General features: G+C 44.0%; 2 protein-coding genes and 2 long non-coding RNA genes across 15 annotated transcripts; 2 read left to right on the top strand and 2 right to left on the bottom strand.

The window, feature by feature from the left end:
- Positions 1–298,386: 298,386 nt before the first annotated feature.
- Positions 298,387–320,291, bottom strand: LOC141090162 (uncharacterized). Of its 7 annotated transcripts, XR_012232390.1 has the most exons (5): positions 319,303–319,826; positions 300,832–300,879; positions 299,602–299,694; positions 299,333–299,390; positions 298,387–298,961 (listed from the first exon to the last, which is right to left on the bottom strand). It is a non-coding gene; the product is annotated as an uncharacterized lncRNA (long non-coding RNA). The 7 variants fall into 7 exon arrangements; XR_012232391.1 differs by lacking the exons at positions 300,832–300,879; positions 319,303–319,826 and adding an exon at positions 320,273–320,291; XR_012232392.1 differs by lacking the exons at positions 300,832–300,879; positions 319,303–319,826 and adding an exon at positions 319,955–320,086.
- GATB (glutamyl-tRNA amidotransferase subunit B) lies at positions 319,901–572,789 on the top strand. 6 transcript variants are annotated; one of them, XM_073576262.1, is made up of 13 exons: positions 319,901–320,093; positions 335,808–335,958; positions 382,536–382,649; positions 425,655–425,853; positions 433,198–433,320; positions 481,584–481,697; positions 481,923–482,007; positions 486,286–486,330; positions 486,636–486,825; positions 509,641–509,774; positions 516,096–516,174; positions 563,713–563,847; positions 570,163–570,758. In XM_073576262.1, the coding sequence occupies exons 1-13, from the start codon at positions 319,939–319,941 to the stop codon at positions 570,274–570,276; spliced, it is 1,638 nt and encodes a 545-aa protein (XP_073432363.1). In that variant the 5' UTR covers positions 319,901–319,938; the 3' UTR covers positions 570,277–570,758. The 6 variants fall into 6 exon arrangements, 5 of the variants coding, with proteins under 5 accessions (XP_073432363.1, XP_073432366.1, XP_073432362.1 ...); XM_073576261.1 differs by lacking the exon at positions 570,163–570,758 and adding an exon at positions 570,803–572,789 and having other exon boundaries at positions 319,903–320,093; XM_073576263.1 differs by lacking the exons at positions 319,901–320,093; positions 570,163–570,758 and adding exons at positions 335,606–335,711; positions 570,803–572,789.
- Positions 362,941–363,627, bottom strand: LOC141089403 (uncharacterized). The gene is made up of 4 exons (XR_012232274.1): positions 363,516–363,627; positions 363,367–363,437; positions 363,210–363,267; positions 362,941–363,019 (listed from the first exon to the last, which is right to left on the bottom strand). It is a non-coding gene; the product is annotated as an uncharacterized lncRNA (long non-coding RNA).
- On the top strand, positions 428,170–430,853 carry LOC141090146 (uncharacterized). The gene is made up of 2 exons (XM_073576266.1): positions 428,170–428,623; positions 429,510–430,853. Exon 2 carries the CDS (start codon positions 429,901–429,903, stop codon positions 430,645–430,647), a length of 747 nt encoding a protein of 248 aa, XP_073432367.1. The 5' UTR covers positions 428,170–428,623; positions 429,510–429,900; the 3' UTR covers positions 430,648–430,853.
- Positions 572,790–576,716: the final 3,927 nt, after the last annotated feature.

Here is a 576,716-nt window from a genome sequence, read left to right as displayed (position 1 = left end):
CAAAACTGTTCCTTATCATACAATCCTCTGTCTCCAAACAAGACAGCCCCCTCATGCCCTCTCCTGCTCCCACCTGCTAACACTTTCTCTGCTCCTTCTCACGGCTGGTGATATCTCTCCAAATCCTGGTCCTCCTCACCACATTCCCACAGTCATTTCTACCTCCCATCCACGCTCTATCACAACCTTCCGTAACCACTCCAACCTTATACCCATTCACCCAGCCTCCGCTTCCACAGTCCCACTAACAGGAGCGCTGTGGAACGCTCGCTCTGTCTGCAACAAGCTTTCCTACATCCATGATCTTTTTGTTACTACCAAACTTTCCTTCCTCGCCATCACCGAAACCTGGCTCACCCCTTCTGACACAGCCTCTCCTGCTGCCCTTTCATATGGTGGCTTCCACCTTTCTCACACCCCCCGCCCCAGCAGAAAACATGGCGGAGGAGTTGGTTTTCTCTTGTCAGATACCTGTTCCTTCACCCCAATCCCACTGCCACCCTCTGTTACCCTCCCTTCCTTTGAGGTGCACTCTGTGCGCATCTACTCCCCCTCCAACTGGCTGTCATCTACCGCCCCCCAGGGCCAGCCACCACCTTCTTTGACCACTTCACCACCTGGCTACTTCATTTCCTTTCCGCGGACATCCCTACTATCATCATGGGCGACTTCAACATCCCCATTGTCACTTCCCTCTCAGCTTCCACTAAACTTCTATCTCTCACTTCCTCCTTCGGCCTCACTCAATGGTCTTCTACAGCCACCCACAAAGATGGCCACACACTGGACCTCATCTTCACCTGCCTTTGCTCCCTATCTAACCTCTCTAACTCACCTCTTCCTCTCTCTGACCACAACCTTCTCAACTTCTCTTCCCTCTCCACTCCATGTCTACAATCCCCACCCCACAAACTTTCACACCCTCGCAGAAATCTTAAACACCTTGACCTGCACTCATTCTCTGAATCCCTCCTCCCTCTCACAGATATAAGTTCCTTACACAATACGGATGACGCTGCTGCTCTATATAACACCACAATAGCTGTAGCTTTGGACTCTGCTGCCCCACTTACACATACCAAAGCTTGCAAAATCAACAGACAGCCCTGGCACACCAGCCTGACCAAAGAACTGAGGCGAGCTTCCAGGGCTGCTGAGCGCAGATGGAAAAGATCCCACTCCAACGAGCACTTCATTGCATTCAAACAGTCCCTCACTACTTTCAAGACCACACTCGCCACAGCTAAACAAACCTACTTCTCATCTCTCATATCCTCCCTGCCTCACAACCCTAAACAGTTATTCAACACCTTCAATTCTCTCCTCTGTCCCCCAGCACCTCCTCCCTCTCCACTCATCTCAGCTGAAGACTTTGCCTCATTTTTCAAGCAGAAGATTGATAACATCAGAGACAGTTTTGGTCAACAACCCCCAGAGCCCCTCCTCCCGACTTCCCAGCTTTCCACCTCCAAAACCAACTTCTCCACCATTACAGAAGATCGACTCTCCACTCTACTCTCAAGATCACATCTCACCACTTGTGCACTTGACCCGATCCCTTCCCACTTCATCCCAAACCTCACCACAGTCTTCATCCCAACACTAACCCATCTCTTCAACCTATCACTAACAACTGGTGTATTCCCCTCAAGCTTTAAACATGCCTCCATCACACCTATCCTCAAAAAGCCCTCTATTGACCCATCCTCTGTATCTAGCTATCGCCCTATATCACTTCTCCCCTATGCCTCCAAGCTACTGGAACAACACGTCTACCTTGAACTGTCCTCCCATCTCTCTTCTTGCTCCCTCTTCGACCGCTTACAATCTGGCTTCCGGTCACACCACTGTTGTGAGTTCATTTTCCCCTTCACCATTGAGGTCTGATGAACTCCCTCTTCTGGTGAAGGAAGGTAGTGAGGCTGATTACCAAGCATCTGGGCAGGATGATGATGACTGGGTGACGGGAATTGCTGACTGGATATAAGGCAGCCGACGCCCTCCTGCCTTGCTGGTGATCTCTCTGAGGGATTCTAGGAGATCAGTCTGATTCCTGCTCCTCAAAAGCTAAGTTTTCTGCTCTGCCTTTTGCATTTGTGTTTTGGTTTTGTTTTTTCCTTGTTTTTCTGGATTTCTGCCATTCCCTGCTGGGGTGTGCTGAATTCCTTTTTGCTCTGTCTTCAGAAGATACCTGAGTGCTGATATAGTCTTTTTGAAGCCTAGCGTCTTCAGGGCTTTTTTCCCTATCAGCTGTTGGCTCTTGTTTTGATAGGGTTTTGGCGGATTACAGAGAGCAGCTTTTCTATCCTGTCCTTTGTAGTTAGCTTGGGCCACATCTTTTGCTCAGCCTATCTTTCTATCTGTGTGAGTGTTTTTTCATCTTGCTTCACCGTCATTATATGTTGGCGGCTGCCTATTGCTTTGGGGTCTGCCCTGGGGCAGTTTAGATTTCCCTTTCTGTCTTTAGGCTATGTAGTTCTCCGGCTGTGATCAAGGGGTCTATGGCACCGTAGGAACCCCCCACGGCTACTGCTAGTTGTTGATAGGTTCAGGGGTCTACAATCCGATAGCTGCCAACTTCTCTGGTTTTCTGGACTTAGCTAGTATTTCTGCTTTTGCCTCCTACGGTGACTCATTCATAACAGAATCACTAGCCATACCGCAGATCCTAGAGTACTCAATAGCAGGAAAGAATTTAAAAAAAAAAAAGTGTGTATATCTTTTCATCTATATCTCTGAGGCCGTAGGGGGATTTTTTTTTTCTCTCAGTGGAGATAAAGCAATTGTCTGATCGTGGGGAGCAGCTCGCTGTGGAAGTGTGGGGAATTTCCGCCTACCTTGCTCATTCACATGCTGCTGAACCAAAGATCCCTACTCCGGATGTGTTTTTTGGGGATCGGTCTAAATTTTTGAATTTCAAAAATAATTGTAAATTATTTTTTGCCTTGAAGCCTAACTCGTCAGGGAGCTCTGCGCAGCAGGTTAAAATTGTCATCTCTTTGCTGCGTGGCGATCCCCAGGATTGGGCGTTTTCTTTGAAACCAGATGATCCTATTCTGACTAATGTGAACGCATTTTTTCAAGCCTTGGGGTTGTTGTATGATGAACCTAATGCTATTGATCAGGCTGAAAAGACCCTGTTGGCATTGAGCCAGGGTCGAGAATCTGCAGAATTGTACTGTCAAAAACTTCAAAAGTGGGCGGTCCTTACTACCTGGAATGATAATGCCTTGGCAGCTCTCTTTCGGAAGGGTTTGTCAGAAGCCGTAAAAGATACTATGGTGGGATTTCCTGTTCCCTCTGGTCTTGACAATTCTATGTCATTAGCCATTCAGGTTGATCGGCGTGTACGTGAAAGCAGGACTGCACGAGAGGTGTTGCCACCTGTTGAACAAGTGTCTGAACCTATGCAATGTGATAGAGTTTTGTCCAGGGAGCAACGTCAGGAGTTCAGAAGGCGTAATAAGCTGTGTTTTTTTTGTGGAGATGCCTCGCATATTATTTCTGTCTGTCCTAAATGAGAGAAACGTTTTGCACACACGTTTTCTGTGGGTGGTGTTCAACCCAAGTTTCTTCTGGCAATTACTCTGATCTGCTCCCTGTCCACATTTTCCGCCAAGGCTTTTGTGGATTCGGGAGCAGCCCTGAACCTAATGGACTTGGATTTTGCTAAACGTTGTGGATTTCCGATGACACCTCTGGGGACGCCTATCCCTTTGAGGGGGATTGATGCTACTCCTTTGGCAAAAAATAAACCTCAGTTTTGGACCCAGGTGGTAATGTGGGTCACCCCAGACCATCAAGAAAATTGCAGATTTTTGGTGTTGCATAATTTGCATGATACCATTGTTCTGGGGTTTCCCTGGTTGCAAATTCATAATCCAGTTTTGGATTGGAAATCTGTGTCTGTGGTGAGTTGGGGTTGTCGGTGTGCCCTTAGTGAGGCTCCGGTTTTTTCCACCTCACCTCAGTCGCATGATGTTCCTGACTATTTGGCGGATTTTTATGATATATTTAGTGAGAATGAGTCTGCGTCTTTGCCTCCTCATAGGAGTTATGACTGTGCAATTGAACTGAGCCCTGGGTGTAAATTTCCCAAGGGTCGGCTCTTCAATTTATCTGTACCCGAGCACGAGGCTATGCGATCCTATATTAAGGAGGCGTTGGAGAAGGGTCATATTAGACCATCCTCTTCACCCTTAGGTGCTGGGTTTTTTTTTCGTGGCCAAAAAGGATGGTTCATTAAGGCCTTGTATTGATTATCGTGCCCTCAACAAAATGACTATTAAATATCAGTATCCGTTACCCCTGATTTCGGATCTATTCTCCAGAGTTAAAAGTGCTTGCTGGTTTACCAAGCTTGACCTCAGGGGGGTGTATAATCTTATCTGCATTAAGCATGGGGATGAATGGAAGATGGCGTTTAATACTCCGGAGGGACATTTTGAGTACCTGGTGATGCCTTTTGGGCTCACTAATGCCTCTTCTGTCTTCCAGTGCTTCATGAATGATATTTTCCGAGACTTTGTGGATACATTTTTGATAATCTCTCTGGATGATATTTTGATCTTCTGCAAGGATTGGGATTCTCATGTGGAACATGTTCGGACTGTGTTCCTGATCTTGAGGTAGAATTCCCTGTATGTCAAAGGATCAAAATGCCTTTTTGGGGTACAGAGGATTTCTTTTTTGGGATTTATTTTGTCTCCGTCAACTATTGAAATGGACCCGGCCAAGGTACAGGCCATTTATGATTGGGTTCAGCCCACTTCTTTGAAGGCCCTCCAGAAGTTTTTGGGTTTTGCTAATTTTTATCGGAAATTTATAGCAAAATTTTCTAGTATTGCCAAGCCATTGGCTGATCTGACTAAGAAGGGTGCTGATGTGTTGAATTGGTCTCCGGAGGCTGTTTCTTCCTTTCAGGAGCTGAAGCGAAGATTCACTTCTGCCCCGGTTTTGCGGCAACCTGATGTCTCACTCCCGTTCCAGGTAAAGGTGGACGCTTCTGAGATTGGTGCAGGAGCTGTTTTGTCCCAAAAGGATCCTGTAACATCTAAAATGAATCCCTGTGCTTTCTTTTCCCGAAAGTTCTCTCCATCTGAACGTAACTATGACGTGGGGAATCGGGAACTGTTAGCCATGAAATGGGCATTTGAGGAGTGGAGACATTGGTTGGAGGGAGCTAAACATCAAGTCGTGGTCCTCACTGACCACAAGAATTTGATTTACCTGGAGTCGGCCAAACGCTTGAACCCTAGACAGGCTAGGTGGGCCTTGTTTTTTACACGTTTTGATTTTGTGGTCTCTTTTCTTCCTGGCACTAAGAATGTCAAGGCTGACGCTCTCTCTAGGAGCTTCTTTGCTGATTCTCCTGTGGTGACCAAGCCTGCTATCATCTTAGGCGAAAGGGTAGTTCTTTCTGCCATCTCGCCTGATTTCAGACGTGCTCTGGAAGAGTTCCAGGAGGACACACCTGAGTGTTGTCCCAGTGGGAAGTTGTATGTTGCTGACCAGTGGAAGAAGAGAGTGATGTCTGAAGTTCATTGCTCTGCATTGGCTGGTCATCCAGGTATTTTTGGTACTAGAGATCTGGTGAGTCGGTCTTTTTGGTGGCCCGCCTTGTCTCGTGATGTCAGGAATTTTGTGCAGTCCTGTGGGACTTGCTCCCGGTCTAAACCTTGTTCTCGCTCTAGTGGGTTGTTGATGCCTTTGCCGGTCCCCAGAAGGCCATGGACCCATATTTCAATGGATTTCATCTCTGATATGCCTGTCTCTCAGAGAATGACTGTTATTTGGGTGATTTGTGATAGGTTCTCTAAGATGGTTCATCTTGTACCACTCCCTAAGTTGCCATCTTCCTCTGAGTTGGTGCCCTTGTTTTTGCAACAGGTGGTTCGCTTGCACGGGATTCCTGAGAACATTGTATCTGACAGAGGAGTTCAGGTTGTGTCTAGATTTTGGAGGACTTTCTGTTCCAGGCTGGGAATTCAGTTGTCCTTCTCCTCTGCTTTTCACCCTCAGACCAATGGGCGGACGGAGAGAACAAACCAGACCTTGGAGTCGTATTTGAGATGTTTTATTTCCGCTGATCAGGATGATTGGGTTTCATTTTTGCCCTTGGCCAAATTTGCTTTAAATAATAGAGCTAGTTCTGCCACTTTGATGTCACCTTTTTTTTGTAACTTTGGGTTTCAGCCTCGATTTTCTTCAGGGCAGGTGGAGCCTTCTGCCTGCCCAGGTGTTGACACTGTGGTGGAGAGAATGCACCAGATCTGGGACCAAGTGGTGGATAAGTTATCTCTCTCCCAGGAAAAGGCCCAGCGGTTTTCCAACCGACATAGGACCATTGGTCCCCAGTTTAAGGTTGGTGATATGGTTTGGTTATCATCAAAAAATATCGCTGTGAAGGTGGCTTCTCCTAAGTTTAAGCCTAGATTTATTGGACCTTACAAGATTTTGGAGATTATTAATCCGGTCTCTTTTCGTTTGGCTCTTCCTGTCACATTTAAAATCCATAATGTGTTTCATAAGTCCTTGTTGAAGAGGTTTGTTGAACCAGTAGTTCCTGGGGTGGCACCTCCGGACCCTGTATTGGTTGAAGGTAACATGGAATATGAGGTAGAGAAGATACTGGATTCCCGTCTGGCTAGACGGAGACTCCAGTATTTGGTTAAGTGGAAGGGTTATGGTCAGGAGGATAATTCCTGGGTCTCTGCTTCTGATATTCATGCCAAAAGATTGGTGCGTGCCTTTCATCGGGCTCACCCTGATTGCCCTGGTGGCGTGGATGAGGGTTCGGTGACCCCTCCTCAAGGGGGAGGTACTGTTGTGAGTTCATTTTCCCCTTCACCATTGAGGTCTGATGAACTCCCTCTTCTGGTGAAGGAAGGTAGTGAGGCTGATTACCAAGCATCTGGTCAGGATGATGATGACTGGGTGACGGGAATTGCTGACTGGATATAAGGCAGCCGACGCCCTTCTGCCTTGCTGGTGATCTCTCTGAGGGATTCTAGGAGACCAGTCTGATTCCTGCTCCTCAAAAGCTAAGTTTTCTGCTCTGCCTTTTGCATTTGTGTTTTGGTTTTGTTTTTTCCTTGTTTTTCTGGATTTCTGCCATTCCCTGCTGGGGTGTGCTGAATTCCTTTTTGCTCTGTCTTCAGATGATACCTGAGTGCTGATATAGTCTTTTTGAAGCCTAGCGTCTTCAGGGCTTTTTTCCCTATCAGCTGTTGGCTCTTGTTTTGATAGGGTTTTGGCGGATTACAGACAGCAGCTTTTCTATCCTGTCCTATGTAGTTAGCTTGGGCCCCATCTTTTGCTCAGCCTATCTTTCTATCTGTGTGAGTGTTTTTTCATCTTGCTTCACCGTCATTATATATTGGGGCCTGCCTATTGCTTTGGGGTCTGCTCTGGGGCAGTTTAGATTTCCCTTTCTGTCTTTAGGCTATGTAGTTCTCCGGCTGTGATCGAGGGGTCTAGGGCACCGTAGGAACCCCCCACGGCTACTGCTAGTTGTTGTTGATAGGTTCAGGGGTCTGTAATCCGATAGCTGCCAACTTCCCTGGTTTTCTGGAAGTAGCTAGTATTTCTGTTTTTGCCTCCTACGGTGACTCATTCATAACACACCACTCCACTGAAACTGCCCTTACTAAGGTCACCAATGACCTCTTAACTGCCAAGAGCAAGCGACACTACTCTGTCCTCCTCCTCCTGGACCTGTCGGCTGCCTTTGACACAGTGGACCATTCCCTATTATTACAGACCCTCTCATCCCTTGGCATCACAGACTTGGCCCTATCCTGGATCACATCATATCTAACAGACCGGACATTCAGCGTCTCCCACTCACACACCACCTCCTCACCTCGCCCCCTATCTGTCGGAGTCTCACAAGGTTCAGTCCTAGGACCCCTGCTCTTCTCCATTTACACCTTTGGCCTGGGACAGCTCATAGAATCTCATGGCTTTCAGGATCATCTTTATGCTGATGACACACAGATCTACATCTCTGGACCAGATATCACCTCCCTACTAACCAGAATCCCTCAATGTCTGTCCACTATTTCATCCTTCTTCTCTGCTAGATTTCTGAAACTTAACATGGACAAAACAGAATTCATCATCTTTCCCCCATCTCATGTGACCCCCCCAACGAACCTATCCATTACAGTAAATGGCTGCCCACTCTCCCCAGTCCCACAAGCTCGCTGCCTCGGGGTAATCCTTGACGCTGATCTCTCCTTCAAACCACATATCCAAGCCCTTTCCACTTCCTGCCGACATCAACTCAAAAATATTTCACGAATCCGTTCATTCCTCAACCAAAAATCTGCAAAAACCCTAGTCCATGCCCTCATAATCTCTCGCCTTGACTACTGCAACCTCCTGCTCTGTGGCCTCCCCTCGAACACTCTCGCACCCCTCCAATCTATTCTAAACTCCGCTGCCCGACTAATCCACCTCTCCCCCCACTATTCCCCAGCTTCTCCCCTCTGTCAATCCTTCACTGGCTCCCCATTGCCCAGAGACTCCAGTACAAAACCCTAACCATGACATACAAAGCCATCCACAACCTGTCTCCTCTATACATCTGTGACCTCGTCTCCCAGTACTTTCCTGCACGCAACCTCCGATCCTCACAAGATCTCCTTCTCTACTACCCTCTTATCTCCTCTTCCCACAATCGCATACAAGATTTCTCTCGCGCATCACCCCTACTCTGGAACTCTCTACCACAACATATCAGACTCTCACCTACCATCGAAACCTTCAAAAAGAGCCTGAAGACCCACCTCTTCCGACATGCCTATAACTTGCAGTAACCACCGATCGACCAAACCGCTGCATGACCAGCTCTACCCTCGCCTACTGTATTTTCACCCATCCCTTGTAGATTGTGAGCCTTCGCGGGCAGGGTCCTCTCTCCTCCTGTACCAGTTATGACTTGTATTGTTTAACATTATTGTACTTGTTTTTATGTATACCCCTCCTCACATGTAAAGCGCCATGGAATAAATGGCGCTATAACAATAAATAATAATAATATCACCAACCATTCCCATTTTATTTAGATGTATCCATAGAAATGGCCCACCCTGCAGTTCCACAATTACTGGTGGTCATATCCAGTTTCAAATCAAGAAAGTAGCTTTACAAGTAGGAGTATTTCAAAAGGTTTAATGAGAGTATTTTTCTTTTGTTTTGCTGAATCTCTGGTGCTCTTGGGACATACCAAGTGTCGGCGGCAGTGCCGGGTATTGACATGCGAGACTCGTCCGAGATTCTTGCATGTGAGTATGAGCCCTAACTCTGAATTAAGCTAAAGTGGAAGAATAAGAGGTCTCTGCAGAACTAATAATAGCTTCCAGCAATAATAAAGTTTGAACAAAGCATAGAGTAAATTAACAGAAAGGATGAACACTAAATAATAATAATAATAAATTTTATTTTTATAGCGCCGACATATTCCGCAGCACTTTACATTTCAGAGGGGATTTGTACAGACAATAGACATTACAGCATAACAATAATCACATACAGTAGATTATAACAAATACCAAGAGGAGTGAGGGCCCTGCTCGCAAGCTTACAGTCTATGAGGAAAGAGGTAGACACGAAAGGTGGGTGGTAACAGTTGCCCTGATTGTATGGACCAGCCATAATGTTAAGTGTGTAACAGTACAGACACAGAGGGCTAATGGATGCATAAAGCATGTGGGAACATGATGCTGGGAACCTGGTTATGGTAAAACTTTTGGCTCTGCCACACAGGGATAGGTTAGGTTAATGTGTTGAGGCGATAGGCCAGTCTGAATAAATGCGTTTTCAGGACACGCTTAAAATTGTGGGGATTGGGGACTAATCGTATTGACCTGGGAAGTGCATTCTAAAGAATTGGCACGGCACGTGTAAAGTCTTGGAGACGGGAGTGGGAGGTTCTGACTATTGAGGATAATAAACTCAGGTCATCAGCAGAACGGAGGGCGCGGGTAGGGTGGTATACTGAAACAAGGGAGGAGATGTAGGGTGGTGCTGAGCCATGGAGGGCTTTGTGGGTGAGGGTAATAAGTTTATACTGAATTCTGGAATGGATGGGTAGCCAGTGTAATGACTGGCACAAGGTAGAGGCATCGGTGTAACGATTGGTGAGGAATATGATCCTGGCTGCAGCATTCAAGACAGATTGGAGAGGGGAGAGTTTTGTAAGAGGGAGACCGATTAGAAGAGAGTTACAATAGTCGAGACGAGAATGAATAAGAGAAACAGTAAGAGTTTTTGCAGAGTCAAAAGTAAGAAAAGGTCGAATTCTAGAAATGTTTTTGAGGTGCAGATGACAAGAGCGAGCCAGTGATCGAATGTGGGGGGCAAAGGAAAGCTCGGAATCAAGTATGACCCCAAGACAGCGGGCATGTTGCTGGGGAGTAATAGTGGAACCACAGACGGAAATGGCAATGTCGGGTGTAGGTACATTAGTAGCGGGAGGAAACACAAGGAGTTCAGTCTTTGACAGGTTCAGTCAAATCAAACGCTAATCAAATCAAACGCTAATATAAGTGTAAGGCTATGTTGCATTTGTGATGCATTTTTATACAAGTTAAAAGCTGTTTTTTACAGTACCAACAAAAGCTATGAGATTTCAGAAATCTCATGAACACAATTGCTTTTTTTTCCTGACTAAATCGGAAAACTTTAATCAACCTGAGATTCAAATCTGTGCCATATATCATATATAACCCGTCTGTAACACCACAATAAAACATGGTGAACAGAAAATGCACACTTTTATAAAATTATTATAAACATAATTTTTATTATATCAAAAAATATTTAAAAACATCAAATAGACAATAAGACAACCTCAATTGTTGGATGACAGAAAAAAGGGTAATCACCCCAAAACACGAATATCATATGTGCAGCAGGTAAAAGACATTTATAGATTGCTAGCAATTAATGGCATTGATACAATATAATTTCAAAATGCGCTAGAACCAGGGGAAGAGTCTTGAGGAGATCATTTGCATATTCCCAGTGCCTTCTGGGATAAGTGAAGAGTCTCCGCGAGCTCAACGATCACTGGGTTTTGGCCGTTGCAGCTGAAAAGAGGAAATCGGAAAACCAGGGGAAGAGTCTTGAGGAGATCATTTGCATATTCCCAGTGCCTTCTGGGATAAGTGAAGAGTCTCCGCGAGCTCAACGATCACTGGGTTTTGGCCGTTGCAGCTGAAAAGAGGAAATCGGAAAAACCCCGCGCCTGTCGGCGCGCGAATTTTCGCTCATCTTTCAGCGTTTTTAAGAAATCTCAAGATGGAAGAGGCCAGGAGCCATTTGGTGAGCTGCATTTCTTGCTACATGTTCACAGATTTACCAGTGGAAAAGCCAAACTTCACATGCCACAAATGCAAGCTTGTGTCCCTGTTGGAGGAAAAGTTGCAAAATCTCGAAGAGAGGTTAGCTACGTTGAAGATCATTAAGGAAGGTGAAGAGTTCTTGGATAGAGCAGAATTATCTCTTCATGTTACAGAAAGAGAAGAGATTCGAAGTGCACCTGAAGAAACAGAGGAATGGAGACATGTGACCCAGAGAAGCAGGAGGACCAGGAGGCAGTCAGCACCCATACTGGTCAGAAACCAGTACCAGGTTCTCACGCAGGAAAACGATGAAGAAATACATCAGGATAAGACTTTGCCAACAAACAGCAACCTTGTACGCCTTCAGAGTCCTCCTGGATGGAGAAAGAAAAATGTTGTGAAGAAGAAACGGAGAGTGGTGGTCATGGGGGATTCCCTGTTGAGAGGAACAGAGGCCGCTATCTGCAGAACGGATATAACTTCAAGAGAAATGTGCTGTCTTCCAGGTGCAAAAATTAAAGATGTGTCTGACAGGATATCAGGACTCTTCAGACCTACAGATGACTATCCATTCCTGCTACTACATGTGGGGACAAATGACACCGCAAGAAACGACCTGGAAACCATCTGCAGAGACTTTGAAGACTTAGGCAAGAAAGTGAAAGAACTGGGAGCGCAGGTGGTCTTCTCTTCCATCCTCCCAGTGGATGGCCATGGAACAAGGAGGTGGAATAAGATTCTGCAAGTGAACAACTGGTTACGTCGATGGTGCCGTCAGCAACAATTTGGATTTCTGGATCACGGAGTGAACTACTTATACGATGGACTACTTGCTAGAGATGGGGTGCACCTTACGAAGACTGGAAAGCATGTATTTGGAAGTCGCCTTGCTACACTTGTAAGGAGAGCTTTAAACTAGAACAACATGGGAAGGGAAGCAAAAGACCAGAAAAAGCCATACACCTGACAAATGCTATTGAGAACTCTGCTATCAGAAGTGGAAAGGAAGAACAAAGACGAAAGATTCTAATTAATAAAAATATTGGAGAAAGAGAAACCAATCACAAAATAAAATGTTTCTATACTAATGCACAAAGCATGGGCAACAAACAAGGAGAATTGGAACTACTAACACAGGAAAAGAAATATGATGTCATTGGAATCACTGAAACTTGGTGGGACAATACACATGATTGGAATACAAGACTAGAAGGATACAACTTATTTGCAAGAAACAGACTTGATAAACGAGGAGGAGGTGTCGCATTGTATGTTAGAAACGCGTATATCTGCACAGAGATTGAAGCTTCAGAGACTGGGAGTTCTGTGGAAACTGTTTGGGTAAGAATACAAGGTCAGAACAATGGAAAGGACACCATTGTAGGCATTTACTACAGACCGCCTGTGCAAGCTGAAGATATGGATGAACTCTTTATGCATCAAATGGCCAAGTTCTCCAAAAAATATGACATAGTTGTCATGGGAGATTTCAACTATCCAGACATTTGTTGGGAATCTCTCTCAGGCAAAACTAACAGGTCAAGGAAATTCTTATCCTCTCTTGCTGACAACTTTATCTCCCAAAAGGTAAGGGACAAAACAAGGGGAACTGCTACCTTGGATCTAATCCTTATAAACAGGGAGGAAATGGTTGAGGAGGTAAAAGTGGCTGGGACCCTAGGAGGTAGCGACCATGCTATTTTAGAATTTTGGATAACTAGAGGCGGAAGACCTGTGAAGACTCAGACGTCAAGGTTAGATTTCAGAAAGGCAGATTTTAAGGGATTCAGAAAGAGAATTGGAGGGATCCAATGGCTGGATATCCTTAAAGACAAAAATGTCCAGGAAGGATGGGAAATCTTGAAAAATGAAATTCTCAAAGCACAGTTGTTATCAATTCCGAAAAGAGGGAAGAATAGGAAGCATTTAAGGAAACCAGGATGGATGAACACAGAACTTAAGCACATGCTAAAAAGGAAGAAAAAAATGTTTATAAAATGGAAAGAGGGAGGCATATCTAAAGAAGAATATAATGCTGTCTGCAGAACCTGCAGGGCACAAATCAGATTATCTAAAGCTGAAAATGAATTGAGGCTTGCAAGAGATGTCAAATGCAATAATAAAGGATTTTGGGGATATGTCAAAAGTAAAAGAAAAGTCAAAGATGCTATAGGATTTTTACAGGATGAAAATGATGAAATGGTAAGACAGGATGTTGAGAAGGCTGAACTTTTAAATTCCTATTTTGCATCTGTTTTCTCTCAGAAAGGAAATGTAACATCAACTGTTATTCACTGTCCTATTAAGGGAATAGAAGAATCCAGGATATCTATAAACAGAAAGATAGTGAGGAAACACTTAGCTAACCTAAATGAATTCAAGTCTCCAGGACCAGATGAATTACACCCCAGAGTACTGAAGGAGATAGCAGAAGAAATTTTTGAACCCCTCTCCATAATCTTTGAAAATTCTTGGAGAACAGGAGAAGTGCCAGAAGACTGGAGAAGAGCAAATGTTGTTCCTATCTTCAAAAAGGGGAAGAAGGTGGACCCAGGCAACTATAGGCCGGTGAGTCTGACTTCTATACCAGGAAAGATCTTTGAACAAATTATTAAACAACATGTATGTCAATACCTGGATAAGAATGAAGTGATTAAACAGAGTCAGCATGGGTTTGTAACTAATAAGTCATGTCAGACTAACTTAATTTCCTTCTATGATGGTATCACTGATTGGGTGGATCAAGGAAATGCTGTAGATATAGTATATCTTGACTTCAGCAAAGCATTTGACAAAGTCTCTCATACAATCCTTATTGAAAAAATGACTAAGTATGGAATGGACAAGGCAACTGTTAGGTGGATTCATAACTGGCTTAGTGATCGGACCCAAAGGGTGGCCGTAAATGGCTGCACATCCAGTTGGAAGAATGTCTCAAGTGGGGTACCACAGGGCTCTGTCCTGGGCCCTGTATTGTTCAACATCTTTATCAACGATTTAGATGAAGGAATTGAGGGTAAACTGATTAAATTTGCTGATGACACAAAGCTAGGAGGGATAGCTAATAATAGAGAAGAGAGAGAGAGGATTCAAAAAGATTTAAATAAACTGGAGAAGTGGGCAGCAACTAACAGAATGGTTTTTAATAGGGAGAAATGCAAAGTACTACATCTGGGCAATAAAAATGAAAAAAGCATATATAGAATGGGAGGAATAGAGCTAAGTGACAGCACATGTGAAAAAGACTTGGGTATACTAATAGATCACAGACTGAATATGAGTCAACAGTGTGATGCAGCAGCAAAAAAGGCAAATGCAATTCTAGGATGTATTAACAGAAGCATACAGTCTAGATCACGTGAAGTCATTATTTCCCTCTACTCCTCTTTGGTCAGACCTCATCTGGAATATTGTGTCCAGTTTTGGGCACCACATTTTAAAAAAGACATCATCAAACTGGAGCAAGTTCAGAAAAGAGCGACCAGAATGGTGACCGGTCTGCAAACCCTGTCTTATGAGGAAAGGTTGCAGGATTTGGGAATGTTTAGTCTGCAAAAGACAAGACTGAGAGGAGACTTAATAGCTGTCTACAAATATCTAAAGGGCTGTCACATTGTAGAAGGCTCAACTTTATTCTCATTTGCACAAGGAAAGACTAGGAGCAATGGGATGAAACTGAATGGGAGGAGACACAGATTAGATATTAGAAAAAACTTTTTGACAGTTAGAGTGATCAATGAGTGGAACAGGCTGCCACGAGAAGTGGTGAGTTCTCCTTCAATGGTAGTCTTCAAACAGAGGCTGGACAGACATCTGATTGGGATGATTTAGCGAATCCTGCTTTTAGCAGGGGGTTGGACCAGATGGCCCAGGAGGTCCCTTCCAACTCTACGATTCTATGATTCTATGATTCTATGATTCTATGATTCTAGAAAAAGTCCTACTTCCATTTATATAAGCCCGGCTAACTGCCATAGCTGTTATCAGCGCAAACTGAATGAAAATCCTCCTATCAGCCAAATTTCACATATGCAACTAATAGTGTCAAAACATATAGTGTATCAATGATATGAGCGATAACAACGCTCAGACTAAGTCTCACCTGGCAAACTGTAGCGTGTGGAGTGACTGCCGTATCCCTCACCCTGACGCGTGTTTCGTCCTCTTCATCAGGGGGCGTGACGGGGGAGAGGGAGAGCGGGTATTTAAATGGTCAAAAACTAATCAAAAGAGTTTTAATAAATTACTCCATTAGCTCCAATAGTACTGCCACATTGCAGCGCGCCACGTCATTCTCCCGCTGCCTCACAAAATGTCTCGTCACCTCCGGTCAGTGAAAAAAGCGGAACAGCAGACTACCTGAATCACAGGTGAATGCGTGTCAGCAGTCACCATGTTGCCAGAGACTATCAAGACAGCCACTCCACACGCTACAGTTTGCCAGGTGAGACTTAGTCTGAGCGTTGTTATCGCTCATATCATGGATGCACTATATGTTTTGAAACTTCCAAATAAGGAAGAGGAACAGCATACGATCCAGGTGAAAAATTGTATCAAAAATTTATTCTGCCAGTACAAAATACAACGTTTCGGCCATATTGTGGCCTTTTTCAAGTATAACATAGCAGCACAAATGGTGGCCTTTTATAGTGTGGCACAGACAATCACCATTTCGGTAACACCCATCACAGAAAATCCATACATAAAATACATATAAATACATCCATCAGATACTGTACATGTATATTCAATAGCACAGTTTATCCAATCGTTAACAATAATGGTCATGTTTATATTAGAAATATTGCAAAAACATTCCATACATAAACAACAATCCCCAAATCAGCCTACCAATGATCATAAAGCATCAAAGGTATCCATAGAAATAACGCACCAATCACTTGCAGTAATACATATCCATATATAAACCGCCAATCCCTAGTCACACAGTAATGGCGCCAACCCCAATGGACCAATCATGTGAGGACTCACAAATCCCTATATCGGCAGAGTTCCCTCTCCCTCTATGACAACATCAGCCAGAGCCAGGCTGTATCAGGAGCGCATATACCCATGATCCTAAGTCAAAAAGGCAGCAGTCACTTCAATAAACATATCTCAACCAAAAAGTCGTCACGGAAGGTACCGTGAAGACTCAAGAAGTGAAAAACAATAATGTTGATAAAAATATAATTTTTATTAATTATCAATTAAAAATAACATAATTGCATTAAAAAGACAGGATTAATTGGTCTCCAACATAGGGGGTAAGGATAGCCAGCAAGGAGAGTGTATGATATCTCGACAGTGTGCAAATTATCTATTTCAAATATATCCAAAAATCCAAAAAGAGTCCCTCCAAAGCAAAAGAAATACAATATATTTAAGGGCTGTATTCCAACGGCAGTTACAAAAACTTGCAAAAATAAAGCGCTATAAGTACTAAAGGAAAGATTGGCCTATTCAGTATGAAAAATGGCTAGGGAAGGAATTGCACTTCAGGGAGATATATCCAAAAAAGCAGGGCACAGCAAAAAAAGGGTTCCATAAATGGATAAGGTGCAAGGCAATTTTAAAGAAAGATTTTTACCTGTGGCTGGCCACTGGAAGAAAGAAAGCCAATGGAAAGGCTAAATGCTGGAAAACCTTTTCCCCACCGCCGCCGCTGGGATCAGCCACACGAACCGCCCACCGGGGAGGACCGCGCACGCGCAGAGGCCCAGAGCACGCAATCACACACCACACTCCCTCACAAGCCCGCGCATGCGCTGATTGACAAAAATCAATGTACTACCACTAGTGTTGAGCATTCCGATACCGCAAGTATCGGGTATCGGCCGATACTTGCTGTATCGGAATTCCGATACCGACTTCCGATATTTTTTCAATATCGGAAGTCGGCATCGGAATCGGAAGTTCAAAGTTGATTGACAGCCTGACGTCATCATGATGCGCGGTGTGTGCGCATCATGATGCGCCGTCATTTCGGGCCTTCCGGGGGTCTCTGCCGGCCTGCCGGGGGGCTGTGTGGACTGCCCGGGGTCTGTACCGGCCTGCCGGGGGGCTGTGCCGGCCTGCCGGTGGTCTGTGCACCCTGTGGGGGTCTGTACCGGCCTGCCGGGGGGCTGTGCCGGCCTGCCGGTGGTCTGTGCACCCTGTGGGGGTCTGTACCGGCCTGCCGGGGGGGCTGTGCCGGCCTGCCGGTGGTCTGTGCACCCTGTGGGGGTCTGTACCGGCCTGCCGGGGGGCTGTGCCGGCCTGCCGGGGGGCTGTGCTGATGTCCGGGGGTCTGTGCAAGCATCGTCCGATGGGACTATAAGTCCCATCTGGCGATGCCTGCTACCATGACAGTGATTGACACATTAGCCAATGATGGGACAGTAGTAGTCCCATCATCCGGCTAATGTGTTAAATGTTAAAAAAAAAAAAAAAAATACTACATACATACTACATACATACTACATGCATGCTACATACATACTACATGCTACATACATACTACATATATACTACATGCATGCTACATACATACTACATGCTACATACATACTACATATATACTACATGCATGCTACATACATACTGCATGCTACATACATACTACATACATACCACATATATACTACATACATACTACATGCATGCTACATACATACTACATACATACTACATACATAACACATATATACTACATGCATGCTACATACATACTACATACATACTACATACATAACACATATATACTACATGCATGCTACATACATACTACATACATACTACATACATACTACATGCATGCTACATACATACTACATGCTACATACATACTACATATATACTACATGCATGCTACATACATACTGCATGCTACATGCATGCTACATACATACTACATACATACTACATGCTACATACATACCACATATATACTACATACATACTACATACAATACATTCATACAATACATACATAGACATACAGTACATATAACATAGAGTAACATACTTACCAATACTTGTCACATTGTTCCCCGAAGCCATTGTCTTTTACGGAATAAATATTAACATAACAAACCACAAAAATACTCACCCACGATCCGAAGCAGTCCACGAGTGTGTCCCACGACGATCTTGGGTAGAGAACTGCAGCATCAGCTGATGCTGCCGTTCTCTACGGGCTGCAGGAATCCATTGACGGAAGGTAGGTATCCTTCCGCACTGTATTCCTCCGCCACTTAAAAAAAAAAAGTCCCTAGTCTCACTTTATGCCATTGCTGCGTGGGAAATTCCCACACAGCAATGGCATAAAGTGAGACTAGGGACTTTTTTTTTTTAAGTGGCGGAGGAATACAGTGCGGAAGGATACCTACCTTCCGTCAATGGATTCCTGCAGCCCGTAGAGAACGGCAGCATCAGCTGATGCTGCCGTTCTCTACCCAAAATCGTCGTGGGACACACTCGTGGACTGCTTCGGATCTTGGGTGAGTATTTTTGTGGTTTGTTATGTTAATATTTATTCCGTAAAAGACAATGGCTTCGGGGAACAATGTGACAAGTATTGGTAAGTATGTTACTCTATGTTATATGTACTGTATGTCTATGTATGTATTGTATGAATGTATTGTATGTAGTATGTATGTAGTATATATGTGTTATGTATGTAGCATGTAGTATGTATGTAGTATGTATGTAGCATGCATGTAGTATATATGTAGTATGTATGTGGTATGTATGTAGCATGTAGTATGTATGTAGCATGCATGTAGTATGTATGTAGTATGTATGTAGCATGCATGTAGTATATATGTAGTATGTATGTAGCATGTAGTATGTATGTAGCATGCATGTAGTATGTATGTAGTATGTATGTAGTATGTATGTAGCATGTAGTATGTATGTAGCATGCATGTAGTATGTATGTAGTATATATGTGGTATGTATGTAGCATGTAGTATGTATGTAGCATGCAGTATGTATGTAGCATGCATGTAGTATATATGTAGTATGTATGTAGCATATATGTAGTATGTATGTAGCATGTAGTATGTATGTAGCATGCAGTATGTATGTAGCATGCAGTATGTATGTAGCATGCATGTAGTATATATGTAGCATATATGTAGTATGTATGTAGCATGCATGTAGTATGTATGTAGTATGTATGTAGTATGTATGTGGTATGTATGTAGCATGCATGTAGTATGTATGTAGTATATATGTGGTATGTATGTAGCATGTAGTATGTATGTAGCATGCAGTATGTATGTAGCATGCATGTAGTATATATGTAGTATGTATGTAGCATATATGTAGTATGTATGTAGCATGCAGTATGTATGTAGCATGCAGTATGTATGTAGCATGCAGTATGTATGTAGCATGCATGTAGTATATATGTAGCATATATGTAGTATGTATGTAGCATGTAGTATATATGTAGTATGCATGTTGCATGCATGTAGTATATATGTAGTATGTATGTTGCATGTAGTATATATGTAGTATGAATGTAGCATGTATGTAGTATGTAGTATGAATGTAGCATGTATGTAGCATGTAATTTTTTTTTTTTTTTTTTTTTTTTACATTCAACACATTAGCCGGATGATGGGACTACTACTGTCCCATCATTGGCTAATGTGTCAATCACTGTCATGGTAGCAGGCATCGCCCGATGGGACTTGTAGTCCCATCGGACGATGCCTGCACAGACCCCCGAAGCCTGCACAGACCCCCGGCAGGCCGGCACAGCCCCCCGGCATGCCGGCACAGCCCACCGGAGCCTGCACAGCCCCCCGGCAGGCCGGCACAGCCCACCGGAGCCTGCACAGACCCCCGGCAGGCCGGCACAGCCCACCGGAGCCTGCACAGACCACCGGCAGGCCGGCACAGCCCCCCGGAGCCTGCACAGCCCCCCCGGCAGGCCGGCACAGCCCCCCGGAGCCTGCACAGCCCCCCCGGCAGGCCGGCACAGCCCCCCCGGCAGGCCGGCACAGACCACCGGAGCCTGCACAGACCCCCTGGCAGGCCGGCACAGCCCCCCGAAAGGCCCGTACAGACCCCAGAGAGGCTGTACAAGGCAAAAACAGGATTTTTCTTATTCCGATACCGGAAGTCCCATAGACTTGAATGGGACTTCCGGTATCGGAATCGGCGATACCCGATATTTTTTTTTTTTTAAGATCGGCCGATCCATTCCGATCCGATACTTTGAAGTATCGGACGGTATCGCTCAACTCTAACTACCACACTTGAATAAATGAGTCCACACAGATAGGCCAAAATGCTCCCAAACAATGCAGCATATAAAAGACATTTAGAATCAAGGAACCATATCCATAGTAACTTTAATAATATTCCATACTTTACGAAAATCGCATACGTTGTACATTATATAAGGAGCAAAACTGGGATAATTACAAAAAAGAAAAAAGGAAAAGAAAAAGGAAAAGAGGGCATGGGGAATGACAGGCAAGAAATAACGACAAAAATTCATAACGGACAGCATCCTCTTCGTAATTCAGGACTGTTCAGTCCCCGTGTCCTCCACTCCATCCAAATGTATCACCTATGAACACTAAAAATAAAAAATGAAAAATAAATAAAAAATACAAAAACATTTGATAAAAGGACCATAAAGGCCACATAGATAAGTATATACCCACAACAAAGAATAATGACACAAAGTGAGGGATTAGGTGACACAAGTATGTAGATTGTAATCCAAGTTCAAACCCCTTGGTTGCAACGTATCAAGAATCGATATCCATCTCAACTCCTTTTTCTTCAACATCTTAACCCTATCACCCCCACGTCTCAATACAGGAACCCCATCTATCACTCTAAATCGTAACTGGTTCACTGAGTGTCTGCATTCTAAAAAATGCTTCGGAATCGGCAACTCCACAAGTTTAGTCCTAATTGTACTCTTATGCTTACTAATACGGGCCCTAATCTCCATAGTGGTCTCTCCTATATACATAAGCCCACATGGGCACAAAATCAAGTAAATCACAAAACTTGACGAACACGTATACCTCTCTTTAATAGAGAATTTTTTTCCGGTTCGAGGATGATTAAAACTATCACCTTTTAACATATTGCCACAACAGGCACATCCCAAACATGGGAAATTGCCCATCTTAGGAGGACATATTGTCCTTTGTATGTTGACTTTTGACGAACCAATATCTGACCTTACCAATCTATCTTTAAGATTGTATCCACGTCTATATGAAAGCAATGGCCTGTCCACAAATTCTGATATCTGAGGCAGACCCTTTTGTAAGAGGCTCCAATGTTTGTTCAGGATACCTCCAATCCTGCCACTAACTGGGCAATATGTTGAGACAAAAGGAACACGTCTCCTAGGCCCTTTAATTCGCTTACGGCTAGAGTCCTCCACCAATATATTTTGAGCCTTAACTCTATAAGAATTAACTCGATCCATCGGGTAACCCCTATTGACAAATTTTGTACACATCTGGTCCAATCTTAAATCCAACTTATCATCCTCTTTGACAATCCTCCATACACGCAACATCTGACTCCATGGAAGTGACTCCACCATCAGTCTCGGGTGATTACTATCATACACCAAAAGACTATTCCTATCTGTCTCTTTTACAAAAAGATCGGTATATAGAGACTCATCTTTCTTATAGACCAGCGAGTCCAAAAATTGGACCTGATCATAAGAGTAGGTCAATGTGAACTTCAGCTCAGAGAATACATTGTTTAATTCATTTTGAAAATCAAGAAGATCCTCCAGACTACCATCCCAGATACAGAAGATATCGTCGATGTAGCGCCACCAGGCCCAGACATGGCACCAGTAGGTGGAATTGTACACATACCGGTCCTCGAATACCACCATGTAGATGTTAGCATAAGTTGGGGCCACATTGGACCCCATGGCGGTACCCCGCAGCTGTAGGTAATCATCCCCAAAGAGAGAAAAATTCCTCCTGAGGATGAAACCTAACAGTGCTAGGACCAGTTGTGCACACTCTGGCGCCATGTCCGAGCCTGTCAGCACCACATCGATGGCCTCCAAACCCCTATCATGCTCAATGGACGTATACAGGGAAACCACATCAAAGGATGCAAGCATCATATGAGGAGTAACTTTAACATCACTAATTTTCTGCAAAAAATCATTTGTGTCTATAATATAAGACCGTGCTGAGGTAGCAAAACGTCGCAATACTTTGTCAAGAAAAATCGAAACCTTACTGCATAATGACCCCCTCCCGGATACTATAGGACTCCCAGGTGGATTCTCCAAACTTTTATGTATTTTCGGTAACGTGTATAATATTGGTGTCTGGGGAGCATCCACCACCAAATATTCAGATAGCTTCTGATCAATGAGTCCATTAAGCAAGGACTCATCTACCAAGAGCCGCAATTCACTCAAGAAATGGGGGGTGGGGTCACCAGTCAATCTAACAAACTGCAGTATCAGAAAATTGGCCAAGAATCTCCATCTTATATTTGTCTGTATCTATAACAACTACCGCACCACCTTTATCTGCAGCTTTTATCGTAATAGCAGTATTTTTTGAAAGATTATCCAATGCCTGTTTTTCAGAGTACGTAAGATTCCCCCTATGTTGACCCCGAAACTCTCCCTTCAATTGTGCAATATCTCTCTCAACTAACTGAATATACAGTCATGGCCAAAAGTATTGACACCCCTGCAATTCTGTCAGATAATATTCAGTTTCTTCCTGAAAATGATTGCAAACACAAATTCTTTGGTATTATTATCTTCATTTAATTTGTCTTAAATGAAAAAACACAAAAGAGAATGAAGCAAAAAGCAAAACATTGATCATTTCACACAAAACTCCAAAAATGGGCCGGACAAAACTATTGGCACCCTCAGCCTAATACTTGGTTGCACAACCTTTAGCCAAAATAACTGCAACCAACCGCTTCCGGTAACCATCAATGAGTTTCTTACAATGCTCTGCTGGAATTTTAGACCATTCTTCTTTGGCAAACTACTCCAGGTCCCTGATATTTGAAGGGTGCCTTCTCCAAACTGCCATTTTTAGATCTCTCCACAGGTGTTCTATGGGATTCAGGTCTGGACTCATTGCTGGCCACCTTAGAAGTCTCCAGTGCTTTCTCTCAAACCATTTTCTAGTGCTTTTTGAAGTGTGTTTTGGGTTATTGTCCTGCTGGAAGACCCATGACCTCTGAGGTAGACCCAGCTTTCTCACACTGGGCCCTAAATTATGCTGCAAAATTTGTTGGTAGTCTTCTGACTTCATAATGCCATGCACACGGTCAAGCAGTCCAGTGCCAGAGGCAGCAAAGCAACCCCAAAACATCAGGGAACCTCCACCATGTTTGACTGTAGGGACCGTGTTCTTTTCTTTGAATGCCTCTTTTTTCTCCTGTAAACTCTATGTTGATGCTTTTGCCCTAAAAGCTCTACTTTTTTCTTATCTGACCAAAGAACATTCTTCCAAAATGTTTTAGGCTTTTTCAGGTAAGTTTTGGCAAACTCCAGCCTGGCTTTTTTATGTCTCGGGGTAAGAAGTGGAGTCTTCCTGGGTCTCCTACCATACAGTCCCTTTTCATTCAGATGCCGACGGATAGTACGGGTTGACACCGTTGTACCCTCGGTCTGCAGGGCAGCTTGAACTTGTTTGGATGTTAGTGGAGGTTCTTTATCCAACATCCGCACAATCTTGCGTTGAAATCTCTTGTCAATTTTTCTTTTCCGGCCACATCTAGGGAGGTTAGCCACAGTGCCATGGGCTTTAAACTTCTTGATGACACTGCGCACGGTAGACACAGGAACATTCAGGTCTTTGGAGATGGACTTGTAGCCTTGAGACTGCTCATGCTTCCTCACAATTTGGTTTCTCAAGTCCTCAGACAGTTCTTTGGTCTTCTTTCTTTTCTCCATGCTCAATGTGGTACACACAAGGACACAGGACAGAGGTTGAGTCAACTTTAATCCATGTCAACTGGCTGCAAGTGTGATTTAGTTATTGCCAACACCTGTTAGGTGCCACAGGTAAGTTATAGGTGCTGTTAATTACACAAATTAGAGAAGCATCACATGATTTTTCGCACAGTGCCAATACTTTTGTCCACCCTCTTTTTTATGTTTGGTGTGGAATTATATCCAATTTGGCTTTAGGACAATTCTTTTTGTGTTTTTTCATTTAAGACAAATTAAATGAAGATAATAATACCAAAGAATTTGTGTTTGCAATCATTTTCAGTAAGAAACTGAGTATTATCTGACAGAATTGCAGGGGTGTCAATACTTTTGGCCATGACTGTATGATTCAACAAAGTTATTCCTAACAGGTGGTTGAAAATTACTCTTACTGTATAATCCAACACCTTGGAGCGTAAAACTAATAGACTTATCATCACTAATTGCATATGATTTTTCTTCCTTATCAGAGAAAAAGGATGCCAATCATAACCTCCTAAAAAAAAGAGAACAAATCACACTCGATTTCAAACCAATCAGGGGAATTTGTGGGACAAATCGACAGTCCCTTAGACAATACTTTATAGTCCACTTCAGATAACACACACGACGAGATATTTACCACCAAGTCTCTGTGTTACTGGGTTCTCTTTTTCACCTCCATATTCCTCGTTCGCATTGGTGCTTTGCGTGACATTCCTCTTTCTCCTGTGCTTTCCACCTCCTCGACGGGTCCTCCTTTTCTTGTCATATTGTCCATCTTGTCTTTTCCTAAAAAAAAAAATAGAAGATGAAGATGCTGCACCCATATTAGAGTCATCCGTTGAATCAGACTCAGCAGTAGTGAACCCAAATCTTTGATCCTTAACTGGTGGTCTCCTCCTTCTACGCATTGGCAAAGGTCGATCTCTCCTAGGGTATGGAGTATTTTGCTGACCCATTTGCCATGAGAAAACACGACCAGATCTGTAATCATCAGCATCACGAAACCATTTCGTACGTTTCGTTTTCTCTATATCACCTCGGTATTTCACCAACTTATCCTCCAACAGATTTAAATAAGTCCACCTCCTGTGTTGTCAATTCAGCTGTCAATTGCTGCTCCAAATCGGCAATGTTTCTCTTCACAGATTCAACCTCTATATGGACAAACTCAACATTCAGAAGCATTAAATCAAATGCAAACTTATTTGTAATAGACTCACACCTACTGCAAAATTGTGAATTATCTGCAAGCAATGTAGGACGTAAATGCGGTCTTAAGCCACATGGAATCCTACGGACTTTATAATATTCACATAATGTGGTAGCATGTAATTCATACGATATGCATTTCCTTCTTTCTGTTTAATATTTCTTTTTAAGCATATCAGCAGTAGGTTTGTTTAAAAAGGACATATCCGTCCGGGCTCCAGACAAAATCCTTTTCGCATCATCCTCTGTATAGGAAAAAATCATGGCAGTATCCAGTTCACCCACCTCTGGATTAGTAGTTTCCATATTCAATCCGGTGCAAGCCCGCCAGAGTCCAAACGATAAACAGCAAAGAGCAGCTGACAGCACAACGGAGGGGTGGATGCCAGTTCAAAGGTTCATGGACCCAAATGAACAATAGTCCAAATAAGGAAGAGGAACAGCATCCGATCCAGGTGAAAAATTGTATCAAAAATTTATTCTGCCAGTACAAAATACAACGTTTCGGCCATATTGTGGCCTTTTTCAAGTATAACAGCAGCACAAATGGTGGCCTTTTATAGTGTGGCAGAGCCAATAACCATTTCGGTAACACCCATCACAGAAAATCCATACATAAAATACATATAAATACATCCATCAGATACATATATATTCAATAGCACAGTTTATCCAATCGTTAACAATAATGGTCATATTTATATTAGAAATATTGCAAAAACATTTCACACATAAACAACAATCCCCAAATCAGCCCACCAATGATCATAAAGCATCAAAGGTATCCATAGAAATAACGCACCAATCACTTGGTCTATAAGAAAGATGAGTCTCTATATACCGATCTTTTTGTAAAAGAGACAGATAGGAATAGTCTTTTGGTGTATGATAGTAATCACCCGAGACGGATGGTGGAGTCACTTCCATGGAGTCAGATGTTACGTGTACGGAGGATTGTCAAAGAGGATGATACGTTGGATTTAAGATTGGACCAGATGTGTACAAAATTTGTCAATAGGGGTTACCCGATGGATCGAGTTAATTCTTATAGAGTTAAGGCTCAAAATATATCGGTGGAGGACTCTAGCCGTAAGCGAATTAAAGGGCCTAGGAGACGTGTTCCTTTTGTCTCAACATATTGCCCAGTTAGTGGCAGGATTGGAGGTATCCTGAACAAACATTGGAGCCTCTTACAAAAGGGTCTGCCTCAGATATCAGAATTTGTGGACAGGCCATTGCTTTCATATAGACGTGGATACAATCTTAAAGATAGATTGGTAAGGTCAGATATTGGTTCGTCAAAAGTCAACATACAAAGGACAATATGTCCTCCTAAGATGGGCAATTTCCCATGTTTGGGATGTGCCTGTTGTGGCAATATGTTAAAAGGTGATAGTTTTAATCATCCTCGAACCGGAAAAAAATTCTCTATTAAAGAGAGGTATACGTGTTCGTCAAGTTTTGTGATTTACTTGATTTTGTGCCCATGTGGGCTTATGTATATAGGAGAGACCACTATGGAGATTAGGGCCCGTATTAGTAAGCATAAGAGTACAATTAGGACTAAACTTGTGGAGTTGCCGATTCCGAAGCATTTTTTAGAATGCAGACACTCAGTGAACCAGTTACGATTTAGAGTGATAGATGGGGTTCCTGTATTGAGACGTGGGGGTGATAGGGTTAAGATGTTGAAGAAAAAGGAGTTGAGATGGATATCGATTATTGATACGTTGCAACCAAGGGGTTTGAACTTGGATTACAATCTACATACTTGTGTCACCTAATCCCTCACTTTGTGTCATTATTCTTTGTTGTGGGTATATACTTATCTATGTGGCCTTTATGGTCCTTTTATCAAATGTTTTTGTATTTTTTATTTATTTTTCATTTTTTATTTTTAGTGTTCATAGGTGATACATTTGGATGGAGTGGAGGACACGGGGACTGAACAGTCCTGAATTACGAAGAGGATGCTGTCCGTTATGAATTTTTGTCGTTATTTCTTGCCTGTCATTCCCCATGCCCTCTTTTCCTTTTTCTTTTCCTTTTTTCTTTTTTGTAATTATCCCAGTTTTGCTCCTTATATAATGTGCAACGTATGCGATTTTCGTAAAGTATGGAATATTATTAAAGTTACTATGGATATGGTTCCTTGATTCTAAATGTCTTTTATATGCTGCGTTGTTTGGGAGCATTTTGGCCTATCTGTGTGGACTCATTTATTCAAGTGTGGTAGTACATTGATTTTTGTCAATCAGCGCATGCGCGGGCTTGTGAGGGAGTGTGGTGTGTGATTGCGTGCTCTGGGCCTCTGCACGTGCGCGGTCCTCCCCGGTGGGCGGTTCGTGTGGCTGATCCCTTGCACAGCATCGCGCATGTGCGGTGCTCTGTGACGGAGACGTCACGTAACCGGACCTGCGGGGATGGGCGGCGCGCGCGCCGTGACCTGGTGGTGCGCGTCATTAGACTGCGCTCCTGATACAGCCTGGCTCATGTTGTCATAGAGGGCGAGGGAACTCTGCCGATATAGGGATTTGTGAGTCCTCACATGATTGGTCCATTGGGGTTGGCGCCATTACTATGTGATTAGGGATTGGCGGTTTATATATGGATATGTATTACTGCAAGTGATTGGTGCGTTATTTCTATGGATACCTTTGATGCTTTATGATCATTGGTGGGCTGATTTGGGGATTGTTGTTTATGTATGAAATGTTTTTGCAATATTTCTAATATAAATATGACCATTATTGTTAACGATTGGATAAACTGTGCTATTGAATATATATGTATCTGATGGATGTATTTATATGTATTTTATGTATGGATTTTCTGTGATGGGTGTTACCGAAATGGTGATTGGCTGTGCCACACTATAAAAGGCCACCATTTGTGCTGCTGTTATACTTGAAAAAGGCCACAATATGGCCGAAACGTTGTATTTTGTACTGGCAGAATAAATTTTTGATACAATTTTTCACCTGGATCGGATGCTGTTCCTCTTCCTTATTTGGACTATTGTTCATTTGGGTCCATGAGCCTTTGAACTGGCATCCACCCCTCCGTTGTGCTGTCAGCTGCTCTTTGCTGTTTAGCCTTTTTCTGTCGTCCCACTATTGAGGTTGCCTTATTGTCTATTTTATGTTTTTAAATATTTTTTGATATAATAAAATTAATGTTTATAATAATTTTATAAAAGTGTGCATTTTCTGTTCACCTTGTTTTATTGTGGTGTTACAGACGGGTTATATATGATATATGGCACATTGTAGGAGATTTTGATCTCAGGTTGATTAAAATTCCATTTTTTCTGTTTATAACAGATGATCCTGTATTATTAAAATGGATATGAAAGCTAGAGAAACACTTTGGCTTACAAAGGCTACTGATATTTTTAAATTTGGCACCTCAGTTGGTTCTATTGAAACGGTCTCAGCGCATAAAGATTTATTAAAACAGTATAAGAATTTGCTTCTTCGTAAGACAAACATTATGGTGGACAAAGACATCCTTGGATAATTATTTGGAACGTAAAATTGTTCCTCGAGGGCTTCGTATTCAATTATTTCCAACTTTTCATTTTGATAATGAAGCTTTAATAAACAGATGGGTGGAGGCAGCTACCACGTGTTCATTAACATTTATTCAAATTATTATTGAGCACAATACACAAAGTCTTAAGACACTTGATGAGGAAATTGAGAGAATGCTGCTGTCCATTCGTAAAGATATTCAATCGGATGTCTTGGATCGCTATTTGAAAGACATTGAAAAAGAATTAGAAAAATGTGAGCAAAACATCAGTGAGGGCAAGAAGCAAAAATTTTCAAGAGATATATCTGATTATGAAGCCAAAAAAATTTTTCGTTGGCAAAGTTCTGATAGGAATAAAACTCTATCAGCGAGAAGTGAATCCATAAATTCTCTCTCTTCATCTGTGGAAGCACATGGATCTGAAAGTGATAGAGAGTCCTCCTATAGACCGGGACCAGTCACCAGATATGCATATCATAAGAGGACTCCACAATCCTCAAAAAACCAAAGAAGAGAGAGAAATTTTGAAACGGATAAAAGCAAGGTAATAAATTTGTCTTCACATTTGCTCACTGTGTCACAAATTGAAGTTTTGGAAAAAGGGTTAACATTTTCACCGTCCCGTTCCTTAGATCCGTTTTTAACTATTAAGGATGTTCATTTATTTGCCCGTAAAATCCTCCTGAAAAAATTTCATTTTAAAACATCGGGGGATCTCAACACTTAGGAGGAGCAGGAAGCCCTTAGAGTGTTGGAGTCCTTGGCTGAGGAAAATGATAATGCCATGGAGGTAAGTAATTTTCCTAGCCATTTGTTGTGTAAATCAAAAAAATTTCCAGCATTAAGTGTTTGTCCTGCAGTATACTTTTTTACAAAAATTGTCTCCAGTGATATTGAAAAATTAGCTTTGACCAAACATAAAAAAATCAATCTTTCGTTTGATCGACAAAAGGCATTACAGGAAATGCAGGGTTGGAACGATGTGGTCTTTAAGGCCGCAGATAGGGGTGGTAACCTGGTGATTTGGCCCAATGAGCTTTATGAAAATCAAGCCTACAAATTGTTAAATGATTACAATTGTTATCGCAGGTTACCTTCTAATCCCTTATTAGCATATCAGGAGGAACTGATTTCTATTCTTGAAGAAGTGGTCATTGTTGGTACATTCCAAAGTCAATATTGGAAGCTATACAAAAATTAAGTCCAAAACTTCCAACTTTTTATTTAATCCCTAAGATTCATAAAGATCCTCTCAATCCCCCAGGGAGACCAATTGTAGCAGGTAACGATGGTTTATGCGAAATTATCTGTGACACACTAGAGTTTTATCTCAGGCCATTGGTTACCAGCCTTCTTTCAAATATTGGGGATACCATGTCTGCTTTACAGAGATTGGATAATATGTATTTAACCGAAAACATGATTATGGTCACGGCAGACGTGGAGTCCCTATATACATAGATTAGGCATAAAGATGGTTTAGCATCAGCATCGTGGTACTTGAAAACAAGCAATCTTGATGCACATCTTGTGGATTTGCTCTTAGTCCTGTTGGAATTTATTTTGACCCATAATTGTTTTATTTTTAATAAAAAAAATCTTTCTACAAAATCAGGGGACTGCGATGGGGGCTTCCTGTGCACCCTTGTACGCTAATTTGTTCTTGGGTGTGTGGGAAAGGGAGATCTTCATTAGCAACCCTGTACCCGGGAATTGAGAACACACATCATTGGATGAGATACATCGATGATGTGTAGTTCATATGGGAGGGTCCCCAACAGGACTTGGATTGCTTAATGGCCAAACTTAACCAAAATGATTTGAATATTAAATTGACCTATAAAGTCGGGAGGGAGCTTGATTTTTTAGATATTCAAATCAGGACATCATCAAATGGAGGTATTATGACAGAAATATATAGAAAACCTACTGCAACTAACACCTTGCTGCATGCAACATCGTCCCATCCCATATCCACTATAAGAGGGATACCAACGGGCCAGTTTTTGAGAGTTAAGCGTATTTGCTTAGATGAGCATTCCCTTGAACATCAACCTAAAATTCTGAGGAAAAGATTCCATGATAGGGGGTATAGTAAAAAAATGATTTCTTATGGAAATCATCATGCTAAATATACCCCCAGAAATGATTTGTTATACAGGAATACGGTTAAGAAAGATACAGACAAACAAGTTTGTTTAATTTCCACGTTCAATAGCCAATGGTCTGAGTTCAAAGAAATTATTAAAAAACATTGGCCTATTTTGTTGTCAGATCCCGTTTTGAGTAAATCATAGAATCATAGAATCGTAGAGTTGGAAGGGACCTCCTGGGCCATCTGGTCCAACCCCCTGCTCAAAGCAGGATTCGCTAAATCATCCCAGTCAGATGTCTGTCCAGCCATGTTTACCCTCTTCACCTTTGATTACCGCAAGGAGATCAGAAAATCTCAAAGACTTGCTAGTACATAGCCACTATGAGACACCATCAACTGCTAATAACACTTGGCTAGAGATAAAGGGATTTTTCCCTTGCGGGCATTGTAAAGGATGTGATAACATGGTTAAAGCCAAAGAATTTTCAAATGCAAGTGTACCCGTAATTTTATTATCAGACATTTCATTACTTGTTCAACCAAAGGGGTTGTATATTGTGTGCAATGTCCATGTGGTAAATTGTATATTGGACTTACAACACGAGAATTACGTGTACGCATTAGGGAACATGTCAGGGACATTGAGAAGGGACGAACAGTTTCTGATCCGTCTCTTCTCAAAACTGTACCTCGACATTTCTTCCAATATCATAACAGTGATTCGAGGCTATTGGTTGCGAAGGGAATTGATGTTATCCAAATGGGTTCAAGAGGAGGTGATTTGGGAAAAAATCTTGCCAAATTGGAGTGTAAATGGATTTATAGGTTGGGGACTTTAGTCCCAAATGGGTTCAATGAAAGTTTTGGATTCAGTGCTTTCTTGTAGTGGGGTTGTATAGGCTGTTCATGTAATTATGTGAATATAAATATATATATTTATATATATATTTTTAGAGGTTGTAGGGAGTGTTTTCATGTTTTAATATTTTTAATTTTTATTATTTTTATTTTAGTACAGATGGCAATTCTATTTTGTTGTCTTAGTGCTTTGGCATCATGGAGAATTTAGGAGGAGTTTATATCGTGGTGGATACTTCTATCAAGTTTAATCAAGTTAAATCTTATGGAATGATGTATATTATTTTGTGCACTGTAATAAATTTATAATCAGTATTATTATATTCACTTAATGTTTATATATTCTTATATATTATTAATATGAATCTTAAAAATACACTGAGCATCTTTTATTATTATTTTTGTTGATTCACAATGTATTGGAATTATGTATTTTATATGAGTCATTTGTTATTTATTAATTATATATGATGTATTCACTTAATGTATTATATTCATATAAATTGGTGTTTTGGTGTAATTATTTTGTATTTGGTTGCACATCATGATTATTGAAATTATGTTAGTTTATGTACTAATTGATTTATGTGGATTATAAAAGGTCCGCATTGATTAGTCCTTTGAAACTTACTTAGGTAGATAATATTACACTACACTAGTTTTAGCTATTTTTCTTTTGTTTTTTCTATAAATATTTGTTTCTTGATTATATTGGTAGAATTAGAATCACATTTATATATCTCTATATCTTCTACGTGCGTGCTGCTTATTTCTATCTGTGCCCTGTTTTGATAGTCTCCGGCAACATGGTGACTGCTGACATGCATTCACCTGTGATTCAGGTAGTCTGCTGTTCCGCTTTTTTCACTGACCGGAGATGACGAGACACTTTGTGAGGCAGCGTGAGAATGACGTGGCGTGCCGCAATGTGGGAGTACTATTGGAGCTAATGGAGTAATTTATTAAAACTCTTTTGATTGGTTATTGACCTTTTAAATACCCGCTCTCCCACTCCCCCGTCACGCCCCCTGAAGAAGAGGACGAAACGCGCGTCGGGGTGAGGGACGCGGCAGCCACTCCATATGCTACAGTTTGCCAGGAGAGATTTAGTCTGAGCGTTGTTATCGCTCATATCATTGAAACACTATATGTTTTGACACTATTAGTTGCATATGTGAAATTTGGCTGATAGGAGGATTTTCATTCAGTTTGCGCTGATAACAGCTATGGCAGTTAGCTGGGCTTATATAAATGGAAGTGGGACTTTTTCTAGCACATTTTGAAATTATATTGTATCTATGCCATTAATTGCTAGCAATCTATAAATGTCTTTTACCTGCAGCACATATGATATTCGTGTTTTGGGGTGATTAGCCTTTTTCTGTCGTCCAACTATTGAGGTTACCTTATTGTCTATTTGATGTTTTTAAATATTTTTTGATATAATAAAAATTATGTTTATAATAATTTTATAAAAGTGTGCATTTTCAGTTCACCTTGTTTTATTGTGGTGTTATAGACGGGTTATATATAAATTGGAAAACTGCTGCTTTTTTCTAAACTGCAGCATGTCATTTTTTTCAATGTTTTTGTAGTACCGTAAGACGCACCCCAAATTTTGAGGAGAAAAATGAAAAAAAATTTTAATAAAATGGTGGTGCTTCTTATAATCCTTGCATATTATTGCTTACCAGGGGGTGGTTGCTGCGGTAAAGTGGGGTCCAAAGGTCGCTGCTAGAGAAGGCAGAAGTGAGGTGATGCTGCAGGCCACAAGCAGGGATGAGGGGGGCTCCGATGTGCGGCGTGCTGCTGCGGGGGTCATGTACTGCTGTGGGGGTCTTGTGCTGCTGCCAGGTGTCTCCGGGTGCCCGGCGTTTGCTGGCCGATGCTGCAGGTGTCTCCAGTGCCCAGCTGTGCTGCGTGGGTGTCCAGCGCTGCCCGAGGCTCTGCTGACATTTTGCGACAGGCCAGAGCCCCGGCACGTCCATGGTTCCATGTGCGGTGGTCTCTGGGAATATGGCCGCTGCCAGGGCGGCGCATGCGCAGATGGTGATCTCGGGATCAAGATCTCGAGAGATGAGATCTCAGTGCTGAAATATGACCTTTTTTGTTTGGAATAGTCACTATTTTTTCAGACAGAAAAATCTTTATATACTCCATATTTTCCAAAACTGTTTTATGGTTTCACATATGTCTTGGCCTAACACTTTCCACTTTTGTTCATTATTGTATTGTGGAAACATAGCTGAACTTTGAAAAAACACAGCAAAAAAGGCAGCAAAATCCTTTTTTTTCTGCAGCTTTTATTGCAACCAAGAGATCAGGTTTTGGATGCAGAAAAAAATCAATGTGTGAATATTGCCCATCTGGAACTTCCGGTAAAAGAAAAAAATTACACATTAGTATATTTGTTTTATAGCTGAACATTGTAACCGTTTTCTGCCCCTGCATTCATTAATAAATTATAATATTAGAGGGTACGGCTAGTGGGTGTTAGGCAGTTAATTGACAATTGAATTCTAGCAACAGTAGAAAACAACTGTAAAATTAGCAGATAGAAAAACTATTTATGTGATTGAATGAAATAAAACACAAGAGATGAATTCATCTCCTTTTTACATGTTTGAAAATCATTCTTTACTGTTATGTTATGGAGTTTCATATGTGTCACATTATATTGAAATTATTTCTTTAAAGTGATTCATCATTACATAAAATAAGTCACATACACGTAGTATTTCTAGAAATTTTGAGTGGGTGGTCTGATTCTGTCTCACTTTTTCGATTCCATTCAGTGTCAAGGCCATTAGCAACAAACATTCCTCTGATTCATAAGAATTTATTGTGGTAAAAGTAATTTAAAAAAATATATTATTTTTATGACAAATGATTAAACTCAAGAATTCATTGTGAAGACTATTTGTACTTCAGAATTATATAGACAGCTAACATATATGTGGCTTCCATTATTTATAGGGTACCCTTTATGTTGCCTTATTGTATAGCAATAATGGCTAAATGAAAGGTTTGTAAGTGAAGGTCATTATTTTCAATCATATACCTAGCAGAAAATTTTTAAGTTTAAAACTTCATAAGTAATAATAAAACATTATAATGTATAAATATATATACAGTATATGGTAGGGTTTTGTACTCACTCATAAAAAATGTCCAGTAAACCAGCTTAGGCACAAGCAAACAAAAGATAGCCTTCTCCGACACAAAGCGAAATCAAACAGAAAATTCACAGTCCATATAGTACTGTGGGTCTTCCCACTCATGTTAGTTTCTTAGCAAACACAATGTAGGCCTCCACACCTCCAGTCACAGACACTGAATGAGACACTTGGTCTCCCTTTTCTCAGCCAAACCACGCCCCAGGGGTGGGAATATGTGAGCAGTCATTCCCACCCATCTCTTTTGACTGCTCATTAAACCTGGCCTTGGAATTCCCTAATAACTCTCTCAGCACTATATGTGCTGGAGCATGCTTTCTGAGCTCACATCACCGAAGATACCAACCTCGATGATACATGTCTCCCCTCAAGGACATATAAACAAGAAAACCTTTCACCAAATGTTTCATGGCTACAAAGGGGAAAGAAAAAACATTTTTCTTTTTTTAATTTTGCCTCTCCATTGTTGAGATATTAGCAATTATAGTATATGGCCCCTGATGAGTTAATTTTTAGTGATGAGCAAATACTGAAATATTCAGATTCAGGGAAATCGTCATGAATAATTTCTAATATTCGTGTATTCGTACCGAGTAACAAATCCAATGCAAGTCAATGAGAAAGTCGAATATTTTTCTGCTGGATCCAATAAACAGGTCTGTGAGCCTGAGAAAAAGGTGAAATGGATGGGAAAGTGCTAAAAGTAAATGGAAACAGCAAGGAGAAGATGCCTGCATGCCTTTCTGACTCACATATGCTATCTGGAAATAAAGTTGTCAGACTATTGCACTGGTTTTACGGATTTATAAGAAAACCTACCAAACCAAACCTAAATTTTTTGTAAAGAGAAAAATGCTGAGAAACAGATTTTTCCTTCATAATTACATGTATATAATGCAAAATAAAAATAACAATAATAATGATAAAAATATACCCTTTAGCATTTGTTCACACAAAGCGTTTTGGATTTAGCCCTTTTACACTCCTCCCTCATTCAAAATTGTTATTCCCCAGCTGTGCCCGCCACCAGCACCACATCCACCGCCATGTGATTATGTAGCCCTCGATTGACATTTTCAGAAGGCCAGCAGGTGCCGTGTAACCTGAGTTGGGGAAGGGCTCTCAGGTGGCCCTGTATCATACATTTGGGAGAGTTCTTACTCCTACATTTGTGAGGTCCCTCACTCATTCAAAATTGCTAGCTTTACAATGCCAGCTAAAACTTGCCCATTTCAATTTTGGGCTTCGCCAGCCACCACCACCATATCCACTGCCATGTAATTATGTGGCCCTCACTTGACATTTTCAGAGGGCCAGGAGTTTTGTGAGCTTCATAGTTCATTTTGGCCACTGGATCCCAATTGAGCCACTGTCATAGCGACTGAAGCCACTGTAAGGTGAATATAAGAATATCATACAGGAGTTGGGGAGCTGTATGTTCAATGTCAGTAAATTGGATCCTACCAGACACCAAAACCATTTGAATTAAATTCTGAATACACTGTATGGAAGTGAGGGCCCATATTGTGGTCAGTCTTTCAGGCCTGAAATCCATGTCAGGAACATGTACAAGCCTCATTTTACATGGAAGCAGCCTCCTCAAGGGAAAAAGACAGGAGTGCTATTGACAATTCTGCACAAGCCTACGCACTTCTTCTGGAAACTACCCAACCAGGCAGAAAGTATCTCTTGCATGGTTTTGAGCAACAATGAAGTAATTACAGGATATGTCCCAGAGAGTGATGAGGTCTGTGGAGTTAATAGAAACCACAAAAGCGCGCCCATAGGGCCTTACCAATGCAGATATAATGAATATAAATTAAATAGTGCAGGGTACTCACCCTCAATAGTTGTGTAAAGCCACAACTACTGTATGCGCTTAGTCACATGCAATGAAGCTGCAGCAGGATGGTGTAGACAGACAATGTCTGCTTCCATTACTCAAAGAGGAGATCCCAAGAGGGAAAAAAAACACCAGATTCCTGCGCTGCTATATTTCAACCATCAAATAGAGGAAATCCAGTAGATTGTAGAAATTGGTTCCAATATCAGTACTTTATTTATGGTACATACAGAGACAACGCGTTTCGAGGTCCATTCAGTGACCTCTTCTTCAGGTCGATTTCTGTACATTCGACCTGAAGAAGAGGTAACTCAATGGACTGGAAATCTACTGGAGGTCTGTGGAGTGTATTACTACCATGACAGGTAGTGCTACAGAGCTCAAGTAAAGGCCTTAGCGTGGCAATGACCATGTTCCAATACAGTATGTGTAAGGCTACAGAGGGTATGAGGATCTCATGTCGGTACCAAATGGCAGTCAGGCTACCTCTGGTGAGCACATAGAGGGCTGTGCGGCCCTCCAAAGAAATGCCACCCTTCACCATTACTGACCGACTGCCAAATCGATCATGCTGAAAGATATTGCAGGCAGCACATCACTCTCCACGGCGTCTCCAGACTCTGTCACGTCTGTCACATGTGCTCAGTGTGAACCTGCTTTCATCTGTGAAGAGCACAGGACGCCAGTGGCGAATTTGCCAATTCTGGTGTTCTGTTGAAAATGCCAAGCGTCCTGCATGGTGTTGGGCTGTGAGCACATTCGCCATCTAAGGACGTCAGGCACTCAGACCATCCTCATGGAGTCGGTTTCTAAGCGTTTGTGCAGACACGTGCACATTTGTGGCCTGCTGGAGGTCATTTTGCAGGGCTCTGGCAGTGCTCCTCCTGTTCCTCCTTGCACGAAGGCAGAGGTAGCGGTCCTGCTGCTGGGTTGTTGCCCTCCTACGAGTGCTTTCACACTCGTGGTAGCATGATACGGACTCTACATCCCACACAAGTAGCTCAGGTAGAGCAGCCCAATCAGGATGGCACATCAATGCGAGCTGTGGCAAGAAGGTTTGCTGTCAGCATAGTGTCCAGAGCCTGGAGGTGCTACCAGGAGACAGGCCAGTACACCAGGAGATGTGGAGGGGGTCATAGAATCATAGATTCTACACTCTCCTGGTGTACTGGCCTGTCTCCTGGTAGCACCTCCAGGCTCTGGACACTATGCTGACAGCAAACCTTCTTGCCACAGCTCGCATTGATGTGCCATCCTGATTGGGCTGCTCTACCTGAGCTACTTGTGTGGGATGTAGAGTCCGTATCATGCTACCACGAGTGTGAAAGCACAACCAACATTCAAAAGTGACCAAAACATCAGCCAGAAAGCATTGGTACTGAGATGTGGTCAGTGGTCTCCACCTGCAGAACCACTCCTTTATTGAGTGTGTCTTGATAATTGCCAATAATTTCCATCTGTTGTCTATTCCATTTGCACAACAGCATGTGAAATTGATTGTCAATCAGTGTTGCATCCTAAGTGGACAGTTTGATTTCACAGAAGTTTGAATTACTTGGAGTTATATTCTGTTGTTTAAGTGTTCCCTTTATTTTTTGAGCAGTGTATAATAATAGTATACAGTTGTGGCCAAAAGTATTGACACCCCTGCAATTTTGTCAGATAATACTCAGTTTCTTCCTGAAAATTATTGCAAACACAAATTCTTTGTTATTATTATCTTCATTTAATTTGTCTTAAATGAAAAAGCACAAAAAGAATTGTCCTAAAGCCAAATTGGATATAATTCCACACCAAACATAAAAAAGAGGGTGGACAAAAGTATTGGCACTGTTCGAAAAATCATGTGATGCTTCTCTAATTTGTGTAATTAACAGCATCTGTAACTTACCTGTAGCACCTAACAGGTGTTGGCAATAACAAAATCACACTTGCAGACAGTTGACATGGATTAAAGTTGACTCAATCTCTGTCCTGTGTCCTTGTGTGTACCACATTGAGCATGGAGAAAAGAAAGAAGACCAAAGAACTGTCTGAGGACTTGAGAAGCCAAATTGTGAGGAAGCATGAACAATCTCAAGGCTACAAGTCCATCTCCAAAGACCTGAATGTTCCTGTGTCTACCGTGCGCAGTGTCATCAAGTAGTTTAAAGCCCATAGCACTGTGGCTAACCTCCCTAGATGTGGATGGAAAAGAAAAATTGACAAGAGATTTCAACGCAAGATTGTGCGGATGTTGGATAAAGAACCTCGACTAACATCCAAACAAGTTCAAGTTGCCCTGCAGTCCGAAGGTACAACAGTGTCAACCCATGCTATCCATCGGCATCTGAATGAAAAGGGACTGTATGGTAGGAGACCCAGGAAGACCCCACTTCTTACCCCGAGACATAAAAAAGCCAGGCTGGAGTTTGCCAAAACTTACCTGAAAAAGCCTAAAACATTTTAGAAGATTGTTCTCTGGTCAGATGAGACAAAAGTAGAGCTTTTTGGGCAAAGGCATCAGCATAGAGTTCACAGGAGAAAAAAAGAGGCAAAGAAAAAAAACAGTCCCTACAGTCAAACATGGCAGAGGTTCCCTGATGTTTTGGGGTTGCTTTGTTGCCTCTGGCACTGGACTGCTTGACTGTGTGCATGGCATTATGAAGTCTGAAGATTACCAACAAATTTTGCAGCATAATGTAGGGCCCAATAATTAAGTAAAAAGCCTGTGAAGAGATCCGAGGCTATAGAATGAAGACTAAGTGTAAGATAACACCATAAAAAAATCAAAGTAGGGAGGAAATTTCAATTCCCATCTATTAGCTAGGCCCAAAATCAATCCAAACAGACTAGTAAGTAAAGGATATTTACCAGCAATGAAGTGAAGTGAGTGCTCCTGGCGTCGTCCCCTCACCCCGACATGCGTTTCGCCACCAGCTTCTTCCGGCGGAAGAAGCTGGCGGCGAAACGCGTGTCGGGGTGGGGGACACCAGGAGCACTCACTTCACTTCATTGCTGGTAAATATCCTTTAATTACTAGTCTGTTTAGATTGATTTTGGGCATAGCTAATAGATGGGAATTGGAATTTCCTCCCTACTTTGATTTTTTATGGTGTTATCTTACACTTAGTCTTCATTCTATAGCCTCGGATCTCTTCACAGGCTTTTTACTTAATTATTGTGGCACGACTTGTTACATTATATTCATGGAATTGTTTATTGTTAGGCATTTCTAGGTACTGATACATAATCTTTAGACTGTAGTATGTCTTTGTACACGATTACATATTAACTCACTGAGTATTAGTATATTTAATATTTATACCTGCATATGAATATCTTTTGCAAATACTACTATATATGCCTTTCAGTATGCTATACTTTTGATACTCTTGTCCATTTTCCATGTGGTTCCCCCCTTTTTTTGTACTATGTTGTATTGTGTGCTCCAGCGTCCCCTACACGGCATTTTGCTTTTTTTTGTGTTTTAATTCGATTAAGAAATAAAAATTGTTTTTATAAGATTTGGGATCTCTTCTTTATCTCATATAGCGGAATATGGGTATTTTGTTATGACATTATGTGAAGTGCCCTTTGCATCATATTTTTTGGACACTTGTTGATTCCTGAAACTAATGGTCAGACGGAGCAGACCAATCAGTCTCTTGAACAAATTTCACGGTGTCTTGCCACGTACCAGCAGGATGATTGGTGTTCTTTGCTACCAGTAGCTGAGTTTGCCTTTAATAATCGCATTAATCTCTCCGTTCTTTTGTAATTATGGCTTTCATCCCCATTTTGGTGAGTTTTCCAGGATAGAATCTGGGTGTCCTGGGGCTGATTCGGCCAGTCAGCGGCTGAGGGAGGTATGGAAGGAGGTACAGAGGAACATTGGGGAAGCTCAGGGCAAGCATAAACAGTTTGCAGATAAGAGACGATCTACAGGACCCATGTTCCTGGTAGGAGAAAAGGTATGGTTGTCTACCAAGAACATTATGCTGAAAGTTCCTTCCGCTAAGCTGGGTCCCAGGTTTATAGGTCCTTATGAGGTTATTGAGGTTGTCAATCCAGTTGCCTTTGGTTTACATCTACCTCCGTTGCTGCGGATCCCCAATGTGTTTCATAAGTCTCTCCTAGAGTCATTCGTACCTTCCTCTGATGGGTCTCCATCCCCTCCGCCTCTGGTTTCAGTGGATGGGCAGATGGAGTATGAGGTGGAAAGGATTGTGGATTCATGCATGGTCCGCAGTTCCCTGCAGTATTTGGTCAATTGGAGGGGCTACGGTCCTGAAGATCGTTTCTGGGTTCCGGTGCCATCAGTTCACGCTGATCGATTGGTTCGGGTATTTCATGTTCGGTATCCTAGGAAACCTGGGGTCCGGTGGCCCCTCCTTGAGAGGAGGGTACTTTCATGATCCAGACCGGAGTTGGAGTCCTGTTTTCCCTTTTTCTTGGTCTGGTCATGTAGGGGTTAACCTTTCTCAGTCCAGTCACGGTTCAGGTTTTCTATTTATCGCCGCTGCTTCCTGCAGGCGCTGTCTGTTATAGTTCCTGTCTAGGGCTGCTGCTGTAGCTGACTCTGATTGGTTCTGCTACATTTTCTATCTGATCCCGTGTCTCTGTTTTAACCCTATTCCTGTCCTAACTCAGTGTTTTCCTTTAGTATACCGACTCCCTGGTTTTGACTTGACTTGCATCCTGACCTGCTTCTGTCTTTTGTCTTTGTCCTATCGGCTTCCAACCGTTGCTGATTCTCTGGCTTGTTTCTGATTACGATTATTGCTGTGATCTCTGGTACTTCATTCCCTCTCTGTTGCTGACCCAGCTTTTCTGACTACTCTTCCGACACCTAGTGGCTCCTGCCTGCAGCTCTGTGGTTTCACTGTGAGTGTACCTATTTTTCCTTCACCTGCACCCCTGGTGGAGGTTGTGTGCTTCTGCGCTTCAGCAGGCATTACAATATGTTTGACATTTTTGTAGTGATGAGAGCCCACCTAATTTATAGATGCGTGTCTCCAGAAGCATGAGCTTGGCATAATGTACTGGTCACTACAATGTACAGGTCACTACAGCGTACTGGTGACTACAACGGCAGTTTACAATTTTCACTCAGCAACATCCACTATTGCTTGTTTCTGGAAAACACCCACTGAGTCAAAATCATAACAACACCTGTAGATAAATTCCCAAAGGGGTATAATTTCCAAAATGTAGTCACTTGAAGGGGATTCTGCTTTTCTAGCACTTAGGGGCTCTTCATATGGAGTCCGCAAATGATTCTAGGAAAATCTGCGCTCCAGGAGGCAAAATGTGCTCCATCCCTCCCGAGTCTCGCCGTGTGGCTAAGCAGTACTGTACATCAACATATGGGATATTTCCACATTCAGCAAATTTTGGTGCCATTTTTACCCATTTCCCAGTGTGAAAATGTAAAACTTGGGGCTAACACACAATCTTGGTGGTAAAAATTTAAATAATTTTTTAATCACTGCTCAGTGGTATAAAATTCTGCGACACATCTGTGGTGTCAATATAATCACTGCACCCCTAGATTAATTCATTGACAGGATTAGTTTGTAAAATGGAGTCACTTATAGGGAGTTTTTCTGCTCTGGCAACTCAGGGGCTGTGTCAATGTAACATGGCACCCTCAAGCCAGTGCACTGTAAGGGTATGTGCAGATGTTGCGGATTTGCACATTCCTCTTTTGGCAGAAAACGCAGGTAAAAATCCACGCAGATTTGATGCATTTTTTATGCTTTCTTTATGCGGATTTGATGTGGATTTTCATGCTTTTTTTAATGCAGATTTGTATGCGTTTTTGTAAGCTAAATAAAGATCTATTATTTAACAAAAACACTTGTACTGTCGTTTCTTTCTCCAACCTCTTCTTTTACGTACTCCATTGAAGAATAATGCTTACATACAGAGATAGATAGATAGATCTATAGATAGATCTATAAATAGATTTATCTATTTATCTGTAGATATCTATCTATAGATATTTCTATCTACCATAGATATATCTATCTATTCATGGATATACAGTATCTATCTATCCATAGATATATCTGTCATAGATAATGTTGATGATTATTGATACAGCCAATGAAAACCAAAAAGTCATTATCTCAGTAAATTAGAATACTTTATAACGCCAGCTTGAAAAATTATTTTAAAATCCGAAATGTTAGCCTACTGAAATGTATGTTCAGTAAATGTACTCAATATTTGGTCGGGGCTCCTTTTGCATCAATTACTGCATCAATTCGGCATGGCATGGAGGTGATCAGCCTGTGGAACTGGTGAGGTGTTATGGAAGCCCAGGATGCTTTGATTGCAGCCTTCAGCTTGTCTGCATTGTTGGGTCTGGTGTTTCATCTTCTTCTTGACAATAGCCCATAGATTCTCTACAGGGTTAGGGTCAGGCGAGTTTGTAGCCAATCAAGCACAGGGATACTGTTGTTTTTAAACCAGGTATTGGTACTTTTGGCAATGTGGACAGGTGCCAAGTCCTGCTGGAGAATGAATTTTCCATCCCCAAAAACCTTGTCGGCAGAGGGAATCATGAAGTGCTCTATAATTTCCTGGTAGATGGCTGTGCTGACTTTGATCTTGATTAAACACAGTGGACCTACACCAGCAGATGACATGGCTCCCCAAACCATCACTGATTGTGGAAACTTCACACTAGATTCCAAGAAGCTTAGATGGTGTGCCTCTCCACTCTTCCTCCAGACTCTGGGACCTTGCTGTCCAGTTCTTTTTCTCCTTAGCCCCGGTAAGATGCTTCTGGTGTTGTCTATTGGCCATGAGTGGCTTGACACAAGGAATGCGACACTTGTAGCCCATGTACTGGATAAATGTGTCTGTGGTGGATCTTGAAGCAATGATTCCAGCAGCAGTCCACTCCTTGTGAATCTCCCCTAAATTTTTGAATGGCCTTTTCTTAACAATCCTTTCAAGGCTGTGGTTATCTCAGTTGCTTGTGCACCTTATTCTACCATACTTTTTCCTTCCACTCAACTTTCCATTAATATGCTTGGATACAGCACTCTGTGAACAGCCAGCTTCTTTAGCAATGACCTTTTGTGACTTACCCTCCTTATGAAATGTGTCAATGATTGCCTTCTGGACATCTGTCAAGTCAGCAGTCTTCCCCATGATTGTGGAGCCTACTGAAACAGACTAAGGGACACTTTTAAATGCTTAGGAAGCCTTTGTATTTTTTTTGTTAATTATTCTAATTTACTGAGATAATGATGTTTGGATTTTCATTGGTTGTAAGCCATAACCATCAACATTAACAGAAATAAACACTTGAAGTAGATCACTCTGTTTGTAATGACTATATAATATATGAATTTCACTTTTTGTATTGAAGAACTTAAAACAAATCAACTTGTTGATGATATTTTAATTTTGTGAGAAGCACCTGTATGTAAAAAAGACTGTTTTGAAGTAACCATCCCTAAATCATGTATTAGCCATCCAATTACCCACACCATATGGAAAACATTAATAACATATTATAATTCAGTATATTAATCATGACAAGAATGGTGCCTCAAGAAAAAGTGACTAATTAACCTTTAGAAGTCCAACATGTATCAAACTTATTATAGTTTAATTAGAGTTTTGTAGTTATAAAATTGTCATGAAATTTGGTGTGTGCTCAAAATTTTGATCTAGTAGTTATAAAGATGTGTGGTGTCTACTGTCTACCTCTTGTATAAATGGCACTATTTAAGAAGACAATTCTGTAAAAAAAATCTATCAGCAGGTTTTTGGTTTTTAATCTGAGAATAACATAATTTAGGGAAAGTGAGCCTGATTCCAACGATGCATCATTTATTTTACTGGGTGAGTTCTTAGATGCAGCATATAGTAGAGCTGTTAAAGTTAACTCTGGCCACACCACAGCTTTCTATGTAAATTATATATTGACAATGAGTTGCTTATCAGAGGAAGGGGTGGAGATGGACCACTGCTCAGGAGCACAACAGTCTTGGCAGTGATAATTCCCAGGTGATACAATCTTTATTGTAATGTAAACAACACCACATGGCCAAAAGATGACACATTGTTGAAATCTCTTTTTAAGCCTCTATGTACCGCTGTTTTCAGATTACATAGCAAAAACCTGCTGACAGATTCCCTTTAAGTAGTATATGCTGCTTTATTAGGCTTCATACAACTAGCAATGATCTCACATTACTTATTATAGTTACATATAGCTACTAAGTATTAGCGAGGCATGCTCACATACAGATCAAGGTATAAATGTTACACGGTGTGATTTTTCCATGTTGATGTGAAGTCTCCATTGTGGAAAGATTAAATTGACATTTTGAAATGGAATCTGGTCAGATACCACCCAGGTAGCTAAACATTAATTAGTCTCATTGAATGAAGCTAAATCAATGGGCTATAGTTAGCAGTGGGGTACAGCAGGGATCTGTGCTGGGCTCAATTCTTTTTAACCTCTTTATTAATGACCTTGTGGATGGGCATGACAGTAAAGTGTCAGTCTTTGCTGACGACACCAAACTATGTAGGATATTAAAATCTGACTTTGACATTACAATATTGCAAAACGATCTGAATAAGATAACTGAATAGGAACACTTGGCAAATGAGATTTAATGTACAGCATGGGCCATTTATATGGATCCACCTAAATAAAATGGAAATGGTTGGTGATATCAACTTCCTGTTTGTGGCACATTAGTATATGGGAGGGGGAAACTTTTCAAGATGGGTGGTGACCATGGTGGCCATTTTGAAGTCAGCTATTTTGGATCCAACTTTATTTCTTTCAATGGGAAGAGGGTCATGTGACACCAAACTTATTGAGAATTTCACAAGAAAAACAATGGTGTGCTTGGTTTTAGCGCAACTTTATTCTTTCATGAGTTATTTACAAGTTTGTCTTTGTTTACAGCCATTGACATGTCGCAGAGGTTAACACGTGAGGAGCGGATAGAGATTGTGTTGATGTCTGGTGAACGCAGTACCCGGGTCATTGCAGCAGATTTCAATGCAAGACACCCCATGCAAGAAAACTGTCCCACCCAAAAAAGTTTGTCTCATCACTGATCATAATGTTCTGTGTAAACTGAGGGTCCTGTTCCAAGTTTTGTTTTGCCAGTTCAGCAAATTCAGCATGTCGATCTGGGTCACCAACCATTCCCATTTTATTTAGGTCTATCCATATAAATGGACCACCCTGTAGATAAATATAGAGTGATGCACCTAGGACGGAGTAATCCTATTGCTACATATACATTAAATGGGACCATACTTGGAACTGCAGGACAGGAGAAGAACTTGGCTATTCTGATTACAAGTATGCTGAGCTCTGGTACTCAATGTAAAGCAGCAGCCGCAAAAGCAAACAAGATTTTAGGATGTATAAAAAGAGATAAAATCCTGCGATTACCCCCTTTATAAATCATTGGTGAGGCCACATATAGAATATGGGATCCAGGTTTGGGCTCCACATTTTAGACCCCTTCATCCTGAAGCCTGTTTTCACTTTCATGACCAGGCCAATTTTTACTATTCTGACCACTGTCACTTTTTGAAGTCATAACTCTGAAATGCTTCAATGGATCTTACTGATTTTTTTCGGGACATATTGTACTTCATGATAGTGGTTACATTTATTTGATAGGACTTGCGACAAAAAACACAATTCTGGAGTTTTTGTTTTTTTAACTACGCGATTCGGGCGATTCTGAAAGCGGCGACACCAAATATCTGTATTTTTTTAATTGTTTTATTTTGAATTGAGGAAATGGTGGGTGATTAGAACTTTTATATTTTTTATTTTTTTTATGTTTTTAAAAACATTTTTTTTACTTTTTGCATGCTTCAATAGTCTTTATGGGAGACTAGAAGCTGCAGTTGTGTGATTGCTTCTGATACACATAGGTGATGATCAGATTGCCTGTGTATAGCTGAAATGCTCACTTGCTATGAGCGTCAACAGCTGGGCGGTGCTCATAGCAATCCGGCAATGACAGCCACAGGGGTCTCTTGCAGACCCAGGGATGTCATGCATTGCCAACTCATCATCGACCCGAGGTCAAGTGACACGAATGCCGATGGGCGGGATTAATGACGTGCCTCCGGCGCGATGACATTAAATGCCGCTGTCAGAGATTGACAGTGGCAATTAACAAGTTTACAGCCGCGGGTGCATTGAGATTCGACCCGCAGCTGTTAGGGGCATATGTGAGCTGTTTAAAACAGCTGACATGTGCTGGGAAAGATGTGGGTTCAGCGCCGGAGCCCACATCAAAGGGAGGGACACAACATGCGCCATACTAGTATGGCGCATGTCGTGAAAGGGTTAAAAATTCTGCGGATTAGCCTGTTTGAAAAAGACATTGGGCCTGATTCATCAAGGCTAACGTTGTTCACTCTGATCTTAATGAAAGAATGTGCTGGAGTCAGAAGCTACTGATTCATGCAGAGGCATACGCCTCATCGTGAATCATGAGCGGCGGATGAGTAGCCACAAATCCTACAACAGCCCTTCCTGGAGTAAGATTTGTGGAGTAGCAAATGATGCCATGTGTCATAAATTGGAAAAGTGTCCATTGCCACTTCCCGTACCACCCGAGCAATGCTCATTTCAACGGAGCTGGAGGAAACTTGTGTGAAGGTGCCAGATATCACAAAATTTAGGCACAGCTTTGAGTTGCGCCTAAATTTTTCAACTTTTCAAAGCTTTTGTGCCAGAATTTTGGCATAAAACCTTTTATGAATCGGTCCAATGTGTGCACATATAATAAACAATCATGAAAACAGCGACATAGATAGTGATGGACCTGGGTGGCTGAGCAGCAGCTTTTATTATTGTTTTAGCCAAACGCTGATAGATAGGGTGAAAACATCTGGGTAGTTGTTCTTGTTACTTCGCTTCTTCTACTGCATATTTATATTGTTTAATACCAGGGATTAGTTAAGGAGGAACGTGAGATAGTCCTGTTGTAACGATGAGAATGTTCCATTTTCCTGCAACGATGTGCATTAAACCATATGGGCTGTCAGCAGAAGCAGTAACAGTGTGATTAGCTATTCACTTTTTGCATGGTGGATTGCTTGCCCTGTCAATCATGCAGAATGATTTGTTGCTGTAATGATTCTGAGCTTCAATCTTCAAAGATGTTCAAGAAACATGTTCAGCAAGGCAGCAAAACCAGAAGCCGATTTTCACATATAATCTTATTCAAGATAATCATTCTCAACAGCAGAAGAACAAGTACTTGAATTCAATGCAAATAAACTATTCTGCTCCTTAAAATGAAACAATGATGTATTTTGAAACAACATTGTAGGATGATAGTAGTTGACTTGATGAAAATGAAAGAAGTTGTCCACTTTTGGGGCTAATTGTTAAGAAAATATGAAGATACACAGCCTGCAACAATTTTTTTTTTTTAACTCCAATAAAGTTGCTACAATTGTGTGAAAACCTCTCTATGACGATCTGATATTTTTTCTGGACAGCTAATCAAAAAATCACAGACAGACAATATTTATTATGGACACATTAGAAATCCATCTATATATATAAAACTCAAAATCTGTAGTAGCCCGCTCTATACAAATCAACAGTTCTCGCCCGATTTGGGTGAAATTTGGAACGCCCCCTCTCCACCCATAGGAGCAGAATACTGCGCATGTTACATCTCTCTAGCGTCCCCGAAGTTAGGCTCTATACATATAATGGATGAATGTGAAGGTGAAAGTAAAAGTGCTGAGGGGTAAACAACAGTTGTGACTGACAAATTTGTAAAATGCCAAAATAATCAAAATTTTAAGTGGAAAAAAATTTACTGTAGCACTCTGAAAGTGTCAATTTTAGGGTGACACTGAAAAATTTAGTTTAGCTACCATAACCAACAATTTAACATATTTTCTGCGCGGCGGGTATTCTACTAGTTGTAAATAACTCTGATTATAAATGATACATAATTCTGATAAACAGCATCAGCTGCATTCACTGTAAAGTGCTAAATGATGATAATCACACTCTTTAGCCTCAAAAAACTCATATACATCTTTACTTTTTTTTTGTAAACATGGTAAAACGTTGCCCAATTTTTATAGACTGTCCAGGAATTTTAATTGTATAAGGAACAGCACAACAAGAATAGGCAATAAGTGAAATGTTTTTGAATGCTTTTAATTTTCGACCTTCATATCCCAAAAAAGTTGGATGTCTAATAATCCAGAGAGAGAGAGAGAGAGAGAGAGTGGAAATGACTATTGTCGATAGGAGAAGGGACCCAGTGGTAAATCATGCTTTGGATACAGAGCAATGCAGTGTGACAGAGGTGTATGATGTGGATCTTTGGACAGCCTTGTGATTCCATCCCTTCATATACTGGCACTAGTGGACATTCTGCATTTTTTCTCCATCAAAGAAAGACATTCCACAATATACTATTCACAGTCCGACGAAGGGTACATTACCCCAAAACATTGCTGTACTTCACTTTGTGTTGTAATAACTTTTTTGGATTTCAGGTTAAAAAATGAAAAACATTCAAAAACATTCTGTTTTGTGCCAATTCCTGATGTGCTGTTCACTTATACAATATTAATTTTCTCATGAAGTAAGTTGTAACCAGGCCTGCTCCATTGGAATAAGCACCCATTTTCTTCCTTGCAACAAAAATTGGAGGTTGATCAACTCACCCTTTGTTCTGGATTTTCTTGATGGTTGGCAACCCTGTGAGTCAATTGAGTTAAATACAAAGCTTTTTGGATAATTCACTACAGGGTTTCAAACATGCTTCAAGAAATCGCATGTTACGAATCCTGGAGCGGACCCACCAGTTCGCAGTACCAACTGACCCTGGGTGAGCTGGCTTGGTGGAACCGACCGCTATACAGGGAGCGTTTGGGGCAGGCCCAGGGGGAAGGTATACCACCATAGCTAGTACCAGAGGGGCGGCTCGTAGGAGACAGAGAGGACTAGCGTAACACACCCGGAACAGAACAGAGTAGAGCACACACAGAAGAGTGCACTAGGACAGGGCTGAACATACACAGGGAGGGGCACTAGGACAGGGCAGAGCGTAGACAGGGAAGCGCACTGAGATTAGGACAAGACAGGGAGCATACAGGGAAGCACGGGGTATGATACAAGGCAGAGCACAAACAGGGAAATGCACTGAGACCTGAGTAAACACCAGCACAGAACAAGTACTAAAGAAATAATCAGGCGCCACCTCAAGGAGGAAGCCGCCTGATATATCTGACCCTGAACACAGAGGATGACGATATTTCCAGGTCAGGCAGCACAAGGCATCAGGAAAGCACACGGCCGCGACCTTAAGGAGTGCATGGCTCATGCACAGTCAGAGGGAATCCTGGGGAGGTCGCGAGAACGGAAGCAAGGAGGAGCCGCGGCACGACCCCATCCCACCAGCCCGACGGGACACAGAAGCGCAGGGAGCACGGAGTGCCGAGAGGGACTGGGTGGCCTCAGCCGTGGTAACACCACATTAGTGTGGGGAGGTTGGACTGACCGACAGGTCTGCCTGTGGAGAGAGGCAGAGGGATAGCGCAGTGTAGGCTGAGATACAGAGAAAGGGGTGTCATGTGGTAGTTTGACCATTAGAGGGCAGTGGGGAGAGTAAGAGAGAGTGACTGTGTAACTGCCATGGTTCAAAGCAACTGCCATTGGTCAAGGTAACTGTCAGGTGATAGTGGGCGGAGCTACCAGGACTGGGAGTATAAAGGCTGAGGGAAAGTTCTGGAAGGTCCAGTCAGCCAGGAGAGCTCACTAGAGAGGAGGATCTGTCGTAGAGAGAAAGATGGTAAAAGCCTTCAGAGAGTTACTGACGGTTGAGACGGTCACGGGGGGTGACCCAAAGGACAGTAGCCGCAGACAGAGACGGTCTGGGGGTACCAAGTGGACGGTGTACTTTGATTGGTGAGGCGCTGTGGTGGATGTGCCTAGGGCAGCCACAGTGAGGAGAGCCACAGAGGACACCACGGCAGTGAAACTAAGAAGTGAAGGTACCTGGGTCTGTGAGCCATAGGACTGTGACATTCCTGTGAAGAATTGCATCGGTCGTCAGAGAGGCGGCCAATAAAAACGGACCTGTTGAATATTGCTCCTGCCTCAGTCTTGTGTCTGTCGGCGGCAAGTAGTGGGTCACCCCCCTTTCCTGTTGGATCAGCACCTCCCCTCGCCTATCCTACATTAGCACAAGAACTGTGCATTCGGAGCTTCCTGAAATCACCTTCCATTATCGAGAAGTTGCCCGAAACCCATGACATTGCCTTTCACAATACTAATTTTTGGCTACACTAGTGTGAAGCATGCTAACAATAGATTTTGGAAAAGTGAAAAAGTTTTAATGAAATTTGGCAGATGCCAAGAGAACAACACATACAGTACCAGAGTGCATAATGCCTATTGTAAAATCTTATGACTGAAAGATTATAATATATGTATTTTTTCGAGGTTAGTGAAGATTTATATTTAAAAGGTTTTCTTATAATTGAAAATGTGTAAAATTACATAGTGCTTTTAAAACCAACAATAGCTATTTTCCACTCTTGAGACTTGTAATTTAAATGTTTACTACTCATTTATTACTATTGTAGATTATCAGAGGTAGTGTAGTGTTTTCAATCTTTGCTATAGAGATTACAATGATTGCACTGAAACTTCAGTACATACAGTACCTGTATGTGGTCCTTCAATGTGGTAGAAACAAAATTGCCTCTGATTACAGCATGGATGAGCAAACTGTTAAGGCTGGTGGGCCGAAAATTCTGCTTGTCCTAGCTGTCAATCATTTAGGAGCATTTTGACCCCAGAAAGGAGGTAGCCAGAAAGCAGGGAAGCTGTGAGCTCCTGAAAAGAGATCATGAGAATAATAATCTTTTAAGACCATAAGAGATATTTTACATACCTAGTTGCATTCAAATTTGTGAAAACAATTTGGGGAAGGCCCTTCCCTCATGACTGTACACAGTGTACAAGGTGCATAAAGACATGATTTGACAATTTTAGTGTGAGAAAAAGTGAATTGGCTTACAAAAATACAGTGAACTCAACGCCATGGACCACCAATGAAATAAACTTTCCATGTTTTTTGCAGAGCAGGCATTCACATCCTCTAAAAAAAAAATCGCAACTTTACAAATGCTATTTTAGCTCAATAAGCACAAATTTCCACCACCCACTGCAAAGTTTGAAAAGAGTAGAGACCGTTGTGCTGAAACGAGGATCCCAATTCTATATTAATGTCATAGTTATGGAATGGGAAGTATAACAAACTCTTATATGGTCAGGCGCCAGAAACTTTTGTCCACGTCCCTATAATGTTCCTTGAAGATCTAAAAATTATTATTGCAGCATAAATAAAATGTAAGAGGCACAAAGGGAGAAGTTTCAACTGTTGGAAACCTAACTAGTTTCTTGCACTATTTTAAGATATTTTTTTATCCTGTTACTTAGGCTAGTTTTACATTTGCACATGGAGGAGCTGCGGACTTCCTCCGTGAAACTCCGCCCACTGCTGCACCTCCTCCGGTCAGCTCCGCCTATGTCCGCATACTTCTACATGTGGCCTGTGTACCCTATTTTTAACAATGGGTATGCAGGTCATGCAGATGTAAGCGGATGCGTCCGCATGCGTCGTATTGACGATGCGGCGACTGCATCAAATTCCAACATGTTGCGTTCGATGTGGGTCACTGCACCGTCAAAACGACACATGCAGAGGCATCTGCATACATCCGCATGACCTGCGTACCCAATTGTAAAGATAGGGTATGCAGGCCGCATGCAGAAGTATGTGGACGTAGGCGGAGCTGACCGGAGGAGGTGTGGCAGTGGGCGAAGCTTCACAGAGGAAGTCCGCAGCCCTCTGCAGCTCCTCCATATGCAAAGGTGAAACTGGCCTAAAGCACTTTCTATACCAATCTGCTTCAAACTTAGTTTGTTGCCATTAGATATTTAACAACTGTATTCTTTGGTCATCTTTAGGCATAAGATGATGTACATAAAATAAACAAAGAAACTGTATTTCCCCTATACTCATGTTTTAACATTTACAGTTTGCAGTGATTTATTATTTCTAAAATACAACCTGGTAGCCATATACAGTATTGTTCACCTGAAAATTGAGATTCTTTTAACTACTTCATACAACACATCCCAAATTCCACACTACTGAGAAAAAAAACTGGCAGACAAAAACAGCAGAAACTGATGTCAGTCGTTCTTAATAAGGTTCTCTGCTGAAAAGTTGAAATTTTTAAACAACCTGCTTTAGGATCCAAACCACAAAATGATATATTCTTTAAGTGACAATGTCCTTAAATAACCTACCATTAAAATGTAATTTCAGAGTAATTGCACATATCAGCCTTCAGCAAAATCTTTCAGCACTCAGACATTGTGGAAGAATGAACTGTTTTACTTGTGAGTTAAAATAACCATCATCTACATTATCACAACATGGATGAATAAAGACAGAAACAAAGAAGTCATACAATATAGCCTAGAACACAGCGCATTCTGCTGTTTGTTAAAGATAGTTCCTACACAACACAAGCCTGCAGTTGTTGTATACGCCAATACTAGTTAGATTTTTTTTTCAATAAAAAGGCAAGGCTACTTATGATTCAGTATTAAAGTAGGCTTTGTCAGCAATATAGACAATTTATATTTTGTTTTTTATTACTTGTGTAGATCCTTGTGAGATAGGAATACTTTAACCACTTCACCCCACAAGCCAGTTTTCACCTTCATGACCAGGCAAAATTTTACAATTCTGACTACTGTCGCTTTATGAGGTAATAACTCTGGAAAGCGTCAATAGATCCCACTAATTCTGAAACAGTTTTTTCATGATATACAGTATTGTACTTCATGACGGTGGTAAAATTTCCACGCTATGACTTGCGCTTATTTGTGAAAATATCAGCACATGTCCGCTGCATCCAAAGCGCTGCCAGCTTTTGAACGCAGGTGATTCCGCATGTGTTCATTAAACTGTGCGGAATCACTGCATGCTATACATTGCTCTGGTGATATTTATCTTGGGAGACTCGCGTCTTCGGGTCAGTACGATTACAGTGATAACTAGAGTTGAGTGAAACAGGACGGTCAGATTAAAAAAATCGCCGACTTTCGCCAAAGTCGGATTTCGCCGATCGAAACCCAACCCTAGCGTGAGGTCGGCCATGAGGTCACCGATCAGCGCGCCAAAGTCGCGTTTCAAATGATGCTTTCAGCGCCTTTTCTCATCCAATGATGGAGGACGCACACTGTGGGCAACGCGATGACATGCGCAGCGGCCAGCAGCATCTTAGAGAAGGGCATGGAAGTGATTGGCTGGCTTTGTGTGGCGTCACAGTGGGTATAAAAGGCTGTGAACGCCGACCGCCATCTTATAATAGGGAGAGGTGCTGCTGCGGATTCTGAACAGGGAGAGCGTTAGGCAGGGAAAAAGAAAAAAAAACTGCTTCTGCTGAGAGCGCTTTTCACTGTACAGTTAGTGTGCAGTCAAAGGGGAAGATTTTTGTTGTGTGCAGCAGCGCTAGTGGTGATTAGGCTGCCTTTTAAGGCTACCTGCTAGTTGCATTGCTGTGTACACACTGCTTTTCAAACTGCTTTTTTCAAAGCACTCCAAATTTTATTATTTTGTCCTGGTGAGTTACTGAGCGTTCATTTTTTCACACACCGTCTAGCGGTGTATGCTCCTCACACACTACCGTGTACCGGCTGGTATCACGGACAAATAGAAGCTATCTGGGTGTGACTCTGGAAGAAAAAGCCGAGGAGTTTGTCCGTTTTTCCAGACCTACACCTTAGAGTTGTGTCCGTTTTTCAAACAGTTTCGTATATCTGCTGCTTGATTACAGTCAAAACTAGACAGAGACAGCATGTGTCAGTCCGTATACAAATACACGGAGCTTGACAATTTTACATACACACACCGTCTAGCGTTGTACGCTCCTCACACACTACCATGTACCGGCTGGTATCACAGACAAATAGAAGCTATCTTGGTGTGACTCTGGAAGATAAAGCCGAGGAGTTTTTCCGTTTTTCCAGACTTACACCTTAGAGTAGTGTCCGTTTTTCAAACAGTTTCATATATCTGCTGTTTGATTACAGTCAAAACTAGACAGAGACAGTATGTGTCAGTCCGTATACAAATACACGGAGCTTGACAATTTTACATACACACACCGTACAGTGGCGTATGCTCCTCACACACTGCCGTGTACCGCCTTCTAGCATGGACAAATAGAAGCTACCTGTGTGTGACTCTGGAAAAAAAAGCTGAGGAGTTTTTCCAGACCTACACCTCAGAGTCGTTTCCGTTTTTCAAACAGTTTCGTATATCTGCTGCTTGATTACAGTCAAAACTAGACAGAGACAGCATGTGTCAGTCCGTATACAAATACACGGAGCTTGACAATTTTACATACACACGCCGTCTAGCGTTGTACGCTCCTCACACACTACCGTGTACCGGCTGGTATCACAGACAAATAGAAGCTATCTTGGTGTGACTCTGGAAGATAAAGCCGAGGAGTTTTTCCATTTTTCCAGACTTACACCTTAGAGTAGTGTCCGTTTTTCAAACAGTTTCATATATCTGCTGTTTGATTACAGTCAAAACTAGACAGAGACAGCATGTGTCAGTCCGTATACAAATACACGGAGCTTGACAATTTTACATACACACACCGTACAGTGGCGTATGCTCCTCACACACTGCCGTGTACCGCCTTCTAGCATGGACAAATAGAAGCTACCTGTGTGTGACTCTGGAAAAAAAAGCTGAGGAGTTTTTCCAGACCTACACCTCAGAGTCGTTTCCGTTTTTCAAACAGTTTCATATATCTGCTGTTTGAATACGGTCTAAACTAGACAGAGACAGCATGTGTCAGTCCGTATACAAATACACGGAGCTTGACAATTTTACATACACACACCGTACAGCGGTGTACGCTCCTCACACTACCGTGTACCGCCTTCTAGCATGGACAAATAGAAGCTACCTGTGTGTGACTCTGGAAAAAAAAGCCGAGGAGTTTTTCTGTTGTTCCAAACCTACACCTTAGAGTCATGTCCGTTTTTCAAACAGTTTCATATATCTGCTGTTTGATAACGGTCAAAACTAGACAGAGACAGCATGTGTCAGTCCGTATACAAATACACGGAGCTTGACAATTTTCCTTACACACATCGTATAGAGCTGTCCGATTCTCCAAAAGTATTGTATATCTGCTGTTCGCATTACAGTCACTTTTATACCTAGTCAGCGTGTGTGTAAGACACTCCGTAAATACATATACGGAGATTGTTAGTTGCACAAAAATCGTATACAGCTGTACACTTCTGATACAGTTCCATATATCTGCTTGTTGGATTACGGTCCAATACATACTGTGAGAGCGTCTGTGAATAACATAATATATACATTGATTTAATTTGTTTAATACACCTTACACAGCTGGACGCTCCTCATACAGTACCATCTCTCTGCTGGTATTTTTGGTACATTTTCCCAAACATGAGGAAGTATGTCGGAAGCGGCCATGGACGTGAGCAGGGGGGCGCAGCTGGTACTGATGGTGGTGGTGCATCGGCTGGTTCTGGCAAAAGCACAATGGCAGCTAAGGCAGAAGGTGTTGAGCCAGCGTCATCCGCTGGCCCAAGAAGGCCTGTAAGGTTGCCTTTTCTTGGAGTAGGAAAACCGCTTTTAAAGCCGGAGCATCAGTAACAGGTTTTGGCGTACATTGCCGAAACAGCCACCAGCTCTATTGCCTCCTCTTCTGAACGGCTGAAACCTGCAAGCACGGAGTCGTCAGTGCAGGGTTCTGGTCATAAAAAACCCCTTTCCTTGTGTCCTTCACCCCCACCAAAAGTTAAGGATGCGGCAGCCCACACTTCAGATTACTCTAGGGAGCTCTTTTTACATACCATGCCTGGGTTATCCAGTCAAATCCTGAATTCCCCAGTCCAAGATGAATCTTACATGGAGTGCACCAATGCACAGCCACTGCTAGATGATTCTGCTGGCACATTGACCCACAGCACTACATTGCCCTCGCAGTCTATTGAGCCAGAATCTGACCCCGATGAAACCCAGTGTCAGGAACACCGCACTGTACTTGCTCACTGAGTCAGTGCGCGTGTCCTGAGTAAGACAAACTGTGCTCAGAGATACCTGTGGAGCGGGCAGCAGCAGAGAAGATGCGTGCTTCAGACCCGTAGGACCTGAAGCACGTGACTGCTGGGGGTGTGGCTTAAACTCCAGAGAGCTAGGAACTGCAGGAAAACTCCTAGAATGGTCACTACGGAACAAAGTTACTAATTGGCATAAACAGGGACATAAACCAGATCAGGCTGGGGTCAAAGCACGAGATAGCATGACAATTACCAAAGGGCTAGTCAGAATGGATAGTCAAGACGTAGCAAAGAAGTCACAAACCAGAGAAGCAGATATACAGTACTGAATCAACAGGCTAACTCTTAACGGGGGACAGAACCGGATCAGAACCATATAAGCAAGCTATAAGACAATGAACAGGCACACAGGGGTCAAAACACTTGGCCAAAGGCAAAAGTATAACTGACAGGGATTGGAGTTTCTCAGGGCTATAGAAAGCTCTCCCTGACCAAAGAGAGGCCATAATAAATAACCCCAGGCATGCAGGTCAAAGCCTGCACTGAGCTCAAGACATTAACCCCTGACGTGCAGGTCAAAAACCTGCACTGGAATCATGACAGTACCACCTCTCAACAGGGGGCCTCTGGACCCCCAGGTTTCCCCGGGTACTTGGCATGGAAAGCCTGAACCAGGCGATCTGCATGTACAGAGTGAGCAGGGACCCATGAGCGATCCTCCGGTCCATATCCCTTCCAGTGGACCAGGTACTGCAAAGAGCGGAGCACCCGCCGAGAGTCCACAATATGTCCGACCTCATACTCCAAGTGACCCTCCACCAACACTTGAGGAACAACAGACTCGGAGTCCTCCTTGTCAGACCCCATGGGTTTCAACAGAGATTTATGGAACATATTGGATATCTTTAAAGAGGTGGGGAGACGCAACCTATGTGCCACCGGGTTGACTATCTCCACAATCGTACGGACCAATGAACTTTGGTCCCAATTCAGCTGACGGTACCTTCAAGTTGATGTTACGTGTGGAAAGCCAAACCTTCTCCCCCACCTGAAACATGTGTCCCGGGGCCCTCTTTTTGTCAACAAAATATTTGTACCTCCCCTGGGCCCGAGAGATATTATGCTGGACTTCAGCCAAGAGGTTTTTTAGCCATTGGACGGACCCCTCTGCCCCTGGACAACCGGAATCCACCAGTGAAAACTCCCCAAAATGAGGATTAAACCCATAGTTGCTTAGGAATAGGGACATGTTGGTGGACTGACTCACCCGGTTGTTAAAAGCGAATTCCGCCAACGGTAATGCATCACACCAATCCTCCTGTCTCGCGGAGGTCAGACACCTGAGAATTTGTTCCAGGGATTGATTGGTGCATTCCCTCTGACTAGAGTTGAGCGAAACGGGTCGAACAATTTCAAAAGTCGCCGACTTTTGGCAAAGTCGGGTTTCATGAAACGAAACCCGACCCTAGGATGAGGTCGGCCACGAGGTCGGCGACTTACGCGCCAAAGTCGCGTTTAAAAAGTTTGTTTAGCGCTCTTTTTCAGCCAATCAGGATCCACGGACACTGTGGGCAGCGTGATGACATAGGCAGGGGTCGCCACCATCTTTCAGAAGGGCATGCAAGTGATTGGCTTGCTTTGGTGGGCGTCACAGGGGTTATAAAAGGGCGTGCACGCCGACCGCCATCTTACTTCTGCTGATCTTAGCATAGGTAGAGGTTGCTGATTCTGTAGGGAGAGCGTTAGGCAGGGAAGAAGACAAAAAAACTGCTTCTGCTGCTAGCGATTTTGCCTGTGCAACACACCAGTCACTGTGTGTGCAGTGCAAGGGGAGGCTATATTGTGGTGGATCAGCGGTGTTGGTTGTTAGGCTGCCTTCTAAGGCTTCCTGACAGCTGCATTGCTGTTTCCCCACTGCTCTGCAAACTGCTTTTTTAAAAGCAATCCCAATTTTTTTTTTGTCCTGCTAAGGTACTGAGCGTGCATTTATTCACACCATACAGCGGTGTACGCTCCTCAAACAGTACCGTGTAACGGCTGTTATCACAGCCACAGTGAAGCTATCTGTGTGTCACTGTGGAAGGATAAGTGGAGGACTTGTTCCGTTCTTACAGACCTACACTCTAGGGAGATTCCTATTCTGCCCAATTCTACAATTCACTTTTTTCACACCTGTGCCATCGAGCCTGTGACATAGCGCTGTGATATTCAGTGGGCCTCACACAATCCAAGTGTCCAGTGTCCACAAGTGTCTGCAGAAATTCAAAATCTCCCTTATCCTGTAATCACTTTTTTCACACCTGTTGCATCGAGCCTGTGACATAGCGCTGTGATATTCAGTGGGCCTCACACAATCCAAGTGTCCAGTGTCCACAAGTGTCTGCAGAAAATCTAAATCTCCCTTATCCTGTAGTCACTTTTTTCACACCTGTGCCATCGAACCTGTGACATAGCGCTGTGATATTCAGTGGGCCTCACACAATCCAAGTGTCCAGTGTCCACAAGTGTCTGCAGAAATTCAAAATCTCCCAGAAATTCAAAATCTCCCTTATCCTGTAGTCACTTTTTTCACACCTGTGCCATCGAGCCTGTGACATAGCGCTGTGATATTCAGTGGGCCTCACACAATCCAAGTGTCCAGTGTCCACAAGTGTCTGCAGAAATTCAAAATCTCCCAGAAATTCAAAATCTCCCTTATCCTGTAGTCACTTTTTTCACACCTGTGCCATCGAGCCTGTGACATAGCGCTGTGATATTCAGTGGGCCTCACACAATCCAAGTGTCCAGTGTCCACAAGTGTCTGCAGAAATTCAAAATCTCCCAGAAATTCAAAATCTCCCATATCCTGTAGTCACTTTTTTCACACCTGTGCCATCGAGCCTGTGACATAGCGCTCTGATATTCAGTGGGCCTCACACAATCCAAGTGTCCAGTGTCCACAAGTGTCTGCAGAAAATCTAAATCTCCCCTGTCCTATAGACACCTTGTACCTTGTTTTACATTACTATATAGTTTGTAGGATTTTGTCTACATTTCTACCAAAAATGAGGAAGGCTGGTGGAAGAGGCCGTGGAATTGGGCGGGGGTTGGCAGCTGGTAATGATGGTGTTGGTGGTGGATCTGATGGTAGTGGCAAAAGCAAAATAGGACCGAATGCAGGAGGTGTTGAGCCTGCGTCATCGTCTGGCTCCATAAGGCTTCGAAGGCTTAGTTTTCTAGGAGTTGGCAAATCGCTTTTAACGCCAGAGCATCAGGAAAAAGTTTTGTCTTACATTGCTGACTCAGCCTCCAGCTCTATCGCCTCCTCTTCTTCAGTTGTAAAATGTAAAAGCACTGAGTCGTCATTGGAGGCTCATGTTCATGAGCCACACCTTTCCTTGTGTCCTTCACCACAACCAAGATTGAAGGATGACGCAGGCCATACTACTGATTACTCCATGGAGCTGTTTTCACATACCATGCCTGGATTATCAAGTGAAATGGTGAAGTACCCAGGCCAAGATGAATCTGACATGGAGTGCACTGATGCACAGCCGCTGATAGATGATTCTGCTGGTACATTCACTCAGAGCACTACATTGTTCTCGCAGTGTACAGAGCCAGATTCTGACCCTGATGAGACTCAGGTGCCCCTTCCCGCACACTATACCACCATACACGGTGACACAAAGGAAGGTGCACATGACATTGAAGAGGAGGTGATGGATGACCCAGTTGTTGACCCAGATTGGCATCCATTGGGGGAAGAGGGTGCTGCTTCCAATAGCTCAGATGAGGAGCATCCACAGCAGACATCGACATCGCAACAGCTGTTATCTGGCAGGCCCGGAGCACTCCAAAGACAGGTTCCAAAAATCAAAAGAGTTGCTGGACAGCTTGTCCAGAGGGTCAAAACATCACAGCGTGCTAGGCCGCAAAATGTCTGCCAAAGTAGGAAGAGTGCAGTGTGGCACTTTTTTGAACAAAATCCTCATGATCAGGTCAAGGTTATCTGTAAGAAGTGCGCAAAGACCTTTAGCCGAGGGAAAAATCTGAAAAATTTGAATACCAGTTGCATGCTTAGACATTTAACCAGCATGCACTTGCAAGCGTGGACACAACACCAAACCTCAAGTGCCACATGTGCAACTGATCACAAAGAAGGTAGTCAGCAATGCTACATTGTTTCCCCCACTGTAAGCCCACCGGTTAGCACAGCAGCAAATGTTGAGGTGTCGTTGCAAGGCCACAGCAGTCAGGGAATCCCACTGTTATATCAACGAAATACTGAATCTAGGCCATCAGAAAGAACACCAACTCCATCACCATCATCAACCCTCTCTCAGTCCACCCTGTCCACCGCTACTTCCACCATATGCAGCTCTCAAGTCCAGCTCACCCTCCCAGACACTATGAGTAGGTCAAGAAAGTACTCAGTCTCTCATCCGCGTACACTGGGTTTGAACGCCCACATTGCCAAACTAATCTCGTTTGAGATGATGCCCTATCGGTTGGTGGAAAGCGCAGCTTTCCGCGAACTCATGGCCTATGCAGTACCACGCTATGACCTACCCAGTCGCCACTTCTTCTCTCGCAAAGCCATCCCAGCCCTCCACCATCATGTGAAAGACCGCATTGTCCATGCACTCAAGCAGTCAGTGAGTGGAAAGGTGCACCTCACAACTGATGCATGGTCCAGTCGGCATGGCCAGGGCCGTTACGTGTCCATCACTGCGCACTGGGTTAATGTGGTGGATGCAGGATCCACAGGGGACAGCGGTGGTGGGACAGTGCTGCCTAGCCCACGGTATAGGAAACAGTTGGCTGTAGGCGTTCCACCCTCCTCCTCCTCCTCCTCCCCCAGAAGCGAAAGCTCATCCACAGAGCGCAGTCGTACGAGCACTCCATCTGCAGCTGCCACTGTTGCACACGAGGTGTCCCCCTATCGAGCAGGTAGTGGAAAGCGTCAGCAGGCTGTGTTGCAGATGATGTGTTTGGGCGACAGACACACCGCCGAGGTGCTGGCCGAGTACTTGAAGCGACAAACTGAGTCATGGCTGGGCAGTGTACATCTTGAGGCAGGCAAGGTAGTTAGTGATAACGGCCGTAATTTTGTGGCAGCCATAGCCCTTTCAAAACTCAGCCACATACCATGCTTGGCTCACACCTTGAAACTGGTGGTGCAGTGCTTCCTCAAAAATTATCCGGAGTTAACAGCCCTGCTCCATAAGGTGCGAAGACTGTGCGCGCACATCCGCCGGTCGCCTGTACACTCCGTTCGTATGCAGAAGCTGCAGCGATTGCTCCACCTTCCCAACCACCGCCTCATTATCGACATTGCAACAAGGTGGAACTCCACCCTGCACATGGTAGAGCGGCTGTGCGAGCAGAGGAAGGCCATAATGCATTTGTGGTAGGATACACGGCCAGGCACTTTGAGAGCAGACATGGAGTTGACAGGTGTGCAGTGGTCGAAGCTGAAAGACCTCTGTAAAGTCCTTCAGTGTTTTGAGGAATGCACATGGCTGGTAAGCGCAGACGACGCCATCCTAAGCATGAGCATCCCACTTATGCGTCTGCTCATGCAAACTTTGACGCACCTTAAGGAGTAGGCGTCTGCAGCCAATGTTGACGAGGAGGAAGAGGTGGAGGGAATACTTGATGACATTCAGCCATTGTCTGCTCAGGGACCTCTCCTGGACGAGTTGGAGGAAGAAGAGGAGGAGGAGGATGATGATGGGGATGATTACTTAGGGGAGGAGGATGCATCTCGTGGAGCAAGTGAAAATGTTGGCGTGGCAAGGTCTGGTACAGGGTTTGTGCGTGAATGGAGGGATGTGGATTTGCCAGAAAGTGCTCCTCCAACCAGCACTCGCAGTGCATCATTGACACCGGGAACATTGGCCCACATGTCAGATTATGCCTTGCGGATCCTAAAAAGGGACCCCCGCATTGCCAAAATGATGAACGATGACGACTACTGGTTGGCCAGCATCCTGGATCCACGCTATAAAGGCAAATTACAAAACATCATGCCACAGGAGAACCTTGACCTAATATTGGCTAATAAACAAGCAACTCTGGTAAATCGGTTGCTTGAGGCATTCCCAGCACACAGCAGCGGTGATGGTTCTCACACGAGCCGTACGGGCCGGGGGGCAGCTTGGCAGAGGTGTTCATGGTGCACACAGCAGAAGTGGCGTTGGAGACAGGGGTTTCATGACAATGTTGTGGACTGATTTTTCAAGTACCGCTCACACAACTGGTAATACAGCATCGATGGAAAGTGACAGGAGACAGCAGTTGTCAACTATGGTTACAAAATACTTTTCCTCCCATATCGATGTTCTCCCACACAGGTCATTCCCCTTTGACTATTGGGCTGCTAAACTGGACACCTGGCCTGAATTGGCACAATATGCCTTACAGCAGCTCGCTTGCCCAGCTACAAGTGTGCTATCGGAAAGAGTCTTCAGTGCAGCTGGATCAATCCTGACAGAAAAAAGGACCCATCTGTCAACCCAAAATGTGGATGATCTAACCTTCATTAAAATGAACCATGCATGGGTTTCCAAGGATTTTGTCCCACCTTCCCCTGATGACACATAGGGTGACAGAAAAATGGCTTGCTTTGGTCCACCTCTTCCTGGGACTTGACCTACTTCGCCTTTTGCATCAGCTGAATGTCCAACATCAACATATGCCACTTTCTAAAACTCCCTAACTGTGCTGCCTCCCCCCCCATGGCTGGGGTCACCACCTAGCGCACGACACCGTGCGAGTGCCGTTGCCCTGGACAGGTGGGTTGGCCGATTCTTGGGCGCGGGCACTGGCACAGGGTCCCTCATAGTGCAATCAAGTGTCTCTGACGGTGGTGGTGCACACCCGCCGTCAGACACCGCCATACTATGAGGGGCCCAGTGCCAGTACCGACGCCCACGAGTGGCCCCCCCTTGCTTGGGCAGGGCCCCAGCATTTGCAATCTTTACCTCTCCCTGCTCTTCCGCTGTGTAGTCTGGGCCGTCAAATCCATACTGTGCCTGACAGCGTCTGAGCCTGCCTCCTGATGTATAGACATATCTTTTGAATGTGTACGCTATCCATACATGTTATCCGGGGATACGGTACCCTTTCTCACCTTTGTGCAATCACGTGCAAGCCATACTGGGCCTAACACCGTCTGAGCCTGCCTCCTGATGTATAGACATATCTTTTGAATGTGTACGCTATCCATACATGTAATCCGGGGATACGGTACCCTTTCTCACCTTTGTGCAATCACTTGCTAGCCATACTGGGCCTTACACCGTCTGAGCCTGCCTCCTGATGTATAGACATATCTTTTGAATGTGTACGCTATCCATACATGTTATCCGGGCATACGGTACCCTTTCTCACCTTTGTGCAATCACGTGCAAGCCATACTGGGCCTAACACCGTCTGAGCCTGCCTCCTGATGTATAGACATATCTTTTGAATGTGTACGCTATCCATACATGTTATCCGGGGATACGGTACCCTTTCTCACCTTTGTGCAATCACGTGTAACCCATACTGGGCGTGAGAATGGCTGGCGAGCTGTTAAGCAAGCTACAACACCTGTGGTTTGCACACGTAAGTTTTTCATTTTTTTCAGGAATGACGGTTAGGCCTAATTCCGGAACTGCGGTTGACCTGCACTTACTGGGAAATCATCGTTCGCGAGTAATAATTGTAATCAGTGATCCCCATCACTAACGCTGTTCAGCGGGTTATCTGCACCTGTAAGCGACAAACGCTGGCCTTTTCAGTGTAGCGCACATGCAGCCACGGACATGTAAGGGCATGACACACCAGTTATTGGCCAATCTCATGTGCCAGAGCCTCACGTGTCCCTCTAGTAAGCCGGACTCGGACCGCAGGGCATGACGGACTCTCGTTCGTTAACGGAATTAAGCTTGCAATGTGTGCATCTGTTCTGTAGCTGGCATGGTTGAGGTTTCCCAGGTGGAGTCGAATTTAACCGTAGGCTCCACTCCTGGTGGTGCCCTTCTGGACATTCCTTTAAGGTTCAGCTTTGCAACCATACTGCCCACGTAAAACAAACACTTTGCCTTCATGAACGCTGTTTGGAGGGTCATGACATGGGAATAACGCCGCCCAATCAGTTAACCTGCTAGAGAGATCCTTCGTTGCTCCCAAGCATGACATCACACTCCCTAGGAGTAAGGTAATGCCACTGTGGCGATCGTACTCCTGGGGGCGACACAAGTGCACTGATGCCCAGCCACTACTCGATGAATCTGCTGGTACATTGACCCAGACCACTACATTCCCCTCGCATGCTACACGGCCTGAATCTGACCCTGATGAAACTCAGGTTACCCTTCCCATATACAGTTCCGTCTTACACGGTGACAAAGAGGAAGCTGCAGATGAAAGTGCAGGTTCGGCCCACCCGCCATCAGACACACCACCGTACTATCAGGGGCCCTGTGCCAGTGCCGTCGCCAACGAGTGGGCCCCCCCTGCTTGCTCAGGATCACAGCACTTGCAAGGTTGAAATACTGTGCAGTGAGATGGAAGATGGGGACGACGAGGAGTCCAGACTAGTACAGGGATTCCCTAGCGAGGAGACTTATTTCATTGTTTTCAATGTTGGGACAGCAATTTTTGGGGAGCACTATACTCTGGAGAATGATAGATGGGGCCCACCATACACTGGAACATTCCAAAGGTGGACATCAGACACTGGAGCAGCATTTACAGGGCCCATTATACACTAGAGCATTAGAAATGGGGCCCATTATGTTTGGAGCATTATTTGGGCCCATAAGACAGTGGAGCTTCATCCATGGGGACCAACATATACTGTAGCATTATGTGGAGCTCATTATATACTGTTTCAAACATTATATGGGACCAATGATTCTGTATGGAGAAATAGATGGGCCTCGTCATGAGATGTAAAAAGTGAAGTATTTTTCATTGTACTATACCGCTATTTCTCTGCCGTATCGGAGCATGATGAGTTGTGGTATTATGTGTTAAAGGGGCGCTCTTTCGCCCAGGGCACATGAAAACCTGGAGCCAGCCCTACCCCCCCACAACTTTAGCCAAATAACCCCCATTTTTCAGTGCGTAACTTGTATTATGAAGTTAATTAAGGTTGACCAGCTTAAGTAAGAAGAATTGATGCTTTTGGCATTCAAATGAGCACTGTAGGTGTGTTTTCTGTCCTCCTCTCACTGCCGACTTTTATTCCCCATTGACTTACATTGGGTTTCGTGTTTCGGGACGACCCCGACTTTTCCCTATAATCGGCCGATCTTGCTCGACCCGACTTTTGGAAAAGTCGGGTTTCACGAAACGAAACTCGACCATAAAAAAACAAGAGTCGCTCAACTCTACCTCTGACCATTACTCTCCGGGTGATATGCCGACAAGAAGGACAGTGAGATGCCCAATTTCATACAGAATGCCCTCCAAAATTTGGCCACAAACTGCACACCTCTGTCAGACATCACATTCAGGGGTACCCCATGCAATCGGACCACATGCTGCACAAACAACCTTGACAATGTTTCTGTTGAGGGTAAAGCTGCCAAGGGAATGAAATGGGCCTGTTTTGAAAACCTATCCACCACCACCCAGATCATGGTATTGCCCCCGGAAGGTGGAAGACCGGTAATAAAATCCATGGAGAGATAAGTCCATGGCCTATCAGGAACCGGTAAAGGTATGAGTTCCCCAGCAGGCCGGTTATGCGAGCTTTTGGACCGGGCACAAACGCCACAAGCAGCAATGAATTTCTTGACATCGGACCCCATTGAAGGCCACCAAAAACCCTGGCTACTGCCTCTATGATACCGGGATGAGCACTCAGCCTAGACTCATGAAACTCCTGCAGAAGTCTAGGCCGCAATAAATCTGGAACAAACAATTTATCCCCTGGCCTGGTCGTTGGAGCTAGGGCCTGAGCCCTCAAAATTTCTTGTTCCAACTCTGACGAGACCCCCGCCACTACCACCCCTGGGGGAAGAATGGAGGACGGCGGCTCGGGGGGAGACACCAGGTCAAAACTATTGGACAGGGCATCCGCTTTAACATTTTTGGACCCCGGTCAAAAAGTAATGGAAAACTGAAAGCGTGAAAAAAAAAGTGACCAACGGACTTGTCTAGGAGTAAGCCTCTTAGCAGATTCAAGGTATGCCAAATTTTTGTGATCAGTGATAACAGTGATAGGGTGAGCTGCCCCTTCCAAAAAGTGCCTCCATTCTTCGAATGCCAGCTTGACCGCAAGAAGTTCTCTATTGCCTACATCATAGTTTCTCTCGGCGGATCAGAACTTCTTGGAGAAGAAGGCACAGGGTTTGAGATTAGTAAGGGTGGCCGGACCCTGGGACAACACTGCCCCCACCCCTACTTCAGAAGCATCCACCTCCACAATAAATGGTTTGGACGGGTCTGGCTGGACCTACACCGGGGCGACCATGAAACATTTCCTAAGAGCTGAGAAGGACTCCTTAGCGAGTTCCGACCAATTTTTTACATCATCCCCCTTCTGGGTAAGATCTGTGAGTGGTTTAACCACTTGAGAGAAACCTTTAATGAATCTCCAGTAATAGGTCGCAAATCCCAAGAAGCGCTGGAGCCCCTTGAGATCACAAGGCTGAACCCAGTCTGCGATCGCCAGCACCTTCTTAGGGTCCATACGAAACCCCTCACAAGATACAATCAGCCCCAAAAAAGACAGTTCCTGTACGAAAAACGAACATTTTTCCAATTTAGCAAACAAGTGTTTCTCCCTGAGTCTATGGAGAACTGTCTGCAGATGTTGCAAGTGAGACTGACTGTCTGTGGAATACACCAAAATGACATCCAAATAAATGACAACAAAACGGCCTATCAGGTCAGAAAACACAACATTGATAAAGTTCTGGAAAATAGCGGGGGCATTAGTTAACCCAAAGGGCATAACCAGGTTTTCAAAGAGTCTCTCTGATGTGGGGAACGCAGTTTTCCACTTGTCCCCTTCCCGAACCCTTATCAGGTTGTAGGCCCCCCGGAGATCTAATTTGGAGAACCATTGGGCCCCAGATAGCTGGTTACATATGTCTGGGATGAGGGGAAGTGGATAAGTGTTCCTAACCGTTATCTTGTTAAGTTCCCGAAAGTCAAGGCACGGCCGCAAACCACCATCTTTCTTCTTCACAAAGAAGAATCCTGCTGCCACGGGTGACACAGAAGGCCTGATATGCCCTTTGCGGAGACTCTCAGCTATGTACTCCTTCATGGCTTGGCACTCAGACCTGGACAATTTGAACAATTGAACCTTAGGTAACTTGGCTCCGGGTACTAAATCAATGGCACAATCGTAGGGTCTATGTGGTGGCAGCGCCTCAGCCTCACTTTCGGAAAATACATCTTCGAAATCCTTCAGGTACTCCGGAATACCTTCCAGACCGACAGATGACACAGATACAGTTTTAACAGAGTTAACAAGAGGCCCCAGGTTACAACATTTATCTTTACATCCCCATTGAGTGATCTCTCTTGTCACCCAATCAATGGTAGGATTATGACATTGCAGCCAAGGCATCCCCAGTACTAGTCCTGCAGGCAAGTTATCTAACACAAGACAAGTTAATTTTTCCACATGAGTGGAACCCACTTTCAGAGAAAAAAGTTCAGACCTGAAACAGATACCGTCCCGGGTAAGAGAGGACGAGTTAATTGCCACAAGTTTAACAGGATCCTCAAGCCTGACTGTCCCTATCTTATTAAGAGTCATAATCCGGGCATCAATCAGGTTGACAGCAGAGCCACAGTCAACAATGGCAGTAGTCTGAACAGGGCAATCACCAAGTTCCAGTTCCACCCGAAGCACAATTTTTGCAAGTGAGGAAAAAGGTACCTGATGGTCAGGGTAGTGTTATGAATGAGTCACCGTAGGAGGCAAAAACAGAAATACTAGCTAAGTCCAGAAAACCAGAGAAGTTGGCAGCTATCGGATTGCAGACCTCTGAACCTAACAACAACTAGCAGTAGCTGTGGGGGGTTCCTACGGTGCCCTAGACCCCTCGATCACAGCCGGAGAACTACATAACCTAAAGACAAAAAGGGAAATCTAAACTGCCCCAGAGCAGACTCCAAAGCCATAGGCAGCCCCCAACATATAATGACGGTGAAGCAAGATGAAAAAACACTCACACAGATAGAAAGATAGGCTGAGCAAATGATGGGGCCCAAGCTAACTAAATAGGACAGAATAGAAAAGCTGCTGTCTGCAATCCGCCAAAACCCTCTCAAAAACAAGAGCCAACAGACTGATAGGGAAAAAAGCCCTGAAGACGCTAGGCTTCAAAAAGACTATATCAGTACTCAGGTATTATCTGAAGACAGAGCAAAAAGGAATTCAGCTCACCCAGCAGGGAAAGGCAGAAATCCAGAAAAACAAGGCAAAACAAAGCCAAAACACAAATGCAAAAAGTAGAGCAGAAAACTTAGCTTTTGAGGAGCAGGAATCAGACTGATCTCCAAGAATCCCTCAGAGTAATCACCCGCAAAGCAGAAGGGCGTCGGCTGCCTTATATCCAGTCAGTAATCCCAGTCACCCAGTCATCATCATTCTGCTCAGGTGCTTTGTAATCAGCCTCACTACCTTCCTTCACCAGAAGAGGGAGTTCATCATACATCAATGGTGAAGGGGAAAATGAACTCACAACAGTACCTCCCCCTTGAGGAGGGGTCACCGAACCCTCATCCACACCACCAGGGCGATCAGGGTGAGCCCGATGAAAGGCACGCACCAATCTTTTGGCATGAATATCAGAGGCAGAGACCCAGGAATTATCCTCCTGACCATAACCCTTCCACTTAACCAAATACTGGAGTCTCCGTCTAGCCAGACGGGAATCCAGTATCTTCTCTACCTCATATTCCATGTTACCTTCAGCTAATACAGGGTCCGGAGGTGCCACCCCAGGAACAACTGGTTCAACAAACCTCTTCAACAAGGACTTATAAAACACATTATGAATTTTAAATGTGACAGGAAGAGCCAAACGAAAAGAGACCGGATTAATAATCTCCAAAATCTTGTAAGGTCCAATAAATCTAGGCTTAAACTTAGGAGAAGCCACCTTCATAGCGATATTTTTTGATGATAACCAAACCATATCACCAACCTTAAAGTGGGGACCAATGGTCCTATGTCGGTTGGAAAACCGCTGGGCCTTTACCTGGGAGAGAGATAACTTATCCACCACTTGGTCCCAGATCTGGTTCATTCTCTCCACCACAGTGTAAACACCTGGGTAGGCAGAAGGCTCCACCTGCCCTGAAGAAAATCTAGGATGAAACCCGAAGTTGCAAAAAAAAGGTGACATCAAAGTGGCAGAACTAGCTCTATTATTTAAAGCAAATTCGGCCAAGGGCAAAAATGAAACCCAATCATCCTGATCGGCGGAAATAAAACATCTCAAATACGACTCCAAGGTCTGGTTTGTTCTCTCTGTCTGCCCATTGGTCTGAGGGTGAAAAGCAGAGAAGGACAACTGAATTCCCAGCTTGGAACAGAAAGTCCTCCAAAATCTAGACACAAATTGAACTCCTCTGTCAGATACAATGTTCTCAGGAATCCCGTGCAAGCGAACCACCTGCTGCAAAAACAGGGGCACCAACTCAGGGGAAGATGGCAACTTAGGGAGTGGTACAAGATGAACCATCTTAGAGAACCTATCACAAATCACCCAAATAACAGTCATTCTCTGAGAGACAGGCATATCAGAGATGAAATCCATTGAAATATGGGTCCATGGCCTCCTGGGAACCGGCAAAGGCATAAACAACCCACTAGAACGAGAACAAGGTTTAGATCGGGAGCAAGTCCCACAGGACTGCACAAAATTCCTGACATCACGAGACAAGGAGGGCCACCAAAAAGACCGACTCACCAGATCTCTAGTACCAAAAATACCTGGATGACCAGCTAATGCAGAGCAATGAACTTCAGACATCACTCTCTTCCTCCACTGGTCAGGAACATACAACTTTCCACTGGGACAACGCTCAGGTTTGTCCTCCTGGAACTCTTCCAGAGCACGTCTCAAATCGGGCGAGATGGCAGAAAGAACTACCCCTTCGCCTAAGATGGTAGCAGGCTTGGTGACCACAGGAGAATCAGCAAAGAAGCTCCTAGAGAGGGCGTCTGCCTTGACATTCTTAGTGCCAGGAAGAAAAGAGACCACAAAATCAAAACATGTAAAAAACAAGGCCCACCTAGCCTGTCTAGGGATCAAGCGTTTGGCCGACTCCAGGTAAATGAAATTCTTGTGGTCAGTGAGGACCACGACTTGGTGTTTAGCTTCCTCCAACCAATGTCTCCACTCCTCAAATGCCCATTTCATGGCTAACAGTTCCCGATTCCCCACATCATAGTTACGTTCAGATGGAGAGAACTTTTGGGAAAAGAAAGCACAGGGATTCATTTTAGATGTTACAGGATCCTTTTGGGACAAAACAGCTCCTGCACCAATCTCAGAAGCGTCCACCTCTACCTGGAACGAGAGTGAGACATCAGGTTGCCGCAAAACCGGGGCAGAAGAAACAGCCTCCGGAGACCAATTCAACACATCAGCACCCTTTTTAGTCAGATCAGTCAATTGCTTGGCAATACTAGAAAATTTTGCTATAAATTTCTGATAAAAATTAGCAAAACCCAAAAACTTCTGGAGGGCCTTCAAAGAAGTGGGCTGAACCCAATCATAAATGGCCTGTACCTTGGCCGGGTCCATTTCAATAATTGACGGAGACAAAATAAATCCCAAAAATGAAATCCTCTGTACACCAAAAAGGTATTTCGATCCTTTGACATACAGGGAATTCTCCCTCAAGATCCGGAACACAGTCCGAACATGTTCCACATGAGAATCCCAATCCTTGGAGAAGATCAAAATATCATCCAGATAGATAATCAAAAATTTATCCACAAAGTCTCGGAAAATGTCGTTCATGAAGCACTGGAAGACAGAAGGGGCATTAGTGAGCCCAAAAGGCATCACCAGGTACTCAAAATGTCCCTCCGAAGTATTAAACGCCGTCTTCCATTTATCCACATGCTTAATGCGGATAAGATTATACGCCCCCTGAGGTCAAGCTTGGTAAACCAGCAAGCACCTTTAACTCTGGAGAATAGATCCGAAATCAGGGGCAACGGATACTGATATTTAATAGTAATTTTGTTGAGGGCACGATAATCAATACAAGGCCTTAATGAACCATCTTTTTGGCCACGAAAAAAAAAACGGCACCTAAGGGTGAAGAGGATGGTCTAATGTGACCCTTCTCCAATGCCTCCTTAATATAGGATCGCATAGCCTCGTGCTCGGGTACAGATAAATTGAAGAGCCGACCCTTGGGAAATTTACACCCCGGGCTCAGTTCAATTGCACAGTCGCAGACTCATTCTCACTAAATACATCATAAAAGTCCGCCAAATAGTCAGGAACATCATACGACAGAGGAGAGGTGGAAAAAACCGGAGCCTCACTAAAGGCACACCGACAACCCCAACTCACCACAGACACAGATTTCCAATCTAAAACTGGATTATGAATTTGCAACCAGGGAAACCCCAGAACAATGGTATCATGCAAATTATGCAACACCAAAAATCTGCAATTTTCTTGATGGTCTGGGGCAACCCGCATTACCACCTGGGTCCAAAACTGAGGTTTATTTTTCGCCAAAGGAGTAGCATCAATCCCCCTCAAAGGGATAGGCGTCCGCAGAGGTGTCATCGGAAATCCACAACGTTTAGCAAAATCCAAGTCCATTAGGTTCAGGGCTGCTCCTGAATCCACAAAAGCCTTGGCGGAAAATGTGGACAGGGAGCAGATCAGAGTAATTGCCAGAAGAAACTTAGGTTGAACACCATCCACAGAAAACGTGTGTGCAAAACGTTTAGGACAGACAGAAATAATATGCGAGGCATCTCCACAAAAAAAACACAGCTTATTACGCCTTCTGAACTCCAGACGTTGCTCCCTGGACAAAACTATCACATTGCATAGGTTCAGACACTTGTTCAACAGGTGGCAACACCTCTTGTGCAGTCCTGCATTCACGTAAACGCCGATCAACCTGAATGGCTAATGACATAGAATCGTCAAGACCAGAGGGAACAGGAAATCCCACCATAGTATCTTTTACGGCTTCTGACAAACCCTTCCAAAAGAGAGGTGCCAAGGCATTATCATTCCAGGTAGTAAGGACCGCCCACTTTTAGAATTTTTGACAGTACAATTCTGCAGAATCTCGACCCTGGCTCAATGCCAACATGGTCTTTTCAGCCTGATCAATAGCATTAGGTTCGTCATACAACAACCCCAAGGCTTGAAAAAATGTGTTCACATTAGTCAGAATAGGATCATCTGGTTTCAAAGAAAACGCCCAATCCTGGGGATCGCCACGCAGCAAAGAGATGACAATTTTAACCTGCTGCGCGGAACTCCCTGACGAGTTAGGCTTCAAGGCAAAAAATAATTTACAATTATTTTTGAAATTCAAAAATTTAGACCGATCCCCAAAAAACACATCAGGAGTAGGGATTAGAGTTGAGCGACTCTTGTTTTTTTATGGTCGAGTTTCGTTTCGTGAAACCCGACTTTTCCAAAAGTCGGGTCGCGCAAGATCGGCCGATTATAGGGAAAAGTCGGGGTCGTCCCGAAACACGAAACCCAATGTAAGTCAATGGGGAATAAAAGTCGGCAGTGAGAGGAGGACAGGAAACACACCTACAGTGCTCATTTGAATGCCAAAAGCATCAATTCTTCTTACTTAAGCTGGTCAACCTTAATTAACTTCATAATACAAGTTACGCACTGAAAAATGGGGGTTATTTGGCTAAAGTTGTGGGGGGGTAGGGCTGGCTCCAGGTTTTCATGTGCCCTGGGCGAAAGAGCGCCCCTTTAACACATAATACCACAACTCATCATGCTCCGATACGGCAGAGAAATAGCGGTATAGTACAATGAAAAATACTTCACTTTTTACATCTCATGACGAGGCCCATCTATTTCTCCATACAGAATCATTGGTCCCATATAATGTTTGAAACAGTATATGATGAGCTCCACATAATGCTACAGTATATGTTGGTCCCCATGGATGAAGCTCCATTGTCTTATGGGCCCAAATAATGCTCCAAACATAATGGGCCCCATTTCTAATGCTCTAGTGTATAATGGGCCCTGTAAATGCTGCTCCAGTGTCTGATGTCCACCTTTGGAATGTTCCAGTGTATGGTGGGCCCCATCTATCATTCTCCAGAGTATAGTGCTCCCCAAAAATTGCTGTCCCAACATTGAAAACAATGAAATAAGTCTCCTCGCTAGGAAATCCCTGTACTAGTCTGGACTCCTCATCGTCCCCATCTTCCATCTCACTGCACAGTATTTCAACCTTGCAAGTGCTGTGATCCTGAGCAAGCAGGGGGGGCCCACTCGTTGGTGACGGCACTGGCACAGGGTCCCTGATAGTACGGTGGTGTGTCTGATGGCGGGTGGGCCGAACCTGCACTTTCATCTGCAGCTTCCTCTTTGTCACCGTGTAAGATGGAACTGTATATGGGAAGGGTAACCTGAGTTTCATCAGGGTCAGATTCAGGCCGGGTAGCGTGCGATGGGAATGTAGTGGTCTGGGTCAATGTACCAGCAGATTCATCGAGCAGTGGCTGGGCATCAGTGCACTTGTGTCACCCCCAGGAGTACGGTCGCCACAGTGGCATTACCTTCCTCCTAGGGAGTGTGATGTCATGCTTGGGAGCAACGAAGGATCTCTCTAGCAGGTTAACTGATTGGGCGGCGTTATTCCCACGAGTCATGACCCTCCAATCAGCGTTCATGAAGGCAAAGTGTTTGTTTTACGTGGGCAGTATGGTTGCAAAGCTGAACCTTAAAGGAATGTCCAGAAGGGCACCACCAGGAGTGGAGCCTACGGTGTAATTTGACTCAACACGTGCAACCTCAACCATGCCAGCTACAGAACAGATGCACACATTGCAAGCTTAATTCCGTTAACGATCGAGACTCCGTCATGCCCCGCGGTCCGAGTCCGGCTTACTAGAGGGACACGTGAGGCTCTGGCACATGAGATTGGCCAATAACTGGTGTGTCATGCCCTTACATGTCCGTGGCAGCATGTGCGCTACACTGAAAAGGCCAGCGTTTGTCGCTTACAAGTGCAGGTAACCCGCTGAACAACGTTAGTGATGGGGATCACTGATTACAATTATTACTCGCGAACGATGATTTCCCAGTAAGTGCAGGTCAACCGCAGTTCCGGAATTAGGCCTAACCGTCATTCCTGAAAAAAATGAAAAACTTACGTGTGCAAACCACAGGTGCTGTAGCTTGCTTAACAGCTCGCCAGCCGTTCTCATGCCCAGTATGGGTTACACGTAGAGTTGAGCGAAACGGGTCGAAAAAATTCAAAAGTCGCCGACTTTTGGCAAAGTCGGGTTTCATGAAACGAAACCCGACCCTAGGATGAGGTCGGCCACGAGGTTGGCGACTTACGCGCCAAAGTCGCGTTTCAAAAGTTTGTTTTCCGCTCTTTCAGGAAATCAGGATCCACAGACACTGTGGGCAACGTGATGACATAGGCACGGGTCACCACCATCTTTCAGAAGGGCATGCAAGTGATTGGCTTGCTTTGGTGGGCGTCACAGGGGGTATAAAACGGCGTGCACGCCGACCGCCATCTTACTTCTGCCGATCTTAGTATAGGGAGAGGTTGCTGCTGATTCTGTAGGGAGAGCGTTAGGCAGGGAAGAAGACAAAAAAACTGCTTCTGCTGCTAGCGATTTGGCCTGCACAACACACAAGTCACTGTGTGTGCAGTGCAAGGGGAGGCTATATTGTGGTGTATCAGTGGTGTTGGTTGTTGGGCTGCCTTTTAAGGCTTCCTGACACGCTGGCATTGCTGTTTACCCACTGCTCCGCAAACTGCTTTTTTAAAAGCAATCCAATCTCCCTTATCCTCTCGTCACTTTGGTCACAGGCAGCTGTGCCATCGAGCGTGTCACATAGCGCTCAGATATCAGTGGGCCTCACACCATCCACAAGTGTCCAGTGTCCAAAAGTGTACGCAGAGATTCAAAATCTCCATTATCCTCTCGTCACTTTGGTCACAGGCAGCTGTGCCATCGAGCGTGTCACATAGCGCTCAGATATCAGTGGGCCTCACACCATCCACAAGTGTCCAGTGTCCAAAAGTGTACGCAGAGATTCAAAATCTCCATTATCCTCTCGTCACTTTGGTCACAGGCAGCTGTGCCATCGAGCGTGTCACATAGCGCTCAGATATCAGTGGGCCTCACACCATCCACAAGTGTCCAGTGTCCAAAAGTGTACGCAGAGATTCAAAATCTCCATTATCCTCTCGTCACTTTGGTCACAGGCAGCTGTGCCATCGAGCGTGTCACATAGCGCTCAGATATCAGTGGGCCTCACACCATCCACAAGTGTCCAGTGTCCAAAAGTGTACGCAGAGATTCAAAATCTCCATTATCCTCTCGTCACTTTGGTCACAGGCAGCTGTGCCATCGAGCGTGTCACATAGCGCTCAGATATCAGTGGGCCTCACACAGTCCACAAGTGTCCACTGTCCACAAGTGTGTGCAGAAATTCTAAAACTCCCCTGTCCTATAGACACCTTGTACCTTGTTTTACATTACTATATAGTTTGTTGGATTTTGTCTACTTTTCTACCAAAAATGAGGAAGGCTGGTGGAATAGGCCGTGGAATTGGGCGGGGGTTGGCAGCTGGTAATGATGGTGTTGGTGGTGGATCTGATGATAGTGGCAAGAGCAAAATAGGACCGAATGCAGGAGGTGCTGACCCTGCGTCATCGTCTGGCTACATAAGGCCTCGAACGCTTAGTTTTCTAGGAGTTGGCAAACCGCTTTTAAAGGCAGAGCATCAGGAAAAAGTTTTGTCTTACATTGCTGACTCAGCCTCCAGCTCCATCGCCTCCTCTTCTTCAGTTGTAAAAAGTAAAAGCACTGAGTCGTCATTGGAGGCTCATGTTCATGAACCACACCTTTCCTTGTGTCCTTCACCCCAACCAAGATTGAAGGATGATGCAGGCCATACTACTGATTACTCCATGGAGCTGTTTTCACATACCATGCCTGGATTATCAAGTGAAATGGTGAATTACCCAGGCCAAGATGAATCTGACATGGAGTGCACTGATGCACAGCCGCTGATGGATGATTCTGCTGGTACATTCACTCAGAGCACTACATTGTCCTCACAGTGTACAGAGCCAGATTCTGACCCTGATGAGACTCAGGTGCCCCTTCCCGCACACTATACCACCATACACGGTGACACAGAGGAAGCTGCACATGACATAGAAGAGGAGGTGATGGATGACCCAGTTGTTGACCCAGATTGGCATCCATTGGGGGAAGAGGGTGCTGCTTCCAATAGCTCAGATGAGGAGCATCCACAGCAGACATCGACATCGCAACAGCTGTTATCTGGCAGGCCCGGAGCACTCCAAAGACAGGTTCCAAACATCAAAAGAGTTGCTGGACAGCTTGTCCAGAGGGTCAAAAGATCACAGCGTGCTAGGCCGCAAAATGTCTGCCAAAGTAGGAAGAGTGCAGTGTGGCACTTTTTTGAACAAAATCCTCATGATCAGGCCAAGGTTATCTGTAAGAAGTGCGCAAAGACCTTTAGCCGAGGGAAAAATCTGAAAAATTTGAATACCAGTTGCATGCTTAGACATTTAACCAGCATGCACTTGCAAGCGTGGACACAACACCAAACCTCAAGTGCCACATGTGCAACTGATCACAACGAAGGTAGTCAGCAACGCTACATTGTTTCCCCCACTGTAAGCCCACCGGTTAGCACAGCAGCAAATGTTGAGGTGTCGTTGCAAGGCCACAGCAGTCAGGGAATCCCACTGTTATATCAACGAAAGACTGATTCTAGGCCATCAGAAAGAACACCAACTCCATCACCATCATCAACCCTCTCTCAGTCCGCCCTGTCCACCGCTACTTCCACCATATGCAGCTCTCAAGTCCAGCTCACCCTCGCAGACACTATGAGTAGGTCAAGAAAGTACTCAGTCTCTCATCCTCGTACACTGGGTTTGAACGCCCACATTGCCAAACTAATCTCGTTTGAGATGATGCCCTTTCGGTTGGTGGAAAGCACAGCTTTCCGCGAACTCATGGCCTATGCAGTACCACGCTATGACCTACCCAGTCGCCACTTCTCTCGCAAAGCCATCCCAGCCCTCCACCATCATGTGAAAGACCGCATTGTCCATGCACTCAAGCAGTCAGTGAGCGGAAAGGTGCACCTCACAACTGATGCATGGTCCAGTCGGCATGGCCAGGGCCGTTACGTGTCCATCACTGCGCACTGGGTTAATGTGGTGGATGCAGGGTCCACAGGGGACATCGGTGGTGGGACAGTGCTGCCTAGCCCACGGTATAGGAAACAGTTGGCTGTAGGCGTTCCACCCTCCTCCTCCTCCTCCAGAAGCGAAAGCTCGTCCACAGAGCGCAGTCGTACGAGCACTCCATCTGCAGCTGCCACTGTTGCACACGATGTGTCCCCCTATCGAGCAGCTAGTGGAAATCGTCAGCAGGCTGTGTTGCAGATGATGTGTTTGGGCGACAGACACACCGCCGAGGTGCTGGCCGAGTACTTGAAGCGACAAACTGAGTCATGGCTGGGCAGTGTACATCTTGAGGCAGGCAAGGTAGTTAGTGATAACGGCCGTAATTTTGTGGCAGCCATAGCCCTTTCAAAACTCAGCCACATACCTTGCTTGGCTCACACCTTGAACCTGGTGGTGCAGTGCTTCCTCAAAAATTATCCGGAGTTAACAGCCCTGCTCCAGAAGGTGCGAAGACTGTGCGCGCACTTCCGCCGGTCGCCTGTACACTCCGTTCGTATGCAGAAGCTGCAGCGATTGCTCCACCTTCCCAACCACCGCCTCATTATCGATATTGCAACAAGGTGGAACTCCACCCTGCACATGGTGGAGCGGCTGTGCGAGCAGAGGCAGGCCATAATGCATTTGTGGGAGGATACACGGCCAGGCACTTTGAGAGCAGACATGGAGTTGACAGGCGTGCAGTGGTCGAAGCTGAAAGACCTTTGTAAAGTCCTTCAGTGTTTTGAGGAATGCACACGGCTGGTAAGCGCAGACGACGCCATCCTAAGCATGAGCATCCCACTTATGCGTCTGCTCATGCAAACTTTGACGCACCTTAAGGAGCAGGCGTCTGCAGCCAATGTTGATGAGGGGGAAGAGGAGGAGGGAATCCTTGATGACATTCAGCCATTGTCTGCTCAGGGACCTCTCCTGGACGAGGTGGAGGAAGAAGAGGAGGAGGAGGAGGATGATGATGGGGATGATTACTTAGGGGAGGAGGCTGCATCTCGTGGGGCAAGTGAAAATGTTGGCGTGGCAAGGTCTGGTACAGGGTTTGTGCATGACTGGAGGGATGTGGATTTGCCAGAAAGTGCTCCTCCACCCAGCACTCGCAGTGCATCATTGACACCGGGAACATTGGCCCACATGTCAGATTATGCCTTGCGGATCCTAAAAAGGGACCCCCGCATTGCCAAAATGATGAACGATGACGACTACTGGTTGGCCAGCATCCTGGATCCACGCTATAAAGGCAAATTACAAAACATCATGCCACAGGAGAACCTTGACCTAATATTGGCTAATAAACAAGCAACTCTGGTAAATCGGTTGCTTGAGGCATTCCCAGCACACAGCAGCGGTGATGGTTCTCACAAGAGCCGTACGGGCCGGGGGCAGCTTGGCAGAGGTGTTCGTGGTGCACACAGCAGAAGTGGCGTTGGAGACAGGGGTTTCATGACAATGTTGTGGACTGATTTTTCAAATACCGCTCACACAACTGGTAATACTGCATCGATGGAAAGTGACAGGAGACAGCAGTTGTCAACTATGGTTACAAACTACTTTTCCTCCCATATCGATGTTCTCCCACACAGGTCATTCCCCTTTGACTATTGGGCCGCTAAACTGGACACCTGGCCTGAATTGGCCCAATATGCCTTACAGGAGCTCGCTTGCCCAGCTGCAAGTGTGCTTTCGGAAAGAGTCTTTAGTGCAGCTGGATCAATCTTGACAGAAAAAAGGACCCGTCTGTCAACCCAAAATGTGGATGATCTAACCTTCATTAAAATGAACCACGCATGGGTTTCAAAGGATTTTGTCCCACCTTCCCCTGATGACACATAGGGTGACAGAAAAATGGCTTGCTTTGGTCCACCTCTTCCTGGTACTTCACCTATTTCGCCTTTTGCATCAGCTGAATGTCCAACATCAACATATGCCACTTTCTAAAACTCCATAACTGTGCTGCCTCCCCCCCATGGCCTGTGTCACCACCTACCGCACGACACCGTGCGAGTGCCGTTGCCCTGGACAGGTGGGTAGGCCGACTCTTGGGCACGGGCACTGGCACAGGGTCCCTCATAGTGCAATCAAGTGTCTCTGACGGTGGTGGTGCACACCTGCCGTCAGACACACCGCTGTACTATGAGGGGCCCAGTGCCAGTACCGACGCCCACGAGTGGGCCCCCCTTGCTTGGCCAGGGCCCCAGCATTTGCAATCTTTACCTCTCCCTGCTCCTCCGCTGTGTAGTCTGGGCCGTCAAATCCATACTGTGCCTGACACCGTCTGAGCCTGCCTCCTGAGACATATATTTTGAATGTGTACGCTATCCATACATGTTATCCAGGGATACGGTACCCTTTCTAACCTTTGTGCAATGACGTGCAATCCATACTGGGCCTAACACCGTCTGAGCCTGCCTCATGCTGTATAGACATATATTTTGAATGTGTACGCTATCCATACATGTTATCCGGGGATACGGTACCCCTTCTAACCTTTGTGCAATGACGTGCAATCCATACTGGGCCTAACACCGTCTGAGCCTGCCTCATGCTGTATAGACATATATTTTGAATGTGTACGCTATCCATACATGTTATCCGGGGTTACGGTACCCTTTCTAACCTTTGTGCAATGACGTGCAATCCATACTGGGCCTAACACCGTCTGAGCCTGCCTCATGCTGTATAGACATATCTTTTGAATGTGTACGCTATCCATACATGTTATCCGGGGATACGGTACCCTTTCTAACCTTTGTGCAATGACGTGCAATCCATACTGGGCCTAACACCGTCTGAGCCTGCCTCATGCTGTATAGACATATATTTTGAATGTGTACGCTATCCATACATGTTATCCGGGGATACGGTACCCCTTCTAACCTTTGTGCAATGACGTGCAATCCATACTGGGCCTAACACCATCTGAGCCTGCCTCATGCTGTATAGACATATATTTTGAATGTGTACGCTATCCATACATGTTATCCGGGGATACGGTACCCTTTCTAACCTTTGTGCAATGACGTGCAATCCATACTGGGCCTAACACCGTCTGAGCCTGCCTCATGCTGTATAGACATATATTTTGAATGTGTACGCTATCCATACATGTTATCCGGGGATACGGTACCCCTTCTAACCTTTGTGCAATGACGTGCAATCCATACTGGGCCTAACACCGTCTGAGCCTGCCTCATGCTGTATAGACATATATTTTGAATGTGTACGCTATCCATACATGTTATCCGGGGTTACGGTACCCTTTCTAACCTTTGTGCAATGACGTGCAATCCATACTGGGCCTAACACCGTCTGAGCCTGCCTCATGCTGTATAGACATATCTTTTGAATGTGTACGCTATCCATACATGTTATCCGGGGATACGGTACCCTTTCTAACCTTTGTGCAATGACGTGCAATCCATACTGGGCCTAACACCGTCTGAGCCTGCCTCATGCTGTATAGACATATATTTTGAATGTGTACGCTATCCATACATGTTATCCGGGGATACGGTACCCCTTCTAACCTTTGTGCAATGACGTGCAATCCATACTGGGCCTAACACCATCTGAGCCTGCCTCATGCTGTATAGACATATATTTTGAATGTGTACGCTATCCATACATGTTATCCGGGGATACGGTACCCTTTCTAACCTTTGTGCAATGACGTGCAATCCATACTGGGCCTAACACCGTCTGAGCCTGCCTCATGCTGTATAGACATATATTTTGAATGTGTACGCTATCCATACATGTTATCCGGGGATACGGTACCCTTTCTAACCTTTGTGCAATGACGTGCAATCCATACTGGGCCTAACACAGTCTGAGCCTGCCTCATGCTGTATAGACATATATTTTGAATGTGTACGCTATCCATACATGTTATCCGGGGATACGGTACCCTTTCTAACCTTTGTGCAATGACGTGCAATCCATACTGGGCCTAACACCGTCTGAGCCTGCCTCATGCTGTATAGACATATATTTTGAATGTGTACGCTATCCATACATGTTATCCAGGGATACGGTACCCTTTCTAACCTTTGTGCAATCACGTGCAATCCATACTGGGCGTGAGAACGGCTGGCGAGCTGTTAAGCAAGCTACAGCACCTGTCCAGACAAGTACAGGGATTCCCTAGCGAGGAGACTTATTTGATTGTTTTCAATGTTGGGACAGCAATTTTTGGGGAGCACTATACTCTGGAGAATGATAGATGGGGCCCACCATACACTGGAACATTCCAAAGGTGGACATCAGACACTGGAGCAGCATTTACAGGGCCCATTATACACTAGAGCATTAGAAATGGGGCCCATTATGTTTGGAGCATTATTTGGGCCCATAAGACAGTGGAGCTTCATCCATGGGGACCAACATATACTGTAGCATTATGTGAAGCTCATCATATACTGTTTCAAACATTATATGGGACCAATGATTTTGTATGGAGAAATAGATGGGCCTCGTCATGAGATGTAAAAAGTGAGGTATTTTTCATTGTACTATACCGCTATTTCTCTGCCGTATCGGAGCATGATGAGTTGTGGTATGTGTTAAAGGGGCGCTCTTTCGCCCAGGGCACATGAAAACCTGCAGCCAGCCCCCCCCCCCCACAAATTTAGCCAAATAACCCCCATTTTTCAGTGCGTAACTTGTACTATGAAGTTAATTAAGGTTGACAAGCTTAAGTAAGAAGAATTGATGCTTTTGGCATTCAAATGGGCACTGTAGGTGTGTTTCCTGTCCTCCTCTCACTGCCGACTTTTATTCCCCATTGACTTACATTGGGTTTCGTGTTTCGGGACGACCCCGACTTTTCCCTATAATCGGACGATCTTGCTCGACCCGACTTTTGGAAAAGTCGGGTTTCACGAAACGAAACGCGACCTAAAAAACCAAAAGTCGCTCAACTCTAGTTACACGTGATTGCACAAAGGTGAGAAAGGGTACCGTATCCCCGGATAACATGTATGGATAGCGTACACATTCAAAAGATATGTCTATACATCAGGAGGCAGGCTCAGACGGTGTTAGGCCCAGTATGGCTTGCACGTGATTGCACAAAGGTGAGAAAGGGTACCGTATCCCCGGATAACATGTATGGATAGCGTACACATTCAAAAGATATGTCTATACATCAGGAGGCAGGCTCAGACGGTGTTAGGCCCAGTATGGCTTGCACGTGATTGCACAAAGGTGAGAAAGGGTACCGTATCCCCGGATAACATGTATGGATAGCGTACACATTCAAAAGATATGTCTATACATCAGGAGGCAGGCTCAGACGGTGTCAGGCACAGTATGGATTTGACGGCCCACACTACACAGCGGAGGAGCAGGGAGAGGTAAAGATTGCAAATGCTGGGGCCCTGCCCAAGCAAGGGGAGCCCACTCGTGGGCGTCGGTACTGTCACTGGGCCCCTCATAGTACGGCGGTGTGTCTGACGGCGGGTGTGCACCACCACCGTCAGAGACACTTGATTGCACTATGAGGGACCCTGTGCCAGTGCCCGCGCCCAAGAGTCGGCCTACCCACCTGTCCAGGGCAACGGCACTCGCACGGTGTCGTGCACTAGGTGGTGACCCCGGCCATGGGGGGGGGGGGGGGCAGCACAGTTAGGGAGTTTTAGAAAGTGGCATATGTTGATGTTGGACATTCAGCTGATGCAAAAGGCGAAATAGGTCAAGTCCCAGGAAGAGGTGGACCAAAGCAAGCCATTTTTCTGTCACCCTATGTGTCATCAGGGGAAGGTGGGACAAAATCCTTGGAAACCCATGCATGGTTCATTTTAATGAAGGTTAGATCATCCACATTTTGGGTTGACAGACGGGACCTTTTTTCTGTCAGGATTGATCCAGCTGCACTGAAGACTCTTTCCAATAGCACACTTGCAGCTGGGCAAGCGAGCTCCTGTAAGGCATATTGTGCCAATTCAGGCCAGGTGTCCAGTTTAGCAGCCCAATAGTCAAAGGGGAATGACCTGTGTGGGAGAACATCGATATGGGAGGAAAAGTAGTTTGTAACCATAGTTGACAACTGCTGTCTCCTGTCACTTTCCATTCGATGCTGTATTACCAGTTGTGTGAGCGGTACTTGAAAAATCAGTCCACAACATTGTCATGAAACCCCTGTCTCCAATGCCACTTCTGCTGTGTGCACCATGAACACCTCTGCCAAGCTGCCCCCGGCCCGTACGGCTCGTGTGAGAACCATCACCGCTGCTGGGTGCTGGGAATGCCTCAAGCAACCGATTTACCAGAGTTGCTTGTTTATTAGCCAATATTAGGTCAAGGTTCTCCTGTGGCATGATGTTTTGTAATTTGCCTTTATAGCGTGGATCCAGGATGCTGGCCAACCAGTAGTCGTCATCGTTCATTATTTTGGCAATGCGGGGGTCCCTTTTTAGGATCCGCAAGGCATAATCTGACATGTGGGCCAATGTTCCCGGTGTCAATGATGCACTGCGAGTGCTGGTTGGAGGAGCATTTTCTGGCAAATCCACATCCCTCCAGTCATGCACAAACCCTGTACCAGACCTTGCCACGCCAACATTTTCACTTGCCCCACGAGATGCATCCTCCTCCCCTAAGTAATCATCCCCATCATCATCCTCCTCCTCCTCTTCTTCCTCCAACTCGTCCAGGAGAGGTCCCTGAGCAGACAATGGCTGAATGTCATCAAGGATTCCCTCCACCTCTTCCTCCTCGTCAACATTGGCTGCAGACGCCTGCTCCTTAAGGTGCGTCAAAGTTTGCATGAGCAGACGCATAAGTGGGATGCTCATGCTTAGGATGGCGTCGTCTGCGCTTACCAGCCGTGTGCATTCCTCAAAACACTGAAGGACTTTACAGAGGTCTTTCAGCTTCGACCACTGCACACCTGTCAACTCCATGTCTGCTCTCAAAGTGTCTGGCCGTGTATCCTCCCACAAATGCATTATGGCCTGCCTCTGCTCGCACAGCCGCTCCACCATGTGCAGGGTGGAGTTCCACCTTGTTGCAATGTCGATAATGAGGCGGTGGTTGGGAAGGTGGAGCAATCGCTGCAGCTTCTGCATACGAACGGAGTGTACAGGCGACCGGCGGATGTGCGCGCACAGTCTTCGCACCTTAAGGAGCAGGGCTGTTAACTCCGGATAATTTTTGAGGAAGCACTGCACCACCAGGTTCAAGGTTTGAGCCAAGCAAGGTATGTGGCTGAGTTTTGAAAGGGCTATGGCTGCCACAAAATTACGGCCGTTATCACTAACTACCTTGCCTGCCTCAAGATGTACACTGCCCAGCCATGACTCAGTTTGTCGCTTCAAGTACTCGGCCAGCACCTCGGCGGTGTGTCTGTCGCCCAAACACATCATCTGCAACACAGCCTGCTGATGCTTTCCACTAGCTGCTCGATAGGGGGACACCTCATGTGCAACAGTGGCAGCTGCAGATGGAGTGCTCGTACGACTGCGCTCTGTGGACGAGCTTTCGCTTCTGGAGGAGGAGGAGGAGGAGGAGGGTGGAACGCCTACAGCCAACTGTTTCCTATACCGTGGGCTAGGCAGCACTGTCCCACCACCACTGTCCCCTGTGGATCCTGCATCCACCACATTAACCCAGTGCGCAGTGATGGACATGTACCGGCCCTGGCCATGCCGACTGGACCATGCATCAGTTGTGAGGTGCACCTTTCCACTCACTGACTGCTTGAGTGCATGGACAATGCGGTCTTTCACATGATGGTGGAGGGCTGGGATGGCTTTGCGAGAGAAGAAGTGGCGACTGGGTAGGTCATAGCGTGGTACTGCATAGGCCATGAGTTCGCGGAAAGCTGCGCTTTCCACCAACCGAGAGGGCATCATCTCAAACGAGATTAGTTTGGCAATGTGGGCGTTCAAACCCAGTGTACGCGGATGAGAGACTGAGTACTTTCTTGAACTACTCATAGTGTCTGGGAGGGTGAGCTGGACTTGAGAGCTGCATATGGTGGAAGTAGCGGTGGACAGGGCGGACTGAGAGAGGGTTGATGATGGTGATGGAGTTGGTGTTCTTTCTGATGGCCAAGATTCAGTATTTCGTTGATATAACAGTGGGATTCCCTGACTGCTGTGGCCTTGCAACGACACCTCAACATTTGCTGCTGTGCTAACCGGTGGGCTTACAGTGGGGGAAACAATGTAGCATTGCTGACTACCTTCTTTGTGATCAGTTGCACATGTGGCACTTGAGGTTTGGTGTTGTGTCCACGCTTGCAAGTGCATGCTGGTTAAATGTCCAAGCATGCAACTGGTATTCAAATTTTTCAGATTTTTCCCTCGGCTAAAGGTCTTTGCGCACTTCTTACAGATAACCTTGGCCTGATCATGAGGATTTTGTTCAAAAAAGTGCCACACTGCACTCTTCCTACTTTGGCAGACATTTTGCGGCCTAGCACGCTGTGATGTTTTGACCCTCTGGACAAGCTGTCCAGCAACTCTTTTGATTTTTGGAACCGGTCTTTGGAGTGCTCCGGGCCTGCCAGATAACAGCTGTTGCGATGTTGATGTCTGCTGTGGATGCTCCTCATCTGAGCTATTGGAAGCAGCACCCTCTTCCCCCAATGGATGCCAATCTGGGTCAACAACTGGGTCATCCATCACCTCCTCTTCAATGTCATGTGCACCTTCCTCTGTGTCACCGTGTATGGTGGTATAGTGTGCGGGAAGGGGCACCTGAGTCTCAGGGTCAGAATCTGGCTCTGTACACTGCGAGGACAATGTAGTGCTCTGAGTGAATGTACCAGCAGAATCATCTATCAGCGGCTGTGCATCAGTGCACTCCATGTCAGATTCATCTTGGCCTGGGTACTTCACCATTTCACTTGATAATCCAGGCATGGTATGTGAAAACAGCTCCATGGAGTAATCAGTAGTATGGCCTGCATCATCCTTCAATCTTGGTTGTGGTGAAGGACACAAGGAAAGGTGTGGTTCATGAACATGAGCCTCCAATGATGGCTCAGTGCTTTTACTTTTTACAACTGAAGAAGAGGAGGCGATAGAGCTGGAGGCTGAGTGAGCAATGTAAGACAAAACTTTTTCCTGATGCTCTGGCGTTAAAAGCGGCTTGCCAACTCCTAGAAAACTAAGCCTTCGAAGCCTTATGGAGCCAGACGATGACGCAGGCTCAACACCTCCTGCATTCGGTCCTATTTTGCTTTTGCCACTACCACAGATCCACCACCAACACCATCATTACCAGCTGCCAACCCCCGCCCAATTCCACGGCCTCTTCCACCAGCCTTCCTCATTTTTGGTAGAAATGTAGACAAAATCCTACAAACTATATAGTAATGTAAAACAAGGTACAAGGTGTCTATAGGACAGGGGAGATTTAGATTTTCTGCAGACACTTGTGGACACTGGACACTTGGATTGTGTGAGGCCCACTGAATATCACAGCGCTATGTCACAGGCTCGATGGCACAGGTGTGAAAAAAGTGACTACAGGATAAGGGAGATTTTGAATTTTTGCAGACACTTGTGGACACTGGACACTTGGATTGTGTGAGGCCCACTGAATATCATAGCGCTATGTCACAGGCTAGATGGCACAGGTGTGAAAAAAGTGACTACAGGATAAGGGAGATTTTGAATTTCTGCAGACACTAGTGGACACTGGACACTTGGATTGTGTGAGGCCCACTGAATATCACAGCGCTATGTCACAGGCTCGATGGCACAGGTGTGAAAAAAGTGACTACAGGATAAGTGAGATTTTGAATTTCTGCAGACACTTGTGGACACTGGACACTTGGATTGTGTGAGGCCCAATGAATATCAGAGCGCTATGTCACAGGCTCGATGCAGCAGGTGTGAAAAAAGTGACTACAGGATAAGGGAGATTTTGAATTTCTGCAGACACTGGACACTTTTGGATTGTGTGAGGCCCAATGAATATCAGAGCGCTATGTCACAGGCTCGATGCAGCAGGTGTGAAAAAAGTGACTACAGGATAAGGGAGATTTTGAATTTCTGCAGACACTTGTGGACACTGGACACTTTTGGATTGTGTGAGGACCACTGAATATCAGAGCGCTATGTCACAGGCTCGATGGCACAGGTGTGAAAAAAGTGAATTGTAGAATTGGGCAGAATAGGAATCTCCCTAGAGTGTAGGTCTGTAAGAACGGAACAAGTCCTCCACTTATCCTTCCACAGTGACACACAGATAGCTTCACTGTGGCTGTGATAACAGACGTTACACGGTACTGTGTGAGGAGCGTACACCGCTGTATGGTGTGAATAAATGCACGCTCAGTACCTTAGCAGGACAAAAAAAAAAATTGGGATTGCTTTTAAAAAAGCAGTTTGCAGAGCAGTGGGGAAACAGCAATGCAGCTGTCAGGAAGCCTTAGAAGGCAGCCTAACAACCAACACCGCTGATCCACCACAATATAGCCTCCCCTTGCACTGCACACACAGTGACTGGTGTGTTGCACAGGCAAAATCGCTAGCAGCAGAAGCAGTTTTTTTGTCTTCTTCCCTGCCTAATGCTCTCCCTACAGAATCAGCAACCTCTCCCTATGCTAAGATCGGCAGAAGTAAGATGGCGGTCGGCGTGCACGCCCTTTTATAACCCCTGTGACGCCCACCAAAGCAAGCCAATCACTTGCATGCCCTTCTGAAAGATGGTGGCGACCCCTGCCTATGTCATCACGTTGCCCACAGTGTCCGTGGATCCAGATTGGCTGAAAAAGAGCGCTAAACAAACTTTTGAAACGCGACTTTGGCGCGTAAGTCGCCGACCTCGTGGCCGACCTCATCCTAGGGTCGGGTTTCGTTTCATGAAACCCGACTTTGCCAAAAGTCAGCGACTTTTGAAATTGTTCGACCCGTTTCACTCAACTCTAGTAGGGATCTTTGGTTCAGCAGCATGTGAATGAGCAAGGTAGGCGGAAATTCCCCTCACTTCCGCAGCGAGCTGCTCCACACGATCAGACAATTGCTTTATCTCCATTTTGAGAAAAAAATTCTCCCTACGGCCTCAGAGATATAGAGGAAAGAATATACACACTTTTTTTTTTTTACAATTCTTTCCTGCTATTGAGTACCCTAGGATCTGCGGTATGGCAGGTGATTCTGTTATGAATGAGTCACCGTAGGAAGCAAAAACAGAAATACTAGCTAAGTCCAGAAAACCAGAGAAGTTGGCAGCTATCGGATTGCAGACCCCTGAACCTAACAACAACAACTAGCAGTAGCCGTGGGGGGTTCCTACGGTGCCCTAGACCCCTCGATCACAGCCGGAGAACTACATAGCCTAAAGACAGAAAGGGAAATCTAAACTGCCCCAGAGCAGAGCCCAAAGCAATAGGCAGCCCCCAACATATAATGACGGTTAAGCAAGATGAAAAAACACTCACACAGATAGAAAGATAGGCTGAGCAAATGATGGGGCCCAAGCTAACTAAATAGGACAGAACAGAAAAGCTGCTGTCTGCAATCCGCCAAAACCCTCTCAATAACAAGAGCCAACAGACTGATAGGGAAAAAAGCCCTGAAGACGCTAGGCTTCAAAAAGACTATATCAGTACTCAGGTATTATCTGAAGACAGAGAAAAAAGGAATTCAGCTCACCCAGCAGGGAAAGGCAGAAATCCATAAAAACAAGGCAAAACAAAACCAAAACACAAATGCAAAAAATAGAGCAGAAAACTTAGCTTTTGAGGAGCAGGAATCAGACTGATCTCCAAGAATCTCTCAGAGTAATCACCCGCAAGGCAGAAGGGCGTCGGCTGCCTTATATCCAGTCAGTAATCCCAGTCACCCAGTCATCATCATTCTGCTCAGGTGCTTTATAATCAGCCTCACTACCTTCCTTCACCAGAAGAGGGAGTTCATCAGACCTCAATGGTGAAAGGGAAAATGAACTCACAACAGGGTAGCCTCCTCGACTACTACCCAGACCTAGTCGTTTCCCGCCACCTTGGAGGATGAAGGACAGGAGGGGCAGTCCTTCCTGTGTCCAGATTCCCCACAATAGAAGCACAACTGCTTCTCCCGGCGGCGTCTTCTTTCCTTCTCATCACAGGTGACAGCGCTCACCTCCATAGCCACTGGAGGAGTCCGGGTCTCAACTCCACTGGAGAATAATGATGTTTCAAGTTGCATGACACCTTTTGCCCACAGTCTGCGATCCATGCGAACTGCTTGGGTCATGGCATACTCCAGGGAGTCAGGTGGAGGATGGAGTGCCAGGGCATCCTTCAGACGTTCACACAGGCCTCTACGGAACAGCCCCCGAAGGGCGGCATCACTCCAAGAAATCTCGGCTGCCCAACGTCTAAATTCAGAACAGAACCACTCGGCCGAGTGCTTCCCCTGACAGACACTCATCACCTTGTCCTCAGCCAAACGCACTCTATCTGGCTCATCGTAAATAAGCCCTAAGGCCTCAAAAAACGCATCCACAGTCATTCTCTCCGAGGCAGAAGAGGAAAGAGAAAATGCCCAGGCTTGTGGGGACCCCCTAAGCAGGGACATAACCACCCCCACCCTCTGTTTCTCATCCCCACAGGAACGAGGTCTCAAGGAGATAAAGAGTTTACAGCTGTCACGTGGAGCTGTCCTGTGTGATGCGATCAGCAGGCCGGTAACTAGAACAGGACGCGGCACGTCGTATTGTCCTGTGTGACACGGCTCGCAGGCCGGTAACTAAAACAAGACAAGGGGGTAGGGAAACAGTTACAATGGTGGGCCCTGCGATAGGGACAGGGGACGTGGAGACCTCCTGCACTCCCCTGAGTCAGTGTCCCTAACGCTCCTAGCGTTCCTGATGCTGGTTCCGCACCGGGTGCCGATCACGAACCTGTCGCCCTAGCAAACCCTACACCTATCCCTTGCTAGGGAGCTGGGTGGCGCAGGCACTTGCCCCACCGCTGCACTAATACACACTAAGGAAAAACACAAACAGGGAAACACCACTTAGCTTTACTCTGTTGCACTTGCTCCTGGCAACAGAGTCCACCACCATCATGCAGCTCTCCTCCTGAATTGCTGCCACCAAGCTCAGTCAGAGCTAAGGAAATCCCCTATGACTCTTACATGGAGTGCACTGATGCACAGCCACTCCTAGATGATTCTGCTGGTACATTGACCCACAGCACTACATTGCCCTCACAGTCTATTGAGCCAGAATCTGACCCTGATGAAACCCAGGTGCCCCTTTCCACGTACTATACCACCTTACACGGTGACACAGAGGAAGATAAAGAGGAAGTTGCAGATGACTTTGAAGAGGAGGTGATGGATGACCCAGTTCTGGACCAGGATTGGCATCCATTGGGGGAGGAGGATGGCGCTGGCAATAGCTCAAATAAGGAGAAGGATCCGCAGCAGGCATTGACATCGCAGCAGCGGTTATCTAGCAGGCCCTTAGCTGTCCTAAAATGTGGAACAAAAACTAAAAGAGTTGCAGGACAGCTTGACCAGACGGTCATCTTAACACAGCGTGCAAGCCCAGAAAATGTTTACCATAGTAGGAAGAGTGCAGTGTGGCACTTCTTTGTCCAAAATCCTACTGATGAGGCAAAGGTTACCTGTAAGAAGTGCGGAAGGACCTTTAGCCGAGGTAAACGACTCAGAAATTTGAATACCAGTTGCATGCATAGACATTTAATCAACATGCACTTGCAAGCGTGGACGAACTTCAAAACCTCAGAACCTCAGATAGCACATGTGCACCTGCTCCAACTGAAGGTAGCCAACAACGCTCCATCGCTACCCCCACTGTAAGACCACCGCCACCATTAAGCACACCACCAGCACTAAATGTGGAGGTGTCGTCGCAAGGCCAAAGCACTCAGGGAATCACAATGGTTTTGCAACACAACACTGAATCTAGGCCTTCACCACCAATACCATCACCAACCCCCTCTCACTCCATCCGGTCCACCGCTACCTCCCCCATATGCACCTTTCCAGTACATTTCACCCTACCAGACACTCTGAGTAGGACAAGAAAGTACTCATCCTCTCATCCGCGTACACTGTGCTTGAACGCCTACATTGCCAAATTAATCTCAGTAGAGATGATGCCCTACCGTTTGGTTGAAAGCGAAGCTTTTCGCGACCTCATGGCCTACGCTGTCCCACGCTATGATCTACCCAGTCGGCACTTCTTTTCTTGAAAAGCCATCCCTGCCCTCCACCGGCATGTGAAAGACCACATTGTCCATGCACTAAAACAGTCAGTGAGTGGAAAGGTGCACCTCACAACGGATGCATGGACCAGTAGGCATGGCCAGAGCCGTTACGTGTCCATCACTGCGCACTGGGTTAATGTGGTGGATGTAGGCTCCACTGGGGACAGCGGCGGTGGAACAGTGCTGCCTAGCCCACGGTATAGGAAACAGTTGGCTGTAGGCTTTTGCTACTCCTCCTCCTCTTTGTCTATCAGCGAAAGCTCATCCTCAGAGCGCAGTCGTACGAGCACTACATCCGCAGCTGCCAGTGTTGCACACGAGGTGTCCCACTATCGAACAGCTAGTGGTAAGCGTCAGCAGGCTGTGTTAAATATCATGTCTTTGGGTGACAACAGACACACCGTGGAGGTACTGGCTGACTACTTGCAGCGACAAACAGAGCCATGGCTGGGCAGTCTACATCTTGAGGCAGGCAATAGCCCATGCAAAACTCACACATACCTTGCCTGGCTCACACTTTGAACCTGGTGGTGCAGTGCTTCCTTAATAATTATCCGGAGTTAACATCCCTGCTCCATAAGGTGCGAAGACTGTGGTCGCACATCCGTCGGTCGGCCGTACGCTCCAGTCGTATGCAGAAGCTGCAGCGATTGCTCCACCTCCCCAAGCACCGCCTAATCATAGACGTTGCAACAAGGTGTAACTCCACCCTACACATGGTTGAGAGGCTGTGCGAACAGAGGCAGGCTGTAATGCATTTGTGGGAGGATACACGGCCAGGCAGTTTGAGGGAAAGCATGAAATTGTCGGGTGTGCAGTGTTCAAAGCTGAAAAACCTCCGTAAAGTCCTTCAGTGTTTTGAGGAATGCACACGGCTGGTAAGCGCAGATGATGCCATCATAAACATGAGCATCCCACTTATGCGTCTGCTCATGCAAAGTTTGACGCACATTAAGGATCAGGCATCTGCAGTGGAGGAGGAGGAGGAGGAGGGAAGCCTTGATGACAGTCAGCCATTGTCTGGTCAGGGAACTGTCCTGGATGAGGTGAAGGAAGAAGAGGAAGAGGAGGAGGATGAGGATGAGGGGGATGATTATTTTGGGCAGGAGGATGTTTCTCAGGGGGCAAGAGAAAATGTTGGCGTTCCAAGGTCACGGACAGTGTTTGTGCGTGACTGTAGGGATGCGGATTTGCTAGAAACTGCTCCTCCACCCACCACGGGCAGTGCATCATTAACACCTGGAACATTGTCCCACATGTGCGGTTATGCCTTGCGGATCCTAAAAAGGGACCCCCGCATTGCCAAAATGATGGGGGACTACTGGCTGGCCAGCATCCTCAATCCACGCTACAAAGGCAAATTACACAACATCATGCCACAGGAGAACCTAGAGATAATATTGGCAAACAAGCAACTCTGGTAAACTGTTTGTTTGAGGCTTTCCCAGCACACAGCAGCAGTACTGGTTCTCCCATGAGCTGTAGTGGGCACAATGGAAGAAATCTTCGTGGTGCACACAGCAGAAGTGGCGTTGGAGACAGGGGTTTAATGACCATGTTGTGGAATGATTTCTCAAGTACCGCTCACATGACTGCTAATACTGCATCGATTAAAAGTGACAGGAGGCAGCAGTTGTCAACTATGGTTACAAACCACTTCTCCTTCCATATCGATGTTCTCCCTCACAGGTCATTCCCCTTTGACTATTGGGCCTCTAAGGCCTCTTTCACACATCAGGTTTTCGCAGTCAGGCGCGATCCGGCACTTTTGACAGAAACCGGATCCGGCGAAATGCAATGCCGGATCCGGTTTCCCCCCCATTGACTTGCATTTGCGCCGGATCGCGCCGGATGGCCATGCGTTTCATCCGGTTTTCGCCGGATCCGGCAATGTGTCGCGATCCGGCGTCTGGAAAAAACGTCTACTGTAACGTTTTTTGTCTCCGGCGAAAAAGCCGTACCCGCCGGATCCGGCGCGTCCGGCTTTTTCACACAATGAAAGCCTATGAGCGCCGCAATGCGCCGGATCCGGTTTTTTTGGTCTGAGCATGCTCAGTAGCTCTGCCCACAGGAGATATATAAAAGCAAGACAATGGGACCCTCAGCCACACCCAACATGCCACCCAAGCCAAGAACCAGGAGCAGGAGAAGGCAGCAGACATCTGCAGCAGCAGCACCATCAGCACCACCCCAAATGGAGCAGCATGCTGAACGGGAGGGGAGTCCAGAAGCAGATGAGAGACGGTAATTATCAAATCCCCCATTCCTCCAAACTAGGGCCATGGAATATCAAGATATTCATTGGCCCTTTGTTTCTCTTTATTCAATAGCCGCCAAAGAGATGCAGCAGCAGCAGCAGCAGAAATGGCATCACTGGCAGCAGCAATACCCACAGCCATGGAGTCTGGCCATCAACAGGACAGCACATCTTCTTCTGGGAGCCCTCCCTCGCATCGTCAGCGTTTGACGGTAAGTTTTTATTTCCAAAATCCATCATCTCTGTAATATATGTCTATTCATTGCCTTTTATTTCAAAACAGGAATCACAAGATGAAGAGGAGCTCCCAGAAGAAGAAGGAAGGGGTGGACAGACACCTGGAGTGGGCTCACAATTCGTAAGTTTTTTGCATCAAACGCAGAAACACAACATCACACTACACACAACACATAGAAAACAATGTTCTGCAGACCACACACAGCAAACAAATGCCTACATCCAAAGACATAACATTTTTTGTTTTCTTCTCTAGTCTTCCCAATCTGGTGCTCGGCCAAGAGGTCCTCGCAGTGCCTCCCAGGGTCGTCGGCGACAGCAACGCGGCGGTCACCAGCGTGTAAGTATAAATATTTTTGCTTTGTTTTTTTGCACTTTTTATTTCATTTCTTTTGTGGAGGCTAATTGTTATTTTTGTCTTTTTCTTTAACAGCCTTCACAGCGTGCTCCCGACTCTGATGGTGAGGATGGAGGGATTGATGTGGACCGCCTCATCGATCTCGTCAGAGAAAGGGAGCCGCTCTGGAATATGGCTGACCGCCGCCACGCTGACCTGATCATTACCCGACGACTCTGGGAGGAAATCTGTTCTCTCCTTGTGGGCCGCTGGGAGGACCTCGAAGCTCGGGCCCAGATTAAAGAGCGTAAGTATATACAGTAACGGTTGCTTGATGTAAACCAGTGTTTCCCGAACTCCAGTCCTCGTGGTCCCCACGGATCATGTGTTCAGGATTTCTATTCACTATGGAAATCCTGAAAACATGACCCCTGGGGACCATGAGGACTGGAGTTTGTGAAACACTGATGTTGTATACTAACCACTCCTTTCTCGTTTCAGGGAACAGAATTGTGAATCGGTGGCGGTCTGTGAGGGATCGTTTCAAGAAGGAGTTCAATAAAGAGATGTGGGCCCCGAGTGGATCTGGAGGACGCAGGAGCAAGTACAAGTACGCACAAGCCCTGTCGTTCCTCCGGGAAACAATGCTCACCAGAAGGTAAATATTACACACCACATGTGAAAAAAAATGTTAGATGTAACTTTTTTTTTTCAGCCAGGGCCATACCATGTCAGTATTTTAATTGTTTTTTTTTCTCTTTATTCCACAGCACGGTGAGCAGCACTCGGGAGCCTGCACGATTGGACCCTTCTGAGGCGATCCCTGAGGAGACCGGCACCGAGGGACACTTCGACCGCCCCGGTACATCTGCACCTTCCCAGCCTTCCCACACATTCGACCCATCTGTCCCATCCACCAGCACAGGAGCATCGTGGCCGCCTACATTACATGAAGCTGCTGGTGAGGAGATCGCTTTCCCTTTACCCCACCCTTCTGCCCCTGCCGCCTCTAGTACACCTGCGGGTACTGGGCGGCAGCGGCAGAGGGGTCAGGAAAAGAGTTATGCGCAAGAGTTATTGCATCTGAATGCATCTTTCCAGAACTGTCTCAAAGTCTTGTCAGAGCAAATCTCCGCAGGCTTTCAGCAGATCAACTCCAGCATTCTGGAGGTGAAGACACTTCTGCAAACCATGCATTCAGAAGCAAGATCTTCGCCAAACCACACCTTTTTCAGGTCTGTTGTGGAGCGCATGGCAACATTATCTCCTACCCAGCAGATGCATGTAATGCATTCGTGCCACGGTGCTCTACAGCAGGTTACCTCCCAACCTCCACCTCCCACCACTGTAGTTCCTCCACCTGACCCCCTCCAGCCACTTTCCATCCTCCCCCTCCTATTACATCTGCACCCCCTCCAGCCACTTTCCATCCTCCCCCTCTTACTACATACCAGCAACCTGCCCAGTACCAGCAACCTCCCCAGTACCAGTCATCTCCCCACTTCCAGCAACCTGCCCCGTACCAAACTCCTTCCCCGTACCAAACTCCTTCCCCGTACCAAACTCCTTCCCCATACAACTTTCCATCAACATCATCTGCTCCTACAGTCCCTGCCCAACCCTCCACTCCACCACCCACCACCTCTTCTGCTTCCCACATGTCCACCCATTCTGTAGTTTTTTCCACACCTTCACCTCTAACTGTTCCTTCCCCACCACGATCCCAGTCCTCTCTCCACACACCCAGTGTCGAAGTGTCCCGCAGCCCCTCCAGCAGTATTTCCACCCCACAGTACACAGAATTGTAATGTGTGTTTTTTGTAATAAAAATGCCCATTGGGTTTAAAACCTTTATTAAAAAAGTTTTTTGCACTTTAAAAACATTTTACAAAAAAAAAAAAAAATTTAAATAAAAGTTAAATTATCGTTTCACAATGGTTGTCTGTCATTTCTTTCTGCGGCGAACTATGTTTTAAAAAAAGGTTAAATACAGGGTATTTCAAAGGTAAAAAGGTATTCAAAACCAGGTATAACTGTGGGTAAATTTTAGCTTTTTGCCACAGTTGTGTTCCTGGTTGTGTTTGAAGCAAAGTATTTCACCGAAAAAGTTGTGTTTATTGTTGGTGATTTCCTACCAATGTACACAACTTTTGTTAAAAGGTGAAATACTTTGCATAAAACACAACCAGGTACACACCTGTGGCCTAAAGGTAAAAATAGTAAGACCATGACAAGATAGCAAAGGTATCTTTGGTTGGCAAAGGTATATACTGTTGGTCCAGAAGGTACACAAGTTTAGGGCAAAAATCTCTCACACTCTGTCATCCCAGTGTACTCTGCCTTGAGGTGACATAAAGTATAGTGGAAAATTGTCCCTGAAACCGTCACAGAACTTCTAGTGGTAATATTTCCAATGACAACATCCATCTTCGCCAGTAACTTGCTCTTCTCTCCAACCTGCACTTTCTTCTCTACAACCTGTCAAAGAAGGGCTGTAGGAACATGCTATATCTAGTTTTCCAGTAGCCAATCCCGTTCGGAAGGCCACAAGGGTCAATTTTAAAAACCGGATCCGGCGTAATCCGTCGAAAAACGGATAGAAAAACGGATAGAAAAACGGATGAACCGGATGAGACGGATCCGGTTTTGTCTGTCAAGAACAAGACGGATCCGGCAGAAAACCGGATCCGGCACTTCAGGTTTTACAAAACATTTGCCGGATCCGGCATTCCGGCACGACGCCGGATCGCGCCTGACGCCGAAAACCTGATGTGTGAAAGTAGCCTAAACTGGACTTCTGGCCTGAATTGGCACAATATGCCTTACAGGAGCCTGCTTGCCCTGCTGCTAGTGTGTTATCTGAAAGAGTCTTCAGTGCTGCTGGATCAATCCTGACAGAAAAAAGAACCCGTCTGTTGACCAAAAATGTTGATGATCTAACCTCTATTAAAATGAACCATGCATGGGTTTCAAAGGATTTTGTCCCACCTTCCCCTGATGACACATAGGTTACCAGAAAAGTGCCTCGGTTTTTTCCTCCTCTTCTTCAGACTTGCCCAATTACGCCTTTTGCAGCAGCTGAATGTCCAGCCAACACATCTATATATGCCAATTTTTAAACCTCCCTAACTGGGCTGCCCACACCTCCCCCAACGGCTGGGGTCAAGACCTGGCGCACCCGGGCAAGTGCCATTGCTCTGAACAGGTGGATGGGCCCACTGATGGTCGACGGCAATGGCACAGGGCCACTCATAGTACAATACAGTGTCTCAGACGTTGGGAGGGCCCACTCGCTGTCAGACACACCAGCGTACTATGAGGGGCCCTGTGCCAGTACTGTCGACCACGATTGTGTCCCCCCTGCTTGGTCATGGCCACAGCACTTGCAAGTTGCAATACTTACCTCTCCCTGCTCCACCGCTGTGTATTCTGGGCAGTTAAATCCTTCACAGGGACGGCCACTAGAAATTTGGTGTATTGATCAATGATGGTTAAGATGTAGCTATGGCCTGTCCTGCTGGCCTCTACCTTCAGATGATCAATGGCTACCATTTGAAATGGATGTCAACTTACATGTGGATGCAGTGGTGGTTTATGATCACCTTTCACAGTTGTGATAGTCACAGACGTGTGACATTCCTGCCACCATTTTTCAATGTCTCCTCTCATGCCAATCCAATAGAATCACCTACGGCCTGTGGCTTGTGTCTTTTGCACTCCAAAATGACCAGACACATCATGATAGGCAGTGAGGACCATGGGTACATCTCTCCCTATGATCACAATTTGATGGAGATGAGTAACGGTGATGTGATCCACGCTACTGTGATAAAGCAATCCTTTCTTCACAAAGAACCTTTTTCGCTTTCTCCACAGACACAGTAATTGAGAGTCTGCATTGCCTCTGCAACATCTACCGAGAGGTTTCCCGCGATGAGTAATTCCAAAATTTCTGCTAACACTCGACTTTGCGTCAATACTTGTATCCATGTAGTTTCCAGTAGCGGAGATTCTTGACTGGCTTACTGAGATTGAAATATATACAAAGATATAAAAGTACCACAACACTGTATACTGGTGTACGATATGAATACTTTTCCCTTTTTCTACTTTTTTAATTCTGGTGTAATATATAGTGAGCCTGTGAGTGTCTGTGTCTGACTCCGTAAATATAGACGGAAATTTAACCCTAGACTGGACACACCTGGTATGTGCTGATACAGTACCTTGTTTCAAAAATTTGTATTAAGGTATCATCTGTAGGATAATCAACTGTGGGGGTGGGACCCTCTTCTTGCCGCAGACAAACACGAGACTGAGACAGAGTTTGTATTGAACAGGTCCGTTTTTAGTGCCCATCCTTCTGTCAACAAAAGCAATTCACCACAGCCGTTTCACATTTCTCTGTACACAGGCCCCGGTACCTTCACTTCCTTTGTAACTATAATTGTGGTGTCCTCTGTGGTTCTTCCACTGTGGCTGGCCTAGGCCCAACCACCACAGCGCTGCACCAGTCTGAGCACACCATCCGTATGAGAGCCCCAGGCCGTCTTCATCTGCGGCTACCGTCCTCTTGGACACCCCCCCGTGACCGCCTCTACTGTCAGTCCTCTCTGGAGCCGTTCCACTGTCTCTATTTCCTCAGCAGAGCTTCCTCTTTACTGTGCTCCCTTCGCTGACTGACTATTCCAGAACCTTCCCTCAGCCTTTTATACTTCCAGTTCTGGTAACTCCGCCCATCATCACCTAACAGTTTCTCTGACCAATGGCAGTTATTCAGTCCCACTCCTACACTCTCCACTGCCCTCCAATGGGCAAGCTAAAACACGGCATCCTTTCTCTTTATCTTAGCGGTTTCACACCTACACTTCTCACTACAGGCTGGTTTGTCTGTCAGTCCACCTTCCCTACATCATCCATAGTGAGTGAGCGTGTGTGAGTAACGCCTTCTATATACACGGTGAATCAGAGAAACAAATTTTTACACTATACTCGATACAGCTTGTACCTTGTTATACAGTACCTTTGTTCGACATTTAGCATTACGGTCAAATCCATACTGTGTAAGCGTTTGAGAGTGACTACGGGACTATATGGAGATTTCAATTGTACCCTAAAAAAATATATACTTGCTATCCAGGACCTTTTTTATAACATTTTTTATTATAGTCAAAACCAAACTGAGTGAGCATCTGAGGGTGACTACGGAAATATATACCGATATTTTCAATTTGGCCAACACTGTATAAAGCAGAACGCTTCTGATACAGTAACCTTTTTAGCTATTTTGATTCTGGTGTAAACCATAATGAGCCTGTAAACGTCTGTCTGTTACTCCGGCAATATATTTGGAACTTTAAGATTACCCCAACACTGTATACAGCTGTACGCTTGTGTTACATAACCCATTTACAGCTTTTCATAGTCTTGTGTAATGCATACTGGGCCTGAGAGCGTTTGTGTCTGCCTTGTATCTGGTGATACTGTACCATTTTTCAGCTTGTTATTTTATTGGGTAATCTATACTGAGCCTGTGAGCGTCTGTGTATGCCTCATGAAATATATACGGAGATTTACTATTATCCATAGACTGTATAGAGCTGTACGCTTCTGATACAGTACCATATACTGCTGGTATTTTGGGTCCATTTTCAAAAACGTGAGGAAGTATGGTGGAAGAGGACGCAGATGTGGGCGTGGAGGGCCTCCTGTTACTGATGGTGGTGGTGGTGCATCTGCTGGTAGTGCCAAAAACACAATAGCCGCTAAGGCAGGAGGTGTTGAGCCAGCATTGTGGTATAGCTCTGGAAGGCCTGGAAGGCTCCCTTTTCTGGGAATAGGCAGACTGCTTTTAAAGCCGGAGTATCAGGAACTGTTTGTGGCTTACATTGCTGAAACAGCCTCCAGCTCTATCGCCTCCTCTTCTGAAGTTGTATAAAATGCAAGCACTGAGTCGTAACTGCAGGCTTCTGGTCAGGAGCAACTCCTTTCCTTGTGTCCTTCACCCACACCAAAAGTGAAGAATGTGGAAGCAAACACCTCAGATTACTCCATGGAGCTCGTTTCACATACCATGCCTGGGTTAATTAAAAATAGGGCCCATCATGTACTGGAGCAATGTAAATGGGGCAGATCAGACACTGGAGCAGCATCTAAGGGGCACATTATACACTGGAGCATTATAAATGGGGCCCATTATATATGGAGCATTATTAGAGCCCATCATACACTGGAGCATCAACCATGAGGCCCATCATGTACTGGAGCAATGTAAATGGGGCAGATCAGACACTGGAGCAGCATCTATGGGGCCCATTATACACTGGAGCATTACAAATGGGGCCCATTATATATGGAGCATTATTAGGGCCTATGAAACACTCGAGCATCATCCATGAGGCTCATCATGTACTGGAGCATTGGAAATGGGGCAGGTCAGACACTGGGGCAGCATCTAAGGGACACATTATACAATGGAGCATTACAAATGGGGCCCATTATATATGGAGCATTATTGGAGCCCATCATACACTGGAGCATCATCCATGAGGCCCATCATGTACTGGAGCATTTTAAATGGGGCAGATCAGACACTGAAGCAGCATCTAAGGGGCACATTATACACTGGAGCATTACAAATGGGGCCCATTATATATGGAGCATTATTGGAGCCCATCATACACTGGTGCATCATCCATGAGGCCCATCATGTACTGAAGCAATGTAAATGGGGCAGATCAGACACTGGAGCAGCATCTAAGGGGCCCATTATACACTGGAGCATTACAAATGGGGCCCATTATATATGGAGCATTAATGGAGCCCATCATACACTGGAGCATCATGCATGAATCCATGAGGCCCATCATGTACTGGAGCAATGTAAATGGGGCAGATCAGACACTGGAGCAGCATCTAAGGGGCACATTATACACTGGAGCATTACAAATGGGGCCTATTATATATGGAGCATTATGCGGAGCTCATCAGATGCTGTATGGAACATTATATGTGACTAATTATTTGGTATGGAGAAATATATGGGGCTCATTATTCTGTATGACGCACAATGTGGTGGCCATAACACTGTATGGAGTAATATACTGTTCTGTTTTTGAGCTATTGTACAATTTAAAATAGATCAGTCATGTCATGTAAGCAGTGAAGTATGTGTCATTGTACTATACCTATATTTCTGTGGCGTATCGGAGCATCATGAGTTGTGGTATGTGTTAAAGGGGCGCACTGACACTCTTTGGCCCAGGGCACATGAAAACCTGGAGCCAGCCCAACCCCCACACAACTTTAGCCAAATAACCCCCAGTTTTCAATGCGTAACTATTATTAGGAAGTAAATTAAGGTTGACAAGCTTCAGTTATAAGAATTGATGTTTTTGGCATTGAAATGGGTACTGTAGGTGTGTTTACTGTCTTCCACTCCCTGCCGACTTTGCTTCCCCATTGACTTGCATTGTGTTTCGGGTTTCAGTCGGCCTCCGACTTTTCCCTATAGTCGGCTGATTTCGTTCGACCCGACTTTTGTGAAAGTCAGGTTTCATGAAACCCGACTCTACCCGAAAAAAGGCAAAGTCGCTCATCTCTAGTGATAACACATTTACATATTCTTTAATGTTTTGCCACTTTTACACAAAAAACAATATTTTCTAGAAAAAATAATTATTTTTGCGTCGCATTAGTCTGAGAGCTATTACTTTTTATTTCCAGTGATAGAGTTGCATGGTGGTTTATTTTTTGTGGAACAAGATGTTGTTTTCAGCTATACCATTTTTATTTACATTCTTCGTTTTAATCCTGTTTTATTCCACTTTTTGTTTGGCGGTATAATGAAAAAGCATAGGTTTTTGGCTGTTTTTTTTTACGGTGTTCACTGAAGGAGTTAACTAGTGTAATTATTATTTTACGGTGTTCACTGAAGGAGTTAACTAGTGTAATAGTTTTATAGATAGGGTTGTTACAAAAACAGCAATACCAAACGTACTTTTTTGTTTATTTTTTTACATAAAAATATGTATTTAAGGGTAAAAAAAAACTTATGATTTTTTAAAAAACATTTTTACAATTTTTTTTCCTTTTTTTTAAATTTTTTAATTAGTCCCTGTATGAGACTTTCACTTTCATGGCTCTGGTTGCTGTTATAAAGTATTGTAATGCACTAGCAATGCTGCACTGACAGAAGACTGTAAGACCATGCTCTGAACATGGCCTAACAGGCTTTCCTTAGCCTGGTGACCTGGAAGTCATCATGAACAGCATCATTTATGGGAATGAACAGCCGGGGGTGGTGTAGGCACATCTCCTGGCAGTGAGAACTGGGTGTCAGCTTTCATGTTAGCTGAACACCAAGCGGCTTCTGTGCCCGCACAATACCCAAGACATATCCATACATCCAAGGTTGGGAATCACTTCCCAGTCAAAACATTTTAATACGTCTAAGGTGGTGAAGGGGTTAAAGAAGCTAGAATAGAGTTGAGCCAAACGGGTAGGTCAATTTCAAAAGTTGCCGACTTTCGCAAAAGTCGGGTTTCATGAAGCGAAACCCGACCATAGCGTGAGGTCGGCCACGAGGTCGGCGACCATGGCGCCAAAGTCGCGTTTCAAATGATGCTTCAGTGCCCTTTTTCAGCCAATGATGGAGGACGCACACCGTGGGCAACGCGATGACATCGGCAGCGGTCACCACCATCTTTGAGAAGGGCATGCAAGTGATTGGCTTGCTTTGTGTGGCGTCACAGGGGCTATAAAAGGGCGTTCATGCCGACCGCCATCTTACTTCTGCTGATCTCAGAATAGGGAGAGCTGCTGCTGCTGCTGATTCTGTAGAGAGAGCATTAGGCAGGGAAGAAGATACAGAAAACTGCTTGTGCTGCTAGCGATTTTGCCTGTACCACACACCAGTTAGTGTGCAGTGCAAGGGGAGCTTATATTTTGGTGCATCAGCTCTGTTGGTTATTAGGCTGCCTTATAAGGCTCCCTGATAGCTGCATTGCTGCTTTCACACTGCTGTGCAAACTGCTTTTTTAAAAGCAAAAATACTTTTCATCCTCTTTTTTGCCCAGTTACCAAGCGTTCATTTTTCCACACTTTTGTGTGCAGCAGTCCTGCTTATTAGGCTGCCTGCTGCCATACTTGGGACTGAGAGCATCATTGTCAGCTTGCTAAAATCTCTAGGGAGATTCAAATTCTCCCCAGTCCTATGTAGACATTTTATACACCATCCAATTTCATCCTGTTATATTGAGGTGTAATCTACACTGGGCCTGAGATAATAGTTCAGTGTCCTCAAGTCTGTAGGGAGATTCAAATTCTCCCCAGTCCTATATAAACATTTTATACACCATCCAATTTCAACCTGTTATATTGAGGTGTAATCTACACTGGGCCTGAGATATTAGTTCAGTGTCCTCAAGTCTGTAGGGAAATTCAAATTCTCCCCAATACTATATACACCTTGTACCTTTTTTTACAGTACCATATTGCTGGTGGTATTTTGGGTACATTTTCCCAAAAATGAGGAAGTGTGTTGGAAGAGGCCGTGGAAGTGGGCATGGGTTGCCAGCTGGTAATGATGGTGTTGGTGGATCTGCTGGTAGTGGCAAAAGCACAATAGCATCTAATGCAGGAGGTGTTGAGCCTGCGTCATCGTCTGGCTCCACAAGGCTCCCTTTTCTGGGAGTAGGTAAACCGCTTTTATAGTCGGAGCTTCAGGAAGAAGTTTTGGCTTATATTGCTGACACAACCTCCAGCTCTATTGCCTCCTCTTCTGAACTTTCAAAAAATAAAAGCACTGAGTTGTCATTGGAGGCTCATGGTCAGGAACCACACCTTTCCTTGTGTCCTTCATCCCTACCAAAAGTAAAGGATGCGGCAGGCCACACTACATATTACTCCAAGGAGCTCTTTTCACATACCATGCCTGGGTTATCAAGTCAAATCGTGAATTACCCAGTCCAAGAAGAATCTGACATGGAGTGCACTGATGCACAGCCACTGCTAGATTTATCTGCTGGTACATTCACTCAGAGCACTACATTGTCCTCGCAGTGTACTGAGCCAGAATCTGACCCTGATGAAACTCAGGTGCCCCCTCCCGCATACTATATCACCTTACATGGTGACACAGAGGAAGGTGCACATGACATTGAAGAGGAGGTGATGGATGACCGAGTTGTTGACCTAGATTGGCATCCATTGGGGGAAGAGGGTGCCGCTGCCAATAGCTCAGAAGAGGAGGAGGAGGATCCTCAGCAGGCATCGACATCGCAACAGCTGTTATCTGGCAGGCCCGGAGCAGTCCAAAAACGGGTTACAAAAACCAAAAGAGTTGCAGGACAGCTAGGCCAGATGGTCAAATTTTCACAGCGTGCAAGGCCTCAAAATGTCTTCCATAGTAGGAAGAGTGCAGTGTGGCACTTTTTTGAACAAAATCCTAATGATCAGGCAAAGGTTATCTGTAAGAAGTGCACAAAGACCTTTAGCCGAGGGAAAAATCTGAGAAATTTGAATACCAGTTGCATGATTAGACATTTAACCACCATGCACTTGCAAGCGTGGACGGACTACCAAACCTCACGTACCACATATGCAACTGCTCCCAATGAAGGTAGTCAGCAATGCTACATCGTTTCCCCCACTGTAACCCCACCGGTTAGCACACCACCAGCAGCAAATGTTGAGGTGTCATTGCAAGACCAAAGCAGTCAGGAAATCACAATGTTATTGCTGTGAAAGACTGAGGCCATCAGAAAGAACACCAACTCCATCACCATCATCAACCCTCTCTCAGTCCGCCATGTCCACCGCTAGTTCCACCATATGCAGCTCTCAAGTCCAGCTCAACCTGCCAGAGACAATGAGTAGGACAAGAAATTACTCATCCTCGTACACTGGTTTTGAACGGCCACATTGCCAAGCTAATCTCGTTAGAGATGATGCCCTACCGGTTGGTTGAAAGCGAAGATTTCCGCGAACTCATGGCCTACGCAGTACTACACTATGACCTACCCAGTCGGCACTTCTTTTCTCGCAAAGCCATCCCAGGCCTCCACCTTCATTTGACAGACCGCATTGTCCATGCACTCAAGCAATCAGTGAGTGGAATGGTGCACCTCACAACAGATGCATGGTCCAGTAGGCATGGCCAGGGCCGTTACGTGTCCATCACTGCGCACTGGGTTAATGTGGTAGATGCAGGGTTCACAGGGGACAGCGGCAGTGGGACAGTGCTGCCTAGCCCACGGTATAGGAAACAGTTGGGTGTAGTCGTTCGACCCGCCTCCTCCTCCTCCAGAAGCGAAAGCTCGTCCACAGAGCGCAGTCGCACGAGCACTCCATCCGCAGCTGCCAGTGTTGCACACTCGGTGTCCCACTATCGAACAGCTAGTGGTAAGCGTCAGCAGGCTGTGTTGAAGATGATGTGTTTGGGTGACAACAGACACACCGCGGAGGTACTGGCCGACTACTTGCAGCGACAAACTGAGTCATGGCTGGGCAGTCTACATCTTGAGGCAGGCAAGGTAGTTTGTGATAACGGCCGGAATTTTGTGGCAGCCTTAGCCCTTTCAAAACTCCGACACATACCTTGCCTGGCTCACACCTTGAACCTGGTGGTGCAGTGCTTCCTCAATAATTATCCGGAGTTAACAGGCCTGCTCCAGAAGGTCCGAAGACTGTGCTCGCACATCCGCCAGTCGCCCATACACTCCAGTCGTATGCAGAAGCTGCAGCGATTGCTCCAACTTCCCAAGCACCGCCTAAATAATGACATTGCAACGAGGTGGAACTCCACCCTACACATGGTTGAGAGGCTGTGCGAACAGAGGCAGGCTGTAATGCATTTGTGGGAGGATACACGGCCAGGCACTTTAAGGGCAGACATGGAGTTGTCGGGTGTGCAGTGGTCGAAGCTGAAAGACCTCTGTAAAGTCCTTCAGTGTTTTAAGGAATGCACATGACTGGTAAGCTCAGACGACGCCATCATAAGCATGAGCATCCCACTTATGCGTCTGCTCATGCAAACTTTGAAGCACATTAAGGAGCAGGCGTCTGCAGCCGAGGAGGATGAGGAAGGGGAGGAGGGAAGCCTTGATGACAGTCAGCCATTGTCTGCTCCGGGATCTCTCCTGGACGAGGTGGAGGAAGAAGAGGAAGAGGAGGAGGAGGATGATGATGGGGATGATTATTTAGGGGAGGAGGATGCTTCTCGTGGGGCAAGAGAAAATGTTGGTGTGGTCTGGTACAGGGTTTGTGCGTGACTGGAGGGATGTGGATTTGCCAGAAAGTGCTCCTCCACCCAGCACTCACAGTGCATCAGACACCTGGAACATTGGCCCACATGTCAGATTATGCCTTGCAGATCCTAAAAAGGGACCCCCACATTGCCAAAATGATGAACGATGACGACTACTGGTTGGCCAGCATCCTGGATCCACGCTATAAAGGCAAATTCCAAAACAGGAGACCCTTGACCTAATATTGGCTAATAAACAAGCAACTCTGGTAAACCGTTTGTTTGAGGCATTCCCAGCACACAGCAGGTGATGGTTCTCCAACGAGCCGTAGGGGGAAACATGGAAACATGGAAGAGGTGTTCGTGGTGCACACATCAGAAGTGGCGTTGGAGACAGGGGTTTCATGACCATGTTGTGGACTGATTTTTCAAGTCCCGATCACACGACTGGTAATACTGCATCGATTGAAAGTGACAGGAGACAGCAGTTGTCAACTATGGTTACAAACTACTTCTCCTCCCATATCGATGTTCTCCCTCACAGGTCAATCCCCTTTGACTATTGGGCCTCTAACCTGGATGCCTGGCCTGAATTGGCACAATATCCCTTACAGGAGCTCGCTTGCCCTGCTGCTAGTGTGCTATCGGAAAGAGTCTTCAGTGCTGCTGGCTCAATCCTGACAGAAAAAAGGACCCGTCTGTCGACCCAAAATATTGATGATCTAACCTTCATTAAAATGAACCATGCATGGGTTTCAAAGGATTTTGTCCCACCTTCCCCTGATGACACATAGGTTGCCAGAAAAATGGCTCGCTTTTGTCCTCCTCTTCCTCGGACTTCTCCGATTCCTCCATTTGCAGCTGCTGAATGTCCAACATCAACATATGCCATTTTTTAAACCTCCCTAACTGGGCTGCCCCCCCCCATGGCCGGGGTCACTACCTAGCGCACGCAACCGTGCGAGTGCCATCGCCCTGGACAGGTGGGTGGGCCGACTCTTGGGCGCCGGCACTGGCACAGGGTCCCTCATAGTGCAATCAAGTGTCTCTGATGGTGGGGGTGCACACCCGCCGTCAGACACACCGGCATACTATGAGGGGCCCAGTGCCAGTACCGACGCCCATGAGTGGGTCCCCCTTGCTTTGGCAGGGCCCCAGAATTTGTAATATTTACCTCTCGCTGCTCCTCCGCTGTGTAGTCTGGGCTGTCAAATCCTTCCCTGGGACTGCCACTACAAATTTGGTGAACTGATAGATGATGGTTAAGACGTAGCTATGCCCTGTCCTGCTGGCCGGGCTCTAGCTTCAGATGATCAATGGCTTCCATTTCTTATGGACGTTGACTCACAATGAGATGCAGTGGTGGTTTATCATCAGCTTTCACAGTTTTCCTACTCACAGACGTGTGACATTCCTGCCCACATTTTTAAATGTGCCCTCTCATGCCAATCCAATAGAATAGCCTACAGCCTGTGGCTTCTGTCTTTTGCACTCCAAAGTTACCTGACAGATCATGATAGGCAGTGAGGACCATGTCTACATCTCTCCCTGTGATGAAAATTTGATGGAGATGAGTAACTGTGATGGGATCAACGGTACTGCAATACAGCAACCCTTTCCTCACAACGAACTGTTTGCGCTGTCTCCACACACAAAGTAATTGAGGGTCAGCATCGCCTCTGAGAATTCTCCAGGGAGTTTTTCCCGTGATTAGTAATACCTAAATTTATGCAATCACTCGACTTTATGTCTGTACTTTTATCCATCTCGTTTCCTCTTGTGGAGAGCCTGGACTGTCTTACTGAGACAGAAATATATATGAAGATTTAAAAGTACCCCAACAGTGTATACTGGTGTACGCATCAAAAACATTTCCTTTTTTCTACTTTTTAGATTGTGGTCTAATCCATACTGAGGCTGTGAGTGTCTTTGTCGTACTCCGGAAATAAACACGGAGAGTTTAAATGTTTAAACTATGCTATATATACCTGTTATCCGGTGATACTGTACCCTTTCTCAACTTTCTGCAATCTTGTCAAATCCATACTGTGCCTGAGACCGTCTGAGTCTGCCTCCTGATTACAGATGAGTGGGGTTTGAGTGGAACTGTTGGCCAAGTTCAAATTCTAGCTGTTTTGGGCGGTGTTAGATCCATTCGTCGAACTACTACACTTTGATTAAAATTCGGCTGTTCGAGTTTCCGTTCTAGAACGTTTCGTTAAACAAAAGCGTATCTTTTTTTTTCACATTAATAATGGTTCTCAATGATAATAGACAGTTTTAGGGCATAGTAGCGGTGTCTGGTAGCCAACGGTGTAGTACACCTGTGAAGGAGCTACACCGTGTGTTTCTAATAATTTTTTACCGCATATTGTCCTGAAAATCCTTTTGGGCCTAGTAACTGTCTGCTACTCAGAAGAGGAGCCCACCCGTGAACCGAGCTATTTCCGCCTGTTTATGAAAGAACCAGTTTTTGATTGCATTTACACCACTTAATACTTTGGGCCTAGTAACTGTGTATGCTACTCAGTAAAGTTGGCCACCCGTGAACCAAGCTATGCTGCCTGTTTATGTAAGAACTGTGAGCTACTCAGCAGAGGAGCCCAGCTGTTAAGCAAGCTACAGCACCTGTGGTTTGGACACTTAATTTTTTCACATTCTTTCTGGAATGCCATTTAGGCCTAATTCCGGAATTACGGTTGACCTGCACTTACTGGGAAATGCTTGTTCGCGGGGAAGAATTGTAATCCCAGATCCCCATCACTAACGGGGTTCAGAGTGTTATCCGCACCTGTAAGCAATACACGCTAGTCCTTTCATTGTAGCACGCGTGCAGCCATGGACATGTAAGGGCATGACAGACCTGTTATTGGCCGATCTCGCATGCCAGAGCCTCGTGTGTCCCTCTAGTAAGCTGGACGCAGACCGCGGGGGCATGCCTGAGTCTCGTTCATTAATGGAATTAAGCTTGCAATCTGTGCAGCTTTTTTGTGGATGGCATGGTTGAGGTTGCCCGTGTTGAGTCAAATTAAGTGGCAGGCTCCACTCCTGGTGGTGCCCTTCTGGACATTCCTTTAAGGGTCAGCCTTGCAACCATACTGCCCCCGGAAACCAAACACTTTTCCTGACAGTGACATTCTGGTCAAAGAGCGCAATGACATCACGTCTATACGCCCTCTGCCTAAACAGTCCAAGTGCAGAGAGATGGAAGATGGGGATAACGAGGAGTCCAGAGTACAGGGATTCCCTAGCAAGGAGACATTTCATTGTTTTAAAGGTTGGGTGCAATTTTTAGGGAGCACGATACTCCGGAGAATGATATCTGGGGCCCACCATACACTGGAACATTCCAAAGGTGGACATCAGTCACTGGAGCAGCATTTACAGGGCCCACTATACACTGGAGCATTAGAAATGGGGCCCATTATATATGGAGCATTATTTGGGCCCATAAGACACTGGAGCTTCATCCATGGTGAGCAGCATATACTGTAGCATTATGTGGAGCTCATCATATACTGTATGGAACATTATATGGGACCAATGATTCTGTATGGAGAAATATATGGGCCTCATTACTCTGTATGGCGCACTATGCGGTGGCCATAATACTGTATGGAGGAATATACTGTCTGTTTTTGGAGCTATTGGAGAATTTAAAATGGATATCAGTCATGTGATTTAAGAATTGAAGTATTTTTCATTGTACTGTACCGCTATTTCTCTGCCGTATCAAAGGATCATGAACTGTATCATGTGTTAAAGGAGCCCAGTGACACTCTTTGGCCCTAGGCCCACGAAAATCTGGAGCCAGCACTACCCCCCCACAACTTTAGCCAAATAACCCCCAGTTTTCAATGCCTAACTATTATTATAAAGTAAATTAAGGTTGACAAGCTGAAGGAATAAGAATTGATGTTTTTGGCATTAAAATGGGCACTGTAGGTGTGTTTCCTGCCCTCCACTCACTGCCGACTTTTATTCCCCATTGACTTACATTGGGTTTCGTGTTTCAGTAGGACTTCGACTTTTCACAATAATGAGCCGATTTTGTTCAACCCGACTTTTGCGAAAGTCGGGTTTCATGAAACCCGACTCAACCCGAAAAAAGGCAAAGTCGCTCATCTCTAAGCTAGAATATACAAAAGGCCTGACAATTGAAAGAAAAAAGTTCCAGGTAAAATCAACAGGCCTTCAGCTGTTGTTGCAAACCATCATCTCAAACAAATTCCGAGGCCTCATCTCAGCGCATAAATTCTGCTGTAAGTGATTGACAGTGACATTTAAGAGGTTAACAGCAGCGATTGGTAGTAGCTATGATCACTTCTGTTAGAGGCAGATGCTGTATATATATATATATATATATTCAGTGGGGAAAATTAGTGTTTGATACACTGCTGATTTTGCAAGTTTTCCCACCTACAAAGAATGGAGAGATCTGTAATTTTTATCAAAGGCACACTTCAATTGTAAGGCTAGTTTCACATTAGCGTTTTTTTGCGCAGCGCATCGGGCGCATAAAAAACGCAAAGAAAAACGCAAAACAAACGCGCGTTTTTTTAACGTCATGCGCACGCTGATGTGTAAAAAAAACGCAGCGTTGTTTGCGTTTTACATGCGTTTTTTGCATGCGTTGGCGTTTTTTATGCGCATGCGTTTTTAAGTGTGACGTTTTTTCCATTGTCTAGCGAACATTCTAGACTTGTTTAACTCAAAAACGCATGCGCAAAAAAACGCAAGCGTGCGCAAGACCATGCGCACGCATGCGTTCCCATAGGCTCCAATGTGGTGTTTTTGCGCATTCCGTGCGCAAGCGTGCGCATGCGTTTTTTTGACGAGACAGGGCGGAACCAAAAATGCAACATGTTGCGTCTGGCGCGCCTGGCGCAAAAGACAAAAAAACGCATGCGCACGAAAACGCAAGTATGCGCAAGACCATGCGCACGTCATGTTAAGAAAAAAGAGGGGGAGAAGCCAGCGCTGCTTGTGGTCAGAACGTAATACATAAAGTGTGAAAACACACATTGGTTTCTATCTGTATTCAAAAATGAGACATTTAGCAAAAAATTGATCAATTGTTTGAGCTACCCCGCCACGTCAAGGCAGTCTCGTATGGGGAGTCCTACTCTACGTTTTTTATGTTCGCTGTGCCATTGCGGCCTCCTAAATGTATAAAAGCAAGGCCTCATTACATGCACACTGTACCTCAAGCATTTCAAAATCGTTCCTATGGCACCAGAGGACAAGCGCAGATAAAGGTTAGCCAGGTCCGTCATGTTAAGTATAGGTGCGCAGTGCGCATGCGCACGGGTGCGCACGATGCGCTGCGCACAAAAGCGCTAATGTGAAACCAGCCTAAGAGACAGAATCTTTAAAAAAAATTCCAGAAAATCACATTGTATGACTTTTACAAAATTAATTTGCATTTTATTGCATGAAATAATTATTTGATGCAATAGAAAAACAGATCTTAATATTTGATACAGAAACCTTTGCTTGCAATTACTGAGATTATATGTTTCCTGTAGTTCTTGACTAAGTTGGCGCGCACTGCAGAAGGGATTTTGGCCCACTATTCCATACAGATCTTCTCCAGATCTTTTGGTTTTGGGGCTGTCGCTGGGCAACATTGAGTTTCAGCTCCCAGGAAAGATGTTCTATTGGGTTCAGGTCTGAAGACTGGCTAGGCCACTCCAGGACCTCGACATGCTTCTTCTGGAGCAACTTAGTTGCCCTGGCTGTGTGTTTCAGGTCATTGTCATGCTGGAAGACCCAGCTACTACCCATCTTCAATGTTCTTACTGAGGGAAGGAGGTTGTTGGCCAAAATCTCTCGGTATATGACCCAATCTATCCTCCCTTCAATATGGTGCAGTCATCCTGTCCCCTTTGCAGAAAAGCACCCCCAAAGTATGTTGTTTCCTCCACCATTCTTCATGGTTGGGACAGTGTTCTTGGGGTTGTACTTCTCCTTTTTCTTCCTCCAAATACGGCAAGTGGAGTTGATACCAAAAAATTCTATTTTGATCTCATCTGACCACATGACCTTCTTCCATGCCTCCTCTGGATCATCCAGATGGTTATAGGTGAACTTCAAATGGGCCTACACATGTACTGGCGTAAGCAGGGGGACCGTGCTTACGCTGCAAGATCTTAATCCATGACAGTGTGTTGTGCTTTTAACAGTAATGTTTGCGACTGTGGTCCGAGCTCTCTTCAGGTCCTTGGCCAGGTCCTCTGGTCTGATTCCTGACTTTTCTTAGAATCATCCTTACCCCACAAGGCAAGATCTTGCATGGAGCCCCACATCGAGGAACTGTCAGTCATATGTGTTTCTTCCATTTTCTAATTGTACCAACAGTTGTTTCCTTCTCACCATACTGCTTGCCTATTGTCCTGTAGCCCATCCCATGGTAGGTAATTAAATACTTACTTCATACAATAAAATGAAATTTATTTATTTAAAAATCATACAATGTGATTTTGTGGTTTTTATTTTTAGATTCTGTCTCTCACAGTTGAAGTGTACCTACAGTAAAAATTATAGACCTTTCCATTATTTGTAGGTGTGAAAACTTGCAAAATCGGCAATGTATAATATATCTATTTTCACCACTGTATATGTATATACATATAAATCCATCATGGAAAGTTAACACATTAAAGTAAAAAAATCTGATTGTGATCCTCTTTGTGTAGCCATCAAAATCTCGATATTTACTGTATGTTTCAAGTTTACACAAAAGCTTACTTTTCAAGCTATAAGTATATCTGTTATTTATCTCCAACCATTCTTTGAGGTATAGACTCAAACATGCTTACTAATCCAAGGACAGTTGTCATTATAAATTGTTCCATATGGGTTTGGGAATATGTTTTAAAATATTTCATATTTAGTTATTTCAAATATTGCTGAATAAGAGATGTTGGTAGCATTGTGCACAAACAATGATGTGCCCACCCTGTGGGCTCACCCATGGTGGAAGAGGTTGTGTTTCCAATACATCCCAATTCTATAAAAATGACAATCCATTCACATTATGATAAAACAAGTTGGAGACTCAGTCAAACTGGTTTTGAGCACATTTTCTGCCACGTCTCTGGAAGAAAAGCATTTTTTCAAACAGAAAGAATAATTATTAGACTTTTCTGATGTTTCTCAATTTTAACCTTGCAGCTATTTTGCACATTTATGGATCTCTTATTTTTGTTCTGTTTAGTAGCGATGAGTGGACCCGAACTTTAAACTTCGGAGAGAGAGAATTTTCCAGCACAAAAGTTTGGGTCCCCACACATTTCAATCCGGTTCGGGTTCCAGTTCAAGTTTGGGTAGAGTGCTTGAAACAAACTTCGCACATAAAGTTTGTGTTAGGCGTCAGATTCCTGCAGCTGCACAGCAGGAATCCAGAGCCATACATCCAGCGGTCTCCCATTCCTTTCCAACTGCTCAGGGACCTGCACAGCAATCTCGGCAATCCAGGCACCCTGCTCAGACCAGCTCTCTGGGTCTGGATGTTGCTGCCACCTCTGGACTAGCAATGGTAGCGCAACCTGCTTTGCAGGAAACCACTCCAGAGGCTAAGTCCTTGCGCCACGCTACTGGGCATGCCCACGAGACGATCTCCCAGTGGAGATCGGGGGTCACGTGCTCAGGTCCTTGTCCTGATCTGATTGGCCCATCTCAGTGGCCCATCTCAGAGGTCCGGAAGGTCCCGGAAGCGCATGGCTATAAAAGGCCCGCATGGCCGCTCGGCCATGCGCTAGTATAGGCTATACTTGCTAGATGTGTGAATGGTGACTGATGTATGATTCTGGTGACTGACTCATTTGAAACCCCTTCCCTCTGATATTATGCATGTGGATAGGGAATTAGTTCAGTAGTCAGCGCCAGTCAGTGGCAAGCCATGCTCTACAGTGCATACTGCACCGCTACACTAGCGTCCGATAGTGTGATGCCTCATGGCACTGTCGTACAGCGGCAGTAGTTACTGCCACTCTGCAGTTAGCAGCACTTACCGGCGTCCGCGGTAGCGACGCCGCACGCACGGTAGGTCAAGTCGGACACCGACCTCTGTCTTGGGCCGTGTCCTGTGACCATATACCGTGTGTGCACGCCAGCTGAGACCTGTGAAGCTAACAGGCTCGGCATTTATGCTTTATTTGTACTAAAGCGCCTCTGTGAGTTTAACAGAGACCGTTCTGCGCACCTCGAATGATGTTTAACCCGAGCGCAGTATACCGCCATATAGTGAGTCTGCCATTACTCAGCAGCGGTTGTTACATCTACTGCACGGTGGACCCCGGGCGGCGAACACACTTCCTATTATTTATATTTAGTGCGTTCCGCCGTCTATAACAGTTTGGTCAGGCACCTAAACCAGAACTTCAATAGGTCCACTCATCAATGCTCTTAAGCCCTCTATCTTTGTATGCTAAAAAAGTTTAACATTTTGAATTTTTGGGTCTTTGAATAATAATAATAATCTTTATTTTTATATAGCGCTAACATATTCCGCAGCGCTTTACAGTTTGCACACATTTTCATCACTGTCCCCGATGGGGGCTCACAATCTAAATTCCCTATCAGTATGTCTTTGGAGTGTGGGAGGAAACCAGAGTACCCGGAGGAAACCCATGCAAACACGGGGAGAACATACAAACTCCTTGCAGATGTTGTCCTTGGTGGAATTTGAACCCAGGACCCCAATATGGGGGCTGGGCGCTAACCACTGAGCCACCAAGTTGTGACTGTCACTTTATGTGGTTATAACTCTGGAACGCTTCAACAGATCCTGCTGATTCTGAGAATGTTTTTTCGTGACATATTGTACTTTATGTTAGTGATAAAATTTCTTCAATATAACTTGTTTATTTATTAAAACGAAAATTTGTCAAAAATTTTGAAAATTTTGCAATTTCCAAACTTTTAATTTTTGTACCCTTAAATCAGAGAGTGATGTCACACAAAATAGTCAATAAATAACATTTCCCACATGTCAACTTTACATCTGCACAATTTTGAAAGCATAATTTTTTTTGTCAGAACGTTATAAGGGTTAAAATTTGACCAGCGATTTCTCATTTTCCCAACAAAATTTACAAAACCTTTTTTTAGGGACCACATAACATTTGAAGTTTAGCATGTCAATATAACAGAAAATACCCAAAAGTGACACCATTCTATAAATTGCACCCCTCAAGGTGTTCAAAACACCATTCAAGAAGTTCTTCTTCAAGTACCTAAACAGTGGAAACCCCCCACAAGTGACACCATTTTGAAAACAAGACTCCCCCAAGGAACTTATCTAGATGTGTGGTGAGAACTGTGAATCTCCAAGGGCTCTACAGAAGTTTATAACAAACAGCCGTAAAATAAAAAAAATCATTTTTTTCCACAAAAATGATCTTTTCACCCCCAATTTTTATTTTCCCAAGGGAAACAGGACCCCAAAAGTTATTGTGCAATTAGCCCCGAGTATGCTGATACCCAATATGTGGGGGTAATCCACTGTTTGGGTACATGGCAGAGCTCGGAAGGGAAGGAGCGCCGTTTGACTTTTTCAACGCAAAATTGGCTGGAATTGAGATTGGACACCATGTTGCGTTTGGAGAGCCCCTGATGTACCTAAACAGTGGAAACTCCCCATAAGTGACCCCATTTTGGAAGCTAGACCCCCCCAAGGAACTTATCTAAATGTGTGGTGAGCACTTTGAACCCCCAAGGGCATCACAGAAGTTTACAATGTAGAGCCGTAAAATAAAAAAATCTTTTTTTCCACAAAAATGATATTTTTGCCCCAAAATGTTTATTTTCACAAGCGTAACAGGAGAAATAGGACCCCAAAAGATGTTGTGCAATTTGTCCTGAGTACGCTGATACCCCATATGTGGGGTGGAACCACTGTTTGGGCGCATAGCATTGCTTGGAAGGAAAGGAGCGCCGTTTTGGAATGCAGACTTTGATGGAATGGTCTGCGGGCGTCATGCTGCGTTTGCAAATCTCCTGATGTGCCTAAACAGTAGGAACCCCCCACAAGTGACCCCATTTTGGAAACTAGACCCCCCTTGAAGCTAATTTAGATGTGTGGTGAGCACTTTGAACCCCCAAGTGCTTCACAGAAGTTTATAACGTAGAGCTGTGAAAATAAAAAAAATCATATTTTTTTCACAAAAATGATCTTTTTGCCCCAAAATTTTTATTTTCACAAGGGTATCAGAAATTAGACCTCCAAAGTTATTGTGCAATTTGTCCTGAGTACTCTGATACCCCTATGTGGGGGTAAACCGAATTGGATTTATTACACTGTTCCTCGTGCGGTATTAGTGATTAGGCGACTTTATTCTTCGGGTTGGTGCAATTACAGCGATACCAGATTTATATACTTTTTTCATGTTTAGCTTCTGTCACACACTAAAAGACGCTTTTTCTTGTAAAAAAAAATTTGTAAGAAGTTTTTGCATCGCCGTAATTTGAGAGCTATAATTTTTCCATATTTTGGCCGACAGAGTCATGTGAGGTCTTGTTTTTTGCGGGACGAGCTGGCGCATTTTTGCATCACTTTATTCTGAGAGCTATAACTTTTTTATTTTCCCACTGATGGAGCTGTATGGTGTCTGTCTTTTTGCGGGACAAGATGGCGCATTCAGTGATACTATTTTTATTACCATTCTTTTTTTATCGCGTTTTATTCCACTTTTTCCAAGTGGTGTGATGATACCGCTTGGAAAAACTATAATTTGCTACTTTTTTGTGGTTTTTTTCTTACGGCATTCACTGAAGGGGTTAGCTAGGGTGACACTTTTATAGATGGGATTTTTATGGACACCGCGATACCAAACGCGTACTTTTTTTGTTTACTTTATTTTTATAACATAAAAATGTGAATTTATTAGGGGATATTTTGTATTATTTTTTAATATTTTTTTTTTACATATTTTTTTTAAAAATGTTTTTTTACCTAGTCCCTTTATGGGACTTTCCCTTTTTTTTTTTTTACTTTGGTTGACGGTATAATACATTGTAATACTGGTGTATTGCAATATATTATACCTATATTGAAAGCTTCTTGAGAACATGCTGTGAGCATGGTCTCAGAGGCTTTCCGCAGCTGGATTGCCCGGGCGTTGTCATGACAACACCGGGTCATCATGGCCGAGATCGGGCCCTGCAATTACATTGCAGGGATGCCGATCTGAAGGCAGAGGGAGCCCCCGACCCTCTGCCTCCCCCTTGAACGCGGATGCTGCTCCTGGCTGTTAGTGCAGGAAGCTCAGCCACCGGCAGCACTGAGCTCCTGCACTGAACGGGCGGGAGATGCTGAAATTTCAGCATCTCCTGCCCAATCATGCTGTGATCGGTCAGTCAGACTCATGCCGTGGGTCCCCGCACCTCTTGAATGCCTGTCAGCTGTCTCAAACAGCTGTCAGCACAGAACTGTCACTGCGTGCTTACATGCAGCAACTAGAGTTGAGCGATACCGTCCGATACTTCAAAGTATTGGATCGGAATGGATCGGCCGATCTTAAAAAAAGTATCGGTATCGCCGATTCCGATACCGGAAGTCCCATTCAAGTCTATGGGACTTCCGGTATCGGAATAAGAAAAACCCTGTTTTTGCCTTGTACAGCCTCTCTGGGGTCTGTACGGGCCTTTTGGGGGGCTGTGCCGGCCTGCCAGGGGGTCTGTGCAGGCTCCGGTGGGCTGTGCCGGCCTGCCGGGGGGCTGTGCCGGCCTGCCGGTGGTCTGTGCAGACTCCGGTGGGCTGTGCCGGCCTGCCGGGGGGCTGTGTCGGCCTGCCGGTGGTCTGTGCAGGCTCAGGTGGGCTGTGCAGGCATCGTCCGATGGGACTACAAGTCCCATCGGGCGATGCCTGCTACCATGACAGTGATTGACACATTAGCCAATGATGGGACAGTAGTAGTCCCATCATCCGGCTAATGTGTTGAATGTAAAAAAAAAATTACATGCTACATACATACAACATGCATACTACATACATGCTACATTCATACTACATACTACATACATGCTACATTCATACTACATGCATGCAACATGCATACTACATATATACTACATGCAACATGCATGCAACATGCATACTACATATATACTACATGCTACATACATACTACATATATGCTACATACATACTACATGCATGCTACATACATACTGCATGCTACATACATACTACATGCATGCTACATGCATACCACATACATACTACATACATACTACATGCATAACACATATATACTACATGTATGCTACATACATACTACATGCATGCTACATACATACTACATGCTACATACATACATACTACATGCTACATACATACTACATACATACTACATGCATGCTACATACATACTACATGCATGCTACATACATACTACATGCATGCTACATACATACTACATGCATGCTACATACATACTACATGCATGCTACATGCATGCTACATACATACCACATATATACTACATGCATGCTACATACATACTACATGCATGCTACATACATACTACATGCATGCTACATACATACTACATGCATGCTACATGCATGCTACATACATACCACATATATACATGCATGCTACATACATACTGCATGCTACATGCATACTACTGCAGCTGATGCTGCAGTTCTCTACCCAAGATCGTCGTGGGACACACTCGTGGACTGCTTCGGATCGTGGGTGAGTATTTTTGTGGTTTGTTATGTTAATATTTATTCCGTAAAAGACAATGGCTTCGGGGAACAATGTGACAAGTATTGGTAAGTATGTTACTCTATGTTATATGTACTGTATGTCTATGTATGTATTGTATGAATGTATTGTATGTAGTATGTAGCATGTAGTATGTATGTAGCATGCATGTAGTATGTATGTAGTATATATGTAGCATGTAGTATGTATGTAGCATGCATGTAGTATATATGTGTTATGTATGTAGCATGCATGTAGTATGTATGTAGTATGTATGTAGCATGCATGTAGTATATATGTGGTATGTATGTAGTATGTATGTAGCATGCATGTAGTATGTATGTAGTATGTATGTAGTATATATATGTAGTATGTATGTAGTATGCAGTATGTATGTAGCATGCATGTAGTATATATGTAGTATGTATGTAGCATGCATGTAGTATGTATGTATGTAGTATTTTTTTTTTTTTTTTAACATTTAACACATTAGCCGGATGATGGGACTACTACTGTCCCATCATTGGCTAATGTGTCAATCACTGTCATGGTAGCAGGCATCGCCAGATGGGACTTATAGTCCCATCGGACGATGCTTGCACAGACCCCGGACATCAGCACAGCCCCCCGGCAGGCCGGCACAGCCCCTCGGCAGGCCGGTACAGACCCCCACAGGGTGCACAGACCACCGGCAGGCCGGCACAGCCCCCCGGCAGGCCGGTACAGACCCCCACAGGGTGCACAGACCACCGGCAGGCCAGCACAGCCCCCCGGCAGGCCGGTACAGACCCCGGGCAGTCCACACAGCCCCCCGGCAGGCCGGCAGAGACCCTCGGAAGGCCCAAAATGACGGCGCATCATGATGCGCACACACCGCGCATCATGATGACGTCATTTCGGCTGTCAATCAACTTTGAACTTCCGATTCCGATGCCGACTTCCGATATTGAAAAAATATCGGAAGTCGGTATCGGAATTCCGATACAGCAATATCGGCCGATACCCAATACTTGCGGTATCGGAATGCTCAACACTAGCAGCAACAGATTAAATGCAGGACAGACACAATCCGTCATCCTACAGTGATGTACTGTGTCCGTTCATGGACATTAAGGGGTTGAAGGGAGTCTGTCAGCAGGTTTTTGTTACCCCATCTGAGAGTGTCATGATGTAGGGACTGAGACCATAATTACAGTCAGGGGTGGACATACCACAAGTGCAGCCGGTGTGGCTGCACCGGGGCCCAGAGGTGGAGGGGGACCCCTGCAGAGTGGCTAACACTGACCACAATCTGGCCTGCTTATCTGGCCCTGAGGCTTCGGGGGGCCCCTGGCCAGATTGTACTCAAGTGCAGTGGGCAAGGAGCGATCCGCTCTGCTGCCTACAGGAGAAAATGGCAGCAGAGCAGAAATGCAGAGATCTGTCCCTTCCTGCCCGCGCTTCATGTCTGACACAGCATTGTGGTTGAATGATGCCAGCATTCAGCACATGTCTGTGTCAGATAGAAAGCATCCAGCAACGAAGATGATACAGCTGCTGGGAAAAGGCGGAGAGGTGAGCGGTGATGTGTGTGTTGTGTGTGTAGGTGGTGGAGAGGGCAATGATGGGGTGATGGAGAGGGCAATGATTGGTGTGGTGGGGAAAAATGCAATGATACAGGTGGTGAAAAGGGCAATGAAGGGGGTGGTGGAGAAGGAAATGGTGGTGGTGGAAAGGGCAATGATGGGGGTGGTGTGGGAGAAGGCAGTGATGGAGGTGGTGGAAAGGGCAATGATGGTGGTAGGGGAGAGGGTAATGATGGATGTGATGGAGAGGGCAATGATGGTGGTGAGAAAGCAATGACAGAAGTGGTGGAAAAAGCAATGATGGAGATGGTGGGGAGAAGGCAATGATGGAGGTGGGGGAAAAAACAATGATGGTGGGGGAACAAGGCAATTACGTATACATGGAGATGAAATGATGATGGTGGTGAGGGAGAAAGCAACAATGGAGGTGGTGGAAAGGGCAATGATGGGGTAGTTTAGTAGACTAGAGGGCAATGATGGAGATGATGAAGAGGGCAATGATGGGGTGGTGGTGGAGAAAGCAATGATAGAGGTAGTGGAAAGGGCAATGAAGGGGGTGGTGGGGAGAAGGCAATGATGGAGGTGATGGAGAGGACAATGAAGGAGGTGGTGAAGGGGGTAATGATGGATGTGGTGGAGAGGGCAACAATGAAGGTGATGGGGAGAGCAATGATTGGGGTGGTGAAGAGGGCAATGATTGATTGGGGTGGTGAAGAGGGCAATGATGGAGGTGGTGGAGAGGGCAATGATGGGATGCGGGGGAGAGGAGAACTATGAGGGGTGTGGGAGATTGGGATGGGAGGAAGGGGATCTTATAATGGACTTACGAACAGGGGGAGGGGAGGAAGACGCTAGATGTGGATGTAAAATGAACAGGGTGGTGCAGGAGGGTGCTATGCCCCTGATAGTGTCCTACTCCATCTCACAATTCATTGTGATGCTATTGGGGACTTAAAATATATTGTGGATTGAGAGAGGAGGCGATAAGGTGCATATGATCCTTTATAATGAATTGAAAGGTGGGAGAAGACGCTGTCAAGGACTTGTACTGAATTGGGAGGAGGCAGAGGTTGCTCGGTACCTGATAATGTCTTCTCCCACCCCCAAATTCATTATGATGCTATCAAGTACTTATAGTGGATGATGGGGACACAGGACAGGGACTAAGGCTATGTGCACACCTTCAGGATTTGCAGGAGAAAATTCTACTGCATATCCTAATGTGTTGGCAGGAAGAAAGTTGCATAAAATATTTATTTTTTTCCATATTTTTGCCATGCTTTTGTTGTGTATTTTTCCTCATTAGTACTGGTGAAATACACTGTAAGAATTTGAGAGTGTGGGAACCGTGACTCTCTCACCATCGGGGATGATTTCACTGCCTATCAGAATCCATGTTTACCGTGCTGTCATTTACTTCCTGGTGAAGTCTGTGTTCGGTGTCTGTGCCCTAACAGTAGGTGTTCAGTACAGACGCCAAACTTTACTTTTCGGGTTCGCCCATCTCTAATGGTGAGGTACATATCTGTATTTGGGGGGAGACACATATGTATACAATGTGACCTTGATCATCATGCCAAGACAAGTCGTGGCTGGGAGATGTCGACATGAAGGTCTGACAAGATGGGGAAGAAACAGGAGAAAGTGGCTCTAATCAGACGAGACGTCAGCGGTAAGTGCCTGAATTTAGATATCATTCTGTATTTGTTTTGTGTGATTTGAAGTGATAATGTTTTTTTTATAAAATCCCTTATTTTACATTCTCACATTTGTGTGATATGTCGGTGTGCTTCCAGGTTTTTTTTTATCGGATGGCACATGGACTCATAGAGATATGTGAGGGTCAGAGAATGTTCTGTTCTGATCTGATTTTGAGGATCAGAATAGGACATGCTCAATGCATCTGTATAAGCGGGCAGCACACCGACTCTTGCCATGGATACAGGAATGTAGCTTTAGTATGTATAACACAGTCCCTTAGTATATAGTGTACTCACTTATTTTGTATAACACTGTTCTTAATTACATAGTTTCCTCTTTTGTTATGTATAACACCATTCCTTATTGCATACCATCCTCTCTAGTTATATATGGTGCAGTCCCTTGTTATATAGTTTCCTCTGCTGTTATGTACAGTGCTGTCTCTTACATAATGTATTATTGTTATTTTTGTTATTCACAGCGCCCTCTTTTGTTACATAGTCCCCTCTCTTGTTAGATGTAAAATGACTGCTGATGGAGCAGTCGATGACCAATCCATCAGCTCCTCCATTAGAAAAGAAGCTTTCCCATGGTAGATCAGCCGTCAGTGCATTATAGAGTACATGTAACAGGACAGGATGGTATGTAATAAAGAGAGGGCTCTATATAATTAGATATGTAAGGGACGGTGCTGTACATAACAAGAGAGGGCGCTGTGTAATAAGGGACATAATATACATAATAAAGGAGACTGTGTAATATATACAGTTTATGTGTGTGTGGAGATATATATATATATATATATATATACACACAGTTGTGCTCAGACGTTTACATACCCAGCAGAATTTTTGCTTTCTTGGCCTTTTTTAGAGAATATGAATGATAACACCAAACTTTTTCTCCACTCATGGTTAGTGGTTGGGTGAAGGCATTTATTGTCAAACTACTTTGTTTTCTCTTTTTAAATCTTAATGACAACCCAAAACAGTCAAATGACCCTGATCCAAAGTTCACATACCCCATTTCTTAATATTGTGTATTGCCCCTTCTAACATCAATGACAGCTTTAAGTTTTTTGTGGTAGTTGCGGATGAGGGTCTTTATTTTATTATATATTATATTATTTTATTTATTATTTTATTATGATAAAGCTGCCCATTCTTCTTGGCAAAAATCTTCCAGTTCCTGTAAATTCCTGGGCTGTCTAGCATGAACTGCACACTTGAGATCTCCCCAGAACGGCTCAATGATATTGAGGTCAGGAGAATGAGATGGCCACTCCAGAACCTTCAGTTTGTCCTGCTGCACAAATGACAGGTTGACTTGGCCTTGTGTTTTGGATCGTTGTCATGTTGGAACATCCAAGTACATCCCATGCGCATTTTCCGTGCTGATGATTGCAAATTTACCTCCAGTAGTTGCTGATAACATGTTGCATTCATCTTTCCTTCAACTTTGACCAAGTATCCTGTGCCTTTGTAACTCACATATCTCCAAAACATCAGCGATCCACCTCCATGCTGTCAGGAACACCGCACTGCACTTGCTCACTGAGCCTGTGTGCTTGTCCTGAGTACAAAAACAGTGCTCAAAGATACCTGTGGAGCAGGGCAGCAGCGGTGACAATGCGTGCTTCAGACTATCAGGACCTGAAGCATGTGACTGCTGGGGGCGTGACCTAAGCTCTACAGAGCTAGGAGCTGCAGGGAAACTCCTAGAAAGGTAACTACGGGACAAGTTACCAAGGGGCATAGACAGGGACGTATACCAGATCAACCCATGTCAAAGCACCAGATAGCAGGACAGTGCCAAAGGGTTAGACGGAGTGAATAGTCAGGACGTAGCAATAGATCAGAAAACCAGAACGGGCAATGGACGGTACAATAGGGACAAACTGTAACGGAGTAACAATAGCCAAGCCAGTAGGTCAGTACCGGAGATGACAATAGTACCAAAACGAAAGACAGAGTACAGAGTGAGGGGACAGACCGGGTCATACATGGGAATCAAACAAGCAATGCAGTATACACGCACACCAGGGGGTCACACACACAGCCAGAATAACAGTATAGCTGACAGAGAATCCTAGTCTGGAGTGAGTATAAATACCCCTCCCAGATCCAAAGAGAGGCTGGCAAAAGTTAACCCTGTGAGAACAGGACATTCACCATGTCCTAACCATGACACATGCTTTACAGTAGGAATGGTGTTCCTTTCATCATAGACCTTGTTGACCTCTCTCCAAATGTAACGTTCATGGTTGTAGCCTAAAAGTTAAATTTTGGTATCATCACTAGTGTTGAGCATTCCGATACCGCAAGTATCGGGTATCGGCCGATATTAGCTGTATCGGAATTCCGATACTTAGCTCCGATACTTTTTTCATATCGAATACCGGAATCGGAAGTTCCCATAATGATAGGAGCCCGCTCGATTTGATTCAGCCAATGGGGATCCTCAGAAGTGTGGGCATATCCTGTTAGGCATGTAGGCATGTTAACTACTGGCATGGCTGTGATTGGCTGCTGAAATGATGTCATGATGCACTATAAAAAGCGCTGCAGCCGCCATTTCTGGTCACTCTGCTGTGAATTCAGTTAGGGACAGGCTGCTGTTGAAGACTGTGAGGGACAGTTAGAAATAGCGATTCTAAAAAAAATATTGTGCTTTATCCAGGCTACATAAACCACCACTGTAGCTTGCTTTTCCCTACCAGCGCTGTTTTCCGCAAATCCTGCTTGCTGCACTCTGAAGCAAATCCTGCTTGCTGCACTCTGAAGCAAATCCTGCTTGCTGCACTCTGAAGCAAATCCTGCTTGCTGCACTCTGAAGCAAATCCTGCTTGCTGCACTCTGAAGCAAATCCTGCTTGCACAAACTCTGTCTCTGAAACAAGCTCTGTCTGTTGCACTCTGATATGAACTTTGTCAGCTGCACTCTGATACAAGCTCTGCCTGCTGCTCCATCCAGTATGTCCTTCGGGTCCAGCTGCTGTGCGATCATTAGTCTGCCATGGAGTGGCACCAGGCGTTCATCGGGAGCCAAGTCTAATCTCACCATCACAGGCTCTAGTGCAGACGTCCCCAACCGTTCTGACCTTGAGAGCCACATTCAGCTCTGAGAGAGGGTAGCGAGCCACATTCAGCTCTGAGAGATGGTCGTGAGCCACATTCAGCTCTTGCCCCCTCACAATAGTGGAAACCAAAGCCCCATTACAGGCATAATGGTAACCAAACATTTTCCACAGAAATCACCCCAAAGCAGTATATAAAGATCCAGGGGTTCCCACAATACACCCATTCAGTTCTCTCTCATCAAGCACTCCCAACACACTGTCACATCAAGCTTCAAGCACCTCCTCTGACAGGTGGTATCATCTTGTCTCCAGCGTACCATACTTAAATTATCTCAAAACCCCTAAGACCAGTATATGTGCATCCAGATCTGCTCTTCTGTGTCAGCTGTGCAGGGCTACTCACAAAATTCACCATTTTCAGATGCGCTCTTCATACCTGTTTACTAGACCTGGACCTAATGCACCAAGCTGGCAGACGGACACGAGCCACAATTCATGAGCCCGCGAGCCACATGTGGCTCCCAAGCTACAGGTTGGGGACCCCTGCTCTAGTGAATAGTCAGGTGCTCGCTGAGTCACGCTCCTCCAGGCTCTCCGCGGTTCATGGCACAGTGTTTCCACAAACCACGATTGTGATATTCCCTTAGATCTGCTGGCAATTCTTTTGCTTTCCCCGTGACTCACAATCCAGAAATGTCAGTGGCTGGATGAAAGATGCAAGAATCTGTCTGGATCCCAGAAACTCACTCAGCTTTTATGCACACACGTCTGTTTTCAAGCAAACAGGTCACAGGTGAGGATGTTACCTTTAGTAGCCATTCAAACCCATTTGTGTCAACTCCTGTGCGTGGTATTAAGCAAAAATCACCAGGGTTTGTGAACTTTTGATCAGTGTCATTTGTATGTTCTGGGTTGTGTAGGGATTCGCTCTGGTAGGTAATGGCAGGGCTGCAGTAACGAGGCAACACACAAGCTTAAAGTCCGATTTCAGTGGTTTAATGTTGTGTTGCAAACAGCAGATTAACAGAAAGTAAGGAAAAACATAAATATACTACAGCTTGGATAACCACTGGACCCAGACTCACCCCTTGCATGGGATGAGCTTAACTAAGTGGCTGCCAGGTCTGCAGCATCCGCCAGGTGCCATTCCCAGGGTTGATGAGAGTCTTGCTGCTATAGTCCTGCAGCACGGAGATCCTGTATACAAGTTCAGGCTAAGTCCAGCCAAGTTTCTGTAACTTCCAGACAGACTCACCATGTGCCAAACACCAACCTCCATTACATAGCCCATAACCCCTTCCACAAGTGAGGTAGACTTCACATGGGCTGATCACGTGACCATGACATCATCGCAGGTCCTGTCTTTAGGGAAAAACCTGGCCAAACATTAATCTGCTGGGAGAAATGTCTCTCCCATCCAGTAAAACACCCTTTACTGTACCACAGTTGTCATTATGATTTTAAAACAGAAAACACAGTAGTTTAACAATGGCTTCACCCAACCACTAACCATGAGTGGAGAAAAAATTTTGGTGCTATCAAGCCAGCCGTCCTGGCTGGTGTACCTTGTAGTCTACTGGCCCCACCTTTTCCATGATTTCTTGCAAGAAATTTGCTATCTACGGTAGGCACAAGTACCAACACCCGATCCCCAGGGCTAAAGGTTCTTACCAGAGCCCCTCGGTTATAGACATGACTCTGTGACTGTTGTGCTGCCTCCATAGGTTCCCGGATTAAGGGTAGGACTGTCTCCATTCTTTCTTGCATTTTTGCAACATGTTCTATTACACTTTTGTGGGGGGTAGGTTGGTTCTCCCAGGCCTCTTTTGCTATATCGAATAAGCCCCTTGGATGTCTGCCGTACAATAGTTCAAAGGGTGAGAATCCTGTAGATGCCTGAGGCACCTCCCGCACTGCAAACAACAAATATGGCAATAAGAGATCCCTGTCCTTCCCATCTTTGGAAACGGCCTTTTTTTAACATGTTCTTCAGCGTCTTATTGAATCTTTCTACCAGACCATCTGTTTGGGGATCATAGACCGATGTGCGCAACTGTTTAACGTTTAGCAAACGGCAGAGTTACTTCATAATTTTGACATAAAGGGGGTTCCCTGGTCTGTTAAAATTTCTTGATGAATTCCCACCCATGAAAATATACCCATGTGTTCCTTTGCTATAAGCTTAGCTGATGTGTGGCACAGAGGAATGGCCTCAGGATTTCAGGTAGCATAATCTAGAACTACCAAGATGTGTTGGTGTCCCCTTGCCAACTTATTGAGAGGCCCAACCAGATCCATTGCCACTCTCTCGAAGGGTACCGCTATGATTGGTAAAGGCACCAAGGGACTCTGAAAGTGAGGCTGGGGACAGGTTACCTGGCACACTGGACAGGAATTAAAGTACCGTTTAACTTATTCATGGACCCTTAGCCAGTAGAACCGCTGCAGAATTCGCTCTAGGGTTTTCTTTTGGCCCAAATGCCCCCCAAGTACATGCGCATGCGCTAAGTCCATTACCAGCCTACGATATGCCTGAGGTACCAGTAACTGTTCTACCATTTCCCCACGTATTTTCTCCACTCGGTACAACAAATCTTGGTTCAGCTCAATGCATGGCAACACTGTAGCTGCCCCAGGTTGTTGGGCTTCCCCAATATCAAACAGTACATTTTCTCTGGCCCGGGCCAAAGTAGGGTCCCGGAGTTGCGCCGTACCAAAATTGTCACCTGCTACATTCAAGTCTGACAACTCAGGTCCCGGTGGCAAGTCTTCCACCTCTCCAGCCAATACTTCTATGGGAGAATTCTTCCCCTCCTCCGCCGAAGGGGAGGTTACCCCTACCACCAACACTTCTTCCTCCGTGCCACCAGGTTCATGCCCTACTTCTGGAGATTGTAACCTGGTTACTTCTGGTGCCGGCCGTTGCTTTGTCGGTGGGACAACAGATAGCCACAGCACAGAAAATAAAGGAAAGTCTCTTCCAATTATCACTTCATAATGCAGATTAGTCACAACCCCTACCTCATGGCACTGCTTTCCTGCTGGAGTGTTTATCACCACTAGTGTGGTGGGATAGTCTTTTAAGTCCCCGTGTATACACAACACCCCTATTTTCCGACTCGTATACTTGTTGGTTTGTATCCAGCTGGCTCGTACCAGCGTTACAAGACTCCCTGAGTCCAATAGGGCCACAGCCGGGGTGCCTTCCACTTCAACCTGACACAAATGTTCCATATTGGGACCTTTCGGGGTGCCCCTTGCACACAGTTCGGCATAGTGAGACTGGCGGTACCCAAAGTTTTTGGGGTTTTTTATGGCCGGATATAATGTGACGTCCGTCTGCGGTCTGGGCTGCAGCCAGCCAACACCCCGAGAAACACTGATACCCTTTACCCCTATACAGGGATCTGGATTTATAGCAGAGCCCAGGAGGCGCTGTCTGAATAGGAGCAGTGGCCAGAGCAGGACGGTCGCCAGAAAGGTGTTCCAAAACAGGACAAAAACGTAGTGGTATCCGGGTCTAAACCAGTCGGGCAGCAAGGTACAAAAACAGTAGACAGTAGCAGAGTCAGATTCAGGCCAAGGTCAGAGTCATAAACCAGGAGGGCAGCTGAGGTACAGAATCGTTAGGTAGAAGCAGAGTCAGAAGTCCAGGCCAAGGTCAGAGTCATAAACCAGGAGGGCAGCTGAGGTTCAGAATCGTTAGGCAGAAGCAGAGTCAGAAGTCCAGGCCAAGGTCAGAGTCATAAACCAGGAGGGCAGCTGAGGTACAGAATCGTTAGGCAGAAGCAGAGTCAGAAGTCCAGGCCAAGGTCAGAGTCAGTCAACTATAGCAATTCACACAGTAACACGCAGGGGAACCAATAATATATCCGGCGGCTTGCAAGCCCAGTCCCAAGGTATTTGAGGGATCAGGTCATCCCTCACAGGCTCCCGGGCTGATGATGTCATCAGGACCGCCCCCAGGACTAGACCTGATGACGATGCACCAACCCCTTCATGACTGACAGAGGAGCGGAGTCTGCGTCCACTAGACGCCTGCGCAGAAGCCCTTTCACTGTTGCCACCATCACTCGGGCGCGAGCCACGGCGCCTCCTAGTGGCTGAGGGCGGAACAGCAGGCCCCGAGTTCGACGACGACATGTCAGTCCGGCTCCTCCTGGTGGCCGAGGCCTGGACAGCAGGCCCTGAGCCCGAGGGAGGTGTGACAGTCCGTCGCCTCCTAGTGGCTGAGGGCGGAACAGCAGGCCCCAAGTCTGACGGCGACGTGACAGTATCCCCCTCTCCAGGAGGGTCCTCCAGACCCTCAAAACCCGGTTTGTCAGGATGAAGGAGATGAAATCTCCTAATTAATCCCTTGGCATGGACATTCCCCGCAGGAACCCAGGACCTTTCCTCTGGGCCGTAGCCCTTCCAGTGTACCAGATACTGTACTGAGCCCCTCACAAGGCGGGAGTCAAGGATACCCTGGACTTCATTCTCCAGAGCTCCCCCGACCGAAACAGTAGGAGGAGGGGACTGAACAGGGTGAATGGGAGAACGATAAGGTTTGAGGAGAGACCTGTGGAATACGTTAGGCAATTTGAATGACTGTGGAAGTTTTAAGCGGAAGGCTACCTGGTTAACCACCTCGATAATTTTGTATGGGCCGATGAACCTGGGACCTAGTTTGGCGGACGGTACCTTAAGCTTGATGTTTTTTGTAGAGAGCCAAACCTTGTCGCCAACTCCCAGGTGCGGCCCCTTAGATCGTCGTCTATTTGCAGCCGAAGCCTGTCTAACCTGAGCCCCTTTCAAATATGAATTAACCTCAGACCAAATCGTTTTTAGCCGATGTATATTTTGCTCAACCCCAGGGAGCTCAGACATCCTGGCCGAAAACGACCCAAAGCGCGGATGTAGTCCAAGGTTGCAAAAAAAAAAAAAAAGGGGTAGTCTTAATGGAGTCTTGATATCGATTATTGAGGGCGAACTAAGCCAATGGCAGATGTTCCACCCAATCGGTCTGATGGCCTGACACAACAGCGGAGGTATTGTTCCAGAGCTTGGTTAGATGCACCAACCCCTTCATAACTGACAGAGGAGCGCAGTCTGCGTCCACTAGACGCCTGCGCAGAAGCCCTTTCACTGTTGCCGCCATCACTCGGGCGCGAGCCACGGCGCCTCCTAGTGGCTGAGGGTGGAACAGCAGGCCCCGAGTTCGACGACGACATGTCAGTCTGGCGTCTCCTGGTGGCCGAGGCCTGGACAGCAGGCCCTGAGCCCGAGGGCGGCGTGACAGTCCGTCGCCTCCTAGTGGCTGAGGGCGGAACAGCAGGCCCCGAGTCTGACGGCGACGTGACAGTTTGTGTCCATGGGCTCAGCCAGGTGGGGCAATCAGTTCTCATATGAGCTGGTTCTGGCACCGCCAGCAGATTATGGGGCTCCTTACTTCCCCAGATAAGTCCTGAGCTGCCTTCCTGGGCTCTGCTTGCCGAGACTTAGGGAACCCTCCTGTTACCTTCTGGGGAGTCCCTCCCTGTAGCTCTTTGGTAGCCCCATACCTTTCTATGAGGTCTATCATCTGCATGGCATTAGTAGGGGACGGGCTTAACTAAGCGGCTGCCAGGTCCGCGGCATCTGCCAGGTGCCATTCCCAGGGTTGTTGAGAGTCTTGCTGCTATTGTCCTGCAGCACTGGGATCCTGTATACAAGTTCAGGCTAAGTCAAGCCAAGTTCCTGTAACTTCCAGACAGACTCACCATGTGCCAAACACCAACCTCCATTATATAGCCCATAACCCCTCCCACAAGTGAGGTAGATATCACATGGACTGATCACGTGACCATGACATCATCGCAGGTCCTGTCTTTAGGGAAAAACCTGGCCAAACATTAATCTGCTGGGAGAAATGTCTCTCCCATCCAGTAAAACACCCTTTACTGTACCACAGTTGTCATTATGATTATAAAAGAGAAAACACAGTAGTTTAACAATGGCTTTACCCAACCACTAACCATGAGTGGAGAAAAAATTTTGGTGTTATCATTCATATTCTCTGAAAAAAGGCCAAAAAAGCAAAAATTCTGCCGGGATATGAAAACTTTTGAGCACAACTGTATGTATATAGCTTTGTCGCCATAAAAGGAAGGGGGCCCTATACACATTTCTTGCACAGGGGCCCCAAGCTGTCAGTGTCTGCCCGTGATTACAGTGATGTATTATTTACTAGACAGCTTGCTGCAGTTTTGATAAAATCACTGTTTTATCTGACACAAATCAATCTGCTGTCTGAATAACCCCGCCCACACCTCTGATTGACAGCCTTCTCTGTACACTGTGCATATTCAGAAACCTTCCAATTAGTTGTAGGGGTGGAATTATACAAAGATTATTAATTTGTAGGACTACATGTCAGCAGTTTTAGACCTTTAGTGATAATCTCTTGCTGATAACAACAGTGATTTTATGAAAACTATAGCACACAGACCAATAAGTGACACATCACTGGAATCAGGGTCTCTTTCTCTACATTATGTTGCTTTTGGGTTAGATAGCAAACACCTGGTGACCTACTACCTATAGCTTGAAGTCTCAGGGAGCTGTAAAAGTGAATCAATGCATTTTTTTCACTTATTCTTATGTGTGTACAATTCATATAATAGTTCAAATTTATTATGCATACTGCATTTGGGATTCCACATTCTTTGCTTGTAATCTTTGATCCAAAACAGATTTTCTAAACACATAAAATAAGGTTAGAAGTACCTACAGTGGGTATGGAAAGTACTGAGATCCCTTTAAATTTTTCACTCTTTGTTTCATTGCATCCATTTGGTAAATTCAAAAAAGTTCATTTTTCCTCATTAATGTACACTCTGCACCCCATCTTGACTGAAAAAAACAGAAATGTAGACATTTTTGCAAATTTATTAAAATAGAAAAACTGAAATATCACAGGGTCATAAGTATTCAGACCCTTTGGTCAGTATTGAGTAGAAGCACCCTTTTGAGCTAGTACAGCCATGAGTCTTCTTGGGAATGATGCAACAAGTTTTTCACACCTAGATAGGCCTATTTCATGAGTTTTATTTTTTTAAAAAATTCTGTGGAAGCATGGTTGAAAAAGCAATGTCTGACTTTCATTTGTTCATTTTCATAGATTTTTTATTTATTATTACTTTTGTAAGATTCAAATTATTTCAAGGTATTTCTGTCACTATTGTGGGTTTTTCTGTCATTAAACGAGGGGTACCAACAATTTTGATCACGTGTGTATAAGTGCTTCTCACTAAATTTGAATATCGTCAAAAACTTAATTTATTTCAGTTCTTCAATTCAAAAAATGAAACTCATATATTATATAGAGTCAATACAAACAAAGTGAAGTCAGAAGTCTTCCCCATGATTGTGGAGCCTACTGAAACAGAATAAGGAACCTTTCTTAATGCTTAGGAAGCCTTTGCAGGTGTTTTTTGTTTATTCTAATTTACTGAAATAATGACTTTTGTGGTATCATTGGCTGTAAGCCATAATCCTCAACATTAACAGAAATAAACACTTGAAATAGATCACTCTTTTTGTAATGACACTGTCATGATCCAGTCCAGAGTTTGTTTTCTGCTGTCTTCTCTTTGGACTGGTCATGCGGAGGTTAATCCCCTCTGTCTCGTTCTGGAGCTGGTGGTGCTATTTAAGTCTTCTGCAGCCTGCGGGCCAGTGTCAGCTATAATTCATGCTTCCTGGCTGGAACCTCTGACCCTATACTGGTGATCCTTCTGCCTCTGACTTCTCGACTTGTGTATGACTTGGCCAGATCTCTGGACTCTGCCTCTTGTTTTCCGTCTCTGACACCTCGCTCTCTGACCAGTTTTGACCCTGGCTTGTACCCTGACAACGGCTTACGTCTTACGTTTCTGATACCACGTTCCTGGTAGGTCCTGGCCTCTCGCTCGTCCCTGACTACGCACTTACTTTCTCCATTTGTACTTCTGCTCCTGACAGTTTCTGACTTCGGCTAGTCTAACTACTCTTTCATCACCTGTTTCACCTGTGCTGTGGCTCTGTATAACTACGCTGTGTGTGTGCAGCCTCTTTCCCTCACCATCACCCCCAGGGGGAGGTTGCACTGTACTACACTGCAGCAGCACGTTACAGATTCTATATACAGTTGTGGCCAAAAGTATTGACACCCCTGCAATTCTGTCAGATAATACTCAGTTTCTTCCTGAAAATGATTGCAAACACAAATTATTTGGTATTATTATCTTCATTTAATTTGTCTTAAATGAAAAAACACAAAAAGAATTGTCCTAAAGCCAAATTGGATATAATTCCACACCAAGCATAAAAAAGAGGGTGGACAAAAGTATTGGCACTGTTCGAAAAATCATGCGATGCTTCTCTAATTTGTGTAATTAACAGCACCTGTAACTTACCTGTGACACCTAACAGGTGTTGGCAGTAACTAAATCACACTTGCAGCCAGTTGACATGGATTAAAGTTGACTCAACCTCTGTCCTGTGCCCTTGTGTGTACCACATTGTACTAGCTGAAGAGCCCGGCGCTGCCTGGGCATAGTAACTAACTGTGGATAGTTATAACAAATTATAATTATCCTCCATCCCATAGTCCCGTGCCCATATACCCATCATACATATCCACCATCCCATAGTCCCATGCCCATATACCCATCATACATATCCACCATCCCATAGGCCCGTGCCCATATACCCATCATACATATCCTCCAACCCATAGTCGAGTGCCCATATACCCATCACACATCCTCCATCCCATAGTCCCATGCCCATATACCCATCATACATATCCTCCATCCCATAGTCCCATGCCCATATACCCATCATACATATTCACCATCCCATAGTCGAGTGCCCATATACCCATCACACATCCTTCATCTCATAGTCCAATGCCCATATACCCATCATACATATCCTCCATTCCATAGTCCCATGCCCATATACCCATCATACATATCCTCCATCTCATAGTCCCGTGCCCATATACCCATCATACATATCCGCCATCCCATAGTCCCGTGCCCATATACCCGTCATTCATATCCTCCATCCCATAGTCCAGTGCCCATATACCCATCACACATGCTCCATCCCATAGTCCTGTGCCCATATACCAATTATGACATCATCATCACCATGGCAACCGTTATGACATAACCGTCACCATTGCAATCTATTAAGACATCATCGTCACCATGGCAACCATTGTGACAACATCTTCGCCATTGCAACCTATTATGACATTAGCGTCGCCATGGCAACCATTATGACATCATAATGAGGGGCGGGGCTTGATACACACACACTTTTTCCCCATTATGTAGATAGGGTCAAAATTGTTTGGTGAATTGCAATGCGCGGGGTTAAAATTTTGCCTCAAAACATAGCCTATGATGCTCTCGGGGTCCAGACGTGTGACTGTGCCAAATTTTGTGGCTGTAGCTGCGACGGTGCAGATGCCAATCCTGGACATACACACACACACACATACATACACACCCACATTGAGCTTTGTATATTAGATATGAGTTTCACTTTTTGTGTTGAAGAACTGAAATAAATTAACTTTTTGATGATATTCTAATTTTGTGAGAAGCACCAGTAAGGCTGCCAGGGTGGTAGTTGTGGCAACTGGCTGATCTGTCCCCTCACCCTGGCGCCCCACAGATGAAATGCAAAGTTCCTTCAGCTGCACATGCTGCATAACACTCACAGTCACTGTCAGGTTTCCCTCGGCTGCTGTCACGCCAGCTACGCATCCATGAGCCCCATAAATCACTTCAGAGTTGAGGTCTTTTTTCAACAGATTAACTTTACTGTACAGCAGCATATTCATCACATAGGCAGCACAAGATAAACACAGAGACATCTTCTTATCTGCATTCATCACGCCGGCAGCACAAGTTAAACACAGAGACATCTTCTTATCTTTCCCTGCCTTCCGGGCAGACCAGGTTCTTCCTGACAACTCTGTCTATATCCTTGCAGCCTCTATTTCACTCTTAGTCAATCTCTGACCCACTGTTGGACAATCCCTGTCCCTCTTCTGGACAATTTCTGTCTCACTCGTGCTCCAGGCCCACCAGCTTCCTACCAGTCCCAGGTTTGGCTGCGAGTTAGAGGGTAATGGGCTCGTTGACTCAGCTGCCTCCTAATTCCAGCCGTTAGCTTCGAATCCTTCCTTGAAAAGGTTCTGTCTAAGCTGGTGACTTCCCGCACGATTCTCAGCCTGGGGACCCTTATTGCAACAGCTTTATCCCCACAGCCTGTAACACTCTGCTCACGCATCTTGCCCTTGGGCAAGCTGGCCGGGTGTCTGTCTCTAGTCAGGAAGTGCATTTCCTATAACTCCCTGCACTGTGCTGCTCTGCTCTGTGACTCCTCCAATCTGCTTAACCACTAAACTGCCTGAATCTATCACTCCTATATATTTTCTAATGTGCCCCCTCTATTCTAATTGCTCTATGGTTCTACACTACTTCCTAATCTATCCCTAAGCCTATGCACACCATATGACATGTACTGTGCATTAACATTACAGTGCACACAATAGTAAAACATTAATAAAACATCAGGGTGCTGCATGTGACACAGGTGGACAGCGTTAAGGAGAGAGAAGGTACATGAGGGTCCCCGCCACCTCCTTACACACCTGTAATTCTTTGAGGGTTCTGCTGGGAACAACTAAACTCCCAAGCCTCTGGCAGATGATCCAAGAATGAGAAAGGACAACAAAGACCACCCCCAGTGGGTGGTAAGAAGGAAGGGTTTTTTCATTTTATATATATATATATATATATATATATATATATATATATATTCATCTTTTGCATTAAAGCTTTATCACTTTAATATTGTGGATGAGCTAGGACATGTCCTCTCTTTTACTTGAGGATGGAGTACTGCTTTTTTTTCTTGGATTATAATTCTCTGTATAATTCTCTGTACAATTTGGTAATTGTCTTGAGATGCCACTTTATGCATGTTTACCAAATTTTTTTAAAAAATCAAGACATCTAAGCCCTGCTTTCGGACCACAGTGGCACTCCCAAAATGCCCAGGAATTATACTATATTTTCCACTTTAGGATGGGTCAGCATAAGCCATAATGTTCTTTCAGATCAATCAAGAAGATCAGAAAGCTAATCCTTTTGTGCTTCTGAAAGACTACAGCTTGTAATTGGCTCTTCAGTGCCAAAAAACAATTTGATATTCCCTGATCACATATGCAAATTGTACACTGTTCTCTGGAAGTTCATATCTTGTGTTTTCAACTTTAATCTAGCTGACCAACAAAAATGCAATGACTGCAATGTTTAATTCAGAATATATCACTGAAAAACTGGATTTGACTGAAACAAATTTATGCATTGCATTAGCAAATTTTAAATCTTTCATTTTCAGTGAACAATGTGCAGATCATCATTATACAAGATACTGACAACTAAAAAGTAACTGAGTATTTAAGTCCTATTGGTTATGCACAAAGCAATATAGAGCTGCAATAAAAATTATTCAAACCCATTGCAAATTTGGTTGATTAGTAGAATTTCCAAACTTTTTGCTGTGTGCAACAAATCAGTCAAACAAAAATTAAATACCTTAACAAAACTAATATAACAAATGTTATCTCCAAATTAAACTCAGAATGTCACTTTTATTGTCTATTCCAGTCTCAGAATTATTCAACCCCTTCATGACAAGTGACTTTAGTACTTAGTAGAACCCATTTGGCTGTTATGACTAGCTACTTGATGCATCGCCAGGCACCAGCTTCTGTCAGCAATCCTAAGGACTCTTAACCCAATTATGGGCAATGGTCTCCAGTTCACAAAAACTATTGGGTTTGTGTGTTGCAACAGCCTTCCTCAAATCCCATAAAAGATTTTATATTAAGATCAAATCAAGTGTCTGTGACAGAATCTTCCAAGACTTTTTCTGAAGCAATATCTTGATTTATTTCCGGGTAAGCTTGTCCTCTTGGAAGGTCCAATGATGCCCAAACTTCAGCTTCCTCACAGTAGGCATGACAGTTTTTCATAGGATTTCCTGAAACCTAATTGAATCCATCTTAACCTATAGACCACATATGTCAAACTGTGGCCTGTGGGCAAAATCTGGCCCTCAGGGTGAGTGTATTTGGTCCACGATGCAGGCCCAGTTCCCTGAGTATATATATTTGGCTCGCAATGCCAATACAGTTGAAATCAATGATGGAGCGTCAGTTGATGCTTCCTTTCAAATCATTCGACCTCTGAGTCTGACGTCTCAGCGCAGCAGATGCGATGATGTCATTACAATGTGCACACTGTAATGAGGTATGCAGAGGATCCGAAGATGCAATGAAGAGACCGGAACAGCGGATGAACGGGCAGAGGTGAGTATTTATTTTTGTGATGTGAAACTATTACACTGTATTCAGCAATAAGTGGGCCTATTATACATTGTGGAGGACTATGTGAGCCCATTATACTGTATGGAGCACTCTATGGGGCATATTATACTGTATGGAGCACTATGTGGGGCCATTAAGCTGTATGGAGCACTATGTGGGCATAGTATACTGTGTGGAGCACCATATTGGGCTATTGTACAATATGGAGCACTATGCTTGGCCATTATACTGTATAGAGCCCTATATGGGGCCATTATACTGTATGGAGCACTATGTGGATACAATAAACTATATGGAACACTTTTTGTGGCCATTATACTGTATGGATGAACTTTTTGAAGGCGAATTAACCTGAATAGAGCAGAATGTGGGGCAATTATACTGAATGGAAGGCAATGTAGGGCCCTGTTATAGTGTATGGAGGACTATGGTGTTCCATTATACTGTGTGGGGCACTTTTTGTGGCCATTAAACTGTAAGGAGGGCTGTGTAGGTATTGCAGTTGGAGAATCATACTATGATGGGGTCACCCATCTTGTGATGGGATCACCATTCTTTGAAAGGAGTCTTGCAGAGAATACCAGTAAATCATTGCACCCATGTGAATACCGACTCACAATATAAAATTTCTATTAGGAGAAAAAATTAGAGTCCATAAATGCCATAGAAAAAAAAAATTTGAAAATGTTATTAAATATCAGAAAATACCATTTACATAAAAAATATCATTTTTCAATTTATACTATTACTTATATAAAGAGATTTATTTGTCTCCCCCTCTTTTTTGCTCTGTTTTGCCATCATTGGATATATCCCCACCTGTGTACTTGGCTGTTGTTTACACTCTTGAATTGGTTCACATTTGTACAACTATGTAACCCATGTAATATATTTACAATAAATTGAAACATGATATTTTTTATGTAAATGGTATTTTCTGATATTTAATAACATTTAAAAAAAAAAAATTCTATGGCATTTAAGGACTCTAATTTTTTCTCCTAAAAGAAAATTCTTTGAAAGGAGGATTGATGGAGGGGGGTACAATAGGGCCATTATGCAGTGCATTTGGAGTGTACTGTGGAGGAACTAACTATGGGGGTATCATACATTTTTTGGGGCACTTTTGTTTGACTCTTACTTTATTATCTACATTATTCAACGCAACATGGTGTCCGCTAATGATTACAGTCAATTTTGCATTTAAAACGTCAACTGGTGCTCCTATCACTTCCGAGTCCTGCCGGGTGCCCAGTCTATAGTTTTCCAACCACATACGGGGTATCAGCGAACTCAGAAGAAATAGCACATTAATTTTGGGGCTATATTTTTTTCTGTTACTCTTGTCAAAATAAAAAATATTGGGCTAAATCAACATTTTTGTTGAAAAAATCATATCATTTTCACAGCTCAACATTATTAATTTCTGTGAAGCACCTGAGGGATCAAGGTGCTCAGCACACATCTAGATAAGCTTCTTGAGGAGTCTAGTTTCTAAAATGGTGTCAATTGTGGAAGTTTTGCACTGTTTAGGCACAACAGGGGATCTCCAAAAGCGACATGGCGTCCGCTATTGAGTCAAGCAAATTTTGCATTCAAAAAGTCAAAGTCGTTGCCTTCTTAGCCCTGCCATGTGCCCAAACTGTATTTTTCCTCCACATATGGGGTATCAGCATACAACACATCGTGCAATTTCTCCTTTTATCCTTGTGAAAATAATACATTTAGGGCTAAAATAATATATTTGTGGAAAAAAGTGATTTTTTTTTTTCTTTTTAATTTTCACAGCTCAACGTTTTACACTTCTGTGAAGCACCTGGGGTTTCAAGGTGCTCACCACACCTAAAGATACATTCTTGAGGGGTTTAGTTTCCAAAATGAGTTCACTTGTGAGGGGTTTCCACTGTTTAGGCATATCTAAGACTCTTTAAACGTGACATGGTGTCCGTTCTCGATTCCAGCCAGTTTTGAGTTTAAATAGTGAGTCTGTGTTCCTTCCCTTCTGAGCAATGCCATGCGCCCAATCATTAGTTTTTCTCTACATAAGGGGTATCGTCATGCTCACTAGAAATTGCACAGCAAATTTGGGGGTTCATTTTCTATGGTTACCATTGTGAAAATAAAAAAAGTTGGATCTACATTTGAATTTTTATGAAAAAAAGTTAAATGTTCACTTTTTCCTTCTATATTGCTTCAGTTCCTGTGCAGCAGCACCTGAAGGTTTAATAAACTTTTTCAAGTTATAACACTAAGCTTATATGACCACAGAAACCTTGCTGAAAATAATGCACTTTCCATGTTCATTCCTCAACATTGCATATTTTGCTTTTTTAAACAGGTGTGAAGAATTAAGATATTATTATTTATTCAAATAGAATGCAATAGGTGTAGGTCGGTTTTTAGTATATATCTAAAATTGTGTACAGGTTGTAAAAGAACAAAACCAAATGCAATCTGAATTGCTGCAAAAGTATATGCCTTTGGGAAATATGTATAGCATAAAGAAGCAAGAGTAATTATACACTTCAGAGCACTGATGAGGTGTTTTGATTTCAATGAACTTAGAATGAACAATTTCAATGTACGGTAAGTTTCCCTGTAGCAATATTCTGACAAGTGAGCAACGCATTTGTAATTCTATAAAGCAACACTGGCTGGACGGGCAAAAAAAAAAACATAAAAAAGATGTACTAGAGCTGAAAAGTATGTATTAAAAGTGTTTCTGATTTATGTATGTCAAGGCACCATATTATGATGTCTTACAAGATAGCTAAACGCTCTAAAATTCACGTTTCTCATAGTGTACAGTACTCATCTCTTTCTTCTGTATTCCTTATCATCAAGTGCATTCATGTTATGTTTGAAAACTAAAAGCCCCATGGCATTAAAGTTTTTTTTCCCACAATGGACAAGTGAAGAATGTATTATTATGGTAGAGTTGAGCATGCTTACTGCCATTTCATTCAAAGTCTATGAGGCGCATGGGGACAAACAATTAGGCTATGCAATCTATTTCATAGATACAAAGAGTATATGTATGCTGCCTCCAATAGGCCCCCTTCTGCCATGGTAAACTTAATGACATTGTATGATCATAAATATCAAAAGACGGACTGTCACTTCCAAACAGAATCAAGTGTGTACAGGTGCTTACTAAGAGTAGCCATCTCCATATGTAGCTAACAAAATAAAGTAGCAGTATGAATTAGCTAATTTATGAGCTTTATATTCTCAATTTTTCCTATTTTCTAGAGCAGTAATGCAATTCAAATGTAATATATTTCATGTTTTCATGCTTTAGCGCTACAGAGTGATACTTTATTGTGTTAGTTGTACATGGAGATGACTACTCTTAGTAAGCACCTGTGCACACCTGATTCCTGTTTAGAAGTGACAGCCAGTCTTTTGACATATGTATACATAGAATATCTGACTGAGCACTCCACCCCTTAGACTCTGGTGGTTTTAAATACAGCAGGATCCTACCTTCCCATAAAAATGTAGTCTATCAGCCCATGAGAGGAGTCCCAATAGGATAGGTCCCAGCAATGAGAATCACCTTATTGTGGCTGCCGGGTACACAGGAATTGGCCAATTTATGCACTAAGTATTCTCAATTTTTCCTATTTTCTAGAGCAGTAATGCAATTCAAATCGTTTGATCATAGACTGACACTTGGTGCCACCAACTCCTGTCAAGAACCTTAGATGCCTTGGTTGCTTCTAACCACAGCATCTAGGGGTTAAACAGCTGGGTTAAAAGGATAGCTGTTGTTTAGCTTAATTCATGATATTGATTTGTATTACAAAGGCATTCAATAACATACTGCCCATGTATGTAATGGTGCCCCAAGGAGTTTAATAACCAACCCTAAACTGTAAAATATACTATAACTTGGGATTAGTGCAAAATAAATTAGCAAAATGCAAATAAAACAAGTTGTGTGCAAGTATATAGTTTTGAAAAGTATGCCAGAAGGTGTGAACTCTGATGCTAGTAGAATGATAAAAGCAACTACAAGATAAGAAGTAATGCAAAGTATTAATAAAACTCAACTGTATAAGTGGAATAACTTGTTAGATACATTGTAAAATAGTTTTCAGAGGTGAACATACAGTGCACATAGTTTATTTGGATAGTGATTTTCAGCAGTAGTGTCTAGTATACAAAATTACATACACTCAAGCTAACTTTTAAGATTGCCTAAACATATTAGTGATTTATATTTTTCTACATTGAACATCCTTAATTTTGATGCTGAATCTGACATGTCAGATATGTAATTTCCCATAGAATTAGTAAATTCAATCATAATTTTGCAAAGGTTAGAATTTGCAAACAAAATGAAAAAGTACAGTGTCCATGGCTGGTGCCTGAGGCTCGGTTACTTAAAACTGTACCGAATTCTGAAGGTTGTCAGTTCATAGAACTATTCTTCTTCCACCAACATTTTATGGATTTAATCTACATTCAGCAAATAACAGTAAAAAATGCTCTTTATTATTGATTTGGGGAACAAGATGTCTGGTCAAACATGCGCATGAAGATTTCTTTAGTTTAATTTCCCCAATTTAGCAATGTTATTTTGGATTAAAATACAAAATAAACATTTTCCCACCTTGGAGCTAACTAAACTTAAATTAAGTTGTTTTCAACTATACGTTTATAGATACAATTAGATTTAGTTGATAAGACTTTGCTCACTGCATTTACAAAGCTTTCATTCCAGTAGCAAGCCCAATGGATACAGCTAGGCTAACTATAGCCTGCATTGGAGCGATAGAGAGTGACAGGTCCCATGACCAAGCCACCTGCCACTCCATCTTCCAGTATCATAAAAACCACTGGTTAAAGGGTATTATCCAGGACTATGTTAATTTTTAATGTTGCCCTAAAAACTATCAGATAAGTTGTTAGATACCTGTCTGATCTGCCTAGAGCAGATCTCTACCAGCACAGAGCAGTTACTGACCTCTCCAGTTGGCAATTCTGTGGCACCCGCTGATGTCATGTCGACAGAGCAGTCAGGCTTCTCTTCCGCTCTGCTCTGTTGACAAGGTGCTGATGTCATGTCGATTGTCAGCTGGCTTCCCGCCGCATTTCTGTGAAAAGGTGGTTGTCAATCAGCATGATGTCAGTAGTCACACATCATCCACAGAGCAGTTCAGAAGACCGCTCTGATCTGGCCTCAAATAGAACAGACAGATAGTTGCTATCTAGACAGCGACTACCTGCGTGTTAATTTTTTGGTTTACAGTAAAGAAAATAATTTAGCCCAGATAATCCCTTTTAACGTTCTAACAAACTATTGCCCCAGTTACCAATTCTAGCACTTTGTATTCCAGTTTTAATAAATGGATTAAGAAGGCCTCTTAATGAACTTGGAGCACATTTCAGTTGTTGTGCACCAGTTGTGAGGCAGTGAGGGGATGATATGCGAGGGTCGATATGTGTTTCCCAGGATGTGGACAGAGTCTTATTAAACCCACTGGAGCGCATTGTGTTCACAGCAGAACGCCTGTGAATCACAAGGCAAAATAAAAGAAAGAGTGGATTGGATCCAAGTAGTGACCCAGTCAGATTTTTAGGAAAACCTATCAAGGACTTTTATTTTTAGAGGGATTTGCAGGTTTGGTAGTGGGGCGAATCCCTCTCTTCACTCCAGATTTTGGAAGTGGCTCCATGGCCACAATTCCATTAAATTCTGTCAGTTTGGCGTTGGGTTTGTCAGTTTGGAGTTTGCAAGCTGCAGAGCAGGAGGCTCTGTACAACCCAGGTCTGTGTGGAGCTAACACAGAGCCAGGGAACTAAAGGTGAATGACGCACCCAAGAGACATGGCGATGCCATTGTTCACGGCAATGGGTTTTGAACATGAACTATATTTGTGGAAACCCGGCTGAGATCCGGAGGATATCACTCTTGCATGTGAATCTGAAAGTAAAGACACTATTTATATTGAACTTTTGTGTGGCCCCTGTCTATCTGTCGCACTGCACCAACCTCGCTGCACTACATATTGTTGGAGAATGCAGGCTGTGTGAACTGAGTCATACCCGATGCAAGTTGCATGATGGTAATTAAGCCGGCGATGCTACAGCTCAAGCTTGCCGGTACAATGGAGGAGCTACTTAAGCAGTTGGTCCTCAAGCAGGAGCAGCAGCAACTGCAACAGCAGCACAATCATCATCAGCAGCTGTTATATCAGCAGCAGAAGACTATTGATCTGATTCTGCAGAAGATTGCGGCCCTGCAAGAGACACCATCACCAGTGACCTCGATCCATTCTGAGGCCAAGGAAAAAGTCCGGTCAGAGCTGAGGAAAATAAGGCCTGAAGACAACATGGAGGCTTTCTTCACCTTGTTTGAGCACAAAACAGAGCGGGAGAGCTTGCTGTTTTCCCACTGGGCTGAAGTAGTGGCTCTCTTCCTCATGGGAGATGGCCAGAAGGCCTACTTTGATCTCAGTCAGGACAATGTCCTGGACTATGGGAAGCTGAAAGGTGAGATCCTTGCCCGACTAGGGGTTAACACGTATGTACCGACACAACCGGAGTTCCAATAGTCCTTTCTTTAGGCCTGACCATCCAAGTCTCAGGCATATGACTTGTTGCAGCTAGTAAAAAAAATGGCTTCACCCTGAGACCTTAACCCTTTTCCAGATGGTAGAGAGCATGCCGGTCAAACGGCTGATGAGAACTCTGCCAGCCGCTATCCAGTGTTGGGTGGGTCAAGGGGATCCAGGCACCCTAGACCAGGTGGTCAGCCTGACTGCGTGGTATACAGCCACTCAGGACTTCATATGGGACTCTGCTCCATTGCAGTTATCACGGTGGGCCCCACCAGCCCAGGAGCCTGGGAAAGGGATATGACGCTCTGCTGGGGCCAATCATGACCGTGCCAGTACTGAGGTGACCCCTCGGAGTGAAAGTGACAAGAGACCCATGTCCCCTAAACCGGTCCCTCGATCCAGTCGTGTTGCAGTTACTAGGTGTTGGCGGTACCAAGGGCCAGGACATGTGGCTGTCAAATGCAGCCTGACAACCGAATCCATGGACTGAGGGTTTACTCGCCGTATGTTATCATATGTTCAGGCCGTTTTCACGGATCCATTTGTCTCAGCGGGGGAACCACATCTTTGCCAGGTGCGCATCAACAGACACCAGGCCAAGGCTATCCTGGATTCTGGGAGCTAGTGACACTTGTGCATGGGTCATTAATCTCAGGTTTTGAACCCACTGGGAAAAAAGTGGGTGTCATATGTATTCATGGTGAACTCTGCAAGTATCCAACAGTGGAGGTTACATTTTTTACTCCATCCAAAGAGATTAAACATGGAGGGGTAGTGACGAACCTTCCTTATGGGGCTGTCCTGGGAAGGGACTTTCCCCTGTTCTGGTCGATGTGGAAAAATAAAATTAACCCTCCCTGGGCAAATATATTTCTGGGCACAGAGCCTGATGATCCTGAAACAGTGACTCCTGCCGTAGGGGTCAACCCCATAGAGAAATAGTGTGAACCCAATAGGTTTTCCCTAGAGGTGATGACAGGAGAGGTCGAGGACACTCCAACAATTTCAGAGCTGGAAGTGCCCTGGAAAACTTTTGGGACAACCCAGCTACAGAATCCCACTCTGACCTGAGCACGGAAAAGAGTAATCGAGGTAAATGGGGTGGCTCAGCAACCGGGTGCGGAGACGGTGTTCCCACCCGTGGCGTTCAACCAGGAGTTACTCTAAAGAGTTAATAAAATCTGGAATGAAGTATTAGAATTAGAACCCCTCAGCCTCAGCATACTTAGATGATATCTTTATCTTTAGTATTGACTGACATTCCCACTTGTCCTGGGTAGAGATAAGCGAATATTTCAATGTTCAGTTTGGATTGCAGTTGCCAAATTTGCAATATTCATCAATTAATTTGTCGAATATTCGCCAAACATAACCAAACGCCATTCACCTCAATGGGAGGCAAAAAACAAATGCATGCACTACACCTTATAACGGCCCCAAAAGCTGCCAAAACACATCAAATGAAGGACAAACACTAGGAAAGTGGCATCAATTCACCCACAGTACAGATTTTAGCATGGCACTGCAGCAATCAGCCAGGCATTTACAGCTTTCAATTGAATGTCATAGTAAGACAAGGTGGGTGAGGGATCGTTGTAGGGCCCTTTTGTTGATAGCCATGACACCACATGCAACACCTCTACCTGCTTTCATACTGAGTCACATTCAGGTGGCAAAAACATCAGTTTTCTAGACTACCATTATCAGAAAAATTTAAGGATAGTAACATGGGTAGTTGAGTCCAAGGAAGTGGAGGCCTGACGGTCTTGGAGGCCTACTGCTACAGGCAAAACACATGAAGGAGACCCAACCAAGAGTCTAAACATTTACAAAAATTAGTGTCAGACACCAACAAAGTGTCAAAATTGCAATAAAGTAGAATTAGTATAGCGAGGACCGACACATCTTCCACTACAGCCAACCCAGCAGATGGAGATTGTATCATGCAAGGTGGTGGAATCACTGTTCCATATGAAAGCCTGGAAGGGGCTTAACTAGGTGTCTGGGCGCCGCCCACCATCCGTCCATCATGATGCCCCTGTGCGTCGCTGCCTCCTTCTGTTTTCAATGCCAGCGCCTCTGCTATTGCGCCTGTGTGTTGTGGAGGCCCCAGATCCCGCCCCGCAGTGTGTTATGATGCATTCACACTGCGGGGCTGGGGCCTCCGCAACACACTGGCGCAATAGTCTGATGTCGGTTCTCGGGCAGTGTGCACTGCGCATGCCCGAGAACTCTTGTCACAGCGCAGGCGCCGGCATTCAAAACAGGAGGAGGCAGTGACGCACAGGGGAATCATGATGGATGGATGGTGGGTGGCGCCCATGCACAAAACAGAGGCATGATGGACAGATGGTAGGCGGCTGATACAGGGGGATACACCATACCTATGGGACACATTACAGGTATGAGGAGCTAGTTATAAAAGTCGATATTTCAGCGTTACTAGGGGTCAGAAACAGAAGAGCCACCTTCACAGAATTCAGCGTTAGTGCTGCTGAAGGTGACTCTTTAACTGAAAAATGCCCTGGGGGTGACACGTTCCCTTTAAGGCTAGGAAACCACATAGTCATGGTGGGCAGAGTTACAGGGGTTCTAGAAGGGAATTCCTGGGGAGGGGAATAAAAAGGCAGAGAGAGTTCCAGAAGGGAGCCAGTCCAGGAGGAGTTCAGCAGAGGAGGAGACTGAAGGAGGAAGAGACTAAGAGAGGATGAACTCTGGAAGGGACTGGAAGGAGAAACAGTCAGGGGGGTGACCCTGACAGGAGAGCCGCAGGACAGAAGAAGCCCAGGGGTACCAGACGAACGGACTTGGACAGGTGAAGCACTGTGGTGGTAGGCCGAAGGCAGCCACAGTGAAAGAACCGCGAGGGACGTCAATTTAGAAAGGAGAAAAAGTGCAAGGTACCCGGGCCTGTGTGTGAGGAAGCTGTCGTGCTGCTGTGGTCGTCGGGAGGACGGCCAATAAAGAGGACCTGTTGAACGTGCATTGGTTTCTGACTCCAGTCTGTTCACGGCGAAAAAAGGGACCACCCCGCAGTCGGCACACGTACCTACACCTACTGGGACAAGTGGCAGCAGGTGAAAAACTGCGACCCAAGAAGGTACAGGTGTTATTCCATGGACTCCATGGCTAACCTACAGAATGTGGCAGCTGACTCCCTACAGCGGGTAAGCTGCTAAGGCCAAAAGGAGGCATGAAAAATGCAGGCAGGCCCTGTAGGGACCCTGGAACCATGGGTGCAGATGGGACCGGCTGAGGAGCAAAAAAGCACTGGCAGGTATTGGCTGGATCGGGTGTTAGGACTGTCCCACAAGGGTTGCCGTGACGTGGCGGGATGGCTTCTACATTATTTTGATCAAAATTATGTTAACTAAATACCCTTATTATTACTATTATTACTACCTTCATGCAATTTTTGCAATATGTTTTTTTACTTTTTTATTCCAGGATATTTGTTTTGTGTTTTGCTTTTGGTTTTCTCTGGATCGGGTGTTAGACAGATGGCTGCTGGCAGGTGCGATCTGGACCGGCTGATGGACAGAAGAGTGCAGACAGGTACGAGCAGACAGGTACAGGGTAGACAAGCAATCATACGACCTGGGGAACCTGACAACTAGTAGGCATACAAGGCAAACTAACAACGTAACTCAGGCTCCTCCATAATGAAGGAGAAGCCTTATATAGAAGGTGTCGCCCAGCTGTAGGTTGGAAACACCTTAAGTTGATGCTGGTGGTCCCTTTAAGAGGGAGGGAGCACTCGAGTGCACCCTCTAAGTATAGTTCCCAGTCCTACAACTGAACCTTGGTGGACACCGACACATAGGGGGCAAGATGAGGAGGTAGTTTGTGAGTGGGAGACACTGAATGTCCTGTCTGTTAGGTAGAAGGAGATCCAACAAAGAGCCAAGTCTATAATGTCAACAGATCAGAAAGTCTGTAGTAAGAGGGAATGGTCCACTGTGTCAAAGACAGATGCCAGGTCCGGGAGAAGGAGAAGGACAAACTCGCATCGCTTTCATTTGGCGGTAGATCGTTGGTGACTTTAGTCACGGCAGGTTCAGTGGACTAGTGCTGTCTGAAGTCAGATTGTACACGGTCAAAATGGGAGCAAGAGGAGAGGTGGGAGGACCATTCAAAATGGACATGTTGTTCCAGTAGTTTGGTGGCATAGGAGAGAAATGATATGGGATGACAGGTAGACACAGAGGATGGGTCAAGGGTGGGCTTTTTGAGGATGGGTGTGATCGAGGTATATTTCAATCAGGATGGAAGACACCAGTTGTTAGTGACAGGTTGAAGAGGTGGGTTATGCTTGTGATGAAAACTGTGGTAAAGTTTGGAATGAGGTGGAATGTTATTGTGTCAAGTTCACAGGTGGTGAGGCAAAGTATTCAGCTGAGATGAGAGGAGAGAGAGGGAGAAGTGGTGGATGCAGGAAAGAATTAAAGTACTGAAAAGCTGTTTAGGGTTGTGAGACAGGTATGATATGAGTGATGAGAAGTCGGTTTGTTTTGCTTCAGTCAGGATTTGTTTGCATTTTTACAACTTCTGTTACTGAATGGGCACCTCTGCTCCCTTTTTTTGGCAGGCATACAATGGTACGCTTTGTAGATGAGGGCCAGAAAGTGTTACGCGGGGATTAGGTCAAAGAAGGCTGAAATACCCGGGGCTCCTGCGGAATCCCTCCAACTAGGGAAACCCCTGTCTGACCATCAACTCAGGGTTTTTGCTAATGGTGCAAATGCCTGAGCCTCCAACCTTTCCTTATCTCCTGCTCAGCCCTAAGCTGAACCCTCCACCCTCCACCCAGTGAGTCGTCAAACCACCAAAGCCCACACAGTAATGACAGACAGGGAGAACGTAAACCGCACCGCGCCGCATACACACAGGACAATACCGTAATGTGAACAGGGCAAAACAAAACACAAATATAGGAAGGCAAAAAGGTAACAACGGATCATACGCCACCAGCTACCAATTTCTCTCTCCAACACCTCCTCTCCAGACCGGAACCACTTGGCATAGAACACAAGCTATAATCGGCGACGCCCATAGGCCAGCACGACTATTTAAAGACCGTGGGCGTGACCAAACATCCCACCTGATTTCCAGCTAGATTAACCCCCAATAACCTGAGTAAAATCAAACCGGCGCCACTGAGGCTATAGTGGACGGAGATGGAACTACCGCTGCCTGCCGGACGCTGTGGTGTGAATAGCGTCCGACATGACAGAAAGATAATGTGCTCCAGTAGATGGCAAGCGCTGCATCAAGTGGCTTCTGCTCCTCTTCCTCCACCTTAACATCACACACAGTACAGTCCTCAGTGGTGGCACCCCAATTAACCTTTTTTTCCCACATAACAACTCTCCAAGCACCCAACTGACTGTTGGGACCACAAATGACTGATTCTGCAGATCTCTTCACACATTGTATGCCATGGGCATAGGAAGTGTACTCTAAAGCTTCAAGAGGAGGAAATCATCTGCACCGATGGCAAAAAATTTTCTGACTTACATCTATGGCCTGACGAAGTTTTGCCTGAGCAAAAACCAAACTCTCTTCAACAGACGTTAACCCCATTGGGTGGTGATCCATTTGTGATGAAACTCAGATATCTGAGGTGCCTGTGGACTGTACTGTGCTGTCAAGACAGGATGAGGAGGAGGGTGACTTTCAAGGTGAAGAGTGGGAGAACAGAGAGGATGACGATGAGGTAGTAGATCACACTTGGTGTAAACCCAGAGGCATTCAGCTGAATAGCTCAGCAGAGGAGGAAGAGGAGGAAGAAGATGAGGAGGTTACGCAGACACAGAGTTATGCAACCACAACAACCAATGCATCCTGAGGCCAAACTCTAGCAGTGGAGAGCAGCGTTCGGGGTTCTGCAGTTGCCCTAATTGGGTCTTTTTTCAGATTGGCAAAAATCTAAAAAATCATGTCATCTGTTTCTTTTTTAAAAACAACCTAGTAAAGTAAAAAAATGAAATCATTTCAGTACTACATGCATGACCTGGCACATGCATGATCAACATGAGTTAATCTGGGATTGTCATTGTGTTAAAATGCAGACTAGTGGGTATCGCCAACCACCGTCCACCCAAACAATCGTATCTTCTGATTCTTCCTCTTCCCTCACCATGGCAAGTGTTGTCACACAGGTCTCTCTCTGGCGAAAGAACCTCCATTAGTTTACCCCCTGCTGTTGGGGTAATTGATAGTCTGTCAGCTGATACGGAATTGGACATGCCTGCTGTTTTTGACTGATCTTACATACCAAACACATCCCATCTTTCTCAATCCATCATAATATCCCTGCCTGCACATTTCTCACAGTCCAGCAGATTGTTGTGTTCACCCTACTCCCCGGTTTCTCTGTGTTTACATGTAATAGCCTGTCTTTTATATATTGTACATTAATAGCCTGTGTATTATATTAAGCACTATCTTTCATCTCTTTTATTTGCTTATTGTTTTCCCACCTGTAGTTTATAAGGGTCATTTAGGGCGAGTCTGGGACAGCCGCCGCGGAGTGGGGGCGCCAAATCGTATCTTTTAGGGTGCCAACCTCCACTGTCAGGAAGGGATAGCAGGCTAGTGTAGGACTATCGTAGGTTATTATTGTATAGAGTTTGTTAATTGTGTTATTGCACTAGGGGGGTGTTTTTTACGTCAATTTATTAAAGTTTCATATTTTTAAAGGGATTATATGATTGCACTTTTGATATTTCTTCCCTGGTCCTGTGGACATTTTTTTGATTAACCAAAAATAATGAAGACCCTGATCTTCAGAGCTTACAATCTACAATGAGGTGAGGGTGACACCAATTACAGGTGCTTATTTTCAATGATGGTACAACCATCTTGAGGAAATGGGGGTAGATAAAGGCTACATGAGCCTTTTGGGTACGGTTGAGTTTGATGGTGAATTATGTTCAGAGAAGTAGAGAATAATCTATATATATATATATAAAAAGGACTTTGATTAGGGAACATGATAGGCCGCCCAAAACAATGTGTTTTTAGGGAGCACCTAAAAATGTCTAAGTTGTGGTTATACTCCTAGTTTCAGGGGGAGGCAAAGGGTAAGAGGTGAGTCATCTAGGTAGCAGATTGAACTGAACCGGACAAAGGGGTGGGGAAGTGCTGTTGTTGAAAGTCTCCCAGGATAAGGGTTGTCAAGGCAGTGGTCAAGGAAGTGGGTGGGTGAGCTTGGGGGCCGGTATATTACTGCTACTGTGAGGGAGAGGGGATGGAACACCCTGATGGTGTTAACCTCAAAGGAAGAATGGCATCCAATCGGCCTGCATTTATTTATTGGGTTATAAACAGGATTGTTGTTTGCAGCGAGGAGTGTTATCGTGGAGTCAGCAGTGATCGTACAGTGGGATATATGCATATTATATGTGTTGTAATTTGGACGTGAATAAGCCATACGCTCACTCTTACTTTTCTGAGAACTAATTATTGTGAACAGCCTGTGGCCTCCTTGGATGATTCGTGGCCCAATCATGTCAGTGTCTGGAAGACAGGGGCCAGCTGAGAGCTATTCCTACTAAGATCACAGTGCTTGTTTCTGTATGATTCATGGATAGATAACTAACCTACTAGACAAGAGAGGTTGCAGAACTAAACTACTAAACAGCTATGATTGCAGAACTAATCAAATAGACAATCCAAGCAGAGAAAAAGAGAAATGGTGGCACTCATCGTTCCTCAAATCCAGTCTTTATTCACACATTATAAAACATTTTCAGCTGGTTAGGGAGTTTAGAATGGGTGGAATGAACGAACGACGGCCGTTTCACGCTACTGCGCTTCTACGCTTCTACTACTAAACAGCTATGATTGCAAAACCAAACAAATACACACCAGAACATGGGGAACCAAACTACTAGACAACAAGGGTTGGAGAACTCAACTACTAAACAGGTTGAGATAGAGAACTAAACTACTACACACCAGAGGATGGAGACTTAAAACTCTAGACAGCAATGTGTCACTAGACACCAAGTCTTGGAATCCCCAAGGCTTGTGAAACAAACCTCTGTATCTAATACTTCCTCCAGTGCTTCTGTCTCCTTCACCTCCTTTAGGGCTTCCAACTGTGCCCTCAAACTCTGTGTTAATGAAACAGACGTTACAACACTGCAGAGGGAATCCCCCCCACCTCTGTACTGCGCAGCCACGGCTCTCCGCAATCAGGTTGTGTCTAAATTAATATGCTTTGGACATTGCAGTCATACAGATCAACAGTTGTGCACAGCTATCCATGCCAAGGTTGAGCAATGCTGCCTACTCTAAACCTGGAGTCAGGCAAGGTCGTGTGCGATAATGGTGCAAACCCGGTGACGCCTCTATGCCGGGCCAACCTTACACACATGCCTTGCATTGTTCGCATGCTCAACCTGATGGTACAGCAATTCCTAGACCACTGTCCCAGCATTGTTGCTCTGCTGTATAAAACACTGTTGTGTGTTCACTTTCACTATTCCATTTAGATGGAATAGAGATCTTTCGGACTACCGATTTACCGATTGATATGCAAAGTGACCACACTGTGGAATTCAACTCTGCACATGTTGCAGTGACTGTGGCAGTAGCGTCAAGACCGGGTGCAGTATGACATTTTGCATAGCCTGGCACATCGTAGTATGGACATGGTGCAATTCACACTTGCGTAGCGGACACAGATGAAGGACCGCTGCACCCTTCTGCATGCTTTCAAAATGGCTGCTAAGATGGATAGTGGTGACGATGCTGTCATCAGCATCACTATTACTGTCATCTTAATGCTGGACCACACTTTAAATAGTCTGGGTTAGGAGGTGGTGGTGGTCCCGGGGGAAGATGAGGAAGCAGAGGAGGATGCCATTAGGGTTAAAAATATCTCTAAGTTCAGGTTTGTCATCTCACAGGCGGTTACAATGGGAGGAACAAATGTACGAGAAACAAATGGAGAAGGACCATGAAAAAGATGAGAAGGAAGAGGTGATGGACGCGCACCAGTTGATAGATGAAGAGGATAATGATTCCCTCTCTGTTGTCCATGGTTGCCACAATGGGATGGAGGAAGAAAGCTTGAGTGTTATCCCACCACCGACACACTGTGGAGTTGGACCTCATGGAGGAGACCAACTCGTGTGCCTTCTTGCAGCACTATTTGCAACATGATTGTTACCCATATAGTGCCGACTTCTGGGTGCCAGTGTGTTTTATCCATGATACAAAAGTACATTTTGCCAGTTGCCTCCCCCCCGAAAAAAGGGTCACGCCCATTCTGCAGTATCAAAATATGCTTGAAGACAATCTTGACAGTGGTTTTCCCCAAGACAGCAGAGACACACACAGTTTGCATCACAGTGATAGGCTTCCAACCACAGAAACGATGAGTCGTCAACGCATAAACATTAGCAGCCTTGCAGCTCTGGAGTCCTGTGTTCCAACCCCACCAAGGACAGCATCTGCAAAGAGTTTGTATGTTCTAACCATGTATGCAAGGGTCTCCTCCCAGTACTAACTTTTCTACCCGCACTCCAAACACATACAAATAGTAAATTCCGATTGTGAGTCCCAATAGTGACTGTGGCAGTAATGTCTGTAAAGCGAATGTTGAATTGGAGCTATATAAGTGATAAAAAAAATGTGAAATTGATGCTCAGCCACACTCAGATGGCACAAATATCAGTTTCGTAGATTACTATTGTCAGAAAAATGTAAGAATAGTAACACGGGTAGTTGACGCAATGAGACTGGAGGGCTACCAGTATCGGAGGCCTACTGCTACAGGAAACACACATGAAGGAGACTCAGCCAGGAGTCTACAGATTTCCAAAAATGTATTGGCAGACACCAACAAAGAGACATCAATTTCACCACAGTAGAAATAGTATAAAAGCGACCAATAAATCTTCCAGTACAGCCAACCCAGCAGATGGACACTCAACCAGGATCGTTCACATTTCCAAAAATTAGTGGCAAACACCAACAAAGTGGCATCGATTTCACCACAACAGAAATAGTATAATAGGGACCGCACATTGTCCACTACACCCAATTTAGCAGATGGACACCCAATCAGGAGTGTTCACATTTCCAAAAATTAGTGGCAGACACCAACAAAGTGGCATTAATTTAACTACAGTAGAAATAGTATAATAGGGACCGACAGGTCTTCCACTACACCTAACTCAGCAGACAATTGGACACCCAACCAGGAGTGCTCACATTTCAAACAATTAGTGTCAGACACCACCAAAGTGGCATCAATTTCAACAGAGTAAAAATAGTATAATGGAGAGCGACATCTCTTCCACTACAGCCAACCCAGCTGATCTACACCCAACCACGAGTGCACACATTTCCAAAAATTAGTTGGAGACACCAACAAAGTGCTATCAATTTCAAGAGAGTAGAAATAGTATAATAGGGACTGATGCATCTTCCACTACAGCTAACCCAGCAAATGAACACCCAACCAAGAGTGTACACATTTCCAGAAATTAGTGGCAGACACCAATAAAGTGGAATCAATTTCACCACCTACCCCATTTAGACCTTGAAGACCGAGCCTAAATCCCCTTCCACTACAACATTGCTTTTTCCCAATCATGTTGCTCAGACAGTGTGCTATGTGTAACAGTCGTGCCTGCGCGGGGTCCCCGCCGGTGTCCTCGTCCCCCTACTGTGGTGCCCATACCTCTGCAGGGCCCCTGGTGGGGTCCTCGCTCTCAGTCCGCTTCCTGCCACTCTGCTCCTGCCCCTGCTTCCTGGTACGGAGTCAGGTCATCCCCGGGTATGAGACTAAGGCCGGGCGCGCACTCTCTCAGTCTCTTAAAGAGACAGCACGCATTTTTCAAAATGTGATTAACCAATGATAGCATTCTGTGTACTACTTCTGGCCCCTCTGCCATAGAGAGGGCACCGGAGCATCAAGTGTTTCCTGTTGCTAGTTTCCGGTTCAGTGATCTGACATTCCTGTGATTTGTGTGCTTTGCCTGTGTCCTGCCAGTACCCAGCTAATATTGCTTGTCTCCTTAGACTATCTGCGGCTTGCTACTCCATCCTCGGGATGACACCAGTGCTGCCTGTGCAAGTTCCATCCTGCTCAGACTTCCGTCTCTCCATTGCCTATGATGACGTCAGTACTGCCTGCCAGCTCCGTTCCGGCCAGCCGCATCCTTCCTTTCGAGTTCTACATTATCCGTTATCCCTGTTTGAGCACCCGTTTCACTGGGACAGCTTCCACGTGTCCGGGGTCTAACTGGAACTAGCACCTGCGTCCCCTGAACACGTCAATCTGATCCTGTTCGAGGTGTCTTACTATGGGTGTCTGGGGTTCGCTTAGTCACACCCCCTTTGGAACCCCCCGGACTGTGGCCCAGTGGTTCCACCAAAATAGAATGTGCACTTCACCATCTGTGCCTCCGCTTCCATTTGTTATAAATAGATCCGGCCATGGAACCCGCTGGGTCCCACGCACCTCCAGCTGCAGAGTTGTGTCAAGAGGTTACTCGCCTGAAAGATCAGCAGGACAAGATCACGACCTATCTGCGCCTCTTGTCTACACGTTTGGGCTCGGTGATATCCTCGGCTACTCCCTTCTTGACCACCGGCTACCAGGTTCCCTGTTTTACGGCAGGTAAAGGTCTTCATCTGGCATATGTTCATTTCTGAATGGGCCAAGGTGGGCTTCATTATGTAACACCTCGCTGGAGAGGCCCTCACCTGGCTAAATCCGTTGTAGGGGAGAGGGGATCCTCTGGTTAATAACCGCCAGTCTTTTCTAGAGGCCTTCCGCAAGACTTTTGACGAGCCTGGCCATACATCTTCGACAGCTTCTTTGCTTCTTCGGCTGCGCCAGGAGAGCCTCACGGTGGCTCAGTTTGCAGTTTGTTTGCAGACCCTTTCCTCTGAGTTATCCTGGAATGACGCGTCCTTGGTGGCTACCTCCTGGGAGGATCTATCCAAAAGAATTAAGGACGAGCCAACGGGCTGTGATACCCCTGTGAATCTGAGTGACTTGATATCCTTAGCAACATGGATTGATCTTCAGTTTCAAGAATGCTCTAGGGAATCAAAGCTGGAGAAGAGAGTTTGGATCTTAGTCTTCAGAGACCGTCTGCTTATCAGTTCTCTGAATCTCTTCCCGAAGCCATGCAACTGGATCGAATAAGTTTGGTCAGGCAGCGCCAGGAGGCACACCACATGGAGGGGAGATGTTTCCACTGCGGTAGTTCAGAGCATCAGATCCGCTTCTGTTCTGAGAAGTCAAGAAACTCCAGTGCTTAGGGTCGGTAGGAGAGGCTTACCTGCGTAAAAATCATATCTCTCCACTTGTACAAATGACTGCTTCCGTGTCCTTCGGCACAGTTAAATTCTCAGATTGTTGTCTCTTGGATTCTGGAGCTGCCGGGAATATCATCCAGCAAGCGGTTGTGGATCATTACCAGATTCCAGCTCAATACCTTCCAAATCGGCTGAGAGTGACTTCCGTGGATGGCAAATCCTTGACCGAGCCCATTCGGTTCCAGACTGTGCCAGTGGAACTTCGAGTAGGTCTAACACATTCTGAAAGAATCTGTTTTTATGTTTTGCCTGGTTTGTCTCACCCATTGCTTCTAGGTTTACCCTGGTTCCTGTCACGACTAGGCGACCGTGTTCACGGCCAAGCCGGTGCCTCCACGTCGACCGACCACGCCGACGTGGGGAGAGCGTCCCAGGTGGGGACGGAATGTGGACCCACTGGACCACAGGGGGGACCCGGGCCTACCCAGACTAGCGAAGAGTAGCGACCGGGGTCAAAACAAATTATATAAACAGAACATAATGCCAGGCTCCCGATTCCGCACATCAGGGAAGGGTACATGTCTCAGGATAATGGACGAAGGCAGGAGGACATCACGGGTTGATGCAGTCAAGGGTTGTCTGGTATGGCTATACTAGGGCGGCCTCTTCCTCAGGCCTCAGGCGTAGCACAGGCTCAGCAGGAGAACATCAGACACCGACCTCAAACAGACTTCAGACGATAGCAGGGGTCATCACGGGTTGATGCAGTCCAGGGTCATCTGGCACGGGCATATCAGGACGGCTTCTCTCTCAGGCCTCAGGCATAGCACTGGCTCAGCAGGAGAATATCAGACACATACCCAGGACAGACGTCGGACGAGGCAGGAGTCATCATGGGTTGATGCAGTCCAGGATCCTCTGGCACGGGCATACTAGGACGGCCTCTCTCTCAGGCCTCAGGCATAGCACTGACTCAGCAGGAGAACATCAGACATCAATCCCAGAAGGACGTCATCACAGGGTGGACATCAGGGAATTGGCGGAACATCGGGACACAGGAAGGGCATCAGGAACACGGACTGGACATCAGGACAACAGGAACACGGACATCAGGACACCAGGAACACGAACATCAGGACACCAGGAACACGGACATCAGGACACCAGGAACACCAGGCAGGAAATCAGGTACACCAGGCAGGACATCAGGACACCAGGACACCAGGCAGGATGTCAGAAACATGGGCTGGACATCAGGAACACGGACATCAGGAACACGGACTGGACACCAGGAACACGGACTGGACACCAGGAACACGGACTGGACACCAGGCAGGACACCAGGCAGGACATCAGGACTCAGATCTCAGATAGAGCATCAGCACACTGGCATCGGACTCTGGACATCTGGCAGCGATCGACAGGCTCCGGACATCAGGCTGCGGACATCAGCTCCGGAAATCAGGCCGCAGTCATCAGGCTCCGGACCACTGGCAGCGATCGGCAGGTTCCGGACATCGGGCAGGGAAACATAGGATGCGGACATCTGGCAGAGGACATCAGGCACAGCACATCTGGAAGAGGTCGTCAGACACTGGACATCAGGCCGTGGTCATCAGGCTCTGGCCGAGAGGCCACGGTCATCAGGCTCCGGTCATCTGGCAGCGACCTAGAAAGGAACCTGTCACGGGGGCTTAGTTCAACTAAGGCTGAAATACCCGGGGCCCCTGTGGTGTCCCTTTACTAGGGGAAACCCTGTCTGACCCTCAACCCAGGGTTTTTGCTGAAGGTGCAAATGCCTGAGCCTCCGACCTTTCCTTATCTCCTGCTCAGCCCTGCACTTAACCCTCCACCCTCCACCCAGTGAGAAGTCACCACCAAAGCTCCCACACAAATAATGACAGACAGGGAGAACTTAAACTGCACTGCGCCGCACACACACAGGAATAAACAGTAATGTGAACAGGGCACAACTAAACACAAATATGGGAAGGAGAAAGGATAACGACGGATCATACGACACCAGATAAGAATCTCTCTCTCTTGAACACCTCCACTCCAGACCGGAACCACTTGGTATGAAACACAAGCTATAATCGGCGACGCCCATAGGCCAGCATGACTATTTAAAGACCGTGGGCGTGACTAACCATCCAACCTGGTCTCCAGCAGGATTAACCCCCGAGAGCCTGAAGATCAGGCCGGCGCCACTGAGGCTATAGTGGCTGGAGGTGGAACTACCTCTGCCTGCCGGATGCTGTGGTGTGAACAGCGTCCGACATGACAGAACCCCAGCGGTCTGGTGCAAACCTTGCTGGGTTGAACTGGAACCGGCAGGGAATTGCACCGAATCCCCAGCTGAGCACAGAGTGGCAGAAACTCAGCGGACACACCGGACTCCTACTTCAAAGATGAACCCAGGTTAAATCACAGCAAGTCAGGTAGCAAAGAGTCACAGTCACTGGGCACAGGGTTCAAGACACGGAGGGACCTCAGGAACATCCCACAGAGGACACAGTTTAGACAGGGTCAGGTAAAGGAGCAGGTTCAGGATCCAGGGAACAAGACACAACATAGACAGGCCTGGATATGCAGCCTCCAGGAAGGACGATCTGGGTATTACTGCCCCCAGAGCAGGCGGAGAAACAAGACACAATTCAGACAGGGTCGGGTGCAGGAACAAATCCAGGATCCAGGATTCAGGAAACAAGACACAGCAGGAAACAGGTGCAAGGCAAGACTCCAAACATAAACACAGGGACCAGGATATTCTGCCTCCTGGGAGGGCGGACAGGGACCAGGATATTCTGCCTCCTGAGAGGGTGGACAGGGACCAGGATATTCTTCCTCCTGGGAGGGCGGACAAGGGCCAGGATATTCTGCCTCCTGGGAAGGCGGACAGGGACAAGAGCCAGGATATTCTGCCTCCTGGGAGGGCGGACAGGAACGAGGGCCAGGATATTCTGCCTCCTGGCAGGCGACAAAACACAGTTCACACGGGAACAAAGAGCAACAGCTCCCCCAGAACTGATCACAATCAGAGCAGGAGCTCCCTATTCCACACATCAGGGAAGGGTACACGTCTCAGGATAACAGATGAAGGCAGGAGGACATCACAGGTTGATGCAGTCCAGGGTTGTCTGGCACAGGCATACTAGGGTGGCCTCTTCCTCAGGCCTCAGGCGTAGCACAGGCTCAGCAGGAGAACATCAGACACCTACCTCAAACAGACTTCAGACGATGGCAGGGGTCATCACGGGTTGATGCAGTCCAGGGTCATCTGGCACGGGCATATCAGGACGGCCTCTCTCTCAGGCCTCAGGCATAGCACTGGCTCAGCAGGAGAACATCAGACACATACCCAGGACAGATGTCGGACGATGGCAGGAGTCATCACGGGTTGATGCAGTCCAGGATCCTCTGGCATGGGCATACTAGGACGGCCTCTCTCTCAGGCCTCAGGCGTAGCACTGGCTCAGCAGGAGAAAATCAGACACCGATCCTAGAAGGACATCATCACAGGGTGGACCTCAGGGAATTGGCGGAACATCGGGACACAGGAAGGACATCAGGAACACGGACTGGACATCAGGACACCTGGAACACGGACATCAGGACACCAGGAACACGGACATCAGGACACCAGGAACACGGACATCAGGACACCAGGAACACCAGGCAGGAAATCAGGAACACCAGGCAGGAAATCAGGAACACCAGGCAGGACATCAGTGTCATGGTTAGGACATGGTTAATGTCCTGTTCTGACAGGGTTAACATTGCCGGCCTCTCTTTGGATCTGGGAGGGGTATTTATGCTCACTCCATACTGGCATTCTCTGTCAGTTATACTGCTATTCTGGTGTGTCTGACCCCTGGTGTGCGTACTCTGCATTGTTTGTTTGCTTCCCGTGTATGACCCGGCTTGTTCCTTCACTCTGTACTCCGTCTCTCATTTTTGGTACCATTGTCTTTTCTGGTTCTGACCTCCTGGCTTGGCTATCGTTACTCCGTTACAGTTTACCCCTATTGTACCGTCTAATACCTGTTCTGGTTTTCTGATCTATTGCTACGTCCTGACTATTCTTTCTGTCTAATCCCTTTGGTACTGTCCTGCTATCTCGTGCTTTGACCCGGCTTGATCTGGTGTCTGTCTCTGTCTATGCTCCTTGGTAACATTGTCCTGTAGTTACCCTTCTAGGAGTTTCCCTGCAGCTCCTAGCTCTGTGGAGCTTAGGCCATGCCCCCAGCAGTCACGTAATTCAGGTCCTGGAGCATGCATTGTCACCACTGCTGCTCGCTCCGCAGGTATCTTTGTGCACAGTCTTTGTACTCAGGACACGCGCCCTGGCTCAGTGAGCAAGTGCAGTGCGGTGTTCCTGACATTATAACTGACCGTTTCAGTTTTTTTTTTTTCCTCTGAAGGAAAAAAAAAAAAAAAAGAAAGTGGGTTCCACTCATGTGGAAAATTTAAGTTGTTTCGTTATGAATAATCTGCCTGCAGGACTGGTATTGGGAATGCCCTGGTTGCAACGCTACAATCCTCTTATTGATTGGGTGAAGGGGGAGATCACCCGTTGGGGATGTAATGATAATGGTCTGTGTTGTAACCCGGTTCCTTTTGTCAATCCGATAAAATCTGTATCTGTGTCATCTGGCGGTCTGGACGGTATTCCGGAGTACCTGAGAGACCTTAAAGATGTGTTTTCCGAAAGCGAGGCCGATGCGCTCCCACCACATAGACCATATGATTGTGCTATCGATTTAGTACCTGGAGCCAAATTACCCAAGGCTCGTTTGTTTAATTTGTCCGGGCCTGAGCGCCAAGCTATGAAAGAGTACATTAAAGAAAGCCTTCGCAAGGGGCATATTCGGCCCTCGGTCTCACCCGTGGCAGCGGGGTTTTTCTTTGTAAAGAAAAAAGATGGTGGGTTGCGACCGTGCCTCGACTTTCGAGAACTGAACAAAATTACTGTTAAGAACACGTACCCTCTCCCGTTGATTCCTGATCTATGCAATCAACTCACGGGGGCCAAATGGTTTTCTAAGCTCGATCTACGAGGGGCTTATAACCTTATAAGGATCCGGGAGGGGGACGAATGGAAAACAGCGTTCCTGACAACTGAGGGGCTGTTTGAAAACCTGGTTATGCCCTTCGGCCTCACTAATGCTCCTGCGGTTTTTCAGAACTTTATTAATGTTGTTTTTTCTGACTTGATTGGACGTTATGTAGTCATTTACCTGGATGACATCTTGATTTACTCTGAGGACAGTCAGTCACACTTGCATCATCTGCGTACGGTGCTTATGAGACTCCGGGAGAACCATTTGTATGCTAAGCTGGAGAAGTGCTCATTTTTTATGCAAGAACTGTCTTTTCTGGGTGTAATTGTATCCGGGGAGGGATTCCGCATGGATCCAGGGAAGGTTCAGGCCATTACAGATTGGGTGCAGCCTCATGACCTGAAGGGGTTGCAGCGATTTCTGGGCTTCGCTAATTATTATAGGAAGTTCATTAAAGGGTTCTCGCAGGTGGTAAAACCCTTGACGGACCTCACTCTTAAAGGGGCAGATGTAAAAAGTTGGTCTGTGGCCGCAAAAAATTCCTTCCTGGCATTAAAGAAATGTTTTACTACAGCCCCTGTGTTGGTACAACCCGATTCGTCAAGACCTTTTATCGTCGAGGTCGACGCTTCGGAGGTGGGGGTGGGGGCAGTATTGTCACAGGGCCCCTCTACCCTGACTAACCTCAAACCCTGTGCCTTTTTCTCTAAGAAGTTCTCGTCGGCCGAGAGAAACTATGATGTCGGTAACAGGGAACTGTTAGCAGTTAAATTGGCCTTTGAAGAATGGAGGCATTTTTTGGAGGGGGCCGCTCATCCCATTACGGTCGTCACTGATCATAAAAACCTGGCCTATATCGAGTCTGCTAAGAGATTGACCCCCAGACAGGCTCGGTGGGCACTTTTTTTTTCTCAATTTCAATTTACCATCACGTTCCGACCAGGGTCTAAAAATGTAAAGGCAGATGCCTTATCCCGAAGTTTTGATTCTGTGTCCCCTCCAGAACCTCCTTCCTCCATTCTTCAACCGGGAGTGGTTGTAGCCGAAATCTCTTCTGAGTTACAGAGAGAGATTCTGGAAGCACAAGCACAAGCTCCCAGGAATAAACCCCCAGGTAAATTGTTTGTACCCGAACAATTCCGTCCCACACTCCTTCAAGAATTTCATGACTCTATGTTAAGTGCACACCCTGGTATTGCAGCTACCCGGGGGGCAGTAGCTAGGGGTTTTTGGTGGCCCTCTATGGGTACTGATATAAAAAGGTTTGTGAATACTTGTGGGGTGTGCGCGCGCTCTAAAAGCTCTCAGGTCCGGCCGGCCGGGGAATTGGTGCCTTTGCCAATTCCGGATAAACCATGGACACACCTGTCCATGGACTTTATCACTAACCTTCCACCTTCCAAGGGCAACTCAGTGGTATGGGTAGTGGTTGATAGATTTTCTAAGCAAGCCCACTTTGTGCCATTACCTGCGTTACCATCTGCTGAAACCTTGGCTCGTTTGTTTATACAGCACATTGTTCGACTGCATGGAGTGCCTGTGAACGTGGTGTCGGACAGGGGTGTGCAATTTGTGGCCAGGTTTTGGAGAGCGTTTTGTATGAAGTTGGGGGTCACGTTGTCATTCTCCTCTGCCTATCACCCGGAATCTAACGGACAAACGGAACGCACCAACCAGTCATTGGAGCAGATTCTGAGATGCCTGGCCTCCTCCAGACAGGAAGACTGGTGTGAGGTATTGCCCATGGCAGAATTTGCATTCAACTGTCGGGTTAATCAGTCTACCGGAAAGCCTCCCTTTCTGGTCAATTATGGGTTTGTTCCGCAGTTTGGGGAATTTTCCCGTATGGATTCGGAGTGCCCTGGTGCCGAGGGGATGGTACAACAATTAGAAACCCTCTGGAAGGAGGTACAGGGGAACATCTCCAAAGCCCAGAAGAAGTTCAAACATTTTGCAGACAGGAGGAGGGGGGTGGTTCCTGCGTTGACAGTGGGGGAAAAAGTCTGGTTGTCCACTCGTAACATCAAACTTAAAATACCCTCTATGAAGTTGGGCCCCAAATTTATTGGCCCATACAAGATTGTAGAGGTGATCAACCCGGTGGCATACAGATTACAGTTGCCCACCTCCTTCAAAATCTCTAACGTCTTCCACAGGTCCCTATTAAAACCTGTGGGGACAGTTAGAGAAGATCCCTCATCCGTGGCTCCACCAGTGTTGGTAGAGGGTCAACTGGAGTACGAGGTAGGGCGCATCATTGATTCGCGGTGGGTGCGCCGGAGACTTCAGTACCTTATCCATTGGAAGGGATATTCCGTTGAGGATCGATCGTGGGTTCCGGCCAGTTCGGTGCACGCTGATCGACTGGTGCGGGCTTTTCATGCCAGGTACCCTGAGAAACCTGGGGGTCCGGTGGCCCCCCCATTAAGAGGGGGGTACTGTCATGGTTAGGACATGGTTAATGTCCTGTTCTGACAGGGTTAACATTGCCGGCCTCTCTTTGGATCTGGGAGGGGTATTTATGCTCACTCCATACTGGCATTCTCTGTCAGTTATACTGCTATTCTGGTGTGTCTGGCCCCTGGTGTGTGTACTCTGCATTGTTTGTTTGCTTCCCGTGTATGACCCGGCTTGTTCCTTCACTCTGTACTCCGTCTCTCGTTTTTGGTACCATTGTCTTTTCTGGTTCTGACCTCCTGGCTTGGCTATCGTTACTCCGTTACAGTTTACCCCTATTGTACCGTCTAATACCTGTTCTGGTTTTCTGATCTATTGCTACGTCCTGACTATTCTTTCTGTCTAATCCCTTTGGTACTGTCCTGCTATCTCGTGCTTTGACCCGGCTTGATCTGGTGTCTGTCTCTGTCTATGCTCCTTGGTAACATTGTCCTGTAGTTACCCTTCTAGGAGTTTCCCTGCAGCTCCTAGCTCTGTGGAGCTTAGGCCATGCCCCCAGCAGTCACGTGATTCAGGTCCTGGAGCATGCATTGTCACCACTGCTGCTCGCTCCGCAGGTATCTTTGTGCACAGTCTTTGTACTCAGGACACGCGCCCTGGCTCAGTGAGCAAGTGCAGTGCGGTGTTCCTGACAATCAGGACACCAGGACACCAAGCAGGACATCAGGAACACGGACTGGACACCAGGAACACGGACTGGACACCAGGAACACCAGACTGGACACCAGGAACACCAGGCAGGACACCAGCCAGGACATCAGGCAGGACATCAGGACCCGGATCTCAGATAGAGCATCAGCACATTGGCATCGAACTCTGGACATCAGACTGCGGACATTAGCTCCGGACATCAGGCCGCAGTCATCAGGCTCCGGACCACTGGCAGCGATCGGCAGGCTCCAGACATCGGGTAGGGAAACATATGATGCGGACATCTGGAAGAGGTCGTCAGACACCGGACATCAGGCTGTGGTCATCAGGCTCCAGACGAGAGGCCACGGTCATCAGGCTCCGGTCATCTGGCAGCGACCTAGAAAGGAACCCCAGCGGTCTGGTGCAAACCCTGCCGGGTTGGACTGGAACCGGCAGGGAATTGCACCGAATCCCCAGCTGAGCACAGAGTGGCAGAAACTCAGCAGACACACCAGACTCCTACTTCCAAGATGAACCCAGGTTAAATCACAGCAAGTCAGGTAGCAAAGAGTCACAGTCACTGGGCACAGGGTTCAAGACACGGAGGGACCTCAGGAACATCCCACAGAGGACACAGTTCAGACAGGGTCAGGTAAAGGAGCAGATCCAGGATCCAGGGAACAAGACACAACATAGATGGGCCTGGATATGCAGCCTCCAGGAAGGGCGATCTGGGTATTACTGCCCCCAGAGCAGGCGGAGAAACAAGACACAATTCAGACAGGGTCGGGTGCAGGAACAAATCCAGGATCCAGGATTCAGGAAACAAGACACAGCAGGAAACAGGTGCAAGGCAAGACTCCAAACATAAACACAGGGACCAGGATATTCTGCCTCCTGGGAGGGCGGACAGGGACCAGGATATTCTGCCTCCTGGAAGGGCGGACAGGGACCAGGATATTCTGCCTCCTGGGAGGGCGAACAAGGGTCAGGATATTCTGCCTCCTGGGAAGGCGGACAGGGACAAGGGCTAGGATATTCTGCCTCCTGGGAGGGCAGACACGGATAGCTGTCCACAGCAGCAGCCAGGGACCGCACCAGCGGGTGGTCTTGAAAAGCAGCGGAGCCATGCACGCATGTACGGCTACGCAGCAGGGCAGGGTACTGAGCAGCATCCATAATGATAACAGACAACAGTATCCCTGCTAATTAGGAGAGGCGCAAAGGGTTAATGCAGACATGCAGAGTAACGCCAGAAAAGCAAAGTACAAACACACCGGCGTTACAGTTCCAATCACATGAAAATGTCCTAAATTGGAAGTATGGAGAAGTACTGCACTGGGGAGATTCCTGCTCCAATCAATGGAACACACCCATCCATCCAGTTCCTCCTCCAGTTCAGCCAGCTGCGCTACCGGGTTTACCATCCTCTTACTGGGCCTTCTCTGATGTCTTCGGGAAAAAGGAAGCAGAGAGACTACCTCCACACAGGTCGTATGACTGTTCCATTGATCTGCTTCCCGGAACATCTCCTCCTCTCGGGCGAATCTATCCTCTTTCCCATGCAGAGACACAGGCCATGTCAGGTGATATCCAGGGGTACCTGACTAGATTATTCATTCAGAAATCTCCAGCGGGGGGCAGGATTCTTCTTTGTTAAAAAAAGGACGGATCTTTACGGCCCTGTATCGATTACAGAGGGTTAAACCAGATCATGGTAAAAAATAGATACCCATTACCGCTTATTTCAGAGCTGTTTGATCATCTCCAAGGGGCCAAGATCTTCATCATCTTGGTTTCAGAGGGGCCTACAACCTGATTCGTATACGTCAAGGAGACGAATGGAAAACAGCCTCCTTAAGGACTTTGTAAACGTCATTTTTGCAGATCTCCTCTATTCATGTGTTGTTGTATACTTTGATGACATCTTGATTTACTCCACAGACTTAGCCACTCATCAGTGGCATGTTCGCAACGTCTTACAAAAGCTCAGGGAGAAAAGACTGTATGCTAAGTTTGAAAAATGTGTCTTCGCGCAATCTTCTCTGCCTTTTCTCGGTTATATAGTCTCGTCTACAGGTCTAAAGATGGATCCAGAGAAGTTATCTGCTATCTTCAAGTGGCCTCGCCCATCCAGGCTTAAAGCAATACAACGGTTCATGGGATTCGCCAACTATTACCACCAATGTATTCCACACTTCTCTACCCGAGTGGCACCCATTTCGGCTTTAACTCGGAAAGGTGTTAATCCCAAGGATTGGACTCCAGAAGAAGAGGAGGCCTTTACTTCATTGAAGGAAGCATTCTCTTTCGCTCCCATTCTCCATTGACTGGACTCCGATAAGCAATTTTTTCTCGAGGTAGATGCTTCCTCCATAGGTGCTGGAGCGGTGCTCTCTCAAAAATCATCTACCGGTCTTATGATTTCTTGTGGGTTTTTCTCAAAAGTTTTTTCTACTTCCAAAATAAACTATTCTGTTGGAGATCGGGCGATCGGGAACTGTTGGCAATCAAGTTGGCTCCGCAAGAGTGGCGGCACCTGCTCGAGGGAGCAGTTCATCAGGTTGTCATATTCACTGATCATAAAAACCTCGCTTATCTCCAGTTTGCACAGAGACTGAATCCCCGCCAGGCCAGGTGGGCCTTGTGTTTTGCTCGATTTAATTTTTGCTTCATTTTCATCCAGCTGACAAGAATGTCAAGGCCGATGCACTCTCCAGAGCTTTCCTGCCCTCCGACTCGGAGGAAGAACCTCAAGATATCATTGAGCCATCCAGATTAATGGCAGTAGACTCTGTCACATTCTCTCAGCTTCCCCCAGGAAAAACTTTTGTGCCCACTCCGGACAGAAATCGTGTCCTTCGGTGAGGGTCACTCTTCCAAGTTGGGTGGCCATGCCGGTCAGAAAAAGACTTTTCAGCTTATCTCCCATTACTACTGGTGGCCTACCATGGGTAAAGATATCGTGGAATATGTTGCAGCCTGTCCTTCGTGTGCACGTAACAAAACTGCAAAACGCTTGAGGTCGGGGCAGCTTCTGCCACTTCCTATTCCATCCGCTCCCTGGCAGCACATCGCGATGGACTTTATTATGTACCTTCCCATCTCTACTGGCTGCTGTGCTGTCTGGGTTGTGGTAGATCATTTTTCAAAGATGGCTCACTTCATTCCTCTGCCAGGTCTTCCGTCTGCGCCTGAGCTTGCTGACTACTTTATACAGCACATCTTCCATCTTCATGGGTTTCCTCTCCACACTGTGTTCAACAAGTGCGTCCAGTTCACTTCAAAGTTCTGGAGGGCGCTCTGCAAGCTAATGAAGGTAGAACTGGACTTTTCTTCTGCTTACCATCCTTAATCCAATGGGCAAGTGGAGAGAACCAATCAGATCTTATCCGGCTTCCTGCGTCACTTTGTCAATGCGTATCATGATAACTGGGTCAAGTTACTGCCCTGGGCCAACTTTTCATATAATAATCAAGTAAGTGAATCCTCTGGAAGGTCTCCTTTCCAGATTGTATTTGGACTGCAACCCAGAATCCTTCTCCCCATCTCTGGGTCTTCTGGCATCCCTGCAGCTGACACCTTTGCAGAGGAATTCTCTAAAGTATGGAGTGATACCAAGTCCACCCTGGAAAAAGCGTCACAGTGTATGAAGAGACATGCGAACAAAAGACACCTGTACAGTGGCGTAGCGTGTGGGGGGCGGGGGGGCGGTCCGCCCCAGGCGGCACATGTGTGGAGGCGGTGCAGCAGCAGCAATTTCACCCTGTGGGAGAAGCGCGGAGGCAGTGAGGCACAGTGCAGTGCAGCGGCGGGCAGGGAGCAATCACAGCAGCTCCGCTGCCTGCAAGCGGGAATAGCAGGAGCGGAGCTGCAAGGACCCGTCCTGCTTCCTGCCCGCCGCCCGCGCTTCCTGTTTGACACAGAGGAGCGCCACTGAATGACGTCATCATTCAGCGGCCGCTGCTGTGTGAGCGAGGAAGCGCGGGCGATGCTGCAGACAGGTGAGAGGAGAGAGGTGGTGTCTGTGTGTATATATGTCTGTGTGTATGTATGTCTGTGTGTGTATGTATGTGTGTATGTGTGTGTGTATGTCTGTGTGTATGTCTTTGTGTGTATCTGTGTGTGTGTGTAGGTTAGCCTGGCCCTGGAGGAGATGGGGACATGAGAAGACCGTGATGGGGAGAGAAGGCCATAATGCCTGGGGTGATGGGAGAAGGCCAAGATGGGGGTGATGCAGAGAAGGCAATGATGGGAGTGATGGATTGATGGAGCAGGCAATGATGAGGATGATAGAACAGACAATGATGGAAGTGATGGAGCAGGCAATGATGGGAGTGATGGGGAGAAGGTAGTGATGGGGTGATGGAGAAGGCAATGATGGGGAGAAGACAATTATGGGATGATGGAGCAAGCAATGATGGGATCCCTGAGGAAGGTGCCAGGAAGGGCGCCGAAACGCGTAGGAAGGAATAAAGAAGTACTTTGTTACTACATCATGCATCCCAGGTGATTTTGTGGATTCAGCAGCGCGGACTGTGGCACATCTTGCTTCCCATATTCTCTGGCAGTTTTTCCACTTTGGAGTGGTCGGTGGAGGTCCTGCAGCAGCTGATACTGTGTTATGTCTTCAAGCCAGTTGTGGGTCACACAACTGGAATAGGTGAGTGGAACTGCATTACACTACTCACATCGTAGTGTCACTAGTGATAGGGCACTATTGCGCCTCTTGTTCCCCCACCCTTTTTGTATTGATACAGTGAGTTCTACATTATCTGTTATCCCTGTTTGTGCACCCGTTTCACTGGGACAGCTTCCACGTGTCCGGGGTCTAACTGGAGGTAGCACCTGTGTCCTCTGAACACTCCAATCTGATCCTGTTTGAGGGGTCTTACAACCGGTGTCTGGGGTTCGCATAGTCACGCCCCCTTCGGAGCCCCCCGGACTGTGGTCCAGTGGTTCCACCAAAATAGCAATAAACGAATGCGTACTTCACCATCTGTGCCTCCGCTTCCATTCATTACACTATGAGCACAGTATTAACAACTAAAAATTTGATTTTTTTACTCTGCACCACCTCTGCACAGCTGAATTTTAGTGGCACTAAATGGGAAGTACAAGATCCAGGATACAGCCTATAACTATTACTCATCTACCCAACACTGATAAGGCCTGTATAAGACTGAGTGGATGCTCCTAACAATTTAAAAGTGACATGTCCCCTTACTGTATGACGTTAGTAACAGAAGAATTTTTGGGGGCAGGAATGGGAATGTACAACAGGATCAATAACAGAGCGGCTATGGGAAGTACAAGATCCAGGATCCAGACTACAACTATTACTCATCTAGCCAACAACAATTACCAGAGAACGTTTGATGCAGAAGATGGGTGTAACAGATGCGTGTCTCAAGCTAGGTATAAAAGATGCCCGTGAGAAATTGGATGCCAAAGATGCACATAATCTAGAAGATAGCCTCCAAACAATTAAAAAGTGACATGTCCCCAACTGTATGGCGTTAGTAACAGAAGAATTTTTTAGGCCTGTCTATAAGGCCTGTATAAGATTGAGTAGATGCTCCAAACAATTTCAAAGTGACATTCCCCCTACTGTATGATGTTAGTAACAGAAGAATCTTTGGGGGGCCTGTCTATAAAGCCTGTATAAGATTGAAATTGTTTGGAGCATCTAGTCAAAGTGACATGTTGCCTATTGTAACAGAAGAATTTTTGGGGGCCTGTCAATAAGGCCTGTATAAAATTGAGTAGATGCTTCAAACAATAAAAGTGACATGTCCCCTTCTGTATGACGTTAGTAACAGAAGAATTTTGGGGGGCGAGAATGGGAACGTACAGCAGGATCAATAACAGGGCGGCTATGGGAAGTACAAGATCCAGGATCCAGCCTATAACTATTACTCATCTACCCAACACCAGTTACCAGAGAGCGCTTGATGCTCATCAAAAGATAGGTGTAACAGATGCGCATCTCGAGCTAGATATAAAAGATGCTATGAGAAATTGAAAGCCAAAGAAGCACATAATCTAGAAGATAGGCTCAAAACAATTTCAAATTCAGATCTCGACGCTGTATCACATTTGTAAACAAAATAAAATAAATTAATTTTAATGTGCAACAGCTCTGCACACAGAAAATTTCAACGCCACTAAATGAAAAGGTTGAATATAGCGGGCTGTGTCACGTTTATCAACAGAAAAAAAATAATATTTTAATGTGCTTTAGGTCTGCAGACAGCTTCATATCACTACCACAAAATGACAATGTTGGATACAGCGGGCTGTATCACATTCAGCAACAGAAAAAAAATTAGAACTTTTTTTTTACTGCGCGTTAGGTCTGCAGACAGGTTCATGACACTGCCACAAAATGACAATGTGGGATACGGCAGACTGTATCTCATTCAGCAACAGAAAATATTATACTTTTTTTTAATGCTTGTTAGGTCTGCAGACAGGTTCATATCACTGCCACAACATGACAATGTGGGATACTGCATGCTGTATCACATTCAGCAACAGAAAATATTATACTTTTTTTTAATGTGCCTTAGTTCTGCAGACAGTTTCATATCACCATAGAACTAAATGACAAGGTGGGACTATTGAAAAAATATTATTTAGAATGCTATACTTGCGCACAGAGCACAATAGAAGCAGTTTACAACACATTTGTAGGACATGTGCCCTGCTGGCTTTGTGAACCTCACAAATGACCCCCCCCCACAAAAAAAGAAGGTAAATTTTACAGCCACACTGGACACTATCTAGCTACACTATCTGGCTGATATGCCACCACCTATCTAACTAGCTAAAATGTAGGATACAGCAGGCTTTTTTACATTTAGCTACTGAAACAATATTATTTACAATGCTATACTTGTGCATGGAGCACAATAGAAGCAGTGCACAACACACTTGTAGGACATGTGCCCTCCTGGCTTTGTCTGTGGACCTCAGTAATGACCCCTCCAAAAAATAAAATTCCGGAAGGTAAATTTTACAGCCACACTGGAGACTGTCTAGCTACATTATCTAACTGATATACAACCACCTAACTAACTAGCTAAAATCTTGCTGTTAATAGTGGCAGTGTCAGGAGCAGTCTCTCAGTGCTGTTACAGTGTCAAAATGGCTGTAAAACAAGATGTCTGCTATTTATATAGAGAGGGACATGTGATTTCAGCAACCAATGACACAAGCCGTTGTGTCAGGCCATTGTGGGCAGTCGCATAGCTACCGGGGTGGCAGAAGGGGCAGTGGCCATGGGCCACTTGAATGGCCAAGTCAGTCACCTGATCTCATTTCATACTACAGATGGACAATGACCCAAAACATAAAGCCAAAGCAACCCAGGAGTTTATTAAAGCAAAGAAGTGGAATATTCTTGAATGGCCAAGTCAGTCACCTGATCTCAACCCAATTGAGCATGCATTTCACTTGTTAAAGACTAAACTTCAGACAGAAAGGCCCACAAACAGACAGCAACTGAAAACCACCGCAGTGAAGGCCTGGCAGAGCATCAAAAAGGAGGAAACACAGCGTCTGGTGATGTCCATGAGTTCAAGACTTCAGGCAGTCATTACCAACAAAGGGTTTTCAACCAAGTACTAGAAATGAACATTTTATTTACAATTATTTAATCTGTCCAATTACTTTTGGTCCCTTTAAAAACAGGGTGGCACATGTTAAGGAGCTGAAACTCCTAAACCCTTCATCCAATTTTAATGTGGATACCCTCAAATGAAAGCTGAAAGTCTGAACTTCAACTGCATCTGAATTGTTTTGTTTAAAATTCATTGTGGTAATGTCTAGAAGCAAAATTAGAAAAATGTTGTCTCTGTCCAAATACATATGGACCTAACTGTATATAGCACCATTGATTCCATGGTGCTGTACATAAGAAGGGGTTACATACAAATAGTATCTCAAAATTCTATGTTACAGCAACAACCTAATTCAAATGACCTTTATTTCCAACAAGATGGGGCCCCTCCACATTATTCAAGAGTAGTCCGCGAGTAGCTTGATGAAACATTTCCTAATAAATGGATTGGCCGAAGAAGCCTACTTGATTGGCCGGCACGTTCACCAGACTTGACCCCAATGGATTATTTCTTTTGGGGAGTACTCAAGGACAAAGTTTATAGTCGAAAACCAAAAAAGTGTCAGTGATTTGAAAAATTACGTAAGAGATGCATTTCAAGAAATTAATACCCAAAGAGACTTGTGCAAAAATGTTTGTTGAAGCGTAAGAGGCAGACTTCAAAGCTGTGCAAATTGTGATGGAAAACAGGTTGAGCACCTGTGTTGATAAAATTTAAGGGCTTTTGCATTATTATTCGGAATAAAATGTAATTGTCAATGTTATGCTTGTGTTAGTAAATATAATTTTATATATAAATCAAAATAAGTGTTATTATTTTCTGCTCACCTAACTTTGGACCATCCTGTACTATACAGGTTGCCTATGGAGGTGCAATATACTATACAGGCTGCCTATGGATGGGGGTGCAATATACTATACAGGCTGCCTAAGGATGAGGGTGCAATATACTGTACAGGCTGCCTATGGATGGGGGTGCAATATACTATACAGGCTGCCTATGGAGGTGCAATATACTATACAGGCTGCCTATGGTGGGGTGCAATATACTATACAGGCTGCCTATGGGGGTGAAATATATTATACAGGCTGCCTATGGGTGTGCGTTATACTATACAGGCTGCCTGTGGGGGTGCAATATACTATACAGGCTGCCTATGGGGGTGCAATATACTATACACGCTGCCTATGGGGATGCAATATACTATACAGGCTTCCTATGGGGGTGCAATATACTACACAGGCTTCATATGGGGGTGCAATATACTACACAGGCTGTCTATGAGGGTACAATATACGATGCAGGCTGCCTATAGGGGTGCAATATACGATACAAGCTGCCTATGAGGGTGCAATATATGATACAGGCTGCCTATGGGGATGCATTATAGTATGCAGGCTGCCTATGCAGCTGCATTACGCTATAGCGGCTGCCTTTGGGGGTGCATTATATTAGGGGCTGCATTATACTATAGAGGCTTCCTATGGGGGTGCATTATATTAGAGGCTGAATTACACTTTAGATGCTGTCTATTGGGGTGCACTAAATTAGGGGCTGCCTTGAGAAGTGCATTATACTATAGAGTCTGCCTATGGGGAGTGCATTGTACTATATGGAGGCCAATGGCTATGGGGAGTGCATTATACTATATTTAGGATTGTCTGGTGCATTATTCTATATAGAAGCTATCTTTGGAGTCATCATACAGTGTGGAGATCAGTGTTAGAGCTATCAAACAGTTTGGGGGATACTAAGGGGTCAGTATATATATATGTAGTGTGATGCAGTACCCTCTGTTTCAGCTAGGGGACTCTGTGTATGTGCTTCAGGATGCACTTGGAGGTATAATTATGATGCTGAATTATGGACTGGCATTATTGTAAATGGCCGATATGTGTCGCAGAGGTTCTCTGCGCTGTAAGCCCAAAATGATATGGTTATGCTGGGACTTATAGTTCCACAAGTGTTTGTTTAGTATTACTTATAAGGGGGGCTTATAGGGTTAGTCAGAGAGCTTGGCGGGAATTGACTAACCACACATGTACAGCCCATCCATGGGGTGGTTACAACCATATAATGTGACTGAGGTCTGGTCACATGGAGAGAGTGTGTGTACCTGAATGGTTCAGGGTGCAAGGTCCTGGAAGGTCTGTGTTGGAAGATCCTGGGAGTAGGATCGGATTCCTAGAGCACATGGTGAGACCTTGGACCTGGTGGCCTGGGTGTTGGACGATCATCCTGAATAGCACCTGGACAGGCCACATATGTGTGCAAAGCCTGGGACGGCCCACACTAAGAGAGACACTATCCTGTTGAGGACCTTGGACTGATGAGGAGTCAGCCTGTGGAGCAGGAGCTCCTGAGAGGTAATCCCTGGTATGGGGAAAGAACTATGTGCACTGACAAAATCAGTTACTGAACTGTGCGGTCACCCAGTGATTGGAGAGAGTCCGGCATGACTAGTGAATGCTTTGTAAAGCCACACGTGATGAAGTAATGGACTGTGTGTAAGCTGGTGACGTGCAACCTGGCTTAGGTTGCGGTTTATGATTTTTAAATAAACCCTATCGACTGTTTTGTGTGAAAAACCATGCCTGACTACGCTGCCAAGCGAGTGTTCCCCAACACACACGGTAGGTGCTATGCCACATTTGGTAGAGAATGCAGGCAATGGTTCAGAAAGCACATGTGAGGTGTTTGCTGTGGCTCGGTGGGGTCACAAAGTTTTTTTCTAAGTCAGCTTGCTGTGGCTCGGTGGGGTCATGAAGGTGACAAGCGTCTAGCTGTAACTCGGCGGGGTTACGAAGTTTGCTCTGGATCGGCGGGTCCACGAAGTCTGCGGTGTGGAGCCGTGCAGGGACTTGCGGCAGTGGGAGCTTCAGTTGCAAGTTGCAGTAAGAGGTTCTACAGAAGCAGGAGCTGTGGCAGTGCCAGGAGATGGGTTGTCGTAAAAGGACATCAGAGGTCCAGTGCGGACAACCTCTTAAAGGGCCGGTACAAGCCAGAGACGTATAAGTGTACTATGTATGTCAAGTCTGCGATATGAACTACCCACCCGGTGAGAGTCTTCGGGGGTGTGCCCTGCTGATGAATGGAGAGGATGTGTTTGGACTGGTCAATTTTGGGTGCTCAGTGACACTAGTGAGGACTGTGCCCGATAAATTTATAATATCCAAAAGGAAGATCGCGGTCACCTGCATCCATGGGTGCATTAAGGACTATTCAGTAGCCTTGGTGATCCTCGAGACAGACAGGGACATTAAAAATCATGACCTCGCTATAGTCCGGAACTTAACCTGTCCGGTGATAGTAGGCCGGGACTCTAGGCTGTTCTCAGACTTGTGGGAGGGGGGAGCTCCTCTACAGCAGGAGGATGGAGGCCTCTCTACTGATGGGGTGGCATACATTAAAGCAGTAAAACCTCCTAAAGTGGACGGGTCAGACGTAGGGGTGCCCGGAGGAAGTGATGCGTCTGCCCAACTTACTGACCTGAGGTCCCCTGAAGTATACGACAGTGTGGCTGATGTGGATGTAGTAGGTAAAAAGAGTGGAGCTGACACCCAGATAGAGAGTATCTTGGGGGTTCACCGTACTGTGTGGTGTGACTGTGACGTGTTATTGCCAGTAGCAACCACTAGGACAGAGTACAATGGTGTAGATGGTAAAGACAGGGAAGTTCCAGAAGTAGGGTCCAACACCGGTAGAAGTGATGGCTGTGATGGCCTTGATGGCTGTGGCCACAGCTTATAGGCCAAAAATGAGGTGACTCCCTGACTAGACTGCCTTTCCTTACTGTTTTTGACCATGGCAACAACTCGCTAATATGCAGCGCCCCGAATAAAGCGATAGAGAAAGCTGCTGATATGAGGATCGACACGTATTGCGACTTGCATACTGATGGGGATATTGAAATAATGTCATTCAGTAATCTAAGTGAAATGGGGCGACGACATTCCTGAATCGCTTGAAGCCTTTTCCAGCCTTTAATGGCTTGTTTGCTGGAAAATAACTTTATAACGTCTACCCACCCCATAAGTTGAAAGAAAAAGGCTATTCCCGATAAATGCCATGGCGCCGATGTACCCGACGCCCCTCTTTCTTTGGGCCGAATGTGCGGAAATGATGGCGGAAATCATCAGAGGAGGATGGGGAGGACCTGAGGCATCTATGCCTGCGTAGGCTGCTGCTATGGGGTGTAGTGGGGTCAGTTATATTTGTAATAAGGGGTCCATTGTGTGGGTTATGGGCCCTAACTGTTAACGGTGTGCTGTGTAACATGGGAGATGGTATTATGTTGCTATATTCAATACTATCAATGCACCGTGTGCAGAATTATTAAGCAAGTTGTATTTGAGTGGATTCTTTTTATTATTGAAAACTATGTTCTCAATCAACCTCATAAATATCAAAGCTTAATATTTCTGGAAGTTGGAGTGGGTTTTTTTTTTAGATTTGGCTATCTTAGGAGGATATCTGTTTGTGCAGGTAACTATTACAGTGCAGAATTATTAGGCAACTTAATAAAAACCAAATATATACCCATCTCACTTATTTATTTTCACCAAGTAAACCAATAGAGCAACACAAAATTTAGAAATGAACATTTCTGACATTCAAAAACAAAACAAAAAAATCAGTGACCAATATAACCACCTTTCTTTACGATGACACTCAAAAGCCTTCCATCCATGGATTCTGTCAGTTGCTTGACTGTTTACGATCAACATTGCGTGCCGCAGCAACCACAGCCTCCCAGACACTGTTCGGAGAGGTGTAATGTTTTCACTCCCTGTAGATCTCACATTTTATGAGGGACCACAGGTTCTCTATGGGGTTCAGATAAGGTGAACAAGGGGGCCATGTCATTATTTTTTCTCCTTTTAGATCTTTACTGGCCAGCCATGCTGTGGAGTATTTGGATGCATGTGATGGAGCATTGTCCTGCACGAAAATCATGTTTTTCTTGAACGATACCGACTTCTTCCTGTACCACTGCTTGAAGAAGGTGTCTTCCAGAAACTGCCAGTAGGTCTGGGAGTAGAGCTTCACTCCATCCTCAACCCAAAAAGGTCCCACAAGTTCATCTTTGATGATACCAGCCCATACCAGTACCCCACCTTCACCTTGCTGGCATCTGAGTCGGAGTGGAGCTCTCTGCCCTTTACTGATCCAGCCTTGGGCCCATCCATCTGGCCAATCAAGAGTCGCTCTCATTTCATCAGTCCATAAAACCTTAGAAAAATCAGTCTTAAGATATTTCTTGGCCCAGTCTTGACGTTTTATCTTATGTTTCTTGTTGAAAGGTGGTCGTTTTTCAGCCTTCCTTAGCTTGGCCATGTCCTTGAGTATGGCACACCTTGAGCTTTTTGATACTCCAGTAACGTTGCAGCTCTGAAATATGGCAAAACTGGTGGCAAATGGCATCTTGGCAGCTTCACGCTTGATTTTCCTCAATTCATGGGCAGTTATTTTGCGCCTTTTTTATCAACACGCTTCTTGCGACCCTGTTGGACATTTGCCATGAAACGCTTGATTGTTCGGTGATCACGCTTCAAAAGTTTGGCAATTTCAAGACTACTGCATCCCTCTGCAAGACCTCTCACAATTTTTGACTTTTCAGAGTCCGTCAAATCTTTCTTCGGACCCATTTTGCCAAAGGAAAGGAAGTTGCCTAATAATTAAGCACACCTTATATAGGGTGTTGATGTCATTAGACCACACCCCTCCTCATTACAGAGATGCAAATCACCTGATTTACATAATTGGCAGTTGGCTTTCAAGCCTATACAGCTTGGAGTAGGACATGTATAAAATGGATGATTTGATCAAAATACTCATTTGCCTAATAATTCTGCACCAAGTGTACTTCAATACTCCCTTACCCATCCACTCCAGAATCCAGTACAAACTTATTACCCTCACCCACAAAGCTCTCCATGGCACAGCACCACCCTACATCTCCTCCCTCATTTCAGTCTACCACCCTACCCGTGCCCTCCGTTCTGCTGATGACCTGAGGTTAGCATCCTCAATAATCAGAACCTCCCACTCCCGTCTCCAAGATTATACACGTGCTGCGCCAATTCTTTGGAATGCACTTCCCCAATCCCTACAATTTTAAGCGTGCCCTGAAAATGTATTTATTCAGACTGGCCTACCACCTCAACACATTAACCTAACTATCCCTGTGTGGCACAGTCAAAAGATTTACCATAACCAGGTTCCCCACATCATGTTCCCATATGCTTTGTGCATCTATTAGCCCTCTGTGTCTGTACTGTTACACACTTAACATTATGGCTGGTCCAAACAATCAGGGCAATTGTTACCACCCAAGAAACCTCAGAAATAATGTAGGGACCAAAATAATCAAAATCAAACCAAGAAAGCACAAAATTGGTAAACCCCTAAAAATTAACCTTTAATTCAATTTTTAAAAAATCTTTAGAAAATTCTAAAAAACTGGGTGATATAGGGCTTGAAGCAGTGCCCAAAAATTGACACATAGAAAACAATTTTATCAAAGGAAGGGGGGTAAACTCACCCTAGTAAGCCCTAATGTGTTCCTTCCTGACTGCGACGTCGGTAACCCTAAAGACCGTTAATCACCCTAACAAAACAAAAAAAGGGGATACACAGAAAAACCACACACATACAAATATACCAGACAAAAAATCCCCCTAGTGGGTAGACATAAATATGTCTCATAGGAAAAAGAGTGCTGAAGTGCTGTAAACTTATCTCGTAGTCAAAAAAACTCTCAATAAAAATTATCTCGGAGTACAAAAATGCAGCTGATATAACTTATCTCGTAGTAAACAATGCGTATGCTGCAAGAAAAGGACAGACCATATGCACAATATTAATGCATAAAAATCGTATACAATATGGCATTGAACAGCCTCATAATCAGAAATAGGCTTAAAATACCACAGCAATAACATCAAGACCCCCCCCACCCCAAAGCAATTGCAAACCACCTGGTGCAAAAAGACAGATTTGTATAAGTCAGGAGTAGGACCTAATAGTCCATCTATATCTCATTGCAGCTCATATTAATAACATCCTATGGCAAATTTGGGCTCCTATTTCTCACCCCACATTTTTAGCATACATTAAACATGTTGAAATTCAAAAAAATATTTGTTTATCAGCCATGGATGTAGAAAACAAACATTCAGTATAGAGCTTATTTGCAATGCATAATTGTTCTGTCAAAGAAAAGCATCAGAAAAATCAATAATTATCAGCCATTGATGTAAAAAGAACGCGTTTCCCCCTCCTGGTCACTGAGGGCTTCATCAGGGGAAAAACCATTGGGGTCTCATCACCCCCCGGCTGAAAGAACAGTGCAATTTTTTAAAATTTTCTAAAAAAAAATTAAAAATTGAATTAAAGGTTAATTTTTAGGGGTTTACCAATTTTGTGCTCAATTGTTACCACCCACCTTTCGTGTCTACCTTTTTTCCTCATAGATTGTAAGCTTGCGAGCAGGGCCCTCATTCCTCTTGATATCTGTTATGATCTATGTGATTATTGTTATGCTGTAATGTCTATTGTCTGTACAAATCCCCTCTGTAATGAAAAGTGCTGCGGAATATGTCGGCCCTATAGAAATAAAATTTATTATTCTTATTATTATAATTACTATGAGTCGTGTATGGGATGGCGGGGCTTAATGTAAATCCTATATTAGATGCTGCTTGGGATGTTATCGGGAGCGATGTGTTTGTATTGATGGTGTTTGGTGCACTTACATGTGCAATTACATGTTGTGAACTGATGTGGCTTTGCTGCAGCTGGGGGGTGTGCTCATCAGTCGAGTTTGACCGCATTCAGGGACTTATGCTCTGTATCACTGCCCCACTGCGCAGGCAGAGTGGCTGCGTCTGCAGGAAGGATGGTGTTAAACTGATGAGAATCTGCCCGGAAGTTAGCAGGAGGAGACCGGAAGTGATGTGAGGATGTGAGCGGAGCCTGGCTGTGAAACGCCGGAAGATGGGCAGTGAGAGCATGACCTCGGGCCCAGTGTGCCTGGGCCTGCACCCGGGATTTGTGAGGAGGCGGAGTCGCGAAAGGGTGGTGGCATGGCCAGCATGGTCGACGCCGACCCGGAGCTGCTCTGGCGGACGGGAGCACCGCGCGGACCGCATGCCTCCTGGGACTGAAGGATCAGCATCAGGTGCGCCACCAGAGGACGGGGGGTCGGCGGGCACTCTGGGAGAAGAGCCCATGTCTTCAATGACAGAAACCGACAGAGGTAGGCCGGTAGCAGTGATCACCATTATGGGGGAGGTTGTGCTGGGGCGCTGGACCGCAGTTGACTCCATCTGGAGGGAGACTAACAGGGACAGGGCCGCATGGCAGTGGGAGAGGTCATGAAGGCAGGAGTGGACGGTTCCCCTGCTGCTGAAAGCAACGTGTTAGGCCACGGACAGGAGGTCAGGAGAGGGCACAAAGAGGTGAGCGCCGAAGCCAGTAATAAGGGCTTGAAGCTAGTGCTCACCTTCCTGTGCTGCTCTCTCCCGCAGGGCCTCAATCATAGTTTCGGACATGGCTGCAGTGGTTTCCGGACAACAGCTTCCAGGGGTTAGTCGGGGGAAAGAGAAAGGCACTGACCCCGAGCACCTGAATTTAACCCATGTAGGTGAGGCTGGACGCACCTTCCGCTTTCATCCCATTGGTCAGTTGGGCATCCCAATCAGTTCATCACCTGGGGAGTGGTAGAAAGGGGGAGGGAATGGGCACTGAACAGTATTTCCCTATAACTTTAGCCATATGGGCTCCGCAGTCAGAGGCACGTTCCTTAATTAGTACTGTGCCTACCATTACAGCAGTTTTGCTAGAGTTTATCTTAGGATACAGAGCTCTAAAATGCATTGCACAGTATTGGCTTGGTGTGTTATTAGTAGTAACCTTTGATGGTCGCATTTCAAGTATCTGTCATCAATTTTTAATACTTTGTACATTTGCGAAAGGAAACTTGTACTAAAATCATTTAAAGTACAGCTTGCTACATTGATTTTATGTTTTCAACAGATATATTTTAACTCTCCAACACTTTCTTATTTTGTGCATTGAATTCATGATATTTTCAAAGAAAACTTTCTTAAAAAATGTGCATTTAAAGAGGTCCGTGCTCCCTGAATTTGTAGCAGGTTTGGACTTTTCCACAAAGCTACTGATAAATGAGCTTGAATCTAAAAGTCCCATATTATCTTATAATGCCCACAATGCTGTTAATGCAAACCTGTCACTTGGTTTATGCTGCCCAAACCATGATACTGGCTGTAAAATTGCAGCCGGGTATGTTTGATGTTTTCCTCTGAAACTTTCCAGTATTTAATATATATATATATATATATACAGTATATATATATATATATATATATATATATATATATACATACAGCCATCATGTTTTCATTTGTCCCATGTCTTATACCATGCCTTGATCCACCAGTATCAGACATGTTTATTGTGCCAAATTGCATTTATGTTTTTAGACAGATATGAGCTAATGCAGATGTAGACAGAATATTTCCCTAGTTCAGTTCTTTGTGTGTACCTTCACTTTATTGCAATCTGCCAGTGACTGTAAACCAAGATGACAAGTAGCACAGTCCCTTACCTGAATTTTGACAGATGGGAAAGAAAAATCATTTTTTATAGTGATGCCTGTGCAACTCCACAAATTCTGTAGAACTGTGGAGGTGAAATAATGCTTTTGCTGCAAAAGAACCTGAAGTGGGTGAAAACATATTTATTAACAGTGCACCTCTAACACATAACAGCTACTGTTTAATTAAAGTTAAAGTCTTTCACAAGCATACATTTGTGATTTACTAAATTTACTAAAACTGCCTAATTTTCATACATTAGACCAGACAGGCTTAAAATGGGCTAAATTTACTACTGCGGTCCATGCAGCTTGATATCTTGCTTCTTTAGACTAATATGACACCTATTCATTGGGCTACTTTGTGAAAGAACTTAGCAAAAAAAATGTAAAATGCTTTTAGAATACAGAATTGTATACTAGGCCACCATTCCTGAGAAGTCACGACACTGTTAAGCGGGAATCTGAGAGTGTCTGTAATTCAATAACTTGGTGCAAAGCACATAGGACCAGTTTTGGTGCAAATTGCAGCAGAATTCTGAAGTGTTTAACAAAATAAATCTTCCAAATTGTGTATGTGCATCCTCATTTTCTAATGCCCTCCTAAGTAACAAGAAACTAATGACAGTGTTTGTCTCAGGGTCGGGTCACATAGAGCGAATGCCATGCTCCCAAGACAGAGGAAGAAGCCTAGTGGTGACCACATTCTGTAACCAAATTACACAGTTATGTTGCTACACAAAATCAATCTTTGCTCACATCTCTAGAATAAGCTTGATTAACTAAATATAACTATGTTATATAATTAGATTCCAAACTTTTTTGCAGTCATATCAGGTTATTAAAGTCTACTGCATAATCAACTAGTTCTCTTCAATGCATCTGAGAGGAAATGTTTCAGCTATCAAAATGCAGATTGGTCATGTAATATTGTGCATTTACATTCATGACACATAATACACAGCCACAAGTTTTTTAAAGGGAATCTGTCATTAGATTAAATCTACCTGAAGCCAGGGCTGCCGCTAGGAATTTCGAGGCCCCATACTGACAAAATTTTCGGGGTCCCCTTGTACTCAGGCTCCACTCCAACCCCGCCTCCACCCCTTGAACTGTCCACAGTCCCATCGCTCTCTCTTGGAAAAACTCAAATTCTCACCAATCACACATTAACAGTTCCCATCTCCAGATCACACATATAGCCAGCAGCTCTTGTTTTGGCCAAAAGATTTTGTTAAATCTGCCACCACAACAAGGTAGACTCTTTTGGCAGGGATCTCCTCTACTCTAACCTTTTAAACATTTCTTAAAATATCCAATACTCTTTTTAGGTATATTTTTATTTATTTTTCAATTTTTAAAATGACCAATAATATCACATCCAAAGGGACAAATACCACCGCACCATGTCCAGACCACATATTACAACCACATGGTGATGGAATACTACAATATTGATCATTAATATAAAAAGCACAATATTATTACCATAAGTGCCATTATGCACAAGAGATCTGTACTTAGTATGCAGTGTCTGGGTACAGCTAATTCAGTGATTACCAGTGACATTATACACAGGACCTCTGTATATAGTGCCAGTGTATAGGTAATACAGTGATCACACAGGCAGCATGAATCAGAACCTGGCTTTGCAAGGTTTGCTTTATTCTGAAATGCTATGTTTCAGAGAATGGCATGCCTGGCTGCAATCAGACAGCCAGGCTCTGATTAACCCCTTTACCCCCGAAGGTGGTTTGCACGTAAATAACCAGGCCAATTTTTACAATTCTGACCACTGTAAATTTATGAAGCAGTAACTCTGGAACATTTCAACGGATCCTAGTGATTCTGAGAAGGTTTTTTCTTGACATATTGTACTTCATGATAATGGTAACATTTCTTCATTATGACTTGCGTTTATTTATGAAAAAAATGGGAATTTGCGGAAAATTTCACAATTTTCCAACTTTGAATTTTCATGCCCTTAAATCATAGAAATACAGTATGTCACACAAAATAGATAATAAATAACATTTCCCACTTGTCTACTTTATATAAACACAATTTTGGAACCAAAATTTTTTTAGTTTGGAAGTTATAAGGGCTAAAAGTTGATCAGCGATTTTTCATCTTTCCAACAAAATTTACAAAACCATTTTTTTATGGACCACATCACATTTGAAGTCACTTTGAGGGGTCCATATCATAGAAGATAAGCAAAAGTGACACCAATCTAAAAACTGCACCCCTCAAGGTTCTCAAAACCACATTCAAGAAGTTTATTAACCCTTCGGGCAATTTGCAAGAATTTTAAAAAAATAAATTAACTTTTTTTTCACAAAAAATTTACTCCAGTTCCAATTTTTTTTTATTTTGACAAGGGTAGCAGGAAAAAATGGACCCCATAATTTGTTGTGTAATTTATCCCGAGTATGCTGATACCTCATATGATGGAGAAAATTACTGTTTGGGCGCATGGCAGAGCTCAGAAGGGAAGGAGTGCCATTTGACTTTTTGAATGCAAAATTTTCTGGAACAATTGGTGGACGTCATGTCGCACTTGGAGAGCCCCTATTGTGCCTAAACAGTGAAAATCCCCCACAAGTGACAGCATTTTGGAAACTTGACCCATCATTGAATGTACAGGAGAAGGACAAAAGAGCACCGCGCTAGAGTTGTAAAAGTCTCAAAAGTAGTGACTAAAGATCAAGGAGGTATAACAAGTGGATGAGAGAAGCGTCTGCCTACCTTACATGGATTGAATGGTCCAGTGTAAGTAAAGTGATCCTATGAAGGAGATTCCTGATCCACCAAAAGAGTTTGTGTGCTGAAGTAAGGGGGTGGGAGCCAGTGAATATGTTGGTACTGATGATAGAACCAATGACACAAAGAGAGTGCTGTACACTCCAGGCAGAGGACAAGTGGATGCCGCTGACAGTGCCGAGGTGTCGGGGGGCGTGGTCTGGGTGACATCTCCTAGAGCAGGGAGCTGAACACAGGGGGAACGGAGGCTGGGAGATACCAATCGCCTACGCGTTTCGAAGGTGCATGGACCTTCTTCATCATTAGGTGGAGCGCCGGTGTTTATTTTCAGATTTATTTCCATCATTGAATGTATTTAGATGCATGGTGAACCCCCAGGTGATTCACAGAAGTTTATAATGTTGAGCCGTTAAAATAGAAAAAATAAAATTTTCCCCACAAATATGTTTTAACCCAAAATATTGCATTTTCATAACGGTAACAGGAAAAATTGCACCATACAATTTTTAATGCAATTTCTTCAGAGTATACCGATACCCCATATGAAGGAGAAAACTGTTTGGCCGCACGTCAGAGCTTGGAAGGGAAGAGGCGCAATTTGACTTTTTGAATGTAAAATTTCCTGGAATCATTAGCGGACGTCATGTCCCATTTGGAGAGCCCTTGATGTGCCTAAACAGTGGAAACCCCTCACAAGTGAACCCATTTTGGAAACTAGACCCCTCAAGGAATGTATTTAGATGCATGGTAAGCTCCTTGAACCGCAAGGTGCTTCACAGAAGTTTATAACGTTGAGTCGTGAAAATAATAAAATCACATTTTCCTCACAAAAATGTTGCTTTAGCCTCAAGATAGGACATTTTTTACAACAAACTGAAGTCCATTTTTTCCTGTGTGCCGATACCCTACATGTAATCTGAAAATATTTTTCAGGCACATTGCAAAGCTCAGAGGGCAAGGAGTGCCAGATTTTACTGTTAAAGGGAATCTGTCACCCCATTTTTGGACTATCAGCTGCCAGCACCACTATCAGGGGCTTATCTACAGCATTCTGTAATGCTGTAGATAAGCCCCCGATGTAACCTGAAACATAAGAAAAATGAGTTATATTAAACTCAACCAGAGGCGGTCGGGGTCCGGTTTTGGTCCAGTGGGTGTAGCGGCGCCTCCCATCTTCTAACGGTGACATCCTCTTCTTTGCTTCCCGTCGAGGCTCCTGCGCAGATGCACTCTGCTCTGCCCTGTTGAGGGCAGAGCAGAGTACTGCAGTGCGCAGGCGCCAGACCAGGTCAGAGAGGTCCGGCGCCTGCACACTGCAGTAATTTACTCTGCCCTCAACAGGGCAGGTAAAGTACGCCTGCGCCGGAGCCATGTTGGGAAGCAAAGAAGAGGACGTCACCGTTACAAGATGGGAGGTGCCGGACCGCGACACCCATTGGACCAAGACCGGACCGCCCCCCCTGTGAGTATAATATAACTCGCTTTTCTTCTCTTTCAGGTTACATCGGGGGCTTATCTACAGCATTACAGAATGATGTAGATAACTCCCTGATGGCGGTGCCGGCAGCTGATAGTCCAAAAATGGGATGACAGATTCCCTTTAAGGTTTGCAGGTGCCATAACCCACTAGGAGAGCCCATGAAGTGCCAGAACAGCAGAGCTCCCCATAAGTGACCCCATTTTACAAACTACACCTCTCAGTTAATTCATCTATGGGTACAGTGATCATATTGACACCATGGGTGTATCACAAAATTTTATACTGTTGAGCAGTGAAGAAAAAATAACTTCATTTTTACCATCAAAATTTAGTTTTAGCCCCATATTTTACATTTTTACATAAGAAGTGGGTAAAAATGGCACCAACATTTGTCCCTCAATTTCTACTAAACATGGTAATACAGCCTACCCTATATGTGGCTGTATAGTACTTCTTAACCATACAGAGAGACTCGAGAGGAACAGAGCGCTATTTGCCTCCTGGAGTGCAGATTTTCCTAGAGGAGTTTGTGGACTCCTTATACAGAGCCCCTAATTGCTAGAATAGCAGTATCCCCCTCAAGTGACCCCATTTTGAAAATTATACCCCTTTGGAAATGTATCTACAGGTGTAGTGCTGATTTTGACTCCATGGGTATTTTCCAGAAACAAGCAGCAATGAATTTTTCTGAGTGAAAATTGCAAACTGCTGTTGTGACAAGTACGCTGTAGGGACCATTATGTTGCATTCACCAGTACGTTCAGCCCAGCACGTGCTTCTGGAGGCATGCACCCGTAAGTTAGGTGGGCTCTCATCGCTTCAGAAATAGCAAACATGTGGACGCTATATGTGGTTTAGGTACACTGTGGGGCTCAGAAGGGAGGGGGCATTTGGATTTGGGAGCACAGAATTTGCTGAATTTCTTTTGGAGGGTTATGGAGCCATTTCACTTTTCCAGGGCCTTTTTACTACCAGTAATATGAAAGCCCCCTATATTTCCATTAACAGATGACAGACCTGAGTGAGGGCTTGCTTTTTTTGTGGATTGAGTTGAAGCTTTCATTGGGAACATTTAACATACATAACATTTGGGATCACATTTATCCTGCACACTACACAGAGCACTTACTTTGGGGTTTCCATCTAAATCTCTGAGTGACGTGATTCAGATAAAACCCCTGAGGGATCCATTCATTATAATGAGGCAGCAGAGTTAATCTGGACTACATCCAGCGCTTTTATTCAATCCTAAAAAGACAGACACCAACAGATCACAGGTCAGGCAGCAACCACAGTGCCTCCATCTGCCTTATTATATTATAAGGAATCTTCAGCCAGAGGTTCCGTCTGAATCACGTATTTCATAGATTTACACAGAAACCCCGGTGTAAGCTCTCAGTGTTGAGCACAGGATAAATGTGCGCCAAGCCCTACTGCGATCTTTGGGAGGCAGAATGAAAAAATGAACAGTAGGTGAAGATTTGGTTTTATTTATTTTTTACGCTGTTCCTTGTGCGGTATAAGTGATTAGGCGACTTTATTCTTTGGGTAGGTGCGATTACAGTGATACCAGATTTATATTGGGTTTTTATGTTTGGCTGCTGTCACACACTAAAAGATGATTTTTAATGCAAAAAATAGTTTTTGCATCATCATATTTTGAGAGCTATAATTTTATCATATTTTGGCCCACAGAGTCACGTGAGTTGACCTTTTTTTTTTTTTGGTATCATTTACGGGCACACGACAATTTGTGATCGCTTTCTATTCCGATTTTGGGAGGCAGAATGAACAAAACCAGGAATTCATTAATATTTTTTTTGGGGGGGTTTAAACCATTCTGTATGTGGTAAAATTGATAAGGTTGCTTTGTTCTTCGGCTCAGTACAGCTACAGCGATACCTCATATATATCTTTTTTTATGTTTTGGCGCTTTATAATTATTTTTGCATCGCTTTATCTGAGAGCTATAAATTTTTTTTATTTTTCTGCTTATGGAGCTGTATTGCAGCTTGTTTTTTGGGAAACAAGATAACATTTTCAGGTGTAACATGTTTATTTATATCAGTCTTTTTGATCGCGTTTTATTCCATTATTTGTTCGGCGGTATGATGATAAAGCATTGTTTTTTGCCTTGTTTGTTTTTTTTTGTGGTGTTCACTAAATGGGTTAACTAGTGAGACAGTTTTATAGGTCGGGTCGTTGTGGACACTGCAATACCAAATATGTGAATTTTTATTTTTTTTGTTCATACAAATATTTATTTATCAATACAATATATTTTGATGTTTTTATTATTATTATTTTTAAATTTGTTTCTTTTTACTTTGTCCCATTATGAGACTATCATTTTATGCAGGCTGATTGCTTCTACAGCATAGGGATAATAATAATATTTATTTTTATATAGCGCTAACATATTCCACAGTGCCTCACAGTTTGCACACATTATCATCGCTGTCCCCGATGGGGCTCACAATTTAAATTCCCTATCTGTATGTCTTTGGAGTGTGGGAGGAAACCAGAGTACCCAGAGGAAACCCACGCAAATACGGGGAGAACATATAAACTCCTTGCAGATGTCCTTGTTGGGATTTGAACTCAGGACTCCAGCTCTGCAAGGCTGCCGTGCTATCCACTTACCCACCATGCTGCCGTAAAGCAGAAACATCCCCATGCTGTTCAACGTGTCAGCTCTGCACTGATAGGGAAAGTTGCTGATCATGCACTGCGCATGATCAGCAAGTTTCCTAGCTCTGGTGACTCTGATTTTGTCATGACAACATCCGGTCACCGTGATGACATAAGGTCACCATGGCAATGATTGGGACCCTGCACCACGTCGCTGGGTCTGATTCAAAGGCCCTCTGCTAGTCCTTGCAAAAAGAAGGATTTCGGTTGTGCCTCAAACCAGGCATCCCTAACAGCCATGGCATCAGAAATGGTGTGACATTTGGAGGTGTTTCTTCAGGTAAACAGATGATAGTCGGAGGGAGCTAGATATGGTTAATATGGTGGGTGGTCAACCAGCTGAAAGCCCAGCTCTGCCAGATTTGCCTTGGTCACCTGTGCATTGTGAGCGGAGGGGTTGTCTTGCATGAACAAGATTCCTTTGGACAGCTTGCCGCGCCTTTTTGGCCTTCAGAGCTGCATTCAATTAGTTCAAAAGTTCAATGTAATACCCTGCATTGATGGTGCAACCCTTTGAAGGTAGTCCACTAGCAGCACCCCCTCCTTATCCCAGAACACAGACGCAATCACTTTAATTTGCACCCTGAACTTCTTTGGATGAGGAGAACCACTATGCCTCCACTCTTTTGACTGTTCCTTGGTTTCAGGGTCCTACAAATAAATCCAGGTCTTGTCCATAGTGACCAGTGAATCCAGGAAGTTCTTATCAGTCTGGAAATGCTGATAAATGGACCAGGAAGTTTTCACTCACATGCTTTTCTGATCTGTTGTCAAACATTTGGTGACCCACTTTACAGATAGCTTCTTCATGTCCAAATGTTTATGGATAATCACTAGTGATCAGTGAGCACTAAAATGCTCTAGTGCTTGTTGCTCGGGTCAAGCAAATTGGAATGCTCTAGTGCTCGACCCAATGAACAAGCCCAATGTAAGTCTATGGGAAAACTGAGCATTTTTGCCGCGACCACCTCCGGGGGTCCTTTTAGGGTCTAAAAATGTCTGAAATTGACGGAAACAGTGCTCAAATGACATGGGAACATCATGGGTAACACTCCTGGAAGCATTTTTGACTCACAGGTCACAGCTGTGAACAATGTTGTCAGAGTCTTACGCCTCTTTTACTGTCGAGCAATAAGACATACAAAAACAAAACCAAAATGGATTTTCCTGGGAAGTATGTTAAGGAACATCCTTTCCAGGGTAGTGATTTGTATGTAAGGCAAAATAAATCACCCAAAACAAAAATGTTCCTCCACGACTTGAGCTATGTTCACACATAGTGTTTTTGATGCGTTTTTCAACTTTACCTTTGCTTTTAACCAAGAGAAATGCATTCACTGGGAAATGTCATTTTAACATTTTACAACCTTATTTGGCCATGTGGTGTGCAACATCATCAGACACATCCTGTTTCATTTATGAAGGAGGGACTCTGAATGTCACAAAGTCTATTTTTATAGACCAGCAGTCGGCCTTCACTTTACTTAGAGAGCCATCACCCAGCTATGCTTTGCTGTTCCCATTATTAAACAGTGGGGCCCTTAGGCCGGGGTCACACTGTGTTATGGCAGTCCGTTAAACAGACTGCGCTACACCGCGGTATAACGCGGTGTAACGCAGTCCGTTAACGCCGCCATAGACCCCCATTATGTTTCGCATCGCGACGTATGCCGTAAAGTGGCACGCGTTCGTGATGTGCCATTACTCACTGATGAAGCCACGAACGTGGGCTGCAGCGTCTGAGGCTCCATCACCACTAGCGCTGAAGAAGCATCAGCGCTAGTGGTATAGCATAACCCATATCGCGTTATGCTATAGCTTTAACTCAGCCCGTCAACGCTATGCGTTGAACGGGCTGTGTTAACGCTATGTGAACCTGGCCTTATACTGTTGTTGCGTATGCAGTGAGTAGCAGGGCTGCACCCCAACAACCCATTGAACAGACGTCATGGATGACTACATGCAACCAAAGTTCCAAGTATTCATTTGGTACTCCCACACTGTTTGCTTATGCATTGAATGCAAGGCCTGCCCTGCACCAAACTTACATGCACCCCAATAAGCCTTTCAACCCATGTACTGGATGGCCACATGAAAACCAAGTTCACATTATTCATTTGGTGAACTCCCATACTGTTTGCTTATGCATTGAATGCAAGCCCTGCCCTGCCCTGCACCAAAGTTACATGCACCCCAATTAGCCTTTCAACCCACGTACTGGATGGCCACAGGAAACCAAAGTTCCCATTATTATGATTTTTTAAGTCACCTAAAGTTTGCCCATGAAGTGAATACAAGGCCTGCCCAAAATTTGCATGCACTCCAATCCCCCAAGGAAGAAATGTGGAGGATGGCCTCCAAAAAATGTTTTCCCAGTTTAAAGGAGCGGGTTTCCTATACTTGTAATGCCCATACACTAAGTGTATAGGTTGAAAAACATTTTCCCCTGGGGGGTACACCTCAACATATTCTGCAAACATTTTTGGAATTGGCATCATAAACACCCTTGAAAAAAATTACTTGGCTGTTAAATCACGGAACACGTTCACCCTTGTGATCTAGTGGAGATGTCGGAAGAGACGTGGAGGATAGCCTACTCAAAATGTTTTCCCAGTTTAAAGGAGCAGATCTCCTATGCTTGTAATGCCCATACACTAAGTGTATGGGCTGACAAACATTTCCCCCTGGGGGGTACACATCAACATACTGTGTAAACATTTTTTTAAAGGGTATCAAAAACACCCTTTTACACAATAAGTTGACTGTTGCATCACGGACCACGGTCACCATAGTGATCTAGTGATGGTGAATGATGAGGATGAGGAAAAGGAGGAGGATAACACCAAATAGCCAAAATAAGGAAGCATATACCCATGTGTGGGTGTGAAGAGGTGCATGGGAATACACCTTACAAAATAAGACACTGTATTGGATGTTATGTTTCACTGTTATCATTCGGTGGTGTAGAGAAGTCTGGCCCAATCCATCCCTTGTTCAGCGTTTTTAAATGGTAATTTTTTTAATAATTCCACAACAAGTGCCCTCTGATAATGCAACATTTTAGTCACCTGTCTGCCTCTGGAAGAAGAGCCTGAAAGTTCTCCTTGTAGCGGGGGTCTAGAAGTGTCACCAACCAGTAATGAGTGTCACCGAAAATTTTGACAATGCGAGGGTCACAGGAAAGGCAGCGCAACATAAAGTCTGCCATGCATGCCAGACTAACAGGCAAGACAGGACGACTGACCATGCTGTCCTCCTCCTCGCCTCAGGCCATCCACGCTGAACAGACAGTATGACAGTTGTGCTTGTAGTACCCTCTATAGCACATGAAAGTATCTCTTTTTCTTCCTCTTCTTCGTGTTCATTGTCAACCAATTCACGTTGGGATAACATAAGGCTGGGCTGAGTGTAATCACCCTGTATGGTTCCTTGCTCCGTCTCATCATGCTCTGCCTTGCAATGCATCCTCTTCCATTGTGAGCAGAGAGCTTTTCAGAATGCAGAGAAGCGGGATTGTGACGCTAATTATGGCATTATCGCCGCTCACAATCTTGGTGGAGTTCTCAAAGTTTTGTAGGATGGTACATATGTCTGACATCCGTTAGTGTAGTTACTGTCTCAAATGGGTACACCTTGCCGTGGTGGGACAGCTTTATACTTTTTTGATCAAAATAGTGTTTACCAAGTACCCTATGTTATTTAATGCACTTGCTTTTTTACTTATTGATTTTCATTAGGGTATATACATACATTGTTTTTCCTTTGGTTTTGCTTGCTCTTATGGCCAGTGTGAACATGCTTTTACATCATGCATGTCATTCAAGTCTACTCCAGTTCAGTTTTTTTGTTTTTTCTTCAGCATTTTTGTATTCAGTACAAATAGGGTGTGGCCTCCTTTCTACTGAGCTGTGTAGTTCATTTATAGTCCCTCTGAAGCTGGGTGTCCGTTTGGGACCCAGAGACTCTGCCACTATTCACACTAGGTAGGTTTTAACCGTTAGTGTAGTTACTGTCTCAAATGGGTACACCTTGCCGTGGTGGGACAGCTTTATACTTTTTTGATCAAAATAGTGTTTACCAAGTACCCTATGTTATTTAATGCACTTGCTTTTTTACTTATTGATTTTCATTAGGGTATATACATACATTGTTTTTCCTTTGGTTTTGCTTGCTCTTCCATTGTGAGCAGAGAGCTTTTCAGAATGCAGAGAAGCGGGATTGTGACGCTAATTATGGCATTATCGCCGCTCACAATCTTGGTGGAGTACTCAAAGTTTTGTAGGATGGTACATATGTCTGACATCCATGTCCACTTCTGAGGTCTTATGTGTGGAGTCTGAACTGAATACCGACAGCCTTGTTGATGCTGGTAGTCAAAAACTGCACTCTTTTGCTCACAAATCCATGCCAATTTGTGGCCCATAGATAGATGAGGCGTCTGACAGAGATAGCCCACTTTCAAATATCTGGCCTGTATTTTTTTTTTTTGCCAAGCTAAATTGTGTCAATAAGTAGGCTAAGAGAAAAATAATTCTATGGAGGCCTGAAGTGGCACAATTTTGAGCGCAATGATTGGCGGACAAAACCCACTGTAAAATATCTACCCTGTAGCTAAATATTTTTTGGGTAGCTAAATTTTTTTTGGCAGCAAAATGGTGTCAAGAAATTATACAAGACACTCCAAAAAATGTTTACAGTACCACAAAAATGGCAGAATTTTCTGCGCACTCAGATGTGATGGCTGTGACGGGCAAACCCTTTTAAAATAGCTGGATTTTCACGCTGTACTATGAAAATGATCTGGCTGTATTCTGCAGTGTCAACAAGCAAATGGAGAAAAAAAGGGGCGCTGGATTGCTTTGGAATAACATAATCAGGATTAAGATGCAAAAAAAAAATATTCCTGCCCACTGATATCTGGGGCTATGTATATGTGGTCAATATATGTAATAGGCAGCAGACAGTAATGGAATAGACACTCTTGATGTATGCAATGAAGTATGCCACATACAATGTCTGGCTGCTACTGATATCTATATACCCACAGACACTCCCTGCCTATCTATAACTGCAATCTACATACCCCGTAATTAGAAGAACTGTTGATTAAGCTGGATTTGCGTATTCTATTATGGTATACACACACTAACTTATAAACCCCCAAATATGACCCTATCTCGGCAGCAACTCTCCCTACACTTTCTGATTCCAGAGGTGACTGTGATGAGCATGGCGCCAGCAGGTCTCATATAGACCTGATGATGTTGTGTAGCCAGCCTATCACTGTTATGCCACAACCAACATGGCTGTGGCATTACAGTGCGTGGAAAACAATCCCTGCATGTTCATTGGTGCTCTAAAGAGCGGGGACCCGAACGTCCACCAAAAAATCTCGTAAATGCTCGGCGCTCGCCGAGTAGCACAAGTACAGCGATGCTCGGGCGAGTACCGAGCATTACCGAGTGTGCTCGCTCATCACTAATAATTACACAAACACGTTCATGGGAAATCCACATGATTGCTTTAGCTGAAATTCGCCGATTCTCCAGTATGAGGTTGTGCACAGCATCGACGATCTCCGGAACAACAACCATTCTCGGTCGTCCAAGACGTTCCTCATTGTTGGTACTGAAGTGGCCCTTTTTAAATTTGGCAACCAAGGTCTTAACTGTAGAATATGAAGGGTAATGATCCCCCAATGTCTGTGACATATCACCATGAATATCCTTTGTGATCTTACCTTGCAGGAACAAGAATTGTATCACTCCTCTGCTCTCATTTGCTGTGAATATTGCATTAGACTCTGCTATTTTGTTTTCCTGCGTGCGTAGATTACTGTTGCCATAAGTTAAAAAAACACAACATTTTGAAAACATACAGTATATTAGACACATAAGGCTTTCATGTGATGTAACATTTGTTACCACAGAAACAAAAAAAGATTGCAAAGCCAAAGACTTATCAATAGCCCCTCGTAGTGCTTGGAATAGTTTTCATGACCGCTCCTGGCATTTAGTGTCGGGAGTCAGCTGTCAGAATCAGCTAACACCCGGCGGCGATCGCACTGACACCACCCATGTGCGAGGGCGATCGTGCGGACATAATAATCTGTCTGTGATCAAATAGGCCCAGGTCACATGGATGGATTATTACATCCCATGTCAGAAAAGGGTTATTGCTGCCGAGGTAGTTTGCATAGCCAGCTGTGGATTATAGGGAGAGACCTGATTAGTCCAGTGATTTCCATGCAGGCTTTTTCCCTGGCTTCTCCAGTTTATTGACAGGTCTCTTGCTATCTACAAAGATGGAAGAGACCTGTCAATCAACTATAGATGGGTGGCTAGAAGCTGCCGTTGGTTGCACTGATGCAGCCAGGTGTTTCCCTCTAGGATTTGGCCAGGTTCTTAAACTTTTTTCTGAAACTCTGCAGCACTTTAGAGAATGGCATACCTGGATTGCAAACACACAGTCAATGTCATGAGTCTACCACTCGCTATGTCCTGGGGAAGTTGTGAGAGACAGCTCAGCCTCCCTATGGATAGCAGGGGCGTGTCGAGCTACAAGTGTTGCGTTCCTCCAGCTGCTTTCCTTCCCAGATAATTGTCAGGCTATTTTCCTAGCTGGCAATGTCAGATAATTTCCAATTGTAGCTTCAGTTCAATGGTGTACTTACTCTGTGCTTTGCTTGATATTCTGATCTGTTGTTGCCAGCCTTAGGAATTGAATTTCAATTAGCCATTTGTATTACCTCTTGTGCCTTTGATGTATTCAGACTTTAATTACTAGACCCTGGACTTTGCCCCTGGCTATCCATTTGTATTATCCCTCTGTCTTTGACTTACCTTCCTGGCTTATGACCTTGAACCTCTTGACCACTCTGTCTCACAGCCAGTTGGTGACAGCCAGGCTTTGCTTCATTTTCACCCAGTTTGGGTAGCATGAATCTAATGACAGATTCTCTTTAAAGGATCCTTTTCATCTCATTTTGCCCTACTGAACTGCCCCAATAATAAATGCTCAGCACACAGGAACGGTAAAAAAAGACCTTTAATCTTTAGGTATCTACTATTTAACCCCTTAGTGACTGGGCCAATTTTTTTTTTAATCTGACATGTTCACTGTATGTGGTAATAACTCTGGAATGCTTCAACATATCCCATTGATTTTGAGACTGTTTATTCATGTCACATCATACTTTATGATAATAGTAAATTTAGGTTGATATATTTTGCGTTTATTTCTAAAAATATCAGAAATTTGCCAAAAAAAATTTACATTTGCAATTTTCAAACTTTGAATGATTATCACTTTAATCCAGATAGTCATACCACACAAAAACATTAATAAATGACATTTCCCTCATATCTGTTTTTCATCAGCACAATTTGTAAAATGTTGTTTTATTCTGTTAGAATTTTAGAAGGTTAAAAAATGTAGCAGTAATTTTTAATGTTTTTAGGGAAATTTGCAAAACTTAATTTTTTAGGGGCCTGTTCAGTTCAGTTTTGAAGTGACTTTGGGGGTCCTATATATTGAAAACCTGTAAAAGAGATACCATTTTAAAAAGAGCACCCCTCAAGGTATTCAAAATTGCTTTCAGGTGATTTATTAACCTTTCAGGTGCTTTCCAGGAATTAATGCAAAGTGGCATAACAGCAGCGTCGGACTGGAGCACCTTGGGCCCACCAGAGAAAATCATTCTTGGGGCCCACTATGTAGCTACATAGAAATAAATACAAGACCACAAATTGTGTGGTAAAACACACTAATATCACGGTATAATATAAGGTAGTACACGTCTTAATTATGTAGCAGGGGTTGGGGTAGAATCATAGAATCATAGAGGGGTAGCCCCCTCATAGAATATAATGTAGCTTCCCTCATAGAATCATAGAATCATAGAGTTGGAAGGGATCTCCTGGGCCATCTGGTCCAACCTCCTGCTCAAAGCAGGATTCACTAAATCATCCCAGACAGTTGTCTGTCTAGCCTCTGTTTGAAGACTTCTATTGAAGGAGAACTCACCACCTCTCGTGGCAGCTTGTTCCACTCATTGATCACTCTGTCAAAAAGTTTTTTTTTTTAATATCTAATATGTGTCTCCTCCCATTCAGTTTCATCCCATTGCTTCTAGTCTGTCCTTGTGCAAATGAGAATAAAGATGATCCTTCTGCAATGTGACAGCCTTTGAGATATTTGTAGACAGTTATTAAGTCTCCTCTCAGTCTTACCTTTTGCAAGCTAAACATTCCCAAATCCTGCAACCTTTCCTCATAAGACAGGGTTTGCAGACAGGTCACCATCCTAGTAGCTCTTTTCTGAACTTGCTCCAGTTTGTTGATGTCTTTTTTAAAATGTGGTGCCCAAAACAGGACACAGTATTCCAGATGAGGTCTGACCAAAGAGGAGTAGAGGGAAATAATGACTTCACGTGATCTAGACTGTATGTTTCTGTTAATACATCCTAGAATTGGATTTGCCTTTTTTGCTGCGGCATCACACTGTTGACTCATATTCAGTCTGTGATCTATTAGTATACCCAAGTCTTTTTCACATGTGCTGTTGCTCAGTCCTATTCCTCCCATTCTGTATATGCTTTTTTCATTTTTATTGCCCAGATGTAGTACTTTGCATTTTTCCCTGTTAAAAACCATTCTGTTAGTTGCTGCCCACTGCTCCAATTTATTTATCTCTTTTTGAATCCTCTCTCTCTCTTCTCTATTATTATCTATCCCTCACAGCTGTGTGTCATCAGCAAGTTTAATCAATTTACCCTCAATTCTTTCATCTAAATCGTTGATAAAGATGTTGAGCAATACAGGGCCCAGGACAGAGCCCTGTGGTACCCCACTTGAGACATTCTTCCAACTGGATATGCAGCCATTTATGACCACTCTTTGGGTCCGATCACTAAGCCAGTGTTATGAATGAGTCACCGGAGGAGGAAAAAACAAAAATGCAAGCTAAGTCCAGAAAACCGGAGAGGTTGGTAGCTAGCGGATTGCAGACCCCTGATCCTATTCACAACAACTAACAGTAGCCGTGGAGCGTTCCTACAGTGGTCCTAGACGCCTCTTCACAGCCAGAGAACTAAATAAGCCTAAAGAAAGAAAGGGGAAATCTAAACTGCCCCAGAGCAGACCCCAAACCAATAGACAGCCCCCAACATGTATTGTCGGTGAAAACAGATGAAAACACAAACACAGACAGAAAGACAGGCAGAGCAAATGATGGGGCCCAACTAACTAGATAGGAAAGGACAGAAAAGATGCTGGCTGCAATCCGCAAAAACCCTACCAAAAATGTCCCAACACGTCTGATAGGAAAAACGGCCCTGAAGTCACTAGACTTCAAAATCCCTATATCAGCACTCCGTTATATTCTGAAGACAGAGCAAAAGAGATTTAACCGATCAGGGACAAAAATGGAAATTCAGCAGAGCCCCAGCTGGAGCTGGCAGAACACAAAACTAAGCAAATCAGACAAAAAATTTCATGGAACAATAACAGAGCAAAACTTAGCTTTAGAAGACAGGAACTGAACTGGAGGCCAGAGCTCAGAGCAGAGAAATCACCAGCAACCCTATAGGGCGTCGGCTGCCTTATATCCACTCAGAGATTCCGGATGTCCAATCACAATCCACCTGTTCAGGTGACAGGTTTCTCCCATCCAAATCAGTTTCACCACCTCCTTTCACCAGCAGAGGGAGTTCATCGGATATCAAAGGTGAACGAGAAAATGAGCTCACAACAGTACCTCACCCTTGAGGAGGGGTCACCGAACCCTCATCCACGCCACCAGGCAGATCAGGATGGGCCCAATGAAAAGCACGAACCAATCTTTCGGCATGAATATCAGATGCAGAGACCCAAGAATTATCCTCCTGGCCATAACCCTTCCACTTAACCAAATACTGGAGTCTCCGTCTAGCCAGACGAGAATCCAGTATCTTCTCAACCTCATATTCCACATTACCTTCAACCAATACAGGTTCAGGAGGTGCCACCACAGGAACTACTGGCTCAACAAACCTCTTCAACTGAGACTTATGAAACACGTTATGGATCTTAAATGTAACAGGAAGAGCCAATCGAAAAGAGACCGGATTAAGAATCTCCAAAATCTTGTAAGGTCCAATAAATCTAGGTTTAAACTTTGGAGAAGCCACCTTCATAGAGATATTCTTTGATGACAACCAAACCATATCAACCACCTTAAACCGGGGACCAATGGTTCTATGCCGGTTGGAAAACCGCTGGGCCTTTTCCTGGGAGAGAGACAACTTATCCACCACTTGGTCCCAAATCTGGTGCATTCTCTCCACCACAGTGTCAACACCTGGGCAGGCAGAAGACTCCACCTGTCCTGAAGAGAATCGAGGATGAAACCCAAAGTTACAAAAAAAAAGGTGACATCAAAGTGGCAGAACTAGCTCTATTATTTAAAGCAAATTCAGCCAAGGGCAAAAATGAGACGCAATCATCCTGATCAGCAGAGATAAAACATCTCAAATAAGACTCCAAAGTCTGGTTTGTTCTCTCCATCTGCACATTGGTCTGAGGGTGAAACGCAGAGGAGAAGGACAACTGAATTCCCAGCTTGGAACAAAAAGTCCTCCAAAATCTAGAGACAAACTGAACTCCTCTGTCAGATACAAGGTTTTCAGGAATCTTATGCAAGCGAACCACCTGTTGCAAAAACAAGGGCACCAAATCTGAGGAAGATGGCAACTTAGGCAGTGGTACAAGATGGACCATCTTAGAGAATCTATCACAAATCACCCAGATAATAGTCATTCTCTGAGAGACAGGCAGATCAGAAATAAAATCCATTGAAATATGGGTCCATGGCCTCCTGGGCACCGGCAAAGGCATCAACAACCCACTAGAGCGAGAACAAGGTTTAGACCGGGAGCAAGTCCCACAGGACTGCACAAAATTCCTGACATCATGAGATAAGGCGGGCCACCAAAAAGACCGACTCACCAAATCTCTAGTACTAAAAATACCTGGATGACCAGCCAATGCGGAGCAATGAACTTCAGACATTACTCTCTTCCTCCACTGGTCAGGAACATACAATTTTCCAATGGGACAACGCTCAGGTTTGTCCTCCTGAAACTCTTCCAGAGCACGTCTCAAATCAGGCGAGATGGCAGAAAGAACTACCCCCTCACCTAAGATGGTAGTAGACTTGGTCACAATAGGAGAATCAGCAAAGAAACTCCTAGAGAGGGCGTCTGCCTTGACATTCTTAGTGCCCGGAAGAAAAGAGACCACAAAATCAAAACGTGTGAAAAACAAGGCCCACCTAGCCTGTCTAGGATTCAAGCATTTGGCCGACTCAAGGTAAATCAAATTCTTGTTGTCAGTGAGGACCACGACTTGATGTCTAGCTCCCTCCAACCAATGCCTCCACTCCTCAAATTCCCATTTCATGGCTAACAGTTCCCAATTCCCCACATCATAGTTACGTTCAGATGGGGATAACTTTCGGGAAAAGAAAGCACAGAGATTCATTTTAGATGTTACCGGATCTTTTTGGGACAAAACAGCTCCTGCACCAATCTCAGAAGCGTCCACCTCTACCTGAAACGGGAGTGAGACATCAGGTTGCCGCAAAACTGGAGCAGAAGTGAACCTCCGCTTCAGCTCCTGAAAGGAAGAAACAGCCTCTGGAGACCAATTCAGCACATCATCACCCTTCTTAGATAAATCAGTCAGTGGTTTGGCAATACCAGAAAAATTAGCTATAAATTTACGATAAAAATTAGCAAAACCCCAAAACTTCTGGAGGGCCTTGAAAGAAGTGGGCTGAACCCAATCATAAATGGCCTGTACCTTGGCCGGGTCCATTTCAATAGTTGACGGAGACAAAATAAATCCCAAAAATGAAATCCTCTGTACACCAAAAAGGCATTTCGACCCCTTAACATACAGGGAATTCTCCCTCAAAATCCGGAACACAGTCCAAACATGTTCCACATGAGAGTCCCAATCCCTGGTAAAGATCAAAATATCATCCAGATAGATGATCAAAAATTTATCCACAAAGTCCCGGAAAATATCATTCATGAAGCACTGGAGACAGAAGGGGCATTAGTGAGCCCAAAAGGCATCACCAGGTACTCAAAATGTCCCTCCGGAGTATTAAATGCCGTCTTCCATTCATCCCCATGCTTAATGAGAATCAGATTATACGCCCCCCTGAGGTCAAGCTTGGTAAACTAGCAAGCACCTTTAACTCTGGAGAATAGATCAGAAATCAGGGGTAATGGATACTGATATTTAACAGTAATTTTGTGGAGGGAACAATAGTCAATACAAGGCCTTAATGAACCATCTTTCTTGGCCACGAAAAAAACCCCAGCACCCAAGGGTGAAGAGGACTCCTTAACATAAGATCGCATAGCCTCATGCTTGGGTACAGATAAATTGAAAAGTCGACCCTTGGGAAATTTACACCCAGGGCTCAGCTCAATTGCGCAGTCATAACTCCTATGAGGAGGCAAAGACGCAGACTTATTCTCACTTAATACATCATAAAAATCAGCCAAATAGTCAGGAACATCATGCGACTGGGGAGAGGTGGAGAAAACAGGAGTGTCACTAAGAGCATACTGACAACCCCAACTCACCACAGACACAGATTTCCGATCCAAAACTGGATTATGGATTTGCAACCAGGGAAACCCCAGAACAATGGTATCATGCAAATTATGCAATACCAAAAATCTGCAATTTTCTTGATGGTCAGGGGCGACCTGCATTACCACCTGGGTCCACAACTGAGGTTTATTCTTCGCCAAAGGAGTAGCATCAATACCCCTCAAAGGGATAGGCGTCCGCAGAGGTGTCATAGGAAACCCACAAAGTTTAGCAAAATCCAAGTCCATCAGGTTCAGAGCTGCTCCTGAATCCACAAAAGCCTTAGTGGAAAATGTGGACAGGGAGCAGATCAGAGTAGTTGCCAGAAGAAACTTAGGTTGTACACCACCCACAGCAAATGTGTGTGCCAAACGTTTCTCTCGTTTAGGGCAGACAGAAATATTATGAGAGGCATCTCCACGGAAAAAACACAGCTTATAACGCCTTCTGAACTCCTGACGTTGCGCCCTAGACAAAACTCTATCACATTGCATAGGTTCAGACATTTGTTCAACAGGTGGCAACATTTCTCGTGTAATTTTACTTTCATGTAAACGCCGATCAACCTGAATGGCTAATGACATAGAATCGTCAAGACCAGAGGGAACAGGAAATCCCACCATAGTATCTTTTACGGTTTCTGACAAACCATTCCGAAAGAGAGCTGCCAAGGCACCATCATTCCAGGTAGTAAGGACCGCCCACTTTTGGAATTTTTGACAGTACAACTCTGCAGAATCCTGACCCTGGCTCAATGCCATCAGGGCTTTTTCAGCTTGATCAATAGCATTAGGTTCATCATGCAACAACCCCAAGGCTTGAAAAAATGCATCAACATTAGTTAGAATAGGATCATCAGGTGTCAAAGAAAACGCCCAATCCTGGGGATCGCCGCGCAGCAAAGAGATGACAATTTTAACCTGCTGCGCAGAGCTCCCTGGTGAACTAGGCTTCAAGGCAAGAAATAATTTACAATTATTCTTAAAATTCAAAAATTTAGACCAATCCCCAAAAAACACATCACGAGTAGGGATCTTTGGTTCAGCAGCATTTGAATGAGCAAGATAGGCGAAATTCCCCGCACTTCAGCAGCGAGCTGCTCCACACGATCAGACAATTGCTTAATCTCCATTAAGAAAAAATTCCTCCTACGGCCCCAGAGAAAAAGAGGAAAAAATATACATTAAAAAAATTAAAATTCTGACACTTTTTTTTTTCAAATTCTTTCCTGCTATTGAGTACCCTAGAATCTGCAGTATGGCTGGTGATTCTGTAATAAATGAGTCAACAGAGGAGGAAAAAACAAAAATGCAAGCTAAGTCCAGAAAACTGGTGGGGAGGTTGGTAGCTAACGGATTGCAGACCCCTGATCCTATTCACAACAACTAACAGTAGCCGTGGAGCGTTCCTACAGTGGTCCTAGATGCCTCTTCACAGCCGGAGAACTAAATAAGCCTAAAGAAAGCAAGGGGAAATCTAAACTGCTCCAGAGCAGACCCCAAAGCAATAGACAGCCCCCAACATGCATTGTCGGTGAAAACAGATGAAAACACAAACACAGACAGAAAGACAGGCAGAGCAAATGATGGGGCCCAACTAACTAGATAGGAAAGGACAGAAAAGATGCTGGCTGCAATCTGCAAAAACCCTACCAAAATTGTCCCAACACGTCTGATAGGAAAAACGGCCCTGAAGTCACTAGACTTCAAAATCCCTATATCAGCACTCCGTTATATTCTGAAGACAGAGCAAAAGAGATTTAACCGATCAGGGACAAAAATGGAAATTCAGCAGAGCCCCAGCTGGGGCTGGCAGAACACAAAACTAAGCAAATCAGACAAAATCTCATGGAACAATAACAGAGCAAAACTTAGCTTTAGAAGACAGGAACTGAACTGGAGGCCAGAGCTCAGAGCAGAGAAATCACCAGCAACCCTACAGGGCGTCGGCTGCCTTATATCCACTCAGAGATTCCGGATGTCCAATCGCAATCCACCTGTTCAGGTGACAGGTTTCTCCCTTCCAAATCAGTTTCACCACCTCCTTTCACCAGCAGAGGGAGTTCATCGGACATCAAAGGTGAACGAGAAATTGAGCTCACAACAGCCAGTAATGAATCCACCTAACAGTTGCCTTGTCCATTCCATACTTAGTCATTTTTTCAATAAGGATAGTGTGAGATACTTTGTCAAATGCTTTGCTGAAGTCAAGATATACTATATCTACAGCTTTTCCCTGATCCACCCAATCAGTGATTCTGTCATAGAAGGAAATTAAGTTAGTCTGACATGACTTAGTTACAAACCCATGCTGACTCTGTTTAATCACTTCATTCTTATCCAGGTACTGACATACATGTTTAATAATTTGTTCAAAGATCTTTCCTGGTATAGAAGTCAGACTCACCGGCCTATAGCTGCCTGGGTCCACCTTCTTCCCCTTTTTGAAGATAAGAACATTTGCTCTTCTCTAGTCTTCTGGGACTTCTCCTATTCTCCATGAATTTTCAAAGATTATGGAGAGGGGTTCAAAAATTTCTTCTGCTATCTCCTTCAGTACTCTGGGGTGTAATTCATCTGGACCTGGAGACTTGAATTCATTTAGGTTAGCTATGTGTTTCCTCACTATCTTTCTGGTTATAGATATCTTGGATTCTTTTATTCCCTTAATAGGACAGTGAAGAATAGTTGTTGTTACATTTCCTTTCTGAGAGAAAACAGATGCAAAATAGGAATTTAAAAGTTCGGCCTTCTCAACATCCTGTCTTACCATTTCATCATTTTCATCCTGTAAAAATCCTATAGCATCTTTGAATTTTCTTTTACTTTTGACATATCCCCAAAATCCTTTATTATTGCTTTTGACGTCTCTTGCAAGCCTCAATTCATTGTCAGCTTTAGTAATCTGATTTGTGCCCTGCAGGTTCTGCACACAGCATTATATTTTTCTTTAGATATGCCTCTCTCTTTCCATTTTCTAAACATTATTTTCTTCATTTTTAGCATGTGCTTAAGTTCTGTATTCATCCATCCTGGTTTCCTTAAATGCTTCCTATTCTTCTCTCTTTTCGGAATTGTTAACAATTGTGCTTTGAGAATTTCATTTTTCAAGATTTCCCATCCTTCCTGGACATTTTTGTCCTTAAGGATATTCAGCCATTGGATCCCTCCAATTCTTTTTCTGAATCCCTTTAAATCTGCCTTTCTGAAATCTAACCTTGACGTCCGAGTCTTCACAGGTCTTCCTCCACTAGTTATTGCCTGAGAGATATTCCCAACAAATATCTGAATAGTTGAAATCTCCCATGACAACTATGTCATATTTTTTGGAGAACTTGGCATTTGATGCATAAAGCATTCATCCATATCTTAAGTTGCACAGGCGGTCTGTAGCAAATGCCTACAATGGTGTTCTTTCGTCTTTTCCATTGTTCTGTCCTTGTATTCTTACCCAAACAGTTTCCACAGAACTCCCAGTCTCTGAAGCTTCAATCTCTGTACAGATATACGCGTTTCTAACATACAATGCGACACCTCCTCCTCGTTTTTCAAGTCTGTTTCTTGCAAATAAGTTGTATCCTTCTAGCTATGTATTCCAATCATGTGTATTGTCCCGCCAAGTTTCAGTGATTCCAATGACATCAAACTTTTTTTCCTGCCTTAGTAGTTCCAATTCTCCTTGTTTGTTGCCCATGCTTTGTGCATTAGTATAGAAACATTTTAGTTTGTGATTGGTTTCTCTTTCTCCAATAATTTTATTATTTAGATTTTTTTGCCTTTGTTCTTTCCTCCCACTTCTAATAGCAGAGTTCTCAATAGCATTTTGTCAGGTGCATGGCTTTTTCTGGCCTTTTGCTTGCCTTCCCACATTGTTCTAGTTTAAAGCTCTCCTTATAAGTGTAGCAAGGTGACTTCCAAATACATGTTTTCCAGTCTTCGTAATGTGCACTCTATCTCTAGCAAGTAGTCCATTGTATAGGTAATTCACTCCATGATCCAGAAATCCAATTCCTTGCTGACGGCACCATCGACGTAGCCAGTTGTTCACCTGCAGAATCTTATTCCACCTCCTTGTTCCATGGCTATCCACTGGGAGGATGGAAGAGAAGATCACCTGCTCTCCCAGTTCTTTCACTTTCTTTCCTAAGTTTTCAAAGTCACTGCAGATGGTTTTCAGGTCATTTCCTGCTGTGTCATTTGTCCCCACCTGTATTAGCAAGAATGGGTAGTCATCAGAATATAATGTAGCCCCCCTCATAAAATAATGTAGACCACCTCATAAAATATAATGTAGCCCCCTCTCATAAAATATAATGCAACCCCCTCATAAGGTATAGCGCAGTCCCCATCATAGAATATAATGTAGCACCCTCATAGGGTATAATGCAGTCCCACCACAGAATATAATGCAGCCCCCCCATAGACTATACTGTAGCCCCCTCATAGGGCATAATGCTGCCCCCTCATATACAGTGCTGTGCAAATTAATTGGGCAAAGCATTTTTTTAAGTAAAATAGTAAGTTGGTTACCAGTCAGTGATTCAAACCAGTTTTAACTAATTTGAACAGGCGCTCACACCTGTTCAAAGTAGTTAAAACTGGTTTGAATCACTGACTGGTAACCAACTTACGATTTTACTTAAAAATGCTTTGTCCCAATTAATTTGCACAGCACTGTAGTATGATGTAGCCCCCAGAATATAATGTAGTCCCCTAAGAGAATAATGCAGCCCCACCATAGAATATAATGCAGCCCCCATAAAGTATACTGTAGCCCCCTCACATACTATGATGTAGCCCCCCTAGAATATAATGTAGTCCCCTGAGAGAATAATGCAGCCCCACCACAGAATATAATGCAGCCCCCATAGAGTATACTATAGCCCCCTCATATAGTATGATGTAGCCCCCAGAATATAATGCAGTCCCCTGAGATTAATGCAGTCCCCCCACAGAATATAATGTAGCCCCCTTACAAAGTATAATGCTGCCCCTCTCCACCCCATCATTGTCCTCATCACTACCTCCATCATTGCCTTCTCCCCCACCACCTCTATCATTCTCCCCCACCACCCCATCACTGCCCATTCCACCACCTCAATCATTGCCTCCTCCCCCACCACTATCATTGTCCATTTCATCACCTCCATCATTACCTCCCCACCACCATCATTGCCCATCTCCTCCATCATTGCCTCCCCCACCACCATCATTGTCCATCACCTCCATCATTGCCTCCCCCCACCGCTATCATTGCCTTCTCCAACTGCTATCATTTCCCATCACATCTATCATTGCCCATCACCTCCATCATTGCCTTCCCCCACCAATTTCATTGCCCATCACCACCATCATTGCCTCCCCCCACCAATATCATTGTCCTTCCCCACCACCCCTCTCTCTCACACACACAGCACCGCATCACTCTCTCACACTCACACACAAAGCACTGCACCACATACACACATACAGGCACACAGACACACAGCACAGCTCACTTCCCCACAGCAGCAGTACATCCCGGCAGCCTCTTCTTGCCTGCAGCTTTCTGTCTGAGACAGCGTGCTGGATGATGACGTCATCCAGTTGGGCTGTCTCAGATAGGAAGCGCCGGGCAGGAAGCAGGTGAGGTGGAGAATGGCAGTCTCATCTGCAGGCTGCAGTGCACACACAGGCACGCTGTGCACAACTCAATGCTTAGAAGACGGCAGTAGCAGCAGATGATGTGAAAGAGCTGTTCACATCATTTGCATAGCCTACTCGCTGCTGCCGGCGAGAGAATAGAGTGTGCACCGATCAGTGCACACTTTGCAGGGCCGGGACTAAAGAAGGAAGCAGGAGCTGGGGCTGTGGGCGGGGCCACCGGAGGATTCTCCGGTGTCCCAGTGCCTCAGTCCGACCCTGCATAACAGGAATGAAAATTTTATTTTACCACTTAAATTTTGCTAACTTTTGAACAGGCCACTGTAGTTGGCAGACTTTAATGCTATTATTTGGCCGTGAACTGCCATGGCATACATCAGTACCACACAATCAAGATTTCAGGGTGCCAATGGTATTAGTGAGGAAACCCCCACACACACTGTTCTAGATGCTGAAGTCCCTATTGACAGCAGCATTTAAGGGGTTAAATATGCATAGTTGTTGCAAACACGGATCATGGCTGATGAAGCAAGTTGTCAGCTATAGAATGATATAGCTGAAACACAACAAGAAAACACAAAATGACAAATTTGCAAAAATACTCTGCAGTAAAAAACATGATAATAATCAGCAAGTGCTGTATAACAAATACAGGGTATTTAGTCGATACGTTTTTTGCAAAAAATGTATACCAAACCGCTTCACCACGTCACGGTAACCCTTCACGAAGCAGTCCCTATCTAATGTATTTAAAACCTGAACATGTGAACAGTGTCTAAATGAACAGGATACAGACAGGCGCCTCCTAGTATATAGGCTTATGGAGTAAGACAGCTCATTTATGTGCATGTCACACAGGAGAGGGGTGGGGTCTCCCAAACCATGCTTAGCAAGGAAAAAACGGATTAAAAACATATATGTGACATGCACAAGTGTGAACAAGTCGGTCAGACAATGCTCACACCACCCAATGGCTGAAACACAACAAGAAAACACAAAATGACAAATTTGCAAAAATACTCTGCAGTAAAAAACATGATAATAATCAGCAAGTCCTGTATAACAAATACAGGGTATTTAGTCGATACGTTTTTTGCAAAAAATGTATACCAAGCCGCTTCACCACGTCACGGTAACCCTTCACGAACCACATTTCAGTTTGATTTTTGATTTACACATGCACTAGTGAAATGCACTATGACTTTGAGTATGGGTGCAGACAGATGGCCATATAACTTGTGTGATGATCGCATTGCACTGCACAGAGTGGCCTGGCACCTCTCCTGACCTGAGCATGACAGTATGATGTATTTTTATGCAGCTGTCACACTCAGGTCAGGAGAGCAGACGGACAGACAGTATGAGGATTGCGATGCAATCATCGCACGAGTTTTAGGGTCGTCTGTCTGCACCCTTCCAGTGACTTCTGGAGCATGCATAGATAAAAAAGTTAGGGACCTACACCCAGCCTCAATGCGTATGCCCAAAGAGCTGGCTGTCAGCATGTGGATGTGGGATTTTCTTTGGGAGGGCTGTGACATAGGTGTAGTTCAGCCTATTGTTCAAACTAGGGTAGGTGTGACTCCAGTGCAGCATGACTGAAATGATATGTATGAGGTGCAACCAACATGACTCTATGCCAGGAATTTATAAACAATGTAACTAAAGATTTTATGTGCTTTTTTACTTACTTATTTTGATGCACCAGTTAGTGATGCATGTTACCTGACCTCAATAGCACTGTGGGAAGTTTACATGGGAAAAATTATGTGATAGGTTCCCTTTAAAATATCTTTTTTCATTATTCTCCCATTCTTCTGTGCACCTATTCTTACCGTCTAGCAGGTATTATTTGCGGATCATGAATTCTACATTATTTTGTCTCCTTGTGCCTTTAGCAGATCTATAGCTTATAAATAAAACATTATTAAAAAAGTTCTGGAACAACGTCTTCTGGATTAATTTAATTCAGTCTGGAAGCTCTATATAAATGTGAGAAGAATACCCAAGTATTTGCAGTGACATATTTTTAGCTAATGTTAATTTACTGCAATTAGCTGATGCAGATTAATATTAAAAACAATTAGCTATTTTTAGAGCAGAGATGACATTAATGCAAGCAGAGACGCATAAACAATGAATCTAAGCGGAAAGTATATCATTTATCAACTACCCAGTTATCCGAATGTAAATGTTCTAAGTGTACAGGGTGGGCCATTTATATGGATACACCTACATAAAATGGGAATGGTTGGTGACCCAGATCCGAACAGGACCCTCACTTTACACAGAACAATATGTTCAGTGATGAGGCAAACTTTTTTGGGTGGGCCATTTATATGGATATGTAAGGAGGAGATATTCGTTGGATGCAGTGAAGAGCCGGAGGCAGAGAAGGGGTTAACAGGGTTTACTGAACAGGTTATTAAACAAGGAATACTCCATGCAGGGAGACAATATCAGTAAAGGTAACGACGGGAATTGCACACAAAACACAAGGCTTGAGAAAAAAGTATACAAAAAAAGGTAACTTATCGCTTGCAGTTCTTGTAGGATAAAGGCTGGAATATCTCCCGATGGCATCACAAATCGTGGACAATGTCTCTGGCTCTGTTACAGAGGAAGGAAAAGCACCATCTCTTAACGGTGCCGATGTATCTGGTCTTGCTTGGCTTGAGTGCGCTGGAATGTAGAAACAGTCCTTTGCGTGGATTCCTCTGGAATGGTGCCGATCACGAACTGTGGGCACGCTCGCAGACCGCTGCAGCAGGCAGTTCTCTGGAGTAGCCTCTAAGAATGGAGCAAGTCAGCTTATCCGCAACTGCGTACGAGAAGCAGTCATCCAGAATGGAAGGGTCAGAAAACAGGTCGGCAGTGACACAGTCAATGGTAGAGTCAGAACTCTGGGGGATGAAAGACGTGGAGTTAACAGTCGGAGCAGTGGGGAGGGAGTCAACCTTCTCCTTGTTCTCCTGTCGCATTCCCAACAAGTCTCCCCCATTCCCGCACTCAGTCCTTTTAATCTGCCCTGCTCCCCCTGCTGTCCAGCATTAAGGTCCTCCCCTCCTGGAAGAACCTTCCCCCGGCAACAGTGGTGACAGTCCCGATAGCTCCGCCTCAAAGGGCACCAGACACCGCTGACTCTGTCTCGGCTCATCTTTTTACACCCCCTCTCTTTTCACTCGCTATTCAACGGGCGAGGCATTCTGAGAAACGTTAAAGCGCTGCTTCTCTGTCTTAGCAGTTTGCTGCCAAACAAACTGATCCTGGGTGTAACGATTGGGGGTTGTCCAGCCATTGTGCGTTCGGAGCGACGTAGATTGAAAGGAAGAGTGGAGTCTTCTAATGAAGGTAAAGTTGAATCTGTATCTGCCATGACATTTTCTTCTGCGGTCTCAGGGTCCTGACCAACAGATATATTTTCAGATGGCTGCTCGGGATTTTCTTCCTCTTCATCCTCCACGGCCATTGGAGGCACCTCTTCAAGATCCTCAGGTGTTTCTTCCCTTTGCATGGGGTCCTCTGAGAGGCAGGGCCAAAGCATATTCCTATGTACCACTATAGTGGGAGCATCCTTCTCCCCTTCCAGACAAATCTCGTATACGGGTCCTTCCGAACTGACCTGCCGCTTCACTCTGTATGGCCTACTCTACCACCGATTTTCCAGCTTGTCACGTGGATGTTTCTCCTGCACCAACACTCGATCACCAACCTGAAGATCTGTCCCCCGCAGAGGAAGCTTCTCAGGATGCTCCAGCTCCCATTGCCACCGTTCCTCTGCAGATGGTGGTGATGTTCTCAGACCCAGGTAGACACCCCTTCCGTGCGTAGTCCTGCCCTGGATCCAGCTCCAGTTTTGTGACTTCTTTCCTCATTTGGCCGAACAACAAGGAGTAAGGTGTGTAGCCAGGGGTTTGATGGACTCGATTGTTGTAGATCCACATGAATTCAGAGACATACTCTGGCCACCTAGCCTTCCTATCATCTTCCAGGGTCCTTAACCTCTGAATTAGAGTACAGTTAAACTGCTAACAGGCCTCATTTCCCTGAGGGTGGTACGGTGGGGTGTGCGACCTGTCGAACTGATAGATGTAACTCATCCATTACTCTTCCCAAGAAACAGGCTCCTTGGTCAGAATGGATCTGCTGCGGCCATCCATACACTTGAATGAAATTTTTACAGATGGCATATGCAGCGGACTCAGCCATCTGGTCCTGGGTGGGCGTCACCACTGCAAACTTAACTAGACAGTGGTCGTACCCTTGGTGTGCCGGCACCATGGTCAAATAGTCGATGGTCAACAGTTCTAGGGGGGCTGAAGTCACAATCGTTTGAGTAGGAGCTCTTTGTTCCAGGGAATTGGCCAACTCACAGGTACAACAGTCTACAAGCCTCCTCAACTGCTGCTCTTAGCCGAGGGTGGTAGGCAAACCGCTGTAGCCACTGGAAACTTTTTTCAAGAACGAAGTGAGCCCCCATTTCATGAGCTTCAGTGGTCACTGTAGACAGCACCGTCTCTGGAATCACCTCTTGTCAGGAGGCTCCCAGCTCCTTCTGTAGTGGAACCTTTCGATATAGCAGCCCATTTCTCATCTGGAGGCTCTCTCACTGCCGGAGTATCTCCAGTGCTTCTGGAGTCAGTGCCCTCCGCTGTTCCTGACTAGGCAGCTTCTTCAGTGTCACCCATTGTCTAAACAGAGCAAGTTCATGATCTTCTTGCTGTAACTGGACCCACTCATCCTGGGATCTTCCCAACACGCCTTCATGTTGGGGGGTCCGTATTTGATCCAGCATGGCCGCCACCATCCCAGTGGTCTTTCCGAACCGGGGAACATCCTCCTCCTCCAGCATCTCATCTGTACTCCTTCCAGGGGGTGCATGTTTTGCTTTGGATAGGGCGTCGGTGTGGGTGTTCTCCACCCCCCTTTTATAATCGATTCTATATCGAAACTTCGCCATCCGGGCCACCCACCATTGTTCCAGGGCCCCTAACTTGGCATTTTCCAGATGTGCTAGCGGGTTATTATCAGTGCGCACCAGCACCTCCGAGCTGGACAGGTATTCTGCGAATCTCTCCGTCATTGCCCACACCAATGCCAGCAACGCCAGCTTGAAGGAACTGTAGTTGTCCAGGATGCGCTCAGAATTGTGAAGGGACCGACTAGCATTAGCAATCACCCTCTCTTTCCCGTCCTGCACCTGCAACAACACAGCCCCATGTCCGTGCAAGCTTTCGTCAGTGTAGAGAATGAACGGTATAGAGAAGTCTGCGTAAGCCAGTACCGGAGCTTCGGTCAGTGCCTTCTTTAAGTCACAGAATGCCTTCTCCTGCTTTTCCTCCCAATGGATAAGTGGGAGAGAGGGTCCCCGTCAAGTGTCCGGGTCGGCGGTTGCTGCACTAGGGATGGAGATTGTCAGGGACAGAAGGGTAAAAGCTGGGAAAGATAGACAAGAGGATGCAATACCTAGAAATAACCACAAGATGGCAGGGGGGAGTAGTTCAGGACTCAACAGCAACTTAGAGATAGGAACCCAGAAGGGGAATTCCCGGGACAATGAGTCAGCAGACAGACACGGATGCAGCTGGAGACGGTGGGAGCAACTGCCAGCAAGTGTAGATTACCAGGGTGAGACGAGATGCTTACCGAGGACTTCAGGGGGACGGCACCAAGACAAGCAGCCGAGACCTGCCTCCACGCTCCAGCCCGTGGCCGCTGCCGCCTCCACACTTCAGCCAGTGGCTGCAGCCTACCCGCGGTCACCCGCGGCCGCTGCCTTCACGCTCCAGCCCGCCGCAGCCGCCCCGCACCCACCAGTGGCCGCAGCTGGTACAGTGCTGTTGGCGGCCACTGCCCTGCCCCGGTCCACAGCAGGGGTTGGTCCTCTGCTGGTCGCGAACTCCCCATCGCAGCTGCGCAGGTGGCCTGCCATTTGCCACCGCTCACCGCCGCCGCTTGCCCCAGTCCGGGGACAGCGGCCTATCCAGCCAAGGACTCCGCCGAGGCACGCGGGGCCCCAGTGTCATCAACGCGCCGGAACGCGTAAAGCTTTCGTCAACACCTCAATAACTGGGCCCAGCAACTCTTCCGTCGAAAGGTCAGCAGAACGGCGAGGGACGTCGGGACAGCTAAGTAGACTTTAGACTTAAGGACCCGTAGTCGGCCACACCGCGGCCCTATAGTGACCGGCCGTTTCCGGGAGTAGTCGTGTTCTACATTACCATGTTTGCTTGTTTAGAGCCCCTGCGTGGGCAACCTGTGTTACCCCTGTTTTGGTGATCAGGCCGTGACTAAGGGAAGTCCCCTCAAATCCCATAAACGAATCTTTAAAAAGCACCGTAGTTGTCTCGTGACTCGACGCTGCATCCTCCGTACCTGCTGGTACCACAGATAGATCAACCCTTGGCAATTGAGGGTACCCCTTTCAGGAGTTCCAGTAAAGGTTGCACCACCAGGGCAAAGTTCTTCACGAAGCAATGATAGTACCCCGTCAATCCCAGGAACGCTCGGACATCTTTTCGGTCTCCGGGGTCGGCCAATCTCAAATCACCACAATTTTCTCTTGTGACAGCTTCACTCCCTCGGCGGAAACGATATGACCTAGGTACTCAATCTGGGTCCGGAACAAGTGCCATTTCTGGGGTTTCACTTTTAGCCCATACTTCTGAAAACGGCTCAGCACCTGCTCTAGTCTCTGCAGATGGTCTTCAAACGAGGCAGCATATAGTATGATGTCATCCAGATAGATGAGCGTAGCCTCAAATTTCACATCACCTAGGCACCTCTCCATCAGTCGTTGGAATGTATCGGGGGCATTGGCCATTGGCATCCTGTTGAACTCAAAGAGGCCCATAGGAAGTATAAAGGCCGTCTTCACCCAATCCTTTTCTGACATGGGCACCAGCCAGTAGCCACTGGGGAGATCCAGCGTCGAGAAGAATTTATCTTTCCCCAATGCGGACAGAGACACCTCAATCCGGGTAAGAGGGTATGAGTCCATCACAGTGCAGGCATTGAGCTTGCGGTAATCCACACAGAACCTCAGTGTCCCGTCCTTCTTCCGCACCAGCACAATGGGAGCTGCCCGCGGACTCTGGCTTTCCCTAATGACCACCACTTTTCCCATCAATGCAGCAGGCGATTGACAGGTCTCTCCCTGTGAACTCATGAGGAAGAGTCCTGTCAATCACATGCTGTGGTGCTGGGAGAAGCCAGCCAGGGAGGAGACAGACTAGTCTAGTCTCCAGCTATAGTACTTGGCTGAATCCTCAAAATATATACCCTAAAACGCCAGAACATTTCATTGATTGATATTAATGTTTGTAATTGTGCACTAAGGCTGCAATTTGTGCAGGCCGTTGTTTTGGCAGCATGAATCGCCTGACAGGTTCACTTTAAAGGGGATCTCCAATATATTTTTAAACTTGAGTAGAAGGAAGCCAGCATGGAAAAGGAATAAAAAGGAAGACATGTTCATTCCTGTTCCATTGCTCCTGCTCCAACAGTTTCTGCTACACTGGAAGGACTGATGTAATGACCACCAGTGACCTGACCACTGCTGCAACAGATTGGCTGAAAGGTCAGGTGACTCTTGGAATGGTAAGATGGCAACACAGCAGCATAGAGTAGATTCAGGAGCTTTGCACCCTCCTTTTCATTCTCCCTATTAAAGGGAATCTGTCACCCCATTTTTGACCTATAAGATGCAGCCACCGCCATCAGGGGCTTATCTACAGCATTCTGTAATGCTGTAGATAAGCCCCTGATGTAACCTGAAAGATAAGAAAAACAAGTTAGATTATACTTACCGGGGGCGGTGTCGGTTGCGGTGGGTGTCACGGTCCGGTCCGGGTCCTGCTATATTCGTGCGATGACGTCCCCCTTCTTACTTCTGCTGCGGCCCTGTTGAGGGCAGAGTAAAGTACTGCAGTGCGCAGGCGCCGGGAAAGGTCAGAGAAGTCCGGCGCCTGCGCACTGCAGTACTTTACTCTGCCCTCAAGAGGGCCGCGGCAGAAGTAAGAAGGGGGACGTCATCTCTAGAAGATAAGAGGCACTGGACCAGACCGCGACACCCATCGGACCGGACCGGATGCCCGGGTGAGTATAATCTAACTCATTTTTCTTATCTTTCAGGTTACATCGGGGGCTTATCTACAGCATTACAGAATACTGTAGGAAAGCCTCTGATGGTGGTGGTCACAGCTTATAGGCCAAAAATAGGGTGACAGATTCCCTTTAAGATTAAAAATATGCCAGAGAAGCCCTATAGTTTTTGGAAATATATTTATAGTGTTCGGGGTTTAGGTTTTCAGCATTGTATGGCTGCTTCAGAACAAACCTGCACACTATACTGGCCAATTTCACTGGAATCACTTCTAGCTGTAGACAAAGAAAGTATGATAATTGAAGTATCATTTTATTTTGTCATTAGTGCTATAAGTAAAAAGAAATAGAACCCGTCAATCATGTTGCATGAATTAATATTAGTGCCTGAACAAAAGACACAACTCTAGATGTACAATCACAAAGTACTGATTTGTTTTCCTTTTTAATGTAGCCATTATAACATTTGCATCTAAATACATTTTGTACACCTTTTCTACAATAATTCTAAGAAGAATTAGCTCTACAAAATGTAACCACACAGGTTGAACATGTAAAACTACTTTTAATGCTAGAACTTTCATGTGCAAGGATTTGCTATAATTGTTGATGGCCATCCATTATTTGTTTCATGGACTCTTCACTCTAGTTCAATGGTTGTTAATTAGCAAAAATGAACCCATCCTTGACTCACTGAGGGTGAGGTTCCATGCTGCTCATAAATATCTGGACAAAGAAAAGTAGAAAAAGGGGTAGAAGGAAGAAGCTGCCAAGACACAGAAACACACAGAGACGGTGTTTCTGCTATCTAGTGTTTATCTCATTCCATTGCTAGATGCACAGCACCATATGGGGCCATTATACAGTATGGAGCACCATGTGGGGCCATCACACTGTATGGAGCACTATGTGGGGCCATAATATTGTATGAAGCACTATGTGGGGCCATTATACAGTATGGACCACTATGTGGGGCCATTATACATTATGTAGCACTCTGTGGGGGAATTATACAGTATGGAGCACACTGTGGGACCATTACACTGTAAGGATCACCATGTGGGGTCATTATACAGTATGGAGCACCATGTGGGGCCATTGTACAGTATGGAGCACTATGTGAGACCATTATACTGTATGGAGCACTATGTGAGACCATTATACAGTATGGAGCACTATGTGGGGCCATTATACAGTATAGAGAACCATGTGGGGCCATTATACCATATGGAGCACCATGCGGGGCCATTTGAACAGTATGCAGCACTATATGGGGCCATTGCACAGTATGGAGCACTATGTGGGGCCATTGTACAGTATGGAGCACCATGTGGGGTAATTGAACAGTATGGAGCACTACATGGGGCCATTGCATAGTATGGAGCACTATGTGGGGCCATTGTACAGTATGGAGCACTATGTGGGGCCATTGTACAGTATGGAGCACCATGTGGGGTCATTGTACAGTATGGAGCACTATGTGGGGCAATTGTACAGTATGGAGCACCATGTGGTGCGCATTATACAGTATGGAGTACCATGTGGGACCAATATGCAGTATTGAGTACCATGTGGGGCCATTATACTGTATGGAGTACTATGTGCAGCCATTATACTGTATGGAGTTTCATATGGGGCCATTATACTGTATGGCGCACAATGTGAGGCCATTATACTGTATGGAGCACAATGTGGGGCCATTATACTGTATGGAGCACAATGTAGGTTCATTATACCGTATGGAGCACTATGTGGGGCCATTATACTGTTTAGAAGGCAATGCAGGGCTCCGTTATACTCTATGGTGCACTATGTGGGTCTCATTACACTTTATGCAGGACTATGTGTGGCCCATTATGCTATATGGAGCATTATGCGGGGACCATTACATTGTATGGAGGATTATATGGAGTCATTAAATTGTTTGGAGGACTATGTGGAGCCACTGTGCTGTATGGAGGTTTTTTTTTGTGCTCACTATACTGTATGGAGAGTTGTGTGGAGATTACATTTGGAGAATCATACTGTGATGGGGTCACTATTCTTTGTTGGGGGAATTGAGGGAGGGGGCACAGTAGGGTCATCATATTTTGCGTGTAGAGGAATTCACTGTGGGGGTATAATACTGTGTTTGGGAGCACTTTTGTTTGCATCATACTTTATTATCTGTTGCTTCAAGTCTTTTTATCCTTTGTTATTACATATTTAAATGAGTCCACTGGGCTATATGCTTTTTACTGCTCTTACATAACATATTATATTATTCCAATATAATTCCAACAGTTAGTTGTTTTATTTTATAAGGAAAAACTTCCTCAATTGTAGACATTTTCTTACCAAATTTCAACGTTGGCCCGCGACTTTATCCCAGATTTTAATTTTGTCCCTCTGTGTATTTGAGATTGACATTCCTGGCATAATGGGTTATTCTTATCATGATAAAGAGTTACAAAGAGGTTGGAAAAGCAGGCAATCTTGCAATTGTAGTTTTAATTAACAATTCTTTCTATTCTGAAGAACTGACCTCCACTGCAATTGGTGGCTATTATCTTAGGCTTGGAGTGCAGTGCTTACAAGCTCTTTGCTGTAGACACTGTAGCTAGGGTAACCGACGGGGGGGTGGTCCGCTTCTTGCCGCAGACAGACTCGAGACAGAGACAGGATCGTGTCCAACAGGTCAGCAACACACGACAGCAATTTACACTCTCCGCACACAGGCCCGGGTACCTTCACTTCCTCCTAACTTCCGTGTGACGACCCCCACGGCTCTTTCACTGCAGCCGCCCTAGGCCTATCTACTTCAGCGCTTCACCAGTCCGAGTCCGTCCACCTTGTGGTACCCCCAGGCTGTCTCTGTCTGTGGCTTCTATCATCGGGGCCACACCCCTTGACCATCTCAGCTGTCAGTCCCCTCCGGAGCTTCTTTCCTGTCTTTTCTCCTCAGCAGATCTTCCTGTCGCCTGCACTCCTCTCACTGACAGACCTTTCCAGAACCTTCTCTCCCTCTTTAATATTATTCTCGTTCTGGTAACCCCGCCCCCATGACTTGACAGTTTCTTTAGCCAATGGCTGCTGTTTAGTCCTATCCTCACAACTCTCCACTGCCCTCTAATGGTCAAACTCCAATATTACACTCTTGCTCTTTATCTCCAGCTGTTTCCCATCTTCCACTATAACAGTAGACCTACAATACGCTACACCTCTGCCTTCCTACTGCAGACAGGTCCGTACGTCAGTCCAACTTCCCTACAACACTATAGCATGCTAATGTACGAGTTGTTTTTCTAATCTAAAACCTCACTATGCAGGTTAAATTGCCGTGCTGGCACTTTGCGATAAATAAGTGGGTTTTGAATTGCAGTTTGGGCACTCGGTCTCTAAAAGGTTCGCCATCACTGCTCGAGGAGAACCGAGACATAAACCTAAAGATAAAATAGAAAAACTTTTATTACACACCAATAAACAAAAAACATTAGCATATAACCTTTTTGCTACCACAACGTCTTCCCCTAACATATTGTAGGGATTCTCTCTGGTAGGTAATGGTAGGGCTGCAGTAATGAGGCAACACACAGGCTTACAGTCCAATTTCAGTGGTTTAATGTTACGTTGCAAACAGCAGATTTAACAGAAAGTAAGGAAAAACATAAATATACTCCAGCTTGGAGAACCACTGGTCCCAGACTCACCCCTTGCACGGGACGGGCTTAACTAAGCGGCTGCCAGGTCCGCGGCATCCGCCAGGTGCCATTCCCAGGGTCCTGTATACAAGTTCAGGTTCAGTTCAGCCAAGTTTCTGTATCTTCCACACACACTCACCATGTACCAAACACCAACCTCCATTACATAGCCCATTATCCCTCCCACAAGTGAGGTAGACATCATATGGGCTGATCACGTGACCATGACATCATCGCAGGTCCTGTCTTTAGGGATAAACCCGGCCAAACATTAATCTGCTGGAAGAAATGTATCTCCCATCCAGTAAAATACCCTTTACTGTACCACAATATGCACACTACATCTTGTAAATTTAAGCCAACCTGCTGAAGCTTTCAAGCAAAAGTCATTTCAGGAAAATGCTGGCAGTGTTTTTCGCTTTTTGGTGTCTAAACAAGGATCCCGGGGAGGGAAGTTGGTTGTGCAAAATGGGATGGATAATATAAACAGAAATGGAGATACACTAAGGGACAATGAGGATTTAGTCAGAGCTGGGACTATCAAAGTAAGTAGGTAGATGACTAGGAGCAATAAATGTGTCAGAGGGTGAGTGCAAAAAGTCTTGAAAACGAAATGCTTGAATTGAATTTTGTGGGCATTAAATAAATGTGGCTAAATGAGAGCCCTGACTGGGTGACAAGCGAATTCAGAAAGGACAAGAAAGAACAAAAAAAGTTGGAGAGGCGTGTATTTTCATAAAAGGGAATCTGTCAGTAGGTTTTTGCTATGTAATCTGTGAACACTATGATGTAAGGGCTGAGAGCGAAATTCCAGCGATTGTGTCATTTACTAGGCTGTGTGTTTTTATTTCAATAAATCAGTGTTTTATCAGCAGTAGATTATCTCTATAGAACAAATTGCCGCATGCTTCCTAGTCCAACCATGCCCGCAGAGCTGATTAGTAGCTTTCTGTCAATAAACAATGTACACAGAAAGCTGCCAATCAGGGGTGTGGATGAGGATATACACAGTTACAAGCTCTGATAGATCTACAGCAGAGCAATTTGTGATTCTTTCACATCTGTTGCACTCAGTAAACAAAGTAATGCATTGCTGGAATCAGGGTCTCTGTCCCTACATCATGCTTCTGTGAGATCACATAGTGAAAACCTGCTGACAAATATCATTCAAATCCAACTTAAGACCAGTGTTCAATGATAATATTGCAGCGAGTTGCGACAATATAGAGTCAGTACAGGTAAATATACATAGGACTGTACAATGGTAGGTTATTAATTGGAGTTTGCTATAAACATCCTATATAGCTGAACAGGTAGAAGGTTAAATGCTGTAATAGATGGAAAGGCAGCAATTATAGGGTCCTTATTATAGACGATTTAACTATCCAGGCATTCAATTGAATATAAAGTCTTGTAGTTGTGCTAAAAACTGTCATTTTTTCCACAATTCAAGACAAATATCTCTCTCAGTTGGCTGATTAAACAACAAGAAGAAATAATTTGTTGGATATGATCTTGTCAAATACACCAGATACAATGCCAGATCTATATGTCTGTGAACACTTGGCAGAACTTACCATAATATTGTAAGTTTCAATATAATATTTAGCAAAGCATTAAAAAGAGAAAATACAAAATCATGAGACTTAAGGAAAGCTAAATTCATTTGATTAAAGGATAAGCTTTGACTTGTAGATTGGGATTATGTCTTGGTAAATTGGAATACTGGACATAGTGTTTAAAGATATAAAGTTGCTTCTCACAAAATTAAAATATCATTAAAAAGTTAATTTATTTCAGTTCTTCAAAACAAAAAGTGAAACTCATATATTATACAGTAATTACAAACAGAGTGATCTATTTCAAGTGTTTATTTCTGTTAATGCTGATGATTATGGCTTACAGCCAATGAAAACCCAAAAGTCATTATCTCAGTAAATTAGAATAATTAACAAAAAACATCTGCAAAGGCTTCATAAGTGTTTAAAAAGGTCCCTTGGTCTTTTTCAGTAGGCTCCACAATCATGGGGAAGACTGCTGAGTTGACAGATGTCCAGAAGGCAGTCACTGACACACTCCACAAGGAGGGTAAGCCACAAAAGGTCATTGTTAAAGCAGCTGGCTGTTCACAGAGTTATGCAGGCTCCCACGGGTCCCACGGGTAAGGGTCCTCACGCTTGTGAGTCCTAACACTAAACAGCAAAGCAACTAAAAGAGGACTAAAAATCCTCCAAAAATTCAAAAACCAGCAGAAAGAAGGCAGCAATGTTTACCTGCCCAGGCCTCCAGAAAAATGCAGGATGCAGCAGACCTATGCAGTTAAGATGGTGGGTTGCGAGCTTGCATATCTTGGCCAAAATATTGACTAATACCTCACATATTTTTATATGTATTTTCTGCACTTTATTTTTCAGGGTGTAGCTTGGCCCATTTAGTCTTGTAAACTGTGGTGTCTGTTCAAATGGGATGCATTTGGATAACGCTGGGCAGCCCATCTGATTTGATAGTGTGGGTGTCACTAATAGGCTGTTAATCTGGATGCTGTGCATTACCATTATGTGAACAGTGACCCATACAAGTCTCTATTGTGCAATAACATACTAAGCAACCACCCCGTCTATGAATTGGCAGGCTGTGAGCGGTTGTCTCATCAGTATTTTTGCACCTGTGTTACACCATCTTAACTACATGGGTCTGCTGCATTTGTCTGGAGGCCGGGCAGGTAAGCATCGCTGCCTTCTTTCTGCTGGATTTTGAATTTTTGGAGGATTTTCAGTCCTCTGTTAGTTGCTTTGCTGCTAGAGAACGTAATTTTATAACTGCAAGGTATTATGGGGGAGCACCTGACATCATGTGAGCCACTCTCCTGCTGATACAATGTTTGACAATGTGTGAAATGGTGCAGGACATTTTTTTACTTTTTCCGATTCACACAAATCGAATTGTGAACTGTTTGAACTCTTATTTCTTTAAAAATTAGACCAGAAGGTGAAGTGCAGTGAATTGATTTGATCATCTCTTACTGACATCACGTTGAAAGCGTGGCAGCTACTCAGTGAGCTTGTGCTGTTAGGTCAGGCAGAGTCCCTGAGTGACTTGCTGGACGCAATGCTGTCAACATGATGTCAGTATTGCAGGTAAGATGTTACAGCATAGTGGATGGGATTTTAAGAAATCCCATGCCCACTATGCGTCCACAGATGCCTACAGATCACCCATGGAGACGGACATGCGACGTGTCTCTCCAGACCGCAGCATGTCTATTTCACCCGTACAATGTATTGGACGCTATGAATCTGCACTGTTCAGTGAACACATGCGGAATCACCTGCGTTCAATAGACAGCAGCGCTTTGAATGCAGCGAATATGTGCTGCCAGTTCCCGATCATCTGCATATACCCTAAAAATCCCTTGACCACGATGAAAATATTTCAGTGGTAACAACATGACAATTGAGCGTTGATATCAGGCTATTAGCAAAATATTCTGTCTGCTCTTTAAAGACTTTCCATAAAGTTACCCTATTAAAATTGTTTCACCACAGTGTGGCAGTTTTTTTGCTTTATTCTTTGAAAACAAATGGAAAAACTGTGAAGAGAACAGTCTCATTACAGTGATTACAATGTTCCACGTGTGACATGACTTTTCCTTATAAGTTGTGATTATTTTGAAACTGAAGACATCCTGGGAAAAATGACATTGCAGTAGCTTAGATATATGCTATTTTCTGTGCACTGCATGTTAAATAAATTAAAATGTTGTAGACTGGAGGGAACATATTGTACTTTGTGTATGGATAAAAACCTAGTTATCTTTTTCACCTCCAGTGGTGCTCGCATGACTGCCAGCAAGACAGCAGTAATAGATTTCTAATTAGTCTATCGCATCTATTTATCACTGCTTGTGACAAGCACTGTAAACAACCTCATTCGTAGAGTGCTGAGATTTACACTTCCGCAATGCTAAGAGAAATACAGGATTAATATCTGGCAACACTTGCTTCAGAATGAGTCACGTAGTAAGATTTCCAAGTGAACATGTTAAGAAAATTCGACTAAATCATTTCACACATGGCTGCTACCTGTTTTGTAAGTGTTCTACCAGTTTATAATTTTATAGAAGTACAATATAGAAATCTGGCTTTCTACAGTAGAGGATACAGTTGTGCTAAATCTTTTCTACTACATATAATTTAGTATATTTTTTAACCCCTTAAGAATTTAGCCACTTTTGGTCATAAAGACCAAGCCCCATTTTTCAAATGTGACATGTGTCACTTTAATCCAGTGCTTAGCTTCGAACATGGACTTCTCCTGCTAGTCCATTTTAGAGTTCGGAAGAGGGGCAGAGAGAGACTTTTGCAGTCCCCTAGCTCCTACAATAACCATTTTACAGCACCAAAGTTTGCATCCCCATTGACTTCTGTGGGGTTCTAGGTCAAGTTTGGGTACAGTTCTGGTAACCGAACTGAACTTTGGACTAATGTTCACTCAAACACAACAAAGACTAACATCCATGGGTCTGCTCATCCCTAGTAATAGTGTGAAATGCTTCACCATACCTCAAGAGTTCTGATACTGCTTTTTCCGTGACACATTGCACTTTATCTAGGCTTACATGTTTTGCATTTTTTTTCTGAAAATATCTGAAATTTGATGAACATTTTGAAAAAAAAATAGCAATTTTCAAACATTGAATAATTGCATCCTTAAAACAGATAGTCATACCACACTAAACAGTTAATAAACAACATTTCCCATGTCTCTATTTTTTTTTAAAAGTCCTTTTATTTTGTTAGGATGTTAGAAAGGTTAAAATTTTGCACCAATATTTAACTTTTTTCAATTAAATTTACAAATCCTATTATTTACGGAACTATTGAGCTTTGAAGTGACTTTGAGAGCCCTAAATATTGGAAAAGCCTCAATAGCAATAGCATCTGAATAACTGCACACCTCAATTTATTATAAACTGCAGTCAAGAAATGTGTTAACGCTTCCGGTGCTGCACGTGATTTAAGGCAAAATGGAATGAAAAAATTAAATTCCGTTTATCAAAAAAATCAAATCCATTTATAGGAATGCGACAAAATGAGATAAATTTGCGTACAAATAGGGATGAGCGAGTACTGAAGTATTCAGACTCGCTATACTCGTACCTAGTATACCTTAATACTCTGTACGAATAGCGAGTCCAATGATAGTCAATGGAAAATGCGAGTTATTGTCTGCTGGACCCTACAAAGCGGTCTGGGGGCAGAAGAAAAGGCTAAAAAATGTGTAAATGTTAAAAAGTATGCTGTAAACAAATGTATATAACATGGGGGCACCAGGCTGGGGCTGCACGATTGTTTTTACACCACTGCTTCACTAGAATGTACAAACACTATTTGAAGTCCTGTGGCTTTCTGCTGGGAGAGTGGGACTCGTACGCCACTTACGCAGTGCCAGTGATACATCAGAAGTGCTGTAAGAGCGAGTGATAATGGATGCGATCTTCTGACAGCTAAGTGTGTAAGTGGTGTAAGGAGAGCAATCTGCCCTAGGGGCTGTGTTATGGTTAACGCAGGAAGAAGCCACCCATCATCATCACAAGGGATTCACAATTATAAAGCTTGGACTGCTGTCCTTGTTGTGCCACTGCCCAATGTGTAGGCATAGATATAGTGTCTTCAAAACATTAGCCCTAGGGGCTGTATCATGGTTGATGAAGGAAACTGTCATGATCCAGGATGGATTGTGACAGTTAAATGCACTAGTAACCTTTTTTTTCCTTCAAGCCTTTGGCTTTAAGGTAGTTTTGCCCTCGGTGGCCATTAGGGTCATTGCACTGTTGTGTTTTCAGTTCTAGTTTTGCCCCCGGTGGCCAGTAGGGTCTTTGCACACTGGTTACTTTAGTTTAGTGCACGTGATTATCACTAACAGGTGTGATTGCTCTGGTTTAACTATATAGGTGTGTCTTGTTCTCTCACTCACTGTTGGTGATAGTGCTCATTTCAACCATCCTTGGTGAAGGCGAGAGAGTTCCTGGCAGCTCAGTCAGAGTCCTGGTGTGGAAGGAGTCAGAGAGGAGTTCCTTGCAGCTCTGACAAAGCTTGGTGACGGAGCAGCTATGCAAGAGGAAAGCTGCATTCTGGTGTTGGGCTCTGTTGCTGGGAGCATTAGCAACAGAGCAAAGCTAAGTGGTGTTACCCGTTTTGTAACTTTCCTTTTGTGTGTTTCAGTGCAGTGGTGGGATTAGTTTCTGCACCGTCCATTTCATTAGAAAGGGCTAGGTGCTGGGCGAGCTAGGGTTCTTAGTTTCCTGATCAGCGCCCGTGCGGAACTGGCCTAGGGATCGTTAGGAGTGTAGAGACACTGACTCAGGGGAGTGCAGGAAATCTCCACATGCCCGTTCCCTATCGCAGGGCCCTCCATTGTATCAGTTTCCATGGTGTTTCCCTTTATTATTTAAATTCGCCCTGCTGGAGGCGGTGTATCCAGTTATAAGTGTAATACTGAAATTCGCCTGCTGGAGGCGGTGTATCCGGCTGCACGTTATATTTTTAAATTTGCCCTACTGGAGGCGGTGTATCCAGGGTCACGTGTGCCATAGAAATTCACCCTGCTGGAGGCTGTGTGTCCAGTCACATGTTGACCATCACAAAAGCAAGGCACGTCTGAAGGGCCAAACAATTATGATAAAGCCAGGACTACTAGCATAGAGGTGACAGTGCCCAGTGTCCAGGCATAGCAATAGTGTCTCCAAAAATTAGCCCAAGGGGCTGTATCATAGTTGATGAAGGAAGCAAGACAGGTCTAAAGGGCCAAACAATTATGATGAAGCTAGGACTACTAGCATAGAGGTGGCAGTGCCCAGTGTCCAGGCATAGCCATCGTGTCTCCAAAAATTAGCCCAAAGGGCTGTATCATAGTTGATGAAGGAAGCAAGACAGGTCTGAAGGGCTAAACAATTATGATGAAGCTAGGACTACTAGCATAGAGGTGGCAGTTCCCAGTGTCCATGCATAGCCATAGTGTCTCCAAAAATTAGCCCAAGGGGATGTATCATAGTTGATGAAGGAAGCAAGACAGGTCTGAAGGGCCAAACAATTATGATGAAGCTAGGACTACTAGCATAGAGGTGGCAGTGCCCAGTGTCCAGGCATAGCCATAGTGTCCCCAAAAATTAGCCCAAGGGGCATGATACTGTGGTTGATGAAGGAAGAAGGGTCTCACTCTCATCACAAGTGCCTCCGATGGGAAATATTAATTAACGTAACATTGTTTTTAGCTTATTGACCATGAGGTACATGTGTCAGAAGGTTTTGAAAACGTGTAAGAAGAAGAAAAGGGGCTTGTATGGGAAGGGAAGGATGTGATCCCCAATTTAAAAAAAAACGTGTTGGGTGACTTTAGGTTGGGATACTGTCGTCTGGAGGGCTTAAATACTGTTGCGAAATCCAGTCCTTGTTAAGTCAGCCTGTTATGAATGGGTCACCGATGAGGAAAAAACCTAAACATGCTAAGCCCAGAAAAACCAGAGAGGTTGGTAACTATGCAGATTGCAGATCCCTGATCCTAACCACACATCTAGCAGCAGCCATGGAGCGTACCTACGATGAACCTAGACGCCTCATCATGGCCGGAGGACTAAATAAGCCTGAAGCAAGAAAAGGGGAAAACTAACTGCCCCAGAGCAGACCCCAAAGGAATAGACAGCCCCCACACATGTATTGACGGTGAAACAAGATGAAAACACAAGCACAGGCAGGAAAATAGGCTGAGCAAACGATGGGGCCCAAACTAACTAGAAAGGAGAGGAAAGGAAAGACACTGTCTGCAATCTGCCCAAAACCCTACAAAATAATGTCCAACACTTCTGATAACAAAATTAACCCTGAAGTCACTAGACTTCTCCACCTATATCAGCACTCTGAAATATTCTGATACAGAGCAAAAAAAGGCCAATCTAATAAGGGACAAAAAGCAAATTGGCAAATACAGATAAATAAGAGTGGAAATTCAGCACAGCCCCAGCCGGGGCTGGCTGACCACACAAAAAACTGAATAGACCAACAAAATCAAGTGTGAACATTAGCAGAAAAACTTAGCTTGAGTTGACTGGAACAGAGCTGAGAACCAAGACCTGACAAGCAGAAGGAATCACCAGCACCAGAGTAGGGCGTCAGCTGTCTTAAATCCAATCTGAGATTCCTGAGGTCCAATCGTCATCCTCATTATCAGGTGGCAGATCTCTATTGATTAAATCAGCCTCACTACCTCCTGTTACCACCAGAGGGAGCCTGGAAGGAGAACTCACAACTGGTAGACTAGAAAATGAACTCACAACAGTACCCCCCCCTTGAGGAGGGGTCACCGAACCCTCATCCACGCCACCAGGCCGATCAGGATGGGCCCGGTGAAAAGCACGAACCAATCTATTGGCATGAATATCAGAGGCAGAGACCCAAGAATTATCCTCCTGGCCATAACCCTTCCATTTGACCAAATACTGGAGTCTCCGTCTAACCAAACGAGAATCCAATATATTCTCTACCTCATATTCCACATTGCCTTCAACCAACACAGGGTCAGGAGGTGCTGCCATAGGAACCACTGGCTCAACAAACCTCTTCAACAGAGATTTGTGAAATATGTTATGGATCTTGAACGTAACTGGAAGAGCCAATCGAAAAGAAACAGGATTAAGAATCTCCAAAATCTTATAAGGTCCAATAAATCTTGGCTTAAATTTTGGAGATGCAACCTTCATAGGAATATTCTTAGACGACAACCAAACCATATCACCCGCTTTAAACCAGGAACCAATGGTCCTATGTCGGTTGGAAAATCGCTGGGCCTTTTCCTGAGAGAGTGACAACTTATCCACCACTTGGTCCCATATCTGCTGCATTCTCTCAACCACAGTGTCCACACGTGGGCAGGACGAAGATTCCACTTGCCCTGAAGAGAATCGAGGATGAAACCCAAAATTACAGAAAAAGGGTGACATCACTAGAACTAGCTCTATTGTTCAGCGCGAATTCGGCCAAGGGCAAAAATGAGACCCAATCATCCTGATCAGCAGATATAAAACATCTTAAATAAGACTCCAAGGTCTGGTTTGTTCTCTCAGTCTGTCCATTGGTCTGGGGATGAAACGCAGAGGCGAAGGATAACTGAATTCCCAGACTGGAACAAAAGGCTTTCCAGAATCTGGAAACAAACTGGACTCCTCTGTCGGACACAATGTTCCCAGGAATCCCATGTAACCGAACCACCTGTTGTAAAAACAAGGGCACTAACTCAGCAGAAGATGGCCACTTTGGGAGTGGTACAAGATGGACCATCTTCGAAAATCTATCACAAATCACCCAGATAACAGTCATTCTCTGAGAGACAGGAAGATCAGAAATAAAATCCATTGAGATATGGGTCCATGGCCTCTTGGGCACCGGCAAGGGCATCAGCAACCCACTAGAACGAGAACAGGGTTTAGACCGAGAACAAGTCCCACAGGACTGTGCAAAATTCCTGACGTCACGAGATAAGGCAGGCCACCAAAAGGACCGATTCACCAAATCTCTGGTACCAAAAATGCCTGCATGACCAGCCAATGCGGATCAATGAATTTCAGACATCACTCTCTTTCTCCACTGGTCAGGAACATACAATTTTCCCATAGGGCAATGCTCAGGCTTATCCTCCTGAAATTCCTCCAGGGCGCGTCTCAAATCGGGCGAAATCGCAGAAAGAACTACCCCCTCACCTAGGATGGTAGTAGGCTCGGTCACATTAAGAGAATTAGCAAAGAAACTCCTAAAAAGGGCATCTGCCTTAACATTCTTAGTGCCCAGAAGAAAAGAGACCACAAAATTAAAACGCGTCAAAAACAAGGCCCAACTAGCCTGTCTAGGATTCAAGCATTTTGCCGACTCCAGATAAATCAAATTCTTGTGATCGGTGAGGACCACAACTTGATGTCTAGCTCCCTCCAACCATTGTCGCCACTCCTCAAATGCCCATTTCATGGCCAACAATTCCCGATTCCCCACGTCATAGTTGCTTTCAGATGGGGAGAACTTTTGAGAAAAGAAGGCACAAGGATTCATCTTAGAAGTCACTGGGTCTTTTTGGGACAAAATAGCTCCTGCACCAATCTCAGAAGCATTTACCTCCACCTGAAATGGAAGTGAGACATCAGGAAAACCGGAGCTGAAGTAAATCTCCGCTTAAGCTCCTGAAATGCTGAGACAGCCTCAGGAGACCAATTCAGCACATCAGCACCCTTCTTGGTCAGATCAATCAGTGGTTTGACAATGCCAGAAAAATTACCAATACATTTACGATAGAAATTAGCAAAACCCAAAAACTTCTGGAGGGCCTTCAAAGAAGTAAGCTGAACCCAATCATAAATGGCCTGTACCTTGGCCGGGTCCATTTCAATATTCGATGGAGACAAGATAAATCTAAAAAATGAAATCCTCTGTACACCAAAGAGGCATTTCGATCCCTTAACAGGGAATTCTCCCTCAAAATCCGGAACACAGTCCGGACGTGTTCCACATGAGAATCCCAATCACTAGAAAAGATCAAAATATCATCCAGATAGATGATCAAAAACTTATCCACAAAGTCACGGAAAATATCATTCATAAAGGACTGGAAGACAGAAGGGGCATTAGTGAGCCCAAAAGGCATCACCAGGTACTCAAAATGTCCCTCCGGAGTATAAAATGCAGTTTTCCATTCATCCCCGTGCTTGATGCGAATAAGATTTTACGCCCCCCTGAGGTCAAGCTTAGTAAACCAGCAGGCACTCTTAACTCTGGAATAAATCAGACATCAGAGGTAACGGGTACTGATATTTAACCATCATCTTGTTAAGGGAATGATAATCAATACACGGTCTTAATGAACCATCTTTCTTGGCCACAAAAAAAACAGCACCTAAAGGTGACGAGGATGGCCTAATATGACCCTTCTCCAATGACTCCTTAATATAGGATCGCATAGCATCATGTTCGGGTACTGATAAGTTGAAAAGCCGACCCTTGGGAAATTTACACCCAGGCATCAACTCAATTGCACAGTCATAACTCCTATGAGGAGGCAAAGATGCAGACTTACTCTCACTAAATACATCAGAAAAATCGGCCAGATAATCAGGAATATCATGAGACTGAGGAGAGGTGGAGAAAACAGGAGCATCCCTAAGAACACACTGACAACCCCAACTCACCACAGACCCAGATTTCCAATCCAAAACTGGATTATGAGTTTGCAACCAGGGAAAACCCAGAACAATACTGTAGTATCATGCAAATTACGCAGCACCAAAAATTTACAATTTTCTTGGTGGTCTGGGGTAACTCGTATTATCACCTGGGTCCAAAACTGAGGTTTATTCTTCGCCAAAGGAGTAGCATCAATACCCCTCAAAGGAATAGGCGTCCGCAGAGGTGTCATGGAAAAACCACAACGTTTAGCAAAGTCCAAATCCATCAGATTCAACGCTGCTCCTGAATCTACAAAAGCCTTAGTGGAAAACGTGGATAAGGAGCAGATCAGAGTAATTGCCAAAAGGAGCTTAGGTTGTACACTGCCCACAGCAAATGTGTGTGCAAAATGTTTCTCTCGTTTAGGGCAGACAGAAATAGTATGAGAGGCATCTCCAGAGAGAAAACACAGCTTATTACGTCTTCTAAACTCCTGACGTTGCGCCCTAGACAAAACCCCATCACATTGCATAGGTTCAGATGTTTGTTCAAAAGGTGGCAGCGCCTCCCGTGTAGTTTTACGTTCACGTAAACGCCGATCAACTTGAATGGCTAATGACATGGAATCATCCAGACCAGAGGGAACAGGAAATCCCACCATAACATCTTTTACGGTCTCTGATAAACGCTTCCAAAAGAGAGCTGCCAAAGCACTATCATTCCATGTAGTAAGGACCACCCACTTTTGGAATTTTTGACAGTATAACTCTGCAGAATCCTGACCCTGGTTTAATGCCAACAGGGTTCTCTCAGCTTGATCAACAGCATTAGGTTCATCATACAACAAACCCAAGGCTTGAAAAAATGCATCCACATTAGTCAGAATAGGATTTTCAGGTGTCAGAGAAAAAGCCCAATCCTGGGGATCGCTGCACAGCAAGGAGATGACAATTTTAACCTGCTGCGCAGAGTTCCCCGATGAGTTAGGCTTCAAGGCAAGAAATAATTTACAATTATTCTTAAAATTCAGAAATTTAGACCGATCCCCAGAAAACACATCAGGTGTAGGGATCTTAGGTTCAGCAGCATGTGACTGAATGAAGTAGGTGGAAATTGCCTGCACTTCAGCAGCAAGTTGCTCCACACGATCAGACAATTGCTTAATCTCTATTAGGGAAAAAAATCCTCCTACGGCCCCAGAGAAAAAGAGGAAAAAATACATATAAAAAAAAAATTCTGACACTTTTTTTTTTTTAACAACTTTTTCCTGCTTTTGAGTACCCTAGAATCTGCGGTATGGCTGGTGATTCTGTTATGGATGGGTCACCGAGGAGGAAAAAACCTAAACATGATAAGCCCAGAAAAACCAGAGAGGTTGGTAACTATGCAGATTGCAGATCCCTGATCCTAACCACACATCTAGCAGCAGCCGTGGAGCGTACCTACGATGAACCTAGACACCTCGTCATGGCCGGAGGACTAAATAAGCCTAAAGCAAGAAAAGGGGAAAACTAACTGCCCCAGAGCAGACCCCAAAGGAATAGACAGCCCCCACACATGTATTGACGGTGAAACAAGATGAAAACACAAGCACAGGCAGGAAAATTGGCTGAGCAAACGATGGGGCCCAAACTAACTAGAAAGGAGAGGAAAGGAAAGACACTGTCTGCAATCTGCCCAAAACCCTACAAAATAATGTCCTACACTTCTGATTACAAAATTAACCCTGAAGCCATTAGACTTCTCCACCTATATCAGCACTCTGAAATATTCTGATACAGAGCAAAAAGAGGCAAATCTAATAAGGGACAAAAAGCAAATTGGCAAATTTAGATAAATAAGAGTGGAAATTCAGCACAGCCCCAGCCGGGCTGGCTGACCACACAAAAAACTGAATAGACCAACAAAATAAAGTGTGAACATTAGCAGAAAAACTTAGCTTGAGCTGACTGGAACAGAGCTGAGAACCAAGACCTGACAAGCAGAAGGAATCACCAGCACCAGAGTAGGGCGTCGGCTGTCTTAAATCTGAGATTCCTGAGGTCCAATCGTTATCCTCATTATCAGGTGGCAGATCTCTACTGATTAAATCAGCCTCACTACCTCCTGTTACCACCAAAGGGATCCTGGAAGGAGAGCTCACAACTGGTAGACCAGAAAATGAACTCACAACATCAGCCTGTCTGCATTCTCTGTAGTCAACCGTGTGCGTGTATCTGTGATGATTGCCCCAGCGGCACTGAAAACACGCTCTGACATCACACTAGCAGCAGGGCAAGCCAGCACCTCAAAGGCATAGAAGGAGAGGTCGGGCCAACTATGCAGCTTGGATACCCAGTAATTAAACGGTACAGAAGCGTCAGGAAGGACGCAGGTATGGTCACTTAGATAGTCGTTGATCATCTTGTTCAACTTGTCCCTCCTTGACATTGCTACTGTTCCAGCTAGTCCTTGGTGATGAGCCGGTTTACTGAAGATGGCCCAGTTTGTGGACATTTTACTACCACCTCTTTTCGACCTGCTTGGCGTATCTCTCCCCATTAATGCATGCTGTTGCACAGAGCTGGTATCTCTGCGAGCAGTGGTGTCTGCGGGTGCTGTTGCCATCAAATGATCGACAACAGCCTTCTTACATTGTGAAACCCCTTGGTTACTGCAACAGTAGCGAAGGAAGTTTGTCCTTGTACTCTGGGTCTAGAAAGGTGGCCAGCCAGTATAGGTTGCTATTGAAAATGTGGATTACACGAGGGTCTTGGCAAGGACAGTCAGATATGAAGTGTGCCATGTGTGCCAAGCTGCAAAGAGGAAAATGTTCTGTGACCTCTGAAGGAGGAACAATACCCATCCTCTCCTCACACTGACTCTCTTCCTCCACCTCCTCCTCTTCAGCCCACCCATGCTGGACAGACATGAAGCTGGGGTTGGGATTCCCCTCTGTAGCATGAGGTGTCCCCTCAGTACCACTGAAAAAAAAGTCCTCTCCCTCCTCATTTTCATCATCATCTTCATCCCCAATGTTACCTGATGATATTGGCTGGGCTGGGTGAGATCACCCATTGTGAAATCTTGCTCCATACCCAGCTGCTGGGCACACAAAGATTCCATTTTTTGATTCTGCAGCGATTTTTTTCAACAGACATCGCATAGGGATGGTTACGCTGATAATAGCTTGATCACCGCTCACAAGCTTGGTGCAGTACTCAAAGTTATCAAGCACCTCACAAATATCAGCGATCCACACCCACTGTTATGTGTCTTGGCTGAGTCTCAGTGTGACGGGCATATTTAAGCTGGTATTCAGAAAGTGCCCTCTGCTGCTCACTTACCCTTGCCAACATATGATATGTTGAGTTCCACCGTGTTGGCAGGTTGCAAATGAGTCTGTGATTTGGCAAATTAAATTGCTTTTGAAGCGCTGCAAGACCGGCAACAGCAGTTGAGGAGTGTCGGAAATGGGCGCATATACGGCGCACCTTCTCAAGTAGGTACGGCATGTCAGGGTATGTTTTTATAAATTTCTACACCACTAGGTTCAGCACGTGAGCCATGCATGGCACGTATACCAGCTTCCCGAGCTGTAAAGCCGCCACCAGGTTACGCCCTTTGTCGCAGACAACCAGACCAGGTTGGAGTTGCAGTGGGGAGAGCCACTGATCGGTCAGTTGTTTTATTTATAGCCACAGCTCTGCTGCAGTGTGTGGTGTTTCACCTAAGCAGATCAGCTTCAGCAGAGCGTTTTGCCGCTTTGCCGATGCTCTGATGCACAGCTCCCAACTTGGAAGTGATGAGGAGGGTAATTCAGCATAGGATGATGAGGCGGAGGAGGAGGAAGAGGGGAGACTGGACATATATGATGAGGCGGAAACCTTGATTGAGGTTGGGCCCGCAATTCGTGGTGTGGGTAGGATATGTGTTGATGGTCCAGTTTAAGACTTTGTCCCACCCTCCACCAGGTTGAGCCAGTGTGCCATGACAGAGATGTATCGTCCCTGGCCACAAGTACTTGTCCACGTGTCTGTTGTAATATGGACCTTCCCAGCTACGGTGTTGGTGAGAGCACGCTTTAGATTGTTTAAGACGTGCTGGTATAATGCGGGGAGGGCACACTGGGAAAAAATAGTGCCGGCTGGGAACCGAGTATCGTGGGGCAGCCACAGCCAAAAGATCATGGAAAGACTGTGTCCCCACAAGCCTAAACAGCAACATCTCCATGGCTAGCAACTTGTCAATGTGCGTGTTCAGTATTTGTGCTTGTGGGTGCATGGCTTGGTATTTACGCATCCTTTCATACATCTGGGGCATGGACAATAGGACGCTTTCCTGGGATAAACAAGTGGGTGAGCTTGTTGTGGCCTGTGTCTGTGCAACTGCAGCTTGTGAGCAAGAGGTATGATGATGACCTGCTTCGTACCCAGCAGATTGGAAAGGACGTATCACAGGCGACATGGCAGTGGTTTGACCCGCAGTCGCAGACACTGATTTGGTACCCTGTTGTTCAGCCCACCGACTAGGGTGCTTGGATGCCATGTGTTTCCGCATACTGGTGGTGCTTTGGTTGCCTTTGCCCTGGCCTCTGCTCAGCTTCTTATGGCAGATGCTACAGATGACATTTGGTTCAGAAGGACTATCGGAAAAAAAATTCCAGACAGCGGCTGAACACACCCTTGCCTTGACTTGGAGCACAGAGGGATTGCTCTTGGCAACAGTTGACACACTTCGCTCTCTGCTCAAACCAGTAGCCCTTGGTGCCTTTGTTGGTGCTACGTATCCATCTTCATCCTCTGTGCTGCTGTGCTGGCTATGCGTGCCAACGGTCCAGGTTGGATGGGTGGTCTCATCATCGACCACCTCGTTGTCCATGTCATCCTCCTTCCATGTTGATATTGGCGACTGGCCAGATGGCAACTGTGTGTCATCACCATCAGCCTCCACCTCTTCACCCGGTATATCACGTGGATGAAAGTGACTTTTTTCTGGCCGTGGGGTTTCAAATATTTGGCCATCTTCAACAGACGATACGCCCTCTCGTTCCTCTTCAAAGTCATGCAGTGAGAGGCCAGAGGCAATGCAAGGAAATGGATCAAACAGATCCCCGGAGTCACCAAGGTTGGAGTCAAATGTTTGCTTTGACTCCTGACCGGGTGATGAACTAGGAACAGGTTGAGAATAGGATGACCCAGCATTATCTGTATGGACAGTAGACTGTTTTGTCATGGACGATTGGGTGCTGCTAGAACATTTCGTTGAGGCCTTATCAGCCATCCAAGACAGTATCTGCTCTTGTTCTTCTGACTTCCAGGCCCGTTTATGTTCCAGACCAGAAAATTTCGCCTGGAACCTAGATGCATCAACCTTCTTCGATCTCAAAGACTCTGTGCCTTGTTGGGCACCAACGACCCCACATCCACGTCCCTGTCCCTTCACAACAGCCTTTTTAGGAATTTTGGATTTTTCTGCCATAGTTGCAGATGTTCAGATGCAGATATTGGGGAGCAAGGAGCAGTTAGTGCTTTGTGGAAGGTAGCACTACAGCCTAGTACTACTTTGTGTTTTACAAACAGCACCGCAGCAGAAGAAAAAAGTTGCCCTGAGGTTTAAGGTGAAATTACGCACCCCAGTAACCACACAAGACAGCGGTGCTGCCACTAAAACATTGCCCTGAGGTTTAAGGCAAGAATACGCAGCCCAGACACCAAACAAGACAGCGGTGCTGGCTGCGTGTCAGTTGTGCAATACCGTGCGTGCGTACTATTCGCTGTGAACACAGCACCGCAACAGCACAAAAAAACTGCCCTGAGGTTTAAGGCTAGAATATGCACCCCAGACACAACACAAGACAGCGATCCTGGCTGCGTGTCAGTTGTGCAGTACCGTGTGTGCTATTCGCTGTGAACACAGCATCACAACAGCACAAAAAAACTGCCCTGAGGTTTAAGACAAGAATATGCACCCCAGACACCACACAAGACAGCGGTGCTGGCTGCGTGTCAGTTGTGCAGTACCATGCGTGCGTACTATTCGCTGTGAACACAGCACCGCAACAGCACAAAAAACTGCCCTGAGGTTTAAGGCAAGAGTGCGCACCCCAGTTACCACACAAGACAGCGGTGCTGGCTGTGTGTCAGTTGTGCAGTACTGTGCGTGCCTACTATTCACTGTGAACACAGCACGGCAACAGCACAAAAAAACTGATCCGAGGTTTAAGGCAAGAATATGCACCCCAGACACCACACAAGACAGCGGTGCTGGCTGCGTGTCAGTTGTGCAGTACCGTGCGTGCGTACTATTCGCTGTGATTCTGTGAACACAGCACCGCAACAGCACAAAAAACTGCCCTGCAGGGGTAAATGTGACCCCAAAAAAAGCTGGGAAAACAGTCACTACTCAGTCCCTGACCTTATACTTTTAGCTCTGAAAAGAGCTTTTGGGTTTCACAGAGGATTTCTGGATGATTTGCACTCTCCCTAGCAGCTGCTCACACTCTCCCTACACTAGCTGTGTTCTGCATGCAATGTGCAGAAAATGGCGGCGGCAGGGTTTAGTGCCAGGCTATGATGACTCAGGATGCTGGGCGGCCAGTCAATCACAGTAATGCCACCCACAACCAAGAAGGGTGCAGCATTACTGTGATTGGCAACTGCTGGTCGGGAGAACCAAGTGGTGTGAGGCGAGTAGTGAAATACTTGCGATGTACCGAGTATCTCGAGTACCGCATTACTCGCCGAGTACCGAATACGCACGAATATGCTCGCTCATCCCTACGTACAAACAATTACATGCAAGTACAAACAAGATGGGAATGTCCAGCCATCATACCACTCAGGAAGGAGATGGGTTCTGCGCCCCAGAGATGAACCTGCTTTGGTTCAACACGTGCATATCAACCCAGGGACAAAAATAAAAAGACCTTATGAAGATGATGACGAAAGCTGGTAAGATTGTGTCAATATCCACAGTGAAACAAGTACTGTATCAGCATGGGCTGAAAGACCACTCTGCGAGGAAGAAGCCATTACTCCAAAAGAAACATAAAAAAGCCAGATTAATGTTTGGAAAATGCATACAGGAACAAAGCCTTAATTTTTGGAGACATTCCCTGATGAAACTAAAATTTAACTTTTTGGGCATAATGACCATCGTTACGTTTGGAGGAAAAAGGGAGAAGCTTGGAAGCCTAAGAACACCATCCCCATGGTGAAACACGGGGTGGCAGCATCACGTTGTGGGGTTGTTTTGCTGCAGGAGAGACTGATGCACTTCACAAAATAGATGGCATCATGAGAAAAGAAGATTATGTGGCAATACTGAAGCAACATCTCAAGACATCAGCCAGGAAGTTAAAGCTTGGGTGTTATTGGGTCTTCCAAATGGACAATGACCCAAAGCATACTGCCAAAATTTTAACAAAGTGGCTTAACGATAGCAAAGTCAATGTTTTGCAGTGGCCATCACAAAGCCCTGATCTCAATCCTATTGAAAATTTATGGGCAAAGCTGAAGAGGCAGGTGCGAGCAAGGCGACCTACAAGCCTGGATCAGTTACACCAGTTTTTTCAGGAGGAATGGGCCCACATTCCGACCAACTATTGTGAGAAGCGTGTGGAGGGATATCCCAAATGTTTGACTCAAGTCATTCAGTTTTAGGGCAATGGTACCAAATACTAACAAAATGAATGAAAAATCATATGTGTCTTTTTATATAGTATATGTAAACTTATGATTTCAACTGTATATATAAATATAATGTATATATTCATAGACATCAGTGTGTAGCATAAGTAAGTACGCCCCCTTTTGAAATGAAGATTTGAATTAAAATCTCACTTAACACAAACAATTTAAAAAATTTTGACCAGACTGATTTTCAGAGAAGATATTTTTTCATGACAAAGTTATAATTAAAAAAAAGTGCACTCTAAATTAAAAACTACTACATCTAGTATTTTGTATGACGTCCATAATTTTGAAGGACGACACCAAGTCTTTTATAGGCCTGGAATGAACCGGTTGTCAACAAATTGAAATATTTTTCTTTTTTGGTACATTACTAACAAGCTATTTTAGAGCCTGGATGCTGGAAGGACAGTGATGACAACTAGTCCCTTCCTCATAGTTGTCTGGTTGAGGTCACATCAGTAGACACTTGGCCACTGAGCCATTATCACCTGTTCTTCAGAAATGCATCAGATGTGTGTTTGGGATCATTGTCATGTTGAAAAAGTGATGGTGGCATATTCTCTGTCAACTATAGAGCAGGAATGAACCAGTTTTCATTCATTCATCTGTCAATTCATGATACCATCAAAGACATGTAGCTCCCGACACCAGCAGCTCATTCACCACACATAAGGACACTACAACCACCACCACGCGTCACTTTAGGCACCAGGCATTTTATTAACTTAATTTTTTAAAATGCATGGTGCCTAAACTCAGTGTGATCAAAATTTGTGAAACTGGTCTTGTGTTCAGTAAGTAAATCAAATCTTCATTTTTAAAGGGGTGTACTGATTTAGGCTGGCCTCTGATAGAAAGACAGATAGACAGATAGATAGATTACATAGATAGGAGAGATGGACAGAGAAAGAGGGATAATAGATAGACAGGTAGACAGAATACATGATTGTGAACCTAATAAAAAAATGAAAACACAAAGCCGCAAAGGTAAAGCAGACAGCAGAGAGCTGATATTATCAGGTTAGGAAGGTCCCTCGTTCTTGGTCCCTTCCTTGGCTACAAATACCAGCCCAAAATTGCCCCTGAAGTGGCTTATCACTTAACATACTCCAATTCTGTCACTTTGCCTCTACTCTTCTCGATGCCCTGGTGCGGTGGCAATTGGGGTAATGGTGCTTGGGGTTGATGTCAGCTGTGAATTGTCCAAACACACAACTGACATCAAGCCCTTGTGTTAATAATGGAGAGGTGTCTATCAGACACCCCCATTACTAACCCAATAATAAAAAGAAAAAAAAAAACACAAACAAAAATACTTTATTTAAACTCTCCCTGCCATTTTCACTGGTTCACCACTTAATTAAAAAAAAAAAGTTCCTGAGCAGGTCCGGCGTAATCTAGCGAATTCGAAGTATTTCACAATATAGACACAGAAGCCTGCTGTCACGGGAATACCGCGATAGAGGGTCTAGAAGATCGCGACATCTTTTTACACGAACTCCTGCACTGATTAGAACAGCTTCACCATGTTACTAAACAGTGCAGGATTGCTCTGCTCTTGCATTGCCAGGGTTAATCAGTTCAGTTGTTCTTCTGGAGCTCTCCATCATGGATCGCCTCACCTGTTCTATGTTGGACCCCCCCTCTGGAATATATGCTTGCCCCTGACATTTTTGGGAATTGCCAGTGATAGTTCATTCTGTCTCGTTTGGAATTGGAGAAGTTGTTCAGTGTTTGGAGTTGGTGTTTGGAGAACTGTTCTGGAGATTTCTGCATCGAGTTTTACATGTTCATCCTCATCCTCTCATATTTGGTTTCACCATCCTTATCCTCCCCTGTGTTCCACTCTGTTTGGTGAGTGTATTTTGTATGATTGCGGTTTTCATTTATCACTGTCAGTCTTCCCTTGCCTGTCTGGTTAGTGTAATCCTATACACTTTGGCCTCACACTATCCTGGGTGAGGGAGAGAACAGATAAGGGTAAGTCATAAGCATAGCAAGGCTTGTGTCCCTGGCATCTCCACCTTCCGAGTTATCTGGAGGACAGGGATATACTAGGGCACCCCCTAAATGTGAAACAAAAGATAACAAAGGAATGCTTAGTGGTGGCAGGGTGTCAAATATATAGTTAGGAAGAATTACAAAGGAAATATCCCTGCAACCAAGGAGCCAGAGCTGAGTGATGATATGTGAACAGTCGGAAAAAAACAGAAAAAAACAAAATAGCAAAAAAGAAGCCGACCATATAGTCCAAGGTATTGTGGTGAGAAAATTCAATTTATTAAGATAATCAGGTAAAATAACAGAAAAAAAGTCAATGATTACAGTACAGTAAAATTACATAAAAACAAGGACGTGCACCCAGGAGAGTAAAAATAGTAGGACTGGGTGGAAAAAGTGCCAGAATGATATGCACAGCACAAAAATGGTAAAAAAATATAACAAACAAATTATGCAAAATATTTGCAAGTGAATAAAGTGCTTATGCAATATAACCTAAGCATTACCATGAGACCATGGTTAATAAACAAGTGTTTGCCATTGGAGTATCAAGGCACCAAGTAACAGCATGCAACATATATGTTGTGTGGAAGAAAGATCATGTGGGAGTGTAAAAATAAATCCAAAGTGGAGGGTAATTCACAGTGGCAATGCAGATCCTTGGCACCTGGATGGCGTCCTCCCGAATTCGCGTTTCGGCAAATTCGGGAGGACTCTCCTGGGTGCGCGTCCTTGTTTTTATGTAATTTTACTTTACTCTAATCATTGATTTTTTTTCTGTTATTTTACCTGATTAACTTAATAGAGCGTCCCCTAGCAGGAAGGATGGAGAAGGAGCCCATTTCCCCAGAAATCTTGCAACAGTCCCATGACACCCGCCCCTCACCTTCTATAGATTTATAATTTGATATCTTAATGTTCAACTTGCTTGTTTATTTTAATGCATAACAAGTATAATTTAAATTGTAATATTGCTTTACCCTAAATATTCAATCAGAAAATTTGAAAAGTTTTCATGCTGTCACATTCCAAGAGCCATAACATCTTTATTTTACCAAAGATGTGTTCATATGTAAACTTGTTTTTTGACAAACACGTTTTTTTCATTACAAAACTATTTTGGGGTACATGTAAATATTTACTTACTTTTATTTTATTTTGCGAGCATGTGGGGAAAAAAAAGCTATTTCACCATCCTTATTTTCAGAGGACTATTTTTTACTGTTTCACTGTACTGCTTCAATAATATAATAATTTTGTTAAATATAATTTTGCTAATTTAAACCTTTTTTTTAAAGAAAAAGGATTCTATGCTTTGTTTATAAACTTTTTGAACTTTATTTAAATAACTGGACAATAATAAGTCCAGTACTTAGAAATTTACTAGACCATTGTTTTCCATGTTACAGAATTGCAATCTATATATATATATATATATATAAATGAGTGTATGTATGTGTTTGTATGTGTGTGTATCGGCCATGCCTAATCCACATAGCAACCAATCACTAAGCATCTTTCATTTCACCAGAGCTGTTTAAAAGAAGCTGAGCTGTGATTGGCTGCTATGAGCAACAGTTTTCCTTGTAGACAACTGTGGTAACTGAGGCCTATTATTCTTATCATTTCTATGGTGCTATCGTCCTTCTGTAAAGCTGGAAATAACACAATTTATTACTGTTCCAACACAGACCACCCTCTGACACAGACTGCAGGGGGAGCCCAGTATCACACAGGATAGGATTAGATACACGGCTCAGCAGACTATATCACACAGGATAGGATTAGATACATAGCCCAGTATAACACAGGATAGGATTGGATACATAGCTCAGCAGTTTCACACAGGATAGGATTAGGTACACAACTCAGCAGACTATCACACTGGATAGGATTAGATAAATGGCTCAGCAGAATGTATCACACAGGATAGGATTAGATACATGGCTCAGCAGACAGTAACAGACAGGTTAGGATTAGTTACATGGCTCAGCAGACTGTATCACACAGGATAGGATTAGATACACGGCTCAGCAGACAGTAACTCACAGGACAGGATTAAATACACAGCTCAGCAGACAGTATCACAAAGGATAGGATTAGATACACAGCTCAGCAGTCAGTATCACACAGGATAGGATTAGATACACAACTCAGCAGACAGTAACACAGGATAGGATTAGATATACAGCTCAGGAGACAGTATCCCACAGGATAAGGTTAGATACACAGCTCAGCAGACAGTATCACACAAGACAGGATTAGATACACAACTCAGTAGACAGTATCACACAGGACAGAACTATAAATAAAAGAAACAAAACAGGGCGCATCCACTGTGTGAAACCTTTAAAACACAATTGTAATGGTGAGGCAAGGAGAGACTCACCTGATAGGGTTGTGAAACTTCGGTCACAACACCTACAAATGCATGAAACAGCTGCTGCAGTCTGCACAGGGTCCAAGGACTTGTAAGTGAAGACGGCTTTAAGGTGCAATAATACACTGCGCTGCTGTAAGTATGATTCAAGGAAATTTATTGGTGCCTACGCGTTTCCTGAGCTGTCCCAGCTCACTTCATCATGCCCTCAGGGTTCCAATTGACCACGTCTGCCCCTTTCCGGGTCAAGTCGGTGAGTGGTTTGGCAACTTCTGAGAAACCCTGATGAACTTGCGGTAGTAATTAGCAAACTCCAAAAATCGCTGCAGCGCTTTTAGCGATTTGGGTTGCACCCAAGCTTTAATAGGTTGGATCTTGGAAGGATCCATATGGAACCCTTTGCCTTAGACCATGTACCCCAAAAACGGTACCTGTCATGGTATCTGGAATTTTTGTCTGACAAGTGAAGGGTTAATGGTTGGAGCCTCTCTTTGGTCTCAGGGAGGGTATTTATGGCCACAGGCGAGCAACCTTCCCTGTCGTTTATACTTCATACTTGAGTGTGTGCGACCCTGCCTTTGCTAAGTGCCTCTCGCCTGTTTCCGTGTTTGTGGTGTGTATGACCTGGTCTGGATTTTGGTTTTTGTCTCTTGGCTTCCTGATTTGGTACCGTCCTGCTCGACCCGTGTTCTGACCTTTGGCTCCCCTAGACTACTCTCTGACTTTCTGATTTTGTACCGTGCAGCCCGACCCGTGCCTGACCTCCTGCTTCCCTGACCATTCTTGTTCTGCCTGACTCTGTACCGCATTGATTCTCCTGTGTATGACTTCTGGATTGCCCGACCATCGCTACTGTGTTGACCCCTGGCTCTCTGAGCCTGTCACTTCAGCGTCCCTGCGATAAGCTCCGCCCCCTCTGATGTCACAGGTCATGTGGTGCTAGATCCTGCAGCCTCTGAGTGCTTCTGCAAGCGCTCCGCCCCTTCCACAGGTCCTACGTCCTCCCAAACTATGCTCCTGCACTGGTCCCTCTGACAGCCCCGTGGTCTGAGCTCCTTCACCAACGCCGGGACCGCTGACCGGTCACGCTACACTCCTGCAGATAAGGGTAAGCGTGATAGTACCTCCTCAGCAAAAAGAACACATTTCTCCAGTTTAGCAAACAAGGAGTGTTCTCGCAGTCTCTGCAGCACAGAACAGACATGTTGAGACATGTGTCACAGGGTCAGCAGAGTAAATCAGAATGTCATCCAAATACACGACGACATACACCCCACAAATATCTCTGAAAATATCATTAACAAAGTTTTGAAACATGGCCGGTGCGTTACTGAGTCCGAACGGCATTACAAGGTACTCAAAGTGGCCAAGGGGTGTATTAAACGCGGTTTTCCACTCATAGCGATCTCTTATGCGGACCAGATTATATGCCCCCCGGAGGTCAAGTTTAGTAAACCAACGGGCTCCCATTAGCTGATTAAAAGATCAGGGATGAGTGGAAGCGGATACTGGTTCTTTATAGTGATTGCGTTTAATTCCTGGTAATCAATGCAGGGTCTGAGACCCCCATCTTTATTCTCCACAAAGAAGAACCCGGCCCCAACTGGTGAAATGGATGGTCTAATAAACCCTTTTTTTAAGCTGTCGGCAATATAGTCATTCATGGCCTGACGCTCTGGAGTGGAGAGATTAAATATTCTCCCTTTAGGGAGACGGGCATCTGGAATCAGATCTATAGGGCAATCATGCTCTCTGTGAGGGGGAAGCTTCTCAGATTCTACAATAGAAAAGACATCTTCATAGTCCCTGAGAGCAAACGGTATGAAGGGGGTTTTAACCTTAACTTGGTTTACTGCTAAGGGTATGCAATTATCCTGACACTGCGAACTCCAACGTACAACGTCACCCAAGTGCCAGTCAATGACAGGATTGTGCTGGCGTAACCACGGCATATCCAGAATAACTGCAGAGGATAAATTGTCCATCACAAAAAATGACACAAGCTCAGTATGTAATGCTCCCACAGACATAGCAATTTTGGCAGTAACAAATTTAACCCCCTCCTGAATAATAGATGTGTCATTAATAGCCGTGGTTTTAATAGGGGCATTAAGTTTTAGTAGTGGTACACCAAGATTCCTAGCAGTCAAAGAATCCATACAATTTCCTTCAGATCCACTATCCATATAAGCTTTTAAACACAGAGTTTTCTGACCAAATGAAAAAGAGATAGGTAATAAAACTTTAGCTGCATCTGTGGGCAGTACCTGAGCCCCTGGGCAACCATGGCCAGAGCTGCCCAGAGGCCGATGTCTCAGGAGTATGGATCTCTGATGTTCAGCTTTCTCCCTGAAGACTCCAGACTGCAGCATGCTGGTGCAGGAAGATGAAAGTGATCCTCCAGGCTGTGCACTGAAGCAAGTAACAGGTGTTTAGGCCAAAAATCAGCTCAGGCAGGAGAAGGAAAGGGAAAAAAAAAAGTTCAGGGAGACTGCTTTTGTATATGATGGATATATACACAAGAAGCAGTTTTTGTGGCCGGATATAATGTGACATCCGTCCACGGATCTGGACTGCAGTAGGGACAGCACCCCGAGAAACCCCGAGACCCTTAACCCCTATACAGGGATCTGGAATTGTAGCAAGGCCCAGGGGGTAGCTGTCTAGCGGAGCAGTGGACCAGAGCAGGACGGTCGCCAATAGGGAAGAAGGCAGGAAACCAAACCGTAGTCAGAAACTGGGAGAGCGGCGGAGATACAGGAACGGCAGGCAGTGGCAGATTCGATAGTCCAGGCCAAGGTCACAAACCGGGAGAGTAGCAGAGTTACAAAAACGGCAGGCAGTAGAGAGGCTGAGGGCAGAGTCAAACAATAGCAAATCACACAGAAGCACATAGGGGAACCAAGAATATATCCGGCGGCTTGCAAGACCAGTCCCAAGGTATTTGAGGGATCAGGTCATCCCTCACAGGCTCCCGGACTGATGATGTCATCAGGACCGCCCCCAGGACCAGGCCAGATGGTGATGCACCAACCCCTTCATGACTGACAGAGCGGAGCCTGCGTCCACCAGATGCCTGCGCAGGAGCCCCTTCTCTGTCACCGCCATCACTCGGGGCGAACCATGGCGCCTCCAAGTGGCCGAGGCAGGAACAGCAGGCCCCGAGTCTGACGGCGGTGTGACAGTCCGGCGCCTCCTGGTGGCCGAGGCCGGGGCAGCAGGCCCCGAGTCTGACGGCGACGTGACACTCCGGCGCCTCCTAGTGACCGAGGCCGGGACAGCAGGCCCCGAGTCTGACGGCGACGTGACACTCCGGCGCCTCCTAGTGGCCGAGGCCGGGACAGCAGGACCCGGGTCTGATGGGGACGTGACACTCTGGCGCCTCCTAGTGGCCGAGGCCGGGACAGCAGGCCCCGGGTCTGACGGGGACGTGACACTAATAAATAATAAAGGACAAATACAGTTTCCAATCTTTAGAATTGTAATGTATCTGTGAAAAATGCTTGACATATAAATGAAGAATATTTAGAATTGAGAGTCCTCAATGGTTGATACCGTTTAATGGCTATCTGAAAAGATGTTAACAAGTTGCAAGCTTTCGAGACTACGCAGGTCTCTTCATCAGGCTAGACTAATACAAAATCTGAAGGATAACATATTTATACAAAAGACAGCACAGAAATAACCCAATAGCTAAGACAAGTGATGTGAAGTGGAATAGTCATTATGGTGGAGTGATAAGCATAAATATTGGAACAGTTCCATAGAGAAGCAGTGTGAAGGTTTTATTGCCCTCTGTCTGGTTCTGAGTTGTGATGACCCCAGAAGGTCTAAAGAGCAAATTCCTTAATTGATGTAAAAAGACATAAATCCATGCGACACATTCATTCCTGCACTGAATGTTTGGAAAGTTTTCATAAATTTGTACTCTGAGATTCTTCTTTCTCTCTGAGACTTGAAGTTACCTTTTAATACAAGTAATTTAATGTCCATCAGGCTATTGCCAGGGATACAAAAATGTTTTTCCACAGGTAGATCCATTCTTTTTTCTCTTATTGTGTGACGATGAGAATTCATCTTTGTTCTCAGTTTTTGCCTTGTCTCCCCAACATACGGACCCCAAATTGGATATTTAGTACAAATAATTAAGTACACCACATTAGATGTGATGCAGCTGAAAGTACCTGGGATCTTGTAGTCCTGATGTGAGTTGGGGATCTTTATCTTGTCCGTGGTCATTATAAATGGACAGGTTTTACATTTTTTCTGGTTGCAAGGAAAGGTTCCTGCAGCTGTTGGAGAGGACAGGGAGCTTCTGACAATTATGCTTCTTAAATTTAGGGGCTGCCTAAAACACAGCAGTGGGGGGTCTAGAAATATGGATTGTAATCGGGCATCTTTTTGTAGTAAAGGTTATAATTTCCGTGCAGCTCCTCTTAGCACCTCCAGATTTGGATTGTAGGTGACCACTAGAGGCACCCGGTTATTTTCTTGTTTAGCTTTGTAATGTAGCAGGTGCAGGGGCGTATACAGGGGGGTAGCTGGGGCATTTGCCCCGGGTGCAGCCAACAGAGGGGCGCCATCGGGCCGTCTGATGCGAAGGTCCAGAAGGAGGCTCCCTGTCGGCGGCATTCTGCCTCCCCCCAAACTTAGATTCTCCCGTTTTCTAAGCTGGCTGTCAAATTGACAGCCGGCTCAGAAAAAGTGCTGCGCGTCAGTTCTCAAGGATTGTACTAGCGTCTTCAGACGCTCCACCAGACAGATGCATGTGGTGGAGAAATATGAGGAACATATGGGGGAGGAAGGAGGGAGAACTATGAGGAACAAATGGGGGCAAGGGGGGAGAAATATGAGGAACATATTGGGGGCAAGGGGCAAGAAATATGAGGAACATATGGGGGGTGAGGGGGAGAAATAAGAGGAACATATGGGGGCGAGGGGGAGAAATATGAGGAACATATGGGGGGTGAGAGGGGAGAAATATGAGGAACATATGGGGGCAAGGGTGGAGAAATATGAGGAACATATTGGGGGGGAGAAATATGAGGAACATATTGGGCGCGAGGGGGGAAAAATATGAGGAACATATGGGGGGCGAGGGGGAGAAATATGAGGAACATATGGGGTGGGCGAGAAATATGAGGAACATATGAGGGCAGAAATCTGAGGACATTATGGGGGCCAGAGGCATTTCTGGGGGGGGCAACCGGCAGAGAGGCACATTCGGGCCACCTAATGCAGTGGTCCGCAGTGTCTCCCCTGGTGGCTGCGTTCTGCAGCCCCGCAGCCTGGGAGTTGGCCGCTCTTTGTGTCGGTTGTCAAGCTGACAGCCAGCGCAGAGAAGCTGCAGTGCGCCGGCTCCAAAGGATCAATTGTACTGGCGTCTGTACAGATGTCACTCACTGGCGCACAGAGCGAACACTGGTGGTAAGGGCTCATACTCACTTGTGAGAGACTCGCACGATTCTTGTGTGAGTCTCTCGCATGAAACCTTGGACTGCCACCCGCACTCAGACTGGAGCATGCGGCTACATGTATTTCTATGTAGCCGCATGCTCTGGTCCCAGTGCTGGTGGCAGTGCCAGGTTTTCATGCGAGAGACTCGCATGAGAATCGTGCGAGTCTCTCGCAAGTGAGAGTGAGCCCTAACTGTGCTCTATTGAGGAGCTGAAGAAACCACTGAAGATGGGGGCGGAATTTGGAGTGGGGGTTATGTCATGTGTGGGGAGATTTGGAGTGGGGGATATATAATGTGTTTGAGGGATTTGGAGTGGGGGTGGGAGGTTATTTAATGTGTGGGAAGATTTGGAGTGGGGATTGGGGGGATGTCATGGGGGGATTTGGAGTGGGGATGAGGGGTACTTCATGTGTGGGGGGGATTTGGCATGGGGATGGGGGGATTTGGCATGGGGATGGGGGATTTGGAGTGGGGATGGGAGGATTTAATGTGTGGTGGTATTTGGAGTGGGGATGGGGGGATTTAATGTGTGTGGGGAGATTTGAGGACACAAAATGAAGAGTATGTATGAGGGCATGTATGAGGATACAGTATGGGGGATGGGTGCAGACAGTATGGGGAGCAAACGGGTGAATGTATGTGGACACAGTATGAGTAGCGATGAAAAAAATCTATGTGGACACAGTATGGGGAGTGAGGGTGATGGGATGTGTGCAGACACAGTATGGGGAGTCAGGGGTATGTATGAGCAGACAGTATAGAGAGTGAGGGGTAAATATATGAGGAGACAGTATGGTGAACAGGTGGGATGTTAGAGGAGACAGTATGAGGAGGGAGGGGAATAGTGTGAGGCAACAGTATATTGCAGATATTTTATTTAGGAGCATTATAATGACTATCTTTAAGGGCATCACGTGGAGAGTTGGTGCAGAAGACCGGAGAAGATGGAAGTCTGCAGAGCTGAGACGTGGATGAGAAAACTTATCATGGGTTCTGGACAAGATGAAGAAAAGGAGAACGACTCCAGAGATGATATCATCTATGAGGTACCTGGATGTAAATGTTATTTGTGATACTGACTTATTCTCATGCTTTTATTTATGTTAGGAACATTAAAGGGGTTGTCCAAGTTTGTGCTGAGTCTGCAGACATTCTATGTGACTGCAGACTTCTGAATTCTCACAGTGCTCACTAGTGTTGAGCATTCTGATACTGCAAATATCGGGTATCGGCCGATATTCGCGGTATCGGAATTCCGATACTGAGTTCCGATACTTTTTGCATATCGAATACCGGAATCGGAAGTTCCCATAATGCTATGAGCCAGTTTGATTTGATTCAGCCAATGAGGAATCCTAAGAAGTGTGGGCACATCCTGTTAGGCATGTAGGCATGTTAACTAATGGCATGGCTGTGATTGGCTGCGAGCAGACCACCCAGCTGCTCCTCCCCCAGACACACGCTGAACAGTGATCTATGAAAAGTGAAACTAGGGAGGGAGGAGGAAACGACAAGTTCTCATTTCAATGCCAGAACACCCCCCCTGGACGTTTATCTTAGAAGCAAGAGATGATATCTTGGAAACCGTGCAGACTAGCCACAGAAGGTAAATTACTTATTGTCAGCATTCTGCAGCCTAGATATGCACTGAGATTATGTGAAAAGCCCGGACAACCTGTTCTGTTATGTATTTCCGCCAAGTTGGATCGCCCGCCAGGGCTGGTGGGGTACTCGGTACCGGGCCCGTTGGTTTCAATGGGAGATGTCACGGTAGCTGTGACCCGGTCCGTGGCCCTGGGCGTCCATTGTAAAAGGGAAATGTTGAACGTGTGAATTATGATTAAAGTTTATGAGTGAATGATTCGTGACGCCACCTGTGGTGTTCGGCAATGAAGATGTTAAGCCGACGCTGCAGACAGATCCTCTGGGACAGATGGTGTGGTGCAGCAATGATGTTGTGGCCCTCCACAGGTAGGGCTGTAGTCCAAGGGCAGTGTAGATGGAGAGGTAGTGAAGAGACGTAGATGGTGCAGTGCCAGGCACAGAAATGTAGCAGTGCTGAATGTGTTGGCGCAGGAATAACTGGAGGACACCAGGGCATGTAGTTCCAAAGCTTTACTCACAGTCTGTTGTGCATACAGGTGCCCACATCCGTGCCGTGTCCTCCGGGTCAGGGGCTCAGTCAACCTCCAAGCTAGATGAAGCACTCCGTTCCAACACTCCGCCAACATGTGCCTTTTCTGCATGTCTCCCTCTATTGCTACACAACCCCTTTAACATAGTCAATATCTTTGTAACTCCGAATGTCTTAAAAAAAAAATTAATTCCTGCTATTCCATTTGATTGGGCTAAACCTCTATGCCTTTAATGTCTCCTCCACGTCCCCTAATACATTCTACATTATTCTTAGTTGTTTTCCTTCATGTAGAATTAACCTACAAGGAAAGAAAGGGTTTATTTTAATTCCGATATTTCTGTCCCATTAACTTGCATTGGTTTCCGGTATCGGAATCGGCGATATCCGATACTTTTTGGGTATCGGTCCGATCCAGTCCGATCTGATATTTCCCGATATCGGAAAGTATCGCTCAACAATAGTGCTCACTGAACGCTGTTAGGATTCTCTCATGCTGGTAATTTACATACATGCGGTCACATGCTGACTAGACATGTGTGGCCTCATTCAAAGAAAATGAACAGAGCGAGGCCGGGCACGTCTAGTCGGAATGTGGCCAGAAGTATACAAATCACATGCTTGTGCTGACATGACCGTGCACTCTTACCACCGGTACGGGAGAATCCTAAAAGTGTGCAGTGCATTAATTGTGAGAATTCAGAAGCTGCAATGTCAGGATTCAGCTCTGCAGGTTCCAGTAGTCATTACATGGACACTTCACTCATGTGCGATTTTAATACTTATGGTCCTGTGACAACGAGCTTCTCTTCCTGCCTTTTTCAGTTTTTCACTGAACATTGAGAGCATTAGGAGAGCATGGCTAAGGGTGGAAATCGCATGTGTGCGGGGCGGGGGGCGCCGAACCGAATTCTTGCCCCGGGTGCCAGAAAGCCTAGATACACCTCTGAGCAGGTGATTCCTTGATATTCTGGTGGCTTTTGTAATTTGATTTTCAATTGTTCTTGGATGGAAGCCCTGATTCAAAAAGGTTTTTCTGAGGCGACCAAGGTGTTTGTCTCTATCAGTGGGGTTGGAGCATATTCGATTGTATCTGATGGCTTGGCTGTAGACAATAGAGTTTTTTATGTGTTTTGGATGGAAACTGTCTCATTTAAGGTATGTTGGATGGTCGATTGGCTTCTGATACAGGGATGTCTCTATTTCATTGTTCTTTAGCTTAATGATGTTGTCTAAAAAGTTAATTTCAGTGCTGGAATAGTTGAGCGTTAAGATGATGGTGGAATGAAATTGATTAAATTGTTCGTGGAACATCTTTAGCTGTTGCTCAGACTCCGTCCAGATGATTAAAATATCATCAATGAAGCGGTAGTAGGCCAGAGGCCTGATGGGACATGAGGACAAAAAGTCGCTTTCAAGCTTGGCCATGAAAAGATTTGCATACTGTGGAGCCATTTTACTTCCCATAGCTGTGCCAGTCTCCTGTAAATAGATCTTATTGTCAAATTCAAAGTAATTGTAGGTGAGGATAAATTTTGTGAGTTTCACCACAGAATTCACATCATTCCCGGTGTTTTCCATGAAGACTTTGCAGGCATTTAATCCATCCTGGTGTGGGATATTAGAGTACAAATATTCCACATCCATGGTGGCCAGGATGGTTCCTTCTGGTAGAGGACCTATTGCTGCTAGTTTATTCAGTAGGTCAGTTGTGTCTTGAATGTAGCTAGGTGTATCCTTTACCAGGGGTTTAAGAATACCCTCTACCCATCCAGATAACTACTCAGTAAGGGTGCCCACACATGAAATAATCGGCCTCCCTGGATTTCCAGATTTGTGGATTTTGGGAAGCATGTAGAATGTCCCTATTCTTGGACTCTCTGGTATCAGGTCATTGCCTCTTATGGATCCGTCAGGCAGACCAGAAACCAACTTTAGTTCCTTGTAATAGTCCTGTGTAGGATTCGACTCCAATTTCCTGTAGTAGCGTGTGTTCATGAGTTGTCTGTTTGCTTCCTTCATATAGTCTGATGTGTTCATCATGACTATTGCACCTCCCTTGTCAGCAGGTTTAATGATGATTTCTTTGTTGGTTTTCAGAGACTGTATGACCTTTCTCTCCTGGGCACTGATGTTGGATGCTTGTCTCCTGTTGCTGTCTATGATGGTAGATTTTATCAAATGTCTGAATGAGTCTATGTATTTATCCAAATGAGGGTTGCGTCCAGGTGGAGGTGTCCAGTCTGACCTCTTCTTGGTTGTTAGGATCCCTTTTCCTTCAGTCTGAGTGTTTTCTGAATCTTCTGTATCATTGAAATATTCCCTCAGGCGCAGTCTCCTGAAATAATGTTCCATATCACTGCAGAGTTCAGTTTTATCTAGGGTCTTAGTGGGGCAAAATGAAAGTCCTCTAGAAAGCACGGCCAGTTCCACTTTGTTGGGTTTATAATCCGAGAGATTGATGACACAGTTAGATGCTTTTGTGTCTGGAATGGAGTGGTTGTCCAAGTTGTCAGATTTTGGCTTTGTTTTGTATCTGTTTGTATAGAGTCCTGTATTGAGGTGCAATCTGTGTAGTTTCTTTTCCTTGTTATGAATCAGTAATGTTCATAGTTTGTTGTAGTATTGTTGTAATTTTTGCTCAGTGCTTTCTGTGTTTTCCTCAGAGTTTCAAATTGCCCTTGGACTTTACTCTTTATGCTGTAGCAGACATGCAACAGGTGGTTTCTTAGTCTCTTGGAAGTCCTATGACAAAGGTTTTGTGCATAATGGGTATTATAGGTATGAAGAATTGGGTTTGTAATTCAGAGTCCTTTGGGAATTAGATTCTCCTTTTTGCATTTACACTGCTTATCTATGAACTGTTCCAATATTTATGCTTATCACTCCCCCATAATGACTATTCCACTTCACATCACTTGTGTTAGCTATTGGGTTATTTCTGTGCTGTCTTTTGTATAAATATGTTATCCTTCAGATTTTATATTAGTTCAGCCTGATGAAGACACCTGCGTAGTCTCGAAAGCTTGCAACTTGTTACCATCTTTTCAGTTAGCCATTAAAAGGTATCAACCATTGAGGACTCTCAATTCTAAATTTTCTTCTATCTACTGGCTAACACGGTACAAAGATCTACACTCACTGGCCACTTTATTAGGTACACCTGTCCAACTGTGTGTTAAGACTTAATTTCTAATCAGCCAATCACATGGTGGCAACTCAGTGCATTTAGGCATGTAGACATGGTCAAGACAATCTCCTGCAGTTCAAACCGAGCATCAGTATGGGGAAGAAAGGTGATTTGAGTGCCTTTGAACGTGGCATGATTGTTGGTGCCAGAAGGGCTGGTCTGAGTATTTCAGAAACTGCTGATCTACTGGGATTTTCACGCACAACCATCTCTAGGGTTTACAGAGAATGGTCCGAAAAAGAAAAAAAATCCAGTGAGCGGCAGTTCTGTGGCCGGAAATGCCTTGTTGATGCCAGAGGTCAGAGGAGAATGGGCAGACTGGTTTGAGCTGATAGAAAGGCAACAGTGACTCAAATTGCCACCCGTTACAACCAAGGTAGGCAGAAGAGCATCTCTGAACGCACAGTGCGTCGAACTTTGAGGCAGATGGGCTACAGCAGCAGAAGACCACACCGGGTACCACTCCTCTCAGCTAAGAACAGGAAACTGAGGCTACAATTTGCACAAGCTCATCGAAATTGGACAGTAGAAGATTGGAAAAACGTTGCCTGGTCTGATGAGTCTCGATTTCTGCTGCGACATTCGGATGGTAGGGTCAGAATTTGGCGTAAACAACATGAAAGCATGGATCCATCCTGCCTTGTGTCAACGGTTCAGGCTGGTGGTGGTGGTGTCATGGTGTGGGGAATTTTTTCTTGGCACTCTTTGGGCCCCTTGGTACCAATTGAGCATCGTTGCAACGCCACAGCCTACCTGAGTATTGTTGCTGACCATGTCCATCCCTTTATGACCACAATGTACCCAACATCTGATGGCTACTTTCAGCAGGATAATGCGCCATGTCATAAAGCTCGAATCATCTCAGATTGGTTTCTTGAACATGACAATGAGTTCACTGTACTCAAATGGCCTCCTCAGTCACCAGATCTCAATCCAATAGAGCATCTTTGGGATGTGGTGGAATGGGAGATTCGCATCAGGGATGTGCAGCCGACAAATCTGCGCCAACTGTGTGATGCCATCATGTCAATATGGTCCAAAATCTCTGAGGAATGCTTCCAGCACCTTGTTGAATCTCTGCCACGAAGAATTGAGGCAGTTCTGAAGGCAAAAGGGGGTCCAACCCGTTACTAGCATGGTGTACCTAATAAAGTGGCCAGTGAGTGTATATCTTTCCTGTGACATACAAATGGTATCCCGTATGTAATCTGATTTTTACTCATCTAATGACTTCCAATGGACGAGTCTGATCCAGATTACATATCAAAGAAGTGCAATTTTTTTACCCACAGATCAATACAAGTCATTCTGGCAAGACCGATGGTCAGCGTATAAGAAATCACTGCATACATTCCTTTGATCCATGTTCTAGATCAGACTCAATGGATGCATGAGAAAACAGATTGCGTACGGATTACCATCATTATTGTCATGAGCTTTTCACTGATTTGTGACAATTATAAAGATAGGAAACTGTTTTTAACTTTTATTATTAATTTGTTCATATAAGAATTAAATGCCACATGGATGTACAAATCGGACAAATGGTTGCAAACTGATTGCATATGGATGACAATATGGAAGAAAAATTGTCAGCCTTTTCTGGTTCGTGGAGGTAGCTAGAATTCACCGGATGGAATCCTTTATAGCCCACATGCAAAAGGAAGCTAATAAAATGGCTGCAAAATGGTTTCATTGGGAGTCCTTTTTATCCTCACTGACGTACCGAAATATGTTAAGATAGGTTCCACCTTATCCTTTTGCTGTATTTGATTTTGCCGGCATAATCTTACATATTCCATCTGACTCATTGGTGTGTCTTCGTGGTTCCTATAAATATTTCCTCCCTCTTCTCTTTCCCTCTTTTTCACTTAGTCTAAAGGCCCCGTTACACATAACGATGTCCCAGTGATCCCACCAACGATCCGACATGATGGGATCGCTGGGGCATCGTTAGGCTGATTGCTGGTGAGCTGTCACAAGACAGCCCCTACAGCGATCAGGACCAGCGACGCTGGACTCTGGTTTCCAATGTAAACATCGGCTCCTGGATACCCGCTGTTTACCTTGGAAACCGGCGTACATGGTTTACCTTGGAAACCGGCGTACACGCTGGTTTCCAAGGTAAACATCGGGTATCTAAGAGCCACGCAACTCCTGGATACCTGATGTTTACCTTGGAAACCAGCGAGAATGCCGGTTTCCAAGGTAAACAACGGGTATCCAGGAGCCGCGGCTCGTGGATACCCGATGTTTACATTAGAAACCAGTGCTCAGCATCGCTGACCGCTGGTCTCTCGCTGCCACACGCAGCGATGCGTGCTGGCCAGCGGGAGACCAGCGATCGAAAAATGGCCCAGGCTGATCGAGCACGATCAGCGATAACAGGCAGGAGGGCCGGTCGCTGATCCCCGTCACACACAGCGATCCCGCTGGCTAGATCGCTGTGGCATCACAAAATCAGCAATCTCGTTAGCGAGATCGCTGTGTGTGACGGGGCCTTAATTAACAGATTATCAGTTGTTTATTGCAGATTACTAATGGTACCATATAATATTGCTTGTTTTCTTGTAACTACCCAAATAATCTTTGAATAGTTAATATACCATATGTTATCTTTGTTTAACCCCTTAATGACCAGGGGTATTTTTGGTTTTACATTTTCATTTTTCCCTCCCCTTCTTTCCAGAGCCATAACTTTTTTATTTTTCCGTTTATATGGCCATGTGAGGGCTTATTTTTTGCGGGACGAGTTGTACTTTTAAATTACATCATTGGTTTTACTATATCGTGTACTTGAAAACGGGAAAAAAATTCCAAGTGCGGTGAAATTGCAAAAAAAGTGCAATCCCACACTTGTTTTTTTTTTGCTTGGCTTTTTTGTTAGGTTCACAAGATGCTAAATCTGACCTGCCATTATGATTCTCCAGGTCATTACGAGTTCATAGACACCAAACATGTCTATGTCCTCTTTTATCTAATTGGTGAAAAAAAATTCCAAAGTTTGCTAAAAAAAAAAAAAAAAAAAAAAAAATTTGCGCAATTTTCCGAGACCCGTAGCATCTCCATTTTTCATGATCTGGGGTCGGGTGAGGGCTTATTTTTTCCGTGCCGGACTGACGTTTTTAATGATACCACTTTTGTGCAGATACGTTCTTTTGATCACCCGTTATTGCATTTTAATGCAATGTCTTGGTGACCAAAAAAATGTAATTCTGGCGTTTTTAATTTTTTTCTCGCTACGCCGTTTAGCGATCGGGTTAATGCTTTTTTTTTATTGATAGATCGGGCGATTCTGAACGCGGCGATACCTAATGTGTATGTGGGATTTTTTTTTTACTGTTTTATTTTGATTGGGGCGAAAGGGGGGTGATTTGAACTTTTAGGTTTTTTAAATTTTTTTTATTTTTAAACATTTTTTTTTTTACTTTTGGCATGCTTCAATAGCCTCCATAGGAGGCTAGAAGCTTGCGCAACCCGATCGGCTCTGCTACATATGGGCGATGAGCAGATCGCCCATATGTAGCAGATTTACTGCTGTGCTTTCAGCGCCGACCACCGGGTGGCGCTGAAAGCCATATGCCTGGAACAACCATAGAGGCCTCTGGTTGTCCAGGCAACATGACGCCGACCCCCGATCACGTGACGGGGGTCGGCGATGACGTCATTTCCGGCCCGGCGGCCGGAAATGCTATTTAAATGCCCGCTGTCAGCATTGACAGCGGCATTTAACTAGTTAATAGGCGCGGGCGGACGGCGATTCCGCTCGCGCCTATTGCGGGCACATGTCAGCTGTTCATAACAGCTGACATGTCCTGGCTTTGATGCGGGCTCAGCGCCGGAGCCCTCATCAAAGCAGGGGAAATGTCTGATGACGGACTGTGTCCGTCATTGGACATTAAGGGGTTAAACCTGCTGGTTTGTTTCTTGTTTATCAGAAACTCAATAAAAATTTTAAATAAGAAAAAAAAAATTAAATTAGTCAACTGTGAGTCACCATTTATAAATGTTGTCCCACATTTATCAGCTAACTGCAGTAATATATCATCATTCAATAGCAGGCAAGAGGTTAAACCATTATAACTGTGTTAATACCTGGGATTTTAGAAGTACAGCTTGATATCTACTATTCTGTTAAATCTGCAATGGAAGCACTTGCACTATTATTTGGATTTTATTGTACTGTTCCAGGAATAAGGTGCTCCTGTACACTTTAAAATGCAGAACAAAAAAGATTGTCTAGAGACCATGGTTTGCTAAATATTGATTATACAGAAAGGTTTAAGGAACGAAATTGGGACAAGGACTAATTACCTTCATTAGATGAGAAACAAGCACAGCATGAAAATACAATAAAAGACTAATAGGGAAATGTTTAAGCAATTGTTAACAAAATACTGTGCTGTGTATTGAATGCAACAGAACAAGATATGCCATGATAACCCCCAATTTACATATAATATTAATGTAAATGAGTAGTCATAGATTGTATATTTATGATAGATATAATGGACCTGGTGTTGGTGACAGGCCACACTGCTTTATAAAATAGGCCAACCAATGACTGAAGCAGTGAAAAAAATTCTGTGCTCATTTGTGATAATTACTGTAGTTCCAAACTGCTGTTAGAAGTATTTTCAAGAACTATTCTTTAGGATCCTTATGTAGTGGGTTTCCGTAGCACACAGAAACACACAAGAAAATATTACAGTGCTAATCATCAAGCATAAGCTAAAGTTGTGAAGCACCAATGGTCACACTTCCTTCTCTAGTAATGAACTCCATTTTTCACTCTTCAATCTCCATTGTTTTTTTTTCTAACCAAAATTGGAGAATCATGCTTGACTTGACCTTCTGGTACTACAGAGAATGCAGCTCATGAGAAATTTTAATTTGCTAAATATAATTTTTAAAAGCGTCTTTCAATCTTTAAGAAAATGTACATTGCACTAAGAAGATACTCCTGATTAAATTCTTCATCGTTGATAATGTCATCATCCCATTACATCATGTATGTCGGTGCTGTGCTGTATGCAGAGACTTGTGACTGTGTCTCAAAATCCCACGATTACACGATACATACTCAATGATGAACAAAAGGAAGAAAGAATCCATTATAAAGTCACTTTACTGTGCATACATCAACTGTATATAAAAAGTGCAATTTGCACACCAAAAACAGTCATAGACAGAAAAAAGTATAGTGGGAAATGTGCACCTCCTTTTTTTTAGACCTACAGTATGCCTGGTTTTCGCTAGAAAACTGATGTAAAATAGTGACAAAATGCTTTTGTGTGAAAGTCAGCATCCACACATTAAAGCACCACTCCAGCAGTTTTTTTTTTTTTGCAGAGCTGGAGTAGTGCTACTAATGTAATTTCCCTGCACTTACCAGCGGCCATCTTCTTCTGTTCTCGGTGCCGCTCTGGCCGATCTCCAGCAGGTTGTGACCTGCCAGATCGCTCCAATGTTTGCCGGATGATCTGGAAGTCACAACTCAATGCAAGACTGTGAGAGCCAGAATGAGGCCAGAACAAGGCTTTCATAGGCGTTACCTCTGATTTCTGGTGAGTCAAAAGTTGCACACAAGTTGCCACAAGATTACGGTGTAGTCCGAAGCTTTGCCGCGAACAGCTGAAGACTGCGGTTGGTAAGCATAATATTAATGTCAGGGAACTCAGATTAGTTGCACCACTTCAAAACTGAATTAAAAAAAAGTCCTGGAGTGGTGCTTTATTGATACTCAAAACGCTACAATTAAAAGTACACTTCCACCATAGACATTTATGGTATTGCCACAGGATATGCTGTAAATGTTTGTTAAGTGATGCTCTATCACTGGACCCCAATGATTGACAGAATAAAGCTTTAACCCCTTCACTACCAAGGGTGGTTTGCACGTTAACTCCCGGGCCAATTTTTACAATTCTGACCACTGTCCCTTTATGAGGTAATAATTCTGAAACACTTCCATGGATCCCGGTGATTCTGACATTGTTTTCTCGTGACATATTGTACTTCATGTTAGTGGTAAAATTTCATTCATATAACTTGCGTTTATTTGTGAGAAAAACGGAAATTTGGCGAAAATTTTGAAAATTCCGCAATTTTCCAACTTTGAATTTTTATGCCCTTAAATCACAGAGATATGGCACACAAAAAAGTTAATAAGTAACATTTCCCACATGTTTACTTTACATCAGCACAATTTTGGAACCAAAATTTTTATTTGTTAGTAAGATATAAGGGTTAAAAGTTGACCAGCGATCTCTCATTTTTGCAACACCATTTTATTTTTACAGACCACATCACATTTGAAGCCACTTTGAGGGGTCTATATGATAGAAAATACCCAAAAGTGACACCATTCTAAAAACTGCACCCCTTAAGATGCTTAAATCCACATTCAAGGAGTTTATTAACCCTTCAGGTGCTTCACAGGAATTTTTTGAATATTTAAAAAAAATTAACATTTAACTTTTTTTCACAAAAAAAATTACTTCAGGTTCAATTTTTTTTATTTTACCAAGTGTAACAGGAGAAATTGGACTGCAAAAATTATTGTGCAATTTGTCCTGAGCATGCTGATACCTGATATGTGGGGGGAACCACTGTTTCGGCGCAAGGCAGAGCTCAGAAGGGAAGGAGCGCCGTTTGACTTTTTCAATGCAAAATTGGCTGGAATTCAGATCGGACGCCATGTCACGTTTGGAGAGCCCCTGATGTACCTAAACAGTGGAAACCCCCCACAAGTGACCCCATTTTTGAAACTAGACCCCCTAAGGAACTTATCTAGATATGTGGTGAGAACTTTGAACCCACAAGGGCTTCACAGAAGTTTATAATGTACAGCAGTACAATTAAAAAATCATATTTTTTCCACAAAATGATCTTTTCACCCCCAATTTTTATTTTCCCAAGGGTAACAGGACCCTAAAAGTTATTGTGCAATTTGTCCTGAGTACGCTGATACCCCATATGTGGGTGTAAGTGACTATTTGGGCGCATGGCAGAGTTCGGAAGGGAAGCAGCGCCATTTGACTTTTTTGGCTGGAATTGAGATCGGACACCATGTCGCGTTTGGAAACCCCCCACAAATGACACCATTTTGGAAGCTAGACCCCCCAAGGAACTTATCTAGATGTGTGGTGAGAACTTTGAACCCCCAAGTGCTTCACAGAAGTTTATAACGCCCAGGCGTGAAAATAAAAAAATTTTTTTTTTCCACAAAAATGATATTTTTGCCCCAAAATTTTTATTTTCCTAAGGGCAACAGGAGAAATAGGACCCCAAAAGTTGTTTTGCAAATTGTCCTGAGTAGGCTGATACCCCATATGAGGGGGTAAAACACTGTTTGGGTGCATGGCAGAGCTTGGAAGGGAAGGAGCACCATTTGACTTTTTCAACACAGAATTGGCTGGAATTGAGATCAGACGCCATGTTGCGTTTGGAGAGCACCTGATGTGCGCAAATAGTGGAAACCCCCAATTCTAACCCTAGCCCTAACCCTAGCCCTAACCCTAATGGGAAAATGGAAATAAATACATTTTCTTTTAATTTTATTTTTCCCTAACTAAGGGAGTGATAACGGGGGGTTTGATTTACTATTTATGGCGGTTTTTATGTTTGGCGGCTGTCGCACGCTAAAAGACACTTTTTATTGTAAAAATAGTTTTTGCATCACCACATATTGAGAGCTATAATTTTTCCATATTTTGACCCACCGAGTCATGTGAGGTCTTATTTTTTGCGGGACGAGTTGACGCTTTTATTGGTATCATGTTCGGGCATGTGACATTTTTTGATCGCTTTTTATTTTGTTTTTTGGGATGCAGAATTTACAAAAACCAGCGTTTCATGAATTTCTTTTGGGTGGTGCGTTTACGCCGTTCTGGATGCGGTAAAATTTATAAGGCGGTTTTATTCTTCGGGTCAGTACGGTTACAGCGATACCTGATTTAGGTCGGTTTTTTATGTTTTGGCGCTTTTATGCAATGAAAACAATTTTATATAAAAAATAATTATTTTTGCATCGCTTTATTCTGCGAGCTATAACTTTTTTATTTTTTCTCTGATGATGCTGTATGGTGGCTCGTTTTTTGCGGGACAAGATGACGTTTTCAGCGGTACCATGGATATTTATATGCGTCTTTTTGATCGCGCGTTATTGCACTTTTTGTTCGGCGGTATGATAATAAATCATTATTTTTTGCTTCGTTTTTTATTTTTATTTTTTAAGGGGTTCCCTTAAGGGGTTAACTATTGGGACAGTTTTATAGGGCTGGTTGTTACGGACGCGGCGATACCAAATATGTGCACTTTTATTGTTTTGTGTTTTTTTTTTATTTCCAAAAATTGAATTTATTGGGGAATTTTTTTTTTTTTTTTTAATTTATTTAGCGATTTTTTTTAAATTATTTTTACACTTTTTTTTTTTTTAACTTTATTACAATGTCCCAGGGGGGACATAACTGTCCTGTGACAGATCGCTGATCTGTCACATCACAGATCACTGTGACAGATCAGCGATCTGTCACAGGCACTGCACAGGCTTCATGCCTGTGCTTTGCAGGCACTGAGGAAGCCAGCTTCCTGCAGGCCCCCGGAGGTCCCCGTCGCCATATTGGATCCGGGGACCTGCAGGAAAGGAGCCCCCCGCAGCAGCGCTGCACATTGCGCTGCCGTGGAGGGCTCAGGGAAGCACGGAGGGAGCCCCCTCCCTGCCGATGCTTCCCTTTAACCCCCGGTACACCGCGATCGTGTTTGATCGCGGTGTGCAAAGGGTTAATGTGTCGGGGGCGGTCCATGACCGCCCCTGACACATTGTGCCGGGTGTCAGCTATGATAATTAGCTGACACTCGGCCGCGATCAGCGGCGCTCACCACGTGGGCGCCGCTGATCGCGGTGACGTAATATTCCGTCCATGGTAATTAGGTCCATGGTCACATGGACGGAATATTACGTCAATTGTAGGTAAGGGGTTAATTCCTTGTCATATACTAACATAGAGGAGCAAGAGAATCCTATCACTGTTTCCTCATACTAAGTATTCACTCTCTCAATTTTTTGGAATCTTGGTCTTTATTGTTGCTTGTGTGTTATTGAAACATCTGATATTTTTCTAGTTAATTTAATTAATTAGTTGCCCTCACATTATATCAGCAAAAGGGCGAACACACTGAGTAAATGCTTAAATTGCAAACTTTATTCAATGTTATAGATTATCCATGTGAGACAGATATAAAACAATTTAAAAGCAGAGGAAAGGTAGTATAATAGGGTGTATAATATCCATTGACAAGTATAAATCATGTACAGATACATATATACTGTATATTTACAAGAAAGAAAATAATATATATCATAATTTCAAAATTGTACATAACACAAATATGGTGTAATCCTCTCCTCTAAGTGGCAAACATAGCTTCTCTGGAGAGTATTAAGTATGAAAGTGCTTATAGTGCTTCAGCTACCAGAGAGAAAGACCAACATACATGCCATAGGTCCCATAGTGCTAGATAATATACAGGTGCTTCTCACAAAATTAGAATATCATCAAAAAGTTAATTATTTCAGTTCTTCTATACAAAAAGTGAAACTCATATTATGTAGAGTTATTACAAAGCGAGTGACCTATTTGAGGTGTTTATTTTTGTTAATGTTGCTGGAGTCATTGCTTCAAGAGCCACCACACACAGACCTATCCAGGATATGGGCTACAAGTGTCGCATTCCTTGAGTCAAGCCACTCATGACAAATAGACGTAAGAAGCATCTTACATGGGCAAAGGAGAAAAAGAACTGTACTGTTGCTCAGTGGTCCAAGGTGTTGTTTTCAGATGAAAGTTAATTTTGCATTTCATTTGGAAATCAAGATCCCCAAGTCTGGAGGAAGAGTGGAGAGGAACACAATCCCAGCTGCTAGAGGTCTAGTGAGAAGTTGCCACAATCAGTGATGGTTTGGGGAGCCATGTCATCTGCTGGTGTATGTCCACTGTGATTTATCAAGTGAGCACAGCCTTCTACCAGAAAATTTTAGAGCACTTCATGCTTCCCTCTACTGACAAGGATTTTGGAGATGGAAATTCCATTCTCCAGCAGGACTTGGCACCTGTCCACACTGCAAAAACTACCAATACCTGGTTTAAAAACAATAGTATCACTGTTCTTGATTGGTCAGAAAACTTGCCTGATGTTAACCCCATAGAGAATCAGTGGGGTATTGTCAAAAGGAAGATGAGACACCAGACCCAACAATACAGATGAGCTGAAGGCTGCTATCAAAGCAACCTGGGTTTCCATAACACCTCAGCAGTGCCACAGGCTGATCGCCTCCATGCCACACCGTATTGATGCAGTAATTGATGCAAAAGGAGCCCCAACCTAGTATTGAGTGCATTTACTGAACATACATTTCAGTAGGCCAACATTTTGGATTTTAAAATCATTTTTCAAGTTGGTGTTATAAAGTATTCTAATTTACTGAGATGACTTTTGGGTTTTTCATTGGCTGCAAGCCATAATCATCAATAGTAACAGAAATATACACTTGAAATAGATCACTCTGTTTGTAATGACTCTATGAGTTTCACTTTTTGTATTGAAAAACAGAAAAGAATTAACTTTTCAATGATATTCGAATTTTGTGAGACGCACCTATAAGTGTCAATGGTGAGATCCACCTCAAAGAAGTCCCCAATGCGAGTTTTGCAATCTTTCAAGTATAATGCTTTTGGATCCAACAAAAGAAGAGCGGTCCAAAATTCCAGTTGATACAGTAGGTGTAAGGAGCTTGAAAATGGTTATAGGAATCGATTCATTGCACTTATTTATTCCAAAGCTTGTGCAACCAAATGTTAAGTTGAGGGTGCCAACAATATTGTCCTGGCCATTTTTGGTGCTTTGTGTGAAAGTTTGCCTTTATTTCTGTTTTTTTGTGTTGTTTCAATACATACAAAGGAAATAAGCATGTATATAACAAAACATGTGTAACTGCAATGATTTTTTGGGAGAAATACTTTATTTTCTGGAACAATTTCAAGTGTGCCAACACTTTCAGGCATAACTGTATAATAAATAGAACAGAATTCTATAAGATATGGTATGTGTAGCATTAAGTGCAAGAATATGCAAGGCATACACAATTAGAAACTTTTATTCCATTTCAAATATGCAAACCATTGGGGAAGAAAGGTTATCATGGGTTCCTCCTCACAAAGATTGACACTACTAGTATGTCGCATCTCAGGTGATGCACCTGTAGAAATGAGACATGGGACACAAAACAGGCTCTAGTGCCAAGAGGGAAGGTCTGCAAGCCTGTCACAATGGTCATGGAATTTACAGTTGTGTGAAAAAGTGTTTACTCCTTCCTGATTTCCTATTCTTTTGCACATGTCACACTTAAATCTTTCAGATCACCAAACAAAGATAACACAAGTAAACAGAAAATGCAGTTTTTAACCCCTTAATTACCAAGCTAATTTTGACCTTAATGACCAAGCCCAATTTTACAATTCTGACCAGGTGTCGGACCCCTTTTGTGGAGTTACCCCAATTTCAACAGTCACCCTGTTGGTCACCACTGCTAAGTCCCCGAGTTGGTCAGACTCACACTTTCTTCCAATCACCCCTAACTCTGTACTATCAACCTTGAGTGCCGCTACCTCCTCCCCTTTATACATCACATTAATAGGAACCCCTTCAGCTGCCTGCTGTGGTGGGGCTCCCTTAGGGTCATTCGAGCTCTCTTCTGAGCAATCAGACACTTCCCTTTCCTACCACAAGTCCCAAAACAATTTAAAGTCCCGGACTATAATAGGGTATGGCAAGTCCAGGACCACAGGGACGTCATGGCTGCTAATAATCGTGAGCATCTCAATGATCACCCTGGAAACCTGGTAGTCCCTAGCAACCCCATGGATGCAGTGGACTTCCATCTTCCTTTCGGGAATTAGATGGGAGTGTGGTGTTCACCAGGGTCACCGAGCTCACTGAGCCTAGAAGTCCAGTCACACTCTCTCCATTGACTTCCACAGAACACCTCTGTGACATCATGGATTTGGATTTGGATTTCTGGATCACGGAGTGAACTACTTATACGATGGACTACTTGCTAGAGATGGGGTGCACCTTACGAAGACTGGAAAGCATGTATTAGGAAGTCGCCTTGCTACACTTGTAAGGAGAGCTTTAAACTAGAACAACATGGGAAGGGAAGCAAAAGACCAGAAAAAGCCATACACCTGACAAATGCTATTGAGAACTCTGCTATTAGAAGTGGAAAGGAAGAACAAAGACGAAAGAATCTAATTAATAAAAATATTGGAGAAAGAGAAACCAATCACAAACTAAAATGTTTCTATACTAATGCACAAAGCATGGGCAACAAACAAGGAGAATTGGAACTACTAACACAGGAAAAGAAATATGATGTCATTGGAATCACTGAAACTTGGTGGGACAATACACATGATTGGAATACAAGACTAGAAGGATACAACTTATTTGCAAGAAACAGACTTGATAAACGAGGAGGGGGTGTTGCATTGTATGTTAGAAACGCGTATATCTGCACAGAGATTGAAGCTTCAGAGACTGGGAGTTCTGTGGAAACTGTTTGGGTAAGAATACAAGGACAGAACAATGGAAAGGACACCATTGTAGGCATTTACTACAGGCCGCCTGTGCAAGCTGAAGATATGGATGAACTCTTTATGCATCAAATGGCCAAGTTCTCCAAATAATATGACATAGTTGTCATGGGAGATTTCAACTATCCAGACATTTGTTGGGAATCTCTCTCAGGCAAAACTAACAGGTCAAGGAAATTCTTATCCTCTCTTGCTGACAACTTTATCTTCCAAAAGGTAGGGGAGAAAACAAGGGGAACTGCTACCTTGGATCTAATCCTTATAAACAGGGAGGAAATGGTTGAGGAGGTAAAAGTGGCTGGAACCCTAGGAGGTAGCGACCATGCTATTTTAGAATTTTGGATAACTAGAGGCGGAAGACCTGTGAAAACTCAGACGTCAAGGTTAGATTTCAGAAAGGCAGATTTTAAGGGATTCAGAAAGATAATTGGAGGGATACAATGGCTGGATATCCTTAAAGAAGAAAATGTCCAGGAAGGATGGGAAATCTTGAAAAATGAAATTCTCAAAGCACAGTTGTTAACAATTCCGAAAAGAGGGAATAGGAAGCATTTAAGGAAACCAGGATGGGTGAACACAGAACTTAAGCACATGCTAAAAAGGAAGAAAATGTTTATAAAATGGAAAGAGGGAGGCATATCTAAAGAAGAATATAATGCTGTCTGCAGAACCTGCAGGGCACAAATCAGATTATCTAAAGCTGAAAATGAATTGAGGCTTGCAAGAGATGTCAAAAGCAATAATAAAGGATTTTGGGGATATGTCAAAAGTAAAAGAAAAGTCAAAGATGCTATAGGATTTTTACAGGATGAAAATGATGAAATGGTAAGACAGGATGTTGAGAAGGCTGAACTTTTAAATTCCTATTTTGCATCTGTTTTCTCTCAGAAAGGAAATGTAACACCAACTGTTATTCACTGTCCTATTAAGGGAATAGAAGAATCCAGGATATCTATAAACAGAAAGATAGTGAGGAAACACTTAGCTAACCTAAATGAATTCAAGTCTCCAGGTCCAGATGAATTACACCCCAGAGTACTGAAGGAGATAGCAGAAGAAATTTTTGAACCCCTCTCCATAATCTTTGAAAATTCTTGGAGAACAGGAGAAGTGCCAGAAGACTGGAGAAGAGCAAATGTTGTTCCTATCTTCAAAAAGGGGAAGAAGGTGGACCCAGGCAACTATAGGCCGGTGAGTCTGACTTCTATACCAGGAAAGATCTTTGAACAAATTATTAAACAACATGTATGTCAATACCTGGATAAGAATGAAGTGATCAAACAGAGTCAGCATGGGTTTGTAACTAATAAGTCATGTCATACTAACTTAATTTCCTTCTATGACGGTATCACTGATTGGGTGGATCAAGGAAATGCTGTAGATATAGTATATCTTGACTTCAGCAAAGCATTTGACAAAGTCTCTCATACAATCCTTATTGAAAAAATGACTAAGTATGGAATGGACAAGGCAACTGTTAGGTGGATTCATAACTGGCTTAGTGATCGGACCCAAAGAGTGGTCGTAAATGGCTGCACATCCAATTGGAAGAATGTCTCAAGTGGGGTACCACAGGGCTCTGTCCTGGGCCCTGTATTGTTCAACATCTTTATCAACGATTTAGATGAAGGAATTGAGGGTAAACTGATTAAATTTGCTGATGACACAAAGCTAGGAGGGATAGCTAATACTAGAGAAGAGAGAGAGGATTCAAAAAGATTTAAATAAACTGGAGAAGTGGGCAGCAACTAACAGAATGGTTTTTAACAGGGAGAAATGCAAAGTACTACATCTGGGCAATAAAAATGAAAAAAGCATATATAGAATGGAAGGAATAGGGCTAAGTGACAGCACATGTGAAAAAGACTTGGGTATACTAATAGATCACAGACTGAATATGAGTCAACAGTGTGATGCAGCAGCAAAAAAGGCAAATGCAATTCTAGGATGTATTAACAGAAGCATACAGTCTAGATCACGTGAAGTCATTATTTCCCTCTACTCCTCTTTGGTCAGACCTCATCTGGAATATTGTGTCCAGTTTTGGGCACCACATTTTAAAAAAGACATCAACAAACTGGAGCAAGTTCAGAAAAGAGCGACCAGAATGGTGACCGGTCTGCAAACCCTGTCTTATGAGGAAAGGTTGCAGGATTTGGGAATGTTTAGTTTGCAAAAGAGAAGACTGAGAGGAGACTTAATAGCTGTCTACAAATATCTAAAGGGCTGTCACATTGTAGAAGGATCAACTTTATTCTCATTTGCACAAGGAAAGACTAGAAGCAATGGGATGAAACTGAATTGGAGGAGACACAGATTAGATATTAGAAAAAACTTTTTGACAGAGTGATCAATGAGTGGAACAGGCTGCCACGAGAAGTGGTGAGTTCTCCTTCAATGGAAGTCTTCAAACAGAGGCTGGACAGACATCTGACTGGGATGATTTAGCGAATCCGTTGGACCAGATGGCCCAGGAGGTCCCTTCCAACTCTACGATTCTATGATTCTATGTCAGATGGATGGTCAGTACATAATCCTGGACGTGCACTGTTCGAACATTGTTCCTGGGAAAAGTCATTCGCCGTCGCCCCTTTTTGGGTCTCCACCCCTTTTGGGCAACCATCACCACTGCTCTGCACCTCTCTACACAGCTCTGCAGATTTTGTGGACCCACCGATCCACAGCAAACTGCCCGGAATTTGTGAGTAGTAAGGGGGCTTATTGTCTCATCAAAAAGAAATCTGACAGGTGCCCTGCTCCCTATCAAATTGATATCAAATTGATATCAAAGTGTATCAAATTGATATTAAAGTGAATTAGATAGATATCATACGAATATCGTAGTGCCTTAAAGTCTATTAAATAGATATCATACGAATATCGTAGTGAATCAAAGTGTATTAAATTGATTACTGACACGATCCCTACAAATTGATAACAAATTGTTATCAAAGTGATATCAAAGTGTATTAAATAGATATCATATGGATATCGTAGTGTATCAAAGTGTATTAAATTGGTTACTGACACGATTCCCAGTAATCAAAGTGAAACAAAGTGAGATATCTCTTTTATAAGCCAATTGATACGTTAATCAGAATTGCTTTATTGTACATATCATTTACAGTGAAACAAATATTCTCTTTTATAGGCTTTTTGATACATCTCTTACATAGGACCTATTATTTAGTCCCAAAATTTATTCTCTTTTATTGACAATTGGATACGATAAAGAGTACTGATTTTTGTAAAATAAAGAAAGAGAGACACCTTTTCAGATAAAAGTTATAATGTTTATTGAACAAAATCATTTACATTTTATAAAGACGAATACATTTCATTGTTTAATTAGATTCAACCAGTTACATCACATTTCTTGAACTCCACAATACAGCGCAAGTAAACAAATCAAAGCAATTATCACTGAACAATCACTATTGCAATCATATACATGGATCGGAATTTAATAATGTATATAAATAATATTTCTTACATAATAAATTATAGCAATACAATTGATAACTGCTACATAGTGAGCAACGTGGATTGTAGTATCGGTGATACTCTTTTTTTAAGCCTCAATGGACCTTGAGTGATACCTAGTGGAGAGGAGTGTAAAGGATGGATCACACGGCGTGGTGTGAATAGTTTGAGGCTTAAATGTTCCATCAGTTTCATTCATTGGTAATTTTAATTGATCTATTTGTTCTCTAGTAGTGGAATTACCCACAACAGTGGATTGCACATTTCATTCAGCCATAGCCTGCATAAACGTACAGTTGTGGCCAAAAGTATTGACACCCCTGCAATTCGGTCAGATAATACTCAGTTTCTTCCTGAAAATGATTGCAAACAAAAATTCTTTGGTATTATTATCTTCATTTAATTTGTCTTAAATGAAAAAACACAAAAATAATTGTCCTAAAGCCAAATTGGATATAATTCCACATCAAACATAAAAAAGAGGGTGGACAAAAGAATTGGCACTGTTCGAAAAATCACGTGATGCTTGTCTAATTTGTGTAACTAACAGCACCTGTAACTTACCTGTGGAACCTAACAGGTGTTGGCAATAACTAAATCACACTTGCAGCCAGTTGACATGGATTAAAGTTGACTCAACCTCTGTCCTGTGTCCTTGTGTGTACCACATTGAGCATGGAGAAAAGAAAGAAGACCAAAGAACTGTCTGAGGACTTGAGAAACCAAATTGTGAGGAAGCATGAGCAATTTCAAGGCTACAAGTCCATCTCCAAATGTTCCTGTGTCTACCGTGCGCAGTGTCATCAAGAAGTTTAAAGCCCATGGCACTGTGGCTAACCTCCCTAGATGTGGACAGAAAGGAAAAATTGACAAGAGATTTCAACGCAATATTGTGCGGATGTTGGATAAAGAACCTCGACTAACATCCAAACAAGTTCAAGCTGCCCTGCAGTCTGAGGGTACAACAGTGTAAACCCGCACTATCCGTCGGCGTCTGAATGAAAAGGGACTGTGTGGTAGGAGACCCAGGAAGACCCCACTTCTTACCCCGAGACATAAAAAGCCAGGCTGGAGTTTGCCAAAACTTACCTGAAAAGCCTAAAACGTTTTGGAAGAATGTTCTCTGGTCAGATGAGACAAAAGTAGAGCTTTTTGGGCAAAGGCATCAACATAGAGTTTACAGGAGAAAAAAAGAGGCATTCAAAGAAAAGAACACGGTCCCTACAGTCAAACATGATGGAGGTTCCCTGATGTTTTGGGGCTGCTTTGCTGCCTCTGGCACTGGACTGCTTGACCGTGTGCATGGCATTATGAAGTCTGAAGACTACCAACAAATTTTGCAGCATAATGTGGGGCCCAGTGTGAGAAAGCTGGGTCTCCCTCAGAGGTCATGGGCCTTCCAGCAGGACAATGATGCAAAACATACTTCATAAAGCACTAGAAAATGGTTTGAGAGAAAGCACTGGAGACTTCTAAGGTGGCCAGCAATGAGTCCAAACCTGAATCCCATAGAACACCTGTGTAGAGATCTAAAAATGACAGTTTGGAGAAGGCACCCTTCAAATATCAGGGACCTGGAGCAGTTTGCCAAAGAAGAATGGTCTAAAATTCCAGCAGAGCATTGTAAGGCTACTTTCATACTTGCGTTGTTTTGCTGTGCGTTTTTTGCGCAAAAAACGCATGGAAAAAACGCATACAAACGCTGCGTTTTTTTCAAGCTTTTTTATGCGCATGCAGGAAAAAACGCAGGGTTTAATGCGTTTGTATGCATTTTTAGTGCATTTGCATTTTTTTCAACATTGTCCTCACCAAAAAAATCAAGATAACAATTAGGGTTAGGAGTTAGGGTTAGTAGTACTAACCCTAACCCTAAACCCTGACTCTACTAACCCTAACTCCTAACCCTAACTAACCCTAACCCCTAACCCTTAACCTAACCCCTAATCCTTAACCTAACCCTTAACCCTAACCCTTAACCTAACCCTAACACTACTAACCCCAACCCTAACTAACCCTAACCCCTAACCCTTAACCTAACCCTACAAACCCTAACCCTAAACCCTGACCATACTAACCCTACAAACCCTAACCCTAAACCCTGACTATACTAACCCTACAAACCCTAACCCCTGACCATACTAACCCTAACTAACCCTAACCCTAAACCCTGACCATACTAACCCTAACCCTAAACCCTGACTCTACTAACCCTAACTCTTACCATAACCATTGTCTAACCAATGTAACAACAAAAAAATGCATGCGCAAAAAAATGCATACGTGCGCATGCCAATGCGCACGTATGCGCACCCATAGACTTACAATGGCTGTCTTGCTGTAAAAAAATGCATTGCGTGCGCATGCGTTTTTTTGGGGCAAGTCGGACGCACAAAAAATGCAACAAGATGCATTTTGTGCGTCCGAGCGCAAACTACAAAAAACGCATGAGCACAAAAACGCATACAAACGCATGGGTATGCACACATAAGCGCATCCCATGCAAAATATAGGGAAAAAAACCGCATGCGTTTTTTAGCGCTAAATAACAGCGCAAAAAAAATGCAAGTGTGAAACCAGCCTAAGAAACTCATTGATGGTTACCGGAAGCGGTTGGTCGCAGTTATTTTGGCTAAAGGTTGTGCAACCAAGTATTAGGCTGAGGGTGCCAATACTTTTGTCTGGCCCATTTTTGGAGTTTTGTGTGAAATGATCAATGTTTTGCTTTTTGCTTCATTCTCTTGTGTTTTTTCATTTAAGACAAATTAAATGAAGATAATAATACCAAAGAATTTGTGTTTTGCACTCATCTTCAGGAAGAAATTGAGTACTATCTGACAGAATTGCAGGGGTGTGAATACTTTTGGCCACAACTGTATCTCAGCCCCGGGGTAAATTGTGTTACGTACCAAATCCAGCATGTTAGAGCCAGGAATTACAGTTCCTTTGAATATAAATTCACTTTTATCATTCCACAATGTAATGTTTTGGTACTGTAGTATGCTTAGTAAAAATTCTGCATTCTTTTTATATTGCGGATTTACATGACTTACAATTTCATTAACATCTGTATTTTTATCAGGTCCTGAATTCAACAATTGTGGGTGATCATATTCAGGAGTGCTAATGATCATTAAAGTTGATAGTTCCTCTTCTTCATGTTTAGTATGAGCCAAGTATCTCTGTAGTACATCACTTTATTTTTTAATTTTCACATCGTCTGGTATATCACGACGTTGTAAAATCTCAGCAATTCACCATCAAGACATTGGGTAACACTCTGGCGTATGTTGGCTGTAAAAGGGGGTCTTAGTTTAATTAGTTCCTGCTTGGGAACAAAATACATTTTATCGGTATGTTCCATTAATTACCGCTGATTAGACTTGTCAATATCGGAATCGCAAAACCTAAAAGAGGTCTGATTTAGTAGATGCTTCTTTTTCTTTATGCTGTGGGATTTATTACTCATGGTTCTTATAGCTTTACTCCACTTTTTTAGTATATTTTTTGTTGCTCTTTCAGTGGAATTCGACCTTTTAAGATATTTAAAGCAATTTCCCCTATCGCTGAAATTAAATCATGGCTGGCATTGCACAAAATACAGTGGGGAAAAAAAGTATTTAGTCAGTCAGCAATAGTGCAAGTTCCACCACTTAAAAAGATGAGAGGCGTCTGTAATTTACATCATAGGTAGACCTCAACTATGGGAGACAAACTGAGAAAAAAAAATCCAGAAAATCACATTGTCTGTTTTTTTTTCATTTTATTTGCATATTATGGTGGAAAATAAGTATTTGGTCAGAAACAAGCAATCAAGATTTCTGGTTCTCACAGACCTGTAACTTCTTCAAGAGTCTCCTCTTTCCTCCACTCATTACCTGTAGTAATGGCACCTGTTTAAACTTGTTATCAAACAGTCTGACTCCAAACTCCACTATGGTGAAGACCAAAGAGCTGTCAAAGGACACCAGAAACAAAATTGTAGCCCTGCACCAGGCTGGGAAGACTGAATCTGCAATAGCCAACCAGCTTGGAGTGAAGAAATCAACTGTGGGAGCAATAATTAGAAAATGGAAGACATACAAGACCACTGATAATCTCCCTCGATCTGGTGCTCCACGCAAAATCCCACCCCGTGGGGTCAGAATGATCACAAGAACGGTGAGCAAAAATCCCAGAACCACGCGGGGGGACCTAGTGAATGAACTGCAGAGAGCTGGGACCAATGTAACAAGGCCTACCATAAGTAACACACTACGCCACCATGGACTCAGATCCTGCAGTGCCAGACGTGTCCCACTGCTTAAGCCTGTACATGTCCGGGCCCGTCTGAAGTTTGCTAGAGAGCATTTGGATGATCCAGAGGAGTTTTGGGAGAATGTCCTATGGTCTGATGAAACCAAACTGGAACTGTTTGGTAGAAACACAACTTGTCGTGTTTGGAGGAAAAAGAATACTGAGTTGCATCCATCAAACACCATACCTACTGTAAAGCATGGTGGTGGAAACATCATGCTTTGGGGCTGTTTCTCTGCAAAGGGGCCAGGACGACTGATCCGGGTACATGAAAGAATGAATGGGGCCATGTATCGTGAGATTTTGAGTGCAAACCTCCTTCCATCAGCAAGGGCATTGAAGATGAAACGTGGCTGGGTCTTTCAACATGACAATGATCCAAAGCACACCGCCAGGGCAACGAAGGAGTGGCTTCGTAAGAAGCATTTCAAGGTCCTGGAGTGGCCTAGCCAGTCTCCAGATCTCAACCCTATAGAAAACCTTTGGAGGGAGTTGAAAGTCCGTGTTGCCAAGCGAAAAGCCAAAAACATCACTGCTCTAGAGGAGATCTGCATGGAGGAATGGGCCAACATACCAACAACAGTGTGTGGCAACCTTGTGAAGACTTACAGAAAACGTTTGACCTCTGTCATTGCCAACAAAGGATATATCACAAAGTATTGAGATGAAATTTTGTTTCTGACCAAATACTTATTTTCCACCATAATATGCAAATAAAATGAAAAAAAAAACAGACAATGTGATTTTCTGGATTTTTTTTTTCTCAGTTTGTCTCCCATAGTTGAGGTCTACCTATGATGTAAATTACAGACGCCTCTCATCTTTTTAAGTGGTGGAACTTGCACTATTGCTGACTGACTAAATACTTTTTTCCCCACTGTAGATTTTCTGACAGAGGGAGATGCCTTCACCAGTGTTTTTAAAAGGTCCCAGTTACAACGTATTCTCTCAGACATCTTTACAACACTATGTCCACAGTGTAGAATGTCTGATTTTGTGTAAATTCACTTTTCAGAAGGTTTTTTTTTTTTAACACAGCTGGAAAAGCTGGAAGAAAGAGACCCGTCCTTAAGCGAAGTTCCTCAGGGGTATCAGCTCTTAAGTCAAGCATCAAATACCCATAAGGTTCACGCGTGGCATCTTCAAAAGCTTCTAAGAAAAAGCGAGTTTTTTCCAGGTACATTTGTTGCGCTAGTGTTACAATTTGTAATTTATCTCGAGGGTTGTTATTATACCTTATATTGTACAGGTGATGCAATTATCACCTGGGCAATACTAAAGAAATCCTGAAAACATGACCTGTTGGAGGGCCTTGAGGACTGGAGTTGGGGAACCCTGCTATAGAGTACACATGAGCATCTCAGAATCTCAACATCTTGTTTGCAATAAGCTTTTAGTTCAGACTTAAAGTCAAAAGTTGTATTTACCTGGGTCTCATACCACTCCATGAATTCCCCTTTCTCACTAGGCGACATGTACTCCACCGCATATTTTACAGCAGGTAGAGGACACACATAGTTTTGATTTTCTTCAGTGTTAAAAAAAAGTGTGGCAAATGCCCTTTTGAACCTGAAAATCCCATAGCCTGCGGCAATTTACTAAGTTTCATGGGTATGAAATTTAGTGAGTCTATAAATCTTACTTCCAAATCAGGCAGTGTCACACACAAGAGACGACCACCTCAGGATATCAATTTTACACTGAGTGTTTCAGAAATCAGTCCCTTAACAATAAAGTATGAGTCGTATCTTCCAGCATTGTGGGCAATAAATGTATGACCTGAAAATTTACTGCTTGTAAAGAATTGTACAAAGTCATGAGTGCATGATTTACCTTCAAAGTCCCAGGAAGGCATACCATATAGCGTTGTAGCATAAGCGTAATTTGGGATGTGTGTGCCTGTCTACTGCAAACATTCAAAGTCGTAAAATATATATTGATCAGTTTCCTCCTTTGGTACATACTGCCGCATGTAACAAAGATGCTCATCAAATTCATTTAGATGTACGTAACAAACATGACAACATATACCTTTACATTTATGCTCTGTTTCACTATCTATAATCACAAAATGATGACATTTATCACAAAATAATTTATGACTGCAGAATCAAGGATTATCTGCAGCTAAATGTGTGTGGTGAACTAAGCACTCGCTCGATGGACAAAACACTTGGCTAATAGGACAGCGAGGTGTTTGATATACATCAGTGCTCTCCACACAACTCTCTATTTGACAAGCTCTACAAAAATATTGACAGGAATGGTTAAATTTGTGATGGAACATCGAATTGCATCTTTCACAAAAGCAATCAACCCCGATAAAATCCTTTTATTTTTTATACCGTAGTAGTGACAATCATGAAGCAAAATGAAAATGGTTTTAGAGCCCGCTGCATTACCTGTTTGAAAGTAACACCAGTCACCCTAACTGTAGTATAGCACTTTAACCCCTTTCCTACATTGGAAGTAATATTCCGTCCATGTGACCTGGGCCCTAAGTCCCATGGACGGAATATTACGTCTAATGCGATCAGCGGCGCCCACGTGGTGAGCGCCGCTGATCGCGACCGGGTGTCAGCTGATTATCACAGCTGACACCCGGCACAATGTGTCAGGGGCGGTCACGGACCACCCCCAACACGTTAACCCCTTGCACACTGCGATCAAACACGATCGCGGTGTACCGAGGGTTAAAGGGAAGCATCGGCAGGGAGGGGGCTCCCTCCGTGCTTCCCTGAACCCCCCACAGCAGCGCAATGTGCAGTGCTGCTACAGGGTGCTCCATCCCTACAGGTCCCCGGATCCAAGATGGCGACGGGGACCTTCGGGGGCCTGTAGGGAGCTGACTTCCTCAGTGCCTGCAAAACGCAGGCATGAGGAAGTCTGCGCCTATGCCTGTGACAGATCGCTGATGTGTCAGTGATCTGTGATGTGACAGATGAGCGAACTGTCACATGACAGGTATGTCCCCCCTGGGACAACCTAATAAAGTTAAAAAAATAAAAAAAAGTGTAAAAATAATTTTAGAAAAATCGCTAAATAAATTAGAAAAAAAAAATATTCCCAAATAAATTCATTTTTTGGAAATAAAAAAAACAATAAAAGAACACATATTTGGTATCGCCGCGTCCGTAACTACCTGCCCTATAAAACTCTCCCATTAGTTAACCCATTTAGCGAACCCCTTAAAAATTAAAAATAAAAAAACGAAGCAAAAAATAATGATTTATTATCATACCGCCGAACAAAAAGAGCAATAACGCGCGATCAAAAAGACGCATATAAATATCCATGGTACCACTGAAAACATCATCTTGTCCCGCAAAAAACGAGCCACCATACAGCATCCTCAGCGAAAAAATAATGCAGAATAAAGCGATGCAAAAATAATTTTTTTTTATATAAAATAGTTTTCATTGCATAAAACCGCTAAAACATAAAAAAACTACATAAATGAGGTATCGCTGTAACTGTACCGACCCGAAGAATAAAACCGCTTTATCAATTTTACCGCACGCGGAATGGTGTAAACGCACCCCCCAAAAGAAATTCATGAAACGCTGGTTTTTGTTCATTCTGCGTCCCAAAAATCGGAATAAAAAGCGATCAATAAATGTCACGCGCCCCAAAAATGATACCAATAAAAACGTCAACTCGTCCCGCAAAAAATAAGACTTCACATGACTCAGGGGGTCAAAATCCGGAAAAATTATAGCTCTCAATATGTGGTGATGCAAAAACTATTTTTACAATAAAAAGCGTCTTTTAGCGTGCGACAGCTGCCAAAAATAAAAACCGCCATAAATAGTAAATCAAACCCCCCCGTTATCACCCCCTTAGTTAGCGAAAAATAATAAAATTAAAAGAAAATGTATTTATTTCCATTTTCCCATTAGGGTTAGGGCTAGGGTTAGGGCTGAGATTAGGGTTAGGGGTGTGTTGGGGTTAGGGTTGGAGTTAGAATTGGGGGTTTCCACTGTTTGGGCACATCAGGTGCTCTCCAAATGCAACATGGCGTCGGATCTCAATTCCGGCCAATTCTGTGTTGAAAAAGTCAAATGGTGCTCCTTCCCTTCCAAGCTCTGCCATGCGCCCAAACAGTGTTTTACCCCCACATATAGGATATCAGCCTACTCAGGACAAATTGCAAAACAACTTTTGGGGTCCAACTGTTACCCTTAGGAAAATAAAAAATTGGGGCAAAAATATCATTTTTGTGGAAAAAATGATTTTTTTATTTTCACGCCCGGGCGTTATGAACTTCTGTGAATCACTTGGGGGTTCAAAGTGCTCACCACACATCTAGATAAGTTCCGTAGGGGGTCTAGTTTCCAAAATGGGGTCACTTGTGGGGAGTTTCAATAGTTTAGGTTCATCTGGGGCTCTCCAAACACACGACACCCGCAAACCATTCCATCAAAGTCTGCATTCCAAAACATCACTACTTTCCTTCCGAGCCCCGACGTATGCCCATACAGTAGTTTTCTCCCACATATGAGGTATCAGCGTACTCAGGACAAATTGGACAACAACTTTTGGGGTCCAATTTCTCCTGGTACCATTGGGAAAATAAAAAAATTGGTGACTAAATGATCATGTTTGTGGAAAAAATACGATTTTTTCATTTTCACGCCCAGGCATTATAAACTTCTGTGAAGCACTGGGGGGTTCAAAGTTCTCACCACACATCTAGATAAGTTCCTTGGGGGGTCTAGTTTCCAAAATGTGTCATTTGTGGGGAGTTTCCACTGTTTTGGTACATCAGGGACTTTCCAATCGCGACACGGTGTCCGATCTCAATTCCAGCCAAAAACGTCAAATGGCGCTGCTTCCCTTCCGAGCTCTGCCATGCGCCCAAATAGTAGTTTACCGCCACATGTGGGGTATCAGCGTTCTCAGGAAAAACTGCACAATAACTTTTAGGGTCCTGTTACCCTTGGAAAAATAAGAATTGTCGGTTTTAATTGTACCGCTGTACGTTATAAACTTCTGTGAAGCCCTTGTGGGTTCAAAGTTCTCACCACATATCTAGATAAGTTCCTTGGGGGTCTAGTTTCCAAAATGGGGTCACTTGTGGGGGTTTCCACTGTTTAGGTACATCAGGGGCTCCAAACGCGACATGGCGTCCGATCTGAATTCCAGTCAATTTTGCATTGAAAAAGTCAAATGGCGCTTCTTCCCTTCTGAGCTCTGCCATGCGCCGAAACAGTGGTTCCCCCCCCACATATCAGGTGTCAGCGTACTAAGGACAAATTGCACAATAACTTTTGCAGTCCAATTTCTCCTGTTACCCTTGGTAAAATAAAAAAATTGAACCTGAACTATTTTTTTGTGAAAATAAGTTAAATGTTCATTTTTTTTTTAAATATTCAAAAAATTCCTGTGACGCACCTAAAGGGTTAATAAACTTCTTGAATGTGGTTTTGAGCACCTTAAGGGGTGCAGTTTTTAGAATGGCATCACTTTTGGGTATTTTCTATCATATAGACCCCGCAAAGTGGCTTCAAATGTGATGTGGTCCGTAAAAATAAAATGGTGTTGAAAAAATGAGAAATCGCTGGTCAATTTTTAACCCTTATAACTTCCTAACAAAAAAATCTTGGTTCCAAAATTGTGCTGATGTAAAGTAAACATGTGGGAAATGTTACTTATCAAGTTTTTTGTGTGCTGTATCTCTGTGATTTAAGGGCATAAAAATTAAACGTTGGAAAATTGCAAAATTTTAAACATTTTCACCAAATTTTCATTTTTTTCACAAATAAACGCAAGTTATTTGAAGAAATGTTACCATTAACATGAAGTACAATATGTCACGAGAAAACAATGTCAGAATCACCAGGATCCGCGGAAGCGTTTCAGAGTTATTACCTCATAAAGGGACAGTGGTCAGAATTGTAAAAATTGGCCCGGGAGTTAACGTGCAAACCACCCTTGGTAGTGAAGGGGTTAATGTTGACATCAAGATGTTTCTCAAAATCCACAACATCGCTAAAGCTTATTAGCTGACCCTCAGAGCTACACAGGGCTGTGTGTATGACTTTAGCATGAATCAGTAAAACTGTATCACTGACATCAGTATCGGTCATCAGTGCGCACACACTAGCAGCAAAGCACAGATTTGTACTGTAATTGTTAAAGTTATATAACCACTGTCTCTTTCGTTTAATGATTTGACTACTCACTATAGATTTAAAGCATCTGTTATTCATCTTAGCAGCATATATAATGGTATTTAACTATTTCAGGCTACTGCACTGAATCCTGCATGTGTCCTACCTATGTTATTCATTATAGCAGCATACAGTACATAATGGTATATAGTTATTTCAGGCTACTGCACTGAATCCTGCACGTGTCCTACGTATGTTATTCATCTAGCAGCATATATAATGGTATATAGTTATTTCAACTTACTCTGCTTGTCCCGTGATGCTATGAGGTCAAGTAACCTTTCAAAGTAGTTTATGATCCATGTAGGATTGGACACTTGTTTATCTGCTCACTACATTTATTGTGTCCTGCTGTCTCAACTCAGTTTGGTTGATTGCTAACGAGAGAAAAAAAGTAAGATCTTAAAACTGGCCTCCTATTTATTCAGGCATAGTGTGGGGAAGCATTTATGTACATTTAATCGATGTGCATTTATCAAAGTACTGGCAGTTATAACATGGCAGTTAGACAGGGCAGGAGACAAGTAAGACAAATACATAAATCTATTCCTTGTCCATTGGGATTACAACAAATATATACCATATGCATTTGTATAATTTATATCCTGGCTGCTGCATTCACTCACATCCACCGCCCTTGCATTAACTCTTTACACTCTAACCATATCGGCCCCGCTGTCCTTTCCTCTCCTATGTATAGTACTTACACTTTTTTCACATTGCTAAACAGCACAGATCCATTCATTCACACGATCCAACACTCGAGACGCTCTCACAAATCACTTAACCATCTGCTCACTCTTTCTATCCTCCTCCTAGTCGCAATAGACATCTCTCCCAACCCTGCCCCCCATGTCATAGTAAGTCGAACCCCTCAACTGCTACACTCAGAAACCCCTCTAATCTTATTAATATTCCCTGCATGCCTTCTATCTCTTTTAATTGTGCCCTTTGGAATTCTCGCTCAGTTTGTAATAAACTCTCCTTCATCCATGACTTCTTCCTTTCTGATTCTCTTAACCTTCTGCCTCTTACTGAAACCTGGATCCAGCAGTCAGACATCACCGCTGCTGCTGCTCTTTCATATGGTGGACTACACTTCTCTCATACCCCAAAATCGGACAACAGAGCAGGTGGAGGCGTTGGTCTGCTCATATCACCCAAATGTACCTTTCAAGTTATCCCTCAAGTACCCTAACTTGTCTTCTCTTCTTTCAAGGTCCATGCTGTCAGACTCTACATCCCCTTCTCCATGCGAGTGTCAGTGGTGAATCGTCCTCCGGGCCCCTCCCATCAGTATCTGGATCACTTTGCCACCTGGCTTCCACATTAACTCTCCTGTGACATCCCCACCCACATCATGGGAGACTTCAACATCCCCATTGCTCTTCCCCTCTCACCATCTGCTTCTCACCTTTTATCTCTAACCTCCTCTTTCTCCCGCCTCTTGCAGCATACTAACTCCCCCATGCATGAAAACGGAAACTCCCTCGACTTGGTCTTCTCCCGGCTTTGCTCAGTGTATGATTTTACAAACTCCCCTCTTCCGCTCTCTGACCACACCTTCTATCATTGTCTATCAAAAAACACCATCCCGCCCAGGTCATCCCCACTTTCCACACTTTTAGAAACATGCAGGCCATTAACACCCAGAAACTTATGAAGAACTTGCAGACATCATTGGCCCCTATCTCCTCCCTCTCATGACCTGATTCTGCACTGAAGCATTACAATGAAACACTTCAAAGTGCCCTGGATGAAACTGCACCTCCTATACATAGAATAACTAGGCACAGACGGCGACAACCCTGGCATATGCTGCTAACATGCTTCCAACAGCGGTGCTCCAGGTGCGCCGAACGTCTGTGGAGAAAATCCAATCTACCCGAAGATTTCATCCATTATAAGTTAATGCTTAAAACATACAACACTGCCCTTTACCTTTCCAAACAAACCTATTTCAACACCCTCATGACTTCACTATCCAATAACTTGAAACATCTCTTTGACACTTTTCATTCCCTACTCAACCCAAGAGTGCAGGCCCCAACCACGGATCTCCAGGCTGACGATCTGGCCAATTATTTCAAAGAAAAAATTTCATGTCGGATATGGTCAATTATCTCCTAATCACCTCATACCATGCACTGTCCTCCCTCACCCACTACATCTAGCTCACTCTCTGATTTTGAACCAGTAACAGAAGTAGTAATTAGATTCCTTGCATCTTCTTGCCATACTACCTGCACCAGTGACCCCATTCCATCACATCTCTTCCAGTCCCTTTCCCCTGCTGTCACCACTCACCTAACAAAAATATTCAACCTCTCTTCCAGTATCTTTCCTCATTTAACCCCTTTCTGTCATCTGACGTACTATCCCATCCATAGGACCTGGGACTTAAATCCCATGGACGGGATAGTACATCATACGAGATCAGCGTTGCTCACGGGGGGAGTGCCGCTGATCAAGGCCGGGTGTCAGCTGATTATCACAGCTGACACCTTGCACATTAATCACTGGCACACTGCGATCAAACATGATCGCAGTGTAAAGGGGGGCACAGGGAAGAATTGCGCGGGAAGGGGGCTCCCTGCACGCTTCCCTAAGACCCTCGGAGCAGGCGCTGAGAAAACCTCCTCAGTGTCTGTCAGATCGTTGATCTGACACAGTGCACTGCAAAGTGTCAGATCAGCGATCTGACACTTTATTATATTGACCCAATGTGGGACATTACTATAAAGTGTAAAAAAAAATCATGAATAAAAATAATTTAAAAAAATCCCTAATAAATTCTTATTATGCAGATAAAAAATAATAAAAATACACATATTTAGTGTCGCCGCATCCGTAATGACCCGCCCTATAAAACTGTCCCACTAGTTAACCCCTTTAGTGAACTCCATAAAAAAAACAAGGCAAAAAACAATGCTTTATCATCATACCACCAAACAAAAAGTGCAATAACACGCGATCAAAAAGACGTATATAAACATGGTACCGCTGAAAACATCATCTTGTCCCACAAAAAACGAGCTGCCATACAGCGTCATCAGCGAAAAAATAAAGTTATAGCTCGCAGAATAAAGCGATGCAAAAATAATTATTTTTTATATAAAATTGTTTTTATTGTATAAAAGCGCCAAAACATAAAAAGATATAAATGAGGTATCGCTGTAATCGTACTGACCCGAAGAATAAAACCGCTTTATCAATTTTACCACATGCAGAACGGTGTAAACGCCCCCCCAAAAGAAATTCATGAAATGCTGATTTTTGTTCATTCAGCATCCCAAAAATCGGAATTAAAAGAGATAAAAAAATGGCATGTGCCCGAAAATGGTACCAATAAAAACGTCAACTCGTCCCGCAAAAAATAAGACCTCACATGACTCTATGGGTCAAAATATAGAAAAATTATAGCTCTCAAAATGTGGTGATGCAAAAACTATTTTTACAATAAAAAGTGTTTTTTAGGCTACTTTCACACATCAGGTTTTCGGCGTCAGGCGCGTTCCGGCGTCGTGCCGGATCCGGCAAATGTTTAGTAAAACCGCATGTGATGGATCCGGTTTTCTGCCGGATCCGTCTTGCACTTGACAGCCAAAACCGGATCCGTCTCATCCGGTTTTCGATCCGTTTTTCGACGGATTACGCCGGATCCGATTTTTAAAATCGCCCCTTGTGGCCTTCCGAAAGGGATTGGCTACTGAAAAACTATATATAGCGTGTTCCTACAGCCCTTCTTTGACAGGTTGTAAAGGAGAAAGTGCAGGTTGGAGAGAAGAGCAAGTTACTGGCGAAGATGGATGTTGTGATTGGAAATATTTTGAAGAATTTGGCGAATTTTACAGCGGAGGCGAATCGTTTGAGGGTGATTGTTCTGGAGAAGGAGAGAGCGAGACAGCAGCGCATCAGGCATCGTAGACGACATTTGTGGATCCACCCCATCACAACCAAGAGAATGACGCGTGGGGTCTATTCTACACTCTGCATGGACCTTAGACGAAACCCGGATACATTTTTTGGATATGTTCGGATGAAAATGGAGAATTTTGATTACTTGGTGGAGCGCATTGCACACCTCATAAGAAAATCGGACACCTATTGCCGCTTCTCTGTTTCACCCGCAGAGCGTCTGATGGTGACTTTAAGGTAAGCCGCATTTATTGGATATGCTCGCATCAGAGCACACTTTCACTGCAATCTTGTTGGTGGTAGTTTGCAGCTCCAAGTGTTATAGCTGACTTTTGGTATGTAATGCTGTGATTTTAAACTAATTGATTGTTTTTTAATTCCCCACAGATTTCTTGCAACTGGAGAATCCCTTTCGTCACTGCATTTCCAGTACAGACTCGGGATTTCCTCCATATCTGGAATAGTGAAGTACACATGCCGTGCACTGTGGGACTCCTTAGCTGAAGAGTTTTTACCAGAGCCCACAACAGAGAGGTGGATTGAAATTTCAGAAAAGTTTCAACAGATATGTCAGTTTCCGAACTGCTTGGGCGCTGTGGACGGGAAACATATCCGCATTGTAAAGCCAGCCGGATCGGGATCGGAATATTTCAATTACAAGAAATATTTTTCAATTGTCCTCATGGCCATCGCTGACGCGCAATACAAATTTATTGCTGTTGATATTGGGGCCTATGGCCGCTCCAATGACTCTCAAGTTTTCAAACTGTCTGCCATGGGGCGTAAACTGTATGGAAACACCTTCCAGTTCCCACCCCCTAGACCGCTGCCGCAAACATCTGGTCCACCTATGCTATTTGTCTGTGTAGGGGATGAAGCCTTCCAGCTGTCAGAACACCTTTTGAAACCGTATGGTAGCAGAGGATTGTCAAGAACAAAACGCATTTTTAATTACCACCTCACAAGAGCAAGAAGAATGGTTGAATGTACCTTTGGTATTCTGACAGCCAAATGGCGGGTCCTATTGACTGCGATCAACCTCAAGACAGAAACTGTGGACGAGGTGATCAAAGCTTGCGTGGTACTCCACAATTTTGTTATCTGCAAGGAACCCATTTCCATTGAGGACACCTCTGAAGAAACCACCTTGCAAGATTACCATGACATTACCACTAGAAGTTCTGTGACGGTTTCAGTAATGAGGGACAATTTTGCACTGTACTTTGTCACCTCAAGGCAGAGTACACTGGCAGGATGACAGAGTGTGAAAGATTTGTGCCCTTAACCAAACTTGTGTACCTTCTGTACTAACAGTATATACCTTTGCCAACCAAAGTTGGCTATCTTGTCATGGTCTTACTATTTTTACCTTTAGGCCACAGGTGTGTACCTGGTTGTGTTTTATGCAAAGTATTTCACCTTTTAACAAAAGTTGTGTACATTGTTAGGAAATCACCAACAATAAACACAACTTTTTAGGTGAAATACTTTGCTTCAAACACAACCAGGAACACAACTGTGGCAAAAAGCTAAAATTTACCCACAGTTATATACCTAGTTTTGAATACCTTTTTACCTTTGAAATACCCTGTATTTAACCTTTTTTTTAAACATATTTCGCCGCAGAAAGAAATGACAACCATTGTGAAACGATAATTTAACTTTTATTTAAAATATTTTTTTTTTGTAAAATGTTTTTAAAGTGCAAAAAACTTTTTTAATAAAGGTTTTAAACCCAATGGGCATTTTTATTAAAAAACACATTACAAATCTGTGTAGTGTGGGGTGGAAATACTGCTGGAGGGGCTGCGGGACACTTCGACACTGGGAGTGTGGAGAGAGGACTGGGATCGTGGTGGGGAAGGAACAGTTAGAGGTCAAGGTGTGGAAAAAGCTACAGAATGGGTGGACATGTGGGTGGCAGAAAAGGTGGTGGGCGGTGGAGTGGAGGGTTGGGCAGGGACTGTAGGAACAGATGATGTTGATGGAAAGTTGTATGGGGAAGGAGTTTGGTACGGGGAGTTTGGTACGGGGCAAGTTGCTGGAAGTGGGGAGATGTCTGGTACTGGGGAGGTTGCTGGTACTGCGGAGGTTGCTGGTACTGGGGAGGTGGCTGGTATGTAATAGGAGGGGGAGGATGGAAAGTGGCTGGAGGGGGTGCAGGTGGAGGAACTACTGGGGTGGGAGGAGGAGGTTGGGAGGTAACGTGCTGGAGAGCACCGTGGCATGAATGCATTACATGCATCTGCTGGGTAGGAGAGAGCGTTGCCATGCGCTCCACAACAGACCTGAAAAAGGTGTGGTTTGGCGAAGATCTTGCTTCTGAATGCATGGTTTGCAGAAGTGTCTTCACCTCCAGAATGCTGGAGTTGATCTGCTGAAAGTCTGCTGAGATTTTCTCTGACAAGACTTTTAGACAGTTCTGGAAAGATGCATTCAGATGCAAGAACTCTGGCGCATAAGTCTTTTCCTGACCCCTCTGCCGCTGCCGCCCAGTACCCGCAGGTGTACTAGAGGTGGCAGGGGCAGAAGGGTGGGGTAAAGGGAAAGCGATCTCCTCACCAGCAGCTTCATGTAATGTAGGCGGCCACGATGCTCCTGTGCTGGTGGATGGGACAGATGGGTCGAATGAGTGGGAAGGCTGGGAAGGTGCAGATGTACCGGGGCGGTCGAAGTGTCCCTCGGTGCCGGTCTCCTCAGGGATCGCCTCAGAAGGGTCCAATTGTGCAGGCTCCCGAGTGCTGCTCACCGTGCTGTGGAATAAAGAGAAAAAAAAACAATTAAAATAGTGACATGGCATGGCCCTGGCTGAAAAAAAAATTGTTACATCTAAACATTTTTTTTTCACATGTGGTGTGTAATATTTACCTTCTGGTGACCATTGTATCCCGGAGGAACGACAGGGCTCGTGCGTACTTGTACTTGCTCCTGCGTCCTCCAGATCCACTCGGGGCCCGCATCTCTTTATTGAACTCCTTCTTGAAACGATCCCTCACAGACCGCCACCGCTTCACAATTCTGTCCCCTGAAACGAGAAAGGACAAAGTGGTTAGTATACAACATCAGTGTTTCCCAAACTCCAGTCCTCATGGTCCCCAGGGGTCATGTTTTCAGGATTTCCATAGTAAATAGAAATCCTGAACACATGATCCGTGGGGACCATGAGGACTGGAGTTCGGGATACACTGGTTTACATCAAGCAACCGGTACTGTATATACTTACGCTCTTTAATCTGAGCCCGAGCATCGAGGTCCTCCCAGCGGGCCACAAGGAGCGAACAGATTTTCTCCCAGAGTCGTCGAGTAACGATCAGGTCAGCATGGCGGCGGTCAGCCATATTCCATAGCGGCTCCCTTTCTCTGACGAGATCGATGAGGTGGTCCACATCTATTCCTCCATCCTCACCGTCTGAGTCGGGAGCACGCTGTGAAGGCTGTTAAAGTAAAAGAGAAAAATGGCAAAATTAGTCACCACACTTAAGACATGAAATAAAAAGTGTACCAAAATTTCACTTAAATATTATACTTACACGCTGGTGACCGCCGCGTTGCTTTCGCCGACGACCCTGGGAGGCACTGCGAGGACCTCTTGGCCGAGCACCAGATTGGGAAGACTAGAGAAGAAAAGAAAAAAATTTATGTGTTTGGATGTTGGCATTTGTTTGCTGTGTGTGGTCTGCAGAACATTGTTTTCTATGTGTTGTGTGTAGTGTGATGTTGTGTTTCTGCGTTTGATGCAAAAAACTTACCAATTGTGAGCCCACTCCAGGTGTCTGTCCACCCCTTCCTTCTTCTTCTGGGAGCTACTCTTCAGCTTGTGATTCCTGTTTTGAAATAAAACGCAATGAATAGACATATATTAGAGATGATGGATTTTGGAAATAAAAACTTACCGATAAAAACGCTGACGATGCGAGGGAGGGCTCCCAGAAGAAGATGTGCTGTCCTGTTGCTGGCCAGACTCCATGGCTGTGGGTGGTGCTGTTGCTGCTGCCAGTGCTGCCACTGCTGCTGCTGCATCTCTTGGGCGGCTGTTGAATAAAGAGAAACAAAGGGCCAATGAATATCTTGATATTCCATGGCCCTAGTTTTGAGGAATGGGGGATTTGATAATTACCTTCTCTCATCTGCTGCTGGACTCCCCTCCCGTTGTTCAGCAGGCTGCTCCATTTGGGGTGGTGGTGGTGCTGATGGTGCTGCAGTGGTCTCCTGCCTTCTCGTGGTTGCGGTCTTGGGTGGCATGTTGGGTGTGGCTGAGGGTCCCACTGTCATGCTTTTATATATGTGTCTTGTGGGCAGAGCTACTGAGCATGCTCAGACCCAAAAAACCGGATCCGGCGCATTGCGGCGCTCATAGGCTTTCATTGTGTGAAAGTGTGCCCATTCAGTAGTTTTCTCCCACATATGGGATATCAGCGTATTCAGGACAAATTGGACAACAACGTTTGGGCTCCAATTTCTCATGTTACCCTTGGGAAAATAAAAAATTGGGGGTAAAAATATCATTTTTGTGGAAAAAAAGCCGGATTACTTAGGCCTGTTTCACATTTCAGTTTTTCTGTCAGTCTAAATCCGCCAAAATAGCGGAAAACGGATCCGCAGGAAACGGGGGACAGCAGATCGGCGGATGTAAGGATCCGCCGATCTTGCAAATTTAAAGGAACCGCGGAAGGAAAAAAATAATACCAGTCACCTCGCGGGATGAGGCTGGAGATCGCGCGGTCATCTTGCGCAATGTGGCTGGAGATCGCGCGATTATCTCATGCGATGTAGCTGGAGATCGCGCGGTCATTTCGCGGGATGTGGCTGGAGATCGCGCGATCATCTCGCCCGATGTAGCTGGAGATCGCGCGGTCATCTCGCGGGATGTGGCTGGAGATCGTGCGATCATCTTGCGCGATGTGGCTGGAGATCGCGCGATCATCTCGCGGGATGTGGTTGGAGATCGTGCGATCATCTCGCGCGATGTGGCTGGAGATCGCGCGATCATCTCGCACGATGTGGCTGGAGATCGCGCGATCATCTTGCGCGATGTAGCTGGAGATCGCGCGGTCATCTCACGGGATGTGGCTGGAGGCGCGATCATCTTGCGCGATGGGGCTGGAGATCGGTCATCGAGCGATCAGAGATGTGGGGTAGGAGATCCCATCGCCTGAGAGGAATGGAGGTTGCGGGTAAGCAGAGAGAGAGATTTTCAACCAGCAGCGACAGTGTTTTCGGGGTTAAAAGGCAAAAATGCGGATCCGGACTGCAAAAAAAGTTGCATGGTCCGTTCGGTGATCTCTGCGGACGCCAAAATTTTGGCGGATCCGCAGAAATACGGATGCAACGCACAGTCATCAGTCAAAATCCGCCGATAATGAAAGTCTATGGGGAAAAAACGGATCTGCAAGGAAAATTGGCGGATGTTTTTTTCACAAAACGGCGGATTTTGACTGATTGTGAAAAACTGATGTGTGAAACAGGCCTTACCGGTAACGCTCTTTTAATGAGTCCACGACAGCACCAACTTGCAGAGAGGGATCCGCCCATAGGAACAGGAAACCTACAGAGATAAAAGAGGGCGGTCTGCCTCTCCTCCTCAGTTGGATTTCAGAGTACCCGGGGGACCACCATTATTAGGCCATTTCAATATTTTAGTTTATCAATTTTTACATCTAAGAAGGTGTATATACATTATGTTAACTTCTAGGGAGGGTAGTGAGCGGGTGCTGTCGTGGACTCATTAAAAGAGCATTACCGGTAAGTAATCCGGCTTTTTACTCTTCGCCACGACAGCACCCACTTGGACTTTCAGAGACCTTCACCTGGGAGGGACCACTGTGCCGAGGACCACTCTACCAAAGGATAGGTCAGATGAGCATGATAAATCAAGTCTATAGTGGTTATAAAAGGTAGAGGGCGTTGATCAAGTTGCGGCCTTACATATAAACTCGATTGCGACGTCTCCCCTCTCTGCCCAGGAGGAAGCTATAGCTCTGGCGGAATGTGCCCTGATACCCTCCGGAGGATCTTCATTACTCACGGAGTATGCCAGACCGATCGCGTCTCTGATCCACTGGGACAGGGTACCCCTTGTGACCTCATATCCCTTCTTTTGGACCTGGAAGGAAATAAATAGAGCCCTAGTCTTCCTCCAGCTGCTAGACCTCTCCATGTATTGTAATACTGCTCTTCTAACGTCTAGTGTATGGAATTTCTCTTCCTCTGGAGTAGAAGGGTTACTAAAAAATGAAGGGAGGTGGATCTCTTGCGACCTATGAAACTTCCCCGCTAATTTTGGTAGGTATGAGGGGTCTGGTTTTAATATTAGCTGATCCTGGAATGTTAAGAGGAAAGGGGGTTGTATTGAGAGTGCTTGTATGTCGCTAACTCTTCTGGCTGAAGTTAGTGCAATTAGTAGTACTGTCTTGATAGGTGCTTAAGGGATATTGAGTCTAATGGTTCAAAGGGGGGACGTGTTAGGGCATCTAGTACCAAATTCAAGTCCCAAGGAGGAACTCTGGGTATGTGTACCGGTTCGCTCCGCTCACAGGCCGAGATGAATCTGGCTATCCATCTATTGCCTGCCACGTTATAACTATAGAGGGCCCCTAGAGCAGACACTTGGACTTTTAGTGTGTTAACAGATAGTCCTAAATCTTTCCCTTTTTGTAGAAACTCTAGGATAGGTTATCAGGATTTCTCTAGAGTCGGGAGCTGTGTGAAACTCTAGGAACTTCCTCCATACCCTGGTGTAAATTTTTGTAGTAGCCAATTTTCGACTCTGCAGGAGAGTATTGACTAACCCTTCCGTGAACCCCCTTGCTCTCAACATTTCCCTTTCAAGTTCCAAGCCGTCAAGTGGAGATTGTCCACTTGATGGAAGAATGGCCCCTGAGAGAGGAGCTTGGGGGTTGAAGGAAGCACCCAAGGGTCTGTCACTGACATTGCCTGCAGGCATGAAAACCATGGCCTCCTGGGCCAGAATGGCGCTATTAAGATTATTCGTGCCCTCTCTGCCCTGGTCTTCCTGATGACCTGCGGTAGTAGCATGATTGGGGGAAGTGCATATGCTAGTTTGAACTGCCATGGGGCTTGGAGGGCATCCAGAATTTCCAGATGGTCTGTCACATTTAAAGAGGCGAACCTTTGCACCTGCCTGTTTTTCCTGGTGGCGAAGAGATCTATTTGGGGAAGACCCCATAGTGACACAATGCGTGTGAATATTTGCCGGCTCAGGCACCACTCTCCTTGCTGTAGTGTATGGCGGCTTAGAAAGTCTGCTTCCGAATTGTCTCTTCCTCTTATGTGGAGGGCCGAGAGACAAAAGGCGACTGATCGAGTTCCGCCTTGCCTGTTCAGATATGAGACCACTGTGGTGTTGTCTGAAAGGATTCTTACGTGTTCCCCTTGTAACTGCGGAAGAAAATGATATAATGCATGACTAACCGCATTTAGTTCTTTTAAGTTTGAAGAATCCTGATCCTCGCTTATATCCCACAGGTCTTGGGAGAAGGCGCCTCCCATATGAGCCCCCCATCCTGTGGGGCAGGCGTCGGTAGTAATTATACGGGAAGGCGCTATCACCCGTAGTACTCGATAGATTATCATCCTCTAGCCACCACGCTAGGGAAGTTAGGAACGTCTGGGATAAAGTAATTTTCTTTGCCAAATTCCCTCGGTCATGGGTTTCCTCTAAGAGAATTTGATGTTGTAGCTCCCTCGTGTGGAACTGGGCCCACTGAACTGCCGGGATGCAGGAAGTAAGGGACCCCAGGAGAGGCATTGCATCTCTCAAGGACATGCACGGTCTGTCTATTGCTAACCTGATCTTCATTTTAATCATTGCAATTTTTACCTGTGGCAGTAGGCATTTTTGGTTTATGGAGTCTAGTTGGAGACCCAGGAAGGACTGGACGGATTGTGGCTCGATTCTGGACTTCTTGAAGCTTATTATCCATCCTAGAGCCTGTAAAGACAAGATTTGAGTCAGCAACTCGTCTATTACATTGTCGAGATGAGTTCCTTATTATTATAAAGTCATCCAGATAGGGTATTATCAATGTGTCCTTCTGGCGTAAGAAGGCCATCACTTCCAGCATCACCTTTGTAAAGACTCGTGGTGCGATGGATAGGCCGAATGGCATGGCTGTGAACTGGAGATGCTGTATGGTGCCATCGAGGGAGACCGCCACTCTGAGGTATTCCTGATATCTGTAATGGATGGGAAGATGATAATAAGCATCTTTCAGATCCAAGCTTGCCATCATACAATTGGGGAAGAGGAGCTTAATTGTAGATCTAATAGATTCCATCTTAAATTTATGATTTATTATAAATGAATTTAGCTTCCTCAGATTGATTATAGTCCTGAATGAGCCATCTGGTTTAGGTACCAGAAAAAGAGGGGAGTAAAATCCTCTCCCTTCCTGTCCTTTAGGCACATGGACCAATACTTTTTTGTCCAGCAGACTCAGAATCTCAGTTTCTAGGGCCCGCTGTTGGATTGGCGAGCTGAGAGATGTTATGATAACTGAGTTACGGGGAACGTGGTGGAACTCTATTTTTAACCCTTCTCTAACAGTGCCCAGAACCCAAGGGCTGGCTGTGACTTTTTCCCATTCCTGAAGAAAAAATTTCAGTCTTCCTCCTACTGGAGGGACTGGCTACTTAGCTCCTGTGTCTGCAGAAGGAGGAACCTTTAAACATGGCACCTTTGCTCTTTTCTTCCTTCGTGGCCCAGCGATTTTGATTTTCCGCTGGCCTTCCTCTGCCAAATGGTCGTGTCCTAAACGCCTTCCTATAAAATAGAAGAGAGGGGTTAGGGAAGCCTTTTTTCCTTTCCTTTGCCTTGGTAAGGATTTCATCTAAGGTTATTCCGAACAAAAACTTACCCTCGCAAGGAATAGCACAAAGCTTTGCCTTGTATTGGGTGTCACCTCTCCAGCTTTTAAGCCACAGGCTACGCCTGGCATTATTAAGTAAGCCTGCTGTTCTGGCTGCCAGGCATAATGAATCAGCAGAAGCATCCGCTATATACGCAGCCGCGCCACGGATCAATGGAATAGCGGCTCGTAGTTTGTCTCTGGAGATTTTTTGGTCTATTTGCTGGTCTAGTTGATCAATCCAGACCAGCATAGAACGAGCTGTGCAAGTACTAGCTATTGCCGGTTTAAACGTGCCGGTAGCTGCCTCCCATGCCCTTTTTAGTGAGGCATCAGCTTTACGGTCAAATGGGTCTTTTAGAACCCCTGCGTCCTCAACTGGTAGGGCTGATTGTTTTGAGGTGGAGGCGACCGCCACGTCCACTTTCGGGACTTTAGACCATGTTGACAATTCCTCGTCGCTGAAGGGGTACCTTGTTTGGTATAACAGGAAAGGCTCTCCTCTTCCTGTTAGTCCTGCAAACATAATTTCTTGTGTTGTTTGCGGCTCCCTTTTCTCTGTGCACCCCATGGTGTTCCTCACGGATTTAACCAAGTTGTCCATGTTCTCTAAGGGGAAACACGAACGCCCCTCCATATCTGAGGAAGATGATGTGGATGCATTGGAACTATCAGAGACTATTGCTTCGTCCTCATCAGAGTCTAAGCTAACCGCAGTTGGTTTGTTAGTCTTAGTACTTATGGGTGTACTGTTAGGCTGGGTTAGGGTCTGTAACTCTTCCTTTATTATGGCCCTTATGTCTGTGGCTGATGTTGATGCTTGTGAACACTCTTGTATTTCCACTCTGACCTGACATGTAACTATGTGTCAATAAATGAGCCATATTTTATCCTTTTGAGTGCGACCTTTCCTCTATATGGATTCAATGAGTTGATCGCTGCGAGGTCAAGCACCCAGGAGCTCTGGACGACAGCTTGCTGCCAGGCATACACCACCAGCGGATACCTGGTAATAGCGGTGCCGTCCGCAATCTCTCTTTTTGTACTATATATGTATATAGTTTCCAAAATGGTGTTATTTGTAGGGCTTTCCACTGCTTAGGCACATCAGGGGCTCTCCAAACGTGACATGGCAACTGATCTGAATTCCAGCCAATTTTGCATTGAAAAAGTCAAACGGTGCTCATTCCCTTCCAAGCTCTGCCATGCACCGAAACAGTGGTTCCCCCCACATATCAGGTATCAGCGTAATCAGGACAAATTGCACAATGACTTTTGGGGTCCTGTTACCCTTGGGAAAATAAAAATTGGGGGTGAAAAGATAATTTTTTTGGAAAAAATTATTTTTTAATTGTACGGCTGTACTTTATAAACTGTGAAGCCCTTGGGGGTTCAAAGTTCTCACCACATATTTAAATAAGTTCCTTGGGGGGTCTAGTTTCCAAAATGGGGTCACTTGTGAATTAATTTTTTTGTGAAAAAAAAGTTAAATTTTTTTTTAAAACATTCAAAAAATTCCTGTGAAGCACCTTAAGGGTTAATAAACTTCTTGAATGTGGTTTTGAGCACCCTGAGGGGTGCAGTTTTTAGAATGGTGTCAATTTTGGGTATTTTCTATCATACAGACCCCTCAAAGTGACTTCAAATGTGATGTGGTCTCTAAAATAAAAAATGGTGTAAAAATGAGAAATAGCTGATCAACTTTTAACCCTTATAACTTCTAAAAAAAAATTTGCTCCAAAATTGTGCTGATGTAAATTAAACATGTGGGAAATGTTACTTATTAAGTTTTTGTGTACCATATCTCTGTGATTTAAGGGCCTAAAAATTTAAAATTGGAAAATTGCGAAGTTTTCAAAATTTTTGCCAAATTTCCGTTTTTTTCACAAATAAACGCAAGTTATATGAATGAAATTTTACCACTAACATGAAGTACAATATGTCACGAGAAAACAGAATGGTCAGAATTGTAAAAATTGGCCCGGTCATCAATGTGCAAACCACCCTTGGGGGTAAAGGGGTTAAGCATGCCATCATACAGCCATTACTTAAAAAACCATCCCTCGACCAAAACTGTGCCGCTAACTATAGACCTGTCTCTAATCTTCCCTTCATCTCTAAACTCCTGGAACGCCTGGTTCACGCCCGACTTATCTGCTGTCTCTCAGATAACTCTTCTCGACCCTCTACAATCCGGTTTCCGCTCTCTACACTCTACTGAAACTGCCCTCACTAAAGTCTCTAATGATCTTCTAACAGCTAAATCTAGTGGTCATTACTCCATGCTAATTCTCTTGGATCTCTCCGCAGCATTCGACAATGTGGATCATCAGCTCCTCCTCACTATGCTCCGCTCCATCGGCCTCAAGGACACCGTTCTCTCCTGGTTCTCCTATCTCTCTGACCACTCCTTTACTGTATCTTTTGTTGGCTCCTCCTCTCATCTTCCCCTTAGCATTGGGGTTCCTCAAGGATCAGTTCTAGGCTCTCTCCTCTTCTCTTTGTATACTGCCCCTATTGGTCAAACAATCAGTAGATTTGGGTTCCAGTACCATCTCTATGCTGATGACACCCAATTATACACTTCTCTTGATATCACGCCTGCCTTTTTGGAAAACACCAGTGATTGTCTTACCGCTGTCTCTGAACCTGTCAAAAACTGAACTCCTCATGATTCCTCCCTCTACTAACCTACCTATGCCCGACATTCCCATTTCCGTGTGTGGTTCCACCATTACTTCCCAGCAACATGCACGCTGTCATGGGGTCATACTTGATTCAGAGCTTTCATTCACTCCCCACATCCGTTCACAGGCTCTCTCGTTATCTGCACCTCAAAAACATTTCTAGAATTCGACCCTTTCTTACTTTAAACTCTGCAAAAACTCTTACTGTTTCTCTTATTCATTCTCGTCTGGACTATTGTAACTCTCTACTAATCGGTCTCCCTCTTAAACTTTCCCCTCTCCTGAATGCTACAGCTAGGATCATATTCCTCACCAATCATTATACAATACCTCTACCTTGTGCCAGTCCTTACACTGGTTACCCATCCACTCCAGAATTCAGTAAAAACTTATTACCCTCACCCATAAAGCACTCCATGGCTCAGCACCACCCTACATCTCCACCCTCGTCTCAGCCTACCACCCTACCCTCTGCTAATGACCTGAGGTTAACATCCTCAATAATTAGAACATCCCACTCCCGTCTCCAAGACTTTTCACGTGCTGTGCCAATTCTTTGGAATGCGCTACCCAGGTTAATACGATTAATCCCCAATCCCCACAATTTAAGCGTGCCCTAAAAACACATTTGTTGAGACTGGCCTATCGCCTCAATGCATTAACCTAAATATCCGTGTGGCTTATTCAAAATTTTTTACCATAAGCAGGTTCCTCACATCATGTTCTCACATGTTTTTTGCATTTAATAGTCCTCTGTGTCTGTACTGTTACATATTTAGACTGTTAACTAGTTCATGCAGCATCACAGGAACACCCAATTCTTACACTATGGCTAGTACAAACAATAAAAGCAATTGTTACCATTCACCTTTCGTGCCTCCTCTTTTTCCTCAGATTATAAGCTTGCAAGCAGGGCCCTTATCCCTCTTGGTATCTGTTTTGAACTATGTGTTTATTGGTATGCTGTAATGTCTATTGTCTGTAGAAGTCCCCTCTATAATGTGAAATGCTGCGGAATATATTGGCGCTATAGAAATAAAAATTATTATACTTTGTTTGTTTTGTAGTGTAAATGGGATCTAAAGTATCCCCGTCTTCAAGCCTTAACTGAAGAAAGTCACCAGGTTCAATGTCTCTGATGATTCTGTCCAGTAAAGATTGAATGGAGTCATGTACCACATTTAGAGCTTCTACAAATGAATGGATCCCATCTAAATTCACAAATCTGAAATGATCAATGTACATGAAGGCGTTGAAATTGCGTACATCTCTTTGATGATAAAAATGGTGTAAAAATACTGAATGATCTATGGGCATTTCATTATCATAAACACCATTACCTACAGAGGCTGCATCATGCACATTTTCAGCATGTGTTTCAAGATGCATACTGCTTTGAGCATTTGGCTCCACATTGATGTTGACACCTTCAGGGTCATCTTGGATCTGGATGCGTAAAAGGGGGTCAGATCATGTAACAGCCTCTGGGGTATTGCGTACTTTATTGTGCTGCGAGCTGTCTTTCGCCCTCTTCTAGCGGCTTGCGATCTTCTCAAACTAACCATCATCTAGTAGAGCCTTCTTAATGACTATTGCTCTATAAGATCTTTGTAGTATTATTTTAGTTAATTTTTTCAGCCTATAATTAATCTTAGTCACATCAATTTATTTAAATTCACAGGGTGTGATTGTACATTTGCATGATTTTATCATCCCACACAGGTTTCGCTGTATATGATGATCGATCAACTTTGTTTTTTTCTTACACGCCGTTCTGATACTGATCGTTTCTTTATAGGTAATACAAGACCAAAATCACTAGATGATCCTGCAAGAGTTATATCTGCAGGTTGTACAGTTTGACACACTCATATATTGTCCCACTTATTAGTCTTCTTATCCTCGGACAACTGTGCAATTTCTCTGTTTTTATGAGTAACTTGTGGTATGCCGATTGAGGAATTGACGTCCTGAGTTACGATAGGAAATTCATTCCGCGATGAAAATCTCTCTCGAAATGTTCTTATATTTTCGGCGTGAAGTCTTGGGGATTGGATTCCTGGGGTGTTTGGGTGTCACAGAGCTTTCTTCACAATCCACAAAACCGATGGGTGAAAGAGAAATTGTTCTCATTGTTCTCACAGCCGCATTTGCTCTTTGTATTCTGTGCAGATCCGTAATTAAGCTGGTGCAAAACTCAAGGTTGAAGATCCAACGTAGCTAAAAGAAAAGATACAAGTGTCAGTTATCAGTAACTCCTGAGTAATACTGGAAAAGCTACACGGTCCAGTTATCAATGATTCAATGTAATATTTGAAAAGTTATCTGTGTCAGATATCCATAAAGTCGATTGTAACATTGTTTGTATAAATCTAGTATAGAACAGACTAAATACTTATTATCCTCTAATGGTTCTGCAGTTACGGATTCAAAGGTTCCATAATTTAGAGTATTGAAAATATTGTCAAATTCAGGGTATATACACTCTTCTTAAATAAGAAAGAATGAAATAATATATAATTAATATACAAATCATTGACTTAATCAGAATGAAACAATACTCCATACATTATATTCTGCATAATTCCTACCTAATTGTGTGGGTGTAAGAAAGCTATCGTATTGATCGCAGGAATTTTGGGCTTCCATCTTAAATAAAAAGGGGAAAAGTATTAAATACATCTATACCGTGGATAAATTCAGCTTATATACTATGTGCATTACAACGAATGCTTCCATTAAATAAAAATGTGATAAATATTTGCATAAATGTAATGCAAAGGTCCAACTTATTACTATATAATAAAAATTGCTATACAGACAATGATATTAGGCATCTATTAAATCAGTTAACTCTTACTTTTTTAAAGAGTAGAGCAGCTGTTCAGACTCCCAGGAAATCTCCGTCTTTCAGATTCTGTTTGTCAATGCTGAATCAAATGTTATGGATGACCTGTATTTAAAGTGAAAATACCACCTACATTTTCAGTTCATTAAGGGTATGTGCACACGTTGCGGAATGCTCTGCGGATTTGGGTAAATCTGCAGGTCAAAAGACCTATGGTTTTACCTGCGGATTGGCCTGCGGGTTTTCATCTCCACAAAGGAAGATATGGCAAACCGCAGCGGAATCCGCAGAAAGAATTGACATGTCAATTCTTTCTGCGGTTTTGAAACCGCAGCAAATCCACGCGGAAAATTCCGCAGCGTCTGCACAGCGTTTTTTTTTTTTCCATAGGGTATAAAGGTACTGTACAACGCAGCAGAAACTGCTGCGGATCCGCAGCAGAATCCGCAGCGTGTGCACACACCCTTACACTCCTCCAAAGTATTTTAGCTAATCAGTATATGATTACGCTAATGAACCTCACCTGTTGTGTTAAAACTAAATAACTAATCTAGGTCTGAAATATTTGGAATTAATTCGGTATTTAATATGAAACTATTCAATTGAATTTCTGATAAAGATATCAAAGGTTGATGATCTCATGGCTTATAAATCCTATGAAAAAATATTGCAAAAACAGTATTTCACACCTAAGGCAGCTGGATCATTTGGTGGAATTGACAAATTATTTAAAGAGACAAGACGACATGAAATTAAAAAACCTATTGTGAGTGATTGGCTGAATAGTCACGATACATATATTTTGCATAAGCCTGTAAGAAAAAGATTTCAGACAAATAAAATTATAGTTTCACATATAGATAACCAGTGGTAAGCGGATCTCGTAAGTTTGATTGAATATTCAAGGGAAAATTATGTGAAATTCATCCTGTTATTGATACTACTGTATATCGAAATATACATGGTGTGTGGCCTTATCAAACAAGACTGGATCAGCTGTAGCCAGATCATTCAAACTAATATTTCAAAATGATAAGCGCAAAGCGGAGAAATAGAAGACTGATTGGGGCAAAGAATTTATGAATTCGTCCAAGAAAGCTTATTTGTAAAATACATAAAATTCATAATTTTTTTTTACCAGCAATACCGTAAAGGCCGTTTTGGTGGAGCGATTTAATTGACATAACACATTTAGGTATGGATATTTTACCGGATTTGGTGCATAGCTACAATCATACTTACCATTCCACTATTCCCTGCAGACTGGTTGATGTTACGAAGCAAAATTCGCTACAAATATGGAAAAATATTTATAGCACTAGTATGACTAATAAGCCGACTTTAAAAATTGGAAATAATGTATGGTTAGTACAATAAAAACATGCTTTCGCCAAGGGTTATGAACAAACATATACTGATGAAATATTTATGATTATTGTTATTAACACAAAATTCCAAATACCGGTTTACAAAATTGTTGATTTGAGTGGTGAACCTGTAAAGGGTTCATTTTAAAAGGAGGAGGTACAAAAAGTTCCATCGGATGAGAATCGCATATATAAAGTAGAATAGATTTTGAGAAAAAAAAAAAAAAACAAACGTGTCAGAGGTTCGACAGTTTCTCTCATCAAATGGCTTAGATATCTGGAAAAATTTAACAGTGGGATAAAATAATCCCAGCTGATGGATATATAAGAAAGGAAACCTGTTAATTTTACATTACCAAGTAACGCCTCCTCTACAATTTTCCAAGACAATACAATTGATACTTATATGACAAAATTGGCAAAACCTGTACAGCTTGCAGGCCAATATGAGGTTGCCCTCACAGAAATTCAGTATCCTCATACATGGTACAGGTTTGAGCAGCATGAAGGCAATTTCTTTATTGGAAAATACGGGGATGTATTAAGCGAAGGTTTTGTAAAATCCGATTATTCAAATGTTACGAACCTCATAAGAGCGCTTAATGAGCGTATTGACACCTTGAAGGTTGCCAGCGATAGTTTTAAACTTCGTTACGATGAAGTGAAGAGAAGTGTTAGTCTATCGGATTCCTCCACGATACAGTTTTCTCCAGGTCAAAAATTGTTGCATATTTTAGAGCTATTGATTCATATTGAGATGTACGATAATAGTATGTTGGGTAGAAAGAAGACGTATACCGATATAAAAGCCGTTTTTTATACATTATATGTGTATATAGATATAATTCAACATCAACTTGTGGGAGACAGCTACGTCCAGCTTCTGAAAACAGCTCAAGTCAGCGGGAAAAGTGCTGAAATTATCACCCTTCAGTACACAAGTCCAGATTACATGCCTCTATGCAAACAACACTGATTCTGTATCCATCTCTATCTTGACAGATCAGGGTACCCCTGTTAAATTCAAGTATGGGAAAACAATTGTGCGATTACATTTTAGACCATAACGTGATTAACACGATAAAATGGTGTAACAAAGGATATACGGTGACCCAACCATTTATGCCCGTTACTACTGTATATTGCTCAGTCGGGAAATGGATTAGAAGGATTTCATGGTAATGAATAGATGTAGGATGCTGGCCTTGCAGGCATTTTTAGAGGTCTTTTTAGAAGAGCCGTGCCCCATTTCAGAAAAGGCCTAGAGTTAGTAAAGACAGCCGTCAGAAACAATGCTAAAGATGCCGATACATCCCTCTCAACATCAGTAATGAATTGATTAAACACACATCCTCAGGTTGGATCTGGTATTTAGATTGGTAAAAAGAAACAGAAAAAAAGGCATACTTTGCCTATTCTTATGAATAAAATTGCATCAGGAAGGCGCTCCGTCAGAAAAGAGTACGACGCTCTGTCGCTCTGTCGAAGACATCTTCTAAGCAATAATCATGGCTTTTGTACATGATGCTTCTGTAGAGTGCACAAAATCTGAACTGGATATTTTTACATAACCCCCCCCCCCCAAGCAAGCAAGTATTGAGAAATCTCTTTTTGTAGAAGTTCAACCTACTGCAGCACTGTCGGACAATGCACCGTTGGAATTTTTCTTATCAGGGAGCGGTGAATATTATGATTTGAACAACACTCTGCTCTACATAAATTGTGTTGACAAGCAAGATAATTCTGCTTTTGTGGATGGAGCCTGTTATGAATGGGTCACCGAGGAGGAGAGCGCAATAGGCTATGCCACCAGAACACCAGAGAGGTTGGTCGCTCAGTGGATTGCAGACCCCTGATCTTAACAACACAACTAGCAGTAGCCGTGGAGCGTTCCTGTTGCCCTAAACGATTCGTCACAGCCGGAGGACTAACTAAGCCTAAAGACAGAAAGGTGAAATCTAAACTGCCCCGGAGCAGATCCCCAAAGGAATAGACAGCCCCCAAACATATATTGTCGGTGAGACAAGATGAAGCACAAACACAGACAGAAAATAGACCGAGCAAATGATGGGGCCCACACTGACGAGACAGGACAGCACAGAAAAGGCACTGTCGGCAATCACGCAAAACCCTAACAATTCCAACACGACTGATGTACAAAAATACTGAGGTTTGCACAAACCTCGCCCCCACTATATCAGCACTCAGGTGTGAACTGGCAGCTAGCAACAGGCTAATACAGCAGGGGAATGAGCAAACAAACACAAGATACAAAAATACAGGGCAGGAGCAAGCTGACCCCTGACAGCAAGGCAAAAATCAGATGCAAAGGGTATAGCAAATGACACTTAGCTGAAAAATGCAGGATCAGGCAGGAGACAGAAATCCTCAATAAGCAAAGAAAGGAGTATCACCGGCAGCCACTGAGAGAAGTCTGCTCGCTTATGTAGTCCCAGTCACTACCCCCATTCCTCCAATTATCTTCTGCAGCTGTTAGGTTAACATGTCGACCAGCTCCACTATCAGCAGTATTCACCAGAGGGAGCCTTGCCTCAAAAGTCGGATTAAGAGAGTTCACAACAGGAGCCCATGTAGCAACTCTTTTTAATCAGGTTGATATTACTCTTGGCGATTGTCAGACTGCGAGATGAGCCAATCTCTACAGCTATAGAGCCTACATTGAAACGCTATTAAATTACAACTCGAAGACGTGATCGTCCCAATTCACTGCGCGATTATTTTATAAAGACACTGCGGGTCATCACAATGTTTGAACCCTGGATGGCACAAATGCCGGATTCAAAAAGAGCGCCCTCGCAATTGCACACTATAAACTTGTTGATCTTTTAGGACCGATTTTTGGTGATATATTTAATCAACCAAAGCTTATATTGAATGGCATTGACCTCAAGATCAAGTTGACATGAAATAAGGACTCTGTCTGATGTTGGCTGAAACTGAGCCACCTAAAGTACAAATTATACAAGCCTCTCTCCATGTAAAGAGTACAAGTTTCGCCAGCAGTACGGATAGGCCATAGCCAGGCCCTGTTATATGCCACAGCAAAATACGCTATTGATAGGGTATGCATGAAAGTGTACAGTATTCCCACAGGGGCTCTTCCTTGTTTGATTATATTGGGTTTTGTAGATAATGAAGCGCTCAGCAGAGCGTATAATAAAAACCCATTGTACTTTCATCATTATAACATGAATAATGCAGCTTTATTTTTGGATGGACAACAGATACCATCCCAGCCGTATCAACGCAATTTTGATCTAGCCATTAGAGAGTATATGGCCCTAGCCCATATATCTGGTAAACGTAAGTCTGATTGCGCTCTAGCGATTGATCGAGAATTTATGGATGGTTTCACATTCTTTGCATTTGATTTATCAGCCGATCAAGAACCTGGAGGTCACTTCTCTCTCATTAAGGCCGGGGTCACACTAACCGACGCAAAATACAGTCCGTAGTTTACAGGCGTAATACGGATGAATGACCCCTAAATAGTGCTCCGTATGTCATCCGTAAGCAAGGTGTGGTCGCGTATTTTGCGCATGTAAGCATCCGTATGTAATCCGTATGGCGAGATTTTCTCGCCGCCTTGCAAAATGGACAAATAATGGAGCCCTATGACAGGGTTTCTAACAGAAACAAAATAAAAGATATACATATATATATATATATACACACACACACACATATATACATGTCATTGTGACAAATATATATATATATATATATTTATATTTCACAGAGTTCTTCATAGCAGAATAGCCGCTAATTAAATTGCCGGCTTCTATCAAATCATTCCCCAACCCAACATGAAATGACACATAGTTTACATTCAGTAAAGAATTTCATTTCATGTTTTTTTTTATATGTCCCTGACTAATAATTAGATGAGGGTTTGTGTGCAAAATTTGGGAGTTGTAGATGTTATTTTAAGGGGTTAATTCGTTGTTAAAAAATACGTGGGCTTCCCATTGCCCTGTAGCGGTGGCGAATGGGTTAATCTAACAAAGGGTTAAGGTCACCTTACAATCGAATGGTGACATTAACCCACTCGCCACCACTATAGGGCAATGGGAAGCCCACGCATTTTTTAACAACTAATTAACCCCTTAAAATAACATCTACAACTCCCAAATTTTGCACACAAACCCTCATCTAATTAGTCAGGGACATATAAAAAAAAACCATGAAATTAAATGCTTTACTGAATGTAAACCATGTGTCATTTCATGTCGGGTTGGGGAATGATTTGATAGAAGCCGGCAATTTAATTAGCGGCTATTCTGCTATGAAGAACTCTGTGAAATATAAATATTTATGTTTGTCACAATGACATGTATCTGTATATATCTATTCTTTCTTTATTAAACCTGTCAGTGTGAGTTTACTGTATAGCGCACTGAATTGCCGGCTTTTCTAAAAGACACCGGGTGCGTATTTCTCGCAAGTCACATGTGTGGTCCGTGTGTAATCCGTATTTTTTGCGCACCCATAGACATGCATTGGCGTATTACGGACGTAGTAAGCTGACAATCGCAGCATGCTGCGATTGGCACGGACCGTAGAATATGCCCGAGAAATATACGGCTGTTGGGAGCAAACCCATAGAGAATAATTTGTCCGTGTGTAATGCGTGCTTTTAACGCCTCTCACTCGTCCGTATTCCTCGCAAGTGTGACCCCGGCCTAAAACAGGTAATCTGTGTGCCAAAGTACACTGTGCTCTACCTATGATGCACACTGTAAATATAGTGGCGTATGCCCTGAACTCATCTATTCTAGAAATTAATAACTGTCGGCCTCTCTTAAAGGGATCCCAGGTATGGAATTTAGGACTGTTCCACTCAGGTCTGTGGTTCTGACCACAGGGTTTCTTAAAGGGATCATTGGTATGGAAGTAAGGGCAATTCCACTAAGCGCTCTGTTTCTGACCCCAGGCCCCTCTTAAAGGGATCACCGGTACAGAAGTGAGGGCAAATCCACTCTGCACTTTGGTACTGACCCCAGGCTCTCTTAAAGGGATCTCCTGTATGGAAGTAAGGGCAAATCCCTCAGCGCTCTGATTCTGGCCCCAGGATTCTATTAAAGGGATCATTGGTATGCAAGTCAGGGCAAATCCACTCAGTGCTCTGGTTCTGTTCCCAGGCTCTCTTAAAGGGATCCCCGGTATGGAAGTTAGAGCCGTTCCACTCAGCGCTCTGGTTCTGACCCCAGGCTGACGGGTTGATGTGAGATATTAGGGGGTAGTAGTCCGGTGGCTCTGGGTGACGGGATGATGAAGGATATTAGGGGGAGTAGTTCGGTAGCTCTGGCTGTCGGGATGATGTGGGATATTAGGAGTAGTAGTCCGGCAGCTGTGACAGGATGATGTGGGATATTAGTGGTAGTAGTCTGGTGGCTTTGACAGGATGATGTGGGATATTAGGGGTAGTAATCCGGAGGCTCTGGCTGACGGGATGATGTGGGATATTATAGTGAATGTGGCTATGCGGAGTGGGCGCGGCTCTACACTCAGATATATATGTATATACACATATATTCATTATAATTTGCTATAACTAACCGTAATTACTATGGCCGGGCAGCGTCAGGCTCTTTAGCTAGTGGAATAAAAGACATACCGTACACACAGGCAAAGCAGTATAAAAGCGATAAAATGCAAATATGTCTTACGAATTGGAACTGTTAGATCACTATTTTCTAGTTCGCTAATAAAGATGTCACTCTGAGAATACTTTTGTCATCACTGTTGGCGTGACAAACTCATGACACTCTTGTATCAGTCAACAATTTACAATTTTATTCAGATGTCCGGTATTCATGTATGTCCTACATCCAGGGCCGTATTTACCACTAGGCACTCGAGGGCACGAGGATGCGGGTGGGCGGTACCTGAGCAAGGTTTTTTTTTTCTTTTTTGAATTCGGGGATATACATGGAGGCTTTAGGACACAGTGGAGAAAAGTGAGCACACGGACACGCCTATTTACATCACTAATCTCCACCCTTCCTATGATTAGTGTATGTGATAAGTTGGGAAAGGATGACCCCGCCCCTGGTGATGCTGTCACCTGATGGGAAATGGTTGGCAGTTGGAAGGAGCCTGGCCTGTACTGGGAAAACAGCAGGATTGTCGGCGGCTCTGGGAGCGTGGAGGGCGGCACAGTGTGGTGTACACACCCGGCCCGGTGACATCATCAACTCCAGGAGCAGCCAGACATAACGGGTTAATGTCGGGGAGAAGATCGGAGGGGAACGCATTGCCGGAGATGATGCAGGGGAGACCGCGCCGTGCATCCTCCGTCACGGCCGCCACCACCAGTCACACGGAGCCCGCCCGCCACCCGCAGTCGTCTGCACTGCCCCAGTCACCACTGAGGGAAGTATGGGACAAGCCAGAGAGAGAGTACCCCTGTGCTGCAGCCCCACACCTGCCTCCTGTCACCCTGTGCTGCAGCCCCACACCTGCCTCCTGTCACCCTGTGCTGCAGCCCCACACCTCCCTCCTGTCACTCTGTATTGCAGCTCCACACCAGCCTCCTGTTACTCTGTACTGCAGCCCCACACCTGCCTCCTGCCATTCTGTACTGCAGCCACATAGTTCTTGCCGTTCACACCATGGACAGCTTGGATCATAGAGCCTAACTGCATAGTTGAAGCACAGTTTGAAAAGCAACCAGGGACCCTAGGGAGAGATGTGACTAGTCCAGCGCTGCCCCCAGCAGACTTCTTCCTGCACTTGTCTTTAGTGGATAGACAGGTCTCTTCCTATGAACACACTGTAGAGATACCTGATAATCATCTACACTGCATGCAGAATTATTAGGCAAGTTGTATTTGAGAGGATTCTTTTTATTATTGAACAACTATGTTCTCAATCAACCCAAAAGACAAATATAAAAGCTTAATATTTTTGGAAGCTGGAGTGGATTTTTTTTTAGATTTGGCTATCTTAGGAGGATATCTGTTTTTTCAGGTACCTATTACTGTGCAGAATTATTAGGCAACTTAATAAAAACCAAATATATACCCACCTCACTTGTTTATTTTCACCAGGTAAACCAATATAACAACACAATTTAGAAATAAACATTTCTGACATTTAAAAAAAAAAAAAAAAAATCAGTGACCAATATAGCCACCTTTACTATGACACTCAAAAGCCTTTCATCCATAGATTGTCAGTTGCTTGATCTGTTTATGATCAACATTACGTGCAGCAGCCACCACAGTCTCCCAGACACTGTTCCGAGAGGTGTACTGTTTGCCCTCCCTGTAGATCTCACATTTTATGAGGGACCACAGGTTCTCTATGGGGTTCAGATAAGGTGAACAAGGGGGCCATGTCACTATTTTTTCTTCTTTTGGACCTTTACAGGCTAGCTACGCTGTGGAGTATTTGGATGCATGTGATTGAGCATTGTCCTCCATGAAAATCATGTTTTTCTTGAACGATACAGACTTCTTCCTGTACCACTGCTTGAAGAAGGTGTCTTCCAGAAACTGGCAGTAGGTCTGGAAGTTGAGCTTCACTCCATCCTCAACCTGAAATGGTCTCACAAGTTCATCTTTGATGATACCAGCCCATACCAGTACCCCACCTCCACCTTGCTGGCATCTGAGTCGGAGTGGAGCTCTCTGCCCTTTACTGATCCAGCCTCGGGCCCATCCATCTGGCCCATCAAGAGCCACTCATTTCATCAGTCCATAAAACCTTAGAAAAATCAGTCTTAAGATATTTCTTGGCCCAGTCTTGATGTTTTATCTTGTTTCTTGTTCAAAGGTGGTCATTTTTCAGCCTTCCTTACCTTGGCCATGTCCCTGAGTGTGGCACACCTTGTGATTTTTGATACTCCAGTAAAGTTGCAGCTCTGAAATATGGCAAAACTGGTGGCAAATGGCATCTTCACGATTGATTTTCCTCAATTCATGGGCAGTTATTTTGCACCTTTTTTATTAACACGCTTCTTGCGACCCTGTTGGCAATTTGCCATGAAACGCTTGATTGTTCGGTGATCACGCTTAAAAAGTTTGGCAATTTCAAGACTGCTGCATCCCTCTGCAAGACATCTCACAATTTTTGACTTCTCAGAGTCCGTCAAATCTTTCTTCTGACCCATTTTGCCAAAGGAAAGGAAGTTGCCTAATAATTAAGCACACCTTATATAGGGTGTTGATGTCATTAGACCACACCCCTCCTCATTACAGAGATGCAAATCACCCAATTTACATAATTGTCAGTTGGCTTTCAAGCCTATACAGCTTGAAAGTAGGACATGATGTGTAAAAAGGATGATGTGATCAAAATACTCATTTGCCTAATAATTCTGCACACAGTGTAGAGACATGCAGCGAGAAGCCCACAGATGATAGCACCAGATTAATCGGTTCTCTCACTAAATTACCCATCCAGCTCTTGAAACTATTCTCTCTGAAATGTCAGAGCATTCCAGAGATAACCTTACGTGTCTGCACAAGGAAAAAATTTTGTCAGCTCACCAAACCGTAGCAAATGCGGAGTCTGGAGGAATGCAATCAATCCTGGGCGGTGCAGGGAACTTGGATTCCGGAAAATCTTGTAGGCACAATACTCAGGAGGTGTTCCAGCAACTTCGACCAAAGGATGGTTAAAATCAAAAGACTTTATTCCAAAAAAAATGATTAAAAACAGAATAGAAGCATAAAAAACATATGGTTCACCATTGTGACAGACGCTTACACGTTTCGGACTGAAGAGTCCTTACTCATAGCTACGAGTAAGGACTCTTCAGTCCGAAACGCGTAAGCGTCTGTCACAATGGTGAACCATATGTTTTTTATGCTTCTATTCTGTTTTTAATCATTTTTTTTGGAATAAAGTCTTTTGATTTTAACCATCCTTTGGTCGAAGTTGCTGGAACACCTCCTGAGTATTGTGCTTACGTGTCTGCAGTATGAGTGATGCTGCCCGTGGATTTGGTTGTATAAATCGACTGACAGGTTCCCTTTAAAAATCTGTGGGGCCAAACCTTGCAACCATGGCAGAATCAACTGACCATGTATTGTGTATGAGATTCACCAGATTCTCACATGACAACTAAAGGAAAGGTTTGCTAAGGCTACTTTCACATCAGCGATTTTCTCAATTTGTGGCAGATCCGGCAGTTTTTCCGCATCTGCCGCGTAATGGATCACTTACGGCAACACTGCTAAGGCTACTTTCACATCAGCGATTTTCTCAATTTGTGGCAGATCCGGCAGTTTTTCCGCATCTGCCGCGTAATGGATCACTTACGGCAACACTGCGTTCGGCCTCATTCATTCTCTATGGGACTTGAGGACATGTGCGGCACTTGCGGTTTTGCACTTGTGGTGAGACAAAAGAAAAAAAACAAAAAAAACACTGCTCGCAGCGTTTTTTTTTTCTGTAGCTGCAATTACCGCATTTGCCGGATCGCAGCAAAACCGCAAGTGCCACACATGTCCGCAAGTTCCATAAGGAATGAATGAGGCTGAATGCAGTGTTGCCATAAGTGATCCGTTAAGTGGCAGATGCAGAAAAACTACCGGATCTGCGGCGAATAGCAAAAATCGCTGATGTGAACGTAGCCCAAGTCTCTGCCGACAGTGTCTGCATTAGGCTGGTTTCACATTTGCGTTTGGTGGTGCAGCGGACGCTCACCGTGAAGCTCCGCTCCCTGCCGCGCCTCCTCCGGTCAGCTCCGTTTATGGGCGCATGCCGCTGCATACCCTATCTTTAGCATTGAGTACGCAGGCCGTGCGCAGGTATGCTTTTGCCGCCACCTGCGTCCTTTTGACGGTGCGGCGACCTGCGCCAAACGCAATGTGTTGCATTTTGGTGTGATCGCCGCACCGTCAAAAGGACACGGCAGGGGGCAAAGCTTCATGGCGAGTGTCCGCTGCGCCACCAAACGCAAATGTGAAACTAGCCTTAGTCATACTCACCAATGGGGGAGGCAGCACTAAAAGTGCCTAAGGCAGCATATTGCACTCTATACAGCCAAGCCATCAGATACAATCGTATATGTTCCAACCCCATGGTTAGAGATGAACACCTTGGTCGCCTCAGAAAAATCTTTTTGAATCAGGGCTACCATCCAAGAACAATTGAAAACCAAATTACAAGGGCCACCAGAATATCAAGGAATCACCTGCTACATTACAAAGCTAAAGAAGAGAATAACCGGGTGCCTCTAGTAGTCACCTACAATCCAAATCTGGAGGTGCTAAGGCGGGCTGCAAAGAAATTACAACCTTTACTACAAAAAGATGCCCGATTACAACCCATACTTCCAGACCCCCCACTGCTGTGTTTTAGGCAGCCCCCCAAATTTAAGAAGCATAATTGTGTAGGAACCTTTCCTTGCAACCAGAAAAAAAAATGTGAAACCTGTCCATTTATAATGACCACGGACAAGATAAAGATCCCCAACTCACATCAGGACTACAAGATCCCAGGTACGTTCAGCTGCATCACATCTAATGTGGTGTACTTAATTATTTGTACTAAATGTCCTACTGGGGGTCTGTATGTGGGGGAGACAGGACAAAAACTGAGAAGAGAAGGATTAATTCTCATCACCACACAATAAGAGAAAAAAGAATGGATCTACCTGTGGTAAAACATTTTTGTATCCCTGGCCATAGCATGATGGACATTAAATTACTTGTATTAAAAGGTAACTTCAAGTCTCAGAGAGAGAGAAGAATCTCTGAGTACAACTTTATGAAAATTTTTGACACATTCAGTGCAGGTATGAATGTGTTGCATGGATTTATGTCTTTTTACATCAATTAAGGAATTTGCTCCTCAGACCTTCTGGGGTCATAACAACACAGAACCAGACCGATAATCACACTGCTTATCTATGAACTGCTCCAATATTTATGCTTAGCTCTCTCCCACAATGACTATTCCGCTTCACATCACTTGTCTTATCTATTGAGTTATTGTTCAGATTTTGTATTAGTCAATGCCTGATGAAGAGACCTGCGTAGTCTCGAAAGCTTGCAATGTGTTACCATCTTTTCAGTTGGCCATTAAAAGGTATCAACCACTGGGGACTCATATTCTTCTAAGGCAGAATAAACTCTAACTACGGTCCTGCCTACATCCATGTTTTTTATGGGCAGAACATGCATCCATTATAATCTATGGATTTGTTCACGACTGTGCTTTTTTGCAGACCGTGTAGAAAAAAAAATTTGAAGAGACATGTCCATTTTTGATCCACGCCATGGATCTAAATTACCCATAGAAGTCTAATGGTCTGATGCATCAACACCAGCCCTGTTTGAGTGCTAAGCCCGACCCTCATGATCTTTGAAAAGGTACAGAGCTCTTAGGCCTCTTTCACACATCAGGTTTTCTGCTTCAGGCGCGATCCGGCGCTTTTGACTAAAACCGGATCCGTCGAAATGCAATGCCGGATCCGGTTTCCCCCCCATTGACTTGCATTAGAGCCGGATCAAGCCGGATGGCCATGCGTTTCATCCGATTTTCGCCGGATCCGGCAATGTGAAGCGATCCGGCGTCTGGAAAAAACGGTGACTGTAACGTTTTTTTGTATCCGTCGAAAAAGCCGGACACGCCGGATCCGGTGTGTCCGGCTTTTTCATACAATGAAAGCCTATGAGCACCGCAATGCGCCGGATCCGGTGACAGCTGGATCCGGCGGCCGGATCGGGTTTCTTTGGTTTGAGCATGCTCAGTAGCTCTGCCCACAGGACATATATAAAAGCAAGACAATGGGACCCTCAGCCACACCCAACATGCCACCCAAGCCAAGAACCAGGAGCAGGAGAAGGCAGCAGACATCTGCAGCAGCAGCACCATCCCAAATGGAGCAGCATGCTGAACAACAGGAGGGGAGTCCAGCAGCAGATGAGAGACGGTAATTATCAAATCCCCCATTCCTCCAAACTAGGGCTATGGAATATCAAGATATTCATTGGCCCTTTGTTTCTCTTTATTCAACAGCTGCCCAATAGATGCAGCAGCAGCAATGGCAGCAGCAGAAACACCACCCACAGCCATGGAGTCTGGCCATGAGGAAGACAGCACATCTTCTGGGAGCCCTCCCTCGCATCGTCAGCGTTTGACGGTAAGTTTTTATTTCCAAAATCCATCATCTCTGTAATATATGTGTATTCATTGCCTTTTATTTCAAAACAGGAATCACAAGATGAAGAGGAGCTCCCAGAAGAAGAAGGAAGGGGTGGACAGACACTTGGAGTGGGCTCACAATTGGTAAGTTTTTTGCATCAAACGCAGAAACACAACATCACACTACACACAACACATAGAAAACAATGTTCTGCAGACCACACACAGCAAACAAATGCCTACATCCAAAGACATAACATTTTTTGTTTTCTTCTCTAGTCTTCCCAATCTGGTGCTCGGCCAAGAGGTCCTCGCAGTGCCTCCCAGGGTCGTCGGCGACAGCAACGCGGCGGTCACCAGCGTGTAAGTATAAATATTTTTGCTTTGTTTTTTTTGCACTTTTTATTTCATTTCTTTTGTGGAGGCTAATTATGTTATTTTTGTCTTTTTCTTTAACAGCCTTCACAGCGTGCTCCCGACTCTGACGGTGAGGATGGAGGGATTGATGTGGACCGCCTCATCGATCTCGTCAGAGAAAGGGAGCCGCTCTGGAATATGGATGACTGACGCCACGCTGACCTGATCGTTACCCGACGACTCTGGGAGGAAATCTGTTCGCTCCTTGTGGACCGCTGGGAGGACCTCGAAGCTCGGGCCCAGATTAAAGAGCGTAAGTATATACAGTACCGGTTGCTTGATTTAAACCAGTGTTTCCCGAACTCCAGTCCTCGTGGTCCCCACGGATCATGTGTTCAGGATTTCTATTTACTTTGGAAATCCTGAAAACATGACCCCTGGGGACCATGAGGACTGGAGTTTGGGAAACACTGATGTTGTATACTACCACTTTGTCCTTTCTCGTTTCAGGGGAGAGAATTGTGAAGCGGTGGCGGTCTGTGAGGGATCGTTTCAAGAAGGAGTTCAATAAAGAGATGCGGGCCCCGAGTGGATCTGGAGGACGCAGGAGCAAGTACAAGTACGCACGAGCCCTGTCGTTCCTCCGGGAGACAATGCTCACCAGAAGGTAAATATTACACACCACATGTGACAAAAAAATGTTTAGATGTAACTTTTTTTTTTCAGCCAGGGCCATACCATGTCACTATTTTAATTGTTTTTTTTTCTCTTTATTCCACAGCACGGTGAGCAGCACTCGGGAGCCTGCACGATTGGACCCTTCTGAGGCGATCCCTGAGGAGACCGGCACCGAGGGACACTTCGACCGCCCCGGTACATCTGCACCTTCCCACTCATTCGACCCATCTGTCCCATCCACCAGCACAGGAGCATCGTGGCCGCCTACATTACATGAAGCTGCTGGTGAGGAGATCGCTTTCCCTTTACCCCACCCTTCTGCCCCTGCCACCTCTAGTACAACCTGCGGGTACTGGGCGGCAGCGGCAGAGGGGTCAGGAAAAGACTTATGCGCCAGAGTTCTTGCATCTGAATGCATCTTTCCAGAACTGTCTAAAAGTCTTGTCAGAGCAAATCTCCGCAGGCTATCAGCAGATCAACTCCAGCATTCTGGAGGTGAAGACACTTCTGCAAACCATGCATTCAGAAGCAAGATCTTCGCCAAACCACACCTTTTTCAGGTCTGTTGTGGAGCGCATGGAAACGCTCTCTCCTACCCAGCAGATGCATGTAATGCATTCATGCCACGCTGCTCTCCAGCAAGTTACCTCCCAACCTCCTCCTCCCACCACAGTAGTTCCTCCACCTGCACCCCCTCCAGCCACTTTCCATCCTCCCCCTCCTATTACATCTACACCCCCTCCAGCCACTTTCCATCCTCCCCCTCCTATTACATCTACACCCCCTCCAGCCACTTTCCATCCTCCCCCTCCTATTACATCTACACCCCCTCCAGCCACTTTCCATCCTCCCCCTCCTATTACATACCATCCACCTCCCCAGCACCATCCACCTCCCCAGCACCAGCAACCTCCCCAGCACCAGCAACCTCCCCAGTACCAGCAAACTCCCCAGTACCAGCAAACTCCCCAGTACCAGCAAACTCCCCAGTACCAGCAACCTCCCCAGTACCAGACATCTCCCCACTTCCAGCAACCTGCCCCGTACCAGACATCTCCCCACTTCCAGCAACCTGCCCCGTACCAGACATCTCCCCACTTCCAGCAACCTGCCCCGTACCAGACATCTCCCCACTTCCAGCAACCTGCCCCGTACCAAACTCCTTCCCCATACAACTTGCCATCAACATCATCTGCTCCTACAGTCCCTGCCCAACCCTCCACTCCACCACCCACCCACCACCTCTTCTGCTTCCCACATGTCCACCCATTCTGTAGTTTTTTCCACACCTTCACCTCTGTTCCTTCCCCACCACGATCCCAGTCCTCTCTCCACACTCCCAGTGTCGAAGTGTCCCGCAGCCCCTACAGCAGTATTTCCACCACACACTACACAGATTTATAATGTGTGTATTTAAATAAAAATGACCAGTTTTATGGTTTCAAAGCTTTATTAAACAAGTTTATTAAAATTTTAAAAAAGTTTACTAAAAAAAACATTTTTCAATAAAAGTTAAATTATTTTACACTGGTTGTCTGTCATTTCTTTCTGCGGCGAAAAAGGTTAAATACAGGGTATTTAAAAGGTGAAATGGTATTCAAAACTAGGTATATAACTGTGGGTAAATTTTAGCTTTTTGCCACAGTTGTGTTCCTGGTTGTGTTTGAAGCAAAGTATTTCACCTAAAAAGTTGTGTTTATTGTTGGTGATTTCCTAACAATGTACACAACTTTTGTTAAAAGGTGAAATACTTTGCATAAAACACAACCAGGTACACACCTGTGGCCTAAAGCTAAAAATAGAGACCATGACAAGATAGCCAACTTTGGTTGGCAAAGGTATATACTGTTGGTACAGAAGGTACACAAGTTTGGTTGGGCACAAATCTTTCACACTCTGTCATCCTGCCAGTGTACTCTGCCTTGAGGTGACATAAAGTATAGTGCAAAATTGTCCCTCATTACTGAAACCGTCACAGAACTTCTAGTGGTAATGTCATGGTAATCTTGCAAGGTGGTTTCTTCAGAGGTGTCCTCAATGGAAATGGGTTCCTTGCAGATAACAAAATTGTGGAGTACCACGCACGCTTTGATCACCTTGTCCACAGTTTCTGTCTTGAGGTTGATCGCAGTCAATAGGACCCGCCATTTGGCTGTCAGAATACCAAAGGTACATTCAACCATTCTTCTTGCTCTTGTGAGGCGGTAATTAAAAATGCGTTTTGGTCTTGTCAATCCTCTGCTAGAGTACGGTTTCAAAAGGTGTTCTGACAGCTGGAAGGCTTCATCCCCTACACAGACAAATGGCATAGGTGGACCAGATGTTTGCGGCAGCGGTCTAGGTGGTGGGAACTGGAAGGTGTTTCCATACAGTTTACGCCCCATGGCAGACAGTTTGAAAACTTGAGTCATTGGAGCGGCCATAGGCCCCAATATCAACCGCAATAAATTTGTATTCCGCGTCAGCGATGGCCATGAGGACAATTGAAAAATATTTCTTGTAATTGAAATATTCCGATCCCGATCTGGCTGGCTTTACAATGCGGATATGTTTCCCGTCCACAGCGCCCAAGCAGTTGGGAAACTGACATATCTGTTGAAACTTGTCAGCAATTTCAATCCACCTCTCTGTTGTGGGCTCTGGTAAATACTCTTCAGCTAAGGAGTCCCACAGTGCACGGCATGTGTACTTCACTATTCCAGATATGGTGGAAATCCCGAGTCTGTACTGGAAATGCAGTGACGAAAGGGATTCTCCAGTTGCAAGAAATCTGTGGGGAATTAAAAAACAATAAATTAGTTTTAAATCACAGCATTACATACCAAAACTGAGCTATAACACTTGGAGATACAAACTACCACCAACAAGATTGCAGTGAAAGTGTGCTCTGATGCGATCACATCCAATAAATGTGGCTTACCTTAAAGTCACCATCAGACGCTCTGTGGGTGAAACAGAGAAGCGGCAATAGGTGTCCGCTTTTCTTATGAGGTGTGCAATGCGCTCCACCAAGTAATCAAAATTCTCCATTTTCCTCCTAAAATTTATCGTTTCGTCGAAGGTCCATGCAGAGTGTAGAATAGACCCCACGCGTCATTCTCTTGGCTGTGATGGGGTGGATCCACAAACGTCGTCTACGATGCCTGATGCGCTGCTGTCTCGCTCTCTCCTTCTCCAGAACAATCACCCTCAAACGATTCGCCTCCGCTATAAAATCCGCCAAATTCTTCAAAATATTTCCAATGACAACATCCATCTTCGCCAGTAACTTGCTCTTATCTCCAACCTGCACTTTCTCCTCTACAACCTGTCAAAGAAGGGCTGTAGGAACATGCTATGTATAGTTTTCCAGTAGCCAATCCCGTTCGGAAGGCCACAAGGGTCAATTTTAAAAACCGGATCCGGCGTAATCCGTCGAAAAACGGATAGAAAAACGGATGAACCGGATGAGACGGATCCGGTTTTGTCTGTCAAGAAAAAGACGGATCCGGCAAAAAACCGGATCCGTCACATCCAGTTTTACTAAACATTTGCCGGATCCGGCGTTCCGGCACGACGCCGGATCGCGCCTGACGCCGAAAACCTGAAGTGTGAAAGTAGCCTAAGTGAAACTGTAGAGTTTGACAAGTGATGAGCGACACGCCAGAAATCTCACTCCGGTCAGGTACCAGAATGAGATTTCTGCCATAAGGAACACCACAATTCGTAATGAATTGGTGCCTCCTAGTGATGTGTCGTTCACGAACGATCTGACACAAAGAGCCGGCACCCCAGTGAGAGCCACTCCTTGAATGGCTCTCACTGGGCGTAAAATCCCGATGTTCGGCAGACGTAACCCTGCGCACCAGATCGAAACTCCGCCTACTCAGCAATCTAATTGGTTTATAGCAAGTGGGCGGAGTTTCGGACGCCCGAACACATATGCAATAGGGACCCATTTAGGATCCAGCGGAGCCATGAGAACTGGATCACCAAAAAGAGCCGGACTGCCCATCACTAGTGCCTCCGGAGCTGGGAGAAAGTATAAACGTTGCATAATTTTGGCAAAACTGACTACATTTTGCAACTTTTCAAAGGTTATACACCAGATTTCTAGTGTAAAAGCTTTGATGAACTGGGGCCTGTGACAATCAGACAGCACATGGCTGGCATTATAGTGCGGTAAATACATTGCAACAGAAGACGTCTAGGTTTTCTCTCATACGTAAAGACGGTCAAGTGTTCACTAGTACTTGGGTGGTACCACAATAACACCACAATAACACCCCGGCAGCAGGTGCGCTGTCTGGGTGTTATGTTTGACACCAATCTCTCCTTTACATCCCATATACAATCCCTTGCCCGCTCTTGCCGCTTACACCTAAAGAACATCTCTAGAATCCGCCCTTTTCTCACTATGGAAACAACAAAAACCCTCACTGTTGCATTGATCCACTCTCGCCTGGATTACTGCAACGCTCTATTAATTGGCCTCCCCGTCACTCGACTATCCCCTCTCCAGTCCATACTCAATGCAGCAGCCAGGATCGTCCATCTGGGTAATCGGTACTCGGACGCGTCCGCTCTTCGCCAGTCCTTACATTGGCTGCCCATTCATTATAGGATCCAATTCAAAGTACTTGTTCTCACCCACAAAGCTCTCCACAGTGCGGCACCCCCTTACATCTCTTCTCTCATTTCTGTCTATCGGCTTAGCCGATCGCTGCGCTCTGCAAACGACTTTCGACTAACCTCTGCACTAATCCGTACCTCCCACTCCCGACTCCAAGACTTCTCCCGTGCTGCTCCTATCCTCTGGAATGCTCTACCCCAAGAAATCAGGACTATCCACAATTTGCATAGTTTTAGGCGCTCCCTCAAAACACACCTGTTCAGAGCGGCTTATCACATTCACTAATCAAAGTCATTCTCTGTGTAAGTGTGCGTGCGTAGCCCATTCACTATCTCCATCCATCCTTCACTCCCGCAAGATGGCTGGACCTTCATTGTAAATACACCATTGTAAATACACACCTGTACTCTGTATCTCCCTCACCTCATTGTAGATTGTACGCTCTCACGAGCAGGGTCGTCTTATTTTGCTTTAATTATTGTATTGTTAGCGTTGTTACTTATGAAAGCGCTGCGGAATATGTTGGCGCTATATAAAGATTATTATTATTATTATAGTACTTTGGATCGCCGCTACCTCAGGGTTCGCTCAGTGCGTCACAGCGGACACACCACCATGCTGAAATCCTCTGGTGAGTAGAATGTCATCATGGTGTCATCATCCCGGAGAAAACCAGAAGAGGCACCGCAGCTTCTGACATGTAGGAAGCGAGACGCAGGATCCGGGGAATATATTCGCTCATTAAAAAATAAAAACTCATCCCTCAAATTACTACTTTGCTGGAAAAATGAAAAAAAAAAAGTTATGTCTAAAAAAAGCGCAAATAAAAAAAAAAGTGACAAAAAAATTAAGCTTCAGGCATAAAGCCTGGCTGGAAGGGGTTAATAAACACTCTTTCGACCCTTCCCTCATACATTACACATGCTGCCGTGAGACACCAGCGTCCCTAGGTAGCAGGCAGGGCACCTCGATACTGCTGCTGGGGATACTCGCCCCTCTGCCCAGCCCGCCATATATGAGAGAAAAGTCCACCACCACAGTCCGCAGTTTCCCGCCCACGTGACCCAGCGGTGCGCGCACAAACAACCACAATTCACGCAGCCGCGCAGACTGATGAATTGTCACGTGGTACAGTGGTAACATGGTCAGCTGACCGTGACGTCATCAAGAGGCTCTCTCATAGGACTAGGAGAAGGCTGCTGGCGCGTAGTAATGGCGGCGCCCTTACTGCTGCGTGACGGTAGACGTGGTTGCCTCTTGCTTCTGGTGCGGGCTGGGCAGCCGCCTGGTCAGTGTGGTAAACGTCTGCTCCATGTCAGATCAGCGAGGAGTGCCAGCACCAGCTGCAAGCATGCCAGAGACGCGGGGTACAGTCTAAGCCCAATACTGTCGACATTCTGTGCAATGGTGACAAATAAACGTTACAGATCTATAAGGGCAGGAAACGAGGTCTGCTATCTGGGCGGCACTGCCCTGTTCTCTCGTCAGCCAGACGCTAGTGCCAGTCACTGTGAGGCAGAGCACGGTCTCCATGATCACTGCTTACCCCAGTCGCCCTGCAGGGACAGGGCCATGGAGATGGCTGGTAAGAAGGGGTTAATGACCGTAAAGCTGGAGATGGCTGGTAAGAAGGGGTTAATGACCGTAAAGCAGATGCAGTGGTGCTGTGATCATGAACGGCCGCCCAGGTGTCTGTAATAGACTCCGGAGTGAAATTAGGGTACATGAAGGTTGGCTTCAGGGGTCTCACAGTCTCCAGAACATCCGCTTAGCCCCCTTTTCCCACCGTCAGCAATAATTGCTTTTTGGCTTTTGTTTTTTTTTTTTTTTCCTCCTCTGCCAAGAACAATAAGGGTATGTGCACACGCTGCGGATTGGGGTGCGGATTTGGCCGCGCGGATTTTGTAGAATCCGCAGGTAAATCTGTAGGTCAAAAGACCTGCGGTTCTGCTCTGGTTTTTCATCTCCACAATGGAGGAGATAGCAAACCGCAGTGGAATCCGCAGAAAGAATGGACATGTCAATTCTTTCTGCGGTTTCCAAACCGCGTGGAAAAAGCCGCACCGTCTGCACAGCATTTTTTTCTTCCCATAGGGAATAATGGTACTGTACACCGCAGCGGCCAAATCCGCTGCGGAATCGCAGCAGAATCCGCAGCGTGTGCACACACCCTGACCTCATTTTGTTTCCACCAATCCAGCCACATGAGTGATTGTTTTCTTGTGTGTGATGAGTTGTAGTTTTGCCTGAGACCAGTCATTTTACTATATAGAGTATCGAAAAATGCAGAAAAAAAATACAAATGTGGTAATACATTGCAAAAAAAAAAAAAAGCAATTTGTTTTTATAGTTTTATCTTACATTGTTTGTGGTAAAAATGACCCGACAGCTCAATTCTGCAGGTCCACAAGATTACTGCAATGCAAAACTCATCTTTAACTTATGGAATTTAGAAAAAAAAAAAACCCAAACCTTATGAAAACAAAATTTGGATTGTCTCGTCTTAACTTTCATTGGTGTCATTTTGGGCTGCACACAACTTTTTGACTACCTGTTTTTTTTTTTATTTACAAAATTTATATTATGGGCTAAATGTTCTATTTGTATTTATAATACTTTTGTGGATTTGACGATACAATTTTTTTTATTTCTAAAAAGGGCATGATTCAAACAATTACTTTGTATTTTATTATATTTAGAAACTTTTTTTTTTTTTTTTATAATTTTCCCTTGGGGTACATGAGTTTGTGAACCTTTCAGCTATGTTTATTAATCCCTCTTATATAGCCCTATTAATTCCACAGTTCTTTTACAGACATTATCATCACTCTCCGCACTGCGGCTTGCAATTTGATTTCCCGTATGTCTTTGGATGTGCTGCACTGTTTGACTAATTTCAGTATATAGTGAACTTTAACGCTTCTCAACATGCGCCATATACGTACTGCACTGCAGGAGCTTTGTTCCTACAAACCGCCGTACATATACATTGTGACGAGCGCCATCGCGATCAAATGCTCTATATGAGAGCTGACATCCTGCAGCAACACTCACATTTGGTCCTAGCTAGAGTTGAGAGAATTTGTTTGGGTTTCTGCTTATTCGGCAAGCTATAACGCTTACCGAGTAAGCTAGAGCGGGAGCCCGAATATCTGGAGCGCGCCGCAGCTGCATGTGTCGTGGCTTTGTCACAGCACATGCATGGAGAGCCTGTGTGTTGGGCTCTCCATGCATGTGCTATGACTGTAACAAAGCCACGACACATGCAGCTGCGGTGCAGATCAGCTGAACGGCCTGCGCGCACCAGGTATCTGGGTTCCCACTGTAGCTTATACAGTAAGCATCATAGCTTGCTGAATAAGCAGTACCCAAACAAATTCGCTCAACTTTAGTCCTAGCATCAAGGGCTGTAGAGTCGGTAAGCCAATACTCCGACGACTCAATTTCTTTGACTCCAACCTTCAACATAGACTCCCTCATGCATGGTTCATGTTTAAGTGATACGTTTACTACATCAGGCTTTTAATCACCAGTATGATACAATAATCAAGCTATTTAGATAGAACATAAATTATAATTATTTGAATACAACTTAAGAACAACTTTAGAAGACAGCAAAATTTAATAAATTAGATATGCAATACATAATGCTGCAAGTAGGAAAGTTTTGGGCAGTCTATGAATTTGTTCCGAGAAATAATATTGCCTCCATCAGATCCTCCTTCATACTGTAGATGACCTCAAATCTGACCTAATTATTTTAAGGCTAGAGAACAACCTCTCTACACTACACTAACTTGGGTTGGTGGCAAAGCGGTAAGGTAACCACATTGGCAACATCTCTAACAATTTCAGGGTATAAAGGAATTGTCTAATGCACAGTCAGTTTTGATGAACAGTTGAACTCTTCTACTTCTTTGAGAGCAAGTGAAATATTGCTGAAATGTGGTTAATCTGTTTGCTATGGGAGTGGAATCTTTTTCCCTGCGGCAACTCTTTGCCTGGTCCATGTCGTCCAAAAACTTTTCAAAATTAAAGCCCTCATATGATGAGGCTGGAGATATGATAGCAGTAGCAAGTTCTCTTGCTCTTGGCCGTCCTGTAGCCCACTCATCCTAACTGCTACTTCATTCAGAGCTTCTTTTCCTTTGGTAAGCTGTTGATTATCCAGCAATATACGATGACTTGGGTCCACATAAACAGCTGACATAAGAATCTTATTTTCTAATAGCAGTGTCTCTCTTTCATTAAAGCAGCAATGCCATCTGTGATTAAACCTCCTCTTTGGGGCAGGGAAAACAAGTTCTTCCACTTCTTTATGAAAATGCCAGGAGTTAAATCCTCAGCTTCTAATTTTTTAGTCACTGTAAATGGGTGATGAAGCAATTCCTTCATTTCAGCCACCTGTGTCCATTGTCCTTCATTTAGAGTTACCTGAGGGTTGGCCATATCCAAAGAGTTTCGGCTAACGCAATCGCTCAATTATTAAATAGGTGCTGCCTCACCAAATGACTTGATCCACAATTGCCCCTTTTCCAGCACTTCTCTTCAAGATGCAATCAATTTTAGGGGTTCTGGCAGCAATAACCAATTTTGTCACTTTGCCAATCAGAGTTCCGGCATGTCCCTCTTGCAGACTATCTCTTACTGCCAGCTGCAGCGTGTGCACAGCACAGCGCATGTGATGAATATGAGAGAGGTTTGAAGCAGCTTTGACAAAATTATCTAATTTTAAAGTATTTTGCTGTTGTTCTGTAGTAATATCTGTTCCTCAGTTACAGGACTGGCTTTCTATCTCAAACATACTGAATCTGAAGCTTTCTTCTAGCTGCTGTTCATCTTCATCATTCTCATTTATCAGTTAAATTGTACTTTTGTTTGAAGCATTTTCAGTTGCAAAAGCAAGAACCTGTTCTTTTTTGGGTTCATAATCTTGCAGAACTTTTTTCAATAAGGCCTGGAGTAACTGGTGGGTGTGATGAGCTTTAGTGTCTTTTGCTGCCAGTGTCTTGGTAACAATTTTCTTGTCACAAACCGAACGTTGATCTCAACATAGTTTACTATGTGCAGGCATCTATTTTAAGCAAACTAGTTACTTGAGAGTCTTTTTAAGATCCTCCTTTTGGCTAAAGGCTTCACCAATCACTAATTTTCAAATACTTGCTCTTTCCAGAAAAACACCAAGTTTGCGGGCCATTTCTTCAGCTGTAAAAGCTGGTCATGCAAATAATGATAATGGTACACTGTCTTTCACAACAAGCTCTATGAGCTGTCTTTTAGATACATCTGCTGTCATTGTTACAGTAATTTTGTCACTTACAAAATATCTTGTGACTGATGTTTGAGACGCTTTTTCCTCCATTGCATGGCTGGAAGTGCTGGGCATCGGTTCCTTGATGTCGCAGTGATCATTCACAGTCACAGCTTTGAAAACTTTGTGTGTAAACGTTTTAAATGTCTTTTTAGATTGGAAGCTCTCGTAGAATCAATTTTATCACTGCCTGAGTATGCACTGATTTTGATCCCACAGCATTTGTTTTGATCTGTCATATACACTGACACACAAAATATCTTTTATCTTATGTTAATGTGAAATGCTCAAATACAGCTGTCTTCACCCAGTCCTGGTTTTGGCTTACAAATACGGATCTAAAATGCTGAACAAACACGCAACGTGTGCACGTGGCCTCAAAGGGTATTCCGTACCTCACCAATAGGGTTCACTGACATCGGCTTCAGGCTGATATTATCAGGCTGGGAAGGTCCCAGGTTATTGACGCCAACCCTGCCTAAAAATATCAGCCTGCAGCCACCCCAGAAGTGGCGCCTCACGTTAGATGTGCCAATTTTGGCGCTTCAACTTGGCTCTTCCTGATTGCCTTGTTGTGTTCACAATTGGGGTAATGGTATGGTAGTTGGGGTTGATGTCACCTGTGAATTGTTCAAAAGCACAGCTGACCTCAAACCTTGGAGTTAGTAATGTAAAGGTGTCTATCAGACCACCCTCATTACTAACCAAGTAAGTAAAAAGAAAAAAACACAAATTTAATTTTAAAAAATAGTCACCGACTCTCCCTGTTTACTAATTTAGTTAAAGAAGAAAAATCCATGCAGGTCTGACATAGTTGAGGGAATCCAAAGTAGTCCACTAATGGAAACCTGAAAAACATAAAAATATTGAAGAAAAAAAAGACACCCTGTCCCTCGTTCACCAATTTATCAGAAAACAAAGTTCCCACGCAGATTTTCCTGGATTCCGACGTTTATAGCTATGGAGCTGCTCCGCGATACTCTGCAGTTATGATGAGCGGTGACGTCGGCAACATTACGGACATCACAGCTCATCTTAATCACAAATAAATCACAGTGGGAGCCGGGAATGGCTCCTGCTCAAATCCTTTGTAGCCTCAGAACAAAGCTCCACAGCTGAGGAACGTCGTGGGAAGCTCTGAACTGCTTTGCGTTCTAATAAATTTGGTGAACGAGGGACAGTGTTTTGTTTTTTGTTTCTCTCGTTTTAAGTCTTTAAGGTTTCCATGGCCTTTTTTTTTTTTTTCTCTCCTCTCGTCCACACAGTCATATAAAGACATGCTTTTTGTATGACAAATTGTAGTTTTGAATATCTCGATTCACAATAAAATTTTTCTCAGATTTGTTGAAGTTGGTGTACTTAAGTTTCAAATACTTATCAGATTGGTTGTATTGTTCATTGTGGAAGTGTCCATTCTCGACATTAAATTGATCATTTTAATTTAAGAATTATACAGTCATACTATCATAAATATCCACTGGAAAGTATACCAGCCCCATAAGGTTCCAGGGATCTATTTTATTATGAATGCAGTTTATATTGTAAAATTTGGTGATAGATCCATGTTAATGTTGTTAATTGAGGGTCCACTATCTTTATGTTCATGGGAGCCTCTCTTGGTTTCGGCTTTAAATAAGGTTTCAAAATTCTGAAAGTGTGAATGAGGTCTAAGTTGGAGCAATTTGTATAAACTAGTAAGACTTCAGTCAATGAATTTTCTTTGATAGACTTTTAGATTCCAACGTTTTTTATTTTTTTTTTTGTAGAAATTGACTTTTCCGTTGCAAGGATCAGAGATGTGCAAATCCATTCACTAAAGTCCAATGGGCAATGCCATTCGCCAATAATGATTATAAATTAAAATTTAAAGTTACGGTAATTTTTACTCCTTCATGACTGAGCTGAACAATTTTCCATTTATTACATTTTCCATTTATTGAAAAATGAAATTCTCAAAGCACAAGTGTTAACAATTCCAAAAAGAGTGAAGAATAGGATGCATTTAAGGAAGCCAGGATGGATGAGCACAGAACTTAAGCACATGCTAAAAAGGAAGAAAAAAATGTTTATAAAATGGAAAGAGGGAGGCATATCTAAAGAAGAATATAATGCTGTCTGCAGAACCTGCAGGGCACAAATCACATTAGCTAAAGCTGACAATGAATTGAGGCTTGCAAGAGATGTCAAAAGCAATAATAAAGGATTTTGGGGATATGTCAAAAGTAAAAGAAAAGTCAAAGATGCTATAGGATTTTTACAGGATGAAAATGATGAAATGGTAAGACAGGATGTTGAGAAGGCCGAACTTTTAAATTCCTATTTTGCATCTGTTTTCTCTCAGAAAGGAAATGTAACATCAACTGTTCTTCACTGTCCTATTAAGGGAATAGAAGAATCCAGCATATCTATAAACAGAAAGATAGTGAGGAAACACTTAGCTAACCTAAATGAATTCAAGTCTCCAGGTCCAGATGAATTACACCCCAGAGTACTGAAGGAGATAGCAGATGAAATTTTTAAACCCCTCTCCATAATCTTTGAAAATTCTTGGAGAACAGGAGAAGTGCCAGAAGACTGGAGAAGAGCAAATGTTGTTCCTATCTTCAAAAAGGGGAAGAAGGTGGACCCAGGCAACTATAGGCCGGTGAGTCTGACTTCTATACCAGGAAAGATCTTTGAACAAATTATTAAACAACATGTATGTCAGTACCTGGATAAGAATGAAGTGATTAAACAGAGTCAGCATGGGTTTGTAACTAATAAGTCATGTCAGACTAACTTAATTTCCTTCTATGACGGAATCACTGATTGGGTGGATCAAGGAAATGCTGTAGATATAGTATATCTTGACTTCAGCAAAGCATTTGACAAAGTATCTCATACAATCCTTATTGATAAAATGACTAAGTATGGAATGGACAAGGCAACTGTTAGGTGGATTCATAACTGGCTTAGTGATCGGACCCAAAGAGTGGTCGTAAATGGCTGCACATCCGGTTGGAAGAATGTCTCAAGTGGGGTACCTCAGGGTTCTGCCCTGGGCCCTGTAATGTTCAACATCTTTATCAACGATTTAGATGAAGGAATTGAGGGTAAACTGATTAAATTTGCTGATCACACAAAGCTAGGAGGGATAGCTAATACTAGAGAAGAGAGAGAGAGAGAGAGAGGATTCAAAAAGATATAAATAAACTGGAGAAGTGGGCAGCAACTAACAGAATGGTTTTTAACAGGGAAAAATGCAAAGTACTGCATCTGGGCAATAAAAATGAAAAAAGCATATACAGAATGGGAGGAATAGGGCTAAGCAACAGCACATGTGAAAAAGACTTGGGTATACTAATAGATCACAGACTGAATATGAGTCAACAGTGTGATGCAGCAGCAAAAAAGGCAAATGCAATTCTAGGATGTATTAACAGAAGCATACAGTCTAGATCACGTGAAGTTATTATTTCCCTCTACTCCTCTTTGGTCAGACCTCATCTGGAATATTGTGTCCAGTTTTGGGCACCACATTTTAAAAAAGACATCAACAAACTGGAGCAAGTTCAGAAAAGAGCGACCAGAATGGTGACCGGTCTGCAAACCCTGTCTTATGAGGAAAGGTTGCAGGATTTGGGATTGTTTAGTTTGCAAAAGAGAAGACTGAGAGGAGACTTAATAGCTGTCTACAAATATCTAAAGGGCAGTCACATTGTAGAAGGATCAACTTTATTCTCATTTGCACAAGGAAAGACTAGAAGCAATGGAATGAAACTGAATGGGAGGAGACACAGATTAGATATTATAAAAAACTTTTTGACAGAGAGATCAATGAGTGGAACAAGCTGCCACGAGAAGTGGTGAGTTCTCCTTCAATGGAAGTCTTCAAACAGAGGCTGGACAGACATCTGACCGGGATGATTTAGCGAATCCTGCTTTGAGCAGGGGGTTGGACCAGATGGCCCAGGAGGACCCTTCCAACTCTACGATTCTATGATTCTATGACTTTTTTCTTCCTTTTTTTTTTTCAAAATCCATAATTTTTAAAAAAAAATTTTTTTTTATTCTCTTGGTAACATAATCTCATGAGTTCTTAACATGCTTGCTGCTGCAGCAACTTTTAGTTATGTTTTTTATTTTTTTTTTTACTCCTTGTAAGACTTAAATTTGACTTTATAATTATCTGGGAAATGGGAAAAGCAATTCGAAGTGGAGTGAAATGGTGAAAAAAAGGAAAAAAAAAAAGCATTTGCAGTTTTTTTTGTGTCATATTGTCTTCAATGTGTGCTAAAAATGATCTGTTAGCATAATTTTTCAGGTCAGAGTAATACATAGTAATGATATTTTGGGGAACATATTACCTTCTGAGCGCTTCCCTTGTTCCAAGAACCATAACTTTTATTTTTCCATATATATACAGTAGCCCCATATGAAGCCTTTTTTGTGGGTAGTGTTGTAGTTTTGACCCACCTTTTTTACCATTTTATGTTTATCGTGGTAAAAATGGGAAAACATTTCAAATGTTGTGAAATTATGAGAAAAATCCAATTCTGCCTTGGTTTTTTGGGTATTGTTTTTATGTTACCGTCTTTTTCTGACTATAAGATGCATCGGACCATAAGACGCATCTAGGTTTTAGAGGAGAAGATTAGGAAAAAAAAATTGAAGCAAAAAATGTGGTCAACTCTTTATTTAATATCCCCTATCCTGGTATATATGGTCCCCTCATCCCCATCCGGATACACATGGTCCCCTTATCCCTATCCTGGTATGCATAGATCCCTCATCTCTATTCCTGGTATGCATGGATCCCTCATCCCTATCCTGGCAAGAATGATCGCCCTCATCCCTATACTAGTATACATGGTCCCATCCCTATCCTGGTATGCAGGGCCCCCATCTTGCCCTTATATGCATGGCGCCATTCTTATCCTGGTATTCAGGGCCCCCATCTCATCCTAGTATGCATGATCCCATCCCTATCCTGGTATGCAGGGCCCCCATCTTGCTCTAGTATGCATAGCCCCATCCCTATTCTGGTAAGATTGGCCCCCATCCCGGACCTTGTATGCATGGTCCCATCCTTATATTTGGCTCCCACGCCCATCCTGGTATGCATGGCCCCATCAGAAAACATTAAAAAAAAACATTACACTTACCTACCAGGCACCCCCTTGCAGCGTCCTGCTCTGGTGCCTGCAACCGCTTTATGCTTGTAAGCAGCGCATGGCAGGGACATCATGCGCTGCTCACAAGCAGAGCACAACTGCTGGAATACTCACCAGGACTATGCGCGCATAGAGCAGTGAGTTCATGACTTCCTGCTGCTGCCGGCGATCACATGTGCCGCTACTATTCATTTCTCTTAAGTAGCGGCACACGTGACCGCCAGCAGCAGCAGGAAGCCGATGGCTGACACCGCGCTACTGAAGAGCAATGAATACTCACTGCTCTATGCACGTACAGTACCTATGAGTATTCCGGCAACTGTGCTCTGCTTGTAAGCAGTGCATGACATCCCTGTCATGTGCTACTTGCAAGCATAAAGCAGTTGCTGGCACTGGAGCAGGACGCTGCGAGAGAGCGCCTGGTAGGTAAGTGTAATGGTTTTGTTTTTTAATGTTTTCTGATGCATACCAGGATGGGAAGGGGGGTGGGGGCCAATTATAAGGATGGGGCCATGCATACCAGGACCGGAGTTGGGGGGGGGGGGGGGAAATCATACCAAGATACTATTATTAAATAGAAATGAATACTCATTGCCCTTCACGCCCATGGGCGTGGAATGCAGTGAATATTCATTTATCTTTAGCAGCGTGAACAGGCGTTGGCCGCAGCCGCCGGCTCCAGCCTTCTGTGACCCGCTGCTCAGCCGATGCCGTTCCCTCACCTCCCCACCACAGCCAGAGTCGGTGCATCCGAACTATAAGATGCACCCCCCATTTTCCTCCACATTTTTGGAGGAAGAAAGTGCGTCTTATAGTCCAAAAAGTACGGTAGTTTCTTTTTAGTAAAAATTACCTGGTAACATGATTCTTTGGGTTACTACAATTATGGTGATACTAAACTTAGAATATTTTTCATTTCTAAAATGTTAAAAACTATATAACCCGTGTTAAAAAAAACATCACTTTTTTTTGTGGAGTTCTGTGAGGGGTACGTACAACATATTGATTATTTTCTATTTCATTTCTTCTTTTAGCATTCAACATATGTTTTTAAACTTTTACATTTTGATATACTGGAGTTTTGAAGTAGTGATGCTAATTGTCTTTTTTCCCCCTTTATTATTATATAACTGGGAGAAGGAGGGAGAGTTAAACATAGGTTTGTATATGTGTGTGTGTGTGTATATATATATATATATATATACATACATACAGGGTGGGCCATTTTTATGGATACACCTAAATAAAGTGGGAATGGTTGGTGATGTCAACTTCCTGTTTGTGGCACATTAGTATATGGGAGGGGGAAACTTTTCAAGATGGGTGGTGACCATAGTGGCCATTTTGTATCAAACTTTATTTTTTCCAATGACAAGAGGGTCATGTGACACATCAAACTTATTGAGAATTTCACAAGAAAAACAATGGTTTGCTTGGTTTTAACATAACTTTATTCTTTCATGAGTTATTTACGAGTTTATGACCACTTATAAAATGTCTTAAATGCTGCCGATTTTGTTCGATTGTCAATGCAACACTCTTCTCCCACTCTTGACTCACTGATAGCAACACCACAGAAGAAATGCTAATCTAAGGGGGTCAGATTCCTTGCAAGGAATGCTCGGACCTGACACCCATAATGTTGTGGTGCACCATCTTGCTGGAAAAACTCAGGGAACGTGCCATCTTCAGTGTATAAAGGGAGTAAAACATCATCATGTAGCAATTTTAGATAACCAGTGGCATTGAGGTTTCAATTGATGAAGAATGGCCCCACTATATTTGTACTCCATATATCACACCATACCATCAATTATGGGTGTCGGGTCCGGGCATTCCTACATGAACAGTTTCCTGGAAAGTGATTGGTCTTCGCGGGCCAGTTGAATGGCCACCAAGGTCTCCTGATCTGACCCCCCTTAGACTTTTATCTTTGGGGTCATCTGAAGGCAATTGTCTATGCTGTGAAGATATGAGATGTGCAGCATCTGAAACACGGGATACTGGAAGTCTGTGCTATCATTTCTTCTGCGGTGTTGCTATCAGTGTGTCAGGAGCGGGAGAAGAGGGTTGCATTGACAACACAATGGGCAGCACTTTGAACACATTTTATAAGTGGTCATAAACTTGTAAATAACTCATGAAAGAATAAAGTTACGTTAAAACCAAGCACATCATTGTTTTTCTTGTGAAATTTTCAATAAGTTTGATGTGTCACATGACCCTCTTCACACTGGAAAAAATAAAGTTGGATCCAAAATGACCGACTTAATAATGGCCGCCATAGTCACCACCCATCTTGAAAAGTTTCCCCCCTCCCATATGCTAATGTGTCACACACAGGAAGTTGATATCACCAACCATTCCCATTTTATTTAGGTGTATCCAGATAAATGGTCCACCCTGTGTGTGTTTTTGTGTATATATATATATATATATATATATATATATATATATATATATATACACACTCACTGGCCACTTTATTAGGTACACCTGTCCAACTGTGTGTTAAGACTTAATTTCTAATCAGCCAATCACATGGCGGCAACTCAGTGCATTTAGGCATGTAGACATGGTCAAGACAATCTCCTGCAGTTCAAACCGAGCATCAGTATGGGGAAGAAAGGTGATTTGAGTGCCTTTGAACGTGGCAAGATTGTTGGTGCCAGAAGGGCTGGTCTGAGTATTTCAGAAACTGCTGATCTACTGGGATTTTCACGCACAACCATCTCTAGGGTTTACAGAGAATGGTCCGAAAAAGAAAAAAATCCAGTGAGCGGCAGTTCTGTGGCCGGAAATGCCTTGTTGATGCCAGAGGTCAGAGGAGAATGGGCAGACTGGTTCGAGCTGATAGAAAGGCAACAGTGACTCAAATTGCCACCCGTTACAACCAAGGTAGGCAGAAGAGCATCTCTGAACGCACAGTGCGTCGAACTTTGAGGCAGATGGGCTACAGCAGCAGAAGACCACACTGGGTACCACTCCTCTCAGCTAAGAACAGGCATCTGATGGCTACTTTCAGCAGGATAATGCGCCATGTCATAAAGCTCGAATCATCTCAGATTGGTTTCTTGAACATGACAATGAGTTCACTGTACTCAAATGGCCTCCTCAGTCACCAGATCTCAATCCAATAGAGCATCTTTGGGATGTGGTGGAACGGGAGATTCGCATCAGGGATGTGCAGCCGACAAATCTGCGCCAACTGTGTGATGCCATCATGTCAATATGGTCCAAAATCTCTGAATGCTTCCAGCACCTTGTTGAATCTCTGCCACGAAGAATTGAGGCAGTTCTGAAGGCAAAAGGGGGTCCAACCCGTTACTAGCATATGGTGTACCTAATAAAGTGGCCAGTGAGTGTATATATATATATATATATTATAGTGTGTGCGTGTTTAAATAAACAGCAGCTAGCAGGCAGGTGCTGGGCTATGCATTGCTTGTATTGAAAAGGCAATGCTCCAGTAAGTGATGTTTTTAATTAAGATACCGTAGTTGTATTTAATTGCCTCGCGTTGGTGTTTCCGTCAGGGCTGTGGAGTCGGAGTCGTGGAGTCGGAGTCGGAGCTCATTTTGGTGGAGTCGGAGTTGGAGTCGGTATAAAATGGACTGACTCCGACTCCTAAAATATATAATAAATTGGGTACAGTAATTCAATGCAGGATGTGCTGAATATTTTTTCATAGGAGTTTGGGAAAGTTATGAAATGTCCTATAAATGGCTGTTATATTCCTGATCTAAGGCTACATTCACACACAGCGTTTTTCCTGTGTTTTTTGAGGATACGTTTTTCAGCTGCAAAAACTGATCATCTTTTTAAAAAACTGCATCACCTGAAAGGTTTTTGAGCTCATAGATAATGTTTTCAATAGCAAAAGCAGATTAGAAATCTGCTCTATCTATCCATTTATCCATATCTGTCTATCCATATCGTATCTGTACCAAAAAGAATGAAAACCGGGTAGTACACCAATATATATTCTGTTCTATATAAATATCTTGATTATTGGATCATAAAAATGATTAAATGTCTGAGGTTCACATTGTACTACAATAAATTTTTCACTTAAATATAAGCAATATGTGTGGGAGTCGGAGTCGTGGAGTCGGAGTCGGAGTTGGAGTCGGAGTCGGTGTAAGGGAAATTGAGGAGTCGGAGTCGCAGGTTTGGCTTACCGACTCCACAGCCCTGGTTTCCGTCACACTTTCCCTAACGAAGCTGTAGTCAATAGCGATATATGTGGAGAGTCTGGGTGCAGACTCTTCTCCTGGGCTTTGCTTATGGGAGATCCTGCCATTATTTCCATGGTGCCTTGCCATTTATAATCACCTATGATGCATTACCCATCTTATGTTTTGCCTTGTAGGCTTTACATACGGTAGCTTACTTTTTAATCTCTACTTAGAGCTCTGGTGGTATACTACTTTATCTGCCTTATTTACTCATACTGAGGGACTTGCGTATACTGCTCCTTGATGCGTGCGCGCGTGTGGTGACCTGGTTCATTTATATACAGAGGTTTATGATGATCATTGAATAGACTGTAAGACATCTATGCCAAGGGGTTATGTATTGGGGATTTCTGGTTATTGTACCCAATAATGTGTCTATCTGATTTCCTGAGTGTACATACGGTATCTATTATACATGATCTTGCTATATTTACATGGGTTAGAATATACCTATACCTTACAGGCCACCAGTAGCCTAGTTAAGATCTGCTATATATTTTACTCTACACAGGTTTGTGGTGTTCCAATGAATTTTTCATTAGCATTTATGTTCCTTGAGTACTGCGCAATATACCAGTTGATCACCAATATTTTACAAACTTAACAGAGCCCATCATACGCTGTACTCACTGTGAATAGAGTCTATTGTTGTGTGTTTTTTTTTTTTTTTTATGGTGGTTTTATGTGACTTATAGTCAATCTCCAATAACTTATCTTGTATTATTCAGGTGTGCACATTGCTAGTGTATAAAGAAAATGACCATATGCTTGTAAAATAAAATTAGAACCAAAGCTGAAGTGTGGAAAAAACATGTTTTACTCGCTTACATGTCGGAATTTTTTTTTCCAGAAAGTGTCAATGTAAAGTGCTTCCTTTGTTGTCATTGTCAAAGATGACCTGTCACCAGATCATATTAAAAACGAATAGGGCTACACCTCTTGTCATTTGCAGTTATTGACTCCTCAGTGGAACTGAAAAATATCATGAACAGTGGTCATTGTTCTTACAGATAACTTATCTTAATAATGTGCTAAATAGGCAGCCAGCAAATCACTTTATTTAAAGGATAAGGAAACCTTTCAGGCCGTTTATTTTACTTAGGCCAGGCTCACATTTGCGAGTGTGATGCGAGAAACTCGCGCACCAATACCCGACACTGCCACCGGCACTCGGGACCAGAGCGTGCGGCTGCATAGAAATACATGAAGCCGCGCACTCTGGTCCCGAGTGCCGGTGGCAGTGCCGGGTATTGATGCGAGAGACTCACATCACACTTGCGAGTGTGACCCCGCCCTTAAAGTGCTATTCCATATCTATATTTTTTTTTAAACCCTCATCATCTTGTGTTAGATAAACCCTCATTTCTGTTGTTCCCAGTAATTTTTTACCTGCTGTAGCAGTGATTGATACCATAAATTGGGATAAGGTAGGGTATAAAGGATTGACTCTTTTGATTATCACTGCGACCACAAGCAATTCCGAAAAAAATATTTGCAGAAGCCTTTCTTGAATGGCACATGCTCCTTCTTTGCGCCGTTCATTGTACATGAGACTGCTGGAGAAAGCTGGCTGTTTTGATAGTTTCAAACCTGTGAATACCCTTTAACACTTAATTCCAGCTGATTATGAAGATTATTCGTAGTAGACAGAATTCAGCAGAGTACAGACCTTTTAAATTTTGGAGTGGTGGCAATTGTGTACAATGTCAAGTACATACTGTAGCTGATAAAATCTCTTAGATATGACTTGGCTTAGTGAAGGGCAAGCTGGTAGGCATCAGGTAGTGGGGAATATGATGTTCAAGTAAATAAGGGAATTTAGAACATAAGATAATGTTCTCTGGGCTCTTATCTGCTGTCAGTAGAAGTGCTTTATGACGAAGGGATCAATAAACAATAGGACTGTTGGATTACTGTCAGATCTAAAATACTCCTAAGAGAGTCTCAATGAATGGAAGCCGAGGTCGTGCAATGTGTTCAGATTACAATCCTGACGGAAAAAAACATTGATTGGTCTTCCCACGCCTGTGTACTACTTATCTCACATTTTAGAGAGGTACTTGTTTCCGAAATTTCTTTGATTTTTTTTTTTCACTAAATCTTTAGAGACACAGCTCCCAGCCTCCCAATACAGCTTTCCAGTTCTGCCTTTTAAGACATGATCACTCACTGATGTTTGCCAGCACCGAGACTTTTAGTTTCTGCTATGTTCATGTTAATTTTAACAAATGCCAATTTTATTTCTGCTAAGTCTCACATGGCTCACTCAGTTGTGAGGATTAGGTATTTCAATAACTCTTGTGCCCGACTGGCTTTTTAAACTGGAGTGTTATTAACGCACTGGACCAATAATCTAAACTGAGTTTCATTCTCCTGCAGCTCTTTGCCCTGGGAAAGCGTCGTTGGACTTGAAATCCATGCACAGATTAATTCAGCCTCCAAACTTTTCTCAAGCGCTCAAGTAAAGTTTGCGGCTCCCCCAAATTCAACAGTATCATTTTTTGATGCATCATTGCCAGGAACTCTGCCGGTATGTAGCTTTGGCAATTGCTTACATCATTGATTATGTTTGTTTTCTCGTATTTATGTACATTTGTAATTTAATGTTTTCTCTGGGGGCTAGAAAATTACATTTTTTTTTTTCAAAGTTTATGGTCACACTGAAAGAAAGCATTGTCCCATTATCCTGTTATGCCTCTTGGAAATACCTGAATGAATTGTCAGCTGGGTGTTTTTTCCCATGTCCTAAGAGTCTCGCACTATGAACACTAGTTGGTCTGTGTATACAGTCTGTCTTATTTCCCATGTTCTAATATTACTGTAATTAGGTTTTAATTGTCTTTTGTCACTTTATTACATTTACATCTTGATACTTATTGCCTAATATATTTATTGGGTGGTCATGTGTTAATGACAGGTCTGCCTGGGATATTATAGTGATCCTTGGTCTCTTTATAAAAGGACATTTATTATATACTGGAATTAATGGCTTTTCCTTAGGAAAGGCTTGAATCCCTTCACCCCCAGCCCATTTTCCATTTTTTTCATTTTTGTATTTTGTTCCCCATCTTCCCAGAGCCATAACTTTTATATTTTTCTGTCAATATGGCCGTGTGAGGGGTTATGTTTTGTTGTACTTTCAAATTACACTATTGATTTTGCCATATAATGTAGTGGAAAACAGGAAAAAAAATTTCATGTACGGTGAAACTGGGTTAAAAAAGTGCAATTTCACTATTGTTTTTCTTTTACCATGTTCACTAAATGCTAAAACTGACCTGCCATTATGATTCTCCAGGTCATGGCAAGTTTAATTAATTACACCGTTTTCCGAGACCCATAGTGTTTCCATTTATTGGGATTTGGTGCTGGGTGTGCCGAGCACATGTTTTTATTGATACTATTTTGGGGTAGATACAATATTTTGATCACCTGTTATTGCATTTTATTGCAATGTTGTGGCAACAAAAAAACACGTAATTCTGGCGTTTTGATTGGTAAACAGCATAAAAAGTAAAACAATCAGATTAATTATGTTTATGTTTTGATCAGGGCTGTGGAGTCGGTAAGGCCTGTTTCACACATCAGTTTTTTTTGTGTCAGTTAAAATCCGCCAAAATGGCGGAAAGCGGATCCGTTGTTACCTGATGAGAACGGATGCCACCGCGTACTATAAAAATGCGGATCCTTCAGCACAAAAAACGTTACATGGTCCATCCAGGCATCTCGGCGGACGCAAAAAAATTGACGGATCCGCAAAAAAACGGATCCAACGGATGGCCATCCGTCAAGATCCGCCGGTAATGCAAATCAATGGGGAAAAAAACGGATCCGCCAAAAAAAATGGCGGATCCGTTTTTTTTCAAAAACGGCGGATTTTGACTGATGGTCAAAAACGGAAGTGTGAAACAGGCCCAAGCCAAACCTGCGACTCCGACTCCTCAATTTCCCTTACACCGACTCTGACTCCGACTCCCACATATATTGCTTATATTTAACCCCTTAACAACCGCCGATACGCCTTTTAACGGCGATAATTGAGTGTACTAAAACCACAGCGCCGTGAATTCACGGCGCTGTGGAGAAAGTACATAGCGCCCCCCCAGTGTCGGATTTTCTCCGGGGTCTCGGCTGCCAGGGGTAGCCGAGACCCCAGAGAACACGAATCGGTCGGTTTTTACCGACCCCGCTTTTGCGATCGACGTTATTAATCCTATAACGGCGGCAGCAAAAAAAAAAGAAGCCGCGATTATGCATTAAATTTCTCTTTCCTCTGATGTGATCGCACATCAGAGGAGAGAGAAATAGGGTCCCCGATTCCCCCCCCCCCCGTACCTCTCCGTGGTCCTCAGTCTCCTCCCGGTGGTCCCGCGTCCCGCCGGCGTCCTCCGATGGGCGCCGCCATCTTGAAAATGGCGGGCGCATGCGCAGTGCACCTGCTGGGAATCTGCCAGCTCCGGCTGGCAGATTCCATTCGTTATTTTGATCACTATGATAAACGATCATAGTGATCAAAATGTTGCAAGTGCATTGAGCAGCAAGGTGGTGTGCTGGTAAAAGGGGGAAAAAAAACCAATAAACTTTTAAATCTTCTGCCTGAGCGAATGTGAACGAGTTGAGTGTGACCTGAGCGTAAGTGCGAACTGTGGTAAGTGTGTGACTTGAGATTGAGTGAAGAGGTATTTGGAAAACCTATAACAAATACCTGTGTGAGTTGCTGAATTGTAGGTTGCTGAGTGCTTTCTACCTGTTCAATATTTGGGGGGCTTGTTTAACCTATTTTTTCTCTCTACGGGGTTAATCTCTTATTTTACTATCTGTGTTTTTAAGGGTTAACTATATTGCATTTAAATCTTGAGGTGTAACTATATTCACAAGGGGTTAATTAAGGGTGGGAGTTCATACAGTAATTAAGGGTTTATAAGGGGCAGCTGGTTGGGTCTCAACTCCTTTTGGAAGTGCATTGAGCAGCAAGGTGGTGTGCTGGTAAAAGGGGGAAAAAAAAACCCAAAAAAACCTTTTTAAATCTTCTGAATGAGCTGAGTGTGACCTGAGTGTAAGTGCTAACTGTGGTAAGTGTGTGTCTTGAGATTCAGTGACTTTGGATTCAGGGAGTTTCCAAGGGAGGTGTTACTGAATTGCTGTTATATTTTATTAATACTTTTAATTTATTTTTGCTTATCTTATTGTCTGGTGCAATCCCCATTAGGATGTGCTCCACTATTGCCAATGCTATCCAGTGCACGTCTTGCCGCATGTATGAAATCCTTGAACAGCCGGTCGAGGGTGCATACTGCTGTGCGAGATGTGAGCATGTTTTGCATTTGGAAGCCCAGATCTAAATGTGCAGCTGGCAACACTGAGATCCATAGACAATATGGAAAGGAGTCTTCTGCTCACTGAGCAGATGCTCAATGGGATAGATGAGGGGGGGATGCTAGTTTGGAGCTGCAGGACAATGAAGCAGCTAGCTGGGTGACCGTTAGAAGGCGGGGTAGAGGGAAGAGCACCAGGGAGGCTAGTCCTGATCTGGCACACCCCAATAAGTTTGCTAAGTTGGCAGATGAGGGGAGTGTTAGTGAAGGAGTAGCACTGCTGCAGCAAGGCATGTCCTCTGAAAGCCGGAGGAGTGTCTGCTCCAGTAAGGGGGGAAATAGGAGAGCAGGGCAAGCCAGACAGGTTCTGGTAGTGGGAGACTCAATTATTAGGGGAACAGATAGGGCAATCTGTCACAAAGACAGGGATTGTCGAACGGTGTGCTGCCTACCTGGCGCTCGAGTCCGACACATCGCTGATCGGGTTGACAGATTACTGGGAGGGGCTGGTGAGGATCCAGCAGTCATGGTGCACATTGGCACAAATGACAAAGTTAGAGGTAGGTGGAAGGTCCTTAAAGATGATTTCAGGGAATTAGGCTGTAAACTTAAAGCAAGGACCTCCAAGGTGGTATTTTCGGAAATACTTCCTGTACTACGTGCCACACCAGAGAGGCAACGGGAGATTAGGGAGGTTAATAAGTGGCTCAGGAATTGGTGTAGTAAGGAGGGGTTTGGGTTCCTGCAGAACTGGGCCAACTTATCAGTTGGCTACAGGTTCTACGCTAGGGACGGGCTGCACCTCAATGGGGAAGGGTGCAGCTGTGCTGGGGGAGAAAATGGCTAGAAGGTTGGAGGAGTGTTTAAACTAGGGACTGGGGGGAGGGTATTCCTTTTATAGGAGGGGAAGACGGTGCAGATAGAGACCTGGGCACAAATAATGACATTGGGGGTGGGGGTGGCATGGGGGGTGGGGTTAGAACAGTTAATAATTTAAGAAAGAATAGAGGTATAGAGAGATACATAAAGTGCATGTATACTAATGCCAGAAGCCTCGCCAACAAAATGGAGGAATTAGAGTTAATGTTGTTGGAACATAACTATGACATGGTGGGGATATCTGAGACATGGCTGGATGAGAGCCATGTCTGGGCGGTTAATTTACAGGGCTATAGTCTGTTCAGAAATGACCGTACAAATAAGCGAGGGGGAGGCGTGTGTTTATATGTAAAATCATCCTTAAAGCCTATCCTTCGTGATAATATATATGAATCTAATGAAAATGTAGAGTCCCTGTGGGTAGAGATAAGTGGAGGGGGGAAAATTAATAAATTACTGATAGTGGTTTGTTATAAGTCTCCAAAAATAATGGAAGCAACAGAGAATATCCTCATAAAGCAAATAGATGAAGCTGCGACCCAAGGAGAAGTCATTATTATGGGGGACTTCAACTACCCTGAAATACATTGGAGAACCGAAACTTGCAGTTCCAGCAAAGGTAATAGGTTTTTGACAACTATGAGAGACAATTACCTTTCACAACTGGTTCAGGACCCAACAAGAGGGGGGGCACTGCTAGACCTAATATTAACCAACAGGCCAGACCGCATATCAAATGTAAGGGTTGAGGGTCACTTGGGTAATAGTGATCACAAATTAATAAGTTTTCATGTATCCTTTAATAAGACGTGTAGTAGAGGGGTTACAAGGACACTAAACTTCAGGAAGGCAAATTTCCAACGGATGAGAGATGATCTTGGTGCAATTAACTGGGACGATATCCTGAGACATAAAAATACACAAAGAAAATGGGAGACGTTTATTAGCATCCTGAATAGGACCTGTGCACAATATATACCGTATGGGAAACATGCTAGAAATAGGAGGAAACCACTATGGCTAAATAGAGCTGTAAGGGGTGCAATAAGAGATAAAAATAAAGCATTTAGAGAATTAAAGCAAGTAGGTAGTGATGAGGCATTAACTAAATACAGAAAATTAAATAAATTCTGTAAAAAGCAAATCAAAACAGCAAAGATTTAGAAAGAGAGACTCATTGCCAGAGAAAGTAAAAATAATCCCAAAATATTCTTTAACTACATAAATAGTAAGAAACTAAAAAATGATAGTGTTGGCCTTAAAAATAGTCTGGGTGAATTGGAGGATGAGGAAAAATCCAATATGCTAAATGACTTTTTTTCAACAGTATTTACACAAGAAAATCCCATGACAGATAACATTATCAGGGATAAAAATTCTCCATTAAATGTCACCTGCTTAACCCAGCAAGAAGTACGGCGGCGTCTAAAAATCACTAAAATTGACAAATCCCCGGGCCCGGATGGGAAACACCCCCGAGTACTGCAGGAATTAAGCACAGTCGTAGATAGACCATTATTTTTAATCTTTAAAGATTCCATAATAACAGGGTCTGTTCCACAGGACTGGCGTATAGCAAATGTGGTGCCAATATTCAAAAAGGGGACAAAAACTGAACTTGGAAATTATAGGCCAGTAAGTTTAACCTCAACTGTGGGTAAAATCCTGGAGGGTTTTCTAAGAGATACTATACTGGAGTATCTGGAGAAGAATAACCTTATGACCCAATATCAACATGGGTTTACAAGGGACCGTTCCTGTCAGACTAATCTGATAAGCTTTTATGAAGAGGTAAGTTCCGGACTGGACCAAGGGAATGCAGTGGACGTGGTGTACATAGACTTTTCAAAAGCTTTTGATACGGTGCCACACAAAAGGTTGATACATAAAATGAGAACAATGGGGATAGGGGAAAATATGTGTAGGTGGGTTAAGAGCTGTCTCAGGGATAGGAAACAAAGGGTGGTTATTAATGGAGCACACTCGGACTGGGTTACGGTTAGCAGTGGGGTACCACAGGGGTCAGTTTTGGGCCCGCTTCTTTTTAACATATTTATTAATGACCTTGTAGGGGGCATAGAGAGTAGAATTTCAATATTTGCAGATGACACTAAACTCTGCAGGGTAATCAATACAGAGGAGGACAATTTTATATTACATGAGGATTCATGTAAACTAGAAGCTTGGGCTGATAAATGGCAAATGAGCTTTAATGGCGATAAATGTAAAGTCATGCACTTGGGTAGAAGGAACAAGATGTATAATTATGTGCTTAATTGTAAAACACTGGGCAAAACAGTCACTGAAAAAGACCTTGGTGTATGGGTGGACGACAAACTCACATTTAGTGGCCAGTGTCAGGCAGCTGCTGCAAAGGCAAATAAAATAATGGGATGCATTAAAAGAGGCATAGATGCTCATGAGGAAAACATAATTTTACCTCTATATAAGTCACTAGTGCGACCACACTTAGAATACTGTGTACAGTTCTGGTCTCCGGTGTATAAGAAAGACATAGCTGAACTGGAGCGGGTGCAGAGAAGAGCGACCAAGGTTATTAGGGAACTGGGGGGTCTGCAATACCAAGACAAGTTATTACACTTGGGGTTATTTAGTTTGGAGAATTGAAGGCTTAGGGGTGATCTTATTACAATGTAAAAATATATGCGGGGACAATACCAAGACCTTTCTAATCATGTTTTTACTCTTAGACCTGTGACGGGGACAAGGGGGCATCCTCTACGTCTGGAGGAAAGAAGGTTTAAGCATACTCACAGATGCGGATTCTTTACTGTAAGAGCAGTGAGACTATGGAACTCTCTGCCATATGATGTTGTAATGAGTGATTCCCTACTAAAATTTAAGAAGGGACTGGATGCCTTTCTTGAAAAGTATAATATTACAGGGTATATACACTAGTTTCCTTAATATTGCGTTGATCCAGGGAGCTAGTCTGATTGCCGTATGAGGAGTCGGGAAGGAATTTTTTTCCCCAATGTGAAGCTTACTATTTGCCACATGGGTTTTTTTTGCCTTCCTCTGGATCAACATGTTAGGGCAAGTTAGGATAGGATATGGGTTGAACTAGATGGACTTAAAGTCTCCCTTCAACCTTAATTACTATGTAAAATAAAAAAAATAGTACCTAACCCCCCGTTTATCACCCCCTTATTTAGGCAAACATAATGAAATAAAGAAAATATTTTTTTTTCAGTTTTCCATTAGGGTTAGGGCTAGGGCTAGGGCTAGGGTTGGGTTAGGGTTGGGCTAGGGTTAGGGCTCGGGCTAGGGTTAGAATTAGGGTTAGGGCGAACTAGGATTAGGGTTAGAATTAGGATTAGGGATTAAGGTTGGGATTAGGGGTGTGTTGGGGTTAGGGTTGGAGCAAGAATTGAGGGGTTTCCACTATTTACCAAGTTTGGGGGTCTAAAAATTGGGGTCTAAAAAAATCACATTTGTGGAAATAAAAGACTTTTTATTTTCACAGCTCTGCGTTTATAAACTTCTGTGAAGCGGTTGGGGGTTCAAAGTGCTCACCACACATCTAGATAAGTTCCTTAGGGGGTCTAATTTCCAAAATGGGGTCACTTGTGGTGGGTTTCCACTGTTTAGGCCCATCAGGGGCTCTGCAAACGCAACATGATGCCCGCAGACCATTCCATCAAAGTCTGCATTCCAAAATGGCACTCCTTCCCTTCCGAGCTCTCCCATGCGCCCAAACAGTGGTCCCCCCCCCACATATGGGGTATCGGCGTACTCAGGACAAATCGCACAACAACTGTGGGGGTATGATTTCTCCTGTTACCCTTGTAAAAATAAAAATTAGGGTCGAAAAGATCCTTTTTGTGGAAAAAAATGGATGTTTTATTTTCACGGCTCTACGTTATAAACTGTGAAGCACTTGAAGGTTCAAAGTGCTCACCACACATCTAGATAAGTTCCTTAATGGGTCTAGTTTCCAAAATGGGGTCACTTGTTGGGGGTTTCCACTGTTTAGGCCCAACAGGGGCTCTGCAAACGCAACATGATGCCCGCAGACCATTCCATCAAAGTCTGCATTCCAAAATGGCACTCCTTCCCTTCCAAGCTCTCCCATGCCCCAAACAGTGGTTCTCCCCCACATATGGGGTATCAGCGTACTCAGGACAAATCGCACAATAACTGTGGGGATATGATTTCTCCTGTTACCCTTGTAAAAAATAAAAATTTGGGGGTGAAAAGATCATTTTTGTGGAAAAAAAATGTATTTCTTATTTTCACGGCTCAAACTTCTGTGAAGTATTTGAAGGTTCAAAGTGCTCACCACACATCTAGATAAGTTCCTTAATGGGTCTAGTTTCCAAAATGGGGTCACTTGTTGGAGTTTTCCACTGTTTAGGCACATTAAGGGCTCTCCGAACGCAACATGGCATCCGATCTCAATTCCAGCCAATTCTGCGTTGAAGAAGTCAAACGGCGCTCCATCCCTTGCGAGCTCTGCTGTGTGCTGAAAAAGTGGTTTACCCCCACATATGGGGTATCGGCGTATTCAGGAGAAATTGTACAACAAATTTTGTGGTTGATTTTCTCTTTTAACACTTGTGAAAATAAAAAAATATTGTTTCTGAAGTAAATTTTTTGCAAAAAAAAAGTTAAATGTTATTTTTTTCCTTCCACATTGCTTTAGTTCCTGTGAAGCGCTTAAAGGGTTAATAAACTTCTTGAATGTGGTTTTGAGCACATTGAGGGGTCTAGTTTTTAGAACGGTGTCACTTTTGGGTATTTTCTGTCATGTACACCCCTCAAAATGACTTTAAATATGATGTGGTCCCTAAAAAAAATGGTTTTGTAAATTTTGTTGTAAAAATGAGAAATCGCTGGTCAACTTTTAACCCTTATAACTTCCTAACAAAAAAAAATTTTGCTTCCAAAATTGTGCTGATGTAAAGTAGACATGTGGGAAATGTTATTTATTAAGAAATTTGTGTGACACATCTCTCTGATTTAAGGGCATAAAAATTTAAACTTTTTAAAATTGCAAAATTTTCAAAATTTTCGCCATATTTCTGTTTTTTTCCATAAATAAACACAAGACTTATCGAAGAAATTTTATCACATGAAGTACAATATGTCACGAAAAACAGTCTCAGAATCAGCGGGATCCATTAAAGCGTTCCAGAGTTACAACCTCATAAAGGGACAGTGGTCAGAATTGTAAAAATTGGCCTGGTCATTAAGCTGCAAACTGGCTCTGTCGCTAAGGGGTTAAGTGAAAAATTTATTGTAGTACAATGTGAACATCAGACATTTAATCATTTTTACAATCATTTTTACAATAATCAAGATATTTAGATAGAACATAATATATATTTATTGGAATACAACTTTAAAACACAAAAAACTAATAAATTGTAAATATGTAATATCGATTACATATATTGTGTGTGTGTGTATATATGTGTGTGTGTGTATATATATATATATATATATATATATATATATCACTATGTAATAAACTATGTAAGTGGCAAAGAACAGTTTTCAACAAAAACATGCTAAATAACATTTGTGCAGTCTATGAATTTGTTCTAAGAAATAGAATTGCCTCCATCGGATCCTTCTTCATAGATGACCTCAAATCTGACCTAATAATTTTAAGGCCAGAGAACAACCTCTCTACACTAACTTGGGTTGGAGGCAAAGCCGTAACCACATGGGCAACATCTCTAACAATTTCCGGGTATAAAGGAATTGCCTCATGCACAGTCAGTTTTGATGAACGGTTGAATTTTTCTATTTCTTTGGGAGCAAGTGAAACATTTTGCTAAAATATGGTCAATCTGCTTGCTATAGGAGACGAAGTGAAATTTTTTTCCTTGCGGCAATGCTTTTCCTGCTCTATGTCATCCAAATACTTGTCAAAGTCAAACTCCTCATCTAATGAGGATGAAGATATGGCAGCCGTTGCACTGTCAGGACCTAAGTCCTCTTGCGCCTGGCAGTTCTTCTGTAGGCCACTCATCCTAACTACTACCTCAGTCAGAGCTTCTTTTCCTTTAGTAAGCTGTTGATCATCAAGCAGTATATAATGATTTGGGTCCACATAAACAGCTGCCAGAAAAATTTTATTTTCCAATAGCTGTGTCTCTCTCCGTTTCATTGAAGCAGAAATGCCATCTGCGATTAAACCTCTTTGCGACAGGCAAAATAGCAAGTTCTTCCACTCCCTTATGAAAATGCCCGGAGTTAAATCCTCAGCTTGTAATTTTTTAGTCACGGTAAATGGGTGATTAAGCAATTCCTTTAATTCAGCCACCTGTGTCCACTGACCTTCATTTAGGGTTACCTGAGGGTTCACCATATCTATAAGAAATGGTTTTAGTTCAAGCAATCACTTAATCATTAAATAAGTGCTCCCCCACTGAGTGGCTTGATCGACAATTGCCCCTTTCCCAGCACATCTCTTCAAGATGGAATCAATTTTAGGGGTTCTGGCGGCAATAACCAATTTCCTCACTTTTCCAATCAGATTTCCAGCATGTCCCTCTTGCAGACTGTCTCTTATTGCCAGCTGCAGCGTGTGCATAACTTTCTCCAGCTCGGGGCCCAGGAATCGGATCCTGTGCAGGGCAGGCACCCCTTCCCCTCCTCTCTCTGGTGAAGACGGCAGAAGACAGGACAGAGGAGGGGAGATTGCCCCCTGCAGTCTGGAGCCGGTTCAGGACTGGAGCACTGCAGCATACAAGTGAGTTTTGATAGGTGCGTGCCCCTGCTTCTAGGGGGGCAGCTGCCTCCCCTGCCCCTCGCTGGCTACGGCCATGATTCACACACAGCGTTTTTGCGGATCCGTTTTTTGCAGTAAAATGCAGTGTCTCTGGGCATCACAGCAAAGTCAATGGGTTTCAAGATATGACATTCAGACACGTTGTTTTGTGAGGATCTGTTTTTGGGCTGAATGAGCATGTCAGTTTGTGTTGCGTTTTTCTAATCTGCTTTTGCTATTGAAAACATTATCTATGAGCTCAAAAACCTTTCAGGTGATGCGGTTTTTTTAAAAAGCTGATCTGCTTTTGCAGCTGAAAAGCGTATCCTCAAAAAACGCTGTGTGTGAATGCAGCCTTAGATCAGGAAAAGAACAGCCATTTATAGGACATTTCATAACTTTCCCAAATTCCTATGAAAAAATATTCAGCACATTCTGCATTGAACTACTGTACCCAATTTATTACATATTTTAGGAGTCGGAGTTGGTCCATTTTATTCCGACTCCACCAAAATGAGCACCGACTCCACAGCCCTGGTTTTGATCGGTTGTTTCTGAACACAGCGATGCCAAATATGTGTATTTTTTTTATAGTTTTTAGTTTTATTTTTAATGGGGCAAAAGGGAGTTCATTTGAACTTATATTTTTAAAAAAACATTTGTTCTACTTTTTACTCCAATTGTCTACTTAAGAGACTTGAAGCTGCAATCATCATATATACGTTATATGTCATGAAGGGGTTAACATTTGATTTTATAGGTCCGATTCTCAGAAGCCTTGATGATCAGCTCTTCAGAAGGGGCTGCAGGGCTTGTGTAAGCACTGATTCCACTTCAGTGTTTGTACTTGACCATGACATGCTTCACTTTGTGGCTGTAAAAGTTATTGTAGAATAGCTCTATTCACTTGAATACAGAAAGTAAGGTGCATACAAATAGAAACCATGTAACAAAGCAAACATTGAATAAGCTGCAGCAGTCTCTTGAACTTTGTATAGTTTTCAAATATCTGGGTCGCTAGGGTGCCACAAGTTGGACCCATTTTGATCTAGTAGTCATGACCAATCCTAACGTGGCCCAGCAGCCAGTAAACAAGATAAAGGGGGCGCAACACAGATTTACCACTGCATCTCTTTCGCAATTTTTTTTGGCACAGTAGTATGCATGCCTGGTCACCCAATATGCAGATATCTGCAGCATAGCTCTAATTTACACCAACTAATAGCACAGATTGTCAAATTAAACAGGATCTTATGAGATCTAATAAACTTTTAATTTGAAAAAGAGAACTAGCAGGAAAAAAATCTGGTTCCATAAGACTTTGATCTACTGGTAACTGTTCTGAGTCCTCCCAAGAGATTGTTTTGTTTGGCAATCACTGTCTTCCAATATCCCTTTATGTGTTAGGTGGCAATCTCAATGATTTTTTTTGCGTAAACTGCTCCAATACCCTAGTTTAAGAAAAAAAACAAAAATGCTTCAATTAAGGCTGGAAAAACTCTTTCGATTCGTTTTTGTGGGGATCCACTCTGCTGTTCATATGAGGTTTTTTTTTAGCTTTTTTTGTTTATTTCTTCAAGAATTTTTGAAAAACTTATAGGAAACTATAAAAAACAAAAAAGAACATTTCACGTTTTTGAAAGGGATCCTGATAGAATCAGCTACAACGGGAAAGAAGAACTCCTCCAAAAACTCTCCCAAAACCAAGCATTTCCTGAAGATTTTCTGCTTGGAAAACCCTTCAATTTTGTAAAAAGTGGTCTTCTCAAGTTGTCTCTTGAGTTGCTCATGGCTGTGTTGCTCTGGGAGATGCTGCCAGATGGTGATTTTACAGGATTCATAAAATGCACACTATGTATACATTGCCCGCAGTTTGTATCGGAAAAACTAATTTTTTTTTTCTTCCACAATAAACTTTGAATCTTTGAATCAGTAAGGCTGGTTTCACATTAGCGCTTTTTAAGCGCACGCACGGCCGGGGGTAGCTCCGCCCCCGAGCCGGCTCTCTGCCCGGCGTGCCTGCCCCTTGCTTGTAGCGCCGCCTCCTAGCGGACAGCGGCGCCTGCGATCGGCGCACCCTATCTTTAGCATAGGGTGCGCAGATCGTGCGCAGGCCGTGCGCTAGTTGCGCTTTGACCTGCGCTGCGCACTTTTGACGGTGCGCCGTGCGTGCCAAAATCGAACTTTTCGGATTTTGGCGCGCACGGCGCACCGTCATAAGTGCGCAGCGCAGGTCAAAGCGCAACTAGCGCACGATCTGCGCACCCTATGCTAAAGATAGGGTGCGCCGATCGCAGGCGCCGCTGTCCGCTAGGAGGCGGCGCTACAAGCAAGGGGCGGGCACGCCGGGCAGAGAGCCGGCTCGGGGGCGGAGCTACCCCCGGCCGTGCGTGCGCTTAAAAAGCGCTAATGTGAAACCAGCCTTAGTCTTGGAAGTCTCAGTGAAGGCTGACCACCACGATCCCGAACTTTCAGGAGAAAATGGCCGCACGTGCATTTTTAATTTCCATGAGTGAATTGGTAATACAGAAACAAATAATTGAGCCTTACTCCATTTGTCATGGAATGTAGAAATTCCTTTAACTAAATCAGACTGGAAAATATTACTGGTCATTTTATTTTATAATAAGTATATCAATGTGGTTTGCCAAAAACTCTGCATGGTGGCTAAACCGTTGCAGTAAAAAAATAAAAAAATTAAATATTTCTTAAATATTATAGGATTGATAACGTTTTTGAAAATCCCCCCCAAAAATTATTTACAAACTTTTGGGGCATTAGGTCGATGATATTTAAATGTTCATACAGATTGCCATACTTAATATCTGAAGCCACAGAACATAGGAGGGCATATAAGTACTGTATATTCTAATCTCTTGCTCATAAAAAGGAACTTCTGCATTTACACAAATTCGGGGGACAGAAAGGTATCAGCCAAAGATACAGTGCCTTGCGAAAGTATTCGGCCCCCTGGAACTTTTCAACCTTTTCCCACATATCATGCTTTAATCATAAAGATACCAAATGTAAATTTTTGGTGAAGAATCAACAACAAGTGGGACACAATTGTGAAGTTGAACGAAATTTATTGGTTATTTTAAATTTTGGTGGAAATTCAAAAACTGAAAAGTGGGGCGTGCAATATTATTCGGCCCCTTTAACTTAATACTTTGTTGCACCACCTTTTGCTGCGATTACAGCTGCAAGTGGCTTGGGGTATATGTCTATCAGTTTTGTATATCGAGAGACTGAAATTCTTGCCCATTCTTCCTTGGCAAACAGCTCGAGCTCAGTGAGGTTTGATGGAGATCGTTTGTGGACAGCAGTTTTCAGCTCTATCCACAGATTCTCGTTTGGATTTCGGTCTGGACTTTGACTTGGCCATTCTAACACCTGGATACGTTTATTTCTGAACCATTCCATTGTAGACTTTGCTTTATGTTTGGGATCATTGTCTTGTTGGAAGACAAATCTCCGTCCCAGTCTCAGTTCTTTTGCAGACTCCAACAGGTTTTCTTCAAGAATGGTCCTTAATTTGGCTCCATTCATCTTCCCATCAATTTTAACCATCGTCCCTGTCCCTGCTGAATAAAAGCAGGCCCAAAGCATGATATTGCCACCACCATGTTTGACAGTCGGGATGGTGTGTTCAGGGTGATGAGCTGTGTTGCCTTTACGCCAAACATATGGTTTGGCATTGTTGCCAAAAAGTTCGATTTTGGTTTAATCTGACCAGAGCACCTTCTTCCACATGTTTGATGTGTCTCCCAGGTGGCTTGTTGCAAACTTTAAATGACACTTTTTATGGATATCTTTGAGAAATGGCTTTCTTCTTGCCACTCTTGCATAAAGGCCAGATTTGTGCAGCGTACGACTGATTGTTGTCCTATTGACAGACTGTCCCACCTCAGCTGTAGATCTCTGCAGTTCATCCAGAGTGATCATGGGCCTCTTGGCTGCATCTCTGATCAGTATTCTCCTTTTTTGGGATGAAAGTTTAGAACAGGGTTCCCCAACTCCAGTCCTCAAGGCCCACCAACAGATCATGTTTTCAGGATTTCCTTTGTATTGCACAGCAATTATCACCTGTTCAGTTTTTGAATTTCCATAAAAATTTAAATAACCAATACATTTTGTTCAACTTCACAATTGGGTCCCACTTGTTGTTGATTCTTCACCAAAAATTTACATTTGTTATCGTTATGTTTGAAGCATGATATGTGGGAAAAGGTTGAAAAGTTCCAGGGGGCCGAATACTTTCGCAAGGCACTGTTGTTAGCATATTACAGAGGGATGCATATACTGGTATGTAAATTTTCTTTCGAATCTCAATACCTCTGATACATATTTTGTTCATATCACTAATATTCTGGCAAGCTGAGTGGTTGGATGTCTTATTCATTACTCTGGAGTCCAGAAATATTCCAGCGTGTTTTATAATTTTGTCCCCTTTTAACTGTAAGCTGAGTTGTTGGTGTAATTTTGGCTTCAGAGTCTATAGTAATCCTCATGTGTTTTGTTATTGTCTTTTTAAGCTGCCTTCGAGGTAAGTTGGTTATGAACATGCAAAACCACTTTTCGTCATCTTGATGTTTATCTGCTCTTGAAAATAAAAATTGATAGTTCTATCTATCTAAAATTGAATGTGTGTGTGTGTATCACCAACCAATCATGAAGCATCTTTCATTTCACCAGAGCTGTTTAAAAGAATTTAAAAGAAGCTGAGCTGTGATTGGTTGCTATGAGCAATAGTTTTCTCACTCCACAACACCTCAGCAGACACTGGGTGGGAGAAATCTAGCATCCCTGGGAAAATAAGCTCCCAGCCATTGTCTGCCCCCCAGAAAGGAGCAGAGAGCACATGACAGAAATGAATCCCCCCTCCCGTGCCCATATACAAATCACACATCCTCCATCCCATAGGCACATCTTCCCTCTTAAAGGGATCTCAAGTATGGAAGTTAGGGCAAATCTCTCAGTGCTCTGATTCTGACCCCAGGCTTCTATTAAAGGGATCCGCGGTATGGAAGTTAGGACCGTTCCACTCAGCGCTGTGGTTCTGACCCCAGGGTCTCTTAAAAGGATCATTTGTATGGAAGTTAGGGCAATTCCACTAAGCGCTCTGGTTCTGACCCCAGGCTCCTCTTAAAAGGATCCCCGATACTGAAGTGATGGCAAATCCACTCTGCGCTTTGGCACTGACCCCAGGCCTCTCTTAAAGGGATCTCCGGTAGGAAGTTAGGGCAAATCCCTCAGCGCTCTGATTCTGACCCCAGGCTTTTATTAAAAAGGGATCCCCGGTACGGAAGTGAGGGCAAATCCACTCTGCGCTTTGGTACTGCCCTCAGGCCTCTATTAAAAAGGGATCATTGGTATGGAAATCAAGGCAAATCCATCCAGCGCTTTGGTTCTGACCCCAGGCCTCTCTGTTATGAATGGGTCACCGAGGAGAAAAAGATTAAACAAGCTAAGTCACAGAAAACCAGAGAGGTTGGTAACTATGCAGATTGCAGATCCCTGATCTAAACCACACAACTAGCAATAGCCGTGGAGCGTGCCTACGATGATCCTAGACGCTTCGTCACAGCCTGAGGACTAAATAAGTCTAAAGCAAGAAAAGGGGAAAACTAACTGCCCCAGAGCAGACCCCAAAGGAAAGACAGCCCCCACACATGTATTGACAGTGAAACCAGATGAAAGCACAAACACAGGCAGGAAAATAGGCTGAGCAAACGATGGGGCCCAAACTAGCTAGACAGAATAGGAAAGGAAAGACACTGTCTGCAATCTGCCAAAAACCCTACAAAAATAATGTCCAACACTTCTGATAGCAAAATTAACCCTGAAGTCACTAGAGGCCAATCTAATAAAGGACAAAAAAAGCAAATTGGCAAATACAGATAAATAAGAGTGGAAATTCAGTACAGCCCCAGCCGGGGCTTGCTGACCACACAAAAAACTGAATAGACCAACAAAATCAAGTGTGAACATTAGCAGAAAAACTTAGCTTGAAATGACTGGAACAGAGCTGAAGACCAAGACCTGACAAGCAGAAGGAATCACCAGCACCAGAATAGGGCGTCAGCTGTCTTAAATCCAGTCTGAGATTCCTGAGGTCCAATCGTCATCCTCATTATCAGGTGGCAGATCTCTACTGATTAAACCAGCCTCACTACCTCCAATTACCACCAGAGAAAGCCTGGAAGGAGAACTCACAACTGGTGGACCGGAAAATGAACTCACAACACCTCTCTTAAAGGGATCTCCTGGGCGTTAGGGCAAATCCCTCAGCTCTCTGATTTTGACCCTAGGATTCTATTAAAGGGATCATTGGTATGCAAGTCAGGGCAAATCCACTCAGCGCACTGGTTCTGATCTCAGGCTCTCAACCCCTTCACGACCTTTGACGCCACATTGGCCCACATAGACCCGTGACGCCAATGTAGCATCATGACTTTAAAGCCCCCCTGCGGGTCGGGTGACTGGGGTCACTGAAAGGTCACCCGACCCGCAGATACAGTGGGCTTTGTGCTTCACCACAGGGGGCGTGTCTTCGCCCCCACGTGGCTATGATCGCTCTGATTGGCTGTTAAAAGTGAAACATCCAATCAGAGCGATAGTAATATTTCATCAATGAAAATTGATGAAATATTACAATCCAGCCATGGCCGATGCTGCAGTAGCATCGGACATGGCTGGAGACCATGATCCGACCCCCCCCCACGACTCACGGGGCCGATCGCCCCCCCCGATACCGACTGACGGCGGCAATGTGCTGCCGCCGTCATCATCTGCTCCCCTCCTTCTCTAGGCTCCCCCCCACCTTGACCCCCACCTCGCCCCCCCCCAGTACCTCTGATGTCCCACTCCTGCTTCCGGTGTCCCGCGGTCCTGCTTCATGGGCGCCGCCATCTTAGAAAATGGCGGGCGCATGCGCAGTGCGCCCGCCGGCTGCAGATTCATTCATTCTATTTTGATCACTGTGAGAGTTTATCACAGTGATCAAAATAGAATGAAAAGTAAATAAACCCCCCGTTTATCACCCCCATAGGCAGGAACAACTAATAAAATAAAGAAATTATTTTTATTTTTCCATTAGGGTTAGGGTTGGAAATAGGGTTAGGTGTTGTGAGTTTATTTTCCCCTTCATTACTGAGGCCCGAGGAACTCCCTCTTCTGGTAAAGAAAGGTAGTGAGCCTGATTATCAAACACCTGAGGCTGATGATGATGACTGGCTGAGTGGAGTTACGGACTGGATATAAGGCTGCCGACGCCCTTCTGCCCTGCGGGTGATTTCTCTGTGGGATCCTTGGAGACCAGTCTGAATTCCTGCTCCTCTAAAGCTAAGTTTGCTGCTCGGCCTTTTGCTTTTGTGCTTTGACTTTGTTTTGCTTTGTTTTTCTGGATTTCTGCCATTCCCTGCTGGGGTGTGCTGAATTCATTTAGCTCGGTCTTCTGAAAATACCTGAGTACTGATTTAGTTTTTGAAGCCTAGCTGCTTCAGGGCCTTTTTCATATCAGCTTGTTGGCTTATGTCTTTGATAGGGTTTTGGCAGATTGCAGACAGCAGCCTTCCTTTCCTTTCCTATCTAGATAGTTGCGGGCCCCGTCTTTGCTCAGTCTATCTTTCTGTCTGTGTTAGTATTTTCATCTTGCTTCACCGTCATTATATGTTGGGGGCTGCCTATTGCTTTGGGGTCTGCTCTGGGGCAGTTTAGATTTCCCCTTTCTTTCTTTAGGCCTATGTAATTCTCCGGCTGTGATCGAGGGGTCTAGGGCTTCGTAGGAACCCCCCACGGCTACTGCTAGTTGTGTTGATAGGTTCAGGGGTCTGCAATCTGATAGTTGCCAACTTCTCTGGTTTTCTGGACTTAGCTTGTATTTCTGCTTTTGCCTCCTACGGTGACTCATTCATAACAGAATCACCCGCCATACCGCAGATTCTAGGGTACTCAATAGCAGGAAAGAATTGTAAAAAAAAAAAAAGTGTGTATATTTTTTCCTCTATATCTCTGAGGCCGTAGGGGGAATTTTTTTTTTCTCTCAATGGAGATAATTGTCTGATCGTGTGGAGCAGCTTGCTGCGGAAGTGCGGGGAATTTCCGCCTACCTTGCTTCACATGCTGCTGAACCAAAGATTCCTACACCTGATATATTTTTTGGGGATCGGTCTAAATTTTTGAATTTCAAAAATAATTTTAAATTATTTTTTGCCTTGAAGCCTAACTCGTCAGGGAGCTCCGCGCAGCAGGTTAAAATTGTCATCTCTTTGCTGCGTGGCGATCCCCAGGATTGGGCGTTTTCTTTGAAACCAGATGATCCTATTCTGACTAATGTGAACGCATTCTTTCAAGCTTTGGGGTTGTTGTATGACGAACCTAATGCCATTGATCAGGCTGAAAAGACCCTGCTGGCATTGAGCCAGGGTCGTGATTCTGCTGAATTGTACTGTCAAAAATTCCAAAAGTGGGCAGTACTTACTACCTGGAATGATAATGCCTTGGCTGCTCTCTTTCGGAAGGGGTTGTCAGAAGCCGTAAAAGATACTATGGTGGGATTTCCTGTTCCCTCTGGTCTTGACGATTCTATGTCACTAGCCATTCAGGTTGATCGGCGTTTGCGCGAACGCAAAGCTGCACGAAAGGTGTTGCCACCTGTTGAACAAATGTCTGAACCTATGCAATGTGATAGAGTTTTTTCCAGAGAGCAGCGTCAGGAGTTCAGAAGGCGTAATAAGTTGTGTTTTTTCTGTGGAGATGCCTCGCATATTATTTCTGTCTGTCCTAAACGAGAGAAACGCTTTGCACACACGTTTTCTGTTGGGGGTGTTCAACCTAAGTTTCTTCTGGCTATTACTCTGATCTGCTCCCTGTCCACATTTTCCGCCAAGGCTTTTGTGGATTCGGGAGCAGCCCTAAACCTAATGGACTTGGATTTTGCTAAACGTTGTGGATTTCCGATGACACCTCTGCAGACGCCTATCCCTTTGAGGGGGATTGATGCTACTCCTTTGGCTAAAAATAAACCCGAGTTTTGGACCCAGGTGGTAATGCGGGTCGCCCCAGACCATCAAGAAAATTGCAGATTTTTGGTGTTGCATAATCTGCATGATACTATTGTTCTGGGGTTTCCCTGGTTACAGATTCATAATCCAGTTTTGGATTGAAAATCTGTGTCTGTGGTGAGTTGGGGTTGTCGGTGTGCCTTTAGTGAGGCTCCGGTGTTTTCCACCTCTCCTCAGTCGCATGATGTTCCTGATTATTTGGCGGACTTTTATGATGTATTTAGTGAGAATGAGTCTGTGTCTCTGCCTCCTCATAGGAGTTATGACTGTGCAATTGAACTGAGCCCGGGGTGTAAATTTCCCAAGGGTCGGCTCTTCAATTTATCTGTACCCGAGCACGAGCCTATGCGATCCTATATTAAGGAGGCGTTGGAGAAGGGACATATTAGACCATCCTCGTCTCCCTTAGGTGCCGGGTTTTTTTTTGTAGCCAAAAAAGATGGATCATTAAGACCTTGTATTGATTATCGTGCCCTCAACAAAATTACTGTTAAATATCAGTATCCGTTACCCCTGAATTCTGATCTATTCTCCAGAGTTAAAGGTGCTTGCTGGTTTACCAAGCTTGACCTCAGGGGGGCGTATAATCTTATTCGCATTAAGCATGGGGATGAATGGAAGACGGCGTTTAATACTCCGGAGGGACATTTTGAGTACCTGGTGATGCCTTTTGGGCTCACTAATGCCCCTTCTGTCTTCCAGTGCTTCATGAACGATATTTTCAGAGATTTTGTCGATAAATTTTTGATTATCTATCTGGATGATATTTTGATCTTCTCCAAGGATTGGGATTCTCATGTGGAACATATTCGGACTGTGTTCCGGATCTTGAGGGAGAATTCCCTGTATGTCAAAGGATCTAAATGCCTTTTTGGATTACAGAGGATTTCTTTTTTGAGATTTATTTTGTCCCCGTCAACTATTGAAATGGACCCGGCCAAGGTACAGGCCATTCACGATTGGGTTCAGCCCACTTCTTTGAAGGCCCTCCAGAAGTTTTTGGGTTTTGCTAATTTTTATCGGAAATTTATAGCAAAATTTTCTAGTATTGCCAAGCCATTGACTGATTTGACTAAAAAGGGTGCTGATGTGTTAAATTGGTCTCCGGAGGCTGTTTCTTCCTTTCAGGAGCTGAAGCGAAGATTCACCTCCGCCCCGGTTTTGCGGCAACCTGATGTCTCACTTCCATTCCAGGTAGAGGTGGATGCTTCTGAGATTGGTGCAGGAGCTGTTTTGTCCCAAAAGGATCCTGTAACATCTAAAATGAATCCCTGTGCTTTCTTTTCCCGAAAGTTCTCTCCATCTGAACGTAACTATGATGTGGGGAATAGGGAACTGTTGGCCATGAAATGGGCATTTGAGGAGTGGAGACATTGGTTGGAGGGAGCTTAGCATCAAGTCGTGGTCCTCACTGACCACAAGAATTTGATTTACCTAGAGTCAGCTAAGCGCTTGAACCCTAGACAGGCTAGGTGGGCCTTGTTTTTTACACGTTTTGATTTTGTGGTTTCTTTTCTTCCTGGAACAAAGAATGTCAAGGCAGATGCCCTCTCTAGGAGCTTCTTTGCTGATTCTCCTGTGGTGACCAAGCCTGCTACCATCTTAGGCGAAGGGGTAGTTCTTTCTGCCATCTCGCCCGATTTGAGACGTGCTCTGGAAGAGTTCCAGGAGGACAAACCTGAGCGTTGTCCCAGTGTAAAGTTGTATGTTCCTGACCAGTGGAAGAAGAGAGTGATGTCTGAAGTTCATTGCTCTGCTTTGGCTGGTCATCCAGGTATTTTTGGTACTAGAGATCTGGTGAGTCGGTTTTTTTGGTGGCCCTCCTTGTCTCGTGATGTCAGGAATTTTGTGCAGTCCTGTGGGACGTGCTCCCGGTCTAAATCGTGTTCTCGCTCTAGTGGGTTGTTGATGCCTTTGCCTGTCCCCAAGAGGCCATGGACCCATATTTCAATGGATTTCATCTCTGATATGCCTGTCTCTCAGAGGATGACTGTTATTTGGGTGATTTGTGATAGGTTCTCTAAGATGGTTCATCTTGTACAACTCCCTAAGTTGCCGTCTTCCTCTGAGTTGGTGCCCCTGTTTTTAAAACAGGTGGTTCGTTTGCACGGGATTCCTGAGAACATTGTATCTGACAGAGGAGTCCAGTTTGTGTCTAGCTTTTGGAGAACTTTCTGTTCCAGACTGGGAATTCAGTTGTCCTTCTCTTCTGCTTTTCACCCTCAGACCAATGGGCAGACAGAGAGAACAAACCAGACCTTGGAGTCGTATTTGAGATGTTTTATTTCTGCTGATCAGGATGATTGGGTTTCATTTTTGCCCTTGGCCGAATTTGCTTTAAATAATAGAGCTAGTTCTGCCACTTTGATGTCACCTTTTTTTTGTAACTTTGGGTTTCAGCCTCGATTTTCTTCAGGGCAGGTGGAGCCCTCTGCCTGCCCAGGTGTTGACACTGTGGTGGAGAGAATGCACCAGATCTGGGACCAAGTGGTGGATAAGTTATCTCTCTCCCAGGAAAAGGCCCAGCGGTTTTCCAACCGACATAGGACCATTGGTCCCCAGTTTAAGGTTGGTGATATGGTGTGGTTATCATCAAAAAATATTGCTATGAAGGTGGCTTCTCCTAAGTTTAAGCCTAGATTTATTGGACCTTACAAGATTGTGGAGATTATTAATCCGGTCTCTTTTCGTTTGGCTCTTCCTGTCACATTTAAAATCCATAATGTGTTCCATAAATCTTTGTTGAAGAGGTTTGTTGAACCTGTTGTTCCGGGGGTGGCACCTCCAGACCCTGTATTGGTTGAAGGTAACATGGAATATGAGGTAGAGAAAGTACTGGATTCCCGTCTGGCTAGACGGAGACTCCAGTATTTGGTTAAGTGGAAGGGTTATGGTCAGGAGGATAATTCCTGGGTCTCTGCCTCTGATATTCATGCCAAAAGATTGGTGCGTGCCTTTCATCGGGCTCACCCTGATCGCCCTGGTGGCATATTTGAGGGTTCGGTGACCCCTCCTCAAGGGGGAGGTACTGTTGTGAGTTCATTTTCCCCTTCATTACTGAGGCCCGAGGAACTCCCTCTTCTGGTAAAGAAAGGTAGTGAGCCTGATGATCAAACACCTGAGGCTGATGATGATGACTGGCTGAGTGGAGTTACGGACTGGATATAAGGCTGCCGACTCCCTTCTGCCCTGCGGGGGATTTCTCTGTGGGATCCTTGGAGACCAGTCTGAATTCCTGCTCCTCTAAAGCTAAGTTTGCTGCTCGGCCTTTTGCTTTTGTGCTTTGACTTTGTTTTGCTTTGTTTTTCTGGATTTCTGCCATTCCCTGCTGGGGTGTGCTGAATTCATTTAGCTCTGTCTTCTGAAAATACCTGAGTGCTGATTTAGTTTTTGAAACCTAGCTGCTTCAGGGCCTTTTTCATATCAGCTTGTTGGCTTATGTCTTTGATAGGGTTTTGGCAGATTGCAGACAGCAGCCTTCCTGTCCTTTCCTATCTAGATAGTTGCGGGCCCCGTCTTTGCTCAGTCTATCTTTCTGTCTGTGTTAGTATTTTCATCTTGCTTCACCGTCATTATATGTTGGGGGCTGCCTATTGCTTTGGGGTCTGCTCTGGGGCAGTTTAGATTTCCCCTTTCTTTCTTTAGGCCTATGTAATTCTCCGGCTGTGATCGAGGGGTCTAGGGCTTCGTAGGAACCCCCCACGGCTACTGCTAGTTGTGTTGATAGGTTCAGGGGTCTGCAATCTGATAGTTGCCAACTTCTCTGGTTTTCTGGACTTAGTTTGTATTTCTGCTTTTGCCTCCTACGGTGACTCATTCATAACGGTTAGGGTTGGAATTAGGGTTAGGGTTGGAATTAGGGTTAGGGTTAGACCTAGGTTTAGGTTGGAATTAGGGTTAGGGTTGGAATTAGGGTTAGGGGTGTGTTATGGTTAGGGTTATGGTTAGGGTTGGGATTAGGGTTAGGGATGTGTTGGGGTTAGGGCTGTGGTTAGCGGTGTGTTGGGGTTAGGGTTGGAGTTAGAATTGAGGGGTTTCCACTGTTTAGGCACATCAGGTGGTCTCCAAACGCGACATGGTGCAACCATTGATTCCAGCCAATTTTGCATTCAAAAAGTCAAACGGGGCTCGCTCCTTTCCAAGCCCCGACGTGTGCCCAAACAGTGGTTTACCCCAACATATGGGGTATCAGCTTACTCAGGAAAAATTGCACAACAACTTTGGTGGTCTAATTTTTCCTGTTACCCTTGGGAAAATAAAAAATTGGGGGCTAAAAAATGATTTTTTTGGAAAAAAAATGATTTTTTTATTTTCACGTCTCTGCGTTATAAACGTCTGTGAAGCACTTGGGGGTTCCAAGTGCTCATCAGACATCTAGATAAGTTCCTTGGAAGGTCTAGTTTCCAAAATGGGGTCACTTGTGGGGGTTTCTACTGTTTAGGCACATCAGGGGCTCTGCAAACGTAACGACGACCGCAGACCTTTCCATAAAAGTCTGCATTTCAAAATGTCACTACTTCCATTCTCAGCCCTTACGTGCGCCCAAACAATGGTTCCTCCCCACATATGGGGTATCAGTGTACTCAGGACAAACTGGACAACAACTTTTGGGGTCCAATTTCTCCTGTTACCCTTGTGAAAATAAAAATCTGCGAGCTAAAAAATAATTTTTTGAGGGAAAAAAAATAATTTTTTATTTTCACAGCTTTGCGTTATAAACTTCTGTGAAGCACTTGGGGGTTCAAGGTCCTCGACATACATCTAGATAAGTTCCTTGGGGGGTCTAGTTTCCAAAATGGGGTCACTTGTGGGGGGTTTCCACAGATTAGGTACATCAGGGGCTTTGCAAATGTAACATGACGCCCGCAGACCATTCCATCAAAGTCAGCATTTCATAATGTCACTACTTCCCTTCCGAGCCCCGACGTGTGCCCAAACAGTGGTCCCCTCCCACATATGGGGTTCCAGGACAAACTGGACAACAACTTTTGGGGTCCAGTTTCTCCTGGTACTCTTGTGAAAATAAAAATTGTGCACTAAAAAATAATTTTTTGAGGAAAAAAATATTTTTTATTTTCATGGCACTGCGTTATAAACTTTTGTGAAGCACTTGGGGGTTCAAAGCGCTCACTATGTATCTAGAAAAGTTCCTTAGGGGGTCTAGTTTCCAAAATGGGGTTATTTGTGGGGGAGCTCCAATGTTTAGGCACACAGGGGCTCTCCAAACACGACATGGTGTCCGCTAACGATTAGAGGTAATTTTAATTTCAAAAAGTCAAATGGCGCTCCTTCCCTTCTGAGCCCTGCCGTGCGCCCAAACATTGGTTCCCCCCCACATATGGGGTATCGGTGTACTCAGAAGAAATTGCACAACAACTTTTGTGGTCCAGTTTCTCCTGTTACCCTTGTGAAAATAAAAAATAGCGTGCTAAAAAAAAATCATTTTTGAGGGAAAAAAATGATTTTTTATTTTCACTGCTCTGCGTTATAAACGTCTGTGAAGCACCTGGAGGTTCAAAGTGCTCACTACACATCTAGATAAGATCCATAAGGGGTCTAGTTTCGAAAATAGGGTCACTTGTGGGGGTTTTCACAGTTTAGGCACACAGGGGCTCTCCAAACGCAACATGGTGTCCGATAACGATTGGAGCTAATTTTCCATTCAAAAAGTCAAATAGCGCTCCTTCACTTACGGACCCTGCCGTGCGCCCAAACAGTGGTTTATGACGACATATGAGGTATCTGTGCACTCAGGAGAAATCGTCCAACAAATTTAAGGATCCATTTTATCCTATTGCCTATGTGAAAATGAAAAAACTGAGGCTAAAAGAAAACTTTTGTGAAAAAAAAAGTCCTTTTTTTTATTTACCGATCAATTTGTGAAGCACCTGGGGGTTCAAAGTGATCACTATGCATGTAGATAAGTTCCTTGGGGGGTCTAGTTTCCAAAATGGAGTCACTTGTGGGGGAGCTCCAAAGTTTAGGCACACAGGGGCTCTCCAAATGCGACATGGCAACCGCTAAATATTCCAGCATGTTTTCCATTCAAAAGTCAAATGGCGCTCCTTCCCTTCTGAGCCCTTCCGTGCGCCCAAACAGTGGTTTATGACCACATATGAGGTATCGGTGTACTCAGGAGAAATTGCCCAACAAATTTCAGGATCCATTTTATCCTGTTGCCCATGTGAAAATGAAAAAATTGATGCTAAAAGAAAATTTTTCTTGTAAAAATTAAAATGTCCATTTTTTCTTTCCACGTTGCTTTAGTTCCTGTGAAACACCTGAAGGGTTAATAATCTTCTAGAATGTAGTTTTGAGTAGCTTGAGGGGTGCAGTTTTTAGAATGGTGTCACTTTTGGGTATTTTCTGCCATATAGACCCCTCAAAGTGACTTCAAATGTGAAGTGGTCCCTAAAAAAAATGGTTTTGTAAATTTTGTTGTAAAAATGAGAAATCGCTGGTCAAATTTAACCCTTATAACTTCCTAACAAAATAAAAATATGTTTCCAAAATTGTGCTGATGTAAAGTAGACATGTGGGAAATGTTATTTAGTAACCATTTTGTGTCACATAACTCTCTGGTTTAACAGAATAAAAATTCAAAATGTGAAAATTGCGAAATTTTCTAAATTTTTACCAAATTTCTGATTTTTTCACAAATAAACGCAAAAATTATCGACCTAAATTTACCACTAACATGAAGCCCAATATGTCACGAAAAAACAGTCTCAGAATTGCTAGGATCCGTTGAAGCGTTCCTGAGTTATTACCTCATAAAGGGACACTGGTCAGAATTGCAAAAAATGGCCAGGTCATTAAGGTCAAAACATACTGGGTCATGAAGGGGTTAAAGGGATCCCCGGTATGGAAGTTAGGACTGTTCCACTCAGCACTCTGGTTCTGACCCCAGGTTGACGGGATCATGTGGGATATTAAGGGTAGTAGTCCGCTGGCTCTGGCTGATGGGATGATCTGGGATATTAGGGGTAGTAGTCCGGTGGCTCTGACAGGATGATGTGGGATATTAGTGGTAGTAGTCCGGCGGCTGTGACAGGATGATGTGGGATATATACAAAATTATTTGGCACTCAAAATCGGAGAAGCAATTTTTTCTTTATTGTGCATCCAGACAAAGATAGACTCATATCATATGAACGTTTTCGGTCGAACAATGGACCTTCATCAGAAAGGTCTTTTTGTTTCTTTAGAGTAGACTATAAGTTACAAAAAAGTAAACAAGAAAACCAAACAATATGTCAGAACAATGCTATAGACATATAATACACTTTCACAATAATAAATAATAATCTGACGTCAGAAGCAGGATCTAGTGAAGGAAAGTGACTGCAGAAATTCATTCCAAAAGTGTAGATGCAGTTTTCAGATTTCATCTGTGCCATAAATGAGGGTGAGAACATGGTTAAGGAAAACAAATTTATGAGTAACAGAAAATTTTTTTCAGAGACCGAAGTCCACAACTATGGTGAAATGGCTATAAGTAAAAAGGATATCCATGTTCACCGAGTGTTCATCACTATAATAGAATAGAAATGTCCATACTGACGAATATGGATGGCAAGGAGGATATACCTGTAAGAGATACAGTAGGGTAAAAGATATCTTAAGGCAGGAATGAAATCCTATAATGTTGAAAATAAAAAAAAAAGCAAATAAGAGCGTGGTATGCAGCTGAATGGTACACAGAGAATACCAAGGGGTTAATGATTAGCATGAGTGACCAAGATAATGTGGTTGAATTGTAAGCTGTAAACCTCAGTACCTGTTTATTTTGTAATGACTGAAGCTCGAGTCTATCAAAGGGGCTGGATACAATGTGACTACATAAGGAGGAAAACACGGGTGTTAAATGATGCTAAAATGTGCAAAAACATCTTAATGGTGGCCAGAAGAGACCAATAAATAATGGCACTATGTACCTGGATGAAGCAGGCCTTAAGTAGAGTGAGGCCGCGCTGTCTGGAGCAAGGGGCTGCAAGGGGCTGCAGCGCTGTGAAGAGGGAGGAGGGAAAATTAATGTGCTTGGGATCAAAGCGTCAGGCTGTCAGCCTGTTTGTCAAAATCTTACCTAAGAGGCCGCTGAAACAATCCAGGGTGCCGCCGTGAGAGGAGGACGCTGTGTGAGGCATGCTTCCGGGTTAAATGCCCGGCTGTAGCTGCGTCATGAGAACGTCATAGTGGTCACATGACCGTGGGGAGCTTACTGTGCATGCCCACAGAGTCCGAGGCAAAATAAGAAGCGAGACCGCCTCTAAAGTGGTCATGTCTCCTGTGTTAGTATTCAAGGAAGGCATTTAACCCCGTAGTGATCTGGGGAGCCTGTTGTGAAATGTTGGCCATATTTAAAGGGGATTAAGTAAAAAATGTCGAGTTATAATGCAGCGATGATATGCTAGTGGCAAAAAAAGGAAACTGCTAGGAAGGGATAGTGGATTATTTAGCAGAGCGACGTATCTGCAATATAGTGGGGCCAGCTATCGATTGGCGTATGATCGAGGCAATTGGAGTGAATCATATGTAGTCAGTCTCGAGTAGTACAGAGGTCTGTGTGTAATGAGTTATAAATATGAGTGGATGCATGTACATATATACACATAATTATGTGTACATACACGCATGCATGCTTGATTTTGAGGGAATATATTGGAAGATGCAAAGTGGGTGCAAATACATACTATACCATTAGTGATAGGAATAGTGCCCAGTGGTAGAGTGAAAGACACGGTCAACGATTCTATAAGAGAAAGAGGTAAACAGAACACAACAGGGATATTGACATTATAATGAGCATGATAAACATGTTATAACAAAGTTATAAAAAAGCCGACACATCATAATCCCTGTTCAAGCCCTGAGGTTCTAGGGTTTGCAAGGTAAAGATCCAGTAGGCCTCCCTTTTTTTTAGGATTTTAATCCTATTAGCACCCCTCTTCGAGATATCCACTTGTTCCAAGACCTGAAACTTTAATTGTGATATTGTGATTTTTTTTGATGGAAGTGGAATGGGAGGGGAAACTGAGTATTCTTACATTGGATGTTTGATTTGTGTTGGGACACCCTGTCCCTGATAGCCTGTGTTGTTTCCCCTACATAGGCGAGTCCGCACGGACGCTTGATGACATATGACTCACGTGTAAAAGCCCTGAATGGGGATTCCCTGTCCTGTATGTGGGTGAAAAACTTTGGCACCTTTTTGTACATTGTTGCACTGTAAACAGTGTAGGCAGGGGAAAGTGCCTTGCTTTTGGGTCTGAAGAAATGTCTGTTTGGGTTGTATAGTGCTAGACCGTACATCAGCTTTTACCAATCTATCCTTCAGATTTCTGGGCCGGCGATAACACGAAAGGAATTGTACCTGGAACTCCGGAATGTTAGATTAACTTTTAGTTAGTAGATTCCAGTGTCTTCTGATGGACAACTGTATCTGGTTGGAGAAGGGGTGATAGGTGCTAACAAAAGGGATGCGTTGGTTATTGTCACGTGTCTCTGTGGGTCTGGAGTTGTCCCTGGCTTTGGATAATACTGCTAATGGGTATCCCCTGTTGTGGAACCTGTTCTCCATATATGTCAATCTCTGTTCCCTTAGCTCTGTGTCAGAGACTGTTCTGTCTATCCTTTTAAACTGAGACTTCGGAATTGCTTTCTTTATGGCTGGTGGATGGCAGCTGTAAAAGTGCAGGAGACTATTCCGATCGGTAGGCTTGGTGTATAGGTCAATAGCTAAAATGCCATCAGTGTCTTTGCATATACATGTGTCCAGGAAGTTAATACTGGTGGAACTTTGTTGGATAGAGAATTGTAACTCAGGCCAAATGCTATTGATGTGTTCATTACAGAGTAGAAGTGATTCTAAAGGGCCATTCCAGATGCAAATATGTCATCTATAAATCTGTGCCACAAAATGGAGTGTTTCTGAAACAGGGGATGAGGATATACGAAGTCTTCCTCAAAGGCTGCCATGTATGCAATAGTATACGGGGGCGCCACATTGGAGCCCATCGCGGTGCCCTACTGCTGGATGTAGAAAACATCCTCGAACATAAAATAGTTCTCTTTGAGGACCAGGCCCAAAAGATCAGCACAAAGGTGTCTAATCTTGGGGTCGGTGTTAGCGTAGCAGAGTAGCCTATCCTTGGCCTCCATCCCCTTGGTATAAGTGATGGATGTGTATAGGCTACTCACATCCCATGTCACCAATATAGAGGTAGTGGAGAGGGGGCCCAGTGATTTGATCAGGCCCAAGAAGTCATTAGTTTCAAGGATAAACGACTTTGTAAGTTTGACTAGTGGTGTAAGGATTTTCTCCAAGACTATTGCCAGGGGTGACAGGACAGAGTCAGTTAAAGAAACAATGGGCCGTCTTGGTGGTTTATGCAGTCTCTTATGGATTTTGGGCAGGATGTAGAATATGGGAGTGATGGGATCTTTCTTGGTGAGGAATTCCTTAAGCTTGGTGTCAGTGGTGCCCTCCTGTGAATGAAAATCCACCACTGATTTAATTTTGGCTGTTATTTGGCCCAAGGGATTATGTGGAATGATTTTATAAACCTCCCTGTCTCCAAGTTGTCTCAGAGCCTCCTCCATATAGTCTGCCCTGTCCATGACAACTATGGCTCCCCCTTTGTCTGCTGGCTTAATTATTAGGGTCTTATCGGAGGATAGTTGTTCAATAGCTGATTTTTCAGAGGTTGTGAGATTCGCCTGAAAACGAAAACTGCCTATTTTGCGTGCAAAATTATTAATATCCCTTTCTACCAGAGAGAGAAATGTTTCTATTGGTGGGTTATCTTTGGGTGGCATGTAGGTACTGGGGGTTCTTAAACCTAAGCCATGGAGTTCAAGTAGGGGGGGCGTAGGCGTACTCCCACTTGAATGGGCCGAACCTGGGGGCTGCTTAGAGAAATGAGCACGTAAGCGTAAGTTACGATAAAATCTCTGCAAGTCCATATTAAGCTCAAATATATTAAATTTATAGACCGGACAAAAAGAAAGACCCTTCTGAAGTAGGGACAATTGATGGGTATCAAGGTGTTTAGAAGATATGTTGATTACCAATGGGAGACTATTACCTGGGATCTTGTCGCCATTTGGTTTCTTGAGTCCTCGGCGGCATTGGCCCCCCCGCCTCGTCTTCCTCTTGTTCGGCCCCGATACTGTCCTAAAAAAGAACCTGTAGTGGTAGAATTTGAGGTGCCGGGTCTGCTGTCGGTTGAACCAGAAGAGCTCTGGGAGGTTCTTCGCCTGGTGAAACGCTGAGAGTCTCTCCATTGATAAACCCGATTTTGGAGATAGTCCTCCGTGTCCCGTAGAAATTTTGTTCTCTTTCTTTTCTTCAGCTCCAGTCTGTGGGAGCACAAAGTCTCCTGATTTTTGGTTTTGAGCTCTTGAAAGTCTTCCTGGGACATGGTGCCCGTAAGTTGGTTTTCGATAGCCTCTATTTGTGCTTTGACAGAATCCAAACTTTTTTGTAAGGAAGAGACAGTGAGCGTCATCAAGTCGAAGGAACATTTGTTGTTCAAACTTGGTGCAATACTCTTTATCGTCTTTAAAGAATGTCGGTTGAAGCGGAACCCGTAAACCTCTCGGGATTCGGTGTACTCTCAAATACTCTGCGAGTGTCACAATATGCAATTCTAAGTTGACTGCTCTTTTTGTCTCACGTTTAAAATCCCTGTTCTTGATATCCTGTGCGGGGATTTGAAGAAAGTTGCTTGCGGCGGTCACCTTAGATAGAATTTCTGCAGTTTCAGTATCCTTGAAAAGAAACGTTTCACTTGACATTCTCAATGGTGCTCATGTAAGGAAAAGTCCAGTATATAGCGCCGACATATTCTGCAGCACTTTACATTTCAGAGAGGATTTGGCCACTCTGCCACACAGTGGGACAAGGTCCTATACTGCAGTCCAAGAAGCAACATTGCGCTGTAGCAGCGCTTCTTTGGCACCTTCCTAATTACACTAGCCTATGGGACCGCTCTTTACCCTTTCTGCACCTTTGTGCTCTATTTTCGTATATGCACTGAAACTTTAGCGATATATGATTAAGACCCTGGTAGGGTCGAAACGTCACCTATAATCGCATATGTAAATCTGCTCCCTGGCCTATTGTTTGTATCACAATAAAATTTACTCTTTATGCAAGTCATTCCACTTGAGTGTGCGGTGAATATTAATCCCATGATGTCACTGGCGGTCACCTCTTCTTCCGGCGGGCCCGCCCACACGCTGAGGCGCACTATTTTCAAAAGAGAGCAGCTGTTCGGCAGGCAGGACGCCTAAGGGGATACAGGACTGGGGTAAGTGTTACCCCCGAAGGAGGAAGGACACCCCCTTTTTTCCAGAGGCTAAGCGTTTTTGCTTTCCCCCCTGTAGACATATCAGCTAGCAGGGCCATCATGTCCAGAAAGACTAAGACGCACATGTTTCTGTACGCTGCATGCACCTCCTGTCGGTCCGCTTTCCTACATGCACAAAGCAAGCAAATTTGTGAAGCCTGTGATTCCGAACGTGCCCAGGAGCCATCCCCTGCGAACGAACCCATTGTACCTAGTCCCCCGGAAAGGGCTCTGTCACTGTCACAGTCCATGGCATCGCTTACGAGAGCAATCGAGTCCCTTCGAGCCCCAGATAGGGGCAGGGATAGATGCTCGCCTGTCTTAGAGGGGTCCTCCACCTCACAGGAGCCTCCGGCCTGCAGGGGTCGCTCTCGCTCCAGGCAGACGTGGGGGAAACGAACCCACACAGTGTCTCCCGGTCCATCCGGTGTTTCGGTATCCATAAGCTCTGCCTCTCGCTCGCCTTCACCAGTAGTCAATAACGAGCAAAGCTCAGATTACGACTCGGACCAGCCCCTTGACTTAGTTACGCCTGGTTACTAGGAAACAGTGGACAACCTTATCGAGGCCGTCAACCAGACCCTGGGGATTGACAATGAATCCACCCTGGCCTCAGGTTACAAGGTGTCATTTAAGCAGGTCAAGCAGCCTCATAGAGTATTTGCCACTCACCCAGAGTTTGAGGACATAGTGCAACGACACGGGGAACGGCCAGACAAACGTTTCTCAGGCCAGAAAGCACTCGAGGCAAGATACCCGTTTGTCCCTGATCTCCGTAAAAAGTGGGCAGAATCCGCGACGGTAGATCCACCCGTGTCGCGCTTGGCCTCTAAGACCCTGTTGTCCATACCTAATGGTTTCTTTTTTTTAATCAGATAGTTTTTATTCACATTTTCGTTATAACAAACAAGTGAAAACAACTGTATCACCATCCATCCCACCCTCCCCCCCCACACCCCCAGCCCGGTCCACAAAAGAAATATGAAAATTATACACAAAAAGCACAAATCTTCTGAAAATATAAAATGCATGCACATAGACACAGTGGATAACAATGTCGACCAAAATCAACTATTAGACGAATAGGTTCGCTGCCGGCAGACCTGGGGTGTCTAGCCAACCAGCCCAAATTTGCTCAAAAGTATTCGGTCGCCCCCTCTTAATGTATATGGCTTTTTCTCTATAGAGTATATAGTTTAATTTATTGATATATTCTGTCCAAGATGGCACCTTATCTGAAATCCAATGGTATGCTATCAGCTTCCTAGCAGCATAAAGCATTCTGGCAACTGCGGTTTGAAGGTATTCATCTCCCCCCACATCCTCCACATAAGTCATGAGAAGGACCGTAGGATATCTAGACGCCAAAGGTCTAAATCTGCCCGCCTCTAAATTGGATAACAGCGACCCCTGACCCACAAGAGACCGGAAAATCAACTGGCCCCCCGCTGTCTCCGCTGGGAAGCCGCCCTCCATTCCCCCCGCCATGTGCTGACATTGAGAGGAGAGAAAGTAGAGCCACGGATTGGGCAGCGCCAGCCCCCCCTCCTCTTTAGATTTTTGTAAATGTTCCAATTTGATCCTTGCACCCTTTTTTAGCCAAATAAGTTCTCTAAATATCGCATTAATTTTGTAAAACCTATTTTGAGGGAGCCATACTGGGGAGTTGTGAAGAACATACAGAAGCTGCGGCATGATCACCATTTTCACTAAGTTCACTCTCCCCACCACAGAAAGATGCAACTTAGCCCAACTTAGCCCAGGCCTTAACCTTCCCGTTAATCCTGGCCATCAGTGGCGAGAGATTCAAATATTCAAAATCCATTAGTTCATTAGATATCATAATACTCAGATATTTAAAAGTCGTTACAACCGGCACCTGTGTGACGTTGATTGGGATTGGATCTAAAGGGAGAATCGCAGATTTTTCCCAGTTAATAACTAGTCCCGAGACAGAGCCAAAAGAATTAAGGAGCAGCATCACATTATGTAATGATCTATCAGAGTCAGCCAAGAACATAAGCAAGTCATCAGCATAGAGTGCTACCTTCTCCTCCTGTCCTCCGTATCTGAACCCCTCAATGCCCTTATCATATCTTATTCTGGAGGCCAGAGGCTCTATCGCTAGAGCAAAGAATAGCGAGGACAGAGGGCAGCCCTGCCTCGTACCTCTATAAAGAGGAAAAGGGTCAGACAGTGATCCATTTGCTCGTATTCGTGCTTTCGGTTCGGAATATGGGAGCCTGATCCAGCTAATAAAACCCGGACCAAACCCCATACAGCGAAATATAGCCCAGAGGTAGGTCCACTCTTCACTGTCAAATGCCTTGGTGGCATCCAGAGACAAGACCAACCTCCCCCCCCCCCAACATTATCTGCCCTCACCTGCATGTTCAAATACAGTCGCCTAATATTTATGGCCGTAGACTTACGAGGCATGAAACCCGTCTGATCCGAATGTACTAACGATTCCACCACCTTCGAAAGTCGAGTGGTCAAAACCTTCGCCAGGAGCTTAATGTCCACCGTTAGGAGGGAAATGGGTCTATATGACGCCGGGAGTGTCGGGTCTTTGTCCTTTTTTTGCAGCACAGTAATAATAGCTTCCCGCATAGAAGATGGGAGAGCTCCAGAACTGAGACTATCATTGAATACAGCCAGCAAGGTAGGGAGTAGTACAGATTTATACTTTTTGTACACCTCAACCGGTAAGCCATCCACCCCCGGCGCCTTACCATTGGACATAGATCGCAAAGCTTCTTCAAGCTCCCCCAAGTCCAGCGGCTCATCAAGCATACGTCTCGCCTCGTCAGTTAGACGTGGGAGTTTAGCGGGCCCCAAAAAGTTGGTGTGTGAGGAGTATAACTCGGTATAAAAAGTCTCCAAAATTCTCAAAATACCAGGTGTGTCATTGACAAGTTGCCCACCCACATCCCGAAGGCCGGCTATAAACGAGGACCCCCACTGTGCTGAAGTTATAACAGAGAGCAAATGACCAACACTCTCCGCATTTTCAAAATATTGAACTGACTGAAACATACGTTTTCGTTTCGCAGTTTCTAGCGTCATTTTAGTCACCTTCAACTGTGCCTCTTTTCGCCTTTTCTGAGTGGTGAGAGTGAATCGCATGGAGAGAGCCTTTTCCGCATCCTCCAGCTCATGAAGTATAATCTGAGATTCTGCTCTGGAATTGGATTTAAGCTTTGAAATCTCACGTATATACATGCCCCGCAGGTATGCCTTCAGAGTCTCCCAAACAGTCAAACTAGATGCTGAACCCAAATTAAACCTGAGATGTTCCTGTATCTCAAAGCTAAAGCTATCATTCTTATCCACTAGCTGCAGCCAAAACGGATTAAGTCGCCATAACGGTTTAGTTTTCAATCTATTATCCCCCCCCCCGATTGTAATGGACACGGGCGAGTGATCCGACACTGTTCTAGGCAAATAATTAACGGCTAAAATTTTTCTCAGCATCAAATCATCACCCATAGCCAAATCAATGCGTGACACTGAGACAAAGGTAGAGGAGAAGCATGAATATTGGTATACATCAGGATTACGACTTCTCCATAAGTCAGTCAGGGCTAGCTCATGTAACAAAACTCCGAAAGGCATACGATTACCTCCCGGTTTCAGGGGTGCATGATTACCTCTATCCAAGTGGGAGTCCAAAACATTATTAAAGTCCCCCACCACCATATAAGGGACCCCCGGAAAGTCCCTCAACATGGTATGAATTTTATATATAACTTTGCTACTATATGGCGGGGGGATGTATTTAGAAATGAGTATCATTATCTCAGCAAAGAGTTTGCAGAATAGAAAGACGAATTGCCCCTCCGTGTCCACCACCACCTGATTGCATGTAAACTGGGCACCTGAACAAACCAGTATGCTAACTCCCCGGGAGTATTGAGAGTACGTGGAATGATACCCATGTTGTATCCACCTCTTATTTAATATACCAAGTGTCTCGGGAGTAAAATGCGTCTCTTGTAAGCATACAACAGTTGGCTTCTGGTCCATTATACAGGAAAATATGGCCTGTCTTTTTACTGGGGACTTTAGCCCTCTAACATTCCAGCTAAGTATTTTAACGTCACCCATTCTCAAGTCGATATACAGTCGGTGCCAATATCCACCGTGTCATAGTAGAGCTTACATTGTTGTGCACAAAAGTTACATAGGACCCGACAAACCCCTAGAAACCCCCCTCCCCCCCCAGAACTCTCCCCAACATGTCCCCCGGCAGTGCCAAGGGTATTTCAAACAAGGGCGATGTTATTCCCTTCCACATCAGTCAACGGGCGTTTCACTTCCTAACTGCTGCCCACACATAACAGGATGAGCCCCCACAGCACATGGCAACCATCTATAGCAAAACGACAACATGTTGAGCAGTTTCCTGCAACAGAACCGAAAGTCAAGACACCAGACAGCGCAGAAGTGTCCAAAGTAGCAAATACATCATCAGCCGCATTCCCGGTCTTCCTCATCCTTCCTCAGCTGCTGTTCATTCAGATCCAGCCAGTCCATAGCATCTTGAGCATCCAGAAAAAAGTGGATTTTGTTCCGGGCCTCGACCCGCAGCTTGGCCGGGAATATCATAGAATATCGGATACCTATGGCCCTTAGACGTTTTTTGTTGTCCATAAATTTAGCTCTCATTCTTTGGACTTCTGGCGAGAAGTCAGGGTAAAAAGAAACTCTGGAGCCATCAATAGAAAAGTCAGGATGTTCCCTAGAGTATCTAAGGATATTATCCCTGTCCCTGTAGTGGAGAATTTTAGCCAAGATAGGCCTCGGTTGGTAACCAGGAGAAGGAGGGCGGGTAGGAACCAGGACAGGGATCCAACCAGGACAGGGATCGTAAAAACTCATATAGAGCCAACCCATTGGGGAGGATGCGATCCCACCAGCCCAGATCGAGGGGACCTACAGGAGGTCCCAAAGATCTTCAGCCAAATTACTCAAGTTCCGGGCGATACCAGCAGAGTAGGCTATCGCCTACTCTTGTTTCACCATGTCTGGCTCTCCGTCGTACACGACACATGGGTAAGAGAGCTGGTGTCCTCTGGGTACAAATTAAGAGTTTGTCAAGCACACCCCCAAGACTATTTTTTCTTTCTCGTCCTCCCAAAATGGAAACCCGGGCACAGGCTTCGTTCAAGGCCATCGAATACTCCGGCACAACGGTGTTGTTATTCCCGTACCGGAAAACGAAAGATTTTTAGGGTTTCTATTCCAACGTGTTCACGGTCCCCAAAAAGGACCGGACTGTCAGGCTCATTCTGGACCTAAAACTTCTGAACAGATTTGTCCGGATCAGACATTTCCGGATGGAGTCTCTCCGCTCGGTCATATTTGCCATAGGACGGGGAGAATATTTGGCCTCTATCGACATTCAAGACACGTACCTGCACATCCCCATTTTCCCTCCGCATCAGAAATTTTTACGCTTCGCTATCAACGGACTACATTTTCAGTTCACAGCCCTGCTCTTCGGGCTAGCTACCGCCCCCAGTGTTCACAAAGGTCATGGCGGTCGCCATGGCCATCCTGCACTCCCGGGGCATAGTCGTCTTGCCTTACTTAGACGACCTCTTGGTCAAAGGCCCTTCATATCGAGCATGCATGGAGAGCGTCAACATCACGCTAGATACTCTTTCCCGCTTAGGGTGGTTGGTCAACCTGAAGAAATCATCCCCTGTTCCAGCTCAGAGGATTTCCTTTTTAGGGATGATCTTCGACACCTCCCGAGGGTTGGTAATTCTCCCTCGGGACAAAGCCCTAGCTCTACGGTAGGGAGTCCAGGTACTTCGCCAACCAGTCCCTCATACCATTCGTTTTTGCATAAGGGTCTTAGGGAAAATGGTGGCAGCAATGGAAGCGATTCCGTTTGCCCAACTCCATCTTTGTCCCCTGCAGCACGCCCTCTTGGCATCCTGGGACAAGAACCCATTTACTCTCGACCACCGGTGCCGGTTGTTCGCGCAGGTCAGACAGGCACTCGGGTGGTGGACAATCACCTCCTCCTTTCTTCAGGGAAAACCTTTTCACCCGGACCATTGGCTGGTGGTCACAACCGACGCCAGTCTCCTCGGCTGGGCAGTGGTTTTGTGCCATCATACGACCCAGGGTCGTTGGTCGCCGCAGGAGGCACGCCTCCCAATCAACTTGCTAGGGATACGAACGATCCAGCTGGCTCTGCAACATTTTCATCATCTTCTAGCAGGCCGCCCTGTCTGAATTCAATCGGACAATGCCACGGCCGTGGCTTGCATAAATCATCAGGGGGGCACCCGCAGCAGGGCGGCAATGCACGAGGATGGACACGTCCTCCGCTGGCCGTTAGAAACCACTGGGTGATCTCGACGGTCCACATCCCGAGCTTAGAGAACTGGGCAGCAGACTTCCTCAGCTGGCAGGGTCTTGCGTCCAGGGAATGGTCACTACACCCGAGGTCTTCACGCAGATTTGCCAACGTTGGGGAACTCCGGATGTGGATCTGATGGCCTCCATGGTGAACGCCAAAGTGCCCGCATTTGTCACTTGGTCCCGGGACCCGCAGGTAATCGCCGTGGATGCGTTGGTTCTGACATGGAACCAGTTTCGCCTCCCATACCTATTTCCCCCGCTGCCATCATGTGTCATCAAGAACGTCAAGGCAGAGGGGGTTCCAGTGATTCTGCTGGCCCCAGATTGGCCTCATTGGGTGTGGTATGCAGACATAGTGCAGCTACTCGCCGACGTCCCCTGGCCTGCTTTCCCAGGGCCCGATCTACTACCCGAACTCATGGGCCCTGTGTTTGATGGCTTGGCCGTTGAATCTTGGATTCTGACCCAGGCTAGGTTCGGCCGCAACGTGGTTACTACAATGGTTAGCGCCCTGAAGCCCTCCTCAGCACTTACAGGAAGGGACTTGCTGCCTCAAGATCGACCATGGCCAGGTGGATTCGTTTGACTATTCAGGAGTCTTACCACATCAGAGGCACACCTGTTCCAGCAGGGATCAGGGAACACTCCACTCGGGCGGTGGGCGCCTCTTGGGCTCTTCGGCACTAGGCATCGGCAGAACAGGTTTGCAAGGCAGCAACATGGTCCAGCCTGCACACATTCTCCAAACACTATAATGTCCATACTCAGGCTTCAGCAGATGCAAGCCTGGGTAGAAGGATTCTCCAAGCAGCGGTGGCGCACCTTTAGTCAGGAGGTGCGTATAGCTTGGACCAGTGAGTCGGCTTCCCACCCAGGGACTGCTTTAGGACGTCCCACAGTCCTGTGTGCCCCAATGAGGCGAAGGAGAAACAGGGATTTTTGTGGTACTTACCGTAAAATCCTTTTCTCCGAGACGCTTATTGGGGGACACAGCACCCACCCTGTTAGCCAGTTGGCTCCTTTTTTTGTTTACTAATATGCATTTTTTGATAGAAACCACAGATGAGAGCTAAGGAAATCCTGCTGTGCTCACTGCAGAGTGAGTACGAGTTGATTGATCGCAGACATAGGTGTTATTACATTTCGCACACTAAGAAAGTTATGGTCACTATTACATCATGTATCCCGTTCAACATGAAAAATTGGTAAAAGGTCCTCTTTAACAGAGGAGCACTTGTTTATTGTATGTGTAGATCAGTTTCTAAATACATTAAATGCTATTAATTTGGTTAGTTTCTGACCCCCCAGAGACACACACATGAAATCTACAAGTTATTGTAATTTAAGTTTTTGCTCCATAATCATGTCTAAATGGGCCTACATTTTACCTCTTCGTGATGGATAATCTCCTTTTTAAGAGACATGATACAGTTTTAAATGTCTATTGTAACATTTTCCTTTGTTCTGAACATTTTCTAACTGCCTGATTTTTGTATCCTCCGTTCTAGCCAGAAGAAAGAGATAACTGCGGGCATTTTCTTGTACTGTCATTTATTAAATTTTGCTCGTCTGGATAAAATGAGTCTAAGGCCAATTTTCTTTTTAAGTGAAAAAAAGGCCTATCTCCATTTCACATTAGCGATCACATTTTCTCTGCCATGTCACCTTTTGACAGAAAAATGAATAGCATTAATATTGACTTAACAGTGGCCCTTGAATTACGTGTACTGCAGTCTTTTCTGATATCAAGAATCCTTGCGAAAGCTGGACAGAAATGGCTGGCAATTTTATTATTTTAGAAATAAATTTGCTTTATTCACATTATAGATATTACAGCAGATTATGTTGTGTGTCTTCGACTAGGATAATATTCGTTCAGCTGGAATACATTTGAAACCCTCTAAGACCTACATTTTTTTTTGCTCCTGAAAAGATGTACATTTCATGTAGTATGTTTTTATTTTTTAAAGTTCCTTCATGTGTAAAATTACCCTAATTTTCCAAATGCAATACTTAATGCCATAAATACTCAATGACATAATGGGAATATTTGTGAAATCCTTTGGCGGCAGTAGACATGGACTTGGAATTGATGCAAGTATACGTGCCACAATGGTGAAGTTTCTGGCCGAGAGTTTTGGCTAGTTTCCATTGTGTTTTTTGTGTTTTTGTACAGCAATGAAGGCTTTTTTGAGATAAATATGTTTAAAAAAAAGTAATGGGACTAGGGCTTGGTGTCAGCAACTGCCATTGACACCTAGACTTAGTAATGAAATTGCTAAACCGTTAAGTAAACACACACATTGTCACCAGCCTATGTAGGAGCGTTAAAAGAATGGTTACAGACTATGTACATTCAAACCGCAACTGTTTAATTTTAAAGAAAAAAAATGAAAAAAGTTGTATTGGGTCTCGCGTAATTTTAATAACCAGCAGAGGGAAAGCAGATGGCTGAGAACTGATATTAATATTCTGGGAAGGAACCAATAGCCATAAAGGTTCCCAGGCTCTTAATATCTGCTAACAGCTGTTTGCTTAGCCTTTGCTAACTAGTTTACAGGGGGACCCCAGAAAAAAATTGGCATACAGTCCCTTATAAAATCTATCCAGCAAAGGCTAGGCAGACAGCTGTGGACTGATATTAATAGCCTAGGAAGCGGCCATGGATATTGGCCCCATCCCAGTCTAAAAACACCAGCTCTCAGCTGCCCCAGAAAAAATGCATCTATAAGATGCGCCAAATCTGGCGCTTAGCCTCACTCTTCCCACTTGCCCTGCAGCGGTGGCAAGTGGGATTCATATGCGTGGGGTTGATGTCACCTTTGTATTGCCAGGTGACATCAAGCCCTCAGGTTAGTAATGGAGAGGCTTCTATAAGACACCTATCCATTAGTAACCCAATAGTGATATTGTATAAGAAACACACACCCAGAATAAAGTCCTTAATTTGAAATATTGACACAGACTCCTTTAATGAATCTTAATTAAACCTTACTTACCGAACGCCTAATCCCACGAAGCCGTTTCCTGCAACAAAAATAAAATGATAAATCACAATGTTCCTCACCTGTCCCCTGAGAAGATAATCCATAATGTCCCACAACGATCCTGATCACTTTAAGAGCAGTAACTGATGTGACTGCTCTCAAAGACAGCCGGCGATACACTGACAGGAGGTAATCACTCCCGCAGTGCATCACTGAGCTGCCGTGAGAAATTTCACCGGAGCTGATCAGCTGATGAACTCCGGTGACCTTTCTCACAGCAACTCAGGAGGTAATCGCTCCTACAGTGTATCACTATCAGTGTATCGCTGGCGGCCGGGTAGAGCAGTCATATCTCCTGACGTGACTGTTTTACATGTGAGATCGCTGTGGGACATTCGGGATTACGTGGAATACGGCGGACAGGTAAGTATTTGTTGGTTTATTATTTTACATTTGTCTAGGAGACGAGGGCATCGAGGATTTGGTGTTAGGTGAGTATGATTTTTTTTTATTTGAATATGTATGTAATTATTTTTTTTTTTTTAACTGTGAGCACAGGCATCGGATGATGAGACTACGTCTCCCATCAGCGGTACCTGATGTCACTGTTATCAATGACAGCAAACGTAGCCCGATAGGAGCAGTAATTTCATCAGCCCATGCCTGCTGACCTACGGTAAGTTTTTTACCTTAGGTCACCGTTGCGGGTCACAGTCATAGCTGCAGTGTCACGCTGACATCTGACAGCATGACCCCCGCAACGCTCTGACCGACGGGTCTGCTGTAGCGTTACCGCTGGTCACAAACACAGCTGCGGGGTCACGCTGACATCTGACAGCATGACCCCGCAGCGCTCAGACCGGCATAGAAAGCTGGTAAAAACGCAAACAAAAACTCAGCAAATCCGCAAACATTTTTATACCTGCATTTTTAGTACAGATTTCACTGGCTCAATTGAAGTCAATGGGTGAAAAACGCTGCCGAAATGCACATAGAATTGACATGCTGCAGAAAAAAAATGCACCGCAGATACTTAAGGAAATTTACTGATCATGTTCACAACACTTCAGGATTGTCATTGAATTAGCTTGCATAAGGATTCCTTGGCCCATTTCCGTGTGGAAAAAGCGCAGCCTAATAGTTGTATATTAGTAAATGCCTTAAAATCATGACCACCACATATGTTATAATAAGCATCAAGTGTTCAACCCCTATAAAATGTTCAGAGATGGTCTTCGTAAACACAAAATAATGTTTGTGCATTCCCATCATAAGACTAGTGTTTTTAACCTGCATGTATTTATTTTACTTACATAGAGCCATTAATTTCACAGCGCTTCAGACATCACTCTCCCCACTGTACCTCACAATTATTATTCCCTATCTGTATCTTTTAGGAGTGTGGGAGGAAAAATGGCAAAAAAAATTATATTTACTCGTAGGTTTACAGTATATCAGAAGTCCTTATGGACTCCTTCAGATGGGTGTGATAATCCCTTATTTATATATTTCACTTCTTTCAAATCTGAGTCACCGTTGCTTGGGTAGCTTGTATTTTTGAGGACAAGTAGACTGGCGCAATATACTATTTTACGCTTTATTGTAAGTTGGCTCCATTCATTTGTATGAGCATCCATCACTGTGGATCTGGCTTCTTGCATTTTTGATGTGTGTTTTTGTGGTTTGTGTTTTTATGGCCTGTCTGTGAACAGACCCTTTTATGAATTGTGATCAAATATATATGTGAATTTTTAATGAGTTAACATTAAAAGTTACATTTTAAATAATACTCATTCTGTAGAGCGTCGAGGAAACCCATACAAAAACGGGGAGAATATATAACATCCTTGCAGATGTGGTCCTGGATGGGAATTGAATCCATGACCTCAGTGCAATATCTACATTGTTAACCACTGAGCCACCATGATTAAACTAACGTAATATATTGAACTTCTGTTACCTGCAACTCGCAAATGATAGAAATAGAGCAGTAAAATCATAAAGACACAGCTACCTACATTTTGGGATATGACTTTTTTATGTTCACTGTGTTAGCCGATTGTTCTGTTTCTTATCAATATTGTGGGCCTGATGAATCAATGCTTTCACACCCGAATTGCAGCATAAGAGCTTTGAAAAGTCGCAAAATTTAGGCCCAACTCAAAATTTCCTTCATGCCAGTTTCCTCCTTTCTAAGAAGGATCTGCACATTTATTTGCAGATTGTGCTTATAACTATTGTTACTAGGGCACTGATTAGGGATAACTGGTGTTGAGTGGGGGCGCTATATCGATATTTAGGGCGCCAACCTCGGTGGCAAGGAAAGGGATTAACTGCATAAGGGCATAATAGGAACATTATAGGTCACCTTGCCTAATGACTCTGATTTTGGTCTGACAGTTGTCCCTTACTTTTCTGCCCTTGTTGTTTCTGTTCCACCATCCCTTCTACTTTTGATAATATATTGGTGATCCCCTGTAGAAGCATTTGAGATAGTGGGATTTGTTGGCCAATAACATATATACATCTACCTTATTGTATATGGAGGTAGCTGCTCCTGGTTTGCACCTATTCACACTAGTTTGGATGGGCCAGTCAATCTTTTGTTATTTGCATGTTAGCTTACTGACCAAGCACTCTGCCCTTCACCATGTGATGATTTTAATTACAGAAGGCCCCTACCGAACCATAAATGAAGACTTTACTGAGAGAGGTGTCCACATTCACCCAGGAATTCATACATCAGTCTAAGAGAGGTGTTCACAGGTCAGGGACCCATCAGTTTTGAGACCTCCTTGACGATGGTTGATTGGCAGACATTATTTTTCCAAATTTTGCGCAAAGCGTTTCATTAATTTTTTCTAATATTCAAAAGCCATATTGATATTCATATTTCACCTTGACATGCTTTAGCACAATAGAGTGCTACCTTTTTATGTATAATATACAATAACATATATATATAAAGTGTGTGTGTGTGTGTGTATATATATGTATATAAATAAATATATATGAATATTATATTATCACATGTTTTTCAGTAATCATGTATTGATGAAATGACTACCCCATTTCTGCTCACATTAGTATCCTAATTGGTTGCTCATTGTTAACAATAAACTTGTGCGGGAGTCTCAAAGCTGGAACTTTAGTTGTCAACTTTTATCCAGTTGATGAATGTGGCAAAAGTACTTTTTTATTATCTAGTTTTAATTTTTTGTCTAAACTTGCTTGTCACAGTAATTTTGCAGTATTATATGCCATGAAGCATGTCATTTTCATGGACAAGGCATTAAAGACACTGTCAGAAGGTACAACCCTGCTAAGCCAATTAAATGGATATGTAGGCCATAGAAAGCTGAATAAAATAATACCTTGATAACTGCGATCCGATGTCTTATTCCAGAGAGTTTTTTTTTCTTATATGCAAATTAGCTGTTTTCGGCTACGGGCAGGACACACATCTGCATGGGAATCTGCCTCCAGAGATTATATATATAAAACTGAATGTATGTATGTTTGTATCACCAACCAATCACGAAGCAACTTTCATTTCGCCAGAGCTGTTCAAAAGAAGCTGAGCTGTGATTGGTTGCTATGAGCAACAGTTTTCCTTGCAACCAATCACTAAGCATCTCTGATTTCACCAGCGCTGGTTAAAAGAAGCTGAGCTGTGATTGGTTGTTATGAGCAAGTTTTCCCACTTGACAACACCTCAGCTGTCACTGACTGGGTGGGAGAAATCTGGCATCCCTGGGAACATAAGCTCCCAGCCATTGTCTGCCCCACAGGAAGGAGCAAAGAGCACTTTGGTTTTGACCCCAGGCCTCTCTTAAAGGGAATCCCCCGTATGGAAGTTAAAACCGTTCCACTCAGCTCTGTGGTTCTGACTCCAGGGTCTCTTAAAGGGATCCCCAGTATGGAAGTCAGGGCAAATCCACTCTGCGCTCTGATTCTCACCCCAGGCCTCTCTTAAAGGGATCTCTGTTATGGAAGTCAGGGCAATTGCCTTCAAATGCTCTGGTACTGACCCCAGGCTCTCTTAGAGGGATCTCCTGTATGCAAGTCAGGGCAAATCCACTCAGCACTCTGGTTCTGATCCCAGGCTCTCTTAAAGGGATCCCCGGTATGGAAGTCAGGGAAATCCACTCTGCACTTTGGTACTGACCCCAAGCCTATCTTAAAGGGATCTCCGGTATGGAAGTTAGGGTAAATACCTCAGCGCTCTGATTCTCACCCCAGGCCTCTCTTAAAGGGATCCCTGATATGGAAGTTAGGACCGTTCCACTCAGCGCTCTGGTTCTGACATGGAAAAAGATTGTCCAGCTCCACAATGTAGTGAAAACAAATTTCTTTTATTCACTTCAGTCGACACAGGGTAGAGGTTAAAATGCCAGCATAGAAGATATAGATGCTTACGTTCTCAATGCGTTTCTGGTGTCTTAGTTTCTATGCCCGGGCAGCGCCGGGTTCTTCAGCTAGTTTTAAATAAAAGGGGGCTTTTCCAGTGTGAGACATGTAACTAACACAGGATAGAACAACTGAACTTTTGTCTTCTTACAAATACATTTTTTGCAGCTCTCACAGCTCTGCTGTATTGCAAAGAATATTGCAACCCTGTGAGATTGAAGCTGAGAGGAACCTGCAGATGTGTCAGTTATAATCACCCACAGCTCTGCAGTGAGATCAGGAGAGCAGAGCGCGGCCATTACACATCACACTGGTAACACCAGATTCTAAAGCAACCAGTGTCCGGTCCATAGTGTGGAACAGCTCATTTACATGTAAGAAAAATGTGGATATCTTTGAATTAAGACATCAGATCGCTTAAAAGCATTGATCCTACTGACAGATTACCTTTGAATAAATGTATTGTGGGTTGTCAACAACACATTTATTAAAGTGTTCTTCCTGCTCTGCTCACTTTTGTAAGTGGAACACATACCTAATGCTGATGAAGCCCTCCTGTCCACTTCTAATAAGTGGGACAGGTTCTTCTGCACCCTTCTCAGCAGTTATCACTAGAAGTGACATTACCAATACAGAAGTGAGCCAGAATAACCCTTTAAGTAGTTATCCTTTGTACCTACCATTCTCATTGCCATGTATTTCGTGAAATGAGTTAATCCTTGTCTTCATCTAAGGTTCAATAATGCTTATTCTCCCTACACACTGAGTCTCCAGTCGATGACTAGTGTAGTAGCTTTGTTGATCTGTGTCCTCCTTGAATTTTGGTCACGCAGGAGTCGCGTTCTTAAAAAGTGTTACTTTCAGAACGTGACTCCCGGGTGCAGCTTAACATCACTGCTACTATTCTCCTTTCTCATATTAAACTCGCGGATAGATTTATTCACTGGTTTGGTTTCATGCTTCATGTTATTACAGACCATCAACAGGAGGTGTGTAGAAGCTGCTGTAATGACCGGCCTTGCTCTAAACTGCACCATAAACAAGAAGTCCCTGTTTGATCGAAAGCATTATTTCTATGCTGATCTGCCGGTATGTATCTCTTTACATTTTCTATAGGTGCACATTTTGCATTGATAAGCGAGTGACAAATATTAGATCGTTTAAAAAAAAAAAAAAAAAGAAAAAACTGTGGGTCTTAAAAATGTTTTATGTATCCTTGAATTTAGATTTTGTAATTTGATAGCCCACAGGTCTGATTACATAATCTTGTGGTTTATCTATGCTACATGGAGATATATCACATTCTTTCCTCTTGTAGTTTTCATCTTTCATTTTTCGGGCTGTTCCTCATGCTGTACAGTTCTGAAATAACTTTGCGTTTTAAAGCATTTCACAAGTCTAATGATGTAAATCTCGGCTCTACTCCGAAATCTAAATATATTCTTTGATGCATGAACTCTGATCGGAAGAGAATGACTGGACTCTTCTCTTGAACATGACGGCACTTAATGCTTGACTTTTCCACCTCTAATCCTTTCTCTCTAGCGATTGGTATATGATATCCACAGCCTTAGATGAAAAATATCTCTGAAGTGAAAAGAAATTAGTCTGATACTTCATTTGATATTGCTGCGTTAATATGCCCTTTGACAATCTTTAACGCAAACCCAATTTTTATGTTCTTGGTTACTTGAAGTGTACTGTCTGTTTCATAAAAAATTGTGATTAACCATCACTTACTGGCTAAATTGTCTTGATTCTTTTCACTATTACTCTTGCGATTGTAATAGAGGCATAATAATCATGGACTTGTAGCATTTAAACATAGGAGTAAGATATACAATAAAGACATAGTGTAAAAAGGTTATTAGTAATTGCATTAACTGGTACAAAATTCACTATATAAGAGCATTGTGATACCTACACGATACACCTCTAGGCGCTTTTATGACATCACATTCTAAATACATAGGCATTAATATTAAATTGGTCCCAGGTTTATAGCAATAACAGTTTCCACTCTTCAGAGAAGGTTCTGTTACATTTTCGAGTGGGTCTGTGGGATGATTTTTGTGTTTTCAACAGTAAGTACTATGTTTGTGCAGTCAGACACTGATGTTTGACAAGATCTGTCTCACAATCTTTGTTCTATCTCATCCCAGTGAGACTGAATTCGAGGCTCTGTGCGTCCAGTCACATTCTTCCACCCCAAACTCACACAATCATGCCATGATGGATCTTTGCTTTCTGCACTGGGGCACATTAATGCTGGGGCTGAAAATGGCCTTCCCCTATTTTCAGTTTTCATAACTAACTACTGACTCCACAGAACACATTTCCACCACCCTTGAATCAAGTGGCAGCATTACTGGCACTCCATCTGACGCTTGGCATTGAGCTTGGGGATGTACATCTCGTAAACAGCTGCTTGGCCTTGGACACCCATACCATGAATTTCCAGGCACGCTATTTTCTCCTTCGTCTCATTGGGGGACACAGAGACTGTGGGTGTGTGCTTCTGCCGTCTGGAGGCTGACACTAAGTATACAAAAAAGTTAGCTCCTCCTCCGCCGCATACACCCTCGCCCCCAGACCGGGCGTAACTCAGTTTTTTGCTTAGTGTCTGATGGAGGCACACGCAGTCTGGAGCTCCAGACTAGGTTTTTTTTTTCCTCTATGAAGATAAGACAGGGGCGACGGATCCTATAGAGAGGATCCGATCTCCCCAAATCATCAACGGGCGACCACGTGTGAGTAACCCTCCACGTGTTTCTCTCCCGCTCCGCCGAGGGACACATCTGGGACTTTTCCCCAGACAACTATTTTTCTTTTTTATTTTGAAAGAGGCGGCAACGCATCCTGATAAGAGGATTGCGGTTTCCCCATCGTTCCCAACGGGCGAGCACGTGTGAGCGATCCTCCACGTTGTTCTCTCCTGCAACGTGGAAATGCCCCTACCACCCCTAGGTAGTGAGTCCAGGGGTGGAGTTGGAGGCGCAGGTAAGCCAGGGATTGAAGCGGAGAGCGGTACAGTAGCCTCCCCCTCCCTGCCCAGGGATGGGATTGAGAAGCAACTCCGTAGAGCCCCCTCGGCGGCCCGGCTCACCTTTGGTTGATCAGGCCGGGACCAGGTAGTCCGTCTCTCACCCGGCGCTGCCCCCGGCGGGCAACGCCGCACGAGGAGCGCGGCCGGAGCCCCGCGGGCGGCCGCAGGCCCCCGCTGTATGGGGAGATCCGTGAGCGCGCGCCCGCCCGCCAACTTCCGGGGATGGCCGGAAGCCCCGCCCACTACTTCCGGGGGCGGAGAGCGGCGGGCGCGCACAGTGTCCGGGGAGCTCCCGCCCCCTCCCTCCAACGCCGCACGTGGAGTGCGGCCAGAGCCCGGCGGGCGGCCACGGTCCCCGCTGTATGGGGAGGTCCGGAGTCCGCGCGCCCGCCCGCCGACTTCCGGGGATAGCCGGAAGCCCCGCCCACTAACTTCCGGGGGCGGAGAGCGGCGGGCGCGCACAGTTACCGGGGACCTCCCGCCCCCCTCCTTGCATTTCCTCGCCGAAGTGGGGCCGGAAGCCGCCCCCTATCTCCCAGAGTGCGAGTGCCCCGGCGGGTAACGCCGCACGGAAGAGACGCAAAGTTGGGCCATTACCGGTGGGTAAGTGCATCCCCGTTGCGAGTGCCGCACTAGTAGTCAAGGAAGGGGTTATCCTCCTCCTCCTACCCTACCTTGCAATATGTCTGGCAAAGGGAAAGCTCACTCTTTCCTATACGCTGTTTGCGTTTCCTGTGGGGTCAGGCTGCCTAAAGCACAGCCGGGTAAATTTTGTGAAGCCTGCGAGTCGGAGCGAGCCCAGGAGCCCCCCATTGTTGCAGAGCCCAGAGGTCAGGACCCTCCAGAATGGGCGGTATCTTTATCAAACTCTATGATATCCCTTACAAAGGCAATTGAGTCTCTCCAAGGCCCAGGTAGGGACAAGGATGGTGGTCTGCCAGCGGAAGACAGCTCGTCCACGTCTCAGGACCCTCCGACCGTTAGAGGCCGCTCCAGCACCAGACAAGCTCATAGCAAAAGAGCTCGTTCCCCGTCGGCCGGACCCTCTGGGGCTTCGGTGGCGGGTATTAGGGTATCTCGTTCCCCGTCGCCGAGCTCAGGAAGCGAGCAGGATGAGGGCGAGGAGGAGGAGGAGGCCTGGAATCCAGAAAGCCTGGGATACCAAGACTCGGTGGACAGCCTCATTGAGGCAGTCAACCAGACTTTAGAGATCGAGGACGATGTGTCCACGGCCTCAGGTCACAAGGTCTCCTTCAAAAAGACCAGGCGACCGCATAGAAGGTTTGCCACGCATCCGGAGTTCGAGGAGCTAGTTCAGAAACATAGGGAACACCCGGATAAGCGTTTTGCAATGCAAAAAGCGCTGCAAGCTAAGTATCCGTTTCCTCCTGAACTCCATAAGGGATGGGTGGAGTCGCCAGTAGTGGACCCACCGGTATCACGTTTAGCGTCAAGATCGCTATTGTCGATACCCAGCGGTTCTTCTATCAAGGACCCAACTGATCGCCTTATAGAGGGGCTTGCCCGCTCTGTGTATGAGGCAGCGGGGTCGGCCCTTGCCCCCTCCTTTGCGGCTACTTGGGTGGCTAAGGCCATGGTCTCGTGGGCGGACGCTCTGCAGAATGCCCTCCAAAACAGAGACCTGCCTGCGGAGGTCTTGGAGGTGACAAATCAGATCTTAGGGGCAAGTGATTTTCTCGTCAGCGCCTCTCTGGACGCGGCCGAGTGTTCTGCGGTGGCAGCAGCAAATGCGATCGCCATTAGGCGAGCATCATGGCTGAGATTGTGGAAAGCGGATTCTATCTCCAAAAAGTCCTTGACCTCATTGCCTTTTCAGGGCAATCGGTTGTTCGGTGAGAAGCTTGATAAGCTTATCTCAGAAGCCACAGGGGGGAGGAGTAGTTTCCTCCCGCAGCAGAGGACTTGGCCAGCATTCAGGCAGACACAGAGGCGTTTTCGGCCTTTTCGTAACCCCTGGAGGGGGTCTTCGGCCAGAGCATCCACCTCCGCAAATGATGGTCAGATTAGGGAAAGGCAAATCTCTTACAGAGCCAATCCGCTGGGTAGAGGCCGAGGCCGTTTGCCCAGAACAAGGGGGGCCAGATCCCAAAAGCCTCCAGCAAAATGACTCGAGGTGCTTCGTACCTTCGGACGACAGAGTGGGCGGACGCCTACTAAGGTTCAGCCACGTTTGGGTCGCAGTGGCACGCGACGCTTGGGTGGCAGAATTGATATCGTCCGGGTACAAGATAGAGTTTATCGGACTCCCGCCACGGCGATTCTTCCGTTCCCGACTTTCCGGTACAGAGTCGCAGGCGGAGTTTGTTACAGGCCATAATGACGCTACAGCGCAACGGGGTCATTGTCCCAGTACCGAAAAGCGAAGAGACACAAGGTTTTTACTCCAACCTGTTTTCGGTCCCCAAAAAGGACGGGACAGTAAGGCCAGTATTAGATCTAAAAATCCTAAACAAATTCATCAGAGTCAGGCGGTTCCGGATGGAATCCCTCCGTTCGGTCATTGCAGCCATGGATCCAGGGGAGTTCCTGGCCTCGATCGATGTGCAGGATGCATATCTGCACATTCCGATTTTTCCTCCACACCAGAGGTTCCTGCGTTTTGCGATCGGAGGGCGACATTTTCAATTTGTTGCTCTGCCCTTCGGTCTGGCCACTGCTCCCAGAGTCTTTACGAAGATAATGGCGGTGGTTATGGCCATCCTGCATGCTCGGGGCATAACGGTACTACCTTACCTGGACGACCTTTTGGTAAAGGGGCCGTCCTTTCAGGCGTGCCAGGAGAATGTCAGTATCACGCTGGATACCCTGGCGCGTCTAGGCTGGTTGATCAATCGGAACAAATCGTCCTTGGTTCCAGCCCAGAGAATTGTATTCCTAGGCATGGTTTTCAACACCTCCCGGGGGCTGGTGATCCTCCCTCAGGACAAAGCGCGAAAGATCAAACAGGGGGTACGGAACCTTCTACAGCCAGGCTCCAGATCCATCCGGTACGGCATGAGTGTGTTGGGCAGAATGGTGGCGGCGATGGAGGCAATCCCGTTTGCCCAGTTCCATCTCCGTCCGCTTCAGCATGCGCTCTTGTCAGCATGGGACAGAAGGCTGCTATCCCTCAGTCATCGGTGCAATTTGTCTCCGCTGGTCCGACAATCACTCCGATGGTGGACTCGCGACTCGTCTCTTGTCCAGGGGAAACCCTTTCCCCCGGAACAGTGGTTGGTGGTGACGACCGATGCAAGCCTGCAAGGTTGGGGAGCAGTTTTCCAGAGTCACACAGCCCAGGGGCGGTGGTCCATTCAGGAGATAATTCTCCCGATCAACATTCTGGAGATACGGGCAATACGATTGGCCCTGCAACATTTTCAGTGTTTCCTGAGACACCGGCCGGTGCGCATTCAGTCGGACAATGCTACAGCAGTAGCATATGTCAACCATCAGGGGGGCACGCGCAGCCAAACAGCCATGCGCGAGGTTGGACTGGTACTGCGTTGGGCCGAAAAGAACCACGTGGTAATTTCAGCGGTGCACATTCCGGGAGTCGAAAACTGGGCGGCAGATTTTCTCAGCCGACAGGGGGTCGCGGCAGGGGAATGGTCCCTGCACCCCGAGGTTTTTCAACAGATCTGCCAACGGTGGGGGACACCAGACGTGGACCTTATGGCATCCAGAGAGAACGCCAAAGTGCAAAGGTTCGTCGCTCGATCCCTCGACCCGCAGGCGATCGCAGCAGACGCTCTGGTGCTTCCATGGAGCCAGTTTCGTCTCCCATACTTGTTCCCCCCGCTACCTCTGCTTCCAAGGGTCATCAGAAAGTTAAGGAGAGAGAAGGTTCCAGCAATTCTGCTAGCGCAAGACTGGCCTCGGAGGGCCTGGTATGCAGATCTGGTTCAGCTAGTGGTGGACGTACCCTGGCGTCTACCAGATCGACCGGACTTGCTGTCCCAGGGGCCGATCTACCATCCGAACTTAGGGGCCCTGTGTTTGACGGCGTGGCCATTGAATCTTGGCTGTTAACACAGGCAGGATTCAGGCGCGATGTGGTGGCCACGATGGTGAGTGCCCGAAAACCTTCCTCGGCGAAGGTATATCATCGGACTTGGGAAGTTTTTTTCCGTTGGTGTAGGGATCGCGGAGTGGCTCCTCTGGTTTTTTCAACCCCCAACGTACTGGCTTTTTTGCAGGCAGGGCTGGACGCAGGGCTGGCTCCGAGTTCGCTCAGGACGCAAATCTCGGCCCTGTCGGTCCTTTTTCAACGAAAGGTCGCTTCGGTCTGGCAGGTTAAGACGTTTATGCAGGGGGTCGCACATTTAGTACCCCCCTATAAGGCGCCGACGGAATCATGGGACCTGAACTTGGTGCTCAGAGCCCTTCAGGAGCCCCCCTTCGAACCCTTACAAGAAGTCTCCTTACCTTACCTGTCCAGAAAAGTCGTTTTTCTGGTAGCTATTACGTCTATTAGGCGGGTTTCGGAATTGGCGGCTTTATCTTGTAAACCGCCGTTCTTGACTTTTTATAAGGATAAGGTAGTTTTAAGGCCAGCTCCCCCCTTCTTGCCGAAGGTTGTCTCTGCATTCCATATCAACGAAGACATTGTCTTACCTTCGTTTTGCCCGGCACCGGTGCACAGGGTAGAAAAGGCTTTGCACACACTGGATCTGGTAAGAGCTCTTAGGAGGTATGTGACAAGGACAGCATCTTTCCGCCGGACAGACTCTCTATTCGTGATCCCAGAAGGGAGACGGAAGGGGCTTGCTGCGTCCAAAGCGACGTTGGCCAGATGGGTTCGCCTGACGATTCAAGAATCTTATGAAATCAGTGGCACGCCGGTTCCGGCAGGGATCAAGGCACACTCGGCTCGAGCAGTGGGTGCCTCATGGGCACTGCGACACCAAGCTTCAGCGGAACAGGTGTGCAAAGCAGCTACCTGGTCCAGTTTGCATACGTTTGTCAAACATTATAACGTACATACCCAGGCATCCTCGGATGCAAGCCTGGGAAGAAAGATTCTTCAGGCAGCAGTTGCGCACCTCTAATCAGGGGCGCAAAGTAGCATGGATTGGGTGAGCTAAGATCCCGCCCAGGGACTGCTTTAGAACGTCCCACAGTCTCTGTGTCCCCCAATGAGACGAAGGAGAAACATGGATTTTTGTGAGTACTCACCGTAAAATCCTTTTCTCCGAGACGCTCATTGGGGGACACAGCACCCACCCTACTAGCCAGTTGGCTTTTGCTTATTTTAAGTTATACAAATCCTTATGTAAGGATCAGGGTGGTCCCTTTTCCAGACGTATAATTTCTTGCCTGAGTTTAAGGCGTGTTCTCCTACTGCTTATGCACTAAACTGAGTTACGCCCGGTCTGGGGGCGAGGGTGTATGCGGCGGAGGAGGAGCTAACTCTTTTTTTGTATACTTAGTGTCAGCCTCCAGACGGCAGAAGCACACACCCACAGTCTCTGTGTCCCCCAATGAGCGTCTCGGAGAAAAGGATTTTACGGTGAGTACTCACAAAAATCCATGTTTTGTGCTGGTGTCAGTGCAAGATCAGGTTGGACCTGTGCAGTTATTGAATCAGCAGAGAGTTGATGACTTTTATTCTCTGTGTCTTAACATCCAGAAACTTTGTGGTCTGCCACTTCGTGACCGAGTTTCTGTGGTACCTAAATACTTCCACTTTTCAATAATACCACTCAACGTTGATCGTGAAATATTTGGGAGGAGAGAAATTTCATATCTGAATTGTTTGTGGTCTGGTTGGTTTTGGGTGTAGTAGGTCCACGCTAAAGAACTACGTTATTTGTTTCCCTAAAGCACCCCTCCACTTTTTTTTTTTTTTTTGTTTCACTGCTGGAGTGGTGCCACTAATCTAAGTTCTCTTCACCTACTTAGCAGCCGCCTTCTGCAGGTTATAAATTTATAAATATCAAAGACTGACCATCACTTCCATACAGAAAAGAGGTGTGAACAGGTGCAAACTAATAGTAGCCACCAACATATATAACTAACAAAGCTGTACCCTGTAATGCTGTAGCATGAAATTGCATTACTGCTATAGAAAATAGGTTAAAATGAAGATACTTAGCTCATTGTACAATTCATGCCTGCCCAGAAGCCCACAGCAAGGCTATCCTCTATGCTGGGAACCTAACCTAATGATACCTCTCGTGGGCTGAATAGCCTACAATTATATGGGATGGTAGAATCCTGCTGTGATTAAAGCCGCCATAAATAGTGATGGGTGAAATCCTGGATGTTCCGGTCCGGCGCCTGTAAGACACCCATCCATTACTAGTCCTATAGTTATATTGTAAATAAACAAACAGCTATCATAAAGTCCTTTTATTTGAAATTAAAAAAAAAACATTTTTTTTATTTAAATAACAAACACCGTTATACTCCTTTAATGCCCATTCCTTTTAAGCCATTTATGCACCTAATACCCATTTAATTGAAGCCCTGGTCTCCTGTAAAAAAAAAATAAAATAAAAAGCAGCCATATTCCTCACCTTTCTGACGTTCTGTCCATGTCTGCGATAAATTGTTTTCAACTTGGACGGTGCCAAGATGCGACCATCCACGCTGAAAACCACGGGAGAATGAGCTGCTGAGAGTGCAGAATCAGTGAGCGTCCGGCTTATTGAGTGCTGTCAGTCCTCCTTTTTTCTTTTGGATGGTAAGGGACAGGTGTCTTATAGACACATGTCCATTACTAAGCCATGGGCTTGATGTCACCTGACAATACAAAGATGACATTAACCCCACAAGTATGAACTCCACTTGCCACCGCTACAGGGCAAGTGGGAAGAGTCAGGCAAAGCACCAGAATTGGCACATCAAATAGATGCTCCTTTTCTGAGGCGGCTGTTGGCTGCTATTTTTAGGCTGGGGGGCCAATATGGCTCCTTATCAGCCTGAGAATACCAGCCCCCAGCTGTCTGCTTTAGCTTGGCTGGTTGTCAAAAATGGGGGCCATCCCATGCCGTTTTTTAAATTATGTATTTAAATAATAAAAAAAAATGGCGTGGGACCCCTCTATTTTTGATATCTAGCCTTGTTAAAGCATGACCGCTGAGGGTTGCAGCCCGCAGCTCTCAGATTTGCCTGGCAAGGTATCAAAAATACAGGGGAACCCACGTCATTTTATTAAAATTTAATTTGCCGATGACAGTGCGAGAAGCACCCGGTGTTTGGGGTGCCAAACCCAAACAGTAACACGGACTTCCTGATGAAGTCAGTGTTTGGGACCCATGACCGAACAGTAGGTGTTTAGTATGGACCCCAAACTTTACTGTTTGGGTTCATCCATCTCTAGCCATAGACTAACCTATTAGGTTAGGTTCCCAGCAAAGAGGATCGCCTTGTCATTGGCTCCTGGGCAAGCATGAATTAGCCAATGTATGTGCTATGTATCTTCATTTTAATCTAATTTCTAGAACAGTTTTGCAAATCCAATTTCATGTATTTAGTGTTTGCATCCTATAGCATTAGAGTGTGCAGCTTTATTTCTTGGTCTTCTGCAGGTTGTGACCTGCCGAATTGCTCCAGTGTTTGCTGGGCAAGCCAGAAGTCACAAGTCCTCAGTGTATGTCAGAATGAGGCTCTCATAGACTTCCATTGAAAGCTTGTGACTGTTACCTCTGACTTCCGGTCGATTGGTACTCGGGCGGCGCTGGGAAGAGCTGAAGACAACAGCTGGTGAGTATAATACTAGGAGCAGGGGACTTGCATTAGTGACACCACTCCAACAACTGAAATAAAAAGAAAAAATGCAGGAGTGGTGCTTTAACTGGGTCCCCCAAGTTTACTTTTTTATTGCTAATTTACTTTTTTTTTTGCTGTACATGAATTGTTCTTGTGTAATAAAGCCAAAAGAAAAACAAATGTTTCCTCAGCAATAAAAACTTGGTTTTATTTCTGGTGGGCTGTCAATTAGGATTTAGTCACAGAATCTTATCAACATTAAAGGGGTTATCCAATACTGTGAAAACATGAGTTTTTCTCATTTGCTTGCTCTACCCAATGAGCGGCCACTCGTCAGCTGCAACCTTTACCATTTCATCAAAGTGTACATCTACCCTGACGAAATATTGATTAGCTGCATCTGATAATTGACTGCGGCTTGCACGTGGCAAAACAAGTCACGTCATTCTCTGGGAATATCTGCACCAACATTGCAAACACAGCACTTCTGCACGGTGAATATACATTGTTTTTCTTGTAAATAGGATTCTGCATTGATTAACCCCTTAGTGAGAGAGCCAGTTTGCAGCTTAATGACCAGGCCAATTTTTACAATTCTGACCACTGTCACTTTATGAGGTTATAACTCTGGAACGCTTTAATGGATCCCTCTGATTCTGAGATTGTTTTTTTCGTGACATATTTTACTTCATGTTAGTGGTAAAATTTCTTCGATAAGTCTTGTGTTTATGAAAAAAACAGAAATATGGGGAAAATTTTGAAAATTTTGCAATTTTAAAACTTTAAATTTTTATGCCCTTAAATCAGAGAGATGTGTCTCACAAATTTCTTAATAAATGACATTTCCCACATGTCTACTTTACATCAGCACTATTTTGGATGCAAAATTTTATTTTGTTAGGAAGTTATAAGGGTTAAAAGTTGACCAGCGATTTCTCATTTTTACAACAAAATTTACAAAACCATTTTTTTTAGGGACCACATCATATTTCATGTCATTTTGAGGGGTGTACATGACAGAAAATACCCAAAAGTGACACCGTTCTAAAAACTAGACCCCTCAAGGTGCTCAAAACCACATTCCACAAGTTTATTAACCCTTTACGTGCCTCACAGGAACTAAAGCAATGTGGAAGGAAAAAATTAACATTTAACTTTTTTTTGCAAAAAATTTACTTCAGAACCAATTTTTTTATTTCCACAAGTGTTAAAAGAGAAAATGAACCTCAAAATTTGTTGTGCAATTTCTCCTGAATACGCCAATACCCCATATGTAGGGGTAAACCACTTGTTGAGCGCACGGCAGAGCTCGCAAGGGAAGGAGCCCGTTTTGACTTTTTCAACGCAGAATTGGCTGGAATTGAGATCGGATGCCATGTTGCGTTTGGAGAGCCCCTGATGTTCCTAAACAGTGGAAACCCCCAACAAGTGACCCCATTTTGGAAACTAGAGACCCCTTAAAGAACTTATCTAGATGTGTGGTGAGCATTTTGAACCTTCAAGTGCTTCACAGAAGTTTATAACGTAGAGCCATGAAAATTAAAAATAATTTTTGTTTACTCAAAAATGATTTTTTAGCCCGCTATTTTTTATTTTCACAAGGCTAACAGGAGAAATTGGACCACAAAAGTTTTTGTGCAATTTGTCCTGAGTACGCTGATACTCCATATGTGGGGGGGGGGGAAACTACTGTTTGGGCGCATGGGAGAGCTCGGAAGGGAAGGAGTGCCATTTTGGAATGCAGACTTTGATGGAATGGTCTGCCGGCATCATGTTGCGTTTGCAGAGCCCCTGATGTACCTAAACAGTGGAAACCCCCCACAAGTGACCCCATTTTGGAAACTAGACCCCCCAAGAAGCTTATCTAGATGTGTGGTGAGCACTTTGAATCCCCAAGTGCTTCACAGAAGTTTATAACCCAGAGCCGTGAATATAAAGTCTTTTTTATTTCCACAAAAGTGATTTTTTTTTTAGCCCCAATTTTTAGACCCCCCAAAGTTGGTAAATAGTGGAAACCCCTCAATTATTGCTTCAACCCTAACCCCAACACACCCCTAACCCTTAACCCTAATCCCAACCCTAATCCCTAATCCTAATTCTAACCCTAATCCTAATTCGCCCTAGCCCTAATGGAAAAATGAAAAAAAAAATATTTTCTTTATTTCATTATGTTTGCCTAACTAAGGGGGTGATAAACGGTGGGGTTACTCACAATTTTTTTTATTTTGATCACTATGATAGATTATCATAGTGATCAAAATGAATGAATGGAATCTGCCAACTGGAGCCTGCAGATTCCCGGCGGGTGCACTGCGCATGCGCCCGCCATTTTCCCCGGATCCAAGATGGCGGCGCCCACCGGAGGACGTCGGCGGGACGCAGGACCACCGAGAGGGGACAGAGGACCACCGGGAGGTACAGGGGGGGATCGGGGACCTTATTTCTCTCTCCTCTGATGTGCGATCACATCAGAGGAAAGAGAAATTAAATGCAATATCGCGGCTTCTTTTTTTTTTGCGATCGCCGTTATAGGGTTAATAACGGCGATCGCAAAAGCGGGGTTGGTAAAAACCGACCCGATTCATGTTCTCTGGGGTCTCGGCTACCCCCTACAGCCGAGACCCCGGAGAAAATACAACACTGGGGGGGGGCGCTATTTACTTACTCCACAGCGCCGTGAATTCACGGCGCTGTGGGTTAAGTACCCTTAATTACCGCCATTAAAAGGCATATCGGCGCTCGTTAAGGGGTTAAGCTGGTGTTGTCCAGTAATGGAAAACCCCTTTAAGAAAAATACTATGTAATACTGATTGACAACAACCTGCTATACTATGAGATATCCTTTTCAGCTACTTGCCAGGTACAGTCTACTGCCACCCTCCTAACTCCACAAATCTGTATTTGTAAGCTTCTATAGCTTTTTATACATCAGAGTCAGAAGATCAGTCTTTTTTAATCGCCAATATTGTTTTTCTATGTAACGTAGAATGATCTGATCTTTATGGAAAAAAATAGCTGGCCATGTAATGATTGGAATCTAATGGCTGTTTTTTCCCCAGTTGCAAACAGCAATTATTGCTGCAAAACTGACCTTTTCCATTGATTGTAAGAATTATCAGTAAACTCTAACCTTCCACAAAACTTGGCAGACTTAAATACAGCAGTCAAGACATAATTATTGGTCTGGGTCATGTAAGTATACACAGCGAAGGGCATCATAACAGAAACCTCTCTTAGTCTGGTCACAAGGCCACTACAGTCTCCTGCATCTCCATACATTCTCAGTATGCTACAGATTTACAGAGTTATAATTGAATAATGCAGCAGTTGTAAAATGTGATTGTTCTGGAAGTGAACGTTATCTTCCAGCTGGAATAATACAGCAGTTTAAAGGTGTCATTGTTCTGGGTTTGAACTTATCACAGAGATTAAATAATATATTATATTTTTAATCCATATTCATTTTGCGGCATTACAGTGTCCTAGAAAATCTTTGTGTCAAGTCAAAGTCAAATTTATAAATCGCTTAAAAATTACCGCCCGGACAGACTAGCTTCCATTATTGCCCTCTGCTTTTGAACAAACTTCACATGACACACAATAAAATTAAGTATGTGCAGGATTTTATCATGTAAACAATCTTACCAAGAAGAATCATTTCAGAATTTTTCCACATTTTGTCAACCATAATCTCTAAAATTCAGTTGAAAATCAAACTGAAATCTTTTGGGGTAGTAAAAGAAAAAACTAAAATAATATGGCTGCGTAATTATGCACATCCTATAACTAATGTTTTGTTGCACTACCCTTTAAATTTATGACTGCATTCAATCTATTAGCATGGGACACATCTAGAATTGGCCCACTCTTCCTTGCACTATTGCGTGCTACAAATCTGTTAGTTGTGAGGACAGTTTCTATGTGCAGCCCTCTTCAGGTCAATCCACAGGTTTTCATTTGGATTCAGGTCTAGGCTCTGGCTGAGCAAGTCCAAAATTTTCATCTTCTGACAGCCATTCTTTTGTTGATTTTGAGTTATGCTTAGGGTCGTTGTAGTACTGAAAGGTGAAATTCCTTTTTAGCTTTTCAACAGCGGTGTGAAGGGTTTCATGCAAAATTGACTGATATTTAGAACTGTTCAGAATTCCCTTTGACTAAAACAGGCCAAAAGCACAATGCAGCTCTACCATCCTTCCATGTGGGTATGGTGTTCCTTTGTTCATGCACAGTCTTGGATTTACGACAAACATACCTTTTGCAATTATGGCCAAAAATTCAGCTTAGGTCTCATAAGACCATAACACGTTTTGCCACATGCTTTTGGAAGACTTGATGTAGGATTTCACAAAACATAACCGGCTTCAATGTTTTTCTTTATAAGAAAAGATGCTGTCTCGACGTACCCCACAAGCCAGACCTATGAAGAATTTTGAGATGCAGGATGCAACCAGTACTTGTGAGAAGTTCTTTGCTTCAAGACCACCCGATCTAGATGAAATGTAGCGCTTGCAGGGCGTTGTGCAGCGCTGACATAAGCACTGCAATTCTGGTGCAGAGCGGTAGCTCTGACAGATGACATCATCGGGACCTGATTGGATTAGGTCCCAATGATGTTAACTCTTTGCTATCTTCTAGATGCCGTGATAGCAGAATTTAGAAGAAGGTGAGAGGGAGAGCACTTATTCACTCCCCTCTTCGACGCCCCCTGTGATGAGATGTGATCAAATCACGGGGGAGCCGAGCATTGCCATAAGTAGCCAGAGGTGACATGATGACCTCTGGGTCGGCCAGCTACAGGTGGCCTGTTAGACTCAGCCAGCAGCTTGGGCGCATGGCAGAGCTTGGAAGGGAAGGAGCACCGTTTGACTTTTTCAACGCAGAATTGGCTGGAATTGAGATCAGACGCCATGTCGCATTTGGAGAGCACCTGATGTGCCTAAACAGTGGAAACCCACCACAAGTGACCCCATTTTGGAAACTAGACCCCCCAAGGAACTTATCTAGATGTGTGGTGAGCACTTTGAACCCCCAAGTGCTTCACAGAAGTTTATAACGCCTGGGCGTGAAAATAAAAAAATATTTTTTCCATAAACATGATCTTTTAGTCCCCAATTTTTTTTATTTTCCCAAGAGTAACACGAGAAATTGGACCCCTAAAGTTGTTGTCCAATTTGTCCTGAGTACGCTTATACCTCATATGTGGGAGAAAACTACTGTATTGGCACACATCGGGGCTTGGAAGGGAAATAGTGACATTTTGCAATGCAGACTTTGATGGAATGGTCTGCGGGTGTCATGTTGACTTTGGAGAGCCCCTGATGTGCCTAAACTGTTGAAACCCCCCCACAAGTGACCCAATTTTGGAAACTAGACCCCCAAAGAACTTATCTAGATGTGTGGTGAGCACTTTCAACCCCCAAGTGCTTCACAGAAATTTATAACGTAGAGCCATAAAAATTAAAAAATCATATTTTTTTACACAAAAATGATATTTTTGCCCCCAATTATTTATTTGCCCAAAGGTAACAGGAGAAATTGGACCCCAAAAGTTGTTGTGCAATTTGTCCTGAGTAGGCTGATACCCCATATGTGGGGGTGAACCACTGTTTGGGCGCACAACAGAGCTCAGAAGGGAAAAAGCACCGTTTGACTTTTTCACTGCAGAATTGGCTGGAATTGAGAATGGACTCCAAGTCACGTTTGGAGAGCCTCTGATGTGCCTAAACTGTTGAAACCCACCACAAGTGACCCCATTTTGGAAACTAGACCCCCAAAGAACTTCTCTAGATGTGTGGTGAGCACTTTGAACCTCCAAGTGCTTCACAGAAGTTTATAACGTAGAGCCATAAAAATTAAAAAATCATATTTTTTTTTCCACAAAAATTATATTTTTGCCCCAATTTTTAATTTTCCCAAGGGTAATAGGAGAAATTGGACCCCAAAAGTTGTTGTGCAATTTGTGCGGAGTAGGCTGATACCCCATATTTGGGGGTAAACCACTGTTTGGGCACATGGCAGAGCTTGGAAGGGAAGGAGCACCGTTTGACTTTTTCAACGCAGAATTGGCTGGAATTGAGTTCAGACGCCATATTGCGTTTGGAGAGCACCTGATGTGTCTAAGGCCTCTTTCACACTTCAGTTTTTTACAATCAGTCACAATCCGCCAGGTTTTGAAAAAAAAGGATCCTCAATTTTTTTTTGAGGATCCGTTTTTTTCCCCATTGACTTGCATTAATGGCGGATTGTGACGGATTGCTGTCCGTTGCATCTGTTTTTTTTGAGGATCCGCCAAAAGTTGCTGTCCGTCACCATCCTCAAAGATTTCAAAACGGAGCTTGTAACGTTTTTTTCTCTGGCGGATCCTCCAGACACTCATTTAACCCGAAATTCTTTCTGGGTGCCGGACAAAAAATATCTCTCTCTCTCCTCTCTCTCCTCTCTCTCCTCTCTCTCCCCGGCCCAGCGTTTCCTTTAAATTTCCTTATTTTCAGGATCCGTCTCAAAACGGATCCTGTGCCATCCGTTCACATCAGTTAAGAACGGATCCGCTTGTCTGAATTTTTGGCGGATTTGAACTGATGCAAAAAACTGAAGTGTGAAAGAGGCCTAAACCCTCCAATTCTAACTCCAACCCCAACACACCCCTAACCCTAGCTCTTACCCTAACCCTAATGGGAAAATGGAAATAAATACATTTTTTTTACTTTATTATTTTTCCCTAACTAAGGGGGTGATAAAAGGGGTCTTGATTTACTATTTATAGCGGGTTTTTATGTTTGGCAGCTGTCATGCGCTAAAAGACTCTTTTTATTGTAAAAATAGTTTTTGCATCACCGCATTTTGAGAGCTATAATTTTTCCATATTTTGACCCACCGAGTCATGTGTTGTCTTATTTTTTGCGGGATGAGTTGATGTTTTTATTGGTACCATTTTCGGTCACGTGGCATTTTTTGATCGCTTCTTATTTCGATTTTTGGGACGCAGAATGAACAAAAACCAACATTTCATGAATTTCTTTTGGGGGGTGCGTTTACACCGTTCCGCGTGTGGTAAAATTGATAAAGCGGTTTTATTCTTCGAGTCAATATGATTACAGCGATACCTCATTTATGTCTTTTTTATGTTTTGGCGCTTTTATGCAGTGAAAACAATTTTATATAAAAAATTATTATTTTTGCATCGCTTTATTCTGCGAGCTATAACTTTTTTATTTTTTCGCTGATGAATGCTGTATGGCGGTTCGTTTTTGCGGGACAAGATGACGTTTTCAGCGGTACCATGGTTATTTATATCCATCTTTTTGCACGTTATTGCGCTTTTTGTTCGGCGGTTTGATGATAAAGCATTCTTTTTTGCTTTGCTTTTTATTTTTATTTTTGAAGGGGTTCACTAAAGGGGTTAACTAGTGGGACAGTTTTATAGGGCGGGTCGTTACGGACGCGGAGATACTAAATATGTGTACTTTTATTGTTTTGTTTTTTTATTTCCAAAAAATGAATTTATTAGGTAATATTTTTTTTTTTTTAATTTATTCAGGGATTTTTTCATAAATTATTTTTACACGTATTTTTTTTTTACTTTATTTTATTTACTGTAATGTTTCAGATCGCTGATCTGACCGTTTTCACATCTGACAGGCGCTGATGCAGGCTTACTCAGAGCCTGCTTTCAGCAGGCACTGAGGAAGCCGCTTCCCTACGGATCCAAGATTGCCGTGGGGGCCTTCGCGGGCATGGAAGGAGACCCTCGGCGCAGCGCAGCACAACCCGTTGCTCCGGGGGTCTCAGGGATGCACGCAGGGAGCCCTCTCCCTGCCCGATGCTTTCCTAATCCACCGGTGCTTCCCTAAGCGGCGCCCCCCCCCCCGGGAACGCCGCTGATCGCTTAGATGTACTATCTCGTCCCCGGTCATACGGGCCCGGGTACCATGGATGGGATTGTGTACGCCAGATGTCAGAAAGGGGTTAATGACACTGTCTGATCAGTTCAGATGGCAGAGTCTCACCTTTTATCTTTACAGCACCTCATTTAAATGGGGAAGAGAATTTCAAGCATATCTCTAACAAGCTTTCGCTTGAACCCGTGGATTCAACGTCTTCACACTAAATACTATCATCCTGGTGGCCCTAACTTCAGCATGGTGAGTTAGTGACATTTAAAGGGTACCTGTCACCCCCCCCTCAGGGCATTTTTCAGTTAAAGAGCCACCTTCAGCAGCACTAAGGCTGTATTCTGTGAAGGTGGCTCTTCTTTTTCTGACCCCTAGTATCGCTGAAATATCGATTTTTATAAATAGGTCCTCATACCTGTAATGTGTCCCATAGGTATGTTGTATCCCCCTGTATCAGCCGCCTACCATCCGTCCATCATGCCTTTTCTGCGTCTCGGCGCCACCCACCATCCGTCCATCATGATGCCCGTGTGCACCGCCTCCTCCTGTTTTGAATGCCCGCGCCTGCGCTGTGACAAGAGTTCTCGGGCATGCGCAGTGAGCGCTGCCCGAGAACTAACATCAGGCTATTGCGCCTGCGTGTTGCGGAGGCCCCAGATCCCGCCCTGCGGTGTGTTATGATGTATTCACACTGCGGAGCTGGGGCCTCCGCAACACACAGGCGCAATAGCCTGATGTCGGTTCTCGGGCAGCACGCACTGCGCATGCCCGAGAACTCTTGTCACAGCGCAGGTGCCGGCATTCAAAACAGGAGGATGCAGCGACGCACAGGGGCATCATGATGGACGGATGGTGGGCGCCGCCGAGACGCAGGACAGGCATGATGGACGGATCTGTTTACACAGATCCTAGAAGGCAGGCCGATTCCAGAACTACCCTATCTTCCCAAGATGGCTTCCAAGTTCCATAGAAATCAGTAGATTGCGCACCCGTGCTAATTCGAGAAAGAACAATAAGAAAGCGGTTGTTCTCATCAAGCAATTTGTAAGGTTGCGATATGATTTTCACCTTGCACCTTCAATACACACACTATAGGCTTTATCTGGGATCTTCTGCGGCCCTTTCCTTTAGGAGAAGGGTTATATAGGCTGTGGTCCCACAGTAAAATTAAAGTTTCTCTGTAAATCTTTCAGGTGGTGCTGTCATGGATGATGGGAAAACACTTAATTTCCTTTGTGGTCTTTGATTCACGCGGTGCCTAGGAGGAAGAATCATGGTATATATAACTATTAAGTAGTGTCCTTTCATGCTCTGTAGACAACTGAGGTGGTGGAGAGTCACCGCTCTTTTATTTCTGTAGGCTCCCTGTCCTTGAAGGGCAGATCCCCTCTCTCAGGTGGTGCTGTCATGGGCTCTGGAAAATCACATTTCCGGTAAGTAATGTAGTGTTTGGGGTCTGTTTTTTCTTGCTTCCCTTGTGAAAATAAAAAATGTGGTGCTAAAATAACATTTTTGTGGGAAACATTAGATTTTTTTATTTTCACGGCTTAACAATGAGGTCATTTGTGGGGGATTTTCACTGTTTACTCACTTCAGGGGCCCTCCAAATGCAACATGGTGTCCACTATCGGTTCCAGCCAATTTCACATTCCAAAACTCAAACTGTGCGCCTTCCCTTCTGAGCCCTGCTTTGTGCTGAAACAGTAGTTTTTCTCCACATATTGGGTATTGACGTACTCAGGAGAAATCGCACAACACATTTTATGGTGCATTTTCTCCTGTTACCCTTTGCAAATGAATAATTTGATGCTAAAGTAACATTTTTGTGGGAAAAAGTTAAATGTTCATTTCAACTTTTTGAAAGTGGGTTTGAGCACCCTTGAGGGGTGCAGTTTTTAGAATGGTGTCACTTTTGGATATTTTCTGTCATATAGGCCCCTCAAAGTCACTTCAAATGTGATGTGGGCCGTAAACAAAATGGTTTTGTGAATTTTATGGAAATATTTTTTTAAATTTTATGAAAAACTTTTTTTGTTACGTTGCTAAAAGTGTTAAAAGTTCATCAGCAATTTCTGCTGATGAACTTTTAACACTTTTAGCTACGTAACAAAAAAAGTTTCAAAAATTGTGCGGATGTGAAGTAGACGTGGTAAATGTTATTTATGAACTATTTTGTGTGACATGGCTCTGGTTGAAGGGCATAAAAATTAAAAGTTTGAAAATTGCTAAATTTTCAACATTTTCAGAAATATATGCGAGTCAAATTTTACCACAATCATGAAGTACAATATTTCACGAAAAAGCTATCTCTGTATCATTTGGGTACGTTGAAGCGTTCCAGAGTTATGTCATAAAGTAACACTGGTCAGAATTGTAAAAATTTGCTTGATCATGAAGGCGAAACCAGGCTATGGCGTTAAAGGGGTAACATTGATTTAAGCCTCTTTGCAGCCTCCTGGACCAATTTTATTATCTTTTTCATGAATTTTTGAGTGATATCTAGTTTTAGGTAATGTCACTGTTGTACCAAATTTAAGCCAATTCTTGATGGCCGTCTTCACCGTGTCCCATTGTATATCTAACCTGTGCTTTGTATCTCCCCCACCTCATTGTAGATTGTAAGCTCCACGAGCAGGGTCGTCTTATTTCGCTTTAATTATTGTATTGTTAACGTTGTTACTTATGACTGTTGTGTTTGAAACTGTTCAACTGTAAAGCGCTGCGGAATATGTTGGCGCTATATAAATAAAGATTATTATTATTATCTAATGCCATGGAATTTTTTTTGGAAAATTTTCCTCACTGAAAATTTTCATCAATGAGATCCTGTTTACGGACAATGGGTTTTGTTTTAAATTGTAACTAAGAAAATGGCAGGAAAATTCAACTAGAACAGCTAAACAGATGAGGTTAATCAGAATTACTGTAAATCATGACAGCTGTGTAATTACTACTATTTAGCATGAGTTTAAATGTGAATGGCTAATTCTGAGCCTAACTAATTCCCAATTATTAGTTTAGTTTTGATATTTTTATTTTCCTTCTCAAAATGAGTTAATTTTGTTTCTCAGTAAATTTTAAAGATTATAGGTAAATTATAACAAAATGATTCTCCGTGGTATGATTTTTTTAACATCACAAACCCTTGCATTTTAACATGGGTGTGTAAACCTTTTAAAGCCACGATATTCTTTATAGGTTATTTTTATCTAGTCAGTCTGCTCTTATATTTAGGATGAATAAAGCAGGAATGTTTTTTCTTATCTGCTCTGCCAGGAATACCAATATTGAGACCGGAGATAGTCAGTCAGTGGATGGAGCCAGGAAACAAGGAGAATATAATTTTGGTTTTTATTGTCAACTCGTTTCAAAGTTAGCAAACTCACTTCTGGACAAACCACATGACAACAACCTAGGGAGGCAGAGGCTTGTTAAGCGCTCTGTCAAGCAGAAAGCTCTTAAAGGGAATCTGTCACCTTTTTTTTTTGGACTATCAGCTGCCGGCATTGACATCAGGTGCTTTTCTACCGCATTCTGTAATGCTGTAGATAAGCCCCCGATGTAACCTGAAAGATAAGAAAAACACATTATATTATACTCACCCGGGGGGCGGTCTGGCCCGATGGGTGTCGCGGTCCGGCGCCTCCCATCTTCATACGATGCCGTCCTCTACTTCCCTTCCTGTAGTGGCTCCGGCGCAGGCGCACTGCTCTGCCCTGTTGAGGGCAGAGCAGAATACTGCAGTGCGCTGGCGCCAGACCTCTCCCGACGCCTGCGCACTGCAGGAGGCGCCAGACCGCCCCTTCCGGTGAGTATAATCTAACGTGTTTTCTCTTAAATGCAGCAACAGGTTGATCTAGCTTATGAATTTCCTTTAACCGCGTAACACACTAACGTACATGTACATGGAGGTATGCTCTGCCTTTGCGTATTCTGCCATACATCTGTGTGATTGATTTAAACTGTTACCGCATAAAATTGTACTGTGACAGTTTAAAATCAACTATTGTCTCCTGATCCACAGATATGCAGCTAGCAAGGCAAGAGACCACTCATCTTTGGTCCCACCAGATAGTGGTATGTCTCTGTAGAAAGACCATTTGTAGTAAAGCAGGCTTGCAATTTATAGCTGTCATTTTCTCCGTTGTGTCTGAGACGATCAAAGCCAGCTATACAACAGTGCAGCAGTGTTATACTTCTTCCTGCATCAGTCATGATTGGTGTTAGCACCTGTTACCACCATGCCTGTCCACGCTCTGGTCTCCTGGCAGGCTGCTGGTTTTGGTCCGCGCTGTGCTGCCGCCGTGCTTACGGCCTCCCCGGGTCCTCCGATGTCTGTGCATGTGCAGTGCGCACTATTAGGGCTCGGCCGTGCGCTTGCCGGGGGTTATACGCTGTACTCTGAGGTCCTGACCCGGAAGTGACCATATCCTGCGTCCGGTGTCGGGTATATCTGGTGACTTCTCCTGTGCTTCCGCGCCTGATTATTGTTTCCTGCACTTGCCCTGTGCAGGTGCTTTCCCAGGTCCCTGTATGCTTCTAGTGCGTGCTCTGTCCCTGTACGCTTCCAGTGCGTGCTCCGCTCCTCTCTTTCCCTGTATGCCTCCAGTGCCTGCTCTGCTCTGTCCCTGTATGCCTCCAGTACGTGCTCTACTCTGCTCTGTCCCTGTACGCCTCCAGTGCATGCTCTGCTCTGTCCCTGTATGCCTCCAGTGCGTGCTCTGCTCTGTCCCTGTGTGCCTCCATTACGTGCTCTGCTCCATCCAAGACCCCGTGTCCTCGGTGTACACTCTGCTTTGCCTTGGACTCTGTGACTCCTGTGGCTGCTCCTTCCATTTAGTTCTAGCTATTGCAGTAAATCTTCCTTCTGGGCCTGCCCCTAATGGGCCCTGTATAGGGGTCAGTTCCACCTGGTCTGCTCTCCCGGGATTGGTCTGTGCCACGATCCAGTGGGTCCACTCCAGGATTCATAACGGAATAATCAGGCCATGAACCACGCTGGTGCCTGGGCTGCTGCTCAAAAGGGGTTGGTGTACTTGCGTGAGAATCAGATGCGTATAATGTCTTTTTTGAAGACTATGGAGTCTCGGTTGTCTGCCTTACAGGCCTCTGACCTAGGAAATGCTTCCCAGCTCGCCAGTCTCCAACAGGAGCTTGTTCAGCAGCGTGACACCCAGATTCACATTTTGGCTTCTGTGGATGACCGCCTGCTATCCCTCCAGGCTGCCGCCTCGGCTTCTGCACAAGTCCTGTCTCATAATCCCGTTCCTACCCCTCACCTTCCACCCCGCCTTGGTAAACACCCCCGGTATAATGGCGACCCCAAGTTATGCTGTTTTTTTTTTTTTTTAATCAATGCCGTTTGCATTTTGAGGTATCGCTGCATCAATACCCCGCCGATCGGGCAATGGTGGCATTTGTGGTTTCGTTTTTCATTTAGAGGGTGAAACTGTGGCTTGGGTCAATCCTCTGTGGGAATGGGATGATCCCATAACCTCTCAGCTGTCAACCTTTTTGGAGACTTTCCGCAGAGTGTTTGACAAACCGGGTTGCGGAGCTTCGGTCACGGAGTCCCTCTTTAACCTCCACCAAGGCTCTCTCACTGTCGGACAATATGCCATTCGTTTTCGTACTTTGTCCTCGGAAATTGGGTGGAATAACGAGGCGCTGGTCGGAGCATTCTGGCGGGGTTGTCGGGCTGATTTAAAGATGAACTTGCGGGACGGGATATGCCTACCTCCCTAGAAGACTTCATTTCCCTGGCTACACTTATTGATCTACGCTTCCAGGAGCGTTCTCGTGAGTCCGGTCTTGAGAGAAGGTACAGTCATCCAGTTCCTGCTACCAATAGGACTCCTAGCCCTTGGCCCTCGGCGTCACCTTCCGTTCCTGCACCTGAACCTATGCAGGTGATTCGGGTCAAAATGGTAGATTAGTGTCGTAAAGAGAGGGTTGCACAAGGACTTTGCTTTTATTGTGGTAGTGCTTCGCACTTATCCACTCTTGCTCCGTGTAACCAGGAAACTCCTCCTCCTAGGTCAGATGAGAGAGACCCCCCTAGGCATATGTGACTCCTCTATACCCTTAACCATGTCGGTTCAAATAATTTTTGAGAATAGGTGCTACTCTGAGTTGGCATATGTTGATTCGTTCACGGCAGGCAACTTCATAAGTCTAGAGGAGGTCAGCAAGCTTCAGATTCCAGTCAGAGTGCTGGAGGTACCCCGGCTGATTTCTTCAGTAGATGAAAGGCCGTTGCGAGACCATCACAAAGGTTACGGAGGAGATGGAGTTGCAAGTGGGAGCCCTGCATCGCGAGAACATCGCGTTCTACGTCCTGCCCAATTTATCCCACACAATCCTTCCTTCCTACCCAGGCTGAGGGCGCATGAACCTATCCTTGACTGGCACCTGTTATCTGTCCATCCAATTGGAGAGTCTCGACCCGTCGGATTACAAGCGGCTTATTGGTCTTTTGCGGATGTCTTTTGCAAGAAAGAGGCAGAGAACCTTCCTCCACGTCGGCCGTACGAACTCATTCCTGGCTGTACACCCCCCAGGGGTAAAATCTATCCGTTATCTCCGGCAGAGACACTAGCCATGTCTGAGTATACTCAAGAGAATCTGGTCAAAGGCTTTATTCGAAAGTCCTCTTCACTCGCAGGCACGGGATTCTTCTTTGTCAAAAAGAAAGACTGTTCGCTGCATCCTTGTATTGACTACAGAGGTCTTAATCAGATTACCGTCAAGAACAAGTATCCCCTGCCACTCATCCCTGAGCTCTTTGATTGTGTTTGTGGAGCCAGAATCTTCACTAAGCTAGACCTTCGCGGGGCCTACAACCAGAGACGAGTGGAAGACCGCATTTAACACCTTAACACCCAGGACAGTCATTATGAGTATTTAGTTATGCCCTTCGGTCCCTGGAACTCCTCTGTGGTTTTTCAAGAGTTAGTTAATGGCCTCTTCCATGATCTGTTATACTCCTGCGTGGTGGTTTACCTGGATGACATTCTGGTTTTCTCCCCGGACCTGCCTACCCACATAAGGAATGTGCGCCAGGTATTGCTGCGACTACGAGAGAATCAGCTCTACACCAAGTTCGAGAAGTGCATTTTCAAACAGACCTCCTTACCTTTCCTGGGCTATGTTATCTCCGATTTTGGTCTCATGATGGATCCCGAAAAGGTGTCTGCCATCCTCAACTGGCCACAGCCTCAGGGCATTAAGGCCTTTCAACGCTTTCTCGGCTTTGCAAACTACTACCATTTATTTCTCATTTCTTGTCACTGAGTAAGTCAATATTATTCCTCACCCGCAAGGGTTCCAATCCCAAAGTCTGGTCGCCTGAGGCGGAAGAGGCTTTCTTAACCTTGAAACAGAGGTTTGCAGAGTCTCCTATTTTGCATCGTCCTGAGGCTAGCAAGCCATTCATTATCAAGGTGGACGCCTCGTCCATGGAGGTTGGTGCTGTTCTCTCCCAGAAGTCTTCTTTGGGTCGATTAGTCACCTGCGGTTTCTTCTCCAAAACATTCTCCACCTCAGAGTGCAACTATTGCATCAGGGAAAGGGAATTGTTGGCTATTAAGTTGGCGTTGGAGGAGTTGCAGTATCTTCTGGAAGGAGCTATACATCCTTTTATAGTCTTTTATAGTCTACAAAGACCACAAGAATTTGGCGTACATTCAGTCCACGAAAAGGCTTAACCCTAGACATTTGGCGAAGATCTTGATTAGCCATATCTTCAAGCTACTTGGATTCACTAGACACATAGTGTCTGATAGAGGTGTGCAATTTTCTTCCCGCTTCTGGAGACCTCGCTGCTGGCTCACGAATGTAACTCTGTACTTTTCTTCGGCCTATCACTCCAAGACTAACAGGCAGGTTGAACGTATTAATCAGGTCCTGACATCTTATCTTAGGCACTTTTCTAATGCACACCAGGATGATTGGGCTAGTCTTCTTTCCTGGGCAGAGTTCGCTTATTACAGTCACCCCAGTGAATCTTCGGCCCAGTCTCCTTTTTACATCGTTTCGGGGCAGCACCCCAACTTGCCTCTCCTGGTTTCCCTTGCCTCGAGCATACCGGCAGCCGACTCTACGTCGATGGAATTTTTTCAGATCTGGAAGGAGACGAAGGAGGTGTTTGAGAAAGCCTCCAGCAAAATGAAGAACCATGCAGATAAGAGGCGCTTGGATTCTCCTACATATCTTCCGGGTGAGACGGTTTGGCTCACATCCAAGTATATTAGACTCAAAGTTCCATCCTACAAATTGAGTCCTTGCTACATTGGTCCTTTCGTAGTCCAGAGGCAAATTGATGATGTTACCTACAAGCTGAGGTTGCCTGCCTTGCTCCGTATTCCCAACGCCTTTCATACCTCTCTCCTAAAGCCCATGGTGCTTCTTCGCTTTCACGCCCCATCCAGTTCCATCCCTCCACCCACTAGCACGGATGACATCGTTGAAGTGAAGGATATACAATCCCTGGCAAAAATTATGTAATCACCGGCCTTGGAGGATGTTCATTCAGTTGTTTAATTTTGTAGGAAAAAAGCAGATCACAGATGTCACAAAACTAAAGTCATTTCAAATACCAACTTTCTGACTTTAAGAAATGGTAAAAGAAATCAAGAACAAAAATGTGATAGTCAGTAATGGTTACTTTTTTAAACCAAGCATAGGGAAAAAATTATGGAGTCACTCAATTCTGAGGGAAAAAAATATGGAATCATGAAAAGCAAACAAACAAAAAACACTCCACATCACTAGTATTTTGTTGCACCACCCCTGGCTTTTATAACAGCTTGCAGTCTTTGAGGCATGGACTTAATGAGTGTCAAACAGTACTCTTCATCAATCTGGCTCCAACTTTCTCTGATTTCTGTTGCCAGATCAGCTTTGCAGGTTGGAGCCTTGTCATAGACCATTTTCTTCAACTTCCACCAAAGATTTTCAATTGGATTGAGATCTGGACTATTTGCAGGCCATGACATTGACCTTATGTGTCTTTTTTTCATGGAATGTTTTTACAGTTTTTGCTCTATGACAGGATGTATTATCATCATGAAAAATGATTTCATCATCCCCAAACATCCTTTCAATTGATGGGATAAGAAAAGTGTCCAAAATATCAACATAAACTTGTGCATTTATTGAAGATGTAATGACAGCCATCTCCCCAATGCCTTTACCTGACATGCAGCCCCACATTATCAATGACTGGGGAAATTTGCATGTTCTCTTCAGGCCGTCATCTTTATAAATCTCATTGGAACGGCACCAAACAAAAATTCCAGCATCATCACCTTTCCCAATGCAAATTCATGGTTCATCACTGAATATGACTTTCATCCAGTCATCCACAGTCCATGATTGCTTTTCCTTAGTCAATTGTAACCTTGTAGGTGTTAATGATGACTTTCGTTTAGCTTTTCTGTAGGTAAATCCCATTTCCTTTAGGCGGTTTCTTACAGTTCGGTCACAGACGTTGACTCCAGTTTCCTCCCATTTATTCCTCATTTGTTTTGTTGTGCATTTCCTGTTTTGGAGATATATTGCTTTAAGTTTCCGGTCTTGACACTTTGATGTCTTTCTTGGTCTACCAGTATGTTTGCATTTAACAAACCTTACCATGTTGTTTGTATTTTGTCCAGATTTTAGACACAGCTGACTGTGAGCAACCAACATCTTTTGCAACATTGTGTGATTATTGACCCTCTTTTAAGAGTTTCATAGTCCTCTCCTTTGTTTCAATTGACATCTCTAGTGTTGGAGCCATGATTCATGTCAATCCACTTGGTGCAACAGCTATCCAAGGTATGATCACTCCTTTTTTGATGGAGACTAACGAGCAGATCTAATTTGATGCAGATGTTACTTTTGGGAAAGAAAATTTACAGGGTGATTCCATAATTTTTTCCCCTCAGAATTAAGTGACTCCATAATTTTTCCCCTATGCTTGGTTTAAAAAAGTTACCATTACTAACAACCACATTTTTTGTTTTTGATTTCTTTTAGTATTTCTTAAAGCCAGAAAGTTGCCATTTGAAATGACTTTAGTTTTGTGCCATGTCTGTGATCTGCTTTTTTTTTACTAAATTAAACAACTGAATGAACATCCTCCAAGGCCGGTGATTACATAATTTTTGCCAGGGGTTGTACTCGCCATGAAAAAGGTTAGAGGGAAAACCTTTTTTTAATTGATTGGAGGGGTTTTGATCCTGAGGAGAGATCTTGGGAACTCCAAGAAAACATTCATGCACCACGTATTCTTGGGAAGTTCCTCTCCGGTCTTAGGAATGAGGGGAGTGAGGGAGGGGTACTGTTACCACCATGCCTGTTTGCCCTCCGGTCTCCTGGCAGGCTGCTGCTTTTAGTCCGCGCCGTGCTGCCGCCGTGCTTCCAACCTTGCGGCCTCCCCGGGTTTTCCGCGGTCCGCGCATGCGCGCAGTGCATACTGTTAGGCCTCGGCCACGCACTTGCTGGGGGTTTTACACTGTACTGAGGTCCTGACCCGGAAGTGACCATATCCTGCATCCAGTGTCAGGTATATCTGGTGGCTTCTCCCGTGCTTCCATGCCTGATTATTGTTTCCTGCACTTGCCCTGTGCAGGTGCTTTTCCAGGTCCCTGTACGCTTCCAGTGCGTGCTCTGCTCTGTCCCTGTACGCTTCCAGTGCGTGCTCCGCTCTGCTCTGTCCCTGTACTCCTCCAGCGCGTGCTCTGCTCTGTCCCTGTACGCCTCAATTACGTGCTCTGCTCCATCCAAGACCCCGTGCCCTCGATGTGAACTCTGCCTTGTCCTGGACCCCGTGACTCCTGTGGCTGCTTCTTCCATCTGGTTCTCGGTGAGTACCCCGATTCTTCTCGTTGTCTTCGAGACGCCCCTCTGGCACTAGCTATTGCGATAAACCTTCCTCCTGGACCTGCCCCTAACGGTCCCTGTGTGTGTAGGGGTCGGTTCCACCTGGTCAGCTCGCCCGGGTTTGGTCGGTGCCGCTATCCAGTGGGTCCACTCAAGGATTCATAACAGCACCATTCATGGCTGTTTAATCTCATAGATGTTGTTGTCGATCGCGACAGCAGCATCTAGATGCTATTCTATTGCTTGAACCCAATGGTTAATTATAGCAACTCTAGGACCAAGTAATCGCTTTGGTATCTGCCAGCTATGGTGGCCTGTTAGACCCTGACATAAGCGAGGTCTAACAGACTGAAGTAGCTTATGTATATAAATATTGCAATGTATGAGTCTAGCAATTAACATGTAAAATATTCTAATCCTGTAGGGAGACTTAGTAAAAATGTAAAAAAAAAAAAACAACAACAATGAAAAAAAATGTAAAAATAGGGCACATGAAAAAGAATCATAGAAATAAATACATAGGTATTATGACAGAACAACAACAAAAAAGTACGCTATCGCTACAACCAGCCTTTGAAAACTGTAACATTATTTATCCCATACATTGATCAGTGTAAAAAAATAAACACTAAAAAATGTAGGTTTTTCATCATACTGACGTACATACAGGAAATGGACAAACGAGCAGAAAAAACATTGAATGTAAAAAGTAATGGTATCACTGAAAACATCATTTTGTCCCTCAAAAAAACAAGTCCTCATACAGTTCTGTTGGTAAAAAAATAAAGTCATGACACTCAGAATGATAAAAAAATTTTTTTTAGTTTGCGGTAGTATCAAAACTGCTGTTGATGTAATCATACTGATGATGATCAAAGATGTTTTCTCACCTATTCTATATGGTGGTATAGGGGATGGTTCACATTAATCCTGTGCTGTACGCTGAGCATCTGTGATTCCAACTAAATCTCCAAAATAAAAACAACAAAAAAAAACACGATTCAGATAAAACCTCTGACAGAGTTATTTACTGTAGTGAGAAAGATGAATAGACTTTGCAGTCTGTCTTCCCTTCTTTCTGTTCTAGTGGTGTCCAGCTTTTATAGAACCAAGAAGTGTGGTTGACCACTTTTGAGTTAATGTTTTAAAGACGAACTCCACCAGAACAGAATTCAAGGTGACTCCATCTGCCTTTTTAGTGAATGACCTTGAACCCTTAATGGAATTAATCACGTTTTTTGGGTATTTAGAATCCACAAAGAAAGTGGTTAATGAAGAGCATAGGATAAATCTGAAACTTGCCTTAAATGCAAATGTAATTATATAACCCAAAATGCTACAATTAAAACCGTTAAATCGACGCACACAAACAAGCCCCCCTTAGAAAAAATGTGGTTTCCATGTTCCTGGAAATACAAATGCTCTGCAAAAGTGATATGACATCCAAAAACCAATGCAGCCGAGACTGCGCTCCTAAATCAATATGTGCTCACATCTCCCCATTGCTGACCCCTAGAGTGCCTAAACTGCACTTAGTGTTCACATTTTTGGCAATGCTGTAGCGAGAAGATGCCACTTAACAGTTTACAGGGTGTGTGTCTCCAGAAGGCCAAGATGCCTATGTATGGTCAATAAACGGGCATGTTTGCTATCTGCAGGATCCACACCATGCTATTTTCTCTGAAAAACTGTTATAAGACTCAAATAGTCGCTGCACCTGTAGATGCATTCATTGAAAGGTGTAATTTCCAAAATGGGGTCACTATTTTCACTGCTGTTCTAGCATGTTTTAAGATCTGTAAATGGCGCCCACAATCTCTTCCAGCAATATCTGTGCTCCAAAATTCAAATGGTGTTCCTTCCTTCTAAGCTCTTCCCTGCGGCCAAACAGTAGTTTCCTACAATATATGGAGTGTTGGCAAATTCAGTTGAAATATGGGTCCATTTTTACCTTCCTTATGGAAACAAACATTTTCAGCTAATATTACGTTTTAGTGTTTGTTGTTTTTTATTTCGACAGCCCGTTGTTATAAAATTCTGTGAAGCACCTGTGGATCCAATCCTGTTGTACACTTCTGTATAAATTCTTTGAGAGTTATAGTTTCCAATATGTCACTTTTTGGGGGAGTTTATGCGGTTTTAGCACCTTTGCTGCTTTGCAAATGCAACATGGTTTCCACAATTTTTTCCTGCCAAGTCCATTTGTGGTCCTACTGTTCATTGCCCTTCCGTGTGCCAACACAGTGTTGGAGTCCAGGGGAGAAGAAAGTCACACTAGGAGAAAATGAACCACAGAATTTATTACATAGTTACTCCCAAATTACTCCACATGAAAATGAAAAGCTTAAGTTGTTATATTTTATTCTTGGTTTTATTTCTGAACATGACGGAAGGGTGGGCATTTTGACAAGAATACATTTTTTTATTGCCAATTTCTTCTGTAATTAGGGAGGCTAGCCCTAATTAGAGGGAGAAATTCAGCCTCATTGGTGCATAGCAGAGCTGAATGGGTTCCTGCTCCCTCCCTACACCCAGCAATCACATGACTGCTTGGTCAGGGAGAGGAAGCACTGTTAGTGCTTACTAATCTGTATACATAGTACAAATAGTACCTATCACTTACTCCAAAAAATTGTTTACACACATTTTTAAAAATCTCTGCTTTCCCCTTATTCTGCCACTCACTTCCATTTTGCACTGCATCAATCCATTGCAGAAATATTTACATTTGTGTCTTTTGGAATGCATTATGTGAAGTCTCTGCTACTCGTACAACTTGACGTTTGTCCAGTCTTCTCTCAATCCATGCGCTATTACCCCTTCCTAAATGATGGAAGAGACCTGTTCCATCATTATATTCATCCCAAGGATTCAGCATATACAGGTGAAATTTAGATACTGAGCAGATGCAGGATGCCAATATTTCCAGCCATTTGGCTGTCCTGGTCCACAGGCTTCATTTCGCCCAAGTTTGGTTTATGCTCACAAAATGGTCTGCGAAAACTAAATAATAATTAAGACGCAAGTCGAAACGTGTTGGTTTTAATCCTGCACCTTTTTATCTTTACTGACAATGTGCTTATAGCATATTTAGTATACCAAGTACCTGGACCTATTTTTAAATGCGATAAAAGCTATATTTTACTCAAAAGAGGTCCACAGCCTACATCGCTGGACCTTTCTGCACAAAATGATCTGTTACTGATCTTTCTGTGTGGGAAGTGTGGTCGATCGGTCAGTCTATTAAAAAACCACCCAACAACAAACAGGTAGCCGATTGTACGTCATTTAACACAGCAAGTCTGCAAGTGTAACCATATTCTAAATTACCATAAGAACACATGAGCTCTTCACTCCTTACTGATACATGTCTGTCTCCTTCCAGCTAGTAACTAACATTTGAGGCTGTAGGTGGCCCCTCTTACAGTTATTGAGGCAAAGCATTTACCTGTATTTCTTCCTTTTTTTGGCAGTACCATGGTGGTCAAAGTGTTGAGACTGACAAATTTTAGTTTTCACAGATTTGCTACTTTTGTACTTTAACATCTTTTAGTCAGATGTTTCTATAGTTAGAGGTACAATTATGAGCATTTCATAAGCTTTTAAACTTTTGACAACTACACCAAATTTATGTAAAGACTCAGTTACACTATTGACCCTTAGTTTTCAAGACTTCTACGATTCACTCTGACATGCTGAATATAAACTTTTGGGCCAAATCCTGACTAATGGGAGCCCATTCTTGTTTAATCAGTGCTAGTAGTTTAACACAATTTCTGTATTTTTGTTTGTCGATCTGCCCATTGAAGATTGACCACAGGTTTTAAATGGGATTGACATTGAAAAGAAAACTTGAGTGCTACGTTGAGTCCTGAGTCATACCAACAATAAATCATCCTGAGACCATTCATGTGTTGGGTTGCTTTACATCCAAGTGAGTGGGCTAGTTCACAATTTTATCTAGGTGGCTCCGTGAACAATACCTTGACATTTTGAGATCATGGCTGTAAATTCCCTGGATCTGAATCACATTGAGAACTTGTGTTCAATCCTCAAAAAGAGGGAGAACAAACAAAGCAAAAACGCCATCAGTTGTGATTTGACCCATAAATTTATATCCATCTGTGAGGGTGAACTGCAAGAGTCTTGGAAAATAAGGGGCATCACTGTAAATATTGAGTGGAAACCAAAATTTGTCACACAAAAGTTTTAAATTATAAGAAAATGTATCGTTATGAGCAGAGGTTACAGTATTCTCTGTGCAGCAATTTTGCTACAATAAGCCCATTGCTTTTTTTTATGTTATTTGTTTATTAGCGGTGCAGATCGCATCATTTCCAAAACAAAATGGTCAAAGCAGCGATTAGAATGCAATGTATGAACTCAACCTTTTAGCTTGCCATTTAGAAGAAAAGAATACAGAATCGAGAACAGGCCTTAATTGCACCTGTGTGGAAAAGCCCTTACCATTCCATTCGATAGGACATTAATTAACACTTGCAGTCCCATCCTTAGTGATTCAGACCTTTAAAGAAAGCCATTAATCCACTGAAGGCCTGATGTTTTCTTTCCTTGATTGCAGTTTCATTTTCAATATCAGTGATTTAAAAGATTTCTCTCTAAACGTGAGCTGCTTAATGAAAATTAATTTCCTCTTGCATTCATGTTTTGGTGACCTTGTCTGCCTCTGGACAGAGTGTTATAAAGTGGAGAGCCATCAATCCGCATTGTACATGTGTATAAACACTCTCAACGCTTCTCTTATGATGAATTAGCTTAATGTACTGTGTCTGCTATCCTTGAGTATTTAATCATGCTGTGATATTCAGCATATTAAAACTTGCATTTATATTCAGACATATCTTTTTCCAGCTATGGTTATTTACAGTCATGAGAAAAAAAGATAAGTACACTCTCTTTGATTTCAATGGTTTTACCGTATGTATCTGCACATAATAAACAATATCTGGTCCTCCGAAGGTCTTAAAATTGGGTAACTACAAACTCAGATTAGCAACAGTACATTACAAAATATGCTGTCTTCATTTAACAAAAATATGCTAAAATGCAAACGCAGTGTGCGAAAAATTAAGTACATCCCTGTTAGCTTCTATTGGAATTAGAAGAGTAAGTAGCTGCTAATTGTTGCTAATCAAATGCCCTTTTATTATTGTTGTTCACCAGCAAACGTTCCTTCGGATTGGTCATCAATGTCTGATGAGTTGCGGTCTGATATCCCTGCCGACAAGCTATTCTCGGCGCCGGTCACCTTCCAGAACTGCTCCATTACGGAGCTACTCTGTCATCTTACAGTGGCTGCGGTGTATTACTGCACATTCGACTCTTAACCCCTTCGCACCCGAGCCTGTTTTTGCCTTCGTGACCGGGCCAATTTTTTCAATTCTGACCAGTGTCACTTTATGAGGTCATAACTCTAGAACGCTTCAACGGATCCTACTGATTCTGACATTGTTTTCTCATGACATATTGTACTTCATGATTGTGGTAAAAATTTTTAGATATGATCTGCGCTTATTTGTTAAAAAAAAATCAAAATTTGGCGAAAATTTAGAAAATTTTGCAATTTTCAAACTTTTAATTTTTATGCCCTTAAATCAGAGAGTGATATCGCACAAAATAGTTAATAAATAACATTTCCCACATGTCTACTTTACATCTGCACAATTTTGGAAGCATAATTTTTTTTTTTTAGGAAGTTATGAGGGTTAAAAGTTGAGCAGCGATTTCTCATTTTTACAACAAAATTTGCAACACCATTTTTTTTAAGGGACCACTTCACATTTGAAGTGAGTTTGGAGGGTCAATATGACAGAAAATACCCAAAAGTGACACCATTCTAAAAACTGCACCTCTCCATGTACTCAAAACCACATTCAAGAAGTTTATTAACCCTTCAGGTGCTTCACATGAATGAATGGAATATGGAAGGAAAAAATAAACATTTAACTTTTTTTCACAAACATTTTACTTCAAAACCATTTTTTTTTTTATTTTCGCAAGTGTAAAAAAAAAAAATGAACCACAAAATTTTTTGTGCAATTTCTCCCGAATACGCCAATACCCCATATGTGGGGCTAAACCACTGTTTGAGCACACGGCAGAGCTCAGAACGGAAGGAGTGCCGTTTGACTTTTTCAATGCAGAATTGGCTGGAATTGAGATCGGATGCCATGTCGCATTTGGAGAGCCCCTGATGTACCTAAACAGTGGAAACCCCCCACAAGTGAACCCATTTTGGAAATTAGACCCCCCCAAGGGACTTATCTAGATGTGTGGTGAGCACTTTGAACCCCCAAGTGTTTCACTAAAGTTTATAATGTAGAGCCGTGAAAATAAAAAAAATCATTTTTTTTCCACAAAAATGATCTTTTAGCCTCCAATTTTTATTTTCCTAAGGGTAACAGGAGAAATTGGACCCCAAAAGTTGTTGTCCAATTTGTCCTGAGTACGTTGGTACCCTATATGTGGGAGAAAACTACTGTTTGGGCACACGGTGGGGCTCGGAAGGGAAGTAGTGACGTTCTGAAATGCAGACTTTGATGGAATGGTCTGCGGGTGTCATGTCGCGTTTGCAGAGCCCCTGATGTACCTAAACAGTGGAAATCCCCCACAAGTGACCCCATTTTGGAAACTAGACCCCCCCAAGGAACTTATCTAGATGTGTGGTGAGCACTTTGAACCCCCAAGTGTTTCAGTAAAGTTTATAATGTAGAGGCGTGAAAATAAAAAAATCATTTTTTTTTCCACAAAAATGATCTTTTAGCCCCCAATTTTTATTTTCACAAGGGTAACAGGAGAAATTGGACCCTAAGAGTTGTTGTCCAATTTGTCCTGAGTACGCTGGTACCCCATATGTGGGAGAAAACTACTGTTTGGGCACACGGTGGGGCTCGGAAGGGAAGTAGTGACGTTCTGGAATGCAGACTTTGATGGAATGGTCTGCGGGCGGCATATTGCATTTACAGAGCCCCTGATATACCTAAACAGTGGAAACCCCCAATTCTAATTCCAACCCTAACCCCAACACACCCCTAACCCTAATCTCAGCCCTAACCATAACCCTAACCAAAAACCTAACACCAACACACCCATAACCTTAATCCCAGCCCTAGCCCTAGCCCTAACCTGTGTACCTGCTTTTTTTTTTTCTTTACTTTTTTTTATTTTTGTGACAAGATTGCTGCCCTGCGATCTGACTCATAGTAACGCCACTTCTCCTCTGATCTCACAATGACAGATGATCAGAGGAGAAGCAGCGTTACTGTGTGACAAGATCGCTGCCTGGCACAGCTGTGCCAGGCAGCGATCAGCTGTGCCAGGCAGCGATCTAGTCACACAGTAACGCTGCTTCACCTCTGATCATCTGTCAGTGTTAGATCAGAGGAGAAGCCGCGTTACAATGAGTGAGATCGCCGGGAAACAAGCAGCTTTCCCAGCGATCGCTCCCATTGGCTGCTGTGACGCAGACGTCATCAGGACCTGAACCAATCAGGTCTCGATGACGTCGGTGGTCCCAGCATGCATTGTGCACCGGGATCCCCGCGTTGTAAGGTATGTGGGGATCTCGGGGGGCACAAAACCGCCGACAGTAGATAAACGTCGGCGCTGCACAAAGCCCAGCAAGCGCCAACGTTTATCTACTGTGGGCGGTCGGGAAGAGGTTAATCAAATCAGTAGGAGGCAGATGTGCAATACCCTTCCACCTCCACTATCAGAAGACTGAGCTGCATTTGAGCAGTTCGTCCACCGACACCGAGAACAGCTGACTGGCGGGGGCGCGGTAAAATTGCAAAAAAGTGCAATTCCACAATTTTTTTTTCTTACCATGTTCACTAAATTCTAAAACTGACATGCCATTATGATTCTTCAGGTCATTACGAATTTGCAGATATCAAGCATGTATAGGTTATTTTATCAAATTAGCTGTCATTTGCCAGAAAAGAGGCCGGAGCCCGCATCAAAAGGAGAGACACCAACCTATGACGTGTGTGTATATGTGTATATACACTACCGTTCAAAAGTTTAAGGTCACTTAGAAATTTTCTTATTTTTGAAAGAAAAGCATTTTTTTTTCCAATGAAGCTAACATTTAATGATTCAATAAATACACTCTATACATTGTTAATGTGGTAAATGACTATTCTAGCTGCAAACGTCTGGTTTGTAATGCAATGTCTTCATAAGTGTATAGAGACCCATTTCCAACAACCATCACTCCAGTGTTCTTATGGTACTTTGTGTTTGCTAACTGTGTAAGAAGACTAATGGATGGTTAGAATACCCTTGAAAACCCTTGTGCAAGTATGTTAGCACAGCTGAAAACAGTTTGGCTGATTAGAGAAGCTATAAACCTGACCTTCCTTTGAGCTAGTTGAGAATCTGGAGGGAGCATTACATTTGTTAGTTCCATTAAACTCTCAGAATGGCCAGAAAAAAAGAACTTTGATGTGAAACTTAACAGCCTTGTTCTTAGAAATGCAGGCTATTCCATGCGAGAAATTGCCAAGAAACTGAAGATTTCCTACAACAGTGTGTACTACTCCCTTCAGAGGAGAGCTCAAGCAGGCTCTAACCGGAGTAGAAAGAGAAGTGGGAGGCTCCGCTGCACAACTGAGCAACAAGACAAGTACATTAGAGTCTGTAGTTTGAGAAATCGACACCTCACAGGTCCTCAACTGGCAGCTTCATTAAATAGTACAAGCAAAATGCCAGTGTCAACATCTATAGTGAAGAGACGACTCCGGGATGCTGGCCTTCAGGGCAGAGTGGCAAAGAAAAAGCCATATCTGAGACTGGCTAATAAAAGGAAAAGATTAATATGGGCAAAAGAGCACAGACATTGGACAGAGGAAGATTGGAAAAAATTGTTATGGACAGATGCCAAGTTTGAGGTGTTTAGATCACACAGAAGAACATTTGTAAGATGCAGAACAACGGAAAAGATGCTGGAAGAGCGCCTGACGCTATCTGTCAAGCATGGTGTAGGTAATGTGATGGTCTCGGGTTGCTTTGTTGCTGGTAAAGTGGGGGATTTGTACAAGGTAAAAGGGATTTTGAATAAGGAAGGCTATCGGTCCATTTTGCAACGCCATGCCATACCCTGTGAACAGCACTTGATTGGAGCAAATTTCATCCTAACACAGGACAATGACCCAAAGCACACCTCCAAATTATGCAAGAACTATTTGTAAAGGAGTAGCCAGCGCAGTCACCAGATCTCAACCCCATTGAGCTGTTGTGGGAGCAGCTTGACCGTATGGTATGCAAAAAGTACCCATCAAGCCAAACCAACTTGTGGGCGGGGCTTCTGGAAGCATAGGGTGAAATGTCTCCAGAATACCTCCGCAAATTAACTGCTAGAATTCCAAAGGTCTCTAATGCTGTAATTGCTGCAAAGGGAGCATTCTGTGACAAAAGCAAAGTTTGAAGGAGAAAATTATTATTTCAAATAAAAATCTTTTTTTTTTTTTAACCTTGTCAATGTCTGGACTAGATTTTAAATTCATTTGGCAACTCATTTGCGTTCTCATGGAAAACACAAAATTGTCTGGGTGACCCCAAACTTTTGAACGGTAGTGTATATGTATGTACAGTACAGACCAAAAGTTTGGACACACCTTCTCATTCAAAGAGTTTTCTTTATTTTCATGACTATGAAAATTGTAGATTCACTCTGAAGGCATCAAAACTATGAATTAACACATGTGGAATTATATAATTAACAAAAAAGTGTGAAACAACTGAAAATATGTCTTATATTCTAGGTTCTTCCAAGTAGCCACCTTTTGCTTTGATTACTGCTTTGTACACTCTTGGCATTCTCTTGATGAGCTTCATGAGGTAGTCACCGGAAATGGTTTTCACTTCACAGGTGTGTCCTGTCAGGTTTAATAAGTGGGATTTCTTGCCTTATAAATGGGGTTGGGACCATCAGTTGTGTTGTACAGAAGTCTGGTGGATACACCGCTGATAGTCCTACTGAATAGACTGTTAGAATTTGTATTATGGCAAGAAAAAAGCAGCTAAGTAAAGAAAAACGAGTGGCCATCATTACTTTAAGAAATGAAGGTCAGTCAGTCCGATAAATTGGGGAAACTTTGAAAGTGTCCCCAAATGCAGTGGCAAAAACCATCAAGCGCTACAAAGAAACTGGCTCATATGAGGACCGCCCCAGGAAAGGAATATCAGGAGTCACCTCTGCTGCAGAGGATAAGTTCATCTGAGTCACGAGCCTCAGAAATCGCAGGTTAACAGCAGCTCAGATTAGAGACCAGGTCAATGCCACACAGAGTCCTACCAGCAGACACATGTCTACTACAACTGTTAAGAGGAGACTTTGTGCAGCAGGCCTTCATAGTAAAATAACTGCTAGGAAACCACTGCTAAGGACAGGCAACAAGCAGAAGAGACTTGTTTGGGCTAAAGAACACAAGGAATGGACATTAGACCAGTGGAAATCTGTGCTTTGGTCTGATGAGTCCAAATTTGAGATCTTTGGTTCAAACCACCATGTCTTTGTGCAAATCAGAAAAGGTGAATGGATGGACTATACATGCCTGGTCCCACCGTGAAGCATGGAGGAGGAGGTGTGATGGTGTGGGGATGCTTTGCTGGTGACACTTGGGGATTTATTCAAAATTGAAGGCATACTGAACCAGCATGGCTACAACAGCATCTTGCAGCGACATGCTATTCCATCCGGTTTGCATTTAGTCGGACCATCATTTATTTTTCAACAATACAATGACCCCAAACACCACCAGGCTGTGTAAGGGCTATTTGACCAAGAAGGAGAGTGATGGGGTGCTACGCCAGATGACCTGGCCCTCCACAGTCACCAGACCTGAACCCAATCGAGATGGTTTTGCAGTGAGCTGGACCACAGAGTGAAGGCAAAAGGGCTAACAAGTGCTAAACATCTCTGGGAACTCCTTCAAGACTGTTGGAAGACCATTTCCGGTGACTACCTCTTGAAGCTCATCAAGAGAATGGCAAGAGTGTGCAAAGCAGTAATTAAAGCAAAAGGTGGCTACTTTGAAGAACCTAGAATATAAGACATATCTTCAGTTGATTCACACTTTTTTGTTAATTATATAATTCCACATGTTAATTCATAGTTTTGATGCCTTCAGAGTGAATCTACAATTTTACAATTTTCATAGTCATGGAAATAAAGAAAACTCTTTGAATGAGAAGGTGTGTCCAAACTTTTGGTCTGTACTGTATGTATGTATGTATGTGTATGTGTGTATATATATATATATATATATATATATATATATATATATATACTGTATGTATGTGTATATATATATATATATATATATATATATATATATATATATATAAAAAATCTATCATAGGTGGTGAATAGGTTGAGGACCAAGAAATATTTTTTGCAGTTTTCCTTTTTTCCACGTTCTTCCATGAGCTATAACTTTTTTTTCATGGCCTGTTCTTTGTAGGAAAAGCTGTAATTTTGAATAATGCCAGACATATTTTTTCATACAATGTATTGAAAACACGAGAACAATTATAATTGGGATGAAATTGTGAAAAAAAAAAATGCAAATCCAACATTGTTTTTTTTTTTTTTTTAGGGTTTATGTTTAAGTAAAAATGACCTGGAAACACATGACACTGCTGGTTCCATGTGATTCAGGTGATGCTTGCAAACATTATGTATATATTTAAGGGATGAACAAAAAGAATTGTGAATTTTGTGTTACTTTCCGAGATTACGAACGTTTACATTTTTCTGTTTATGAGAGCTTGTTTTTTTGCTTGATGAACTGACTGTCTCTCTCTCTTTTTTTCATAGAAGCTAATTCTGATAAATCAGACTTTTACAGACACAGCGATACCAAATATGTCTTTTTTTCCTTTATTTTTAACAGGGAAAAGGGGGTTATTGGAATTTTTATATACAGCTCTGGCAAAAATTAAGAGAAAACTTTCAAATGTTCAGTTTGTCTGATTTTTCTCTTTATAGGTACAATGCCTACAAGTAGTATTCAACCCCCTGCAGATTTAGCAGGTTTACACATTCGGAATTAACTTGGCATTGTGACATTTGGACTGTAGATCAGCCTGGAAGTGTGAAATGCACTGCAGCAAAAAAGAATGTTATTTCTTTGTTTAATTTTTTTTTAAATTGTGAAAAGTTTATTCAGAGGGTCATTTATTATTCAACCCCTCAAACCACCAGAATTCTGTTTGGTTCCCCTAAAGTATTAAGAAGTATTTCAGGCACAAAGAACAATGAGCTTCACATGTTTGGATTAATTATCTCTTTTTCCAACCTTTTCTGACTATTTAAGACCCTCCCCAAACTTGTGAACAGCACTCATACATGGTCAACATGGGAAAGACAAAGGAGCATTCCAAGGCCATCAGAGACAAGATCGTGGAGGGTCACAAGGCTGGCAAGGGGTACAAAACCCTTTCCAAGGAGTTGGGCCTACCTGTCTCCACTGTTGGGAGCATCATCCGGAAGTGGAAGGCTTATGGAACTACTGTTAGCCTTCCACGGCCTGGACAGCCTTTGAAAGTTTCCTCCCGTGCCGAGGCCAGGCTTGTCCGAAGAGTCAAGGCTAACCCAAGGACAACAAGGAAGGAGCTCCGGGAAGAGCTCATGGCAGTGGGGACATTGGTTTCAGTCAATACCATAAGTAACGTACTCCACCGCAATGGTCTCCGTTCCAGACGAGCCCGTAATGTACCTTTACTTTCAAAGCGTCATGTCAAGGCTCGTCTACAGTTTGCTCATGATCACTTGGAGGACTCTGAGACAGACTGGTTCAAGGTTCTCTGGTCTGATGAGACCAAGATCGAGATCTTTGGTGCCAACCACACACGTGACGTTTGGAGACTGGATGGCACTGCATACGACCCCAAGAATACCATCCCTACAGTCAAGCATGGTGGTGTCAGCATCATGCTGTGGGGCTGTTTCTCTGCCAAGGGGCCTGGCCATCTGGTCCGCATCCATGGGAAGATGGATAGCACGGCCTACCTGGAGATTTTGGCCAAGAACCTCCGCTCCTCCATCAAGGATCTTAAGATGGGTCGTCATTTCATCTTCCAACCAGACAACGACCCAAAGCACACAGCCAAGAAAACCAAGGCCTGGTTCAAGAGGGAAAAAATCAAGGTGTTGCAGTGGCCTAGTCAGTCTCCTGACCTTAACCTAATTGAAAACTTGTGGAAGGAGCTCAAGATTAAAGTCCACATGAGACACCCAAAGAACCTAGATAACTTGGAGAAGATCTGCATGGAGGAGTGGGCCAAGATAACTCCAGAGACCTGTGCCGGCCTGATCAGGTCTTATAAAAGACGATTATTAGCTGTAATTGCAAACAAGGGTTATTCCACAAAGTATTAAACCTAGGGGTTGAATAATAATTGACCCACACTTTTATGTTTAAAATTTATTAAAATTTAACTGAGCAACATAACTTTTTGGTTTGTAAGATTTATGCATCTGTTAATAAATCCTGCTCTTGTGTGAAGTTTGAAGGCTCTAACTTATTTGCATCTTATCAAACCTGCTAAATCTGCAGGGGGTTGAATACTACTTGTAGGCACTGTATATTTTTGAGTAAAATGTAAATTGTTCTTTTAGTCTATAAGCTTCTGACAACATGTCTCCGAATTTCCAAGCAATAAATTTTGTATTTTTTTTTCTAACAAAGAAAAAGGGTCAAAATTTAAAAAAAAACCAAGTGCATTCAGACCTCAAATAATGCAAAGAAAACAAGTTCATAATCATTTAGAAACAACAATACTAATGTTTTACTCAGGAAGAGTTCTGAAATCAATTTTTTGTGGAATAAACATGATTTTTAAAAAACGCTTTCATGCGTCTTGGCATGCTTGCCACCAGTCTTCCACACTGCTTCTGGCTCAAAAATTTAAGCAGTTCTTCATTGTTTGATGGCGTTTGACTATCCATCATCCTCTTGATTACATTCCAGAGGTTTTCAATGGGGTTCAGGTCTGGAGAATGGGCTGCCCATGACAGAATTTTGATGTGCTGGTCTCTTAATTTTTTCCGGAGCTGTATAATAAAATATATATTATTTTTTTTTTCCATCTTTTTAGGGGACTTGAAACTGCAAACATTTGATTTTGATTAGTTGAATATATCAATGACGTGTTTGACAATATGTTATGACTAGAGTTGAGCGGCTTTAGTCGGATCGGGTTTCATGAAACAATAGTGTTTCAGATGAAACTGGTCCGAGACTAGGGCAAAAAAAGTCGGAGTTTCGTCCAAAACCCGACCCCAATGCAAGCCAATGGGAAATAAAAGTCTGCATTGAGCGGATGACATTCATCCACTCAATGCCGACTTTTAATCCCCATTGACTTGCATTGGGGTCGGGTTTCGGACGAAACTCCCAACTTTTTTTGTCCTAGTCGGACCAGTTTCATCTGAAACAAATTTTGTTTCATTCGGGTTTCACGAAATCCGACCAAATTCGCTCAACTCTAGTTATAACAATAGTGTACACTATGTACTTTCCAAACATGCTGTGTAATATTTTGCAGGCTGGTTATCAGATTACTCAACAGAGACTTCCAGTCGCAGTAAATGGAATTCTTACGTATCGCTATCAAGTAGGCACATCGTGGAATCAGATGGTCTCTAAGTGTGTTCGGATCAAACAGGTTCAGCTGGAGCAGGACAGTGGGAAGAGTCTTCATGATGATACAATGCACCAGACACTCATTGACTTAAATAGAGCTGGTATGTACGTGCATTGTAATAAACTGGATTTACCATTTGAAATCAAAAGGTTTTGCATTGTCTGCTTGCAGCGATGCTTTACTGTGAACATTTTTGCTTTGTTATATTCATTTTAGAGTATTGTCAAAGACAATGTGCAAAAAGCTACCCATTTAACTCTTCTGCATCATTACTATTGCAAAGAGTCGTATCTTTTTCTTATCTTGCATGGGGAATCGGTGTGACTGTATAGGACAATGAACAAAACTTAAACGATTGACTACAGTTACAAATATCAGAAATTAGTAACTTTACATAACCTTTTGCCATTATGAGTAATGGTATTAGGAGCCTGCCATTTTTTTGGGTGGTGGTGGGGGCCTTGTTCTAGGTATTCGTGGTCCTGAATAACAAATATGCTCATACTTTCCCTTTAAGTTCCCCCACTTTGCTTTGGTGTTTTCGCCTTTTCATTTTTCCAAATATTATTGGATTTCTTATCGCATTTTAAAGAACAATTAACATAGCAAGTACACAAAAACAGTTCCCGTGTTTTCAAAGTGTCTTCCTTTTTTGTGATTGTATTTTGTACAATGTGCCCGGGGAGATGAGCTGTTTCCCATTTTTCCCGGTGCGTTTTTGCCGATTTTTGCATAGCAATGAAGGCTTTTTTGAGCTAAATAACGATATTTAAAAAAAAGTTTTGTGATGTAATTTCTAGGTTCAACACCACCTTTTTTAAGCTGATGCAGTGTGGCATCAGGGTAATGGGATTAGGGCTTGGTGTCGGGTTGTCATTGACACCTAGGCTCTAGGCTAAAGCCCCCGTTACACATAGCGATATCGCTAGCAATATCACTGTAACGTCACCGATTTTGTGACGTAGCAGCGATATTGCTAGCGATATCGCTATGTCTGATACTTACCTCCGACCGGCTCCCCCGCTGCTCATCGCTGGTCGAGCGAGAACGTCCTGGACCATTTCTCGTCGGGCGCTTCCTGCGGCGCCGACGAGCGACGCGTGGACGTGGGCGGGAGGACGTCTTCATCGCCGCGTCTGACAGGTAAGAAGCGACCTCCGACCCCTGCTATGTCGCTGGTGAGATCTGCCTGTGTGGCAGCTCACTAGCGACCATTTAGCGATGCACCAGCGATCCATATCGCTGTTGGGATCGCTGGTGCATCGCTAAGTGTAACGGTACCCTTAGTAATGAAAAGGTATCAGCCCGACATCCTCATTACTAAGCCGATAAGTAAACATAAACACACAGGGCCATGGAGTCGGAGTCGTGGAGTCGGTGTCTGTATAAAATGGGCCGACTCCGACTATTAAAATATATAATAAATTGGGTACAGTAGTTCAATGCAGAGTGGGCTGAATATTTTTTCATAGGAATTTGGGAAAGTTATGAAATGTCCTATAAATGGCTGTTCTATTCCTGATCTAAGGCTACATTCACACACAGCGTTTTTGCTGCATTTTTTGAGGATACGTTTTTCAGCTGCAAAAGCAGATCAGCTTTTTAAAAAAACCGCGTCACCTGAAAGGTTTTTGAGCTCATAGATAATGTTTTCAATAGCAAAATCAGATTAGAAAAACGCCGCACAAACTGACATGCTCATTCTTTGTGAGGATCCGGTTTTTGAGCCCAAAAACGGATCCTCACAAAACGATGTGTCTGAATGTCATATCTAAAAACCCATTGACTTTGCTGGGATGCCCAGAGTCCCTGCATTTTACTGCAAAAAACGGATCCGCAAAAACGCTGTGTGTGAATCATGGCCGTAGCCAGCGAGGGGCAGGGGGGCAGCTGTCCCCCCCCCCCTAGAAGCAGGGGCACACACCTATCAAAACTCGTATGCTGCAGTGCTCCCATCCTGCATCGGCTCCAGACTGCAGGGGTCAATCTCCCCTCCTCTGTCCTGTCTTCTGCCGTCTTCACCAGAGAGAGGAGGGGGAGAGGGGTGCCTGCCCTGCACATAATCCGATTCCTGGGCCCCGAGCTGGAGAAAGTGAAAGTACTACTGTTCATCTCTGTCACAGGAAGGTAACTAATGCTAATATTGTAGGTGATTATTATGTGCTCTCTGTACAATGTGTGAACTATATGTGCAATGTACTATTTGCTGTCTGTAGCTGTCATCTGTGTATCACACTCTATTTATCCCTCCATGTATTCATCTATCTATCCATCTATCTATCCTTTCATTTATCCCTCTATCCATCCATCCATCCCTCTATCTATATATCTATCTATACATTTATCCAAATCTGTCTATCCATATCTTATCTGTACCAAAAAGATTGAAAGCCCCCAGACTAACACTCCTTTTTTTTTTTTTTTTTTTTTTTTTTTTTTTTTTTTTAGCACCAGTCAGGTACACCTCATAGCTGCCCAAAAAGACGCCCAGGACAGGCATTGCTCGTCTTCAGTAACACATCAACATCAAGACTGCATTCACCTTATCTTCTTAAGTTGCAGGCTTTATTTTCAAGTGTAGGGGTGTGCAGAATGAGGTTCTGCAGCAGCTGAGGTGTGCAGTATGAGGTTCTGCGAAACAGTATGAGGTTCTGCCCCCCCCCCTAATTTTGATCCTGGCTACGCCCATGGTGTGAGTGTAGCCTGAGGATCTAGGCTTTCACTTAGCTGAGATAAGTCAGTGCTGCACTCCAGCACCAGTGAAGCTCCTCCTCTACAGACAAGGGTACAAAGTAAACACACTCAGAAAGAAGGAACGCCTGCACTCATCTCACAAGAATTGCTAGAGTGAACAGGATAACAAGGTTAAGGTAATTACTTCTTAAAGCATATTTAAACTTTCAATAAACTGTGCATAAATCAATAGTCCAGTATACTGTATGTTCTCTCTGTATGCTTGATGCTTGTTTGTTTTTTCTTTGAGCTCATATACTTTTAGGAAGCTAGCTTCTATACAGTATACATACAATATACAGGGAAAATACAGCAACAGGATTGATGAGGACTTATATGAGGACTTGTATAGGTATAGAAGCCAAAACATCAAGTTATTAGCTCTGTTATCAGTTTCTTTGTTCCTGGAGTATGATACACAACAAACTTGCTCCCTCCCTCCTCCCCTCTTCATAGACTGTGAAGCATTTAGTGAGCTGTACTCTAAGAAAAGCTTGAGATTGGAAATTCAAAGTAAAGCTATCTAATAACATCTTTTACAAACTTTATATTTGTCATCTGTACTATTGATTTATGCAAAGTTTGTTTTATTTCTATCTAAAATTATAGAGTGGGGAAAGTATGTATTTGATACACTGTCGATTCCCACCTACCAAGAATGGACAGGTCTGAAATTTTTAATCATAGGTACACTTCAACTGAGAGAAACAGAATCTACAGGAAATGTCTGACCTCTGTAATTGCAAACAAAGGTTTCTGTACCAAATATTTAGTTCTGTTTTTCTATTGTATCAAATACGTATTTCATGCAATAAAATGCATATTATTTAAATCATACAATGTGATTTTCTGGCTTTTTTTTTAGTCTATCTCTCACAGGTGAAGTGTACAATTGCAGACCTCTCCATTCTTTGTAGGTGGGAAAACTTGCAAAATTGTCAGTGTATCACATTCTTATTTTCCCCACTCTGCATGGTTCCTTGTTCTTGCTGGAATTATAATATACATTATTTTATTTTATAGGGCAAAGTTATTTTGAGAGTGAATTTATATGATTACAAAATGTCTAAGAAGCTGCCCATGAAGTCAGCTGTATTTGAGCATTTCACAGTGACTCAAGATGAAAAATAATTTTGTGTGTCAATGTATGACAAGTGACCCATAGGAAAACAAATGCTATGATGCCAAAATCAGTACATACTCAGGCAGTGATAGAAATACTCCTACAAGAGCTTCCAATCTAAAAAGACATTTACAACGCTTCCACCCAGAAGTTTTCAAAGCTGTGTCTGAGAAAGATAACAGCAGCACCAAGAAACCCGCGCCCAGCACTTCCTGCCAGGCAAAGGAGGAGGAAAGAGCATCTCAAACATCATTAACAAGATATTTCGTAAGTGACAAAGATAATGTAACAATGACAGCAGATATGTTTAAAAGACAGCTCATACAGCTTGTTGTGAAGGACGGTGTACCATTATCATTATTTGCACGACCAGCTTTTACAGCTCTTAATGGAGAAATGGCCCGCAAACTTGGTGTTTCTCTGGAAAGTATTAGAAAATTAGTGATTGAAGAAGCCCTTAAACAAAAGGAAGATCTCAAAAGACGCTTCATGTTTCTTAAAATGGATGCCTGCACACGTCACAGAGTGAACTATTTTGCCATCAATGTTCGATATGTTTGTGACAACAAAGAAATTGTTACCAAGACACTGGCCGTAAAAGATACTAAAGCTCATCACAGCAGCCTGTTTCTTCAGGCCTTAGTGGAAAAAGTTCTGCAAAATTACGAACTCAAAAGAGAACAGGTTCTTGCTATTGTAACGGACAATGCTTCAAATATGATAAGTACAAGTAAACTGATGAATGAGAGTAATGAACAACAGCTAGAAGAAAATTTAGGATTCAGTATGTTTGAGATGGAAGGCCACAGTGCTGTTAATGTAACTGAGGAACAAACAGATATTACAACAGAAGAACAGCAAAATTATACTTTAGAAATAGATGATCTTGTTGAAGCTGCTTCAAAACACTTTCATATTCATCACATGCGCTGTGTTGTGCACACACTGCAGCTGGCAATAAGAGAGTCTGCAAGAGGGACATGCTGGAAATCTGATTGGAAAAGTGAGGAAATTGGTTATTGTCGCCAGACCCCCTAAAATTGATTCCATCTTGAAGAGACGTGCTGGGAAAGGGGCAATTGTCGATCAAGCCACCTTCATTACAGTATTACTTAGTGTATTACATAGTTACTATTTATTACAGTTTTTTGTGCTCTAAAGTTGTATTCCAATAAATATATTTTATGTTCTATCTAAATATCTTGATTATTGTATCATAAAAATGATTAAATGTCTGATATTCACATTGTACTACAATGAATTTTTCCACTTAAATATAAGCAATACATGTGAGAGTCGGAGTCGTGGAATCGTCGTAAGGGAAATTGAGGAGTTTGGCTTACCGACTCCACAGCCCTGCAAACACACACACAAACCTACGCACACATTGTCACCAGCCTATGTAGAAGCATTAACAAAACGAACATACATAGGCTGTAACCAGGTAGCAACTGTTAATTTTAAAGAAAAAAAATGAAAAAAAAATTGCTTGGGCTCCTACATAATTTTAATAACCAGTAGAGGGAAAGCTGAGGGCTGATGTTAATAGTCTGGGAAAGAGCCAATAGCCATAAAGGTTCCCAGGCTATTATCAGCTCACACAGCTGTTTGCTTAGCCTTTAATGGTTAATTTTCAGGGGGACCCCAGAAAATTTTTTACATAGGATACCCCTATAAAATCTAACCAGCAAAGACTAGAAAGACAGCTGTGGGCTGAAAATAATAGCCTAGGAAGGGGCCATGGATATTGGCCCCTCCCAGACTAAAAGCAACAGCTCTCAGCCATCCCAGAAAAGGCGTATCTATAAAATGCGCCAAATCTGGCACTTGGCCTAGCTCTTCCCACTTGCCCTGTAGCGGTGGCAAGTGGGGTTCATATTTGTGGGGTTAATGTCAAAAACGCACACCCAGAATAAAGTTCTTTATTTGAAATAATGACACAGACTCCTTTAATGAATCTTAATTAAACCAAAGTTACCGAACACCTAATCCCCCAAAGCCAACGTCTCCTGCAACAAAAATAAAATAATAAACCACAATATTTCTCACCTGTCCATAGAGAAGAAAATCCATAATGTCACATGACGATCCTGGTCACTTTGAAAGCAGTCACTGATGTGACTGCTCTCAAAGACAGCTGGAGATACACTGCGGGAGCAATTACCTCCTGTCAGTGTATCACTGAGCTGCCGTGAGAGAGTTCACCGGAGTGCATCAGCTGATCATCTCCAGTGATCTCCCTCACGCAGCGGTGCCGTGAGAGCACTGGAGCTGATCAGCTGATGAACTATCTCACATTAGCTCAGTGATGCACTGCGGGGGTGATTACCTCAGTGTATTGCAGGCGGCCAGATAGAGCGGCCATAACTCCCGATGTCTGTTCTACACATATCACCGTGGAACATTCAGGATTACGTGGACTACGGCAGATAGGTGTGTATTTGGTGGTTTATTATTTTGCATTATTTCTAGGAGACGAGGGCATCGGGGATTTGGCATTAGGTGAATATAATGAGAGCTATAGTCTCATCATCCCATGCCTGCTGACTTGCGGTAAGCTTTTCACCGTAGTTCACAGCTGCGGGGTCATGCTGACCCCACAGTGCTCTGACCGACTATCTTACCGGCGGTAGCGTTACCGCCAGTAAGAACCATCAGATGACAGCGTGGGAAACACCATATTAAAATGGTGAAACGCAAAACAAAAACTCAGCAAATCCGCAAACATTTTTATACCTGCGCTTTTGCTTTGGATTTGACTCCATTGAAGTGAAAAACGCTGCAGAAACGCATAAATAATTGACATGCTGCCGAAAAAAATTCACTGCAAATAATTAAGAAAATTTACTGATTAGCGTTTTTGGCCCATTTTCGCGCAGAAAAAAACGCATCAAAAATGCAGTATGTGCACAAAGCCTAAAGCAACTGGATGCAACAGGAGTCTACCAGCGAAAATGAAAAAGATAAGCCAGGAATTAACCGATAATTTCTGCAAGATTTGTTTTTGTTTCTAGGACATTATTGAAGACTATAGCACCTGTTTACATACATTTGTTTTTCTTTAATAAGAAAACAATCTATATAATATTTTCATTTTATTATTGTAGCTCTTTCCATATTCTAACAAAATGTCTTCTTTCTCTGCTGGCTAAAACATGTTTTTGTAATTGAGAAAGGAGAAAGATAAGACCTTCAATGAAATGCAGTTTAGGCATATTAAATCCTGAGAGATTACCATTTCCAGGATCATAGGACTGCTGTGTTTTTTGGTGTCGTTGTGTCCTGGAGTATGAAGAATCTGCAGGGCAGCATGGCCTCCTTACTAATTCTGCATAATGGTGAATTGCACAATTCTTTTCTCATCACTTCCTCTTAGGAAAATTACAGGTTTGCATGGCTTATGAGCTAGGACTGGGGAACATGGATTCTCTGCAGCCTTGCTGACAGTAGTAAAGACAAACATGTTTTATATCCAAGGTGATGGCTACTGGAAAATGCCTTTCATGGAGATGATAAAGTAGAGCCTAAAACTTGGTAGAATAATCTGTATTCAGCAAACATTTCCAAAACTTGTGTTTCTACGAACAGGAATTGGACTTATGGAAATTGTAATGGAGCCTGACATGACCTGCGGAGAAGAAGCTGCAGCAGCTGTGCGGGAACTTCAACTCATTTTGCAGGCTCTTGAAACAAGTCATGCAAACATGTCAGGTGAACAATTGTCATATTTATTTATTTTTTTCCTCTTTTTGTGAATTTTACAGTAAGGAGAGTGATTTTCCAGGTTCAACTCCTTCACTGTTTCAAGGCTTTGTTCACATTTATCCTGTGCTCTTCGCTGAGCAGTTACATTAGGGTTTCCTCCTAAATCTCCAAAAAACAGGACTCATATGAAGCCCCTAAAAAACCATTCACTGTAATGAGAGATATAAAGTCACTTTAGAATTGCTGTTGGTTTCCTATCTTTGTAAACATGCACAAAAGCAGGGTCGACCACGACAAGGCTGCGGTGACGAAGGTCACAGCTGCCTACAAGATATACAAAGCTAGCGATAATGGGTGGCTGAGGCCTGCATCACAACTGCTTCCCAGGGCATACATAGTGCGCCAGTGAAGTCTGGGTGCGTATACCCAGCTTACTGGGTGAGGCGAGTGATAGCATGATTATTCTTGGGGAAACCACACCCCCACAATTAGTCGCCTACTAATTAGACTATTGCAACTACTGTTATAAAATTATTTTTGTCATGCAGTTATCAATCAGGCAATCTAAAAGGGGCTTCTTTGAAAGAGAATAAAGATAGCGATACATACATGGTGGTGGTTTGAGGGCCTGGGGGAGCTGTTTAAAAATGGTGTCAAGTTGAAGTAGACATATGGTAAATGTATGTTGTTATTTATTAACTATTTTGTATGGTATGACTTTGTTGTATGCCCTTCATCCCGTGGCTGTATTCCATTATTTCGTTTTCCCCCTCCCCTTCTTCCAAGAGCCAAAACTTTTTTATTTTTCCATCCCTATACTGTATGATGTTTTTTTTTCTTTTTTGCAAGACAAGTTGTACTTTTGAATGACACCATTGATTTTATCATGTGATGTACTAGAAGCGGGAAAAAATTCCAAGTACATTGAAATTGAAAAAAGTGCAATTCCATAATAGTTTTTTTTTATATTTATTTACCATGTTCACTGTACGGTAATACTGACCTGGCAATATGATTCTCCATGTCAGAACGATTACGCAGATAACAAATATGTATAGTTTTTTTTTTATTATTTAAAGGGAAACTGTCAGCAGGATTGTGCACAGTAATCTACAGTGTCAGGTCGGCGCCATTATACTGATTAAAATGATACCTGGGTTCATGAAATCTGTCTTGTGGGTGTTGTTTAATCTTTATTTTCAGTTTTGAACTAGTGATCTGCTTGTGCTCCGGGGCGGCTTGTGAGGCTGGCACCTGCCTGCAGAAGGGTTTTTTTTCCTTCAGTATGTACAGATATTCATTATGCAAACTATGGGGCAGGTCACTGAGGGATCAGTGACCTATCAGCAGTCAGTCTGCATTATGCATATCGAATCAGAGCACCACATAAAGACCCCTCCCCTCACAGGCCGCCCACGAGCATATCACTAATTCAAAACTGAAAATAAAGATTAAGCAACAACCACAAAATGGATTTCATCAACCAAGGTATCATTGTAATCAGTATAACGACGCCGACCTGACACTGTCTGTAGGTTACTGTGCACAATCCTGCTGACAGGTTCCCTTTACGTGGTGAAAAAATATTGGGAAACCCGAGACCCATAACACTTGCAATTTTTAATATATGGAACTACAGTATGTGATGGCTTATTATTTGTGCCCAGAGCTGATGTTTTTAGTGATACCATTTTGGGGTAGATGCAGCATTTAGATCACCTCTTATTGCATTGCATAAGAAAAAAGCGTAATCCTGGCGTTTTTATTTATTTTCTCATTACACCGTTTACCGATAGGATCAATTTATTTAATATTTTCCTCTTCGCCACGACAGCACCCACTGAGAGAGGGGATCCGCCCCCGGAACAGGAAACCTACAGAGAGATAAATGGGGCGGTCCCCCTCGCTCCCTCAGTTTGGTTTCCTGTTCCTGGAAAGGAACCCGCAGAAGAGGATACCTGGTCTGGTAGCCGCCTGCGTGCATAATATGAGCAGCAGGGGCCCCAGGACTGGAAGCAGCGTCGGGCGGAGAGGCGAATTTCCCCCCCCCCCCAGAGCTGGTAATGCAGGTGAGGCCGGAGGAGAAAAAGTGCCAAGGCTCACTAAAGGGGACGGTGCATATACCCCCCCCCCCTGGAAGGGGGAGAGGCGCATTAAATATCCCATGTATCCGGGATGGCGGTGTGCCCGGGACAGAGCAGAAGAGCCTGAGGGCCCAGCAAGTGGGGAGCGCATCGTAAGTACCAGGAGCGCGCCCCTCCCGGGAGAAAAGCGGAAGGGCCTGAGCGCTGTGCCAGGCAGCGCTACGGGGATCATACCTGCTCAAGGGGGGTGGCCGGCGCATAGGGGTCAGGGTCCGGCGGCCGCTACATAACCGCTTCCTGCGGCGCTCCCAGGCAAAGGCGACCCGGAAGTGGTGGAACAACTTCCGGGGTCAATACAGGAGGCGGCGAGGAGGAGGAAAAAAAAAAAAAAAATTGGTGGAGCATTAAAAAAAAAAAAAAAAAAAGGAACCTATAAAAAGAAGCCAGTAGCATAGCGCCGATGCGCAGTCATGTCATCCATAGATGACCCAGCTTCGCTCCCGTTGAATCAGCCAGTGGAATCCCCACATGGCAGCAGACAAAGCGGTACTACAAGGAGAAGTAGTAGCACCAGAAGAAGTGGCAGCTCCAGGAAGGAATCTAGTGGACCTTCCAGGCAAGGCGAGCCCTTGGAGAAAAAACGTAAAGAGAAAAAACCGTCCCACGCCTCGCCTAAGCCTGAGTTGCGGACCCCGCAGCCGGTAGTTACTGACGAAACTCACGGGTGAGTGTTTTTAGTCAGAATAAATGACTGATGTTCGCTTGTTTCTGGTCCGCACCCCCCCTTTTTTTAGGCCAAAAGAACGGAGAAGGTGAAAAATAGAGAGTGTGCCTTATGTTCTCAGCCCCTCCCAGACGGCCACCCTAAGAGACTATGCCAGTCGTGTGTTGAGGAGGCCTTACAGGAGGAATCCTCGCGGAAGAAGGAGGATATCCGAGCGATAATTAGAGAAGAGCTACGGGCCTTAGGCAGCTCCAGGAGTCTGGGAGGTCACTCCTCCGTGAGAGAAATAGGTTCACCAAGAGGGGGAGCTTCGCCGGCGTCAAACTCATCGGCAGAAACTGGGGATCTAGACTCTGATAGATCCCAGGAATACCCTTCCTCAGAGGATGAGGAGCAGACGTGTTTCCCTACAGACAGCGTCAGCAACTTGGTTAAGTCGGTCCGGAATACCATGGGGCTACCAGAGAGTAGGGACCCCAAGACTCCGCAAGACATAATGTTTGCAGGCATTTCCCGTAAAAAGTTCCGTGCATTCCCAGTGGTCCCAGCTATAAAGGAGCTAGTAAAAAGGGAGTGGGAGAAACAGGGGCAGAGAACCTTTCCTCCCCTTAACGTCAAAGCGTAAATATCCTTTTGACGACGAGGAATTGACGGCTTGGTCGAGAGCCCCCAAGGTGGATGCGGCAGTGGCCTCTACCTCTCGTAGATCCTTCCTGCCGGTAGAGGATTCAGGAATGTTGGCTGATTCATTAGATCGTAAGACCGATACACTCCTTAAACGATCCTGGGAAGCATGTACGGCAGCTTTTAAGCCCGCAATAGCAGCCACGTGCACGGCAAGGTCAATGTTGGTGTGGCTGAATGACCTAGAGGACAATATTAAGAATGGAGTGGCCAGGAGTAAACTCCTGTCCTCTATGCCCCTCATTAAGGGAGCAGCTGCCTTCCTCTCCGATTCCTCAGCGGACTCTCTCCGTTTATCCGCTAGAGCAGCAGGACTAACCAATGCAGGCCGGCGGGCCTTATGGTTGAAGGGGTGGAAAGGAGACACACAAACAAAAACTACACTGTGTGCTATACCCTGCCAGGGTAAGTACTTATTTGGTACAGAACTGGACGAGATCTTAACAAAAGCGGGGGAGAGAAAGAAAGGTTTTCCTAACCCGTATATTCCCTTTAATAGGAGGGCCTACAGAAAACCGCCGTTTGGCAAAAAGAAAGACTTTAAACCCCAGGATCGCTGGGGAAATAAGGACCCCAAACAAAGGGGCAATCTGTTCGGAAAACGTCCCTTCAGAGGAGACAGGTTCCGTTAATACCAGTACACCGGTAGGTGGCAGACTACTGAAATTCAGCCACCAATGGGGGAAGGTAACATCAAACCCATGGGCCATTGGATATCGTCTCATCGGACCTAAAACTAGAATTCGTTCAGCACCCACCGAACCTCTTCCTATTGACTTCCATGAAATCCCAGATACAGCAGGAAGCACTAGAGATGGAGATTGCAGTACTGCTAACTAAACAGGTCCTGATAGAGGTCCCAAGGGACGAAAGAGGAATGGGTTTTTATTCTCCTCTATTTTTAATCCCAAAACCAGATGGCTCTTTCAGGACTATAATAAATTTAAAGAAGCTTAATACCTTCTTGAGGCTGAGGCCGTTTAAGATGGAGTCAATAAATTCTGCAATAAAACGTTTGTTTCCCAGGTGTTATATGGCAGTCTTGGATCTAAAGGATGCCTATTACCATCTCCCCATATTCCGAGAGCACCAGAAGTTCCTGCGGGTAGCGGTCTGGTTCAAGGGTCGGATTCAGCATTTCCAGTTTGCGGCAATGCCATTCGGGCTATCCATGGCTCCTCGGGTATTTACCAAATTGAGGCTGGAGGTGATGTCGTATGTAAGACTGAATGACACCCTAGTGATCCCTTACTTGGACGACCTACTAGTAGTGGGGAATTCTGTTTCTCAGTGTGAGACAAGAATGGCTCAGATTATCTCATCCTTACAAACACTGGGCTGGCTAATTAACTGGGAGAAGTCCAGGCTAGAACCAGTGACCTGTCAGAGGTTCCTAGGCCTGCAAGTAGACTCCGTAAGCCAAAAATGCTTTTTACCAGACGCTAAAGCAGTGGCTATAATCAATAAGATACAAGATACTATAGGAAGACCCGTAATATCATTGAGACAGGGTATGTCCTTGCTGGGATCCCTGATATCGTGCATCCCGGCGGTGCAATGGGCTCAATTCCACTCCAGGAAGCTACAATGGGCTATTCTGCAGGAAACAGACTGCAGGGACGGTTGGAAGGGAAGATGTCCCTATCACCGGAAGTGGTTAATTCCCTAGAGTGGTGGTTGAATCCTACATTTGTCAAAGGGAGTGCAATGGTGGGTAACTCCCTCCAAGGTGCTCACCACGGATGCTAGCCCCTTAGGTTGGGGGGCCCACCTGGAGGAGCACATGATACAAGGCCGGTGGCGTAAACATGAAATAGAAACCTCCTCTAATGTAAAGGAGCTAAAAGCAATTTACTATGCGATGTCTCAATTTCTCCCGCAGTTAAGAGGAACCCACGTGAGGGTCCAGACAGACAATACCACCGCAGTGGCCTATATAAACCGACAAGGAGGTACGCGATCGGGACCGTTGATGTCTATCGCGGAAAAGATCCTAGAGGTGGCCGAGGTACATCTTCACTCCTTGTCGGCACTCCACATAAGAGGAGTGGACAACTCTCAAGCAGACTATCTCAGTCGACGGGTCCTATATCAGGGCGAGTGGGTCCTCAGCAGGCACGTCTTCGAGACGATAGCGTCAGAATGGGGCAGACCAGAGATAGACCTGTTCGCGACCAGAGCCAACAGACGTGTAAAAAGGTTTGCTTCGCTCTACAGGTCAGACAACCCAGACATTCTAGATGCCCTCCAAGCACCCTGGACATTCCAGCTAGCCTATGCCTTCCCTCCAATGGTTCTGCTGCCAACAGTAGTCAGGAAAATAAGACAAGAGAGGGCGAGGGTCATCTTGATAGCCCCGTTTTGGCCCAAGAGGCCGTGGTTTTACTGGCTGAGAGCCATGTCGATAACCGACCCGTGGATCCTGCCGCTGCACCAGGATCTTCTCTCGCAGGGACCCTGCTACCATCCACAGGTCAAAGCACTACACCTAGCGGCCTGGAATTTGAAAGGGAACTATTAAAGCAGAAAGGCTTTTCGAAAAACCTAATTAATACCCTGCTACAAAGTAGAAAAGAATCTACAACAAAGATATACTCCAAGGTGTGGAGGAAATTCCTGACCTTTCACCCAGCAGCGCTAGCCGGTGAACCACCCATTACGGCCATCTTAGAGTTTCTTCAAAGAGGCAGAGAATTGGGCCTCTCAGTAAATACTCTTAAAGTCCATATATCGGCCCTAGGAGCCTTATTTAACTATAACGTGGCAGCAAATAGATGGGTGACCCGTTTTGTTTCAGCCTGTCAACGATCAGAACCGGTGCATATTCCTCGGCTTCCGGCATGGGACCTTACTCTGGTCTTGGATGCCTTTACTCAGGCCCCGTTTGAACCCATAGATTCAGCATCAGTGAAGTGCCTCTCATTGAAAACGGCTACACTAGTGGCTTCAGTATCAGCTAGAAGAGTAGGTGATCTTCATGCTCTATCAATAGACCCTCCGTTCTTGTCAATAACACGAGACAGACTGATTTTGAAGACAGATCCGTCCTACCTTCCCAAACGGGTAACTAAATTCCATAGGTCTCAGGAGATATGCCTACCTTCCTTCTACGAAAACCCGTCAAACCAGGACGAGGTGAAATATCACACCTTAGATGTGAGGAGAGCTGTACTAGCCTACCTTGATAGGACCAGTCCCTGGAGGCAGAGTAGGTCTCTTTTTGTCTCCTTCCAGGGCAACAGAAAGGGGTCTGGAGTTACAACAGGCACATTATCCAGGTGGATCAGAGATGCGATCATAATGGCATATTTGGCTAGAGGAGAAGAACCTCCGCTGGGGATTAAGGCGCACTCTACTAGAGCCATATCATCCTCCTGGGCCGAGAGGGCAAACGTCCCAATTGAACAAATATGTAAGGCGGCAACCTGGTCTTCTCCATCTACCTTTTATAGTCACTATAGACTAGATTTATCCTCTACCGAGGATCTGTCTTTTGGTAGATCAGTCCTTAATACGGTGTGCCCTCCCAAGTGATTATCTCTGGAAATCTCTCAGTGGGTGCTGTCGTGGCGAAGAGGAAAAACCGGATTACTTACCGGTAATACTCTTTTGTAGAGTCTACGACAGCACCCGCTCACTTCCCTCCCGTAAAACTTTTTTCACATGGGTCTCCTTGGTGGCGGAGATTGTAATTAAGATTTTATACGTGGTTAAACTTAGCAAACTTAAACGATGTAGGCGTAAGATAGATGAATCGCCCAAACAAATTGACTAAGACATGTATGGCGGTTCCTCCGTTGTTCTCGGTAACACAAACTGAGGGAGCGAGGGGGACCGCCCCATTTATCTCTCTGTAGGTTTCCTGTTCCGAGGGCGGATCCCCTCTCTCAGTGGGTGCTGTCGTGGACTCTACAAAAGAGTATTACCGGTAAGTAATCCGGTTTTTGATAGATTAGTCTTTTCTGAATGCGACAATACCAAAAATGTTTTTTTTCTGTTTTATTTTTAATGGAGCAAAAGAAAGGTGTTTTTAAGTTTTTGCATTTTTTTTATATACATAAAAAACAAAACATTTTTTTCTCACTTTTTAGTGTACGTGTGTACATGTTAGTTTCTTATGTATAGCTAAAATCATGATCTCCTATGAATGGAAGGTTAATGCTGGCTTTCACAGCTGTCTACCTATGCGTACGCATATAGGCAGTGATTTTTCAGTCAATGTCAGTGGCCGGGAGACCTAGTGCACAGTGCAGCTCGGTCCCAAGCAGCTATTAAAAGTATGGTTTTCTCTGAATCATCCCCTTTAACATTATATATTGCAAGCCACATAAGTAATAATATCCATCAGAACTGGAATATTGCATCTTATATTGATTGCACAGAATAAAATGGCGATGCATTTTCTTCATGGTTTTTATGGATTCCATGTTTGTTTGGGTTGTTTCCAAACCAAGCTGCAGTAAGAGTAACTATAACGGAAGCTAATGAAGCTGTGACCCATCTCACATTTGCAGTCACCTTGAGTAAATCTGATTGGGGGTCTGCCTGCTGCAAGTCTCTTAACCACTTCCCGACAATTTTGCTGGGCTTTGTGCAGTGCTGATGTTTGGTTACAGCCTGCAGTCTTGCTGCACTTGGAACCCCCACACACCTCCAAGCGACGGGATTCTGGTGCAAAATGCTAGCTCTATATCGTCGAGGCCTGATCGGCTCAGATCCCGATGATGTTAGCCCTGTGTTATCTTCTATATGCTGGAATCAATAGCTATTGCGGCATTTAGAAGATTGTGAAAGGGAGGGAGTGAGCTTCTTCTCTCAACCCTCTGGCACCCACGCGATGTAATCACAGTGGAGCCGAGAGCTCAAATGATATCCGGTTAGAGAAATAAAAGTTGAAATCCCATAGAGGAACAAAGTAAAAAAAAATTACGTTTTTTTAAGAAAATATTTATATAAATAAAAAAAAATACCAATAAATGGTTAAAATTAAAAAAAAAACAAAAAAAATACACATTTGGTATCGCGGCATCCAGAGCAACCTGACTATAAAACTGTCACATTGGTTAACCCCTTTGGTGAACACCGTAAAAATTATTAATAAAAAACGTGACAAAAAATATGCTTTTTTTTCATACTGCCCCAAACAAGTAGAATAAAACGCGATCACAATGTCTAATTTAAATAATATCTCTGAAAAGCTGTAGCTCTCAGAATATAGTGATGCAAAAACCATTCTTTTTTCTATAAAAAAAAAAAAGCACCAAAACATTAAAAAATTATATACGCTAAATGTGGTATCACTGTAATTGTACTGACCCGAAGAATAAAGCTGGCTTATCACTTTTATCACACGGTGAACGTCACCCAAAAAAAAAGCCAACATAGTGCTCATTTTTGTTCATTCTGCCTCTCAAAAATTGGAACAGAATGCGATCAAAAAAATGTTATTTGCCTGGAAATAGAACCAATAAAAACATCAACTCGTCCCGCAAAAAAACATGCCCTCACATGACTGTCGGTAGAAATATAGAAAAACTTTTGTTTTGTATAAAAAGTGTTTGTGTGTGACAGCAGCCAAACATTAATAAAAATATAAATCTAGTATCGATGTAATCGCACCAAACCGAACCACAGAGTCGTCTAATTACTTAGAACGCACATAGAACGGTGAAAAGAAATATAATAAAACCAATTCTTCACCTGCTGTTGATTTGTCCATTCTTCCTTCCAACGATGGGCAGTGAGACTCAGATCACATGTAAACCCCTGAAATACGTGATTCAGACAGTACCCCTGACAGAAGATTTCCTATAATGAGGCAGATGGCAACACTGTGGACCCTGTCTGGCCTATGACCAGTCCGTGTCCATCTTATTAACCCCTTTACCCCCAAGGGTGGTTTGCATGTTATGAGGTAATAACTCTGGAACGCTTCCATGGATCCCGGTGATTCTGACTTTGTTTTCTCATGACGTATTGTACGTCATGATAGTGGTAAAATTTCCTTGATATGACTTGTGTTTATTTGTGAAAAAAACGGAAATTTGGCGAAAATTTTGAAAATTTCGCAATTTTCCAACTTTGAATTTTCATTCTCTTAAATCACAGAGATATGTCACACAAAATACTTAAGTAACATTTCCCACATGTTTACTTTACATCAGCACAATTTGGGAACCAAATTTTTTTTTTGTTAGGAAGTTAAAAGTGGACCAGCGAATTCCTCATTTTTACAACACCATTTTTTTTTTTAGGGACCACATCACATTTGAAGTCACTTTGAGGGGTCTATATGATAGAAATTACCCAAAAGTGACACCATTCTAAAAACTGCACCCCTCAAGGTGCTCAAAACCACATTCAAAAAGTTTATTAACCCTTCAGGTGCTTTACAGGAATTTTTGGAATGTTTTTTTAAAAAAAAAAATAAATAAACTCAACTTTTTTCTCAAAAAATTTACTTCTGATCCAATTTGTTTTATTTTACCAAGAGTAACAGGAGAAATTGGACCCCAAAAGTTGTTGTACAATTTGTCCTGAGTACGCTGATACCACATATATGCAAGTAAACCACTGGTTGGGCACATGGCAGAGCACGTAAGGGAAGGAGCTCATGGATGGGATAGTGTAACGGGGTCTACCCAAGCTGGGGTACCTCTTTCAGTACCACCCCGTGTTTTCGGAGGTCCGCTCTGCGTTGGCTGGAGTCCGAATGAATGACGCTGGCTGGAATTCCTTGGTTACATGGGCGCTTATAAAAGATCACTGCTTCTCCACGTATTTCCAGTCTGACAACACTTTACTCACAGGACACAGAATATATCACACAGATACAGAGGGCAGGCCAATAGAAAAGCGGCAGGCCAGACATGCATTACAAAAGCCGCAGGTGGTCGGAGCCTGCCGATGTTTACTGTGGGAATTAAAAAGGTGGGGGGAGGGTGGACAAAAGGAGAATATCGTGTCCCCTCTGCCCAGGGGTGCTGCCTGTGGGCTGATGCATTAGGGACATGCATTTCACATAGAACCTATTATACATACATATAACTGCACAACATATTCAGTGTGCTGGGGGGTTCTGTAACAGATAGTATGTCTAATGGCAGAAAGGGGTTAAGCATGCATAAAGGCATGGCTACAGTTTTGTGCACTTCTGAAAAGACGGCCAACGCTGAACAGAGACGAGACGGCTTCCAGAGTAACTGTGCTGGCTCTTTATAGTGAATTGATTCCTCAGGTTTCATCTGAATCATGTCATTCTGGGATTTAGATGGAAATCCAGATGTAAGTGCTTAAAGTAGAGCACAGGATAAATGTGATCCAAAATTTTTCACAAAATGTTCCGTATAAAACTTTAACTAACTCCGTACAAAAAACAAGTCCCCACTCAGGTCTATCATCTGTTAATGGAAATACAGGAGGCTTCCATATTACTAGTAGCTCAAAGGCTCTGGAAAAGCGCTACGGCTCCCCTCATCATTCCCCACCAAAAGAAAAAAAATGATATCCAGCAAAATCTGTGCTCCCAAATCCAAATGTTCCCATCCCTTCTGAACCCCACAGTGTGCCGATGTGTAGTGATGAGAGCCTGCTTAATTTACGGGGTGTGTGTGTCTCCAGAATCAAGTGCTGGGCATAACGTACTGGGCGGCACTACAGTGAACGGGCACTACAATGGCAGATTTGCAATTTTTACTCAACATCCATTGCTGCTTGTTTCTGGAAAACACCCATGGAGTCAAAATTGTCACTACACCTGTAGATAAATTCGCAGAGGGGTGTAATTTTCAAAATGGGGTCACTTAAGGGGAAAATTTTGCTCTTCTGGCATTTGAGGGTTCTGTGTATGGAGTCCGCAAACTATTCTACGAAAATTTGTTCTCTGAGAGTCAAATGGTGATTCTTTCTTCCTGAGTCCCGCTGTGTGGCTATGCAGTCATATGGAGTATTGCCACCTTCAGCAGAAATTATGTGACACATCTTAGTGCCATTTTTACCCATTTTACCTAAATGTAAAATCTGGGGCTAAAACAAATATTGTTTGTTAAAAATTTAATAATTTTTTTTTTACCGCCCAATGGTATAAAAGACACATCCATGGTATCAATATGGTCACTGCACCCCTAGAGGAACTGAGAGATAGTTTGTAAAATGGGGTTACTTATGGGGGAGGTTCTGTTGTTTTTGGACCTCAGGGGCTCTGCCAATGTGACTTGGCACCCTCAAATCATAACAGCAAAATCTGGAGTACAATATGGCACTTGTTCCCTTCTGAGCTTTGTATTGTGCCTCAAAAGTAGTTTTCAGCCACTAATGCCATGTTATTTTTTACGCAATATCTTTTATTACCCCTTTTGAAAATTAGTAAAGTGGGGCCAAACCAACATTTTAGTGGAAAAGATGGTAACTTTTCATTTACTCATCCCAATGTTATACAATTCTGTGAATCGCCTGAGAATCAAAATGCTCACTACACCCCTAGATGAATTCCCTCAAGAGGTATAATTTCGAAAATGGGGTCACTTGTGGGTGTTTCTGCTGTTTTGGCATGTCAGGGGCTCTTCAAATCTGACATGTCATCAGATTATGTGATACAAATATACAGTCATGGCCAAAAGTTTTGAGAATGACACAAATATTAATTTTTACAAAGTCTACTGCTTCATTTTTTCTAATGGCAATTTGCATATACTCCAGAATGTTATAAAGAGTGATCAGCTTAACAGCAATTACTTGCAAAGTCAATATTTGCCTAGAAAATGAACTTTATCCCCCAAAACACATTTCAACATCATTGCAGCCCTACCTTAAAAGGACCAGCTAACATCGTTTCAGTGATTGCTCCATTAACACAGGTGTGGGTGTTGATGAGGACAGGGCTGGAGATCAATCTGTCATGATTAAGTAAGAATGACACCACTGGACACTTTAAAAGGAGGCTGTGCTTGGCATCATTGTTTCTTTTCTGTTAACCATGGTTATCTCTAAAGAAACAAGTGCAGTCATCATTGCACTGCACAAAAATGGCCTAACAGGGAAGAGTATCGCAGGTAGAAAGATTGCACCTCAGTCAACAATCTATCGCATCATCAAGAACTTCAAGGAGAGAGGTTCCCTTGTTCCAAAAAGGCTCCAGGGCGCCGAAGAATGACCAGCAAGCGCCAGGACCGTCTCTTAAAAGTGTTTCAGCTGCGGGATCGGGCTACCAGCAGTGCAGAGCTTGCTCAGGAATGGCAGCAGGCAGGTGTGAGTGCATCTGCACACACTGTGAGGCGGAGACTCTTGGAGCAAGGCCTGGACTCAAGGAGGGCAGCAAAGAAGCCACTTCTCTCCAGGAAAAACATCATGGACAGACTGATATTCTGCAAGAGGTACAGGGAGTGGACTGCTGACGACTGGGGTAAAGTCATTTTCTCTGATGAATCCCCTTTTCGATTGTTTGGGACATCTGGAAAATGGCTTATTCGGAGAAGACCAGGTGATCGCTACCACCACTCTTGTCTCATGCCAACTGTCAAGCATCCTGAAACCATTCATGTGTGGGGTTGCTTCTCAGCCAAGGGAATGGGCTCTCTCTCAGTCTTGCCTAAAAACACATCATGAATAAAGAATGGTACCAGAATGTCCTCCAAGAGCAACTTCTCCCAACCGTCCAAGAGCAGTTTGGCGATCAACAATGCTTTTTTCAACATGATGGAGCACATTGCCATAAAGCAAAGGTGATAACTAAATGGCTCAGGGAACAAAACATAGAGATTTTGGGACCAAGGCCTGGAAACTCCCCTGATCTTAATCCCATTAAGAACTTGTGGTCAATCATCAAGAGACAGGTGGACAAACAAAAACCTTCAAATTCAGGTAAAATAAAAGCGTTGATTTTGCAAGAATGGACTGCTATCAGTCAGGATTTGATCCAGAAGTTGATTGAGAGCATGCCAGGGAGAATTGCTGAGGTCCTGAAGAAGAAGGGTCAACACTGCAAATATTGACTTGCTGCATTAACTCATTCTAACTGTCAATATAACCTTTTGCTACTCATAATATGATTGCAATTATATTTCTGTATGTGATAAAAACATCTGACAAACACACATAAAAACCAGAGGCCAGCAGATCATGTGAAAATATAATATTTGTGTCATTCTCAAAACTTTTGGCCATGACTGTATGGTCTAAGGCAGGGGTCCCCAACCGCCGGTCCGCGGCCCAGCACCGGGCCGCTGCGGTGCCCTTGCCGGTCCGCGGACACAAGGGGAGCCAGGGGTGGTCAGTGGCGTAGCGGGGGTTGGGGCGGCGCGCAGCAATTCTTAAACTGCCCTCGTGTAGCGGCGGGCAGGGAGCGATCAAGCAGCTCCGCTGCCTGCAAGTGGGAATAGCAGGAGCGGAGCTGCAAGGACCCGTCCAGCTTCCTGCCTGCCGCCCGCGCTTCCTGTCTCTGACACAGAGAGGAGCACGCCGCTGCTGTGTCAGAGCGAGGAAGCGCGGGCGATGCAGCGACAGGTGAGAGGAGAGAGGTGGTGTGTGTATGTATGTCTGTCTGTGTGTGTACATGTATGTCTGTGTGTGTGTGTGTTTGTCTGTGTTTGTGTAGGTGGAGCCTGGCCCTGGAGGAGATGGGGAGAGAAGGCCATGATGCCTGGGGTGATGGGAGAAGGCCATGAGGGGGTAATGAGAGAAGGCCATGATGGGGGTGATGGAGAGAAGGCATTGATGGGAGTGATGGGGTGAAGGCAATGATGGGGTGAAGGCAATGATGGAGAGACGGCAGTGATGGGGTGAAGGCAATGATGGAGAGACAGCAGTGATGGGGTGAAGGCAATGATGGGGAGAAGGGAGTGATGGGGAGAAGGGAGTGATGGGGTGAAGGCAGTGATGGAGAGACGGCAGTGATGGGGTGAAGGCAATGATGGAGAGATGGCAGTGATGGGGAGAAGGGAGTGATGGGGTGAAGGCAATGATGGAGAGACGGCAGTGATGGGGTGAAGGCAATGATGGAGAGACGGCAGTGATGGGGTGAAGGCAATGATGGAGAGACGGCAGTGATGGGGTGAAGGCAATGATGGAGAGATGGCAGTGATGGGGAGAAGGGAGTGATGGGGTGAAGGCAATGATGGAGAGACGGCAGTGATGATGTGAAGGCAATGATGGAGAGATGGCAGTGATGGGGAGAAGGGAGTGATGGGGTGAAGGCAATGATGGAGAGACGGCAGTGATGGGGTGAAGGCAATGATGGAGAGACGGCAGTGATGGGGTGAAGGCAATGATGGAGAGACGGCAGTGATGGGGTGAAGGCAATGATGGAGAGATGGCAGTGATGGGGAGAAGGGAGTAATAGGGTGAAGGCAATGATGGAGAGACGGCAGTGATGGGGTGAAGGCAATGATGGAGAGACCTCAGTGATGGGGTGAAGGCAATGATAGAGAGATGGCAGTGATGGGGAGAAGGGAGTGATGGGGTGAAGGCAATGATGGAGAGACGGCAGTGATGGGGTGAAGGCAATGATGGAGAGACGGCAGTGATGGGGTGAAGCCAATGATGGAGAGACGGCAGTGATGGGGAGAAGGGAGTGATGGGGTGAAGGCAATGATGGAGAGACGGCAGTGATGGGGTGAAGGCAATGATGGAGAGATGGTAGTGATGGGGAGAAGGGAGTGATGGAGTGAAGGCAATGATGGAGAGACGGCAGTGATGGGGTGAAGGCAATGATGGAGAGATGGCAGTGATGGGGAGAAGGGAGTGATGGGGAGACGGCAGTGATGGGGAGAAGGGAGTGATGGGGTGAAGGCAATGATGGAGAGACGGCAGTGATGGAGTGAAGGCAATGATGGAGAGATGTCAGTGATGGGGTGAAGGCAATGATGGAGAGATGGTAGTGATGGAGCAGGCAAGGATGGGGGTGATGGAGCACTCATTCAAAACCTATGGTGAGTTGAGTCACATTATAAATGTTATTTAATTAGAAGTATGCACTGCTAAACTACAACCGCGTACATAGCCACCCCCCCTTATGACCAAAGCCCCGCCCCTGCCACACCTCCATCCCCGCCCCTGCCACACCTCCATCCCCGCCCTGCCGGGCCATGGAAGAATGGTCTTGCTTGAAACCGGTCCCTGGTGAAAAAAAAGATTGGGGACCACTGGTCTAAGGGCATAAAAGTGAAAAGTTTGAAAATTCCAAAATGTTCAACAATTTTGCTAAAATTTCGATATTTTCACAAACAAATGCAAAAAATATTGATCTAAATTTACCACTAACATGAAGTACAATATATCTTGTAAAAACTGATTCACTGAGTTATTACAGGAAGATGAAAACCGGTTATGGCGCTAAAGGGTAAATCAGCTCTTATAAGTGGATTTAGTATAAGAAATAATCGTACCGCAGAGATGAGTCGGCACATGAAGCTTATTAAAGTCAATACACAACCATTGATTGGAATCTGCAGACCTCCAGACCAAAAGTTGAAGCTCTGTGCCAATAGATTGGTTGACAACAATGCGATGTCACTTTCTATTAGGGCAAACAACTTATTTGATATTCAAAATAGAATTTTGCTAATGCTGAAAAGTATTTTTAAGATGCTGTAAGTGTCTGCTGCATTATTCATCTTCATTTTATGCTGTGATAACTAATTTCATTGTTCTTATTGCCTCTAAACAACGTGTTCATTGCTAATGACAAAAAGCAGAGCCGTGTGGGAATGACATGTCATGCTATTTCATATGATCCAGATATACAGTTTGTACTTACATTAGATTTATCAAGCACATGAGGAAATCGGACGTGGAGCACATTATCTTTACTTGTTCTTCTCCTGTGGGAACTCTATTTTTCAGTCACTATCACATCATTTAATTGGTTGCTCAGTTGTGATGTTACATCACTGCTTGTTTTTTCCCATTTTATATCTCCGATCTGTCATATTTCCTTTACAAATCTGAAGTTACATTGACAGGCCATTAAACTGCCTCAGGAACCTGGTACTTACTAGCTGTACAGTGATATACAGTGATGCTTCCTCTTCTATATTATGTAAATCATCCACAAACTAAACAGCGAAAACAAAATACAATCACAAAACCATAAGTAGTTTTTGCATTGCTAGGACTTTAAATTGACAAATATACATAAGTGCAGTGGTCTATGAAGGATGTAGAAGTTACAGTCCTAACCAAGCCCCCGCTCCAGCAGCATCATGGCTCCAATGTCACATGGAAGAAAAGCTCAGTGTGTATAAATCTGAAATAAATCTATTTCCAGTTTTTCAGCTGCCACTAGAGTAGTCACAGTAGGCATACTCTTCCAGGTTTCTGAAACTCACTATAAATTGGGACAGTATGGGCAGAATCATCTCAGTAGGTGGGCAGAATGCCCTGTGCTAAATTCTGGAAAAAATTAATATTGTCTTACAGATATTAAATGAAGGACTTTTGTTTGCCTTTTGAGACATTAACAATTACAAGCAGAATTAAGGAACTCCGTCTTCTTTCATTATTTGCCGTTAAGACAGGCTAGGCTGTTCAGTCTTAACTCTTTTACCACCCAAGCCTGTTTGCACCTTCACTAACAGGTGTAGGGATTCTACTCGCTTAGGTGCAACGGGAGACAGTCAGGAGGCAGGTTCCCTTAAAGTTCATGCGGTTTATTACGTCGTAAACCAAACAGCACGTCACCAAAATAAACAGCCATCAGTTCAGGAGACAAAATAACATCATATGTCCTTTCCTTCAGACTCAGACCGCGAGCCTCAGCGCCCACAGGAGGGCTATACCCCCTCACATACAGCTGCCTGGTTCAAGAGCAGGCCACATTATAAGGGTGTAGCCACACCCACGAACCCAGGAGCTGACTGGTCACATGACTGTGACCTCACCACAGGTCCTTCAAACAATAATAATACAGCAACATTTGTTATGCCTTACATTATGGAGACAAGCCATTTATGAGACACATATCTCCCATCGATTACACGGCACTCAGCCCTGCCACATACCTCCCCCCTCTGCCTCGGCATGGCACTTTCACCTACCAGGCAAGGGATTCTGGAGAGGGCATCGGCATTCCCATGTAGCTTCCCGGCCCTATGCTCTACATGGAAGCTGAAGTCTTGTAGGGCTAAGAACCAGCGGGTGACCCTAGCATTCTTACCTTTTGTTTCCCTCATCCACCTGAGTGGGGCATGGTCGGATATTAATCTAAACTTCCGTCCCACCAGGTAGTACCGTAATGTATCCACTGCCCATTTTATGGCCAAACACGCCTTCTCTACAACTGAGTAATTTCTCTCACAAGAAGTCAACTTCCTACTCAAGTAGAGAACAGGATGCTCCTCCCCACGTATCTCTTGGGAAAGGACTGCTCCTACCCCGACATCTGAGGCATCTGTCTGGAGGACAAATTCACATTTAAAGTCTGGGGCCACCAAAACGGGTTGCTTACAAAGAGCTCCCTTCTTTTCTTGGAAGGCTGACTCTGCTTCTTCGGACCAGCTGACCATCACTGACTTTGTCCCATTAAGCAGATCAGTTAGAGGTGCAACCATTGTGGCGAAGTTTGGGATGAACCTCCTGTAATATCCCACCACCCCCAGGAAGGCTTTAACTTGCTTCTTTGACAGAGGTCTCTGCCATGTTTGAATTGCCTCCACTTTATTGATTTGGGGTTTGATCTCGTCACGCCCCACTACATATCCGAGGTACTTGGCTTCCTCCTTACCCAAGGCACATTTTTTCGGGTTTATTGTAAACCCCGCCTCCCTTAGAGCATCAAACACTGCTTGGACCTTTTCCAGGTGATACTCCCAGTCCGGGGTAAAGATGACGATATCATCCAGGTACGCGGCAGCGTATAGCTTATGAGGTGCAAGGATTCTATCCATAGCCCTCTGGAAGGTTGCTGGTGCTCCCTGCAGGCCAAACGGCATCCGGACATACTGGAAGCACCCGTCTGGTGTGGAGAATGCCTTCTTCTTGGCTTCCTGTGCCATGGGGATCTGCCAGTATCCCTTTGTCAGATCCAAAGTGGTTATGTATCTGGCAGGTCCAAGTCTCTCGATGAGCTCATCAATGTGTGGCATGAGATAAGCGTTGAACTTGGAGACCTCATTCAGCTTCCGGTAATCATTGCAGAGCCTCCATTCACCATCAGGTTTTGGGACCAGGACAATCCGGCTCGACCAGCCGCTCTTGGATTCCTCAATGACCCCGAGTTTCAACATACGCTGCACCTCATTGGAGATTACCTCTCGCCGGGCCTCAGGAATACGATACGGTTTCACGTTCACCCGCACATGTGACTCGGTCAGAACTTCATGCTCCACCACCTTCGTGCACCCCGGAAACTCTGAGAACAGGTCCCTGTTTTTCTGGAGTAATTCCCGGTACTGCTGTTTCTGGGCCTTTGATGGCGTCTCCAATATGGTAACCGCTCCAACCTCCCCTTCTAGGTTGCCCAGCAAGCACGGAGTTACAGCTGTCTCTCTATCTTGCCACGACTTGATGAGGTTGACATGGTAAACCTGGTATGGCTTCCGTCTTCCGGGTTGGTGGATCTTGTAGTTTACGTCTCCCAGCTTCTCCCACCTCATAAGGTCCTTGCCACTTGGCCAAGAACTTACTCTCCACCATCGGGATTAGCACGAGAACTCGGTCTCCCGGATTGAACTGCCTCACTCTGGCTGACCGGTTGTAGACCCTGGCCTGAGCCTCTTGTGCCTGGCGGAGATGTTCTTTAACAAAGAGCATCACCTTCGCAACCCTCTGCTGCATCAGTGCCACATGCTCAATGACGCTTCTGTGGGGCCTGACTTCAGCTTCCCAGGTTTCCTTGGCTATATCTAGGAGACCTCGCGGATGCCGGCCGTACAGAAGCTCGAAGGGCGAGAACCCCGTGGAGGCCTGGGGAACTTCACGGATAGAAAACAGTAAATACGGTAAGAGACAATCCCAGTCTCTACCATCTTTCTCTATGACTTTTCTCAGCATGTTCTTCAGTATCTTGTTAAACCTCTCAACAAGGCCATCTGACTGCGGATGGTACACTGAAGTCCTCAACTGGGAGATTTGCAAGACTCTGCACAATTCCCTCATCACCTTGCTCATAAAAGGTGTCCCCTGGTCGGTCAGGATCTCCTTCGGCAAACCCGTCCGGGAAAACACATGGACCAGCTCGCGGGCTATACTCTTCGCGGAGGAGATTCTCAGGGGAATGGCCTCAAGATAGCATGTGGCATAGTCCAGGATGACTAATATATACTGATGACCCCGAGCTGATTTAACTAAGGGACCGACCAAGTCCTATCAATTCTCTCAAATGGCACCTCAATAATGGGCAGTGGCACAAGAGGGTTCCGAAAATGAGATGTGGGGGCAGTTAACTGACATGTCGGGCAGGACCTGCAATAGTTTATTTCCCGGTGACACCCAGGCCAATAGAACCTCTGTACAATCCGTTCCTGCGTTTTTTCCACCCCCAGGTGTCCCCCCAAGATGTGTGAATGGGCCATGTCCAACACTTTCCGTCTATAGGGACCTGGAACTATTAACTGCTCTACCACCTCCTCCCTTATTTTCGTGACCCGGTACAACAATTCCGCACTCAACATAAAATAGCGAAACCTTGTGTCTGCTCCAGGCTCATGTGCAACCCCATTAATGACGGTGACATTGTTAAAGGCTTCCCTCAGCGTGGGGTCCCTATGTTGGGCAGTCCCCAAATTCTCCCCGGCCACCCATAACTCCGGAATGTCAGGTACAGGGGACCCTTCCTCTTCATCCCCAACAAGGACACATAAAGGAAACCCGTCTGCCTCTGGTGGTGGCGATACCTCATTGGGGTGGATTGGTTCCTTGCTCTTGCTAGCACACTTGGAACCCTTCCCCCACAGATCCCAAAACAGACAGAAATCCCGGCCAATAATTATAGGATGCAACACATCTCGAAGAAACGCCAACTTCATGCGACTCGGTGCCATGCGCCATTTCAATGTTCACCCTGGCCATAGGGTAGTCCTTTGCATCGCCATGTATGCACCGAACGCCAATCTTTTTACCCGGGAGTATGTCGAGGGGAAAACTGGCCCTCACAAGGGTCACCAAGCTCCATTGCTGCTCACCCGTTCACCTTCATGGGATACGCTTGTGGCCCCTCGTTAGGTGGCGAATTCACACTGCAAGCTGGATATGCGTAGTATGAACTACGGCGTCCCATGCTGCAGTCCATTTGCTCGGTGGTCTGGGAACAACGGGCAGCTATATGTCCAGGCCCGTGGCACTTCCAGCAAATAATATCACCCGTGGGGAGTGGGCCTTGGGCACAGCCTCCCCCGCCCCTTTTGACCTTGGACGACCCACCCCTTTTGGGGACTCTGCCCCTTGTTGGGACCCCAATACGGAATGGGCTGCTTCCCCAAGGAGCCTTCCATCCCCTGGTATCTCTCGACCAGTCCTACCAGTTCATCACCATTCTGGGGATCACCCTGGGCAACCCAAGTCTGTAGAGGTCTCGGCAGAGAATGCACAAACCGATCCATCATGACTCGCTCTACCATCTGTGCAGGGGAAGCCGACTGGCTGCAGCCATTTTTGGACCAGGTGCAGCAGGTCAAACATTTGGGAGCGCGGGGGGTTTGTCCTGGTGATAGGCCCAGCGATGAACTCGCTGTGCCCTGGTAGTCATTGTTACCCCCAAGCGTGCAAGAATTTCCGCTTTTAATTTGGGATACTCTCTGGCGTCTTGTACAGTCAGGTCAAAGTACGCCTTCTGGGGCTCCCCCGTTAGGTATGGGGCCAGTACCTCTGCCCTCCGCTCTGGCTGAAGTTTTTCCCTCTCAGCCACCCTCTCAAACACCGTCAGGAAGGCCTCCACATCATCCTCAGGGATCATTTTTTGCAATGCGCGTCTTACCGCCTTCATGACGTGGGTGGCATCAGTCGGACCTGGGGTTGGGGCGCTCGTCCTGCCCTCCTGGATGGCGGTTGCCAGAAGCTGCATCAGCTGCCGTTGCTCCTGCTGGCTCTTCTGGAGCTGCTGTAAGAACAGCCTGTTGGCCTCCTGTTGCTGTGTCTGGGCATGGACCAGGTGTTTCAGCAGGTCCTCCATTATTCCGGGTAGTGCTTGCTGCCTCGCTGAAAACTTTACCCAGGACATGCAGCAACGGTCTCAAGTCTCTGCTGGGAACTCTGCCCGGAAGTCTAGCACCAATTGTAGGGATTCTACTCGCAACAGGAGGCCAACAGGCTGTTCTTACAGCAGCTCCAGAAGAGCCAGCAGGAGCAACGGCAGCTTAGGTGCGACGGGAGACAGTCAGGAGGCAGGTTCCCTTAAAGTTTATGCGGTTTATTACGTCATAAACCAAACAGCACGTCACCAAAATAAACAGCCATCAGTTCAGGAGACAAAATAACATCATATGTCCTTTCCTTCAGGCTCAGACCGCGAGCCTCAGCGCACACAGGAGGTGTATACCCCCTCACATACAGCTGCCTGGTTCAAGAGCAGGCCACATTATAAGGGTGTAGCCACACCCACGAACCCAGCAGCTGACTGGTCACATGACTGTGACCTCACCACAGGTCCTTCAAATAATAATAATACAGCAACATTTGTTATGCCTTACATTATGGAGACAAGCCATTTATGAGACACATATCTCCCATCGATTACACGGCCCTCAGCCCTTCCACACAGGCCACATTTTACTATTCTGACCAGTGTCACCTTTATGTGGTAATAACTCAGAAACGCTTCAACGGATCCCACTGATTCTGAGTTTTTTTTTTTTTGTGTATATTGTACGTCATGATATTGGTAACATTTCTTGTCAGGTGCTTCACAGAAGTTTATAACAAAGAGCAGTGAAAATAAAAAAAAAATCACATTTTTCCCACAAAAATATTTTTTAGCTCCTAACTTTGTAATTTCACAAGGGTAGCAGGACAAAATGGACCCCAAAAATTGTTGTGCAATTTCTCTTGAGTACCCCGATACCCCCAATATGTGGTCAAACTACTTTTGAGGTACAGTGCAAAGGTCAGAAGGGAAGAAGCGCCATATTGGAGTTCAGATTTTTCTGGACTGGTTTGAGGGTGCAATGTCAAAATGCCAGAGCCCCGAGGTGTCAGAATAGCAGAACCCCACCATGAGTGACCCCATTTTACAAATTACACTTCTCATATTCATCTAAGGGTGCAGTGAGTATATTGACACCACAGGTGAGTCACAGAATTTTATACCATTGGGCAGTGAAGAAAAATAATTACATTTTTACCACCAAAATTTAGTATTAGTCCCAGACGTTACATTTTCACAAGGGAAAATGAGCAAAAATGGCACTAAAATTTGTCCCATCATTTCTGCTGAATGTAGACATACCTCATGTTGCTGCACAGTGCTGCTTAGAAATACAGCGAGACTCTGGCGGGACAGAGCGCTATTTGCCTCCTGGGGCGCAGATTTTCCTAGAATAGTTTGCAGACTCTATATACAGAGCCCATAAGTGCTAGAAGAGGAGAGTCCCCCTCAAGTGACCCAATTTTAGAAATTATACCCATTTGGGAATGTATCTATAGGTGTAGTGATGATTTTGACTACATGGCTGTTTTCTAGAGAGATGCATCAATGGATGTTGCTGAGCGAAAATTGTAAACTGCCAGTGTAGTGACCAGTACGTTGTGCCCAGCTCATGCTTCTGAAGACAATGCACCCGTAAATTAGATGGGCTCTCATCGCTACAGAAATGCCAAACATGTGAACCCTAAATGTGGTTTAGGTACAATGTGGGGCTCAGAAGGGAGAGGCGCATTTGGATTTAGGAGCGCTAGATTTCTTTTAGGGGGCGAGGATCCATTTTGCTTTTTCAGAGCCTTTGTACTTCCAGTAACATGAAAACCCCCTATATTTCCATTGACACATGATGCACCTGAGTGGGGACTTTCTTTTGTGGATTAATTTGAAGCTTTTGTTAGCAACATTTTGCATAACATTTGGGATCACATTTATCCGGCGCTCTATGCTGCACACTTACATCGGGATTTCCATCTAAAAAAAAAATGTGGGCAGAATAATGACCACTCTATTATACTGCCCAAAACCAACTCAATACACAAAGATGAGGCTCTATATTGATCTCCATCACTTTCAAAAACCGTATCTGTCATTTCTATGTCAATATGCAACAGCCCTGGTATGGGGCCATTCCGTTCACTGTTATCCACCCCCACGCAGTGTCCTCAGCCGATTGAATAATCACAGACAACAGGTCTCGGGGATAACAGCTGCTTTACTTCAGCAGAACAGGGAGAAATAACATGGAGTTATGGTAACAGTTCACATGGGAATCCACGGCCAATACAGTTCAGGATTGGATTCTGACACAGAATTGAGGTTCTGGAGCTTTAAGAGCCTGTATTAGTTAGGAGCAGTACTTGCAGGTAATTATAAGAAACTCAAAGTCTCTTGGTGGCATAAAAGCAGAAGAGGGAATATATGGCAATATTTACAGACCTGAAATCCTGTATTCATTTTCTCAGCTGGTCACGGTATGTGCAGAAATATACTTGATGTAAATAACGGATAATTTGCAGTGAGGCGGGGGACCCTCAATTTCCTCAACACGCAGAGCAATAGGTGGTTCTGTACACATTTAGTGCGACCTAATGCTGGAGAAGCACGCCTTAAACCGGACAGTAGGGATCCAGGGTTAAAAAAAAGGTTAAAAGTCTTCAGCCATCTTGGCTGTAGAAATCGGGAAGATCCAAGGCATTAGGCCTGGCTGTAAGTCTTGAGATGAAGGAAGGATGAACCTCCAGGCTTGGAGCCTGGAAGGGGGTCAGGAGACCCCTCACATGAGGTCTGCTCTGGGTCACATCTTGAACCAAACTCCTCAGGTAACTTTCCAAAACCCTGTCTTGTCTCACCACAGAGACTTGAGGTAGCTCCTCCCATTAAACCTTGGTGACAGGGTCACCGACCAATAGCATAACACTCAATTCTTGTGTCAGACGTCACATTGTGGGATTAATATATAAATCATGAATATATGAGATTAGTGAGTAATGGATTCATTTAAACCATATAACAGTAAAAGGATAACTTAGGGGTGAGTTGAAGTGTACAAAAGCTACTCACGGTCAGGGTTACTTAAAGGGACATACCAAGTCTGGATCGGGTCACTACAAATAGACTCCCCATTTATGTCTGCTGTCATACGACATACACTCTCCTATACAGTCAATGAACGAAAGATGTGTATGTCCAATTTGGCCTGCGTTGTTCCTTCTGTATTTACTTACATTAAAATAATGAGGCGAAAATTAAAGGTGTTGTCCACCCCTTAATTGTTGTATAACGCCTTCTAAAACAGAAACAGCCAGTACTCCCCTATGATGCCAGCACCATTCCAGCAACATCTGCGACAAATCTCCTTGGGCTTTTGTGATGTTTTGTCACGTGTGCGCTGCAGCCAGCCAGTCCAATGCCACTAATGGACTGCATCACTCTCTATTCCTTCAGCTGAAACAGACACTCGGAAGAAATGAGAGCTGCTGCTGCTTTCTGATCCCCTCCGATTGTCGATTACGTCTGAAGGAAATGAAAGTCTAGCTGCCACTGATCTGGCTGCAGGGCTCACGTGACATAATGTCACAGGAGACTCGGTGCCGTCGTCACTGGAATGACCACGCCATCGGAGGCTGTTATTATTTTAGAGGGTGAAATACAGCAATTGAGAAGTGGTTGTTTGAATAGTGGCCAACCACTTTAATACATGAAACATTCCCTTCATAGAAGCTTTCCGAGGTAAGACATGTCTCTAGAGCAAATTGGCTTTAGAGCTAGGAAAGTGACATGCCTATTCGAGTTCCCTGTATTTTTTTTTTTTTTTTTTCAGCAGCTTCTTGGTTAGGCATTCACTACAATGGACAGACCACATTGTCTACGATAAAAGGCCAAGTGGCAACTAGAGTGTTTTCTACAGGGCCTATATCTAATATATAAAGCTCAATGTGTGTGTGTGTGTGTGTGTGTGTGTATGTTTGTATGTGTGTATGTCTGGGATTGGCATGTGCACCGTCGCAGCTACAGCCACAAAATTTTGCACAGTCACACGTCTGGACCTCGAGAACGTCATAGGCTATGTTGTGAGGTGAAATTTTAACCCCTCGCGTTCCAATTCACCAAACAATTTTGCCCCTAGGTACTTAATGGGGAAAAAGTGTATGTATGTGTGTATGTCCGGGATTGGCATGTGCACCGTCGCAGCTACAGCCACAAAATTTTGCACAGTCACACGTCTGGACCCCGAGAGCGTCATGGGCTATGTTGTGAGGCGAAATTTTAACCCCGCGCGTTCCAATAAACCAAACGGTTTTGCCTATTATTCTTATCATTTTTATGGTGTTATCGTCCTTCTGTAAAGCTGGAAATAACACAATTTATTACCATGCCAACACAGACCACCCTCTGACACAGACTGCAGGGGGAGCCCAGTATCGCACAGGATAGGATTCTATACACGGCTCAGCAGTCAGTATCACACAGGATAGGATTAGATACACAGCTCAGCAGTCAGTATCACACAGGATAGGAATAGATGCACGGCTCAGCAGACAGTATCGCACAGAATAGGATTAGATACATGGCTCAGCAGTCAGTTTCACACAGGATAGGATTAGATACACAGCTCAGCAGACGGTATCACATAGGATAGGATTAGATACACTGCTCAGCAGTCAGTATCACACAGGATAGGAATAGATACACGGCTCAGCAGACAGTATCACACAGGATAGGATTAGATACACAGCTCAGCACACAGTATCACACAGAATAGTATTAGATAGACGGCTCAGCAGACAGTATCACACAGAATACGCCTCCAGTTTCCAGTTCAAACAGAATTGAATTAGATACACGGCTCAGCAGTCAGTATCACACAGGATATGTTTAGATACACGGCTCAGCAGTCAGTATCACACAGGATGGGATTAGATACACGGCTGAGCAGTCAGTAACACACATGATAGGAGTAGGTACACGGCTCAGCAGTTAGTATCACACAGGATAGGGTTAGATACACGGCTCAGCAGACGGTATCACACAGGATAGGATTAGATACACTGCTCAGCAATCAGTATCACACAGGATAGGATTAGATACACGGCTGAGCAGTCATTAACACATGATAGGATTAGATACACAGCTCAGCAGAAAGTATCACACAGGAGAGGATTAGGTACACAGCTCAGCAGACATTATCACACAGGATAGGGTTAGATACAGAGCTCAGAAACAGGTTGTGCCAAAGGAGAGGACATTTTCTTTCCAAGAATTCCACTAATTCCATCTGATTTGTTTTTTTTATTTTAAACGCCTCCAGTTTCCAGTTCAACTGCTATTTGCAATGTCCATTAACAATGCTCAGGGACAGTCCTTGAAAGTAGTAGGGATCGATTTGCAATCTCCATGCTTTTCTCATGGTCAACTTTAGGTGGTCGGTTCAAGAGTTGGAACTGCCAAAAATCTGTTCATCTTTGCTCCGAAAGGAAAAACCAAAAATGTTGTTTATCGAAAGGCTCTTGAATGAGTTGAAAATAAAATACTATCAATACTTGGGTAATCGTTTAGTTAATTTTTGTTGCAAATCTGTAGTGTTGAATATATGATGTGAAATGTTTTTATGTGCAATATAATCATTATAATTTGTTATAACTAACCACGGTTGGTTACTATGCCCAGGCAATGTCGGGCTCTTCAGCTAGTTGTAATATAAAAGTGCAAATGATATTTGCTATTCTGTGCAGCTGCACACCCAAGAGAAGATTTCTTAATATGCATTTTTAATATTCCATACTGTTTATGGACATGCATTTGCTCCGTTATTAGGTCTTTTTGCTTACATGTGTGGACAGACTATTTTTAGTCCTATGAATAGGAAAGTACTAAGCTGTAAATAAATACTTAAAGAGCAAACAGTTAATGCAAATTCAAAACTTATGTAGGAGAGCAGCTTAGTATTCATAAAGGTTGTATGGTACATTTGGTCTATATTTAGGCAGCACTTATTTTCATATCTTCTTAGATGTTATAGATGTGTTCCAGTATATGTCTAAGCGAAGCTGACCTCTCTTTTAGACTCTTAGCTTTCCTGTTAGTTTTCTAGACCTTTATTCTCCATTTCCTTTTATTTGCTGCCTAATATTTTTATTACATACAAATGTTGAGGATGAGATGATGGAGTCAGCCACATCATAGTAAAAATTGGCAAAAGCCAACTGCAGGAAAGAAAGGATTAGGTGACCATTGGTTTGAATTTTGGGAACTAACCTTCAGATCTTTGAACGTTTTATTTTTTATATCCTCATTTTACAGTCACTGACTATTCTGAATTCTTTTAATATTTTTGTGTATTGTGCACTGAAAATCTACATCAAAATACACTACAATGTGTGAAAATAAGTTAAAAAAAAATTGGCTTGCAATTGCAGACTCATTCATCTATTATCGGAAATTAAATCCATGGTAAAAATCTGTGTGTAAATCGGCATTATTATATGCTGGTTTACTGGTTTATAGTCAAAGTTCAGTGCGCCCGCAGTGGGAGACTCTCCAGTTTTTCATTTAGTATGAAGTAATCTGAAGTGAGTAAAACACAAGACTCTGATGAAAATCTGATCCAGCGCACTGATGAAAAGCAGTTACTTTTTTCATGCACAAGAGAAAAGATTAAAAGAATTGTGACGTGAAAATAGGTTCACCAGTGATGAGCAAATGTGCTCGATTAAGGTGTTATCTGAGCATGCTCGGGTGCCAACAGTGTGTTCGGCGTGCTCAAAAAATATATTCAAGTCATATTTTTCGAGCACGCCAAAGTCACTCAGCACCCATGCCTGTCCGGATAACACCTTATCAGAGCACCTTCACTCATCACTAGTTATCACCTATTCACAGGCTAGGTAATGGCTTTTCTTTTTTTTTTTTCAAACCCCTTCATGACCCAGCCTATTTTGACCTTAATGACCTGGCCATTTTTTGCAGTTCGGACCAGTGTCCCTTTATAAGGTTAATAACTCAGGAACGCTTCAACGGATTCTAGCGATTCTGAGACTGTTTTTTCATGACATATTGGGCTTCATGTTAGTGATAAATTTAGGTCGATAATTTTTGCGTTTATTTGTAAAAAAAAAAGAAAAATTGGTGAAAATTTCGCAATTTTCAAATTTTGAATTTTTATTCAGTTATGTGAGAGTTATGTGACACAAAATGGTTAATAAAAAACATTTTCTACATGTCTACTTTACATCTGCACAATTTTTTTTTGTTAGGAAGTTATAAAGGTTAAAATTTGACCTGCGATTTCTCATTTTTGCAACAAAATTTACAAAACCATTTTTTTTAGGGACCACCTCACTTTTGAAGTCACTTTGAGGGGTCTATATGGCAGAAAATATCCAAAAGAGACACCATTCTAAAAACTGCACCCCTCAAACTACTCAAAACTACATTCAAGATTATTAACCCTTCATGTGCTTCACAGGAACTAAAGCAACGTGGAAGGAAAAAATGGACATTTTAATTTTTCCAACAAAATTTTTTTTTAGCACCAATTTTTTCATTTTCACATGGGCAACAGGATAAAGTGGATCCTAAAATTTGTTGGGCAATTTCTCCTGAGTACACCGATACCTCATATATGGTAATAAACCATTGGGCGCACGGCAGGGCTCAGAAGGGAGGGAGCGCCATTTGACTTTTTGAATGGAAAATATGCTGGAATATTTAGCGGTTGCCATGTCGCGTTTGGCGAGCCCCTGTGTGCCTAAACATTGGAGTCCCCCCACAAGTGACCCCATTTTGGAAACTAGACCCCCAAGGAACTTATCTAGATGCATAGTGAGCACTTTGAACCCCCAAGAGCTTCACAGAAGTTTAACACAGAGCAGTGAAAATAAAAAAATCATTTTTTTTCCTCAAAAATGATTTTTTTTTTAGCCCCCTCTTTTTTATTTTCACAAGGCTAACAGGTGAAATTGGACCACAAAGTTGAAGTGCAATTTGTCCTGAGTACACCGATACCCCCATTTGTGGGGGGAACCACTGTTTGGGTGCATGGGACAGCTTGGAAGGGAAGGAGCGCCAATTTGGAATGCAGACTTTGATGTAATGTTCTGCTGGCGTCATGTTGCATTTGCAGAGCCCGTGATGTGCCTAAACAGTAGAAACCCCTCACATGTGACCCCATTTTGGAAAATAGACCCCCAAGAATCTTATCTAGATGTGTGGTGAACACTTTGAACCCCCAGGTGCTTTACAGACGTTTATAACGCAGATCCGTGAAAATAAAAAAACATTTTTTTCCCACAAAAATAACTTTTTAGCCCCCAATTTTTTATTTTCCCAAGGGTAACAGGAGAAATTAGACCCCCAAAGCTGTTGTGCAATTTTTCCTTAGTACGCTAAACCACTATTTGGGCACACGTCGGGGCTCAGAAGGGAGGGAGCACTGTTTGACTTTTTGAACGCAAAATTGGCTGGAATCAATGGTGGCGCCATGTCGCGTTTGGAGATACCCTGATGTGCCTAAATAGTGGAAACCCCCTCAATTGTAACAATCCTAACCCCAACACACCCCTAACCCTAACCACAGCCCTAACCACAAGCCTAATCCCAACCCCAACACACCCTTAACCCTAATCTTAACCCTAATTCTAACCCTAACCCTAATGGAAAAATAAAAATATTTTTTTTATTTTATTATTTGTCCCTACTTATGGGGGTGATAAGGGGGGCGGTGATTTTACTATTTTTTTTATTTTGATCACTGTGATAGGGTTTATCACAGTGATCAAAATGTACCTGGAGTGAATGAATGTGCCCACCATTTTGGAAGATGGCAGCTCCCGTGGTGGAAGACCGAGGAACACTGGGACTTGGGAGGTACGGGGGGGGAATCGGAAGGCGGGCGGAGCAAATACTGACGGCGGCGGCACATCGCCGCTGTTAGTTGGTGGCGGGGGCAGATCGCCCCCATCAGTCGGTGGGTAAGGGGGGGTCTGATCGCTGTCTCCAGCCATGGCTGATGCTATTGGCTCGATATGGCTCGATTGTAATATTTCACCAAGTTTCATTGGTGAAATATTACAATCGCTCTGATTGGCTGTTGAAAGTGAAACAGCCAATCAGCGATCGTAGCCACGGGGGGGGGCAGAGCCACCCCCCCTGGGGTGAAGTACATCTCCCCTTGTACATGTGGGTCGAGTGACCCAGTTCACCCGACCCGACTTTCATGACGCATACGCTGTGTCACAGGTCGGGAAGGGGTTACATTTGTTAAACAACAACAAACAGATGTACACATTTTGTAAACAACCAATGCAATGTGTACATGATCGTCATAATATCTGTACAGGCAGAAAACCAACAAGTTTGCATAGAGTTATTTGTACAGATCTCAATTTCACAGGCCCTCACTCTCTTGCGAGGCCTATGGATAATCTAGTAGTTACAAGAACCCGTTATTCATCTATACAAATGTTTGGCTATGCATAACCTAGAATGATACAACCAACATATCTAACATAATACAAAAAAACTATTACTCATACCTTGCTGCCAAAACAACCTGCATAGCACTGATGACATTATAAACCTATAAAGTATAAGTCAATATATTTTTCACTACTATTATTATGCTAATAACAGACCACTATCTATGCGTAGTTATAGTAAGGTAAGATGTATTCCATACATCCCAAATTTTAATAAACTTCCCCAAGCAACCCCTTTTCTTGTACAGTGTCCGCTCGTAAGGTATAATTGAATTTACTAGTTCAATCCAAGCTCTAAGAGAAGGATGTTGATTACCCATCCAGCGTAAGGCCAGTATTTTCCTCGCTAAAAAAAAAGTGTCTCCCACAGGAAAATTCTGATGTGGTGTCCCCATATCTCTTCCTCCAGCACACCAAACAGACATACCAATGGAGTGAGAGGAACAGGAGTACCTATGAGGGAGGTTAACAACGAGGTCATCTCGCTCCAAAAAGAATAGTTGAGCATCCCCACACCACATGTATAAAATCCGCATCCATTGTATGACATCTTAAACATTCTGAGGATTGGGACCACCCCATTCTAATTAGCCGTAGTGGGGTCAGATATGACTGGTGCACTATGTACATTTGAGTCATTTTATTATTGGCTGATGGAGACACCTCGGATGGAGAACCAAAGATGTCTTCCCAATGTTCATTTTGGATATCTAGAGACCTCCACCTCTCCCTTACTGACGATAAAGCAGAGTCAGAGCCCGCGGACAACATATAAGTATATAAGGTAGAAATAAGACCCTGGGGGCCTTTTGATTTGAGAATCCCTATCAAAGGAATGGACGATATTTTTTGGGTCGTATTTCTGTTACGTAAGTGTGATTGAATTGCTGATCTAAGCTGTAGGTATCGAAAAAATTTGGGTCCTCGGGATACTGTGTTTAATTTGCTTTTGCTCAAAAGACATTAGGACATTATGATCATATAAATCATTAATCGAGGAAACATTATATGAGATCCAGAATTCAGTGGACGAGTGGTTTAATAGCATCTGGAAATAGGAATTATTCCATAATGGCATTTCAGCTATAACGTCAACAAAGCGAACCACTTGTTTAAGTTGTCTCCAGACTGACCTTGCCAACCGGATTAAGGGTGATAATCGAGAGACGTCAGGTTTGTCTACTTCTAAAAACCCCAACAAGCAATCAGTCCCTGCAGCATGAGCCAGATGGCTCTCTGAGTTAGACAAACAATTATTAGGCATCCATCTACTCAGGGTTCTCACTTGCCCAGCCAAGTAATATAAAAAGAAATCCGGCAATGCCGCCCCGCCCAACTATTTAGACCTATGTTAGGTAGACAATTTGAGTATAGGTCTAGTCTTCCCCCATATAAAGGTTGAGATTAATGAATTTAGGCCTGAGAAAAAATATTTAGAGATCAGTACTGCACTATGTTGGAGGGAGTAACTGAGTTTGGGGAGTAGGATCATTATAATCAAGTTAATACGTCCAGAGACGGATAATGGTAATTTACTCCAGACAGCAAATTTAAGTTTAACAAGATCTATTCATTTTTAAGTAGAGTCTACTATATTTTGAAATATTTATTTCCAGGTACTTAAAGTTAAAACAGGCAATGGGGATAACGTTTCAAGGTGATCCATTGGACCAAGGGAGAGAGGCATCAAGGCGGATTTATCCCAATTTATGTATAATACCGATTACTAAATTTGTCTATAGTAGCAATCACATGGGGTAGTGTTTCTTCTGCTTTATCTATAAACATCACCATATCATCAGCATATAAGCCAATGGTATCTAAATGGCCCGCTATTTCTATACCTTCAATGACCGGAGTGGATCTTAAACGGATCTCCAACGTTTCGATTGCAAGCGCGAAAAGGGCCGGGGAAAGGGGGAACCCCTGGCGTGTTCCTCTTGCCAAATCGAACGATTCTGATACAGAGTTTATTATTATTATTCGGGCTTTTGGTTTCATGTACATCGCACACATCCACTTCCTAAATTTGGAACCGAATTTATATTTTTGTAAACATGCAGATAAAATGACAACTCAAGAGAATCGAAGGCGTTAGCCACATCCAGCGAAGCCAAGGCCCTTTCATTATCTGGCACTAGGGAACTGTACTGGACCACTGACTGAACTCTCCTATTATCAATAGATGTATTTTTCCCGGGCATGAAACCGGCCTGGTCTGGATGTATTATTTCTAGTATAACTGAATTTTATCTAGTGGCCAGGATTTTAGTGAAGATCTTATAATCCACATTTACCAATGATACGGGGCGATATGATCCACATTCAAGAGGATCCTTCCCCTCCTTCCTAAGCACTATTATATTTCCCTCATAAAAGGAGGACTTCCGGTAAAGAACCTTCCTCCCAGGTCCTCTAAAACACCCTCAGAAAGGAGTGGTGCCAAAACATCCCAATATTTCCTATACATTTCTATGGGAAATCCATCCGGCCCAGGCGCCTTCCCAGAGGCCATATCTGCTGTGGCTTCATTTATTTCCTCTATCGTGAAGTCTGCATCCAGAAAGGCTTGTTGAGCGGGACTCAGTGTGAGAAACTTTACGTCTGATAAATACTTAAGGCAGTCTGAAGTGCTATAAGCCCTCTGGAACTGTATAACGTATTATAGTAGTCATGGAAACTCTGGAGTATATCACCCGTTGAGGTTACTATTGAGTTATCTAGTTTTCGAATTTGAAGTATGGTATTAGATGTGTTGGGTTGGCGCACTATAAATGCCAATAACTTTCTGGACTGATTTTCTAGTTCAAAATTATGACTGACGAGTAAAAAATAATTTACGTTTAAATTTGGTATCCATATATTGAGTATATAATCTATGGGAGTATAGCCACTCATTTCTATTTTCATTTGATTGATTAGCTATATAATTTGCTTCCGAATCCCTCAATCGCTTCTCCATCTCACCATCTTCCCTAGATGTCACCCATTTAATATAGGAAATTGTGGAAGACAAACATCCCCTTAGATATGCTTTAAGGGCATCCCAAAACAAGTTAATATTCTGGGGTTCAGGGTGGGACGAAATGAAGCAGTCTAATTGGTCTAGAGTTCAGTCATATTGGGGCCTATTAATTTCAGCCAAAATGGGTTCAACTTCCAAAATAGATTGCGACTCCTTTGGCCAAATCTAAGTGTAAGTATTATAGGGCTATGATCTGAGATACCGCTATTCCCATGTTCCACATCCCCCACCCACATTGCCAGGTTGCTGGAACCAAATATATAATCTACAGTTGTGGCCAAAAGTATTGACACCCCTGCAATTCTGTCAGATAATACTCAGTTTCTTCCTGAAAATGATTGCAAACACAAATTTTGTTATTATCTTCATTTAATTTGTCTTAAATGAAAAAACACAAAAAGAATTGTCCTAAAGCCAAACTGGATATAATTCCACACCAGACATAAAAAAGAGGGTGGACAAAAGTATTGGCACTGTTTGAAAAATCATGCGATGCTTCTCTAATTTGTGTAATTAACTTACCTGTGGCACCTAACAGGTGTTGGCAATAAATAAATCACACTTGCAGCCAGTTGACATGGATTAAAATTGACTCAACCACTGTCCTGTGTCCTTGTGTGTACCACATTGAGCATGGAGAAAAGAAAGAAGACCAAAGAACTGTCTGAGGACTTGAGAAACCAAACTGTGAGGAAGCATGAGCAATCTCAAGGCTACAAGTCCATTTCCAAAGACCTGAATGTTCCTGTGTCTACCGTGCGCAGTGTCATCAAGAAGTTTAAAGCCCATGGCACTGTGGCTAACCTCCCTAGATGTGGACGGAAAAGAAAAAGATTTCAACGCAAGATTGTGCGGATGTTGGATAAAGAACCTCGACTAACATCCAAACAAGTTCAAGCTGCCCTGCAGTCTGAGGGTACAACAGCGTCAACCCGTACTATCCGTCGGCGTCTGAATGAAAAGGGATTGTATGGTAGGAGACCCAGGAAGACCCCACTTCTTACCCCGAAACATAAAAAAGCCAGGCTGGAGTTTGACAAAACTTACCTGAAAAAGCCTAAAACGTTTTGGAAGAATGTTCTCTGGTCATATGAGACAAAAGTAGAGCTTTTTGGGCAAAGGCATCAACGTAGAGTTTACAGGAGAAAAAAAGAGGCTTTCAAAGAAAAGAACACGGTCCCTACAGTCAAACATGGCGGAGGTTCTCTGATTTTTTGGGGTTGCTTTGCTGCCTCTGGCACTGGACTGCTTGACCGTGTGCATGGCATTGTGAAGTCTGAAGACTACCAGCAAATTTTGCAGCATAATGTAGGGCCCAGTGTGAGAAAGCTGGGTCTCCCTCAGAGGTCATGGGTCTTCCAGCAGGACAATGACCCAAAACACACTTCAAAAAGCACTAGAAAATGGTTTGAGAGAAAGCACTGGAGACTTCTAAGGTGGCCAGCAATGAGTCCAGACCTGAATCCCATAGAACACCTGTGGAGAGATCTAAAAATGGAAGTTTGGAGAAGGCACCCTTCAAATATCAGGGACCTGGAGCAGTTTGCCAAAGAAGAGTGGTCTAAAATTCCAGCAGTGCATTGTAAGAAACTCATTGATGGTTCCCGGAAGCGGTTGGTCGCAGTTATTTTGGCTAAAGGTTGTGCAACCAAGTATTAGGCTGAGGGTGACAATACTTTTGTCTGGCCCATTTTTGGAGTTTTGTGTGAAATGATCAATGTTTTGCTTTTTGCTTCATTCTCTTTTGTGTTTTTTCATTTAAGACAAATTAAATGAAGATAATAATACCAAAGAATTTGTGTTTGCAATCATTTTCAGGAAGAAACTGAGTATTATCTGACAGAATTGCAGGGATATCAATGCTTTTGGCCACAACTGTATACGAGATAGCCACTGCCCTCGATGAGCAATGATAGCGGAGATGGAGAACAGGCCGTCCCGGATACTCCGTCATCTAGTCTAAGTCTATCAATACCGTTATCCATGACAAGGTTAAAATCTCCCATGCACATAACTAATGCATCTGGATAATTTAAGGCAAAGCTTACCGCCTTTTTAACGACTTTTATATATTGGCCGGGGGTGGGTTATAGACACATTATGACGTAGTCTTTCAAATCCATCGACGCAAAACCAAAGCATCCCTGAGGGTCTTTCCAAGCCTTCTTGACCTCCCATCTAGTGTCCTCATGGATTAACAAAGAAATCCCTCTAGACTAACTGGTATGGAATGCATGTATGGACCATTGTACCCATGATTTCTGCACATAATGAGCCGAATCTTTGGTCAAATGTGTTTCAAAGAGGTCCACAATGTGAGGACGATGACGTTTAATCTGGGGAAAATACCTTAATTCTCTTTCAATGCAAATAAACTATAGGAACAAAAAGCGAAATAGGGTCTTATCCGGGTTATTGTTAGAAGAATAAATAAAAATTCACTCACCCTTTCCAGGAAAGGTTCAGGCATATAAGATCCGTAGTCAGCGTGCTGCACGTCCAAAGGTCAACTCCGTGACCGCCAGAATTTCAGGTTTTTATGGAATAAATTCATGGACTTCAGTGCGCTGCTTGACAAATTCACGAATCCATGTTATGAGAAAGATTAACTGTTTATTTCCCAACGCATTTCGAAGTGTATACCACTTCTTCCTCAGGGGATGACATATATCAAATGTCATATATCATATGTCATCCCCTGAGGAAGAAGTGGTATACACTTCGAAACGCGTTGGGAAATAAACAGTTAATCTTTCTCATAACCTGGATTCGTGAATTAATTCTCTTTCAGGGAGACCCAAAACATCTCACATTCCAAGTCATGCATATTAATTCAGATCCCATAGTCCCTTGTCCTAATTTGGTATACAGTGTCCCGCAGACTGAACCTTACAGGCAGCATAATTAGTATCTTGGCAGCAGTATATATATAAACATCAACTAACAATACTGAAACAAGAAAAAAACAAAATAAAGTTCAAAGAGGGGCACAGTCTCAAGCTCCTGTCATATTCCCAAAAAGAGGGTACCCTCACTGAACACAGTGTCCGGTATCGGTGTTACATTGGACATTGGCGGAAAGAGCCCCTTTTTCCCCCTGTATACCCATATAGGGGACGGCAGCAGTCAAATCAGGGTGACGTTCCAGTCGCTCACGCGTGGGACCGCAGGCATTCTTTAACATTTGATGGAGTTTTTCTGCGGGATCTTGAATTATCAGAAGGGTCGGGCCTTGCAAATTCTTTTAATTTTTCAATCGCCCCTGAACTCTTCGGCGGGCTCATGATTAAGATTTATGTGGTACAGCAAGTTGGTGAAGTAAATTGTCCCTTTCCTATGCCCCTAATTTATATCAGCTCTCTTGTAGTGCAGGAGTTTAATTTGCTTGAATTTACTGTAGTGAGACAGAACAACCAAACTTATCTGGTCAGTTGTGCAACTCTTTTCCAGCTATAATATGACAGTATGCTGTTCTGTCAGCAAGTCACTGCGTTATCCACCCTTCTAGCTTCAGGGAATTGGAGAAGTGAAAGTACAGAGATACCAGCACAGTCTGTTATGTCGTCTTATCAGCAGGGTATAATACCCAATGCGACCTTATCTTCAGGGCAGTGAGATCGTATTATAAAGGTCCTACAACAGACCCTGGGGTGCGATCCAATGAAGTGTGCTGTCAGCAAACTGCCGCGGAGACCGCAGCCCCAGTCCCAAGCAACCGTGAGGTGATGAGAGCGGCGAATGTAATCAAGATAGTGGGCAGCGTATAACTTCAATGAGGGAGCACGGGGCTCATTTCTCAGAGCTCACACCCTGCGTACCCTCCTGTGTACCTTTGAGTCCTGCGCTCCGTCCAACCCGTCGCACCTGAGGTGAAGTCTTCCAGGCTGCGTCTCAGTTACAGAGCATGTAGTAGAAAATGGCCGTCGCCTCCTTGCAGGCTCTGCTTTCCGTCCGGGTCTCCCGGGATCTACCCGCACCTCCTCGGAAGCCAGAGGTTCCCCTGAGCCCAGGGGGTGCACAGTATTATCAAGGTGGGTCTTTCGGGTGATATAAAGGCAGGATTTGAGTCAGGATTGTATGAGCTCTGCCTAAGCACGTCCTCTCAGCTCCTCTGCATCGCCACGCCCCCTAGGTAATGGCTTTTTGATCAATGGGGTCTGACCACTAGGACCCCCAATGATCTTCAAAACATGTCTCTTTTGTCCCTGTTGAAATGGATCAGTAGTGCACATGGTTGACAACAGTCCCATAGGGAATGACATGAGCACTATGGACCGCACTGCTGCTCCATTCTAACAGCGATAAAAGTGCCCCTTTCTTCCGATTGGTGGGAGTCCCAATGGTCAGACACTCATCTATCTATAAGTCCATTTCATTGTTCCCAGTTGTGTGTGAGCAGCAATGGCTGGCACAGATAAAATCTTTTACAGGGAAATGCAAGGCAGTTACAGTATCGGGACATGCCAACTTGAAAAAAAATGTTGTGGGCGGGAGAAAAATAAAAAAAGTCAAACTACTATGCTCATATATTGTATGCACCATTGCTTGTGTCTTTTTTGAGAGTAAATACTGAATTAGAAGGAATATTTACCAAGAGTTCATAAGCGGGTTGTGTCTGTCAAATTCCTATATATATATATATATATATATATATATATATATATATATAGGAATTTGACAGACACAACCCGCTTATGAACTCTTGGTGCTATAATGCTGGCATACACAGAAAAAAATATATGACTAATGGCAATTCACACTATTGGGTATCATTTAAGAAAGTGTTGCCAAGATCATTGACTGCTTGTGAAAAACAAAGATAATATTGGGTTTCCCTGCTACTCTATTGGATGTGTATTGGCTGCAGCAGTGACATCATAACTATAGTTCATATCAACGCTGCAGCCAATTACTTTCAGCAACTACTGCTGTACTGATGTAGACGGTACAAGCTGCTAAGCTGAGTGATGGCTGCAGCAGTGATGTGTTATGTCGTTGGGACAACACTGCTTCAGCAAATGCAGATTGGAGCAGCGGTGGTCGAATGCTGTACCCGAGGAGGGTAAGTACTATCTTGTTTTTTTTCTTACAGTTATCCAATAGTTTGGAGTCTATGTGCAAGTGAAAAACCACTTTAAAACCACCTTTACACATTCAGTATTTGGCCAGTATTTTATATCTGTATTTGTAACCCAAAATCAGGAGTAGGTGAGAAATATGCAAGTGGTGATGTGTTTCTATTATACTTTTCCTCTGCTTGTTCCACTCCTGGTTTTGGCGCAAAAATACTGATCAAACACTGAACGAGTCAATGTGACCTAAAGGCCCAGTTACAAATACTGATGTCCCAGCGATCCCACCAACGATCCGACATGGATGGGATCGCTGGGACATCGTTAGGCTGATCGCTGGTGAGCTGTCACATAGACAGCCCCTCCAGCGATCAGGACCAGCGAGCAAGCTGGCTTCCAATGTAAAAAGCGGGTATCCAAGAGTCGCGCAGCGCTTGGATACCCGCTGTTTACATTGGAAACCAGCGTCGCTGATCGCTGGTCTCTCGCTGCCACACGCAGCGATGCGCGCTGGCCAGCGGGAGACCAACGATCGAGCGCGATCAGCGATACCCGGCAGGGGGGCTGTTCGCTCTTCCCCGTCACACACAGCGATCTTGCTCGCGAGATCACTGTGGCGTCACAAAATCAGCGATCTCGATGGGAGATCGCTGTGTGTGACCGGGCGCTTAGGCTCAAATACAACACTACCACTGTGTTTAGTATAAAATGGAATATTTTCTTTGTGAACATAAATGTCCGCACTCTGAATTTACCTGTCCAGACATTGATACCTCTTTTGCCCAACTGAACTAAACTATTTAAACTGCTTTTCATATTTCATCCATTAGTCCTATAAAAGATATAACCCGCTCATTCTGATATTGATCCTACAGCTTTATTTAGTATTGAGCACTTCACATTGCTGGACACTTGCAAGGCAGTGCGTGCTCTGTACCTTTGCCCGTTATTACTGCAATTGTGATATACTTTCTATTTTAAACCCTGGATAAATGAGTAGTTCTTCTTTGAACACAGGAGAGTGTGCTGCGCCTGGGAATTGGCAGAAATCTTTGAAGCATTGCTTATTATCTGTAGCAATGGAGCTTTGCTTAATTGGGAGATATAAATGTTGCAGCAGAATGAATGGCAAAAAGAAAAGGCTTCAGTGACCTTTAAAGCATCTAAAGCCACATTAAAAATTGTGTCTAGCCCATAATATTTGTTAAACAGGTGAGCTCAAGCCAGATAGACCTTAATTTACAGACATGACCTCTTTTCATTCTGAAGAGTGAGCAGCTTCTAATTGATTTCATTTCAAAACTGAGAACATAACAGAAGGAAAATTGAGCCTTGCTAACCATAAGAGCAGCGTGCTCCTTCTGTAGACTTTGTAGATACCTGAGTTATTAACATCTGAACCATATCACAGAAACACTAACGTAGGACAAGTGCTAATGGTGTTCATTTCCATATGTGCCAATTAAACATTCTGAAAGTATAAACTTAGACAAAGGCTGGAAATATTTGGACAGTAAAATCATTTTTATAATTTGTCTTCTGTACACTCAAATAGTAGATTTGAAACAAAGCCGTCATTATGCCATTAAAGTTTATCCTTCCCCTTGAAATCAACTCCAGACCTTGAATAAAAATGTTGAGTCTGCTCAAGGGCCGAGGTCTGCTCCCTTCCCCAGTGGCTGCCGCTCTCTGCTGTGCCCCACAAGTTTTCCAGCATACCACAGTGACATCATCACGCAAGGCCTTTTATGGCAAACTCTGAACACAAACCTGCATAATAATGACTACATTAGAGTTTGCCCCCATTTTTATCAGCTGGTATCATCTAAACAAACTTCTGTTTGTTTCTGTAATCTGCATTTACGCCCTGGCTCAGATCGTCAGCTATCTCTTCTTCCTTACTCTGAGACCCATTAAGTTTTTATTTTTCCTCCAATATATCTATGTGGGAGTTTGTTTTTTTTCTGTGGTGAGCTGACCACTTTACTACCACCAATTTGGGGTATTTGCAACGTTTTGACTGTTTTTTATTACGTTTTTTAGGGAGGAGTGATGAAAGAGATATCTTAGTTATTGAATTTTGCCTTTTTTCTTATATTTTGTTTTTTGATAGATCTGACACTTATGGATGCATCAATACTAAATATTACTTTTATGATTACTTTATTTTTTAACAGGTTCAAATTTATATATCTGTGCCTTGTTATAAATGCAGCATTGTCGTGTGTAGCACATAAGACCGCTGCAGCCAATCACTGAGCTCAGCACTGGTGCCATTTAAGTGAGCACAAGCAAATGAGCAGTGAATATTAATTTCCTTAAGTAGCGGGCACACTTCAGAGCCCAGCAGCTGCAGGAAGCTGGCTGCTGCGGCTAATAGCGTGTCCTCTATTAAAGAGGAATCTCCCATGGGTGTGGAGAGCAGTGAATATTAATTTCTCTGTAACAGGAGGCACAGGTGTTAGCTGTAGCAGCCAGCTCCTACCTCCTGTGACCAACTGCTTTGCCGCTGCTGCTCCCCCCTCCTTCTTGAGGGTGGGGGGAGCTGCTGCGGCTAATAGCGTGTCCTCTATTAAAGAGAAATGAATATTCACTGCTCTCCACTCCCATGGGTGTGGAGAGTAGTGAATATTAATTTCTCTGTAACAGGAGGCACAGGTGTTAGCCGTAGCAGTCAGCTCCTACCTCCTGTGACCAGCTGCTTCGCCACTGCTGCTCCCCCCTCCTTCTTTTGGAACCCTCACTTGAGTATAAGCTGAGGGGGGCTTTTTCAGCATAAAAATGTGCTGAAAAACTCAGCTTATACATGAGTATGCACAAAACAATCTAATTGTGATTTGCTTTTGTATTCAGACCCTTGTAGTGTTATGATCCCTAAATAGAATCCTAAGTGACCAATTGCCTCCTGAAGTCACCTAAGTAGTAAATTAAGTCCACTTCTGTAGTGAATTCTCAGTATAGCTACAGCTGTTCTGTGAAGGTTTGTTTGAGAACAGTAGGGATAAAACGGCATCAGGAAAACCGAGGAACACACCAGACAGGTCAGGAACAAAGTTGTGAAGAAGAGTAAATCAGGGTTAGGTCATGCAAAAAAAAAAATAGGCCAAGCTCTGAACATCTCATGTAGCACTGTTTAATCCATTATCCAAAAATGGAAGGAGTATGGCCCAACTGCAAACCTTATCGTATCCCTCTTGGCACATATAATAGTACTCTAAACAAATATAATGCCCTCACATAGAAGAACATATTGAACCTATTGAGTCCAAACAAAGAAATACTGGGATTCAAATTTTGTAAACACAAATATCAAAAAATCTTTATATAAAATTACATAAAGTGGTACACCTTCAGAGGCAACCATATGGATGAATAACAGATATTAGTACACAGAAAACAGAAGCAATACTTTCTAACTATGCCACTATTCAAAAGCCATATATAATCCTAAATATGTGAACTAGTCATAGGTATAATAAATGACTAAACACACTTGGATAAAGCGATCAGTGAGAATATCACTACGCACAATGAGCAGAATAATTAAGTAGTAATAAAGATTAATACATGATTTGCACAATGAGCAGAATAATTAAGTAGTAATAAAGATTAATACATTACAATCTCCACAACTAATAAGTAGATATGACATTGCCATGAATATATCATAGTATAAGACAGATGTATTGAACAACCTCATGATCGTTCTTGATGGACTGGTATATGTCAAAATCAAATTCCAATGTTTAAGTGTCTGAGGACAAATGTCTAATTGTACTATTAGATTATTATGGTAATAACCTTTAAATATACCTGTATCTTCTCTGGAGTCTCTTTACTTTGGTTACAGCCTCGCCCAAGGGGAAAAAAAAGTATTTTTTCAGCCACCAATTGTGCAAGTTCTCCCACTTGAAAAGATGAGCAAGGCCTGTAATTGACCTCATAGGTAGACCACAACTATGAGAGTCAAAATGAGAAAACAAATCCAAAAAATCACCTTGTCTGATTTGGCAAGATTTATTTTTCAAATTATGGTGGAAAATAAGTATTTGGTCAATAACAAAAGTTCACCTCAAACTTGCACAATTAGTGGCTGACTAAATACTTTAAGGCTGGGTGCACACGTAGCGATTTTTAAGCGTTTTTGCCGCGATTTTCGGCGCGAAAACGCTTAAAAATCGTGTACAGAACGCCCCCCATGCATTCCTATGGCATTCCGCACATGCTGTGCTAATGCTGCGCTTTTTTCCGCAGCGGAATCGCATCGCGGAAAAAATCGCAGCATGCTCATTCTTTGTGCGGAATCGCAAAGAATTGCCGCGATTCCGCACCCATAGGAATGCATGAGAATCGCTTAGCCACATGCGGGAAGTTAAGCGTCTCATGTGCGGTTGGTACCCACGGTGTGGAGGAGAGGAGACTGTCCTCCAGGCCCTGGGTACCATACCCCTGTAAAAAAAGAATAAAAAATAAAAAATCGGGGTATATTTACCTTCCGGCGTCCCGCGATGCATTCCCGGCCTAAGCGTTCCCAGTAATGCCTTGCGGCAAGGTCCTGTGATGACGTAGTCTCGCGTGACTCTAGCGGTCTCGCGAGATCGCTATAGCAACGCGAGACTACCGGGACGCCGGAAGGTAAATATACACCGATTTTTTTTTTTTTAGCATTTTAACATCCTATCTTTTACTATTGATGCCGCATAGGCAGTCTCAGTAAAAAGCTGCTCACACTTGTCAAACACTATGTTTGATGAGTGTGACCAACCTGTCAATCACTTTCCAAGCGATGCTTCAAATCGCTTGGAAAGTGCTTGAATATCGCACGCGAAAATCGCGGCAAAATCGCGATCATAATCGCGGTGAAATCGCGCGGAAAAAAACGCGCGATTTCTGGGAAGGAGTCCGGTTTTAGTAAGCGTTTTAAAACGCTACGTGTGCACATAGCCTAATACTTTTTTTTCTCCACTGTATATGAGGATGCTCTAAACAAAAGGCTAATATAGGAGCTAACGCATAGAACAGGTCTTATACAGTTGAAACCAGAAGGTTATATACACTATATAAAAAGACACACATGCATGTTTTTCTCAATATCTGACATGAAATCAGAATAAATCTTTCCCATTTCAGGTCCGTTAGGATTACCATAATTATTGTTATTTGCCAAATGCCAGAATAATGAGAGAGAATGTTTTAAGGCATTTTTATTACTTACTGCAAAGTCAAAAGTTTAAATACACAAAGATTACTATGCCTTTAAACAATTCTGGACTGCCCATATAATGATGTCCTGTGTTTGGAATCTTACGTGTTTGTGTAGCATCATAGGAAAGTCTCAAGAAATCAGTTATCAAGAAGAGAATTGTGGACTTGCACAAGTCTGGCTCATCCTTGGGTACAATTTCAAGATACCTGAAGGTGCCTCGTTCATCTGTACAAACAATTGTATGCAAGTACAAACAAGATGGGAATGTCCATCCATCATACCGCTCAAGAAGGAGACAGGTTCTGTGTCCGAGATGAACGTGCTTTGGTCCAACATGTGCATATCAATGACAAAAGAAAAAGACCTTGTGAAGATGACGGCGGAAGCTGGTAAGATTGTGTCAATATCCACAGTGAATCGAGTACTGTATCAGCATGGACTGAAAGGCCGCTCTGCGAGGAAGAAGCCATTACTCCAAAAGAAAACTAAAAATGCCAGATGCATGTTTGCAAATGCAAACAGGAACAAAGACCTTAATTTTTGGAGACATGTCCTGTGGTCTGATGAAGCTAAAATTTAACTTTTTGGGCATAATGACCAATGACCAATATTTTAATTCAGTTTAATAAAGTTAGATTTTATCATAATAGTCCACTTTAGTTAGTTAATACAGCTGCAAACCTACCAAGACATGGACGTCCAGCTAAACTTGCATCCAAAAGCAGGGAATGCACCAATTAGAAAAGGAGCTAAGAGGTCCATGGTCACTCTGGAAGAACAGCAAAAATCCACAGCTCACATGGGAGAATCTGTCCACAGGACAACTATTAGTCATGTACTCCACAAATCTGTCCTTTTATGGAAGAGTGCTAAGAAAGCCATTTAAAAAAAAAAAAAAAAGCCATAAGAAGACCCATTTACAGTTTGCAAAATGCCATGTAGGAGCATATCGAAGAAGATGCTCTGGTCAGAGGAGACCAAAGTAGAACTACTTGGACTAAATGCAAAAGTCTGTGTGGTGGAAAACTAACAATCTACATCACCCTTAATACACCATCTCCACCTTCAAACGTGGTGGCAGAATCACGCTGTGGAGATGCTTTTCTTCAGCAGGAGCAGGGAAGCTGGTCAAAGTTAATGGAAGTAGAAGATGGGTGGAGCTAAATACAGGGCAATTTCGGAGGAATAATTGTTAGAGGCTGCAAAAGACTTGAGACTGGGACGTATGTTCATCTTCCTGCGGGCCAATGGCCTTAAGTATGCTGCCAGATCTACAATGGGAGCGGTTTAAAGCAAAGCGGATTTGTGTGTGTGAATGCCTCAGTCAAAGTCCAAACCTATACCCCGTGCAGAATCTGGCAAAACTTAAAAATTGCTGTTCACAGGCGCTCTCCATCCAATCTCACTGAGAATTGGAAAAAATGTTAACTTCAGTAATTGCAGCAAAAGGTGGTCCTGCAAAATAATTGACTCAGGGGGATTGGATACTAATCCATGTCATAATTTTCAGATTTATCTTTGTAAAATATTTAGAAAACCATGTATCATTTCCTTTAGACTTCATAAATTCTTACTAATTTGTGTAGGGATATCACCTTCAGTCCTAATAGAATACCTTTACATTTGAGGGTGTGTCTTGTCTTCTGCCTGATTTCCGCTGCTCTGTTCCTGTAATAGAACAGAAGATGGAAGGGTTTAGCAGTAGTGTGAACACAACCTTAAAGTGGTTATGTATTACTTTCTAATTTTTTTTTTTCATGTGGGCATAGTAGAATGAGAATTAATAGTTGGGTGCAACTAGAGGCATGATTAAGGGCGTGGTCCAAAATTTTGTAGTGACTCTCTATGCCTGCTGGATGACCAGTCCCTCTTTTTCTTTGAAAGTTGGGAGCTACACAAATCGTCCACTCTAACCTGTGGTTTAGAGAATTCACTTCACTAGGTTAGCCACTAACATTTTTATAAGAACTGTAACTGAATTCATCAAAATGCTCTGCTAAAGTAAGATGCACCAAATTCATTACGAAGAATAAGCCTCTTAATGAATTTGGCTAATCTTTCAGCGACATTTAACTTGAGTTGGTGACTAGAGCATACCTCTGTCATAATTTACACACTTTTGTTCTGTAAATTATGATGAAATTGTCATCCAAGAGGTCATGGCTGAGCATGGCTAAGAGTATCAGGACTGTAAAAAGACAAGCTCTCACAACAGAAATGCCTATGCAGATATTGTAAAAATGGTGCAATAGCGCAGTACATTTCACACTTGGATACACAATAAATTCTGCCGTTTAAATAAACTTGCTGCATCTGTCCAAAGAGATGACGAGAGAGATGCCCTATCAGAAAAACTAACAGTGGTGTTAACAGTTGGTGTTAACAGTTTAAATCTAGAGGTGCCAACCACCATTAACACAAGATCAGAACGGAAGCAAAGTACGCATGATGCGAAATCTACCACTTTATCTGTCAAATGTGGTGGAGACATTATTGTGGCATGACCATGTAAAGCTGCCAGTAGAACTGGGTCACTGGCATGCACCGATGACATAACTGTGCATAGATGTAGCAGAATGAATTGTAAAATGTGTAGAGCCTTACATTCTACTTAGATTTAGTCCAATGCTGCAAATGAATAAAATGCTTTACTGTATATATTGATTATGACGACAGAATCCTCAAGCAACCCAATAGCTTTTATAAACCAAACAAACAATATTCTGCCTAATTGATTTACATTTACAAGTTACATAACGTACTATAGCTCAATTGTGCCTATTTTCTTTGACTGGAAAACTTCATTAAATTCACGATTGTAATAATAGAGCAAAGATATTTTGTGTTGATGTTTCGGACTGATGGCTTTTCAGTTAAAGGGGTTTGTCCACTAATGGACTCCACCTCCAGCAGTGCCATTCCAGTGATGTCGGCACCGCTGTTCCCGCTGGGTCACATGCCATTCTTGTGTCATGGGTCAAATGCAGCCAATCAGCGGCCACTGGCGCTGTAGCGCATCAATATGACGTCAGAATGGATGTCCACTCTGATAAAGTAGTCAAGGCTGGAGCCAACCAATGGCTTCTGATTGAGTGCAGTAGATTCGTGACACAACAATGTTGCATGACCCGCTGAGAATAGTGGCACCAACATTGCTGGAACAGCACTGCTTCAGGAGGTGAGTATCAGCTGTTTTTAATTTAAGTGGGACCTTAAAGTGATTAAGCTGGAGTTGTCCATTTAACCGAGAATCCATCACTAAGCTTTCAGTCTGACAGAATTTGTAACTCACTTTTTGTCATTTTCTGAGCTGATTAATGACCACAAGCAAAATTATGCCACATTTTTAATTAAACAGAATTCTAAAAGTGATTTTCTTTTTAACCCCAAATACATGCATTTAAGTAAGAAAAAAAATGACTAAAAATATTCCTCAGAATTGGACAAACCCTATAAGCTTTCAGGGCGCATAATTGATTAGTAGAGCTTAATGAGTGAAAACAAGTTTTTACTTATTAAAGTAATAACTTGTTGATTAGTGGGGGTTCAACCGCTGAGATTCTTGTTATAGAATGGAGTTTATTCTTTAACACTACTCCATTTCAAAAGGATAGGTCATCAATGATGAAGAGTAGTGGGAAACCTGTTTAAGGGCTCAAATATCCTGTTTTGTGGCAAGTTAGTGCTGACTTTTTTTTTCTTTGTAAACATCATGTTAATATCTAGTTAATATCTATAAAATGCTGAATAAAAATAGTTTTAAATGCAGTCATGACTGTAACCATTGGAAACCCTTGGCAGGAAATGTTTGCTCTAGTTAATCATATTTTCGTTATAACACAGTAATTGTAATGGGTTTTGTTTGGTTTTACAATAAAGCAAAATGGCCGAAATTTTAATGTGTAATTGTATTCTGATATTTTTATTTCAGAGGGCCAGTTGAGAGTTGATGCAAATGTTTCTGTTCATCTTCCTGGTGAGCCTTTTGGTGTGAGGACAGAAGTTAAGAACATTAACAGTGCACGGTTTCTAGCAAAAGCAATCGGTATTGTACCTATTTTTAATTTTCTAGATACATTAGTATAATTCTTCAGTGATACCCACGTCAGGCAGTTTATTTCTTATAACATGGTTGATACTTTCTGTAATTACTACACTTCTTTGCTGTTAAAATAATTTTCTGACCTTGTAGAAGAGTTGTTTCATTATTACTTTTCTTTGGGGTTATTTGCTAAAATTCATTAAACTTCTGATTTTTTTTTTTTCTTAGATTATGAAATTAAAAGACAAACACAATTACTGGATGATGGTGGGACAATTCTCAATGAGACAAGAGCCTTTGACTATAAGCTTGGGTAAGGTCTCGTTGACACAGGGAATCATTTATGCCCATAAAAAGCACTGATCAACAAAGTCTATTTGAAGTTATATACTGTATGCTGATGTACACTGTATGGGGGACACGACAGTCATTCATTCAATCATTCTGTCCCCATACAGCTTGCATATTGTCAGCAGCACATCACCTGTTTACACTGGGAAATGCGCTGCTGATTCAATGATTTCATGTCCAGTAAAAATGATCTTGGTAGCCCATGAACAAGCGGTTTCCTGATTCCTAAGCTGTATGCTTAAAAGGGTTGTCGGGTCCAAATCAATAAGTCTGCAGTTACTTTGTGTGACTGCAGACTTATAAATCACCCCCCCCCCCAGTGCACGCACTATGCACTTCGGCGATTCGCCGGTTTCAGGCCCTGGACCGGAGGGTATTTATGAGTTATACATAATCTCGGTCAGTAGGTGTGGCTTTGCTCTCCATACACTTGTATGGAGCTAGGCCTCGCCCTCTAGTCGGAGAAGCCCACTGACCAGCTGCTTCACTAGGCGGGGCGCGACCTTGGCTCCATACAAGTGTATGGAGCTCGGCCATGCCCACTGGCTAGGAGTATGTGTAGCTCATACCCATTCTCCGGTCACGGATCGTAAACTGGCAAATATCTGCATCACAGAATGCGTGCGCTGGGGGGATTCATAAGTCTGCAGTCACAGAGTGTGTTGTAGAAAAAAAATTGCATAAAAATTATTCCAAATCCTGGCTATTACATAGTGTAATTGCCTGCCTCCTCTTGTACTAATTGTACTCATTATTTGTACTGTTTGTATGTAGTTGTACTACTGATTCTGGCTATGTAAGGGACAGCACCTTAGGAGCGTGCTTGTTCCCTAGCCAGATACTGCAGTATACTCCACAGCTCTAGAGGCATGTGTTTAGCAGGAGGAGGATATGGTGCACATCCAACAGTGCACAAGCCAGAGCACCCAACAGCAATGCGTGATCTCCGAAGGAAAATAATATTACTGCAGTATGGACCTATGGAGTGATAGGCTCCTATGGTGCAGCCCCTTCCACAGACTGAATCTGCACTGCAGATACACACAAACTGAGTACAGACTCAATACAAGAAAAGGCAGGCACTTGGGAACAAGTGGTTTTCCTACAGAAATTAAGTAAAATCAATTTTATAAAATGCATTGCAAAGTGTCCTGACTTTCATTGCTAGATCCAATTACGCAAAAAAATTGTTCATTTAGTTGCTTTTATTTAGGCCGATAATGCGTAACAAGCAGTTTTATGTTTGCTACATCATCTAATTAGTTCACGTAAAAGTACCATACAAAGTATTTTGTTTAGCATGCTTTTCATCACTTCATCAGTCCGAGTAATACTGATTTCCATTCATCTTGGTCAGCATCTGTTGACTTGGTCATACACCAGATAGAATGTGAAATATTGTTTTACTTGTGTTTGACGACAGATGAGAGGGATAGAGATGTTATAAGATAACGTGGACCTCTCCACAAACTAAAATGGTATTTACTTGCAGCCATAGCTCTAATCAGCAGGTGAATAACATTTGAATTGTGCAGGTCTAATTGGAATTGTGGCTGCAGGGATAAATCAAAGTTATATTCTCTCTGTAGCCGCTCGCTTCGAGTCATCTGCACGGTCCATGGGCTATGATCTGTCACCTCTCACTATACAGTAGTTGCATTGTATTCAGGTCAGCTATTCCTTGACTGACAACCAGCTCTGCACCCATTTAAAGGAGGTTCTGACCAGAAAATAGATAACTATAAATCAATGAGATAAGCCCTGTCTTAGGTCTGACTTCTGTTTTGGCATAATGTGTGGGGAGTACAAACTTATATATTGTTGAGGGCTGTGGAGTCTGAGTCGGTGCTCATTTTGTCGGAGTCGGTATAAAATGGACCGACTCCTAAAATATGTAATAAATTGGGTACAGTAGTTCAATGCAGAATGTTCTGAATATTTTTCTTAGGAATTTGGGAAAGTTATGAAATGTCCTATAAATGGCTGTTCTGTTCCTGATCTAAGGCTACATTCCCACACAGCGTTTTTGCTGCGTTTTTTAAAGAGACGTTTTTCAGCTGCAAAAGCAGATCAGCTTTTTAAAAAACTGCATCACCTGAAAGGTTTTTGAGTTCATAGATAATGTTTTCAATAGCAAAATCAGATTAGAAAAACACCACACAAACTGACATGCTCATTCAGCCCATAAACGGATCCTCACAAAACGATGTGTCTGAATGTCATTTCTTGAAACTCATTGACTTTGCTGGGCTGCCCAGTGTTACTGCATTTTACTGCAAAAAACGGATCCGCAAAACACTGTGTGTGAATCATGGCCGTAGCCAGCGAGGGGCAGGGGGGCATCTGCCCCCCCCCCTAGAAGCAGGGGCACGCACCCATCAAAACTCACTTGTATGCTGCAGTGCTCCTGTCCTGCAAAGGCTCCAGACTGCAGGGGGCAATCTCCCCTCCTCTGTCCTGTCTTCTGACGTCTTCACCAGAGAGAGGAGGGGGAGGGGTTTTGCCCTGCACAGGATCCGATTCCTGGGCCTCGAGCTGGAGAAAGTGAGAAAGTTGTGCACACGCTGCAGCTGGCAATAAGAGATTGTCTGCAAGCGGGACATGCTGGAAATCTGATTGGAAAAGTGAGGAAATTGGTTATTGTCACCAGAACTCCTAAAATTGAATCCTTCTTGAAGAGACATGCTGGGAATGGGGCAATTGTCGATCAAGCCACTCGGTGGGGCATCACTTATGCAATGATTGAGCGATTGCTTGAACTAAAACCGTTTCTTATAGATATGGCGAACCCTCTGGTAACCCTAAATGATGTTCAATGGACCCAGGTGGCTGAATTGAAGGAATTGCTTAATTACCCATTTACCGTGACTAAAAAATTACAAGCTGAGGATTTAACTCCTGGCATTTTCATAAGGGAGTGGAAGAACTTGCTATTTTGCCTGTCCCAAAGAGGAGGTTTAATCGCAGATGGCATTTCTTCTTCAATGAAACGGAGAGAGACACAGCTATTGGAAAATAAAATTTTTCTGGCAGCTGTTTATGTGGACCCAAGTCATCGTATATGTCTGGATGATCAACAACTTACTAAAGGAAAAGAAGCTCTGACTGAGGTAGCAGTTAGGATGAGTGGGCTACAGGAGGACTGCCAGGCGCAAGAGGACTTGGGTCCTGACAGTGCTACTGCTGCCATATCTTCATGCTCATCAGATGAGGAGTTTGATTTTGACAAGTATTTGGATGACATGGAGCAGGCAAAGTGTTTCCGCATGGAAAAAGATTTCACTCCGTCTCCTATAGCAAGCAGATTGACGATATTTCAGCAAAATGTTTCACTTGCTCTCAAAGAAATAGAAAAATTCAACCGTTCATCAAAACTGACTGTGCATGAGGCAATTCCTTTATACCCCGTAACTGTTAGAGATGTTGCCCATGTGGTTACGGCTTTGCCTCCAACCCAAGTTAGTGTAGAGAGGTTGTTCTCTGGCCTTAAAATTATTAGGTCAGATTTGAGGTCATCTATGAAGCAGGATCCGATGGAGGCAATTCTATTTCTTAGAACAAATTCATAGACTGCACAAATGTTATTTAGTATGTTTTTGTTGATACTGTTCTTTGCCACTTACATAGTTTATTACATAGTGATATATATATATATATATATATATATATAAATAGATATATATATACACTGTATAAATAGATATATATATACTCGATATTACATAGTGTATTACATATTTACAATTTATTACAGTTTTTTGTGTTCTAAAGTTGTATTCCAATAAATATATATTATGTTCTATCTAAATATCTTGATTATTGGATCATATATATGATTAAATGTCTGATGTTCACATTGTGCTACAGTAAATTTTTCACTTAAATATAAGCAATATATGTGGGAGTCGGTGTAAGGGAAATTGAGGAGTCGGAGTCGCAGGTTTGGCTTACCGACTCCACAGCCCTGGTTGACAGTCCTAAATTGCAGCCCATCTCTGTTACCTTTAAAGGTCTCTATTATGTAATTGGAAAATAAGTTTTATAAAAGAGACAACACTTTTAAATGTGAAACTCTTTTGTATGTTGCAATTCATTTTACAAAATTGATTGAGATTTTGCAGTACCATAGATGCAGATGCCATTGTTTAAAATTCTTGGTTTTGTCAAGTTAAAATATTTTACTCTTTTATGCGTATGCCTTTTTCAAATACCGTACTTTTTTATTTTATTTTTATATAAGTGTTACCATACCTATGAGGGACAAGGAAGGGAAACAAGATTACAGGTTTGTATATTTCTTTATCTGTATAATATTACCATACTATATTTATATGTACAAGTGCATATACAGTGTTAACTATCTTCTCCCTGCCTCATCCTATGTGTTAAACTAAGCCGCTTTCTCATGCTGTGATTTTAATTGTGGAAATACATATGAGGATTAAACGAGATAAACAAAAAAGTGACGTATTCTACAAATGTAGGTCATTGCATAACAATAGAAGTATTATTACGAGAAAAAAAAGCTATGCCTGGTTATATTCCCATATGTTTTACCTTATTAATTTTTTAATCTTTCTATTTATAAAGATTTATGCCAGAACCTAACCTCCCCCCTTTGATACTTTATGATGCCAAGTCATTGCCAACTAACGTGAATGCTGACCAGGTCATAAACATTGACCTGATTAGGGAGAAGCTCCCAGAACTTCCCAGCGTCACCAGGGAGAGGCTCGTCGAGCAATATGGAATATTACTTGAACATAGTTATACCTTGGTGGTAAGTAGCCTTCCATATTTAATTACTATTTATTTGTAAATCATACTGTTCATACAGTGAGCTCTTGTCATTAACAATGTCTAAAAGTTGAAACTGCTATAATGTATTTAAAGAAGCGCTCCCATCAAAATTATCTTCTTAATATATTGCAGTCATCATATTATATAGCACTGTGTACTTACAATCACTCATTTTGCCCTTCTCCCCTGTAAATTCTTCTCTTTTCCATTAGGTCTATGACATCACGTGATTAAAAAGTACATCACTAAATCCTTCTAAACTCTATCTAGAAACAGGAGGTCAATTTTCCCCTCATCCATGACAGCACACCTGAGAGAGGGATCTGCCCACTGAGGACCGGAAACCTACTGAAATGAAAGGGTGGTACCTCTCCCCCGCATCAATTGGTTTCCTGTACTTGATGGGAACCTTGTGCTGGAATCGGCTGTTTAGAGAGAAGATTTTTTTTCGTACCCAGCCCTGTCCCAGTGTCTGGAAGAGCAGGCTATGTGCCCGTGGGCTGGCCTTCAGGGTACTGGAGGCTTCAACCAGTAGGGGCTCTGATGTACGGAGATGTGTTGCATGTCTCGGTCCACTCCCCCCCCCCCCCCCCACTGCAATCCCTGCTCTTAGCCTCCGCTGTGCAGCATGCTGGCTGCTGGCTAGGGATGCACTTCTGGTATGGGCGTGCTCCGCTGACATCACGGGTGCAAGGCACACTGGGAATGGGCGTGCCAGAGTGACGTCCGGGGAAGTGCCCTAGGCGAAAACGCAGGCCGTAACGCACGAAGATATAATGCGTCCTGGTTTGGACTGATTGGGGAGGGATGGGCAGTCACCTTGCATCGGAGGAGGCGGAACCGAGGAGTAGGAAGGGGGGCAGTCCACAAAACAGCACTTGTGCTCAAGCTCTCCTCTGTCATGAAGGACCAGAAACAGCAGCAGCAACCACTACCACCAGCTTACAGTCAGTAGCATGGGTATAGTAAAGGGGCAGCCATTCAGGTGGCAGGAGCAGCAGCTGGCCCAGCCAGAGGAGTGGAAGGTTGCTAGACTCCTCGGTGTCCAGAAGGGATGTCATATGTATCTTTGAACAGCCTCCGATTCCAGTACCTTTAAAGTGATCTTCAGAAATGTCACCATTTTAATAGGGCCTTGTTCTTTTTTTTAAATCACTAGGAGCCTAGAAAAGCTAGCACTATATTAAATCCTGCTAGCAGTGGACTGGCAGAAGTTGTTCAGACTGCATTAACAAAACAATCAGTGAAGAGACCCCAGACTTGGCTACAAGCCTTAGAGTACCGTTACACTTAGCGATGCAACAGCAATCCCGACAACGATATGGATCACTGGTGCATCGCTAAGTGGTCGCTAGTGAGCTGCCACACAGGCAGATCTCACCAGCGACATAGCAGTGGTCGGGGGTCGCTACTTACCTGTCAGACGTGGCGATCCTGACGTCCTCCCGCCCGCGTCCACGCGTCGCTCGTCGGCGCCACAGGAAGCCCAGCAGGAAGCAGACGACGGGAAATGGTCCAGGACGTTCTCGCGCGATCAGCGATAATCAGCAGGGGAGCCAATCGGAGGTAAGTATCACATGTAGCGATATCGCTAGCAATATCGTTGCTGCGTCACAAAACCAGTGATGTTACAGCAATATTGCTAGCGATATCGCTATGTTTAACGGGCCCTTTAGATCTGTTATCAGATATTTAAAAAAAAGAAAGAAAAGACCTAGGGAAGTCTCTAGTGATTCTGACAAAATTCTCCACTATCTGATTGAGAATATCGTAGTGAATCCACATCCTCCTCAGCAGAGGACACCGATAGGCTAGTCAAAGCAGTTAGGTCGACAATAGATCTAAAAGAAGAGAAAGCATCTACAGTTGAAGCCATAAGTTTGCATACACTATATAAAAAGACACATATGCATGTTTTTCTCAAAATCTAACATGAAATCAGAATAAACCTTTCCAGTTTTAGGTCAATTAGGATTACCATAATTATTATTTGCCAAATGCCTGAATAATGAGAGAATGTTTTAAGGCATTTTTATTATTTCAATTTTCCAGAAATCTCTCAGATGTGCTGTCATGGGTGAAGGGAAAACACCAAGGTTAGTTACTGGTAGACGGTTTTTCCAGAACCCAAGACAGCAACCGTATATTCCACCCCCCCTCCTTATCACCATATGGGTGTGCATTGGGTGATTTTGTGTTGATTATGTATATAATTAATTTGGAGGTCCTCTCATGCGCTGTAACCCAACTGATGTGGGGGAGAGGTACAGCCTTTTTATTTCAGTAGGTTTCTTGTCCTTGGTGGCTGGATCCCTCTTTCAGGTGTGCAGTCATGGGTTCTGGAAAAACTGGCTGCCGGTAAGTAACCTTGATATTTTTTCTGCGCGAGTCACTGGAAAAATCTCTGACGGGATAGGAGGAAGTAGCTGGGTCAGGATGCAAAGAGAATGATACAGATACTTCCTGTTTCTACCTATAGAAAAGAGAAGAATTAGCTGGGTAGAAGGGCAAAATTAGCAATTGTAACTACACAGTGCTATATAACATAATGATTGCAATATATTAAGTGGATAAAAACTTTGATGGGTGTGCTTGTTTTACAGATAAAAGGTACTATATTGCTTTACTTTGGGTTTTGTCAGTCCACATCACAATGACTCTGGTTAGTATAGCTCTCATGCAGTGTTGGGGTCCTGCTTTCAAATCTGAGCAATGACCACATCAGTTATAGCGTTTGTATGGGTTACCCCCAAGTACTATGGTTTCCTCCCACACTGAAAACATATACTAATGAATTGATCCTAGTTAGTGAGTGTTCTTAGTAGTGAAAAATAGATTGTGAACCTAATAATTGAGACTGTAGAATAATGTCTGCACAATTGGGTGAAATTCCTTTTACGTATCTCTAGTGGCTGATTTAATCTTAATTCACCAACATACTCAGCAGCGTCCATCAATTGTGCTGTGCTCTTCTCTGTATTTTTCTTGCTTTTAGCATCACTGATGTGCAGGTAAAATGCATGTACTGCAGCTTGCTCCTTCCAATATTGGGTAGGAAAGGGCTGAGGTCCCATAGCGATTTTCTCTGGACCTCATCACTCTTATATTACCGCTATGGCATCACTCTGCACCACTAACGTGAATAGTGCTGAGTTACAGTGCTTAGACATTTGTGACACAATGTAGGGAGGAATTAACAAGGAGCCACCACTCAATTGTTTGGGGTTTGAGCTATTAATACAGTGTAATCTAGCGATGTCTTCACTTTCTGTGACTAGAATATTACTTAAAATTAATCGTTCTTCTCAGTAGTGTTTGGGGAGTTGGTTAAAATTTAATGTTTTTGTTTATGTACATGGGCAGATAAGTGAATTGAAGCTGATCATACACTTAAGAGCTGTTTCCGAATGCTTGTTGTGCAGACAGCTGTCTCTCCCAACTCCCCCATAAAACAGGATTTTTGGTTGCTTACCATAAAATCTGTTTCTCTGAGGCTTCATTGGGGGACACGGGAACCATGGGTGTGGCTGCTGTCACTAGGAGATTGACACTATGCCATGAAAAAAATGTTAATGCCGCCTCTGCAGTATACACCCCTTCGACCAGCTGTAGGACAGTCGGTTAGTAAGAAAGCAGTAGGAACATTCATCAAAAACATGGCGATAACAATTAAGCTAAACATGGGATGGTGCTGTGTCCCCCAAAGAAGACTCTGAGAAACAGATTTTACTGTAAGCAACCAAAAATCCTGTTTTCTCTTTCGCTTCATTGGGGGACACAGGAACCATGGGACATGGGATAAAGCAGTCCCTGGGGAGTGAAAAAACCAGAGAACTCACCACTGCCGCCTGCAAGATTCTTCTACTTAAGCTGGTGTCCGATGAAGCGTAGGCATGGACCTTGTAGAACCTTGAAAAGGTATGAACAGAGGACCAGGTAGCCGCCTTGCACAGTTGCATGGCTGATGCTCTATGGTGTACCTCCCAGGAGGCACCCACTGCACGGGTAGAGTGAGCCTTAACGCCAGGAGGAGGCACTCTGTTCTTAACCCGGTAGGCCTCCAGAATTGCCATTCTGATCCAGTGGGTGATTGTAGCCTTGGAGGCCGGTAGGCCTCCTCTCCCGCCACCTGGAATGACAAAAAGCGAGTTTTTTTTCCTGAAGGGAGCGGTCCTAGCCAGGTAAACCCTTATAGCCCTGACCAGGTATAGCTTATTCAGAGAGTGCTCCAGAGGATGAGCTGGAGCGGGGCAGAATGAAGGAAGGATTATATCCTCATTTAGATGAAAAGTGGACACCACCTTGGGGAGAAAGGAAGAATCAAAAAGGGAGGGCGACACGAGAGGACCGCCAGCTCTGAGACACGTGTAATAGAAGTGATGGCCGAGTCTATGGAAGTCTATGGAGCACAGGAATTCCTGTTCCTCCATAGACGCAATCACCGACCGAATCGACTCCATCCTGAAACGCCGTAGGCGAACCCACTTCAGCATCTTGAGGTCTAACATCGGTCGAACTGACCCATCCTTTTTTTGGTATCACAACCAGGTTTAAGTAGAAACCTGTGAAGCGTTTCTGCTTGGGAATGGGAACGATGACTTCTGAGTTGAGGAGAAATTTGACGGCTGCAAAAAAACCTCGGGAGAGAGAAGCTTCTCTTGGAGGCCGGGATAAGAAAAAACGGTCTTGACCGAGGCCTAGCAGATTTGCTGTTGGAGCTTCAGGTACCCAAAGACGGGGTGACCCGAAAGGAAACCCTCTTTTTATCCTTAGGCTCCCTCTGTGAACCTCGGTCATAAGTGTCTGTCGTTGGAGTACGACGAAAAGAATGAAAAGGTTGGGCCTTTCTTTTCAGGGAGTATCGACGAACTTTGGACTGGGGGAGAAAAGAACTTGTGCCCCGGTAGCGTCCTTAATGATTTGGTCCAACACTGGACCAATGATGCTGGACCCATGAAAAGATAGGCCAGTAAGGGATTTTTTTTTTATATAAATCAGATTGCCAGGCTTTTAGCCAGACCGTCCGCCGGATAGCTACCACGTTATTGGATGCCTGAGATGCGCATAATTCGGCATCTAAAGCTGCTGATTCCATGTACCTCTCTGCCTGTGAGATCTGATCCGTGAGATCTGCCAGTTCTGCTGGCGGAGCCCCGTCCAAAATGCCCTGTCTAAGCTGCTTCACCCATCTGGTAACTGATTTAGACACCCAGGCTGAAGCAAAGGCCGGACATAATATGGTGGCTGCTGCCTCAAAGGCGGATTTTGCCAAGAATTCCACCATTCTGTCGTTAGGATTCCTAAGCGCTGCCCCACCAGCGAGTGGAAGGACTGTATTGGTAGCTAGTCTTGAGGTCGTCCAGTTAGGCTGGTTACATATTTGCGTTTGGAGGCGCAGCGGACGCTCACCGTGAAGCTCCGCCCCCTGCCACGCCTCCGGTCAGCTCCACCTATGGGCTCATGCCGCTGCATGCGGTCTGCGTACCCTATCTTTAGCATTGGGTACGCAGGCCGTGCACAGGTATGCTTTTGCCACCGCATGCGTCCTTTTGACGGTGCGGCGACCTGCGCCAAACGCAACGTGTTGCATTTTGGTGCGATCACCGCACCGTCAAAAGGACGCATGCGGTGGCAAAAGCATACCTGCGCACGGCCTGCGTACCCAATGCTAAAGATAGGGTACCCAGGCCTCATGCAGCGGAATGCGCATGAGCAGTGGGCAGCAACTAACAGAATGATTTTTAACAGGGAAAAATGCAAAGTACTACATCTGGGCAATAAAAATGAAAAAAGCATATACAGAATGGGAGGAATAGGGCTAAGCAACAGCACATGTGAAAAACACTAGGGTATACTAATAGATCACAGACTGAATATGAGTCAACAGTGTGATGCAGCAGCAAAAAAGGCAAATGCAATTCTAGGATGTATTAACAGAAGCATTCAGTCTAGATCACGTGAAGTCATTATTGCCCTCTACTCCTCTTTGGTCAGACCTCATCTGGAATACTGTGTCCATTTTTGGGCGCCACATTTTAAAAAAGACATCAACAAACTGGAGCAAGTTCAGAAAATGGCGACCAGAATGGTGACCGGTCTGCAAACCCTGTCTTATGAGGAAAGGTTGCAGGATTTGGGAATGTTTAGCCTGCAAAAGAGAAGACTGAGAGGAGACTTAATAACTGTCTACAAATATCTCAAGGGCTGTCACATTGCAGAAGGATCATCTTTATTCTCATTTGCACAAGGAAAGACTAGAAGCAATGGGATGAAACTGAATGGGAGGAGACACAGATTAGACATCAAGCAACATCGTGATATCAGGCATGAAGAGACAATATTATCTGTAACAGTATCAGCTATACCTCCTGATGAACCGCCACGGTGGGGAAACGCGTTGAGGGTTTTCTACAGACATGATAAGTGACCATTTATTGTTTATCAAGTATATCTGAATTTATATACCCCCCTAAGTGGGACCAGTTGCTATCATGCCTTGGAAGCATAAACTGGGTCACATGATATGATGTGGATGTATTTTTATTGTTATACTTTGGCATTTGTATGGGATTCTGCACTAGACCTAGGGCATTTTGATCCTTTCAACCTTGCACTATCTGAAAATTGTTTTCCCTTCTGTGATATCAGGTACTAATAGGGAAGCGAGGGAAAGTCCTCGCTGAGTGGGGGTGCAAATATCATACTCTTAGGGTCCCAACCTCCACGGTTAGGAAGGTATCAGGCCTTATTTTAGGGCTGTGCAGCATTCTAGATTAGAGTTTTTTCATATTTTGGCATTTGCCGGTTATTCACTGGGAAGGTGTTTTTTTAACATTTATCTAAATAAATTGTTTTTTAAGGGGATTTGTATGTTCACCAACTTTTTTCTCTAATTTCCATGATATTAGTAGTTTTCTCTCAACTCTATGATTCTAGGTGCAGCTGACCGGAGGAGGCGCGGCAGTGGGCGGAGCTTCACGGTGAGCGTCAGCTGCGCCTCCAAATGCAAATGTGAAACTAGCCTTAGTGGTGAGTTCCAGAGGGAAGGGATACCGGGTCCCGAAGCAGCTTCCTCTCTGAAAGCGCCTAGTCGGATTCTGCCTCTCCCTGGCCAGTATTTCCTCAAATTCTCTGTGGTAAGCGAAGACTTTTGAGGGGGACTTATGCCTCTTAAACAAAAACACCTGCTCAACGGGTTTCGATGCGGAGTCCTGATCGTTAACGGTCTCGTTGACCGCGGCAATGAGCCCCTGGACCATATCCTTGATGTCCTCGCAATGCTCCATCCCAAACTCTGAACCCTCCTCTGAGGGTGTCTCTGATAACGCCTCGCTGGATTCCGGGGAGGAGGATCGGGAAGGGGCAGACCGTCAGACAAACTCTGGTGGTGAGATGGAGCGAGAGGGAGACCTGGACTGGTGATCCTGTCTGAGCCTCTTACGGCCTCTGGAGGCCCCAAAAAGGGACTCCTCCCCTGTACCGGAAGTTGTTGGAGTCTGAAGTGGCAATTTGTCAAGTACCATTACCAGGTCTGTGACATCTTGGTAAGGTCATCCACAGATTTAGACAAGGAGGAAGCCCACCCTGGGCAAGGAACTTCATTGTCCCCGGGGGCAAAAGATGACCCCTGGACGGCAGACAAGGCAGCGTTATCATCCTCTTGAGATAATCCAGGGGGTCTGACAGTAAAGGAAGGGGGCTATTCCTGCTTTCCTGCATAGGAGATACAGTGGGTTTACTGCAGTATAGACATAGAGGGGAGGACTGACCTAAAGGAAGCCTGACATTACATGAGGTACATACAAAGTATTTTATGATGGTGGCAGAAGAGGAACGAGACCTATCTCCCTTAGGCATCCTGACTGCCCAACTAACTGACGACGGTCTGGGGAGTAAGAGCGGTGGAAGAGGAGTGACAGCGTAGCACTCACAGTACTGGTATTCTGTGTGCCCGTCGTCAGGAAAGGCCGGCTGGAATCTGCTCCCGGAAAAAGAATCCCGCCGCTCCGAGGAGAGCGTGGAAAGATCGTGGTGTGGACATCTGTTGCCGGTGTCCGGAGCGTTTATGTGCCCGCTGGAAGCCGGTGGGCGGAACTAGGTTTCAGGACCCTTGGAGTCCCAAGATGGCGCCGGTCTCGTAAGAAGACTGTAGTGGGCGGGGCCCCCCCTGGAAGTGCTTTGCCTTAGTGACGCCTGCTGCGGGGAGAGTGAAAGCTAGGCCTGTCGTGATGCCGAATCCTAGATTTTTTTGCACCCCCGCCGCTGCCAGGGAACCGAACGCCGCTGACCGAACAAACCAGGAGGAGCTGCTGAGACATGGTATCACTGGATGGGGCGCACCTCTGGACTCCACGTGGAGCCAGGGTTTTTGTCCGTCCAGCCCCCCACAGGGGCTCTAGGGAAAGGAAGGACCTGCTCTCTGCAGAGGTAAAAACAAAAAACACCCATCTTCCTTTTTTTTTTTTTCTTCTTCTTTCTTTCTGTCCGTACTGAAGGTTAACAAGCAAAACAATTCCCGCATCTCCCCTTGTGGGGAGCCGCATTACCTGAATGACAGGATTGCTGTCCTAAATCCTTTCCGCAGGATGTCTCCTTTTACCATCAGGCTCTGGTGGATGAGTGATTGGAGACGAAGGTCAGGGCTGGGTCCGATCGCCTCAACACGCTTCTGTGCTGTGCTTAAGGCCCTGCCTATGAGAGCTAGGAGGATACAGGGTGGCCGTACACGCCGTACTCAAAGCTCCTATGCGGGATCATAGTAGTGACAGGTTCACTCTGTAACCCTCCAACGGTTACCTAAAAAGGAACGACGCACATTGAGGTAGGCCTGGGTATGAGAGCAGACCCCTGTCCACCTCCTGCTGACACTAAGCAAAACTGATTGTCCTACAGCCGATCGTAGGGGTGTATACTGCAGAGTTTACATTTTTTTCATGGCATAGTGTCAACCTCCTAGTGACAGCAGCACACACCCCATGGTTCCTGTGTCCCCCCAATGAAGCGATAGAGAAACGTGTTTTCAATAGGCTGAGAAGAGAAAACCAGACTGCATTGCCAAAAACATGTTGCACCTGAGTACAAAAGGATCCTACATTGAATGTCAAACTTCCTAATTGGTGTCTTCCCTTCATCTTCATCTCTCAGCAGAGATTTAGGAGACCTCCCCTTCTCATCAACTGGTCGGCGCTTCTCTGCTGTCTTATAACTGATGTGTATAGTTGGCTTCAAAGTGGAAACCACTCACATGGAAGCAATATTTGTTCTCCTCCTAATTTTCCTGTAAACCTGAAATAACTAAAGGGGGCTTTACACATAGCGATATCGCTAAAGCGTCACCGATTTTGTGACGCAGCAGCGATATTGCTAGCGATATCGCTACATGTGATACTTACCTCCGAACGGCTCCCCCGCTGGCTATCGCTGATCGCGCGAGAACGTCCTGGGCCATTTCTCGGCGGCGGCTTCCTGCTGGCGCCGACGAGCGACACGTGGACGCGGGCGGAGGACGTCATCATCCCCGTGTCTGACAGGTAAGTAACGACCGCTGCTGCGTCGCTGCTGAGATCTGCCTATTTGGCAGGTCACTAGCGACCATTTAGCGATGCACCAGCGATCCTGACGGGTCATATCGTGGTCGGGATCGCTGGTGCATCGCTAAATGTAACGGGGCCCTAAGACATAGCCGAAAAGACTAAATTATATGGTGCAAGAAAAAACTATTTCCCTTACCTTTCTCTTGCTGTACATGCATATTGTTGCATTTTTTATGACCTGACACCATTCGGCAGCATTTAAGTGCTTGAGAAGACACACCTTTCATAGAAAAGTACTTAGTGGAAGTGTTATAACAATGCAGAGTTGTAACTAGTGAAAGAGCCCACTCCGCATCGTAACTTAGCCTGTTTCTATGACAACTTGTTGTCAATTATTGTGTGAAAAGAAGATTCAGAAACTATCGAAGCGTGCTAGGAAGGTTCAGGAGAGGTGCTCTCAGCGCTGCATTACATTCTGGATACTTAACTGTCTGGAAAGAGAGAGGATTATTGTATTAGTTGTTGACAGAGCTAATTAAATATGTTTGGCTTTGTTGTGGCTCCACTCAGAACCAGTCTGATGTAAGTTTTAGGAAACTGGAAGGTCTGTTATTTTCTGTAATGTGTGCTAATTGTGTTGAAAATGAAACATTATTGAAAAGAACAATTACCTGCTATCAGAATATGAGAACTTTCTTTACAGTACACAACATGTAACAGACCTCTCTGTTCTCGCGCCTGCCGCCTCCTGTGTTGGGCACTTCAGTTCAGTTTCAGTGGCAGAGCTGACATCAAGGAAAGGTTTGGAGATTTCAGCGCCGTTCTGTGTGCTGATCACCCTACGTGCTCTGCTTATCAGCTCCTCTGTAGAGGAGAGGAGAGGGAACGACTCTCCCTTACAGCTGCAATTAATGTTAACAAAAGTAGCTAAAGGTCCTGCTGTATGGTCACTTGCTGGACCCACTCAGCAGACCAATGACAGATGATATGGTACACTGCATTCTATTTATTTTTATCCCCATATAACGGATGTCCATTCCCAGGTATTATATTCCATTGCAGCTCTGATGCGCTTTTATTAGTCTGACCCATTGTGCTTGTGCCGATCCAGCTTCAATTACATGTTTACTTTGCTGTTTATCTCCTTGAATGCCCTTTTGTATTTGATCCCTGGACTATTTTTAAGGTACTGTCACACTTAGCGATGCACCAGCGATCCCGACAACGATATGACCCGGTCAGGATCGCTGGGGCATCGCTAAGTGGTCGCTAGTGAGCTGTCAGACAGGCAGATCTCACCAGCGACGTAGCGGCGGTCGCTACTTACCTGTCAGACGAGGCGATGAAGACGTCCTTCCGCCTGCGTCCACCTGTCGCTCGTCGCCACAGTAGGAAGCCGAATCTGACGACGAGATACGGCCCAGGCCGTTCTCGTGCGATCAGCGATAACCAGCGGGGGAGCCGGTCGGAGGTAAGTATCACACATAGCGATATCGCTAGCAATATCGCTGCTACGTCACAAAACCAGTGACGTTATAGTGATATTGCTAGCGATATCGCTTAGTGTGACGGGCCCTTTACTCTTCTGCCTAATGCCTGCCAATCATTGGACTTAAAAGTCAAAATCGCTGTCAGGGGATAGCCTGATTTGATTCCGTCATTGTAGGTGTCCTGATCCAGAGTATCCATATTTCCCTTTGTACCTTCTAAGCGGAGTGTCTAGTACCAAGACTGTCCGTGGTAGCCTTTTTGAGTGATGAATTTATTCAATAGACTGTTATGTACATTGTGAATATTATTATTATCCCCGCCGATATGTCTTTTTGCAGCAGTCATTAAGGCACCTTATTCCTCAGCGCCACCAAATAGGTGTATAACATCTCCACCCCCACCAAATAGACAAATGCAGAGCAGTTGTCAGCTCAAATACTATAGCTGACACCCAGCCTTATTTACCGCAATTGGTGTGAGCACCGATCGTAGTTGTTTAGCCCTCTAGATGTCACTCATTACAATGTCATCTAAAAGCATAACTCTGGGACTAGGCTCCTTTAACACAGCAATCAGCACTGATTGCTGGGTCCCATGGCATTCCAAAGCCAGGTAATGGCCTCAGAGTCTGTCAGACTAACTGGTCTCAGCGGCCCTGCCTTGAAGGGATTGCCCTGCCTTAGGGTACAAGTCTGCAGTCACTCTGCCGGCTGGTGAAGTCTGACTGCCGGCTGGTGGTTCCTCACAGTGTGCACTGTCTGGATTCTCCTGGAGCAGCAGGCGTGTGTCCTCAAGTACGCGATTTGCAACTATGTGATCCCGTGCAAAGTGAACATGCACATATTAACCCAGTTGATTTTTGCCCCTAATAGTAGAACCTACAGACTTGTCAGGTATATTAATCAGGTGTATTTGCAATAGATTTCCTAAACCTTTTGGCATGATGTATGATAAATACACATAAAATAAGATGATAGCGTTGGACTTCCGGCCTGACCAGTGGCATAAGCTGGCAATCTAATTTGTATGTAGAGCTGCCAACTGTTACCCAAAAGATGATGTTGGGGAAAATAGTGGTCAGGCAGTTTGAATTTAAAGGCTGTCTCACCTCCAAAAGTGAAATAGAAGTATTTAGACCTTTGTATAGGGTACTTAGCCCCTAAAAAAACTACACTTATACTTTAGATTTTAGTAAACGTATTTGAGAGGGACTTATTTCACATATGGAAATGAGGGGGCGTGGTGCACCATTGGCATGGCCAAGAGATTGGGGCACCTTTTTTCTACCTCAATTTCAATTTTCCACCCCTCCCCTCATGATGATTGGCATTGCTTACTTGTGTGGCAGTGTTTGTGTGTACAGGGACTGTTCTCATCGCTCTCCTTCATATAGCAGCCGATGGCTGCACATAGGACTACAAAGCAATGGCAGATGATGCTGACCGGAGAGGGATGAGAATGTTTAATTTCAGTTTTGGGGATGACAGACTCATATTTGTTTTCTGTAAAATACACCTCTGTCAGAGGTGTCTGGCAGCGACTTTCTCCTATCTCACAATTTAATACATATGAACTCTTAATGAATTGTAGGTCTTCACATTTGGCTCCATGATTTGACAGTCTGGTGGGCGAATCTAAGCTTGGTAGATTCTTAAAGATTTACTATTCGTAGTGCATGGTGCACCCTGTAAAATGTCGTGAAGGACAGGTGATACTCTGGGTATAGGCCTCTTATTTCAAGTGAATAGTGATGTTAATGCTGCATCATACAAACAGATTTTATCCAATTGAATGCTTACAATTTTGTGGCAGCAATTTGAGTAAGGCTACGGTCACACTCTCAGTATTTGGTGAGTATTTTACATGAGTATATGTAAGCCAATACCAGGTGAGGAACAATCAGGAAAAGTATAATAGAAACACGTCACCACTTATGTATTTATCACCCACTCCTGGTTTTGGCTTACAAATACTAGTGTCAAATACTGACCAAATGCTCGACACATAGCCTAAGGCCTTTTCTAGCATAACTGCACTTATGCACAAAGCAGCACTAATAAAGGCATGGTCTGATAAGAATAGTGTGACCTCCATCCCATTGAACCCTCTTGGGTGGAACTGGAGAAGATCTTGCTACATCAGCGTCTGACCTCACAAACGCTCTTTTTACTGCATGGTCACAAATTCCCACAGATGTTTTATAATCCTTTTCATAAGATTTCATAGCAAGTAAAGCATTTTATAGCTGCAAAAGAGGATCCAATTCTACATGAACACCAATAGGTTTGTTGTGGAATGCCATACAAGATCTTATGGGTATAATTGAAAGTTGTACACATACCTGTGGCATATGTGGATTGTTATCTACACAACTAGGGTACTCTTATAGAATCTTAAACATTGCGGCGAAATTCCACATTGCATCACGTTTTGCATTTTATGTCGCTCCACACGTTTTTTTTTATGCATAAACCAAAAGAAGCTTGAGTAATCTAATAAGCTGGCCATAATTTTCATTTTTGGATGGTGATCAAATCTGTTAGAGAACAGACATTAACAAACTGAAACCTTTGTTTTTTATATAGTGCAATTTATCAGAAACCTGTTTCACTCTGTCTGCAGGCAGCATTTTATTTTGTCTTTATTCTGAGAATTATATTCCACTTTTTTCTTTTTTTTTCAAAGAACATTTGTGAGTAATTGTTAACTTTTAGATAGTAATTTACTTTGCCTATACCAGGACCCTGGGGCTGTCAGCCAACCTAACTGTTAACTTCTATGTGTTCTACTACTTGTACAGCACAGATTAAAATGTGATTTATTTTGTCAATAAACACGTTAGTTACTTTACAGCTGTTGAGGCAGCAGGAAAATTTGGAGGGTGGAAAGTCTGTACTAGCTAATAAGAATAATCTGGATGTTGCTAAATATACTTTGGTATTTCTTTTTAACTCCTGCGTAACTTGTTCATGGCTGTGTGTTTGTATGACTGTATTCTGCTAATATAGAGTACTGTGCAGAAGGTTTAGACGGGTGTGAAAAAAATGCAGCAACGTAAGTAGAGATGAGTGGATTAGTTTATGGGACTCCCGTCTAGCTGCCAGGTACCACTTACCTGAATATAATGTTGAAGTCCCGCAAATCTCTTAACTTCTGGCATCCCCACTCCCAGTACGGCATTTAATTTGTCAGGGCTGGCGTGTTATCTGTGCAACGTGAAGGTGAAACATTTGTGGGACTCGCTTCTAGCTGCTAGGTGCCTGGATGCTGGAAATCGATTTGCTCATCTTTAAGCGTAGAAAAACGCGAGTATATGCCGACCCCCCCCCCTAATTTTGCCACAAAAAACTGGGAAAACTTATTTACTCGCGTATAAACCTAGAGTGGAAAATGCAGCAGCTACTGGTAAATTTCAAAAATAAAAATAGATACCAATAAAAGTCATCAGTAGGTTAAAATTGTTTTCAATATCCATTTTGAATCAGGAGCCCCATATAATGCTCCATACAGTTCATGATGACCCCATAAGATGCTCCATACAAAATACACCCCATATAATGCTGCACAAAGGTTAATAATGGCCCCATAAGATGCTCCATACAAAATACACCCCATATAATGCTGCACAAAGATTAATAATGGCCCCATAAGATGCTCCATAGAATAATATGCCCTATATGCTGCTCCATAAAGGTTATGGCCCCATAAAATTCTCCATAGATTATGCCCCCATAAGATGCTTCATAGATTATGCCCCCTTTAAGATGCTCCATAGATTATGCCCCCATAAGATGCTCCATAGATTATGCCCCCTTTAAGATGCTCCATAGATTATGCCCCCATAAGATGCTCCATAGATTATGCCCCCATAAGATGCTCTGTAAAATGCTCCATTGATTATGCCCCCATATGCTTCCCCATAAAATGCTCCATAGATTATGCCCCCATAAGATGCTCCATAAGATGTTCTATAGAATGCTCTATAGATTTTGCCCCATATGCTGCCGCTGCAAAGAAAATAAAAATTACATACTCACCTCTCGTCTCTGGGGGACAGGTGCCGGTGTCACCGCTGGCTCAGGGCCCCGACACCTGCGATATTCACCTGTCCTCGGTCCATCGCTGCGCCGGTCAGTCTTCTGGGTCCCTCTGTCAGTGACGTTCAGGCAGCAGAGGGCGCCAGCGCGCACCAACTACGTCATCACGCCCTCTGCTGCCTGAACATTACTGACAGAGGACGCAGAGGACTGAGCGGGCACAGGATGGATCGGGGACAGGTTAATATCGAATATACTTACCCCCTCCTGGCACGGTCTCTGCAGCCCCTGCATCTCCGGCAGCTCTTCCTTCCTTCAGCAGTCACGTGTTACCGCTCATTAAAGTCATGAGTATATGCGCATATTCATGACTTTAATAAGCGGTACCACGTGACCACTGAAGGAAGGCATGAGAGAAGCAGGGGGGCTGCAGAGACGTGCCGGGGGGTAAGTATGATCTCTGACACCCTCCCTCCCCCGCCGACCTCCGGGATATGACTCGCATATAAGCCGAGAGGGGGACTTTCAGCCCAAAAAAATGGGCTGAAAATCTCGGCTTATACCGGTGTATATACTGTACTTTTAAACACTGGTATTAGCTGCATCAGAAACTGCTGTGTAGGAGACAAACTTGATGAGGTAACGCCAAACAATGCTACAAAGGTGAGGTTGTATACAGTGAAGGAAATAAGTATTTGATCCTTTGGTGATTTTGTAAGTTTGCCCACTGACAAAGACATGAACAGTCTATAATTTTAAGGGTAGGTTAATTTTAACATTGAGAGATAGAATATCAAAAATAAAATCCAGAAAATCACATTGTATAAATTATATAAATTTATTTGCATTTTGCAATGAGAAATAAGTATTTCCTACCAACCATTAAGAGTTCTGGCTCCTACAGACCAGTTAAGACGCTACTAATCAACTTGTTACCTGCATTAAAGACAGCTGTCTTACAAAGTCAGCTTTGTAAACGATTCCTGTCCACAGACTCAATTAATCAGTCATACTCTAACCTCTACAAAACCATAAGTAAGACGCTGGGTGAGAAGGAGACAACTGTTGGTGCAATAGTAAGAAAATGGAAGAAATAGAAAATGGAAAGAAATACAAAATGATTGTCAATCGACATTGATCTGGAGCACCATGAAAAATCTCTCCTCGTGGGGTAACCTTGATCATGAGGAAGGTGAGAGATCAGCCTAAAACTACACGGGCGGAACTTGTTAATGACCTCAAGGCAGCTTGGACCACAGTCACCAAGAAAACCATTGGTAACACATTACGCCATTAAGGTTTAAGATCCTGCAGTGCCCGCAAGGTCTCCCTGCTCAAGAAGGCACATGTGCAGGCCCGTGTGAAGTTTGCCAATGAACACCTGGTTGATTCTGTGAGGGACTGGGAGAAGGTGCTGTGGTCAGATGAGAAAAAAATTTAGGTCTTTGGCATTAACTCAACTCGTCATGTTTGGAGGAAGAGAAATGCTGCCTATGACCCAAAGAACACCATCCCCCACTGTCAAGCAAAACCCAAAACATACAGCCAAGGCAATAAAAGGATTGGCTTGAAAGAAGCACATTAAAATCATGGAGTGACCTAGCCAGTCTCCAGACCTTAATCCCATAAAAAACCTATGGAGGGAGTTGAAGCTCCGAGTTGCCAAGCGACCACCTCAAAAACTTAATGATTTAAAGATGATCTGCAAAGAGGAGTGGACCAAAATTCCTCCTGACATGTGCGCAAACCTCATCAACAACTACAAAAAACATCTGACTGCTGTGCTTGCTAACAAGGATTTTGCCACCAAGTATTAAGTCTTGTTTGCCAGAGGGATCAAATACTTGTTTCTTACTGCAAAGTGCAAATAAATTTATATAATTTATACAATGTGATTTTCTGGATTTTATTTTCTTATATTCTATCTCTCAATATTAAAATTAACCTACCCTTAAAAACTATAGACTGTTCATGTCTTTGTCAGTGGGCAAATTAACAAAATCAGCAAGGGATCAAATACTTATTTCCCCCACTGTAAGATTGTTTCATGTCATGAGAAGAGAGAGAGCAAAAAAAAAAAAAAGAGATCTAAGCCTTAGCCTCCTGTATATTCAGACATAGCTTGGGGAAGGCATTTATGCACATTTAATCGAAGTACATTTAATCAAAGTATGAGGCAGTTATAACATGGCAGTTAGACAGGGCAGGAGACAGGTAAGACATTTATATACATCTATTCCCTGTACATTTGGATTACAACAAATATATACCATATGCATTTGTGTAATTTATATCATGGCCGCTGCATTCACACACATCCACCGCCCTGGCATTAACTCTCTACACTCCATCCATATTGGCCCCTCACCTCTTTCCTCTCCTATGTATAGCACTCACCCTCTTTTCACATTGCTACACAGCACAGATCCATTCAGTCCCACCATTCAACATCAGAGACGCTCTCACAAATCACTTAACCATCTGCTCACTCGTTCTATCCTCCTTCTCCTAGTCGAAGGAGACATTGCTCCCAGCCCTGGTCCCCCATGTTATAGAAAGTCAAACCCCCCCAACTGCTACACTCAGAAACCCCTCTAATCTTATTAATATTCCCTGCATGCCATCTGTCTCTCTTAATTGTGCCCTTTGGAATTCTCGCTCAGTGTGTAACAAACTCTCCTTCTTCCATGACTTTTTCCTTTCTAATTCTCTTAACCTTCTGGCTCTTACTGATACCTGGATCCAGCAGTCAGACACTACCGCTGCTGCTGCTCTTTCATATGGTGGACTACACTTCTCTCTCATACCCCAAGATCAGACAATAGAGCAGGTGGAGGCTTTGGTCTGCTCCTATCACCAAAATGTACCTTTTAGGTTATCCCTCAACTACCCTCACTTGTCTTCCCTTCTTTTGAGGTCCATGCCGTCAGACTCTACACCCCCTTCTCCATGCGAGTGGTGGTGGTGTATCGTCCTCCCGGCCACTCCCATCAGTTCCTGGATCATTTTGCCACTTGGCTTCCACATTTTCTCTCCTGTGACATCCCTACCCTCATCATGGGCGATTTCAACATCCCCATTGCTCTTCCCCTCTCCCCATCTGCTACTCCCCAGTTATACTCTTCTCCTGACATCACGACTGCCTTTTTAGAAAACGCCAGGGATTGTCTAAACGCTGTGTCTAACATCATGTCCTCCCTCTATCTGAAACTGAACCTGTCAAAGACTGAACTCCTTGTGTTTCCTCCCGCTACTAATGTACCTATACCCGACATTGCCATTTCCGTGTGTGGTTCCACTATTACTCCCCAGCAACATGCCCGCTGTCTTGGGGTCATACTTGACTCCGAGCTTTCCTTTGCCCCCCACATCTGATCACTGGCTCGCTCTTATCTGCACCTCAAAAACATTTCTAGAATTCAACCTGTTCTTACTTTTGACTCTTACTGTTTGTCTTATTCATTCTCGTCTCGACTATTGTAACTCTCTTCTAATCAGTCTCCCTCTTACCAAGCTCTTCCCCCTCCAATCTGTCTTGAAAGCTGCAGCCAGGATCATATTCCTCGGCAATCGTTACACCGATGCCTCTACCTTGTGCCAGTCATTACACTGGCTACCCATCCACTCGAGAATCCAGTACAAACTTACCTGGTTCTCCGGGCACAATGTCATTATATACTTCATGATTATTATTATGAGATGTAATCGTTTGGAATTTACATTACAGCTCTCAATCAATATGTTTGTATAAAAATGTATATTTGTCTCGATTTATGAGGACTTGTCATAATTTTTGTTTCTGTATATTTCTTGTACCTTTTATAGCAGAATGACGAAGGCCAATTGTGGGCCAAAACGTCTTTTTCTAGGACTGCAAAAATATATAAAAAATAAAATTCATCTATAAAGGATCATTCAGTTGAGTGCCAAGTTACTTTATTATCACAAACTTATTACCCTAACCCACAAAGCTCGCCATGGCTCAGCACCACCCTACTTCTCCTCCCTTGTTTCAGTCTACCACCCTAGCCGTGCCCTCCGTTCTCCTGATGACCTGAGGTTAGCATCCTTAATAATCAGAACCTCCCACTCCCGTCTCCAAGACTATACACGTGCTGCGCTAGTTCTTTGGAATGCACTCCCCAGGTCAATACGTATAAGGGATAGGGCTTATAAGATCACTTAGTCAGTCAATAAGCTCTCTTGCTGAATGAAAACACAACAAGGAAAGCAAACACAGAAAAAAAGATACATGAATGTCTAGAATAGAGCTCATTCCATTGCTGACAACCCTCCTCCCCCACTTAAATTCTTCAAAAAGAGAAGACAGTGTCTAGTTTCCTGTAGGGGTACAGGATCCAAGTCGAATACCCTATAAGCTGGGAAACTTCCAAATATCAATCTCTTCCGGCATTTCTTTCTTACGAATCTGACGCTTTGGGGTATCTAGACATCTAAGGACATACTTGGGAGATTAAAAAAATATATATAAAAGTGCCCAGAGCTACTACTGTCAACTTAGAGGGGAAAAATCATGTAATATCTTTTAATGTCCACGAACGTATAGCCCTTTTGCGCTGGACATCTGCCAAGATATGCGGAAAAAGGACACTTTTTACCTTCTAAGGCTAATGTCTTGCTTCTCCCCAGCTTTTCTTAGTATATTGTCTCAGCCCTTGTAATGGAGGATGTTAATCAAGATAGGGCAAGGAGGTCTGCCCAACGGCCCCGGTCTCTTTGGAACGCTCTTCCGCAAACAAAGAAGTGATTCTTTGCCAAAGATTTATAGGAGCCATTTTTCGAAGAAATTGTCCAGGTCTCCCCCTCCCACCTTTTTCGATACTCCAACCAACCTAATATTATTGCGTCTTTGGTGACGTTGTAGTGTCACCACAGCCTGGGTATGACATTGAATATCACCACTGACTGGGGAAAGGGCATGCTCTAGCACACCAACTCTCCCCTCCACAGCTGTGGTTCGTTCTGTCACTTTTTGTACATCAGGCAGGATTATGGAGATTGTTTCCTGAATGTGGCCCACCTGGCCAGTCAGTGTAGTAAGTGTTTAGCTGAATACATTCACTGCAAGAAAGAAGTCAAGCAAAGATGGAGATTTCCCTGATGATGTTTCTCAAAGGAAGCCCTCCTTTCCCTTTGGAAATATTGAGACCTTATTTCAAAAAAGGTTTTGTGATGAGTGGGCCATGCATACCAGGATGGGGATGAGGGGGCTATGCATACCTGGATTGGGGACATATATATACCAGGATGGGGAATATTAGTACAAAATTATCCACATTTTTTGCTTCACTTTTTTTCTATTTTCCTCCTCTCAAACCTAGGGACATAACTGCAATATGGAGACCTGAATATGGGGACATGACTGCAATATGGGGACCTGGATTGGCACATATCTACAAAATGAGGACCTGGATGGGGACATAACTACAATATGGGGACCTGGATATGGGAACATATCTACAATAAGGGGACCTGGATGGGGATATAGCTACAATATGAGGACCTGGATGGGGACATAACTACAATATGGGGACCTGGATATGGGGACATAACTACAATATGGGGACTTAACTACAGTATGATTGCACATTTGTTATCACCACATCCATAATGACCCAAGCTCTAAAAAAAAATTAAAAGAAAACACTGCAAAAATGTTCATAAAGTATAGAAAAAAAAATGGTATCACTAAAAATGTCCCTTTGTCCTTCAAAGAGTGCAGCCCTCCAAATTCAGTTTTTTCTATATGCGGGCCATATACCCAGCCGAGATTGAGACACCTTGCCTTAGAGCATGGATGTCCTATAGTTTACTTTGTGCTACCAACTATCATGTAGGGTGTATTGTTGTGACTAAAATACTCTCTCATCTGTAATGGCATGTCTGTGATCTTCCAAATTAGTTTTCATTCTGTAGTTATCAATCTCCTGGAGTGCTTGCAGACACTCTAAGATATGTCAACTCACTAAAGAGTAATTGGCAGACAGCACAGTACAAATGTCACCTCCCAGCGGATGTTTACGCATCATGTTTTCTGTTTGTTAGCTTTTCTTTTTTTTCCTATGAAGCATACGAGTATGCGCTATCTCCAAGGCTCTGTAAATCAGAACCTCTTTGTTTGTGTGCAGGTAAATTGACTGTTGATGTGATGTCGCACAACGTGTTTGTAATACATTGCCCCCATTCCTCGTTCTTAATCATGCTCCAGTTGTTTAGGAGGATTCTTATTTCGCTCTGATGAAATCCTTAATTCTCAGATGACTTATACCTCTTAATGGGATCCTACAGTCAAATGTTGACAACTGTGCAACACATATTTTCAAGTGACTTTTTCTTTTTGCATCCTGCATGTGGGTAATTTTTACGACATAAAAATAATGTGGTTCTGTTCATTAATGCATTGTGTCTTCACTTTATAATTGAGGCTACAAGACTGATAGAACCCTATATCATATAGACATATCACCAGCATGTAACATAGGTGCTTCTGTAAGTGGTTAATCATTTTTTACTTGCTTAATCTTAAAGTCACCATACTCATTAGATGGCTGTTGGACCAACAATGCTTCATTCAGCTGACCAATCTCGGCTATGTCTCCCATACACAGTAGCAATCATTTGGCCGAACTCCTGTGTCCCCTATAAGAACGCCAGTAACGGCTATCTGTGCTTGTGGCTTAACTCCAAGAGTATAAAGAGATCGGAATTCCGAAACCAGAAAAGCCTAATCGACATCTTCCCCAACAATATTTTGGTCAGCGCCCCCATACACAATAGAGTGTTGGTTGAAACCGTCGATATTGGCGGGTGTGACCGATATTAGCCTCATGTGTGTTTGAGGACGTTAGTCACACTTTTACAAACTGAGCGTATATCCCAAACTGGCACTAGATACACATATTTAAAGATTGCGTATATCAAATATTTTTCCACCCTACCCCCATCTGTTTTCAGTTGTCTTCTGTGATTGAAATATTTTTTTTTGTTACTTAAATACTACTGTGTGCCAGCTTCTCTTTAAAGTACTCAGTATGCTATCCAGAGCAATTTGTAATGGATTATTATTTGTAGTGCCTTGCAAAGATATCATTCTTACCTGCCTGTAATACTGCCCCCTGGTGTTCAAAATATATAGGTCTACGCACATCACTCTACTAAGGCTCTGCAATGGTTACATACGCCCAGTATAATGCAACTATTCTGACAGATCTCTAGTGAATGTCATAACGGTATTTGCCAGATTGGTTTCCTTGTGCCCGTTGGAAAGAAAGCCGAGCACGTGCCGTACTATGCTCCATCAGTGACCGCTGCAGAGAAGAGGCCCATCTCTCTTCAGTTTGTGAAAACAGGCTGTGAACAGGTATCTGGAAGAAGGAGACGGCATGGGCAGTGGCATCATGGTTATCCTTGATTGAATGACAGGTTCTGCATCCTGTGCCCACATACACCATAGCTCATACAGCCTGAGAGGATGGAATGTGTGTGGGCTGCAAACAATAAAGAGAATAGAGAGGAACCCCAGTTTGGTGTAGTAATTACATTATCTATATTTTTTTTTTCAATTTAACTGTCATAATCTTGTTCATGCAAGTAGTAGTATGGTATTTCATACCTAAACACAGCATCATTTCTGTAAAGTCAGTCGCCTGTAATATTTAAGCAAAACTAAATGAATAATTTCTTGAAATTCCTTTCACATTTTTATACATCTAGAATGAAGATGGACTTCAAGAATACTTTGAAACAGTTGTGAAACTGTCTAAAGTTGACCCCAAGAAAATAATTGGATGGGTAATTAAGGATTTGCTCGGTCACCTAAGGCAGCAGAATCTCCCTGTCAAACAAAGGTTAGTCTTGTTTACTGCAGCTCGTTTTCTAATAAACATGCCGTTCTTGTACATATAAATAATTTGCCTTTGTTGTATTGGACCCAGCTTGATAAATGTCAAGATACCTACTTTTCGCATGGATTTATAATTGTGGATCATTTAGAGAGATGATTAGATATTTTCAAGTGAGCAATGCTGGCAGCATCACAGCTCAGAATAATCTGGAGGCTATCTTGGCAATTTTTTGTCCGAACAAGCCAAAATGTTATTAAAGAAAAGCTGTTCCATGGGCAACATGTATCAGACTCTGACTGCAGACAGGTATGTTTAACTGAAACACCGTAGTGTCTGAAAAAATATATATCGGTAACTTTCCTCTGTCTGACAAGTCCCCTATACAGCTAAGTCCCGGCTACTACTTCCTGCCTGCTGTCAATGACTGAGGCCTCTTCCTGCATGCATGTATAAGGTCAGACCTGGCACTGCAGGAGAGCGGCTGGGAGAAGCCAACAGGGACCTACCTGTCACACTAGACTCCTGTGCGGTTCGGTCCCAGCAGCTCTTACAGGATGTTTTTCTCGGAAATGTCACAGCGCTTCAGAGTCAAACATGTATGGCTGAAATCATGGAGCTACTGTCTCATACATGATGTCCATAGTTCAGGCAGCATGTGCCAGCTTTCAGGTGCCCTTTAATGGTTAAAGAAAAATAGCTAATTTGCACTATTATGTAAGTTTTCTTCTGATAGGGGCAATAGTCCCCTCAAACATTTCATTTATGTCCAAACTTTTTTCAGAAACCGATTGATTTCTGTACAACTTCTGCAGTCAGGATATTTCCCCAGTCAAATCTGATCCCTTCTGCCTGTAAAAGGTGCATTTTCCAAATGTAAATTAAGGATCACCAAACCATGAACAAGCTTACTTGAATCCCTTTTTGTCATGCTTCTTTTTCTTAAATGAGGATGCTCCAGCTGCTTGCTCCATCAATAACAGCTGATTATTTTAGTCTTGCAGCAATGAACACTATAATCATATCCTGCTTTAGGATACGTACCCATTTGCGAGAAAAACGGACGAGTGCAATCCGATAAAAAAATAGGATTGCGCTCTGACCAATGTTATTCTGTGTTACATCTCCTCTGCGATTTTTTTTTCTCAGCTGAAAGCGGAATGAGAAAAAAAATCACAGCATGCTGCAAATCTCTGACGAGACTCGCAATGCAAGTCAATGGATGCGAGAAAAAAATCGCACAAGAAAATAGTGCGAGTGCTGTCTGATTTTTACACATTGGTGTCCTTAGAAAAGCTGACAATTCATGTTCAGTGCACAGTAAAATCACACTGACAGGTTAGAATAGATATACAGTGCCTTGCGAAAGTATTCGGCCCCCTGGAACTTTTCAACCTTTTCCCACATATCATGCTTCAAACATAAAGATACCAAATGTAGATTTTTGGTGAAGAATCAACAACAAGTGGGACACAATTGTCAAGTTGAACAAAATTTATTGGTTATTTTACATTTTTGTGGAAATTCAAAAACTGAAAAGTGGGGCGTGCAATATTATTCAGCCCCTTTAACTTAATACTTTGTTGCGCCACCTTTTGCTGCGATTACAGCTGCAAGTCGCTTGGGGTATGTCTATCAGTTTTGTACATCGAGAGACTGAAATTCTTGCCCATTCTTCATTGGCAAACAGCTCGAGCTCAGTGAGGTTTGATGGAGATCATTTGTGGACAGCAGTTTCAGCTCTTTCCACAGATTCTCAATTGGATTCAGGTCTGGACTTTGACTCGGCCATTCTAACACCTGGATACGTTCTCCATTTCTCTCTTCCCATTAATGTTAAATTTGTATCTGCATATATTCAGGTTTGATTTGTACCTGTTATGTACAGTCTAAAATATTTTTTTTATTTTCTTATTACTTGTCTTGAACGTCATAATTTTTGATACCAGTTACCTCACTACTGCACACATCCTTGAAATTGTATGCTTTCATAGTACGTCTTCTCTTTTCTTGAAAATAAATATTTATACATTTTAAAAAAATATAATTATTGAAATGAATCAGACAGGTTAAAAAATAACAAGATATACTTACCCTCACCGATCCCCTGCAGGTCGTGTTTAGCCACTTATGTAGTACCTGCGGAATTATGCCCATCATCCTCGTAGCACCTGTTCATCTGTTACCTGCTGATTCCCTGCCGTCTACGTGGTACCTGCTGTGTCATGCTCACCAATCCTCACAGGTGCCACCACTTAGGCCTGTTTCACATTTCAGTTTTTTGACGTCAGTCAAAATCCGCCAGAGTGTGAAAAAACGGATCCGCGTGACAAACAAATGCCACCGGATCCGTTTTTTGGACGGATCCGTTTTAGTTGCAAGTAAATGAAATTTAAAGCAACATGACTCTGAGAGAAAGAGAATTTCCTTGCTGTCAGACCGGAATTTGGGGTTAAAATCATGAAAGGAAATTTTTCCGGGCATGCTCAGAATGAAAAGGCGGATCCGTTGGCGTATTCCGTCAATTAACGGTTGACAACTGATCCGCCGCCCATAGGCGTACATTATAAAGCATAGCAGACAGCGATGGATCTGTTACTATCCGCTGTTTCGACGCACACAAAAAACGTTTCATAGTCCGTCCACTCAAGACGGCGGACGCCAAAATGATGATGGATCCGTCAAAAAACGGATGCAGCGGATGACTATCCGTCAAAATCCGCCTCAATGCAAGTCAATGGGGGAAAAAAATGGATCCGCCAAAAAAAATTGGCGGATCCGTTTGTTTTTGCAAAACGACGGATTTTGACTGACGTAAAAAAACTGAAGTGTGAAACAGGCCTTACCTGCTGCTTTCTGGTCTATGATTTTTGGTCCCATCTCTGCCACACCAGATTTTAGCTATATATTTCAGTTATAGTAAATTGCTATATGCAGAACAAACAATCGATCAGTCCATTCCAGGTTCATATCCCCCAAAAAAGAGGAAAGAAAAGTTATAAAAAAAAAAACACAAAAAATTTGACATTTTTAATAATCCTCATTTCCTCCATTAAAAATATTGACATTAAGAAAATAAAAATTTTATTTCAAGATCTGTAAGTCTGACCTATCTATACATACAAAATTGAATGTATGTGTGTATCACCAACCAATCATGAAGCATCTTTCATTTCACCAGAGCTGTTTAAAAGAAGCTGAGCTGTGATTGGTTGCTATGAGCAACAGTTTTCCTTTCAACCAATCACTAAGCATCTTTCATTTCACTAGAGCTGTTTAAAAGAAGATGAGCTGTGATTGGTTGCTATGAGCAACAGTTTTCCCACTCCACAACAACACCTCTGCAGACACTGACCGGGTGGGAGAAACCTAGCATCCTCAGGAACATAAGCTCTCTGCCATTGTCTGCCCCCCCAGAAAGGAGCAGAGAGCACATGACAGAAATGAATTCTCCCTCCCGAGCCCATATACCCATCACACATCCTCCATCCCATAGGCACATCTTCCCTCTTAAAGGGATCTCCTGTATGGAAGTTAGGGCAAATCCCTCAGTGCTCTGATTCTGACCCCAGGCTTCTGTTAAAGGGATAATTGGTATGGAAGTTAGGGCAAATCCGTCCAGAGCTTTGTTTTTGACCCCAGGCCTCTCTTAAAGGGATCCCGGTATGGAAGTTAGGACCGTTCCACTCAGCGCTGTGGTTCTGACCCCAGGGTCTCTTATAGGGATCATTGGTATGGAAGTTAGGGCAATTCCACTAAGCGCTCTGGTTCTGACCCCAGGCCTCTCTTAGGGTGTGTGCAGACGCTGCGGAATCCGCTGCGGATTAATCCGCACGGATTTTGCAAAAACCGCAGATAAACCGCAGGTCAAAAGACCTGCGGATTATCTGCGGTTTTGCCTGCGGTTTGGTCCTGCGGATTCACCATCTCCACAATGGTGGAGATAGGAACCCGCTGCGGATTCTGCAGAAAGAATTGACATGTCACTTCTTTCTGCGATTTCAAAACCGCAGCAAATCCGCGCGGATTTTTCCGCAACGTCTACACAGCGGTTTTTTTTTTACCATTCATTTGAATGGTACTGTACACCGCAGCTAAAACTGCTGCGGGTGCGCAGCGGCCAAAACCGCTGCGGAAACCGCAGCGTGTGCACATACACTTAAAGGGATCCCCGGTATGGAATTTAGGACCGTTCCACTCAGCTCTCTGGTTCTGACCCCAGGCCTCTCTTAAAGGGATCCCCAGTACGGAAGTGAGGGCAAATCCCTCAGCACTCTGATTCTGACCCCAGGATTCTATTAAAGGGATCATTGGTATGGAAGTCAGGGCAACTCCATCCAGCGCTTTGGTTTTGACCCCAGGCCTCTCTTAAAGGGATCTCCGGTACGGAAATTAGGGCAATTCCACTCAGCGTTCTGGTTCTGACCCCAGGCTCTCTTAAAGGGATCCCCGGTATGGAAGTCATGGCAATTGCCTTCAAATGCTCTAGTACTGACCACAGGCTTTCTTAAAGGGATATCCTGTATGGAATTTAGGGCAAATCCCTCAGCGCTCTGATTCTGACCCCGGGATTCTATTAAAGGGATCATTGGTATGCAAGTCAGAGCAAATCCACTCAGCGCTCTGATTCTGATCCCAGGCTCTCTTAAAGGGATCCCCGGTATGAAAGTTAGGGCAATTCCACTCAACACTCTGGTTCTGACCCCAGTCTCTCTTAAAGGGATCAGTGGTATTGAAGTAAGGGCAATTCCACTCAGCGCTCTGGTTCTGACTTCAGGCCCCTCTTAAAGGGATCCCCAGTATTGAAGTGAGGGCAAATCCACTCTGCTCTCTGATTCTGACCTCAGGTCTCTCTTAAAGGGAGTCCCGGTATGAAAGTGAGGGCAAATCCAAACTGCGCTTTGTTACTGACCCCAGGCCTCTCTTAAAGGGATCTCCGCTATGGAAGTTAGGGTAAATCCCTCAGCGCTCTGATTCTCACCCCAGGCTTCTATTAAAGGGATCATTGTTATGGAAGTCAGGGCAAATCCAATCAGCGCTGTGGTTCTGATGCCAGGCCTCTTTTAAAGGGGACCCCGGTATGGAAGTTAGGAGTGTTCCACTCAGTGCTCTGGTTCTGACCACTGGCTGACGGGATGATGTGGGATATTAGGAGTAGTAGTCCGGTAGCTCTGGCTGATGGAATGATGTGGGATTTTAGGGATAGTAGTCCGGTGGCTCTGGCCGACGGGATGATGTGGAATATTAGGGGTAATAGTCCTGTGGCTCTGGCTAACGGAATGATCTGGGATATTAGGGGTAGTAGTCCAGTGGCTCTGACAGAATGATGTGGGATATTAGGGATAGTAGTCCGGTGGCTCTGACTGGATGATGTGGGATATTAGGGGTAGTAGTCCGGTGGCTCTGACTGGATGATGTGGGATATTAGGAGTAGTAGTCCGGTAGTTCTGGCTGACGGGATGATGTGGGATATTATAGTGAGTGTGGCTATGCGGAGTGGTCGGGGCTCTACACTCAGCTTTATATATATATATATATATATATATATATATATATATATATATATATATATATATATATAATATTTATAATTTGTTATAACTAGCCGTAGTTAGTTACTATGCCCAGGCAACGCCAGGCTCTTCTTTTCTTGTAGAGTTAATGGTGTAAAGCAAAATATTAAATTAAAATTCTAGAATGCTTCTGTTTTACTATACCCATAAAATGTGATAAAAGGCCATAAAAACACTACCTGTACCCCGAAATAGTATCCACTTGCAACATAAATAACAAGCCCTCAAACAGCTCTGTGATTGGGGAAAAAAAGTCACAAGTCTCAGAAAATAACGTCACAAACACAATATATATATATATATATATATATATATATATATATATATATATATAATTTTTTTTTTTTTTTCTTTTATAAATTCTGAATTTTTTTTTCACCACAGTGAGAAATAATAAACTAAACAAGTTTGCTGTCACCATAATCATACTAATGACTGGACATTCATTTTGCCTGATCATTATTACCACAGAATAAAAGAAATAACACTTAATTTGACACTATATAGTAAAATGAATGGTGTCTGTCAAAACTATAACTCATCTCACAAAAAAAGTCCTCATATGGCTATGTTGTTAGAAATCTAAAAAAGCTATAACTATGGGAGAAGGGAAGGAAAAGAAGGAATGGCAAAAATGGAAATTGTCAATCCAAAGTAACTCCCGGCGGACAGTGTTCCTACAATATTTCTGTATGCGTAAACGACTCTCATAGTATCAATGCATGTTTTTTTTTTCTTTTTGTTTTTTTTTTAGTGTGGTCAGTCCCAGCTCATTAGCCGAACTTCTAACACTTTTAGAGAAAAAAGTTATTTCCTCATCCGCTGCTAAACAGGTATGTTCAATTTCATTCTAATAGCACAAGGTCATATAAAAATGTAAAGTGATCAATCAACAAAATGTTTGTCATTGGTGGCATCTTTTATGCAATTTTTTTGTGTGTTGTTACGAAACCGTATTTTTTTTTTTATCTAAAACTCAAGTAAATATTCTCATATTTGCAAGATGGCCATAACGTAAATCAGAATCTGGTTATCATAAGACTTGGACTGAGACAGGCAAGCAGAGTATGGGGATTGTATTGCCCTATTCAAGATCTTGTAGAATTTACTGGGATGATTTCTATACTAATATATCAATGTTTTATGTGGTATTATAGAGTTGAGCAGTGCATCCCACTCTGATAAACATAGCAGACGAACCAGTTTTTTTGCGATAACTTTTTTTCTTATCAGATTATTTTTGAGTTTTTCAAGGTTATAAAGCAAAACATTTAAACCAGGCATAATAAAAAAAAAGAAAGAATTAACTGGGTAACAGGAAAAAGGGGTAGGGGTAATGTAAGGAGGGAAGGAAAGCTAAAAACTTTACTGGGCAGGAAAACCGGGGAAGGAGATAAAAAGAGGGAAAGAAAAGGGTTGGGGGTTAGGTCTCCGAACGTTACTACATTATAGAAAAACATGTGTGCGCTGTTAGCTCAAGTTACTGTTACAAAGAAATAAATGAGGAAATAAAATTAATCAAAGATTGGTATTCAAAATTCTGACCATCTTAAACATTTGTATTAGTGGCGGTATTGGTGTTGGATTGGAATTCTTTATTGCAGAGATGCCATTTGACTCTATATATTTGGAGAGTGTTATTTCTAATTGTGGAGGATAGTTTCAATGTGTTATGGGATGATATTTTATCTATTATATCTTAAAATGAAGAAATATTGGATGACTTCCAATTGGTTGCGAACAAATTTTCCGTAACCAAAAAGGTATATACTCGTGTATAAGCCGACCCAAGTATAAGCAGAGACCCCTAATTTTGCCACAGAAAACTTATTGACTCAAGTATAAGCATAGGGTGGTGCTGCACAAGGGTTAATGGTGGTCCAAAAAGATGCTCCATAGATAAATACCCCACATAAAATACTGCACAAGGGTTAATGGTGGCCCAATAAGATGCTCCATAGATAAATACCCCCCATAAAATGCTGCACAAGGGCTAATGGTGGCCCAAGAAGATGCTCCATAGATAAATAGGGCCCATATATTGCTGCTGCAATTAAGAAAAAATTTAAAAAATGACATACTCACCTCTCCGTCGCTGGGAGCCAGGTGCCGGTGTCCTGAGCAGGCGGGGACACCGGCGTGCTATGTGGGCCAGGTGCCGGTGTCGCCGCTGGCTCAGTCCCCCGACACTGGCAATATTCACCTGTCCCCGTTCCATCACAGCACGCCGCTCTGTCTCCCGGGTCTCTGCAGTGACGTTCAGCAGAGGGCGCGCACTGACCGCGTCATTGCGCCCTCTGACCTAAACGTCACTGCCAGAGGACGGAAGACAGCAGAGCGGCGCGCAGCGGTGGAACGCGTACAGGTGAATATTGCAAGTGCCGGGGGCCTGAGCTAGCGGCAACACCGGCACTTGACCCAATAGCGCGCCGATGTCCCCGCCAGCTCAGGACACCGGCACTTGTCCCGCTGCCAACACCAACCGCTGGCCCTGTTAGCCATCGGGACACTGACAGAGGCTGCAGGGGACCGCAGACATGTACCGGAGACGACAGGGACCTTCTCCCTGCATCAGTAAAATGTAAGTTGCTACCATGACTTGTGTATAAGCCAAGGGGGACTTTTTCAGCCCAAAAAAGGGGCTGAAAAACTCGGCTTATACACTAGTATATACGGTATGTATAATTAATCTGGAATTAGCAGGAAAGCCATCTATGTCTAGTGGAAATAATAAAAGGGAGACTGCCAAAGGAATATTTATGTTGGTAATGTTTTTTAAAATAACTAAGATATCCAATAGCTCCCTGATCATGGGGAAATCCCAGAAAATATGATCGAGGTTAGCTTTAAGTCTGCAACCCCTCCAACATTTATCCGAGCAGTCAGTAAAAACAGATTTCACCCTTATGGCAGTGTAGTACAATTTAGTTAAAATCTTAAAGTGGTGTCTCACAAACAAAAGTTCATTTTAATTAATAGAACTTGGAATAATAATAATTTCCACAAGGGTCGGGTGACCGGGGTCACTGAAAGGTCACCCGACTCGCGCACACACAGGACCCTTTCTACTTCACCCGATGGGGGTGGCTTAGCCCCCACGTGGCTACGATCGCTCTGATTGGCTGTTAAAAGTGAAACAGCCAATCAGAGCGATTGTAATATTTCACCAATAAAATTTGGTGAAATATTACAAATCAGCCATGGCCTATGCTGCAATAGCATCTGCCATGGCTGGAGACACCGATTAGACCCTCCCCACCGACTGACGGCGCCGATCGGCCACCGCCGTTAACATCTCCCCCTTCCCTCCGCTCCCCCCTGCCTTACAATCACCCCCCCACCCTGCACGCTGCCTCCGATGTCCCTCTGGCCGTCCCGGTGTCCTGCCATCCCAGATCATGGGCGCCGCCATCTTGGAAAATGGTGGGCGCATGCTCAGTGCACCCGCTGGAATGCCGGCTGCAGATTCATTCATTTATTTTGATCACTGTGATAAACTCTCACAGTGATCAAAATAAAAAAAAGAGTAAATAAACCGCCCGTTTATCACCCCCATAGGTAGGGACAAATAATAAAGAAAATATTTTTATTTTTCCATTAGGGTTAGAATTAGGGTTAGGGTTGGAAATAGGGTTAGAAATAGGGTTGGGGTTAAGGTTGGAATTAGGGTTAGGAGTGGGTTGGGGTTGGGATTAGGGTTAGGCATGTGGTTAGGGTTAGAGTTGGGGTTAGGGTTGTGGTTAGGGTTATGATTTGGGTTGGGATTAGGGTTAGGGGTGTGTTGGGGTTAGGGTTGGAGTTAGAATTGACGGGTTTCCACTGTTTAGGCACATCATGGGGTCTCCAAACACAACATGGTGCCACCATTTATTGCAGCCAATTTTGCATTCAAAAAGTCAAACAGTGATCCCTCCATTCCGAGCCCTGACGTTTGCCCAAACAGTGGTTTACCCCCACATATGGGATATCGGCGTATTCAGGAAAAATTGCACAACAACTTTGGTAGTCTAATTTCTCCTGTTACCCTTGGGAAAATAAAAAATTGGGGGCTAAAAAAATTATTTTTGTGAAAAAAAATGATTTTTTTATTTTTAAGTCTCTGCTTTATAAACTTCTGTGAAGCACTTAGGGGTTCAAAGTGCTCACAACACATCTAGATAAGTTTCTTGGGCGGTCTAGTTTCCTAAATGGGGTCACTTGTGGGGTGATTCTACTGTTTAGGCACATCAGGGGCTCTGCAAACGTAACATGACGCCCGCAGACCATTCCATCAAGTCGGAATTTCAAAACTTCATTACTTCCCTTCCGAGCCCCGACGTGTGCCCAAACAGTGGTTCCCGTCCCCACATATGGGGTACCAGCGTACTCAGGACAAACTGTACAACAACTTTTGGACTCCAATTTCTCCTGTTACCCTTGTGAAAATAAAAAATTGCGGGCTAAAAAATCATATTTGAGGAAAAAAATGATTTTTTTTATTTTCATGGCTCTGCGTTTATAAACTTCTGTGAACCACCTGGGGTTTCAAAGTTCTCACTATGCATCTAGATAAGTTCCTTAGGGGGTCTAGTTTCCAAAATGGGGAAATTTGTGGAGAGCTCCAAAGTTTAGGCACACAGGAGCTCTCCAAACACGACATGGTGTCCGCTAACGATTGGAGCTAATTTTCCATTCAAAAAGTCGAATGACTCTCCTTCCTTTCTGAGCCCTGCCGTACGACCAAATAGTGGTTACCCCCACATTTGGGGTACCAGCATACTCAGGACAAACTGGACAACAACTTTTGGGGTCCAATTTATCCTGTTACCCTTGGGAAAATAAAAAATAGCGGGCTAAAAAATCATATTTGAGTAAAAAAATGATTTTTTTTTTTTATTTTCATGGCTCTGCGTTTATAAACTTCTGTGAAACACTTGGGGTTCAAAGTGCTCAATACACATCTAAATAAGCTCCTTGGGGGTTCTAGTTTCCAAAATGGGGTCACTTGTGGGGGAGCTCCAATGTTTAGACACACAGAGGCTTTCTGAACGCGACATGGTGTCCGCTAACGATTGGAACTAATTTTCCATTCAAAAAGTCAAACGGCGCTCTTCCCTTCCGGGCACTGCCGTGCGCCCAAACAGTGGTTTATGACCATACAAGGGGCGATCGAAAAGTAATGATAATCAAAAATAAACACAATGAATATAGTAAAAAAAAAAAAATTATTTTTCTACATAGTCTCCTAACAAGTCTATACATTTAGTCCATCTCTTTTCTAAACTTAGAATTCCCTTCGAAAAAAATTCTTGATCTTGACCCTCAAAAAACTCCCCAACAGCGGTTATCACGTCGCTATTGTCGTCAAATTTCTTGCCCCGGAGGTGTTCCTTGAGCCGAGGAAAGAGAAAGAAGTCACTGGGGGCTAGATCTGGCGAATAGTGGGGGTGTTCCACCAGTTCAAAGCCCGCTTCTTGAATGGTAGCCATGGCAACTGCAGCTTTGTGAGCCGGTGCGCTATCTTGGTGAAACAGCACTCCAGCCCGCAGTTTGCTGCGCCTTTTCTCCTTGATAGCCTCCCGCAATCTTCTTATTTGTTCTGCGTAGTAGGAGCCCGTAATAGTGGCTCCCTTCTCCAAATAGTCCACCATAATAATTCCTTCAGCGTCCCAAAAAACGGACGCCATAACCTTCCCTGCTGAGCTTGACACTTTGAATTTCTTCGGCGTCGGTTCGTCGGCTCGTTTCCATGTCATCGATTGTTGTTTAGTTTCGGGATCAAAGTGGTGGATCCAGGTCTCATCCATGGTCAAAAAACGTGACAAAAAATTCTCCTTGTCTGCTTGGAACTTTTCGAGATTTGCTATTGTAATGTCAACTCGTTTCTTCTTTTGCTCGTCGGTTAACATTTCTGGCACCCAACGTGCGGATACCTTTCTCATATGCAATTCTTTTGCAAGGATTCTTTGAATACTGCCATATGAGATCCCTGTGACCTCAGCTACATGCCTGATAGTCACTCTTCGATCTGCCAACACAACTTCTTCAACTTTTTTCACGTTTTCTTCATTGAGGGACGTGGATGGGCGTCCTTTGCGATGTTCATCTTCCGTCGATGTTCTTGCCAGCTTAAATTCCTTGGCCCAGCATGCAACTGTGGAATATGGAGGAGAAGAGTCCCCCAATGTTTCCACCAAGTCGATCTGTATGTCTTTGGTAGACATTTTTTTCAAGCAGAGGTATTTGATGACAGCTCTGAGCTCGTTTTTTTCCATTTTGATGTTCACTCCTTGGCAGTTCATATTCAAATGAATGTAGCTCCCGGGAATCGTGGCCTATTTAAGTGATTTTTTTTTTCCTGGACTAGTGGGTACCTAAGAGAGAAAAAAACATTTTATTTTAATTTCTGTGTGCAATAGAAATAACCGATTATCATTACTTTTGGATCGCCCCTCGTATATGAGGTATCGGTGTACTTAGGAGAAATTGCCCAACAAATTTTATGATCCATTTTATCTTGTTGCCCATGTGAAAATGAAAAAACTGAGGCTAAAAGAAATTTTTTGTGAAATAAAGTACTTTTTTTTTATTACGGATCAATTTGTGAAGCACCTGGGTGTTCAAATTGTTCATTATGCATCTAGATAAGTTCCAAAATGAGGTCACTTGTGGAGGATCTCCAATGTTTAGGCACACAGGGGCTCTCCAAACGCGACATGGCAACCACTAAATATTCCAGCATATTTTCCATTCAAAACGTCAAATGGCACTCCTTCCCTTCTGAGCCCTGCCGTGCGCCCAAACAGTGGTTTATGACCACATATGAGGTATAGTTGTACTCAGGAGAAATTTCCCAACAAATTTTAGGATCCATTTTTATCCTGTTACCCATGTGAAAATGAAAAAATTGATGCTAAAAGAAAATTTTTGTTGGAAAAATTAAAATGTCCATTTTTTCCCTTCCACGTTGCTTTAGTTCCTGTGAAGCCCCTGAAGGGTTAATAATCTTGAATGTAGTTTTTGTCCTGCATTCGGAGGAACCCAGGGCCAACTGCACCAGAATATGGTCTCACAAGGGGTCTGAAGATCTCATCTCGGTACCTAATGACAGTCAGGCTACCTCTGGTGAGCACATTGAGGGCTGTGCGGCCCTCCAAAGAAATTCCACCCCACTGACCCACTGCCAAACCGGTCATGCTGAAGGATGTTGCAGGCAGCAGATCGCTCTCCACGGCGTATCCAGACTTTGTCATGTGTGCTCAGTGTGAACCTGCTTTCATCTGTGAAGAGCACAGGGCGCCAGTGGCGAATTTTTCCAATCCTGTTGTTCTGTGGCAAATGCCAAGCATCCTGCATGGTGTTGGGCTGTGAGCACAACCCCCATGTGTGGACGTCGGGCACCCAGTCCATCCTCATGGAGTCGGTTTCTAACCGATTTTGCAAACACATGCACATTTGTGGCCTGCTGGAGGTAATTTTGCAGGGCTCTGGAAGTGCTTCTCCTGTTCCTCCTTGCACAAAGGTCGAGGTAGCGGTCCTGCTGCTGGGTTGTTGCCCTCCTACGGCCCCTCCACGTCTCCTGGTGTACTAGCTTGTTTCCTGGTAGCGCCTCCAGCCTCTGGACTCTACGCTGACAGACACAGTAAACCTTGCCACAGCTCTCATTGATGTGCCATCCTGGATGAGCTGCACTACCTGAGCCACTTGTGTGTGTTGTACAGTCCGTCTCATGCTACCACGAGTGTGAAAGCACAACCAACATTCAAAAGTGACCAAATCATGAGCCAGAAAGCATTGGTACTGAGATGTGGTCTGTGGTCCCCACCTGCAGAACCACTCCTTTATTGAGGGTGTCTTGATAATTTCCAATAATTTCCATCTATTGTCTATTCCATTTGCACAACAGCATGTGAAATTGATTGTCAATCAGTGTTGCTTCCTAAGTGGACAGTTTGATTTCACAGATGTTTGATTTACTTGGAGTTATATTCTGTTGCTTAAGTGTTCCCTTTATTTTTTTTTGAGCAGTGTATTAAAGGGAATCTGTCACCTGGTTTTGGCGTGCTATTTAAATGAGGTCTGCCCGATCTGATGGGCGGTGTTTCGGATCTTTGCCGCCTCCCCATCCTTGGCTGCCGTCCGCAGTTTTTTCATGAATAGCAGTAGGTGACCGCCATCATTGGCTCGCGCACGCGCAGTATGCTATGCCCAACTGCGGGAAAAACCTTACTGTGCATGCGCCGGTTAACTAAGCCCCGGAAGTATTTTGCTGTGTTCTGGGGCCTAGTTAACCGGCTCATGCGCAGTAAGGCTTTTCGGCTTTGCCCGCAGTAGGGCAAAGCATACTGCGCGTGCGCGAGCCAATAATGCTTAGCGCACACGCGAAAGATGGCGGACACCTACTCCTATTCATGAAAAAACTGCGGGAGGCGGCAAATATCCGAAACACCATCCATTGGACCGGACAGACCTCATTTAAATAACCCGCCAAAACCAGATGACAGATTCCCTTTAATTTGTTATTCCGTCTGGGCCTGGTGATTTGTTTTCTTTTAGCTTAGCTATCGCTGATTCAAATTCATCTGGGGAAAAAGGAATATATAGACCTTATAGCTCTACCTCATTTAAACAAGGGAGTTGTATCTTATTAAAGAATTGGTTAATAGTATGATTATTAAGTTGAGTAGTGTTCGTGTCTCTATCTAAATTGTATAGTGCAGAATAGTATGAAGCAAATGCAGTCAAAATATCTAGTGGGTGAGCGTAAGACTGATCTTTTGAATTTAATTGTTGGGAATCTAGTTTTGGTCCTCCTGAGTTTTTACTTTATTTGCCATATGTTTTGCCAGTTGGAAAAATAATGATTAGAGATTGGAACAATATGTCACATTCATCTTTTAAAAGGACTCTTTGAGTTCTGTTCTTAATTTTAAGATATTTACGTGTCATATCCATGGGTTGCTTTTGAGCTTGTTCTTCAATATTCTTTTTTTGTATAACTTTTAATCTCTTTTTAGTACTTTTCTTATGTTTGGAGTTTAAATGTATTAATATACCTCTGATAACCTCTTTGTGTGTGCACAAAATAGTAGATGGAGTTAGCTTTTGTGATGAATTTTCTTTAAAATAAAATGTAATTGCTTCCTCAATTTTTTACTTATAATGTGCAATTTTTAAAAGGAAATGGTTGCACCTCCATAATGCGGAGTTATTTATGCCATCAAAAGAGTTTATCGAAAAGTTAACCAGTGCAGGGTCAGACCGTGATTTGTTACCTATTGTAATGTTGCTAACTCTTTGTTGAGAATGTATGGTTGTTAATTTCAGATCAATTCTGGGGGGAAGTTCAGTGCGTATTAGAATAAAATGTATACTCCCTGGAGGAAGAGTTGATGCACGTAAATATGTCATATAGGTAATTCCTTATGAGCCTATCCATTCTTCAAGGGAAAGATTTTCTGTCTAGATGTTGATGTGGTGTCCATATTCTGGTCTGGAATTATGTTGAATATTTTGCACATTTTAATACTTTTTTATAGCTTATTTAAAAAGGATATATATCCTCTGTTTGGTGCGTAATTGTTAACAAGGGTACATTCCCTGTTATTAATTTTGCAGATCAGAATGTGATATCTCCTGTTCATATCTTTTTATTAATTAAATGGAATATTACAGAATATTTCATTATTGCTATAACCCCGGCTTTATTTTTCTTGTCTGAGGCATAAAAGATATGTGGGAAATTTTGTGTTGGAATTTGGGTGGAATATCTATACAAAATTTAGATTCCTGGAATCCTATAATGTCTGCCTTTGAATGTTTAGCTTCTTTCCAGGCCTAGTGCCTTTTTAGAGGGCAGTTAAGCCCCTTGTCATTGAGCGAAAAACAATTGTCAGACATCTACAAACTGTAGTGTAAGCATAATTCAACAAGTTAGGCCTAGAAGAAATGGTACTTCCCAAAAGACATGAACCGAGCAGATCAAGGAAGCATATAGCCATAAAATAAGCATAGCTTTATTGAAATTCATACAAAAGACAAAGACAATCATAAAAAGAGATGGATATCCAATTAGATACCACAAATACATATGCCTCTGTAAAGTGCCTAACGCCACACCAAGGGGTACACTCATGAATGTCCAACAAATTTAAAAGATCACAGTATAATACAATCAATACAAAATATGTGAGACACCAAATAGAAATGTGACATACATGATGTCTACACTGCATGTAATACCACTGAAATATATGTCATGAGAATGCAAGCTCTCTGCAAGCTATATGAATGTAAGACTAAATCACATCTATACAAGTAAATAGCATGGTTCAGGTTACAAGCAGAAAGCGCATTAGTAAAGTGCATAGCAATAGTGCCATACTATAGTGGCCAAGTGGCGACAAAACATATGACACTATATAACAGGGGTTAAGTAAAGACTGTGCTGGGATGGTTAGCACTAAAATGCCAGCATAAATGCTTAAATAAATGGCCCATAGGGTTCCTCCATAGCACTAATCCCATTCCCTGAATGTACTGCAGCAGCCCCAAAAAGACAGAGTAACAGGCATATGACCTCATGATATCGCAGTTAAGCCCCTCGACATTGAGTGAAAAACAATTGTCAGACATCTACAAACTGTAGTGCAAGCATACTTTAAGGTCAAAATATGTACTTTTTAGGTTTTCATTACATACATACTTTGAATGTGAAAATAACAGTAACAGTTTTTCAAGACTATTGATCATCTGATACTTCTCAGACACCAGGGACGAATTCTGGAACATCATTAAAAAAAAAAAAAAAAATCATCCTAGAAAACGGGGGGGGGGGGGGGGAGTTGGGCTGAGGTTCTGCATGGATGTCCTGCAAATAATAAATTAGATAATGTAATGCCAGAAAGATTCGTATGAAGATTTGTAAGATGCTGGAGTTCGTGTTCAAGGGTTGTCTCCTTTTAGAGAGGAAATTCTTGCACTGGGACTACAAGGTTCATGTTGATAGGAAAATCTGTCCATCTTCGGGGTTTTGATGACTATTGTTATTCCACTGTATTGTCCGTTTTGGTGGAAAATCCCATTTGTAGGAAAGAGCTGAAGTAATGGATGAGAAGCTTTTCTTTGCTGAAATGTTTTATTTTTTTTTTTTTTTTTTTTTTTTTATAAAAGACCACAAACAATTTGAGGTTTTCATATGGTGATGGAAAGTCTCTGCTTCTTCTAAGGTACTCCATAGATTGTTCCTTAACATGAAAGTAGTGGAGTCTGAAAATTACATCACTAGGTAGTTATTTAGCAATGGAGCTTGGCTCTTGGAGTCATTGTTCTCTGTCTGATCTTGTCGATGTTGTTCGCTGATGGAAGGGTTGTTTGAGGATTTCCTTTAAATATTAGGGTAGGTTGTGTTGCTGGATATTTTCTGGCACCCCTCGTATTTTTAAATTATTTTGCCTAATTCTATCCTACCGGTCTACCAGTTTGGCTCTGAGAACTTTAATTTCCTATTTAAGCATGTTTTGGTTGCCCTCCGTGATGTCTTTTCTAATTGTGACGTTTTCGATCTTTGATTCATTTTCCTGAACTTTTCTTTTTCACTTCCTGGAAGGAAAGCTGTAGAGAATCGAACATTTTATTAATGTTGTTTTCCAGATAATTTTTGGAGGAAGTAATTAAACAGAACCTGTCAGCAGGATATTGCAGCGTAAACTACAGACATGGTCAGGTTGGCACCATTATACTAATTAAAATGATACCTGGGTTGATAAAATCCATCTTGTGGTTGTTGTTTAATTTGTATTTGTAGTATTCAGTTAATGAGATTCTCGTGCTATGGGGCGGCCTTTATGTGGTGCTTACATATTCATTAGTATGGCTTATGACAGGTCACTTGGTCCTTCAGTCACCTGCCCTCTATTGTACATACTGCATATGATATTGTTTGAAAAAAAAAAAATCACATTCATAAGGCAGGCACCTACGCTGTAGCATGACACCAGGGCTGTGGAGTCGGAGTCGTGGAGTCGGAGTCGGTGCTCATTTTGGTGGAGTTGGAGTCGGTATAAAATGGACCGACTCCGACTCCTAAAATATATAATAAATTGGGTACAGTAATTCAATGCAGGATGTGCTGAATATTTTTTCATAGGAGTTTGGGAAAGTTATGAAATGTCCTATAAATGGCTGTTCTATTCCTGATCTAAGGCTACATTCACACACAGCGTTTTTCCTGTGTTTTTTGAGGATACGTTTTTCAGCTGCAAAAGCTGATCATCTTTTTAAAAAACTGCATCACCTGAAAGGTTTTTGAGCTCATAGATAATGTTTTCAATAGCAAAAGCAGATTAGAAATCTGCTCTATCTATCCATTTATCCATATCTGTCTATCCATATCGTATCTGTACCAAAAAGAATGAAAACCGGGTAGTACACCAATATATATTCTGTTCTATCTAAATATCTTGATTATTGGATCATAAAAATGATTAAATGTCTGAGGTTCACATTGTACTACAATAAATTTTTCACTTAAATATAAGCAATATGTGTGGGAGTCGGAGTCGTGGAGTCGGAGTTGGAGTCGGTGTAAGGGAAATTGAGGAGTCGGAGTCACAGGTTTGGCTTACCGACTCCACAGCCCTGCATGACACAATGGATAATATGCATATATTCATTTTATTTAGACATGTAGTTTTGTTGGGGAAAAAAATTATCTTAATCAAAACGGCGCAGGCAACTGCTCCTGCACACTAGCATATATTGCGTTCTGATAGATGCTACAGCGCAGGCTCCAGTTCCATTTTGCTAGAAAAAAAAATTAGGTTCCATCAAGATGACGGCGCCTACACAGTAGCATCATTTTGATAGATGCTACTGCGCAATGGATGCACATTGCGTCACTACTAACACAGTGGGATCCGTTTTGTTAGCGAAAAACTAGGCAACAGGTTCCTTTTAAACATATGAAAAAATAGAAAGAACACAAGTTCAAATCGCCCTCCCTTTGAGCCATTAAAAATAAAATTAAGAATACACATTTGGTATCACTGCGTTCATAAAAGTCAGATCTATCAAGATATAAAATAAATCTGATCGATTGTAATAAGATGCAATATGAGGCAATAAAACCATCATACCTACCCCAAAATAGAATCTGTAAAAATGTCAGCTCAGGGCTCAAAAAATAAGCCCTCATACAGCACTATATCCTAAAAATTCAAAGCATAACGAGTCTCGGGAAAATGGTGACACGGGCAAACTTTTTATTTATTTATTTTACAAATTTCAGAATTTTTTTCACCACTTAAATAAAAAAAATTATGTTTGTTTGGCGAATAATATTACCAGGTCAGTTTTATCATATACTAAAAATGGTAAATTAAAAAACAAGAAATAGTTGTGAAATTGCAGGTTTTTTCCAATTTCAATGCACTTGGAATTTTTTTCCCACTTTCCAATGCACAACTTCTCCCCCCTCAGAAAACAGGCCCTCATACGGATATTTGGACGAATAAAATAAAAATGTTACGGCTCTTGGAAAAAGGGAAGGAAAAACAGTACAAAAAATAGCCGCAGCGTGAAGGGATTAATGTACCGTAATTCGAAGCAGACTCTGATGATGAGATCATGGCTCTGTGGGAGCAATATCATCATTTCTATGATATTCTTTTCACTAGAGATTATTATTATTAATTGCATTGATCGTATGTTTGGGGTCGTCTACCTACTGCAGAATTCATATGGAGCCAATCATATGACTATTGCATGATGGATAAGTATTTGCCTCTGTTTCTCAGCATTGAGGACACCATTAATCCTGGCCGTTTCTTAAACTTTTATTTTATAATGCAGGCCCAAAGTAACTTTCACCATGCTTTATTGTTGCCTGCAAACATTGTTATTGTACTGCTGTTTAGCACTTTGGCCAGCAAACCTCATTTGTTACCTCCAAGTACTTCAAATTTTGACTCATCAGTCCAGAGAACCTGCTCTCAGTTTTCTCTATCCTAGTTCCTATGTTTTCATGCATAGTTGAGTCGCTTCTCTTTGTTTCCATGTCAAAAGTATGGCTTTATTCTGTGAAGACTATTTCTGGCCAGATTTTCTGAACAGTAAATGGATGTAGCTGGGGTTCCACTGTTTGTTGCCAGCCCTGAGCTAATAGCACTGCTGGACATCTTCCAATTTTGAATGAAAATAACCATGATGTGCTTTCCTCTGCTGAATTACATTGCCTTGGCCGACCACTGCTTTAACGATCTTCAGCATTGCCCTTTCCTTAGTGCTTCTTCAAAAGTACTTGAACCAGTCTGCTTTGAAATCTTTGCCTGTGAGAGACCTTAAAATGTCCAGTTACAGTATACTAACCCCTTCATGACATGCGCCGTACTAGTACTGTGCATATTGTGTCTCGCCCTTTGATGTGGGCCCCCAAGATGAGCACACATCTTTCCCAGTACATGTCAGCTGTTCTGAACAGCTGACGTGCCCGGAACAGCCATTGGTGAATTGTGATCCACCTGTAGCTATTAACCCATTAAGTGCCGATGTCAAACTCTGATAGTGGCATTTAACATGTGATTCCGCCCATCGGTGACTCCCGTCATGTGATCGCCGGTCACCAATGGGTTAGCACGACAACCAGAGGTCTCCTGGAGACCTCAATGGTTGTCAGTGCTGGACTGCTATGACCGCCGCTTGGTGGTCGGCACTCATAGCAAGTCTGCAATTCTGCTACATACAGGTGATCTGATCATCGCCTGTATGTAGCAGGGCCGATCGTGTTATGGCAGCTTCTAGTCTCCCATGAAGACTATTGAAGCATGCCAAAAGTGAAAAAAATTTTTTTTTACAATATAGTATGATTAAAAATGTCAGCTCGGAACACAAAAAAAATCACCCAACCTGAGATCATGAAAAATGGAGACGCTACAGGTCTCAGAAATTGACACAATTTTTATTTTTTTTAACAAATCTTGGATTTTTTTTTTCACCACTTAATTAAAAAACAACCTAAACATGTTTGGTGTCTATGAACTCGTAATGGCAGGTCAGTCTTAGCATTTGGTGAACATGGTAAAAAAAAATCCAAAAAAACAGTTGTAGAATTGCACTTTTTTTTGCAATTTCACCACACTTGGATTTTTTTTCCCGTTTTTGAGTACACAATATGGTAAAACCAATAGTGTCGTTCAAAAGTACAACTCGTCCCACAAAAACAAGCCTTCACATGGCCATATTGACGGAAAAAAAAACAGACGCGCAAAAGCTAAAATGGGCTGTCATGAAGGGGTTAAAATAAGCTTCAGTGTAAGGAGAGCAAGCCAATGCCCAAAGTCAGATAATCAAATCGTAGATGTACCACACAGGTAAAAAAAAAAAAAACCTAGCTGAAGATGTGTATTCACTAGGGATTAGCGATATTGCCCGATATCGTATCGGAATTCCGATTTCCGATGTTGAAAAAATATCGGATATCGGAATTTCTGATATCAATGCAAGTCAATGGGAGAAAAAAATCGGAATTACAAAATGACCACTACAGTGCTAGAAAATGGAGGGGAAACATCTCAGAATAATGGGGAAGGAGTTTGCTGAGGCAGAGGAGCAAAAAAATCGCTAGAAGAATGCACAGAGCGAAAGCTGTAGCAGGAAAACTGGTCGCCATCTTCTTAACAGCTGTGTTTTTTCTTTGGGTTAGGATTAGTTGGGGTAGGGTTAGGGGTTATGGTTAGTAGGGTAAGGGTTAGGGTAATGGTTAGGGGTTAGGGATAGTTAGGGTTAGTGATTTTACATTATTAAATTAAAACTGCCGGTGGTGGTGTCAATATGCCCTTTGACATGTGTCCGCGTTCAGCTCACCTTGCTTTGCAGGGAGTTTCCAGGAGCACCACGTGGAGGAACGGATACACTCCCTTTAAACCATGCTTAGTCTTCTTCTGCTGATTATATTACTGTTATTCAGTAATTCTGCATATTGATATTCTGCTTTCGGTTCATGTACATCTGTTCCTACTGCTTCCTAAACCTCTGTCTATGGTTATCCTGCTATTGGCTGGTTGCAGAATGTCCCAAACCCAGAGGAAATACGCAGAAGTAACAGTAGGCACAGGAACTTGAGAGAACCAGCTGGTGAGTCTGGAACCCGTATAGGCAGCAGAAATCAGCATAAGAGCCAGTGGAACTAACGGGCACCAGCTGACGTTACCGGAGGCCGATAACTAAGCAGGAGGTAACCTGTGCCAGAATGCACTACCAAGGACCAGCAGACGTTACTGGAACTCGGATACTACAAAGGAGGGACCTAAGCCATTGACTCTACTGAGAACCAGCTGACGTTACTGGAATCCAGATAAGCAGCAGAAGGTAAAAGTGCCAGTGGCTGTACTGGGCAACAGCTGACATTACTGTAGCCCGGATACCACAATGTAGTAGTGACATAAGCCAAAAGCACTGCCGAGAAGCCCAAAAAACCCCCACAAAGATGCAAGTTCAAGAGCAAAAAGACAGGAGTCCAGGGACATCTCCATCTGTCTTGTCTTGGGTCTTCTGCATCTGTCTTCCTGTCATGGGTCTTCTGCATCTGTCTTCCTGTCTTTGGTCTTCTACCGGAGTAATGTCTTCTCGGCAGAAGGTGCAAGAGCCACATTTACCCCTGAACCCGGACACAGTCTTCTTTACTCCGCAGTCGCAGCAGGGGAGGAGGAGGGCCTACTGGCACTGTCGAGACCAGCCTTGAGCGCCAGGTCCCGGAGTCCACGTAGGGGGCTCCTACACTGCCGACACCGCGGATAACCGCAAACTGAGCCGGAATGATGTACGGCGGGGGCGTGGAACAGTGCGGCGGACACAACCGTGTAACGGCGAGCGTTGTCGAAACACGGTTTGGAGCAGGAGGTACCCGTGCCCTTGGGCACTCCCGAGAACCAGCTGGCGATGCTGGAACTCGGTTTACCCCTCGGGGAGGCACCTGTGTCCGCACTTCACTGCCAGGAAACAGCCGGCGTGGCTGGATCCCGCCTCTTGTGCTTCTGCCTATAGGTGTTTGGCATCTGTCGTCCTTTTTTTCCACTTTGGTCTAACGAGGTACAGCTGGTGTTACTGTTGCCCAGAAACACAGCATGCTGTGAAAGTGGCAGTCACGGAAATGGGCACTAGCTGGTGGTACTAGAGCCCAGAAACACGGCATGCTGTGAAAGTGGCAGTCACAGAAATGGGCACTAGCTGGCGGTACTAAAGCCAAGAAACACGGCATGCTGTGAAATCAGCAGTCACGGAAATGGGCACTAGCTGGCGGTACTAGAGCCCATGGAAAACAGTATGAGGTGAAAGAGTCAGTCACAGAACCAGGTGCTAGATGTTGGTAGTAGAGGCCAGAGCACTGGCATAACAGATGACGCTGTGTGCAACATAGGCACATGACAGAGCATGCATACTGCTACCAACCATGCATGTAACCTGTCTACTCTGGCCCAGGGCAGCAAAAGTCACCAGAAATCCAGGCCTGGTTCATTTTTAGGAATGTAAGCCGGTCCACATTTGCAGCGGATAGTCTGGTACGTTGGTCTGTTAGTACATTGCCAGCTGCACTAAAGACACGTTCAGAAATCACACTGGCACCAGGACAAGCCAGGACCTCCAAGGCATACTGGCTAAGCTCGGGCCATGTATCCAACTTGGAGACCCAAAACTTGAAGGGGGCAGATCCATCCTGAAGCACACTGACAGGGGTGGAGAGGTATTGTGCCACCATGTCACGATAACATTGCCTCCTAGTGCGTTGCACTGTCTGTGCTGATGGTGCCCAAACTGTTTGCGGGTTCAGAAACCGTTGGAACAGGTTGGGTATACTGAATCTGTCAGTAGCAGATGTGCTGCTTCTGCTACCGGCTTCTGAACGGATTCCGCTGGGCCCAGGACGCACTGAGGTGCCTGCTAGTGCACGCGCATCACTGCTATGCGGTGGAAAAGAGTACATGAGTGAATTAACCAGTGCATCTTGGTACTCCTGCATTTTACGCGTCCGGTTCAACGGTGTAATTAGGCTTTGAAGGCTGTCCCTGTAGCATGGATCTAAGAGGGTGGCCACCCAATAGTCATTTGTGTGGAGAATACGAGCCACGTGTGGGTCGTTTCTCAGACACTGCAGCATGAAGTCACTCATGTGCTGAAAGCTGCCAACTGGCCATGCATCGCTGTCACCAGCTGGAGAAATGTGCTCTGGCTGCTCTGCATCACCCCATCCATGCTCTATCTGGTGACTACTAGTAGAGCTCTGTGTACTTTCCTCCTCTGGCTCATCCTCATAGTCCTCATCCTCTTCGCTTGCTGTGTCCTGCCTGGACCTTTGTGAGGCACCCACAGAGCTTTGTACCAACTGGGCCGATGAAGATTGCCTGGTTGGTGCAAGTATCTCATCATACGCCTCCTCCAGAGAAACCTCATCCCTTAGTCCTTTAAGTGATGATTCTATAAGGCATATAAGGGGAATAGTCAGGCTGAGTAGGGCAGCATCCGCGCTCACCATCAGAGTGGAGTCCTCGAAGCACTTCAAAATGGTGCATATGTCCTTCATGGATGCCCACTCTGTGGTTGTAAAGCGGGAGGACTGAGATGTGTGTCGCCTACTTTGCGCCTGCTGCAGCTGCAACTCCATAATTGCAGGTTGCTGCTCACACAACCTCCGCAGCATATGCAAAGTCGAATTCCACCTGGTGGGGAGGTCAACAATGATGCGGTGCTCGGGCAGGCCCAATCTGCGCTGCATGGCTGAAAGGCGCGATGCAGCCATGCTTGAACGCTGCAAATGAGAGCACTCGTATCTGACTTTGTGCAGCAGCTCCTCAAGGTCAAGATAGTTCCTAAGGAAACTCTGCACCACCAAGTTTAGGACATGGGCAAGGCATGGAATGTGAGTCACACCACCTAGGCCCAGAGCCGCGACCAGGTTTCGGCTGTTGTCACACACCACCATACCTGGCTGGAGGTTGAGCGGCGCAAGCCACATGTTGCTCTGCTCCTTGAGCGTGTTCCACAGCTCGGTTGCGGTGTGGCTAACATCACCCAGATAAGCCAATTTCAACACGGGCTGTTGATGTTTGGCCGATACAGTGCTGAAATCGGTTGTTGTGGTACGTCTAGGTGCAGGCGAGTCTGACGAGGAGTATGAGGAGGAGTCAATTTGTACGGAGGAGAGGCCTTCAATTCGTGGAGTTGCAGGACTCACGCACTTGCACTGTCTACTTCACTTCCAGGCTCAACTACATTTACCCAATGGGCGGTGATGGAAATGTAGCGTCCCTGGCCATGCTGACTGGTCCACGCGTCGGTGGTCAGATGGACCTTGCTACTAACTGCATTTTGTAGCGCATGCTTAATTTTACGCTCCACATGCTGTTGCAGGGCGGGGACGGCTTGCCTGCTGAAGTAGAAGCAGCTGGGAACGCTGTATTGTGGGATTGCAAACCCCAACATATCGATAAAGGCTTGCTCACCAGCCAGAATGGTAGCATTTCCACTGCAAGCAGTTTGGCAATGCGAGAATTCATGCCCTGTGCTCATGGGTGGTTTGCTGAGTACGGGTGCCTTTTCTCCCACACCTGTGTGACAGATGGCTGCACACTGGATTGGGAGTGTGAGGATGCCAGCGATTGGGATACTGATACTGACGAAGTACAGACAGTGTGCCACCGTACATCACTGCCTGTAGATGCACCCTGGCATTCTGGCGAGGAAGCGGGAGCAGCTGTTTGCGAGCTGGAGTAAGCCGCTGTGGCTGAAGAGGTGGAAGGTGGGGAACCAGTTGCAGGTGGCGAATCATCTTGGGTGTGATGCTGCCACACCACAGGGTGCTTCTTCCTGACATGCGTCAACATATTGGTGGTATTAAGATTGCTGACGTTCTTCCCTCTTCGCACAGTTTGTCGACAAAGCTTGCATCTGACTACTGTAACGTCATCTGCAACTTGGTCGAAAAAGCCCCATGCACCACAACTCTTGGGCGCACCCCTTGTGATCTTTAAAAGAGCCCTGCTCCTAACGGGTGCTGAAGTTGAGGGAGCCGACAACCAATTTTTCCCTCTTCCTCTCGCACGTGGATGGCCACGCTGCGCCACACCTGCAAGCTCTTCCTCTGAGCTATCCCCACTTGCTTGCTGCCCCTCAGCATGCCATGATGGGTCAAGGACCTCGTCATCCAATACACTTTCGTCAGCAGAAACTGGCAGCTGAGTTTCATCATCATCTGCTACCTGGGGTCTGGTCACTGTGGGCACTGGCCCACCCTCCACTTCTTCCTCAGACGGACACAGTGGTTGCGCATCTGTGCACACTACCTCTTCTTCAGCTGCAGGAATGCTGTCTGGATGGCACACAGATTCCAAGCCAACAGATTCTGAGAAGAGGATTAAGGTTGGCTCCTGGCCCTCTGAATGCCTGGGCAATTTAGTGGGCGGTGAAGAAGCAGATGGGTGCTGCTCTTCAGTGGCCTGACCCGATGTGGTGGAGAGGTCCTGGGAGGATGCTGTGCTCATTGAGGTGGATTCCTCAGCTGCCATCCAACCAACAACGGTTTCTACTTGATACTCTCATCAACCTATGGCCCTGTGCTCCTAACAAGCTGCGCATAAATGACTGCTGCCGGTTGAAAGTTGGTGCTGAGTGACTTGGGCCTGCTGCTTGCTGTGGATGTGCACCATGTCTAGCTGCTGATGCACCTCTTCCGCGGCCGCCGCGGGGACGTCCCTTACTCCCTGCCTTCATCTCTATTGATGGATTCAGAATGGCAAGAAAGTAATTATTAGGAATTAGTGTGCTTATTCCTGTAGGACTACAAACAGGTATAAGAAACACTAATGGCACTGTATGATGATGGTGTGTCTGCTACACTTTATTTGAATCTAGTGTGGCCTACACAAAGAGTAACGTGTGTTTGTGGTATTGATGTACACGTTACGGTCGGATGTCACAGCACAGTAAATGACACTGCTGTGATACCAAAAAGGATTCTCCGGGACTGGGCCAGGTGCTGTGTGGCACCAGCCACAGAGGTTGTTTGGGTCCCTCACAGCGCAATCCCTATATAGTGTTTAACTTTTAGGAAAAAATAGGGGAAGGGGATTTAAGGGATGAAAAGAAAAGGCAGTGAGGCAAGAGGAGCTGCAGTGAATGTGCTCTGCACTGTCTCACTAAGCACCACACTGAGAGCCTGCACAGCACAAAAAATGAAACTGAGCGGGGTCAGTGAGGAAAAAGACTGCTTCTGTAGCACACAGGGGTTGCTACAGTCGCTGAAAAACAATTTCTATCGCTATTAGATCCGAGATCTCTCCCTATCTCCAACAGCAACCTATCCCTATCTGCTTTCACAGTAGAGTGAGGCTAAGATGGCAGGCGCAGCCTTTTATACTGCCTGATCACACCATCCAGCCAGCCAATCGCAGCGCAGCCCCTAGCTAGCAAGATTGGACGCCTCCTACCAAGCTTAGGGGAGTTACACAATGTTGTCAGCAATTCTTCAGCTCCTGATTGGCTCCACGGAGCGCTCAGAGGCTAAAGGATTATGGGATTTCCGAAGTGAAAAAAAAATCGGAATCGGAAATCGGAATTCCGATATCACAAATATCGGGCCGATTTCCGATATTTCAATATCTGAAAGCTCATCACTAGTATTTACAGGTCCAGTCACAATCTCATAGCAGACACAGAGCACAAATCTTTAGCATTATATACAGATGTAAATTTCCACTGATCTAATTGTATGGGTAAAGCCAAAGGAGGCTTCTATAGTGAATGACCACTATTGAGACATCCGGGAGAGACCTCGCTGATGCAGTATAGCTACTTTGTGTCTAGTTGCAGTACTCTGTCAAACTGTCTTCCACAGCTACTCATTTGTAGCAGAGTTTGGCTGTTCTTTACCCAGTATTAAGCCTCCTGGGAAGCGTCTGTGTTTCTGTTAATGACCGTATATACCGTATTTTTCGCTTTATAAGATGCACCCCCCAAATTTGGTGAAGACAAAGAGAAAAAAATGTTTATGTTAAATGGAGGTGTGTCTTATAATGCCAGTGTCTGTCTTTCAAATCACATACCGTATATGTCCCTCATCCTGGTATTTATATAACCCCCATCCTGGTACATTGCCCCCTTATTCTGGCACATAGCACCCCCATCCTATCCTGGATATGGCCCCCCCGGTCACTATATGCCCCCTGCTGGCATCACATGGCCCCCCTCTATATGCCTCCCTGCTGGTACGCACACGGCCCCCCCGTCCCTATATTCCCCCTGCTGGCACACATTGTCCCCCAGTCTCTATATTCCCCCCTGCTGGCATTCACACGGCCCCCCATCCCTATGTTCCCCCTTCTGGCACACATTGTCCCCCCCTCCATATATTCCCCGCTGCTGGCACACATTGTCCCCCCCCTCCATATATTCAACCCCTGCTGGCACACATTGTCCCCCCAGTCCTATTGTCCCCCCTCCATATATTCCCCTCTGCTGGCACACATTGTCCCCCCCTCCATATATTACCCCCTGCTGGCACACATTGTCCCCCCCTCCAAATATTCCCCCCTGCTGGCACACATTGTCCCCCCCATCCCTATATTTTCCCCTGCTGTCACACATGGCCCCCGTCCCTATATTTCCCCCCTGCTGGCAAGCACATGCTAAAATAATAAACAGTTAACTCATCTACTGATGATCGCTCCTGCTGCCAGCTCCCCCATGGCTTACCTGTGTCTGTACTGAGTCTGCCGTCATCCTCCTCCTGCAGGGCGCACGCAGCTGCTGCTCATTCAGGCAGCTCATTGTAGCTACAGGACCTTCCATGATGTGACCAATAGGAGCTGCTCAGCTGCGGTCATGTGACTCGAAGTGCACACTGGGAGTCATGTGACCACAGGTCCTATTGGTCACATCATGCAAAGTCCTGAAGCGATGAGCTGCATGAATGAGCTGCTGCTGCCGCTCGCTCTGCAGGAGGAGGATCGACACAGGAAAGCCATGGGGGAGCTAGGAGCAGGAGCAATCATCAGTAGGTGTTTATAGTGAGGGGGGAGAGTGCAGGCACATGTAACATGCACCGCTCCCCTGTCTACCAACTCGGCGCTGTTTCAGCACCGAGGTGATGGACAGCGGGTGCAGTGAATATTACATGAGGCTAATGAGCGGGAGCACAGGACCTCCCGCTGTCTCTGCAGCCCCCATCCAGCCCACCCCAGCCCCCTGACTCCACGCCAGAGCCGCCCCCCTCCCACTCTATAGCAGCAGCACACAGATTCGCTTTATAAGACGCACCCCCCACTCTCTCCCGAAATTTGGTGGAACAAAAATGCGTCTTATAAAGCGAAAAATTCGGTACATATGAAAATTAAGATCAATATCTGTTTGGTGTAATTGGTTCCTTCTACACTGGACTATAATCCTAGAAAATATCACTTTGTTTAAGTGTACCTAAAAGAATTGATATTTTGAAGGCTAAAGGTGGTCACACCAACTATAGATTTTATCTGGATTTCTTTTACTGTCACACTTTGCTATTTATTAATTACTAAAAATAAATTCTTAGCACTTACCGTATTTTTTGAAATCTCATCTCCCGAGATCTTGATGCCGAGATCTCCATCTGCACATAAGACGCCCCCGGCGGCCATTTTCTCAGAGTCCATCGCACAGGAAACCCCAGAACTGCGGAGGCTCTGGCCTTTCACAAAATGTCGGCAGAGCCCCCCACAGCACCAGAGACCCCAGCAGCACCGTCGAGCACCCCCTCATCCCAGCCTGCGGCAACGGTACCGGTAAGATATATATGCATTATAAGACGCATCCCCATTTCCCCCCCAAATTTTTTGGGGAAAAATGCGTCTTATAATCCAAAATATGTGGTATATTTTTAAGTAATATTCCCAATTTGAGGCATTTTTTCCACACCAGCCTAAAACTTTTTTACAATACTGTAGATACTTGGTTTTCTGTAACTTTGAAGTTCGAACAGCAAAATTATGTTGTGCATTTCTTCCATACTGAAGGTAATGTGTTCTGCTGTTTTGTTTTTTTAATCTTTTGGTACAAGTTAATTTACTGTATTCAAATTCAGAGTGCATGTAAGAATATTGAAAGCAGAAAATAACCAGCAAATATAAATGTAATTCTAGATTATAATCTGCTTTTGAAAAAAACTGTACTCATTGTCTGCCAGTGGGATGTGACTGAATAAATTGGATCTTATGTTTTAGCTCTGGTGCATAAAAAATACTATTTGTTTTGGAGGTTTTCACAAATTTTACATGACTAGAAATACAGGACAGTTGACAACTAAAGGTAAAAACTTATAATTTCTTTGAAATATATTTGTGTATTATTATTTTTAAGTTACTATATGCATTCACAAATCACTATCGAGTCTATTTCAGGGGTGGAGACTTTTCCTCAGGGGCCACATAAAACAATGGGACTACTGTAGGTGGCCAAACCAATTTGCTGAATTTAATTTTACTCAATATCGCTATTATTAATTTTCTTTCTCTTAACAATTTGCAGAATTATGTTACGAGAAGAAGTAGGAAAAAGACCTATGGAGTATATGTATCCATAAAAATACTTTAACTTAATATTTAAATACACAACTATTAAAAAAAAATGGAGGCTGCTAAGCACACATGCAAAGGAACATAGGGAGGAGGTGAAAGGACATAAAGAATGTGTCATTAGCATAGCGTAGTCCCCTGAGTATACTATAGTTAATTAGTTAGGACTTTCCAAAACATTTATGCAGCAAAAGGGGAGCTAAAGTAAAGACATTTAAGTGGTTAAAAAAAATCCATAGTTTGTTAAAAAAAATTGCACCATTTTCTGAGACCCATTTTTCGTGATCTTGGGTTAGATGAGGTCTTATTTTTTGTATGCCGAGCTGATGTTTTTATTAATACCATCTTGGTGCAAATACGATCTTTTGATCACCCATTACTGCATTTTAGTGCAATGTCGCAGCGACCAAAAAAGCATAATTCTGGCATTTTGATTTTTTTCTCGCTACGCCATTTAGCAATCAGGTTAATCCTTTTTTTTTCATTGATCAGGCGATTCTGAACTCGGCGATGCCAAATATGTGATTTTTTTTTTTTATTTTGAATGAGGGCGAAAGGGGGCGTTTTAAGCTTTTTTTTTTAATTTTTTTTTTAGTATTTTAGTATATATTTTTTTAACTTTTGGCATGATTTCAGCGCTGAAATCTCATCTCCTGAGATTTCAGTGCCGAGATCTCCATCTGCGCTTGCGCGGCAGCCATTTTCCCGGAAACAGTCCACCGCACAGGGCATTGCAAGCAGGGATGGAACAGCAGAGCCCCCCACGCAGCACAGGACAGAGCGCGGTGGCAAGCATCGGGGGACACAGTGCGGCTGCTGCAGCACCAGCACCTGGGGGACAGTGGGCGACAGTACCGGGGACAGAGCGGGCGACAGCACCAGGGGATAAAGCGGGCAGCAGCATCAAGTACAGAGCGTGGCGGCAGCACTAGGGGACAGAGTGGTCGACAGCACCAGGTGACAAAGCAGGCGGCAGCACCGGGGACAGAGCACAGCGGCAGCACCAGGGGACAGAGCGAGCGTCAGCACCGGGGGACAGAGCCGTAAGCAATAAGACATCTGGATTATAAGAAGATTATGTACAAAAGAGAAAAAAGTGATGGCACTCACCGTTCTGTTGTGAAAATTTAACGGGTCCCGTTGAAGCGCAAGTGCGTGAAACGGCCGTCGTCCACTCTCTGTACGTTCCTTCCGTGCCAATGCCTTTTAATCAATAAAGAATTTTCACGACAGAACGGTGAGTGTCATCACTTTTTTTCTCTTTTGTACATAATCAGATTACATGTTTGCTTTTCTGGATTGAGCACCCGTTCCGACGGTAGTTTGTCGGTCGGTCCAGGTGTGTGATTTTAGACTTGAATAGCAGTCATGGAACTGCTTAGGGGTTAAGGAGCAGTGCCGAATCTTCTGTCCCTTCTATTTATTTTGTTTGGATTATAAGAAGCACCACCATTTTATTAAAAAAAAGTTTTTTCCTATTCTCCTCAAAATTTGGGGTGCGTCTTATAATCCGGAGCGTCTTATAAAGCGAAAAATAGGGGGTGTGTGTGTATATATATATATATACACACACACACATATTATACATGTATATTTTTGTATTTGGACTAGTAGCGTAGAAAAGAATCACAAGACCCTAAAGCCAAAATGTTAATTGCCCCCTCCTCCTCCGTACCGATAAAAAAAATTGTCGGGGTCACAGCCCATAGGTGCATTTGCAGGGCATACCTCCCAACTTTTAAAGACAGGGAGAGCAATGTGTATTGTGGCAAGAACACAGAGTGCCAATATTGAAGCCCCTTAGTTTTTACTAATTAAGGGCTTATTGCTGGAGACAGAATATTGCATACTTTCGCTTGGAATAAATTACTTTTCTTTCTCTGAAACTAATGCTGCCTTTTTTTATTTTTGTACTTTGAGATACAAAGTGGATTAGTGCTGCTTTGCCATTTCTGTTTTTATTCTTATACATATACTGTAGAATGAGCAGTTGCTTGTGTCTGTATAAGTTCACAGTTCCTTGCAGTAAACACCACATATCCCTAACTGAACGTTAGAAGCACTCGGCATATACAGTATTACCAATGTCACAGTGCCGGCCGGGGCGCAGACTGACTGCTGTATCACTGTTGAGCATTCATCATTGGGCTTGTAAAGGGATTTCTCCATGGAACTCAGTCTACGAGTCCAGTGCTGAGCGCTACTTTGAACAAGTAGGAGTGCTAGAACTGCAGGGATTTGCATGGTATTTTTTGTTTTTTAACTATCATTAATATCAAAAACTAGCACTAGGTTTTTTTTTTTCACCTCTTCCCAAAATATACAGTTACATCATATGTCGGGTCTTTGATGTAGACTTGCAAGCCAAGCTTGCATCTTTCCCTGCAGATGATGGCTGAATTATTCAGCCATCATGTGCCACTACCAGCTGTGGGTGGATCGGAGCTCCGCCCACAGCCCTTAGCATGTTAAATGCCACTGTCAGTGTATGACAACGCCATTTAACATGTGTCGGCAAGGGGGCATGTCACTTCACAAGCCCATTGACGCGCCAGTGACATGATTACGGAGTGCTGATGGGTTGTCATGACAGCTGGAAATCTGCTGAAAACCTCTCTGCTTGTCCTGACTATTGTACTATGAAAACCAGCTTTTAGCTGGCATTTATAGCAAACCTTGATTTTGAACTGCTATGTATACACATAGTAGTTGCTTGCAGTACACGTGATTGAATGATTGCAGCTTCAAGGGATCTAACAAATACAGTAAAATACGGCTCTGGCAAAAATTAAGAGACCACTGCACAGTTTTATAAAAATCAGCTTCTGTACATGTCTGACAGCCGTTCCATTCCAGTGTCAGTTGAATTCCAACCAGAGTACACCTCATTCTACTTAATGTGCTTCTGATTAGGTGATCACCTGAACCAAATCTTATTTAACAAAGGAAAGTATAAAAAAAAAAACCTGCTGTGGTGTTCTCAATCCTCTTGCAATAGTACAAGCTGGATGGCAAAACAAGTGCTAGTAATATCCCAAAAGTTAATATGAATGAAAAAAATAACTTTTAACCATGCCAAAAGAGTTGAAAAGCCTTGAGTGAGGAAAAGAAGGGCTGAATTCTGGCTTTACTAGCAGAGGGATACAGTTAGCATCATGTTGCCTCCATCCTTAAAATTTCTAAGACCCCAGTCCATTACAACAAGGCCAAGCAGCAGATATTGGTGGACAACAAAGCTACAGACCGACAGAGGACGAAAACGACTCTCCACTGACTAGGATGACTGTCATCATATTCGAATGTCACTCATCAACCGCAGGATGACATCAAGTGACCTACAAAAGGAATGGCAAATCGCAGCTGGGGTTAAGTGCACGGCAAGAACAGTTTGTTACAGGCTCCTAGAGGCAGGGCTCAAGTCATGTAAAGGTAGAAAAAATCCTTTCATCAATGAGAAGCAAAGGAGAGCTAGGCTGAAGTTTGCCAAAGACCATAAGTATTGGACCATAGAGTACTGGAGTAAGGTAATCTTCTCTGATGAGTCTTATTTTCAGCTTTGCCCAACATCTGGTCTTCTAATGGTTAGACAGAGACCTGGAGAGAGGCGTACAAGCCACAGTGTCTTGCATCCACTGTGAAATTTGGTGGAGGATCAGTGATGATGTGGGGATGCTTCAAAAAGGCTGGAATTGGGTAGGTTAATCTTTGTGAAGGGCACATACAAGGTTATCCTGTTCCCCAACTCTGAGGACTGTTTTTTTCAGCAGGACAATACGCCATGCCACGCAGCTAGGTCAATCAATGTGTGGATGAAGGACCACCACATCAAATCCCTGTCATGGCCGTCCCAAACTCCACATCTGAACCCCATTGAAAACCTCTGGAATGTAATCAAGAGGAAGATGGATAGTCACAAGCCATCAAACAAAGAACTGCTTAAATTTTTGTACCAGGAGTGGCATAAGGTCACCCAAATGCAGTGTGAAAGACTGGTGGAAAGCATGCCAAGATGCATGAAAACTGTGATTAAAAATCATGGTTATTCCACGAAATATTGATTTTTGAACTCTTCCTGAGTTAAAACATTAGTATTGTTTCTAAATGATTATGAACTTGTTTTCTTAGCATTATTTGAGGTCTGTAAGCACTCCATTTTTTTGTTCTTTTGACTATTTCTCATTTTCTAAAAATAAATACAAAATTTAGTGCCTGGAAATTCAAAGCCATGTTGTCAGTAGTTTATAGAACAAATGAGCAATTTACATTTTACTCAAAAATATACCTATAACGAGAAAAATCAGACAAACTGAAATTTTAAAGTGTTTTTAAAAATGAAGACAAATAAGAAAATAAAAACATTCAAATAACCCCCCTTTTGCATCATTAAAAGTAAAACAAAAAATAATCATATTTGGTATTGCTGCTTTCTTAAAAGTCCAAACTATAAAAATTTAAAATAGATTAATCCAATCAGTAAACACATAACAAGAAAAAAAATCAACACCAGAATTATGTTTTGTCTGTCTACTGCAACATCACAATAAAATTTAATTTGAGGCGATCAAAACATTTGTATGTACCCCAAAATTGGATCAGTAAAAATGTCATTTCCAGGATGTCCTATCCTGACAGCACCATGGGTTTGTCCTTTCATCCTTACAGGGACAGGTTAAAGGTCCCCTCGCACATCCACACTCCAGTGTTTTTCCTGTCCCTGTAACAACAGGCACAAGAGCGCTGCAGCCGTGGCATCCTTGAAGGAACTTACCGGGGCCAGGAGGTTCGGGGTCCTAACGCCAACTCCTTCGGTCGGACGGTGCAGGGCGGCACCCCCCTAAGGGGGGGTTATCCGCCGGCTGTCCCGTGGAGCGTCGCTCCAGGACTCGAGGCCGCTTTCCCCCAGCGCGCGGCTCCCGCTGCATCGGCGGCATCATCCGGAAGAGAGGCGCCTGGTAGGCGGCCACTTCACTTCCGGGCGCCCGATGACAACTTCCGGTCGCGTCACGGAGGGCGCATCAGGACGAAGATGGCAGCCGCTAATCAGCGCAAGACTTTCAGTTTCAGGCTCTTACGTTCGGCTTGGCATCAGCACTTCGAGTTTTTACGAAACTGGTCGCCGAAATTGTAGCACACTTAAGACAGGAAGGCATAATCATTGTGCCATACTTAGACGACTTCTTGGTGATAGCTCGTTCAGCATCGGAGTTAAAAGAACAATTCATCTCAGTAATTTTCATGCTCGAGAGCCTAGGCTGGATCCTGAACAAAGGAAAATCGGACCTGCAGCCCAGTACCCAGAAGAAATTCCTGGGAGTAATGTTGGACTCCAAAAGAAGAGTCTCATTCTTGCCGGAAGTGAAGAAGAAACCCATCATGGACAAAGTTCGTCAGCTCGGTCGAGACCGAAATTCAATAAGAACCGCGATGAAGATCCTGGGCACCCTAACAGCATGCATACCCTGCGTAATATGGACCCAGGCTCACACAAGAACCCTACAAAAGGAGATCCTGACAAGTTGGGACAGACGGCAGTCCTCTCTGGACAAAAAGTTTCGGCCGTCCCCAGCCTTGAGATCATCTCTGAAGTGGTGGATCAACCACAGAAATATCAGCCAGGGGGTGCCTTGGATCCTGTCTCCATGCGTGACCATCATCACAGATGCCAGCAGAGAAGGATGGGGAGCCCACCTAGAGGGAAGATACCTACAAGGAACATGGCCCAGAAACATCAGCTCACAGTCCTCAAACTACCGAGAGCTACGAGCAGTTTGGGAGACGCTGAAAAGAAGCAAGTCGAGCCTACGGAACAAACATAAAGATCATGTCTGACAACGTGACCACAGTAGCCTTCCTTTGCCACCAGGGGGGCCCAAGGAACGGGAAGCTTCAGGATTTAGCAGCCCGCATTCTCAAATGGGCGGAGAACAACTCTCGTTCCCTATCAGCAGTACACCTAGAAGCCTCCAAAAACAGCATAGCCGACTATCTGAGCAGACAGGAAGTCCGGGCCACCGAGTGGGAACTGAAAGAAGAAATTTTCATAGATTTGTGCCATCAGTGGGGGACACCCCAACTAGACCTCTTCGTGACAAGAAAGAACACCAAGCTGAAGAGATTCTTCTCCCTCAATCCAGCTGACCATCCAGAAGAAGTCGATGCCCTAAACCAGAGGTGGACATTGGGACTGGTTTACGGGTTTCCACCTATCGCCATAATACCGAGGGTCCTCAGAAAAATCCAGGAAGAAAGAGCTCGGGTGATGCTAATCGTGCCCTTTTGGCCCAGGCGGAGTTGGTTTCCCCTCCTCAGCAAAATGGCTCAGGAAGGGCCACTCCATCTACCAATGGTGGCGGACCTACTTTCCCAGGGCCCAGTTCTACACCCAAACCCGGGGAACCTACAGCTGGCAGCATGGATCCTGAGAGGGACATCCTAAAGTCCAGAGGCCTCTTTTACCAAGTGATCTCCACATTGCAGGCTAGCCGTAGGCCCGTTACGAGGGCAATATATTGTAAGATCTGGAAGAAGTTCTGCTCAAAAGGTGGTAGTACCCCAATAGGCCCATCTTGTCCAGATATCCCTCATATTCTTGACTTCCTACAGGCAGGATTTAATAAGGGCCTAACTCCAAGCACATTGAAAGTCCAGATAGCAGCTTTAAGTACTTTGTTCAACTTCTCCCTAGCCTCCCATCCATGGATAGCACGATTTACAAAAGCCATCCAAAGGTTAAGGCCCACACTAAGGAAAACTGTCCCCCCGTGGGATCTAAATCTAGTACTTAACACTCTATGTAGGCCCCCTTATGAGCCAATATCTCAGATAGACGTCACAAAGCTCACACAGAAGACCGTATTTTTGGTAGCTATCACCTCAGCCAAACGATTAGGCGAGATCCAGGCCCTCTCAGTCCAGAACCCCTACATTCAGATCTTCGAGGACCACATAATCAAACTAGACCCAGGGTTCCTCCCTAAGGTAGTGTCTCCTCAGACTCTAAACCAGGAGATAATCCTAGCCTCATTCTGTCCATCTCCAAAAAACGATAAAGAAAAACTTTTTCACTCACTGGACGTTAGACGTGCGGTCACACGCTACCTAGAAGTCACGCGAGAATGGCGGTAAGACACAAAACTATTTATCCAGTACGGCGGCAAAAATAGGGGTAGAAGCGCATCCACACATACCCCGGCAAGATGGATAACATCAATTATCACCTCAGTATATGAGGCCGAAGGGTTACCTATACCAGAGGGGCTTAGGGCCCTATTCCACCAGGGCAAGAGAGGGCGGGAGCCTCAGTGGAGCAAATATGCAGGGCCGCCACCTGGTCTACACCAAACACTTTCTGTAGACACTATAAGTTGGACACTCTAAGGCTACTTTCACACATCAGGTTTTCGGCGTCAGACGCGATCCGGCGTCGTGCCGGAGCGCCGGATCCGGCAAATATTTCGTAAAACCGGATGTGACGGATCCGTTTTTCTGCCGGATCCGTCTTGTTCTTCACAGACAAAACCGGATCCGTCTCATCCGGTTCATCCGGTTTTTGTTCCGTTTTTTGACGGATTACGCCGGATCCAGTTTTTAAAATTGACCCTTGTGGCCTTCCGAACGGGATTGGCTACTGGAAAACTATATATAGCGTGTTCCTACAGCCCTTCTTTGACAGGTTGGAGAGGAGAAAGTGCAGGTTGGAGAGAAGAGCAAGTTACTGGCGAAGATGGATGTTGTGATTGGAAATATTTTGAAGAATTTGGCGGATTTTACAGCGGAGGCGAATCGTTTGAGGGTGATTGTTCTGGAGAAGGAGAGAGCGAGACAGCAGCGCATCAGGCATCGTAGACGACGTTTGTGGATCCACCCCATCACAGCCAAGAGAATGACGCGTGGGGTCTATTCTACACTCTCCATGGACCGAAACCCGGATAAATTTTTTGGATATGTTAGGATGAAAATGGAGAATTTTGATTACTTGGTGGAGCGCATTGCACACCTCATAAGAAAAGCGGACACCTATTGCCGCTTCTCCGTTTCACCCGCAGAGCGTCTGATGGTGACTTTAAGGTAAGCCACATTTATTGGATGTGCTCTCATCAGAGCACACTTTCACTGCAATCTTGTTGGTGGTAGTTTGTATCTCCAAGTGTTATAGCTGAGTTTTGGTATGTAATGCTGTGATTTTAAACTAATTGATTGTTTTTTAATTCCCCACAGATTTCTTGCAACTGGAGAATCCCTTTCGTCACTGCATTTCCAGTACAGACTCGGGATTTCCACCATATTTGGAATAGTGAAGTACACATGCCGTGCACTGTGGGACTCCTTAGCTGAAGAGTTTTTACCAGAGCCCACAACAGAGAGGTGGATTGAAATTTCAGAAAAGTTTCAACAGATATGTCAGTTTCCCAACTGCTTGGGCGCTGTGGACGGGAAACATATCCGCATTGTAAAGCCAGCCGGATCGGGATCGGAATATTTAAATTACAAGAAATATTTTTCCATTGTCCTCATGGCCATCGCTGACGCGGAATACAAATTTATTGCTGTTGATATTGGGGCCTATGGCCGCTCCAATGACTCTCAAGTTTTCAAACTGTCTGCCATGGGGCGTAAACTGTATGGAAACACCTTCCAGTTCCCACCCCCTAGACCGCTGCCGCAAACATCTGGTCCACCTATGCCATTTGTCTGTGTAGGGGATGAAGCCTTCCAGCTGTCAGAACACCTTTTGAAACCGTACTCTAGCAGAGGATTGTCAAGAACAAAACGCATTTTTAATTACCGCCTCACAAGAGCAAGAAGAATGGTTGAATGTACCTTTGGTATTCTGACAGCCAAATGGCGGGTCCTATTGACTGCGATCAACCTCAAGACAGAAACTGTGGACGAGGTGATCAAAGCTTGCGTGGTACTCCACAATTTTGTTATCTGCAAGGAACCCATTTCCATTGAGGACACCTCTGAAGAAACCACCTTGCAAGATTACCATGACATTACCACTAGAAGTTCTGTGACGGTTTCAGTAATGAGGGACAATTTTGCACTATACTTTGTCACCTCAAGGCAGAGTACACTGGCAGGATGACAGAGTGTGAAAGATTTGTGCCCTTAACCAAACTCGTGTACCAACAGTATATACCTTTGCCAACCAAAGTTGGCTATCTTGTCATGGTCTTACTATTTTTACCTTTAGGCCACAGGTGTGTACCTGGTTGTGTTTTATGCAAAGTATTTCACCTTTTAACAAAAGTTGTGTACATTGTTAGGAAATCACCAACAATAAACACAACTTTTTAGGTGAAATACTTTGCTTCCAACACAACCAGGAACACAACTGTGGCAAAAAGGTAAAATTTACCCACAGTTATATACCAGGTTTTGAATACCTTTTGACCTTTGAAATTATTTAACCTTTTTTTGTAAACATATTTCGCCGCAGAAAGAAATGACAGACAACCATTGTAAAAGTAATTTAACTTTTATTTAAAATTTTTTTTTTTTTGTAAAATGTTTTTAAAGTTAGTTAAAAAAAACTTTTTGAATAAATGTTTGAAAACAAACAAATGGGCATTTTTATTAAAAAAAAACATTACAACTCTGTGTAGCGTGGGGTGGAAATACTGCTGGAGGGGCTGCGGGACACTTCGACACTGGGAGTGTGGAGAGAGGACTGGGATCGTGGTGGGGAAGGAACAGTTAGAGGTGAAGGTGTGGAAAAAGCTACAGAATGGGTGGACATGTGGGAGGCAGAAGAGGTGGTGGGCGGTGGAGTGGAGGGTTGGGCAGGGACTGTAGGAGCAGATGATGTTGATTGCAAGTTGTACAGGGAAGGAGTTTGGTACTGGGGAGGTTGCTGGTACTGGGGAGGTTGCTGGTACTGGGGAGGTTGCTGGTACTGGGGAGGTTGCTGGTACTGGGGAGGTGGCTGGTGCTGGGGAGGTGGATGGTATGTAATAGGAGGGGGAGGATGGAAAGTGGCTGGAGGGGGTGCAGGTGGAGGAACTACTGTGGTGGGAGGAGGAGGCTGGGAGGTAACGTGCTGGAGAGCACTGTGGCATGAATGCATTACATGCATCTGCTGGGTAGGAGAGAGCGTTTCCATGCGCTCCACAACAGACCTGAAAAAGGTGTGGTTTGGCGAAGATCTTGCTTCTGAATGCATGGTTTGCAGAAGTGTCTTCACCTCCAGAATGCTGGAGTTCATCTGCTGAAAGCCTGCGGAGATTTGCTCTGACAAGACTTTTAGACAGTTCTGGAAAGATGCATTCAGATGCAAGAACTCTGGCGCATAAGTCTTTTCCTGACCCCTCTGCTGCTGCCGCCCAGTACCCGCAGGTGTACTAGAGGTGGCAGGGGCAGAAGGGTGGGGTAAAGGGAAAGCGATCTCCTCACCAGCAGCTTCATGTAATGTAGGCGGCCACGATGCTCCTGTGCTGGTGGATGGGACAGATGGGTCGAATGTGTGGGAAGGCTGGGAAGGTGCAGATGTACCGGGGCGGTCGAAGTGTCCCTCGGTGCCGGTCTCCTCAGGGATCGCCTCAGAAGGGTCCAATCGTGCAGGCTCCCGAGTGCTGCTCCCCGTGCTGTGGAATAAAGAGAAAAAAAAACAATTAAAATAGTGATATGGTATGGCCCTGGCTGAAAAAAAAAAGTTACATCTAAACATTTTTTTGTCACATGTGGTGTGTAATATTTACCTTCTGGTGACCATTGTATCCCGGAGGAACGACAGGGCTCGTACGTACTTGTACTTGCTCCTGCGTCCTCCAGATCCACTCGGGGCCCGCATCTCTTTATTGAACTCCTTCTTGAAACGATCCCTTACAGACCGCCACCGCTTCACAATTCTCTCCCCTGAAACGAGAAAGGACAAAGTGGTTAGTATACAACATCAGTGTTTCCCAAACTCCAGTCCTCATGGTCCCCAGGGGTCATGTTTTCAGGATTTCCAAAGTAAATAGAAATCCTGAACACATGATCCGTGGGGACCACGAGGACTGGAGTTCGGGAAACACTGGTTTAAATCAAGCAACCGGTACTGTATATACTTACGCTCTTTAATCTGGGCCCAAGCATCGAGGTCCTCCCAGCGGTCCACAAGGAGCGAACAGATTTCCTCCCAGAGTCGTCGGGTAACGATAAGGTCAGCATGGCGGCGGTCAGCCATATTCCAGAGCGGCTCCCTTTCTCTGACGAGATCGATGAGGTGGTCCACATCGATTCCTCCATCCTCACCGTCAGAGTCGGGAGCACGCTGTGAAGGCTGTTAAAGAAAAAGACAAAAATAACATAATTAGCCTCCACAAAAGAAATGAAATAAAAAGTGCAAAAAAACAAAGCAAAAATATTTATACTTACACGCTGGTGACCGCCGCGTTGCTGTCGCCGACGACCCTGGGAGGCACTGCGAGGACCTCTTGGCCGAGCACCAGATTGGGAATACTAGAGAAGAAAACAAAAAATGTTATGTCTTTGGATGTAGGCATTTGTTTGCTGTGTGTGGTCTGCAGAACATTGTTTTCTATGTGTTGTGTGTAGTGTGATGTTGTGTTTCTGCGTTTGATGCAAAAATCTTACCAATTGTGATCCCACTCCAGGTGTCTGTCCACCCCTTCCTTCTTCTTCTGGGAGCTCCTCTTCATCTTGTGATTCCTGTTTTGAAATAAAAGGCAATGAATAGACATATATTACAGAAATGATGGATTTTGGAAATAAAAACTTACCGTCAAACGCTGACGATGCGAGGGAGGGCTCCCAGAAGAAGATGTGCTGTCTTCCTGCTGGTCAGACTCCATGGCTGTGGGTGGTGTTGCTGCTGCCATTGCTGCTGCTGCTGTTGCATCTCTTGGGCGGCTGTTGAATAAAGAGAAACAAAGGGCCAATGAATATCTTGATATTCCATGGCCCTAGTTTGGAGGAATGGGGGATTTGATAATTACCGTCTCTCATCTGCTGCTGGACTCCCCTCCCGTTGTTCAGCATGCTGCTCCATTTGGGGTGGTGGTGGTGCTGATGGTGCTGCTGCAGATGTCTTCTGCCTTCTCCTGCACCTGGTTCTTGTCTTGGGTGGCATGTTGGGTGTGGCTGAGGGTCCCACTGTCTTGCTTCTATATGTGTGTCTTGTGGGCAGAGCTACTGAGCATGCTCAGACCAAAAAAACCGGATCCGGCCACCGGATCCGGCTGTCGCCGGATCAGGCGCATTGCGGCACTCATAGGCTTTCATTGTGTGAAAAAGCCGGACACGCCGGATCCGGCGTGTCCGGCTTTTTAGCCGGAGACAAAAAACGTTACAGTAGCCGTTTTTTCCAGACGCCGGATCGCGACACATTGCCGGATCCGGCGAAAACCGGATGAAACGCATGGCCATCCGGCTTGATCCGGCTCTAATGCAAGTCAATGGGGGGGAAACCGGATCCGGCATTGCATTTTGCCGGATCCGGTTTTTGTCAAAAGCGCCGGATCGCACCTGACGGCGAAAACCTGATGTGTGAATGAGGCCTTAACAGCTAGCCAGTCGACCTTCGGTCGTAAAGTGCTACAAGCAGTAGTCCCACCCTAAGCGAATTCCTACTTTGGTATTCCCCATGGTGCTGTCAGGATAGGACGTCCTGGAAAAAGGAGATTAGAACTACCGGTAATGTTATTTCCCGGAGTCCATCCTGACAGCACTGGTAGTTCCCTCCCGATGATTTGTATTGGTGTCAATATGCTTGTACTAAATCTCAATAAATTTTAATTGCATCCATACTGGTGTGGTACTTGGAAAAATCACTGCAGTGTGGGTGTGGGAGGTGACCTTTAACCTCTCGTGCATTTCCTGTCCCTGTAAGGATGAAAGGACAACCCCATGGTGCTGTCAGGATGGACTCCTGGAAATAACATTATCGGTAGGTCTAATCTCCATTTTTTGTTGAAAAAACTAAGCCATCACACAGCCCAGTATCGTCAAAATTTAAAACATGACAGGTCTCGGAAAATGGTAACAAAAACTTTTTTTTTTTTTTTTTTTTTTACAAAATTTCCACATAATGTTTTCACCACTTAAATAAAAGTATACATTTTTGGTATCTTCGAACTCGTACTGACCTGGAGGATCATATTGCCAGGTCAATTTTAATGTAAAGTGAACATGGTAAATTAAAAAAAAATAAATAAAAGAAAACAAGAAACAATTGTTTAATTGCACTTTCTTGCAATTTCAACACACTTGAAATTTTTTTCAAGAATTCCAGTGCAACACATGGCTATGTGGACAGGAAAATAAAAAAAAGGTTATGGCTGGGAGAAAGGGGAGGAAAAATTAAAATAAATGGAAAATGCCCATGTCATGAAGGGGTTAAATCCTGTGGAACCTCTTTAATAAATACCACAAATAGTACACATACACAAATGTGCAGTATATGTTTGTTTATAGGTAAACTGGTAAATGTGGCTCTGCATTCATTGAGATCATATATAGAGAGAAGTGTATGTGTTTGAGGAGGCTCTGTTATGTTTTGGGGCTGTTTTCCTGCAACTGGCACAGGGTGTCTAGAATCTGTGCAGGGTACAATGAAATCTCAAGACTATAAAGGGATTCTAGAGAAAAATGTGCTGCCCAGTGTCGGAAAGCTTGGTCTCAGTCACACGTCATGGGTCTTGCAACAGGATAATGACCCAAAACTCACAGCTAAAAACACCCAAGAATGGATAAGAGAAAAACATTGGACTATTCTGAAGTGACCTTCTATGAGCCCTGACCTAAATCTTATTGAGCATCTTTGGAAAGAGCTGAAACGTGCCGTCTGTAAAAGGCAACCTTCAAACACGAGACAACTGGAGCAGTTTGCTCTTGAGGAGTGGGCCAAAGTACCTGTCGAGAGGTGCAGGAGTCTCATTGACAGTTACATGAAACGTTTGATTGCAGTGATTGTCCAAAAAAATTGTGCAGCAAAATATTACGGTAAGGGTACCATCATTTCTGTCCAGGACTATTTCATAAGTTTTATTTTTTTTTTAAATTCTGTGGAAGCATGGTTGAAAAGCAATGTCTGACTTATTCGTTCATTTTCATAGATTTTTGATTAATTATTACTTTTGTCAGATTCAAGTTTTGTCTCCATTGTGGGTTTTTGTCATTAAACGAGGGGTACTAACGATTTTGAACCGTGTGTGTATATAGTGAGGGGTATAGTGTTGGATGGTGGATTTATATCTACCAGGAAGTGCCTCTTTCAGGGGTGAATAACCGGGAAAGAGGTAAGCCCTGTCCTGGATCTTCTCTGCTTTACCGGGTTGTTGGGGGCAGTGCCAGGATTGCACAGCTGCAGGTCTTAAAACAGCGCAAACAGCCAGCCATAACTTCTCAGTTTCTGCTGCCGAGTATGAAAGAGCTGAGGGGTGTTTTGTGGCAATGTCAGACCTGAACAGGTTGGCATGTCTCGGACCTGAACCTAAGCTTTGGAAACAATCTGGTCTTTTGCTTTGTCTAAAGTAAGACTGTGTTTGTTTTCTGCTGTCACAGTGAATAAAACAGTGAGCTTGGATTGAAAACCTTCCTGTGCCTCTTTACTACGTCCCTGCCTTTGCCTGCCAGAGCGAATCCCCACAATATACATGCATACATCCCTTTGACCTCTACATGGCCAGTACACTTTTATTATTTTTGACTGCATGGAATAGTGCAGACTCCATTGTACTATAAAATGCATCTGGTGAAAAGCCACAATGTATACATGTTTGTAATATTAAGCTTGTGAATCACTGAGAACACTGTGTGGTGTCTGGGCGTGTGTTTTAAAGCATACATCATGAGCTGTTAATGATACATGCGTTAAAAAGGGGCATTATAGCCTATGGATGATTAATTCAATTGTTTTGCATTTGTTAAAGGAAATCTGTCACCAGGTTGTGATGCAATCAGAGTTGTGATACAATCAGACAATCAGAGTTATGAGATACAGCAGGAAGCAGAACTGAGAAAGCTAACCATGCCCACACCAGGCTTTGTTTGTACATATTCTATTGACAGTAAGCTGCTTTTCAAAGGAGGGGGCGTGGCAGGGCCGCCATCAGGGAATTACTGCCCTGACTGGCGTATGGAGTCCGGTGGGCAGAGGGGACCCGCATGGTCTCTTCTGCTCACCGGGCCCTACCGGCATGCTAAACCGGGCCCTCGGCACTGCGGCAGATAATCGCTATTGACATGCGGGCCCGCACGTCAATAGTTAACAGCCGCCAGCCAATCGGAGGCTGGAAGCTGACGTCCGCCGCAGCGCGCACCTCGCCGGCGTCTGACGTCAGTCAGTCGCCGGCGAGGTGCGCGTGCTTCTGCATGGAGGGACGCCCGGAGCTACGCCGCTGGACTGCGGCCAGGTCAGAAGAGCCTGTGTTTTTTTTTGTTTTGTTTTTTTTCTTTTTATTTATTGAGAGCGGTGATCCGGGGGGCAGAATGCTGGTGGCGATGGGGCATTATGCTGGACACTATGGGGGCATTATGCTGGACACGATGCGGCAGAATGCTGGACGCGATGGGGCAGAATGTTGGACACTAGAATGCTGGACACTATGGGGGAAGAATGCTGGACACGATGGGGCAGAATGCTGGTGACGATGGGGCAAAATGCTTGTGACAATGGGGGCAGAATGCTGGACACGATGGGGCAGAATGCTGGACACTATGGGGGCAGAATTCTGGTGACGATGGGGCAGAATGCTGGGCATGATGGGGCAGATTGCTGGACACGATGGGGCAGATTGCTGGTCATGATGGGGGCAGAATGCTGCACACGATGGGGCAGAATGCTGGACATGATGGGGGCAGAATGCTGGACATGATGGGGCAGAATGCTGGGCACGATGGGGCAGAATGCTGGACACTATGGGGCAGAATGCTGGACACGATGGGGGCAGAATGTGACAGTGAAACACAGGAAGGGGCAGAATGAGATACGGGGCATGATTGGAGACACGGGGCAGAATGGAGATACGGGGCATGATTTGAGACACAAGGGGTAAGATCAAAGATATGGGGGCATGACTGGAGACACTGGGGACAGGATTGGAGACAGATGGGGCAGGGTTGGAGACAGATCGTGCAGGATCATGGGGCAGGATGGAGACAGATGAGGCAGGATGGGGAGATCATATGGGGTAGAATGGATACTCATGAGGGTGGGATGGGAGAACGTATGGCTGAAGCCAGGAATGAGACACACGGGGGCTAGGATGGGGGATATTATTACTGTAGTGATGTATATATTTTATTTTTGAGTATACGGTTTTAAATGGGGGGGCGGTACTGTTACTGTGTAGAGCGACACTATGTCGCCTTTATTTCTTCATGTGATGTAATGTAGAAGTTGGGAAAAATAAGTAATGTGTTCTGAAAACGAAGCTCTAGATATCTATGTTATTTCCTGCAGAGACGAGCCCTGGCTGGAAGACGTGATGATGATCTGTGCTGGATGAAAGATGAAAAACAAAGATGAAGGACTTCACCTAGAGACGTCACTGGTGAGTAAAGGGCCTGCCACACTAAGAGATATCGCTAGCAATATCGCTATAACTAGTGACGTTATAGCGATATTGCTAGCGATATCTCTGTGTCTGATACTTACCTCCGACCCGCTCCCCCGCTGGTTATTGCTGATCGCGCGAGAACGTTCAGGACTGTTTCTCGTCGTCAGCTTCCTGCGGCGCTTCCTGCTGTGAGGACGAGCGACGAGCGTGGAGCCGGGCGGGAGGACGCAGGATCGCCTGGTGTGACAGGTAAGTAGCGACCCCCGACCCCAGCGATGTCGCTAGTGAGATCTGCCTGTGTGGCAGCTCACTAGCGACCACTTAGCGATGCACCAGCGATCCTGACCACGTCATATCGCTGGTCGGGATCGCTGGTACATCGCTAAGTGTGACAGTACCTTTAGTGTGTTACCTATACACTGTATAGAGGCCATGTGTATAATGTCATTGATCACTGTATTACCTATACACAGACACTGCATACTAAGTACAGATCTCCTGTGTATATTGGCACTTATGGTGATAGTATCTTGTTTTTTTATTACTGATCAGTATTGTATTATTCAGTCACTGTGGTGGTAATATGTGGTCTGGTCATGGTGTGGTGGTATTTGTTCCTCGTATGTGATATTATTCGGTCACTGTGGTGGTAATACGTGGTCTGGTCATGGTCTGACGGTATTTGTTCCTTCTGTGTGGTATTATAGGTCACTATGTGGTCTGGACATGGTGCGGTGGTATTTTTCCCTTGCATGTGATATTATTGGTCATTTTAAAAATTGAAAAATAATAATATACCTAAATCATATCACATATTTTAACAAATATTTAATAGGTTACAGTAGATTAGGGCACGGCCAAAAGAGTCTACCATGTTATGGTGGCGGCTTAAAAAATCTTTTGGCCAAAACAAAAGCTGCCGGCTATATGTGTAATCTGGTGATGGGAACTGTTAATGTGTGATTTTTGAGAAGTGGAGTTTTTCCAAGAAAGAGCTGTGGGACTTTGGACAGTTCGAGGGGTGAAGGCGGGGCTGGGGTGGAGCCTGGGCGGAGTTTCAAGGGGGCCCCGAAAATTTTACCAGTATGGGGCCCCAAAATTCCTAGTGGCAGCCCTGGGGCGTGGTAAGACGACTGCTTGCATGCCAGTTAGTCACAGCAATGATAATGTTCTGATGATAAAACCTTCACTATAAGTAAACCGCACGCAGCTTGATAAGTGACACAACTCGGAATTCTGTGGTTTAACCCATACCTCGTGCTGTCCTCAGATTACATAGCAAAACCTGCTGACAGATTCCTTTTAAGCGATAAACATCTGAGGTTTCTGTTGTAAAATCCTCTTTACCAGGATCCTAGGATTAGATGCACATTACAGATGGAAGGAGCCCTGACACTGTTATATTGTGTAAATTTTGTCTGCAGTGTTAGCTGCAAAATAATCGCTGTAAAAGCAAAACATTTATATTTTAAAATTTTAGTTCAGTGTTCTTTCACATAATGGTATTTTACCGTCGTGTTATGGCCACACTTCTGTCCTAAACTTAACCTAAACCAGCAGCCTCATTAAAAATATTGGGCTGATGGTTTGATACTGGAGACCTGCAGTCGGTCCGTGAAATGTGGCTGTAATAAAGACTGCAAAATACAGTTATGTGAATGCTCCAAAAAGTCTATTGAAAAAATAAAATGTTGTAAACCAAAATTAGATGTCAATAAATAAAATTTAAACTACAATTGAGTATACAAAAGTCACTAGGCTAGTCAATCATAAACAAAAACAAGTAGCACTCACCAAAAACTTATAACTTGTGTCTGGTCATTAGGAGATAACTACTCTGGGGCCTATTTGAGTGGAGAAGATAGAAGCTAAACATACACTCAGATGCACTAAAAATAACTTAATATTATTTGTCCAAATAATAGCAGCGCTGAATGGTGATGTATGGTGACTATTATTTAGGGGCACGTTGATGTTCGTTTAGGGGGTTTGGCTCATTTTGCGTAGTAGTCAGGATCCCTCACATCCTATGCAGTGATGATTTCAGATATCTGTTTTTAACTCTTCTGTGGAGCAAAGATGACACGTGTCCAGACATCGATAAATTATAGTATTTGTGATTTATCATTGGTGTGAAAAGGTGCATGAATTTATCAATTTACAAAGAGTAAATTTATGATATGGCAAAAACATGATACTTGGTTAACCAGTTTAGCACAATTTTCAAAAAGTCTTAAGACCTTTTTACTAGCGACGCTTGGCTTGCATGCTTTACGCTAGAATTTTTTCAATGAGTGAGGGGAATTTGTGTCTAGCAGCAACTGATGTCTCTTCGGAATAAAGAGTTCCCTCTAGAGTACCTTAAACTGATAAGCTTGTTGAGGCTCTTTGTTGATGCATGTTCTGTCACACAATGGGAGGTTGTGGATATGGTTCCATTGGAAAGGGAGAGAAAGAGAACTCCCTTTTAGTAGGAAAACTAGAGGGGATCCTTGAAATTCTCATGCAACAAGCAGTTACACTTTTTGCTTAAGGCAATAATGTCGGTGGTCAGAGAAACTTTGTACAGCTCTTCCATGTGCATGAGGCCTAATGCAATATAACAGTTTGAGATTAACTATATTTTTTAGTCTTTTTTTCATCTTCTGAAAACTTTCTTTTCCATGACATTTGATATTTAATTGTTGTGATCATTGATACATGGATCATTTTACTGTGCTTGTACAGGTTTAGAAATTATTGGCTGCATAATGTATGTTCTTCATAAAGAAATCAAAAGGAATTACAATATATAAAAATTACTGTAAAGCTTTTATTGCGCTGTTTGAGTATCTAAGGAAAGTAACTCAGTGTTGTGTTTTGTTTTTTAAAGGGTATTTTTCCATCTGGTAGTGATGGCATTGTGCTTGGAATTGGCCTCACTTTGTAGTTAATGAGAAACCATCCTCTGGAAAGTCCAATCATTTTTGGGCCTCTAGATGTGTAAATACAGCCTAAATAAAGTGACTGTCACATTGTACATCAGCTTAGTCTTGATCTCTCCACCAGCATGATGGAATTTTAATGTACAGTGCAAGGGGATGATGTCGACACAGGAGCCAGCGTCACTAGTATACATTTTGCAGTTTGTCTCATTGAGTTGTTTAAATTTAAGACAGTATTATTAAATCAACCCCATTTTTTTCTAGTACTTTCTAACTCAATCTGTTTTGTTAAATATTGGACTCAATGGTATGAGCTTGGTGTCTCCCAGTGGGTATCACTCATCCCACACCTTTGCTATGGTTGGTAGTAGAGTGGAAGAAGTCGTCTCTCATGAACACATACGCTGTGTGCACAATTATTAGGTAGGTAAGTATTTTGACTATATCATTTTATGCACATCACAGAACCATCAAAATTTTGATGCAAATAGTCAATTGGGTTCCTTAAAAAAAAATCATGTTGAGGAAAAAATATAAACATTAACAGCCAAAGATTTGAGAAATATCAAACGTGAAGCGACCAGGAACCCATTATCCTACCGTGCTGTCATATTCCAGAAATGCAACCTCCTTGTAGTGCACAGAAGTACAAGGTTTTAAGTGTTCAGAGACATGGCCGAGGTAAGGAGACTGAAAACTGACCACCACTGAACAAGGCTCAGAATTTGAATTGTCAAGACTGGGCCAAGGAGTATCTGAAGACAGACTTTTCAAAGGTTTAATGAACTGATGTTTGAAACACCAGTAAAGGGGAGGAGATGTACTGCTATGGGCTGGTATTATTAACCCCTTCACCCCCAAGGGTGGTTTGCACGTTCATGACCGGGCCAATTTTTACAATTCTGACCACTGTACCTTTATGAGGTCATAACTCTGGAACGCTTCCATTGATCCCGGTGATTCTGACATTGTTTTCTCGTGACATATTGTACTTCATGTTAGTGGTAAAATTTCATTCAAATAACTTGCGTTTATTTGTGAAAAAAATGGAAATTTGGCAAAAATTTTGAAAATTTCGCAATTTTCCAACTTTGAATTTTTATGCCCTTAAATCACAGAGATATGGCACACAAAAAACTTGATAAGTAACATTTCCCACATGTTTACTTTACATCAGCACAATTTTGGAACCAAAATTTTTTTTTGTTAGGAAGTTATAAGGGTTAAAAGTTGACCAGCGATTTCTCATTTTTACAACACCATTTTATTTTTAGGACCACATCACATTTGAAGCCACTTTGAGGGGTCTATATGATAGAAAATACCCAAAAGTGACACCATTCTAAAAACTGAACCCCTTAAGGTGCTCAAAACCACATTCAAGAAGTTTATTAACCCATTAGGTGCGTCACAGGAATTTTTTTGAATATTTAAAAAGAAATGAACATCTAACTTTTTTTCACAAATAAAATACTTCAGGTTCAATTTTTTTTATTTTACCAAGGGTAACAGGAGAAATTGGACTGCAAAAGTTATTGTGCAATTTGTCCTGAGTACGCTGATACTTGATTTGTGGGGGGGAACGACTGTTTCGGCGCATGGCAGAGCTCAGAATGGAAGGAGCGCCGTTTGACTTTTTCAATGCAAAATTGGCTGGAATTCAGATCGGACGCCATGTCACGTTTGGAGAGTCCCTGATGTACCTAAACAGTGGAAACCCCCTACAAGTGACCCCATTTTGGAAACTAGACCCCCCAAGGAACTTATCTAGATATGTGGTGAGAACTTTGAACCCACAAGGGCTTTACAGAAGTTTATAACGTACAGCGGTACAATTAAAAAATCATATTTTTTCCACAAAAATGATCTTTTCACCCCAATTTTTATTTTCCCAAGGGTAACAGGACCCTAAAAGTTATTGTGCAATTTGTCCTGAGTACGCTGATACCCCACATGTGGGGGTAAACCACTATTTGGGCGCATGGCAGAGCTCGGAAGGGAAGCAATGCCATTTGACGTTTTTGGCTGGAATTGAGATCGGACACCATGTCGCGTTTGGAAAACCCCTGATGTACCAAAACAGTGGAAACCCCCCACAAATGACACCATTTTGGAAACTAGACCCCCTAAGGAACTTATCTAGATGTGTGGTGAGAACTTTGAACCCCCATGGGCTTCACAGAAGTTTATAACATACAGCCATACGATTAAAAAATCATATTTTTTCCACAAAAATGATCTTTTCACCCTCAATTCTTATTTTTCCAAGGGTAACAGGACCTTAAAAGTTATTGTGCAATTTGTCCTGAGTACGCTGATACCCCACATGTGGGGGTAAACCACTATTTGGGCGCATGGCAGAGCTCGGAAGGGAAGCAGCGCCATTTGACGTTTTTGGCTGGAATTGAGATCGGACACCATGTCGCGTTTGGAAAACTCCTGATGTACCAAAACAGTGGAAACCCCCCACAAATGACACCATTTTGGAAACTAGACCCCCTAAGGAACTTATCTAGATGTGTGGTGAGCACTTTGACCCCCTCAGTGCTTCACAGAAGTTTATAATGCCCGGGCGTGAAAATAAATAATTCGTATTTTTTCCACAAACATGATCTTTTAGTCACCATTTTTTTATTTTCCCAAGGGTACCAGGAGAAATTGGACCCCAAAAGTTGTTGTCCAATTTGTCCTGAGTATGCTGATACCCCATATGTGGGAGAAAACTACTGTATGGGCACACGTCGGGGCTCGGAAGGGAAGTAGTGACGTTTTGGAATGCAGACTTTGATGGAATGGTCTGCGGGTGTCATGTTGCCTTTGGAGAGCCCCTAATGTACCTAAACAGTGGAAACCCCCCACAAATGACACCATTTTGTAAACTAGACCCCCCAAGGAACTTATCTAGATGTGTGGTCATCACTTTGAACCCTCCAGTGCTTCACAGAAGTTTATAACGCCCGGGCGTGAAAATAAAAAATTCGTATTTTTTCCACAAACATGATCTTTTTGTCACCATTTTTTTATTTTCCCAAGGGTACCAGGAGAAATTGGACCCCAAAAGTTGTTGTCCAATTTGTCCTGAGTATGCTGATACCCCATATGTGGGTGAAAACTACTGTATGGGCACACGTCGGGGCTCGGAAGGGAAGTAGTGACGTTTTGGTATGCAGACTTTGATGGAATGGTCTGCGGGTGTCATGTTGCCTTTGGAGAGCCCCTAATGTACCTAAACAGTGGAAACCCCCCACAAATGACCCCATTTTGAAAACTAGACCCACTAAGGAACTTATCTAGATGTGAGGTGAGCACTTTGAACCCCCAAGGGCTTCACAGAAGTTTATAATGCCAGGGCATGAAAATAAAAAAATCGTATTTTTTCCAGAAACATGATCAATTAGTCCCCAATTTTTTCATTTTCCCAAGGGTAACAGGAGAAATTGGACCCCAAAAGTTGTTGTCCAATTTGGCCTGAGTACGCTGACACCCCATATGTGGGAGAAAACTACTGTATGGACACACGTCGGGGCTCGGAAGGGAAGCAGTGATGTTTTGGAATGCAGACTTTGATGGAATGGTCTGCGGGTGTCATGTGCGTTTGGAGAGCCCCTGATGTACCTAAACTATTGAAACTCCCCACAAGTGACCCCATTTTGGACACTAGACCCCCCACGGAACTTATCTAGATGTGTGGTGAGCACTTTGAACCCCCAAGTGCTTCACAGAAGTTTATAACACTCGGACTTGAAAATAAAAAAATCATTTTAGTACAGGTATGTAGTTGCTAACAGAGGCAAATACCTGTTTGTTGTACCCGGTCATCGACCGTTTGAAAAATATTCAGCTCCTCCCTGACAACAGTGCAGCAGTTTATTTTCCTGTAGACAGGGCGGGACTACTGGTGTCCTGCTGTTTGACAGCCGACTCCCACTGCCTAATTGGGGGGAGGCTGGCTGTCAATCGAGGCTGGCTGTCAGTCAGCATGATTCCAGTAGTCCCGCCCTGTCAACAGGAAGAGAAACTGCTGCTCTGTTGACAGAGAGTAGCTGAGTACCTTGTAAGAGGCGTCAATGACCAGCACTGGGTACAACAGTTACCTCTATTAGCAACTACAAGCCTTTTTTTAATATTGCAGATATCCCATTTAAGAAGCTGACAGACTCCTTGAATGAAAGGCTTATGACTTTTGAAAAATACAAAAAAAAAAACTAATAATTGTGCTCAAACTGTAAAAATGAATCATCTGTATATATATACTTGCCAGACAAATTAGTTTTAAAATCGGTGTAGTTATGACACTGGTGAGGAAAGTGAGATCCTAGAAAGCAGAATGGCTGACTAATTGGAGCCTTTTTCTTTGTTGTAAACTCTAGGTGTTCCAGGAACTCTGCCAGGGAGAAGAAAAGACCCCAGCACAAATAATTAAAGAGAAGAATCTAGGACTCATCACTGATAGGAAACATGTAGAAGACATCTGCCAGAAGATTATAGATGGACACAAAGAAGAGGTATTGCATTAACCCATACTTTTAGTACATATTAGGCTATGACACATATTTGGCAAATATATATGAGCGATGTATACAACTGAATATAGTTGCATCTGACTGCCGCAAACTTCCTGTCTGAATACTAAAGGGCTTCTTTAGGCATAGGTCAGGTCCATAGAAGTCTGTCACATCGTGGTTATAAACATTAGGAGCATTTCCCAGCATGGGTGCTAAAGGTATAAAAAGAGATTAAAGAGCTAAACTTTCTAACCATTTTGGGTTATTAATGTTATTTATTTCTTTTTGCTTATAAAGAATACAGCTTTTTATTAAGTTTGTAGAAGTTAAAAGGTTGGTATAATAATTTTGCTTTTTAAAATTCTAGCAATTTTGTGTGCTACTCATAGAGAGAACACCAATTGTTTGGGAGTTCTTTATCTGAGAGTTTTTTTTTTTTTTCCAAAATCTGAACCTTAAAAGTAATAAAAGACCATTGGAAACCTATTTTTCCTTTTACTGTATGCATAGTTTATTGAATACTTTCCCAGCAGCCTCAGCTACATGTGTTACTCGAACGGGTACTCTGGGGAGATAAAAAAAAATTAACCTAATGCTCATACCTTCATAGACTTAGAATAACATGAATGGTGCTGTTTTCCATCTTCACAGTAGCTGTAATTCTGTGATGGTGGTGCTGCTTTTTGATGGTCCCCCTACCTTATGGGACATTCTGTCACATATCAGGGGACATAGCCCGCCCTCTGATACCATCTGCTTGTGTTCAGCACCATATCGGGGGGGCGTGACGGCATCAGCCAGCTCTGGGATGATAACTCTTTCCCTGCATTCATAGATCATGGAGCAGGCCACACCCGCTGATCTTGATCTGAATACAAGCAGATATTATCAGAGAATTTGCAGCTGTTTGCAGCTGGCCACACCCCCTAATATCGGACTGGATACCAGCCAGGTGCAGGTCACGCCTCCTTGACATAACGTCCCATAAGGTGGGGGGAGCAGCTCCAGCGTCCCAGAATTACAGCTACTGTGAGGATGGAAAACCACAATATTCATGTTATCCTAATAGTCTATGAAGGTATGAGCATTGGGATAATTTTTATCTCTCCAGAGTAACCCTTTAAGGCTGTGCTAGATCTAGTTAGTTCTGCCCTAACCATTTCAGACCACCAGTACATCATCTTATCTCCAATACATATTTATTCAGTCGCCATGACAGCTCCACGAGAGAGGGGATCCGCCCTTCGGGGACAGGAAACCTACAGACATAAAAAGGGCTGCCCTCTCTCACGCCTCAGTTGGTTTCCTGTCCCTGACAGGGGACTCCTTCAGACATACCTCTCAGGAGTCCGGATGAAATCCCATGCCCGGCAGGCCGATTCAGGCAGCGGGGGTCCCCTGCCTCGGTCTGTCCGGAGTACTGGAAGCGCCGCACGGCAGGGAGACTGTTGGTGCAGGCGGCAGCAGGTGGAAGAGGCCTTCAGGGGGAGAGCCTGCTTCTGGAGGCCCGACGCCAGTACCCGGTAGGTAGGTCCGGGCAGTCCCTCCTCGTCCGATCCCAGGGGCGGTCGTCTTCGGCGGGGGGCGCGGGCCCGGGGGCATCCGCCTGCGCGGCCCGGGGCGTCTGCTTCCACCAGAGGTGGGTGCCGCAGGGGAGGGACTGACGTCGGGGGGGTGCGCCTCTGGGGAGGCTGGGCGACCTGGTCGGCGCGCGCCTGGTCGGGGGTTTCCGGTCCCCGCCGCGGGCTAGTTCGGGGGGGGGGGGAGGAGCCGGACATCAGTGGGTACTCGGCAGGCCTGGATGAGGGACACCAGTGAGTCCCATAGGGGGCGGTTCTGGGGGTTGGCCGGCTACTTAGCTGTCTCAGATCAGCTGCGAGGTGTTGTTGGAGAATGGCGTCGCAGGAGCGGGCAGAGCCTCTGGACGAGCATCCACAGATGCAGCCTCAGCCTTCAGAAAGACCCCAGCAGCCGTCTAGCAGCAGCAGCAGCCGCTCTGAGAAACATAGGTCTACTCAGAAGGCGAAACCAGAAAAATCCACGAGCCATAAAGGATCAGCGGCTCCGATGGACCCCCTCACAGAACCCGGTACTGCGCTGCTATGAACCAGGGTAAGTGAGCTATGAGGAAGTTCACCTTGGTGATTTTTTGTTCCCCTTATGTTCCCTCTCCATTTTACCAGGGGAAAAAGTGCTCTGATAAGAGCAAGCACAGAGAGTGTGCGGAATGCGGGGTTCCCCTCCTGGACGGTCAGGGAAGGAAGCTATGCAGACCCTGTATACAGCGCCTTGTCACAGAAGAGACCGCTGACTTTACCTCCAGTATACGGGAGATAGTCAGGAGGTTAGGGGTTCGGTTAGATCCCTTTCTCCGGACACTGGGTTCAGGGAGAAATCCCCTACATCCCCCATGCTGGTCTCCGATAGCGACTCGCAGGAGTTTAAATCAAATTTTTCTTCATCATCATCATCTGAAACCAGATCGGGCCACTCCTATCTTCCACTAGAACAAGTCAATCATCTATTAAAGGCGGTAAACACCACAATGGCGATTGAGGAGGTCCCAACAGAGAAGTCAGTACAGGATTATGTTCCGAGGATTGGACCGAAGAAATCGTAGGTCCTTCCCGGTGGTAGACAAAGTTAGTGCCCTTATTACGCGGGAGTGGAAAAAGCCCGAGAGGAAAGGCTCCCTGCCTCCTGCCTTCAAAAGAAGGTATCCATTTGAGGAAACAGCTTCATCCTCATGGGACAAAGCCCCAAGATTGGACGCGGCTATCGCCAAAGCGTGCAAAAAGAGGTGCCTGCCCTTTGAGGACCTTGGTAGCTTAAAGGACCCGCTGGACAGGAAGGCGAATGTTTTCCTCAAGGGAACCTGGGAAGCATCAGCTAGAGCCCTACGGACAGCGATCGCTGCCACGTGTACCCCCAGGTCCTTAATGGTATGGTTGGACCAGTTGGAAGGGCAACTTAGAGATAAGGTCCCAAGACAGGACATTCTTTCCTACCTCTCTACAGCCCAGGGAGCGGCGGCCTTCCTCTCAGACGCGTCGGCAGACTCTGGGAAGTTAGCAGCCAGATCCGTAGCCTTCTCCAATGCCGCCCCTAGGGCCTTGTGGCTCAAATGTTGGCCAGGTGACATGCAGGCCAGATCAAAGTTATGTGGTATCCCATGCGAAGGGGTTTACTTATTCGGTAAAGTGCTAGATGAACTCTTAGAGAAGCTGGCGACAGCAAGAAACGCTTTCCCTATCTGGGAAGATCGCCTTATAGAAGAGACTCCTCCATAAGATGGTTTGACCGTAGGAGAACAACAAGAGAAAGACCCAGATATGACACCAGGAGAAGAGGTAGGGGTTATATGTTTAATACCCCCTCGGGACCATAGCGATCCGAAATGACTGCCGGACCAGGTGGGGGGGAGGTTGTTGTCCTTCTACCCAGCCTGGTCATGTATTTCAAACAGTCCTTGGATATGGAGCATCATCAGAACAGGACTGAGGTATGAGTTCCAGCAAGCTCCTCGTGAGGAGTTCCTTCTAACCCCCATCCTTTCTTCACCTACAGAACAGAAGGCGTTGGAGATGGAGATCCAGGATCTTCTCCAGAAGGGTGTCTTGGTGAAGGTTCCTGAGCTACAAAGAGGTAAGGGGTTCTACTCCCCCCTCTTTCTAGTTAAAAAGCCAGACGGCTCCTTCCGCACCATTATTAATCTCAGAAGCCTCAATAAATTCAATGAATTTAACTCTTTCAAAATGGAGTCTGTGAAATTGGCGATTAAATTGCTGTTCAGTGGGTGCTTTATGGTAGTCTTAGACCTTAAAGACTCCTATTATCATGTCCCAATACACGCAGATCATCAGCAATTCCTAAGGGTGGCTGTTCCAGTGGGTGGAGTTATAGGCCATTTTCTATACAGGGCACTTCCCCTCGGGGTGGCGGTGGCACCCCGGGTCTTCACAAAGATAATGGCGGAGGTTATGGCTCATTTGCATGAACAAGACATTCTCGTGATCCCTATTTAGACGATCTACTAATTGTGGGGCACTCGGAATCTCACTGCACCACCCAATTAGGGAGGGTAATATCCAGCCTTCAGGGTCTAGGTTGGATCATTAATTTTAAGAAGTCACGTCTGCAGCCCCTAAAAGTACAACAGTTCCTCGGCCTTATCCTAGACTCTGATATTCAAGAGTGTCGGTTACCAGAATCTAAAGTATTCAACATTCAGTGTCAGATACTCAGGGTAATAGACAATCCATCGATTACTCTTAGAGGGGCATTGTCACTGTTGGGGTCACTTACAGCGTGTATACCAGCAGTACTCTGAGCCCAATTCCACACCAGAACCCTGCACTGGGACATTTTACACAATACCCGTCAGCTAGAAGGTCGCCTCGAGGGTAGAGTTACCTTATCCAACGATACCATTCAGTCCCTACGTTGGTGGTCACTAATTCCAAATCTGCGTAGGGGAGTTCCCTGGGTAAACCAGATCTCCCGAATTCTAACCACGGATGCTAGCCCCAAGGGCTGGAGAGCTCATATGGGGGACAGGTGGGTCCAGGGAACGTGGACACCGTCAGGACAGAAATTTTCCTCTAACCTTAAGGAGCTGTTAGCCGTGGAATGGGCTGTAAATGCTTTCCTTATGTCCCTACAGGGCGAACACGTCAGAATATTCTCAGACAACCAGGTAACTGTAGACTACATTAACCACCAGGGGGCAACCCGGTCCAGGCCCTTAATGGATGTGGTGATTCGTATCATTCAGATCGCCGAGGTTCACCTTCTATCCCTTACAGCCCTCCATATAAAAGGAAAACAAAATCTAACAGCCGATTTCCTAAGTCGCAACAGACTCAAACAGGGAGAGTGGGCACTAAAGAGGGCCATCTTCGGACAGATCGTACACAGATGGGGGCTCCCAGAAATAGATTTGTTCGCCAGCAGAAGGAACACTCAACTCCCTATGTTTTGTTCTCTGGATCCCAGAGAAAACCCGTATGCAGTGGACGCTCTCCTGATCCCGTGGAACTTCGACCTGGCGTATGCCTTCCTCCCACTGAATCTGATCCCAATGGTACTGAGGAAGATCCTGGAGGACAGGCTCACGTTATCTTAATAGCCCCATTCTGGCCCAGAAGGCCATGGTTTCCTTGGCTGAGGAAGATGTCTGTGTCCCAGCCATGGATTCTCCCAGAGCTCCCGGACCTTCTGTCCCAGGGTCCAGTATATCACCCACGGGTTTCCAACTTACACCTAGCGGCGTGGAGTTTGAGGGGGAACTGCTAAGGGGGAGGAGGTTTTCCCGGGGGTTAGTCAACACCCTATTAAAAAGCAGTAAAGCCTCCACGACTAATATCTACGCCAGAGTCTGGAGAAGATTCTTACCAGTCTCAGAGGCGGAGGTTGGTCAGAAGATCCACATTGACCAGATATTGGAATTTCTTCAGAAAGGGTTGGAGATGGGTCTAGCCACAAATACGCTTAGAGTCCAGGTTTCGTCTCTAGGGGCATTTTACAACTGCAATCTAGCAAACAATTACTGGGTGGCAAGGCCAGACCCCTTGTATTTGCCCAAGGTTGCCTCAAAGTTCCACAGACTACAGGAAATAGTCCTCCCATCCTTCTGCCCGAACCCCACTAGCCCGACCGAGCAGAAGCTCCATTCCCTAGATGTAAGACGGTGCCTCCATAGTTACATTTCGGCCACAGAACCATGGAAAAGGGACAATGCCCTATTTGTATCTTTTCAGGGAGCTAGGAAAGGACTTAAGAGTGTCCAAAAACACCCTAACTAGGTGGATTAGGGAGGCGATTTCTTTTGCTTATACAGCAGGTGGGCTGGAGATTCCGGAAGGCATAAAGGCGCACTCTACTCGGGCCATGGAAACATCCTGGGCAGAGAGATCGGAAGTATCCATCGAGGACATATGTAAGGCAGCCACGTGGTCCTCTCCATCCACGTTTTTTAACCACTATAGATTGGATTTAGGCAGGTGCGCCGACCTCACGTTTGGGAGAAAGGTGCTTGAGGCAGCTATCCCTCCCTAAGTTCTCTTCATCTCTGTAAATCTCTCGTGGTGCTGTCATAGCGACTGAATAAATGCTCAGCTACTTACCAGTAGCAGTGTTTTTCAGGAGCCCATGACAGCATCTTTGCATTCCCTCCCTCTGCTCTCACTTCTTGGATCAGCTCCTTTTCTCTCAGTTAAACATTAATCACAGAGGTGAAGAATATTTACTTTGACTGTGTATATATGAATTGCTACTAACCAGGGAGGTCCTCTCATGCTCTGTAATCCAACTGAGGCGGGAGAGAGGGCCGCCCTTTTTATGTCTGTAGGTTTCCTGTCCCCGAAGGGTGGATCCCCTCTTTCGTGGTGCTGTCATGGGCTCCTGAAAAACACCGCTACCGGTAAGTAGCTGAGCATTTCTCATCAGGCAAATTACATATGTAATTAAAAACGTTCTCTGGGCTTGGAACCAAAGTCGCCAGTTACATTTTGTAATAATAGTGTCAGTGCACACGCTCTCATGATTTTCTGGTGCGCGCAGGCGGTCACGTGACCATATGTGTACAATTTGCATATTTGCAGTCTTGTGCCAACTAAACTCGATCTCTTCTCTAAATAGAAGTGAATTGAAAGAATCGCAAGAATCTAGTCAGCATGTGACAGCAAGTATGCAAATTGCGAAATACAAGAAAATCATGACAGTGTGCACACCAAATGCTGTCAAGGTTTAGCAGTCTGCTGCAAGGCACAACCCCTTTAAGAAGGAAGAAAACCGCTATTGGCCTCTCTTGGCTGTCCAGGAGTTAATATATAGTTGACATTTAGCTGTAGTTTTCAGTGCCAAGCAGTAAGACAATAAACAACCTAAAATGTAAATTCTAAATTACAAGCATCTGTTCATAAACAGTTACTTACAATTCTCATCTCTTAATTAGGTTTCTGCTATACAACAAGGAAATCTTAAAGTTATGAACAAACTTATTGGCTTAGTCCAGAAGACTACAAAAGGACGGGCAGATCCAGTTCTCGTAAAGACTATACTACAAGAAAAAGTGTTACCTTAATTAATAATCCAAGTTATCATTAACAAACTGATGTTGTCTTTTAAATTTATTTATTGTATTTGGTAATCGCCATTATCTGTACTGGTTCTATTCAAATACCTGTGATGTCTTGGACAGGTTCCCAAATTCATCTCAATCACCTCAAAAACGCAGTCTTATTTTCTAGCACCAAAATTGACCTAAGCCCCTTACCAGACATATGATGTACTGGTACGTCATATACCTGTTCACAGACTTTGTTGCGGGCTTGCAAGTCGACCTTCCTTCCCAATCTGACAGCGTCCGTTAACAGGACGCATCATTTCATGCACCCATCGTCACCCCGTGACAAAATCATGAGCGTCGACAAGTTGCTATGACAACCAAGGGTCTGCTGAAGACCCCCGTGCCTATGATTACAATACTCCTGTGAAAGCCAGCATTTAGCTTCATGCACTTCTATGTATAACACAATCGTTTGGATGATCACAGCTTCAAGACCCAATAGGAGACTAAGAAATACAGTAAAAAAAAAAAAAAAAAAAGTAAGAGAAAAAAAGTTTTTAGAAACAAGAAAAACTGAACAAAAGTTCAAATCACCCCCTTTTTTTTCCCCATTAACCCCTTTCCGACATCAGGCTTAAATTTACACCGATGTCGGACTCCCTCCCTTTGATGTGGGTTCCAGCGGTGAGCCCACATCTTTCCTGGCACATATCGGCTGCTTTGAACAGCTGACGTGCCCGCAACAGCCACGGGTGGAATCACGATCCACCCGCGGCTATTAACCCGTTAAATGCCGCTGTCAAACTCTGACAGCAGCATTTAACATGCGCTTCCAGCAGTCATGCTGGATATCTGCCCTGTCAGTGCCGGATTGCTATGAGCGCCGACTGTGGTCGACGTTCATAGCAAGTCAGCAATTCTGCTACGTACAGGTGATCTGATAATCGTCTGTATGTAGCAGAGCCGATCGCGTTATGGCAGCTTCTAGTATCCCATGAAGACTATTGAAGCATGCCAGAAGTGAAAAAAAAAAAATTGTTTTTAAAAATATATAAAAATTATAAAAGTTCAAATCCACCCCCCTTTTGCCCCATTCAAAATAAAACAATAAAAAAATTCAAACATACACATATTTGGTATCACCAAAAAACACAAAAAAAACAAGCCCTCACATGGCCATTTTGACCAAAAAATAAAAAAGTTATGGCTCTGTGAAGAAGGAACAAAAATGAAAATGCAAAACCAAAGATACCTCTGGTCGTTAAGGGGTTAAGCTATGAAAAATAAACATGTTTGATATCGCTGTGGTCATAAAAGTGAGCCCTCACACAAAAATGAGCCCTCACACAGCCCCGTGTCCGAAAAATTGAAAATGTTACTGGTCTCGGAAAACGGAGACAAAAGTAAAACTTTAATTTTCCCAAAAAAAAATTTACCACTTAAATAGTAAAAAAAAAAAAAAAAAAAAAAAATCTATACATTTGATATCTGCATAATTGTATTGACCTGGAGAATCTTATTGCCAGGTCAGTTTTACCGTATAGTAAGCATGGTAAATAAAAAACAATTGTGAAAGTGCATTTTTATGGCAATTTCAACGCACTTGGAGTTTTTTCCCGCTTTCCAGTGCATCACTTAATGATAATATGAATGGTGTCATTCAAAAGTGCAACTCAACTCCCAAAAAAAACAAACCCTCATACACCTCTAAACAAAAAAAAGTTATGTCTCTTGGAAGAGGCGGAGATAAAAAAAAAAAAAGGAAAATACTCAGGGGCAACATTTATTTTTTAATTTGACAATTTAAGTTGTAATATATAAGATGAGAAGCTTCTAATATGAGCATAAAATAAATCTAATATATAAAGCTCAATGTGTGTGTGTATGTATGTACAGTTGTAGCCAAAAGTATTAACACCCCTGCAATTCTGTCAGATAATACTCAGTTTCTTCCTGAAAATAATTGCAAACACAAATTCTTTGGTATCATCTTCATTTAATTTGTCTTAAATGAAAAAAACACAAAAGGGAATGAAGCAAAAAGCAAAACATTGATCATGTCACACAAAACTCCAAAAATGGGCCAGACAAAAGTATTGGCACCCTCAGCCTAATACTTGGTTGCACAACCTTTAGCCAAAATAACTGTGACCAGCTGCTTCCGGTAACCATCAATGAGTTTCTTACAATGCTCTGCTGGAATTTTAGACCATTCTTCTTTGGCAAACTGCTCCAGGTCCCTGATATTTGAAGGGTGCCTTCTCCAAACTGCCATTTTTAGATCTCTCCACAGGTGTTCTATGGGATTCAGGTTTGGACTCATTGCTGGCCACCTTAGAAGTCTCCAGTGCTTTCTCTCAAACCATTTTCTAGTGCTTTTTGAAGTGTGTTTTGGGTCATTGTCCTGCTGGAAGACCCATGACCTCTGAGGGAGACCCAGCTTTCTCACACTGGGCCCTACATTATGCTGCAAAATTTGTTGGCAGTCTTCAGACTTCATAATGCCATGCACACGGTCAAGCAGTCCAGTGCCAGAGGCAGCAAAGCAACCCAAAAAAATCAGGGAACCTCCGCCATGTTTGACTGTAGGGACTGTTTTCTTTGAATGCCTCTTTTTTTTTCTCCTGTAAACTCTATGTTGATGCCTTTGCCCAAAAAGCTCTACTTTTGTCTCATCTGACAAGAGAACATTCTTCCAAAACGTTTTAGGCTTTTTCAGGTAAGTTTTGGCAAACTCCAGCCTGGCTTTTTTATGTCTCGGGGTAAGAAGTGGGGTCTTCCTGGGTCTCCTACCATACAGTCCCTTTTCATTCAGATGCCGACGGATAGTACGGGTTGACACCGTTGTACCCTCTGACTGCAGGGCTGTTATGAATGAGTCACCGTAGGAGGCAAAAACAGAAATGCTAGCTAAGTCCAGAAAACCAGAGAAGTTGGCAGCTATCGGATTGCAGACCCCTGAACCTATCAACACAACTAGCAGTAGCCGTGGGGGGTTCCTAAGATGCCCTAGACCCCTCGATCACAGCCGGAGAATTAAATAGGCCTAAAGAAAGAAAGGGGAAATCTAAACTGCCCCAGAGCAGACCCCAAAGCAATAGGCAGCCCCCAACATATAATGACGGTGAAGCAAGATGAAAACACTAACACACACAGAAAGATAGACTGAGCAAAGACGGGGCCCGAGCTAACTAGATAGAAAAGGACAGGAAGGCTGCTGTCTGCAATCCGTAAAAAACCCTATGAAAATAAGAGCCAACAGACTGACAGTGAAAAAGGCCCTGAAGACGCTAGGCTTCAAAAAGCTATGTCAGTACTCAGGAATATTCTGAAGACAGAGCTAGAGGCAAAAGGAGATTCAGCTCACCCCAGAAGGGAATGGCAGAATACAGGAAAGCAAGGAGAACAAAAAACAAAACAAGAATGCTAACAGGCAAAACAGAAAACTTAGCTTTAGAGGAGCAGGAATCAGACTGGTGTCCTAGAAGTCCACAGAGAAATCACCTGCAGGGCAGAAGGGCGTCGGCAGCCTTATATCCAGTCAGTGACTCCACTCAGCCAGTCATCCTCATTAGACTCAGGTGCCTGATAATCAGGCTCATTACCTTCCTTTACCAGAATAGGGAGTTCACCAGACCTCAGTGACGAAGGGGAAAATGAACTCACAACACAGGGCAGCTTGAACTTGTTGGGATGTTAGTCGAGGTTCTTTATCCAACATCCGCACAATCTTGCGTTGAAATCTCTTGTCAATTTTTCTTTTCCGTCCACATATAGGGAGGTTAGGCACAGTGCCATCGGCTTTAAACTTCTTGATGGCACTGTGCACGGTAGACATATGAACATTCAGGTCTTTGGAGATGGACTTGTAGCCTTGAGATTGCTCATGCTTCCTCACAATTTGGTTTCTCAAGTCCTCAGACAGTTCTTTGGTCTTCTTTCTTTTCTCCATGCTCAATGAGGTACACACAAGGACACAGGGACAGAGGTTGAGTCAACTTTAATCCATGTCAACTGGCTGCAAGTGTGATTTAGTTATTGCCAACACCTGTTAGGTGCCACAGGTAAGTTACAGGTGCTGTTAATTACACAAATTAGAGAAGCATCACATGATTTTTCGAACAGTGCCAATACTTTTGTCAACCCTCTCTTTTATGTTTGGTGTGGAATTATATCCAATTTGGCTTTAGGACAATTCTTTTTGTGTTTTTTCATTTAAGACAAATTAAATGAAGATAATAACAACTGTGTGTATGTCCGGGTTGGCATCCGCACCGTCGCAGCTACAGCCACAAAATTTGGCACAGTCACACGTCTGGACCCCGAGAGCGTCATAGCCTATGTTGTGAGGCGAAATTTTAATCCCGCGCTTTCCAATTCACCAAACAATTTTGCCGCTATCTACATAATGGGGGAAATAGTGAAAGGAAAAGTGTTGGAGGCAAATTGACAGCTGCCAGATGTGAACAAGGGGGACTTAAAGAATAACAGCGATGGCGCCAAAGAGTATATACCGTACAGTTGCTAAGGTGAGGCCCTGACATGGGATACTCACCACACACGGGGATATGAACACACACAAAATGCACCACACACTACCACGTGCTTCAACACATATACCACCCTCAGCACACATTTCACCACACATACACCAACCTCGCCACATAAAAGTTGAAACACAACAGTCGCCACTCAAAACTCGCCGCACTGTCCCAGAGCAGTTTAAAAGATGAAAAATGAGCTGTGATTGGTTGCTATCAGCAACAGTTTTCTTTGTAGACAGTTGTGGTAACTGAGGCCTATTATTCTTATCATTTCTATGGTGTTATCGTCTTTCGGTAAAGTTGGAAATAACAATATATTACCGTGCCACCACAGACCACCCTCTGACACAGACTGCAGGGGGAGCCCAGTATCACACAGGATAGGATTAGATACACAGCTCAGCATTCAGTATCACACAGGATAGGATTAGATACACAGCTCAGCAGTCAGTATCACACAGGAGAGGATTAGACACATGGCTCAGCAGTCAGCATCACACAGGATAGGAATAGATACACGGCTCAGCAGTCATTATCACACAGAATAGGATTAGATACACAGCTCAGCAGTCAGTATCACACAGGATAGGAATAGATACACGGCTCAGCAGACAGTATCACACAGGATAGGATTAGATGCACAGCTCAGCACACAGTATCACACAGAATAGTATTAGATGCATGGCTCAGCAGACAGTATCACACAGAATAGGATTAGAAACACAGCTCAGCAGTCCGTATCACACAGGATAGGATTAGATGCACGGTTTTTATGTGCAATATAATCACTATAATTTGTTATAACTAACCACAGTTGGTTACTATGCCCAGGCAACGCCGGGCTCTTCAGCTAGTATCATTATAAAATAAATATATTTCTTTTCATTCACAGTATTACAGTTTTATCCCCTTCCCAACATGTCCGATTTCAATTTTTTTGTTTGGTTTTCCTCCCCTTCCAAGAGCCATAACTTTTTTTATTTTCTCTCCACATAAAGGTACGTGGGCTTTTTTTTTGCAGGATGAGTTGTCCTTCTGAATGACTTAAACCCCTTCGTGACGGGGCCAATTTTTTAAATTCTGACCAATGTTACTTTATGTGGCCTTATCTCTTGAATGCTTCAACAAATCCCAGTGATTTTGAGACTGTTTTTTCGTGGTACATTATAATTTATGATAGTGGTAAATTTAGATTGATATATTTTGTGTTTATTTATAAAACAGATCAGAAACTTGACAAAAATGTAAAAAAAGTT

Source organism: Dendrobates tinctorius, unplaced genomic scaffold, assembly GCF_039654945.1.
Source record: "Dendrobates tinctorius isolate UK_male_01 unplaced genomic scaffold, ASM3965494v1 ptg000008l, whole genome shotgun sequence".
Classification (NCBI taxonomy): Eukaryota; Metazoa; Chordata; class Amphibia; order Anura; family Dendrobatidae; genus Dendrobates; species Dendrobates tinctorius.
The sequence above is the reverse complement of the archived record's forward strand: the minus strand, read 5'-3'. Positions and strand labels throughout refer to the sequence as shown.

What these genes read in the sequence shown, in the direction of transcription:
- GATB (XM_073576261.1), top strand. Translation starts at nt 319,939, where the DNA reads ATGGCGGCGCCCTTACTGCTGCGTGACGGTAGACGTGGTTGCCTCTTG. An exon ending in CATTGCCAGGAACTCTGCCG is followed by an intron (nt 335,959 to 382,535) that starts GTATGTAGCTTT and finishes ATGTTATTACAG; the next exon opens with ACCATCAACAGGAGGTGTGT. An exon ending in AATCTCCCTGTCAAACAAAG is followed by an intron (nt 509,775 to 516,095) that starts GTTAGTCTTGTT and finishes TTTTTTTTTTAG; the next exon opens with TGTGGTCAGTCCCAGCTCAT.
- LOC141090146 (XM_073576266.1), top strand. Translation starts at nt 429,901, where the DNA reads ATGACAGCAGATATGTTTAAAAGACAGCTCATACAGCTTGTTGTGAAG.